At 46.0% G+C, this 487587-nt stretch overlaps 3 protein-coding genes and 3 long non-coding RNA genes across 19 annotated transcripts; 4 read left to right on the top strand and 2 right to left on the bottom strand.

The window, feature by feature from the left end:
- Positions 1 to 621: 621 nt before the first annotated feature.
- On the bottom strand, positions 622 to 287958 carry Ablim1 (actin binding LIM protein 1). 11 transcript variants are annotated; one of them, XM_029472702.2, is made up of 26 exons: positions 211337 to 211713; positions 140736 to 140870; positions 121357 to 121540; positions 118533 to 118642; positions 102326 to 102452; positions 100559 to 100652; positions 51905 to 51992; positions 48433 to 48491; positions 46092 to 46175; positions 42729 to 42776; positions 37501 to 37578; positions 36726 to 36881; positions 31732 to 31767; positions 29243 to 29372; positions 27064 to 27183; positions 18676 to 18780; positions 16815 to 16862; positions 14267 to 14407; positions 12219 to 12310; positions 11136 to 11241; positions 10300 to 10364; positions 9245 to 9305; positions 8738 to 8745; positions 7789 to 7863; positions 6727 to 6807; positions 622 to 4664 (listed from the first exon to the last, which is right to left on the bottom strand). In XM_029472702.2, the coding sequence occupies exons 1-26, from the start codon at positions 211380 to 211382 to the stop codon at positions 4551 to 4553; spliced, it is 2391 nt and encodes a 796-aa protein (XP_029328562.1). In that variant the 5' UTR covers positions 211383 to 211713; the 3' UTR covers positions 622 to 4550. The 11 variants fall into 11 exon arrangements, with proteins under 11 accessions (XP_029328562.1, XP_085689965.1, XP_085689964.1 ...); XM_085833839.1 differs by lacking the exons at positions 622 to 4664; positions 6727 to 6807; positions 7789 to 7863; ... (1 more) ...; positions 27064 to 27183; positions 211337 to 211713 and adding exons at positions 152472 to 152653; positions 287611 to 287958 and having other exon boundaries at positions 9202 to 9305; positions 14267 to 14413; XM_085833838.1 differs by lacking the exons at positions 622 to 4664; positions 6727 to 6807; positions 7789 to 7863; ... (1 more) ...; positions 27064 to 27183; positions 211337 to 211713 and adding exons at positions 152472 to 152653; positions 169557 to 169714 and having other exon boundaries at positions 9202 to 9305; positions 14267 to 14413.
- LOC147000113 (uncharacterized) lies at positions 153877 to 154606 on the top strand. Its single transcript, XR_015046143.1, has 2 exons — positions 153877 to 154284; positions 154447 to 154606. It is a non-coding gene; the product is annotated as an uncharacterized LOC147000113 (long non-coding RNA).
- On the top strand, positions 246378 to 249891 carry LOC110285911 (uncharacterized). 3 transcript variants are annotated; one of them, XR_003835575.2, is made up of 6 exons: positions 246378 to 246631; positions 246746 to 246814; positions 247137 to 247242; positions 247516 to 247717; positions 248983 to 249103; positions 249482 to 249891. It is a non-coding gene; the product is annotated as an uncharacterized LOC110285911 (long non-coding RNA). The 3 variants fall into 3 exon arrangements; XR_003835576.2 differs by having other exon boundaries at positions 247516 to 247721; XR_015046141.1 differs by lacking the exons at positions 248983 to 249103; positions 249482 to 249891 and having other exon boundaries at positions 247516 to 248874.
- Positions 287959 to 331373: 43415 nt separating the features above from the next.
- Positions 331374 to 359693, top strand: Fhip2a (FHF complex subunit HOOK interacting protein 2A). Of its 2 annotated transcripts, none has more exons than XM_021151638.3 (17): positions 331374 to 331741; positions 338936 to 339014; positions 341619 to 341788; positions 343405 to 343509; positions 343735 to 343857; positions 349185 to 349478; positions 349617 to 349813; positions 351051 to 351165; positions 351496 to 351572; positions 351656 to 351848; positions 352178 to 352347; positions 352673 to 352813; positions 353610 to 353700; positions 354583 to 354726; positions 355582 to 355722; positions 356558 to 356661; positions 356749 to 359693. In XM_021151638.3, the coding sequence occupies exons 1-17, from the start codon at positions 331697 to 331699 to the stop codon at positions 356852 to 356854; spliced, it is 2295 nt and encodes a 764-aa protein (XP_021007297.1). In that variant the 5' UTR covers positions 331374 to 331696; the 3' UTR covers positions 356855 to 359693. The 2 variants fall into 2 exon arrangements, with proteins under 2 accessions (XP_021007297.1, XP_029328409.1); XM_029472549.2 differs by lacking the exon at positions 331374 to 331741 and adding an exon at positions 335823 to 338591.
- A 12282-nt stretch (positions 359694 to 371975) lies between these two features.
- On the bottom strand, positions 371976 to 383032 carry LOC115029996 (uncharacterized). The gene is made up of 3 exons (XR_003835590.2): positions 382985 to 383032; positions 382186 to 382805; positions 371976 to 373447 (listed from the first exon to the last, which is right to left on the bottom strand). It is a non-coding gene; the product is annotated as an uncharacterized LOC115029996 (long non-coding RNA).
- Positions 383033 to 428864: 45832 nt separating this feature from the next.
- Positions 428865 to 467112, top strand: Trub1 (TruB pseudouridine synthase family member 1). The gene is made up of 8 exons (XM_021151897.2): positions 428865 to 429141; positions 433882 to 433980; positions 439883 to 439938; positions 448249 to 448330; positions 460388 to 460460; positions 461865 to 462004; positions 464083 to 464139; positions 464833 to 467112. Exons 1-8 carry the CDS (start codon positions 428892 to 428894, stop codon positions 465090 to 465092), a joined length of 1017 nt encoding a protein of 338 aa, XP_021007556.1. The 5' UTR covers positions 428865 to 428891; the 3' UTR covers positions 465093 to 467112.
- Positions 467113 to 487587: the final 20475 nt, after the last annotated feature.

Here is a 487587-nt window from a genome sequence, read left to right as displayed (position 1 = left end):
TGCAGTTTCACTCTTTGTTCTGATTCCTGGAAGTTTGGCTCAAACTTTTAAAAATAGGGTGAAACTTCAAAAAGACCAAGAGACCAAAAAACAAATCAGCGCTGGTGCGCTCAGGGCGGAAGCACGTAGCTTTATTTATGGAGTTGAATACAGGGTGGAGAGTGGAGCGGGCTGTCCGCAGCAGAGGCAGCTGGGAACGGGCAGCTCAGCGGCCACGCTGCCTGCAGGCTGAGCCCTCCTCTGCACCCCAATCCAGGTGCTCAGCACTGACACACAACACAGCTTCTCAAAAGACTTCTGGACATTTGCTTTCGTTGGGGAGGGAACCAAGGCGAATGGACCGTCTTTCGTCAGGGACAGAAATCCCGTGAACCATTCTTCAAGGAAATTCGATGTAGGGTCTTTGGCATCTCATGGAAAGCTTTCACATTCACCACCAGACATATTTGTATAGAGAACCCCCTCCACTTCCCCCATCAATTCCATGAACAACTGTCTCCTCTCCCACAAGGTAAAATGCCTGTGTGTATGGTCATAACCGTTTTGAACCTGGTATCTTTAGGCTCATCTCATTCCATCTTTCACCCTGGGAAGCGATTCAAAGGACTGCCACTCTCGGGAGAGACTCAGAAAAGAATTTTATTTAGTGATAACTGTCATTCAATTACATTAAGCTTCCGGGAGAACAAGTGGACTCTGCTGAAGTTTACTGTGCACACATTGTCTGCTGAGAAAGCTTCCATTCGAAACGGCCATTTGCCTCCTTCTTTGTGAGTTTGCTGCAACATTAAACACTCACGAGTGAGGGCCATCCACTGTCCATTGTCACTGTCTCCTTCTGCTCATGGGTAGAAAATGCAAACAGTAACCCTGTAGATGCCGAAGGCTTGCTTGTTCTCCCGTTCCAGTGGACATGGGTGCTCCTTCCCTGTCCATTGCCACCGGAAGATACATCACTGCAAATCCGAAGCCCTGACCATATATTTCTGCATAGAAAGTTCTTCAAAGGGGGGCACAAAACAGTGAACTTCAAGCATACAAAGCCCTGGTTTGTCTAACAACAGAAAAAAAAATGCAACTCAAAACCGAAGCGGGCACAGAAAGTACAGATTGAAGAGTTACTAGAAATCTCCCCAGAGCCAGAGTTCATGGAGAGCACAGCTTGGAGTCACTCCTGCTCCTGCGCCACGCCCTGGACCGCCACTCCAAGTTTGCTTGAGATTTTTTTTTTCTCTCTCTCTTTTAACAAAGACTCAAAGGAAGTTAATTTGAATTCTTTTAAACTTGAGAAAGCAGATATATCTGACAGCATCATTAGTGAAGCAATCTTTAAAAAGAGACGTTTGCTTCAAAGTAAAGTAGTCTGTTTCAGAAATGTCTCCAGCTGAACCTTTCCCCGCTGGAGGTGACTGACAGTGGATAGAGACTGAAATGACGGGTGAGGCTGTGTCTCGGGAGAGAAGAGGAGAGGAGGCTTGGGCTGGAGGCAACAGAATCAGGACTTGGAGATAACAGAGAACAGGACAGATAGAAAACTCCCCCCCCCCGCCCCTTTATTTTGCACCTTATTAGCCATTAACTCCAGTTTTTCTCCTTGAGGTTTAGAGAACAGGCAGTTCATATTTAGTTGTTGAAGGAGTCATAGTAAAAATATTTCATAACAAACTCTACACTGGTATGAAAATGCAGAGCTAGCTGTTTTCAAAGGCTTTTCATCTCTCTAATAGGTTGTACAGGAAGACGATGTGAGAGCCTGGACTCTCTTGGAGAAGTTTTGAAGAAAACACTGAGACTCCCAGGTGGCCACAGAAGCCTCTTTCAGGCCATGCAATCTGTATCAAGTCGCAAGTAGGTCAAATGCTAGAAAAATATAGCCCTTAATATACACACCAAGTCCACCCTGCATAGGATCCTCCCCCCAAGTGAATGAGCGCATTGATTTTTTTTTAGCAATTGAAATTTTCCTGTGTCCAGCAGGGTGGAGTCGAGTGAAGAACACCGTTCTCCCATGCTGTTGTCAATCATGTGGAGCCTTTAATGTCACGGACATTGTGTCTGGCAGTTAGGACCAGACCACCTTCAACACATCCTCCTGGCTGGAACCTTCTGCTAGGGAATGGAGCCATACTCCTGACTTCCCAGCTCTCCTTCCCCCTTCCCCAGAGCAGCAGGATTCTTACTGGTGTTGTCTAGCCATACATTTTTTGCTTGATACAATTTGGACTACTATGCTAATACGGAATGCTCCCCCCCCCCCCAGTTTAGATGGAGAACTGAGTTCAAATAGTCAAGGAGGCAGGGTTTCGTTATTGCAAGAATTTAGAAGTTCATTCTTCAATTGTTAGAATCCTAGGCAGATCTCTGTAACTTAAAGAGGAAGACTGTCTCCTCCTCCTCCCCTGCAGCTGAACTTCCTATGTCAGGCTAAAGCCACTATAACTTTATGGAGAGCAGGTACGGAGCCTTAGCAACCACCCCCATTTCCTGAATACTTCAATTTTCCTAATCTGCATCATTGTGAGAAATAGCATTAACCAGTAAAAAGCATGGAGGGTCATGTTATCACCATACTGGATAAATAAAGTCTCCCACCCGGTCACCATGTCTGCTGACTGTGAACACTGAATGCACCGCACTCCCCATCCTGTATGCTGCCAGGGTAACGTGAGAACCACATGATACAGGCCTGGTGCTGAGGCAGCCAGTGATGAGCAGGGAAGCTAGAGAAAAACAATGAGAACATGGGAAGAAGCCGGAGACATGCAGGGAACCCATTTTTGCAACCTGTCTCCCCAAGAGGCGTGGGATCCATCTACCTAGGCCAGTGGTCCAGTCTTCTTGCAGAGTGTACTAACAGATACACTTGTGAGACTAGTTCTCATACTTAACTCTCTTATAGAAATGTAGCAGGTTAACCCAAAGAAGTGTATCACAAGCTACAGGCTCCCATCATGGGCTGGGAATCTGTGTTGCTCTGTGTTACTGCAGGTATGGCAGACAGCTAGTCGCTTTAATCCTTCAGAAGGAATTTCTGCATTTTGTGCTGAGTGGTCATTGTGGGTGAATCCAAGTGCTTTGTCACTTGGTTTTAACTCATATCCCACGGCAGGAGGAATCAGTGTGATCTAGCTTCTTTCCTGAGGCTCTGGGGACCCCACCCCAACTCACACCAGGCCTCATGATGTGGCCTTATTCACACATTTTAGGGAAAGAATTGCATTCCGATTCACACTGAGAGTCACAGAGTATGGAAGGGCTCTGGTGAGACATGCTGAGCCCTAAACTAGCCTGGCCTTCCTTCCAGGGTTCTCAGTTTGAATTCAGCATGAGTCTCTACAGCTCAAAGAACAGGCTGGTCTCTAAGCACCCTCCCTGAACCTCACTCTCCATCTCTGGGTCACGTGCTCTTGTGCAAATGAACTTCAAAGCCACAGCACAGTATGGGCAACACTCAAGCAGAGATTACAAAGCACATAGAGACTCACAGATCTGTTCTGGGTGAGTTACACACAGACGTGAACACACGCGGGCTTGTCCATCAGGCTGAGTGAAAGCAGTCTACTTCAGAAAAACATGTCTTCCCTTAGTCTCTACCCTTAGTCAAAACCAGCACGGGCTTGACCTGACAGACAGACAGACAGACAGACAGACAGACAGACACTGAGGAGGAGATCTTGTGATGTGGTAGGGCATAGAGTTTTCTTCTCTAAGAGATACATGATTCATGGGCAAAAAAAAAAAAAAAAAAAAATCACCTATCAGCAGCTGGGCCAATCTGGAAACTTGTTTTGTCTTTCCTTTCTTTGGAAAGGTGGACACACAGTTCCTATCAATTTATAGGGGAAAGGGCTGAACACAGTCTCAGAAGCAGAAAAAGCTTTCAGGGAGGGAGGTTCCTTCATTCCTTTTTCCTTTTCCATTGTCTTAATTGTTTTTCTCCTCTTGCAGCTGGCCAGCCAGGTCTCAGCACACACAGGAGCTTGTCCAAACCATTTTGGCTGGTACTCAGCCACGCACTTAGAACTACCTGTTCCCTGACGGAGTTCCATCTCCCTCGGAGCCCAGGCAGAGCTGAGGGAGACGGCCAAGGACAGGCAAAGTAGCTGCTACCAGATCAGTGCAGGCCCCTGGATTCCTTCTCCGCCACAGTGCTACATAATAAATAGATTCATACTCAGGACTCCCAGCATCCCCTCCGTGTGGCTTCCTAAGGGCACTTGCTGACTCTTACCAACACAGGCAGCACTAAGTTAGACATGGGTTAAAGGGGAAAGTGAAAAGGAGGAAGAAGCTCCATAGAGTCACGTGAAAAGGTCCCATGTGGACTGAATTTGGGAACATAGAAATTCTACCCCGTCGTTGCTTGGCAAGGGTTATTGTCGCGTGGCCCAGGATGTGGCTCATGGGTGCTGAGATCAGACTTGCCCTTGGCGTTGCTGCCTGGAGACGGTGGTGAACGAATTCTCTGATCAATTCTGGGCCTTAGCATAATGTTCTAGGCACCACCGCCACTGAGAGTTCTTTTCCTGATTGTCGTTTACTTGAGGGACTTAGAAGAGTTTAGCTTTTTTCTTCATGTCGTTGCGTCTCCAAAGAGGTAACTTGTCAAATTCCTGTATGGACATCCCAAAGATTTCCCAAAATACTTCTGGGGCTAAGTGGCGCTGGGAAGAGAGAAGCAAGAGGTTGTTGTTAGTCCTAACGGCCACGCCAATGAACATCAGATGCCATTTCCAGTTTACGAATGTAGCCAGCCTTCCATAGTCCTGGCTTCTGCATCGCCAGTTCAGTCCATTTTGATAAAAAGTATCCTTCCCAAACTGCATCTGACTTACACATGTACAGACTGTTTCCCTGGTCATTTTGCCCCAAACAACATGGTTCTGCAAGTATGGACGGCTCCTTTCAGTTCCACTAGGCATCATATGTCATCCTAAGATGGTTTAAAGCATAAAGGACGGTGTGCAGAGACAATGTATAAAGAACGTATCACTTTCTGCACCTGCAGACTTTGTCGGCTGTTGGGGGGGGAGGTGTCCTGAAATCTATTCCCTGCAGAAACTGAGAGACACTAACATCATCCTGAAGAGCCAGTCAGACTGGGGAGAGAGGCGGCTCTCTCTGGGGCTTGTTTCCTGGGCACAGCCAGGTGGTGTCCTCCACCAGAGGAAACACCTGGCAGACTACTGCCAATGTGGTTACACTGCAGAGCTGGGCTAGTGATCGGGCACAGGAAGGTGACTTGTGGTACTGGATGTGACAGCATCACTTCAGGTCCTTGAGATGTTGAAAAATGGACCCAAGTGACGGTCAAAGAGAAAAGGACTTCCAGGGTGTTTCCTGGGAGAGCTCCAGAGCTTCCTCCTGGCCCAGTAACAGGAGAGAAGGATTTTTATCTCCCATTGATTGTTCCTCCCGTCAAACCCATTTTAACACTAGGATAGCCTGAGCTAGCCCGATCTCTTCCATAAAAGCGCTGTGTTGTGTCATGGAAAGAAACGTCATTCTTCCTGAGATGGGCAGATGGAAGTTCCTTAACTAAAAATGATTCAGATGGAAAGGCACAAACAAGGGTCTCCCGTGCCTAAGGAAGCCCTGCGTATGTTTACTGAGATAACCCTTGAGAACAAGGAAGGCAGAAACAGCCGAAGAAGAAACGTGTCCAGCACAGACCTAGAATCCTGTGGACTTTCCTCTCAGTGGACTCAGATAACCCCATGACCGATCTGGGGATATCTCAGGAGTGATGGAGATGCTCACGCTGCATCCAGCATCCTAATAACACCAGCATCCGATTTCCAGAAATGTGATGAACCACCCTGTGTCTCTGAGGCCACTATAAATCTTACACACTGACCTTACTGCAGGCTTAGATGTAAGCGTGCTTAAATGTAAGGGCGCGTGCCTTAGCACCGGCCTCTCTGAAGCCAGAGACTGCCTGCCTCGGTGCTGAGTGTGGAAGCATCCTTCTAGTCTCTCTTCACTTATGCACTTTGAGAATGGGCCCTGTCCTTCCTCTTGCTGCACCACTTGGTATCTAAGGAAACACCGAGTGCTAAAGGGAGCAGTGACTAGATGCCGTAATCTCCATCTCTTTGTGTTAGTTCCTCAGAGAATCTCAAGGTTTTAGTTAGTTTCCCATTCCACCTACAATGAGACTTGAAAAAAAACTCACTACTTTAAGGACTGGAGACATGGCTCGGCAGCTAAGAGCACTGGATGCGCTTCAAGGGGACCCGTGTTCAATTCCTAGAACATACACGGCAGCTCACAGCTGTCTGTAACTCCAAATTTCCAGGTGATCCAACACCTTCATACATCATACATGTAGGCAAAACACCAGTGTATATAAAATAAAAATGAATAATTAAGGGCTGGAGAGATGGCTCAGTGGTTAAGAGCACTGACTGGCCTTCTGAAGGTCCTGAGTTCAAATCCCAGCAACCACATGGGGCTCACAGCCATTTGTAATGAGATCTGACCCCCTCTTCTGGGGTGTCTGAAGACAGCTACAGTGTATTTACATATAATAAATAAATAAATCTTTTTAAAAATGAATAATTAAAAAACCCACTACTTTAGGTTTCCTCTGGAAAAAATACATTTATAATTTTTTAGAGGCATGCTGGTGTATGTGTGCATTTGTGTGTGATGTGTGTGTGTGTGTATGTGCACACGTGAGAGCACAAGGATCTTCATTTGACGTCACATTTTTGCCTTGCTTACCTCCAGCCGGGTTCTATCCACATCTCTCAGGATTTTGTTTCGCCCTCTGTTGGTCACCATGAGCATTTCATATGGAAATATCTGAGAAAGACAGACAGTGTCTAGCAATGATTGTCCTTGTCTAGCAATGATTATCCATCAAATTAATAAGCACACTCTAAAGTCCAGCTCATCCATGATAGAGACCACCACAAGAGCAGCTAAAAGAGCCTCTAGTGTTCAGGGAACAGAGACCGTCTTATATGCTCTTCATCTCTCTGCCAGTACTCATTTGGGAACGATTTTCTGGATATAAGCATACTAACTTGTTCGGAACGAGACATAAGGTCAAAGTTAGCAGAGATCTGAAGCGTCAAACACACATACTGCTTCTTACAAGATGCTGGTAGGTCACAGGGCACCTCTGTGTGGGGCTCATCACTCTCAGCTATGATGGATTTGTGAATTCCAGTGTTCTGGAAGCTGACATACTGAAATAAGCCCCAAGTATAGGTGCTAAGGAGATCAAGCCTGTGGTTTGGTTTGGTTTGGTTAAAGACAGCATCTTACTATGTAGATCAAGCTGGCCTCAAATTCAGACCATTCAGCCTGCCCTCACCTCCTGAGCTCTCGGATTAAAGGTGTACTCCACCACATCTGGCAACTCAATGCCTCTTGAGACACAGAAGGCTCTGGAGCTAGGATGACCAGCCAAGTCAGTTTGCCCAAGACTAATCAGAGGTGGTACGTATGACATTTGTCACAACACTAAGAAAGTTCTGGCAAAGTAGGATATATGCTGAGCACACAATCTGCAGCAGGCTTCTGCTGCTCCGCTCAGCATTGGACATGCCTTGAAATGCATGTGGCAGGGGTCAAGGTCACACTTAGGCTGTAGGGTCGAGGGTCCTGGCACGTTACCGTGAGCAGAGTACTGTGGGCAGTGAGGGGTTAAGTCTGCTGACAATGTGGTACAACAGATTTCTCTGTTTACAATTGTGTTTGCATGCAAGTGTGTGGCTATGTAATTGTGTGCACATGCAATTGTGTGCTCATGCATGCACACATGCCAGTCACACTTGCCTTTGGTTCCAACATGTTGGGCATGGATACTCCTCTGTCCATTCTCACTGCAGGCATGTGGCCATCTGGGAGGGTCTGCGACAGAAATGCTTATTCAGTGGTGAGCATGAACTCTCAGTGGAACCTCAGGGAGGGCTCTGAGGGGTCCCTGTCTTTCCTGTTGGGTCTCAGTTCCTCTCCCTCACATCTTAATTAATCATGAATTTCTCAAAGTGAGGTCCTCACTGAGTAAGAGTAATAGCACAGGATCCAGTTGGAGAAACATCAAGGATTCGTAACTATGGGCTAGTTCCTGATTTAGGCTGCTAGGGTGGAGGGACACAGCACATAAAACCCATCAGGGTCTATTATTCTGCTTCTCTGTCTGTCTGTCTGTCTGTCTGTCTGTAGCCCTGGCTGTCCTTGAGTTCTGGAGCCTTCAGCCTCACAAGTACTGGATTATAGGCTACACTGCCACGTCCACTTATCTTTTTCATTCCTTGCTTAGTTTAGACTTATCTTTTCTCCTCATGCGCCCTCACAAGCTCATAAGATGAAAAGAGAGAGTTTGGGAGCAAACTGTTTTTTTTCTCTCCCAGAGCCCTGTTTCGTTTCATTTGGGGACAGGCAAGAAAATGTGTAGCAAGCACCTCAGCACTGAGAGACAGCAACTAAAAACCTGTGCCCGGACTGACACGGCTGCTCACTTCTACCCTGGACAGCAGGACTCACGAGAGCCAGAGCAAGAGGGTCTTCTCACGCCTGGCCTAGCTCATGCCCTGCCTGAAAGGTCTGCATCGACACCTTGACCTGGCTACCAGGCATGCCTGCTCCTCCCAGCTATGTAGGAATGGTAGTCAACCACCATGTTCATCCTCCCAGCAGACACCGCTCCACTGAAGAAGCAGTCTGGACCAGAAAAACGAATGTTCTACTGTGGCCAACTCAAGGAACACAGCGATGTCCATACCTGGTAGTCTGAAAAACAGAAGAAAAAAAAATCATTAAGGAAAGACCAAGGAATCACCCACAGTAATGCTGTATTTTACCATAACTTCCAAAACATTTGAAAATATACTATGTTCTTTTCTCACTCCTGAACCACCGGTTTCCCTGAAGCCAGAAAACACCTGCTTCAACTCCAGGCATCAGTTCAAACACACTTCCTCTCTCCTCACTACATGCCCCTTGAAGGCAGTACCTCATTTGCTGCTAAGCCTCCTTAGGGAGAGCGCTCAGCATGCAGAAAGACTACGAATGGATGCTTAGATCCTGGTTTCCCATGCTTGCATCTATCTAGAGACTCTGTGATGGTATTGCGCTTGCTATTAACTCAGAAAAGAGCTGTGGCCCTACTGTGGGATACACAGAGGGTGAACACAAGCACTGTGCTGGTGATTTACACAGAGCCTCTCCTGAACCTGGCTCACAAGGAATGACACCATCTGTCATGCTCAGCCTCCTGTCGGAACCTTACCTCGAACTCCGCCACTGATGTCTCCGTAGCTGTTGTACTGAGCGAAGTCTGTGGAAACTGGCTGCAACGAGGAGAATTTCATCATTGGAAAATCTCGATGGTAGTCATTTTTATAAGAGTTGGGATTTGGCGGGAGGGGGGAGAACAGACTTATAAGATCCTGAGAATCCTTCCCAGGCTAAAATCCTGGATACTCTTATCTTATTTATTCCTCAAACTTTGAAGTCCCAGTGTTTTGCAGGCATCTGTGGTACTACTGTCCAGCAGGCTTTTATAGAGCAAGTATTTCTTGTTCAGAGATAAACATGTATTTCTAAAGGCAGGCGGGACATGGTGATGCACACCTCTGATCCCAGCTTATCTCTGTGAGTTTGAGACCACTGTAGTCTACACAGTAAGCTCCAGAACAGCCTTGGGACTAGAGAGACACCCCTACCTCATTACCACCAAATGTATTTCTAGGCCTAGTTATATAATTGTAATTATTCTAGCTTGGCGGGGGAAGGTGGTTGTCACCGACTCTCTTTATAGAGATAATGAATCAAGTGATAACTTTTTGCCTTATTGGAAGAAATTGCCTGCTATGTCTTACTGTAGTCTGTAAAACTTATACAGATCATCCATCTAAAGTCAGTTTCCTCCCCTTGAAAAGAAGTATTTCATTTTGCTTAGAACTCAAAGTGATTCACCAAGTGGCTAGGCAGATGGCAGTTTGCCTTGTATTCGAACACCAAGATCAAGAGACCATTCAGGGGTTGGCAGGATGTCTAGTGCATAAGGGTACCTGCTCAAGCCTGATGAGTCTGAGTTTAATTTGCAGGATTTACATAGTGGAGGGAGAAAACCGGTTCCTGCAAGTTGCCTTCTGATCTCTATACATGTGACGTCATGCATGTGCTCATGTGCATGTGTGTGCGCATGCGCATGGCATGCATATGAAGTAAATAAAAATGTTACAAAAATAAAAATACATAAGAAAGATTATTCTGATCATGTGTCAGTACAGAAATGAGGGAGAGAGACATACAGACACCATCGACTGAAGGAGGTCTTACCCGGTGAAGGCCATTCTTTCCATAACCAGGGAGAGATGAAGTTTTAGATGATGGAGCATGGGATGCTGAGTGAGAAGAAAGGACGAGTATTTTTTTAGTGCTCCAGTGAGACTGCCAGTGATCTCATACAATTAAAAGTCAGGAAAAAGAATTCAAACGATAGTGGGTCCCAGTGTTCACAGCACACTGCCTTCTTGGGAAGAGAGCGGGTGTGCGGTTGTGTGTGTGTGTGTGTGTTGTGTGTGATCATCTTTAGAAGAGGCTGGAGGAGGAAGGACATAACGGTCCAGCTGGCAGTACCTCTGTGAATCCCCACCACAGCTATAAACTGAGTGTGCCTTCTTTTAAATCCTCAGTCCTAAGAACACCATTATTTCCGTGTTATAGGAGACAAAATAATAGGAGCTAACAAAAGATGCAGAGCAGGATTTGAACGTAGGGATATGTGGGTGCTACAGTCCATCCCAGAAGCCAACAGAGTAGGATACCACAATAGCACAACCCTTCAGGGCTGGGCTCCTGGACGGCCAGGGCTACAGAATTGCATCTGTCTGAAAGGAGGGTTGGCTAAGGAGAGAACAGGCCACCTATAGCTTAATATATCTGTATCTCTGGACAGGACAATCTATTTTAAGCTGTCTATTGACCTGTGTAATTGTAGCATTACATACTCACAGAGAACAGAGTCTCACATTCAGAAGGGACCCAAGGGATTCGAAGAGCTCACAAACTGATCCTGTCTCCTGGGAAACAAGTCAGCCTGGGCTTCTATCTTTTTGCAGGCAGGTGGCTTGGCTCACCCTTAAATCAGACAGTGGGGGAGGGGTGCTGCTCACCTGAGTGGAGGGGAGAGTCATAGCGACTGGCCAGCAGGGACGCTCTTTCTCTGCTCTCCTTCTCCATCTCTTCCTTCAGGATCAGCTGCCCCAGGCCTGAGTTGAGCTATTTGCAGGAAGGGAAAAGGAAGAAACAAAGGTCAGTCATAAATTATTGTTTTTCCTGCTCAAAGCCTGTGGTTCCTGAAGAGGTAGGACAGGCTCTAGACTCTGAAGCCCTGTTAGCTTTCCAGTGCTAGGCTCTACGTTAAAAGGTCACGTTTCTTCTTTCGCCCTCCCCTAAACACCTCAGCATGTGTGAATTTGATGGTTTTGGTTTTTGTTTTGTTTGGGTTTTTTGTTTGTTTTAACAGGAGATAGAGATTGTTGTAGATTGGGCATCCTTAAGAAATTTCATTGTTTGTCTTAAAAACCATAAAAAAAGAATATACACTCACACATATTTTAGAAATCTATAAGGAAAGAAACCGTGACCTTCCCACAAGGAGTCCCCACCCCATGCATTCTGATTTATACCCATTGCTCACTGTCCTAGACACATTTTACACATGCCAGGCTTGCGTTCTGCATCCTCCGCCCTGTGCACTTAACACCACGGGCATTTCTTGCACCTCTGGAGAACACCATTTGAAGGGATCCATTAGCCCCTTATTGGTCAGTGTTTAGAAATCGATAGAGCTCTCGGTGGCAAACCAATGGATACCCTTTCTCTCATTCCAGATATAAATTCTGACCAAGTTCTGAGGAGGTTTGGACCAATATCACCCCAAGGAAGTCCCTCTAGCAAGACCTGCATGCCCCTAAGTATATACCACTCTGGCCTGCAGGACCCCTTTACATCCTTTCAACCCAATCAGGCCACCTGCACAACTACCCCAAAACTGCTCCCTGCATGCTATGACCCTCTCCAGCTTCATCCATACCCCACTGGCTGCCCGCCATGTCTTTCCTACTGGACCCTTGAGGCTCTTGAGGCCTGGGACCACCACCTTCCCTTGGTGGTGTGCACACGGTAGTTATATACAACAAGCAAATGCCAGGAGTCAAAAGGAAGTAGAATTGAGGGCAGCCTCATGGACAAACCTTCATCAACTGTTCTTCTTGAAGCTGCCGGCGTCTCAAAAGCTCCTCCTCATCTTCCTCTCTGCCACTAGATCTGCGTCTCGGGTCAGTTCCTAATTCCACATTAAAGACAACTTCTCACATCAGCCCCACGGCACAGGAGCCTCAGCCACAGTCCGTCTGGTTGTCTGGTGGTCTATCAGGCGGGTAAGGTGTGCAGGGGGCTTTCACGTGGTGGAGAGAACAACTCCACAGGAAACACACCCACTACCAACTCAGCACCGGGTCTGCTTCTCAGAGCTCCTCTAACAGGCTAGCTTGGGGTGTCATGTAGCTAAGTGGGATACCTGGGCTTGCTGTGGCAACTGAGTCTCAAAGCATCAACATCAACCACAGGCCAGAGCTCCTTATATCAAGTGGAGAGGGACCTTCAGCTATTATCACCTGATGACCAGAGCCAGGGTCAGGCCTGCTCTTTAATTGGCAAGGAATCTACAACTTGCTTGGACAGTCATTCTCTTAAGAGAAGCAAGTTTTTCAAACCTATAAACTCTTTCCTAGTTTTGGGTTTTTTTTTTAAAAATAAGCTGCCACTTTTTCTTCTACCTGTAGTAAATCCATTAAAAAGCACATCTTGTGTGCTTCTTTTAAAGTCGGGGTCCACAATTTTCCTTTCCTCATGCAGTAAAAATCAGTCACAAAAGAAATTTGCTACTATTAAGTAAACTCAAAAAGGGTAAACACAGCTGCAAGTGACTTTGAAACAAGGTAGCAGACAACGCATCCTCTTCAGGCTCCCAGAAAGAGTCTGTCCCAGCCACTGGAAGGCTGAAACAAGTTTAGGTAAATCTCGCTGAGGGAGCAGGACCACTTTCTAACCTAACAAAAAAACAAAATCAAACCATTTACCAGGAGTTGTACTTCTCTTGGCTGTTCTGATGAAAGGAGCAAACACGTCCCTCACTGTAGGATTCTAAGCAACTTCAGACTATTTGGTGATGATGACAATGTCAACAATGACTCTAAATTTAGGCCCCTACTAAGCAATGTAGCTGAGGTAGAAACCTCAGTAGAGCCTCCGGAAGCTTCCTGAGGGGCAAAGATTGACAGATGTTTCATTTTCAGAAAAGCCAACATGGATTTTCTCTTCAGTTTATACTAACAAAAATGTATCTACTAAAATCTGCCAGAACTAGAAACATCTCATCAGTATCCGTGAATAATGTGAATAGCTTTCTCTTCAACTATTTCTATAAATGTTAATTGCTTTTAGATGGACTTCTATTGCCTATAAAAAGTATTCTAAAAAAAAAAAAAAGTTAGTCTGATGAGGAAGGTTAAGGTTTTGTGGAGCACTGAAGGCCTTTGGGGCTGTCAGCAGAAGTGAGGTTAGCGGAAACTGTACAAGACTGATCTGAGCTCCAGTCTAATCCATCTCTAGAGGCCTGAGTGATTTCACTACTGACAGAATGGTAAAGACACAGACACAACTGGAAGGCATAAAGCAAAGAATGACATTTCCAATGTGACATTGGAGCGCAGGATCATGGAATGACAGATGTAAACTCATAAACAAGCTATAGTCCAGAACACCTAATACAGCCCTTCTTAGTGGATCAGATGGCCTTGCCTGAGCAGGGAGGGAGGGAGGGGGTCTCAGCATTAAGGCTGCTTGTTAACAGTGGGGGAAGGCAGCCCAGATACTGTCTGAAACAAACTTAACTGGGAAAGTGGATTCCCCATAACTTCACCCACTCTGTTCTTCAGACTACAACCCTAGCCAGCAGCCTCTGATCCAACTGTGCTCAACAGACACTGAGTCAGTCCTTCCAAGCCACCATTTATAGACCAGTTCTGGATCCTTGTGTATAGCCAGGCCATGGGGGGAGAGCTTTGTAACTTTTGAGTATTTGGGGTGTACACTATTAGTCATTCTTCTCACTATCTACCCGTTGGTCTATATACTTTTTTTACATGTCTCTGTGACATTTCTTTGCGTGTTTTTAAGCAATTCACTTTGCACTTTCCTAGGCATTTGTCTATTTGACTTAACTATGTTGGTTGCATACCTACGGCAGCAAGTGAGGGGGGACCCGGCCAGTGGTCCGTCTCAATCTTTGGTATCTCGTTGGGATCTGGCGCCTGGGCTGCTGGGAACTTGGAAAACTTGATGATATCTTCTGAAGCCTTGCTCTGGGCTGCCAAGGCAGCTGCATCTAGATGGGAACCAGGGATGCTTAGCTATGGGTCGGTCCGACAGTGGTGGTACCACCCCACAGACAGGAGTCTCCATTCTTCACTGAATGCTCCAGAGCTAGAACTCTGAACACCTCTGCCACCACAGAACTGGACATTCCTAATCGGCCTCTGATTTTTATACACTCTTGGAACTGGAAATTTTGATAATTAGAAGTTTGAGTTCTAAATTTGAAATTAAAGAGCTAAATGGAAAGTCGGACAAATAGCATTTGGCTCTAGATGTCCATTCTTAGAGAGGGACTGGTTCTGTCCTGGGGTCCCAGAAGCCACAAATACACTAATCTAGTTCACCTTAATCCTTTACATGTTTTATGTGGGTCTTTGAATCCTAGGAGAAATTGAAATGGAGAGATGACCTTCTGGGTCTACAGTGGTCATCCAGACTTACTGCTCTGTTCTGGGGTCTGGTCAAACAACTAAAGGCAAGAGTAGCCCAGGCCAGAGACACTAGTCACAGGGTTCTCTGTGGCTATACTTAGTGGAGGACTCGACAGCTTAGAGCCCCAAATTTCATCACAAATTGGAGCAAAACAAACTGGGTTAAATTGCCAGTCCCTGATTCCAGCTGACTTGGCAAACTGGCCTGGTGTTGCAGAATATATTTATACGACTGGAGTTAAATTACTGGTCTCTGGGACTCACACATTTTTAAATCTGGAAATAATGTTTTGTATCTTTTCTAGTAAACTTCCAACCTTCGACTCGCTTGTGTGACTTGACCAAGGTTACTCAATAATAAGGGAGAAAGTCTTGGCTGGGTAGGAAGCAGTGTATCTCAGCATCATTAACCTAGTGGGAACAGTATCTTGGCTTAGAAAACACCATGTCTTCCCTGGAGGACACAGTGTGTGAACATGAGACTGTGCTTCTATGTAAAAATGAAGACAAGTGACTTTTTTTTCCTTGCAAATGTTTCAGGAAATGGGTACTGGTTTGGGACATGATGTCTATATTTTGGCATGGAGCAGGTTTTGCAGAACATGGCTTAGAAAGTGTTGCTCTAGTAGTACTATTGATTAATTATTCACAAGGACTCATGCCAAATGAACAAAGCCATTCCTTCCACGTTAAGCCTAACACTATCCAACCTCTGGGACTCTTGTCTGACTGGCTAGGGAGCTAGGCATCGGAGATTTTAATGTTTACAGACATCTCTAAACTGCTAAATCTAACTGGGTATTTTACTGTTAAAGCAAAGCAAAACAAAACAAAACAAAAAGCATGATTTCAAACAGTACTTACTCATTAGAATTGGTGAAGTCAGTAGTTAGACATTCACATATTAATGAGTGTGTGGGAAGACATTAAACCATAAAAAACAAAACAAAAACAAAAACAATGTTAATAAACTTAAAATGCAAGCATGAGATGTAAAAATCTTGAAATAAAAAAGAAAAGGAAAGCCAAACAATACACACTTTCCCCTGCCTAGGACACACTTCTCCCCTGCCTAGGACACACTTCTCCCCTGCCTAGGATGCTGGCCTACGAGTTTTCCTTGTGTATTTTCAACAGATATTGGAATCCTTCCTTACTCCTGACTAGACTGTATGGACAGCCTTCACATCTCCAGACACAGTGTGCAATTTTCAGAACTCACTGGAAGGCCGTCTATCTGAGATACAGATTTATTGCAGATAAATCAAGAGAGGGCTAATAGTAGTGAGGAAAATGAGATTCATAAAAAAAAAAAAAAAACCCTCTGATTTCTTGGATTAAAAAAAAAAAAACCTATGTTCACAGAAAATCAAAACAGAATAATAAATCCACGTTGGTGATTCTTCACTTCTAGAACCGAAAGAGGCACAGTTACTAAATGAGACACACGTACCTAAATCACTGGTCCTTGCAGACAAAAACACTAGAACATAGAGTTTCTGCCTATGAGCCACATAGCCATGTCTGCAGTATGGGACAGGACCTGACTTCCTCAGCTTGTTTCCCTGTCTACTATGGGGCTTGTGTCTTGTAAGAATTTTTGCCCGTGGTTCATTTTTTTTTTTACTAGCTTTAATTATCTGAACGAGTAACAAGTTCATCAAACTTACTTTAAAGGGTGGTTAAATTACTTAATGGCTAAAAAGTTGTGACCACAATGCCCCCTCTCTGTGGACAGGATGATACGGTTTGACAGGGTCAGAATCGCATTAGAAGTTTCCTGATTGAGCTACATGCTCTCTACTAGGCAAATGGCCTTTAACTTGAGATTTGTCTCCCGTCAGTTTATACGGGCATAATAGGCGCTGTGCCCCAGGTTCAGTCATTCTCAAAGCAGCAGCAGGCAAGCCTTTCAGAAGACAGCCAAGAGGAGTGCAGCTGACTCAGCCACTTAAAAGCTAAAGAGGAGAGCAAGTTTACCATGCTGTTTGTAGATGGGTGGTTTTCGGTAAATGTTGATCCCTTGATCTGTGGAAATGAAAAGCAAAGATGTGTGATTATGGGGACCAGCTCAGAAATGGAGGAAAAACAAAACAGAACAAAGGAACAACAGGCAAACGAAAGAGTGAACTAAATCCAAAGACTCTCAAACAAAAACAACCCAGAAAGCCAACCTTTGTATTACAAAGACTGAGTACACTCGGGAGGGGGGGGGGGGGAAGACCACAGAAATGATCCGGATCTATACAGAGGTAACGTAGAAGCCTTTGTAATACATCACAGCACACGAGAGAGGTGCCTCTTATTCTCGAGCCATTTATTTCACATACAGACTTCACTGAACGTGGGATCTAAACAGGAAGCGATGCACCCGGCAGAGACGCTGAGATGGTGAGGAAGACATAACGAGTTTGGGGAAAAGCAATCCCCAAATTGCTACTGTCTAGAAATTGAGCTGCCAGCAGTTACTGGCGGCTCAATTTACTATTTCACTAAATGAATGGAGCAATGGAGAGCGACGTGAGAGACTAAGACTAAACACAGCAACACTGGGTGACCAACAAAGTCCTAATCCGGGTGGGCCAGGTTTGTGTTAAGAAGCAAGAAAGAGAAGAAAAAATCGGTGCAAAAAATGCTATGCGCTGGGCTGGTGAGATGGCTCACTGGGTAAGAACACCCGACTGTTCTTCCGAAGGTCCAGAGTTCAAATCCCAGCAACCACATGGTGGCTCACAACCATCTGTAACAGAGATCTGACTCCCTCTTCTAGAGTGTCTGAAGACAGCTACAGTGTACTTACATATAATAAATAAATAAATCTTTAAAAAAAATGCTATGCGCACGTCTGCAGAAACGCCGTCCGATTATACCACCATTTCATTTTGATTCAAGGCGCTCAGACATTTCCAGAGTTCTCTCTCTGCCCTCCCACCCCAAGTCTTAAAGACTGTACCTTGGAGGAGGAATTTTTCATATGAAAAACTTGAAATGTACATAACAGGCTTTCAAGATTAATGGGAAAAAAATGTTTTAAAGGAAGCCCTGGTTAAGCAGTTCCAATCTCACTCTACCTTCCTGATTTGCTGAGTATATATTCAAAAGTAAAAAAAATGAATTGAGATTCTAGGGAAGCATAGCTATGGGAACAGAGTGGGTAATTTATAAGTTTGTGTGGCCCCAGATGACCTGTTGTTCTCATGGACTGAGCTAACCCTGAGTGGGCTTTCCAGTTTCTGATGGCAAGCTGTTATGTGAGCAGCTAGCACTATGACTACCAGGCTAAAGTTTGCGGTGTGGAGCCTAAATTGCAAGATACTTTTGTGGGCCCTGGAGGTGACTTGCTTATACCTAGTACGGAAACACCGCCCAGCTGAGACAATGTTACAACTCCTCAGGGGTGAGTGGTTCTGTTTTCAGGATGAGGACATAGCTCCGTGGCTTTTATGATACTTTGTGAATGATAGTGAACCACGATCTGACATCCTAGAAGTCACAATTACAAAAACTAAAATCCTAACGAAAAAACCCAACCAGTCTTGATGGTCTTTACCCTCTCTCTGCCTCCCAGTCTCTTTAAGGACACTGAGGGCTCAGTAGGAGAGCACTCAGCCAGGTTTCATTCCCAGCCATGAAAAAAAAATCTTTTAAACTGAAGACATACGCCTTCAGTGTGATGCCACCAACTTTAATTTGGACCCTTTGGAAGGCCAGATCCTGCAATTTAGTGTTTGTCGACTATGTGTATCTTGATGAAGAAAAATGAGAAATGGAGACAGACGAGGTCACAAAGCTACATTCTACACGGCGACAGGACACCAAGACACACTGTGTCAGCTCCTACCTGGAACATGGAAATGTTTAGGGGCCTGAGCGTAAGTTGGAGTTAGAGGGCGGCTGTCGGGCCGGTAGGGGAGAGGGGAGTTCCGGCCGCTGGACGGCTCATTGCCTCCAATGAGAAGAATGGAGAAAAAAGAATGAGAGAGGGCAGTAAAGGAAAGCCAGCGCATCAAAACTCAACACAGCGAGCTGCAGGGAAGGAACGTCAGGAAGGCGAAACAATGGAAACAAACTCAGTCTGTCAACTTGGCTCGCAGAGGTGGCATCGGGTTTAGTTTCCAAAGGGGAGATTTGAGCTCAGGTAGAACCAGGTTCAAAGCAGCCAGCAGCCAGGGAAGCACCATTCCAACGGCATGCAGTGGAGGCCTCAAGCTCTGCAAACCGATCAGATGCTAAGAATGTGGGATGAGGGAAAGCCACTGGCCACTGATTCAGAACCAGTTGTCAGGTGCTTAAATCCCGAACGTGTAAGTGGGTGGGATGTGCAGGCCCCAGCTGCGGGTACAACTGCTTCCAGGCACAGTGGGAGGGGCTGGCCAGTACAGTATGTTTCTCTTGAGGCTAAGGCTAGGTGCTTTGGTGGTCACCCAGTCCTTCCCCTCATAGTATAAAGTGGTCTCATCGCAAGCTGGGTTTCTGTTATCCTCCTCTGAAACAAACAGATGGAGTCAGACCCCTCTCTGCCACACACCCCGGGGACTCCTTCTCTCTTTGTATTACTTCCTCTGGCTAATGAATCAGTCACTAACATACTAACTGAACACCCAATCACGACCAGCACAAATCAGGGAAGGAGAGAGATTCCTACCTCTGCTTCTCTGATCTCCCTAGCCTGGTATTGCTACACTCACGGGACTGGTGTGCAAGCTTAGAGAGGAGACTCAGGCTCCATCAGTTCTTCAGGAAGCTCCTTAGAGCCCAGAAAAGGCACCGAATGAGCCGGAAGCAATGGTCTAGAAATCTAGGATGTCACAGGCTAGCCTGTGACAAGGGTACAGCACTGAAAGCTGTCCTCAGAGGAGACACTGTCCATGGGACATGGAGGGCTGGAGCTTGGCTGCAAATCCTTAAGTGCAGAAAGGAGGGATACACAGGCACGCCCTTCTTCCCTTCTGTTCATAGGAACACAGGGAAGAACGTATGCAAAACTAGGAAATGAGCTCACCTGAGCAAGCCTCGTGTCCTAAGAGAGCACGGCAGAACACCGAGGACTACCAAAAGCTATGGTGGTGTGCGCTACCAGCCCCACCCAGCTTCCCTTGAATCCAAGGATGAAAGGCGCGCGCGCGCAGACACACACACGTTGTTCATTTTCAACTTGCCTTCTTGGCACAGTTGCTGGGCATTATTAAACTCATGAGGCTAAAGTTCCCTTATCAAATACTCTTAGCTGTGAACCTGCCCTAAACTTTAGTTGCTCAGCTAGTTCCTGCTAAACGTCCCCAAGCGCCTGCCTGTCTGTAGAAGCGGCCACAGGCCACTGCTCCTCTGGAGATCTGACATGGCTGCTTGGCTTTTCTCTCTGTGAAGCATGGCAAACTCTGTCTCTCTGTCTCTCCTCTCCTTGTGTCTGTCTCTTGCCTCCAGAGACTCGGAAGTCCCGCCTATCCCTTCCAACCAGCAATTGGTCTACAGCTCCTTTACTGACATGACAGATCATGCCCCGCTGGGGCACAGAACCTTAGCATCAGAATCTCCCCCACACTATGGGATTGCTAATGTGAATTGCTTTCGCTCCTGTTTCTAGAAGCGTTTATTCGAGATACAACTCTGTTTTCTAGGAATATGATTTTCAGTTTTATAAGCCATTTTGTAAGCTGTCTTTACATTCGCTTGATGGTGGCCTTTGTAGTACAAATGTTTCAAATTCATTTGTTATTTTAGGCCCCAGGATTGAGCCTGGAGCCTCGTATACTCCAGTCAAGTGTTCTACTCACTGAGTTAATTATTTCAAGGAACTCATAGATCGTCAGAAAATAGTTTTGGCCAACTTCTTCAAGTCAAGCTGTCCCAAATCTGGCTAACGACGCATGAAAGAAGTCGATTGCCAGGGCTTTCAGACGGGCTGGATATTTAAATGTCTCAGTACAGACATTTCTAGGTCACCCCAAAACAGACATGAAGTAAAATGTCACAGTCTTGAAATATGAAGAGCAATAGCTAGTTCAAGTCTGACAAAATATGCATAACAACCAGGTAGAGAAGGGAAGGTGAGGGAAGGCTGTGGCTTGTGTTTACTATAGCTATAGAACTGAGCCTCCTTTGTTCTCACCAATATCAGCTCATCCCCTGGCCAGGAGTGAGTACCTTTTCCTTGCTTGGGAGTGAATGGGCAATTCAGGCCAACTTACTCCTTCTAAAGCTGTGCCTGATCTAACTTAGCAAGCCTCCCTGTGGATGAGCCAGATGCTGGTACCCAGCACTGACCATCAGAGTTCGGGACAGAGTTTTCGTGGGTTTGGCCAGTGAGCACCCAGGGACTGTTTTGATGATACTGATTATGCAGTGTCATATACACGCTAAAACTCAGCACATGCTGGGCAGAGGATGAAAACTGCTAAAGGCAGGGGACAGCTCCAAGCTGAAAGCTTTCTGTCCATAGGACCCCCTTCTGCCAGGCAGCAGTAGAAACCTATCACTTTTCCAAGGGTGAAGACTCTGGGAGGTTCTGGGCTGAGCGGTGCCGTCACCACTTGTGTGGTTATTGCTTTTGACTTGGTTGTGTAGTCTCAACAAGGACAGACCTTTTCAGTTGTTTAAAAAAAAAAACAAAACAAAACAAAACCCACTGGTAGCATAAGCACTTTGCGATTAGATTTCATTTTTTTTTTTTTTTTTTTTTTTTTTTTGGTTTTTACGAGACAGGGTTTCTCTGTATAGCCCTGGCTGTCCTGGAGCTCACTTTGTAGACCAGGCTTGCCTCGAACTCAGAAATCCGCCTGCCTCTGTCTCCCGAGTGCTGGGATTAAAGGCATGCGCCACCACGCCCGGCGTTAGATTTCATTTTATGATTATCTAAAATTCCCCACAGGACTGACTGAAACAGCAAGGAAGGGTGATTTCTAAAAGGTATGGTCTCCTCACTGGAGCCTAGCGAGTATCTAAGAGCAGACGGAAGCCGATCATTGCTGTTTCATTCTGTGCCTGACTCCGGCTTGAGGCTGCACAACCCCTAAGCAGAGTTTGTCTACCCCACCTATCCTATGTCCACCGAGGCTGCAGGCACAGAGACACGTTGCCTTACACTGACTTTCTCTTTAGGAACAATGACTCCTCACAGGACAGACAATCCCCAAGATGAGAAAGGTTATCTATGATATAAAAGCTATACCCTAAAGTCGATCATAATCACAGGAAATACCACACCCATGGGCGAAAAGAACAATTAACAAGCTGTCTACCACTGTGTGTGTGTGTGCACACGTGTGTGCGTATGTGTGCAGGTACAGTCAGTCATAGGGGTGAATGTAAGGGCTAGGGGTCAGTCTTGGGTGGGTACTGTCCTCTCTTGCTTTCCAGCTCAGATCTTTGAGACAGAGTCTCCCAGTGAGTTGAAACTTCCCACTTGGCTAGGCCAGTGAGACCCCAGAATCTGCCTGTTGCTGCTTCCCCCATGCTGGGGTTACAGGCATGCACCATCATGTCTAAAATTCTCATAGGTACAAGAGCTCTGAACTTAGGACCTTATGCTTGTATGAGCACATTTTACCTGTGCTCAGGCTCTTGACCAGGATGTAGAGACAATGTGTGCCTCTCTTTCCTTGCGCTGCCCCTCCCCCCCTTTCTTCTGCCTTAACCTAAGGCTTTACTGGACTCCAAAGGTAGCCTCAGAGGTCACTGGACCCTCTGTGTTGGACTTCCCCAATATGTTCATCAGACCTCCTTTGTCTGCCTTTACCACCGCTCACCTCTCCCACTGGACACTGGGAGGGGCAGCCAAGCTTGGCTCGTTGGGTTACCAGAGCTGGAATCTAAACTCTGTGACATAAGAATTAGTAGTAACTCACACACCATGGTGGTTCAATGAGCGAATACGCTGTCTGGTAGACAATGTTGCTGCCTGAACTACCAAAAATTTGAGCTATTGGGGTATTTGTAAAAGAAAGAAAATTTTCTATTATAAACATATCTCTTTTCTAAAATAGACACTCAAAATGATATGACTTCTGGGCTGCAGAGATGGCTCAGTGGTGAACAACACTTACTGCTCTTTCAAAGGACCTGGGTCAAATCCCAGCACCCATGTGGCAGCTCACAACAGTCTGTAACTCCAGTTCCAGGAGATCTGACACCCTTACAGAGATATGCATGCATGGCAAAACACCATGCCCATAAGAGATAAAAATGAGACAAAATTTAAAAATCACAATTCCACTCTGGGTGGAAAAAAAAAAGTGGTGGTTCTAAGACATTCTCTATTTTGCTTAGCACTTAAACAAGCCAACTGCATGCGCAGGAGAAAGCGTCCCATTTGGAAGGCACATCCATTGTCACAGGCTGGTTTTCAGTGATCTCCGTTAAGCCAGCAAGAAGCTACTAGCACATTCCTTTTTTCATTCTTAACTCTTAATAAACCAAACCAGTAGTCCTGGGTAGACTGCCTGTATTTGATTCGGACATTTTCCTCTGCTATGTTCTCCGTTTCTGTGCCATGAGAGCTTTGGTGACTAAGTCTAAAGGGGGTGAGTTTGCTGACAAGCTACCTGGCTTTCGGAGTGCTTGCTCAGACTGTCTGGGGTGGAGCTCAGTGCTGGCAGCCTCTAGGTTTTTAGGACAGAGTTTCAAGATCGTCTCTTTTCACCTAAAACTTCAGTAACGATCAGATGCTTTAGACCGCAGCACTGTCTAAAGCAGCGATTCTCAACCTTCCTAATGCTGAGCTCCTCAGGCGGTGCCGACTCCCAACCACAAAATACTTTCGTTGATACCTCAGACCTATAATTTTGCTACTGTTATGAATCGTAAGGTAAGGACTGGTGAGATGGCTCAGTGGTTAAGAGCACTGACTGCTCTTCCAGAGGTCCTGAGTTCATTCAATTGCCAGCAACCACATGGTGGCTCACAACCATCTGTAATGGGATCTGGTGTGTCTGAAGACAGCTACCGTGTACTCATATACATAATATACGTAAATAAATCTTAAAAAAAATAACTGAGAAGTGATTTCTGGAAGAATCTGGATGTAAGCCACTCACTACCTTAGGCATTCAAAGCTGTAGCCTTAAACAAAAAGCTCATCTGATCTAAAAACTGAGGGTAGCTGGGTGTGGTGGCGCACACCTTTAATCCCAGCACTCGGGAGGCAGAGGCAGGCGGATGTCTGAGTTTGAGGCCAGCCTGGTCTACAAAGTGAGTGCCAGGACAGCCAAGGCTACACAGAGAAACCCTGTCTCGAAAAACCAAAAAAAAAAAAAAAAAAAAAAAAAAAAACCAAACAACTGAGGGTAATCTGTTGTGTCTGTTATAGTTCATGCATGAATTATCAAAATGACTCCATATAAATTAAATACAAACATATACCTAATGAAAACTGAAAGAGATCAGTAAATGTTGTTACGTACAAGGACAAGGCCATACTAATTCCTCTTGATTTGCGTCCCTTTATAATTTAAACCCCTGATACCTGTCTACATTTGAAATGTCAAGTTCAGATTCAAACAGAAAGAACAGTTTGCATTTTTGATGCTGAGACTCACAGAACTAGTACAATTTTTTGTAACTATTTGATGTTTTTACTGGAGAACAAAATCTTTGTGATTTTATTATTTAAACGACTGAAACAGTCTTTGTGTCTGCCTCAACAAGAATGCAATTTTCTGGCTAAATTTTGCTTTCACGTTTAAGGTGCAGGCAACTCCATCCCACAGTGACCGTATCTAATCGGGAAAACCCCTCTGGATACGAAAGGCTTGCAGTCCAGTCCAGGTCCTGCCAGTTGTGAGCCTTTGATCAACTACTTCATCGGGAAGCCTGCTCCTAGCTCTCCTGACGAGGCCTGCAGCACAGGAACGCTCTGAAGAATACGTGGAGTGATTTCAGTAAAAAATACGTTAAGGTCTAGAGATGTGGCTCCATCTGTAAGTGTCCTGGGTTTGACCCTCAGCACCACATAAATGGAGCACGGGCACTCAGACTTGTGATCCTTACACCTCGGAGAAAGGCAGAATCGGGGTTCAGGTTCATTTGCTTTCACACAGGGAGTCCGAAGATAGCCTGAGCTACACAAAAGCACCGAGCACCACGTTCATGACTGCACAATGACCCTAGGACACCGCACCTCACACATCTAACGGCCCAGGAGAGAGTCCCTGCCCTTATGACTCATATGTAAGACAGTGATCAAAAGGATAAGGGTCGGTTCAGGGTCACACAGTCAGCAAGTGACAGAGATGATATTTAAATAAAAAATGTGAGTGTCTCAGACACAAGGTGGGCCACTGATATTCCCCAAGATACTGTGCTATTTGTACACATGCTGTGTGATTTTTTAAAGGGCCTGTTTAACAAAAATTACCTTTCCGAAAGACCAACAGACAACAAAGCAGTTTGCACTACTTTAGTCAAAATGAGAAACTTTTACCTTGATTTGCTCAAAAACTGACATATGAGGCTCTCATTAAAATACATAGCTGAAGCTTTTTCTCAGTAATTTCTTTATAGTTATATAAAAATTCTTTTAAAAATAATAACAACCATGGCACACAGAAATAAAAATTTCCTCCACATTAACTATCAATAATGATTTTAAGTAGCCAGTCAAGACATCTGGAAAGTGCGGTGCCTACCCCAAAGTTTTGCTAATGATAAGTAATATCTTCAGTCATATCCTTTTCTTTAGGGAAAAAAAAAAGGAACTTATTTTTCTGTGCAGGACAGTTTCTCTACATGAATGTATGTGCACCATGTGCGTGCAGTACCCACAGAGACCAGTAGAGGGCACTAGAATACCCCCTGAACTGGTTGTGAACTGCCATGTGGGTGCTGGGTACTTAACTCAAGTCCTCTGCAGGAGCAGAAAATGGATTTAACCACTGAGCCCGAAATAACTGCACCCCGAATTCCTAGCACATCTATACTTCAGAAGTCCAAGTAATCTAAAGGCAAAAGCCTGGGCAGACTGACGAGAGTGTTCAGGAGCTAGAGAAGTATTCTATCCTCGCAGGTACTCAGCGGAGGCCGATGCGCAGGCGCTGACCATTCTCAGGTTGTGCTTGCCTCCACCTCCTCCTGCTATTTCTGTTGGCTCATGTGGTTCAAATCAAGACAGCACAGCAAGTTAGCAACTCTCTGGGGAGTCTTCACTTAAATGGCCTTTCTCAGTTCCTGCAGGTGGACAGCCCAAGGCTGAAGCTGCATATGCAACTAGGAAGCAAACAGGCAGGGGGCCACATAGGGAAGAGAGAGAGAGAGAGAGAGAGAGAGAGAGAGAGAGAGAGAGAGAGAGAGAGAGAGAGAGAGAGAGAGAACAGGAGGCAGGAGACAGAGCCTCTTATTCATCATGTAAATATTAAATCAGAGTCACTCAAAGAGAGAGAGACAGAGACAGAGAGAGAGAGAGAGACAGAGAGAGAGAGACAGAGAGAGGGGGGAGGAGGAGGAAGAAGAAGAAGGAGAAGAAGGAGAAGAAGGAGAAGAAGAAGGAGAAGAAGAAGAAGAAGAAGAAGAAGAAGAAGAAGAAGAAGAAGAAGAAGAAGAAGAAGAAGAAGAAGAAGAAGAAGAAGGGGAGGAAGGGAGGGAGGGGAGGGAGGGAGAGAGAGAGAGAGTGCGCGCGCGAGCAAGTGTACAGGAACAGGAGGCAGGAGACAGAGCCTCTTATTCATCATGTAAATATTAAATCAGAGTCACTCACCTCAAAGAGAGAGAGAAAGAGAGTGGGGGAGGAGAGAGACAGACAGAGAGACAGAGACAGAGAGACAGAGAGGGGGGACAGGCTACGCCGTTCACACATGTTCATGTTGTTCAATGGCTTTTCACCATGAAGGAAGACCACTTTCCATTATTACTTAATCCTGCTGTGTTTTTTGGAAACATATCACAAATGAAACCCAAGAAAACACCCATATATATATATTATATTTTGCCACGGACACATACAATGACAAAATAATAATATATATTATTCTAATCGGTAGGAGATAGACCTTAGTTCCTAAGTAGACACCCCATTGCTTGGCACAGAGCTCTTGGAAACAATGCATCTCTTGGAATGCGAGATGCCATGCCAGTTCTAAGGCCACGGTTGGGGGCAGTGAGGACACGGGCAGGCATGCTGATGGGCAGGAAGCTCAGTGGCTCTAACTCTTGGAGATACACCTTATTAGCCTTGCCCGGAGCTAATAAATCTCCACTACACGGGCCAGGCACTTGCCGCCTGCGAGGCCTGTCTCCTTACCTTTGACATGGGGGAGGAAGTGGTGTCGGAAGGGGGGGTTGGGACGGGAGTCGCTGTGGGTGGAGCTGAAGCTGCTGGTGCGCAGGGGAGACCACCTGTGCACACCAGGAGACAAGAGCTCTGTGCGGCAGGGAACCAACCAACCAGGGCGGGGCGAAGTGGAAACAGAAAAGAAGAAAGAAATTAACAGGGGAGCAGGGCAGGTGCCCAAGGTGGGGAGGACATGGAGAGCATTAATCAGAAATCTGAAAAAGGAGGAAGGCAATAGGGTTAGGAACGGACCTGTGGGCGGGGCTAGGCCGAGGGCGGAGTTTGCAGACAGCCCCACGTGGACACAGAGTCAATCTCTGGGAATAAATGGCTTGTTGAACATGCTCCCCGGGACACTGGCATGATAATGCCAAGTACACAGCGCCAAGGCTGAGCACAGCACATAGACTCAAGAGCTGCTTTTAAAGTGTATTCAACAAATCAACCCTTGGAAATGAGTGCAGACAGCAGACAGTCATTTCAAGAAACGTGAAGAAGCATACATAAAAACAAAGGTTTTGTTTTGTTTTGGAAATCTCTGTTGTATTAGCTGGATAGGCAGTTACATAGAACGCTGGCAATGGTGGGGACTCTGGAGACAGGAATCCAGTCACTCAGAGGGAGAATGGACCACCGTCAAAACTCAACCCAGACTTGGGGAATTAAAACGCCACCTGTCATCCAGAATTTACAGGGTGGATACTCGGTTACACAGACATCACAAGTATGTGCCTGGGTTAACTTTTAGGCATCACAAACGTCTTGATGCTAAATGCTTGGGGTCTTGCACATGTGTGCTATATTGGAAGAGGAGGTGGAGAAAATTCTGGGCTGTAGCATCAAAGCCATGACGGAAGAGACCAAGCTTTCTCTTGCCCACTAAGTTCATAAGGAACAACTGGAGTGGAGTGGCCACTCCCTTGCTATTCAAAATACTTTCAAAGGACAATTGCCCTGTGGCCACATGCCACTCTGACAAAGTCAGGGCAGGGTTTAGTGGTCTCAGCATATATCATATGTAGAATAGTACCAAAGTGATTTCAAATTACCAAAAGAGTAAGTAAAAATGACTATAGTTATATCCTGGAAAAGGATAGCCTGAAAACACTCATTTAATGTAATTCAATAAATACTAAAAATATGTTTAAGTCTGTGTGTGTGTGTGTGTGTGTGTGTGTGTGTGTGTGACTGAGAACTGACCTCAGGGCCTCCTCACACATGATAGACAAACACTGTACCATGAGTCACATCCCAGCCCTGTCCAGAGAAATCCATCTATTAACGAAGGACCCCGCGGTTTTCAGTCCTCTGTGGCCTCGAGAAGACGGCAGCCCTTCTATACTCTGATCATTCCTATGGGCTTTAATTCTTGAATATTTAGTTATAAGCCGGCATTGCCATATGTTTGTTTCATTAGCCTGGCCAGCAGCAAGAAGCTTAAAATGGAGGCTTCCAGGTGTATAGAATCACAAGTTCCTCCAGATGCTTCTCCACGACTCTCTTTCTCAGGGGACTCTGATCTGTGCTGGGGACTTCCATTCTCATCCACACACAGGAGTTTCACTTCGAGCCTCAGGGACTGAGACCTCTAAAGATCGGAGCACTTCATCACCTGCTACCTCAGGATAGCCACTCCATTCCCGAGGCTGATTTCAACACTTGGGACTCAGAAGTGGTCCCAAAGTTACCCAGGGGGACTCTCAGGCCTCGCTCCAGAAGGGGCTTGACCATGCAAGCACTCGCTGTCACACTGTGTGCCTGGGTGAGGGCTTTAAATTTTCCAAACAATGGCTAACATTAGACTTGGGAAGATGTAGATAAATTCGAAAAACATATTTTCTTTCAGAGATCTTTGTTTTAAGTTTCAGGGGAATGAGATTTCATCGAGTTCTTTAAAAAAAAAATGTCCTTTGTTCTCAGCAGGTCAATGTCAAAATGAAATTTAATAGCTCACAGTGAACATAAGGATAGAATGACTGATTTTAAAGACATAATACAAAATACAGACACCAGCTCTCAGTTTGTTCTTTCAGAGGGCTAGAAATATTTAACGGCCAGGGTTTTCAATATTCTGCCAATGGCGTGAAAAGAAAAATCATACAGATACATACTATTATGTGGAACAGATCCAGGGGAGAGCGATCCTTACCAGGTCGGTGGAAGTGCTGGGGCGAGCGAGACGTAGTTGGAGTGTAACTGTGCCGGCTATACACAGGGGAGTTGATGGAGCCTTGGCTGGTGGACCTGTGGATCATCCGATCCCGGACATCTTGATAACCCTGCAGAAAGGTGTGAGAAATCGTGAGTCCAAAACATCTTCACACAATAGTGGACATCTATACGTAAAACCCAGTTCACAGAGGTAGCTGGGGAATTGCCGTTAGAAGTATCTTCATTCAGCATTCAGGGTTACAGTCAATAAGTATTCACGTGCATGGATACTCCATGGCCAATATATTCTGCTCACAGTCAACATTCACTGCAGATATTAAAATTTAAGGTATAAAATCTATAAATGCCAGCAGTGCTAGAAGAGGAACAGTTGGCATAATTACAACACTGGGGCTGAGATCTGAGGCTTTTCTATGTGTCTACATCAGATCCCAGAGTGGTTTGTCTCCACTGTCAACTAAACAGATTTACAGTCGCCATGGAAAACACATCTCTGGGTATTTGTGAGGGTGTTTCTAGGAAGATTTAAGTTTTTGTGGAAGAAGGAAAGACCCACCATGAATTGGGGGTGGGGGCAGTGTTCTACGAGCAGAGGTCCTTACTGAACACCAGTGAGACAGAGAGCTGAGCACCAGCCTTCCTCTCTGCTTCCTCACTGGGGCATCCAGCTGCCTCCTGCACCTTAGCCATGACTTTCCCACCTTAAAGGGCTGTCAGTCAAAATCGGCTCTCCCTCCCCCTGGCACTCCCTTCCTTCACTCCGCTGCTTTTCTGGAGCGTTTTATCACAGAAACTAGGGAAGTACCCCAAACAGATCTGCAAACAGTAATTACAGTAGATCTGGCTACTACCGGTCCCTCGGTGATGGAGAAGCAAGGTCCCCAACAAGTCATGGACCCACGTGCTGACACATGGCAGGCACATACAGCCCTTGCTTCTGAACCAAAGCCCTGACACTAAGCTCTATTCTGGGGACACTATTCTGGGGACATATAAAAGTTGCTGTTCCTGGAGAACAAGTTGGTGGTTTCCTAAGATAATGAACTACTTCTCAGCCTGGGAAACAGCCTAAGGAAGTAACTGTAAGCACCTTCATGACACCACAGGGGCAAACCTTTGTATTACGCTCTTGACAAATTAGAGAATAACAAAGAAATTAGAGTATATCGCTTTCATCTAATGTAATAGTGCTGTTGGGATATTACCTATGTCCAAACTCAGAAAATGGTGCATTAGGCAACAGGCACAAAAAAAATACCTGTCTGTGCAAAGACATGATAAAAAAAAATAGTAAAAACAGGGCTGGAGAGATGGCTCAGTGGCTAAGAGCACTGACCGCTCTTCCAGAGGTCCTGAGTTCAATTTCCAGCAATCATATGGTGGCTCGCAACCATCTGTAATAGAATCCAACGCCTTGAAGACAGCGCCAGTGTACTTATATAAAATAAACAAATCTTTTAAAAAAATAGTAAAAACAAACAAACAACCTGAAGAGTTCAGATGGTGTTTTCCACTTTGGGATTTGCTGTACTGTGAGGGTTTTGCCAGACACAACACAGTAAGAATCTGAAGGAACACAGGAGCAATGGCTACAGTAACAGCTTAGTAAGCCAGGTCCTGGGAGCTTGACAGCAAGCAGCAGGGGAACCTGGGTCTGTTGTAATTGGCTGCAACACAGTAACCACCAGACCCCCTCTTTGAAGCTGGTCAAATGCAAATGTAAAAGCTGTAAATTTCCAGGGTGGATGAGTGGCTATGTATTGGTCATAGCACCCTGTCTGAAACAAAAATGCTACAGGCTTTCCATCTCAGATTACAAAGAACTCCCACTGTGATCAGTTTGATAAAAGTATCCAGCAAGGCTGGTGTAGAGTTAGTTCAGACTGTAGAGTGTTTGAACGCATGAAGCCCTGGGTTTGATCCCCAGCACTGCATAAAACAAGCAAGGTGCATGCCTGTACTTTCAGCGTTCAGGATATGGAGGCAGGAGGACTAGAAGTTAGAGCTTCTCCTCTGCCACATAGGGAGCTCAGGCCAGTCTGGACCCCATACAAAAGGTGGCTTTGGATCAGTCCAGAAGAGGTGACTGCCCACAAAGTGCTTCAGCTTACAGATTATGCTATAACCACCAGCAGCCATTCTAATTATGTTAGAGTCTATATCACAGAAGTGCAGACAGACAGAGGCCAAGAGACCCACATTGGACAATGGCTTCAGTTCCTGCAGATCTGTCCCTGCTACTGTTTCTTACCAGCAGTGCAGGACTGGATCAGAAGCAGGCAACTTTTATTCTCTTGTCCCCCTTACAAGTGTGCTGCTGTCATATGGTCCTGGCTTGTGTATAAACTAATCCTTGCAAGCATCATAATCAATTCTTCTGTCCCTTGGTACATATATGCTTTTTAAGTACAGATGAGGTCCAAGCCATGCCCAAGCCACCCATGAATCCAGCCAAACAATACTTACTTCTGCAGATGGAGTTGGAGACAAAGTCCTTGGAGACTGGAAGAAGAAGAGAATTTTAAGTCAGTGCATCGGTTAACTCCCTGCCAGTTTTGAGGATGGTAAAAACATCACTGTAAACACACAAGTCACCTTCCACAGCTGGGTAACTCAGGGGACAGGAGGCTGATGGGGAATTCTAGCAAGGCTCCCAGGAGACTCAGGGATATCCCTACCCAAGAAGCATGGCTTTAATGACTGTATAGTTGGACTGGTTGGAACTCCTTCCCTTCCATATCCGACTGTGTTTATGATATAACTGTGTGTTAAACAGCTAAGGAAATGCAGAAGTTTGCTAGTTCAGAACCGCAGCAATTACTGTAAGAGTTTGGTAGGTCTGTGATGACCCTCACATCACCTACCTCCACTGTCTGTTGTTCTGGGGTTGACTTCTGTATCAACAGGTGAAGTGCTTTCACCCCAGGACCTTGGCACTAGCATCTCTGACGCCGCCAGTGCTTTTTAGACAGCTTCAGAGCTCACTCAACTCTAGTGAAGTCTGTGTTCAAACTGCCTTCACACCTCATGATCTCCATTCACACTTTCCACCGTTGCAATAACTTCCTGCCACCCCTCTGTTCACACTTTCCATCATCACACTAACTTCCTGTGATTCCCAGTTCACACTTTCCTTTACACCTCCTGTGACAGCCCCATTCACACATTCCTGTACACCTCCTGTGGTTCCCTGTTCACACTTTTCTTCCCACCTCCTGCCATCCCTCTGTTCACACTTTCTTTTATCACACTAACTTCCTGTGATCCCCAGTTCACACTTTGCTTCACACCTCCTGTGAACCCCCTGTTCGCGTTTTCCTTCACACCTCCCATGACCCCCCATTTACACTTTCCTTCCCACCTCTTATGACCCCCTGTTCACATTTTCCTTCACACCTCCTGTGACCCCCATTCACACTTTACTTCACATCTTCTATGACCCCTCATTCATACTTTCCTTCACACCACCCATGAGTCTCCATTCACACTTTCCTTCCCACCTCCCATGACACCCCACCCCCGTTTACACTTTCCTTCCCACCTCCTATGACCCCCTGTTCACACTTTCCTTCACACCTCTCATCACCTCCCATTCACACTTCCCCTTGCTACCCTAACTTCCCTAACATTTCAGTGCATATCTGCTTCTTTGCTGACTGGCTCCTGCTTGACTCTGTCTACAACCACGTGTTCCCAGTGACAAGAGTTGAGTGAGTTTTGTAGTGAGTAAAATGTTTACAATTGAATCCAAAAGGCCTTTATTTTTTTATTTTTTATTTATTTATTTATTTATTTTTGGTTTTTCGAGACAGGGTTTCTCTGTGTAGCCCTGGCTGTCCTGGTACTCACTTTGTAGACCAGGCTGGCCTCGAACTCAGAAATCCGCCTGCCTCTGCCTCCCAAGTGCTGGGATTAAAGGCGTGCGCCACCACGCCCGGCCCAAAAGGCCTTTAACTAGCACTATAAAGAGGATTTCAGAGGGAGCACCTCTTGCTTTTAGGATTTGTTCCTCTCCTGTGTTATTTGTAAGCTGACAGACTACCTTACTCACCAAGCTTCCTTATGGTCCTCAGGAGCTATAGCCTATCGCTAGGGCTCAAAGCTTTGATGGGTAAGGATGGCGTTCCTAGAGAGAAGAAGCTAGGCATGACTTTGCCAATGGTTAGCTTGATCCATCCACTCACATACTTTCCAAATATGCCAATAATTATATCAAATTTTAAGTTTACTTTGTGTGTGTGTCTCTGTGTATACATGCATGCGTGTATGTGTGTGTGTGACTTGTGTCTCTACATGTGTGCATGAGTTTGAGTGTCTGAGTGTATACATGCATGCATGTGTGTGTGACTTGTATGTACACATGCATGTGTGTGAGTGTCTGAGTATATACATGCATGTGTGTGACTTGTGTGTATATACATGTGTGCATATGTGAGTGTGTGTACATGCATGAATGTGTGTATGGCTTGTGTGTATACATGCGTGCATGTGTTTGAGTGTCTGAGTGTATATATGTATGCATATGTGTGACTTGTGTGTATACATGTGTGTATGTGTGTGTACATGCATGTGAGTATATGCGTGTATACACGCATGTGTGTGAGTGTCTGTATATATGTATGCATGTGTGTGAGTGTCTGAGTGTACACATGCACGTGTGTGACTTGTGTGTATATACATGCGTGCATATGTGAGTGTGTGTACATGCATGAATGTGTGTATGACTTGTGTGTATACATGTGTGCATGTGTGTGTACATGCATGCATGTGAGTATGTAAGTGTATACACCCATGCAAGTGCATATGAGTAGGCCAGAGATCAATGTCAAGTGTTTCTTTCAATTAATTTATTTTTTGAGTCTGTTCTTGATAGACCTGCAGGTCGCTGGGTCACACTTGCTGGACAGCAGACCCCAGGAATCCTTCTGTTTCCACCACCCAGCACCAACATGGCAGGAACATGCTGCCAAACTGGGAACTGTGTTCTGGGAATTGACCTTAGTCCTCAGGTTTTGTGACAAGCACTTCACTGGCTGAGCTACCTCCCCATCCCTTCCGTGTCTTTAAAATAACTCATGGGTCTACAAAATAAGTGTCATAACTGATAGAAGAAGTGATAGAATAGCTTGTAGTGTTTATGTGGTAACAAGATACATGCATTCAAAGGAAGTTTATTAATGTATCTAATTTCTGTCCCAAAGGGGCATCCTCTATGAACAAAGAAAGCCACAGGCCACAACTCTACGTTGGCACATACCAGTGGATTGTGAGAACAGGTGGAATGTTAGCATTTTTGTTGGATGTCAAATATTGGTCTAATCTAATGATCTCATTCCTTATAGACAAACTGACACATTTACTTTCCAAGTCCTGAGTTAGTAGTAGGTGGCACAGTCAGATTTTAAATGACCTAAACTTCATTTCCAAGCCAAATTTCTGCTTGATATTTGCTACTCTAGAGGAAGGTACTGGAAGAATACAAAACAATAACACATAACAATAATAACACACACACACCACCCAAGAAAGTACACACGGCACACATGCACCTTTAAAACCATAAAAAAAACAACATTTCCCTTTTGCATATATGTCTTGAACTTTAAAAAAAGACACCTGAGCACTGACTCGAAGGCCAGTCTTTATGTCCTTTGTTCAGAAAGTTACCCTGACCCTTGACCTCTGAAATTCTGAAATCCAGTGGTAGCTAACAGCCCAGGACAATTAACCGTCTGTAGGTGCAGTACAGCAAGCAAACCACCAGATGGCACTATGGGAAAAATGCAAGTCCCTTGCCAGACTGGGGACCTTAATGCAGGCTGTGCTCTAGAATAAAACCCAGATTGGGAATCAGCAAGAAGAGGAATAATTATAAATACACAAAATTGTTATAAAACAATAAATACTAGTGCACATAACTGGGAATAAATCAAAGCCAGCATCACATTTTCATGCCTTTTGAGGGAGCAGTGTTGAGACAGGATTTTCCAAGCTCCTGCTGTATCCCAAAGTCTAGCATGACATATGTGCCTCAAGTGTTTGGTTCGTCTTATGCAAGTCTAGGCACCGTGGGATGCTACAGTTTACAATCATCTCTGGCCTTGGCTGGAGGGCCCAGTTAAGTCCACTACTTGATAATATTTCTCTGAATGGAGTCCAATCAGGTTACGGATGACTCCAACTTAAATAATGAATAAGACAGAGAAAGGGTGTGCAGTGGGAAAGCATGGTCTATCAGGCTCCAGGGTCAAGCTGTAATAACAATGAAAATAAATAAAGGGGCTGGGTGTGTGGCACACACCTTTAATCCCAGCAGTCATATCCCCATGAGTTCGAGGCCAGCCTGGTCTACAAAGCCAGTTATAGGACAACAAAAGCACACAGAGAAACCTCTCCTTGAAAAACCAACCAACAAACAAAATGGTAAGTGAGAAAATTAGAATAAATTGAAGGAGCTGAGGGAAACGGCGTATGGTCAGGGTGCGAGGTGGCAGTAGGTATCCTCTAACCCTAGGAGCTAGCACAGGGGAGAGAGCCCTCTAGGCTGAGAAACTCTAGACCAGCAGAGGGGCAGGCCTGCACACTGAGCTGTAGTGAACCTTAGAAGGGGCCACAGCAGTGGCCACGGCCACACTGAGCATGCGCAAGCCTGCCCCTCCTCACTGAGCATGCGCAAGCCTGCCCCTCCTCACTGAGCATGCGCAAGCCTGCCCCTCCTCACTGAGCATGTGCAAGCCTGCCCCTCCTCACTGAGCATGTGCAAGCCTGCCCCTCCTCACTGAGCATGTGCAAGTCTGCCCCTCCTCGTTGCTCTTCAGTTTCTTGAATCCATATAAGCATCTCCAAGGAGCTGATTGTCATTACCCTATTTTCCTGATGAAGGGACTGGGATCACCGTGACTGTCACATGACAATCGAAACCAGCATGAGCTAACACCTTCGGTTGAAACCCAGTAATCGATTCAAGGAACCCCAGCTATCTGCTCAGCCATACCGCCTTCCCCTCCATTCGTCCTCCATTAACATGTCAGAAACTGAAGCTACTTAAATTTAAGGGTGAGGTCTTACATCTCATGATCCCTAGAAATGTACTTCCAAGTTATCTGAAGGCCAAGATACCCTATGTATGACCTCCTTCCCTTAACAACCTGCCCCCAACACACACACACACACACACACACACACACACACACACACACACACACGCGCACGCACGCACGCACGCACGCACACGCGCATGCGCAACCTCAGGCCCCAACAGCTAAGTTCTTACCTCTCTACCCTCGTTTAGGAGAAGGTCATGGGATAGGTTCTGAATCGCTCACATCACCAAGTACGGAGCCCGTCAGAGTGTCGGCAAAGTCTGACATAGCTTAGTCTCAAACAGTGGTTCTTATTAGAGGTGAGTGAAACGGGACACTGGGTGGCCATATTGTTTGCAATCCCTGGGAATCCATTACCTCTCCAAGGCTCTGTCTCTCCTGCTTGTCCTCATAGCCTGATGTGTAGAAAGGCTCATAGGTAATGAGATCTGGACGCTCGATGTCATAGATCGCCTTGACCTTGGGGATGGCTGCTAAATCCTTGTAATCCAGGATTTCGTTGTCTACTTTTGCCTAGCAGAGTTAAACAGCGAGAAAAGTTAATCCTCTATTTCGGTTTGTGGAGAAATTATCCTCAGTGCCACTTATGGCCTTGCTTAAAACGGGATTCTTAAACCAAGCCAAATGCCTTGCTGCGTGATGTCATGTCCTTTAGGAAGGATCAATGCCCCTATTAATCAACGCGTCTATTAATCACGCTTAAAAATAAAATCTCATCAATGGCTTAGAATGGGCGTGTATAGAATTTAGTGAATAAAGAAATATTTCAACCTTCAGAATAGTTTCTCAACACAGAGAGAAAAAAAAAACTCAAATAGATGGTCAATAAATCTTCTCAGATAGCTAAATATAAGTACTGTATATTGAATAAACTGAATATGTAAATATCTTTGTGGCAGAATTTAATAACACCAGCAGCAGCATTATAAAATGGGCAGTTAATCCCCCAAATATCTGCACACATGTTAGGTGCAGCAATCTTTTAAGCTCTATCTATACCATGTGACTGCACCTTTGGGATCTTCTAACAGGATCCCTGGGGATCAGCTTCCTTTCTTGGCCTCTCCATCTGATGGTTCGAATCCCAGCCCCACCTGCTCCCCCAAGTGTCCCTTCTGGAAGTGATACTTACATAGATGGTATGGCCTGGTGAACCAGGGATGCTGGAGCCTGGTCTAGAATAGATACTTTCAGAGGAGGTCCTGGTGGGCTGCAAAATAAACAGCGAGTGGCCTGTCAGACTTCTGAACAGCCCAGGCACCCAAGCCTCATGGAAAACTCAACCAGCTAAGAAAAGAGAGACCCGTGAGTGTGGCGTAGGACGGGAGGTACACCCTTGAAGGAAAGGGCCTGAAAACCAGTGTCACGGTGGCTTTCGTGGCCCTTTCTCTTCCTTGTCGCTTACAGAACCTTGGGTTTGAACCTAGAGCATATCTTGAAGCTGTGCGTTTCAGCCCAGCTCCATGCCAGCCCAGTGTCCCAGCTCCAGTCACCAGCTCTCGTCTTCAGAACCACGGCAGAGCACACCCTGGGCTTTCCCTGCCCCTCACGGGCTTCCTGCTCACCTCTGCCCTCCTTCTGTCCTCTTGGCACCATGGGGATTATTTCAAGAGAGAAACCTTTGTGGAACCTGGTTCCTTGTCACAGTGCTGATTTTGCCTCGGTGGCCAATTTAGTGCGAAATCACAGCTGCTGGGGCCTCAGTATCAGGTCCCCATCTCCTTCTTCCTTGTCATTTATCACCTGCCCTTTCAAGAGCAGGCCTTGTGTCCCTGCCTCCAGCCTTTTATCCTGGCTGATCCATAGCCTGACCCGCTCTTCCCACCAACTTTCCTTGGTTGGTTCCTTTTCTTCCTCCAACCTTGAACTCACCCCCTCAGAGGCCTCCCATTTCTTCCTCAGTCCACAGACCATTCCCCTTGCTGTTGTCTCTCATCGTCAACCCTAATTTTTCCTTCGTGCATTAACTCCTAATGAGAAGTCGGTTGATTTCCTCACATTGCCCTGGATCCCCCTTTATTAGAGAAACATTGTGCAGAGATATAAATACTTGGAGGAAGAAACAAGCTATCCTTTATTTGTAAGTGTTTAGGTTTATTACATGGGTTGAGTGTAACCAGAGTCCCTGTGGTGGGTGTATGTGTGTGTGTGGCGGGGGGTGATGAGCCCCTGGAAAGATGGAAGAGGCTGGGTATGGGGCAGGAAGAGGAGGTACAAAGCAGGATCAATGGCTTTTTATCTCTGGTTGGCATGTTCTGGAACATTCTACAAAGAAAGCAAAGCCCTCATGAAAGTCTTCCTCTTGTCTATGTAGCTACTTCCTGGGGAGTAACACCTATAAAGCTAAAGTAGGAACAGGCCCCCCTCTCCTCTCTGATACGGTCGACTTCAGTTCAGTGCCTCGAATAGTACAGAAAGAGCCCAGAAGAACTTGGACTCAGGGCACTGAGTAGCTCACGTCTGAAGCAGGGACCACAAAGACAACCCGGCCAGCTCAGGGCAGCAGTGGTTGGACTCACTATGAAAGGCCGGGCCTGCCAGAGGCTGTAAACTGCTAGTCTCTGGCTGTCTGTACTCCTGCAATAGCCGAGTCGAGGTGGCAGGAGAAATCACAGCACAGCCAGGAGGAGGTGTGCCTGACTGGACAAGCTGGGTCTTCTCCCCAACACCGGGTATGAACCCGTGCATCCCTCTAATTGTGACTAGACTGACAGGTCACCAGGAACGATGAATTTCACTGAGAAATATCCCGGATTTCCTAACATTGCCCAAATATGTCTGGTTTCAAGTTCTATTTCCTAGCCCAAATACAGACATGGCACAAGCAAAATACAGGCTCCTAAAAAAAAAAAAAGATGTTGCCCCTCATAAGGGTTGAACAAAGTAACACACACATGAATGAATGTGTACATATGTGTGTGTATGTGTGTGTGTGTGTGACAGGGGTAATGCACAACACGTGTGTGTGTGTGTGTGTGTGTGTGTGTGTGTGTGTATGGCGCTAATGCACATGCAAATGTGTTTAAGAATGTATGTGTGTATGTGTGTGTGTGAGCATGTATCTGTGAGGGGATAATACACATGCAAATGTGTTTGTTTGCGTGTGTGTGTGTGTGTGTGTGTGTGTGTGTGACACACGTGTATGTGTTCATATGAAGGCCAGAGTCAGGCATCATCTACAGGAATGCTGTCAGCCTCCTTTGAGACAGGGCCTCTTCATTGGTTGGGAGGTCACATGACTTCCTATCCTTACCTTCCTTTACACTGGACAAAATACAGCTACATGCAACATATCAAGGTTAAAGTCTGCTTTTGGAATCAAGTCGCTCTTTTAAATCCTGGCAACACAAGTCTTTCTTTTTAAAAAACTTTGCTCTTCAACTTTTCAACTTGGGTGACCTAGGAAGGCAAAACTCCCGACAATTACGTCTCCAGGGCTGAATGAGAGCGGAGGCATACAGCTCCAGGCACTTGGCCAGGCATATGTAGGTGGTCAATATTTCCCAGACGTTGCGCCTGGTCTCTGATCCTAAGGGGCGGAGTTACCTGTGTTCCATACCTACTGAGAATATTCTCTTCACGTGTGAGATGCATAGACAGGGCTATTTGCCATTGGCTGCAGCTACAGAACTTAAAAGTCAAATGTGTCCCGGCTTGTCGGAAGATCTGTCACAGTTATGGGTGCTTTCCTGCCTGCAGCTGTCAGTGCCCTCTTCCTTGAGGACCCTGTGTAGGGACTCTGATCCCTTCATACACAGTGACTTCTACCCGTGGCTCATCCCTAGCATTTAACACCATGTGCTGTCTGCCAAATGGTTCTGGGTTTGCTGTCCCATGGACTCTGCTCAACGCTTGAAGGACACTGTTTTTTGCCATTGTAGACTGGTTCACCTCATGGCGATTATTTTCCTTTATGATGGTAAAATTATTTTTAAAAGCTGAACAATCGTCTTTGGAGGTTTTATCCTAAATGTTAAGAACTTATTTTATCATTTTATTTTATTGTATTGAATCTTATTGGTCCTGGAATTGAAGTAACAGCTCGTGCACACTAGGCAAGCACTCCGCTTCCGAACCCTCGCCTAGCTTATATTTTGAGAAGGAGCCTAAGTTGCCCAGGCTGGCCTTGCATGTATAATTCTGGAAGGGACTCTAGCCAGCTCACAAACATGGCTCTGGCAAGCCTTGCCCTCTGCTTGCTAAAAATCACCAGATTACATTCCTAAAGTGATCCACCACAGTCTATACTCCCTTATTTAGCCACTTCCTCTGTTTGAGGCTGACCAGGGAGGTCCGGCTATCAAAGTATTGAAGCCCAGCAAAAGCTCTCTTAGGCTGCCCTAATTAACACACCCTATTAAAATGAAACAGTCCATCCTAATGTGGGGCTTCCTGGTTATCCTTTATAAATTGCCTTTTGCCTATGGGCCATGTCTGTCTCCTCTCTATCCAGAGGCAGACGTTTGTCCTCCAGGGTACATATCCCTGCCCCCTCTCCTATTCTTCTATCTCCTGTCTTTGTCTTTTATTCCCTGCATCTTTGTCCCTCTGGGTCAAATAAATTTCCTCAGTGCTGAGAACTTGGTCTTGGGGACCCTGAGCTGATACTTTTCCTCTCAAAAATCCTGCCTCAGCCTCCAGAAATTGACATTCAATTAGAGACATCTAGTATTTTTATAAAGCATCATCTTATTATTAAAACAAAAACCACAAAAAAATATATAAACCAAAAACCAAAACAAAGCCATCCTATTTTTCCAGCTATGTTCCCCCCACCCCTAATGGCTACAAAGTTCAGCACTGTGACCGAGACAGTGCCTGACAGCCCCAGTTCTCCAGTATGTTGCATACTACCACCCAAGTCAAAATTCACGTCAACCTGGAAGCCCTCATTTCCTGAGCGCTGTCTCTTCAAAAGCCCTTATTATTAACCTCCAGTGTCCCTCACTGGATGGCGTCTAAATCCAAGAGGTGACCCACATTGTGTATGTTTAACCTACATTACTCACTTCAACTCAGATGCCCAGTGTCCCCTGGCAACCTGGCATGAACTGGATTCATTAACTCACTGGTCAGCAGTTTTTGTTACTAGTTTGCCTTCCAAGTGTTTAGATGGGGAAAGAAAAACCACTCTCTTGTCTATATTATACATATATAATATACATGGAGGTGACTTCAAATTCTATCCCAAAGACCGCCCACTTCCCTCCTCTACTCAGAAAAGGAAACTGCTAGATGTAGCAGCTGCTGAAAGAAAACACATTTGTTTCACTTCCTTTAAACACTTTGTATCCACACAGCACAAAACCAACAGCTTACAAGAGGAGTCAGAAAGACAAAGCTGACTTTTCTTTTTCTTTTTCTTTTTCTTTTTCTTTTTCTTTTTCTTTTTCTTTTTCTTTTTCTTTTTCTTTTGTTTTGTTTTGTTTTTTCGAGACAGGGTTTCTCTGTATAGCCCTGGCTGTCCTGGAACTCACTCTGTAGACCAGGCTGGCCTCGAACTCAGAAATCCGCCTGCCTCTGCCTCCCTAGTGCTGGGCTACAACTCAGGTAGGGTGTGTAGGAAGAGCAAGGGTAGATAAAGGGCCGTGTATGGCTGTGGTCTCTTGAAGTGTTTTTCTGAGGAGATTGGACAAATAGTTGAATCTTTGACAGCAGGAAGGAGCCTCCTTCTCCGGGACCTCAGTTGCACAGAACTGTCCTCACTCAGCCCTTCACCTCACTCAGCCCTTCAGGAAGGAAGTTTCCTCTGCTTTTGGTTCCCTCAGCAGTTTTCCCACCCTCACTTTTGATTTCAGAAAGGTGCTGTTGTTTTGTTTTGTAAATGGAGAGAGACCTCCCTGGGATACCAAAAACTCACTTCAAATGACCAGGAGAGCAAAAGGTTGTGTCGCCATTGCTCAGCAGCAGGATGCTGAAAAGGCTATCTATCGGGTTTTGTTCCCAGTAAGCCTTTGAAAAGCTTTCTAACTGCCTGTCACTGGATCCCTTTGTCTATCTGTGCAACCATAGCAGATCTACAGTATCGTAAGTAGGAGTAAAGCGAAAGAAGTTTCGGTGTTTCTGCTCCAACTTACCACAAGCTTTATATTTAAGGCATTAAGCACTTAGCAGAACTCTGGATTTGTAGGTGGAGAAATGACATCTCCACTTACTTACCTTAGGAGAGAGCTGGAAAGCTCTTTGCTGCCCCACTCCCAGCCCCCTTCAGCAGTCACAGGGATGCAAAGGCTCCCTCCATCTAAAGCCATGCTCTAAGAAGGGGAGAGAAACTACTGGGTGATGGGTAACCAGATCAAAGATCTTAGGAGCAGCTAGTAGGGCTACTGGCAGAAGGTGGCACTGCTGGGGTGACAGTACCTGCCTGGGGTTTTTGTTGGAGTTCATCAGACAGGGTGGCGACAGAAGCTGCAGAAGAAGGGATCCCTTTAGAATCTATCTGTACACACTGCATATAAGGAAGAGGTGAAACGAACTCCTTCAGGGAAACCATTAGGGCTTGGGGAAGATGAAGAAAGAACCCCTAGGTACACACACCTCCCAACCAGAGACTATTTCAGGAGGACCATCAGCCTTTGTTAAGGTTGAGGGTCTGGCTGTTTCTGTGGGACTGTCTGCTGACCAAACACCAGCAACAAGGCAGGGGATACTGCAGTGACATTAATGAGATCGCAAGCCACGTGGCTTCCTTGTTCTACAAACACACACACACACACACACACACACACACACACACACACACAGCCTTGGGCAGCCATCTCCTTGGGAAAATACACATGGGGTTCTGTTTGGTCTGTCATAGATTTGCAAGACATGCAGGTGAATGAATGGGTTCCAGAAGGAAACTGCCTGGTGCCATTTGGTCAATTCATGACTTTGCTTTCAATGAACAGCAGCAGGAGAACTTTTTTTTTTTAAATAAATGCAAATGGGGCTGGAGAGATGGCTCAGCGGTTAAGAGCACTGACTACTCTTCCAGAGGTCCTGAGTTCAATTCCCAGCAACCACATGATGGCTCTCAACCATCAGTAATGGGATCCGATGCCCTCTTCTGGTATGTCTGAAGACAGCTACAGTGTACTCACATACATAAAATAAATAGATCTTAAAAAATAAATTGAATGATGGTGACCCATGCCAGGCTATTCCACACTTGGCCATGAGAATGCTGTGTGCTCCGAGTATCATGAATCAGCAATGCTCAACATTTGGCCTACGTGCAAATGTCTCTGCTGCTCCCATGGGGCTAATTCCTCCAAGTAATCGATCAGAGCGTGTTTCCTTTAAGCATAGCTTCAATTTTTAACTTTTACCTGTAATTCAGAGGTACGGAAGGAGTGACCTCTAGATGTAAATTTTAAAAATGACTTTTGTTTTAGAAGGTGGCTGTTCTGCAGCAAAAACCAGGTCTTATTTCTGGAGTGTGGAGTCCCGACTGTCCCCAGAGGGAAGGAGCCGATGTACCTAACACCACAGCTGTTTCATGTACACGGTGCAAAGGGCTGCTGTGCCGGTGAAAGGAGCTTAAAGGCTCTGAGTGGCTGGAGCTCTTGGCGGCTCCCAGGCTTCTGAAAGATGCTGGTGAGCAACCCTCATCTCTTGTCACCACTGAAGGAAACCTTGACAAACATCATGCTTTCTCTGCTGGGCCCCTAAGCTGTTTACAACTTTCTGAGAGGAGCTAATGGTGACTTCATTGATTTTTTTTTTTAATGGCTGAATAATGGGAATCAGATGTCCCGTTAGAACAAGGCCAAGAGAGGAGGAGATGTTATTAAATACAGGTCCCCAGCTCCATCTCTCTGCTCCAAATTTCTTAAACTAAAGGGGACAGAGTACCCTGCCCCACAAATTAGAAGCAAGTAAAACTCCATATTTGAAATATTGCTTTTCCTCAATTCAGGAAAAAAGCATCAGTTGACTAAAGCATCAATGGGGGAGGTGGATAGTGCTAGTGAAGAATGTTCTAGAATTGAAAGGGAAGCTTGGGGCTGGTGAGATGGCTCAGTGGGTAAGAGCACCCGACTGCTCTTCTGAAGGTCCAGAGTTCAAATCCCAGCAACCACATGGTGGCTCACAACCATCCGTAACGAGATCTGACTCCCTCTTCTGGAGTGTCTGAAGACAGTTACAGTGTACTTACATATAATAAATAAATAAATCTTTAAAAAAAAAAAAAAAAGAAAGGGAAGCTTGCTCTAAGCAGGCCCATTGGCAGCAGGGACAACCTTCAGCTATTCTTGCAGTTTCAGGAAACTTCCCTTCTGTTGTCTCTTGGGAGCTTTGCACTTGGGTTGAACTTTAAAAATAGAATAAAGATTCTATGCTAACCAAGCTGGTGACCAGGCAGGCACCAGGGGGCAGGGCCTGAGGCTTGGAGTTGAAGAGCCCAAGTCCGCAGTGCCTTGCTCTTCACAGGCTCTGCAAGCCTGTGGTCTGCTGTCAGCCTCAGGTCACAGACAAAACCTCAGCGGCCATTCTCTAAAGGGTTCCTTCCACCTTCAGCTTCTCTAACATGATAGTTGAGTAAAAATGGAAGCCCCCAAGACTGTCATCCTTAGTGAGGGTCTGGATAGCTCAGGATGGAGGTGGAGGCACACAGATCAAACAGGTGCTGGCTGTGCAGCAGAGATTTGGAAAGCGTTTCATCCGGGCCCACGGGAGTCGCTTCTGAGGAGTTGCCTGTGGTTCCGCAGGTGCTCAGAGTCTCGCCTGCTCCTGGTGCAGGCAGCAGTTAACACTCCGGGAGCCCCTGGTTTTTCTGTCATTGTCTACTTGAGCACAGTGGGGAGAAGATGGCTAATACGCTCACAGCACCCAGGGTTTCAATACCAGTTCCTCTCTCACCAAGGGGGAGACTGGGGAAGGTACCTAGGTGTATTGGAGGAGAGGCGTGTCAGCATTCTCCTGTAAGGTCTTATGAGACCAACTCTCATAGGAATTCTTTGAAAATTCTGCAGGACTTGGCTGGCTTCCCCTTCTCTTACTCCTCCCCTCACTGTGGGCACTGCTGCCGATAGCTCCCAGCTTCCAGGTGCCCTTCCAGATGCCCAGCTCTCCCCTCCTTCACATTAAATCTTATCTGTCCTCAAATTTACAGGCTGCTTCTATCTTAGAACTGCCCCTAAGGAACTCCTTATCTGACATCCCCAAGACCGTGATCCACACGACCCACCTCTGCATCGAATTCCGAGTCTATTTCACCGTGTGTCTTTTCTGTTCTCTTTCCTTTTTCTCTTTTTTAAAAAGGGCATCAGGTGGCTGTGAGCCACCATGTGGTTGCTGGGATTTGAACTCAGGACCTCTGGAAGAGCAGTCAGTGTGCTCTTAACCACTGAGCCATCTCTCCAGCACCCATGAGTCTTTGCTAACCCTACAAAGGACTAGATACACAGCTTCCAGCCCAGCACTGTACTGAGTGTGTGGAAAATATTTGTTCAGTGAACAAATGTAGGGGCACAAGATCAAACAGCGGCTTTGGCGTGCTAGCTTTAATCAAAACGTCAGTCCAGCCATTGCTCAGAAGGCAAGCATCCATCAGAGAAGAAAACCAACCAAGTGGGGGTGTAAGGAGCACTTGTGGGGCGAGGAAAGCTGCTACCTTCTACAGGAGCTGAGAAAGTTAGAAGATAAAAGCAGCCTGGGGAGGGGTCGGGGAGGGAGATGGGGGAAGCAACGGAAGCCTGGGCCTAGGACAGCCGCTTTAAGCCACACAGCGCCAACCTGCAGAGCTGGGGACCGTCCTGTGCGACGAATCAGACTTTTGGGATAAAAGAAATCGGATGAAGAGCGCGGGATGTTTGGTGGCTGCCATGAAACATGAGAGAAAGGAAGAATGAATTTTAAAATAGCCTCATTCAGAAATACTATGAAGAATACATAAAAGGACTGAAGGAAAATGGACAATAAATAGCAACTGACGGACATGTGTGCAGCTTCAGGGGTCAATCTGGGGCCCTATGAAGTGAATATCAACTGGTCTCCAAATCACAGCATATTTATCCACTATATTCTTATCTATATCCTGACCCCCTCACTGAGTCCTTTGCAATTATTTTGATACTGTTGTGCTTATGGCACAAGGACAAGATGCCCCAGGAGGGACCCTAAGACCATCGTTACAAATACCCCGTGAGTGAGTTCTTAAATATCAAGAACATGGCTCACTCTGGCGTTGCTCAGAGTCTTCAAACATTTTCATTTTGCTATGGAAACTGCTCTAATTTGACATGTGATTAAAAGGCCAGGAAATCTTGGCTCAAGAAGTGTGCGTAGACACACCCTTCAGGCACTCCAGATTAATTCCTCTGTTGAAAACGTACCCCGCTCTAAGCCTCACCAGCATCAGCCTATATCCCAACTCTGGGCCAGAACCACTTCCCTCAGGTGAGGCCAGCCCCTTCCTATGGATGATGGTGACTTCGAGGCAGCCTGCCACCCAGGGAGGGCATCGCGGAGAGAAAAGCACTGCAATTTTCTGCAAAGCTTACGGAAGGGACAAAACAAAGGAAGAACATTCCTCTTGGCCAGAACCAGTGAAATCTTTTACTCATTTTTTCCATAAGCTCTCTAGAGAGTTCCGCGGAGATGTGTTCAAGGGTTTGCTTTGTTTCGTAATCATTTTAGGGAGAGGCTCTGCAAACTGCAGCTAGCCTTACAGAGAAAATATGCCCGGCCCATTCCATCTGGCCTCATTAACATTCCTGTCCATTCTGCACAAAGACTTCATCAGGGATGAAGTTTTTAAAAAAAAAGGGGGGGGTTGCGGGATTCTTTAGAAAACAAAAGCCACCCTGTAGAGGTGGGATGGATGGATGCCTGGCTCCTTGGGTGGTTTTTAGGCAGGAGCCCCAGTGCAGTTTTATATCCCTAGAACAAAGTGTCCACAGGCACCAGTTCCAACGCTCTGGGAAGGTAGCCTGTTGCTTGAATACCTGTGCTCCCTCCAAATTCCAAGCTCAGTCTGCCTGGTGGATGAATGGACTTAGGGGGCCATTAGTTATTAGCTGTGTGTTTGTGTGTGTATACTGAAGCTGCGTGTCAGAAGCAGGGAAAGCCGTTCCGATATCGGCAGGCACATCCCTTTGCTTTCCCCTGGCCCTCGATTATTCTGAGATTTTCTCTTTCCTCTACTTAAAGCCTGCCGATAATAACAAAATACAAAGTAAAGGCTCCCGTGCTTGCATGTACGCCAGTGATGAGAATCAAAAGGAGATGAGAGTCAAGGGAGATAAGAAAACAGGGCCTACAAGTCCAGAGGGGGCAGCGAAGGGACCTGAAAAATACACTAACCATTCCTTTGATGGGCGCCTACTAAGGGTAGGCCAAGGGGGCTCATGAGTCTTGAGTCCGGCTCAAAAATAAATCTAAACCATTCTTTCCCTGGGCCAGCAAGAAGATTAAAGTCAGACTCCACTTTCCTTCCCCTGGGACTCTAAACAGAGGGGCTGGGATCAAGCCTGATTATCACTGTGAGGAAAAGTCAGCCCTGCGTGAAAATCTGGACCAAGGCCAGGCTCTAGGTTAGAGTCTGGGCTTTACAACTCCGGAAGTGGAACTCTGCTCTCTAGGACAGCTCTGAGGACCGACCCAATCATAGAGCTGATGGCAGCATTATCTTTGCCCTAAGTTTTTATGCCTGAGTGACTTGTACCCTTTGGAGCTAGAGGCTGCTCTTTTGAACTTGGATTTCAGAAATGAGCAAACCACATCAGAGCTAAGCAATAGTTACAGAGTCTGAGGCAAAACGGTGCATGATGGTTTAAGCCAAGAGGGTTACCATGGCTACTTGATGAATCATTTTCCCCTAGCTGTATGACTTTTGGGTACTTTCCTAAGACACTGACTGCCAAGATAAGGCCAACAGAGTCCAACACAAGCTTAAGAACAACAATCACAACATATTTACGGTGGGAGGGAACCCTCTTAGTTGGCCATTTGGACTTTGGCCTCAGGTTTTCTATAAGGAAAAAAAAAGCCCATGAGAAACACTTCCCCAAAGCCCAGGAGCTAGTGACCACACAGTGGTGACCTCCAGAGCATCCTGTTCTGACCCCTTCCTTACCCGCAGCTTCTCCTCTGTCTTAGTGGACTGCTTACAGTCGGGATGCCACACGGTAGAACCTGGAAAGACAGAATGAACCGTGGGAATAGAGGAAATGGGAAGAAGGCACAGTCCTGTTAAGCAGACTTTCCCCAGAGCCCTCTCTCCCCAGCCCAGGGCCCCACATGTGACCTCTGACCGTGAAGTCAACTCTACCCTTTGGGTGAGCTCTGAACTTGCTGTACACAGGGCACAATGGAGGGCCACAGAATGCAGTCTGAGAGCAGCCTCACACAAGAGATGTTTCCCTTTTAATAGGGTTACATTGTCTTTCTTTTTTAAACATAAATCATTGTTCTTTAAAAAGTAGCACCTGAGACCTGAGTCCTTACTACTGGTTCTACTTGATCTTAGAATTAAAGCCATGTTTACTTAAGTAACCATCAAAACACCCAAGCCACTTAATGAAGAGAAGTAGAGTCAAACTCAATGGCCCAGGTCCAGGTGTAAAACCTACTGAAGCTTTCTTTCTTTCTTTTTTTTTTTTAGGATTATTTATTTTATTTTATATATGTGAGTACACTGTCGCTGTCTTCAGACACACCAGAAGAGGGCATCCGATTCTTTTGCAGATGATTGTAAGCCACTATGTCGTTGCTAGGAATCGAACTTGGGACCTCTGGAAAAGCAAACAGTGCTCTTAACCACTGAGGCGTCTCTCTTCCCTCATTCTTCTATTTCTATAGTTGTCCACACTTAGAGGAGAAATCAGATCAATTGGCAACGTTGTTAAACTTAGTTTATAAATCTTTCAACTTTTTAATTAAGTAACAGGAACAAAATCCTTTGGCTTCAACGAGTCAAGTAATGACGAGGTGGATTTTTGGTTCCTGCTTCTAAGATCTCCCTTTCTCAGACTGCGAAGAACCTTCATGGGTGACACAGGTATCAAAGAATTAAAAAGCTGGAAGTCTCTCTTATGCTCTTACTCTCCTACTCGCTCACCCTCTCTGTCCCTTCTCTTCCCTATTCCCCTCTCCCCTCTCTCTCTACATGTTCCTGGCTGGCCTCTCCTCTCCCCTCTCCACTCTGTCCGCTCCCCTTCCGCTTCCCCCAACCTGTCCCCTGTTCCCTCTCCCTCTCTCTGCCTTTCTCTATCTCTACTCCATCCTCAACTCCCCTCCCCATGCCCTAAATAAACTCTGTTCCATAAAAAAAAAAAAAAAGAAGCTTAAAGTCCTTATCTTGAAACTTCAGCACCTGTGCTATGATTGTGTAAAACTGGATGCATACATAACAGGTATCATATACATGTATGACCACGGGAAAGGATGATATGTCAATTCTGTGTCCACACATGTATTTCTTCAGACATGGAGGGTCTGAAGAACACAGATCACTTGGAAAGACTCAAACTAGTGAAATTACTGGATCGTTAGTGACTGGCGCCTCAGAGTCTCAGAAGCAACACCAGTCTTTGTATCTGTACAGCATCTTCTCAACTTTGACTCCCAAGCAGCAACCTCTGTATACCAGAAGTCTCCAAATTAACTCATGAATACTATTTTCTGCCGAGCTAAAATACTATCAAAGACAAGGAAATGTATTCTACAGCAGAATAATATTTCAATCTATCGAATAATCATTTCTACTTCGCATCATTGACACAGAAGAGGAGGAGAAGGATGGGGGGAGGGAGAAGGAGGAGAAAGGGGGTAGGTCAAACAAAAACCAGACAGACATGCAGGTCCCTTCAATATTAACATCGGCTCCACTCTAACTATAAGGCACAGGAAATCTCTAAATGTGGATATGGAGAACCAACGGGTCATGGGCAGGTCCGGAGAAGCATTCTCTGGGAGGTTCTACTAAGCAGAAGGCACCAGACAGGACACAGTTCACACACAATGTCAGCTTTGTTCTCCAAAGGTCAAACACACTGGGAATGTGACCTGTGACCCCAGAGAGCATCAGATGCTGAGGGAAACAAAGCTTAGTCTTGAAGATGTGCCAAGAGAGCAGGTAGCAGTAACCCAGCTCCACTCCAGAGAAACTTTAGAACCGCCCTGGGGGTCTGAATGCAGCTCATGTGGGAGGTTGGTGTATTTGTGCACAGCTGGACTCCCTTTCTATTTAGCATCTGGACCCAGAGAGAGCACACTGTAGCCTGTGTTTCTCCATTCCTAGCAGACACAGGCTTCCATGTACTTGGGAGCCTGTAATTGGTGCACTAATACTTAAAACCAGGCCTGGAGATGCATACAGACCTAACCAGGCCTTCTGAAAAAAATAAATAAAGTGCAAAGTGGCACCTGCCCATCACCAGTGCAGATGTGCCACCAATCTGTGGGAAGATGTGTCCCGTGAAGCCTCCAGAGACCACAGATGTGGCCATCCCGCGGCCCTTCAACACTCAGTGCTGTGTTTGCCACAGCTTTTCAGGCTAGACCTGAAAAGGCACTGACTGGACTGGCATTTTCTAGACCCATGCGAATTTTTCAAGGCGAGAGAAGTCACGCCTGTGTTTTAACGTTTGACATTCATGTCTAGAGACACTTCTCTGTTGCACAAAAACAAAACCGAGAAAGCAAAGCAAAGCACTCATTAAAGTCACACACGGCATTGTGTGTAAAACAGAGTGAGGAGATGACTCGCTGAGGCGACCAAGACCCCGTAATTACCAAGCCAAGCGAGCAATGGCTCTTACAGCTTGAGCTAATTGTACTGATAAATCCTCATCTAATTTATGACTCTTCCAGCTATAAATAGCAGAATGCTTACAATCACGGTGCTATCTGACTGGAAGAAAATCTGTGCTTATGGCTGCTCCAAGAAGCTTTGGAATTCTAGAAGGGACCAGAGCCAGTTGCGGTTTTACCTGGGAGACATTTCCTCAAGAGTATTATTTTTAATTTAAAAAAGTTGCCACCACAAGCCCCTCCCTCTCAAAGGGATGTGGGTGGGTCCCTTTTCATTCCCCATCTCACCACATCCTCTTTGTCGGTGCAACAATGTCTGTGACATCATTCTTCAAAACCCAGTCGCCAGCAGACTTGGACTTGACAGGCCTTCCTCGAGGGCCCATGAGAGGAGAGAAGGCAGAGTAGCCCTCCCTCACAAAAGCAACACTTCTGGAAATGGCTAAAATACTTTCTCTCTCCTTTGATCTTTTGTTTCCCCAATCATACTCCTGGGGAAAGTTGGAGAAACAACTGCTGACCCTCACTGGTCGCTCTCATCCACAGGATCAGAAGCCAGTCTTTCTAAGCAGCACTGTGAACTTATTCAGTAACAGGCCCTGGGGCTCACTCACTGCGGTGTGCCAATTGCTCGTCTGATTAATGCTCAGTGATGTAGCTCTGGCACACGCCTGATGGATTTAGTAACTGCTCGGCTAATAAGATCCCTCCTCTATAATACACAGCCCAACCAACACGGTGAGGTCATCATTCTCAGGCAGAGCAGACCCAGTCTGCTCTTCAGTCCGTCTTACCTTGCAGATACATTTCTTCCCCTTCTGTGAACATCTGGTTGCATCTGCTGCATCGTGCGCAGCTGGGATGATAATGCTTGTCGCCTGCCTACAAAAGACAAAAACAGAAGACACCAAGCTCAGTCTATTAAATGGCTCTGACACCCATGTTTGGACTTGAAGGCTTGGAACAGAAGATTCTGAGGAAGAAAAAGTAATTGTCAGATTGGCCAGACTCCCCATTCTGTTGGCCTCAATGATAAAATGTTGACCTCACCGGGCCTGAAAGGAGCTCTCAGGACAGCTCATCCCCAGAATGACGGTGGCTTTGTCTCTTCAGGTTTCTGGCACCTAATCCTTCTTCATCTAGGCTTTTCTGAAGAGTTCTCAGTCATACAACTCAAACAGGAGAGACATCCACTGTCTTCCCAAAGCTCCAACCTTCTGACTAACACAGTAGTTTATAGTGGAGGTTAAAGCTGGGTAGTATTAACCCACTAAAAACCAGTGGAATTGGGATGGGAAGAATGCCCAGTTAGCAAAGCACCTGACATTCAATGGCCAGGGAAGGAAGCCAGGAAGGTACCATGGAGGTGGAGACACATGGATTCCTGAGGCTCATGTGCCACTGGCCTAGCCTGCTTGGCAAGTTCAGGGCCAAACTACAAAAGCTACCTCAAAAAGCCAAGTGTATGGACCTGAACATGACCTCAAGGCTCCAGATACATGCACACATGTGCATAGGCACACACACATGTGCATGGGTACACACACATGTGCATGGACACACAAATATGTGCACGGGCACACACACGTCTACAAGCACACACACATGTGCACAGGTACACACACATGTGCATGGGCACACAAATTTGTGTACAGGTACATATACATGTGCATGGACACACAAATATGTGCACAGGTACACATGCATGTGCATGGACACACAAATATGTGCACAGGTACACATACATGTGCATAGGCACACACATGTGCACAGGTATACACACATGTGCATGGGCACACACACATGTGCATGGGCACACAAATATGTGCACGCATACACACACATATGAACTTGCACCTGCGTGCGCCCACACGTGTGCGCACACACACACACATACAAAATTTAACCTTGGCTAAGTACTCAGAAAATAATCAGCTGTATCCAGCTTGCACCAAGGACTGAAAGTCCTTTTAAAAAACATCATTTACTGCCTTTGTGGTAAAACTCAGATTCTCTTTTACGCTGCTTACATCCACACTTTGACAGGGATTGTCAGAGATCTCAGAGAAAGCATTTTCTGAGGTGGCTCTACAGAATTCTCTAGCATTTTACAAACCTAAATATGACAGATGTCATCACAGCAGGGGCTAGGCAAAGTGCCACTGGACACAAGGACAATTCTCTAGACAGGTGTCGGGTTCTATTAGTGTCATGGTCTAAAAGCAACCCTGACCAAGACAGGATCCTTCATGCACAGCAAAGACTCAGAATAATCAAATATGCTCGGAGAAAGCATTTCTCTAGAACTAACCTGATGTGCAGTGGGCAGTGGCGCGCCTGAGAAAGAGGTGGCTTCTTCCTGCTGCGGACCCCGTGTGAAACCTCACCAGTAACTCAGAAGCTTGGTCTGATTCCTGTCTCACATCCTCCTGTAGAAGCTACAGGCCAATCAGCAGCCATAGAGCAAGGTCACGGTGGAAGGCCACCCAAGATGCTCAACCAGAAAAGGCTACTAGAGATATTTTAAGTGTAAACAACACCATGGTACTTTTCAGTGACATCTGCCCAAAAGGTCTCAGAACTGGTGGACATGTAGTCTACAAGATATTTCTTATTACTTTAAAACCTCAGTTTGATTTGGAGAAGAGAATGGGACAGGGTTGCAAGTGGAAAGAGAAGGTATATGAACACAAAGCAACTTTTGCCCTTGACAGATACAAAATCAGGTCGGAGAAGAAGGAAGAAGAAAGCTTTCACTCAGTTTCTAAGCCAGGCTGGCTTTGCCGGGACGTCTACCCAGACGTTCAAGTTAGTTTGGGCAACCTCCCGGAAGCAAAGGACCGATGAGACCTTAGCAGGAATCTGCTGTCATCTGTGGAAAAACGCACAGCCCTCGATGAGCTATGGCCACAGAGAAACTTCTGCAGGTGGATATGGCTGATTTGCCTTAGCTTGTACTGAAATGCTAGAAACATTCTAATTAGGCACAGGATTAAGACTAAAATACTGATGTTTATTAATACCACCTGTCCAAGTCAGGGTTTCTATTCCTGGACAAAACTTCATGACCAAGACGAATTGATACCAGCATAGTGGGGTATTCCTGTGACAACCTGACCATGTTTTGGGGGAGGACTGTGGAAGGACTTTGGAACTTTGGGCTAGAAGATCCATTCGGTGTTAAGAGCTCTGTGGGATGTTGTGTAGGAGCTTGGAAGATAATGTTGAGAACAGTGCAGAAGATGGAGGCCTGGCTTGTGAAATTTAAGAGAAAAGATTAAAGACTCTTATCAGGGCCACTGCTGTTTTGATTGTGAAGATTCTGTAGTTCTGGTTAGCTGGGGCTGAAGAATCAACTGAGATTAACAAGATACCAGAACTACTAAAGTGAAACTTTTGCATTACTGGAGCTAAGCAATTAGCGGTGATTAAGAAGAGACCAGCATCACTGAGGTGACATCTGGGAACTGTTTTCTGAGAGCACAGAGGCTGTGTTCCAGAGATAGCCAAGGTTGTACCTTGTGCTGTGGCTGGACTTAGTAATGTGTCAGAGTCATCCAGGTGGTACTGGTTTTGAAGGCATGAAGGCGCCATGGAGAGCAGCTGAGGCCTGGCACTGTGAGAGGCCACGGAAGGCCATTGGTGAGGGTGCAGCCTCAGTTGCAATTGATGGCCCAGGACTGAAGGGGTCATGCAAAGTAGCTGAGGCTTGGTATCATGAAGAGAACCTATGAGAGGTTATTGGTGAAGCCTAGTTGTAGCGGAAGACAGCAGTGTTTTGGAGATGCTAATATCATGAGATGACCAAGAACAGCAGCAGCAGTAGAGTACAGGCAGCTGGAGCCTAGAAGACAACGTGTGTGCTACAAAGGGCAGGGCTAGAGAAGTGACCCAAGCCCGTGGAGGAATCCATAAGATTGTGAGTGGGTCCCAGACTTTACACAGCTGGAGTTTGATTTTGCTTTTGATTGTGACTGTGCCCTGATATTTTTCCCTCTTGAAGGAAGAAAGAATTTTAGTGGAGCCCACAGTTAAGAGACTGAATTTTTAAAAGACTTTGAATTTTAAAAGATATTGGATATTTTAAAGAACTTGAACTTTTAATATGTAAAGACTGTGGGACCTTTAAAATTATTTAGATCTCGAGGACGAATAAGGATATAAGGGTTGAGGCCTAATAGTGACGTGTTTGTGTGTCAAGTTGACAAGGGGTCAATTGATCTGGCTGGTTTTGTGTCAACTTGACACAGCTGGAGTTATCACAGAGAAAGGAGTTCAGTTGGGGAAATGCCTCCATGAGATCCAACTGTAAGGCATTTTCTCAATTAGTGATCAAGGGGGAAAGGCCCCTTGTGGGTGGTGCCATCTCTGGGCTGGTCGTCTTGGGTTTTAAGAGAGCAGGCTGAGCAAGCCAGGGGAAGGAAGCCAGTAAAGAACATCCCTCCATGGCCTCTGCATCAGCTCCTGCTTTCTGACCTGCTTGAGTTCCAGTCCTGACTTCCTTGGTGATGAACAGCAGTATGGAAGTGTAAGCCGAATAAACCCTTTCCTCCCCAACTTGCTTCTTGGTCATGATGTTTGTGCAGGAAAAGAAATCCTGACTAAGACACCACACTAAAGGTTTGGTGCCCACACCAATATGAGAATTCAAGAAAAATAAGTAAGTATAAAAAAGCCACCAATAAAAGAATTTTTTGAAGTAACTTAACACACACCCCATTATTTCCTATTCATGAAAATGCCATGGAAAAGTGGATTCCAATTTGTAACAGCAACAAATAAACCATGCAAAGCATGATGTGTATAAAGACATGTACATAACTTATGTAAAGACCTTAATAGAAGTAACTCCAAATTTTACTAAATGTTGTCAAAATGTTGACTTATCTACAAATACCTGCTAATATAGTATATTCCCAATTAAAACACCCACAGGTACCGGGTATGGTGGCGCATGCCTTTAATCCCAGCACTTGGGTGGCAGAGGAAGGCGTATTTCTGAGTTCGAGGCCAGTCTGCTCTACAAAAGTGAGTTCCAGGACAGCCAGGTCTACACAGAGAAATCCTGTCTTGAAAAAAACCCAAAAAAAAAACCCAAAAAAAAAAACCACCCACAGGCATTTCCTTTATCATTCTTGACGGCATTTCTACACATTCCTAAGGGAAAAAACCACAAAAATACATATTTTCAAAAAGAGATTAGCAAAGAGATTTTTTTCCCCTTCTTGATTTAAAAATTCTAAGACTAAGATAATTAAGGTACAGTGATAACAGCATAGGAAAGATGACTGGAAGCAGCTGTCTGTGTATAAATTTGAGCATCACAATGATATTCCAAATGATTGAAATAGTAGGTTTCTAATAAGTGGTGACAGAGCTAGTCATCCATTTACAGAAACAGAAATCTCAGTTTTTGACACAACCAAATAAAACATAAATTTTATGAGTTTACAAAGCCCCAAAATGGAAATAAAATTATATAACGACTAGGGTGCATAGATTTGTTTAATAAATAGGGTAGAAAGGCAAAAAATTAAAAATATTAAAGAGAAATAATGCTGATCTGTATATAAAAATACAACTCTCTAAACAGAAAATTAAAAGAAAATTAAAATAAAAGTTCTGTCACCTGTCTCTGGCAAAGGATTAATCAGCATGTCTGAGGAGTGCCCGTCCTGAGACATAAATGCCAATATGGGCAAAGGGCAATTTCCAAAGAAAATGTGAATAATTCACACAGAAAAAATCCCAACAGGGGAAGAGGAGGAGGAGGAGAAAAAAGAGGGAAAGAAAGAGGACAAGTAAGCTAGTTAGTAAGTTAGTCAGTTAGTTAGAAGTTAGTTAATAAGTTAAGTTAGTTCTACCCTAGCAGTGATAACCAGGAAAACATGATTTGATTTTTTTTCCCCCATCAAACTGGTAAGGCTGAGAAGAAAACCAAAGTATGAAGTTTGTCAGAACTCTACACAGTGTTGGTGACCACAAAGGAGAGACCGTCACAGATGCACAGTTGCAGAGATGGCCGTGAGGCCAGGCTCTACTCTGTAAATCAGTAGCTGACACCCCATTGAGAGGGATAGCCATCTTTCAATGTGCTTGCTCCACCTTTGCAGGCCAAACACATTAACAGATCCATGTCTGGTGGAGACTCTGCGAAACAAATAGCAGTTTTGAACTTTCTGCAGGCCCCTAGGGCTCAAGGACAAGAGAGCCTCTACTCTGGGTGGGTGAGTTACCAACCCCTGTTTCCTTTCTCTTTATATAGATGCCCAGGGCAGTTCACAGACAAGCCCTGAGTACAGAGCTGAACACCAGGTAGGGCCATATGCAAATCATATGCAAATGGACCAATAACTTTAAACTGGAGACTGTTTTAAAAGGGAAAGTTCTTCAGCTAATGAGCAATAAATAGCAAACGGGGCAGACATAACTTCTCATAGAGGTGCAGGCTTGTGCAAAGCACAGCACAGGCTCTGTGGTGGAAGGTAACAGCTTGAGTGATGGTTTGCCAGGTACCAGCTCCAGGCACACAGCTTGCAACCCTAGCTATGCCTAAGCCTGAGACACTAGCAATGCCATCACATGAGTTCTGGAAAGTCTATTCTCCACTGGAAAAAAACAAAACAAAACCAAACCAAACCAAAACAGCAAAACAACTCTGAAAATTCTCCAGGCACAGTGGCTCACATCTGTAATCCAAGGGCCTTAGAGGTGAAGGAAAGAGGACTGCCACAGAGCCACCCTGGGCTACTGCCACAGAGCCACCCTGAGCTACTGCCACAGAGTCACCCTAGGCTACTGCCACAGAGCCACCCTGGGCTACTAATGAGTTCTCAGCCAGGCCATGTCTCAAAAAAAACTAACGAGACAAAGAAACCCTAATAACCTCATGCCAGCTTTTTAATTACTTAAAACACATATAAAAACATACTTGGGAGACAGAAGCAAGGCAGATCTCTGAGATTCAGAAACTAGCCTGAGCTACATAGCAACCAAGTTTAAGCCAACCAAGGCTTCACAGTGAGACCCTGCCTCAAAAAGAAATAAAAGAATTTTAGAAATTCCTATTAAACGACTATATCCATTCCAGCTAGCACTGGATGCCACAAGACATGCACAGCTTGATTACCTAGCTGGATTTCCTGTCCATCCAAAAATGTTAAACATACAAAACCAAACAACAACAACAACAACAAACAGTCACCGTTCACAGTGCCATCAAAAACATATTGTTAGTTCTTACAAAATTTAGTCAATTTTTAATACATAATCTGGAATTCGGAGGAAATGCTATCTATGGTAAGATGTCATGCAAGATACCAAGTTTTTATTAGACCTGTAGCTGTCTGGAAGAAAAGAAAGAAGTTTTCAGTCCCTTACAGACATGGAGTAGCTCTAAGGCTTGGGAATCAGCTTGGTACCCGTGAAACCTCAATTCTGTTACTACCTTCCCAAAGTTCCCAGGGACACTTTCTGAAAAAGTCTGGAGTGGGGACAGCACAACCTCACCTCCCACTCAGATGTCAGACCTTGTTTGTGAGTGAGATCTCACATGACTATACACTCCAGGACAGGGACACTCTGGGACAGGGTTAGCAAAAGCCACCTGGGGAGTGGAGGGACATTCTTGCTGGTAGGAATAGAGCTTTGTCTCCATAATGTCTGATACCCAGGAGGGATCCTGGGGCCCTGACTAGCCCTTGGTCAACTGAATGGGTTATAGGCAACAGGAAGAGAGAACCACAATCAAGGAGCCCTTCCCGGGACCATAATTTAGATTCCAGGGTGCCAACTGTCCCTCTTAGTTTCCCTTTGTCCTCTCCTCGGAGTGTGCACAGAGTGCACAGGACATCAGACTCAAACCCTTCAGGCTGACCTTTGTCAGTTTATCACTTATGTCCCACCTATTCCCAGAAGGCAGAGCAGATGGTGTGGGAATCAGGGTTTTAAAACAATTGATCAAAGGGTTCAAATGGGGCCTGCTGTGATCTGAGCATCTTAATAGATGTGGCCAAGAATAGGTCACAAACATCTCCCTTCTTAAAGAAACAGTGACACATGGGACTCAGTGTTAAATCCCGGGTCTTGACTATAATCACAGGTGTTTGGGGCTAGCCTTGCTCTGTGCAGGTTACCATACAAGGTATTTTCAGTAGCATGTCTCACAGTACTCCAAAGAGGTAGGGGCTGTGTAGTGGACCTATCCAGCATGAAGGAGCTGATGTTGAAATGAACAATTCATTCAGAGCGGAAATGCAGAACTGATCTTTGAATACAGGCTCACCAAACTCCCTTCTAAAAGCACCAGATCTGTTGTGTGTCAGCAAAACCCAGGACTCTTTTATTTTTATCTTTTAAAAGGTTTTTGTTTCGGTGCTGACCGGAGTGTGTGTGTGCTGTGTGGGTGTGCATTGCTCTCCACCTTATTATTTGAGTCAGGATCTCTCACTGAACCTAGAGATCACCAACGTGGGCAAACTGGCTAGGACAATACTGATTTAGCTAGACTGGACAGTCAATACATTCTGGGGACCCTTTGGCCTCAGCTTCCCTGTCTTGGGATTGCAGGTGTGAACCACCACACCAAGTTTTTTTGTGGGCTCTGAGAATCCAAACTCAAGTTCATGTGGTTGAATGGAAGACACTTTGTCCAACGAGCTTTCTCAATTAGGAACCCTTTAAAGATATATTCAGTAGCCCTAGAGTGGAGCCCAGAAATCAGCCCTCTTAAAAAAAAAAAAGTATAAATACTAAGAGTCAATATAGGTCACCATTCACTAGGAAAACATTGCTCTGGGTGGAATCAAAGCCCCACACCTGACAGCAGATGAGGAAGCCAGAGGAGGGACAAGGACCTGATGTTTGCTTGCCTATCAGGAAAATGGGCGGGGAGGGAGACTGGAAGCACCAAGGATCCCAGCTCAGCATGGGTGGGAGGGCAGGGCTGCTGACTCTGCTCCTGTGCAGCCACTGGTTCCTCCCTGAATTGTGAGAGGTTTCCACAGAGACTGGACGGGCCTGATCTCCAGGATCCCCACTCATCTGTTCCGGGAGGCCTTTTCCCGATACACCATCAAATGAGGGTGGGCCTTGGGCCCATGTTTGTATCCTGGCACAGGTGAATAAATCTGTCCACCAAGCCCAGAAGGCACTACAAGCCTGTGCAAATCCAACCTGCGTGGGTGAAAACCCCCTGGAACTCCAAGGCCGAACCAGCTACAGTCTTCCTGAGCTTCTAGACTGTGCCGCAGATATCACCACTATGTTACAAGGAGGATGGTAACTTGCTTTCAAAAAACAAGGAAACACAAAATAACTCTAGTTTGCTTCTGCCACCTTCTTAAAACCAGAGAGAGGGCAGGCAACTCCCTTCTCAAACAAACAGGTACAACATCTCAGGGAAACGAGGAATGCATTTTATACATTGTTACCACTTTCTGGACTCCTTCCAAACAATTAAACATCTTAAAGTAATCTCTGTCACTTAGTAGTATTTAATAAATACTACCTGCAAATACATACATGCATCCCAAAGGGACATAAGCAACATCCAAGTTTTACTTATATGTTGGCTTCTTAAGACTGGCTCTTATGTAGCCCAGGCTGGCCTCAAACTCTAGGTGACTTTGAACTCCTGATCATCTCACTACTACCTCCCCATTCTGAGACTCCAGGTATGTGTCAGAGCTAATGTTCAACGAATTCTCTACCAAAGTTTCAGCATGACTATGTGTGCAAATAGAGGGGCTGGTACAACTCCTACGGCAGTGCCAAGATCAGTGAACATTTTAGCAAAGATGAGGATGGAGATGATTGGAGCTACTTGGTTTTAAAGCTTTACTTGGATACACCACACAATCAACACAGCAGTGTCCTCTGAGCAGTGGAACGGGAGAGGGAGGCTAAAAACAAAACCCGCACATTTATGAGCAGACGATCTCCAGCAACTGCCAAAGTAACAAATACTTGTGGGAAAGCTGGGCATCCATATCCAATGAGAGTCCTGCCAAACACCTGAGAACATTAACTAACCACCACGGGTCATAGACACACAGACAGAAGCTAAGTCTGACATTTCCTATAAGGACACAGGGAAAGTCCCCATGATCTTATTTTGGGCAAAGATTTCTTAAATGTTATACTGAGGGCACGGTCTACTGATCCGTAGAAGAAAAACTGATAAACTCCCCTTCTCCCTTAGAAAAGATACCATGAAGAGAGAAAGATCTACCAGAGACAAGGGGGAAATTTTGCAAACCATACATCTGAAAAGTGATTTGCATCCAGAGCCTGTAAGTAAATCTAGCAGCGTAGTAACAGGAAGCCAGTAAGCCCGCTTAACAGTGGGCAAAGGGAGAGGGGCAAGAGCCCCTGTCCTGCATGCATGAGGGCTTTGGTCAATCCCCAGCATCACCAAAGAGGAGGGAAAACCAAGGCAAAACAAACAAGTGACCACCATCCAAACTAACAATGACAAAACCCAACGAGCTCTGCCACCAATGGTGGTGGTAGGAGTCAAACCCAAAGCCTGTGTGACAGCCAAGCCGTCTGCCACTGTGAACATCCCAGTCCCCTGCCCCTCAGAGACTTAAACAGATACTTCAGCCAGGAGACATATGGATGTCTAATAAGCATAGAAATATTTTGAACATTGTTTAGTCATTAGTAAATAAAATGAAAAGCATAGTCATATTCCAATGTCATAATAGCTTATCTCTGAAAAGCTGACTCTGCAGGGGCTCCTAAGGATGGGAAAACACTGGGGCTCAGCAGCTGCTAATGCCACACAAGGAAACCTCTTTCGTAGTCTTTCAGAAAGCCGAGAACAACCTTACCCTGCAACAGAAAAATGTCTCACTAGTATGTGTTAAATTAGCAGAAAGAAGTCTAATGTCTACAGAACATTAGCCATGGGTGAGAAAGTCTGTAGTCTTGTTACTCACAACAGCCCCAAAGTATTAAAATCCAAAGGACCCCACTGGTAAAAAGCTAAACAAGAGATGGAATGCTAAAATAAGCATGCATGTGGGATGGGCGGGGTACCCTTAAGCAGTAAACATATACCCAAAGACCCAGATGAACTGGGACTACTTCCTGCTAAGAGAAAGCAGCCAGACATTTATAAGAAATAAGGAAAAGGGAGGGGAAGTAGAGGTTGCTGAGAACAGGGCGGGAATAGGGTGGCGTCAATGAAGCTGTCAATCTGGGGCAACAGGAAAGCCATATGCCTTTATTGCCCTACACAGCAGTGGTTGTTACACAAGTGCACACACAGCATAATCAATATCTATACCTGCAGTGAGGACAATCTGTGACGAGTTTTTTCTTTGTCAATACATGAGCAAAGAGGGTGGGGCATGACCAGGAAGGCAGGATTAAACCGCTCCATTCACGGGTCAAAACCAGGTTCACATGTATTCACTCCTCTTGGAGGGCCAGAATAGTTAACCCAGAAGGCTGATGGAGAAGGCTCCAGAATAAAGTGCCTGAGCACACAGAAGGCTGGAGGTGCAGGCGCAACACCACGGGAGAGCAGCCGCATGAAGATTGTTCAGTGCTTTAAAGGGGATTTTACAAATGACTCGCCTGTCTAGTCTTATTTGTGTTTGTTTTCCTTTTGGATGAAAGGAGAGAGCCAACTCCAGACAGATGAAGTAACCTGAAATGCTAAGGGGCACCTGGTTAGTGCCCCAAACTGAGTTAAAGGAGACAGGCGGACAGGTGGCGAAGAGTCGCAGTTCCTTTTAGAATAAATAGAATTTTATTGTACAAAATAAAGCCTTCCTATACCTGAAGTTTGCTTCTAGAGTTTGCTAAGGCTAAAGAGAGATGAGGTCGTCTTCAAAATTCTTTATTTTATCCTCCTGCTTCTGTTTATTGAAAGGACTTTACCAAGTAGTACACAAACACACCAAAACACAACACCCCTGCAGTTAGGGCCAAGTCTTTTAAATCTACTATCCCAAGTGTGTTTTCTTCTCTTTTTCAAAAAGCCATTGAAGTGGACTTAGATTCATGCTAGAGTTGAGTAGAAACTAGTATTCCCACTTGCCCATGCCCATCCCCCTGACCCTGCCCAGCTTGCCCATCAATAAGCATGCCCAAGTGTTGTATTTGCTGTTACTGATAACTTACATTGATTATCGCTGTGTCCACAGCTCACAGCGGGGTCCACTCTTGGTACCTGTACATTCTACAGGTCTAGACAAATTTCCAGTGAAGTGTAGCTCTCATGACAGTCTCATGTAGAACAGTCTCACGGCCATAAAAGCCCTGTGTGCTATGCCCAGTCACCCCTCAATGTTATTTCTTGCCATAGGTGATGTTCACAGTATGGGATGCTTTGAGCCTAACTCTTTGTCAGGTTATCACGTGGTTTCAGCTTGTCTGTCGTTACAAATCTGATCCATCCCTTTCAGAGGCAAAGTGCCTTTTCTTAAGACCAGGCGTGGGTGACATAAATCCTGTAACAACATAATATAGTCCTCTTTCCCTGTCCTTTCATCAGTTATTAAGAAATACCAAGGTCTGGCGGGTAACCAGGGACCAGAGAGTGGGTTATGAATGCCCTGGGGCGGTATCTGAATTTGGTGCTCCCAGAATGGGCTTCGTGTACTGAGCTAATGCTCTAGCTTAGGCAGACCTTCTTCCTTCTCATCCGGAAAAATGTCACACATTTTCCATGCCAGATTGACCTTTCTTATAAAGTAGGAAGAAGACTTTGAAAGTACTCCGCACAATTTCTTTAGAAAGTTAGGCCCTTCCTTGTCTTTGCTTTTGTTTTGTTTTGTTTTGTTTTGTTTTAAAGTAAAATTCCTGACTTCCCATGTTCCAAGATCTGTGCACAAATCAGAAGTGTAGACAAAATATCGTACACACCATTCACTCTGTGCCCATTACTCAACTAAGAAAGAGCGTGTGGTCTGTACCTAGACATGCTTACCACATCCTCCAGAGGCTGGCTGCCTTCTATCACATTTACTTGAACCACATTCGTTGCTGTGTTTTGTGAAATCTCACACTTACATCTTATTTCTTTCTGTATCTCTACAATATTTTATTTGTCCTTTCTAGTTTTGATAGGCATCTGGGCAGCTTAAAAGTTGGGGCTGTTCTGAAGACAGTGCTGACACGGGCTCTCTCCATCCTTTCATGAATTCCAGACTTGTTTTCCTTGCAAACATACACAGCAGAAGGAAGAAGTGCTAGGCCACGGGATGATGCCGTCAAACTGTTGTCCAAAGTGGGTTTTTGCTTTCTATTACCATTTTAATCCAAGAGGAATTTGGGGGAATTAAGGAAGAAGAATCATATTAGGAGTACTTTGCCAAATGGTTCCCCAAAGTGTTTTTCTAACCTCTGTGGAGTGAGTGATTTTTTTTTATGAAATTGTCTCTCAGTAAAATCACTGGTTTAATCCCATAAGGGATCCATTATCCTAGGACCTGCAGCCTGCCACAAGGCCAGCTTCTATTCCCCTTCATCCTCCTCCTGCTGCTAGCATCCTGTGAGCTAGATGAAATGCAAATGCCTCCCGTTTCTCATTTCTAAAGTGACTTGAAATGATCAGGCAACCGCACTACTGCCTGGATTACATTGTATCAGTGTCTGCAACGAATAGCCGCAGAAGTGTCTTCCAATTCAGGAGAAGGCACCCTGGGTGCCATGGGAGATGCAGCTGCAGGGAGCATCTGAGAACCTAGCAGCCTTGCTAAGCTCTAGTTTTACTATTGTTGATCTTCAGCAACTTCTCCTATATTCATTTTATTGGTCTATCTATCGGTCTGTCTGTCTGTCTATCTCTATCTATCTATCTATCTATCTATCTATCTATCTTGATCTGAGGTAATCTCATTATATGATAGCTTTGGCCAGCCTACAACTCATTTTGTGGGCCACACTATCCTCAAACTTACAGAAATCCACCTGCCTCTGCTTCCTGAGTTCTGGGATTAAAGGCGTGTGCCACGGCATGCTATTAACTCATGGTGGTTACTTTTATTGTTAACAATAGTCTTTGCACTTGTTCTGTGGTGGAAAGTTCCAGAAAGCATGTTCATATCTTATCTACCCAACACCTGTTCATACACCTACTATGAGTTAGAAGAAGTCTCTAAAGCTATAGAGCTAGTGTGCAATTCTAAGGATGGTGGTGGTAGTGGTGGTGGGGGCGGTGGTGGTGATGGTGATGATGATAGCCTTCTATTCCCTCAAAGCCAGATAGATAGATAGATAGATAGATAGATAGATAATAGATGGCTGTCTGGATGGACAGACAGGTAGATAAATAGCACATACAAGCACTGTTAGGTTGGATTGAGGACTAAGCCATTTTTATCCTGCTTAGCCTGCCCAAGAACACCTCAGTCTACTAAAAGCTGTCTGTCTCATGATGCTAGAAGGTTGTAAAAGCATTCATTCCACCAAGCTCGCTAGGTTAGTGCATATATAAAGGGAATGCTAATTATTTATTAATGTTATAAATTCGTCTCTGAACAATGTGACACAAAGAAACTAACTAGGCCTCTGGTGCCCTGTGAGCATTTTTCTTCTACTAAACACTCAAATTCTAAGATTAATTTTATGTAACCATTTATGTGGACACAGGGTCTTACTGTGTAGCCCTGGCTGACCTGGTACTTATTATGTGGACCAGGATGGCCTTGAACTCACAGAGCCCCCTGCCTGCCTCTGCTCCTGACTGCTGGGATTAAAGGCCTGTGGCACCACAGCTGAAATGAATTTAAAAGGTGCCTCTTCAGGGACTGATGATAGCGAGCTTTGGAATCAAAGGGGATGTTGCTGCGCACACTGAGCAGGAGGCTACGGTGGTTCCTGGGGCTCTGCTTGTGGTTAATGTTAGTGTGGTTCCAGGAAAGGAGCCACAAAACCTGACTAGGCCTCTTTCCTAACTCAGTCGCTACCCTACATTCAAGGTCAAAGGTTTCACAGCCTTTACTTTTTTTTTTTTTTTAAACAGCAGAAGACATTTACTTTTAAGCTCAGCATTTCGAAATCTAAGCCAAATTGGTTCATATCTTTGTGTCTTGTGCAAGGGCAAAAACTAAAGGTTTCTGATTACTTATGATCTCATTTCTGGTTCCCTTTCCAGCGCAAGAACCATGAGGAGTCAGACTGTAGAGTCCCAGCAACCTGAAGGGTCCTCTTGGAATCCTCTCCGGATTAAAGAGAAACAATTGCTGGACGGAGCCCAGGAGCCATGTGCTACAATTGTGCTACAATTGTTGCATTTGGTTAAAGGAGGCTTCCGGCAGGTGTAGGACAGACAGGAACAAGTCTCCTTTATTTAATCTCAGCGATAGCTTTTTAAACGGTGGCACACCTTTGAAGGTGGACTTTTAAGATTTTTAAATATTTAAACTTGTCACACAATGTACAGCCAATAGGTGGCCCCGTAACGACTGGGTGTGGATCTGTTTGTCAACTGCTTTTCTTTGCCAAGCTGCTATCTCGAAAGTACATTCCAATTCTGTGGCATCCATGTTGCAAACATTCTCCCGGGAATCACAAGCGTCTCTGACCACCCTGGTCTTTTTCCTCTCTGCCTCTCTACTCTACCCAGCCTGGAGGGCTTCATAGCAACCACACTCTCCATAGAACAACCTGGCTGAGGAGCTGTGTGACACCTTCCAAGTTATTTCCATTAAAACCATTCCACTGAGCTCTTCAGAGTGGAGGACAGATGGTTCAGTTCTTGGCTGCCTACCGAATACTATCAGACTAAAAATATTTTGTCTTCGTCCCCAGGGTTGGAGGAGCCTTTAGGGCGGGAACCAAGACTGGAGAGTCAGAAAAACACAGCTTGCTTTTAAAAACATCCTCCCCTGATATCCTCTCCCACTGCGACCAGACTTTCATCCCGGTTCACAAACAACTTGCTGCACGCACTCTGCAGATCCCACAGTTCTTTGGGAGCAGGAGGGTGCTCCTAGCAGCCACGGGGGCTCTCAGTTCCAATTGTTAGGAGGAAGAAATAACTGGGGGGAAAAAAGCAGGTTGAAGAAGGAAGGGGCATGGATGATAGGAGTCAGGATCCCTGGAGCTTCTTGGTGATGCCCCACGGAGCCCTAAAACTAAGCAAGGTTCACCTTTGGATGACAATGGACATGTTTCAGTATTCTACAGGAAACTGACTCAATTCACATTCCAGACTTCTACAATGCTGGGTGGGGTCGGTCCGGCTTCAAGTCCTCTGGATTCCTCTGGAAGAGCAGGCCTTGGGAATGAGGCCAGGAGCAGCTACACAAGTGGCTATCCCGACCCTCCACCTGCTACAACAGTCCCAGGAGATAACGGGATGTTCCAGAGGTAAAAACAGTGACCTACTGGATCCTGATACCCAGAGACAGCTCAAACCACATCATGGCCCAGTGCGTTGGGAGCTCTGGCTTCCATTGTATGTAGTGATGTAGCACTATAAGTTTTCACCCTGGGGTGAGGGAGGCCTGCACTGTGCCGACAGGCAAGAGACCATCTGACTTCTGAAGTAAATACATCTTACCGTAAAGTGACAGGCACGCAGTCAATGCCAGGTATTGCCCCATGACACAAAGACGGTGAAAGCCCAGAGAAGGAGCTACCCTATAGGAAGTGCAGGACAATGCTCCTTCCCTGATGCTCAGCAGCCTGGATGCAGAAGCCCCTAACAGATGATAATTGGTGACTCAGTGGTTAAGAGCACTGGTGGCTCTTCCCAAGCACCTGGGTTCGATTCCCAGCAACCACATGGTGTCTCACCATGCACACCAACTCCACTGCACACCACTATGCTAAAATGTTTGCTCCCACATGTGAGAAGAACATGTCACTAATACAGCCTGTTGCAGAGGATGCCATAATAGTAAAGAGACCACAGTATCTAAGAGACCTAGGTCAACGATGTGTGAGCATTTTCTTAGGCTTGTTTGTAGCATTTGACAGTTGAACTTGAGGCCCCAAGAAAAGTTCTATGTCTGGGAGAAACAATAAAGCCAATAAATGGTATGATTTGATGTCTATGCTTACAGTCAATGTAAATTAAATGAAGGCACACTATGGGCAGAGTGGGTTTACACTATCCCTGAGCCAGCGGCTGCATCACATAATTGAAAATCTCACAGACCACACACCTACAGCAGTAGCAACCGCTGGTATTTAGACCTTTATCTTTCAGCCTAAGAAGTATTTTCACATCTCTCCTTGCTGTGGTTTGAATAGAAATGGCCCCACAGGCTTGTGTGTTTAAAAGTTGGTCCCCAGCAACTGCTGCTGCTATTGCTGTTTGGGAAGGTTTCAGAACCTTTAAGGAGGTGGAGCCTGCATTGGGCTTTGAGTCACTTCCTGTTCTCTTTCTCTCTGTTTCCTGAGCGTAGATGAAATGCAACCGACCAGTCAGCTTCCTACCCCTACCGCTGTGTCTTCTCTGCCTTGTGCCTTGTCCACTATGGCTGACTCTACCCTGAAGCCGTAAGCCAGAATCAGCCCTTCTCACAGATGCTGCTTTTTTTTGGGGCTATTTAAAAAAAAATATTTAGTTAGTTATTTATTCTTTGTATGTGAGTACACTGTCACTCTCACCAGAAGAGAGCATCAGATCTCATGACAGATGGTTGTGAGCCACCATGTGGTTGCTGGGAATTGAACTCAGGACCTCTGGAAGAACAGTCAGTGCTCTTAACCGGTGAGCCATCTCTACAGCCCCTTGTTGGGATATTTTAATCACAACTGAAAAATTAATATATGCCTCCTCGTTGAAGGCTCGTGGCAGTTTCACTTGATAAGAACAGCAAGGACCCACCACTGTCCCCGTTTTCTAGATGGGCAAGGTGAGGCTGTGAAATTGGTGTCTTCCATGACGGTGGAGTTTATAATGAAATCAGTTCTTACAGAGAATACTCATAGGAGCTTAAGGAGAGCAAGAGGAGGAAATAGCTACAGATCTTACAATCTGGGGACGATACCGGGGTAAAACCAAGACCATGTAATTACATTTATGAAGTGTGGTATAGGCATAGTGTAGAGGGGCAGTGTGATAAAGGGCTCAGTGCACAGGCATGGTAGAGCGCTGTAGTCACCAAGGTATCAGACGCTACTCTCTCTGATCCTCATGTCCCCCAGCGGGGGCCTGGGCCCTTTGTTGAAGTGATCAGTTCCCAGCCTCCACCATTTCTAGTCCTCAAGTCACCAGACATGCCTACCTCAAGACCCGACCTGAGACCACAAGCAACACTCCTGCCTTTGAAACAATAGGTCAATTTTTATTAAATACCACATGGGCGCCAATACTGCATGGATAAGGAGTATGACGTATTCCTTTTGTCTACCGAGGAAGTTATGCTTCCTGGCCCCAGCATTCAACAACATCCACAATCTTGCTGAGGCTTCACAGTCTACTCGCTATGAACATACCCTGTATACCTGGACACGTGGGCTTTGCCTTGCCTCACCTCAAATATGTCCATAAGCCACTGTCTTCCCATTCGTTGAGAGCAGCTACTCCCAAACTTCTCCGTGACTCAGAGAACAAACTGGGTCATATCAGCATGTGTTTGTAATCCTGGACATAGGAGTTGACCTTTGGCCTCCCCATGCACATACCCACATGCATACCTGTGCACGTGCGCGCGCACACACACACACACACAAAGATTCTGAGTGATGCTAAGGTTCATCTCGGTTTCAAAACTTCCTTTCCTTATTTTAAAAATAGGGTCTGACTGTGTAGCTCAGGCTGTCCTGAAACTCCCTATGTAGACCAGGCAGGCCTCACACTGCTCGGATCATAATATGCACCTTCAAGCATTTCCTTTGATAGATATGCATCTACTTCTCGGCCTCAACACACCTTTTAAATGCATCTACTCAACACACCTTTTAAATGCATCTACCTTTTAAATACACCACTTAAATAACATAATAAGTTGCGATTGCTGGCTAATGAACATTTTCTCCGTTGGACTTTAACTTCTTGGCAGCAAGAACATTATCTTATTCACATCGGCATTTCAAGAGTCTGTGGATGCTGTACATATTTTTTTTTTTGTAAAAACAACCTATTCTATGTAATAAAGTACCAATGCTACAAGCCTGATTATTCTGTGCGATCCAATGAGTCTTTATTTATAGACACGCAAATCTTAATTTCACAGGACTTTCATGTATCGTGAAGTGTGATTTTAAAAACCACTCAGAAACAGAGACCATTCTTAACTCACAGGCCATACAAAAACAGATGGTGGGGCTGGGCCTCACAAGCCCAGTCACATCCTAACCTCTGTTCTAAATACCTTTGACACGTTTTTGCTGGCACGGACATAATGTCTACTTCCTTATTATGTGAGATCAGTAATATACAATTTGCTTAAGGCTTTGTCTAAACTGCAGGTGTATAAATTTTCAAGACAAAAATTTAAAATTATTTGTATGTTAAAATTAAATGCTAAAGAAACAAACTGGCCAAGCTTCATTTATTTCTTGACGCAACATCTATACAGCTCACACACGCAGCAGGATGCACGCCTTGGCTTCACAGTGGCACCAGGCTGAACTTCCAGCTATGATACAGCAAGGGCAAGGTGGCAGGGAAATGTACATTTTTATACACTTCATATAAGTTAAAGGTGGCTACACCATGACCTCGGGTAGCAAAGACAAGACTAGGACTCACTGCCTGGACCACTTGTGTCTGACCTATTAAAAATGTACCCAGTCATTAAAAATGGCCAGTTGGGGAATAGGCCATGTATAAAATACGTCATGTAAAACTTACCCATTTACCTCTTTAAAAAATAATAATATTTAGACTTTAGGCCACCAATTTGTCGTGTGGATATACATTATGGTAGCAAGAAGCACGCTTGCTGTACTTCAGCAACCTGGCTAATTTTTTTTTCTTCTGTAAACCATAGCATTTTTGTTAAAACAGCCAAATGAAATCTCTTCTTTATACATCTGTTAGCTTACTTCCAAGTCACTCCCCAACTCCCAAAATGAGTCTGACACTTGCTAACATGGTTAATTCGAACCTGTATTTGTAATTTCTAAATTGCGGATCTGCAGACCCAGTCTGGTAACAACGTACACCCTGAAGACCCAGGCTGTTTCCACCATCCCGAGAAGAGGGCTAACATTCTCTAAATTATACTCATCTGACCGGCCTCAGACGTCTGAAAAGGCAGCTACAAGCTTAATTAAAACAGTACCTAGGCTCAGGAACCCTTTCTTTCCTGGGACACCTTTCCTTTCTCCGACATGCAGTTACTCCATGCATACGGTCACCTGAACTTACATTATTAGTCCATCCACGTTGTGTATTTCATATTACTTTGATGACTTCTCAAGGCACATGCCTTTTATAACCAAAAGCCATCATGATACAATCAGCTAGCATCAGACAGGTGTTCGAGGCTAAGTCTTTGCTAGGGAATGAACTGTACATCCAACTAGCACACGAATAATGACCTGTAAGTTCACCGTTGACAAAAATTCTAATCCAACCGCAGAGCAATGGCAGCATGGAAGATTTAAGAGCATCCTATACTACCAAGTCAGCGTGGGATCTTATTCTATTCTAAGCGACATTTTCCTGTTTAAAATTCTTTACATACCACCCTCAACTCTTGCTAGAATAGACTGTTTCCTGGAATTTTGCTCTTAGTGTGTTTCTTGGCAAAGAACAATTCTAATTCTTCCCATATGTAACACACAGGTCAAGTCTGGAGCACACTCCCCACTCCCAGCTGACAGATAAACTGTCTGTTTGCATCAGAAATAAACATCCCTTTCTGAGGGACCCACAGGCCTCTCTCTGCCATGCACTTTACTGCAGTGCCAGGCCTCTCTTATGATCAAATCATCTCAAGTGGGCAGATGCTCTCCCAGCATCCTCCTGGAGCACAGAGGCCTGGACACACCCCGTCAAAGAGACTTGCACTCCTTCTGTCTAATTAGAACAAAAAAGCTGTTATTGCTTCCTTGCTGTAGGCCAGCCATGCTGAGTGCAAGATGACTCCGGCAAGCCTTGCTGGGGGGGAGCTACTCATTCTAAGAGTAAGGAGTCTATCAAACTAGCAGAGGCCTGAATGAAAGGATTCACCCAATGCTACCTGGAGATGAAGAGAGCCAAAACCAGTGACCTAAGGAAAGAAACTCTGTTACCATTTAAAGCAACATGTGCATTGTGAATAAGCAAGCCACATTCTATATAATCCAGCAATCTGTTACACATGTCCTCTGGGGACCATCTGCCTGCCCGCCCACCTGCCTGCCCACCCACCTGCCTGCCCGCCCACCTGCCTGCCTGCCCACCTGCCTGCCCGCCCACCTGCCTGCCCACCCACCTGCCTGCCTGCCCACCTGTCTGCTTACCCACCTGCCCACCTGTCTGCCTCCTGCATGCCCCACCCCCCATCCAGGAGCCAGAGCCTTTAGGCAGTTACCTTTGCTAACCCAATATGTAGAATAATAAGTGTGCAGGAAGCTCTGGTTGAATGAAAGAGCCTGTCCTGAGTCCAGAGGATGTGGCAGGGGGCCAGGGAGATGGCTCAGCCTCTGACAGCCACATGTAGCCTGTGTTCCTCACCTTGGCAAGAGTTGGGTACAGTGGCTAACCACCACTCAGGGGTCAGGGAGGACGTTGGGTCTTGTAACATGAGATTTCAGGTTGACACACCTTAGCTCACCCCTTCCTACAGTAAGTGACCAGCGGAGACCAGCTCATTCTGCATGCTGGCTTGCTCCCGGGTAACAGGCATTCAAAGCCATTCTCTGGTTTCTGTGGTTGGTAAGAGCAAGGGACACCCTAGGTTAGTCAGGGGTGAAAGAAGTATTAAATGAGAGCCGAGGGCTTCCTCCAGAGCCCAGAGGGTCAACATTACTGATTTCTCCATGAACACTGAGGAACCCAAAGCTCCCAAGAAACATATCCTTGAAGGAGAGGGGCAGGGAGAAGGCGAGTAGGGGTGGGGGAGGGAGAGGGGGAGGGAGGAGAGGGACAGGACTCATGCACGCCTTAGTAGATTCTACTTAGCTATTAGAAGTGTTTTTGTGGTCATGGTACAAATTTGCAAGAGAGCCACATTTGAAAATGACTTCTCACCATACCTCCCTAAGACTAGCTGGGATTCATGCGGGTTTCCTAAAGCTGCTCATAGTTGATTGGGTGAATAAAAATATTTTCTGATATTGACTGATGGCAAATATAATTAATAAATGAAATGTTTTGATTTGTTTTGGCTGTTTTTGCACTTAAATTTCTTTTGTTTTAAATTGTGTGTGTGTGTGTGTGTGTGTGTACATGTGTGTGCACATAAGTGCAGGTGCCCGCAGAGGTCACAGAGAAGAAGAGGCTTTCGGATGTCCTGAAGCTGCAGTTATGGGTAGTTCGTTGTAAGCCATGTATGTGCTGGACACAGCGTCTGCAAGAACAGCACATTCCTTCTCCCAACCAAACCTCTCCATGCCCCTGAAGAAGCAGGAGTTGAAATCAAACAGTGTCTCTGTTGGAGGACCACAGAAAACACACACACACAAGCACACTCAAAGTACTGAAGAGGGATTTTCTCCAGGCCACATGGCCGTACTCAAGACTGAGGCTACACTAATGCACTCCTGCTGAGCTCAAAAGGTTCAATGGGAAAAGGAAAGCAAGAAGCAGAAAGGACAGAAATGGCCTGCCACTGAGGTCTGTCTGTCATCCCTGCCACTGAGGTCTGCCCAGCATGGCATCGTAGGCTAGTCACTGTGTGGATGCAAATGTGCTGACCCTGCAGAGCAATGGAACTTCTGAGACCATCCCCAGAATTGGACAGTAGCTTAGTGTGGTTCATGCAGCAGTGGGTGGAAGAGAAGAGCCTCAAAGAGCCATGGGAAAGCTGGGCTAAGACCAAGGCTTCAGAAGGAATGAGAACGTTCTACCTTCATACGCAGTAGACCAGATAAATCCCCCAGTGACGTGAAGGCTAACCTGCACCTGGAAGGGGGCCATCTTCTCCAACCCCAGAAACAAAAGTTGCCACGCCTGACCATAGCCTATCTTTGACTATGGTCAATGGTTCAGTGCCGGGCAAATGATATTTCAAGGAATCTTGCCCATGACTTTCTGACATGAGCTGGGGGTGGGCTATGGCTCCTGTACAGTAGAGAGGTTCTAAGCTCCACAGCTCTGGCTGGCAGCTGTGAGCATGAGTGGTACACAGAGGTAAGCCAGCAAAGCAGAGAGAGAAAGCCTGCTTGGTGGCAGCCACCCCTCAGCAGCTTGTTTGTGTAAATTCCCTTCTGCTGATGTTATGGACTGCCCTCAGTCCTGGACCCCAGCACCCCCAAAGTGACTGAGTGGACCCCAGTATCCCTAAAGTAAATAAGTGGACTCTAGTACCCCCAAAGTGACTGACTGGACTCTAGTACCCCCAAAGTGACCGACTGAACCCCAGCACCCCCAAAGTGACCAACTGGACTTCAGTATCCCCAAAGTGACCAACTAGACCCCAGTTCCCCCCAAAGTGCCCAACTGGACCTTAGTACCCCCAAAGTGACCAACTGGGCCCCAGTACTCCCAAAGTGACCAACTGGACTCCAGTATCCCCAAAGTGACCAGCTGGACCCGTTTCCCCCAAAGTGACCTACTGGACCCTAGTACCCCCAAAGTGACTGACTGGACACCAGTACATCCAAAGTGACCAACTGGACCCCAGCACCCCCCAAAGTGACCAACTGGGCCCCAGTACCCCCCAAAGTGACCAACTGGACTCCAGTATCCCCAAAGTGACCAACTGGACCCCAGTTCCCCCCAAAGTGACCAACTGGACCTTAATACCCCCAAAGTGACCGACTGGACCCCAGCACCCCCAAAGTGACTGACTAGACCCCAGTACTCCCCAAAGTGAACAACTGGACCCCAGTACCCCCCAAAGTGAATGACTGGATCCCAGTACCCCCCAAAGTGAATGACTGGATCCCAATACCCCCAAAGTGAACAGCTGGACCCCAGTACCTCCCAAAGTGACCTTACTTGGAGTCAGAGCTGGTGGATTAGTTGGTGTGATGAGCTCAAAATGACGAAACAAGAATCAGAGGAGAGGATACTCCTCACAAAGGAAGGGAGGCTGGGTTAGAGTTACCGTAGGCACCACAGGCACCACAGGCCAAAGAACACATGAGGCCAGGAGCAGCTGGAAGGAAAACTTGGAACTCAGAAGAGCCAGCGCTGGTTAATCCGAAACAGAAGTGTTTCCTTGGTCTGCTCCCCTCAGGTCAGCCATGGGCTATGGCAAACTCTCTTCTCATTAGCAGTTCAGTCTGCACAACTGGCGAGGCCATTTCTAGAAGCTTTGCAGTTCCCGCTGTTGCTCCTCAGTGATGGATCTTGGCCTTGCATATGACTAAAAGCAGATGTCAGGCCTAGTGCTTCGTTTGGCCTCAAAGAGCGGGGCTGCTTGTTTGGATAAGAGGGGGCCCCCGGTCCCTTTTCTCTCCCAGGAGATGAGGAACCTAAGGCAAGAACCCTGGGGTTTTAGTCAGGGGGCATTCACTGGAACAGTGCTCCTTGTGGGATGCTTAACCTTGTTAGCAGGAGAGGCACTGTAGTGATTTGGAGTCAAGACCTTCCCTGACAGAAGATTCTAAACACATAAGTTCTTACGGAACAAAACAAGAATAACCCCAGAGCCAGAGAGGAGGCTGGGTAAAGACAGAGGCGAAGACTATATTGTGTTCTTCGAGGCATGGAATGCCAAAAACCACAGCACCCCAAGGCTGGGAAGTGAAAACAGAATTGGCTTTTCAGAGCCTCCCGAAGGCTCCACAACTTTGGACCAAGACTTTGATTCTAAACTTCTGGCTTCCAGAACTGTGAAAGACTACATAGTTGCTATGAGCCACCACATTCATGGTAATTTGTCGGGACATGCCTAGGAAACTTACACAAGGTATCAGTAAGTATACAAGCTACCAAGGGCAGGCATCTGTGGTGGATCTGCTTATTCACTGTGGCCTGTGTTCTGTGACAGCACAATACTTGGACTTCTCAAGATTTCACAGAATTGCTTTATAATCAATCAAGGTGCTAAACTTAACACTGACCTAAAGCCTTCTCATCTATGCAACATCAGTTCTTTAACTCGATGCACAATGGGTGCTAGGCTGGCAGAAACTCGGGTTGCAACAATCCTATGGACACAGGAAATGCTGGGCAGGTTAACAAGGACTGTCACCCAGACACACGGGACAGTGTGCAAAGGACTTAGCTACATGTGTACTCTATCTTTTGTATTTGTTGATGTTAAAACGTGACAACTGAAAAGAATGTCACCAATGTATACTTAGCCATGGCCACATGAATAAAAGTATATATAGATCAACAGCCAAAATCTGGTCTTTCCACAGAAAAGTATATTATCCGAGTGTGGTGGCTCGCATCTGTCATCCAACATGGAGGGGACTAACAAGGAGGATGTGTATAAACTCAAGGAAGGCTTAAGCCCTGGAGTAAGACTCTGCCTCAAAAGCAAAGGGCTAAATAGATGGTTCCGAGCTAAATGTGCAGAGGACTGGAGTTCAGTTCCCTGCGTCCATGCTGGGCAGCCCAACTACCTGTAGATCCAGTTCTAGAAAGATCGGATGCCTCTGGCCTCCAGCACATACTCACACAGACACACATAAGCCAAAACTTTTAAAAAATAACCTAGGCATGGTGGCACACTCCTTTAATCCCAGCACTTGGGAGACAGAGGCAGGAGGAGGCCAGCCTGGTCTACAAAGCAAGTTCAGGACAGGCTGTTACAGAGAGAAACTGTGTTTCAAAACCAACAACAACCAAAAAGAAACATCCTCCTATATGTGTGTCTGTGCAGAGAAAACAGGAGAAAATATAGACTACACATTTTATAGGGTGAAATGTATGTGACCCTGAGCCCCATATCTGCAAACTCTCTGAAACATGCCCCTGGCATCAGAGACCAAACTCTCCACAGGCTGGGAACTGGGGCTGTGGGTGACTATGGGGCACTTGTTCCACCTTACGCCAGCCAGCGCTGGCAGACTGCTGTGGAAGCTCTGGCCGACCCTCTCTTTTTGTCAGTAAAGCTCTGCCAGATGTAGCCATGCCTGTTTATTTACATAGTATCCACCCCACTTTGACCCTGATGAAGGTTTGACAAGGAGAGACAGAGTGAGGTCTGAAGGCTGGAAGGGTTTTCTAACTGTCCATCTCAGCAAGTCACCCAGCCTCTCTTGACTCTGTGAGATGCACTCAGTCACGTATTTGTGTTGCTTTACAGTCTTGTTTTTGAGACATGATTTCTCTCTGTGCAAGCCTCAGAATCACAACCTCTGCACTACCCTCCAGTGCTGGGACTATAGCCCAAGTTGATGTGACTTCAGATTCAGCAGGACTCCAATTAGTCAATGGCTCTGCCTGGGGTGACACTAAGTACCCATTCTACAAGACTTTTTTTCTTAAAAAATTTTGAGATTGTAATTTAATTACATTTATCCCTTACCCTTTTTTCTTCTAACCCTCCCATATAACCAGCCCCCACTTCAAATCTATGGCCTCTTTTTAAATTAACTGTTGTGATATACATATTTGTGTGGACATTTCTATTTTTAAATATAGTTTTTCTGTTCATATAAAGTTACTTGTATGTATGTTTTCAAGGCTGGTCATTTGGCACTGGACAACCAACTGGTGTGTTCTTTCTTCCCCGGGGAAGAACACTTCTCCCCTCCCGGTTTTCCTCAGTTGCCTACAGTTCTTTGCAAGGCTGAGACCTCGGGGGCTTTTTCCTGTTCACTGCTGTCATCTCTGTCCAGCTCATGTTTGGACAGTCACACTGGTTAGACTTTATGGGTGTAGCTCCTGACATTAGCAGGAGACGTTCTCACAGCAAGCTTCTGCAGACTCTACAGGACTTTAAAAACAACTGCTAGAAGCTGATTGGGTGGTGACTAGGCTGCTTGTACCATCCCTGGGAATCTTCCAGGACGCACACGAAGACTCAGACGCTTCAAGATGGCGGATGAGGAGAGATGATAAGAAAGGTTCGTAAGTGAAGATGTTCTGAAGTCATGGTTTGAGCAAAAGTTGAACGCCCACCAGACTTTCTGCAGTGAGCTCCTCTCAACGCCCAGCATTGTGTATCCACACCATGGCTTAGATATCCTGGGAGACTATGGTGGGAGTTGTGTTTATTTATACAGTGAGTAGACAGGTCATTAGGGTGGGCAGCTTGGGGAGGGGAGAGAGGAGAAAGCCCTGAAGTGTAGCGTTCTGAGGTCAGCCCTGGCTCTGAGCCGTGCGCTGCTTCCTTAGCCGGGGTTCTTTGGCGAATCACGTGTTTTTCCTGGCTCTTGGTTCTTGGCTCTCTGGAGATTAGACTGCATTAAATCCACAAAACTTCCCTGGTCTGATACTTCTACAGGTCCTGACCAGAAATCACCTCAGACAAGCTACAATGTTTCAATTTCTGATAGCCCAGGTTGGCATAAATAAACTGAGACCATACAAGATCTCAAATATCAAACGAGGCTGGCTGGGGTGTCAGGAGCAGACAAGTGAACTCAGAAACCATTTCTAATGGCATTATGCATGGTCTCAGTTCAACCACACTTCACAAAATGTATTTATTAGTGAGTACACAGAAGCTAAAAAGAAAATCTCACTTCTGATTTTTTTTTGTTTGTTTGTTTCTGTGGTATAAGCTAGGAAGCTGCTCTAATATTGAGCTACACTCTTAGCCCTGATTTTTAACTTTTTACAACTTCTCAGATAGCCCTGGAGCATCTTGCATGTCCTTCTGACTCCATATTTACTTGGAGCCAGTGAAATGGCTAATTGGTTCATGGTTGTTTTGTGTGTGTGTGAAGGAAAGAGAAGCTGGATTGGATAAGACATCAGGCTCACATACAGATTCCTCAATACACGCCACAGTAAGCAGTCTTTGTTTTCTCTCTGGTCCTCTCAGAGGATGGCAGGAGCCTCCTGAGAGACATTCCTAGACATTCATGAACTGCCTGGCCCCACCATCCTGATAACCATACCTCCCACCCAGGCACAAGGGAACCAGCTAGGCTAGTCCTGAACATGGGTGAAACTTGGTTAGTTGCCAAGCACCTTGATACCAAGGACCAGCCTGACAGGGCGGTCACCTCTGCTCTATTCATACGTCAGAAGATCCTTCTGTTAAACAAGAGACCTGTGCCCCCCTAGCCAGCATGTGCTGCCATCTCCAGCCTGAGAGACCAGTGGGTGTATGTACCTCTCCTGCTGCAGTCCCTGTACCTCTCCTGCTGAGGTCCCTGAGGCCTGCAACAAAAAATGCCTGCCTCAACTCAACTCAAAGTCAGAGCTCAAGGCAGCTCTGAACATGAAACCCACAGGTTGGCAATAGGTTCTGCTCCTGTGTCCACCTGAGCCACACAACACACCTGACCACACGGATCACAAAGACTGGCCCGGGAGACACAGGACATGAAGAAGAATGCCATCATGACCATGATATTAGGCCTCTTTTTGTCTTTTCTACGCTAAATTCCTACCTATGGCCACCATGATGTCTCTCCTTGGTACAAACTTGACCTTAGTAGGAAAATGTGGTGTTAGGAGTAACCAAAGGGCTTTAGCACAACCACGGAACTTAGTAGCTGGTGAACTTCATTACTAACACATTTGTCATGTGAGAAAGTAAGAGCAAAGTGCTCATCATACCTGCAGGAGCTGACTGAATCCCAGCCCAAGTGAAGAGACAACGTGATGGGATGCACACTCTTACAATCTCGGCATTGGGAAGCTGAGACAGGAGCTTGCTGGTTGGCCAGTGTAGACCACTTAGTGGGCCCCAGGTCCCAGTGGGAGACTGTGCCTCAAAAACCAGAAACAAAGTGGATGACTCCCAAGGGGGAATGATCTCGAGGTTAAACTCTGAAACAGGCACACAGACAGACACAAACACACACACACGGGGGAGGGGGGAGAGAGGCAGATGGACAGACAGAGATTGAGCAGCAGGGATCAAATCATCTATGGAATGCTATTAGTATAAGAGGATGCTTCATGACAGACTAATTACACGTAGACATGCCATGGATAACACACTCTATAGAAAGCTTGTATTTATATTTACAATGCTGTGAACGAACACTATTTATTAGCTCAAATGATAAATAAGAAAAAGGAAGAGACAGCGTTTTTAGGTTCTATTTACTTGGTCAAGGCATGGCAGACCTTTAAGTCTAGCATGGGCCCTGATGAGGGTCAGCATGCTTTTCCTTGTTTGTTTGTTTGTTTTTAATTATTATTTTGTGTGCCACAGTGCATGTGTAAAAGACAGAGGACAACTAGACAAAGTTTCTCTTCTTCTACCATGTGCATCCCAGGGATGCCTTCAGGCTTGGTGGCAGGTACAGGTGGCTTGGTGGCAGCTGAACCATCTTGACAACCCTAGCTTAATTATTTATGGCCATAGAATTGGTTAAAAAAAAAAATTCACGAGACATACCTATAAAGTACCATGGCGATAAGAGTGAATTAATGATGACAGCCATCATCTTTAATTAGATATTCCTGCCCTCAGGAACTTGACAGAGAGGAAGGCTGGTGTGCGATCTGGTGTCCGAGATAGGATTAACTGATTGGCATCATGTGCTAGGTGAGCTTGCCACAAGAAGAAAAGCATCCAAGGACGCATGTCCTGGAAGGTCCATGAGGTGACAGACGAGCACTTGACAGGTTACTCTTGCAGCCTTCTCTCTCATCCAAACGTCCATCCATCTGTCCTTCTGTCTATCCAACCAAATGCCCATTTATCCATCCAAGTGCCCACTCAGCCACTTGCCCGAACCTCTGTACTTTAGCTCCTGGTGCAAGGATGGATGGCACCAATACTTGATTACATGTTTTAGTAGCTAACAGTAAACATGACGCAAACACAGAAGAATTTCAGATAATGGGAGGAAAGGGCTCCAGAGAGAAATAAACAAGGCCAGGGGACAGCAGATGGCCTGGGGGCACGGTTGGGCTAGGTGCCCAGGGAGTATGCTCTGGGGACTAACAGGCAGGTGAAGTAGAAGGATTTTGATCTCTGCTGAGAAACTCTTCCATGCAGAATGGAGAGGCTGCAAGAAAGACCCAGGATGGGAAAAGCACGCACGTGCTTGAGGGACAGACAGAAGCTAACAGGGCAGGAATAGACCTAAGGTTGCCTGTGAAAACCAAGATAAGGGATATTGATAGGCTTGCACAGTTCTGTAGTTCAGAGGCAAAACAAACCCAGCCAAGCAGGCTTTTCCCCTTATGCTTTAAAATTCTTCTCAAAATACAAAGGAAACCTGGATATCTCTACCCTGCCCCGGTGGCGATTTAAACTTCGTTATGTAAGAGCCGGTGTCTTTCATCCGGTGCCAGACTAGATACATTTGGCATCCTTCACTAGCTGCCAAAACAAAGCAGAAGGCTGTCTTACGTTCCGATAGGGGATGTTCTGAGCTTCGCCAAACACATTTCTCTATCTTTTCAAGTGTGTTTATTTGGACAAGGTATACAGACATAAGCAGGAATGCAAGGAGCCAGCTCAGTAGAACTTCAACAATTGAAGAAAAGTTCTAGTTAGCAGAAAGGGAAGATGAAAGAGGTTTTGAGTGTTAGCCAGCTTCTGCTTCAGCTGAACTGTAGGAGTAAAAAAACAGCCACGATTCGAACCAGCCGCGTGGAGAGACCACAATGGTGTGCTTGCCAAAATCTCTGCAGGTGCGGTGAAGGATAAAGGCACCAGAGTGTGTGTGTGCCTTCACTGCGGTCCCTCTCCTGGGGCTGCTCTGAGCCTTTCTGGCTTCAGGCAGAGACAGATTGGAAGCCCAAGAAATCAAAATCAATCTTCTAGCTTCACTAGTTTGAAACTAGTTTAATTTTGAAGTTGCTTTTTGTTTCTTTCTTTTTTTGGTTTTTCGAAACAAGGTTTCTCCGTGTAGCCCTGGCTGTCCTGGAACTCCCTCTGTAGACCAGGTTGGCCTCGAACTCAGAAATCTGCCTGCCTCTGCCTCCCAAGTGTTGGGATTAAAGGTATGCACTACCACTGCCGAGCTTGAAGTTGCTTTTTAAAAATATCTTTTTAAAACTTCTCTGTGCCTGTCTGTCTCTCTGTCTGTCTCTCTGTCTCTGTCTCTGTCTCTGTCTCTGTCTCTGTCTCTCTCTGTCTCTCTCTCTCTCTCTCTCTCTCTCTCTCTCTCTCTGTGTGTGTGTGTGTGTGTCCCCGTGTCCAGGAAGGCCATGGAGAGAGCACTGGTCCTTGGGAGCTGTAGTTACAGGCAGTTGTGACCACCTCATATGGGTGTTAGAAACTAAACCTGGGACCTCTGGAAAAGCAGCGAATGCTGTCAACCCCTGAGCCATCGCTCCAGTCCCTAACTCAACTCTGAAGTGTGAGATCCAGAGTCCTTGCAGTTGAGTGATATAATCACAATCTTCTACTAGTTTTGCCTTCTGTGTACAGTGCTGTCACCTATGGATAAAAATGACAAACAACTGCCTGTATCACTTCTGAGACTTAGAGATCATTTTTTTTGTCAAAACTTCTAATTCTTCCTCTTGCTTGTTTAGGCATCTGATGTGTGAATTTTTCTCTATGTTTACATCATGGTAATACCTGTCTTTCCTGGTCATGAAGACTCCTGAAGACTATGTATGTATCTACAGATGACTAATACTCCCTGAAATACACACAAAGACATACACACAAACACACTGTAAGTCCCACCCATATCCCCAAACCAGGTTTTTGTTTCATCCTGGGAATCTCTGTGACAGAATTCAGTGTCCCTGGTTGACACAGCTATAGTAAGTCTCATTTAGGCCAGCTCTGTGGAGTCACACATTCTCAGGGCATGGGCTCAGTCTGTGAACTGAAGCAAGAGCCTAAAATGATCTCCAATTTCTTTATCTCTCACTACAACCTTTATTCCTTACATATCCCGGCAAAGTTCTGAGTTCAGGTCACCAGTACAGCCCACATCTCAGTAACTGCCTCAGAAGGTGAGAATCCTGCAGCCAGGTTGTGACCCTGTCTCAGTCTTGAGACCCCCACACCAAGCCATGTGAGAAGGAGCGAGGAGTGGGGTCTGCTCACGCATAACGGCAAGCTTTCTCAGGATGACAGCGTTCTCAGGGGCTGCGAGGAGGACTTTCCTTTGCCTCAGGTCCTTTGGGGTTCCCATGGTCTTACTGAAGCCAGCGGCAGCGTAGCCTGTGGGACTTTCAGAGATTCACTCTCTGGAGCTCATGAATAAGAATTTATGAGCTTTCTTCCCTTCCAAATTCAGTAATGTGCAGACCCACACCTCCTCTGCATTCTTCAAAGTGCCTGTCTGTGTCAACCTTTAAACGGGACACCTGCCCACAACGGCACACAAGATATATCCTTTTGAAAAAAATACACAGCCCAGACCTGTAGACACAGCTAGCAGATAAAGAGTTCTGGAGCAATCACTCAAGGCACGCTTTTGGCACTGGAAAGGTTAAAACCCAAGAGCTGGGAAGGCCTGGGAAGACACACCTGCTGACCTTCCCCAGCCCCCACCCTCATCTTAGGACTCTGAGCAAATCACAGAAACTGGACTTTTCTTCTCTTGGCTAAAGCCCACCATAAAACCTTGAGATAATGCTCTGACCTACCCGACCTGTCTGTGTGGGAGCTGGCCAGAAAGACATTCTAGAGGTGATTCCTCTCTGGTCAGAGGAGTCCTGCCCTACCCCAGGGGGAACGGATGCTCCAAGCTCCTGACCAGTCAGATCTCATGGCTCCTCTGTCTACTTTCATTAGGTCACATGAGTTTGCCCTGTCACACTCGTACACAGCTGTCCATTCTCTGCCCCAGCAAAGCATAAAAATGGAGTTTCCCTAAAGTCTTTGGGTATTCATTTTAAAACTGTCTGTGTCATATAAAACTTTACCTAAATACATTTGCTGCGGGTTTTGTTACAGGGGTGTTTGTTGGCTGTGACTCTTTATAATAAGCGAGCAAGGTTTCACTCCTGCCTTTTCCTGCCCCATCAGATCCTTCTGAGCCTCCCCTCCTGCAGGCCAAGCTCCTGGATGACCTTTCCAAGGTTCATCAACTGCTGAGTGCAACGGAGAGCAAATGACCTCAAACACTCACGCTCTCTGCACTGTGGACCTGAGGTCTAGGGAACAGCGAGAAGCTGGGCTTTAGTAAGGAGGAAATGTTTATGGGAGCCCACGGGGAAAATGCCACCCTTGTGCACATGACTCGCTGGTGCCTCCAGGTGGAGGTAAATACATTTATTTTTCAGTCAGAAACAGAACTCTGATAATAATGCCACGGCTCCAGCCATATCACTAAGGATGGATTCCAGTAAACCAAGGTGGCCCAGTTCCCTCTCCCAGCTTCCTGATAGAGCAGTAGTGCTTTCTAGACTGGTTAGCTGCTCAAGGAAATCACAGCCGCACCTTGCTCTTGGGAGAAACACCATAAAGCGTGGCCAACGCCACTTCTAAGAGACTCTGAGTATACAGCTAAGAAATTTACAGCTACTGCTGGGGTATGGGGCTGTCCAGAAATAGTGAACTATAATGAGGCAGACATAGTTTTAGATGTATTTATCTTTTGCACGGAACAAACAGTACCACGTGCTGTTGGTAGAAGAAACAAATTAATGGACAAAAAACCTTCCAGCCGCTGACTTCCTTGTTACCTGTGAGGTAGAAAAAAGACTGTGAACACTAGTTCCCTGAGAAAGCAGTAAGGGTCCATTCCCCCTCCAAACTCTAGAGTTTGAGACCCCCTGAGATGGGAGTGGGGCATCTGGGGGAGGTTCCAGGTTAAAAAAACCTTCATTTTCCAGAAGTACAAAAACAACAAACCACCCACCCAAACTGGGCAAACAAAGGAAAGACCGGGTTTGCGTGGACACACCCAATACCCACATATCAAAACACCTTTATCTGCAGAATAAAAAGGCTGTGGGTGATCCCTCTCACTGTGAGAGTTTCTTTTTCATTTTAAATTGAAGTTCCCGGATGCACTCAAGATGCCTGACTATACAAACCACAGCAGGGACAAAATACCAGATGGCCTTTGAGGGGAAAGAGAAGGAGGCATATACCACCCCACCCCCATCCCAACAGATGTGCCCTCAGATAAAGGTCAGACAACAACCAAAATGATAAGGCTAAAATGCTAGTCTGATTCCTTTCCTGGGACTCTGCAGAACTCCTTCAGGTGCGGGCCACCTCTCTCCTCCCCTCCCCCGACTGGAGTCTCTGCCAAAGTCTGGAGGCATTTGAGGTTGTGGCTGGGGAGGGAGGTACCACTGTCACCGGGCAAGTGCAGGCGAAACCTGATGTTCAACATCCTTCAGGACAGTCCCCAGCCACAAAGAATGACTCCATCCAAAATGTCAGCAGCGCAAAGGCTGAAAACCCTGTTCTGAAGGGCTCAGCAGATTACGAAACCCCTGTGGCTCTGTCTGCTCTGGTCTTTCAGATAAGCTGCAATTGCTGCAGAGGAAGCCCTTGGTGGCCCTGGTGCAACATTCCGTGTGGCTGGTAAGATGAACCGCTGATACAGGGTTAAACTCACTGACCCATGAAAACGCTTAAGCAACCCCACTTAAAACATCTCCTCACAACTTCCATTCACAGCTCCACAAGAGGTCTGGCACCACGCCTGCTTAAAAGTAATTCATGCCTATAAGCCTGGCAAAATCAGCCACTGGAAGCGCCTGAGACCCAGCCAGCCTTTTGATCCGTTACAGAATGGCAACAATTATATTTTAATTAGTTTTTTTTTTCATTTACCTGTCAGAACCTGTTTGGGTGATCTAAATAACTTCACATCCTCTTAACATTCCTGGGCAGCCACAGGGAACGCGGCTCAGACTTCCTCCAAATCTACCAACCTCAGCTCTCATCTACTTCCGTCACAGTCTGGGTAACAACTTTCTCATCTAAAACTCCATCTTCAGAGCTACCACAACAAACTTTAAAAGGTCCATACAAAATACAATAAACTTTCTGATAAAACTGCAAGAACAGCTGGGATCTTAGGACAGCTATTTTTCCTAAGACTGGACTCCACTCACGTGGTGAGCAGTCACACGTGAGGGCTCTTTCAAGCTGTAGCTGAAACAAATAAAGAGTCTTGTCCAAGGGCTGGAGAGGTTGCCCAATGGTTAGAGTAGGGGGCTGCTCTTCCAGAGGACCAGGGTTCAGTTCCCTGTACCCACAGGGTAACTCACACCAGTTCCAGGGGACCCGACACTCTCAGACAGAAGTACATACACAAAAACACCACCAAGGCACCCACATAAAGTAAAAATAAAATAAAAACCTATGGAAAAAAGGAGTACTATCCAAACATATTAATCTTCACTTATAGTCATGAGGATCTTATTAAAGAAAAATATTCACGTATTACAGTAATGAATTGAGAAAGAGTTCATCTCATCTTCAATACGAACTCCTCCCAACTGTGACTCTGAAGTCCTCTCTTCTTCTCAGAAGCCAATTCCTCAGAGCTCTCAAACCCAAAAGCAAGCGTGCGCATGCATATACACAAAATGAGAAAGGAGAGAGAGGGAGAGAGGGAAAGAGTCAGAGAGACAGAAACAGACCAAGCCCAAAGCCTAAAACACTTTTTTTTTTCATTCTTGGGAGTAATCACATCCAAGCACAACTGTTTTTTAAAAGCTACCACCCTCTGTGGCACCCTGGCAGGATCTGCCTTGCGTCTTTAGTTCTCTGCCTATGAGAGATGATCCACAGTTCATCTGGAACACCAGACGGGGCAAGAATTCCAATAAAATGCATTTCAGGGTAATAGAAGAGGTGTCTGTCGCTACCATGAACCGACAACATGTAGAGGTTCCCAGTGACTCCCTGGCCTGCCCACCGGAAAGCCAGCAAATGCCTCCAAGGGAAAGGATACCCTTTGCAAAGCACGCGTTACCTTGTGCCAGGGTCCGTGCGTTTGATCCTGTTCCTTGGCTCTCCTGGGCAGAACTCCTCTGAGCTGCCAGCTCAGAACACCTTGGACGTGCTAGACCTCAACCTGGTAGACTGAGGCCCGTGCTGGCTACCTGCCCAGCTGGCTCACACAGCAGGCTTCACTAAGGCTGCAGCCACGCACATCTCCCCAGAGACTCACACAGGAAACGAGAGCAGTTGTGGCAGGCTCCCTCCTCTCAACGCCTCCTCTCCTTGCCTCACTGACTAAACACAGCAGCAGCCACGACGGGCCAGTCCATGTTCCAGAGAAGCAGGGGGGGTTGACATTCTTTCTTTTGTTAAGGGCAGGTGAGGGAAGTACCATTGCCGCAGAGCCGCTCACGGTTGACTACGCTGTAAATCTGACTGTAACGGTCCCCGGGGGCTGGCCTCAGATGAGACTAGTGCGTTTAAATGTCTTTTTCTGGATTTGGGAAGAGAGAAATGTATGTGGTGAGCACAGCTTGCAAACAGCTTTCTCATCCAAGTGGCTGCTTGCAAGATGCGTGCTGTGAAGTTCTATGTGAACGTGAAATAGAGCTAAGCTCAACCTCGCACAGCATCCCACACCTTAGAACTCCGCAGCGCTGTTTGCTGTGAGATAGAAGTGCCATCTAAAGAGACTTCTCTGACAGGCAGGCTCGATGTGGATGTCTACACAGTTTACGCTGTGTTTACAACTTTTCACTGATTTACTGTGTGTGTGTGTGTGTGTGTGTGTGTGTGTGTGTGTGTGTGTCTAAGGGTGTCCTAGCACATGTGTGGAGGTCAGAGAACAGCTTCCACCTTGTGAGTCCCTGGGATTGCTAACATCATCAGGATTACCAGCAAGCACTTTTACCTGCTGTGTGTGCGCATATGCATGCATGCATGTGTAGGGGGCGGGGTGGGGGGAATGCTGAATGCCTACCGTGCTTTGGGCGCTTTATACATGTTATCTCATTTTTAATTAAGGCATTCTTCAGAAATCGCAGATGAACCTGTGACAGGTAGTGAGGTCACTGGCTCAGGAGAACAAGCCGCTAACCACAGCCAGACAAGTCTACCAGGCAGCTTCCTTTTGGGGAACCCTCCTTAGAGGCAAGACTCTGGTCATCTTCAACAAGATTAAGATGATTTAGGGAAAATTCATAGTGGTTACTGGCCATAAGGACCAGCATATAAAAGACCCTTCTCTATATGTACAGAATCTCTCCAAGCTGGCTGGAAACAGTCCCAACCATTGCTGAAGAAATGTGAAAGTCCTGGCAACATAGCTAAGCTTATGAAATGAAGAGAAAGCTGTTAGTTGCACACTCTAATAATTACAGGGCTGGGTTTTTCTTCTGAAGAGTCAAACCCTCCATTACAGGGACAGATTCTCAGAGTGGCGGCTGTGGGCATCTCTACCCCAGAGCCACTTACAGCAACACTGAATATAAGCAGCATTGCACACCCCCCATGCCTCTGCTCGAACCCCCTAATCAGGCTCTCTGTTTAAGTCTGAGAACCGATAGAGGGCTAGAGAGAGGGCTCAATAGTGAAGAGCTCTTGTTGCTCTTCCAGAGGATCCAGTTTGGATTCCAGCATCCATGTTGACAGCTCACAACCACTTGAAATTCCAACCCCAGTTGCTAGCTTCATAGGCACCAGTACAACACATTTGCACATGTGCACACACACACACACATACAAATAAAAAAATACAACACAGAATAACATTTTTGTTGGGCTGATAACATGAGAGTGAACCATTACATTCTAAGTGCATAAATGCTATTGTTGGTGATGGACATGAACCACACACGGCACACAAGACATCCAGGTGACTCTTGTGCGCTCTGTGTGTGTGTGTGTGTGTGTGTGTGAGAGAGAGAGAGAGAGAGAGAGAGAGAGAGAGAGAGAGAGAGAGAGAGAGAGAGATGGCTTTTAGCCACTGTATTCCCAGCACCTCTAGTGTGGGACACATTCAGGCAAATGCTTGTTAGAAGAGTCAAGAACCTGTCTTTGGAAGGAAAACACAAAAACTCATCTAGACCCCAGTCTCATGGCTGTAAGTGTTAGAGTTGAGCTCATTTCCTATCAATCCTCATCTTCTTCTACATCTCCTAAACGGGCATTGTCTGTTCCTTGTCTAGATTTTACTTATATAACCACTTCAGTGGTCTTGGGTTAGAGAGAAAGAGGAATAGTTATCTTCAGGGTTTACTGAGAAAAATCCCAAATTACCTCATGAAAAGGATTTTAAAAAATCACTGCCAGGTAGAGTCTGGAGACTCAGGTAACAAACAAGGGCGGGAGCCCTTGATGAGCAGCTACAAACAGGCAGTGAGAACTTACACAAAGGCAGAGCCTACTGTTGGCTTACGGGCAGTTCCACTAGACTCCTCCCAGGGACCTAGCAATAGATAAAGTCATCGCCCACCGCCAGATGCAGGTAGCTTGGCAGAACATGAGAAGACTTCTAGTTAACTAGCCCCCACTTTGTGTGTGTGTGTGTGTGTGTGTGTGTGTGTGTGTGTGTGTGTTTTCCTGGCCAGCCTCTCTTTCTCTCCTTCTGTCTTTCTCATCCCCACTTTCTCTGCCTTCATGGCCCCGCTTCTGTCTGTCTGCCTCTACCCCTTCTCCAGGCCCCCATCCCCCTTCTTCCCCCCCCCAAAAAAAAACTCCCTGATACCAGGGCTGTTGTATGGCACAATTTCTCAGATTTCTCACGGGAATACCTTGGCATGGGCCTCCCAGGCACCCCTGCCCCATCACTGCATTATATTTCATAACACCTACAAAGCATGATGGAGTAAGATTAGAAGCTGGGCTGCGGTGACAGCTCGTAATTCTGCAAAGGCACCAAAGATCACTAAATCGTTCTTGACATGGGTGAATTTTATGGCCCGAAAATATAATGAATATTCCTTGTTGGGTAGTTGGCTAAACCCTGCTCCAGGGGGACTCGGTGTTAAAGCCAAAGTTGCAGGACTAGAAACAAAGGAGTCAAGAGATCTCTTCAATGTTGTCTTAGTTAGGGTTTTACTGCTGTGAACAGACACTGTGACCAGGGCAACTCTTATAAGGACACCATTTAATTGGAGTGGCTTACAGGTTCAGAGGTTCAGCCCATTATCAAGGTGGGAGCATGGCAGCATCTAGGCAGACATGGTGTAGGAGGAACTGAGAGTTTACATCTTCCAGGCACTTCCTGGCAGTTAGAACGAGGGTCTTAAAGCCCATACCTACAGTGACACACCTACTCCAACAAAGCCACACCCACTCAAACAAGGCCACGCCCACAAGGCCACACCCACTCCCACAAGACCACACCTCCTAATAGTACCACTCCCTGGGCCAAGCATATTCAAACCACTACAGTTGTCACCTCAATATTCCTCATTGTCAGCATGAATACGGGTGGAGGCCTATAAGGTTGATGGGCCCAGCATTATGGAGCACAACCCAGTAGAGCAAGACCCCTGTAGGAGCTGATGCTTAAACAGTCTCTGGTAGAAGCTGTGAAGCATGAAAGCAGTGAGAGAGACATTAATGACCATGAAGGCAGCTAAAGAGCCATTTATTTTATATGCAAGGAGTGGGTATCTAGTGGGGTGCTGAGAAAACTGGGGACATGTGATCTTTGGTTGAAGGGCACAGGGACATTTATAATGTGAAAATGAACCATTTGTTAACACATTGCTAGCTGCTAGCCACTGGTGAAGACTAACAGAGAAAACCCCATGGAACCATGGGAGACTCAGCTCATGGGATGGCTAACGTTAGGCTGCTTCAGAGGTTTTCATTTCAAAGCATCATCACAACTGTTAACCACATTTGGAAATGTTACTAATTCTGTGTCTGTGTATGTGCCTTCATGTGTTTATGTGCACCATGTCCACGGAGGGGCCCGAGACCTGTGTGCTGGTCCTTTGGGACTGGAGCAACAAGCAGTTGTCAGTGATGTGCCCACGTGAGTGCTGGGAACAGAACCTGGGTTCTCTGGAAGAGCAGGTAATTCTCTTTTTGTTGTTGTTGTTGTTGGGGGTGTTTTGTTTTGTTTTTTGAGACAAAGTTTCTCTGTGTAGCCCTGGCTGTGCTGTCCTGTTTTACAGACCAGGATGACCTTGACTTCGTAGAAACCTGTCTGCCCCTGCCTCAAGAGTGCTGAGATCAAAGGCGCGCAGAGCCAGTCAGTGCTGCACTGCTCAGCCATTACTGGTGCATTTTAAACCATCACAGATTTGCCGGCCTCATTCCATCACTCCGGCTAGTTAAAGCTATTGGGCTTTACAGAATCTGTTCCTTCCTTTTTAAGCACACGAAATGGAAACAATCTATCAACAAATTAACAACAGAAACACTCCTGGAGGCCCAGGATGCCAGGCACTGTCTCAGACAGCTCACCCACCTGGATCTGATTTATGCCTATCAGAAGTAATTCTTAGCATCCCTCATTTAACTCCTGAGGGTTGATCAAGTGCAGCCAACGGGATCAACTGCTGCAGTGTGTGGTCACACATCACCTTCCTCTTCCTCCTACCTCACCAGTGAGTGACAGACACCAAGTCCCCAGAGTCCATATTCTGCTTCTACTTCGGAGATTCACACAGCCTTACCCTGGTTACAGAGCTTATGGGCAGTTTGCAAGCCTGTTCCAAAGTCTGCCTTTAGGGGGAGGGACCCCTGTGTCAGTTCATTCCCTCTGAGCTTGAAGGGCCCTAACCTCTCTCCTCCTGGCTAAGCTGACAGCCTATACCACCAGGCCCATCTGCTGGAACTGGCACAATGGCCTTCACGAGGCAGGAAGCCACTGGGTCCAGGAAGCCAGCACAATCGGGTGTAAAACAGAGTGGGAGGGGCCTGCTAGTGCAGGAGAGGAGAGGAAGCCAGTCCAGTGTGTGTGTGTGTGTGTGTGTACCAAATGCTTCTACCACTCCTGGAGTCAGGAAACCTTCCTGGTGAGCTTCACATGGTGCAATTTTCACAAATTTACACACTTGTGCAAAGAGGTGAAATGTACAAATACACAAGGCCAAGGTGGAGCTGAAGCTCTGAAGCATGGGAGGGGGCTGCTGCAGTCAGGATGCCCAGCAGAGGAAACAGGCTGGGAGTGGCTGGGCATGGATGTCCAGCCATCCTCGACCACGTGGATTCATGGGGATAGGTACTCTTTCCAAAAGAGGAGGGCTCCTGTTGAACCTCACAGTTCAGCTCACCCGAACAGTGTTAGTCTCTAATGATGTTTGTATGTATCTAAGTTTTAAAGCTTTACTTTTATGTGTATGGGTGTTTTTGTCTGCATAGATGTCTGTGTACCACATACATGCAATGCCTGCCTGCGGAGACCAGAAAAGAGCCTCCCCTCTTGTGGGGACTGGAGTTACAGACACTATGCAGGTGTACTAATCGAATCAGGGTCTTCTGGAAGAGCAGCCAGTGCTCATAACTGCAGAGCCATCTCTCCAGTCTCCCCTCCCTCCCCATTTTGAGAGTCTTCGATGTAACCCTGGCTCCTAGAACCCTTTACGTACACCAGGCTGGCCTTGGACTCAGAGAGCTGCCTGCTTCTCTGTCCAAAGTACTGGGATTCAAAGAGTTTGTCAACAGGCAGGCATAGCAAATATTTTTTAAGTAACAGTTCTTAAGTTTAAAACCTGATTGATTCAGATAAGAAAATAATACATTGTTTCCACAACAATAAAAAAATAAAATCGTATGTTTAAAAATCAAGGAAAGGTAAGGAAAATTTCCAATTGACTTAACTCTCTGAAGTTAAAAAAAAAAATCACCCTCAAAAACAAAACATCTTTTCAACTCAAGATAAATACAAATTCTTTTCAAACTGTCATTTCCGGATAAGGAAGCGCCTCCATTTGTTCTGACAGGAAATGGGGTGAGTTTTCCATAAATATCAGGCTTTACTGCTGTGAACAGTCTCTGGTTCCTCTGGCAACACACTTCCACCAGAGTAAATGTCAGAGAGAAATAGAGTCACGTGAGATGGGGTGGGGGTGGGAATAAAAAGGTAAGGGTGAGGGCGGGGGTAGAGGTGGGGGTGGGGTGGGGGCAGGGGTGAGGGTGGAGGCAGGAGGTGGAGATGGGGAGTTGGGGGTGGAGGGATGGGGTAGGACATATCTTCCTGAAGCCATTTCTTCATACTCCAAGTGGGTCAATCCCCACTGTTAAGAATGGGAGAGGTGAAGTTATTCTTTGCAAACAGAGTGCCACAGCTAACACATCACAGGGTTAAATTTAAACTAAATTTGGGTTGAATTTAAACTCAAGGTCACTTTCATCCAAGATTTTACATTGATAGACTCACCCTCTAGGATCGAGGGCCCAGTTGCATGTTGTGGCAACCAGTGGCCCCAGGAAGTGACGGAGGTTTTACTTCTACAGTGACAAAGAACCCAGTGTGGATGACAGAAAGTTCAAGCCTGTCTGGGCTACAAGCAAAGATGGTGATGAAGAGGACAACGATGATGAGGAGGATGAAGAAGGAGGAGGATGAGAAGGAAAAGAAGGAGAAGGAGAAGAAAGAAGAGGAGGAGGAGGAGAAGAAGATGATGATGATATTATGATGATAAAGACTATAAGCATGATAATTACCCACCTCCACCTCCTTGTTTCCTTCCTCTCTGCTCTCAGGCCTCTCAGGATGGCAGAGAGGAGAGAGGTAGAACACAGGCAGCTATGACAGCTTCTGATCATGCTAGGGTGTGTGTGTGCATGTGTGTTTATGTGTACATGTATGTATATGCATGCGTGGTCTGTATATATGTCTATGTGTGTGTTTCTTTTTTGTCCTTAAAATTCCAGTCCTTTATAGACATAGGATAAGAGGATCCCAGCTGTCACCCTCGTCTCTGCAAAAGGAGCAGGTGTGTTTGTTTGCACATGCATATGTATGCATTCAAGTTGAGATGCAAATTAGGTATTATAATTCACATTATTAAAGTACACACATCAGCATTTTGTGATATATCAGCAAAATTGTGCAACTGACACCATTGTCTAATTCTGGGATGTATTTATTCTCCCTGACCCAAAACGCCCATTATCACTCACCCCATCTCCTCCTCCCAGTCCCTGGAAACCATTAATTTACTTTCACCTCCTAATCTATATAACACTTGCCTAACCTATATAGTTTATGCAATCAGAAGAATATGACCCATGATCTTTTGTGACTTGCTTCTTTTCTTTTTTTTTTTCAGTGTTTTCAAGTGTTATCCATGATGTAACATGAACCAGTATTTCATCCTTTTACACAGCCAAGTAATATCCCATTATGTGGATATACCACCATTTGCTTAACCTGTCTACAATGGAAGCATTTCAAGCCGGATGTGGTAGTATAATGTCCTCCTATAGTCTCACCTATTCCTGTAGCTGAGTTCAGCAGTTTAAATCCATCTTGTGCAACATAGCAAGACCCCACCCCCCACCCCATCTCCAAAACAGAACAAAAATTGGAAGCCACTTCTCCAGCTCTAGTGACCCATCGATAGTCTGAAGTGAGGAACCATGACAAGTATCTCTAGTTCCATCTTGCCTCATAAGACCTTCTAGAATACCTGTGGCTCTGGGAAGAATCCCAGGCCAGAGCTCTGTGAGGAGGCTGAGCCCTCGAGCTGGAGACAAATTTCTCTTCAGTGTTCTCTGAGGGCCATGCTGGGTGCTCTGGTGGCCTACTGCTGATTAACAAAGTCAAGACACCCTGAAGTCTGACTCCGCAGAAAAGCAGCCGACCAGAGACAAGGTCTTCAGTGGCCTTGTATGCTGACAAAAACAAGAAAGCAATGAACGAGCAAACGTCTGTCTCCAGCACAGGTGTGACAGGACTAGCGGGACGCCTTCTCCGTCAGGAGCCTTAAACTCAGCTCCCTCAGCCAGCTACACCTCACGGCCAGTTATCTGACTGTGGATGGCTGTGCGAGAATGTGTGAGGGCTCCCACGTGTCCCCCTTCTGAGAGTCAAGAGACCTGTTTTCTAATTTCAGTCTGTTGCTAATTAGCTCCAGATCCCGCAGCACTCCGTGGCTTCTTCTTTAACGGAGGTCAGTGGTGAAGGCCTGGACCACTTTACAAGGCCTGCAGTATGAATGGAACAGTTCTAAGCACACTTGCAAATGTTAAGAAATGTTCCATAAAGTCAGGACACTGCGGAGGCTCACTGTTCCCTGGGGCACAGAACAGCTTACCAACTCAACAGAGGGACTTGATCTTTTTCCCTTCCCCAATTCTCAAAAATATTTAAACCCTCCCAAAAAACCCCAAATTGGTGTGAAGATAGGACGGCAGAACGGAGTAGGCAGGGATGCCTTTTGCCCCAGCGAGGGCTGTCACTCCGGCTCTGCCCGGGATGACACACACACAGACCCAGGAAGGAAGGGTGTTTTTTTGCAAATCATGTCTTTGAAGATGACAACCAGACCTGTTGAGTAAATGCTGCAGAATAACTAATGTTTCTCTCCGCAGCTGACAGGCTAATCCAAAACAAGACCAAACCTGTCTAAAATCTCTGCGCCACAAAGGATGGGACAGTGCCTTCACCTTCTAATGTGACCGAGTGTGCATCTGTCCTCCGAGCCCCACGCTTTGTGAAAAAGCAGGGTTTTAATCAGTCAAAAAGCCAGACAGAACAACCAACACTACTGGTTTTTAATCCCTTGGAGAATCCAGAGAAAGGATTTGACTGAATCCCATTTCCCACAAGCCAGGAGTTGAGCAGGAGGGGTTTGAAAGCAAGCACAAATCCCATCCAAGTTAACCAGCAAAACAGGACAGGGTCTAGAGGTTTACACGGGTGGAGGAGAGGTGGGGCTCTAATGGAGTCTCAAAAGGGCTGGGTCCTTCAGTAGCACACAGTCCCCAGTGGTACCCCAAGAAAACAGGCATCACCGCACATTCTGGAAAGACCAGATTCAGCCTGCAGGTGTTGGCTGGTGGGAGGAGAACCAGAAAGCCTGCATGACCTAAGCAAGAACAGCGAGATTGCTTCCCACCCCTGTGGTGAGAACCAGGACACAGCTCCTGCCTGGCTCCTTCTAGAAAGGACAGAAGAATGTCCCCACGCCATCCCCAGGAGGCGGCAGCCTGCAGGTGCCTCCTTAGGGAAGGCACTTAGGCAGAGGGGACAATGGCTGGGGCCACTTGTTTTAAGTGAGAGAGTGAGCCACGTCCCAGAGGCTCCCTGGGGTGGTGGGGTGGCAGGGGTGGTGTTAGAGAACAGGAGAGATGAGGGAACCCTGAACTGAGGGAGGACACCCGGGACAGGCCCCTTCCCTCTGCTCTTCAGACTTCATTTACAGTTCACCCGCTGATCTCACAAAATGATTGACAGCTGCCGCTTCTTCACACAGATGGCTTTCAGCATCTGGGGAAAGGGTCTTGGGGGCATCCACCAAAGAAATGGGAGATTTGTAGGAAGGAAGTCACAAGTCCACTAGCACCAATGACTGACCCGAGTCACCTTGCAGCTCCCAGAGTCCGGGTGGGGAGAGGGGGAGGGGTGGGAAGAAGAAACAGGAGGGGCTGATTCCAAGGACAGTTCAAAGTAGGCACTAGAGGTAGGAGGTGATCAACAAACCCTAATATTCCACTCTAATTTGCTCCCAGCCTCTTAAATTAAGAAGCAAGCCAGCCGCAGTAACAATCTTCAGATTTTGGACTTATAGGGTCAATTAGTAAAATGTAAAAGTTACATTTTATTCATTTGTGTGTGTGTGTGTGTGTGTTGGGAGGGCATGCATGTGTGAGGGCCCCAGTATGCATACAACATGCAAGTCTCTCCCTTTACTCTGTAGATCCCATGGGTCTCAGGCCATCGGACTTAGCCTCAGACCCCTTTACCAGATGAGCCATCTCACAGGCCCGGCAAACATCTTTAAAGACACACCATTCACAACAAGATGGTCTCCAAAGACAATGTCACTGTTGTAAAGACAACAGGAAGTAAGTGGCAATAAAGAGAAGCGTGACATGGGTGTGTGCACCAAGTGCCTGGGCAGGCCAGGTCAGTCAGAATGAGCCTCGGGCTCTGACCCCTGAGATGCAGAGAACAGCTGTGGAAAGCTCCCACACTGGGCAGCGCACTGGGAGGCCAGCACCCTAGCCTTGGGTTTACGCACATACTTTGAATGATTTCCATTAATGAAAGGAGAGATGGGCTAAGAATGTGGAGAGACGTGTCCGAGGTCACCCAGTGGGTGCGTTCCAGAGCCAAGAGTTGATCTCTAGGTTCCCTGTCACCTTTCTCTTTAAACTACTTGGTCTCTGCTTATCCCATCAGGCTGAAGAAATGTGTGAGCACTACAACTCTGGAGGTGGGATGGGGTGGGGATATGGTATACTCAGTTGATACAATGCTTGTCTGGCATGCATAACCCCACCCCTACATACAGCAGGCATCCTGGTCCACCCCTGCAATCCCACCATTCGGGAGATGGAAGTGGGAACATTAACGATTCAAGGTCATCCTCGGTCACAAAGCAAGTTCAAGGTTAGCCTGAGATACCTGTGTCCAGTCTTAAGACAATGTTAAAGAACTCAAAAGAGAACAGGCAGAAGCGAGCGCAGGATGTTGTTCTGAAAGCTACACGCATACTTTGTGTCTGTGAAAGACACAACCCCAAGGAAGCTGAGGTTCTCCAGGAAATGTTAGAGAAACAAAAAGAGGCAAAGCTAAACCTGGACAGGCAGTTTGGGGCCCTTCTCTGTTGAAAGCCCCCTTGGGTGTATGGTAGCACCTTTAGGAGAACTAAATGCAGTGGCCTCAGCTCTGCTCCAATATTTATAGTCTTTCCACATTAGGCAGTCCCTGGGTCTTCTAGAATTGGATGAGCAAAAGCTACCTCCACAGCAAGTCTTTGCAGCTGGAAACACTCATATATTTGGAAATGGTATTCAGAGATGTAATTAAGGCAGGGGTCTTGAAGAGACTATTTGAGTGATGGGCATGGCCTTATATAGAATGATAAGTGCCCTTTTAGGAGAAGGGTGGAAAGGTAGCTGGCAGAGGAGGTGGTTCACCTGGAGTGATGCATGCCGGGAAGCTGGAGATCACCAAAAACCATTCCCCCAGTATTTGAGAGAACAATGGCCCTGATGATACACTGTTACAAATGTCTAGACTCTAAAAAACGAGAGAATAGACTGTTTTAAGCCATCACTGTTGCAGCCCATGCAGAAAATAAAACCACTGGTATACTGATACAATGAATTTAAAACAAAAAGACAGGGTTTGGAGTATTGATGACAGAGCTACACTGAGAATGGTTCCTCAGCAGGGCCAGGGAATGAAGCTTGGGGGAGGTGGGGCATGGAGACTGGTCCTACTTTCTCCTGGTGACCAAGCCCAGCTGAGTCACTAGCAGTCACATGTCTTGTGCTAGCCCCTGCAGGACATTTTTCTGGGTCACACACCCATCTGAGGAGGACAGAGTCTGCTGGGCGGACCTCTCATCTAAGCTGAAAGTGCAAACCACTCCCGGGCTGACCGATGTTGGAGGCTCTGTATGGAATGTCTCCAAGCCCTCAGCTCTTCAGACCTGCCCTGCCAACCTGAGGCCAATGTGGGACAAGTTCCTTGAAGCCTCTGTGACTCCCGCCTGAGAGAGAAAACACAAGGGGCCAGCATGTCTCCAAAACGGCATGTTCTAGATTGCAACTATATTTTATAGATTCCTTCCTGTAGCTGTTGAAGTGAATGTAAACACGCATGCAAAAACACGTTTTTTTCCCTCCCAATGCTTTTGGGGAACACATTTCCATGTGTTGATTAAAAAAAAAAAAAAGAGGTTGATTTGAACACATGACCTTAAACTTGGGTACCAAGTTCCACATCTTCCTGCCTCTTTTGTTTACAATACCCTCACACCCTTCTTGGTTTTTAAATTTTAGATTCAAGGCAAAATTCATGTAGTCTAAAGTGCAACACCTTAGAACCAACAATCTGGAGGCACCCAATGAACACCACACCAAGGCCTCATACCCACCTCTCCTATCTGCTTGCTGGGAAGCGTTTGCATTTGTGTCAGGGAAACTCTCCCAGAAACAGTCACTATTGTTTTCTTCCCAGCCCTTAGCAAACAGCAGTCTGCTTTCTGTTTCTAATCACTAGGCCTTTGGTGATGGGCTCCATGTCTGGGTGGTCTGACCACCACACTTCCTGCCTGCCATCTTTCACTTATGGTACATTTGTGGTGTAGCAGGTTATCACTGCTTCCCGACATCTACTGGGGCATGACTGAGCCGCTTCCTCCTCCCTCTGCTGTCAATGGTGGGTGGGGAGTGTGTGTGCACAGGTGTTTGAAGACTCCCATTTATACTTTCCACAGAACACTGACTCCATCCTGTGGTTCCGCTGCTATAGAGCCTACGTCCTCCTCACTTCTCTCCACAAAACTCAGACTTCTGAGTGTGGCCCTGGAGGAGTCCTCCTCCACTTCTCCAGCATGGTACCCCACAGCGTGCTCCTTTGTGTGTCCTGTGTCCTCGCCACGTGGTCCTCTTTATCAGAGCGTTCTCCCTCGGACTGCTGGGTGACTATACTTGACAAGAGTCTCTTCTCCATCTCCTCAGGACAGTTAGTGCATGGTGACCCTCGATGTTTGGTGGGAAGAACTTGTAGTGGGATTCGGGGAGATTACTCTTAACCTTTGTTGTGATATCCCCTCAGAGTGGCCAGAAACACCATAGGGACTCCCTGGATAGACAGCCCGTGTCTCTAAAACATACTCTACTGGCTGTATGGAATCGGCACCCGAGGGACCCACATGATGGCTTGGTAGGCCAGCAGGCTGAAGCTGCCAGGCTCTCTGGCACTGCACATTCTCTCTGCCCTACGGACAGGAAGGTGAGTGTGTGTGTGTGTGTGTGTGTGTGTGTGTGTGTGGCAACTGTGACTTTCCCCTCCAGCTTGATGATCCCCAAAAGCTCTGTGAGAAACAGGGTTTTCTCTGAACTTTGATCCCAGAATTCCTCGCTGCAGCCTCTCTCATCAAAGAGGTGTTAGCTAGGCCCAGAAGCAGGTACTGGCAGAGGCAGGAACAAAGCTCCGGCTGGAAGCAGTCACACCTGAATTTGACAGGCTTCCTTCAGCTCCGTCACAGGGTTCTCTGAGTCACAGCGGATGTGGCTTTCTAAGTTAGGCAGAGAAGTCAAAGCCTTCACCTTGAACCCTCCCTTCCTTTCTCAGACTCTGAGCTTCTGAGGTCTCCACAGACAGCACACATGTGCAAACACAAATGTACACACAGGATCTGACATCATATTCTTACTCTTAAAAAAAAATGCCTGCTTAACTCCCAGGGAGGAAGGTCTGTTCTTTTCTCTATCATTCCAAGTTCCCCTTGGCCTTTGGAAGAAAGGTAAGTACAACACACGAGTCCTCTCAGACAGTCACCCATGGCTATTCTCCTTCCTCCTCAGGAGAAGACACGCAGGATGAGGGCCCGCAAGCAAACGGTGGTGGTCTGCACTTACCTCCAGGACTTTTCCTGTGATAAACTGGTGACAGGCTTCACACTTCACCCCAAAGAGCCCCTGGTAGTCTTTCTCACAGTATGGGGAGCCATCCCTGAAAGACAAAGCTACATTCAGGTCTTGGGAAGACACCAAAGCCACTTTGCTGAGGCCCTTCCCACAGAACAAGAGTAGAATCCATCTTTACACAGACCCAGCAACCTGACCACACAAAACCACAGGCCAGAGAGCAAGTGGTTGTCTCCAAGCCAGACAGAGAGAAAAAAAAAAAAAAAACCCAACAAACCACCAAATGGTTACTGTGCCCACTTCCTTGGTTGTCACAGAATTAAGGAGCATGGGCCCCAGTATTCTTCTCCTGGCAGCCCAAATAACCCTCAGATGAGCCAGTCTGAAAGGCCCAGGATATCTTACCTCCCTTCACACACCATCTTCTCAGAATCAAAGGCCCACCAGAGCCTCCCACCACCTCAAATGTCACCTCCTCAGCTCAGGTCCCTTTGGCTCTGAGGGTATAGGACATGGCTCGGCTCAGCAGCCGCATTTGTCTCACAGTGTGGCAAAGCTGCCATTTCCTGAGTGTTACTACTCAGAACAACTGGAAAGCAAGTCTGAGGGTCCACTCTGCCTATTACTGGCAGACCTCAGTGCCACTTAAAAGCCAGACAAACACTCACGTTGTCCTTTAAGCTGCTCATCACAGTCACCTGTAGAGCTCTTTAGTCCCTCACAGGGGTGTTTCAGTTTGACCCCAGACCCACTTAGAAACAAACCCTAGTTTTGGGGTGGTGGGAGCTGAGCTTCCCTTTCAATCATTTCGTGGACCTGTGAAATTAAATTCATCCACTACGTTTCCGTGAGTGATTTAATACCCTTGGGTAGGTTTTGTGTTTCCTGTTTTGGTTTTTGACCTGTGAGAAAGGGTCCTATGTAGCCAAGCTGGCCTCCAACTCTTGAAGAACCCAAGGCCACCAGAACAGGCAATTTCTACACCCACTTTTATACAGAATTAGCACACAGGCTGCCGTGCAGGCCAGGCAAGCACTCTACCAACTGAATGACATCTCCAGTCCTCTTGGAGACCCAACGCAGGCCTTGTGCACTCTGGGGTCTAAGCTCTCTCATCAAGCTAGGTCCTCATCCCCTAGTTGGGGAAAATTTCAAAAGCCATGAAAAGATACAGAGCAGCACATTCCTCCTCACGACCAGAGCACATTTAAAAAAACAAAAACAAAAGAAACAAAAGAAAAACCCACCCAGCCTTCGCAGATTTGTATAATACTGGTTAATCCTCTACCAGCGCTCTCTGACTGCAACATGAACCGTCACCCTGACAGGCTATTTGGTGGCTCTGGTCTTGCCAGGCTCGGTACCTTGATAACATGTGTTTTGCGGGGATGTCTAAAGCCCCAGAGAAGAAAACTATGTTAGCATCACAAAAAAAAAAAAAAAAAAAAAAAAAAAACCAGAAATAGCAAAGGAGACGTGGCGAGGTGCTTAACTGATTACACAGTCGGGTATACTGCTTTGTTAATTATTAAATTGGGGCACCGTTAATAGGCCATTAAGTTTACAGCAGCCACGGCATGGCAAAAGCGGAACAATAAAGCTATTTCAATAAATGTTATGGCAACTGGTTCATACTGATGCAAGACGGAATGAATGTGCTCTGGCATGCTCGAGGGAGGGGGGCAACCCTGGAAAGCAGAACGGGTACCCCAGCTCTTCTGCAGAGCCGGTACCCCAGCCCTTCTGACCCAGACTTACTTGCTGATGTACTCGCCGGTGAGGACCTTCCCGCAGGACTTGCACTTGAAGCAGCCCAAATGCCACTGCTTGTCCAGAGCTAGCAGCGCCTGTCCGTTCTTAATGTCCCTTCCACAGCCGGCACAGTCTGGAAGAGAGCAGCAGCCCATGGTTACTGCCATTTCCCTGGAAAAACCCGAGGAGGAGGAGGAGCGGTCCCCGGGACCCACGGTGCAGCCAGCTCTTGACTAAGGTCTCATTTCCCTATATAAAGTCTTCTCCACTAAATCCCTCAGGACCTGTCCTCACGTGGCCAGGCAGCTGCTCAGACCTCAGTGGATCTCAGAATGTCCTTCATCTCCTAGCTAGCTCCTCAGGAGTTAGGCACCCTTTGGAGTCCAGTTGGCCTAGAGACTATTTAATTATGGCATCTTAGCTAGGACATTGAGCAAGTACTCGCAGGCTTTTATTTAATTGAGGACACATGTGAAGCTGATAAGCACACGTGCTGGGAGCCCCTCCCTCCTCATCCCTGCCGGTGGTTTTAGGAGCACTGTCCGTCATTCTCAAATCTGTAATGAAATTCTACCTCCTTATCTACCCAAGCCAGCCTTTCCACTATTGGTTAAATGACTTAATTCCTTAGCTTTCATCTGTCCTTGACAGATTCCTGGAAGGCACGTGTGTTAGTTACTACTTCTCTCGCTGCTGTGACAAGAAGCCCAGGAAATGCAGCTCACAAGAGCAAGGCTTCATCCTGAGGGTGTGGCAACTGGTCACACTGCGCAGCAGTCAGGGAGCAGAGAGAGATCGAGGCTCAGCTCACTGACTTCTTTCTTATGTTACTTAGGGACCCAGGCCACGAACTAGGGTGGGTCTTCCCACCTTGGCCGACCCAATCTAGAGAGTCCCTCACAGTCATGCCCAGAGTTGTGTCTTCCTGTGGGTTCTAGATCCTGCCAAGCTGTCAATCAATGCTGACCATCACAATGTGGCAGACTGTGGCCGTCGGAGTTAGCTGGCCTGGTCCTGCACCACGATCTTGCCTGCCGAAGTAGCCCTTGAGTAATACTTGTTGTTACTAAAGGTGCTCAGATCATGTAGATTATAGCACACGCCATGGGGTCAGGGAAGCGGAATACACGTGTGTTAACGCAGAGACACATAAAAGGGGAGAGTTCACTGAAATTAACATCAACCCTACAACCTTTCAAAATACCTGTGTCTGAGGAAACAAGAGCAAACGCCACCAGCCGGCAGTGGCCACTGTGCCCTAACAAACAAGGCTAACAGAAAAGAGCAGCATCCAGGCAAGACCACTCAGCAGCCATGTTTAGACTAAGACAGACACAGGGTCCTACGGACAAAGTGACAGGACAGCCCCCTCTTCTGGCCACATTTGTAACTGTCTCTTTGGAAAGGGCACTTCTAGACCAGCTTCTCTTCTCTTACCAGACCTGAGTCACCAACCTGTCCCCCTGGAGTGACCCAGCACAAACCTCAAACTTGAACACACTCTGAAAATCCATTCAGAGATGGCTGTGGTTCCTCTCTGCCTCAGCATCTTTTTTTTTTTTCTTTTTAGATTTATGTATTTATTATATGTAAGTACACTGTAGCTGTCTTCAGACACTCCAGAAGACAGAGTCAGATCTTGTTACGGATGGTTGTGAGCCACCATGTAGTTGCTGGGATTTGAACTCCGGACCTTCGGAAGAGCAGTCGGGTGCTCTTACCCACTGAGCCATCTCACCAGCCCCTGCCTCAGCATCTTAACATAGCCTGTTTCTTTGACCGGAGGTGTTCTTGGGCATCTTGGTCAGCAGCTGTTAACTTGGCTTTAGACCCAACAATTCATGCCGAAAATTTTACTGTAGAAATACATTTGCAACGATCCCACCCCCCACTGTGTGTGTGCATTCTAACTAAATGTACTTTAAAAAGAACACTGGTGTTCTCCTCCCAGAATAGAATGTTTCTGGAGAAACCCAGAAGAAACCCTTAAGAAACCACCCCCTGTGGAGGAGGGCTTTATCTGTCTCTTCACATGATCCAGTTGTTTGATTTTTTAAACCACTAGAATGTGAAAAATCAAAAATATGTATCCAAAGAGTTAAAAATATAAGTTCTGAATAGAAGGGTGAGAATGTCCTTATTTAGAGATTTTTGTTTTACTTCTGTGTATGTGAGTACCTAGCTGAGTTTATGTATACCATGTATGTACAGGTACATGTGGGGCCCATGGTATCCCCTGGACCTGGAGTTCCTCATACAGGTACAGAGAACCAAACCTGAGTCCTTTGCAAGATCCTTATGTTGTTATAACCCTGAGCCATCTCTCTAGCCACTGGATAAGAATTTGTATGGGCCATTCTAAACTGTGAGAAAAGACAATCCTAAAGTTAATAATAGATGTTTTCCCAAATGCCCGATATGTCATCATAAATATTTAAATCTTACATGTGGCAACATTCTATGGAAAGCCACAGCATGCCCTTTAAATCACAGTCTTCAAATGGAAAGGCCACAGTACGGAGGGAGGGTAAGGCTAATGGGCAGTTTTATTTTTTTTAATTTTTAATATTTTTTATTACATATTTTCCTCAATTACATTTCCAATGCTATCCCAAAAGTCCCCCATAGCGCCCCCCACTTCCCTACCCACCCATTCCCATTCTTTTGGCCCTGGCATTCCCCTATATTGGGGCATATAAAGTTTGCAAGTCCAATGGGCCTCTCTTTCCATTGATGGCCGACTAGGCCATCTTTCGATACATATGCAGCTAGGGACAAGAGCTCTGGGGTACTGGTTAGTTCATCATGTTGTTCCAACTATAGGGTTGCAGATCCCTTTAGCTCCTTGGGTACTTTCTCTAGCTTCTCCATTGGGAGCCCTGTGATACATCCAATAGCTGACTGTGAGCATCCACTCCTGTGTTTGCTGGGCAGTTTTAAAAAGCAGTGAGGAACCAAAAAAAAAGTGCCAGGCGTGGTGGCACGCATCTTTAATCCCAGCACTTTGGAGGCAGAGGCAGGCGGATTTCTGAGTTAGAGGCCAGCCCGATCTGCAAAGTGAGTAGCAGGACAGCCAGGGCTACACAGAGAAACCCTGTCTCGAAAAACCAAAAAAAAAAAAAAAAAAAAAAGCAGTGAGGGCTGGGGAGATGTCTTGATCAGCATGCCTGCCATGCTAGCATTGGTTCAGAACAACCCTTACAAAAGGCCAGTGTGGGAAGTGTCCATCTATAACCCTGGCTAGGGGGACAGGGAAAGAGACAGACAGACAGATTCCAGGGACTTGCTGGCCAGCCAGTCCATCCAATTCATAAGCTCCTGGCTCAGTTGGAGATCCGGTCTCAAAACTGTATTTGAGAGCTATAGAGGAAGACACCCAACATTGACCTCTGGTGTGTACACACACACACACACACACACACACACACACACACAAACTCACACACGTGCACACATATATGTACATCCACACCTACCGCACTCTATAGCGGAGCGCTCCATCTTTAAAAGGAATATACTGCAAATTCTAAGTTCACAGGAAAATCGAGAGTGCAGAGATTCCCCACTTTCCACATGCTCAGCCTCCGCCACTCTTGATATCGGCCACCAGAGCCTTGCTGACACCCACAATTGATCAGGTTTTGGAAGGTTTAAAATGGCGTCAGGGGTTACAGTATCACACTGAATAGCAGGAGAACTTCAGCACTCTGAGTTGAACAAACTGAGTTCTACCTACTCAGCCCTCCTTCCCCCAAGCCCTGGAAAACTCTGATTTTTTTCTGTTAAGTCCTTTCCTCAAAAAAATAAAAAATAAAAAAATAAAAAATAAAAAATAAAAATAAATGGGAACTTTAATTCAAGTTGAACTGAAAATTTCCATTGTTTCTAATAATTACCACTAGGTGGCAGCAATGGTTTGAAGAAAGACAAATAAGGATATTTGTTTTGTTTGTTTTGTTTTGGGTTTTTTTCTTTTTGGTTGTTGTTGCAAAATAAATTTCAAAGATGGAGATGGCTGGACTTAGTGAGGCTGTCAGAGTTGCCTGTGGTGCACTGCAGGAAGCCGGAGGTCTGAGGAGCCGGTAATGGAGCACCAGCAGTGGGGCTGGGAAGACTTGGGCTCCTGGCTACCTCGGAACCCCCATCATTTGTGAGCTACTGATAATAATGCCACCTGCTATGTTGCATCCCAAGGTTCTGCACAACACAGGACCTGGCAGAGGTGAGTTACCCAATGGCCTCTCTCCTTCCTTGGTTAGGGAGCAGAGCTAAGACTAAACCCTGGGCTTCTTCATCTTAGCTCGAGCTTGCTCTCTCCTGGCCCCTGATGCCCACGTGTCACAGAGCCGGGAAAGAAGTTACTACACAGCCTGGGGGTGGGGGGTGGGGAGGGAACATTTTGATCCCCCGCCGAGGGCTGTGCAGACATGTAGCCGGCCATGTAGCCTTCAGTTCTTTGAGTCTGGGGACTCTCTAGTCTTGCAGGTGGGGTCTAAACCACTGGGATCCAGCATGCCCTGCCCAGTGTGTCTCCCCTAAAACATAGCAGGTGACCCAGGTGCCTGAGCCCAGCCAGTGAGCAAGAATGAGTGGGAAGCTCAAGAGGCCCTCAGTCTCTTAGGTAAGATACTATCACCCCACATCAGCTGGCTTGAGCATTCTGGTACACTCTACAACAAAAACCCCTGTTCTCTGGACAAAGCCATAGCCTGACATCAGGCAGTGGAGCTGGACAAGGGGCAGTGAGAGAGAGGTTCCTGCTGGCTCGCTCCCTTCCCTCTGCTCAGGCCAACGAGGCTCTTCCATGAAGAACAGCATCTCCTACTTGCCAGCTTCATGTCTTCTCAGTGGTTGAGAAAATTGTTTCCACATCTCGGAAGCAGCTGCTGGTAAATATAGAAAGTTGGTGCGTGGTGCTGGGATGATTGTCCAAGTCAGAAATAGGGGACTATGGAGTGGCATCGGGGATGTAAGGTCTGCTGGTAACTCGCCAAAGGAAAAAACAATGACCAGGCAGAACATAACCCCGAGGCCCAGCCCTGGACAGGTGAGCCTCAGGACCTCTCTCCTGACACCAAGAGTGGGGACACTAAGTGGGGATCTGGCTGTTCACAGACAAGTTAAATTGAGGCCCAAGCCCACACCTGGCTCCGTTTTTATACCATTTTCTTCAAAGGCAATAACAGCCTTTAACAGTGGGACCCCTGCCTGCTTGCCTTCAATCTTTTTGGCAAAGGACCCCAAACACCTGCACTTCAGAAGGATTTAAGTTGATGAAGGAGACATATGGCTCTCGGGAAGGATGTGTGGGTCTGTCGAGATGTTTCTCTGGAAAAGGAGGCTGAGTGCATGAAGCCATAAAGGGAGATGCACGGGCAACCAAGTCACTACCCATCCCCACGGACCCAGCATCCCCACAGTTCTGGCATCCCCACCGTTCCAGACCTGCTACTTTATAGACAACTAGAGTATTTTTCATACACCAAATAGTATTTTTCATAGACAAAATTATCAAGTAAATTTATGGCTAGATAGAAGTTGCTCTTAGGGCTGGTGAGATGGCTCAGTGGGTAAGAGCACCCGACTGCTCTTCCGAAGGTCCAGAGTTCAAATCCCAGCAACCACATGGTGGCTCACAACCATCTGTAATGAGATCTGGCGCCCTCTTCTGGAGGGTCTGAAGACAGCTACAGTGTACTTACATATAATAAATAAATAAACCTTTAAAAAAAAAAAAAGAAGTTGCTCTTATTGGAAAATTAAGATTTAGGAGACCCTACAAAGTATCCTATTAATAAACTGTTTATAGAAGTATATCATCCTTGGCAGGAACTCAAGGTAAGGGGTTTCGGGGGGGGGGGGATACAAAATTTAAGTTCCAAGGCTTGGCTAACATGAGGTTTTAAGTTTTTAATAGAGTGACTTGTTCAATAGAGCTCAGACTTGCCAGCCTTCGCCTTTGCCTTCGCCCCCCCCCCCCCCTCTCTCTCTCTCTCTCTCTCTCTCTCTCTGTGTGTGGGGGGGAGGGTATTATGTTAGGGTCAGGCGCTTTTGGATTACTGTCTTTAACATGTAGCCAGAGAATAGCCACTGGGGGTGCTTAGTGACTGCCCGCTGTGTATGGGATAGCCAGTTCCCATTAGTTATGGTGCCTCCTAAGCCCCAGTGTCAAAAGTCACCTGTTCTCATCTTTGTAACTTGTAACTAATGTTTCTAAACGGGCCTTCAGTGGTTCTGTGCAGGTAGGTTTTTGGTTAACTTGACATTAGCTAGGGAACTTCTGCTGAGAAAATGCCTCCCTCAGGTGGGCTTGTGGGCAAGCCTGTGGGACATTTCTCTGATTAGTGATGGGTGTGGAAGGGCCTGGCCTACTGTGGGCAGTGCCATCCTTGCATGGGTGGGCCTAGGGTGTATAACAGACCGGGCAAGCCATGGAGAGCCAGCCACTAGGCAGCACCCAGCCATGGTCTCTGCTTCAGTTCCAGCCTCCAGGCTCCTGTCCTGGCTTCCCTGAACATGGCGTCTAGTCTGGAAGGTGCGGCAAACCTTCTCTCCTCAGATGGCTTTTATCTGGGTGTCTATCACAGCAGTACAACAAACTAACATAGGTCCTTACTTGGAGACCCACAGATTAAAACGATCCAGATTTTCCTTGTGTGTGTCTGTGTGTGTGTCTGTGTGTCTGTGTGTGAGTTTCAACATCCTTAAGGTATTTGAAAATACTTCCTTGACCAAAAAAGTCTCCACCATCATTTGTCAAGTGGGCATTGTTGGATTATTCTTGGAAGCTGACCTTCATTTTCATCCAGCCTACAAGATACTGCCAGGTCCTAAATTAGACACCTGTGAGCTGACAACTAAGGGCTGGTCCCAGTCCATGTTGCTTATTTAAACCGGTGAGTCCAGTTTCCTTTTAGAATGTCTTAGCAAATGCCATGGGTACAGGGTCAACATAAGCAAAGGAAGAGTCAGGCATGGTGGTGCTGCCTGTAATCCACAGCTGGAGAGGTACAAGCTGGAAGATTTACCTGGGAATCCCAGAGTTCCAGGACAGCCTGGGCCACAGAGCAAGGCCCAGTCTCAGACACATACAAAACTGAACAAATAAAGACAGAGCACGACATGAAACGCAAAGCTACACATTTGTTAGGCTAAGCACTGTGCAGGGTTATTTCTACAGCTTCTTTCTCTCTCTCTCTCTCTCTCTCTCTCTCTTTCTCTCTCTCTGTGTGTGTGTGTGTGTGTGTGTGTGTGTGTGTGTGTGTATGTATGCAGGTGCCCACAGAGGTCAGAGGGTATCAGATCCCCTGGAGCTGGAATTATAAATAGTTGTGTGCTGTCTGATACGGGTGCTGGACGCTAAACTTGGGTCTTCTTGCTTAAGTAGTTTTAAACTTCTAGACATCGCTGCCATAAGACAGAAAAGCACCATGATATCAGAAGATTCATAACTGGATAAGGGAATCATATCGTCCATGTAGGTTCTGTGTACCCCCTCTCTATAAAAAAGGGGTCTCAATGCTATTAATCATTTAATCCCAGAAGCTAAAAATGACCCAGGATGATTTTTGAAAAGCCTATGTGCTGCCCGAGTATGTAACCTTGAACAAGATCTTCCGTAATTGTCCCCTGCTGAGGTCAGTTGTTCCCTCTGCTCTCTCTTGATAGCCATGTTGGAAACAGCACAAGCCCGAGCAGCCTCTGACTGGCTATTTTAAGTGGAGCTTCTTGTTGTCTTTGGAAAACAATACAGCGCAGCAAACCCACTTCTGAGACCCATGACAGCAGCACTCTGTCAGCTTTATCCGGGCAGCCGAGGGCAGCCCTGGCAGCCGCCACCAGCTAAGTCCTCAAAGATGGAACTGGCAGAGGCATGCTAGCCCATCTTTCTTCCCATGACAGATGCTTACAGAGTTGTACTTTCTTTGGTTGGAGTTTTCATAAATGGGTACCAAGTGTGCCTGTCAAGCTTCCAAGTCAAATCCCTTAAGCCAGTGTTCACAGACTGCCACAAGGAACACACAGCTTCTCGAGGTAACTCTCCCCTTTAACTGCCCTTGGGTGTGGTTCTTCGTAGTCACAAGACCCAGAGTCCTTCCCTCTCCATTCGTTTAGGAATCCATTGGGGGATGCCCGAGTAGCTAAGGACCCAAGTTCTAGGGAGCCACACAGAAGCAGATGCCCCAAGTTCAGTGGTCAGAAAAGTCCCCTTGTTACATCCCACGCAGTAAGAGATCCTACCTCAGAAACCAAGGTGCATTATCCTGAGGGGTAACACCAAAGGCTGATCTATGGCTCTACATGTATACACACATGTGCGTGCGCGCGCACACACACACACATGAATAGGCACCCTCCAGCATGCATGCACATGTCACATGTCTTCATACATGTGTACATGCACCCCACACCTGCTTGTCCTCACACACATGAACATGTACCCCCCAGTACATGTCCTCACAGACGTGAATATGTACTCCCCTCACACACATACACAGACTTTCTCAAGCGGGAATCCTGTGGCTAATACTGTTCAGCATGATGCTTATAACTAAAGAAATCTAAGCAAGAGCTACAAAAATTATTTTGTTCAAGCTACCAACAAGCCTTTCTGCTCTGGGTGGAAAAAAAAAAAACCAGAAGGACCAAAAACTCGGAGAGGGAGTAATCGAGAGATAGACAAAGGCCACTCCAAGGGAACGCCACTACTTGCTATCACCTGAGGATATTCAACGCTGCCTGGGTCATGCAGGACTTATTAAGAATACCAGGGGAAGGTAATTTCCTGGAGAAACTTTAAAGTTGGCAGCCAGGTCTTTGTAGACTTGGAATAGTCCGTATTATACCAAGATGTAAAAGAAAAAATTTCAAATATTTGTACGTACATGTTTAGAATAATTAAAACCAGAAATGACTAACAGTCAATTAACAGACAAATGGACATCCAGAACATGATTGAGTTCCATCATGGAGTATTATCTAACCGTGAAAAGAAATGAAATGCAGATAAATGCTACAGCCTGGATGAATCTGGCAAGCACGGCATCAAATGAAGAAGCCAGAAACCAAAGGCCGTGATGGGAGTTAGAGGAGTCATGCAGGCCACGCAGATCCACGATCTATGTTGATATGTAGTAAAGACTTTAAGTGGAACCTAGGCCAGGACCTAGAGTTTAGTAGGTGCTCAGTGAAATGTTGGTTAAATGGCTAAATGATGTCTTCTCATATCTTTCTTCACCACGCCCATTATTCATTCCAATCACCTTTTGTCATAGGCATGACCTGAAACCACAATTGCCACTGTGTCCCTGGCCCTGGTTTCTGACTTAGTATAGTTGACTTTGAATTTCAACATCACCATTACCACCTTGACCTTTCTAGAACAGTGTTTTCATCCAGTTAATGTCTTGAGTGAAAGTAACCCTTAGGAGCACAAGGGTGCCTCTCAAGACCTCCCTGGACTGGGACCCATCCCAAGTTTCCTTTGCAGGACACTGACCTACAAAGGCTTTTCTCTGTCCAGGTGCCCTGCTCTGCTTTCTGATGCAAACTGTCCTCCCAGGCAATGTGTCACTGAATCTTCCGGACCCTTGGAAGGTGCTGTTTTCCAATTTGCAGATGAAGGACTGGAGTCTGAGACATCAAACGGTGCACATGATGCTATGTGGCAAGGAAGAGGCAGGACCAGGCTTCAAACCCAGGCACAAGAAAGATACTCACATTATTGGATGCGGGAGTGTGCACATGCACGTGCGTGTGCATGTGTGTGTGTGTGCTTATGTGTGCCTGTGTCTGTGCATGTGTATGAGTGTGTGCACATGCATATGTATGTGTGCACATATGCATGTGTGTGGTATGTGTGGTGTGTGCAAGTATGTATACAAATGCACTCATGTGTGTTACATATGTGTGGTATGTGTACATATATATGTGTATGTGGTATGTACATGCATGTGCATGAGTGCATGCATGTGTATGTGGTGTGTGCACATGCATAAGTATATGTGTGCATAAGTGGGTGTGTGGTATGTATGGTCCATTCATGTGTGCATACATGTGTTATGTGTGGTGTGTATGCACATGTGTGGATTCATGTGACCATGCACACAAGTGGAGGCCAGACTCTGCTTTATACCCTTGAGACAGGGTCTCTCACTAAACTGAGCCTTGGCTGCCAGCCAGTAAACCCCAGCCACTCTGTCTTTGCTGCTCTTTCTCCTGGCACTAGGGTTACAGGCACATGTGTGTGGCCACGCCCAGTTTTTTACATGGGCTCTGGGGATCTGAATTCAGGCCTTCATGCATGCCTGTGTGCCTTGTGCTCACTAGGCCACCTCTCTGCTGGTTATTTTGTTGCTAGTCAATATCATGTGACTGGGTAAGGCACCTGTCATAAACAGCTGATGAGAAAAGGCAACTTTACAAAATGGGGACAAAATTCAGAAATTGTCACCTACACAGTGACTTGTCATGAGGATGTTAAATTATAACCAACCAGGAGTAGATACACGTCTTTATTAAATTCTGCAGTAAAGTCCTTATTATCAGTTCTTCTAGTGAAAGGATAGTGGGGGATGGGCAGGTAGAGGCTGCTAGTGGGCAGCAGAGCCAGGGGCTGCCCAGGTAAGAATTCCTTGGGTGCTGCAGCAGACAATTGCCTCCCAACCTCCACATGTTTTCAGAGATAAAGATAAGTACCTTGCAACTGGGAAAAATTGTTGCACCAACGAGAAAAGTAAAATAACGGAGAGTGTCTCCCTCCCCTGGAAGGCAAGCACACAACTTTATGGAAACCCAGTTCTGTCTAATCAGAGCATGGCCTGATACCTGTGAGAGTTCCAAATGCAAGCAGAATACAGATGTTACATCCGTATTCAGAGAGGCCTGTATTGAGGAGAGAAACAGAATGGCAGGATGGGTACATTTGTGTGGGCGTTTCTTATGCCCACCCACCAAGCCCACGCACAGCTAGACTCCAGTCAGACAGCCTCTGAGGCAGAAAGGCTGAGTGTAGACAGCAGTCACTCCCACCTGAATGCCTGAGATAGACAGGAGCTGCAGAGGAAATGCTCTGAACCTGCTCCCTAGACACTGGGTTGTCATACAACACCCCCCTCCCCCGCTGCAAGGCTCTTCGGCCCATGGGAACCCAGCCTCTTATCTGCTAGTAGGTGCTGGAGGATGGAGTGGTGGGAAGCTTAGCAGACAGGACTTAATCTTCTGTCCATCAGACTTTTCAAAGTCAGGAATCTGCTAGTGAAAGAATTTAACTACAATGTTGCCACCGCCCTACAGTTCCATTAACTACCACCTCTGTTTGGGAACAGGCAAAGGCTTGTAACTCATTTGCAATAAAGTAGCATTCCTGGCCTGCTCCAAGCACTATGTACATTCCTAGAAAATAAATCAGAACTAAGGGTCAGGATGCTTTTAAAGTGGAAAGAAACATTGAAGGAGCTGGGGGCGTAGCTCAGCTGGTAAAATGCTTGCTTTGTAAGCATCAAGACCTGAGTCCAAGTCAGAGAGTCTGGGCATGAGAGCGTGCACTCACAGAGCGTTCACAATCACGACTACCTGGTGAACTTTCGACCAGCAAGAGACTTGGTCTCAAAAAACAAGTGGGACAGCACCTAAGAAACAGCAGCTGAGGCTGTCCTCTATGTGCACATGTACACACATGTACTTGCACATACATGTACACATGCACACAGGCACTGAGAAGCACTGAGGTCAGAAGGACAGAGGCCAGCCGCTATAGGCCAGCCAGGCAGAAATGCTGCCTCTTTGTTCAGTAAGCACCAAGACAGACTCTTTTCGACGATTTTATTGCCTGTCTGAGGCTTCCTTCTCCCTCCCCTCGTCTGTGCCAATCTCCTGTGGTCTCTTCTTCCTACTCAGTGATTATGAAAAATCAGCCACCGAATATTCAGTGCAGCCGTGCCTCAGAAGCTCCAGCTAGAAGCTGAGAGGGGACCTTAGCTCTCTGATTTAGATCACAGAGGCTGTGAACATTATGGAGGGAGAGTTTCACACTAAGAGGAAGGCAGGCTCTCTTTTTAGGAAGCCTCTTGCCAAGTATAAAAAGCCTTTTTTATTTTTTTTTTTTAAAGATAGGAATGGCTGTCATAGCAGAATAGTTTTGAAGTCAAGGCAATTCTTGGGAGAACTACAAATAGCAACCAAATGTTTTGTAATTCTGTGCCAACGGCATTCAGAACATGGCTGAATATTCCTCTTACTCCAGTATCCGTGGGTCTGCTTTACCTGGGGACTTTGCATGTACATATCTAGACAGAAGAGCTCTCCTTTATAGAAGCCCACACAATCTCTCAATACCTTTTGGTACTTGTCCAAATAGATACAAACTTCTTGAAAATAAAAATGTTTTGGATGAAACAGTTGCAGTGAAGTGGGATTTTATTCCATGGAAGCAAAGGAGGAAATAAAATTTGGCTCTGTGATGTATATACATAAGCACTAATGGTTTAGCTAGTTCTAAAATACAATGTTTTTTTTAGCTGGTTACATTTTCACAGTTTTAATTTATGAGTATCATATGAATGTCATACAAAAAGAGAAGACATAGATGTATCCAAATATTTTATATTAGTATCTGCTAGTTGTACAAAATAATGAGTTGCGTTGCGATACTTTAATACTTGTATATAAGGTAGATTAAAAATGAGAATCTATTAGATGTGGCTTTCATAGAACTAGAAGGGGCTATGCATGCTTCTGATGGAGAAAAAGACATAAAAAACCCTACCCAGCTACGAACCCTGTGAGCTACAACAACCAGCAGAGCACGGTATTCCCATGAGTACAATAGTGGCGTGAATGTTGTGGAAATAGCTAACTGTACTTTGTGACTGGATTCAAGGCCCACCCCACAGGAGGGAACACGTGTCTGGTACTGTAAATCTGGCTGAGGAAGCATGACTGATGAGTTGATAGGACTTTGGGGGAAAACTTACTACTATTATTTTGCTAAATGGGCACGGTAACAAATTGGCCTCTAAATATGTATCTCTCTATACCAATAGATTAGTGTAGCACTCTGCCCTTATCAGAGAAGTTTCTTTGTGCAACAGACAGCAATTAAAGCAGAAACTCAAACTGGTCAAAAAGCATAAATTAAAAGTCTGTGGAGGGTTCAGCCATCCATGGGACATCTGTATCATATTCCTTCCCAAGAAGGAGAAGGAAGAGAAGGAGAAGAAAAGAAGGAAGGGAGGGAGAGAGGGAGAGAAGGAGGAGGAAGAAGAGGATGAGGAGTCAGAGATATGGGAAGATCAGGACACAACAGTGTCCTCTGGACATGACAGGGCATGTACTCACAGGAACTATGACAATGTGCACAACTCCTGCACAAGATCAAGCCAACTGACATTGCAACATAGAAGGGTAAGGGCTTTAAAAAACCGGTACCACTAGCTGAGGGGTACTGACAGTTGATGGCTACTGGGGAAGGAGTTGACTTTCTTTCACAGTGTGGCCCTCGGTGGTAATGCCATACCCTTTTGGATGGCCCCACACACTCATGAGTATATGAGCAGTACTGCGAGCTTAGAAGCGGTGGATCTAGGCAGAGTTACACAAATGAGTGGAAAGGTGAGTATGACCAATTACTACATATGTATAGCATTCTCAAAGAATTAATAGATACACTGTATTTTCTTGAAAGAAAAAACAATCTGTCAGTTGTCATGGTGCGTGCCTATAATCCTAGGATTTGGGAAATGGAGGCAAGAAGATCAGGAATTCATAATCATCCTTGGCTACATAGTGAGTTCAAGGCCAGCCTGGGCTACATAGTGAGTTCAAGGCCAGTCTGGGCTTCATGAGATCCTGTCTCAAAAAACAAACAATAACAACAAAAACCCCTCATTTTGTTATAGCTATGATGGAGCGTGTTCCCAAACTGGGTGGCTTGAGGCAACTGGACACCCTTTTAGAAGAATTTGCATTTGTTTCCTTTTTTGTTTGTTTGTTTGTTTCGAGACAGGGTATCTCTGTGTAGCCCTGGCTGTCCTGGAACTCACTTTATAGACCAGGCTGGCCTCAAACTCAGAAATCCGCCTGCCTCTGCCTCCCAAGTGCTGGGATTAAAGGCGTGTGCCACCACCGCCCGGCTGCATTTGTTTCCTTAAACTAAATGGTCAAGGGTTACTTAGATGAAACAAAATAGAGAACAGAGATCCAGGGCTCAGAAGAACCCCTCTAAGGGTCTGACTAATGTGTTTTCAAAGTAAACCCTGCTAGAGGATGAGGTGGCATTGCCTCCCAAGATTGCTGTCCCTACAGCGTTTCTCTGTACTTGAGTAAGAGTAACAAGAGCCCTAGAGACCTAAACCATGCCACACAACCTAGGACCCTGTCTCACTACCTACTGGGCTCCTTGCCAGGCTGCTGCTCCTAGTGGTAGGTCATGGAAACACACCTATTCTTCAGAGAGCTTAAGCGGGGTGGGAGTGGGATATTCCAGGTCTCTTGAGGGCTGCCAAAAATTCATAAATACTAAGGAAAATTCTGGCCTCGTCTCCTGATGCCTCATTAAAGAGCTGAGACAGTTTCCCAGGTCACTCTCCAGTTCCCAGCTTAGAATATATTGACTGATAGTAGATATTACTTGATCTATCCAATGTCATCCCCAGTGTATTTGTGAAAAGAACAAGTCTATTATGGGGTGTTTCTCTCTGGATCCCCATAGGTCAGATGAAATCTCGTCACAGGAAATGTCGACTCTGTCATGCACGCACCCTGTCTTCCCTCACTTGTTGAGGCGCTGCCTTCTACAGAGGCCTCTTCTGACCGCTCCCTATAAAGAAAACCTCATCTTCTCTCTTCCTTCATGTAGTGAGTACTTTCTGTGGTAATTTGTCTATGTGCTGTCATCAGAAAGCAAACTTCCAGAGGATGAGAAAATTCAGTTTTGCTCAAGGTTAGATCCTCATTGGAAGAATGATACACACTTTGGGCAGTCAGTAAATAGCAAATGAGCGACTGTCAGAGTCCTTCCGGGTGAGCAGAGGATTATGTAGGGGTGAGCATAAAGCATCCCAGCGGCACCTTCCATGAGCGGACACGGTGACTTTAACACAGAGAGACAACAATTATCTATCCTGTCTCCTATGTTCTCCTGTCTCAACCTCTATAGCCAAAGATGGGCTGTGCGCAGCAGGGAGATGTCAAGCCTTGTCAACCTGACTGGATTGGACTGAACTGGAAGATGATCTTCTGGGTGTGTCCATGAAGGTGTTTCCAGGAAGATGCAACTGAGGAGGGAGGACCCACCCCGAGTTTGAGGGACACCATCCCAAAGTCTGGGAGAGGATCCCAAACTGAACCAAAGGGAAACAAAGGGGCCTGGGAGATGGCTCTGCAGGTAAAGAGCTTGCTGAAGAAGCCTGAGACATGAGTTTGATCACCCGATCCCACTGTAGAAAGAGAGATCGGACTCCTTCATGTCGTCCCCTGGCCCCCTCAGGGCCCACAGAACAGTGATTCCAGCAGGACTTGTATCCCACGGTACCACACAAGTGATAACCATTTTTAGGGGAAAAGTGGTCAGCTGAGCATTGGCTTTTTCTAACCTGTTTCCTGGTCAGCACATAAAACCACGCCCCCTTTTCAGCCACGCCCCATTTTCAGCCACGCCTTCCTTCCCATGAGGAAATGAATCTTCTCAACTGTGAACCAAGCCACACTCTTTGGGGTGTGGTCACAGGCAAAGCATTTCAATGTAAAGGTTCATAATATTTTGTTGAAATGGACAGCTCGAGGGGGCTGGAGAGATGGCTCAGCAGCTAAGAGCACAGACTGCTCTTCCAGAGGTCCTGAGTTCAAATCCCAGCAACCACATAGTGGCTCACAACCGTCTGTAACGGGATCCGATGCACTGTTCTGGGTGTATGTCTGAAGACAGCTACTGTGTACTCATATAAAAAAAAATCTTTAAAAAAATTCCATAGGGACAGCTCAATATCTAATTGCTTTTGGGTATTTTTGATCCAATGACAATGCTTCTCTCCATCTAGGTTTTAGTAAACACTGCATAATGTTTTTCCATAGGAAAAAAAAATGCCCCAGATTGGACTAGACTTGATGTTTGCTAATAGATGTTCAAAAGGTGTTCCAAAGGAAGGCATCTTCCTGAACTACTTTCAAATTACAAAGGTGTTTCTGTCAGTGTCTGCAGGGACGGGGCACTTACTGCTGGAGCAGGTGGCTTCTTTAGGGCTGGAAGACATTGGCTGTGCACAGAGCTGACAAAGACAGTCTCTCCCGTTGAATGTGACTCGGTCTCCAGGTGGAAATGGGCGCCTGGAAACAGAAAGACATTTGCCCTCAGAGTTATTCCAGCAATTCCATTCTGTCTTCTTACCCTTTTATTTGCCTGCTAACCCTCCAGTGCAAATTGGTTTCTTGGAGGAACCCCAGGCAGAATGTTTGAAATGTAGCCATGCCCCAAGCCCGCCAGCTGGACGTGGGCCAAACAAATGCATGCGCCTTATTACCAGATGAAGAGAGAGCGCACTGGTCCTACAAGCTCCCTGCTTGGAAAGTAGCATGGTTTAGCCCCATTCCTAGGTGGAGGGATATCTGAGCAAATCACTCCTCTGGGCCCATACAGCAGTGATTTCCATAAAGAAATTCTTCATTAAACACACACACTACAACATGACACACTTTAAGTGCTATGGATTCCCATGGAAGCTCGGGGCACATCCCTAAGAGAACAGCTTACAGAAGTGGGAGCCTTCTTGATCCCATATTCTGTAGTAACTATATGGAGTTAGATTGTCCTTTTTGGGCATCTGAATTTGCAAAGCACTGGAGAACCCAGTCCTTCATAGTCTGCAAGCGATAGGAAGAGATGCTGTAAACATGTTTGAGAATCAGTCACAGGGGCTGGAGAGATGGCTCAGTGGTTAAGAGCACTTTCTCTTGCAGAGATCCCAGGTTCAGCAGTACCCACATGGCAGCTCATAGCCATCTATAACTCCAGTTCCAGGGGATCCAATGCCCTCTTCTGACCTCCACAGACTCCTGGCATGCATGGGGTAAACTTACATGCAGGTCAGTCATTCATACACAGAAAATAAATGTAAAAGTCAGTAGCAGTCTCTGTGTCAGAAAGACAAGTTTCTTCCCTGCTCAGCCTTCATCAGCAACACTACACTGCACAAAAGCCCGCCTTCTGTGGGCGTGTTGGGTTTCCAAAGCTTGCTTCCTGCATCAAGCCAGTTTACCAACAATCTTCATCAATGTGAGTTTTCTAACGTGGGACTGTCAGTTGGGAAATGTGGAACTCGACAGACAGACTTGGACAAGTCAGAAGTCATTGGTCTGGAGCAAGTCCAAGCTTCCTGGTCTGTGTTGCGTTTGTATGTTCACAGCCCTTAACCATCTCCCATGGCCTAATGCTGGTAACCATGACAAGCACTCACCAGCACAGTTGGACTTAACCCCACCTCTATGGTTGGTACCATTTATCAAGTGTGCGGGGAGGGGGAGATTATAGTCTTAAGTCCCCAGTTCAGTGGCTCCCTCTCTGAAGTGGCTTTGCCACTTTTCACTGGACAGATAAAGAGGCCACAGTTAGGGTCAGGCCTCACCCACCTGACTTAAACCTGTGTTAATAATTAAAACTACACTGTGGTGCTGCAGGGGGCCTCTTGCTTCTCACTCCTTACTACACCTGAACAAGCCCCTAGTCTGTTCTGTAAGGAGACTATCAGAGGGTTAAACACAGTACATCAAGCGTATGTCCTTTGGTCTCCACTCAGGGATGGGACCTGGATGAGGCCAGCAAGATCCTTGGGACAAGTCCAGGGGCTCATTGTCCAGGGCTGATCCAGCTCTTGGGGGCACTGATAACAAGTGGGCCTTTAGGTACATCACCCCAGGAGTGTGGCTGACCCCTGTCCATTCAGTGCCTAGCTACAGACCCACACAGATCCTCTATGGTATAAGCCAGACTCCGTGTACTACAGGAATCAAAAGCCATCTTCCTTTTATAACATGCGGCTCCCAAAACACAACAGCACACCCCCCTCCTGTGCCAGTTTCCTTCCCTCAGACTGATAATTTTCACTAAGCTGTCTTACACAGATGCCTAGCAATCAGGAGTTTCTCCTAAAACATCAATGACTAGTGTCTCTAGGTTTTGTAGACCATTTGGGCTCTGTCATAATTCTGCAACCCTGCCACTGTACCTAACAGAAGTCCTAACCCCTATATAAACACATAGCCAACAAAATGTTATTTAAAAGAAAGACCTAAAGCCAGGCATAGTAGCACACACCTTCAACCCCAGCACTTGAGAGGCAGAGGCAGGAGTATCTCTTGGAGTTCAAGGCCAGCCTGGTTTACACAGTTCCAGGACAGCCAGAGCTATAGAGTGAGGCCCTACCTCAAACAAAACAAAGAAACAAACAAACAAAAAGACCTAAAGACTAATGATTTGACCAGTGAGGCATTGTCAACCATCACCAACTACAGTAAAGATACCATTTTATCTCTAGTAGGAGGGGGTTGTGCTGTCTTGGTGAGGCTTGTCTTGAATGCCTGTGCTTAAGCAGTTCTCCCACCTCTACCTTCTGAATGCTGGGTCCATGGGCACACAGTTCAGTGCCCAGCTAGAAGAGGCTAGATTGTGTGTATATGTCCACATAACCACCTACATTTCCAAATGAGCTTTATCCTTCCAAGCAGCTGTCTGTCCCCTACTCTGTTGTCTATATTAAAACTTTCCTGAGGCTTGAGGCTGTGCCTTCAGGGTTAAGATACAGTCACTTAACAGGCTACCACATTGCTTTACAGAGGATACAAACAAAGCTTTCCAACTCTACTGCACTTTAACCAAGAATGAAAAGGCTAGAAGAGACCAAGAACCAGGAAGAGACATGTTGGGAAAGGGCTATTTTAAGACTCTGTACTGTTCAGGACCAGAGGAGGCTGTCAAAGCTCTGGATGCTGAAGGCAGCATTTGTCTATTGGAGGGAGCCAGAGGCTTGGGAAAGATGGCTACTTACTTGCAGATTGTACAGGCGAAGCAGTTGGGGTGGTAGGTCTTGCCCAGGGCAGTTACCACCTCACCCTCCACGAACTCCCCACAGCCATGGCACCGTGTCCCATACATCCTCTGGTAGTCCAGGGTACACAGATAGTCCCCGTTCTTTATGAAGAAGCCTCCCTGGGCCAGGTCGCAGCCGCACACTGTAGAAAGACAAGTTTACAACTGGTCATCGCCTGCCAAATCTCTGGGCAGCATTTGCCTTCCACCAGATGCTGGTGGCTCCCTGTGCTCTCAACGGTTTGGGGACAGGGAGTGGACGAGCACAAAGAGCCATTTATTATTGGGCTCTGCTTTTTCTTCTACGCTCCCCCCTCCCCCGGGAGCCATGCAATATCTCATACAAGTAAAATTCACTGGCTAGGTTTCAATGGTCTCAGTGGTATCTAAGATTCATCAACAATCAGTCAGTGTGTGATGGAAAGATATCCCCATCTGGGCTCTCTGGGATGCTGACTAAGGTGTCCCTGGCAATGCTGTTAGGAAAGGTGCCCACTGCTTACCCACACAGCTCCCTGATTTGGGCCAAGATCACTGAGTAATAGGTTCCTACTATAGCAACAGCGACAGCTGAAGTTTCCAGTGACCATTTTTTCACACATAGAAATCTTTCCCCAAAGCAACAAAGCAGTTGGGGCTTGAGCTGTCTCTTCACAGGAAATAGGATGCAGTGACCGTGTGATGTAACATACAGGATAGGACATGAGAATGGGCAGGCCAGAACTGTCATCGGTGGTCTCGGGACATGCAAAAGAGGACGCTTTGTTGGGTCTGGATTTTGGCATCCCTTTTCCGAACCATACAGTTGTGGATGACAGGGGCTGTGTAGAAAACAGGGTTGCCAGGAGCCGGGGCCTACTCTGCATGCTCAGACAAACTCAAGCAGGTCACAACTTGTCTACAAATCGAGCTTGGAGCAACCCCTGATGAAGACTATCTCCTGCCAGATGCCAGGGAAGCAACAGCTAAAGCTGGGCCTCTCCAGCCTTAGCCTCTGTATTCCAAGGGTAGGTGACTCCCGCCCAGGGAAGGGCAGCCTCAGGCAAGGTATAGGATCTCTTCTGATCCTTCTCATAAACAGGTAGAGCAGACCCTCAGGTGGGGTGGGAGAAAAGTGACTTCTGTCACGAAAAGGCTCTCCTAGGGATTTGCTAGAACACAAGGTTAGTTATTCTGATGAGTTCCCATGACTCATTAATAGTCTAACATACAGGCTCTTAAAATGAGTATGGTCATATAACCGAAGGCGGGGTTACCAAAGGGAATTAGAAACGAAGCAGTGAAACTTTTCTGAACACGAGCTAAGCATAGTGGCGCACACCTTTAATCTTAGCACACAGGAGGCAGAGAGCAGGTGGATCTCTGAGTTCAAAGCCAGCCTGGTCTGCAGAGTGAGTTCCAGGACAGCCAGGGCTACACAGAGAAACCCTGTCTCGGAAATTTCCACCCACCCCCTCTCGTGCATGAACATGTAAGGACCAAAAATTAACTCAAAAATCAAGTGCGGTGAATCTGAGGTGGCAGCCACCGATGGTGCAGTGAAGCCTTCACCAACTATGAACACAATATATAAATATATGCACGTTGTATGTGCTTGCCTTCAGCCACTCAGTACAAGTGTACATTGCCCCTCTCAGGTTCACAACTACTGCATGGTATGAATTGCAGTGTTTTTTGTTTTGTTTTTACTATACAGGCAATAATAATGATTTAATAAGGGAAAAGAAGGACATTTTCCTAGTGTTATCAATCAGCATATAAGTATCAAATTAGTATATTTTGGATCAAACTGTTTTAGAGTGCTTGGTTTTAAAAATTCGTGACTCACCTGCCGACTTGCTTTTCACACACACACACACACACACACACACACACACACAAATCATTAAATGAATTTCTGCTTGAGATTAGGACAGAATTTCCAATAATTTCTGAGATGGCTTTAAACATACTTCTTCTGCCATTTTATGTATTTATGCAATGTGGCAGTCTTAGCATGGATGATTATAAAATTAAAATATTGATGGAGTCTGAAAAACACTGACGATCCTCTTGGTCCCGTAGCTCAGATATTCAGCCAGTCTTCTTTATGTAACAAAGTAAACAAGAACACTATCCTAGTAGCATAAAAATCCACTTGAGAATTTAATAAATGGTAAAAATTATATATAACAAAGAACTGTTCTAAAATACATTTCTCTATGGTTTTTATCAGTAGATGTCTGATTTATATACTTATTTTAATATTTGCCCACCCAGAATAGTATAAACATTTCACAGGTGCTAAAGGTTTTAGAGTAGAAAAAAGGTTGAAAACCCCCAGTCTAACGAAGGGCTAACTCGGCAAGATCATGACCTAAGTTTCCCTCTCCCCCATCCGTTAGAACTCTTGAGAGTCAAGATGATATAGAAACCATGCACAAGTTTGCCGTGTAGACTCCCTGGTCCTTGTTTAAACCAACACTCCAGAGCTCTGACATTGTTCTTGAAAACCAAGTGACCAAAGATGACAGCCAGAGCCTGTCGGTTGGGAACTAACTACCCTACTAAATAATGCTACGGCCATGTTCTCAGAACGCCTGTCTCCTCCTATAACCATCGGCATCTCTTCCCAAATCTCCCGTTCTCACACTGGCTTCCTACTCATTGGGAGGATCATGCTGGGAGCTCGTGGATCAGCCTAGTCCTGACCTTAGATTCTTAGAGCAGAAACAATCCCCGGTATGTGTGTGTGTGGGGGGGGGAGGGTTAGGGTCATCACGGGACACTCGGAGTCCTCTTCAGTAACTTCATAGGTGTGCACCCTCGAGACGCCAGAGTACTTTATACCCAAGAGTCTTTATAATTCTCAGAGTCTAATATAATACATAGAACAGTACAGTGTAATTAAGCAAGAATCCTGCCTCACACTTGGCAAGTTCCCACCAGTTCCACTCCTGGGAGTCATCACCAGTTTGCATGACTCATTGGTTCCTTCAAACTTACTTCTCATAGTTCTGAGAAGGGGCAAACGGTGGACTTAGACCCACCATCCCCTTAGCGCTCATCCAGTCACCAGGACTGGGAATAAAAAGCACAGATTTCCCTGTGACAAGACCAAGGTGAGCTTCATGCTAATGCAGACCACAGGATCCCTTCAAAGGGAAGGCAAAAAACCCTCTAGAAGTCCTTTCTGCTTGCTGCTTCCTCTCTTGGGTGCCTCTGTGTGGGGCTTCTCTGTCCGAAAGTGGTTTTGTGGGATTCACACTTGCTCTCTTTAACTAAACCGTAATTTCACGAACCTAGCATAGCCCTACAACATGATTTGGCAACGCAGTTGAGAGGTGACAAAACTGTGCTATGTTGTGATCTGATTTGGCTTTTCTCAGGAATTCAAAGCCAAGCCACGTTATCCAACAACTATAGCTTTATTTATGGCGGTTTAGATACTAAAATAAAAAATGTTTAACTGGGCAGGAATCTGTGGCACACGCACCAGGCGATGAATGAGAGGAAAAAACTCCTTGCAGCTGGACCTAGGCGCTACTTCAAACATCATGACGTCACCTAAGACCAGAATGGTAGTGATGGTGATGTAATGTGGTGATGTAAGACGTAATTGGAGGCTCCTCCTCCAGATCCCTAAACATAGGGAACCCCCGCAGACACCATTTCCTTCCCCATATAATATAAGGCCTTCCTGGGAACAGACCTCACCTACTTCAACTTCAATCCTTGAGCAAAGGATTATCAGTGAGTGATCTCTGTGTATAGTGTGTGTCTTGCAAGCTTTATACTGTGGTTGTAATTAAGCAGGGAACAGAGTGCCGGCGTCAAATGCGGCCTCTTCCAGTGGCTCTATCCTTTTAGCTCTGTGGTACCACTAACCCTAAAAGGCTTCTGAGAGATGAGTTTGTTCCCTGTGTTAGTAAGCCTCTAGCTGTATTCACTTTCTCATCTGACACCCACATTTTCAAGCAGCCCTAAAGCCCAGGCTAGTTCCCCATGAACACCCTCAAGATCCGCTCCTCCCTGGGCCTTCTTGCCATGATTTCTCAAACCAAGTGTCAGCATTGCCCTTCTGCCTGGAAGCAATTTTATTAAAACATGTTTGTATTGTCAGGAAAAGTATTCACTTGAGACAGTCTGAGTTCCCATCAGAAAGGAGCTGGTACTGCAGTGGGTTAGACCAAGCATCGTGGGTGATTTACCATTAATCGAGAACAAAGATTACAGAGTCAAGAACCTTAAGGAGTCAATTTTTAGAGACCTCTGCAAACAACAAGAGTGAGCTCACAAAACAGGACTGCAAAGTTGGCTCTCTCGGGAAGGTAGGCACAATCAACTTTCAAATGCCTGTTGGTCAGCTTATTAAAAAACACTCCTTTTAGTGGTGATAACATACCTAGAACACTGATTCACCATGTCATACCTAGAACCCTTGATTCACCATGTCATACCTAGAACCCTTGATTCACCATGTCATACCTAGAACGCTTGATTCACCATGTCATACCTAGAACGCTTGATTCACCATGTCGTACCTAGAACCCTTGATTCACCATGTCATACCTAGAACCCTTGATTCACCATGTCATACCTAGAACCCTTGATTCACCATGTCATACCTAGAACCCTTGATTCACCATGTCATACCTAGAACGCTTGATTCACCATGTCATACCTAGAACGCTTGATTCACCATGTCGTACCTAGAATGCTTGATTCACCATGTTAGTAATTTTCAGGTGGACAGTTGCTCATGTGTGTTCACAAGCTTGTGGTTTCCACACATCATCTATCTACAGGACTACTGTCTTCTTAAAAAGCTGAAACTTGGTGCCCATGAAGCAAAAACTCCTTTCCCTGAATCCTTCCAGTTCTTTGGACACCCCACTTCTGTTTTCTAGTTCAGTGAACCCAATTGCTCAAAGTACTCACATGCCATTGGAAGCTCACCTTTAGTGATAATAACATATTAAGAGATTGGGGTGGGGGAGCTATAGAGATGGCTTAGCTATTAAGAGCACTGGCTTCCCCACTACAGGACCCAAGTTCCATTCCCAACACCCACAGGGTACCCCACAAGCATCTGTAACAGCAGTTCCAGGAGATCCAATACCCTCTTTGGATTCTGCAGGCACCAGACACATGCATGCATGCAAGCAAAACACCTGCATATAAGTAATCAAATAAAATAATTAAAAAATTAGAAGAAGCTGGGGTCATTAGAATGAAGAGATGGCTCTGTGACTAAAGCACTTATTGCTCCTTCAAAGGCTCCAGGTTCTGCTCCTGGTCTCTACTCGAGGACTCACATCATCTGTAACTCTCATTCCAGGGGATCGGATGCCTTCTTCTGGTGTCCCTAGGTGCTGCAACCATGTGGTGCGTATACATACACACAAGCAAACACTCATACACATAAAGTAGAAATAAATGAATCTTTTAAAGAAATTATCCAAAACTTGATCACAAAGAAGAAGGAAGAAATCACATTCTCTCAGAGTCAACCTGGGGCTTTAGGTAGCAGCTCATGGGGTCATTTCATTACCCAGGAACCGGATGTGGCTTGACAAGCTCTTACCATTGACTGAAGGCCCAGACTTTGAATTCTGGGACCTGATCCATTCAGGGGCCATTAAGACAACTAACACTTGGCTGTATCACCCTGCTGCAGCCTGCTCATCTGTCCCTGCCCTGCAGCCAGCCATCTTTGACAGTCTCTTTGGAAGGCCTATAGTCCTATGCCTTCAGTTTTTCTGCAAACAGCATCACCATGCCCCAGGACCACTCCCTCATGAACAGTACATGTCCTTGACACACTCACCTCGTGTTTGTAGGACAGTCATAGACACTACACTCCGACTCTGACTCAGCTCTGTTTACCCAGTGTATCTGAAGGTGAATATTAAACAAATTCCAGAAGAATTTTAAAATATTCTAATTACTTTATTATTTAAAAATCTTTTGTGTGCGCATAAGCATGTGTGTGCATGCGTGCCAAATGTGTGTGTGTGTGTGTGTGTGTGTGTGTTTGCATGCTCATGCACATGCCAAAGTGTATGGGTACCCACAGAGGCCAGAATAGGGAATCTGGTCCCCTGGGTCTGGAGTCACAGGCACTTGTGAACCTCCTGACATGAATGCTGACATGAACAGGGATCCTCTGGATGCTCTTAACTGTTGGGCCATCCTCCAACCCCATTATTATAGATGTATTTATTTTATGTACGTCTGTATGCACACACCACAGCATGTATAGTGGTCAGCGATTTGGGAGAGTTGATTCTCTCCTTCCACCAGATACTGGAAGCTCAAACTGCAGGTGCCTTTAACCGCTGAATCATCTCATCAGACCTTAAAACAAACAAACAAACAAACAAACAAACTTTGTTCTGTTTTAAAGATTTATTTATTATGTATAGAGTTCTGCCTGCATGTATACCTGCATGCCAGAAGAGGGCACCAGATCCCATGACAGAGTCAGAAGAGGGCACCAAATCCCATGATAGAGTCAGAAGAGGACACCAGGTCCCACTATAGATGGTTATGAGCCACCATGTGGTTCCTAAGAATTGAACTTAGGACCCCTGGAAGAGGAGTCCGTGCTCTTAACCTCTGAGCCATCTCTCCAGCCCCCTAAGTATTTTGTTTTTAAAGGAGCTTTAGTACCTTTCAATGATAGCGCAAAGCAAAAAATGTCTTACATCTACATGATCATAAAATAAATACATGTCAAGGTTGAATTCAAATGGAAATATGCACATTTTCCTAACTTTAACATATTTCCTAGGAAAAAATCACAGATTTCGCTCATTAAAATCCCAGGCTGCTAGCGCAGAGGCTCACTGCCTTCCTTCTCAGGATCAATTATTAAAGCATTCCTCACCCCGAGTCCTGCTGAATCCTGCCCTGCTTCCCATCACTGAGGTCTGGCTATACACAGCCCTGCACCTTGTTATGATACTCTCTCAAGTCCACTCTACAAACCACCGAGTAAAATTTACTGGTTAAGTGGGGGACATCCAAGAAATTTTTATACAAAAGTTGTGAAATTAGTAACAAGCACATTTTAAAAAAAGCTTAAATCTTAAAATAACAACTGAACAAGTGCTGCTTGGGTTGTAAAAATACCATGGAACAGGAGGGGAACAGAGTGTGGAGGTGTCGGATCAGGGAGGGGGTAGGGAGAGAAGAGCCTAGCTTCAGTGGCGGGAGCTGGGCTGCTGGGCTGCGGAAGCATCTTAGACCTTTGAAAGGCAGCAGGTCCTTTCAATGCCCCGGCAAATCCATCCCTGAGATGGTCCACCTGCTGGGCGGGTGATGCTCAAAGGGTCAGACTTACACCTGCCTCAAGGGGGGTCCAGGGCTATCAGGTGGAGACCCTTCCTCCATCTGCAGCTAGGGACCATCCCTTCTCAGGCTGTGGATTCCAAGAGGCTCCAGTCAGTTCTCAGCAGTAAGAGAAGACCCAGGAAACATGATGGGGGACTAGCAGCCTTTGGCAGCTCCTCTCTTTACTTCCTGGGAAAGGCACCGACTGTCTGGTACCCTGCTGGCAGTCTGCCTGTCACAGGATGCAAGATCTGAGGAACCAGTTCAGTGGTAGAATCCTTGTCTAGGATAGGTGAGGCCTTAGGGTCAATAGCCAGTACTGCAGAAAAAAGAACCCACAGAACCCACAGGCATGAGGGGCCTTTCTGAGCTTTTCCACCTGGAGCAGGGCATACAGCCTGGGTTACTCTTCCTTTTACAAGCTTGTCTTCATGGAGCAGGGGTGTGCAGCCGGGGCTGCCCCCTTTGCTTTATTAGCAAGCAGGCTTTGTGCTCTGGAGATGCTACTTTCCCCAATCAAGGTCAGAGCCTGTTCTGATGCTGTGCTTCCTGGCGCCATGCATCACTGTTCTGTGGTGGAGACTCAGATGTGATGGAGCCAGGGAACAGGACACTTCCCCACCCTCTGTACACACACGCACACGCACACACCACTCTTGGATTATCATTGTGAATACCAAATGTGTGTGTGACTGTGGGGTGCACATGCCCACAGCGTGTACACATGAGCACATATGTCAGAGACCAGAGGAGGACATCCGTGTCCTGCCCCGTGGCTCTCCGTCTTAGTCTTTCAAGGCAGGGTCTCTTGCCGAGCCTTTAGCTAGGCTGGCAGCTGGCACCCTCTACGATGCTCCTGTTTCTGCACCCCTGGTGCTGGGGTCACAAGTGCGCAGGGTCACGTAGGTGCTGAGGGTTCAAACTTAGACCCTTGTGCTCCTCCTACAAGCAAGCTCTTAGTCTCAGAGACATCTTCCCAGCTCCCCCTGTGATTTCTTTTAAACCTTTCTTTCTTATTCTTTTCCTCACAGATTTTTATCACGATGGTAACAGTGGCCTTCAGTATTCCTAAGCACTCAGAGTTCAATCGGTGTCAGACTGACTCAATCCATTTCTGGACTGAAATGCAGAGCGGTGAGCTTGAAGCAACCACAAAAGGTAGCTCACAAGGGCTATTGCTGTAGCTCAAAGCTCAAAATAGCTGAAGAGCACTCACCAACAATGATGTGCGGGGGCAGCTTCTGCCAGAAATAACTTCTGCGGAAAAAAACGCTTGGACTCAAATGGTAAGCCTCAAAAAATGGACTGTAATCACTCCTCATCGACTTCTAAATGCACATCGAAGTCAACGATCACTTCTGGGTGAGATGATACTTACAAGGTCAACCAGATCGAAAACGGGCCCCAGAGCAATGCTTTTGGGGATCCGAGTTAATTCAGAGTTTGGATATATGTTAAGAGTCTTGATAGAAAGGAAGCCTTTGGAACCTCTGTTGACTAATAAAAGCATTGACAACATAGTACTTTTGCATTGGCTGCAGAATTTCATATACAAATAAAATGGATTACAAGCAGCCCAGGAAACAACGATGTCACCCAGAACAAGTATGGAAATCTTTTACCATTGCATAGATTGATTACCTGAACACAGGGGCTTTAGGGTTAAAAATGAGCACAGGGAGTATATGGATGAGGTGCGAATACGCTCAACTGCAGGGTGCTTGCCTCAAAGCAGACCTTTGCTATGATACCAAACACTAAAGAGAAGGGACAGAAGGAGGAAGAGAGAGGGGGAGAGGGAGGGGGAGAGGGAGAGGGAGAGAGGGAAGGGGAGGAGAGGAGAAAAAGGAAGAAAGGGGAGGGTGGAGGCGGGAGGGGAAGGGGGAGGTGGGTAGGGAAGGGTGATGGGGAGAGGGAGAAAGGGGGAGGGGAGGAGAGCGAGGGGAAGGGAAGGGGAGGGGTAGTAGGAAGGGGAGAGGGAGGAGAGAAAAAGAGGGAGAGGGAGAAAGGGGAGGAGGAGAAGGAAGAGGGGAAGGGGAGGGGGAGGGGAGGGGTTATGGGGAGAAGGAGAAGCTGTCTATGCTTAAAATGACCAGGAGTTAAATCTCACGCTTTTGGATTTTGGGTAGTAGGTAGATGTAGGTCTCTCTTCCCTGTCCCTTCCCCTTTCCTGGCCCCCCAGACTGAGCTGCCTCCTTTAAAATCCCATGCACCAAGAGGAAGGCTGCAGAGAAAGTCCCATGCATGTCCGTGAACAGACCCTATAGACACAGATTCATGTCATCTGAACCAGCAAGGAGAAGTGGTTCTGAGTCTATCCCGTCTCCCACTGAGCTCCTCAATGAGACTCTGGCTCTGCTCCGCATCTAATGCTCTGGTCCTTCCCCAGCACGTAGCCCACCCTGCACCCCACTGACTCTGCTACCCCTGAGGATGCTCTAACCCACACAGCCTCCTCAGCTACAAGTGCACACGGCCACGTCTAGTGTTTCCTGTGGGTGGTAGGACCTGAACTCAGGCCCTCACGTTGATGCAGCAAGCATTCCTATTCACTGAGCCCTCTCTCCAGCCTCTCGGAAGGAATGTTTCATGAAACAGACTCTTCTGATGGGGTGGACATTGTAGAGAAAAGGAGCAGAAGGTTATTTTAAAGCTATCAAAAATATCATTTTTCACACCCTCCAACACATAGTCAAGTGGCAACTGCTTACTGAAATGCAGTTCTACGGGAGGATGTCTGCCAATACTACCCCGGGAGAAGCACTCTTACGATCTGACATCTTCCACAGACAATCGGCGTTCAGGAATCTCAAACGACATAACTAAAAATAACATAGAAAACTAGCTCTGCTCCTTCTGGGAAAAAAAAAAGAAAGAAAGAAAGCTACTTAAGAGTGCCATCTTTTAATTCTTAATTTTTATTGCATTTATTTAGTGTGTATGTGTGTGTCTCTGTGTGTGTGTCTTTGTGTCCTTCTGTGTGTCTTTGTGTCTGTGTGTGTCTGTCTGTGTATATCTGTGTGTGTCCATGTGTGTGTTTCTCTGTGTGTGTGTCCATGTGTGTGTATATGTGTGTATATGTGTGTATGTGTCTGTATGTGTCTGTGTGTATGTCCATATGTGTGTCTATATGTGTATGTCTGTATGTGTCTGTGTGTGCATCTGTGTATCTGTATGTGTCTGTGTGTCTGTGTCTGTGTGTATGTGTGTGAGTGTGTGTGTTGTGGAGATCAGAGTACATCTTTCAGGAGTTGGTTCTCTCCTTCTACCATGAGAGTCCTGAGAATCTAACTCAGGTTCTCATGCTTCAGGACAAGTGCCCTTACACATTGGGTTGTCTTACAGGCCCCAAGACACTGTTCTGTAAAAGATAAGAACAACATTATGGCTTCCTTCATTCCTGTTCGAAACTCTATGTCAAAATGGATGCCTTTATCAACCTTGGCCCCACCTCTGTCTTCTATGCTCACTGCCTTTAACAAGGCAGCTGCCTCCTGCCCACGCTGACACACATCTTCTTTCTGGTGCTGGAGGGTTATGGCGTTTGCTGGAACATGCATGCCTTATGGGCATCTCTTGTCTCCTCCTTAGCCACATCCACAGACCCCTAAGCTCTCGATAGACTGAGACTGAGAGAATGTGCCTCTCACTCACCTGCTCCTGCTTCAGTTCCCATCCCAGTTCTACTCTTTATCATCTTGCTTCCAGCCAGATCCCCAGTTTTTCTGGGCTTACTGTACCATAAGCAACTATTGTGATTTGAATGTGAACCGTATCTGAACCCTTGCCTGCCAGTTGCTGCTTCTGGTGTTTTCTAAGACTGTGGGACCTTCATAGGGTAGAGCCTTGCTGAAGAAGTGAGTTTCTAGAGCTCTGAGGTTGTATAGCCTGGGCCCACTTCCTCTCTGGTCCCTATGGATGCTATACATAGCTGCCTCCTGTTACCTTCCCAGGCTCTTAAGGCCCTTAGCTCTTCTTGTCAGGTACTTGGTGGTAGCAACCAGAATGACTACTGTAGTGCCCTTTAACCCTCTGTAGCCCAGAACTGCAGCTTGGTCACTGAGAGCAGTTCTGTATTTCACAAGTGCCATATGTGAAGGTGTCAGGTGTCAATATTCTCAGGCTTACTTATGCAAAAATGAAGTGATTTCTAGTTAAAAACAAAACAGTAAATCTGCTCTCTAGAACGACAAAGCCTATGCGGACCTTTTCCTTTTTATAGCAATCTTAACTGAGAAAAGCCCCCATTAAGATTCAGCTGAAAGGCATTTTCTTAATTAGAGTCTGAATGGAGAGGGCCCAGCCAATCGTATGCAGTGCCACACCTGGGTTGGTGGTCCTGGGTTCTATAAGAAAGCAAGTCTGAGCAAGCTACGAGGAGCTAGCCAGTAAGCAGCATCCTTCCATGGCCTCTGCGTCAGCTCCTGCCTCCACGTTCCTGCCCTGTGTGAGTTCCTGTCCTGACTTCAGTGATAGACTACAAACTGGAAGTTGAGCCAAATAACCCTTTCCTGCCCAACTTACATTTTGGTTATGGTGTTTGGTCTTAGCAATAGAAAACCCAAGGCACCAAGTCCTTCCTGTATTTAAACATGGGCAAAAAGTTTTAAGGTCTTGGGAGATCTTATCAAAGTATCTGATTTTTGCTGTCTTTCTCAAACTTGGTGTACAATACTTGGCTAGACATAGCCAGCCCCTTGCTTTGGGGCTGCAGATTTGACTCAGTGGCCAAGAGTGCTTGCTGCTCTTCCAAAAGTTTGGTTCCCAGCACTCGAATCAGGTGGTTCAAAATCACCTGTAACTCCAGCTCTGGGATAGCTGATGCCCTCTTCTGGCCTCCATGGGTAATGCACACATGTGGCATATGCTCACACAAACATACACAATAATAAAAAATAAAAAGAAAATCTAAAATACTTGCTCTGAACAAGCTAAGAGGAGGGGAATGCCCAAGGTACAGTTGGCTCCTGCATGGTACTGTCAAAGGACTCCCAAATCTTCATGAGCTCTAAGTAAAATCTGCCAGAAGAATGCTTGGTGACATTTATACTGTCATAGTTATAAAGGTGATGCAGTAGACTACTAAACCCACCACAGCTGCACCATCATTTCAGAGATGAGTCCCACGGCCACTCCAGGATCCATTTCTCCAAACTTGCCCAGTGTCACTCCAGTACAACCTTTTTACTGGCCATTCACTTACGACTGATATTTACTTAATGTCTTAATTTTTATTTTTTGGAAAAAGAGCCAGGCTAGCTTCAAAATCACTATCTAGCTGGGGATGACCTTGAATTTGTGACACCCCCCCCTGCCTCTACTTCCTGGGTGTAATCCTGGGATTTACCAGACAAATGGCACCATGATGTATGTATCCAGCACTTGGGACTGAACCCAGGGCTTTGTAAATGCTGAACAAGGACCCTACTGACTGAGCTACAACCCCAGGCCCACAATGTCTTTGGAAATCGTCCCTTATTTATAAGTACAGTTATTTGAAAAGGCAAGTGTATCGCAGGGCAGTAAATCAAATGCCAGGGTCACCTTCCTACATAGAAAGAATCTGAGAAAAACATTACTGAGAATATTAAAAAGAAATATTAAATGGTATAATTAAATCTGAACGGCGATACTACTCTTGTGGACTTCAAATGTTATTTCTTTGTTGTAAAGAATTTTGGTTTCATGATGTTAGATGGGCTGAAAAATAAGGATAATAATTTTCTCACTGTGTAAAAATGTCACGCTGGGAAACATGAGAACCAAACAAACAACGGCTTCCTTCCCCTACTCCCAAACATTTACTGCAATCAAGACTCAGTCTCTTAGATGTAATAATTTAGAAATAATGGGCTATAATTAGTAAATCATTTAACTATAAACATCTCATTCATCCATATTACAAATATTATGGAGTATATGTACTGTATATTAAAGGGAAAATACGAACACTTTTCTTAATCCAGTTTGGAACTTAAAACTGAATATTTTAAAAGATTTGCATTACATTTATTTGATAAGATCACACAGTCACAGGCTACAAAATGTAAAACTTCAAACACTCAGGTCAGGCCTGTAATTTCCTGGGGTGGGGGGCATGAATTCAGCTTCTCGCCTATGGTAAGGGAGCTTGCTAGTATGTCTCTGCTGTCCCTGTGCCCTGTCTCCTCCTGCCTTCTCATATGTGTCTCAATGCCTAGGAGTTTTCCAAGCAGGTATTAAAAGCCTGGCCTCAGCTCTGGGCAGGGCTTGGGGGGTTACAAGGGACTGCTTCCATGTTTCTGGATTTTGTCAGTTTTCCACTGAGTCACAAACTGGCCCAAAATCTGTGCCCATGTGAGCACAGGGCAAAGTCTTAGTGGTAGCAAGGACAGCCCAAAATGTGCCCATTTAAGTTCCTGTCAGCTCCCTCTTCCAGGCAGGTGGTGGGTGGCTCTGACAGATGCCTTTGTATGTTTCTTCTTGGAAGTCACTGGCTAGACTCCATCAGAGGGTGCTATGGTAGTAAGCCTGTGATAAACACCATTGACAGGCTATTTCACTCACAGCACCTACTAATGATCAATAGGCTACACCGTTCCTGACCTGTTCAGTTGTACATTGTGCTGCAGGTTGGCATTGCCCTGGGTAGTCAGCAGTAAACAATTGGAAGGAAAGCTGCCGCCAACGGGCTTATGATCTGCCAGAGACAACAAAACAAAACAACCCCAAAAACACCCCCTAAAAACCCACAGGAGGAGCTGGGGTACCAGGAAGCCCTCTGGTCACTGTAGCAGGTAACTTTCTCTCTCTCTCTCTCTTTTTTTTTCTGTTACCTGACATCAATCATTCTGCAAGAGAAAGCAGTTGTTTTCGTTCATTCTGTGATGTCGTTCCTGTGGTGTGGTAATTTCAAGTATCGACCCCCTCCCCCTTCACATTTTAGCCATCCTGTGATACTATTGTAGCGATGGATACATTGTTTCCACACACACACACACACACACACACACCCATCGCTCTGGATTGTATCCAATGCCTACAGGAGAATCAGAAACCTGGAAACTCCTCCAGGGCGTTCACCTCTATTTGGGTATGAACTTGCTGGCATTTGTGCAGCTTGCTTCTCTGGAAGGAATGACTTTTAAGAAGGGACAGACGTCTCAGTGTGGGGCACTTCTATCTTTTACATATGAGTTTTAATTCACTTCCATCATATAGTAGATATTTTTGTTTAATACTTTGATATATTAGTTGTCATAGTGAGTATTGTTTTTCTTGGATATTTTTAGGAAAATACCCTAGATTCTTTATATATATACCAGAAAATTCTAAAGCATTTAGAAAACAAAAACAAAACAAAAACCTGAAGACTGAAAGAACCAACCTCTTGGCCAAATATGTTTCCAGTAACTTTTGGAACTTAGCTTAAAATGCCAGCTCCTCTCTCTGACCCCAACAACAGCCATCTCTCGTATTGTGATTTGCTTGGTTCTCATGCAAGATATCCAGTGTCCTCTTTCTCTCTTCTTTCAAGACCATTATTTTAAGCAAAACTCATTCATCTTTTCTTTTTTCTGCCATAGGAATCTTAGTCTTTTCTAATCACAGAAAGCATCCTTGGCCACACTCAAGAAATAAAGCTCTGCAGATATATAGTGTGTGCATGTGTGCAATTGTGCATGCGTGCATCTGTGCAAGACAGCAGGTCATCAGAAGGGGAGGGCACGGCAGGGAGACTTCACAGTCAGCACTGAACTGGCTTTTGACAAAAGCTTTTTCTGCATCTGCTCTGGCCCCATATCTCCCATTCCAAGACACTGGCTCACGAGCTGTCTGAACAGCATGAGACTCCAGCTATAACTGGAAAACATAAGCCATGTGTAAGGGACTTGGATGCAGTCAGGAGCAGGTAGGTAAGGAAGACAACAGGTGTCCTGAGCTGGGCACTGTGGCCCCCTACAGACCCTCATCCTGATCTGACAGGTTGGAGGGGGCATCTCTGTGGAGGGTCAAAAACCTATCAAAATGGCCCTGCTTGTATAGGATATTTGTTTGTTTCTATAAATCTAAAATTGCTCTTTTAAAATGCAACCTTTTAATTGAAAACAGAAAAGAGGTGGAATGAGCCGGGCGTGGTGGCGCATGCCTTTAATCCTAGCACTTGGGAGGCAGAGGCAGGCGAATTTCTGAGTTCGAGGCCAGGCTGGTCTACAGAGTGAGTTCCAGGACAGCTAGGACTACACAGAGAAACCCTGTCTTGAGAAAAAAAAAAAAAAAAAAAAAAAAAAGAAAAAAGAAAAGAGGTGGAAGAAGAGATTGCTTAGTGGTTTCTCTTCCAGAGGACATGGGTTCAAAACCCAGTACCCCCATGGTGGCTCACAACAGTAACTCCAGTTCCAGGGATCCAGCCTCCTCTCCTGGACTCTGTGGGCACTGCATGCATGTGGTGCACAGACAAACATTCAGGCAAAACACACATATGCGTAAAATAATTTTTAAAATTTAAGGAAAAGGAAGGAAGAGAAGAAAGGAAGGGGTGAAGAGGTGGAAGATGGGCCCTGGTCAATGAGAGGCTCGCTGGACTGGAGATGGCTTGAGAGCTCTCCATTTACACTGTAACCTTCCTCCATTTCTCCAGATACATAGCAAAATCTGTTAAAAACAACAGCAAAACACAAAACAACAGCAAAATCCCTAGCTGCCTGGGGCCAGTGGTATCAGGGAAACAGGAAGAATGCAAACCAGTGTGGCGTGAAGCTAACTCTTAACCTTCCTACAGGGAGACTAAGAATTTGGAGTGAGACAGAGCGAGTGCAAGAGTGCAAGCCTCAGGGGAATCTGTGGACTTGTGCTGTCCAAGATGGCGACCACCATCCACAGGTGGCCTTTGAACGCTCACAATAGGACGGTCCAAATTGACATGTGTTGAGCTAGAGAGAGAGAGAAAGAGAAAGAGAGAGAGAAGCCAGACAGCTCAAATGTTATGCTAATTAAAATAGTATTTTGACACATTCCACTAAATGAACTACATTATGAAAATTAAATGCTCTTGTCCCTTTTCACCTTTCTAACACAGCCATTAGAATATTTTGAGTCACACACGTGGCTTTGAATACTGATCTCTAGAATTTTGAGGAAGCCGTGGATCCCCTATAGGGTTTCCCTACATAGGCTCCCTCCTATGGGAGCTTCAACCACTTCCAGTAGTAAAAGATTAACCCTGAGGGCTGGGACAAAGTCACACTGCCAGACTCCCTGCAAGAAGACAGAAGCTGACAGGAGTAGATGACTTTCTTTGCTTTAGCAGCTTTTTGTTAAATTGCCAAGTTCCTTAAGAGATAGCGCATGCTCTGAAGCAGGAGTCAGTCAGCCTAAGGAAAGTACTCAACGCATCAGGAACGCACTTACAGCATGAAACAAGGTACAAGGTACACGTCTCCAACATACAGAAGCTAAACTCTGTCATTGGATTTAAACCAAAAACTAAGAAAAGCAATGGATCGCCAGAGGACAGGGCACCGTGTCTCTGAGTCTCTCCAAGTTCACTGCAGTGATCAGACAAATGTGTGGCTGCCGTCACTCACAGGCTGCATCTATTTCATGTCTCATCTATTTTGTGAGCCAGGTGTCTGGAAATTCATGAGCAAAAAGCTGAATCACAAAAATGCTGACACCAGGTTACCCAAACCCGGTAGAACCAGAAACCAGTCCCCTGACATGCTGTGTGGAGCCTGTGTATGGGCCCAGCCCCTCTAGATTCAGCTCTGTATATCTATGGTTACCAGTATAATGTCCAGGCAAACTTCAGATCTGAGGTAATGTAATAGCTCAAGGTCTAGTATGTTTGTTGGTCCTGGGTCACAGACACATATATGACTTGCCTGAGACCACATCGCTTACTGATCTGTCAAGACTCAAGTGCTATGCAGTTGTACACTCGGTACCCTGGGAATGACCCATGTTTCCTGAGGACCGGTGTGGGCTGTCTGAACACTCCAGCAGCTGACCACACTTATTCCAGAGGGCTCTTTTAAAAAGAAGGTTCAAAAATCCCTGTATAGCATATGTATGTTATGTGTATAATATGTACTTAAATAATATGTATACTATGTGTATAATATGTACATATGTTATATATATTTATATACATATATTATATATACATATAATGTATATGAAGGGGTGGATCTGATGCTAAGGTCCTGATCCCCAATTGGTTCTTGATTTGTCAGTAAAGAAAGCTGGGGACCAATTGCTGGGCGAAAGATATAGGCAGGAACTCCAGGTCCCAGGAGGAAAAGGCAGGAGAAGGAGAGGCAAGGAAGGACAGGGGAGTTTTTGCCAAGCTTTCAGAGGAAGAAAAATACAGCAATCATGTGCTGTCTCAGAGGAGAACTGGGGCCTGAGGCCATGCCTACAGGCAGGTGGCCAGGGATGTTAGGCAGGGGCTAGGTGGGACCAGCCACTCAAGTTTAGGGCAGGTGGAGAGACAGAGATAAGAAATTGGTAAGGGCACACTTTTCCAGGTGGGAGATATCTGTGCCCAGCAATTGTGCCAAGAAGGCAGGTTATAAAGGAACAAACTGTATATGTGTGTGTGTGTGTGTGTGTGTGTGTGTGTTTTATCTGCAGATTCAAGGGAAGCTGGGAGGGGGCTGGTAGCGCCATCACCTCCTGGAGCTAAAGGCAGGTACAGCAAAAGGGAAGCCAGGTGGGGGCTGGTAGCAGGGACAGTCCTGGAGCAAAGGCAGTAGTGTAAAACTATATGCAACATACATATATATTATATATACACATATTACATACATTAATATATTTATATATAAAATATGTACATTAGAACAGTTCCTTTAAATATATTTAGTTGGCAAGACCATGCAGTTCCTTCCTGTGGCAAAAAGCACTTACACTCTAGGTATTTAACAGAGCTCTGTAATAACGTAGTCATCAGCCAGCCATCGCATGCACTCAGCACAGAACGTAGTGATGGAGCTAACTCCACCCACTCCTCCTCCTGTCTTTCCTTCTAGCTTCTCTCCTGAAAAGCTTACGTGCAATGGGAGAAGCAACTGACAGCATCCAGGAAAGCACCCTCCTCGTTCACACACCTGATGCCTGCTAGGTGCTCATTAACCACTCAGGAGCCTCTGGGCCTTGGACAAGTGGGTTAGGTAGCAGTGGAGAGTCTACACCTAGGATGCCTGTGTCCAAGGAGAAGAGCACAGGGCAGTGCAGAGTGGAGCCAGGGAGCAGGCTCCTCCCCCTACACTGCACATATGCACATCCCAAGCATGGAGATACTTCCAGAACTCTGGTGACCTGTTTCTCAAAATACACACCACGTGCTCTCCTCTTCCGCTTTCCCTGAAGTACAGGGACTTGCCATGCTATTCCAGTGAGTCCAGACAAACTAGCCAGCCTTCATGAGCTGCAGGACATGGCCTGAAAGTTGGTCTCATGTAGATGGGAGGTGCTTTTCTGAATGGAGGGTTGATCTTTCACTTCTTGACATGTGTGAGCACACATACACACACAGTGACTTAGCATGGGGCCTTTGATTTAAAAAGGTTTTTGTGTTTACGCATATGAATGTTTGTCTACACCTGTGTATATAAAGCACATACATGATATGTTCACTGAGGCTAAAAGTGGGTGTCATATCTTGTGGAACTGGAGCTGAAGATGGTGGTGTGGGTGCTGGGCACCGACCTGGGTCCTCTGCAAGAACAGTAAATGCTTCTGACCACTGAGCCATCTATCTCTCCAGCCCTGTGCACCTCATGTTAAAAGTCCTTCTATAGATAGTTGATAACAGAGTTATTTTACTAGGAATCTCTTCTTTCATAGAGGAAAAAAAAATAGGAAACATGAAATTTCAAAACTCGATTTTCAATAAATTTTTATAAAGCCGCTCTCCCAAGGGTCTGTGCTCCCCCTTGGGGATGACAGCATTCGGACATCACCTGAGGGTCTGGCGTGACATTCAGAGACCAGGTACTGACAGCTGCACACCACTGAGCACGGCTGAAGGTACTGTACCTTTGCAGGTGAAGCATTTGATATGGAAGTGCTTGGTCTGCACCCGAAGCACTTCGCCCTTGCATGGCTCCCCGCATTTATGGCAGTGAATGACAGGTTTCTCCGACGAGTGGTGAGGGGCCTGAGGATGGACCACTGAAAAGAAACAGCAAATGATCTGGTTGAGAAGGGAGTATTACTAAAAAACAAAAAACAAAAAACAAAAAACAAAAAAACGGTCTGTACAAGGATGCGTGAATATCCCCACCACGCAGCAGCAGATGAGCCACTCGGCTGTGGGAAAACTCTGCTACTTAAGATCAAAGACCACCATAACCAGATAGCCCCCTGGGCTTGGCACGATAGGAGACACTCCCTTCATTATCAGGGGACTTCTTCTCTGACCTTGCCTGGGGAATTCTAAGTCATCCCCCTTCCCCCACGCCTCTACCTGAGGAATGTATTGTTACTCAGTTAGATTACAGGATCAAAACAAGATCAATTTCCTTTCTCCTGATAAAACCTGCTCAGCTAGCACCTGAGATTCCTGAAATGCCTCCCCTGGCTAATAAGGTCTTCTGTTGCCTCCAGCCTTTGCTCATCCTTGAGGTTCCGACCCGCAGTCCCCCAAAACTTTATAAGCCTTGAATCATATAAATTGATATGCCTCCTGATAGCTGGCCACCCCCAACCCAACTACCCCCGTGGACCTTATCAGTAAACGATCCACGAGAGTGGGGAGGTGCACACTCAGCCATTCAGTGAGCATGAGCCGGACACACATACCCCACCCCACAATCTTGGATCCACAGATGTGTGGGCCAGTGGCAGCTGTAACAGTCCACTGGGGACACATGTGCTGGCTCGTTCGGACCAGGCTTTCACTTCAACTTTTCAAGGACTGTATACTGGGTCATTACAATCTTGTTTTGCTTAGTGATTTGCAATCAGCGATGGTGGCATCTTTTTGCTGACTTAGCACATTCCAGCAAGAGTTCCCTGTAAATCAATGGCTCCTTACAGGTGGAGACCTTTTTCTTATAATTTGCTTGATTTCTCCTCTACCTGTATTTCACATCCCAGCTCCCCTCTCAGAGCAGAATGCTCATGCATTGGTAACTACTTAGGCTGTGTGGGACAGTGTCTCACTGCCAATGTGAGAGAATGTTTTCCATCTTAATTTGGGGACTCATCTCATCTACTGGAGGCCTGTTATGAGAGTCTCATGGTACACACAGATCCTCACATATACTATGAGCAATCAATTTAAAAATAATAACAATCTGGGAAGCCTGGGTCCCTCTGCACATGATCTACTTCCTTGCCTGTCAGTCAAAGAAGACCGGACTAGGTCAAGTGTATGAGGGGCTTACAGAGATTCTCTCTGATGCGGTGGCATGGTTTAAAGAAAGTCAGGTAAATTTGGCTGCCCTGGTTTCAGAGTAGGGTGCACAGCCTGATCTGTGCAGGGGCGGGAGGCAGGCAGTGATGCAACATCTGGTTTCAGCCAAGCACAAGGGCTTGTGCCTCTGAAGTTTGCCTTGGCCTTAGAATGTCAATCGGTTCTTATTGCTAGCGACTTCTTGGTCCAGTGAAGAGCCTTAGAATCCATATGACTTATTACGGGATCTATACTTGATCCAACACAAAGACCAATGACAGTTTTAAAAGTTTTTCAAGTAGGAAAACTTCCCTGGGCAGCTAACGTGAGACTGCTGAGATCCAACGTAGAAAGGACGTTAGAGCCAGAAGCTGGCTGTGTGCTGTGGCATGTATAAATCGCACATTGTTCTGCAAAGAATTCCCCCTACCCCCAATCTCATTTTGCTGGAAAGCGTTTGGGCAAGACAGTGCAAACCACTAGTTTCTGATCCCATTTTCTAAAGAACAAGGTCCTTGTGAGGTTTTGATTGGGAGCAGGAGTGGTTTCAAGCTACACATGTGACCCACATCCCTGGAGGCAGCTGTTGCCTGGATCCCAAGAATGCCGAGAAGCAGGGAAGCCAGCATCACAAGCCACCTGCATTCCTTTATCCATCCGATAAGATCTCTCTTGAAAACCTGTATTTACCTCCAAATTCATATTTTCTACAGGAACTGGGGTGGGGTGGGGGGTGTACATGCTATCAAGATCTCTGAGAACAATGTGCAACCATGCCAAGAATCTAGTCACATGGGCACCAAGAGGAAGGTTCTCTCAGTAATGCTTGCTCAGTCTCTTCCAGTTAACAAGAAAAGTTATCATCACTGGGTGCCTTTCTAATACCGGGCATGGTTCTTACATGTATGTAAGTCATTTATTCCAGTTGCACCACCCTTGCCTGGTAGGGGGATGAGCAGTAGTGCTCCCCTTGCCTGGCAGTAGTGCTCCCACTTGGTGGATGAGGGAATCGGACTTCAGAGATGCTGAGCACCCACTCAGAGCAGCAGCTAGTGTGAGTGCAGAGGTCCACCCCAAGGCCCTTCTGCGCCTGCTACGATCCTCCCAGACCATTAGGATAAGGCAGGAAATCGTTGTAAGGTATTTAGTTAGCCAATTTTACAGGCAGTTCCACAAGTAACAACGAGGGTTTGGCTTTTAGAGAGAACACTGACAGTTTATGTGTATGTATGTCAGTATATGACATACATTTATGACACATGTAGGATAGCATATGTGTTAGTGTATCTCATACATTTATGTCACATGTATGACAGTGTATGTCAGTGTATGACATACATTTATGACATGTAAGACAGTGCATGTCTCTAGTAGGCCCAGGATCCTGGCTATCACCAAGGTAACTGTGCCAACCCTAGAATTATAAATCCTTGTGTCTTTATTTAATTGAAAAAAAAAAAAAACAGTATTTGCCCAGGTGTAGGGGTCGGTAATTTTCTTCTAATAAATTCCTCAAGCAATTCTTACACATCTTCCAGATGAAGAGCTTTAGCATTTTTTCTGAAAAATGATTTTACTTTTATTTTTAATTATGTGTGTAAGTATGTGGATGGTCCATGTATGTATGTATGCATGTGAGTGAAGTGTCCATGTAGGCCAGGAGAGAGGAATGGATCCCTGGAGCATTACAGGTGGCTGTGGGATGTACCACATGGTTACTGGGAACCCAAACTCAGGTCCTGTCCAAGACCAGTGTGCCTCTTAACCACTGAGCCATCATGGCCTGACTGCTAGCATTCTCATTAAGTAAGCCACTAAAAACAGTTAAGATTTACAGTACAACATCAGAGCTGCATTCATGGAGTCGCTCACTTTTGCTAATTTTCACGCTGATGAGTCCATCAGAGCCTGGGTGTTCTCTGTTTCTTCTACTGATGGGGAAACTGAGGACTAAAGAGCTCACATTCCTGTCATGTGCCCTTTGCCCAAGGCTTTTTTTTTTAATTAGGTATTTTCCTCATTTACATTTCCAATGCTATCCCAAAAGTTCCCCATATCCTCCCCCACATTCCCCTACCCACCCACTCCCACTTTTTGGTCCTGGCGTTCCCCTGTACTGGGGCATATAAAGTTTGCAAGTACAATGGGCCTCTCTTTCCAGTGATGGCCGACTACGCCATCTTTTGATACATATGCAGCTAGAGTCAAGAGCTTCGGCGTACTGGTTAGTTCATAATGTTGTTCTACCTATAGGGTTGCAGATCCCTTTAGCTCCTTTGGTATTTTCTCTAGCTCCTCCATTGGGGGCCCTGTGATCCATCCAATAGCTGATTGTGAGCATCCACTTATGTGTTTGCTAGGCCCCGGCGTAGTCTCACAAGAGACAGCTATATCAGGGTCCTTTCAGCAAACGCTTGCTAGTGTATGCAATGGTGTCAGCGTTTGGAGGCTGATTATGGGATGGATCCCTGGATATGGCAATCTCTAGATGGTCCATCCTTTTGTCTCAGCTCCAAACTTTTGCCCAAGGCTTCTTAACTCTTCCCACTGTTTCTAGTGGTCAATGATTTACCCTGGAAGGCGTGTGCATGTGTGTTTGTGTGTGTGTGTGTGTGTGTGTATGTATGTGTGTGTGTGTATGTGTATGTATGTGTGTGTATGTGTGTGTGTGTGTGTGTGTGTGTATGTGTGTGTGTGTATGTGTATGTGTATGTGTATGTGTATGTGTATGTGTGTGTGTGTGTGTGTGTGTGTGTGTGTGTGCACAAGCCATGAAAGTCTTCCATGGCTTGTTCATCTTACGGAGAAGTGCAGGGAACTCCCGCAGCACAGCACAGTTGCATGCTTTCTGGATAATACTGAAACAAAAGGACCTGAGATGTAGATTTCTCCAGGGCATAGCTCCAAGTTTGGAGAGGCTCTGGCCCCTTTGACAACACTGCCTACTGCAAGCTAAGCCCAAGGAGCTGTGGGTTCACTTTCACAGTCAAATAAAGTGGTCCAGCTACCCCTCTGAAGCTCCAGCGCCAGCAGAAGATTAGGAAGTATGACCGTGAGCAACCTCTGGTATCCTCAGGCAGAGGCCATTACAGAGCCTACCCTGCACCCCCAGTCCCTCTTGGAGACAGACATGAAGCTAGGGCCTGTGAAATGAAACACCCCAGGCAGGAAAGATCCTGGACCTGTGTCAGGACTCAGGTGTGTTACATGTACTCTGGATCATATGACATACTGAGAGACATCCATGTCACAGTCTTCCTCAGCCTTTGCATTGGGAGCTGTATGCAGGGGGGTTGGGGGGGGGATAGTCTTCCCCAGGTGAGAGCATCCTAACTGATTTTCCAATACCAAGTGGTTAGCCCTGGAATAAATAACACTAAATGGACTGAGCAGGCTGTATTTATATGTTTATATATAAGCAACAATAACAAAGAGAAAGAGATTATGAATGGGGGGGGGAATGATATAATTATAAATCTTAAAAAAAATAAAATTAAAAACACTAAGAAACATGGGCCTTATTAAGTCTGTTAGAAACACTGTCTGGCTTATTATAACAAATGAATTGTACTTACATATCAATAATGAGGGAAACTTGGTGTTAGGTATAGAGATTGCTGTATTATATCTCAATTCCTGTATCCTAATTTTTTAAAAGTAATTATGTTTAAAAGAACAAAAACCAAAAAAACTACAGAGAAACCCCCACTAGCTCTCCAGTTCACAATGTGACAAGTTCAAGATTCTCGGAAGGCATCAGGAATGTCAGTGACACTAGCCTCTGAGATCTCTAAAATGGAGCTCCATCAGCGGAGGACTTGTCCCGCTGTGGGGTGGAGGCGTCTCAACTCCAGAGAGCAAGCACTTGAATGTTATGTAGTGGGGTTGTCACACTAATCTCTCCTGAGCTGAGCTTGAGGGCCACTTCCTGACCCCAGGCAGTACTTCCCCCAAGGCTTCTCCGCAGGCTTTGTGTACCCTGTTTAAATCAGCTCTTGTCTGTCCCACCTCTCCAAATCCAACCTGACTGACAAGGTCCAGCCCAGGACACCTCAGGTTCTGACACAGGTCTGAGTTTCTGAGATGGCATGGAGGGGTCAAAGGTTTCCTTTCCTATATCTTTGTTGACCAATTCTGCTCAAAAACTGCAAAAAAACTGCAAAAAAAAAAAAAAAAAAAGGAGGGGGGGAAGGCTTTATTGGGGATCCTGGGAACTGCAATCTGAGACACATTAGTTCAGCTAGTGATGAATCAGCATTCAGGAGGCAAGAGTACATCACAGTATCTTTACAGTACTGAAAATTCTTTTGTGAGTCAACTTCTGTTAGATTTAAGGGCAGGTGCTGTACAGCTGGGGTCATGTGACCCACAGAACATAAAGAATATATAAAGGTAGTAAGACTGGGTTCTCTCGGCCATTTGCTCTAACTGCTGCCAATCAGAGGGAAGTAAGCAGCCAGCATTCCCAGCTACAGCTGGATTCACAGCTGGAATGATGCACAAGTCCAGCCATCTGGTGGCTTCTCCATCTCATTTGTATGTGTGCATATATATGTGTGTGGCATGTGTAGGTACATAGGATGGTGGCTTTCACTTGTAACCAGCACAGGAGAACTGAGACCAGGAGGATCTCTGTGAATTCCAGGTAAAAATCAGAGACCCTGTCTCTAAAAGAAGGTGGGACAGTTCCTGAGGAACATATGACAACTGAGAATGCCCTTTGACGTCTACACATTTGCACACACATGCACATGTGCCCCCAGGAACACACACACACACACAAACATTAGTAAATCACTATTACATGTGATATTTACTGAACTAATATGTTCCAGACCTTGTACTGTCCTGGTGTGCCAATCACAGACAGACCTTCCCCACACATGCCATGTGAGGTACTGCTCCCTACTCTTGTTTACAGAATACAGGGTTTACAGGAAACCCAAACAAGAAGAGGTGAACACCTTGCCCAAGATCCCACATCTAAAACAGTCTGCTCCAAAGCTCAGACTTGGAAACTGCAGGAGGCTGGAATTTCCACAGGAAAATGTGATTCAGCATAGGAGGAAACAGAGCTAGTGCGGCAGGCAGGCACTTTAGATTCCTATTAGCCAGCTCGGAAAAGGCGGACACCCGGCTGCATCGTCACTGGAGAGGGATGCTGGCTAGTAAACAGATACATAAGCAAATGGGGAAAAGCTCGTGGAATGCAAGAGCTTTGGAAAGAGCTATGTGAAAAGAAGAGTCCACAAAGGTGAGACTGTGAGGAAGAGCTGCCTGCCCCGTATAGGCAAGATCAGAGTCTTTCTCGGGGTCAGACTGCCTGCATTGCTATAGGAGGGGACTTTGCATGATGACGATGACTCTATGAATTGTGGGAATGGCTCAGTGGGTAAGAATCTTAGCTGCACAAGGATGAAGACCTGAGTTTGGATCTATACTAAAAACCTGGCATGGCCACACATGTCCCTGTAATCCATGCTGTAGGGAGCAGAGATCACTGAAGCTTTCTGGTCAGCCAGTCCAGAAAAAACCAGTGACTCCATGAGAGATCCCATCTCAAGGGAATAAGAGGGACCATGATAGAGTAGGACATCTGACATCATCTCCTAGCTTCCTCTCCATTCGAACATACACACACATGCATGCATGCACACATATGAGCACACACATACACACACATGCACATATACACATACTGACATGTACACACAGGCACACATATGAGTCCACACATGTACCTACATGCACATGCACACATATGAACACACACATACATGCACACATATGCACACATACATTTGTGCACACAAAGACATGCATACACAGGCATACATAGGAGTACACACACATACACGTGCATGCATACACATGTGCACGCATATGTGCACACACACACAGACTCTGCTTAAAGACAGGATGCCTGTCCTCTTGGGAGTCTGTGTAGCAGCCACTGCTTCACTGCCTAATTCTCCCAGCTTCTGCCACCTTCTAAGCACATCCTAGAGTTGTGCTCTCTCCCGCCTCCCACTCCCTTTCTTTGAGCTTAGAGCGGTACAGGAAATGAGAAATGCAAGCGGTTAAATAAATGCACCGGGTGCTTAATGCGCAGTTTACTCCGCAGCTCATTTCCTGCTGTGGCAAGTGGTAGTTACCAGAAGCTACGCACGGGGTTACCCTGTCATTAGTGGTCCAAATGAGCTTTCTCTTGAATTGGCCTCTGCGACCTGTTTTCCTGACACCTTGTGAGCCTGGTAATCAGGATTATGACTTGACGCAAACAGTCCCGCAGGTGGGCTCTGTCCTTGCCTACCTGTGCCGCTTGTGGCTTTCTACTAGGAAGGTATCCCTGGTCTCCATTTGCCTGTCTGTGGCAACCTGTCCAACTTCTGCTGGGCTCCTGAGGAATAGAAACATCCCAGGCTCAAATCTAGTTAATCTAATTCCCCGCGAGGTAGGGAGGCTCTGCCTTGAGTGACTCAAATCTCAGGTGTGCTCTCTGTGCTCCGCCTGCCTGCTGCACAAGAAGGTGGATCTCAGAAAACATGACATCACCAGTGCCTCGTCTTCCCTCGCTTCCAAGAGTGACTTCCTGGACACACCAGTGACTGTCATGACTCATCAGGCCAACACTCTCCTTTGCCCTCTCTCCACCTGCTGGAATTTTACCTTGTGGTACAGTCCTAATAGACAGGTCCCAAGGATCTCTGGCAGCAACCAGATAGCCTCTGCCAGAAAATAAGGAGCCCAGTCCAGCCCTTCCCGCTCCAGCCAAGTGTTTCAACTTCCCCAAGATAGATAGGACAGCAGTCAACAACAGGCCCCAGGGTGACAGGGCAGCCTATGTGAAGTTCACTGCTTCCTGGGGCAGCAGCCTGAGAACCAAAGCCTAGGTCAGCCGAATGTCACAAAGGACAGTCAGGAACCTATAGACACAGGAAGGTCTGAAATGGGACAGAAACCCCTGGAATTTTATAGAGCTTATAAGGCCACCAGGAGACCTCACACTGTCCCCGTATCAGAAATTCCTCTTAGAACTGGATCAAGTCAAACCTCCTGGCAGATCACCACATCTTAATGGGCTGGGAGAGAGCCAGGGCCATCCTGATTGTGAGGCGGGAAGGCCCTGGAATGCTATTTGAGCCATCTATGGGAATATGAGTCAAGAAGGAGGTCAGAGTGGAGCGAGCATGTAAGCTGAGGATCCCGCCATGGCCCCACTCCTCAGTTCCTGACCCAGACTCCTTGGACAGGTTAAACAACAAAGCCAAGAGCTGAAGTCAACTGCAGTGTCCCTGTGAAAGACCCACAACGTGAGGACTCCCTCACGTTCTGACTCAGGAGAGGCGACACCCCAAAATCACCCACAAGAAACGATCTTGCTGCAACTGCAAGAGGATTTTTATTCGAGAGCGTTCTCGGGCCCATGGTCATACACCACGCAGGGGTAGAGGACCATGGCGCGCTGAGTAGCTGAGTAAGGGGGTATTTAAAGGAAGAAACCACAATTCATGGAGGTGGGGAGGGCGTTGTTGGAAAATACCAAAAATACCAGTTAAGAGTCACAAGGAAGTATAAAGTCACAAGTGTCAGGTTATCTCTCAAGACAGTTTCTAAGAGCCCCTAACAATCTAAGAGCCCCTAAAGATAGCACATTTGCATTGCAGGTTCCAGTAATGGTCAGGGTGTCATTCTTTGAATTGAACCCAGGAAGCAGGTGGGTGGAGGAAGGAATGTCGCTATCTGTTTTATGACCAGTACCTGGAGCACTAAGCCACAAAGGCTACACTCCCAAGCCTGGGCCCAAAAGCCTCGAATTTTGTTTTTACTTTGCTATACTTTTTTAATACTTCTTCATTCCCCCCTTTTTTTTTTTTAATAGTTCTAATCTTAGAACTAGACACTATCTTCTCCCTGACATAGTTGATCCTTTAGGGCATGGTACTGTTATCTCAAAACTAAAAGCCACACTGCATTAATTCTTGTTTTAATAAAGGTGACTTGCCTATTTAACACACATGGACCTATAATTAAAAGCAGAAGAAAAATCAAAAGGGGTCTCATAAAGGTAGATAGTAGGGTGGTCAAGAGTACAAGATAAGGGCCTTTCCACCCGAGTCTCAAGGTTTTCTGCGTGGAGACGTCTAGCAGGTCTTCTGGAGCAGGCCTTCTGGAGCTGCTTTTTCACTCGCTGTCTCACTCACTGGAGCACCTTGAGCCTAGAGAACAAAGGCTGGGAAAGCAGCATGTCAGCACTATGTACAGAGGCTATTTTTACCAGTGGAGGGGGCCCCCTATAGAGTAATTCATAAGGGGGTCAGTCTAAACTGTCCAGGGGTGTTTCTAACCCTGAAGAGCAAAGGGTAGGAGAGCTATCCAATCATTAGCGCCAGTCTCCGCTGTCAATTTGGTAAGGGTCTCTTAATGGTTCTATTTATTCTCTCTACCTGTCCTGAGCTTTGGGGCCTGCATGCACAATGTAACTTTTAACTAATCTCTAATATCTTGGCCAGTCCCTGATTTACCTGGGCAACAAAGGCAGGTCCATTACCTTGGGAAGATTTCTTTTAGGATCTTCAGTCCTGGTAGGAAAGGCTTTTATCTTGAAACGGTGTCTATAAACACTAACAAGTACTTGTTGCAATATCTAGCTGGCTTAATTTCTGTAAATTCTACCTCGTCATAGCACAGGCCTTGCAGCTTTTGGCTATTTCTTCTGTCAAGTCAGAGAGTCCTGTAACATAGCAGTCAAAGGACCTAACCACACCTTTGAATTTCTTGGCCCCCAGGCGAGTCAAATACTGTCCATAACTTGATAGTGCTCAGGGGTGTATCTAAAGCTGGTCTCTCTGATGTCATAATAATCTTTAGGCTCCTTGACTGCCAGGATCATTGCTCCTTGAGTCACCTGTTTGGCAGTTAGATCTGCTATCTGATTTTCTTTAGCCACAGCATCTTAGGTCTTTCTCTGCAGATGTCAACAGCCCTCTTTGTCTGTATATTGCTCCGTACAGTGGCAAAAGCATACCTGCTGTCAGTGTAGACTTTTCTTTTGCCATTTATGGACCTTGTCTCAAAGTCACAAGTTCAGCTTTCTGGGCCGACGTCTCTTCAGGGAGGCTGCTGGCCTAGATCACTTGCTTTCTGTCCACCACCATACTGCTGTCCCCGCCTTCTGCTTACCTTTAACCTCGAGGCTACTGTCATCAGTGTACCAGCTCGAACCCTCAGGCCAAGGCTGATCTGATCCTTCAGATCATTTCAACGCAGTGGTGAGTAGGTGCAGTCTCACACAGTGGGACAGCAGGTGGAATGAAGCAAAGGTCACTCGTTCAGTCAACAAAAAGTTTTGATGTGTCACAGGAGCGTTGGTAGTCATCCATCAGTCAGGGGGCTTTCAGATAATGCTTTCAAGAGCATGGGATGCCATTACAGCTAGTTACTGTCCCAGAGTGAGCTTATCAGCATCATTGACAAGCAGATTATGGCAATAATAGCTTACAGGCAAGAAAACCACCCGCTGGCAACAGGGTGTAACTTCTTGGTTAGGTAAGCCACTGGCCTTTTTTAAAGTCCCAAAGTCTGAGAAAGGACTCCTCTGGTGACCCCTGATCTCTCTTCCACATAAAGAGTGAAAGGCTTGGTTAGGTCAGACAAAGGCTGGCCATCAGTAGGGCCTGTTTTATTTTTCTAAAGGCTTTCAGGTGATCTGGGATCCACACAAACACTTCCCCTTCCTTGGTTAGGAGGTACAATGGGAAGCTAAGGTCGCCAACCCAGGTGTCTAGAGTCTGTAGAAGCCAGCAAGTACCCAAGAATTTTCTTACTTGCCTTGGCGTAGTTAGCCACTACTTCCCGTCTCGAAGGGTGTATCTCAAGTAAGTAACTTCAGTCTGACACAGCTGAGTCTTTTTAGCTGAGGCTCGGTCTTCAGTTGCCCAGGTTTCCTGTCTAGATCCTGTCTTTTTCTTTCTCTCCTATCACTGTGGCCAAGATTTTAGTCAAATTTTTCTCTTGTCTATGATCCCTCCTGTTTTCTCTTTCTTCTGCCTCCCGCCTCTCTCTCTCTCACACACACACTTTTTCTGCCTCTTTCACTAGATTGCCTAACTGTCTCCCTCTTCTCTCTGAAGCTTCTTTCTGATATCGGGAGCCAACTGCCTTATGAAGGCCGGCCAGGCCACTGAGGCCTTCTGGGCTTCCGAGGTAAGATTAAAGGGAGTGAACTGCCTGAAGGCTTCCATAAGTCTTTCAAGGAACATTGAGGGAGGTTCGATCGGCCCCTGCATTACCTCTTACCTTAGCCAAATTAGTGGGCCTGTCTCGAGGCACCTTGGAGACCAGAGCCTGGCGTTAGATTTTCAAGCTCTCCTTACCTTCAGCCATGTTGCAGTCTCAACTGGGGCGAGTCAAAAGGAATCCCATGTTGATCTCATTTTGTAGCTGTGTAAACCGCTGTTGGCTTCCGGGCCATTTTTCTAGCTTCTAACAGAATTCTCTCTCGCTCTTCCGTTGTTAAGAGCATCTGCAACAGCTGTTGACAATCATCTCAAGTAGGCTGATGAGAGAACATAAGGAACTCTACAAACCCTGTGAGGCATTGGGGATCCTGAGAAAGGGGGTGGTTAGTTCTCCAGTTATAAATACTAGCAGAGGAAAATGACCAGTACTGAAGGGTTTAAAGTTTGGGCGGGTCCACCAGAGTCCGCCCAGACTCTGTGCTCTGCAGCTCCATGTACCCGCAGTGGTCTGTCTCTCAACACCCCGAGGGGTTTAGGGTTCCCTCGGCAGCTGGGGTTGAGGCTGTGGATAAGGGGAAGGTTGTGGACTAGGCCACTCAGGAGGCTTCATAGATTTTGGAGGAGCCGAATTGGCTGGTGGCTGCGATTTGGGAGAAACCTTTAATTTCTCTTGTAACATAAGAGTACAACCACAATTTTGAGTAGCAAAACCCAATTTTAACAGTGAAAACAATCTAGTTTTTTCTTTAAAAATGAACTCCAAAAACATTACTTGCTACAAATTTTGGTGGCCTGTTCCTGCACACAAACACAAGAAGGTGTAGCTGCCAATATTTCAAAAGACACTACCCTAAATCTTATCTTTTATAAATCGGATTTCTAGGATAAGAATTACATAGAATATTACTCAATTTAGGCGTATCTTTAGAGACCTGTTCCCATGGATTGTCTCATGCTGCATGTTGTAGTTCTAAATTACTCTAACCCAGAGTTACCAGTTTTAAGTCAACTTTTTGTTACCAGTGTTACAAATTTTTAATCATAACTAATAACTTATGAGCCACTAATCTATAACCAAGACATATAAAAACATATTTATACTTTTGAAACTATTTAGAAACAAAAATGAAATGGCCGCATACATTTGCTCATTTAAACCAAACAAAATTCTTAATTTTTCTAGCTATAATTTCAAGAGAGGAGCACCTTGTCACCTGATGAATCCAATAATCACAAGCACAGAGATTTTTGTAGAACTTGAGAAGCTGCTGGTCCTTATAAGAGCAGCGTTTATAATCAGCTCCTAGCAGGGCTTCTCTAGCCACACTAGATTCCTAACTACAGGTGCAGGGCTCCAAAGACCAATTAATACTGTTTATTTTATTTTATTTTTTACCAAATTATCCCCAGATAGTCGGAGAGTACTGCTTTTCTCAAAACCCATTCTCTCACATCTCAGGTGTAAACTATCTCTAGTCAGGGTATAAAGCACCTATGAGAATTACCTTTGCTTTTCTAGATTTTCACATAGCTCTAAACACATACACAAAAACACATAAAACAGAAACCAACAGATCCAGACACATTCGACCCTTTCTTGTCCTCTACAAGCAGGCAAGAGAATTAGACGATTTTGGAGGGGGAAGCTTCTGCTTCAACAGAACTCGGTCCCTCTGACCGATCCGGAGACGGCCAGGCGTCCCTGGCTCTCCTTACCTCCCAGGGCGTCCCCCAGGGCCACAGCCTGTGGTCCTCCTAGCACGTCTGCCGACCACAGTCCTCCGGTCCTTACGGCCCAAAAGGACAGCTGCAAATACCGACCGCGCGCGCATTTCAGACCCCATCACCCCATCGTCTACAAACACCAGCATCCATTTCTACCTAGACGACCAAAACCAGAGAAGCACACTTGTTCCTCACTCTGCCAGGTGTAAAACCAAGGCACGAGGTGGGACTCGAACCCACGATCTCGCAACTCGAAAACCAAGACACAAATTTCACTCTGCCAGGTGTAAAACCAAGGCACGAGGTGGGACTCGAACCCACGATCTCGCAACCCGAAAACCAAGACACAAATTTCACTCTGCCAGGTGTAAAACCAAGGCACGAGGTGGGACTCGAACCCACGATCTCGCAACCCGAAAACCAAGACACAAATTTAATAAACTCAGATGGATCCGAACTCAGACTTCGCCATGCTTCAGAAACATAGGACAAGACATAAATAACCCAACACAACAAGCACATGTTCCAATGTTCGTTTCAGAAAACAGACACTCAAAACAGAGACACCGGCCGACACACACACACAAGAGGGGATCCCCATACCTCCAAGTCGGTTCTCGGGTGTGAGGGGTGGTCGCGTTTCCCGGCCAACGCACCAAATGAAAGACCCACAACGTGAGGACTCCCTCACGTTCTGACTCAGGAGAGGCGACACCCCAAAATCACCCACAAGAAACGATCTTGCTGCAACTGCAAGAGGATTTTTATTCGAGAGCGTTCTCGGGCCCATGGTCATACACCACGCAGGGGTAGAGGACCATGGCGCGCTGAGTAGCTGAGTAAGGGGGTATTTAAAGGAAGAAACCACAATTCATGGAGGTGGGGAGGGCGTTGTTGGAAAATACCAAAAATACCAGTTAAGAGTCACAAGGAAGTATAAAGTCACAAGTGTCAGGTTATCTCTCAAGACAGTTTCTAAGAGCCCCTAACAATCTAAGAGCCCCTAAAGATAGCACATTTGCATTGCAGGTTCCAGTAATGGTCAGGGTGTCATTCTTTGAATTGAACCCAGGAAGCAGGTGGGTGGAGGAAGGAATGTCGCTATCTGTTTTATGACCAGTACCTGGAGCACTAAGCCACAAAGGCTACACTCCCAAGCCTGGGCCCAAAAGCCTCGAATTTTGTTTTTACTTTGCTATACTTTTTTAATACTTCTTCACCTGCACAGAGCATCCAGTTGTCGAGACCGCACAGAGCCTCCTGGTTGTCTGTCTTGGTGCTCTGACTGCTGCTTCTTATGTTCTAGAACACACTTGGAATCATTAACCTGCTAACTACGGCATTCCAGATGAGCATGACAGCATTTCATACCATATAAGAGGTGGTCAGAAATTCCAACAGCCTTGTCCTCATACTGATGGGAAAACTAAGCCTTCAGAGGTTACAATGTGTTCAGCAGTGGGGACTCTAGGACAGCTGGCTATGTAAGCCAGTGGCCTTACCCGGTAGCTTAAAGGTTGCTAAGTTAGGTATCTTACACCTCTAGGCCCACTGGAAGGCTGACGTTAAACATTTACCCGTGCACTGCTGTCCCAAGGTCACATTGCCACAAACAGCAAGAATGAGGCTTTTTTGACCTTTTGGGTGTTTGTAAGTTGCAGTACAGGCATTTGAACCCTTCCTCAAAAAGGCTCTCTCACTCCTCCCCTGGAAACAGACATTCAAACTCACCTCCCCCGGGGGCCTCTAGCATTCTCATCCACACTGGGAGATGAAAGCATGAGCCAGCGTTCACAGGCGCCAACTGCAGTGTCAGGCAAGTTGCAGTTTCTAAAGCCGCTCTCTAGTCCTGGCTCCTCCCAGACCTGAAGTTCAGCCTGATCAGGCTTTCAGTATGACGTAAGTTTGCAGGGTGTGGCCCTTGCAAGCAAAGGCAAACACACATAACCCATACCTGCCACCTTGCAAGGCATCCAGGTGACAGACAGCATTAAACCCTGGTGACTTGTTCGTTCTCTTATTTTACTGGTAAGGGCTCGTCGCTGCTCAATGGAAGGGAAGCGGCTAGCTCCTGAACAAAGCACACGTGGGGTCAGAGGCAGAAACGGTGAATAAACACCTCGGTGGAACCTCCTTCATGGGCAAATCTAACTGCCTACAAGCAGTGTGAACCCATTCTGACTTGGTGTGCCTGCTGAAGCAGTGTAAACCCATTCTGACTGTGTGCTATGGTCAGCTCCAGCTGGTCCTTCGAGGTAGGCAGAACTTCCTGGGCAGAGGAGAAAGACACCTCAAGAGTGGGATAGCTCATGTCTGGGTGGGCACATTAGGAAATCAGGTTTGGCTGGAGGACAGTGTAAGCGAGGCCAACGGAGGTGTGTAAGGCAGGGAATGAGGTGGCCCCGTGTCTCTGAAGAACAAACTTAGGAACCTAGAAGTTAAATAAGGTCCTTATTTGGATCTTGAGATGAGGGCTTCTATGAGTGTGGTCTGGTCCTCTATGGAGCATCAGTTCACACCGCAAATGAAGTGGGAGCTCCCGGGCTCCGATGTGGGAATGTGGTGAGAACTGGGAGGTGTTTGCCCAAGGGGTACTGGTTAGACGTGTTGGCGCCATTCCTAGCTCTGTTCCTCTTAAGGCTGTGACTATGAACACCCGGCTTCTTGTCTTTGAGCCTCGGTTTCCTCCTCGGCACAATCTTACCTTATCACTCAGGAGAGCTTGTAAGTGGAACGAACCCCGGGGTTCAGTGCCTTGCCTGACAGAAGAGTGTTTGAGAAATAAGCAGGAGCCATGGTTGTCTCTGGGTGTTTCAGTGGGAAAGTTCAAGTTGGGTCACAGTTTAAGGCCCTTGGTTGTAGAATGTCCATGCACACCACCCCGAGCCACTTATGTTGAGTTAGGTTGTATGGTCTTTTGAATTTCAGGGATGGGTGCCTGCCTCTTGTCAGAACTGTCTATATCACCCGAGGATTCTCCCAGCTCCGAATCACCATTTCAGCATTCCAGGGTGCTGAGGCAGGAGTTCTCACTAAAAAAACCCTTTTAGTGAGACACACTTGGCTATCGTACAACACATCCATTAAAGTGTGCAATTTGATAGTCCTTGGTATAGCTGCTGAGTTCTGCAGTGATCACCACTGTCTAATTTGTGTGTGCGCACATTCACATTCAAGTGTGTGTGTGTAGCTGTGACATGTGCATTCTTAAGTGTCATTATGGAAGCAAAGGATAATCTTGGGTATCATTCATTCCTTAGGCATCACCCACAATTCTTTACAATCAGGGCCTCTCATAGGTACGGAATGGGCCACATAGGCTAGGCTGACTTGCCAGGGAGCTCCCAGATACCCTCCCATCTCTGTCACCACAGTGCTGGGCTTATAAGCATGTCCCACCACACCCAGATTTTATGCTAAGTGGACTCACCATTTGCAAGGTGAGCAACTCACCGGCTGAGCTATCTGCCAGCCCCCACCACAGTCTGATTTTGAAACATTTTTCATTACCTCCAAAAGAAACCCTGCGCCCATAAGCTGCCATGCCTCCCTCTGCTCAGTCCTGGACTCTGTAGACTCCAGAGACTTACTGTCTATAGATTTCAAACAAAGCAACTGGTTTGGTTAGTACCGGTTAGCGTCTGACCCTCCACATTTGCATGGTAATGAGGATCCACTGCGCACACAGAGACAGGAATCCCCTAGCGTCTACCTCCCACCAGAAGAATGCGCAAAACCCTCCCCATCAACACAACTTCTGTGTCCTACGTCATTGCCAGCGCCTCTCAGAAAGGAGGCCGAGAACAAGCCAGATATAAGAAATTTGAACAAGAGCTGTCACACCCAGTCTACGCCTCACGCTGGGGTTTCTGCAAACACAACTTTTCTGGAGGGACGATAACATGGGCCGTTTACCTTTGGGTCAGCCACCAAAGGTAAAAGACAAAACCAAAACCAAAAACCAAAACACTAGGTTGTGATTAGTCGGTAGGTGATTGGTTGCTTACAAAACTCAGGTGCTAGGAGGGGTTTAGGACACATTTTTGAAAATCAAAGCAGTTGTATCTTGAAATAACATACTGAATGATGGTGTGTGTGTGTGTGTGCATGGGGATATGTGGAGATGTGTATGAGTGTTTGTGGGCAGGTGGTATAGAGGTCAGAGACTGACTCAGTTCAGGTGTCATTACCCAGGAGCTGCTAACCTTGATTTCTGAGGGAATCATGGGCTCACTGTATCTTTCGGTGAGGAATTTGTGGCAATGTGGGAGTTTTAAGTCTTTAAGTCTCTAGCTGAAGCAGTAGGTGGATAGAGACTTACACCAGCTCTGGTTCAGCCCTCTGGCCAGAGGCACATAAAACAGAGCTCTCTACGGGGAGCAGCTAGAGGGATGCTGAAGCACATGTCTTCTGAGCAGGTCAGGGGGATGTGGAACAGCCAGCTGGGATGGCCAAAAAGAGTCCTGAGCCACACAGCTGTCAGCTCCAAACTGAGCTGCCGTTCCTGTAAGGTCAACACACTGCTTAATCAAACATTTACACATAGAGATGGTCTAGAGTCATCACAATGCTCCTCTCGGGATCAAGAACCCAGCAGGTAAAAGCTGTCAGGGAGATCCTACCATTGAAATGTAGGACACATTGGCCACAGGAAGCCAACTCCTGTGAGCCTGTGCTATCTTGGGGTTACAGGATTACAAGTGTTGTTTTGCTTGAGACAAAGTACAGTCAGTGAGGAAATGGGTGAGCCGAGGAGGGCCCTTCCCTGGACATAACTCCACTTGGCTCCTTCCAATGACTAGAAGCCACTCTTGGGCTCAGGCTGCAAAGTCCTGGTTCCTTTTGAATCCTGTTGTATGTCACAAGAGAGCTTCCAAAGTTAAGACAGGAGTGATGACAGACACACCCTGACCCCAAGGAAGGACCAAGCTTTTTCTGATGCCGGAGAGGTCCTGCTACTAACCTCTCAGACATTCCTGGGGGAAGGGAAGGACTCTCTCCAGAGCTTCAAAGTTTTTAATTTTTTTTTTTTTATAGAAAGGCCTTGCTATATCAAAAAACAAGTGCTAGACAGATGTGATGCCCAAGACGGGAAGGGAAGAGCCGGGCCATGGCTGGGTGATATTCTGCATGACTGAGCAGCCATGCCCCGCTTAGGACAGTGATACATCAGAGATCCAGAAATCTTGCTGAAGTTTTAATAGTTCCAAGTGAAAAGCCACGTATTTAATAAAAATGTGCCCACTAGCCCTGAGACAGGAATACCCAGGGTAGATCTACGCTTGTCCACAGAAGAACCACACGTGTCTAGTTGTGTTTCTCCAGGCAGAGCCTACACTTCATGGATTCTAATGCATCAACATGATAGAGACCCTCAATAATCCTTTATCCAAGGCTGCACATCTCTTCATCCTTCAGAGCTCAGTCAGCCACAACCACCTAACAGAGTCAACCCTGCCCTGCCACTGTGTATTAGTTTAACTGTGCTCAGATGAACTGTGCCACACTGTTACTTATGACAGAAAGGGAGTGCTTTCCCGTCAAGCCTATATTTTATTTGCATCTGCATCTAGGTCAGTTTTCTCACATAGGGTTTGGTAAACAATTTCCCCAACAAGTCTAAACACTGAACATCTCCGACCCATGGACCCACACACAGTCACAGTGCCCATTCACGCACTGGCTCACTCAATGTCCAGTGGTAATTACTCGGGAGTAGATACAGTGTTGCAGATGCAAACTGAATCAACCACCAAGGCAGTTCCCTCTTTAAGAGGTTGACAGAACCCTAAAGGTTCATCTTCTCTGCTCCCTGTCCCATAAAGCCCCTTTCTCTTTCTTCAGTACAAAATTCTTTGTTTCTCTGAGTCCCTACACAACACCTCTGTCTTCCACCGTTGAGGTTTTACCAGCCTCCCTCCCAACACTAACAACTTACTAAAGGTAAGAGCATCTCAGAGTTTCCATGGTACCCACAAACTGTGTGTCAGGTGGTGCACAGTGATAATCCCAGCACTTGGGAGACTAAGGCAGGAAGGTCAGAGTTCAAGGTCATTTTTCTGAGGGTTTCTGAGGTCAGCCTGAGTTACAAGAGACCTCAAAATAGACAGCAAATGAACATACTGCCACCGCCCCCCCCCCAAAAAAAAACCCCAACAGGAAACAGACTTCAATAAAATTGATTTGATCAAGGTCATTACTGGAATCAAACTGCTGTGGTTCAAGCCTAGGCTGGGTCCTCTAGGTTAGCAAGAGCAGGGGGGCACATGCTCAGACCTACAGCCCAACAGATTCCATTCCTGCTATCAGACCCAATTCTCTTGACCCCTGACTGGCTACTGAGATGGGAACCTATGAAGAGGAGACACCCATCTAATGTGTCCACCATCTGTGGGGCCTTCTCTCTTCCCAGGGACCCAGAACCCCTGTTGTTTTTCTGGGGGTTTCTCAAATCTCTTTCCCATTTTCCATTGGGCATTCCAGTGGGGAATAGCCCTGCTGTTCTTGATATCCATCCACTTGTTCTTAGTCTCTCATAGTGTTTTAAATACGGAGCAGCAGAAAGAATGGAAAGGCAAAGGATACAGATGCCTCGGGTATAGACAGGATTTAGCAGCAAGGAACAAAACGCCCACGCTTTTAAAGTAATGTATTTCAGCTCTCCAAAGACTAAACAGAGAGTTGCAGCGTTGGAGAGCCAAACACCGAATGTATTGTCTTTTACCCAAGAGCTCCAGAAAACTCCATCAACCCAGGAAGCATAGTCCCCAAACAGTAAATGATACCTGGAGAACAAGGCACCTGTGCATATTGTACACACCTGGATCACACCTGGAGAACAGGTCACCTGCACATTATCTGTTCACACTTGTATCGTGGCAGAAACCAATGCCTCCTTCCTTCAGTTACAATGAGCTCCAACACACCTCACAAAAACTACCTCACAATGCAATGGGAAGCTGGCCTACTGTCAGCTGCCATGCCAATAACTTCCACTCACTCTGTGCACACCCAGGATCAGGAAATGACAGCAGTTTCTTGGCTGCAAAGAGGTCACAGGAGGCTGGCTCTATTATGAAACAGGGCTTTGCTCTACACAGCAGAGCCTCAGGCCAGCAGATGTCTCTTACTTTGTCTTTGTCACTTGGTCATTGAGCAAGATGAGGTTTTTCGGGGGAGTGGAGACATTAGTGATATAAAAACGAGGAGCCACCTGCAGGTGGACCATCCACACGAGGTCAAAGTGTAGTCCCTGGACCAGGACCATCAGGACCTGAACAGAGTCAGGCTCTGTGCTAGATCTAGGGGATCAGAAATTCTGGGATAAGGGATTTAGAACTCTGGATTTCACAAGCTCCCCCACCCCTGCTTCCCATCCCAGGAGGCTCTGCTTGCTAAAGTCTGAGGCCCCAACCCTAGACCACAGTTTCTCTGTAGGTGGCTTTTTGCTTTTTTGGTTTTGGTTGGTGGTGTTTCTAGCATCTTCCTTGATAAGCCTAAATTATTCAAACAAGTCAGCCAGCTTGATTACAGTGGGACTCAGACTCACTCCTGTTGCCCCTGGGCACAGTGGACCATAACAATATTAATCATGTCAGGACCTTAGCAACCTGAGTCATGTCACTCTGTGTGAAACCATGTTTCAAAGAGATCATGAACAACAAATATTCACTCTCTCCATGATTAACAAAATTTGCCCTTGAGTTCGAAGCTCCTGCCAGTGAGGGATCAACATTCCTGTGGGCCTGCATCGCCCACAGCTCCACACACAATGCAATGGGAAGCTGGCCTGCTGTCAGCTGCCATGCACCCAGACCAGCCCAACCACAATGGGAAGCATTCCATGCCACTGGGATCAGTGAAACTTCTGGAAAATTCTCTGGCTCTTTAATGCTGGCTTTGGAAAATGGTCAGGGTTTCGACTTTGACACTGTCACGGGCCCCTCCTTCTCAGCCTACACTGAACTGTGACTGTGGCGCAGAGAAGCCACACCTCAAAGTCCATGCCAAGGCATGTCTCATGGTAGGGTGACCCCCCCAACCCCCCACCTGCAGGTCCTTTCTTCAAGAAGTTGGAAAATTCACCTTGTTCATTCTCTCTCTCCCTCTCTCTCTCTCTCTCTCTCTCTCTCTCTCTCTCTCTCTGTGTGTGTGTGTGTATGTGTGCGCGCGTGTGTGTGTGTGGTTGTGTCAGTCAGAAGGTAACCTTGGGTCATGTTCACATACCATACATCTTGTGGGGGTTTGTTGTTGTTTCTAAGAAAAATTCTCTCATTTGCCCAAAACTTGCCAAACAGGCTTGCTTGGGAGGCCCAGGGATCTACCTGTTTCTTCCCACCCAGGACTGGAATTGTGAGTGTGCCACCAGGCTCAGCTTTGTTTTACATGGGTGTTTGAGACTGAATTCAGGTCCTTACTAAACTGAGCCATCTCCCCAGACCAGCCTGTTGGCCTTTAATGAGGATTTTGGTGACACAACAGTTTTGTCAACCTGCCTTGTTACTTGGAAAGGATAAGAGCCACTTCCCAAAGTTTGGGAGCAGTTAAGGGTAGGGTGGGCCAACCCCTAGCACAGATGTCCACTCTCTGAGGAGTCTTGACTTTATCAAATGCCGCTTTCCTGTCCCTTTCCTCTAGTGTACGCACCTGTGCGGCTGAAGTCTGGCTCTGGCCGGATTCACTTTTCTAGATTTTTATTTTTTACATCTCAGTGAGCTGGTAGCACAGGCAGGTATCTGTTATGATTTTTTTCTATGTGACCTTCCTTCCCTCAGCTGTGGGAGCTACACACTGCAGACAGCTCTTGTGGGGTGAAGACGGGGGCCACCGGAGCCACACTGGTGTGAGTAGCACCTCTGTTTGTAACAGTAAGAACGATTCACACCTGTGGGGTTTTTGTTTTTTTCTGTATTGAGTGGAATGTTATGTCAAAAACCTGAGCTTCCCCAAGCTGAAAAGCTCACAACTGAGTTGAGTGAATAAGTCATCCATCAAGACCATTGATTGTGAAATCATGGTAGCCTGTGGTGTTCCTTTAAGTTAATAACTCCCTTTTAGACCTTAGGTGTTCCCTGAAAAACCTGGGGGTTAAGAGAAATGACACACACCTATAATCTTAGCACTCGAGATACTGAGGCAAGGGGAATTATGAGTTTGAAGCTAGCCTGGGCTGCGTTTCCAGACCCTGCCTCGAGCTAAAGGTAAAACCAAACCAAGACACAAAACACAACAGCAGCAGCAGCAACAACAAAATCAGCTTTTTAAGTTGAGGTGAAAAAAGTGACCAAGTCATGCACAGGGTGGGGGTAGGGTCACAGACTCAGCTCCAGCCCAGGGATCTTGAACACTCACCCCTTAACAGGAAGGGTTCTTAACTGAGAAAGATGGCCTTGTAAGATGACCCTGTGGTCTTCAGGCACATGTGGAATCCTTACACAATACTCAAATAGCCACAGTTACAGCAGTGGGTTTGAGTGGCATTGGGCAGTGTGCTCCCTGGGGAGGGACAGGTGTCAGTGGCCAATGGGATCCAAGGGGAAAGTAGCCACCACCCCAGGCAGCAACACCTCCTAACTCTCCAGGCTGTTTACAAGTTCATCTTTGAAATCAACCCATGCTTGAGGAGAGCAAAGTGTGTGCCCAGGCCACAGAGGTGACAAATGTCTGGCTTCTCTGCTGTTGACTTAGGTGTGGAGAGTCATCTGGGAAGAGATCATGAAGGGATGGGCCTCTGAGAAGCTTTAACTGGAAGCAGGACTTTTTCTGATAATGCAAAGAAAAAGGACACTTGTATTTCTCATGGGGCAGCATGGCTCAGGTTGGAGGTGACATCCTCTCACATAAGACTGCAAATGGAAGAGAGGTGGTAGCAAGCACGGGTTTGGGAGTCAGGTGGGGAGAAAGTTGGGGGGAAACCTCAGATCTTCTCTCTTCTGGCTAAGCAGTCTCTCACATGTGCTCCGACTCCTATGACCCCCTCCCTCCCTTACCCCAGCTGTGGAGTGGGGACACCCTGAAAGGCTAAAGGCTTCCATTTACACATGTTCGATCGCAGATTTAATGGTAACATTACAAATGAGATCAAACAAGATGGCCATTGGTTTACATGGGGCTGGGGAGAAACCTGTATAGACAAGCAGGGAGTTTTGAACTTTACCTGGTTATATAGGGTTTCAGCTGGGAATGGGATGACTAAAAGAGTTGCTGATGCCGGCGGGCTTGTAGGTCACATTTGAGACACAGGACACCTCCAGCACTGCCAGGAGCAAAAGATGTGGCTTGTAGATATGTCAGGCCCTGGAGGATGCTGAACACAGCAGCTATGACCAGCAAGGTGTAGTGTCAGCTTTTCACAGACACCTCCAAAGGAAGGAAAGACCCAGTTCTAAAATCTTCTTAAAGAGCGTGACACCCCAGGATAGCTATGAGTGCAGCCTAACACAGAATCATGAACTTATGCGTGAGATTTGTTGTTTGTTTGGTAGTACAATGATGGAGTTCTCAAGTCAGAATTTTGTAGATACAGTATCTTTTATAATGCCATTGGGCACACTTGCACTTGTAAGCTGACCATGAACTCTCAGCGTCTACCTTCTGGACCACACATTTCTAATCATATACCAGTGCCTTATCCTAGATAGCGGTTCAGGGCTTACTAAAACCTCTCTCTCTCTCTCTCTCTCTCTCTCTCTCTCCCACTCCTATTACTCTATTTCTTCTCCCCCAATCTTTCCCAACTCCTATCCAGGTCTAACCTAGGTGAGTTGCCAAGTATGACTGGCTGCATTCCCCCCTCCAGCCCCTGCAAATCCCTGTGTCAAATGCCTAACCCTCAGGACCTTAGAATATGGTCTCTATTTAGAGACAGACTTTACTTAGGCAATCAGATTAAAAGGGTGGAGGGGCACTGTCATCATTCACCAGTGTGCTTATAGAAAGTGGGAAAGACGAGACAGGTGCTCAGCGTGAATGACACAGGTTTGGAGGCAGAGATGCTATGATGATTCTACAAGCAAAGGAGTGGGTGACAAAGAGGGCTGGCCGAACAGCAGCAGCTCAGGCAGATGCACAGACTCTTTCTTCCCTGGGGGACTCATCCAGAAGGAACCAGCGCTGTAGAAATCTTCATTGTGGACTTGCATCTTCCAGAACTAAGACAACACCTTCCTGTTGTTTAAACCACCAAGTCTGTTCTGTTAGGGACTCCCAGAAAGACTGTGTGACTTGTCTATCCCTCTCTTTTTTTTTTTTTTCCAACACATCCCTGGCCAGGTTCCATCCATCCTCATGTGGGCTTCTCTCAAATCTCACATTTTATTTCCACTCTCATTTGTCACATATTCGGACCTCCCCAGTCTCCAAAGACCCAGATTAAAAGCCCTCTGCTCCAAGATGGTCCATCAGCATACCCTGAAGTCAAACCAAGATGGCCGATCAGCATACCCTGAGGTCAAACCAAGATGGCCGATCAGCATACCCTGAGGTCAAACCAAGATGGCCGATCAGCATACCCTGAGGTCAAACCTCAGGTGAGATGCTTCTTTCACGCACCTACTTCCTCTCAGTCACGTGTGAGCCTGTTTGGCTTCAACAGTAGACGGCCAAGAGACAAGGAAGCCACTGTGCCCTGTAAGTTCACGGGGTCTCCCCAGCCCAGAAAAGAGCATGCGGGGTACCTACGTGATGATATGGAGGAGTTTCCTGGAGGCGTGTGGACTTCGTGAGTCCTAAGGGGAAATGAAGGAAGGACCTCTGCAGCCACACCTGCTGCTGAGAACACACAGTCCATTTTCAGCAACTGAAATGAGCCAGGAAGTAGAGCCACCCCCACTCCACCCCCATTATCTAGAACATGTGTCTGTGCCAAAGCTCTCTGTGGTGGAGGCTCAGCTGGCGTCCTATAAGGAGTCTGTACGCATCTCACTCACTACTGGAGAGACTCCATTTACCTAAACCTGAAAGACAACCCAGCCCAAGGGATCCTAGAGTCCCCTTGTTCCTTTTTTTTTTTTTTTTTTAACTTTTTTTTGTTTTGTTTTGTTTGTTTTTTTTTTGTTTTGTTTAGTTTTGTTTTGTTTTTCGAGATGGGGTTTCTCTGTATATCCCTGGCTGTCCTGGAATTCACTGTATAGACCAGGCTGGCCTTGAACTCAGAAATCTGCCTGCCTCTGCCTCCCAAGTGCTGGGATTAAAGGCGTGCGCCACCACGCCCGGCGTCCCCTTGTTCCTAACTGGGCAATTTTGCCACAACCCACCTCATGCCCCTGGAGTTACACCTAGCAATGTCTGGAGACATTTTCAGCTACCACAAGTGAAAGGGCAATGCCGCCAATGTCCAGTAGGGGAGAGTCCAGGAGTGAGCCCAGCTAAATATCTTGTAATACACAGGACAGAACCACAAAGGAGGAGCTGACTGCGTGGTAAGGAAAGCAGCTAAGAGATCTTACTGTAGAGACATCATCTCTCCCCCCCACCCCCCCGTGTGTGTGTGTGTGTGTGTGTGTGTGTGTGAGTGTGAGTGACTTGAGCACACTCTCCTAATTTTCAAATGTCAGGTAGAGAACAGACAACAGACATCCCTCCCTTGTAGAAGTATGAGCATTGAGACCTCTGTTGTTGCAGGAAACAAAACAAAACAAAACATAGAAGAAGCCCGAGTCTAAAACTCCATTTACCTGGCTATTACCTGGCTAGGTCACTTTTGTGGCTGAATTCTTTATTCTTTCTTTCACAGGGTCACATAGGTTCCAAGCCATAATCCCCTTTATTATTTAAATGAGATATGTTTATAACTTTACCTCTGGGATTTACTTATCCCTGCCCCCCCCAAGCAAACACACAAACAAACACACAAACAAGAAAGAAACAGATTAGTTTAGAAACTGTGCCAGAACACGTATCGGTTAGCCAATTACAGCTTTTAAATAAGTACAGTGGGTCCCCGGGGTACAGGCTGGCAAGTGTGTGTCATCTTCAAGAAGACAGATATTGACGGATGAACCCCCAGAACCCTTCCGGTGCATCTTCGTTAGAGGGTGCAGCAAGGATAAGGAGCCCTTGAACACCTCAGGGAAGCAACCACTTCATCAAGATTCTGAGATCGATTAGTGTCTGTGAGTGCAGGAGAATGGGTGTCTGGTCTGGAGAACAAAGATGAGGAAGGTCAAAGGATGTGAGCTGCAGAGGGTCTGCCGCAGGGCCGGCCATGCTGGCTGAGCGTGGACCTTCTCTGCAGCCTACATCAGGCTCAAGCAGAGAGGCAGGGGAAATGACTTACAAAGCAGTGTGTGCAACTGTAGGTAACACAGCAGGGAGCCGGAGGCCTGCCTTGCTCTGTGGCATGGACATCAATCAAGGTGCTGTGAGCCTGCTAGGGGGTCCCCATCAGTTTTAGGGGGCAGATGTGGTAGCAGAAACATTCCAGAGGCAAAAAAGGCACAGGTTTCCTGGCGGCTCTGATAGATACTAACCTGCTTCCTCTGTCAGAGCATCTCCATGGGACAGATGCTAAACCAGGTGCTGAGATGTTAAAAGATGGACATATTGGAACAACTCGCCCTCCGCGCTGGGCTGTGGGAATGACAGTTCTTCTATCTGCACACGTTATGTCATGTGGTCCAAGTATTAGCTGTGTGGCCTTGAGCCACTTCCTTACCCTTTCTGATCCCCCAGCTTGATCATCTCTGGGCTCCCAGTGCCCATTTCACTTTACGAACTAAAGAGGCTCCTTCGCTTCTTTTCCTGGAATTCTTGTATAAACCACCCAAAGGAATCCTGCTTTCCTCTATTGTGGGCTGCCGGTCGTGTAGTCAGAGCTAGGAAGCAGCACCACGAACTGACATAGACCTTAAAATAAAAAAGAACAGCCTCTAATCACTGGCTGAGGACTAAGATAACCCTAGCATGCGGTCTCCTGGGAGCCTGCCCAGAGTGTTCCAGCTAGAGAGTGCCCAAGCATGGACGTACGCAATCTAAGCGAGGCTTAGGAAAGATGCCATTTGAACACTCCCGATCTGTGATCTATACCACGTACCAGAAGAGGTCTGGGTTGCCACAAGCTCCACAAGAACAAAGTGGGCCAGTTGGCTTTTGAAATCACCACCACTCATAAATAAATCACATACATTGGGATACAAACTCAAATCCATTAGCAACAGAAAATTGGGCCATGTTATTCTGGTCGGGTGGAAGGTGTCCCAGCTTCCAAGTGTCTGTCTGGATTTGCACCGGGAGGTCCCCCAAGTAAAGGAGACATCACCAGAAAGCATTCTTATTCGTAACCATCTCACTGTCTATTCACAGAAAGAGCAGAGCAAAAGCAGGTGAGCATCAAAGATTCTCCAGCTGCGGATGAAGGGAGTGGTCCCTTGGTCCTGCCTGGGGTACAGCCTCCCCACTGCCAAAGCAGACACAATGCTCAACCCGTCAGCACAGTAAAACCAAGCTGAAATTCCAGCCACAACCCAAGTGGGGCACACAGAAAGTAGAAATAGAGAAGGCATTGAGGTGGTTCAAGACAGGGTGGAAGAGCAGCTATGTCTTGTGTTGGCGGAGAAAAAAGAAATGTCCCACAGGAGAAGCCATTAACAGTCACAAGCCTGCCAGAGTGCTCCTTTACGTCAGAAAAAGATGACCATCGGATGGTCCTCTGGCAGCTCTTATAGGATCACCTCTAACTTGTGAGTCTAATTCCACTCCAGAAGGGTCTAGAAAGACAAACGCCAACCCTTGAAAATGGAGATAGAAGACTGAGAGAGTACCAGCCAAAAGCTTCCTTCCCCTGTCCCTGACTGTGTTTGTTAACATTTTGCTTTAAAAATACTAGGCTAGTCATATATTACTTGAATGACCAAAAGCAAGCAACTGAGGTGTTATTTTACATTTCCCAAACAAATAGGTTAAACCAGAATTCAATGTTCAAAGGCTTATCTTAATCTCAGGGCCACGCCTAATAGGTAAACAATATACACCTGTGCGGGCCACGCCCACCCTCTTTTCACTGCCTGTGTGTAGCTGCCGCTTAGGGCATCCATTAGGAAAGTGTTGGGAGGACTGACTAAAGCTAATAACGAGCCCTTCCCAACACCCAGGGGCTCCTCAGCCACACCAGCTAGGTTTGGGCTTGTCTCAACACAGCCCCGCCCAGGTATAAGGACCCTTTTTCTGGCAGATCTTAACGATCTCATTGATAGACGGAGGGAGAGAATGGAAGATAGGGTGGGCGGTGGAAGGCAAGTCTCAACCCCAAATCAGAAATCCACTGGCAATTAATCAAAAACTATGCACACCCTGAGCTCAGCTGTGCTATACTGCGATGGGCTGAGATTTGGAAGCTCGGTTCCGCATAAACCCAGACTTTGTCCTACAGAGATTTTTTTTTTTCACCCCGAACACGTCTGCTCCGATTTCAAAAGATCATTGCTGGTAAGGTGCCCCAGCCCCGCGGGGCCATTGCAAGTTCTACAAGCATGCAGGGTGATCGATATTTAGAAATACCTTTTTCTTTCACCATGGCAACCGGGTCCTTGGCTGAGGGCACCGAAAGCAACAGGAATGAACTCTAGGCGTGCACGCAGACCGATGGCCTCTGCGGAGGCTGCGAGGAGACGCCCCCGGCACCCACACTCCAAGACCGGGCAGCCTCGCGAAGTCCCGCCCCCGCCGCGGCTCCCACGCCCGCCCGCCCGCCCGCCCGCACGGCGGCCGCGCCCTGCTCCCGGACGCTGTCTTCTGGCTGAAACCACTAGCTCCAGCTGCTGCGGTAGCAAATGCAAAATTCCAGCGCCCTAATCTCCGGTCACTGACACCACCTTGCATTCCTGACGCCCGGGAAAATGTTCCTGAGCCCTGAGCCCTGGCCCCCCTCCCAGGGCCTGATAAATGATTGCTGGAGGAGGAAGGAGGCCAAGCCACAGACTGCCAGGGACTGTTCCCATAAGTAAACTCGTCAATTGTTAGCTTGTTAGTGTCCTATGACAGCTGCTTTCAATCCTGATTACAGCCTCTTTCAGGCAAACTGAGTAAGTAAAATTGGCCTTAATAGAAAAATTTTGCCAAGGTTCCTCCAAGTTCATTTTCCTCTGAATAATGCCATTTGATTGCACACACACACACACACACACACACACAACCATTTTTATTTGTGAATGAGGGTTGGGGCAGGAGAAAGGAAGAGGGCCTTTCAGGACCCGATTCCTTATCCGGGATCAGAATTTAAATCTGACTTATCCAGTTGGGGAAGATTCTAGCTTCTGCTTTCCCTCTGCTGCCTCAGCATATTCCTCTTAAACCGCGTGGTTGTGTTGTGTGAGGGAGGAACCCTAGTCACGATTAAGGAGCAAACAGTATCCGCTGCTACTGCTCCATCCAGGACTGGCCTGACCTGACTGACTAGCAGGAGGGTAGCATATGCTGAGAGGGCAGCTCCTGGCTTTGGCTTTCTGACCTAGCAGGTCACAGGCAGGTCTGCCAGCAGAGGACTTCCTGGTTCACAAAGCTGCACCTGTCTCCCAGATGCAGCCTCACACACCCATTGTATACATCCACCAGTGGGGGAGAGATACAGAGAAGCAAGAGACAAGAAGACATTGTACCGCTCAGGGAGATGAGCAGATGGTCAGCCAACACATCTTTCAGAACCAGAATGCACAGCCAGTATTAGACGGTATTTACTGCAAATATTTTAACGTGTTGGGTCTAAGAGAGCCAGGGGAACAGAAAGGAATGGAGCAGACCAACCTGCCTCAGCTTTGACTCAGAGCGTGCCGCCGGCTGAAATAAATTGGTGGGGCTGGGGAGAAGGAAGAGAAACACCCATTTCTTCACCGTTGTCATCTTGGGCAGGTCTTGCCCGCTCGCTTTCTGGTGTGTAAAAGTAGCAGCTGTGGCATTCCTACATCTGTGACTCAGGCTTTACTATTGATAGCTTGACTGTCTCCGTCTGTCCCCTGCAGCTTCTGTGTCGTCTTCTCTATGACACCCTTCACCCACACGATGCCTGCCTGGTGCGGCCCCACTGGGGCTGGGTCATGCTTTTCCCATGCCAGTGCGCAGATGGATATAGCTTCCATTCATACCCACATGCCAAGCAAGAGAAGGGCACCAACCACAGTGCAGAGGGTTGCCCCATTCAAGAGCATCCCAGGAGACAAGTCCTTTGCGTTCCCTCATTTCATGGTTAAATCTGCACTTGTCTTCTTTCCTTGCCCTAATCACCCTCAGCCGTTAAAGAGATGTTGACAAGTAAAATCAGCTGCAGAGAGCTGGAATTAGCTTCATCGATGAGCAGAGCAGGTGAGCGCATTCTGTTACGCTTGGTGTGCAAATAGATCAGTGTTGCACTTAAGCCTGGCTCTCCAAGGATCTTGTGTTATTCAGCTGAAAGCTGAAGGCTAGCCAGGCTGAAGACCTGGCTTCTAATCCCCAGCGCAGCACAACAAATAAATAAGAAATAAGGCCGAGCGACTGACATCTCTCCCCACACCCCTACCCTTTCCCCCTGCCGGACATCACAGCGAATTCTTTTGATTTCCAGCTCCAGCCCTGTCATTCACAGATGCACGTGATACTGTAAATGTCATTAGTTCCACCACTTTTTAACTCTACGTGACAGTTTTTCTGAACAAACCTGTGCACCTCTGGGGATAAACTGCACAGAGTCTAGAAAGGCCCCAGGAGCCGAGGATCAGCTGGTATCTATTCATGTTCAGAAATGCTTTCTCTACAGGAAAATACTACACAGTGGCACACACACACACACACACACACACCAGTGTTTTCCATGGAAAGAATTTGTCCCGCAGTCAGAGTGGATGAGTCACTAGCAGTTAGCTGCTAAATAACAGTCCTGTGGCAGAAGTCCCCTGACAATCACACACTGCTGCCTTAGTGTAAAAGCATCTATTCTGTTCTCTCAAGACAACCAGAGGCTGCTGCTCAAGTTATTTTTGTCTACTCTGCCTCAGGACTAGAGGCTTCAAAAACAGAAGCGAATAGAGATATCTGCTATTTACACTGAAAGCTGGGGAGGAGGGGGAGGACAAAAGCAAGGGGAGAGGTGGGGGAGGGGGACAAGCCAGGGGGAGAGCGGGGTAAGTATGGGGGGGGGATAAAGTCTATATAGTTCATGAGAAAGATTCTTTTATTCAGTTTTCTAAAGATGATTTTCAGTGAAATTAGCTCAGCTCCCTTGGACAAGACACGCTCACGGTGCGGCACCATGCCGGTTCACTCTCAACCCTCCACCTGACGGCTACTTTTTTACCTGCTGGCAAAATGAAGTCAAGATCGTCTATCATGTGACCATATTGCTGGAGAGAAAAGGCTTTCCCCACCACTCTGGGTAAAAAGTGCAGCATCCGTCACTGAATAGAAATGCTTACTCAGAGGGAAATGTGAGCACGGGAAACAGGCCCCGTGGAAGGCCCTCTTCACAGCAGAGCTACAGGCACCTGTAATGCAGGAATTCCAGGATCCGTTCAAGGCTCTATGACCTTAAGGTGTCCAGGTAACATCTCCACACCTCTTGATATCCTCTCTAGCAGAATCCAGTAGAAACAAATGCACACACACATGCACACATACACACACATGCACACACGCATGCACACATGCATGCACACACCAGCGAACAAGTCTCTTATTCCCTTCCTACTTTATGCTTACATCTGCTAACCCCACTTCTTGCTGGCGGGACACTGGCTCCTGTCAGGTGTCACACAGACAGCACAGAATGAAGATGTCCAGATAGATAACCTGTTGCTACTAGGAAGGCATATTGGGCCCAAACAGTTCTGAGTCCCAGCTGGGACGTCAGGATAGGAGGTGAACACAGGCTGGCTGGAGGTGAACACAGGCCTGCTGGGAAGGGTGGAGCACAAATGACATTTCCCAGCAGAGGTCATGGGACAGAAGGTATCGAGTAACCGACTGCTTGTAGTCTTGTGGGCGGCAGAGGAAGCGTGAGCTTAGGTGGGTGGGGCATCACAGGGGGGCTGACCGCGTATGCCATGCTATGCAGAGGCTGGACTTTGGAGGTAATGTAGCTAGAATCTCAACTCTAAGCTACTTCTTAATTCTGAAATTGAGCTCTACGGTCTTTGGCTGTATCTCAAATCCCCCTGTGACCTGTGTTCGACTCTGTGTTTAATGTATTTCCCATGTTTAGCAGAATGTCTGATATGGACTAGATGTCCAGGAAGTGTCTGGGTTTGTTTGTTTACTTAAAAATCTCTCTGATAATAGAAGTGGAAGGATCACTTTACACAACACACATGCAACGGTTTTTTTTTTTTGTTTTGTTTTGTTTTGTTTTGTTTTTAAAGCACAGTTCATTTGGGAGTCTTACGTTTCTGGAATGATGGCTTCATGTCCATAATGAAGCTATGTGTTTGGAGGCATGAAGATTTATCATTTACTTCCACCCCCAAGTATGTTCTGCAGATCTGTCAGGGATAGCCATGCAGACACCCGACCTTCACTGCTGTCGTCTGATGACTCAGGTTCCATGCGGATGAGGCCTGAGCTGCAGACATCTCCTCGGTGACTGATGATCCTGAGCCCCGCCAGCTGGCTCACAAAATGGGAAGACGGCATAAAATTTGCAAACCACTATGCGGGCGGTGCCATACCTGAAGGATAATCTTTACACTCTCCACTGGTCAAGATAATGATCTGTGTGACAGCTACCACACCTTAAGGACAATGACCAAAAGCAGCAAGCAACTACAAATGCCCCCTGCAGTCTGGGACAAATTCCTCCCCATCTGGCTCCTTGGGTCCTGCTAACTCTAGAGTACACAACAGACAACTCCCTCTTAGGATTACCCACCCAATGCCTAGCCAAGCCCTTTTCCTCAAGTCCTTAAAGGAGAAGGATTCAGACACTTGCTTCCAGGGTTTCCCTGTGGTCCTCAAGAGCCAGGTCCGAGTTTGGATCAAAGCAAGAGGATATAGCTCAAGAAAATGCCAAACAGTTGTTGCAGTTTATAAAAAGGTCACTATAAACAATCCACTGAGCATACAAATGGCTGAGTAAACAAAATCAGTCATCTTTCTGCAATCTATTCCTGGAGTCTGAGACACTTTTCTGATAGTCTCACAGACTTCAGCCTAATTTCAGGTGCGTGAGACATTCACACATACGGAAACAGCTCTGACTGACTTGCACAGGAGCAGTGTGAGAAGCAGGCTACTATCAGCCTTCTCATTTTCTCTCACGTCTGCCAGGTGTACATTCAGGGTTTGAGCTACAGATCAACTGCTTTATCAGGCAGGACTGCAGTGCCTTCATAGCAAGGCTCCCTGCCCTCTGGTAGTAACTGCCACCAAGGTTCGGACTCCACTCTGGCACATCGACTCTAGTGTTTATTTTTGCAAAAGATTCTGAGCTCTCTTGGGAAGGAGTTCACACGTTATGGCTTCTGTAGGCAGGCAATAATGACATTATGTTGGAATGCAACATTTGATGAAAACTAAGTACTTTAGTCAATGGTCCCTTGATGTAATAAATACCTGAAAGTATTTCCCTTGTGAGAAATAAGGTTTACTGTGAGCAGGTTTTAGTCCACAGGCAGTAGGCTCCGTCGCTCTCAGACCTGTGGTGGGGAGCACATGACATCTCTGGGCTGTGAATTCACAGAAGAGACGGGGTCTCCATGACCAGGAAACCTCCCTCTAGGCTCTACCTTGACTGTTTCTGCCTTTTCAGCACCAACATGAAACCTTGAACTTGGGAGCCTCAGATATATTCCAGATCCAAGTACCTCTAAATTCTAAATAAATATTCGTTAAAAAGCAGACTGAAAAAAAAATCCAGCTTTTAATTGACTTTTAACTTGAAAAGGAAATCCATTCTTTTAATGAAAACTAGCTGTGACAGTTACTTGCAAGTATTCGCCAAGATCCAAATGGACAATGACCTTGAAGGGAAAGCAAGCTTCAGGGGACACACTCAGCGAAGTCACTTTGTAAAGTCTCCCCGTGCCTTCCTCGCTTACCCTTTGCCACAGATGACAGGATGCCAACCATGTGTCAGCCACCATTCCAGCCTGGTTCCTGTCACCACCTCATATGGTCCTCATCACAAATGGATATAGTACAGGTTAGGACACTGTGTATGACCTAAGAGTCAGGTTGGTCCAAGTTCAAAGTCACAGACTCTGCCTTTGGGTATCTGTGTCTTCCATTCTATGGAGGTTGTGATAGCCCCTCTTTCTTATTCCCAGTCTACACATTGTACCCACATACACATACACATGAGACACACAAACACAAATCTATGTAAGTGCTTGTGTGCACACATAAACACACATAGTCACACATATAATCACAGAGGCATGAATACATGTCCATACAAGTAAACATATGCACAAACACACACACACACACACACACACACGGCAAGCAGAGAGAGAGAGAGACATGAAAAGACAGATTCATGGGGCTGGAGAGATGGCTCAGCAGTTAAGAGCACTGACTGCTCTTCCAGAGGTCATGAGTTCAATCCCCAGCAACCATATGGTGGCTCACAACCGTCTGTAACGGGGATCCGATGCCCTCTTCTGGGGTGTCCGAAGACAGCGACGGTGTACTCATATACATAAAATAAATAAATAAGTCTTAAAAAAAAAGACGGATCCATGTAAGTGCTTGTGTGCACACACCACACATGTATTCTCACACATGTGTACACACATATTGACACACATACATTCACTCAAGTGCGCACACACACACACACACACATACACATATGCACATTACACATACAGAGGCAAAACACTCCAAGCAAGTATCTGAACACATACACATACTCCCCACAGAGAGACAGGTAAGCACACATGTCCATGCAACCCCGCCCACCCATGCTCACATGCCTGTTAACTTCTGGTACTGTTACAGAGGACCTGAAGCAATGGAAATGAAGCCACATCTTGCCTTGTGTGTGTGTTAAGTAATCTCTCTCCTGACAATTTATGCTTCATCTGATATCAGACTTTATGTGTTGGGATCTATAAGGCAAGAGCATCATGACCTTGTTCTTCCGGATACAGCCTCAATGGGCAGTAAAAGTCCATATCCAGATCCACCTGTCTTTGCTTATGCTGTTCAATCATTATCTCTGTCTAATTCTCAGGAAATTGTGTTTTGGGGTTTACATGAAGAGTTAAAACTCTTTTATTGGTTACAGAATATTGCAAGATACAAACACCCTGCATTTCTCACCCTCGCCCTCGATTGGCCTCTCTGGTTACCCCACTGCCCTGGCACTTCCCAGAAAACACACTTTTTCTCTTTCTCCTGGGACATTTCAGTCAACACCCAAGGGACAAGCCAAGTCAAATGAGCCGCACGAATAGCCATCACTCCCTTCGTGACCACAGGAGGAATAGTTTCCGAAGGGACTGTGTCGCCCACACACCACGCTGTGAAAATCTGCAATTTGTATGACTAAGGAGGCATCGATGAAGACTAAAGTCATGGAGCACACTTGTCCAGGACTGGTGACACAATTGCACAGAAACGGTCCCACCCTCCTGCCTGGCCTGTGACCAGCAGCAATGTTACTAAGCCACACTGGCCACACAGGAAGCCTACTCAGACACAGGCTGGGCTTGAATTCCATGTATGCCACGCTCAGTGACCTTGGGCACATTGTTTTCCCTCTGTGGGATTCAGCAATCACATCTGTGAATGGTAGTAACACATTCCAGTGGTGAGGTCGCAGGAAGGACAGAGCCAGCTTCCTGGGTGTGCGACCTGTGGGAGGTGGGGTCACAGGGACACCTGTAATGACATAGTCTTTCAATTTACACCGTGTAAGTGAAGTCCAAAGGGACCAGGGAGCACACGGGCCTGGCCGTGGCCCCTGAGCACAGAAGTCAAGGCATCTTGGTGCATGAGACTTCAAGAGTACAAGGTTTGTCCTCTCCATGGCTGGGCACGCACTCCAGCCAAGTCCTTTTCTGTGAATGTAATAAGAAGACAAGAGGGACCCCGTTGCTTCCTTTTCACCCATACAGTCTTCCCAGGTAAGTCACTCTGAAAATGGTGGCACTGAAGCTTCTGGCCTCAGAATGACTCAGGAGCACTGAAGAAAGAGTGGACAATGGGTGGGGGTGGGAAATGAGATATGTAAATGACTTCTCTGTCTGTGCCTAAGAAGTAGGAAGTAGAAAGTACTTTAGGAACAGCTGGGAGATAGCATTGGGGAGAGGAAATTTGGAGGGCAAATTGATAAATTGCCACTTGAGTAAGTGTGCAAAGGGAAAAGAAGGGGCCACATGGGTGTGTGTGGACAGTTACCCCAGACAGAGTGTGGACACAGATGTGTGGACACAGATACCCCAGACAGAGTGGGATCGAAGGCCCCAGGTAAGCGCTTTCCTGGGAAGTCAAAGCATAAGAAAGCTGGTAGGATCTGTATGTGCGCGTGTATGTGTGTGCGCATGTGTGTGAGTGTGTGTGTGCGTGTATGTACATTGTGTGTGCGTGCGTGTGTGAGCGCATGTGTGTATGTGTATGACTCTGTGTGTGTGTGTACGTGTGTGTATGTCTGTGCATATGTGTGTGTGTATGCTTATGTCTGTGTGTGTGTACGTGTGTGTCTGTGCATGTGTGTGTATGTGTATGACTCTGTATGTGTGTGTACGTATGTGTATGTCTGTGTATGTCTGTGTGTATGTGTGTGCGCATGTGTGTATGTATATGCGTATGTCTCTGTGTGTGTATGTACGTGTGTGTATGTGTGTGTGCATGTGTGTATGTGTATGCATATGTCTGTGTGTGTGTACGTGTGTATATGTCTGTGCATGTGTGTGTATGTGTGTGTGCATGTGTGTATTTATATGCGTATGTCTTTGTGTGTGTGTACATGTGTGTATGTCTGTGCATGTGTGTATGTGTGTGCATGTGTGTATGTGTATGCGTATGTCTGTGTGTATGTGTAAGTATGTGTATGTGTGTGCGCATGTGTGTATGTGTATGCATATGCGTATGTTTGTGCGTGTGTGTACATGTGTGTATGTCTGTGCATGTGTGTGTACATATGTGTGTATGTCTGTGCATGTGTGTGTGTATGAGTGCAGGCATGTGTGTGTGCGTGTGTGTACATCTCTGTGTGTATATGTGTGTGTGTGTGTGTGTGTGTGTGGTGAAAAGTGGAAGGGCTGTTGCTAGGTCCTTGGTGTTTCCTTCTGAGCTGGGAAACCACTTAAGATTCTAAGCACAGAGCCCAGGATCTGGCTGCAGTGGCCAGAGGGAAGAGAAGAGCACAAAGGTGCAGGGAACTGAATTAGGGCACTAAGTAAATAAATTAACAAACAAATAGACAAACAAATAAAATCTCCAGGCTGAGAAGACGGCACAGCACAAAATTATGAGAGGAAGGAAAGAGACTGTAGGAGTTAAAAAACGAATTCTAAGGACCAAGAGAACTTCAACATTAAGAAACGGACAAAAGAGATGCCAATAAGGTACTGAATTCCGAGGAGAGAAAAGTCTGAGACGATTTCAGTGAATGAAGAAGAGAGAGTCCAAAACACTTGAGAAAACAATAAAATAAGATAAAACTTAAAACTTACTCCACAAGGTCAAACAAACCAAAACAAGCTAAGGAGAAGGTTAGATACAACATGTCTGAGCAAACACAGATCTGAACTTGCAAAGTAAACAGTAGACATGTAATATTTTAACAAAATTTTATATAGTAAATTAGTCCAGGTCTAAGACTAAGCTTTGGATTCCAGAAGTGTTATTCTCCAGACATTCAGTCAGGGATAAAAACAAGTAACCAAAAAGCAAAATCCTCGCCATCTACAGAGAGAGATGTGTGTGCTATAACCTTAGACTCCCAGCAGTACCAGTGTGTGAAGGACAAAGGGCCTGCACTGAACAGCCCTGATGGAAGGGAATAGCGTATCCAAAGAACCTTACACTCAGCCAAAGCTTTTCAGACATAAAAGCAATGGCAGACCCCAAATACACACACAAACACACACACACATACACACACACACACACACCCTGGTCAGCGCTGGGGATCTACATCAAACATAAAATTAGGTCTGACCAGAAACAGGCTTGTACAGGTCTCAGTATGTACCCAGGTTCCCAGGGGTGGGTGTTAAAGAAAGTCCAGTGGAAAGAAGAGGGGTAGGACATTCTCACAGACTGCTTATCTAGAGCCACCTGGAAGAAAAGGCAATCTAAGTTATCCATATTTTTATGCCAAAAAGAAAAAAGAAAAAAAAAAACTCATGTTGATCCACTGACCACTTTCAAGGAGTTTCTGAGTTAGATCATATATAATTATATATATTGCATATAGATCAATGGGACAATGCCCCGAAGAGACCAAATATGTTCACCAAACAGAACCTGTTTTTTCTCAAGCAAATCAATGATTTTTTTTTTTTTTGGTAATTTTATTGTGCAAACATAGTGGAATTTATAAGCACGCATACTGGGCTTAAGAGCTACCTCCTTAATATATGTAAATGAGTAAGGAGAACTAACTAGGATAATTGGGGTCAGAACCAGCAAGGTCCTGATAAATAAATATGCCCCTACGTGTCTTCCCAGGATGTGGTCACGTGTTAGGGAAAGACAAGGATTTGTAACACCAAGCTTCAGAGCCGTGAGCTGTTTATAATGAGATTCCAAGTGTTTACCTGTATAGGAACTCTCTTTTAAATGCTTAAACAGCTTTGTGTGGCTGCAGGTTAACTAGGGATTACTAGTGCTCTGTGTCAAACACCACGCCACTGTATTTCTGGAAGAGCTGCCCTATAAAGCCGTTTTCTTCCCTTCGTTCCTGCAAACCCCAGGAAGGCAGAGAACACTTTGCTTATGTGTTTGATTTATTGAAGTTTGGGGGGAAAACTCAGACAGAAAGAGAAATGCTTTTGAATGTAAATTATTTTCTTGGATTGAGATCTGAAAAACGCATTTGGTCTTTCTTGAATAAAATATCAGGGCTCTGAGAACCTTTGCTGGATATAAATTTCTGCACAGAAGAAAGAAAAAATCAACTAACGGACAAAGGTAGTGCTGAGCCACAAAACCTATAATGGAAAGCTAATTGGATAAAACTCTGAAAGAAATGAAAGGCTGTTGACTCATTCATTATGCTAATAAACACTACATTTTCTGAGTTTACGGCACAAAGCATTTCCCCCACGAGGCTGGAAATGGCCTGTGGACCCAAGAGACAGAAACTGAGCCTTCCCTGGGATTACTTTCTCATGCTGCAAACAGCAACGTTCCTAACACATTTTTAAAGCGATATGGAGTGAAATTTGAATCCCAGACACCGAGAACGTGCTCCGCAGGTTTGCAGAGGAAATGTTTGCCTTAGAGAAGATAAGGCAACCCTTCAAGTGTTAGGTGAGTGTTTCCAGCCACAGAAGAGCCTCAAACGGCGGCTGGACTTGACGTCTTTCTCCAACAGCTGTTACTTGTAGAAATGGAACTGAAAGAAATGAAAGGCTGTTGACTCATTCATTATGCTAATAAACACTACATTTTCTGAGTTTAGGGCACAAAGCATTTCCCCCACGAGGCTGGAAATGGCCTGTGGACCCAAGAGACGCCTGCTTTTTTTTTTTTGTTTGTTTGTTTGTTTGTGGGGGGGCTTTTAATAAGGGATTTAATAAAAAAAAACGTGTTAGGCACAGTTGCTCACATCCTTGTTAAACTCCTAATTTACACTGGGCAGCTGAACTGTGGTCTGTTAAGTTCAGTTGCAGTATTAGTGAATACATTACCATCACGCTGTATTTCCATTGAGGATAATACAGGACCAAGTGGTGACCTTGATAACCCGGCAGCTACTTATCCAGTATCCACTGTCCCTGTGGTGCTGACTGATGTCTACCAAGTGACTGCAGAGGTTGCCTGTCCCCTTTAAGGACAAGTCGGGCCTGTCACATGGATAAGATGAACACATCCAGCCACCACACACTAGAATCACATCAGCACTTCAAAGAATAGACAGATATGGACGAGAACTGAGAATTCCCCAGAACATTCTAGTGATATAAAAAATAAATGACCTTATACACTCTCCGGGTCAGGACAGAGAGAGGGAAAGAGCCCCAGTTATCTGACCTTTCTCTCAAAAACTTCCTTTCTTCCTTTACAGGTCACATGCTATGTCATGGGAAGTCTTCTCCTTCATGCAGGATGCATGCAAACCCTTAGGACTGTGCCTAATGTTTACTTTTCTGGATACTGTGAGTCAGAACTGTCTTGTATTTTATTGATGAGTTTCAACGGCCGTTGATAGCTATCAAACTGGATGATTAGAGACTTCTAAAGAACAAGCAAAGGGCTACCAGAGGGCATTTGCAGAGCAAGTCAAGAAACCAGCTAAACGATGCCACAGAGGAAAACCCCAGCTTCCTTTGCATAGAATGTTACAGACAATTGACAAATGACATGCTGTAGTGCCGTGAACTGCCTTAAACAGTAAGATATCACACATCGAAATAATGTGGCTACTGTGGAAAAGAGTCTACAAGGTTCTCAAAAATTCTATTCAGATTATCATATGCCCCAGCAATTCCACTGCTAGATAGATACTCAAGAGGACAGGAAGCATACGGCCATAAAATATCTTACACACAGTGTTCATAGAAGTCCAATTTACGACGGCCCCAAAGTAGAGGCGATGCAGATGACTCTATAGAGTGTAGCATGCCTGCGCAGTAGAGTAGGACACATCCACGGAGACAGAATGGGGTCATATAGAATGTGGGGTATCACTCATGCATGGAAAGAGAACTGAGTTGTGGCATGCTTCAACATCAATGAACTTTGAAAATACTCTCTAGTCCAATGGTTCTCAACCTGTGGGTCATGACACCTTTAGGGTCAGATCAAGTTACCCTTTCACAGGGGTCACCTAAGACCACTGGAAAACACAGATATTTTTATATCATGATTCATAACAGTAACAAAATTACAGTTATGAAGTAGCAATAAAAAATGTTCTGGTTGGGGTCAGCACACCATGAGGAAATGTGTTAAAAGGTCACGGCATTAGGAAGGTTGAGAACCACTGTTCTGGTTGGAAGCAGTCAGCCACAAAGGCCACATGCGTGATTCCAGTCGTATGACTCTCCAGCCCCAAGACCAGTCTTTCAGGACACATAACTAAAACACATCAAGTGTGTTATCATATCACCCACTCAAATCAGTGACTTAGATGGGAATGCTTCCTGGGACGACAGTAGCTTGCCTACATTCCCCAGCCTGAAAATAAAATAAAGAAGCACAAGACAATTATCAATAAATCAGAATTAAATAAAAACGAGGCATGGCGAAGCAGGTGATAGAACGAAGTGGGTTATGCCCGCCTTTTGTTTTTCTATTGTTATTCAAATTGTCGGGATAATTTTCTTTTGCTCACGTTTTGGGTTAATTTTATCTAATTTCCAGTTCATATGTCAAGCCCCGTTTTTCTTTCCCGGGCCTCTCTGGTATTCTTTCCTGTGGAAAATAACTACATTAATTACCTAGGCAACTACTTATCCTCTCATATCTCAGGGGTAGGGGGAGAAAAGGAGGAAATATTTTTAAGGTCCCACTGAATATATAAATATTCTTATTTTTCCTTGTAGGGGGTCATGACCTATTTGCAATGAAGTGGTTTTAGCCACATTTTATATATTATAATAGTAAGGCTCAGAGGTATAAAGTGACTTTTCCGGGCCACACAACCGAAAGCCGGCTGACTTTGCAGCTAACCCACAGCTTCCACTCTGGAGTCACTGGGCCACTTCTCCAGGCCTCAGTGGTGAGGCAGTAAGGGAAACATCTCTCCCATTTCTTCGAGCATTCATCTGTCCACACTCTTGCACATCCTCCAGGATGCCAGAGAGTATCATGTGCTAAAAATACAAACACGGCTCCCCTCCCTCCCCCATAGACTCAGGAGAAACTGAAGAGAGAGGTTACACACAGGTCACTCCAACAGAAATACACGTCGGACACTAGAGAAGCAGAGGGCAGCAGAAGGGGAAGGTGTGAACAGGTCTCTCCAGAGGGGAAAAGGCTTAATCTGAGTCCTGCTTGGTTACAGGAAGACCAGGGAAGGTGACCTGGGCATCTTGGAGAGCAGGTACAGGAAGATACCCACTGTGGTAGGTACCCTTCAGATCCCTGGACGGGCTGCTGCAGGTGTTCAGGGTTAATGCCGGGTGGGGCAGAAGGGCTCGGCTTGAGAGTTGAGATACAGTTTCAGTGACATGAGAGCAGAGCCTTGGGCAGGGGTTGGTAACTATAAATCGAAGGGGAAAGTGAACCATCCAAGAAGTCCAGCAGGGATGAATTCTCTTATCTCCCTCACCCCATTTTCTTCTAAGACCAAAAAAAAAAAAAAAAAAAAAAAAAAAAAACTGGTTATGGCTGGGCCTGCTGATGCTGACCTGTAATCACAGCTACTGGGGAGGCTGAGGCAAGAAGATTGCATGTTCAAAGCCAGCCCAAGTGATTGTGTGAATTCAAGGCCAGCCCAGGAAACTTAGTGAGAACGGGGTTCATTTTGTCAAGGACAGGAAGATAGCTCAGTGGTAGAGAGCTTGTGTAAGTCCCTAATTTCAGTCCCACCTATTGCAAAATAAAGAGAAGAAAGGAAGGAAAGAAGGAAGGGAGGGAGGAAGGAAGGAAGGGAGGGAGGGAGGAGGAAGGAAAGAAAGAAGGGAGGGAGGAAGGAAGGGAAGGAGGGAGGGAGGGAGGGAGGAAGGGAGAGAGGGAGGGAGGGAGGAAGGAAGGAAAGAAAGGAGGGAGGGAGGGAGGAAGGAAGGAAGGAAGGAAGGAAGGAAGGAAGGGAGGGAGGGAGGAAGGAAAGAAAGAAGGGAGGAAGGAAGGAAGGAAAGAAAGAAGGGAGGGAGGGAGGAAGGAAGGAAGGAAAGAAAGAAGGAAGGGAGGGAGGAAGGAAGGAAGAAAAGAAGGAAGGGAGGAAGGAAGGAAGGAAACATAGGTGTCCCTTGTCACTTCCATCCTGAGCAGAGAAGAGTCTTGTTCTAACATCATCGTGCAATGTGATCCTAGTGACCAGTGCAGGGAGGAGCAGAGGTCACTCAGTGACCCCCCACAATGAGCAGCAGGTGCCATCACCACTTTGTGGGTCAGAAGAGCCACCAGTCAGGGATGAGGAGCTGAGAAGGAGGGAGAAGAAACCCCCACATTCCAATCTCCCGGGACACATTTTCACAGCCTCCCTCACAGACCTAAGGGACACTCCTCACACTTGAGTCTAAGCTGCGAGGACGTAAATTCTCTTTCCAGTGCAGCCTCTCATCTCCAGGAAGGTGCTCTGGAGAGTCCTGCGGGACACAGCTTCTGTGACCTTTATTCCGCAGTACTCACGACCTCCCCGGGGCCCTGTGACATTCCTGATTGTGGGTGTAGATTAGCAATGCTGAACAGGACAAAAGGGTCATAAAAATTAAAGAATCTCAATATTGCATATTATGGTTACTTTGAAAACATCTTAGTGTTGCTTTTAGAAACACACACACACACATGCTCACACACATACAAGCATACCTATGCACACATACACAGATGTACATATGTGCACACACATGCACACATACATACATGCACATACACATACATGTGTACACACATGCACACACTTATGAACACATATACATGCACAGACAATATACATGGACATATACATATACAAATGCGCACACACACACACACACACACACACACACACACATGAGGTTCTCCCATTATGTGGCATCTGAGCACTGGGAGAAGACACCCCTGGGGGTGTTAAGCAAGCGAGGCAGGCCCAACAGGGGCTCCCAGAGGGAGTCTCCCTTCCTCTCTCAGAGGCCTTGGGAAGAAGGAAAAGATGGCCAAGGCTAAGCTGTTCTCAGTCTCCAGTCTAGAATATTCTGCTTAGGGATTTGAACCCAACTGATGACAATGACTGAATCCTCTCCCAGTGTCCTTAGCACTTTGGATAACAGCACCATGCACTGCCTGTTTGCTTGTCAAGAAGGTCATTGGCCTAAATAAACTATTCCTTTATACCAGTGCCTGGAGTCCACAAGGACAGAAAAAAAGTCAGACGTAATACATACTCTAATTTCCTGTAGTAGCAGGAGAAAAAATAATTCTGAAAAATGCCTTGGTTTTATGAATTAGGGAAACAGATTTTGCTCATTTTTCTGGCATAAACAACTATTTCATGAGTTAATTACAAACCTCAGGTGTGCCCGTTGCCAGTAGACCTGGGGAATAACTTGTTTGCGCGGGTATACTGCAAGGCCAGAGGCAGCATGGCACCGTGACAAAGAGTGTGGACATAGATGTCAGGCTGAGCCAGGTCCAGACCTGGCTCTTGCACTCAGTGTTGGTGTGGCTCTATTTTCCCATCTGTCAAATGGGTGTAAGAGGTATTCTTGCTGCAAGATCAAGCCAGTCCAAACCCCAGCATGGATGGGGAGTGGCTCTCCAGGCCTCACTCCTAGCTGGGGAACAGTTGGTGGCAGCTGGGAGGGAGAGTCACTTTCTTTGGAGTCCTGACAACTTGTAGGTTACCCTTGCCTCGGTGTTTGCCCCATAGCCATGAGCACACAGTGGGAACTAACTGGACACAGTGGGACATTGAAAAAGAGAATAATAATAAAAAAAGAAGACAGATGCATTTCTGTTTAATGGGGAAAAAAGAAAAAAAGAAAACAGCAAAAGAGAATATAAATGTGGAAGGGGGACCTGTGGAGGGCCTAGGAGGAGTTGGAGGCAGAGATGACGGTTAGGCACGATCACCATACATCACAGATTCGCATGGAGTTCCCAAAGAACAGATAAAAATATTTTAAAAGTAGAATTGGCTTTGTGAACTTACTGTAAATACTAAACATAGAAAACTAAAAACCGACAGTTACAGGAACACTGAGCATAACCTCACAGTAGGCTCGCAGAGGATGACAGATGGTCCCTCGGCACAGGGCTCCGCAGTCTGAGACGAGCGAGAGCCACGGGCAGAAGCTCTGTTTACTGCGTATCTATTTTGTCCTCAGGTCCTTGCTTCTTACTTGCTCCTTTCCTGTTCTTAAATAAGGAAATGCGTCCCCCACCAGCTTCCGAGGGTTGTTTGGAGCACAAAGGAGAACTGGTTAGATACACGTGGGGACACCATGAAAAGCACGCAGCCCTATGTATCTCCAGCAGGGGCTGAACACCAGACAGCAACAGGAAACTGCCACATTGCGTCTTGAGTAGTTTCTGGCAGCTTCAGGAGGACTTTACCAAATGTCCCCACGTCCCCTGCCAGGAACTGCTCATGAGCACTCTGGGCTTCACTAGCATAGGAAGTCACATGAGTGCTGGAGGGGGTGCCTCCTCAGAGCACCTGTCCCTAACAGGATGCTCCAAGCACACAGTGGCTTCCTGGGAACCCCATTTCCTGTGATTCACTCACAGTGCCAGGCCCAACAACACCAACACCAGGCTTCTGCTTCTGTTGCTTCACAGCCATAGAAGGCAGCGCAAAAATAATTTTTGTTTTGCTTTTTTTTGTTTTGTTTTTGTTTTTTGAGACCAGGTCTCATATGTAGCTCAGGCTAGCCTTGAACTCACTATGTGGCCAAAGTTGGCTTCAGACGCACAATCCCCCTGCCTCTCTAACTCCTAAGCACTGGGATTACAGTGCTCATTCCACTAGTCCAAGTTCAAAATAATTTCTAAAATAAACTATTAATTTTATTGTAGCCAAAATTTGCTGGATGTGTGTATATGTCCAAATGCCAGACACTTTGCCATGCTCGTCCTGATTTAATCCTTGTAGACAACACTGTCCTTAGACCTGGGCAGGAAGGGCCCAGCCCTGATGCTTCTCAATGTATCTAAGTCTCCCACTGGACCAGTTGGAGCCAATAGTGCCTCTGGGTGGATCCCAGCCTCTTCTTCGTACTCTCTCTGACCCTGGTAAGACCTCTCTTGTGCTCTGCATGGCTGACCAGACACTGAGGAATGGAGTCCAGGAATCCTGCCCATGGAGTTTCAGAACAGAAGGACCTGGGATGGCTTTATTCCAGAAGGGAAGCTTGGTAAGTGGCCACACCCCAGGCTAGTGTGCCTTATCTTTCTCACAAGCTATTGACATATCTTTTGAGGCAACTCAACTTGTTTGTATAGACAGGGACCCCACAAAGGTATTTTTCCAGGGCTCTATACATGAGGCTGCCACACCATATAGCATTTGCCTACCAACCTTACTCTCAGGGAAACTCTGGCGTAGATTAACTTCCCGAGGTGACACAGTTAAGGAGAAGAAGAGCTTGCACTCAAGTTCTGGGATGTCACAACTCAGAGGCACAGCATTCCGCTATCTCACGATCTCTCACCAGTCTCTGCTAGGATGTGAACGCCTGAGAGAGGCTTGGGCTTGCCCTCTCTGTAACCCAGGGCTCCTTGAGACTGCATTATCACCTGACATCCCCTACCTGACAGATTTTATCTTCAAGAGTACCAGCTAGATATCCCAAAAGCATCCACTTAGACATCTTTCAGCGGAAGCCAACAAAGCATTGACTACAGGAGTATGAACTCCAGCAGAAATCTGGGTTCTGTTTTCAGCTTTGTTGTAGAGTAAGGCTTTTGAGTGCTCAAAAAAAAAAAAAAATAGAGTTTGGCAAATACCAAATGAGGAACCAATATATGAAGGCAGTGCCTACTGCAAGAGGCAGGGCCAGTGAGCAGCTTGCAAACGAATTGGGGCTGGGAGCAATGGTTTCGCCCTCTCTCTTCCTTGCTCTCTTTAAAAGTAATGACCCCAGAGGAGTGAGGTAGAGAACACTGGAGAGGCCACGACCATTAGCTCCAGTGAGAATCTGTTACCTTGTCCTACTTTAATGCTGCTCTTCTTGATAGTCAGAGCACAGAGCAGCCACAATGAGATAGCGCTTCATTCCCGATAAAGCAGCTAGCTCTTAAATGCTCCGGGAGATGCTCAGTTGGTAAAGTACACAAGCATGAGGATCTAAGTTCAATCTTCAATGGTCAACATAAAAACACACCGGTGTGGTGGCATGTGCTTGGAATCCCAGTGTTGGGGAGAGAGAAAAAGGTAGACCCCTGGGGCTTGCTGCAGCCAGCAGAGCCTAGTCTGTGAGCCCCAGGTCTCAGTGAGAGACCTTGTCTTAAGAACAAACTGGACATCTTCGAAGGACAAACACCATGAACTGACCTCTGGCCCTCCATATACACACAAATATGCACATATGCCTTCACACACACACACACACACACACACACACACACACACACATCAGATAATGATGTAGAATAGTTAGAATCATCTTATGTGGCATCTATATAACAGAGCAGCCACTTTGTAGAGTTGGAAATTCATCAGAAGATTAAACTTGGAGTTACCATGTGACCCTGGACTTCCACCTGTATACCCAAGAAGACAGAAAAACACACCATCTCTATAAACTTGTACAAGAATGTTTATAGTAATATTACTCACACTAGCTAAAAAGGTTTAAACAACCTGAATGTCCATCAATAATGAGGGACAAACAAACTGGGGGCACAGTGGAATAACTGCTATTATTGTAGCCATAATAACGAAGGAAGAAACAGTGGCTGCTACAACTTGGATGAACACTGTGCCAAGTGAAAGAAGCCAGACGCGGAAGATTATCATGTATTAGAGGCACCCATGTCCAGGATGGGAAATCTACATAGAGACAGAAAATGGATCGCTGATCCCTGAAGGCTAGGGGTAGGGGTGGAAAAGTTGGGTTAGAGAGATAATAACTAGAGGATCAAGATATTTTATTTTATTAGATTATGTAAACATTAAAAATTCACTGAGGTGATGGCTTGTGTGTCGGGAAACCTACTAAAACATATTGAATCACCTACTTTAGGCAAATTATGCAGTATATTTAACAGCTCAATGAGGCTGTTAAAATTAATTGCAATAATACAAAAGACCTTGGTCCAAATGAATTCCCTCGCCTCACCTAAACTGCCTCCGATCCTGCCCTTCTCTCTGGCTGCCCATGTATTAGGAAGTCTATGCTCACATGAATCAGCTCCACAAACAGCCTTCTGCCTCCTGCCCTTATTTAAGTGCTGATTTAGACAGGCAATGAACAGCTAGGAAGGCACCAGGCCACTAAAAGTACCATTACAATGCCAAAGTCAAAATCAGTAAGTGAGGCTGGGTGATGACAGTTCACTTGATGGAGTACTTGCCATCCAACCACCAGGACCCAGGTTCAGTTCCCAGAGCACAGTTAGAAATCTAGGTGTTGGGGTGTGTGTGTGCCAGAGATGAGGAGGCAGAAAGAGTTCCTTCAGGTTCACTGGCCCCTCAGCCTAACCTACTCTTTGAGGGCAATGAAGAGATAATGTCTAAAAAACCAAGGTGGATTCTCTGACCAGTGCCCTGAAGCTACCCTGACCTCCACATGCATGTGAACACACATATTGTGTGTACACACACACACACACACACACCACATCGGTGACTCCCTCCCCATCCTAAGCTCTCTCCACGGCCTTCCTAAGCCATTGAATGAACAGTTACATTATAATGAGATTGGCCTAAGAGTGTTAATATGGCTTTCTCAATATGAAAACCCATCTTTCCTTTCAAACACTCCACTAGACAAACCTTTCCCAGGTGGCAACACAATCTGACCTCGAGCTTTGCATAGGTCACCCTTTGTTGTTCTTTTCTTCTCTTGGTCATATTTGAGAACAACACTGGGGGAGGAGCTCTTTGGCATCATATTTCTCATCCTTACTAATTATTCCAGCCATGCCTCAAAAGACATGTATTTGTCATAAAGATCCTAAGACCAGAGAGTAAGATGCATGGCTGTCTTTCTGCCGGGGCCTTCATGTCTCCTACTCCTGCCCCATTCATTATACATGAAGGACATGTATAATGCTTTGAAGCACATGACACTGAGGAATGGGCAGGGGAGATACTTTAATACCTATGTCAATTACAAAACACAGCCTGTGTCAAAGGGGATTTGGGTACTTACCGGATGGATCATAGCTGCTAAACCTGAGCTCTGGTGGGCCACAGCCGGCAGAATACAGATAGACCAGATGTATGACTGTGCCACGCCTGTGATGAGCAGGGTCAGGAGTCTCGGGGACACTCAGGTCCTCAATAAGCAGTCTCCTTCTGTGGGAGTCCCTGAGGCTGGCTCTCTCCGGTGAGGGAACTTTACCTTTCTCAGAGCTGCACAATTTCCCCAGACACTTTAACCCAAGCAAGGATGGCATCTCGGCATAGCAGACATGACATCAAGATCTGACACAGAAGCCCGGGGAAGCAGGGCTCCCCAGTAGCAGTTCCCCTAGCATCTCTTCCCTCACCGCCCAGCAAAGAAGATTAAGAAGGACATATTTAAAAGATTACCCTCAGGAGCTTAGCCATATTTGCAGCCAGATGATTATGTATAAAAACAGCCATCACCAGGAACTCCTGACTGCAGTCTGAGACAGGAGTTCCTATCGGAAAGCAAAATTAATACCGCCATCTAGAGCGATAACCTAAAAGAATTATCTGTCAACTATTTCTAGAATCTCTATTATTATCTGGCGAGAGTGCTAAGAACAGGTCTAAATGGGCTCAGAGACTCTGCATTCGATCTACAAATGCAGTCCAGGGAAAGACTCAGGTATTAACTGCAAGAGTGCCAGCATTTGGAATCTCAAGAGGCTGCATGAGTCTCAACAGAAGCTCCGGGCTTTAATTAATGGCAGCCTCGACTCCAGGAGGCCATAGTAAGCAATTGCTTCCTCTGCATGTTCTAGAGAATTCTCTCCCCTAAGGTCATGAACTCCGCTGCATTTCAGTAGCCAAAGTGTTTTAACAGTCTCAGCCATTTCCTGGGTGTCCTACTAACTCAGGAGGGAGAGAGTATTGTGTGGGTAGTAGCTTCATGCTTTCACAAAGCCAACCCCAGTAGGTCCTTCCTCCGAGACTTAGGGCTCTGACACACGAAAGGAGCCCTGCTTATGATTGTTGTGAGGTCTACACTGTAGGGTTAAGTACACCATATGACATTCTACAGCCACACGACAGTGACAGGTCAAAGTGACAACATCTATGCTCTTTCTCCTATTGTTGGGCTACTGGACTCTTGTAGAATTTTCTTTTCATTAAAACCATTGGGAGCCTGGCCTGGTGACCCACACCTTTAGTTCCAGCACCAGGGAGGCAGAGGCAGGTAGATCTCTGTAAGTTCAAAGCCAGCCTGGTCTACAAAATGAATTCCAGGACAGCCAGGGCTGTTACACAGAGAAAACTTGTCAAACAAAACAAAACAAAACAAAACAAAACAAAACAAAACAAAGAACATTGTACCCTTTAAGTAAAATGGAACTGCAAGCCTAGAAGGGTCTGAGAAGATAAAATCCAGCAGTTCTCAGAAATTCTTGGGACTACAGAACTTTCAAGAATACAAACTGTGAGGCAACTGCTCAGACCCCCACATGAGAGGCTTGTGAGTGGAGCCCAGAAATTTCAATTCCTAAACATTATCCAAACCAGGACCGGCAAGGGATGGCCCAACCAGCTCTATCCTTTAAGACTAGGAAGGGAAGTATTGAAGAGGCTGAGCGGCCTTCCTAGATACAATGTAGCAATCCTGGGGGTTTGGCTAAGTCCTAAACTGTAGCCCTTCAGCATTCTACACTAGGAGGCCTTCCACAAAGGCCAGGGGGATGGAGTGAGTAGCGAAGCCCGTACTGCCTCCTGATCCTCACTACAGGACTTGGCAGCAGCATTCAAGAAGCAGAGACACCAAATTTGCTGGAGATTATCTGTCCACAGTGGGATCAGAAGAGCAAGACGGTTGCAAGGGCTTCCCGGCCTAGCCTGGGGCCAGCGACAGTGGAGTCAAATTTCAAAAGTCCCATGAAGTTTCAGGGTTAAACCCTATAGCAACCTCTCCTGTACCTACACACTCCACCCACAGACACTCAGACACATAGGCACATCCCCCTTGCCACATCTTATTCTAAGGATAGCTCACAAGGCTGTTGAAACAACCTTTGTGTGTTTTCTTTCTTACTCGAATACCATGAAGAGTCTTGGGATTTGTAACGTAAGATATCCCATGTTCAGAACACAGCTATGAGCATATACTGTGGTTCTGTTTGGTTTGTCTAGGGCAGTGGTTTTACCTGTGGGTCATGACCCCCCAAAGAAGACAATCTGACAACATGGATATTTACATTATGATTCCTAACAGTAGCAAAATTACAGTTGTAAAGTACCCATGAAAATAATTTTGTGGCTGGGGGTCACCACAACACAAGGGACTGTATTAAAGGGTCACAGCGTTAGGAAGATGGAAAACCACATGTTCTAGTGTCTGCCTGGTAAACACTGCAGTGTGGGGTACAATACTTTTCACCATTAATTCTTTTTGTGGTGTGTGTGTGCATACATTTGTGTATATGTGTGCATGTGCGTGCCTGTGCCTGTGTTTCTACATTTGTGTGTATGTGTGCATGCGTGTGTGCCTGTACCTGTGCCTGTGTGTGTGTTCCTCCAGCTCTGTTCTTTGTACACTGGAACCCGACCTGCTACTTGTTTAGGAGTGTCTGCCCGTGTGTGTGTGTGTGTGTGTACAGAGAAACATGCCACTACTCCTTCAACACAAGCTCTGGTACATACTACCAACACAGAAGGAGACTTGGACAGCTTTAAGACATCTCAAATTCATATCCACGAGGCTGCAATTGTGTTCCTCTGCTGCTCTTCTAGAGGACCCGAGCTACTCATGCCAAGCAGCTCACAGCTGCCTATGACACCAGCTTCAGGGGCCCCAATACCCTCTTCTAGCCTCTACAGGTACTTGCACACACACACACACAGAGACAGAAAGAGAAAGAGACACATAATTTTTTTTTAATTTAAAAATTCAAATTCAGTATTTTCTTGGCCAAAATTAAGTTTGACGACTTTTTGACAAAGCCGTTCTATCTCCTTGGTCTGCATTCATCAAACATCACCCACAGAAACTAACTCCGTGGCCTTAACTCCTCTTCCATGCTCAGCTGCTATTTATATCAGCAATAAATACACAGGCCGGCACCCCTAGGTTTTGTCAAGCTTACAGATCCATGTATTTAATTCAAGAAACAGTTGTTGAGTTAGGAGTACCTCTCAGTGGTCTAATAACTGCCTGGTACAGGTAAGGCCCTGGGGCCCATCGCTTACTAGGCATGACAGAAGTGGTTGTCTTCTAAGATAGTCTATAAAGCAAACATTTGAGTTTTGGATTTACAGATTATAAGGAAGAAGTCTGATAAATTCAAAAGTTTTAGAAGGGTAGGAGGTAAATTCCAAGTGGATCACCAAGGTGGTTGGTGACAGAAGAGGACATCTACTAAGGCAGCACACGGGGTTGGAGAGATGGTTCAGTGGTTAAGAGAACGCCCTGCCTTAGCAGAGGACTCGAGTTTAGCTCTCAGCTCCAGTGTGAGAAAGCTTACAACCACCTTTAACTCCAGCTCCAAGGGATCTAAAAGCCTTTTCTGACCTCTGTGGGACCCTGTGCACATACACAGATACACACACACACACACATACATACATACATACAGATACATATACACAAATAAAGATGTCCGGCCACATGGAAGCATAAGGAAACTGACCACTTTCTTAGGGAAAACACAGGTTCAGATACTGGCTGATTAGGGTTAGTTGGTGACCAGGAAACTTGTGAACTAAATTCTGCCTTTAACTTAACCTCCTCACTGATTCAGAGTAGGCCCCCAGCAGAGACCATGGCTTCCGTCTGCCTCATAGCAGGTCTGGGAAAGCATGGCCTGGGGAGAAGACCCCACAGAAACATCGGTGGGTCCAGCTTTACCACTGCTGCTTGAGCAGCTTCCTGCCGCAGTCCTGAGCAGCCTCCTGCTGCAGTCCATGTCAAGTGAAAGCGCCAGTGAAGACAAGAGTGCAGTCAATGCTTCGTCAGCGTTTATATAGTTGACGAGAAAGACAAGAAAGATATGGCAGCACCCTATGTTACAAAGCTAACACTGACTGCAAATGCTTACCCCACATCCAAGGACTGGCTGCCTGAGTGACCTACCACATAGAGGTCTCTGTCTGCCGGCAGCAGGTCCCACTCACCTACGCAAGCTCCTCCATGGTAAGATGCAAATACAAACCACCAACAGCAGGGAATTCACCAAGGAACTTCCGCAAAGCTTGGAGAGGCCCCGAGTGCTTGTACCCTGGGGTAGCTCAGCAGCTATCCAGCAACTTGTCAAGGGGATAAACGCCATCTCAGAGCCAGCTGGGTCAGCCCAGTGCTCAGGGGATGGATGTCACAGACATAGCTTTTGGTCAGCTACAGGATGAGCCACACGGCAACTCCCCACATGTGGCTTCCTTGCTATTATGACCTTTTCATCTGCGAGTATCCACATGCATCCTCTAAGAGATTTTTCTTTTGAGAGCAAATCCTCATCTTCAAATGAGATTCTCTGCAGCCTGGTTTTTTAAGGAAATGGGCTGAAGGTGGCCTGAGGCTTCCTCAAGGACCATGGAGCTAGCTGCATTCCAGAAAATTTTAAAAGTAAAAATACACAAGCCAAGGTGCTTAGCAAGCTCTGAGAACCCCCTTCCCCCATGAACCCTACAGGAGCTCTCATCAGGGTGGTCTTTGCTGCATAAGAGACTGAGTACACACATGTACATACACACACACACACACACACACACACACACACATGAGAGAGAAAGAGAGAGAGAGAGAAGGTGAGAAGGCTGGAGAGAGAAGGGTTCGTTGGGCTTCTCAGGTGCACTGGAGCATCTTCTCCCTAGCACCTGCTTTCCACCAGCCATTCATCTTGGTCATCTTGGTAATCTGTGTTCTCAACCTCCCTGCAAAGCACAGCCCATCGGGGTCTTACCTATCCCTCCAAAGCAGGCTGTGATTTTCTGGGCATACTGGCACAGGCTTCCATCTGGGCAAGGCTCCTCTGCAAGGCCTGCTTTGTCCATCCCTGCAAGCATCTGCCTCTCTTCCCGTAACACCACTCACCCAAGGCCTGCTCAAAAGAGAGTGAGCCGCCAAGCCCCCTCTTCTCTATCTTCTCCATCAATAATTCAGATGCTACATAAAATCTGCTGGGCATCCAAGACTGAGGTACTCTGAGGACGGAAGCATAATTAGTTTAACGGACATCAAGAGTCTCAAATTACTCTCTGACAATGTTCTCCATAGGCAAGATTTTCAATAGCATTGAGAAGCAGCCTTGGAATGCCTTCAAGAAGTAGCCACGGACAAGATGTGTTCAGAGGGAGAACACAGGCATCCCCTGGGCTCAAAAGCTTAATGTTCAATAAGTCTCTCTATAGATCTCTTCCACAGGGTCAGAGTATCCAGGCCCTGAGCACGGGTCACTCTTCATGAGCCCTGCTGCAGATAAATGCACTTCATACTGCAACCCTTACCTTTTGCCACACATGTCTCTCATTTGCTAAAATTCCTCAGCTTGCTTCCCGCCAGAACCTCCTGGCAATTCCCCTGATCTTAAGAATGCAACGTTGTTACCTCTTCCTGTAAGGCTTCCTGAATCAGCGAGGCTAGAGCACACGCCCACCCTATCTCCATACAGGAGACAGCTCCACTCTGTATTCACATCTCACCGCATCCTAGGGCTACTTCTAGGCTGTCAGCTTCTCGTGCCAGCTGCTGAGCAGCTGTCTTCCTTCCCAGGGGACTCTACACACACTGGGCACTCAGTAAGAATCGGATACTATTCCACCAGGAGTCACTGTCAAATGTGAACACCTAGAACTTGGATGAAACTGTGCTCGCCACAGACACAGCACTGTCACCACTATTGGCTCTTTTAGTTGGCAAGGAAGACATATACATTCTATGGCACAGTGAGGCACAGACAGCGTCAAGCTTTTGGTCATAGGTCACAGTGTAAGTGCCACTGATCTGGAAGGAGCTAAGTGGCAGGCATATGCCCAGAGGTCCCCAACAGCTGTGACCAGAGGAAGCCATCTCAGTAATTAGGAGACAGGTTGTCCTTGCTGGCAGGATAAATGGCCGGTAGACCCGAAACTCCAGCATCAGCACCCTGCCGAGCTGCTGACCCTCAGCAGGTGCCCCATGCCTGCCAGCTCCTGGTTCCCCTCCTCCACAGATCTCCTGGGAGGAAGACTGCAGAGGGAAGCATTTCCAGTGGCCGGGCTGGAAGTATTTATAATTCATCTCTCTCAACACTGCAAAGCCCTGACTCATTCTGGCAGGCCTCAAGTTCTCTGTTAATTTATTAGAATATGGCCAGTATCCCAGGTAACCATTTCCTCTCCATGTTATAGCAGGCCCCTGGTTTGCTGGTTTCTTTCCTTGAGGCTATTCAGATTGAGACTTAAACTTTGAATCTGAAGAATTTCCTCTAGGCTAAGCTCCTCAAGATATATAAAGTAAAATCATGCCTGGTGCTTGAAACCTAACCAACGATTCAGTGTTAGTGGAGTCGTGGATCTTGGAAGAAAACCTACAAGTACCACTTCGCTAAGCCAGCATAAGCCCTAATTACATTCTAACTATCTATCTTTATGCCCACAAAAATATATAGCTCTCTCCCCTCATCAAGGAAACTTCCCTTGGCAATAGACAATGACCATTACAACAAAACACAACTACTGAGGTATTAGCTTTATTCTGCAAATATGTATAAAGGAGCGGGGGGGGGGTATGTCTCAGTGGGTAAATTCCCTGCTTTATGAATATGAGTGAATTAAACCTCTCTCACTGATGCAAAATGCTTGGCAAGATGACACACCTGTAACCCCAATACCGGGCAGGTGGGAACAGGAAGATCTTAGGGCTCATTGGCCATCCAACCTAGAAAAGTTAGTAAGACCTGGGCTCCAATGAGAGAACCCCACCTCAGAAAAATAAGGTGGATGGTTCCTGAGGAATGACACCCAAGGCTGGCTTCTGGTCTCTGCACAAATGTGCATAAATGCTCGTAAGCAACAACCCCATATGCACCTTACTTAAACCTAACACTATAAGTACATATTGAATGCACATAGTATGACAAATCAGATGTTGATGGGCCGGATGTTAACAAGTCAAGAGGCCATCAAAGAACATTTTTACTAGTAGGAAAATAGGCACAAAAAATGCCTCAGGCCAATAAACACAACTGGGCACTGTCCGGCATATAGGCACAGTGTCCAACATGCAGGCGCTGCATTCAACACGCATGCGCAGTGTCCAACACGCATGCACATTGTCCAACACGCAGGCGCAGTGTCCAACACGCAGGCGCAGTGTCCAGACTCAGCATCCATGGACTGTGTGTAAGATTGAGATTATGGCTTATGGTTCCAATTTGTTTCTCACCTATTTTATTTGTTTGGTCTTTGATTTTATATAGCTGAGACCGGTCTTAACTCCAGGATCTCTTTGCTTCTACCTCCCAGTTGCTGGGTTTAGAGCACACACATGACCACACCCAGCTTGTTGAAAGAAATATTTCTGGACACAGGAATGGCTTATGTTCCCATTTACATGAACAATTTCACGTTTCTATTTCACCGCCAACAATGACCTATGCAAATGGGGCTCCCTTCGCAGTGGTGGGTGGAGTGCGTTGTGGTGCGTCTAGAGTTTGTGAATGTGCAGGAGGAACTCATGCATCAGCTTGGTGCTGCTGAGACGGTGGGGAATGCGATGTCCCAACAGGTCTTTGAAGACAAAATTATTAAGTTAAAGAGACTTAGAGGAGGGCAGAGGAGAGGGTTCTGGAGTAAAAGACTCTCCAGAAGGAAATGGAGGGAGCGAGGACAGGTGACCAGGACAAGTCTCAGTTGGGGACAATTCATCCACATATGTGCAGCCTCCCCACAGCTCGGAAAAGTGTGCCCACTGCCATTCTTTCTCCGTGGACTAGAATTCCCAGGAGAGCATTGGTGATGTCCACCCGTACATTTTGCACGGATCTGTTATTACAGCCTCACCCAGCACTTGGTTTTACCCAAGTACTTTAAAACCACAAGTTTGTTAATCACAGCAGTGACCCTGTGAGATGCCAGACCTTGCCCTGTCCAAAGCATCCACATAACTGCCCTCCCCACCACCAGGACAGCACTTCCCTCTAAACTCCAGCCCTATGCAGCACTCACTCCCAACTTAAAAATAACCTGAACTCCCAAAGGCAAATCTAAGGCTTCACTATGAATAAAAGATGCCTTTGGCTATTTCAAAGTCCACAGCTGTAGCAGGTTTGAGAACACACTGTTTTATGTGTGGCTACAGATGGACAATGATTTGTCTAACAATAGAGAAGTTTCCGGAGTCTGGAGCCGATTGAATGGCCGTTCTACTGCGTCCTTTATCTGCTAGGAACAGTTTATTGGATGTAAAATTGGCAGTCTGATATGGAAATGCTCTAGGGCAGAATCACTGGGCAGGACTCTGTTGTTTGTCAAAATGGAGTGTGCAGTAGCTTCAAGATGATCTGTCTTAGCATGCAAGGGACTAGCAGCATAGACATAGGACCCTTGCATGCTTTTAACAGTGGTTCTCAACCTGTGGGTCGTGACTCCTTTAGGGTCGAATGGCCCTTCCACAGGGGTCACCTAAAATCATCAGAAGACATAGCTGTTCACATTATAACCCACAACAATAGCAAAATTACAGTTACAAAGTAGCAGCAAAAATAGCTTGATGGTTGGGGGTCCGCCACAACATGAGGGACTGTATTAAAGGCTGGCATCATTAGGAAGGTTAAGGACCACTGCTTTATCATGTTTTTAATAGGAATGGGGTAGAAGAATATTATTTCTCAAGGAAGAATACAGATTTATATGCTTTAGTTTTTTTTAACTTATGAGGAATGCTCAATCATGCATCTGGAGACCAAGAATTGATCAAAGTGAATCGCACAGAAACTGAAGAGGATTCCAATGGCCTCTGGCGAGCACCAATGTTTAAACACTAAGAATGCAACTAAACAATGTAACCATGTGGTTGATACACTCATTGGGGGGAGGGGGCGCTCCAGCCCAAATATGGACTTTGTTTCTTTCTGCTGGCTAACCCCAGGTGGGCACTTTATTTCTTTTCAATTACTTTAGATGTATGTATGTATGTATGTATAGTCTGGCTGTGTTTGTGAGCGTGCATGGTCTATGTGCACATCTATGCCGATGTGCATTTGTGGACAGAGGCCTAAGGAGGACATTGGGTGTTCTTCTCTCTCATCCTCTGTCTTATCCCCTTACTGCAAGTTCTCTCACTGAATCTGGAGCCAGACTGGCAGCCAGCAATCTGGTCATCTTCCTGTTGCCACTCTTGACAGCCACAGAGTGAGGAACACTCATGGTCATGACCAGCTATTTTTAGTTCTGTTCTGGGGATCCAAACTCAGACCCTCAAGCACATAGTCAGAGTTTTTAATGCCCTGAGCCATCTCCTCACATAGTCAGAGCTTTTAATGCCCTGAGCCATCTCCCCAGCCCCAAGTTCTTTACTTCCTGGGTCTCAGTTCCCTGATCTATAACATGGGCGAATGACAGTATTTCTCCATACGTCAACTAAAGCCCCCAATAGTTCTTGGGGTCCACCAGGATTACTCTATGAAGGTTAGTTTAGACCTTATAAAGAAAAATACCCAAAGGGGTGAGAATAGAAACTTAATTGGAAGCAGCCTGTGGATCCTGAGGTAATGGTGAGAGATGTAGAAGCAGAAAGCAATTATACTCTCATTCTATAAAAGAAAGGGATGTGTAGGTTCAGGTAACTAGTGCTGTTTTACAATGGGATCTTCACATTGTGACATGAAATCATCTAAGTTTCAAACATTTTCAACTAGTGAATAAAAACAAGACTGCCCATACCTGCACCTTCTAAGGAAACAGTCACGGGCCTGTGTGTGAGGGCTTCCAACTTGGAAGGAGGTAGTAGTTGTTTCTGACTATGTGCCATGAGCTCTCACAGCAAGCTTAAAGCAAACAGTTGTGATTTATTTCCAGCAGTGAGTGAGGGCAAGTATTTTAAGGCCCCAAATTTTGGGGTGTAAGATTTTTAGAATCTTTGGAAAGTTCCACTTTAATGATCCATATGTTCATTTCTGAAATCAGATTTAATCTCTCGTGGATCTTGCCCTATATTGCCAAGGGAGAATGTATGGGTAGGAGTACTTTGGAAGCCCTGGCCACAACTACAAGAAAGTCTTCTTTCTCCCTCATAACGCATTTAGAGCTACCAGATGCTTCCTCCTTGGTTGCTAATAGAATACTATTATGTTTCTTACTCCGAAAATGGTTCAGTATATACACTGATTTTATTATTTTTCATGAATTGATACTTTAAGTAAAAAGCATAGATCTTAAAGGTATGGTTCAATAATTTTTAACAAAACCATTCACTATCTCCAGCTTCTGAGATGAGACTGAACACACCCTACTCCCAGAAAGCCCTTGCCACATATCAGAGGTAACGGCTGTTATAATTTCTATCCTTTTCTCCATTGCATCGAGATACCCAGTTAGTGACCTTTGTCTACAGCTTTTCCCATGCAGTATGATCTTGACATCCATCCTCATTTCTCCTCTAGGTTTACCCTATGAAACTCATGGTGTCCCAATGAGGACTCATAGCATCTCTCCACCTTGCTATAAATCATAATCAATCAAGACACCTAACCCACAAAACCCACTCATTCCATAAACTTTTGGAAACACAAACAAGTGTGTGCCAGTGTCAGGAGTAGGCTATGATTTAGGGTGCTTCCTGGTGAATGGTACTGAGTCATGTGCGAATTTCTAACTGTGACAAACTGGGAGGGACAGAGTTTGGGGTAGTCTCTGCAAATACTGAATCCAAAGGGAACTGGAAATGGGGACGTGTTAAGTGTGGAGGAGTGCGTGGTGTAGGCTTCAGCAGGGAGAAAAAGAGGCAGTTTGATGACCTAGGGTGGGGTGAGACAAGGCTGTCGGCAGAGAAGTTTTAAGATACAATACCACACCTGAGACGTTCCTTCCCTCCACACTTTCATATATGCAGTCATACCAGAAATAGGCAGTGTACAGAGATGGTGACCCCCAACATGCTAAGGGACAGCATGAAAAATCACAGATACCCCAAAGTGAAAGAAAATACATCTTCATAATAAAGACTGGCACTGAACAGAACAGCAAATGTTGCCACTTGAGAGACCTCCAAGAAGTAGAGTAGGAAAAAGAAAAGAAGCTTTGTTGGAAGCAGTTGACAATGAGCTCATGCGAGATAGACACTAACTCATGATGTCATCAGAATGTCCATGGGCTCATGTCAGATAGACACTGGCTCATGTCATCAGATTATCCACAGAATGAGTAGAGTCCAGTGGACAGCAGAGACCCTGTGTGACCTCAGGAGAGAGGTGGAAGATGGAGGCAAAAGCATTTATCTACCCAGATGTCAAGGCTGGAACCACAAGGCTCACAAAGCAGAAACCATCAAACTATGACCCCAGAAGACTCTGACACACTTGTCCTGGTTTTTAATATTCTCCTGGGCTGGGGGGAAAGCTTTATAAACATTTGCAAACTCTGGGCATTTAAATGACTACTTTGTGTGAATTGCCTTGGGAAAAAAAGGATTAAAACTGATATATATATATATATATATATATATATATATAATTTCCAATGTTACTCCATCTGCACCAAAAGTGCTGGAGCCTCTTAGCTCATTGCTTTAATTAAATGGCCCTGCTCAGCAGACTTTCCTGGCATTGTAGTTGAAGATGTGTAAAGTTTATTGATTACAATTTCCAGTCATGCTACATAACACTATTACTTACCCTGTCCAGAAAGGGAGAGGCTGTCTATTTTTTTGAAGAAAAAGAAGGTTGAGTGGTGTTTTTAGTTTACCCTTGGATATCATAAGGAATATGAAAATTAACTAATTAAGCTAATCTAATGAAACAAAATTTTGTTAGACAAAGATTCACTGAGAATAGATTCAGAAATAATGGATTCAAAGATTATTATTCCTTTATTTCACAATTATAAATGTGTATGCATCAGGAAAAATGCATGGAGAAAAATCCCAACGTGGCAGAAAGGTAGTCCAGTCAGCGCCTATAGAGTGCAACTTTGTCTGAGGCCCTGCAATAGGGATTAAACAGAACCGAGTGTCTGGCTTCTCATTTCCGATGCAAACCATCCCCTTAAATGCTTCCAACACAAGAGATCTTTCAGGCAAAGCAAACAAAAATAGCCTGCATCAGGATGAAGTGGGTGGTGGGTCTCTTCAACAGGACAAATGGATCCCTCATTCTCTCTCTGTCATTTTCTTTCTCTCTCGTGCTGTGTGTGTGTGTGTGTGTGTAAGTTCTTTTCTCTTTCTTCTATGTTTTTTTCACAATGAGGGAATAGCTCAGCACAACTGATCTTTAATTTTTCATTGGTATACAGAGCAGCAGGGAAGAAAACTCAACCTCATATAGAAACTGAAGCAGACAGTCATACCAGGATAAAAGCTTTTAAGAATACAAATAAAAGCCACAGGCACACATTTAGTCCCAGAGCTTGGGAAATAGTAGCAGGTGGATCTCTGTGAATTCAAGGTCAGCCTGGCCTACACGGTTCCAGCTAGGTAGTTATCTTAACAACAAAAATAATAAAAGCCATCAATGGCTTAGGAGATCACCATGTTAGGGTCTTGGGAAAAGTGAACATTCTCAAGGACCACTGAACACAGGGCACAGAAACAGAGGCAGACCAACAGTGGCTGAGGCCACAGACCCAAGGAAACGTGATGATGTAAGGTCCATGAGTCACTCCTGACGCCTGTGTTCATCCCACCCCTGCCCTGGATGCCAGACCAGCTCCTCCTACAGTTTATCCCAGCGGAAAGCCCTGTCTCACTCCACAACCTGGTTCTGAATCGCTACTTCATCCCTGAAAGTAAAAATCTCACTTACAAGTTGTTCAATTTTGTCCGTCGACGCCACAACGACTATTACTCCCATTTAAAAATTTCTGGTATAGAATACACATTTGTTCACAGAAAATTTCAAAAGCACTAAAAAAATTTTTTTTTGAGAAATAAACACAGTCCTGTGCTCCAGAAACCACTGTCTATCCTTCAAGGGGTTCCCAGTGTTTTCTCTGGACTTTTAGTGGAGTTCAGATCATATACATAAGCTAGAACTTCTACTCCCAAGCATCTTAAATGAAGCTCAGATTCATTTCGCTTGTGATGCTAAGATTTTGTTGAAATCTATCTCATCTGCTCTGCAGATCACAAACCTCGAGCAGACAGCTTGGTGGATCTTCACATTTGTGTAAGCACAGGGCCAAAATATCAAACATGTCTGACACCCCACAAAGGCACCCTTGGCCTCCTTCCACCACATTGCAGCCCTAGTCCCCACCATGCAGCTCCACACCTCTACCATGCATCCTTACGCCCCATCATATGGCCCCACTCTCCATAATGCAGCCCCACGCCCCATCATGCTTGATGAGTGCTGTTGGAGCTTCAAATTCTAAGAGGATTCCTTCAGCAATGCACTTCTCTGGTTCCTTTTGCTCAACATAGTGCTTGTGTGACTCTAACATATTGAATATAAAACATCATGTATTTTTATTTTGGAGTGATACTTCATGGAAACAATATACCATAATCAATGTGGGCATCCATCGTCCTGTTTGGGAACATTTGTTTTTGTTTTTTTTTTATAGCTTGGCACTACTATGAATAAATATGCTATGAATAATATTATTGCACATTTTCTTAGTGGACACCAGTGCTATAGATCATATATACACATATATGTACATATGCATATACATTTCCTTTTGATAGTACTGATAGATACTCTTTTGAGTCATTAGTTTGGTGAATATGCCTGCTAGCAATGTAAAGTCTCAGCTGCTCCATAGAGTTTCTGGTACCTAACACTGCTGCTCCTTCTCATTGTAGCCACTCTGATGGATGCACAGCCACAGGACACAAAGGACGTTGAGGGAAACTGACAGTCAGACTTTTCACGTGCTACTTGGCCATTTGGACACTCCCTTGTGGATGTGTGTGCCATGGTTGTGGATGTGTGCCCTGTGGTCATGGTTGTGTGAGCCATGGTCATGGTGGCATGTAGTTGTGGTTGTGGATGTGTGCTGTTCTTGTAGATGTGTGTGCTGTGCTTGTGGATGTGTGTGCTGTGGTTGTGTGTGCTGTGGTTGTGAATGTCTACATGGATGAAAGAATGGCTGTCATCTCACTCCTGAGCCCCAGCACCTCACTCAGGGACCGGCCTAGACTGGAACCTAGTAAGCAGGTGAAATAAATGCCACAAAATGGTTTAGATCTTTAAACACCTTTTCCCATGTGTATTTTGACACTGTTACCAGGAAGGGTGTCAAACAATGGAGGGAGGGAGCAAGAGAAGGGAGGGAAGAGAGAGGGAGAGAGACAGAGAAACAGAAGTTCCCTAGATGGATGAATGGATGGATAGATAGGTAGGTAGGTGGATGGATGGATGGACAGATAGATGGGTAGATGGATGTATAGATCGATGCAGAGAGGGAGCATATAGACTTGAAAAATAAGAACTGAGAAACATTAAGCTTTGATAAAGCTTTAATAGAACTGGGACTCTCCATAGCATTCTTCTGCCTCAACTTCCCCAAAATGTACTCTGGATTCTTCTGTATCTGGATTCACTGCACAGGAACCTGGAAACCTACAACCTACCAGTTCCAAGCAGACCATAACTGACTCAACAGGTGTCAGAGATTCTTAGCTAAAACAAAGCAACAAACCCCCCTCCTCCACCCCCCTCCCCCACCCCATTTCATAGCACCATTTCCGTGCTTCAGTCTTTCTTCAACAGTGACAAGAAACATGGGATGCCCGTAATTCAAAATCTGTATGAGGGGCAAATGAGGCTCAAACATACTGACTTGAAGTCTGCATATTGTTTCCTAATTAATAGAGAAAAGGCATCCCTGGTAATCCTCTTAGTTCCTTTATATGAATGTAGGTCACATCGGCTAGATAAAAACTTAAAAGTGGCATAAAACCAAATCACATTAATTAGGTGTCTCCTTAATGTCTCTCTAATTCCTCTTTCTCATTCTGCTGCTAAGCAGGAGCATTAGCATTCCTGGCAAGCCTGTTTTAAAACTGGCCTTGAGAGTACATGCCCTGTGTAGCTTAGTTCTCATCCTGACTAAAGTATACTAGGATGATGGAAACTTTATCTGATGAATGACCAATATGAAAATATTTTTTCTGCACTCATTTCTAAAACACATCTTGTTAAATGAAACAAATCTCCATTGCATTAAAAACTGTATTTTCTATTTCAAAATATGTCTCCTGGCTTCCTTGTCCTGATTTCTTTCAATAGTCTAGACCAGTGGTCTGCAAAGCAATGCTTCCTGCCTTATAAATAGTTTTATTGAAACACACTGACATCTGTTTGTGTGCCACCTACAGCTGCTTTTTTTGCTAGACTCCCAGTTACATAGTGGTACCAGCAATCATTTGCCTCACAAAGGCCAAAATATTTACCATCCTGTTCTTTACAAAGTTCACGGTAGGCTACTCATACAAGAGTTCAGATCTTGTATTTCTTAACACGTGATCCATGTAATCCTGGTTATTGGTCTCACCTGTACAGAACTGAGTTTATTAGAAAGGTCCCTGAGAGTTAAAATTGAGAGTTGAAGAGGGGTCCCTGACACCCCTTTTGAATCAGGCTAACTGGGCATAAGACTTATTTCATCGAGTCTCAGTTTCAAGGAAACCCTGATATCCATCCAATAAAGCAGGTCTGATAGTGCACACTCACAATCCCAGTGGATGTGCAGTGCACACTTGCAATCCCAGTGCATGTGGGGTGGAGGGAGCAGATCACGAAGTTAAAAGTTATCCTGGTTTGAAAGCATCCTGTGCCACATAAAACCCTGCCTCTGATAAATAAGATGTATAAGTGACTGTGTATTGATTTTATTCTCTCCCTGATGAGCCATGAGGAATGTTAGGGCCTTACTTTTATACTCAACAACTTATACGTAAATGCAAAATCCAGAAGCAGCACTCAAAGTTTTTTAAACCACATTTCATACATCAAAAGAGACCATTGTAGGGGCTGGAGAGATGGCTCAGCAGTTAAGAGCACTGACTGCTCTTCCAGAGGTCTTGAGTTCAATTCCCATCAACCACACGGTGACTCACAACCATCTGTAATGAGATCCGAAGCCCTCTTCTGGTGTGTCTGAAGACAGCTGCAGTGTACTCATATACAAAAAAAAAAATATTAGAAACTGTCAAATTTGAAAATCAGCTTTCCAATCCTATTTGACTTTTCTTCACTCTCTAGTTTTGTTCTGTGCCGTGGGATACGAGAGAAGACGCTGGCAATCAGTGAACTCACTGGGCCCAGATTCCGCCTCCTGGAGTACGGGACTAGGCAACGGTGAGCCGTGCAGAGGCAGGGTGGGCTCAACCTTCTCAACTGTGTTTATGTAATTGCTCACTGCACACAACTGGTCTTTCAGCAGTCCAGGACAGCAACAGTCCTCAGGCCAACTTTGTGTGGATTCCAACTGAATGATGTTTGGGCTTTTTTTCTTTTTCACTAATTATTTTTTTTTTAATATTCCTCTGTCTCTGTGTGTGTGTGTACATGCTACAGCATATATGTGCAGGTCATATATGTGAAGAAGTTGGTTCTTTCCTTCTGCAAAGTGGGTTCTGGGGTCAAACTCAGGTCTTCAGACTTGGTGGTAAGCCCCTTTACCCACTGAGGCATCTTGCTGGCCCCAGGTTCTTGAAGTTCTTTTTTGTTTTTAAAGGGGCATTTGGTAAAAACAGAAAAAACAGACGGGAAAAGCAGTCTGTCGTAGAAGCAGCAGTAGTAACAGCGCCTTAGACCGGGTGAGACATGGAATCTCAGAATCTGGATCTTCACAGGAAAGGTGTGCGCACTCCCTCTCCCTTCCATGGCTCGGGTGGTGAGTAGTTGGGCATTTTAGTACATTATCAACTCATTCAACCTTGAAGAATAAGGACAAAGCACACAGCCTCATAAGAAGCGCCACTCCTGCCAGGCGCTCACCTTTAATCCCAGCACAGGAGGCAGAGGCCAACCTGGTCTGCAACCTGGTGTCCCAGCTTATAGAAGCTGCTATTTGATTTGAAAATGTAAAACTATGCATGGCTGTGGTGACATAAAACATAAATAAAGCCGGGCGGGGGCCGCAGTTACCCCTTGGGTTTGGATGTCTGTCAAGGGCAGCTTTAGCCTCTCACACATTATGTTTTTACAATCCAAGTCTTTCCTTGTACAGTTCATATTAAACAAATAATACCTGGAAGTAGAAACAATCCAAACTAGAATCTATGAAAATAAAAATAGACCCCCTAAAAGTAGAAATAACCCAAACCAGGCAGGATTCCAAAGGATTAGCCAACAATATTATTAATTGGAAGGAATGTCCAGCTAGAACTGTAATTTCGAACTGTGCAACCTGTTCATTATCCCGGGTGGGGCGTGAGTTTTATAGATGTTCTCATTTAACGTTCACACTCCTATAAAACAGGTAGTTGTGTTACCCCTACTTTACAGATATAGGAATTTTGATTTGCAGGAATTAAAAGCTCAGGCTGGGTGTGGTACCGCATGGCTGTATTCCCAACCCTTGGGAAGTGGAAGGAGGAAGAGAATTTGAAGTTCAAGGTTATCCTCAGTGACTTAGGAGGTTCAGGGTTAACCTGGGCTACATGGGACAGCCTTCAACCCTGTACTGGTTAGGTTTTTTTTTTTTTTTTTTTTTTTTTTTTTTTTTGTAGACTTGATCCAAATCATCTGGGATGAGGGAACCTCAGCTGAGAAAATGCCAGCACAGACTGGCCCATGGTGCACTCTCTTGATTGATAATTGATCGGCAGAGGGCCCAGCTCATGAGGGTGGAGGGGGAGGGCAGTGCCACTCCTGGGCAGGTAGTCCAAAATGGTATAAGGAGGCTGAGCAAGCCATAGGGAGCAAGCCAGTAAAGCAGCACTTGTCCGTAGCCCACATCATCTCCTGCCTCCTACATGTTGTAGATGATGGCATGCCCTTCAAGCCTCTGTGTCAATCCTTCTGTCCTTCCCCCCACCAGGGGATAACTGCCTCCTGTTGGATGACTGCCAGGCACAACTTTGGCACATAACTGGGTCTTCTGAGATCATAAAGACAGAGAGTCACCTTTCTGAATGATACCCGGCACACCACCTGCCACCCATGGAGAGGCACTTGGTGAGTTAAATGCCACAGACAGAATGCTCATAAACAATCAAGGGAGGACTAGATGACACATGGGGGAGAAGCCAGTGTTGATGCTACCATGTAGAGACCATCATGGTGAAAGTAACTCGAAAGTTAAAAACAATAAACTCACAGGTGAAGCCAAGAACCTTGAAAGGGAGAGACCTGCGTGAATTAATAGTGTACTTGCGCAGTCACGTAGGCAGCATAATCTTTTATATGAAAACAGAGGCAGACCCCTTAAGTCACTTTCAAATAGTCAATAAAGAGGTGCTTGTCACTCCGCTACCATGCTGACCAAGACCATGCGTCCCACAACTCCTAGAAGATTGCTTCTATCAAGTCAGCATGCAGTCCCTGAACAGCACTGCAAGAAAAGGAAATGCTAGGCTCATACTGTCCATCAGATTTGAGGCAGCTCGGTGTCCTCAATAAGCCAGAGAAGAGAGTGGCTGTCACGGTTGGGGAGGTGAGACTTGAGGAGAAGTTCTCAACGCCCTGCCATTGCTGTTTTCTGCGTCCTGGGAGCTCTACGCTCCTGGCTGCTATTGGTCCTCACTCCACATGCACGTTCCTGGCAATGTCACGCTCTGATTGGCCCACGTTCATGGACGTTGGAAGAGCTCATTTGCAGAAGGAGCTGCGAATGCCTCTTTAAGCGCGAGAACCCATCATCTAACCAATCTCTGTCTTCTCCCAGGAAACCCAAGAGGCATACAGACGCTCTCCCCGCTTTGTGGGAATGAGTGACATAGCGGGAAGGCTTGTTAGACACAGTCTTCTGATGATTATCCTAGCTTTCACGGCCGCCTTTAAAGTGTGTATGCAAATGACGGAGACCTAGGTGTCAGCAGTCATATTTAAATATAAAATAGAGGGCTGCATATCTCAGATGCCTAAATTACTATTAATCATATGCAAATGCTAGCTCATGCATTTCTTTTATATCTGAGGAGAACAAATGACTGCATCAAAATCTTGCCTCTACCTAGGAGAAGGGAGGGGGGAATCTACTCTAGAAGGGAAGGGGATGGATAACCAGGTTTGTTTGAAAACATCCAGGAACCAACTAATGAGACTAGAAATGATGTTTAATTACGGTCAGATTCCTGTTCATTCAATGTATCCCTTTATAAAAATACCAACTTCAGCAAAAAATATATTGCTATGGCCAGGTATAGTAATACATGCTGTGGTCCCAGCACTCAGGAGGCAGATGCAGCCGACAGCCAAGAGTTCAAGGCCAGTGTGGGCTACAAAGGGAATTTAAGGCAAGCCTGGACAGGTTAGAAAGACTCAAAACAATAGCAAATGTATTGCCAATGCGCCCTGAATCGAGCACTATATATATATTTTTTTTTTAATACAGAGCACTGAGACCCTTTCTTGTTCCAAACATGAAGTGTGTCTGATTTTGTCTTGAAAGAATTTGCCAAATTCCAATCTAATTATGACTGAGATTCAAGTTAGCTGAGTGAGTTCTAGAGATACTTTCTTCAGATTCCAGCTGGCAGCAAGCGGGGACGCCAGAAACCTTCAAAATATGCCATGGAACAGAAAGGGAGTCAATTAAAGCTAAGGGAAAAAAAAGATTTTCTTTCCGGGTTTAGCCTCTAGAAATAGCACCCACTTACAGCTTATTCTACTGGCTTAGAATCTCTTAATCTCTTCTGTCATGTAAGATTTTTTCTGTAATTTACCCTAATGTTCCTGGAAAACAAGATGAAAATCCATTCTTTGTGTAGTACAAGCAATTAAAAAAAAGACCTTGAACCTACTTCAAAATAACATATCTGCATTATCATATCTTATATATCATATCATGAATGTGTTCAAATAGATGTATAAAGACCCTGAGACACTGTAATTTTATCGCTATGACCTCTTTCAGTTAGGAAAATCATAAAATTGTAGTTTTATTTTAAACCAGAAAACACACATTAATACATCTTAATGATTATGCCATATATAGTATTTTTATTAACTTTTCGTTTCAGCCTTCAAGGAGGTCAAGAAGGTCCCTAAGAATCTTCTGTAAAAATCCTGTCATCCTATCCTTCAGTGTCAGTGGGGCAGGGGAGGGAAACACTGAGACTGACTCTGGCTTACCGCCCCACCCACCTAGAGCTACTGTCAACTTTAAAACTTACTATTGCTTTGTTTGTCAACATTTATCTTCCGGTTACTGTCTAAGGTAGATCAATAGTCAAAGCAGGATCATATTTCCAGGTTGTTAAGGCCCGAGCTCTGAGAATTACTTTTACTGGAAAAAGTTGCAAGCAGGAGAAGACCCACGAATTATTCATCATCTACCGCGTGCCAGCCCTGAATACCGTCATGCCTCCTGACAAGTGCCCTCATGTGAAGCAGACCAGGTGCCCCAGTCCTCCAAGTGCCTGGGACGATGACAAAGCTGAGCCAGGCGGAGCTGATCTGAGGTGCTGCGACTCAGAGAGCCAGCATTGAAGGGGAAGGCACAGAGCCCATCTGCCTTCTGCGGCATCCCTTACTTACGGCCTGCTCTCCAGAAACCAAGGTAACCCAGCCCCACTGAGGAAGGAAGTCTCCCCTAAAACAAGACTGCAGAGAAAATATCCCTGGGACAGCATCCAAACGGAAACAAAACTCTCAGAAACACAATCACAAGTGTTTGGCCACCGTCACTGAGGATGCCCTTAAAGTACCCAACGGGTTGGCCTGCCCACCTGCTATGCTTCTGCACAAAACAGCCCTGGCCAGTCTAACACCCCGGTTTATTACTATCTACAGATATGCTGACATGTGGGGCAGGTACTTTATGTAAGTATGTGTTTCTGGAATACATAGATTTCTATGTTAACATAAAAAAAAAATAAGCATACCATGGCTTTACTGACAGAAAGAGCCTTCTGTCCCTCCTTCTCACTAAAGACAGTCCCCCGCTAGACACAGACGCCAAGTTCACAAAATGACACTCAAACCTTTGCAGTCTTCAGAGATGTGGCGAGGGTCCACTACCGCTGTCATTTCTGGCTTTAACCTGTCCCAGCCTCTGGCCTTGCTTCCCTTGGCACGCAGAAGGAAGGACTGAGTCCACTCCTCAGAAGCTAGGCTGGGCCTGGCTCTCTTCCCAGGAGTTTGTGGGCTGAGTTAAGTCAGGGAGGGGTGTGTACCGTGGGTGTGCTGCTGGCCCAGGAAGAACGGTGAGTTTCCTGTGTGGTTCTAGCACCTATGGAGCTCTCCTCCCAGAGTTCCCACAGCCCAAAGGACCGCTTGTAAAGAGCCTCCCAGATCCCTGACACCACAGCTTCCGAAGACGGCTGGCCATCACTGGGAAAGGCACAGAGAAAGCATGCCAAGAATGTCCCTAGGATTGGGCTCAATGTGCACAATCCAGAATCCAGATTTTTAGTCACTGTCATTTCACAATAGCTCTGAGAGGAGACGTGGAGAGAGAAGGACGATATCCTCCCAACTCTCCACGCCACTTTCCCCACCTTTCCCTAAATGAAGGGTTTTTATTGCAATTATTTTTACTACTAGGATAAGAAAGACACTATACAACTGTAGGGACTTTTTTTTTTTCATTATCAGCTGCTCATCTTGGCTCTGGGAACTGTTCTCTGATAAAGCACTGGGATGGATAGGCTTTGAACCATTTTCTCTCAGGTGCATGCTGGCGAAAGCAGTGACTTTATGTGGAAAGGCATCCCCCCCCCACCCTGCCACGCCCTTAGCCTGAGACTGACTTTGATAACCCAGTTACTTCTGAACACCTGGGTGTTTTGCATATTGGATAAGTTATGGAGATTTAACATGGGAAAGGACACTTAAGGCAAATGCCCTCAGCATCAGATACATGGATGGCCTAGGAGAGAGAAGGAGTTGGATCGGGAGGGAAGGTACTGAATTCCTCCAACAGGAAATCAACCACCAGCACCCATTCTGAAATGGTAATTTAATGTAAAGTCCAGCATTCACTCACTGGAGAAAAATGATTTAATTGAAACACATTAGTTAATAACACGTTTGATCAACTCAAGATCCCAGTTGTCCCTCTTCCTGCCTATAGGTTTGTTCTGCGGTGGCTCTGGCAGCTCACCACACTCACAAGTCCTCCATTTACCTTCCCTAGTGCAGGGCTACTGCCTGGGACTCAGGACCTCTGATGATAATGTTCTCCTGGCCTGGCAAGGTACCAGGCGCCAGACGCAGGGCCGTAACTAAATCCCTCACTGATAAAATGTTTGGCATCTGCAAAGCCGTCAGCTGTCAGCTGGTTCCAGAAGGCCACTCACACTGATGGAAATCTGATTGTACCTGCTGCTTGGCAGTCTTGTGACAGTGATTTCCCTATTTCAGCCCTAATGCTTTATTTTGTTATTGACAGTGTCTTGAGACTTTTACCATCTGAACACCAACCACACAAGTCTATTGCAGTTCCAGTCTTTAATCTTGGTGGCCTTCAATTAAAACTTAAAGGAAGCTAGTCTCTTAAACTTAAATTGCTATTCCTAGATAATTTTAAATGGAGAGACAAGAGAGGGTGTGGGCAGGGAGCTATAACTCAGAGAAGTGCTTGGCTCACAAGCATGAGGACTGAGTCCCACCCTCAGAACCCATGTAGAAAGCTGGTGTAGTGGATGCTTGTAACTCCAGTGATGGTAAGACGGGAAGGGAGACAAGAGCATCCCTGGTACTCCTCATAGAGCAAGCCTAGCCCACTCGGTTCCAGGTCAACGAGAGACTCTGCCTCATACAAAACAGTGGAAAGTGCACATAAACTTGTCTTTGACTTCCACTTGTTGCATACATGCACACATGCACACATACACATATGCACACATACACACAGAGAATGTGGGAGGGAGGAAGGGAAGGAAGGCTAGTGTGCCTCATCTGCTTTCTGGGGCTAAAATAGTTCTGGCTAAAAGTATGGCTCCCTGCCCCTCATAGACTGGACAACTGAGAACAGAGAACATTTAGTGCTGAGACTATTACCACGGAGAAAGCAATCCCCCTGGTTAGCCTCCTCCGCATACGACCTCTGCTTAACCAGACAATTTTCTTGGCAATTTATTAGAATCAAACAAACTGTTAAAACACACAACTGCTTTGGAGTTAAATGGCTGTGGTACGTTACAAACTTAGGGACCTGGGTGTCCCTGACCTGACAGAACCAGGTCACCTTTCAGGTTAGGACAAGGTGCTTCCCAAACCCTGTTCCTGAGAAAGTGATTGTCACACGGCAAATAAACACACTACAGTGCTTTCAATGGCGTGCCCACCTGTCTTTGAGAAATACTTGAGTAAATGTCGTTGAACAGGCTTCTCAGCCAGGTTTAATATTAATATACCCATGTGGCATCTAGCTAAGAGATGAATAAGATAAGACGCATTTCATAAATTTATTTGACCCGAGTAGCTCTGAGCCTTGTGTAATTATTAACCACAGTTTTGAACGTGATATTAAAAAAAAAAATCGGCAGGGATCTGAGAGAAACTTTACACTGTAGTTAGTTTGAAAGGTGAGAAGTCCTGCAAGCGCCAAAGAATTTAGGGACTTGCCCAAGGCAGCCCAGAAAGTATGAAGACAATTTCTCTCTTCGGGTGAAGCTGGGTTTTGCCATTTGCTCTGATGGGCCCGAGTGGCTCTGGGTACAGTAAGGTGTGGCCTGTGGCACTGTAATATTACCCTGGGAATCACACACCACAAACAGCACACCTGACAACAGATCACGTTCTCAGCAGACCTGGCTGAGAATGGCTTTGCAATTACAGAGCAGAAGAGGAAGCCAAGCCAGGATGTAATTTAGGATGAGCTGTGAGTGAGATGCAGCAGATCCCAGTAATGAATCACCCGCAGGGTCCCTCACCTCATCTCTCAGACTAAGCACGAGAGACAGAAGCCTGAAGCAAATTGAGTTTTATAAGAAGAATGGCTCTGCTATGGAAGACAAAAGCTAAATTTATTAAAAGGTCACATTCAATAAGGAAGAATTGGATTCTTAGACCTTCTAGACCCTCGTCTAGAAAGATGGGAGAAAAAAATGAACCTGTGTTCTAATGATGTCCTGCCCTAAGCCCTCGCGACCAGCCTCAGCTGGAGCTCAGCTGTGAGGACTAAAGAGATGGGTTTAGAGAGTTAAAAGGACCATGCAGTTTACCCCACGCCTCAACAGGGAGCTGAAACCAGAAGAGTCTGTGGCACCACCTGTCTCTCCAGTACTGGACCTGTGTCTGTCCACCACGGTTCTGAGGCTGGACCATACGTTTTATGGACTTTACTAAGATGTCAGCTCCTATTGTATATTCTCTACGTATCTCGGCTTCACAAACCGTAAATTGAATTGTGTCAGTTTTATTCTGAAATTACATTTGCTGAGGGCTTATAGAAAGATATTTGCCCCCACTCTCTCCTACCCTATCTCCTTTATTCCCTTCCTCCGTTCAGTTGAGGACAGAACGCAGAGCCTTGTTCACGCTCCCCTCGTGTTCCATTCTGTCTGCACCCTGCACTCCAGCCCATGCTCCGAAGCAGGAACCATCATTGCCTCCACTGTAGAGCCGAGGCAAGAAGCTAAAGAATTGCCCAATGTCATACCAAACAAGACTGGAACTTGGGTCTGTAGGGCTTGAACACTGCCATAGTGAGATGTGAGAATCGACGTCACACCCACATCTCGAGCTTCTCTATAGCCACACCCACATCTCAAGCTTCTTTATAGCCACGCCCACATCTCAAACTTTTCTATAAAGTTCTGCTGTCAGAACAAGTGCAGACAACAAATCTCTGTCAGTGCCCACGAATGCAACTGCGTGGATTTTATGTACAGAGACTACCCACAGAATACGCTTGGCAGTGGTCACGTGACGTGCTTGCCCCACGCCCCGCCCCTATATTTCTCTAGCACTGGGTTTTCCACGTCTTGGAAAACCTGGCTCCTCCCCTTTGCAACAGTATCTTTTTGCCGTGGTAGAGAGAAATAAAAGCGTTCTGTTTTTCTTGTAAAAAGAAATGGACATTTCTCTTTAGTGTCGTCTGTCATAAAAAAGACGAAGAAGCACTGCAGTCCCAGAGCATGGGAAGGTTATAAGGAAAAAGAATGCATTACTGCCCCATGGTGAGCTCTCACTTGTTGAGTAAATCAGCATGACTCGCTTACAGTGTGTGTTTTTATAACTTGTACATAAGTTTCATTTTCATTTGCCTCATGAGTTACACATGACGACAGCAATGGCAAAATACTCCGGTTGAGGCTCCTCCCTGGGGAATGCAGGGATGCTCCTGGCGTTGTGCCCAGCGCGCTGCGTGGCGGTTTACAGTTGCTCTGCTACTGACAGGTAGGGAACAGAATAAAAATACCCCGAAAAACATGCCTGCCGTGGAAAAGCTACCACAGCACCCTATTTTTCCATGCCTTTCCCGCAGCTTCAGTCACTACATTTCCAGAACCTTCTCTGTGAAAGTTGTGCTCAGAGTAAATAAGAAGAAAAGGTGTTCTGTGTTACAATAAAATAGAATGTTTTCCCCGAGCCAGAAACTCCAGAGCAACTCACCAGGATATGTTTGGGGACCTAAAGTTTAATATTCTGCATTTCCCTGTCTGACAACTCACTGTTACATCCAGTCTCTAGTGAGAGACTTTTACTTAGGGTTTCACGCACACTAATTACCAAATGTTTCCACTCTGCTCCTTCCAATGATCTTCCACATCCCCCCAAAAGCAAAAAGACTTTAAAAAAAAAGTTAACCCCCCCAAACCCACAAACCAAACAACAACAAAAGCCTGCTATTAATATTAAGCCTTTCAAAAAAGCCCAAACTGAAGTAGCCTTGTGGAGGTTTTCAGGGAACCTAATAACCATGACCCACAAGAACAAAATTATATTTAGTACTATTTGCAAACCATAGTCACATGATACCCTGCTTTATGCCCTCGAGCACAAAGCTAGGCTGGAGGGAGCCAGAGGGAGGCTTTCTACTGCTAAAGCCAAGGGCTTGATAGATAAGCTCCTGAGACGCCATCCGGAACACTGCAGGTCTAGACTTCACCCAGCATCTGCCTGAGAAATGTCAGCTCTCCTGAGTTATCTTTTGGGCCTCCAGGCAAGTCTTCATTTGAAGAAAGGGCTCATAAACACACAACAAATCACGTCCACCTCGTCCAATCCATCTGTTTTACAAAAAAGGGAAAATGATCGCCAATGAGAATGGAGCCAGGTTCCGCAGTGCTGGATCAAATCAAGGTTTCCCAAGCCCCAGGCTCTGAGCACCATTCACCAATGTCTGAGCTCTTCCCAAATTACCAGGTGCAAAACCTCTAGCTGGCGCATCCTCTATCCCATCACGCACTGCAGCAGCATCCACCAATGTCTGAGCTCTTCCCAAATTACCAGGTGCAAAACCTCTAGCTGGCGCATCTTCTATCCCATCACGCACTGCAGCAGCATCCACCAATGTCTGAGCTCTTCCCAAATTACCAGGTGCAAAACCAGCTGGCGCATCTTCTATCCCATCATGCACTGCAGCAGCACCTACCAATGTACAACCTGGTTTCAAATTACCAGGTAAAAGCCTCTGGCAGACATGCCTTCCATCCTACCCATCATGCACTGCAGCTCGGGGTATGCACGACAGAGATGGTTGTTACTATTATTAGCATCGTACATTTTTTTTTAAGTACTAGACAAAGAGGCTAGAGATAGAGTTAGCTAGAGCCATGATGACTCCGCACAAGAAATGTTCTACAGTTTAATGAAAATCACCACAGCAAATCATATTCGGTTGATAAAAGTTGAATGTACACTTAGGACTGAAGCAGGTGAAAGGCTGTGGGTTCGCCCAAGGATCTGTCTGCTTTCTGTAACTGGTACTTTTATAGGCCTCTTTCTTAAAGTTTTGTTATGTAGTCAACCACAGCTGAATGGCCTGTGTGAGGTCCAGCCTCAAGTGCCACGCAGAGAATGTCCCCAATTATTTACTTTCTCCTGTTGGTCTGCTAGACTGTCTTTGGGCAGACCTGGGGGGGGGTGTTTGATTGTTGATTGATGTGAGAGGTCCAGCCCACTGTGGGTGGTACCATCCCTAGGCAACTGGTTCTGAATCGTATAAACCCACCCACTGGTCATCCATCAGCATCCTCGAGGGATTCCGTTGTACTTGGCTGTGAGGTCATTCTCTATACAAAAGTTACTCTGTGTGAAGGCATTGAGTTCCTGCCTTGACTTCCCTCAGTGAGGCTATGATCTGGAATTGTATGCTGAAATAAACCCTTCCCTATGAGCAGTTTCTGATACACAGTGATGTCCACAGCAACACCAGTCAGCATCCTTTTTTGCTTGGTATGGTTTTTATTTTCTCTCTCTCTCTCTCTCTCTCTCTCTCTCTCTCTCTCTCTCTCTCTCTCTCTGTCTGTCTGTCTGTCTATCTATCTATGTTGCTCTGCATAGCCTAGGCTCCCTGGAACTTGCTCTGTAGACCAGACTGGACTCATTTGCCTCCCAGGTGCTTGGATTAAAGGTATCTGGTGCCATGATTCTTTTAAAATATCGTTTAAGTACTACACAGAGAGGAGAGGGGCAGAAAAATAGCAAGAACCTGACCCATTTTAGAAGAAAAAAAAAAAGGAAAAATTTCTGGCCTTTAACTCAAATGGATGGAAAATAATCCCTTGTTCACAATTGCAGAGTGTAAAATCTGCACTGTAACAAGCTCTCTTGGGATCTCCTGAGCATCTCACAGCCTCTCTAGTAGCATCTAGAAGGCTTGACATTTGTTTAAGTCAAAGGGCTAAGACCTTGTTCTGTAGTCAGTGCCTGACCGAAAATGGATAGCCCTTCATGGCTATAACAAGAAAGCAGATGTTCCCCTTATGAGACAGAACGATCCTTCAAGAGGAATCTCCAGCAACTGACCCACTTACCCGTGAGAGCAGTGATTTAACAATAGCATCACTGTACTTGTGGCCCGTGGAGAGCTCTTGTTGAGCCCTTAAAACGCTCAGGGATTAACGAGAGTGCTTTCTATATGTTCTTACTAATATTTACATTCATCTTTAAGTTGTCATTACTATTCCTATTTTAAAGTTTTAAAATATAGTTCTACGTACGCATTCGTGTCTGTGTGTACATGTGTGGGAGTGCCATGCATGGAAGCCAGAGGCATTCGATTCCTCGGGGAGTTGAAATACAAACAGCACCCTGTAGATGCTGGGAACTGAACTTCAGTCCTCGCCAAGAGCAATATAGGCTCTTAATCATGGAGCTGTCTCTCCAGCTCCTGTACCCATTTTACAGATGAGACCATAAGGGGACTCGGGGGAGCTACATCTCTGCCAAGGCCACGTTGAATGGGAAAAGAGGTTTTTCTGAAGCTCTCTGCTGCTACAATTTAAGGCCATACACTTGACATCAAGGCAGATCTCTGTGAGGTGGGAGCAGTAGAGGCCCTATTGGGGTAAACAGGGCTGAGACAGAGACTGAGAATTATCAGTATAGAGACACTAGCCCAAGGTTTAAGTCAGAGCTAGGTCTCTTAGGATTTAGTGCGCGGTTTTTTTGTTTTTTGTTTTGTTTTTTTTTTTGAGACAGGGTTTCTCTGTATAGCCTTGGCTGTCCTGGAACTCACTCTGTAGACCAGGATGGCCTCGAACTCAGAAATCCGCCTGCCTCTGCCTCCCAAGTGCTGGGATTAAAGGCGTGCGCCCCCACTGCCCAGCGTTTTTTTTTTTGTTATTTCTTTGGTTGTTTGTTTCATTTTTGAAATTAGAGAGTTCTGCTGCTAGCCATGCCTGTGACCATGCAAGAACATCAAAGAGATAGAGAGGCCACACTGCAGAGGGAAGATGGGAGAACTTTTGCTCCAACAAACTAAGAGGTGTGGGATTGTGCTCTGGGAACTCAAGAGCCTGTTAGCATGTTGGCTTCCTTCTTCACCAAAATGCAGCCTTTTGCAGCCCTTGCTGCATGGACATTTCTTAGGACAGGTGTGTGTGTGTGTGTGTGTGTGTGTGTGTGTGTGTGTGTGTGTGTGTGTGTGTGTCAGAGACTGAGTCAGAGACATGAACAGCTACCTAAAAGTGCAGCGTGGAATGAAAAACTCCAGCCCGGCCGCTTGCAAGGCCTCAACTACCTCAGGGCAAACGCTGCCCTGTGTCACGGTGAACAGCTCTGATGAGCTGGCACTTAGTTTCACGAACAGCTGACCTGCCCAGCAGCAAAGTGAAGAGATAGAAGCTGCCATCAGCCAGCCCACTTAGCTCAGGGCAGCAGTCCACTGATGCCAGCAAGCAGAAGGGGGAAGACCCAGCTCAGCCCGAACCTGGCAGGAGGCTCCTCCGTATGTGGCGTGTGCAAACGGCTCCTGAGCAGGGATCGGGTGTTCTGTGTTTATAGGCATCTAAAACGATGAAACGATGTCTTCACGATACGATGAAGTCAGACCAAGAGAAGGCAAACGTGAGAGTGATGGTATTCTATTAAACAGAGAGCCTGCCCATCACTTGGTTTAATAAGCCAGCCGGGTAAAAAGCCTTAATTTTCAATTTCAATAATTATCCAGTCTTTAAATCATCAGCCTCTGGATTTAATTCTCAGCCCCCTTTCATATCAGTGTGAAATTCCATATTTCCCCTGGAGACCTTAAAAGATCATTCTGTAATTGGTACATGCTAAGTATTTTAAGGTAAGAATGCATTTGGGGCAGTACCTCCTTAAATATATTGCAGCATTCAGTTTAGAAATCTCTCTAGATTCAAACCAATATAATCGTAGAGGAGAACTGTAGCAGAAATGAAGAAAAACAAAAAAACGAATCCCCCAAGGGAACCCGCTCACTAACTTTCCTATTAATTTATGAGGATTGAAAAGATACCAGACACATAACTGGATGTGTTCTGATGGGGATTCAGAAGTCCAGAGACATAGTCTTGGTCTTCAAAGACTGGCAGCCACTCGGATGGCAGAGGCATGGAGCACAGCCCTTCACGTTTTCAGAGAAAAATGCCGAAGACAACACACACACACACACACACACACACACACACACACACGTTCCTTGTATATCTATTCTAGACTGATCAAACCTGCGGTCAGAACAAGGAATTGTCAGGTATGCATCAATTCTAGTAACTTCTCATGTAGCCTTTCTGAAAATGTTACTGAGAATCGACTCAAACACGAAGGAAATTGATCCCCAGCTAATGATACCAAGGAAACGTGTGTGTGTGTGTGTGTGTGTGTGTGTGTGTATGTGTGTGGTGTGTGTGTGTATGTGTGTGTGTGTGTATGTGTGGTGTGTGTGTATGTGTGTGTGTATGTGTGTGTGTGTATGTGTGTGTGTGGTGTGTGTGTGTGTGTGTGTGGTGTATGTGTGTGTGTGTGGTGTGTGTGTGTGTGTGTGTGTGATGTGTATGGGTGTGTATGTGTGGTGTGTGTATGAGTGTGTGTGTGTGTGTGGTGTGTGTATGCGTGTGTAAATGTGTGGTGTGTGTATGTGTGTGTGTGTGTATATGTGTGTGGTGTGTATGTATGTGGTGTGTGTGTGAGTGTGCATGTGTGTGTGTGAGTGTGCATGTGTGTGTGTGGTGTGTGTGTATGTGTGTGTGTATGTGTGTGGTGTGTGTGTGGTTTATGTGTGTGTGTGTGGTGTGTGTGTTTGTGAGTGGTGTGTGTGTATGTGTGTGGTGTGTGGTGTATGTGTGTGTGTGTGTTTGTGTATGTATGTGTGTGTATGTGTGGGGTGTGTGTGTATGTGTGTGTGGTGTGTGTGTGTGTGTGTGTGTGTGCATGTGTGAAGTGCGGGAAGGTATTGTAGAGATGGCTCCATGGTTAAGAAGGATTGCTGGTTTCCAGAGGACCCGAGTCAGGTCTAACTGCTGCCTCACGTCCTCTTCCAGAGGCTGTAAGCACTGGGCTCACACACACACACATCCAGAGGACACACAGCATTTTTTTTTTAAATAATAAAAATATAAACCAGTTTGTTAAACCTGGAAGGAGGAGAACTGCACAGTGATAAGTAGGCAGCAGATCTAGATATTGGTGAATCCAAGGCAGAAGACATCAGAGGGCTCCAGGAAACCGTCCAGGCAAGAGGGTTTTATCCAGCAACTGATCATTAAGTCATTATCAAAATAATGACTTGAAATTTCATGAAAACTAAAAATCTCTACAAGGAAAGGATTACTTGCATTAAGATAAAGTAGCGCAGCTCTGAGAAGAGCTGAGAGAACCGTACCTTTGACCGTGACTTGAATGCTTGCATGGGTCCCAAAGCTTTGGGGATCCAACAGCTCTTTTACACGGGTCAAATAACCTGCATATCAGATATTTACGTTATGATTTATAACAGTGGCAAAATTACAGTTATGAAGTAGCAATGAAAATAATTTTATGGTTGGGGGGGGGGGTCCACCACAGCATGAGGAACTCTCTTCAGGGGTCACAGCACTGGAAAGATGGAGAAACACTGCTTCAGACCCAGGCAGATTTAGTTCACAGAGCAGTGTCTCCTCAGGCTGGGGCAGTGACTCAGTTAGTGAGAGTTTGCAGCTCAGGTCTGAGAACCTGAATTCAGAGCCCAGAACCTACATAAAAGGCCTGGTATCCTGGTGTGAGTTCCAGAAATGGGGAGAAGACAGAGAATCCCTGGGGCAAGCTCCAGATCCCGTGAGAGACCCTGTCTTTAAAAAAAGGGGGGGGGGAGGTAGAATAAGTGAGGAAGATACTCAATACCTCTGCATGTGCACCTACTCTACACACGGACACATACACACAAGTACACACACAGTATGCTCAGTCATAATGCTTGCTTCTGCTTTCAAGACTATAAACAGAATTTTAACGTTAGCAATGTTTTCTTCTGGTGCATTAGTCTGTTTCTGTTGATAAGACAAAATACCTAAGGCTGGGTCCTTTATTTTAAAGGGTGGTTCATTTCGCTCACAGCTTTGAGGGCTGCAAGTTCAAGCTTGAGTGAACCCAAGGCCATCTGTTCAGCCTCTGGTGAGGACTCTGTGGCAGATGGCAGGACAGGAAGCCAGAGAGTTCTGGGAGCCATGCCTTCCTGTTATGTAACCTACCTTCAAAAAGCAGGCTCTCGTTGTGCTGGCCTATAATTCACTATGTCAAAGTGGCTGGCCCCGGAACTCACAGAGATCCTCCTGCCTCTTACTCCTGAGTTCTGGGATTCAAGGTGTTCCCCCGTCATGTCTAGCATAACTCACCCTCAAAGGAACTAACAAATGTCCCATGAGGATTACATCACTCCCCTCAGTGATGGTTCCCAAGTGACATGTCTTGGAGCTAAATCCCACCGTCTGAAGCCTCCTCCTCAACATGGCCACTTGGGGAATGTACTTCCAGTGCCCAAGTCTTTGGGGAACACAATCAATCATACCAGTTAGGTTTAATCTCTACAAACTGACTTATAATAAACAAGGGACATGAAAGTTTACTATTTAAAATATATTAACTTTGATGGTTAAACAGTAGCATCCAGAGGCTGTAGAGATGGCTCTGGCAGTGAAACCATTGCTGTGTAATCATCAGGCCCAGAGGTCCATCCCCAGCCCTTAGTAAAACTCATGTGCCTGTGCCTGTAGTCTGGGCACTGGGAGGCAGGCCAGGACTCCTGCAGCCTGCTGCTCAGCCAGAGTAGTCAAGTCAGGGAGGCCCTAGGTGAATCTCAGAAAACAAGTAGGGAGAGCCATAGAGGAGCGCATCTCACAGGCACACACTGGCATTCATGCAGATGGTGTGAGCACACAATGGCATTCATGCACTTGGTGTGAGCACACAATGGCATTCACGCACACACACACATCCAAACACATAATATCTAAAATCTAAAATAATATATATATACTTGAGAGCAGTCAAAAGGTAAAATGATTGCATAGGGCAGTAAGGGTATCTAAGATAGTTTCCTCATTTTTAATAGGGGTTAAATATAGACAGACTAAAATAGGAGGCTAATATTCAGAATCAACAAAGTAATTCTATATTAATAATATAGTTAAAGCTACTAATACTCTAGCAGGAAGCTAATCTAAGAAACAGTATGGGAAAAATGGGAACCGAAACCTACTATTTAGAATTACAACATATCCCCCAGGAATAAAAAGTAAAGAACTACAAACAGCTGTGTCTGCTATCAAAGCAGCACACACAGGATCCTTAAGGGACAGAGATATGCTATGTGTGCATGAGTGTGAGAGTGTATGTGTGTGTGTGTTTCTACAGGGAGATCCCAGAGCCTCATGAGAATGAGGCATGTGCTCTACCACTGAGCTACATTTCCAACCCCATCCAAGGAACCCTTTTAAAGAGTTTGTTTTAATCACACTTACTTTATGGCATTCCCTAGGAGGCAGTCTCGTAGCAAACTCCCTGACCCTCTGGCTCTTACAATCTTTCTGTTCGTCTTCCGCAGTGACAACTGAGCTTTAGGTCCAATGTAACCTTTTTTAAAAAAAGCCAAAAGGGGGATGGGATATCTCAGTCATTCAAGTGCTTGCTGAATCAGCACGAGAACCTCAAGTCACGCTCTGGGGACACATAAAGGCCAGGTGTGTGGTGTGCACTTGTGATCTCAGCCTTAGAGAAGCAGAGACGGACTAGGCTGGCTTTGACCCGCCAGCTTAGGGAAAGCAATGAGCTCCAAGCAAAACTGAGAGAGGCTGTCTCAGAACTGATGGGGAGAGAAGTGACTGAAGAAGGCACCTGAGGTTAACATCTGACCTCCACACCCAAGTGCAAACACGAGCATGCACATCTGCACACACATCCACATGCACCCATACGCACAAAGAAGAAAACAGATGGAAAATGTATATCATCTGTCATGCATATTTTATAAAACCATATTAATCAAGGCAGCGTAATAGTAGCATAATGCAAACGAAATTGATCACGGAAACAACAGACAATCTAGAAACAGATCCATATGTATATATTATTAATGAATTTTCTAAAAATATACAAATGAGTAAAGGACATTCATACCAGGGGAAAAATTACAAAATGGACCATGAATCATAGATCTAAACACAACATATAAACTTATAAAGTTTTAGAAAAAACAAAAGGATTACTTCTGTTACCATCTGCTTGGGCCAAGATTCTTCAGATGGGATACTAAAATCACAACTGATGGACCACGGTTAGCTTCATTAAATTTAAGTACTTCAATTTTCTAAAAGCTACTGTTAAGAACATCACTGGGGGTTAGAGAGGTGGCTCAGAAGTTAAGAGCACTGGCTGTTCTTCCAGAGGACCCAGGTTCAATTCCTGGTACCCACACGATAGCTCACGATTGTCTGTAACTCTAGTTCCATGGAATTCAACACTTTCTTTTGGTCTTTAATGGCATCAGGCACATATGTGACACACAAACATATATGGAGGCAAACCACCCACATACATAATTAATTTAAAGATTATTTTAAAGTAACATAATTGCTAGGTGTGGCGGTATACTGCCTACCATTTCAGTCCTTGACAGGTAGAAGCAGAAGCTCATGAGTTCAAGGCCACCCTGAGCTGTAGAACAACTCAAAGCCAGTCTAAGCTACACAGGAAGAGCCTGCTTTGTAAGGCCACAAACTTGAGCCATAACTCAGGGGTGGGCTGCTTGGCTAGCACGTAGGCTGTGGGGCAGCTCTCCTGCACAGTGCACACAAAACCTCAAGCTGGAAGAAAATGTCTGCCAAACTAAACACAGACACAGAGCGTGTAACCCCCACACAGCCCCCAGAGGGAGATTCATAATTGACTGACTACTATACAACACACACGAAAACTTCTCAAAGAATTGGTTTTCAAGCCAATGTGAGGCGCAAATACAAATCACTGTAAACCATTATCATTACACCTCACAAAAATACCATCCGTGGGGAGCCCCAGCAAGAGAGGAAAGCAACCTAACTGTTAGCAAAAGTTTCACCAACCCTTCCAGCATTACACATTACCTAACATTCGACCTAGCAAACTGGATGTTTATCCAAGAGAAACGACACACATCCATAGATAACAGCTTTCAAATATGCTCACAGGGCTGAAGAGATGGCTCAGCGGTTCAGAGGGCTTGCTGATCTGGAGGGCACAAGTTCGGTTCCCAGCACCCATGTCAAGTGACTCAACTGCCTGTAAGTCCAGCTTCAGGGGTGGAAGGCATCTGTCCTCTTTGGGCACCTGCACACATGCACACATAGCCACGTTCACACACATGCACACACACAATTTTAAAATAATAACAAAAATAAATCTAAAATAAAAGTCTTAAGTTCCAGTCTGTTGGTGGGGCTGAAGAAATAGCTCAATAGCTAAGAGCATGCCAGAGAACTCAACTCTATTTCTAACACCCTCCTTGGTCGGGTGACTCACGACTGTCTGAAAGTATAGGTCCAGAGGGTCTAAAGCCCTCTTCTGGCTTCTGCAAGTACCTGTGCTCACATGCATAAACACACACACACACACACACACACACACACACACACACACAAATAAAATAAAAACAAAAATCTTAAAAACCTGCAAGATCAATATGAGTTGTTTATAATATTATCTTATTTGCTTTTGATAATAAAAAAAATCTTCAAACATCTACAAGGAAAAATATACTCTAAAAATTTAAACTCTTAAAAATGCATGCCCAGGTGTTTAGAATTGTACTTTGAACTTTAGAGATTGGCTTAGCTGATGTTTTATATTTCATTCTTCCGTTTTCAGTAACAAGCCGCCAAGAAGTTAGCCTGCTGTTTTCAAGCTCTTCTCTCTAAATACCGCACTGCAGGAGAGGGAAACCTTTATTGTAAATAGTCAAAAAGAAAAATGACACATAATCTCTAATGTGTTGTCTTTTGAAACAGCACAGGTACACTAATGAGTTATTCAAGTGTTTTAATAAAATAAATGAAACGTAAAAATCTGGTAAAGATCAAACTGGAGAATAATGTACAGGATGAAGGCATCTTCAATGGTAAAAGGTGCTCTTGTGTTTTACACCACTGGTACTTCTGTCCCTTGCCTTTGCCTAATGGTCTGTTGTGTGTATGAAGTCACATATGAGGAGAAGGGGACCTTCTGAGGATGGTGCAGCCCGGATGAAGCAAGAACTGTTGACAAACATAATTGTTCAGTTCCACTTCCACGCTGCCCCTTCACCCATGAGGCATTGAAAGGTCCTTAAAATGCTGTTCTCCAGAAGAAAACCATTTAAACAGTATCTTATGGTATGGGAAGCCACATGTGCTGTTGCAGAGTGGCAGTTGGCTACTGCTGGCCACCACGCATACATAGGCAGTAAAGTTCTTTTGCCAAGATGAGGTTTTGAGAATTAACCAAAATTAACCAATCAGATGAGAGACAAGTTAACCAATCAGATGAGAGACAAGTTAACCAATCAGATGTAGGCATGCAAATGAGGTCATAAGCATAACCCAAGCACAACCAATCCGGGTGTGAGACACGCCTCTCCTAGGCCTATATAAGCAGCACCATTTCTGGGCTTGGGGTCTCTTTGCCTCTGCAATCAAGCTCTCCCAATAAACGTGTGCAGAAGGATCCTGTTGCAGCGTCGTTCTTGGGCGCGCAAGATTATGGGTTGATTTCCTCAAAAGTAAGGAGTATGTCAGTGATCCCCTTGCTTTGAAATACGAGAACTTCAGGAGTGCACAGAAGAAATAGGGCATTTGGAAATCCTTCAAATAGATGTATATATAGAATCTTATTTCAGTAAGACCCAGCAGTCATGATGCATGGAATATCCTTTGCTGAAAGGAGTTTTGCAACCTTGGAACTAAGATCATCTGTTTCTCATCCCAGAACTCCCTTCATGCTCCCAGACAAGTCCACTGTCCGTCCGTCCCCCCCCCACCCCCCAATTATCAAGAGAACCTCGTTCACCTTCCACACTCAGTTCACAGCTCATTTCTCCTCCAGCCCTCCTGATTCCACTTGGCCCTCTGTTGCTCTACTGACCACCACCAGATTACTCCGGGTGGTGGTGGCGCATGCCTTTAATCCCAGTACTTGGGAGGCAGAGGTAGGCGGATTTCTGAATTCGAGGCCAGCCTGGTCTACAGAGTGAGTTCCAGGACAGCCAGAGTTACACAGAGAAAAAAAAAAAGAAGAAGAAGTAGGAATTTCCTTCGACCCATTTTATGGATGAGAAATAGTGAACAACTTCTTTTAAAGCTCTTCGCCTCCTCAACAGTGGCAACTCGAGGCTCCCAACACAATGCATGTCCCTGGGTCTTTGCTGCTGGGGACCACAGAATAACAACCCCTTCCAGTTGGGCTTCTGTCTTCTTTGCTTGCTCAGAGACAACTGCTCCACACGCTACTCAGCACATGCCCTATAAACGCTGCAGACTTAGCTTACATAAATGCTATATGGTTAGGATTACATTTGAAGCCATTTGTCAGCTCACTCATCTGAACAGAGCCCAGAAGTGTCCCCAGCAGGGGCTGGGGGCATGGTCTTCCGCTACCCTCTACTGGACAATCAGATCCTCACAGGAAGCCTCCATGGCTTCTCCTGAGATGAGACACTTGACTCCTTTCAGAGTGAGTGTGATTACCCCATCTTAATCCCTGAGGGGTCCGTGTGTTCTCTTTGTGGGACGTTAATGTTTCCCCATGGTTTGTTTCTTCAGACGACCTCGGTGTCCTTTCTCTCTCCTTTTTCCTTCTCACCTGAATTACACTTTCTCCCTCTTTCCCAATTCAAGACCCCTCCCCCATTTCTCCATTCCCCCTTCATAGCACCTGTCGTCCAGTATGAACCCTGTATTACTCTAATACAGAAACCAGGTAAAGACACAGCAAGGAAAACCAAGTGCAGGCCAATATCCCCAATGAACACGGATGCAGAAACTCTCACTCAAACACTTGTTATGCTGAATACAAGCCCGCATTCAAAAGACCTTGGCCACCAAAACCAAGTTGGTTTTATCTCAGAGACCCAGAAAAGGTTCAACAGACTACATGAACAAATGCAATAAATCATATAAATGATTTAAAGACCCCAATCATATGATCATCTCAGTAGGCGCAGAAAAGGCCTTTTACAAAACCCAACATTCTTCATGTAAAAGTACTGAAGAAAATAGGACTTGAGGGAACAAACCACAAAATAATAAATGCTATGAAAGACAAACAATACGGACTTTAGAAAGTTATTGTATTATGTTTCACACAGGTAATTCATAGAATAACCTATGAATCTGCCCTGGCCAGCTAATAATCTAGAGTTTCATATGATTAGTACACACTGGCATAGATTACTCATGCCTGTTTTAAACATTCCTTGGGTTGATTATAGATGATTTATATTTCTTATCATTTTCTACAAAGCTATTCATATCAAAGGCCATCTTTGGTCATTCTGGAGCAAGGGAGGATTAAATAGACAGGGCAAATCAGGCTCTTCCATCCTGAGTGGCTGTGGAGTCCAAAATCTTCCCCATGCCTTATCAGGGAATGTGAAGAGCCCCCGTCACAAAGAGAACCCACAAGTTCTTCCCAAAGATAGATTCAGTCACACACTGACTGAAATAAAGAGAGGAGACCAGCCTCAGTGCCCTCTAATGCTGAAAGACAAGCTATGGGTTCAAACTACCACACAGAGGCAGTAAAAACTCTAAGCTCTTTCTCTCCTGTGTCCAGGCTAATTCTTGGACTAAACACATGTTGATTGGCTCAAACAGAAGCCCAAAGTGTCTGGTCCATGCCCCACGTGCAAAGGTTCCACACTGTCTGAGGTACAGAGCTGTTTTATCACCATGCTTAAGACTTCTCGAGGAAAAATAGCTATTTTAAAATGCCAAACCCCAACTGAAGAAAGGATTCTAACATGGCTGGAAGCGCCTAGCAACAGCTATGGCTTCATGCAGTTACTGGAAGGAACTTTATTAATGAGGTGTGAGGCTATGATACAAATCCCATAATCCCTCTGGGATATCCTCTCTTAACTCAAAGTCAACAGAGGCTCTGGGGGCCCCGACGTGGTCTGTGGGGGGATGAGTCCCGTGGCCAGAATGTGAATGAGAACAAGACAGACTTGAGTACTTGGGAAGGGATGTTCTCTAGGCTACTGTGAGCAGAGGGCTGGCCTTAACGAAGACAAGCAAGCAAACAGCGATTATCTAGAGATAAGCAAACAGAGGAGATCAGCCGAAAGCACATGAAGTCAGTCAGTCATACATTTGATGAAAGTTTAAACAGACTCTCATAAGGACACAGGATGCGCACCAACTTCTCATGCAGCCATGTTGGGGATTAGAGCAAAGCTAAGACAAGAAGACTAAGACAATACTGCCACCTCTTCTTCCAGAGAAAGATTATTTACACAGTCGTTTTGCCAGGCTTGGTGAGGCGTGGCTATAACTCCAGCACTCAGGAAGGAAGATTGGGCATTCAAGGCCAGTCAAGTACAAAAAGAATTAGAGGCCAGTCTGGGCTACATGAGGCTCTGTCTCAAGAACCTTAATTAATCAATTAATTAATTAATTAATGTTATTTTATATAAGCATGTTAAATGCAAAAGGCTTTATTAAACGCATTGTTTTATGCACAGGAGAATGGAAGGCAAGGACAGAGAGGGGGTAACCGTGGGAAAACAGGTAAGGTTTATTCCGAAACCTCTGATCCACAGGGGTCACAGTTCTTTCTCTACCAGTGTGCATCAGCTGATGTCTTTAAACCTTGATCCCATGTCTTCCATCCCTTCTCATGACACCCCAGAATCTGACCCTCAAGAGGAGGAGGCTGAGTCTCTGCTGTGTAAAAACAACATATAATTGGAAAGGGACGGGGGAGCAGCAACTGTCTCCAATCAATTCAGTGAGAAGTGAAGAGCGGGAAGCCCTTGAGCGCTCTAGCCATTTAAGCAGGAGCTCTCTTTCTGGAGTAGACATCGCCCCACTGCTTTGCAAGGTTCCTCCCTCACCCACATCGCAGCAACAATATTATCTCTAGCAGAACTCGTGCCAACTCCTCTACTGACCTGTTATCAAGCTTTTTCGGGGAACGCTTACTATCCTTACGAATGCCTACTGGAAATGAAATAGCAAATCTGACACTGAGGAACAAGTTGATACACAGTCAATATGTACACGAATGGTAACAGGTGGGGGGGGGAGATGTGAATATTAACGGTGAACTTTGTTCCTGTGAGAGTGTGACAGTCTGAGAGGAAGCGAGCTATGCTTCCCACACGGATGCCATCAAGCGCCAGCCTAAACTTTCAGCAGTTGGAGCAGAGGCACAGAGAAGTGACCTTTGGTGGCAACATTTTCCTAAAAGCTGAGAACTCACTTTCTTGCTTTGTAGTTTGACTAGGGACACGTCCCTGGGGTTCCATTATCCCAAGTCTAATTTGTTGTATGAGAATAACAGCCTGCTGCTCTGATTCATTAAATTTGGGTTTGTTCAACTAAACAACCAAAGCCACAAGGAAAATCAAAACAACCACTCCCCAAACTTCCAGGAAGCCTTTAGGGCACTACCCCGTGGCTTTCAAGTGGGTAAAAAGGTACTTTGTAGACGGACACACACCTAAATAACTTACTTACGCCCTTTCTAGTGACCGCACAGAAAAACTAAAAGGAAACAGGTAAAATTAATTTTGGTCATCCTTTTATTAAAGGATATCAAAACGCTATCATTCAAATGAGCTCTGTATGGTCACTAGCCACACAAGTCCCACTAAACAGAGACTGTCAGATCCTAGAGTTTACAAAGCTGGGGGAGGGGGTGGTGTCTTAGTTAGGGTTTCTATGGCTGTGATTAAACCCCAGGACCAAAAGCAACTTGAGAAAGAAAAGGTTTATTCATCATCTCATCATCCAGAGACATCAGGGCAGGAACCCAGAGGAGGAATTGATGCAGAAGCCGTGGAGGGATGCTGCTTACTGGCTTGCTCTTATGGCTCGCTTAGCCTGCTTTCTTACACCATCCAGGAAAGACCTGTCCAGGGATGGCAGCACCCTATTCAGCAGGGTCCCTTCCACATCAATCATGAGTCAAGACAGAACCCCATAAACTTGCCTACAGTCTATCTTAAGAAGGCATTTTCTCAATTAAAATTCCCAGCTGCGGTGATTTGAAGGAGAAGGTCCCCATAGGCCCACCAGGCCTAGTTTCTCCCTCTTCCTCTCCCTTTCCTTCCCCCTCTCATCCCCCTCTCGCTCTCTACTCTTTGCCTGCTGACCATGAGTTAGAACCCTCTATGATGATCATAGATTAACCCTCTGAGACCATAAACAAACTCCCAACAAGATGCTTTCTTTTAAAAGTTGTCTTGGTCATGGTGTCTCTTCACAGCGATAGAACAGTAACATACCAGATATGTCTAGGTTTATGTCACATTGACAAAAAAAAAAAAAAATCTAACCAGGACAAAGCATACTGACTACCAGTCCCACTGCCACGTCTAACTAAAGAATAACTATTAGCTAATTACCACTGATATCCATTTTCTATGGCCTATTGTTGTCTTTCAACAACCTTTTGGCCTATGGTTGTCTTTCAAAGCCCATCTGGGGTTAAGGATGTGGGTCAGTTGGTAGAGGATTTACCTAGCATGTAAGCCCTGAGTTCTATCCCCAGTATCACATAAACTATAAACCAGGTGTGGTAGTACATTCCTGCAACCTCAGGACTCTGGGGGTAGAGGTAGGAGGATGAAACGTTCAAGATTAAACTTGGCTACACAGCAAGTTCAAAGCCAGTCTAGGCTACGTGAGACCCCCCCCATGTCAAAGGAGAAGATACCTGTGTGGTAGCAGGCTTTTTAGTCATCTATAGGCAGTGACACAGATAAAGCATGTGCTTCTGAACTTCATGGTGATGGGACCTTCCAAACACCTTTCTCAGCTGAGAAGGAAGGGAGCCACCGTGAGGACAGTGGTGGCAAAGAAACACACCCCGAGGCACACCTAGGCAAAGAGCCTACTTCTGGCCCTTTCTGAAATGGAACAACTCAGGAGGTCCCATTCCAAGGCTGAAAATATGGCTGGTCCATCCTCTAAAGGATGTAAAGTCTCTTGGCTTGAAAGCAATATCAGTCTTCTCCTTCGGTCAAACCCTCTCTGGATGCTCTTCCCACCACATTTACAACGGAGGAAAAGCAGTTAGGAAGAGGGGTAGGAAGGAAGGGAAGTAACCAATGCAAGTAGCAAACTCTACAAATGCCCCAATGGGCGTGTGGCTCAGCGGTAGAGTGTCTGAATGGCATGAGCCCCCCCCCCCCCCCGCCCTGGATTCCATCCCTAGCACTTCCTGTCTTAGGGTTTTACTGCTGTGAACAGACACCATGACCAAGGCAACACTTACAAGGACAACATTTAATTGAGGCTGGCCTATAGGTTCAGAGGTTCAGTCCATTATCAAGGCAGGAACATGGCAGCATCTAGGCAGGCATGGTGCAGGATGACAAACTGAGAGTTCCACATCTTCATCTGAAGGCCTTCCAGGCAGCTAGGATGAGGGTCTTAAAGCCCACACCCACAGTGACACACCTACTCCAACAGGGCCACACTTTCTAATAGTGCCATTCCCTGGGCCAAGCATATACAAACCTTGATACTCCCCAAACAGACAAACAATAGATCTAAAATCTTCCCCTCATAAGGTCATTCTAGGTGAGTTTCCCTGACCTCCCCAAGGCCTACCCAAGTGTATGTGTGTGCAGTCCTGCATGCGTGCACATGCAAACACACACATACACGCACATTTGTGTACAAGTACACATTTGTGGACAGGTGTTAATAAGTATGAAGAACAGAGGTCTACCTCAGGTACTGCACTTAGAAGTCCATATACCTTGTTTAGGGCACAGAATTTTTTAGTGGAATCCAGGGCTTACACATCTGTCTAGGCTGGCTGACCAGGGAGCCTTGAGATCCATCACTGTCTCCTCAGCACTGGGATTCTACGTGCACACCATCACACCTGGCCTTTGCCTGGGTTGTGGGACTTGAACTCGGGTTCTCACGCTCACATCGGAGACTCTTCACCAGCAGGGCTAGTTCTTTAGCCCCCGTATTGGGTTTCTTGATGTTTGTGTGAACATCAGGAAACTTCTAGGGCTTTAGGCCCCTTCCCATGTCCTAGGAGAAGTCCTAGCCTGTATTCACAGGCTCAAAAGATACTTTAATCCCAGTCTCTGACAGGAATTATCTCTTCTCAGATTTACCTTCCCTTTTAGGTCAGCTTTGGATTGTCACTGGTATTTGTACCTGTGGGTTTTTCTTAATACCTGGGCTAGTGAAAGTGCAGTTAGTGATATTTTTAGTTTCATGGACTGTATTTACAGGATTTAAAGTCTCTCCCACGCACAGTTGTTACTGAAACAACATCCAGGAAACTCTGCATCCCTCCTGTGCTCCCCTGAGCCCAGAGGCCACGCGTGATCTGACTGTGCCTATGGCGTCTGTCACTGCAGTAAGTAGTGATCAGAAGGGAAACGAGCTTCCAACAGTACAACGCAACAGGCTGGTCGCCGAAGCAAGGTCCTGCAAGCCCCGTGCTCACCCTCGCTGAACACAGAGGACGTTCTTCAGTCATGAATACACTTGGTAAGGAAATAAGTGAAATCATAAACAGGCCTTCCACTTCAGTGAACGCCTTATGAAGCAGAAATGATCAAATGCTGGTATCTGAAGACCTGAAACTGTAGCAGTGAATATATCTCTGTATGAATCGCTTGTTTTCTACCTCCTAGCTCCAACAATAAAGACCAATTTCAGCCAACTATGCTAGAGAGAAAATTAGGGGGCATTTTTTTTCCATATATAGAAAGTACTGCAAAAACAAGTGTCACATGACAACCTGAGAATATACTGTCGGGAAATGTCAGCAAGAAAGCCCTGTGATTAAAGGTGGGTCACAGCACATTTACTCTCCTATGTTGCATCTCGGCTGCTGGGAACGAACACTGACCAAGCAAGGCTGGACTCAACAGGGTGCAGGAAGTAATGGAGCCCCTGATTCAGGTGTGGAAAGTTGCCTCTCAAAGCATAGCACAGCATGATTTAGTCTTGGAGAATTGTCTCTCAAAGCACAGCACAGGAGCCAGAGTTGAGGGGTGGAAGGTGTTCACATGACTGCCCTATGGTTCTTCATAATGAAGGGGAAGATGTATCCATGGGCAGAGGAGGGACGGGTTTCCAGCCCTACCACTGAAATATTTGCTACTGATAGATCATGGGACAAGGGGGCGGGGGGAAACCAATGTTCTTAGTTTCATATACACTGATAGCCCCCAGCAGGCTCCAACAGAGAGTTTCTACCCAATGGTCACAAAGATGACCCTAGATAAACAAAAGGGGTCACAATACACCCAGGCAAAGGACTGGCAGGGATGAGGGGTGTGGAATGGACATGGGTGGGAGGGTGAAAAGAGAGATTGGGTAGAAAGAGTAATCATAATACATTATATACTTTATGAAATTGTCAAGTAATGAAATTAATTGGTAACTACAAAAGGGCCAGCGAAATGGTTCAGCAGGTACAGGTGACTGCCATGCTTGAGGCCAGAGTTCTGTCTCTGGTATCCGCACAGAAGAAGGTAAGAACAGATCGTGGAAAGTCTGTTTTGACTTCCACAGGTGAGTCAGAGCACCCATGTGCCCACACACACACACATAAATAAATAAATGTAAAATATTTTTAAATTTAATTTAAAAGTACAACTTATTAAAAGCAGTAGTGGTTCCTTTTTACAATGTTGAGATTTGAAACAATTTTCCATCCATCAATGAGCATGTGGTAGTTTGAATGAGAAAGTCTCCCACAGGCTCAGTATTTGAACACTTGGTCCCTAGTAGGTGGTGCTTTCTGGGGAGACCGTGGACCCTTTAGCAGGTGAACTTTGCTGGAGGAAGTACACAGCTTCCTTGAGTTTTTATAGCCTCAAGCCATCTCCTGATCTCCCCTTCTCAGCTTCCTGAACAGGAATGAGAATATTGTCAGCCAGCACACAGCCCCTGCTGCCATGCTCCTGTCCCCACCCCCCATCCCCCTCCAGCCACGATGGACTCCTTCCCTCTGACACCATAGCCAAAGTAAACACTTCCTCCCATAACTTGCTTTCCATCAGGGTATTTTATGACAGTGCAAAATAAGAAGTTTAACAGGAAAAGACTACAGCCTATTCTGGGCTAGCTTCAGGGAGATTCCTTGCACTTCGCCAAGGCATCCTTAACGTGCAAGGCTCCCCAAGGGATTCATTTTCTATTTCATGATGCCATATCATGAAACAAGCAAAGCTAAGTGGCTAGGAGAACTAGAAATGACAGGGCTGGTCATGTGGCGCTCATCGACACTTCTAAGGTGCTTCTAAGAGCAACTGTGGTGCGGGGGACAGAGGGGACGGGGGGGGGGTGTTGGGGGTGAGAGGCAGGGGGAGGTCGGGTGTCTTTTGATGGAATGTTGAACCTGCTGAGCTAAATTGCCAGTGATTTCTGTAAGTGCATCTTACCCACTGTCTCCCGCTATGGTTCCAGCCATGAAGGATGCACCTGCTCAGTTATTCCCATATCGCCGCTCCCAGGGCAGAGCGCTTTTACATCTAGCTCATTGTTTAACAAGAGGACACAGTCCTGAAAGAAGAAAACAACCTGAAAGAAGGTGCCAATTTCTGCCACGCTGTCACTTTCTTGGGACACGTGTGGCACTTTCTGAAAATGGCAGATGTGCACGGCTGAAGTCCCTGCCCTGGATCCAGGACAGAACAACCCATCTTCCAGAGGGATGGGCAATCACCTGCTTTTCAAGGGACCACATTCCCAGGAGGTGTGGAATGGGGAGAAAGTACCCCCCGTAACTTTGCAGCATCAATCTCTGGCCATAAACGGCACGTTCCAGTGGAGTCAGAGTCAAGCACAAGACAGAGGGAAAGGAAAAATCAACATTAGTCACCTCAGTGGTATTTTTTACCCAGGGAATAAAATTAAAAAGGCTTCTAACTGCATTTCCTGCACTGGTCTGCACCCAGGGAAAGCCTGGAACTTTCCTTTGTTGCATTTTCTTTTACAAACATGGAAGCGCTTCCAAGGAGCTGGAACCGTATTGCCGTGTCCCACCACCAGCTTCAGTGAGCAGGCGCACCCCTTGGAGGGGCAGCCTTTCACAAGACCCTCCTTCCATTAACCAAACAATCTCCAGCGAAGCATCCATGCATCTTGAAGCCACTTCTGGTGCCTATCGCACCAGAAGCGACTATACCCCTGTTGTACAAAACATGGGGTTTCTCTCTTAATATACAACTCAACATCACGACGAGTGGACACTCAAAGAGGACAAAGTAAGAAGAAAGCACACTAACTTGGCCTTGAAAGAAGCCTCCCAGAAATTCCCAGGGAGGAACAGCAGTAAGTAAGATCAGCCCCCACCGACATCCTGCCCTGAGTGCACTCTCCATAGTGGCCTTGCTGGGCGTCTTTGTTGGGGACTAAGAGCCTTCCCTTCCTGTTTATTAGTCACAGGGGTAGAGCAGGTAATTTAATTAACTGCTTTAGAATATGAAACATCTATGGTCTTCAACTTAGCAGCTCAGTCTAAAGACAAGGAAACCAAGGTCATCGAGGTGAAACGCTTGTTTCTCTCACATCAGACAGCTAAGCAAACTGTACTCACTCCGTAATCCTCTAGACATCGAGTCCAGGGCTGGCTCTGCTACGCTGCCAGATCCCTGCCAAACGCACTCAAAAAGATCATCAGCAACTGGCCCTGACAGGATCCTGGCATCTTGAGTTGAAAGCTGCACATGAGAAAAATTCAGGGTCTCCAGACACAAGACGACATTGTGACTTTTGTGACTGTCATGCTCAAATCACAGTGGGATGAATGCAATACACAGGTGCTATGGTGTAGTTCTCCAACTGTGGCCTGATCAGGCAGCCCAGAGGAATCCAAAGTGCCAAGTGCTCCTGTGTTTATCTTGGATCACACACACACACACACACACACACACACACACACACACACATACCCACACATAAACACTCACATTCACAGTCATACACACACCCTTACACATACACACTCACATGTACAGTCCTCTCTCTCTCTCTTTCTCTCTCTCTCTCTCCCTCACACACACACACACACACACACACACACACACGTGTTCACACAGGCACAGAAATTGGGTACACTAAAGTCAATAATAGATAATTTTACATGAACTATTTACAGGTCTGAAAAACCTTTAGATTATTTAACATTTAGTTATTCACTTGTAGAAAGATGCAAATAAGTTGACTCCATATTATATATTCTTATATAGCAGAGACATTTCATTTTGTTTAAGTTAAATTTGTGTTCTCTTATATTCCTCCTTCTCTGTCTCCTCTCTATGATGACCTGATATCAACTTCAGAATACTCTAAAAGGAAGAAGGGGAAAGAAATGGGGAGGAGAAAAAAGAAAACCAGAAGCCCAGACCTTGTAGCATACACCTACAACCCCAACGCTGGGGATGAGGGTGGAGAGAGGCTGAGGCAGGAAGCCTGGGCTATAGAATGCGACTTTAAGGGGGTTTGAATGAGCTATCCCCCATGACTCTTGGCATCTGTGGATATTTGCAGAGAATTCGAAGGTGTGGTCTTGCCAAAGGGAGCTTTGGTTTCTGAAAAGTCTCCCTGAATTTCTCTCTCCCTCCCTTCTTCCCTCCCTCCCTCCCTTCCTCCCTCCTTCTTTCCCTCCCTCCCTCCCTCCCTCCCTCCTTTTCTCTCTCCTGTTTGTGAGGTCTGCTTGCAGCCTGCTGCCTGCTGCCTGCCCCTGCTGTGTGCTTACTAATTGGCCAGCAGGGACTCTGACACCCTGGAACCATAATCCCCAAATAAACTTATTCTATAAGTTGCTTCGATCATGGCATCTTATCCCAGTAATTAAAAAGTAACCATGACAGACCCTGCCTCAGGAACGTGAAAAGGGAGGCTGGAGTGTGTACTGCTATTCTAAAGAGCATGGTTTGACTCCCAGCACCCACACTGGGGGACTCTCAGCCATGTGACTCCATCACCAAGAGAGCCAGGGCCTCAGACCTTCATGACAGGCCTCTTCCATACAGATAGATACACACAAGCACACATAGCGAAAGATTAATCTTTACAAAAAACAAAAGGGGGATTAGAAGAAGAGGGAACCAAAAATGAAGTCAGGAAAAGATACAAAAGGCCAAGTAGAGACAGCCCTGAAAGCATAGGCCAGGCTTATCTTATACTCTCTCTCTCTGGCCAAGGGAGACCTTGAACTTATGGTTTCCACCTCCAGCATCTGGATTTAGAGGCACGGACCAGCTCCTCAGGTTTATGAGGTCCTGGGGGTGGAATCCAGGGCTTCATGCATGTTTGGTAAGCACCCTACCAACCGAGCTATATTCCCAACATTGATGTGTTTAATAAACTCATGAATTTCCACGTAAGCACAGGCCTGCTTACGTGATGGGGAGAGGGGAGGGAGGGAAAAAGAATTACTAGACAGGCTGAGGGCCAGGAGAATTGGAAGAGAGAGCCAAGAACGAAAATTCCAGTCATCCCGGGGCTGTTGAAGAATGGACGCCCTTTCCTCTTAATTACTTAGCCAAACACCATTAGCTCTCACAAACACACCTAAGATCACTATCCGACCCCCTTCCTTCAATTCTTTCTAAGGAAAATCAGTTGCTTGGGAGAAAGAAGCCAGGGAATTTGGGAATCTTCAGCTCTTTCCTTAGTAAGAACATACATACCAGGTTAAGCCAAACAGAAAGCAAATCACATTCCTTAAAAGAAACGTTATTTCCCAGCAATGCCTCTTCCCTGAGAAGCCACCCAGTCACCCTTCTGGGCATAGAGGGTAAAGCTGCTTGGCTGCTCTCTCATGGTTAGGTTGCCAAGCGAGGCAAGGGACAGAGGGACCAAGAGGCAGGTGAAGGAGATCAACAATGTTCTACATGGCCTAAGTCTTCACCAGGAACTTCCCTTTTCCTAAGAACACTTTGGTGGACTTGGCTCTTGAGGAGGAACACTGAAGTCCATATGAACTCCTGAAGGTAACATGTCCTCTGGGGGGTCATTAGTCATTTCGAAGCACGCAAGACCCTTTCATTTGGGGCTGGGGCTGAGACTTGGCTGGCGGAGTATGTGCCTAGCATGCATAAAGCCATCGGTTCGATTCCCAGTGCAATGTAAACAGGGCACAGTGACACACGTGTGATCCCAGTGCTGCAGATGTAAAAGTTCTCAGCAATCTCAGGCTGTCCTCAGACTCATAGCCTAAGAGTCATGATCTTTCATTAAACCAAACCAAACCACCCTTATATTTATACACCAAGAACAGGATATTACTACCACAGATACAATGTAAAGACAAATATGAGTAACAGTAGCATGCTACAGACTACCTTGTAGCAAATAAGTCCTAAGAGGTAGGGACTCTTGTCAGAGCAACCAGATTCTACAAGGATATCGCATGAGTCCTGCTGAATCCTCCCTGTCCTTGCCAACATGAAGCAGTGCTTCTCCAATGGGCAGAAAAATCACGCTGACCCCATTAAAAAGTATTTTTCATTTCCCCCTGCCTGGCTCACTGTCACATCTCAGGCAGTCATCTGAAATCCTATAAGCCGACATGCCACCAATCCTCCAGGAGGTGGAGGGGTGTGGAACCAGCATCAGCAGCCAAGGTGAAGAAGGAAGAATGGATCCTTCTGTCTGTCACAGCCAATGCCTCCAGCCTGGCTGTGACTGCTCAGGGCAGCAAGTAGGCAAGAGGCAAGGCTTCATGGGGGTATAGTCTGAATCAGCAGAGAGGGGGGGAAGGGCAGCAATGCTCCACAGTATCCCCAAGAAGAAGGAACATTTTTCATGGGACTGTCTGTGTGGCCTGTGGCCTTCTGAACATGAAAGGGTATTTTTCTAGGGAAGCTATTTCCTGACATTTGGTACACCTCATCCTGGACATCTATGATGTTAAGTGTGTATATATTTTCACATTAAAATCATCTTATTCCAGTAAGGATAATCTAGGAGTCTGAGGGGAACCGAATGCATTAAGTCTCCAAGAACAGGCTGAGTGGAGTGGTGTATGCCCACAGTCCTGCCTATTCAGGACACTCACCCAGGATGGATCGCTTGAGCCCAGGAGTTTAAAGCTAGTTTGGGCAATATAGTAACATTGTGTGTGTGTGTGTGTGTGTGTGTGTGTAGGCTGGTTTTGTGTGTCAACTTGACACAAGCTGGAGTTATCACAGAGAAAGGAGTCTCCCATGAGGAAAGTCCTCCATGAGATCCAGCTGTAAGGCATTTTCTTCATTAGTGATCAATGGTGGGAAGGCCCATTGTTGTGGTGCCATCCCTGAGCTGGTAGTTCTAGGTTCTATAAGAAAGCAAGCTGAGCAAGCCAGTAAGTAACATCCCTCCATGGCCTCTGCATCAGCTTCTGCTTCCTGACCTGCTTGAGTTCCAGTCCTGACTTCCTTTGGTGATGAACAGCAATGTGGATGTGTAAGATGAATAAACCTTTCCTCTCCAACTTGTTCCTTGGTCCTGATGTTTGTAAAGGAATACAAACACTGGCTAAGACAATATGGCAACTCAAAACAACTCCAAAGCTAAGAACAAATGATACTCTATTCCATGGTTCTAGCTAGTTCTCCAACCCCAGGCTCACTTGTGCTAGTTGTTCCTACAAATGCCCATGGCCAAGTACATGCAACAGTTTCCACTGCTTAGACCTATTTATCAACAGTAACAGTAGGAAAATACAGGTCTAGTGAGTTCCACTAATGGCGCTAACACAGGAACACCAGGATGTCACAGAAGTTGTTACCATAATGCCATCAAAGAGATGTGTAAGTTTCCATGGAGACCAAGGCTGTAAGTCCATCTCACAGATGGCAAGGACCATGGTGTTCCCATCACTCTCTCAGCCAAGGTCTGTTTAACCCTTTGCACCACCTGTGGTTGTAGATGCAGCAGTAGAGGGGATAGGACGCCCATCACTGATGAGATAGTGTGCTGGTATATATTTGTACCATCCTAAGAAGCTAGACCTGATGGCAGTGGTGGTTTTGTGGTTGTTTGTTTTTGTTTTTGTTTTTGAGGATAGTTTAATGGGCTTTCCTGTCCACCAACTACACCAACAGCTAAACTAACAACATAGAGAGACTGTCCAGCTAGGTAAACTAAGAAGCCTGAACCCCTGTACCTTTGATATCTGGGGCCAGATAGTTCCTTGCAGGGGGTTGGGGTTTGTCTGAGTGTTGCCCTGTGTCTGGCAAGGTTCTTCCATCCAGAGCAACCCAGTTGCACCCCTCCCCCATTGCAGTAAACACAATGTTTCTAGACATTGACTCATATCCCGGAGGGGCAAACTGCCTCCAGCTGAGTAACTACGAAATCGCAGTGAAAACAGAAGCTGCCAAATTCTCTTGAGACTCGGGTTCGGGTACACTGATAAAGGAGAGTCGTGTGAAGAAGGAAGTGCGTAAACTCAGTGTCCCTTCAGAAAAGATTTGCAAAATATCAGGAATGAATCCCAAAGGATGGCATGATTTACATCCCCTCCCATACACTCGCTTTCCCACCTGTTTCTCCTTCTGGCACAGTGCTAGACATTGAACCTAAGGCCTCATGAATGCTAGGCTAAGACTGTGATGCTGATCTAAAGTCCCAGCCTGTGCCCATGATTTACGATGGGAAGCTGTATGCAGAAATAACTTATAATTAATTATTATATATGCATGGATGTGTGTGTGTGTGTATGATTGCACATGCTTTCATTTTGTTCAGAAATCTTCCTCCCCCTAGTCCTACTCATGAGGATGACAACGAATGGGGCCAGAGTGGGCCCAGCGATTAATTACCTCCCCAGAAGAGTGATGCAGCAGCTGTGTCTGCCAAGTGTCCCCAGGACCTATAATTAACGCAAAGGTCTTCCAGGGGGAATCACACTAGAAGCCAAAGGAATAATTAAATCCCTTGCAGTTTCAAAGGTGCTGAAGTCCTAGATTCCTAATCAAATGTAGTCTTTGCAAAGAACTGCCAGTACTCGTGTCTGCCCAGTATCATCCAGATGACCCAAGTCTGTATTTAACATGGACGTAAGCTTTTAAAAAAGTACAATGAAAAGCAAGATAACAAGAACTGTGTTATCTTACCTCAGGCTATGAATGCACTCACACACAGAGGGAAAATGTCACAAGGAACTGAAGAGATAGGGTTTCCTCTAGTAGCCAACACAGAAATATACCTCACTGCACAGCCACACACCCAGTGAGGCCATTGTTTATGCATGTATGGTATTTTTTGACAATGGCCACCACCATGGGAAAACCCGGCAAGAATGGCCTTCACTGTAATGAGAAGTAGGAAAGATGATGGAAAATGAATTTATTAGAATTTTGACCTCCCTACTAGAATGTATGCCAGCTACAGCTTTTCCATCTGAAAATAGAGGCTTAGGCTTTGGCACATAGTGTGAAATGAGCATGTTTTCATTGGCTACTGTGGCCAAGATGCTGTACTGGGTAGTTTATGTATGGGATGAGCAGAACCTGAGAGGAAGGTTATCCAGTCTCACCTGAAGCAAAGGATCTGCTCCGTGCCACTCAGTTGGTTGAACAGCCACAGTGAGTCTTGAGTGTGAAGTCCTCTCGTTCACACGCCTTCACACAGCTTTAGAGCATCAGGTGGAAGTGGTCCATCAAGGTCACTGACTTCTGCTCTCCTCAGACTGGTTAGGAGAGGTTAGCTGGGACCAGGCATACTCCATAAAGCAATGGCTATTTTGGTAACAAAGTCAGCCACCCTGGTCAAGGTTTATGTGTCGTATGGCCTTGAGAAACAGGTAGATAGCTCTGTTCAGCACACTCATCCTTCACTGGACCGTCTCAGCAGCCTTGTACTGACGGCCTCTGTGAACAGTCCTGTCTGCCCATGTTTACCCACTGCAGCCTCTTAACTCTGTAAGTAAATGAAAAGGGTTTGCCCTCCACAGACACTTCAGAATACTGACTCTCTATTGCTAATCCTACAAAAGAAGCCACGAAGAAGTACACGAGTGTTATGCGCAATTTGCCTTTCTAATAAATGCATTTTCGACAACCCAGCCCACTCTAGCTGATGGGCTAGAAGGGACAGATGTCTAGGAGGAAATGGATTTCTAGTAAACACCCCCATCTTTACCCCTCAGAGCTTCATGCATGCTAAGCTAAGCTAAGCGTCTGCTGAATTAACTACGTTTCCATCTCTCTAGTCACCTTTAAGTCATATTGTCACACATGCTAAACTTCCTCTCTCCAGAAGCCCAACCCCTAGCTGACAAGATATTGGCAGTTTAAGACAACTGGGGAAGGAAGACTCTTTTATGGAGGGATGTGGCTACTGGAGAGTTGCCTGTATTCCGGCATGCTTATGGGAAATACTAGCTGTACTTGGTAGGTTAAAATAACGATAAGTAATTTTAAAAGAAGAAAACATGAGGCATTGAGGAAGATGAATTAGAAGGCTCTGGTGGGTGTTGCAGGATAAGAATGAGAGGTGGGTGAGACCAAGAACATGGTAGTAGACATGCATAAAATTCTCAAAAAAGAAATTTAAGAAGCACCGAGATAGAAAACTTTAATCTTAAAGAGAACAAAATCACCAAAGTCATCTGCCTCTTGTACAGGACGGGCCACAAACTGTTGTCCTTACTCTCCACGTCAGACCTGCAGAGCCTTCACTCTCTACCAATGCAGATGCACCGGTAAAGAAGGACAGCTGAGGGCTGGTGAGATGGCTCAGTGGGTAAGAGCACCCGACTGCTCTTCCGAAGGTCAGGAGTTCAAATCCCAGCAACCACATGGCAGCTCACAACCATCCGCAAGGAGATCTGACTCCCTCTTCTGGAGTGTCTGAAGACAGCTACAGTGTACTTACATATAATAAATAAATAAATAAATCTTTAAAAAAAAAAAAAAGAAGGACAGCTGATAGTGCTCCCGCAGTGACAGCTATTCCCAGCGGTGACACAACCTGAAACCCAGCAAGGAACCAGAGCCCAGCACCTGCTTTGTTCCACAAAGGTCCCGAGTTTACCTGAAAACTCAGGATCATAGCAAATGTCACTGTGGCTCCACGAAAACCTGCTCTTGGAATCCGTTAGAGGTTGCGCTTGGGCACGATAAGGAGGCTGCCGCGCTGTTTATTAATAGATCAGGTAACATCTCAGAGGCTGGTGGGATTAGATTAACTGTCTTCCCAAGCACGTTCCTGGCTGGATCCCACCCACTCGGAACAATTCTGTAATGAACAGCTCCTGATAGGCAAGTACCACCTCTTGAGAGGGGGCACCACAAGGAGATCTTGAACTTGGACAAAAACTCTGACAGGTCTCAGGAGGCCTGCTTATGTTCTGAGCCTAGGCAGAAGCACCGCACAGACCACTCAGACCGTGTGTTCTGGCTTTAACCACCCATCAGACCGAAAAGACTCGGAGACTGCCTTACCCTGCACAGATCATTCTTAAGCCTTCTAATCAGACCCTACTGTCTGGTCATAGTTTGTCCTGATAAATTCCAGACATATGAGCCATTAACCTTCATTAAGAAATACAATGTCAGCCAGGTCTGATGGCACAGGTCCATAGTTCCAGTTGTTTCAGAGCTGAGGTAGAAGAATTGTTAAGTTCGGAGCAAGCCTGGGCAACTTGGTGAGACACTGTCTCAAAATATAAAGTAAAGAATATAAAGCAGAGGAGGGGTTCAGGGAATCGCTCAGCGGCAGGGCGTTTGTCTGGCATGCACAGTAGTCGTACTCCACGTCATATGGCACACACATGTGTGCACTCACATTTTTATGGTACTTCTATGTCCCTAACACATTAGTTTACATGAATGCTGTGGTGTCTAAGCAGATAATGTTTTGTCCTTACCCAGGGGCATGAAAAGCCAGGAACGAGATGCCTGCTGTCACAGGCTGGTATGGGGAGGACAACTCCGCACCCTGTCACACTTGTCCGCCTTTTCCCTTTGGCAAAATTCCACTCGAGCTCTCAGACCCAGCTCGGGCTGCACTAATGCCCGCCCCATTCCTCCAACCATAGTTTGATACACATATCTCCTTACTGTAGCACTGAACACATGGTACTGAAATGACTGTTTTCCAGTCTGCCTCACTGATAGGCCAGGAACCTGAGCTAGTGAGCCTCGGGTGCCCAGCCCTGGGCATGCGCAGAGCAGCACAGCAGCCTCGTGACGACTTACTTGTTTCTTCCTGGCCAAGAGTCTCATGAGGAAGAGAAATTGACAGTAGAAAATGCTGAAATGTGCCAGAGACACAGAGGCTCAAGATTGCTGCATCAAAATGAGCAAGGGGCAGAATATAGCTCTGGGTACGAGGATGGATGGGCAAATCCCTATTAAAAAAAAACTCGCAGGCTATTTGTAACCCTGGAAATCTGTAACTTTGCAGAAATCTGGGGTCTAGGGAGAGGGAATATAGGGCAGGTACCTTTTAATGGCTGAAATGGTAAATTAAAAACACGCTGGCTGGGAGGAGCAATCATGGGAGGAGTTACGTTGGGAGGGGCAAGCATGGGAGGAGTTACGTTGGGAGGGGCAAGCATGGGAGGAGTTACACTGGGGCCACGCCCAGCCAGTATGAAAGGAAAGATCCCAATCTGGGGTGAGCAGACATTTATTCACATTCCCTGGGATGGTGTCACACAACATGCCATGTTCTGACTCTTCAGTGACTGGGAAAATGCCAAATACACTGAGAGTAAGATATTACCCCATCCTCAAGCCCGATGAGGCTGCTGTGGAGTACTGAGAACCTGTTTACACTGCGGGTAAGATTAACCCATGCAAGTACTTCGGAGGGCAAACTGTGAATAGTTGCTGAAAGGGAAGACCTTCAACCCAAAGCCCCAGTAGTTCCTGTTGGTCCATTCACTTTGCATGTGGGTCCAGGGTTGCCCTTTCAGGATTGGGGGAGTGGGGGACACAACACAGGTAAGACTGTTCAGTGAATCACAGAGATTAAAAAAAAAAAATGGAGTGACCGTGCCTCTAAATATCCATCAACACCAGGAACAGTCGAAACTAACACAAGTCAGCAGGAAAAAAAAGAGAACCTGGGCTCAGCAGCGTCCTTATAATCCCAGCAACTCGGGAGGCTGAAGCCAGAGGATCTCTGGCACCTGGGGGTTTGGAGCCAGCCTGGAAGGCAGAAATGAGAAGGCCCACTTCTTAAGAAAGGAGGGAGGAGTACAGAGGAATGGACTATAAGAAACAGGTACGAACAGGTTTCAATCTCTAAGTCAGGGGAGGAAGCGGGGGGGGGGGGGGGCGGAGGAGGAAAGCTATGTGCTCTCAGAGGAATAGAACCACTCTGACCATCGACTTACAGGGTTTGCTGATCGGCACACAAATGGAGACGGTCTGAAAACAAGGCAGCAGTAATACCAAAGGCAAGACGGTAATTACTTCTGGAGACAAGAGACTGTGGGTTTGTGGGAGGGTCCTGTTAAGTCATCCAACCATATTCACGTTTAAAGTGCCAAGCAAGTGTGGCAAAGGTGTAGAATCCTATGCAGCGAGGTGCCCACCCCACCTTTCCTACTGTTCTCCTGGGTATTCCGAGCACTTTAAGGTGTTCGTGAGGTTGCTCTTTCCCAGCTGGGCCCAGGAGGAGTCAGTGTCTAACGCAGTCATTCAGCTTGCCTCCTCTGCTGCGTACACAGGCACCCTCCCAGCTACTGAACGGAACAGTAACATGGTTCCTGCTCAACACCTTTCAGGTTGGGCTGCTGTTCCTCTGTACTCTTGTCTGCGGAGGAAACTGAGGCTTAGAGAAAATCCGCACCGAGGTATCTCAATGAGCGAATTGCTGCGTTTTATAAAAATGTAAGAGCCAGGAATATATTTGGTAGAGGGCGGTATGGGGAGAGAAGGGGGAGGGGGATGGGGAGAGAAAGGACAGAGAGGGTAAAAGTAGGAGAGAGTAAGAGATTAAGAGAGTGAGGAAGGGGGAAAGCAGCCCCTTTTATAGTGAGTCAGGCAGTACCTGGCTGTTGCCAGGTAACGGTGGGGCGGAGCCTAGAAGGAATGCTAACAGGAATGGCAGGGCAACGCGTGACTCCAGGCTGATTCCAAAAGTACCTGCTTTCTGTCCTTAAGCCGCAAGTACACCGGATTCCCAGCTGGCCCAGACTGCCACCTTGGCTTCAGAGCTGACACCATCAAACTCTGGGACATCCGAGGAAGCACAGACCCTTAGAAAATACTAAAGGCTTCTGTTCCACATGACTGGAGCGAAATAAAAATACGCCCTGAGGATCAAATGTTGACAGCTGATTCCTAAATTGAAAGTAACCACTGAGTGAGTGAGTGTTTAAGACCTGGACTGTGAATCCTGTTAACTGCCTTCAGGACACGGGGTGTAAGAAACCGCGGAACTCAGCTATGGAATGGCGGTAACCCCAGGGTGTTTCTTAAAACCCGTCCAAGAAAATGAGACTGTGACTCTGTTATGGGGACCAGGCAGGAGGCAGCATTTTGACATAACCTCCTTCTGACTACTTTGCCCTCTGGTCAGCTGTTCAGCCCATTAGATTAATTATTAGTGAAGCTACGAGCCAGCTGAAGAGTCACAGTTTCCTGGCTCTTCCAGCTACTTCTCTGGAATATACGGGCTATGAGAACAGAAGTAGCGTGTCACTAAACCCTCACCTCATCCGAGCGAAACATCCCATCTCGGTAGTTTTCCATCCTTTGTCCAAAAAAAAAAAAAAAAAAAAAAAATTGCTCTACTGTTTATATAGCAAGGGACGTTTCTTTTCTAAATTAACGTGTACTCAAGGAATGTGTTCCTTGAAGGGAGCTGGGGACGATAAACAGTTGCCTCCTATACTGAGCACCAGTTCCACCTCCAGATGAGCTGCTAAGCTTTGATCAGTCACTGCAGTGTTCCGAGGCCTAAGCGCATCCCAGATGGGTTATGTAACTGAGCCATAAATTAAACAAACGCAGGCTAAACTTATATAAATGCACAGGACATGTATGAGTCTCTGCAGTTACACTCTAGCCTGATTCCTAAGTAAACCCCATATCTTCACACACAGTTCATCCTCCCCTCCCTCTCCGCGACTGAACGCCACACCCAGCCCACCCTTCAATCCTGTTAGTATTTCAAGAATCTTTGGTAGAATTTACTGTGTGCACAAAGTTGTGAGACCTTAATTAATATATAATCCCCAAACATGGCTACTGCCCCTAAAAGACAGTTTGTATTGATTAGCAAGAAATATCTATATTTCACTCCCTGGTCTCCCTCTTGTAGATTCTGTTTTTCTTTTTTTTCCTAGACATAGAATTGTAAAGCATGTGACATTAGTTTCCAGTTTCTTTCACCAAACAAACTCTACCCCTATTACAGCATGCATTGAGACTCCCTTATTTTTAGTGATAAGTATTATATACATATATGTATATATATATAATACATTATATTATCTATATATCTCAATATATTATTTATGTATCTACTCATCCTTTTATGAATTCTGAGTTATTTCAAGCATTTTTGCTATTATGAATAATGCTTCCATAAATATTTATACACAAATTGTGTGTTTGCGTGCACAGATAACACACGTGTGCAGGCATGCACGTGTAGAGGCCATTGCTAATGTTCCTGCCTGCTGGATACTTTACTAGTTCATTTTTAGACAGTCTCATACTGCTCTGAAGCTCACCAAGGACGTGGGTAAGTCTGGCTGCACAGTGGGCCCTGGGGAATTGTTTACCCTGGCTTCCCCAGCACCAAACTTCTTGTTTTTAATTTGGGGTGGGGGTGGGGGGCAAAGTCAGGTCCTCAGGAAAAAAAAGGTGTGTTCATTTTTCTTGGTTTTATAGTTTGAAGTAAAATTGCTAAGTCATATGGCAAACTGATACTTAATGTTTTGAGGGTTCACTCCCAACTTTATTTTTTGAGACAAGATGTCTTACTGATCCTAGAGCTTACTGATCTGTCTATACTGTCTGGATAGTGAGCAGGGACCTCCATGCCTGTCCCTCTTCCCTGCAGTGCTGGGATTGAAGGAGTGCACCCCCACACCTGGTTTTTGTTTGTTTGTTTCCACAGGCGCTTGGGATCTGATCTCAGGTCTTTGCGCTCAAGCAGCAAGCGGTTTATGAACCACCCGAGTCCTCCACAGCTCCCAGTGAAACCTAGTTTAACATTCATCTCCTTCAGTGTATATTATTGCATTCATTTAGTATGAATGTAATAATAAAGACTATGCTAGAACCACTGGTTGTGTGATATGACTCCTGAAAGCCAACAGGATCACATGGCATAGGGCCATGAATGTGAACTTACAGAATCCGGACATTTCTGTGTGAACAAAATCATTTAGCAGCACTCTGGGCAAGGGACAGGCACTATTTTAGTGATAAGTTGGCATGAGTGGGTGGCGTGAGTTGGGCACTGAGGGTAATCAGGCTACCATGAGAGAACAGAGAGGTGGAGCCCTGATTAAGGCTGCAGGGAAGACGGAGAGAATTCTGAACCTTCCAAATTGGCTAGAAACATAAAACAGGTTTTTCAAAAGCATGTCCATCAGGGCAGAAATACTGTAACTCAAAGCTCACTTGGTTCCATGGCCTCTCACTCAGCCAGTAAAATGCTGTACCACAGGCGAAAACTGTGCCCTTTGAAGATCTAAAGTCTAGTCTCTGGAATTAATTTAATCAGCCATACTCAACAATGTAAGAGTCAGACCTCTTGTAGCACGCTGGGCCGAAGTTATTTATTTATGTTGTGAGCTGGAACCTGCTGAGAGGAATTCTTAGAGAAGTCACACCCCATTTTCTTCAGCACCTGAGGAACAGAAGCGGTGTCTGGGAAAACTGATTTACAACATTCAAATTCAGTCACTTTATATTTAGATAAAGGACGCATCTGTTCCAATAACTAGCAAACTCCGTACCGCTGCCAAGTCCAACCATGTCAGAAACAAGCCTGCCCAAAACCGGTTCCTTCTGGTGGGACGTCTTGGTCTTCAGCATCTTGTCATTTGCATCTTTGCCAACAGCGCCTGTCTCAGGTTCTTGCAGCTTCCTGGGGTCTTGATGTTGCCCACAGTACTCTCTCTCAAGCTCTCAGGCTCAAGTGATCTTCCTACCTCTGCCTCCCGAGTTCTGGGACTAAAGACATTTGCCACCGTGCCTGGCTTAGGACCATGTTACTTTAGCAACTAGATTTAAGGTACCCTGCCACACACAGTTCACTGTCTGCCTCTTGCTCCCAGACTTATTCACCCTGGGTCTGGTTCTCCATCAAATGCACCATTTAGATGACAGTATCACATTGCTCAGAAATACTCCAAATGCTTTCTGTTTACCCAAGTCCAAACTCCAGCACTTCACACCCAGAGCTCCACACCCAGCCTTCCACATCACAGTCCCACACAGCTTTCCAAGGCCTGTGAGAGTGGATCAGTCCCCCTACATCTTCATTCTGATTCAAACTGGGGTTCCATCTTTTCAACCCATATTCTGTCCCCTTCCTCCTCCTCTTCTAGTAGACTTGCTTCCTAACTCACTGCTTCCCAAATCCTGTCAGGCCATTGAGGTCCCACTCGGCTGTCTGTGAAAAGAATCCTTCCTGGTCCACTGGGCTCCTGCTGATGTTATGGGCTTGCCTGCAGGGCATTCATGCCAGAAGGTTGGCAATAGACTACTGCTTACTGGATTTTTCCATAGAAAAGCTGAGCCTGGTAACTACAAGACACGTTTCCTGAGGGTAAACTTTGGCACGTCTCTCACTGGGCCTACCATAGCACCTTCCAGCTGGTAAAAATGTAGCAAACACCTAATAATTAAATAAACATTCTAAAAAGGTTTAGAAGGCCTTTGGCAGCAATAGTTTCTTTCAAAAGTTTTCTTTCATTGTGTGTGTATGTGCATGTGTGTGCGAATGTGCTGTGTGTGCGTGTGTGTGTGTGTGTGTGTGTGTGTGTGTGTGTGTGTGTGTGTGTATGTATGTGTGTACACCATAGCATATGTGAAGAAGTCATAGAACTCCTGTGAGTCTGTTCTCTCTGCCTATCATGCCTGTCTGGGGGATTAAACTCAGGTTATCCGGCTTGGTAGCAAGCTTTTGTTTTTTCCTACTGAGCTATCTCATTGTCCCAGGAATAGTGTCTGAGTGAACACACTAGCTATACTGGTTTCATAGAAGACTTAAAGCTGCTTGAAACCCCACACAGAGCACATAGCAAGCTAGCGTGTGGCACATATACAAAATGAGTTCTGGGTTATTCAAATATGTACAGTCATACTGAATAGCCCAGAAGCCCTGACCCCAAGAGCATCCCCACGAACCATGCTGCTCAAATCCCTATTACTTAGTGAACTTGTACCTGGTGGAGAGAAATGACAAGCAGAGAAGTAGATGCACTATATTTGGAACAACATCAACCTGTCTCAGGATAAACTATTTCTTTGGGTAGCTGTGATGCCAACAGAGTGCTAAGCTTTTTGTTTTTAAGCATAGGTCAGTAACAAGAAGATAGTCCCACTTTTAATCTGTATCAAGGGCTTGGAAGACAACTGGAAACCCTCAGTTTGGAGCTTCCATTGATAACCATGCAGGTCTTACAATTAAAAGTGTTCAGGCACGGAGGCACATAGCAGTGATTACAAATTCTGGAGGCAGAGGCAGTAGGCCTGAGGACTGATGCTTCCTAGACCTGCAAGTTCAAGACCTGCCTGGTCTATCTAGTGAATTAGAAGCTACAGCTGCATGGTGAGACCTTCTCTCCAAATAACCAAACAAATGACACGTTGAGGTAAAGGAGCTGCTGTGGTCACATTGGTGCCACACTGCCAAGCCAGAACACTACGAGCCAAGGGTAATTACAGTTCTATGCATATGCCTCAGACTCAAGAATGCCAGTGAAGGAAGATGCTTGGCCCTCCTCACCAATTTCACCCTTATTACCATTCACGGGGCTGTGTTCTTTCTAAATCTGCCCATGAGGTCGCATCTTTATATAATGTGCTTCGAAAGAGCTGGAGTTTCAGCAGACAGAAGCTTGACAGGTGGTAGATAGAGTTTTTCTAGAACCATTTACATGACCTTAAGTGCCCCACCCCAGGAACCAGAATGTACTGGGTTTGAAGTCCACTATTCCATCATCTGTCATCTGTGAAAAAGAGCCTGGCCCTTGGGTAGGATTATTGCTAGCATTAAAGCAAAGACATCATAAATAAGGTTGTAATAAGTGGTCTCAGTGACTTAATCCTCATTGTAATTCAAGGGTTGATTACCAAGCCAAGCCAAACAGAAACAAACAGACCAGTAAGTGTGTTGACTGCCAGGGTTGTATATTAAAAAGTAACAGCCCTGAGCTACAATTTCAGCTCCTGCTTTAGAAGTAATAAAACCAATGATCACACATATTTATTAATCATAACTCACAATAACAAAGTAGGCGTGTGTGCCGGGAAAAAACACAAAAGGCCCATCAGCAACAGCTATCAAAACACAAGTTCAAAGACAACACTGAGATCAGCTGTAAACATGACAGGGTGGTCTAAAATATCAATGCCCTTAGATGTAGTAACCACCCACCATCGAGACAGGGGTTCCAGCTCTGTGTCTTCACACACCAGAGTAAAAGCCAGGGAGGTTAAAGCAGATGCATCTGAAATAGTTTCAAGTATGTGTTCCTGGAGACAGGAGCAACTCTGGAAGGAAGGAAGGTGGTGCCCTGGCATGCCCCAGATCCATCTGTGGGAGTGTGGCAGCTAGTACCGGCAAGAATTAAAAAGAGGCAGCAAACAGACAAGTCTTAAAAGAAATGGGAAGAATCTCTTCTTGATTTGTTATCTTAGTCAGGGACACTATTGTCGTGATGAATAGAACACCGTGACAAAGAGCAGCCCGGGGAGGGAAGGGTTAATTCAGCTTACACTTCCACAGACATCATCTATCACTGAAGGAAGTCAGGACAAGATCTCAGGCACCACAGCAGGGACCTGAAGGAAGCAGCTGATGTGGAGGTTGGAGTGAGTGCTGCTTACGGGCTTGCTCCTCATGGCTTGTTCAGCCTGCTTTCTTATAGAACCCAGGACTACCTGCCCAGGGATGGCCCCACCCACACCAGACTGGCCCTCCCTCATCAGTCACTAATTAAGACAATGTTCTTGTGGGCAGTGGTGGAACACAACTTTAATCCCTGCACTCAGAAGGCAGGGGAAGGCAGATGAGTTCAAGGCCAGCTTAGTCTACCGAGAGAGTTCTAGGACAGCCAAAGGGTACACAAATAAATTCTGTCTTGAATCCCGACCCTGGGATGTGGGGGCAAGAAAAGAAAGAAAGAAAGAAAGAAAGAAAGAAAGAAAGAAAGAAAGAAAGAAAGAAAGAAAGAAAGAAAGAAAGAAAATGTCTTACTGTCAGATCTTATGGAGGCATTTTTTTTCAATTGATACTTTTCTTTCAGATTGGCTCTAGCTTGTTTCAAATTGACACAAAATTAGCCAGCACACCAGCAAGGTGAACTCAGATTCTTTTCTGTTTTGTTTTTTGTTTTTCTTTTCTTTTCTCTTTTCCTTACATACTCCCTTTCTTTCTTCCTCTCTTTCTTTCTTTGTTGAATGTGTGTGTGTGTGTCTGTCTGTTTGCCTGTGTGTCTGTGTTACAGTTCTGGGTATGTATGTGTGTGTGCACAACATGTGTTCCTATACACACACACTCGCATGAGCTTCCATACACACGGACACCTACCCACACGATACCCACCCACATGTGTGTGCCTGTTTGCATGTGTATGGGGACACATGCAGGAGTGAGTGCAGGTAGATACATGTGTGTGCATGTATGTGGAGGGCATATGTTGGTGTCAGATGTCTTCCCCACTATTCCCCACCGTATGCATTGAACATCTCTCTCTGAAGCTTGTAGATGCAGCTAGCCTCACTAGTCCACTTACTCCAGGGTGAGGAACCAAGAGACTAAAGATAGAATTCAAGGCCAGATGGGGAGGGGTCTCTAAAACGATTGGTCCACAACAGACAAAACACAGAGAGATGTAAATGACTGGGGTCTCAGTGGACAGTGGGTAAAAGAAATTGTTTCACACTTGTACAGTCACACAGTAGAACGGAATTTCACAAACATTAGTTCAGACTTTACCATCTAAATGCCCTGATAGTGCTGAGGCTTATTCAAGACCTAGAGGGACAGACAGCCAGTTTTAGAAATTCCAACATCCATCTTCTCTTTACAGCCTGTGGTGTGTGGAGTTGGTAGATGAAGAAGTGAGTTAGAAGCGAGATAGGGAGAAGCTATACAGCACCAGACTAAATCTTTATCTTTCAAAGACAGGACTCTCGAGCTGGTTAGTGAAGACAGGTAATGTCGCCTTTCTGGGGTTACTTTCTAGGCCAGTGGCTCTCAGACTTCCCAAGGCTGTAACCCTTTAATACTGTTTCTCAGGCCATGCTGACCCCCAACCATAGGATTGTTTATGTTGCTACTTCATAGCTATAACTTTACTACTGTCATTAATTGTAGTGTAAATATCTATGTTTTCATATGGTCTTAGGTGACCCCCGTGAAAGGGTCCTTTAGCCCCCAAAAGGGTTGGGACTCAGGCTGAAGACTGTTGTTCTTGGCAAACACCGTTATTTCAAAATATTACTTCTGGCTTTTGAACAACCTGACTTAGTGCTGGTTGAGTGGTTGTTGTTGTTGATTGTATGTTTTTTATTTTGGGTTTATTTGTTTATTTATTTATTTATTTACTTATTGTATCATAGAGGCCCACAGATTTAACATACCTTACTGATTTCCTGAATCACAGAAGCAAGAAAACAAAATCGTTTCACGGAAAATGAGCATGCTAAAAACACTTTTTTTTCTTCCATCTGAAACGTAAACTCATTAGAAATGGCAATTCCCACACTTCAATCCAGATGGCTAAACGCCAACCTGATTGGCATTCAAGTAATGCTAAGCCCTTGTTTCAATGTTAGGAAATAAACTAAATACCGCAAGGCTTAAGGACGCTCAGCTCAGCTCTAGGACATATTTCTATTAGAAAAATAAATAAAAAGGAGCAACAGACGCCCTGCTTGTGAGCATGACAGGTACAGCCCCTACTTTCAGCTGGAATCATGAAACCATTTCTTTAATAGAAAACCTTTTTGCACTATTTTTTCTTATTTTGGACATAAAACACATAGTTCTAAGGTACAGAGGGCTCCGCAAAATGGTAACAATCCTTCCAGGGTGCTGTGGAAACTTGGGTCTGACAGCCGAGCAGTGATCACGCATGGCATGTGTGAGTCCTAACTTGGTCTGAAATGCTGGCATGTGCCTGAATATTTTAATAGTGTCCACTCATTAATCATCAGTAAGAAGTACTTTCAAAAATAGAAATGTTAAGCTGTTTACGCATGAAGCTTTATAGTGTATAGAAAGTGGGAGCAGGCACCAAAGTGGACAGAGGTCTCAGCAGAGGTGTGCCACGCTCCCTTGGGGACTCTCTTTTATTATTTTGTTTGGTGTTGTGTGGAAATCATCCGGGGAGATATCCACCACTTCCCTGGGAAGTCTTTGTTACTCTACCCAAGAGGAAATCTGGGCATTATTAAATTCTGACTCCTACACATCCTCCCTGGGGACTTGTTAAAAGGGAAAATTGTGAGTATGGAAAAGAAGTGTCTGAAGCCTTAAGTTCGTGTTCACAGGAAGGTTGGCACTCTACCAGACAGACACCATGGCAGTGGACTTCTAGCTACAGGAACTTGGATAGTGTGTGTGCTATATTGACAGAGACTAACTATACTTATACAGCAATCGGGAAAATACAGAGGCCATCCTTTATGACGAGAAAAGGCTCTGGGTTTTAGTGGTGGTCATAAATAAATGGGGTCAGTGCAGTGGTCTGCTACTTGAAGGCCGTGCTGACAGATGCTGGTGTATTCTACCAGACAGCACCATGTTAGGTGTGATTTTAACCCTTGAAAGTGTGTACCAAAGAGCACAAGGCTGACCATCAGAACACCTGCCAAAAGTGGAAAGAACTATGTGCACTTTTAGAAGAAAGGTCTGTCTTTTAAGGGAAAGGAACTCTCCCTTTGCCTCCTCTTCCCATGCTCCCAAATGATACAGCTCACAACATGAATTTCACCAGCGCCTGGTTCCCTTCTTAGCCATAAGCCATGTGTTCAAAGAATGCCTGATGTTCCATACCCTACAGACAGGTATCCATGCATGTCTATTACAAAGATTCATCTCTGCCCAGCAGTGGTGGCACATGCCTTTAAGCTCAGAATTCAGCTGGCAGAGGCACATAGATCTCTGAGTTCAAGGCCAGCCTGGTCTACAGAGCGGCTAAGCCAGTCAAAGCTACACAGAGAAACCCTGTCTCAACAAAACAAACACACACACACACACACACACACACACACACACACACACACACTGGTTTCTTAATTAGGCACTGGAACAATCGATAGGAACAGGGATAACCATGATGATGAGCTGTCAGAAAGTTACCTGTGTGGCTGCTCTCTCTCTCTCTCTCTCTCTCTCTCTCTCTCTCTCTCTCTCTCTCTCTCTCTCTCTCTCTCTCTCTCTCTCTCTCTCTCAAAAATGTTCCACTGTGTGCTCACCTTTACATCCAAAAGGACACCTTCCTGGCTCGGCTTTGGTATATCTGAATTGGCCACAAAATGGACATTCTGTGTTTTGAGACCATTATTAAGGAAAACAAGGATTCCATGAACACAAACAGTGCCATCGCCTAAGAAGCACCCAATTCATAAATACAGCCACCGGACGAGTAACAGGAACGTAGCATGGTCAGGGCAGACGTGCTGGACAAAGAGAAGAATCTCATCCCAGGTGGTGACGGCTACTGAGAAAGGCTCACAGTTCAAAACTCGGGAACCGTTTAATTCTAGACTTTTCTATTTACTATCTTGAATTGATAGTGACTGCAGAAAAAGAGATCATGGAGAGAGGGGGCCATTGTATAAGAAGGGTCAGACTCTTGACTGAAGAGCTACATTTTAAAACAATGTTTCAGTTTGAATAATAAGGCTTTCTTCATTGTTTCCTGCAAATGACACAGATTGTTCTAAATTAAAATCTAGAGCTGATGAGGACAGTATTACCAGATGCTAGGGGGAAGTCCAAAAAGGTAAACAACAACAACAACTTCCAGGGAATCACAGTGGGAACTGCCTTTAAATGCTGGCACATCTGTCACTGGAACACTATCCAGTTGTGAAATGGATCCGGTCAGTTTTGTAGATGTGGAAACTTATTTATGGATTAACATAACAAAATGTAAGTACAATCTAATTGCAGGTTTATCAGGTATCAATTACTTACTACCTCTGAACTCTATATTTAACAAAGGGTTTTAGGGTTACAATCAGGATATCTACTCTTAATTTTTATACATTTTCATGATTTGGGCAGAATGCTATCTTTAAATATTTGTTAAGCTGACTTTCTTTTAAGTATGAATGTTCTACCATAAATAAAAATATGTAAAACAAAGCCCATGAGTATTCATTGAAGGTTCCTGAGTATGTGTGAGTGTATTTGTATACATGTGTGTGTATACATTTGTGTGTGCACATTGGTATGTGTGCTCACACATGCACAAATTGGTTAGTGCTAGGGATTAAACTCTAGGGCTTCGTGCATGCCAGGTAAGCCCTGGATATTTTTAATCACTGGGTTTCTTTCATTTAAATATTATAAACCATTGGTTGACTGGAAATGCTAAGATATCTCTAAGGACTACATGCTAAAAGCCTTCTTTGGAAACACTTATCTACCCCCAAATGAGGTGAGATTTGATTGATCTGTATGCTCCTTTATTGATTATTTACTTCCAACCATTTTCAAGCAAGACAATGGCACAGTCGCTGTGATAGATAATTTTAATTGTCACACCGAAGCAATCTAGAATCATCGGAAGAGAGAGGCTTCATTGTCTGGGCATATCTATAGGGGACCATCTTGATCACATTAATAAAGTTGGAAAGACCTGCCCACTGTGGGTGGCAGCATTCCCTAAGTTTGTGTCCTAGATGTATAAACATAGAGGAGGCTAAACACACACACACACACACACACAGAGAGAGAGAGAGAGAGAGAGAGAGAGACAGAGACAGAGACAGAGACAGAGACAGAGACAGAGAGACAGAGACAGAGACACAGAGAGACAGACAGAGACAGACAGGCAGACAGATAGTTATTTGTTCCTCTCCTTGTTCCTGACTGTTATTGTGACTAGCTGCTTCAAGTTCCTGTCTTGACTTCCCTATAATGAGTGTGAACCATGGGATCGTAAGCTAAAGAAACCCTTTCTTCATCTAAGTTGGGTTTTTTTCAGGGTACATCTCACAGCCACAGAGGTGACATCAGGTTAGACATCATCATACACACCCTTCAGATCACCCACTTTCCTCAGCAGAACCACAGATCTCTTCTTGATTCGGGGCCTTTGAGCCAGTTAGACAATTTCACTCTCCCTCGGCTTTCTCATCTGTTGAATTGGGTAACATTTATCTCAAAGGCTGATGATTAAATTAGCCCAGGTGAGCCGGGCGTGGTGGCGCACGCCTTTAATCCCAGCACTCGGGAGGCAGAGGCAGGCGGATTTCTGAGTTCGAGGCCAGCCTGGTCTACAAAGTGAGTTCCAGGACAGCCAGGGCTACACAGAGAAACCCTGTCTCGAAAAACCAAAAAAAAAAAAAAAATTAGCCCAGGTGTATACAAATCTTAGAACCTCACTTGGCCTGCAGTGTTTTACAAGTGTTACTTTTTGTTAGTAACATTACTACAATTTACAAGTAGCATTTTAAAAACTATCACTAGTATGCACTAATTAGTTTTTTTATGTCAACTTGATACAAACTAGAGTCAGAGAGAAGGGAGCCCAAGTTAGTTGAGAAAATGCCTCCATAATATCTGGCTTCAGGCTGGCTTATAAGTTGTTTTTTGTTTTGTTTTGTTTTTAATTAGTGATTGATATGGGAGGGCCTAGCCCCCTGTGGGTGGTGCCATTCCTGGGCTGGTGGTCCTGGGTTCTATAGGGAAGCAGGCATGGAGAGCAAGCCAGTAAGCAGCACCCCTCTGTAGCTTCTGCATCAGTTCCTGCCTCCAGGTCCCTGCCCTGCTTGAGTTTCTATCCTCCCTGTTTTTGAAGATGAACTATGAATGAAATATTGCCTCCCCACATTGCCTATTGCTGTGCTGAAACACCATGACCAAAAAGCAAAGTTTCATCACATCAATGGTTAGCCAAACCAAGACAATGTACGGTAGTGTCTTAGTTAGGGTTTTACTGCTGGGAACAGACACCATGACCAAGGCAAGTCATAAAAAAAAAACAACAACATTTAATTGGGGCTGTTAAGCAGCAACAGTATTACTGTGAAAACACAGCAACTAGAAAAGCATGTACAAACAAATGTTGCCTAAAATGTAAAGACAGAGCAGCCTGAAGGGTGAGGAACTTACAGCTACTGCTCCAATGCTGACTTACGGTCAAAGGATCCTTGATATTACCGGGGTCCTGGACAGTGTGTCCTGGGTTTCCAAATGGAGAGTTTCTGCCTAAGTTGTTCCTTTGGCTCTTTGAGGTGCCATCTATTTTAGACCTCAGAGAAACAAAAGGTCAGTCTGGAACCACTTGTGCTTTCTGAAGTTCACATTGCCAGGTTTCTTGCCTAAATTAAACAGAACCATCTTGGATCTCTCTCTGTGACATAATTTGCTTTTAAAGTCAATTGTAAATCAGCCCCGATGGTGGATAATTAATTGTTTTAGGTCTTGGTCCTCTGTGTTCTTTTCTTCTCCAGGGCATGAAGAGTTCTTGAGTCTTTAAATAGCAATCGACCCCACTTCAAGACGACCCCACTTCAAGACGGTAGGGAAGTTACTGCATTAGTCAATGTTGTTCTTAAAAACAAAAGCCTTAACATTTATTTGCATGTGGACCCCGGCTGAGTGAGGATGTCAGCTGTGGCTTCTCCTAGTGCCTGGCTGCAGGTTCTTATTTGTATGTGTTGACAGGCAAGAGGAGGATGCTGGGTACTTAGAGACGGACTGTTTCTCAGGCTGCCACTGGGAACAGGTCTAATACCCTTTCCAAAGTCGGGGTGGAGCAGTTGCTGATATATATGTGTGTGTGTGTATGCTGATTTTCTATATATACTGATTAGATAGATAGATCGATAGATAGATAGATTATGTCTGTATACACACTGACTCTGTATGTATACTGATTTTTATATATACTGATTAGATAGATAGATAGATAGATAGATAGATAGATAGATAGATTATGTCTGTATACACACTGACTCTGTATGTATACTGATTTTTATATATACTGATTATATATCTATACACACACCACATACACTGATTTATAATATACATATATATTGATTATATATATATGTATATATACATATACTGATTTTATATATATACCAATTCTATATATACTGATTATATCTGTATACACACTGACTTTATATATACTGATTATATATACTGATTATATATATTCTGATTTTGTATAACTACTGATTATATATCTACACACACTGATATATATATATACTGATTTTATATATATTCTGATTTATATATACTATATATATACTGATTATATATACACACACTGATTTTATATATACTGATTTTACACACACACACACACACACACACACACACACACACACACACAGGCTTTCAAGATGGACTTCCCAAACATGCAAAACAGAAAACAAAATCAGGGTCTTCTCTGGGGACTTGAGGCACAGGAGATGAGAGATGAGGGTAACAGGGGTACAGCCTTACTAGCTACTGTAAATTTGCCTTTTGGGAGACCAAGAGCCATCTTTTGGATCTAGCAGCTGAAGTTTCAAGAGGGACTGTAATTCTATCAGGGTCACACCATAGGTCTCATTATGGGATGGTTCCCTAGGGGAAGAGGCACCTAAGCACCTGGGTTCAGGTTCAAGTTTCAAATCACAGGAGAACCAAGGTCCTTCCCTGGCTGTGTGTTCTCAGTTCCTGCTTCTCTTTCCTCTAAAGCTGAAAGCAGAATTTCTCAACACTGGAAAGAGAGGGCCACACACTGCCTTCATTTCCAACTCACTGCACGCACAGGCAGCTGAAAATGTAATAAAAAGAAAGTAACCACAAAGAGAAGTCAAAAAGGCATACACAGTATAAGTAATAGTTTTCCTTTAAATTATTGTAAAAGGTATTGGGGAGAAAGCTCCGTGGGTAAAGGGTTTACTGTGCAATCGTGTGAAGCCAAATCCTGGTCCCCAGAATATCTGGCTATATGAATAGCCTCATGTGATCCTGGAGATGGGGCCAGGGGGTGGGAAGTTCTTCAGAAGCTTGTGAGACAGCCAGCATGCCCAGCAGTGAACAACAGAAGATGCAGTTTCAAACAAGGTAGGTGTGAAGTTATCCTCTGGCCTCTTGTGCATTCTCTCACTCACACATGAGTATATACCAGCATACAGACACACACACACACACACACACACACAGAGAGAGAGAGAGAGAGAGAGAGAGAGAGAGAGAGAGAGAGAGAGAGAGAGAGAGTCAGGGGGCAGATCTCAAAGAGCTATTAAAGTTTCCAATGTTGAACTTGAGTTTCTGTTTGTACAGCACATGGACAGATGTGGACAGCGGCAGGCAGGGCAGACCCAGCACTACACTGAGAACCAGGTCTGAGCAGCAGCCCTCTAGAGAATGTCTCTACCTACATGATCTTCCTGGGTAAAGTCCCCAAGCTTTGTGCAAATGAGACTCCTCTCTAAAGTGTCTGCCCTACTCAGCATCTGCACACATCTGCAGTCCCTGTTATACAGAGAGAACAGCTTAAGCTAACGAGTTGAAGACCAGCTGAGTAGACACAGCCAGACCATGTCTCAAAAATGGGACTAGTCTCCCCTTGACGTTCCAGGACTCTGGTGAGCCACTGTCTCCATGGCCTCCGCTTCTAGATATCTCACAGGCAGCCCCAAGCAGCACATACAAACCAAACCCTGGATGTTGGCTTCACTCCCACGCCTGCTCCCAGCTCTCCCTGCCAGACCCCTGGAGGTGGTTCTGGCCCGTGTCCTCTGCCACAATGGATGACAGTCTGCATCCCACTATCACTATTTGAAAACAAATCATTTTGTTCCCCTAAAGATTACAAAATCCCTGAGAACAAGGGACTCCTCCCCCAAAGGCCTTGGTGATGATCACAGCCTAGCACTTAAGTAGTACAGGGAGCACAGTTCCTTCCCAAAAGAGTTTTGAGCTGATTAATAAAGGAATGGTTCCAAGAAATACACTCAATAACCAGCTAATTCCGTCATCTTCATCTATAAAGCAGAACAGTTAATGCCTCCCCAATACAGTGATCATGAGGGTCTGTTCATTCCTAACAAGGTGCTATCTGTACAGTGCAGAGCTGGCTGAAGACACTTACTAGACAGTGGCTACCTTCTGAACGTAGTTCCCATACAAAGGACACAAGCATAGGCTAGACTGAATTATGCACAGCTCCTGTGTGCTGTCTCCTCCTTGGAGCTTGGAGAAGAGCTGGAGAGAGACTTAGAGAAGAAAAACACGTGTGTTCTTCTAGTTCCTTCACTGGGGACCACTGAGGCACAAGATGTACACGCTTGTGGGAATATTTCCTCATGCTCACACGCTGGCTCGCAGAACTTAGGGAAGGTGATAGACACTGACATTACGATATCTCCCCATTACAGTACACTCCTAGGTCTGCAGATGTCTGCGTGGAACCTAGGAGTCCATGTTTGGAAGATAACTTACACCCTAACCCTGACAGCACACTACTTTACTGAAATATGCCGTATATAGTGGAAGTCCAGTTTGGGGATTGTTTATTAAATAAAACATAATAATAAGCAATTGTGAGCTTTGGTGATTCTGTGTAATGTTGTGTGTGCTCATACTCAAAGCAGCAGGGATAACAATGAGTAATCTCAGGGCATCCTTTTATAAAGATCACACTGAAGGGCTGGGTCAACTCAATGGCGGAGCACCTGCCTAGCACGCACAAAGCCCATGTTCGGTCACCAGGTGTGATCACATGTATCTGTGGGTTCAGGGAAGTGAAGAGAGAGTATCAGAAGGTCAAGGTCACTCTTGGCTACACAGTGAGTCAGAGGCACATGAGACGCCATCACCACCACCACCACACACACACTCTGCTCTAGCTCCTCATTTCTACAGCTAAGGTAAGGACTCTCAATTTCCAGCACCCCATGACTCGTTAAGGTTCCTCCTCCATGGTGCACCGGATACTGCCAAACACCAAGAGTATACCCGACCAAGGAGCCACTCTGACATATTGTTCTCACGCCTGGTAAATCCATGTTGGTCATCAATCTTGACTGGGTGAGCAAGGAATTAGGCCCTGCCAACACAGCTCCTAAGAACACATCAGGTGTGCTGCAGAAGGGAAGGTGACCCCAGCGAGAGACTCCATAGTGCTTGAGGCTTCCCTATCAAGTCCCTTGTTTGAAAAACACTGGAACACGGGAAGAAGCAGGCACATACCTGTGCAAACTGGCTGGTTGGTGCTCTTCGACGTCTGAAGGAAAGGCAACAGTAAATGTGAGCATTGATTAAAATTACCTCTGTGGGATCATTATTTCAAGGGTCTGCATGGCAGTCTTACGGGCCTGGAATTTACACGTGACTGATTCGGCTAGACCAGACAGAATCAGGCACAAGCACGCTAAGGACTCCGGTTTCAATGCCTCCTCTCTAGGCTGGGAGTGGCAGTCCTTATTTATAACACCAGTACTGGTGAGACTGAAAGCAGGAACCTAAGTTCAAGGCCAGCATGGCCGAGACACAGAACGGTGTCCTGTCTCAGAAGAACTTCCCTTCCCGAGTACAAGAGTAGAGCTAAAACAAGCCTCCAGATCTCTATATGCAAAGAGGATGGTAACGGACTACACAGTAGGCCTCTTAGAAGAGAAAACGGTCTTCATAGCTTATTATGTGAACCTAAAAACCAGACGTTTTGTCAGAAACTGGTAAGGGAAAGGGGGCATAAGAACGAGCTAGCTTGACCGAGGCGAAAGGTTTGAAGAGAAAAAAGGCAAAGTGGCCCATGCAGGCCTTAAAGAGCCTTGAATGCAGGACAATCTGGTGGCCATTCAAGGGGGTTTGGGGGGACAGAAGGGAGCATGGAAGGTTTGTGGCAAGGGGAGCCAGGGAAGCAAACTTGGGTTGTAGAAAATCAATTAAATTTGAAATTATATATGATGTGTGACACCAGGCTCTCCATTCTCCTCCTTGTACAACCATTGAAATGGGCCATCCCTTTCTTAGATATCAGCTTTCAAAACATCAGGCCTCATAACACTGATCAGCCTAGAGGACTATGAAGGTGATTCAGGAGGCAATGGGGAGTTTTAGAAGTGTGTGCATGTGTGTGTGTGTGTGTGTGTAAGCCAGAGGACAATCTCAGATGTCCTTGGCCAGGAGTTGTGTACCTTGTTGTTTTGAGATAGCATCTCTCTCTCTTGGCCTGGGACTTGCTGCTGAGGTTAGATTTCTATGGACCTTCTTCGGTGCTGCAATTACAAGCACAGGTCACTGTGCTTCTTTCTTTCTTTCTTTCTTTCTTTCTTTCTTTCTTTCTTTCTTTCTTTCTTTCTTTCTTTCTTCCTTCCTTCCTTCCTTCCTTCCTTCCTTCCTTCCTTCCTTCCTTTCTTTCTTTCTTTCTTTCTTTCTTTCTTTCTTTCTTTCTTTCTTTCTTTCTTTCACCGTGCCTGGTTGTTGTTGTTGTTATTGTTGTTTTTGTTGTTTGTTTGATTGTTTTTACATACGTTCTGGGCATCCAGCCTGGATCTTCGAGCACTTTATTGACTAAGCCACCTCTACAGCCCCCAGAAGCATTTCCCTCTAGGGAAGCCACACAATCAAGGCTGGTCTGTAGAAATTTATGTTAGCAACAATGCATTGAGGGTCCGGAGAGGGCAGAGTGACACTAATGACAGCTGCCTGTCTGCACCGACCCCCAGTTCACGATTCTAATCACTTTCTTTCCTTAGTCTTAAAGTCAGAGAAGACAGTTTTGTTGCAGGAACTACTTAAGAGTCCTTGAAATCCATGTGTGCTCACACATACTACCCAACTACCAAAATGCTGGGGGAGAAACCAGGAGTTCTTGTTTTAGCGAGACTCGGGAACAAGCCATGGAGAGGTCAGCTTGGTTTCGTTACTATGGTTCTTTCAGTTCTTTTTTTTTTTTTTTTTTGGTTTTTTCGAGACAGGGTTTCTCTGTGTAGCCCTGGCTGTCCTGGCACTCACTTTGTAGACCAGGCTGGCCTCGAACTCAGAAATCCGCCTGCCTCTGCCTCCCGAGTGCTGGGATTAAAGGCGTGCGCCACCACGCCCGGCTCCGGTTCTTTCAGTTCTTAAGAAAAGCATAGAAGTGGGAGAGAGAGATGGAATTACATGCTATCTCTGGCTGGCCCACTTCTAATAGCAAAACTGCCTCCCAAGTACTACTAGGCTTAAAGACATATGTTACCTTGCCTGGGGTGGCAGATGAGATTTTTTTTTTCTGGATTTATTTATTTATTTTATTTATATGAGTACGCTATAGCTGTCTTCAGACACACCAGAAGAGGGCATCAGATCCCATCACAGATGGTTGTGAGCAACGATGTGATTGCTGGGAACTGAACTCAGAACCTCTGATAGAGCAGTCAGTGCTCTTAACTGCTGAGCCATCGCTTCAGGCCCAGCAGCTGAGATTTTGGACACTAGTTCTCCCCTATGTAAACTTACCCGTAGGGAACTTGCCCAAATCACAGGCTAAAATGAAAACTGTCCAATTATTTAATCTAAACACTGTCCCCAAATTCAAGTGCGACACTGAAAGTGCAGTGATTTATTGTCAGAGATGTTGGTTTCTTCCTCTGGTCACGCCCTTTACAGGCCACGCCCCCGCAGGCCACGCCCTCTGCAGGGTGGTTATCTCTCCACACAGTTTTTCCTTTCCCAAGTCAGACAAAGAGGGGTTTGCCTTCCTCTGAGGCTTTTTCTTCTAGACTGTGCCAAGGGTTCCACACCTAACAGGAGGCAATAATTGCTCCCGACATAGTGGCTGTGTTTGTTTCTTTCTTGTTTCAACAATGTAAGTGACCTGTGGTACAGGATATACTTTGTTTGCTAGTTACAAATGAAGTGGTTGCAAATTAAAACAATAAACACACACACACACACACACACACACACACACACACACGGGGCATAGACTTGGGGAAGGGAATGAGATGCCCGAAGTACAAAACAAAAGGACATCGTGCTCAGCGATCTGTCTGACCTCCACACCACAGCCCCTCCTCTGCCTGAGTGTGCGCGCACACACACACACACACACACGCGCGCGCGCGCGCGCATGCACACACACATCACACAAAACCCAAAGATGACCAAAGATTATACAAGGAAACAAGTCCAAAGCCATAGCTAGAAGGTTCGAGTGTTTTCCTTAAAGGCCACATTTAATGTCTTATCTACTTAACCTCCAGTGGCCCCAGTTCACTCTCAGTAAAAGCCCAAGTCCTCAGAGTGGTTCACAAGGCAGCACATGAAGGTTGTCTCCCGTCCATCTCTGACCTCCCTCCAGCGTCTCCAGCCTGGCTCCTGGCCTCTGCATTGCTGTCTGTGCCCCCTGCAGAGCTCCCCTGCGCCCCTGCAGAGCTCCAGCCCAGGCCCTGGCAGGAGTCCTTCTCCTCCTTTGTTAAGACCATCATCCCTGAGCAGCTTTCCCTGACTGCCCCACCGCATGTTCTCCAGCCCTGCTCCCTTTCCTCCACAGCACGCTAGCTGACAGGCAAAGACAGTACATGCGTCTGTGTTCCGAGTGCATGCCTTATGCTGGTAAAAATAATATCGTTCACAATGTGAGGCTCCAGTGTCTACTGACTGTTTGTAAAGAGTGTTTGTAAATCTTTTTTAGCATGCATACAAACTATTGGGTTTTAGTGTGAGCTCTTCAAAATAATTCGTCTTTGTTGATTTTCTTCCATCCCCTCCCCCATCTTGAGCCCATCTCCACCCAACAGACCCCTTCCTGCCTTCATGTCTTATGTGCTGTTCTGCCCTCTCTCCCGTGCTCCCCCTTCTTGGTTCCGTCCCTAGTTTCATGACCTACGTGCACACTCACATCTACCTACATTCATATTCTTAGATATTAAAAGCTAGAATCTGTACACGAGAGAGAACACACAGTATGGTCTGACTGAGTCTGGGTCACCTTGCTTGACATAAGAATCTCCAGAGCCGGGCGTGGCGGCGCACGCCTTTAATCCCAGCACTCGGGAGGCAGAGGCAGGCGGATTTCTGAGTTCGAGGCCAGCCTGGTCTACAAAGTGAGTGCCAGGACAGCCAGGGCTACACAGAGAAACCCTGTCTCGAAAAACCAAAAAAAAAAAAAAAAAAAAAAAGAATCTCCAGACCCACTTTTCCCCCCCTGAAATAGTCTTCATTTTTTCTTTTCCATAAAGAGTGCCTTTAAAAAGGCGTTGTGCCCAGTGCTAAGTCTGTATCTGAGAGAGAAGGGATTTCACGTTGGGCAATCACTGTGCTAGGTATATTGGGGTGACTGGAGTGCTGTTTTTCTTACTTAGTACGTGAATGTTACTTCTCAAATCCAGTCAAGTCTGTCAAATTATCCCCTCCGGGGTCCTTGTCATCCCAGCTACGGAGCTGACTCACGACCAACCCTTCTTAGAGACGTCAGCTCAAATGTTCTCCATCGTAAAGACACACACGGGAAGAATCACATGAAACCACAGGAAGACGGGGAAATGAATTTGGAAAAGGATGCCAGGGCAGCTGAAATACTGTTAAAGGTCTCCATAAAAGTGGGCTGTAGGGGCGGTTCTGATTCTAAGGTCCTGTTCCCCAATTGGTTCTCGATCTGTCAGTAAAGAAGCCATGGACCAATTGCTGGGCGGAAAGGATAGGCGGGACTTTCAGGTCCCTGGAGGCAGGGAGAGGAGAATTCGCTGTGCTTCTAGGGAGAAGAGCTGACCAGCCATGTGAGATCCTGAATGGAGTGGCCACACAGGCCGCTCCTACAAGCGGGCAGGCAAGGGTGTTTAGCAAAGATTAGATGTAACTGAGCAACTAAAGTTTAGGCCAGGTGGAGAGGTGCGAAGCTAAGAATATTGATAAGGGCACACTTTTCCAGGGGGGAGAGAGTAGCTCCCAGCAATTACGTCCAAAGGGAAGCTGAAATTGAACAACTGGGTCTGTGTCATTCATCTGTGGATTCAAGGGAAGCTGTGTGGAGGCTGGTAGTGTGGTCAGTTCATGGGTAGCAGGGTAGCAAAGTTACATGCAACAGTGGGCAGAGGGCACCCCTCCTGCAGTATGTAGTTTATCGATCAGGTTTATTCCTCCAAAGCGGCCTCTGGACTATAGTGTGCCTACAACAACTTCCTGTACAGCATCATCCCTCTCTCTGCTGCCTGTCATGGAACATATGATCTCTGGATGCCATCCCTCTGATGACTCAGGCAAACGATACGATGGGATAAAATCATGTTTAATGATTCCATTTGACATCTCAACATGTCTCATAAAGACTATTTTCTCCGGAATGAATAGTACAAAGTAGAGATGACGGAATGCACTACAAAAACCATCAGCAAGTGTCTAAGAAAGGCTCTTTCCCCATGACTTCTCCCCTAGAGCACACAGAGGTCGGAGGGCATGTTGCTGGAGTCAGTTCTCTCATTCTGCCATGTAGGTCCTGGGATCAAGCTCAGGCTGACAAGCACCTTTACCCTCTGAGCGCTCTTGTGGGACCCCTTTTATGGTTTGTTTCTTAATTGAGTAGGTATTGTATAATTTGAATATCAGGATACTGGAGTTTGAAGTGTGTGATGGAGTGTGCTATTAAACATAACAAAATGAAGAGAAAGGAAAATGGTTAGTCACTGGCGTGCCTTGCTGCCAAGTCAAGGAGCTAGAAGATGAGTAAGCCAGGCTCGGCAGCACGAGGTAAGCAGACGCACCCCTGCCAAGTGTCTGTTTCCCTCCTAGCCAGACAAACACCAGTGTTGGTTGCTTGTCTTTTGTATCAGGAACAACAGCCAGAGAAACAAGATTAAAAATAAACCTGACCTTGATAGCTTGCTAGACCTTCCCATTCTCAACCAACCAACAAAGTAGCATTTAAAACATGTTTACAAGTTATCTGATGTAGTGTTTTATTAAGCCTTGTCAGAAATCCATTCAGTTAAAGTAATGAACAACATTGACATTCTCCCAGAGCAAAACACTCTCTTTAGGCTCCTTGGCCAGCGTGTTCAAGCATGATTAAGAATGGAACACATCGGGGCTGGAGAGATGGCTCAGTGGTTAAGAGCACTGACTGCTCTTTCGAAGGTTCTGAGTTCAAATCCCAGCAACCACATGGTGACTCACAACCATCCATAATGAGATCTGACGCCCTCTTCTGGTGCATCTGAAGACAGCTACAGTGTACTTATAATAATAAATAAAATCTTTCAAAAAAAAAAAAAAAGAAGAATGGCACACATCAAACCAACAAAAGTGTGGGTCAAGCACAGAAGGGCACTCACACATGCGTGCTCTCTCACCAGCACAGTTCATTTTTTGTTGGCTCAAGGTATCCAACTCATCTCAGACCATCGGGAAGTTGGACGGGTTGTCCTGGTAGGCAAGAAGTCCTGAACCAGACTGTGCAAAGGCAAAAGTGAGAAGTGGCCCCAAATATCGTGTCAGGACTCTGCTGACAACCAGCACCTTCTCAAGTCCTTTGCCCAAGGGATATTATATAAGGCTCCTCCAGATTCTGCTCCTGCCTACAGTCAGCCATGACTGAGCCCCACAGAATGTAGTCATCGAACAACTGAGTCATCCGATTTGGATTCAGAGCTTTAGTCTCGGGCTGGAAATGGAAGCGTCATCCAGAGATGGAGAGTCAGGCTCAGCCAACACTTGGCTCCGACTCTTTACTCCACCCCTTCGACTTGAGCAGCACCCTGCTTTTCTGCAATACCTGCTACGTTCATCACAGCTTAGTGCAGATGATTGGGTTCAGCCTTTAAAAGAATTAATTTTCAAGTTTCACGTGTATCTGGGTGGGTGTGTGTGTTCATATATATGAACATCTACATGCAGGTGTATGTATCTGTGCACGTTATATGCATGTTCATGTGTGTGTGCACATGTGATGTGGATGCAGGTGTGTGTGTATATTCATGTGAGTGCAAAGTGTGTATGTGCATTGTGCACACAGATGCATGTACGGAGGCAGGGCAAAAGTGGGTGTCATGCATCTTCCCCTCTCACTCTCTATCTTGTTTTTTGAGACAAGGTCTCTCCTGGACCTGGAGATTACAGATTCCACTAAACAGGATAGACAAAAAGCTCCAGGGATCCATCAAGTCCCTGCCCACAGGGAACTCCAGTGATCCACCCCACTCCCTGCCTATAGGGAGCTCCAGGGATCCATCCAGTCCTGCTCACAGGTAGCTCCAGGGATCCACCCAGTCTCGACCTGCAGGGAGCTTCAGGGATCCACCCAGTCCCTGCCCACAGGGAGCTCTGGGTATCAACCCAGTCCTGTTCACAGGGAGCTCCAGGGATCCACCCAGTCCCCACCCACACTGTTGCTGCGACTGTGTCCATCTTTTTAACATGGGTGGCTAGGATCAGAACTCATGTCCTCATAATGTCCTCGCTTTACCAACTGATTCTTCTCCCTAGCCCCTCAAGTTTTATTTTTTAACAGCAAGGAGTGTGTGACCATGAACACAAACAAATAACCCAGCCTTTAGAAAACACAGCAGTGTGATCTCTCCTTTGTGATTGTCTTGGTTTAAAACGCAACGACTCTCTTGCCATTAGTCATTCTGGAAAAACTAATTCTGTATAAGGTTGGCTTTAGATGAACTGAGGGGAAATTCATCTTTTACTCTGGGAAGGAAGTAGCCTGCTCCTTGGTTTAAACAAAAGAAACATGTATGACTTTTTATAGCCCCAAAGAAATCAATTTCCTGTAACAAGGTAGATAGTGTGTGGGTAAAGCTGGAGGTTGCACTGAAAGAGAGCGTAGGGCAAACCAGCCATGGAGAGAATGCTGCCTTTCCATTATGTTGGAGCCACCAGTAAAGCTTCATTGAAAGTTACTGGATAATACAAAACATCTCACAATAGTGAATACACAGAGTCTCAGTACAGCATTGTCTACAAAACAAGAAAAGTATCCATCGGGAAAGGCCTATCAATTAGCACAGTAGATTAGCTATTTTGGTATAGGAAGATATATAGATAGATAGAGACACACACATTGTGTGTGTGTGTGTGTAGAGAGAGAGATGTGCTGAGTAGGGTGTTCTTATGTGTATGTGCTGTGTATGTGTTTGTGCTGTGTGTGTGCTGTGAGTTTGTGCTGTGTGCGTATGTGTGTGTGCTGTGTGTATGTGGTGCTGTGTGTATGTGTATTGTGTGTATGTGTGTGGCTGTATGTATATACACACATAAACTTGCTTATGTGTGTATGTGTGTGTGCTGTGTGCATATGTTTATGTGTTGAGTGTGTATATGTGGGTATATGTGTGTGTACATGTGGGTGTATGTGGGTGTGTGCTGTATGTGTGTGTTGTGTGTGTGTATGCTGTGTGCGTATGTGTATGTGTTGGGTGTGTACATGTAGGTGTATGCACATGTGTTATGTCACAGTCACGTGCTGCTGTACCCAGACAGATTTTTACAAGTGCTAACAATCTGAACTTCAGCTTTCACAGAAGGCATTCACTAACGGAGCCATCTCTCCAGCCCACAAAGTAGTTCCTTTTTAAGTAGGTAGGTAAGCATATGGTCTCCAAAGAGAATAGCAATAGACTGTTGGCTTACTTATGATACAGTCTCATATGGCTGAGGCTGGCCTTGAACTCCTGATTCATCCTATGCCTCCACCTTCCGAGTGCTGGGATTACAGGCACGCAGGCATGTACCACAATGTCCAGCTTCTGGGGAACTCACAGTACTCATTAGTGCTTCCAACTTAGACTCTAGTCAGGATCTAACTTAATCCACTCTTCTGTGGGACGGTTCTAGAAAGAGGTAAACTATGCATTCCTGGTATTTAAATTGCTTTGACTGGAAAGTTAGGTTCAGTGCCTTGTGCTGTAATCCCAGCAACTCCAGAGGCTAAGGCAGGAGGACTTTTCTGAGTTCAAGGCTGGCCTGGACTACACAGTACGTTCAATGCTAACCTGGGGTACAGAGTAAGAGCCTGTGTCCAAACTATTTACTAATGTTTAAATTGCTCCAGCTGGGGACGGGGCTTTCTTCACTCAGTCTGTGCTATTGGCTCCATTTGAAGGTGACTGAATGTGTGTCTTACTCTTTCATGACTCTTACTGGTCACTGAGATGATAGCTTTAATTATTCGAGAAAGCTTTTTAAAACTGTTATTCCATGCTCACTTATTTTGTATACATATGTGTGCTTGTGAGTATGAGTATGTGCCACAGTGTGTGTGTGTGTGTGTGTGTGTGTAGGTCAGAGATCACCCTGAGGGAATAGGTTTTCTCCTTATATGGGTCCTAGGGATCAAACTCAGGTTCTCAAGCTTGAGTGCAGGCTCCTTTACCTACTGAGCCTCATTGCAGGCCCTCAAAATAAGCCATAACTTAGCCCTCTGCATTGTGCCAGGTCACCAAGAGAAGAACCTCCCACCATGCTTAGCTCGAAGCAGCTCAAGGTGTCATGGCCAGACTGAATGAGGGTGGAACAGGCAGCCAGGGTCCTAGCAAAACTAGTTCTAGTGACCATGTCCCTTCATGTTGAAGAGCTCTGGCCGGTCTGGACACCAGAAAAAAATATGTGAACAATACCGTAGGAAGTAGGGAAATCCCAAGGATGCAATGGAGGCCACTCTACAGTGCCCAAGGCAGCAACGCGGCAAGGCCAGGAGGTACTCAGGATCCTTGCCACTTTCCAGAATTTAGTGACGTCAGTGAGAGCAGGGGTGAGAAGCCGGGATGCGAGGTATCTGGCATGCGTAGCATGCTATAGAGTGACACAAGAGGAGCAAGAGGCGTGCCATAGTCACATCAAAATGTCTGGCGGGGCCCAGGAAACCAACAAACATGGCAGATCTAGCTAGACATTGTGAGTCAGACTCTCCTTCTTCTGGTACAAAAAAAAAATTCCATATCTGCACCCTTGATTGGCTTAAGAGCAGAGACGTGTGAAGAAATGCACGGGAATCATTTGAGCAACTAGGAAGTTAGAAGTTAGCCTAACTAAAAGGATGGACTACGCCATTCCTCAGATGCACCTTCTTCACCCACCACTGGATTTACACCACCATCCAAGACTTCCTTTTAATCATCTCATAATAGAGATCAGTTTGGCTTCGAGTCTGCAAAGGCTAGGACCTGGGAATCCACATGTCACACCCGACCCTTGGCTTGCCAGAATCCACAGACCAGAAGACAGAGCCATCTCTACAGTGTTTCTCTACAGTTCTGTGTGTGGGAGGCCGAGACGGGAATGTCTGAGGCTGGGGATGTTACTCCATTGGCAAAATACTCTCTTAACACGGAAAAAGTACTGTGTTTGATTTCATATAAAGCAGGCATGGAGGCCACCCCTGAAGTATCAGTGTCGGGAGGTATCACCCTCAGCTATACACTGATCTCAAGGCCATTGTGAGATATATGAGACCTTCTCTCTAACTAATTGCTTAATTTAAGCTGGGCATAGTGGTGCATGCCTTTAATCTCAGTTGTATCCCTGTGAGTTCACGGCCAACCTGACTTATATAGGCAGTTGTATCTCTGAGTTCAAGGCCAACCTGATCTATATATCAAGTTCCAGGACAGCCAGGGATACATAGAAAGACCCTGTCTCAAAGATAGATAGATAGATAGATAGATAGATAGATAGATAGATAGATAGATAGATACAGACAGACAGATAGATAGATAAATAAAATTAATTAATTAATATGACAAAATAAAATTAGTAGGTCTTTAAGAAGAAATGTGCACTTGCCAGTGGAGTATCATTTGAAATACAAGGTGTATTTTTTTCACGGAGACATCTGCAGACAGAGCACCTCCAGCACAAAGCCCTGATTTAGTCCAAAGCATCCACAGAACTAGGGCAGGCTAATCTCCAAGAACACTAATGGCACACTCACTTACATCAAATGTTCCAAACACCAGCACATAAACAATTTCACGTCAGTGTTTATCACTGCAGACAGCTTTGCCGGAGAAGGAGAAAATGCCAAGATAAATGAGTTAATTAAACTGCCAAGTCCAGCCCAGCCCAGCCCAGCCCCGGTGCCTTTGTTTTTCTTGCCAGCTGTTGTTCCTTCTGGGTTCCCAGCGGGGGGGGGGGGGGGGGGGGGGACCTGCATGCTGATTGTCACCTCTCTTCTATGGTAAAGGTGTGAGTGCCACAGGGATTACTCATGCTAGCGCAGAGGAAGCACCTGGTTCTCCAGAGCTCGGTGTGATTCCTGTAACTGCCCAGGAAGGAGCCACTATGCCAGAGAGTCTGCGTGTCTGGGAAGACAGCACGGAGTGGACATCACCAAGGCCTTCCAATTCCAGATGCCAGTGCTGCGTCCAACCCTCTTTGAGGCAAAGCCCGTATGCCCTCACCTCTCAGTGTCTGTCATTTGTGAGTGACCAGTCCGAGCCAGCTCTGCCGGTGCTTTAAGAAATGGCTAATGGGAGATTTAGTAGGCATGGCTTTTCAACCATATGCCAAGCTGCTGTTCACAAGTAGTGAAGTCTTCTGCCCCCCTTTTGTGATGGTCAGACTTAGTGTTCCATTCAGATAGTCAGAATGCTGCCCGTCAGGTTATATACACTGCTGTTTTCTTCTAGGGCTTATGTGCGTATGTGCATGTGTGCTGCTGTGAATCAAACCTCACACGCTAGCTAAGTCATGGAACTACAGAGTAGCCCCTAGGACTTCTAGTATTTTATTTATATTGTACTTTCTCTTAAGTATCGTACACTGTAGCGTAGGTTACCATGGAGCTCGCTATGTAGACCGTATCTTCCAACACACAGCAATGCTTCTGTCACAGCCTCCTGAATTCTGAGATGATAGGTGTGAATTAGCACACCAACTCTACTTATTTAACACATTCAGGATTGCACGTGTGTGTGTGTGTGTGTGTGTGTGTGTGTGTGTGTGTGCATAAGAAAAGATTGTCTGACCTTTGCCGACCTTACCATTAATTGAATAGTCTCCCTTCTCAAAGAATTTCAAATGTCACCTTTACTGTATTAAAAACAAACAAACAAACAAACAAACAAACAGCTGCTGTACTCAAGTATGTCCATGGTTCTGCCAAACTTCACGCCAATATTCACCAACTTACGACAGTTTCCTATCATGTTTGCCACCTGGTAGGGAAGATCTCCCATAATTAGAACTCCTTAAATTTTTCTTGTTTATTTCATTTTTTAAAATTTACAGCCGGGCGTGGTGGCACACACCTTTAATCCCAGCACTAGGGAGGCAGAGGCAGGCAGATTTCTGAGTTCGAGGCCAGCCTGGTCTACAGAGTGAGTTCCAGGACAGCCAGGGCTACACAGAGAAAACCCGTCTCGAAAAACCAAAAAAAAAAAAAAAAAAAAAAAAAAATCACTTATTTTTGCAAATACTAGGAGTAACATGCCACAGCCCAAAGAAAAAGACTTGGTTAGCGTTCTTATTAGGACTGTGCATAGTGTATGTTTGTATGTATGTGAGTGAGTGTGGTATATGTGTGTAGTATATGTGTGAGTTTAGTGTATGTTTTCAGGTCTATGTGCCTGGGCACGTGTGTGCAAAGACCAGAGGAAGATATCAGAGATCCTGCTCTGTCACACTCCACCTTAGTCCTGTGAGACAGGGTCTCTCACTGAAACCGAAGCTGGGCTGGCAGCCAGCGAATCCCAGCCATCCTCCTCCCTCCTCCCCATTACCAAGGAAACAGGCACATGTGTATGGCTATGCTGCTCTTCATGAGGGTGCTGGGACCCAAACTTCCAGGGTGTGCAGCAAGCAGTCTTACCTCTGAGCCCTCTCCTCAGCCCTGTCTTATTTTCTGAGACAAGACCTCAGTGTGAATCCTAGGCTGATCTTAATTAGTGATCATCCTGCCTCTGCCTCCAAGAGCTGAGATTATGGGTCTATGCCCCTACATTCAGTGTTTTTGTCTTGTTTTGTTTTGTTTTACAATATTGTGTATTGCTATCTAAGAATGCTCCCCGGCCTCTGGAGTGCTAAGTCTTTCGTAGTCCTCGATGTAGGTTTAAATCTTGCTCATGATGTTTGAATATGTTACATTTAACTTTCCATGTTTTATTCCTAATGCGCAAGGTACTTGGCTATCATTTTTGAGATGCTAAAAACATACCCGGTGCTGTTCCCTGAGCCTGTAATACTTCTTATGTACTTATTTCTACTTCCCTCAAACCCCTGATTGACCTTCACTTGCCTTACCAAGAACTCCTTGGCCCAGTATTCAATCTAGATGGACCCAAGTCTTCCCTCTGTCTGTCCACCACACTTAAACGCACGTGCTGGGCGCACGGTTCTGTGACTTCCCTAAACAGGCTGCTCACTTCCATCAAGGTAGAATCTCTCCCAGCCCTGCTCATAGCAAATACTTGATTGTTTTGAATGATGAATGGCTAAATAAATGGATACCCAAATGGTAAGATTATCTGTTTTCATGATTCTGTTGTGTTTTTACAGTAATAATGATGATGCTATTGAAAAATGGTAGTTCTAAGATAACGTGATGTTCCCCCCCCCTTAAGCCCAAGCTGTGTCCAAAGAGCAGAAAATAACCCAATGAAAAGAAATAATGAACAATTAAGAAACAAGAGCCAGACATACGCCTTCCCCAGTGCATATTTCAGGCTAATATAAACAGGCAGCGTGATGGGTGACACACTTCACATATTCTGGCACCAAGACCTGAATTGAACTCTGTATGAAACATCAGTTGGCAGACGATGGTCGCAGGCGAGTCTCTCCACTTGTTAAAAAAATCCTTCTAGCCATAAAATACTCACAATAAATATCTTCACTGCAGGTAAGAGATATGTCAGACTTGTTCATCTGAAATTCTGGGCCCCTCCCCTCTCTCCTACCTGTGTGGAAGCAGCACTTGTCAATTAAAAATCTATGGCCAGTGAGCTGAGGCAGGATTAGAAGGTGGGACGTCGAGAGAGAGAGAGAGAGAGAGAGAGAGAGAGAGAGAGAGAGAGAGAGAGAGAGAGAGAGAGGATTCAGGGAACTAGTCAAAGGCATATGATTCATCCAGAACACCGAAGGTGAAGGTCACATAAAGCTAAGCCAACCATGTGGTAGGGTTTAGAATAGAATAGGTAATTAAGTTATGAGCTAGCCAGGGAACAAGCCAAAGCTTTCAGTCTAGGCTTTTATTCATGAAATATTAAGTCTTGGGGTTGTTATTTCAGGGAACTGAGAGACTGGGTGGAAAAGCCGAAGGTTACACCTACTCTCTTCACCATCCTACAAAATGATGGCAGGTCTGCCATCCCCCCAGTTGTTAGAAATGGAAGGTATCCAGGATCCTTCCCTCCCATTCTCCGCCCCCCCCCCCTCATTTTTCCTCATCAGCCAGGCAGGCCTTAGAAGGACTTCCAGATTCTACAGCCTCTTCATTGACTAGTCTGGGCATCAGCTCCAGCAAGGACAACATTGTACCTTGTCCTAACCATCTTGCTACTTCCAACCTCAGCCCTCTGGTCTATTATTCACACCTTCACTTTGTGATACTTTGAAACTGTATCAAATCATGTTACAACTCTCCTAGGGGGTTTCCAAGGATCCCTTCCTATCTTACTGGATCTAACTGAACAAAAACCCAAGTTCTTACAATGGCCTACAAGAGTGACACCCCATTATCTCCCTGACTTTAGGCGCATCCCTCTCCCTCCCTGCTGATCCTTGAACACAAGTAAGACAGACCCTAAGAACATTCGGCCACTAAATATCCTTTACTGGGTGTTTTCATGGCTCCTTCTCCACTTCCAGGTCTCTGTCCAAATGTCTCTTCCATTATCAGTCCTTATAGATAATGGCTTCCCTGTGTCCTCTCCTCTCTAGTACTCTGATACACCCAAGTCTTCTTCATTTCTTCCCCTCACAGCTGCTAAAGACAGTTTAGCAGTGACTGCCTCCCCTTAACACCCACAATAGCCTCTACATGTTCAACTAACACACACTGAATGACCAAATGAATGCATGCTTCCTAGCTATAATTCTATGATCTATAAAAGCACCTAACTGGAGAGTAGACTCTCCTAAAGTACATGGTCTAAAGGGATGATGGGTGAGAAGCCAAACCCTTCTCTGGTGTCTGTGCTCACTATTCACTCAAACAGTTCAAGGACTGGAAATGAAGTCCCTCGTTTTACATGAAGCAGTGACACCAAAGTGCCCCTGGTTCCACTAGAGGCTGCCAACCCACCGCTCTCTTCAACATTGTTTGTGTGGTTTTTTTTTTAACTTTAAAAAGTGATGGCTGCCATCCCTCCTCTCTGCCCAGATGCCGGGACTCGTCTCCTTATGTCGACTCCTACTTGGAGCCGACAGCCAGAAATAGCTGTGTGCCTCATGGCCCCCACTTCCCTTCATTGTTACCATCCAGTTCTCTGGAGCCTTCCCCGTTGTGGATGTTTTTATGTGAATTCCCAATATGTTGAGTAAAGACTTTGGATGCAGCCTAAACTGAAAACACACTGCAGAATTTTCTTCTCTTCAGGGAGAAGAAATATTTTGGGATCTACTCCATTGAAGATACAGGCATACCACTAAATATTATTCTAGTATGTACTGCTGCTAAAGAGGTACAGAAAGAACATGCCGTACAGAATAAAAGGACTAATTTCTTTTAATTTACTGAAAGTCTAAATAACTTTCCCCTCAAGTCTAAACAAACAAACAAACAAACAAACATGAGCTAAACAAAAGGCTGGACCCATGTGATCTCCAGCCAGTCAGCAAATGATGTCAGAAAGCTTGGCCCACAATGCTGGCTCTTATTTGATTTTAATAATTATACAAAAGATTCAATTACACAAAGGATTTTATAGATTCACCTACTAAATAAGGTCTTCCCCACCCACTAATCATTTTTAATGGGCAATCCTCATATAATGGTAAGTGCATGTTAGATAATTTCCTCCATAATTCCACATACTGGAAAAATAAATCCTCGGCAAATTGGCAGGAAGTCAAGTCCATCACATGGCACTACACACTCGTCACGCCAGTTCTTGGGACCGAGGCTGAAGAAGTATAAATTGAGGGGCAGACTTAGTAACACACTGAAGTTTAAATCATCCTTGGCTACACAGTGATTCCATCTCAAAACATTAATAATAATAATAATAATGATGATAATGACAATAGCTATAGGCACACTGAACTATATGTTCTAAAGCTACCTTTAAAATGGACGAGTTAGAAGAACTAAAACTTCACGTTGAAATTATTATGAATCTGGGATGCTGCTCAGTGGTAGAGTATTTGCCTAGCCTGTGCGCTGCAAATTAATTAATTAATGATGTAACTATTGAAAGAACAAAAGCACCAGGCATCAACTTCCCACAGTAGCTTTTCTGCCTCCATAGAATATCCTGTAAATTATTCCCAAGTTTAACCATATCCAAAAATGTAATGTGAGTTTGATTTTAGTTGTAAGTCTGTAGTAGTTGCAATGCCTGAGGGTATATGCCAATAGCTTAGAAATGTTCTGGGTTGAAAGGAAGAAATAGATAAACCAAAGTTTATGCTTAAATCAAGTGTGCAGCCACTGGCCAAATTCTGTCTTTTGTTTTCCTTTGTTGCATTTTGGGGGTCAAGGGCTGTTGTCTTTTCATTGTCATTTTGGTTAGGGGTTTGTTTGCTTGTGTGTTTGTTTGTGACAGAGTCCTTGAGCTCCTGATTCACTTCCCACAGGCTGGGTGAGATTATAAACACAGGCCACCATAGGGACTCTGAATGACTTCTTTAAATAGCGTATTAGCATCCACAGCTAATCCAGGAATGAAGGGAATTTGCAGTCTGTACTCTGGAAGAAAGGCTCAGCAATCAACACTGACTGTAGGTTAAAGGTCTCCAGACCAAAAGCATCAAGCTGTCCACTATACCGCCTCAAGAAATTTTCTGACATGTGTCAGTTCTATTCTTGGAAGGAGCAAGGAAGAAGACATTTTTTTTTTCATTGTGGATTCTATTTTATATCTGTCCTAGTTAGGTTTTATTGTCAAGTTGACACTACCTAGAGTCCTGGGCAGGGGAAAACTTCAATTGGAGAATTGTCTCTATCAGACTGGCTTGTGGTCAGGTCTGGGAGAAACTGTTGTGACTGATGATTGACGCAGGTGGGCCCAGCCCACTGCGGGCAGCACCATCCCGAGGCAGGTGGACCTGGGTTGTCTAAGAGAGCCAGCTGAGCACAAGCCAAAACTGAACCAGTGCGTGTCAGCTCCTTACAGCACTATAAAGTACTAACGACTGGACTTCTGTGCAGTAGGTGTTTAGCCCTATTGAGTCTAGGTGGTCTCAATAGATGGCCTACCTGATGGGTAGAAGGATGGATGCATAGGTATTTCTAAGTAATACTGTTTTAACCAGGATAGAATTCCTTTTTCCTCTAAAATACATTGAAAAGTGATGATCAGCCAGATAAGGGCAGCCACACATAATTTATAGTTCAATACATATTTTCCGTTTAAAATTTTCCTCATAAAATTAATTTAGAGCAACTCTTCCCATATCCTCTCCAATATCTTTAAAAAAAAAATCAGTGCTGTTCACAGATCTAATTCTGCCTTCCGAAGCCTTTGTTGAAACACAAACAAGCCAGCCAACTGCACCTGCGTGCTTCTGAGGCCCACCCTTTCTCTCCCGTGTCATCCGTCCTCCATCTCGTCCCGCATCATCCATGCAGATCCAACCTGTTCTCCAAGAACATGGCTCTGCTCAAGAAGCTTCGTCGACCCTGTGGCCCTCCCCAGCTTAACGGGGACACTCCTTGACATGGCCACAGCATCTCCTCATTCCATATTGTCTACCTGCACTTGGTAAATTCTTTTCTAAATATTTGTATTTCTGTCTCTCCATTAAACACTGTAAGTTCCTTGGAAGTAGGTATGGGGGTCTTTTGATGGTGTCGTTTTTTTCTCTGCAGCAATATCGATAGTCAGAAACAAATTCATTGACTCCCAACAACAGATAATATTAAACTTTGTTAAAAATCAAGAAAAATACTGTAGACGTCAAAGACAAAAACAATGTAGCAAGTTAATATTCTTGGGGCTATCTGGAGAAGGCAGCATGGCAGAGAAGACAAAATAATTAACTTTCATCACATCTGTACAATGTCAAGAAACACAAGTTGGCCATAAACATATGGGGTCTGTTAATTAACCAATGGATCAATACCTGCATACAAGGAGCTCAATGGGCTCAGTGCTTGCTTGACATGCACCTGCTGTGGGTCCAATGCTCAGAACTATAAACAACCAGGTCTAGTGGCAGACATCTGTAAACATGGCATTTCCAAGCAGAAAGTCAAGGTTATCTTAGGCTATATCAGGAGTTAGAGCCAACCTGGGTTATGTGAGATTCGGACTAAAAGAATAGACAAATAGACATTACTCGGTGAATAAAAGCCTATGACCTCAGCTAGAATCAATGAGTAGGAGGGAGTAGACATTTTTCCCTCTTATAGATTTTTGTCTCGATCTATTACAATCATGTCTACTTGCTTCCCCCAAACCCCTCAAAGATAGTATGCAGATTAGCCTTATGTCTAACTTGGCACAAGCTAGAATTACTTTAGAAGAGGAAACCTCAACTGAGAAAATATCCTCACTAGGCTGGCCTGTGGGCCAGCCTGTGGTACATTTTCTTGATTGAAGATTGAGGTGGGAAAGCCCAGCTCACTGTCGGCAGTGCCACCCCTGTCTACAGGAATTCAGGCTGAGCAAGCCATGAGGAGCAATCCAGCTAACACCCCTCCATGACCTGTACTTCAGTTCCTCCCCTGGTTTCCATTCATGATGGACTGTGATCTGACATAAGAGACAGATTAAACCCTTTTCTCTCTAACTTGTTTATCACAGCAACAGAAACCCTAAGAGAAATACACTAGGAAAAAAGAGTGCTGACTGCCTTCTCACCCAGTCCCTGCCTGTGAGGTGGCCAATTTTAAATGCTGGTGGCGCTCTTCTGTGACATTCAATCCACACTCGGGGAACGGGCAGGCATGAGGATTCTTCTTAATCTGCAAAAACTTGGTTTCAGTTTTATCCAGACCATCCTATAACTTGCCCTTTTCATTTAGCAATATAGGATGCAAACCAGGGCACATAAACCTAACTCATTCACTCATGCTTTCCAATAGTCTGCAGTGTGTGTGTGCACCACAATTCAGAGGCATCCACTCTTGCTTCTGCTTCAGTGCAGGTTCTAAAACCAACGAATGGAGGTTGCTCTATTGCCAGAGCATGAATACTCAGAACACTGCCTCTGCTGACTCAGACAAGCCCATGCACACGTACCTCAACCTTTAACCTTTCACCCAGTCTCAGAGTTCCGAAAGGCTATCACTCTCATGGGGCCACGTCTTTGCACAAGGCTCATTATCTGCCGTGTGTCTGACGTGGAATAAATATTTAACAGCTATGGTACTGAGCTAGAAAATAACGAGTCAGCAGTCAGCTGGAAGAGCCTGACTATAGCGTTCACTGTGTTTTGTTATTTGAAGTAAAAACAGGAAAATTTCATTCCTAACTTCATAGCCTTGCTGTGTGTTTGGGTTTAAACACTTCACAACTTAAACATATTCTGCTGCTGTGCTGGTATTTTTTAATCATATGGGTGGGTTTTAGTATTATAGCTATGACTTAAAACTGCTCCTTTAAGAACCCATTAGAGGATGTAGGCCCTACATTAGAAAATAGTGCTCTTCATTCTATGGCTGCCATGCTACCCCATGCAGAACTAAGTGAGCCTGTGGAAGATTCAAACCTACATTGAACATTCTTTAAATGATTTATCTTTTCATCTGTGTCTGTGTACGCACACACGTGCACATGCACACGTGTTATTATGTGTCCATTCATGCCAGGGTCTGTGGAGTTCAGAAGAGGGCTGTGGGTCTCCTGGAGTTGAGGTGATTGGGCAGTTTTGAGTTATCTGATGCAGGCTCTGGGAACTGAACTCAATTCCTCTGGAAGAGCAACAAGTGTTCTTAACCACGGAGTCATCTCTCCCCATACCCTAAGCTGGCTATTCTCTCTCTCTCTCTCTGTCTCTCTCCATCTCTCTCTTCATCTCTGTCTCTCTGTCTCTGTCTCTGTCTCTCTCTCTCTCCCCATCTCTCTCTTCATTTCTGTCTCTCTCTGTCTCTGTCTCTCTGTCTCTCTGTCTCTCTCTCTCTCTCTGTGTGTGTGTGTGTGTGTGTGTACAGGTGCACATGAAGACTAGAGGTAGATGTGGAGTATTTTCTTCGACTGCTCTCCAGTTTATTTTGCGAGACAGAGCGTCTCACTGACCACAGGGATCCTCCTGTCCCCATCCATCTACTGCTAAGACAGCAAACTGCTAGACACCTAGACCTAGCCATTCCTATGAGTGACGGAGATCTGAACCCAGGTTCTCTGCTTGTGTGGCAAGCACTGTAGGCTGACACCTCCCAATCCCTGCCACCTGATCATCTTTAGTTGGTATCTCTAGCACAAAGAACTGGGATCCATCTATTTGGTTTCCAGATACCTGGGAATCCTAAACTTTGGAGGCTCTGCTCTAATCTATCGAGGCTTAGAAGCACCTAGGAATCTGTTCATTTGTGGCTGGAGGGCTCTGCCTTTGCAGCATATCACCCATTAGGTCTGGAACCAAACCTGGCAGTCAATATTAAAGAGTTAGAAAATCCTCCTCACGACTAGCACACCTACCAAGTGTGACCATTTCGTCTTGATGGCAAATCAAGGACCGGAACATAATGAATCCACTTCGGTCTGAGGAGTAAAAACCCACAAAAGTCTGATAAGACTATTTGAAGAAACCGTACATGGAAACAGCTTAACTGATGCTGCCATCAAAGTTAAAAATACTTTGTTAGTTTAATAGTGGGTTTAATTTCAGTGTGTACTCCATATGTCATAAGCAGCAAACAAGTGTGTGGGGTTTTTTTTTTCTCTAATTTTTTAAAAATGAAGTTGTTTTCCTATTGAAATCCACATCCAACTTATTTCAGTTTTTCTGGTTTTTGGAAACAGCTTTATTCTCACCATAACCTGCAATGCTAAATACTAAAGATATACAGACCCCATGTTTTTTTAACCAATGGGATTTATATTTCCCAGAGTCTAAAGACTTCCCTAGTTGTGGCTTGTATACTTAAACAGACACATTAGCTCTGTGATCCTGGGGGTTTAGTCTCTACTCCCAGGCGCAGAGGCGAGTGCGGAGACCGAACAGACCAGACACAGGGAGGCTGAGTTTGATGTGTTTGAGATTCCAGCCGTACTTCACCAAGTACACTCTCTACTCCTCACTTAGAATCTTGTGTGAGTTCCAATCTTGTGTAAATAAAAGCACTTCACGAGGACATAATAAAAACACCAGGTCTTTGATAACATCTAGGAATTGGTCCTTGAGCTGGAAAAGGAGGAGACAGAACGGGAGTGTCCGTGACTCTCATGAGGCGCAGGCAGCCGTGTTTCCCTCCCTGGACATCACAAAGGACCTGTGAAAATGTTTCTGAATGTTCTGGTCAAAGGGCCTGAATCAGACAGCGTTGGACAGAGAGCAGGACCTCCCATCTACCAACCAGTGAAGCATGGGTAATGCACACAAAACCCTCTGTAAAATGTCGAATTAAGAAAGCTAGTACCCACTCCTTGTGATATTGGAAGGATTAGGTTATGTAACAGATGCGAAGTATCTGACCAAACAAACGGAACTGAACCAAACCAAAAAAAAAAAAAAAAAAAAAAAAAAAAGCCTCCAGTAGCTAGGGTTTGGTGTGCTGTCTTCTCCCTGCAAGATTAGTCAGACTTTAAACTCCTGGACCCACCATGGCTGTCTCCTCTTGTTGTCATTGCTGTGATGATAAACCCCAGTCAGAGCATCTTAAGGGAGGACAGGTTTTGTTCTGTGTGTTTTTGACTGATGATCACAGGTCACAGTCCATTATTGTGGGGAAGTCAAGACAGGAGCACCACCCTCACAGGCAAGATCAGAGAGAACGAATGTGCAAAAGCGCTCTCTCTGTCACGCTCACAGGCCCTCTTAATCACAGGTCAGGGCTCAGCCCATGAAGTGGTCTACCCTGCCTGTGTCTTCTTACATCAATCAATAATCAAAATGCTCCCCCGAGACAAGCCACGGCCAGCCCAATCTAGATCATTCCTTAAGACTCTCTTCCCAGGTGACTCTAGGTCATGTTGGGTTGACAGTCGCAACAACCAGCATAGTCTCCAACAGGTAAAAGGAAGGGAAACGGGGAAACCACCCTGCTTTCTATAGCATCCGAAATACTTGAGAAGGCAGCATCAGTCCAGGACTTCAGCCCCTGTTAGTCCCCATCTGACGTTCCAGATAGATCACAAAGACTACGTAAAACTGCTGATGTCCTCCAGTGGATTGGATAAACCAAGGTTCCCAGTGGTGAGCTGGCCCCAGCAGTTAGAAGGCTTTGTAGGAAGGAATTTCAGTATGGGATAGAAAACCAAGTTAACTGCACTCTTACCCAAGAGAGTTTTACAACTCCTGACGTTTCCCCCACATTCTCCTTGCCGTCTGTGGTAGGTACAAAGGTCAGGGCTGAGAGCCCAGGCTTCAGAACACTGTTCAGAGTCTGCGAGCCGGAGTCTCGGACCACAGGGGAGCCTAGTCATCAAGAGCTGTCCATGCACACTGAATCCCTTCTCCTTCCTCCATCCCGAATGTGTACAAATTAGTGGCCATGATTAGGTAGGTCATAACTCCCCCTGTCACCTCTACAGCCTAGTCACCAATCCCAGCTCCTTGTCCCATTTCCAGACATGGAGCTGAACAGCCACATTGCCAGAGTAGTCATCAACTAAGATTGCATTTCTCAAAATGGATTTTTTTTAAAAAGCATACTGAATAGAGATTATTTATGATAATCCTCAACATGACCCTGAAAAGCAATGCTTAATTATCTGACAATGTAATTGAATCCCTAAACTTCTCTCTTACCAGAAAGGGCCAAAGCTTCAGAGACTAAAGACTAGTGCTTACAACCTGTCACACGCTGCCTCAAGGGACATCAACGGATGCAGAAGTTACTGCCTTGCAAATATACTTTCTAAAAATAATCAATATTTTTCTTCAGTGCTTATGACAAAACAACCAAGCCACTTCATTTTAATTGCTCGCAAGCTGCACAATGACTTGATCTCTTTAATATTTCACTCATAGTGGCAGCCACTGAGCTATGACTAACTCTCTCCTGAGCATCGCTGCTGTATCCAGATGGCAAGAAATTCATCCCCTTCACTCCTGCCTGAAAAGCAATTCTGATTTTTCTCCCCTTCTTTTTCCCTCCTTCCATTCCACCTGCAGTAACTGTTTCCACTCCAAAGGAGCTGGGAGGCGAAAGGGGGAACACCAGGCAAAGGTTAGTACAAGTAAAATTACTTTTTAAAAATGGAGCATAAACCCTGCAGCTTTAAATCCTACTGCATCAAGCCCTGGATTTCTTCCATAACTGAGCTACAAAATGGTAACAAGAAAGGAGGAAAAAAATGTCTCTTCTTCCCAGTCAGTCCTTCCACAGCTCTTCAGCCGGATTGGCAGTGGCCAGCCCATCCCCCACACCTTCCCAGCCCAGAGGCGCCGCCAGTACAGGTGGGCTGGGCACCGGACCTTGGCCCTCAGGCTTCGCCCACATCCGGCGACCAAGGTCAAGGGCGACCGCTTCCTTTCCCAGCCTAGAAGCCCCGGGAACCGCTGCCAAAGTTTCAGGCCGGGCTGGGGCCAGCTCTGCTCTCGAAACCCCTTGCCCTCAGGCACCTGCCCAGCGCGCCCTATTCCAGACCCCGCACCGTCTCCGCACGCCATCCCACCTGGTCCCCACTCACCTCGGGTGGACATGGCTCAGGCAGCCACAGCGAAGCAGGAGGGAGAAGCGAAACCCGCAGGGCGTGGGGAGGAGAGGATCCCAAGACGTGCACACGGGCTCGCGCGTCCTCCCAGCCCCGGGCGAGCGCACGCCTCCCGCAGGACACCTGCTCGGCTCGCTGGCTCGGGGCAGCCCGGCGGGCAGCCGCGGATCTGCAGGGCGCGGCGCGGCTGACAGCTAAGGCCGGCTGGGCGGGGCCGGTTCCCCCTCCCGGTGCCCGTGGGCCGGGCCCACTCGGGTCCAGAGGCTGCTGGGGACTCACTGCCCGCTTGGCCACGGCGCCAAGCGGAGCTTTGTTTCTGAGCAAGGTGGGGCGTGTGATGGGGTCTATGTCGGCTACTCTCTGGACCCGAGTCTCTGATGATGATGATGATAATGCGGGGGATGGAGGGGGAGGTATTGCTGTCAGTGAATGCTTTCCAGCTTCCAGCCTTGGTCCCAGAGAGACACCATTAGAAGGAGTGAGTCTATGCCTTCCCTAAGCGCTGTCCTTGAGTGGAGAAAGAATTCCAGGGTCACCTGAGGGGGATTGACCCTGACTGTGGAGCAGTCTTTGGCTGTTCATAAGCAGGACCAGCTATGACCCTCATCAAGGCCAGTCCAACTCTAGAAAGGCTGGTAACCGGGATGGGACAAGGCTGGAGCCGAGAGAGGGTGACGAAACCCTTTCTGTGTATCATCAGGACAGAAATGAGAAGACTCGGAAGTCTGCTGCCTCGGAGGTGTGTAGACTGCCTCTGTGCTGGCTGGGAGAACAAAGAACAGCTGGCCCCGAGTTCTAAACTCCCCGAGTCCCTTCCTCACCTCTGTTCCTCTGCACTCCGCAAAGGTCTAGTTATTTTCTGCAGAAGTTCTTCCCAAATCTCCTGATAAAAACGAGATTCGCAGAATAGGTACGGCAATTCAGAAATGCTCAAAGAACAGGTGGACATAATTCTAGGAAAAAAATGATGGGCAGATAGTTGGAGAACGCCCAGCTTTATGATCGCGTCCTCAGGGGAGTGTGAGGATAAAGACATAATGAGAGAAGAAAATTGCGAACTCCAATAGCAACGCCTAAACTCAGCACCTAACATCAGCTCATTGGCTGCGGCCTCAAAATGACTTCTTTCTCTCTGACCTTAGTTCACCATGAACCCTTCACACCTGAGTGATTCCAGGGAAGTCTCCATGCTCAACCTCCATCTTCCTCAGCCTCAACGCTCCTCAGCCTGCCTCCAGTCTCTGCCTCCTTCACTTTAATTCTACCTGTTGGCCTTGAGAATAGTTTTTGTTTGTTTTGGGGGTTGGGGGAGGAGCTTGTTTGTTTGTTCGTTTGTTTACTTAGGCCGTTGTCATAACTCCAAAGCTTGCAGCGTGCCCCCCACTGATCAACAGATAGTCTCAGTATTTCATCCAAGCAATTAATTCCTCCAACAAAGATTGAGCGAGCATATCCTATGTGCCAGTCCTCATGGCAGGTCGTAGGGCCACAACAGTGAGTGAAACAGGCGTGATCCATGTCTAAAAGAGCTTCCGTCTTCTGAAATGTTAAGAACCCTGAACACTGTGCATGCCTGTCCTCCTGTGCACCTCTAGCTATCCCCCAAACACTACATAACGACTTTCCCTGCAGACATTTCTCAATAATGATGTTTTCTGTTTCCTGCCTTTCTTCACTCTTTCTATTCTTTGCAAATGTCTTCCTCCCCACCTAAATTAACCCTAAAGCCATCTCATAAAACATTCCCTGTTACTTCATTGGCCACTGACCTCTCGACTTCCCTGTATTTCCAAAAAACGCCAGACACACAACTGCTCAACACATTGTTTTTTGTTTCTGTTTAATGATTGCATTGTGTGTTCTCCCTAAAAACCCTGTTAACCATCTCAGTCCTGTTGAGTTGACTTTGTTCTGTGAGTATGCCACACTGTATACATTAGAGCAAATGCCACACAGGGACCGAGGTCCCTGAGGCCTGTCTACCCTTAGCCTCTTGATAATACATAGTCCCTTTCTTCATCTGCCATAGTCGCTCTTATCTTTGTAACCTCATTGTACAGCTGCAGACACAGTACCAGCAGATCTTACCCTCAAGTCCTTAAGATGCTTATAATAGACCACACAGATGGTCATAAAATATGCTCCTAACTGTGTCTGGATAAGGCGATGCACACAGTGTTTTTAGGCAGAGAGCAAGCATAGTCAGCCTTCATCTTAGCTCTGGGCTTCCCGTCTATGAATTCAAACAACTGTTGGCCAAAACTATTGAATAGAATAACTGCATCTCGTCAGACATGGTGGCACATGCCTACACTCTCAGCACTCAGGGAGCCAAGCCAAGAGGATCCTGAGTTCAAGGCCAGCCTGGGTTACATGGCAACACACGTCTGAAGACAATCAATTGTGTTTGTATTGAACATAGATACTTCCCTTCCCCCTGGCTTCCTAAAGAACTTAACACATCGTTTTATGTTACATTTTCATTGAGCATTGGGTTATTATGACTAAGCTGGAAATGACTTAAAGAATTCAGGCAGAAATGTATAGTTTACATGCAAACATGACAGCATTTTATAGAAGAATTTTGACCATTCACTCTGATGGCACTAGAAATAGTCTCCCATAGACAATGAAGGGCATGCATATTCAGGCCTGGCAACTTGAAAAATAAATTAATTATCAAAGATTATCTTTATCTAAAAGAGTTTCCTATGAGCTGGATTTTATCTTCAGATTTATTATCAGGTCTGAGAATATGTGTGTGTGTGTGTGTGTGTGTGTGTGTGTGTGTACACACTTATGTGTGCTCATACGGATGTGAATGGATGTGCCAGACATCTTCCTATATTGCACTTCCCCTTGTTTTTTTGAGACAGGGTCTCTGCACTGAACCTGGAGCTCACTGCTTCCCCTACACTGGTTGGTGAATGGGATCTACCTGTCCCCTCCCCGGCCCCAGTTCTGGGTTAGGCACCTGGTACCCTACAAGCTTTATGTGGGCTCTGGGGACCTGAACACAGGTCATCAATGCTTCTGGGTAAGCACGTGATATGCTGGGTAAGCACTTGACACGCTGAGACATCTCCCTTGCCCCAGATGCTACTGGGAAATGCCTTCAGAGCCAGCCACATTCCAGAATCCCCACAGAGATTGGAAGACTTGAAGAATCTTCCAACCAGCAAGAGTCAAGACAGACTCTTCTGAGTGCAAGGAGGCTGAGATGAACACGGGGCCTTTGGAGACACACTGAGTGCCACGTTCAAGGTCAAGCAAGGCTATGCTACACATTCTATACTATGAATTAGAAGGAGGGATTTGGATTGACCAGAAGAAGTGTATTCTGATGTGTCTAAAAAAAAAAAAACCAAATGGTTAGTTACGTTTGGCTCTTGCCAGAAGTATGCTTTCAAGTTGGCATGGGAGGGCGCTAGTGTGCGTTATTCATGCTTTCTGCCTTTAAATGGTTGGATATTGATTCTTCACCGCCACAGCTTGCAGCTCCTGCTCCTGTCGCTTCTCATTCTTAACCCGAACTTTTTGCCAGTGGTGTGAGAATCATTCTGCTTAATGTGTGACTTCAAGTCAGAAAGGACATTTAATGCTTTTACATCAAACGCCTTTTTAGGTCCCTCTGTGTAACAGACAATGAGGACCTGGAACAAGAGCAGACCTCAGACTCCTGTGAGGTAGAGGGCGACTGGGGGCCCTTGGTTAAGCCTGGCTCCTACAGAAGGCTAAGTGGCCTCAGGTTAGCATTAGTTGGAATCTCAGACCTTCAAGAAAATGAAGCAAAGTTCTACATTATCACAGCTCCCTCGGGGCTGGGGAGGACGTGGAGCAGTGAGGAGCATGTGCCAGTCCTTCAGGGGCCTGAGTTCAGTCCTAGTACCCAGGTCAGCTGTTCACAAGACCCCTAACTCCAGCCACTCCCTCTTCTAGCCTCTGTGGATACCCACTCACATGAACACACACACACACACACACACACACACACACACACACACACACACACCCGGGGCCCGGGTGAGGTTAAAATAAATATTTTTAAAGCATTCCTAATGTAAACCTCCAAAATTCCCACGGAGTAAAATCCACCAAAAATAATGCAAGCTTCAAAGACCATAGACACACAAGAAAAGAACCAGCCCTGGGCAAGAGTCAGTGGGATCTGCAGAGGCAGATGCTAAGTGAGTGTGGTAGAGCTTCCAATTCTGTGCAGCAAAGGCTTTGTGTACTTTTTCTCTCCTCTCCCCTCCCCTCCCCTCCCCTCTTCACTCCCCTCTCCTCTCCACTCCCCTCTCCTCTCTTCTCTTCCTCCCTCCCTCCCTTTTTTTCTTTTTGTATTTTGTCTTTAAATTTTTTTTTTTTAGTTTGTCTGTTTTGGTTTTCTTTCTTTATTATTATTTTTTTTGTTTTGTTTTTAGTGTTTGTTTTTCTTTTTTGAGAGAGGAAAGAGCATGGAGTTGGGTTAGCAGAGAGGAGGGGGAGGAGTTGGGGGAAGGGAAGGAGTATGCTCAAAATATATTGTATAAAAATACATTAAATAAAAACAGTTTCAAAAAGCTAGGGGATAGAGGAATTGACAGACAAATAATAAAAACTCTAATAAAGAATTAAAAGCATGGAGAGGCATTTGAAGAAAACAGCCGAGAACGGCGCTGCATGCCAATGAGCTATGGAAATAAAAATGTATCAACTAGAATGGGTTTTTAAAACATAGAGATACATTGCATTGAAACTGAACAATACTACATAGATCTAAAAGGCCAAGAAAATTAAACTTGCAGTTATCAAGCTGTTCCTGACCTGAAGCCACCATCCCTACTAAGCTAGCTATCATGGTAGTGTTAGGGTGTTGAAGGTGCCGTTTGAGCCATGGATAAACTCAGTCATCAGTGTTACCTAGCTATGGACTCTGTGAGTTGAAATAATGACTAGCCTCAGGCCATTCCCGAGGATACAATAGTGGTGTGAAGGTTATAGGAGTAGCCAACCTCTTTCTGATTGGGTTTTAATGCTGTCTGTAAGAGGAAAGTCAGCCTTGCCATTGCCATGGGACTAAGAACCCACAGAGAGAGGTGAGTCCTGGGCCTTATAAGAAAACCTACTATTATTCTGCTAAATAGACATAGTATTAAACTAACTCCTAATGATTTAGTATTAACGTATCTCTCGGGCTTCCTCAGAGAGCTTTGTTTTTATAGTGAATGTTGATTGACAACATGGAGACCCCATGCAGAGAGTTAGAGATGTAAGCCCTAAATGGACATTTGGATCGCATCCCTTCCTTCCAAAACTCAGGGATCATCCCAGAAGAGGGGAGCAGCAAGATTAGAGGAACCATAGGTGGCCAATGACTACAGGAAACCAGTTTTGTCCTGGCACCCCAGAGCAGCTGCACGTACAGACAGAAAGCTGTTGTGACAGTGTGTACAAGACCTGAGAAAAATCACGAGGCACAAAACCTTAGCATGGAGGAGGGAGGTGGTCATGAAGTCTCACGCCTAGCTGAGTCGCTATTGGCATTGGATGGTTGCTGGGAGGGGAGTCTGTCATCTAGGAGGACATGACCCATGAGAAGTTACCCAAGATCTAGTAGGATCTACTGAGTAGATGGTCCTACACCATTGCTTCTGGCTGTAATGAGGGAGCAGTTGGACTCATGTCCCCAACTAAAATGTCAGTGAGATGACTGAAGCAGCTATCTATCTGTTGGGCACAAGGTGTCTCAGGACAGTGCTTCCTGGGGATGATCTTTTCCTCAGAAAAAGGGGAGTAGACGATTGGTACAGAACACTCTAGGTTCTGACCGGAGGAAACCCCCCTGCATCACAGCAGAGGAAAGAGAAACCCAAACAACAGAGTTCATTGATTTTGATGAGTTTAAAAGAGTTCACCTCCCAGAGAGGCTGGAGAGGACAGAACTCACGAGTGTGTGTGGGAGCGGGATAAAGAAAGAGCTGCCAGGTGGGGAGGGGTGTGTAGAGAAAGGGCTGCCAGGTTGGGGGTGGCTCTATAGAGAAAAAGCTCCCAATATCCACAAACATCCTCTTGAGACCTTATTGACTTCTAGGTACATCACTTGGAGATCCAGAGGGAAAATAGGCAAACACTTGAAAACTAAGCGGTTTGTTGAGCTCATACATTCTTCAAAGGCACAGAGGACATTTACTGGTGATTAATCCAAGGTATTTGGTGGAGGACCCACAGGAGTCACAAGAGTAGGGAAGTTCAAACATTGCCATCGTGAAGGATATACTCTGTACATTCTCACGGTTTTTAATGGGCCTTGAAAAGAGCAAATTGATCTGGAAAGACCTTAACAGCCTACAAGGATGGAGAACAACAACAAATAAAGCCCAGTGTATTAGTCAGGGTTCTCTAGAGTCACAGAACTTATGGATAGTCTCTATATAGTAAAAGAATTTATTGATGACTTACAGTCGGCAGCCCAATTCCCAACAATGGTTCAGTCGCAGCTGTGAATGGAAGTCCAAGGATCTAGCAGTTACTCAGTCTCACACAGCAAGCAGGCGCAGGAGCAAGAGCTAGACTCCCTTCTTCCAATGTCCTTATATTGTCTCCAGCAGAAGGTGTAGCCCAGATTAAAGGTGTGTTCCACCACACCTTTAATCCCAGATGAAAGGTGTAGCCCAGATTAAATCTCCTTAAACTAGGAGATTTAATCTTCTGGAATCCATAGCCACTATGTCTCAAGATCTCCATACCAAGATCCAGATAAGGATCTCCAAGCCTCCAGATAAGGGTCACTGGTGAGCCTTCCAATTCTGGATTGTAGTTCATTCCAAATATAGTCAAGTTGACAACCAAGAATAGCCACTACACCCAGCATTCAATAAAGTAATGGCTACAGTACTCAGCCTCCAGTCGAAAACGGCTAAAGATGCAAAAGAGACTGTATCTCAAAGCCCAAAGACAAGCCAGTTGTTAACACGGGCTGAGAATGACAGACAGACAGACAGACAGGAAGACAGACAGACAGACAGACTGTAGCTAGCAGGTAACAGTGATAGTGTGCCTCAACTTGTTCACATATTGAACAGAAAGAAGGCGAAGATATGATGAGAAAAGAAGTTGCTGTGACTCTCCCTGTGTATATGACATAGCTGTGACAAGACACCTGTGTCCTCTTTTGCTTCCATAGGCTGTGAGAAGCACCGTGACTCAAAGCGACTTGAAGAGAAGGGCATTTATTTGGCTTACATTTCCACTGCACAGGCAGTCATCAGTGGAAGTCAGGGTAAGGACTTAAAGCAGGAACCTGTAGCCAGAGCTGATGCAGAGGCCATGGAGGAGTGCTGCTTACTGGCTTGCTCCCCATGGCTTGCTCAGCCTGCTTTCTTATAGAACCCAGGGCCAACAGCCCAGGGATGGGCTGGGTCTTCCCACTTGAGTCACCCTTTGTGTCAGGGTAACAGAAAACTGACCTCACAGCCTGAGAAAGACAACTCCGAAGATGCAAAGTTCATTTTGACTCATGGTTTCAGAGTTTGCTGTCCATGGTTGACTGGCTCCACTGAGAAAAGGCAAACACAAGAGGAAAAAGGTCGTAGCCAGGGCAGATCTTTCGAGTCACTCCCTAGCTGTCCTCTTCCCCACCCTCAGACACACAGTTAAGCCCTAGTAAGCCCATTGAACTATGAACTGGTCAATGTATTCATTGATGAATTAGCACAGTCATGATCTAATTACCTCGTTAGGCTTGCCAACAGCCTGAGACCAAGCCTTCCATGAGTCCTGAAAACATTCAGTATCTAATTATAGCCTACATTAAAAAATAAACAACAAACAAATGAACCAAACTAAAGTTTTAGAAGTGAAAACATAGAATCTAAAAATATTTCATCAAATTGAGCAAGTAACAAGTCACATAGAAGCAAAACGAACAAAACAAAACCCAATGAATATGAAGTAATCAATAACTTCTGAAAGGGAAACAGTGTAACACTTGTAAGTATCAAAAGGAATCTGGAGAGATGACTCAGCAGGGGAAGGCCCTAGATTTTAGTGTGTGTGTGTGTGTGTGTGTGTGTGTGTGTGTCCGTGTCCGGGAGTCACTTGTTTGTCTGTGAATGTGAGTGTATGTATGCATGAGTTTAAAGGCCAGAAGTCCTATTCAACAGTGTGCCACTCCATTGTTAGACATGAGGTCTGTTTGTCAACCCAGAACTCACTTTTTGGCTAGGCTAGCTGGACAAGGAGCTCCAGGGAGCCACCTGTTGTGACCCCTGACCCAGCACTGAGGTCAGATACAATAGCTACGCCCGGCTTGATATGAGAACTGGGGATCTTAACTCAAAACTCAAAAGTCCTGTCTGTGTGCTCCAGGCACATGACTGACTGAGCCGTTGAAACCCTTTTTAGGTTGGAGTAATGGTTTTTAGCAAGTAAGAGTGCTTGCTTTGGCGACTATAAGGACCAGAGTTTGGATTTCTGCTCCCACAGAACAAGGTGGGCGTGGTCCTGACGATGCCTGTGACCACATGGCTCAGTGGGATGGAGATAGGAAGTCACTGGAGCTTGCTGGAATATAAGCCTTGCTGGAAAATCTGAGCTCCAGCTTCAGGGAGACACTTCCTCAATGGAATTCGGGTGGGGAGTGATCATCAGGGTACTTCATGTCCTCCTCTACTCACAAGTACACATAACATGCACACACACATGCACACGCACCCGCACACATACATGCTTTTTTTTTTTTCAATGAACAAAAGCTGAGACGTTGCATTCCCCAGCCTGTAGGAGGCACTGTGGTCCCTGCTGGCCTGTATGAAGCAGCCCTGTCTCCCAGCCTGTATGAGACATCGCATTCCCCTAGGGTACTGTAAGAACACTAGCGAAAAAAACGCTTCCAAAGGAAAAAAAATTACACTAGACAGAAGCAACAGAAGCGGATTTGCATATGATCTGAGTATTCAAATTAGCAGAGAAGAATTTTAAAAAGTGTAACAATACATTAAAGGATCTGGTGGGGAAAGCTGACAATGGGTGTAGTCAGAGGGAATTTCAGCAAAGAGATGGAAATTATGAAAAGTTCAATGGTGTGCCCCACCCCTAAAGTATATTTTTTCCATACTGCAGAACAGAGCAGCGCGACAGAGGGAAGCGCGACTGGGCAGCGATGGGTATGGAGCATGGCTGCGGCAGGGGGAGGGCACAAAGGAGCATGTCATTGCCCAGTAGAGAAGGTTCTCCTCGGCCCCTGGAGGCTCAGGCGACTGTCGGATCCACCTCACCCGGTTCCCGCCTGCTAGGACAAGTACTGCTGCCGCTCAGCCCGCAGAATGGAGCCGCAGCTCTTCTAGGTGTCCCCCCGCCATGCCCACTTCTGTTCCCCACCCTCAGATACACAGTTAAGCCCTAGTAAGCCCATTGAACTATGAACTGGTCAATGGATTCATTGATGAATTAGCACAGTCATGATCTAATTACCTCTTTAGGCTTGCCAACAGCCTGAGACCAAGCCTTCCATGAGTCGTGAAAACACACACGCTGCCCGATCCCACCATCACCCTGACTCTGAGCAACAAGATATCCGAGATGAAGAACGATTCATTTTCTGAGTTGTCTCCTTGAAAGACTTCCATGATCAGTGCTGCTGCTGGAGGCCATGTTGATGTTCATAGTCCTTGGTGTCTCTGAATCCACATCGGTGCCAGCCAGAGACCACGTTGCTGTCCATCGTTCCTGGTGCCGCAAGCTGCTGTGGGCAGGGAAGATTCTGTTACAATAGTACCGGTGAGTGTAGACCCGTAGCTGAGAATGAGAGATCTTGAAGCCTTTTGTGCCAACCTCCCCCCCCCCAAAAGAGACAGTCTAGACATTAAATTATGGATTCGAGTCCTTAAAACTGTGATAAAGATGCTGAAACTCTTCACAGTCAAAGGCTTCTGATGAACTCCGGGGAAAACTTAGTTATCTCTAAGGGGCTGGCCACTGGGCATTTGACCACGTTCCAATGAGTACATGAGCAACACAAATCAGATTCGGTGGGTGCTTCTTCTCTTCCTCCCCCTCCCCCTCCCCCTTCCTCCTCCTTCTTTTCTTTTTGGATGGGGCACAAGGATAAGAGAGTGGACCTGGTAAGAATGGGAAACAAGTGTAACCAGGGTACACTGTATGAAATTCCCAAATCATTAATAAAAATTATGTTGGGGAAGACAGCAGTAAATGTGAGAATGGCAGTGTGCGATGTGAGAGAATGGGTGGGGGTGAAGCTCAGTGGGTGGAGCTCACCTGGCAAACACAAGCCCTGGTTCACCTCACCCTGCATGAAGAAGAGCTGGGCACTGCTGGTCACTTTTGACTCCTGGCCATGTGAGAACCTGGCAAGAAGGTGGCCATCCGCAATCCAGAATGGAGTCCTCCCAGCTTGGTCTGTGCTGGCACTTTGGTTATTGACTTCCAGCCTCCAACTCTCTGGGCCTGGTTGCCAGTTCCAAGCTTTCTGTCTGGGAGATTGGGACAAGTCAGGATACAGGAGAATGAGTATAGGTGGTCAGGGCAGGGGTGAAAACAGGTTCTGCCCCTCCTGGGAGTCAGGCAGGAGAATACGGCTGAGTTTCGGTCTGCTGTGTCACCATAGGCTTCTGGAGGGTCCGAGGCTGCGCTACCCTCCAAGCCTGCCGGGGTTGCGTTACCATCCAAGCCTGCCAAGGCTGCGTTACCCTCGAAGCCTGCAGAGGCTGCGCTACCCTCGAAGCCTGCCGGGGTTGCGCTACCATCCAAGCCTGCCAAGGCTGAGTTACCCTTGAAGCCTGCAGAGGCTGCGCTACCCTCGAAGCCTGCCTTTGGGAGCACCGACTTCTCTACCGGGAGCAATTCTGATCCAGGGTTGGGGACAAGTCACTGAGATCTGAACTTCATGGGAGCATCACGCCTGCTAGAAGACTGAGGTGCCACGGAGCGATACTTTAAGATAGGTGTTTAGTTTTTTTTAAAGAAGGGGTTCAATCTTATTTTGAGGGGATTTTATGCAAGAGGATTCAATGTTAGGAAATGACCCTTCAAAAGGTATTTCAGGCTCGGTTCTGACCTTTGCTTCTGGGTTACTTCTAGGGCAGGTCAGTTGTTCCTCATGCAAAAAGGGGTGGGGAGAAGAAGCCACAGAAAGGACAGTTTAAAAGACACCGGAGAAGCCAGGGACGGTGGTATAAGCCTGAAACCCAATAATTGGAACCAAATATTCGGAAATAGCAAAATCCAACTTTAATCCACTTTCTAGCCCTTTTCCCTGGAAGAAATCGGTCTTGGATGGTGTGTCCATCCGCTGGCCACTCCTACACAATACATCCATGGTGGTGTTAGAAGATGAAAGTCCTGTTTTGGCTCAGACCCGGTCCATGGTCAGTCAGCCCTATTGTTTTGGGGCTGGGACAAGGCAAAAAGTGTCCTAGCAGGAATGGGTGGAGAATAGAACTGTTTACCTCATAGCTGAGAAACGAGAGAAAAGGTGACCAGTGATGGGCTAAGTGTCTGCTTTGCCAGTGGGGCGCCTGGAGTGCCTGCACATCACTCGGGGAAGACACAATACAGTCCATGATGGGGGTCCTCGGTCTGTGTTTTCCCTGGGTGGAAAACGGTGGAGTCTGGGATGACTGCTGTGTTTCCCGCTCTCCTGAGTACCTAGGTGCCTCTAGCATCCCCCCGAGAGTTGGGAATGGGGGTCCCAGGTCTGGGATTTCCCTCTAGACCACGTGCCAGGCAGGAAGGGGAAGGCATACCCTGGGCAGAACCCAGTTTGATTTCGAATGAGTGCTGAGAGTACAGAGGGGCTGGAAGAGAGAAGGCCTTCTCTGGGAGATTTAGATGCAGCTCTTTGTTACGAAGGCCTCCTCTCCAGTGATCCTTGATGAAGAGACAGTCCATGCTTATTCGAACTGCTACATCTGATGGCGGCTGTGAATTCACTCACCTTTCTCAGTGCTAACCGGGGAGTAAATACCTTTTGCGGAAAGGACTGCCCAGGGAAGCTCATTGGCTGAATGTTCAGCACTCGATCTAGATACCTCATCAGCAAAGAGAACTTCAGGTTTGTATGCTATGTGACTAATTGCCACGGTCTTCTCAGTGGGGTGTCGTGGTTACATGTTCCAGAGCTAGTAGAGTTAGGCAGATTGTGGCCCCATTCCTACTGGTCTCAATTCTGAGGTTCATGGGATTTGAGCTCACTCAGCCTTACCAGTTCTTCCATCTGGTGTCCACTTGCCCCATGGACCAGAATTTCACAGTCCCTTTGGGATGCACCATCATGTACCTAAAGCTGGGGACCGACCTTTAAACCCACCTTTGAGGGATGCTTAAGATCTACGTCTGTTAGCTATCTTTCTGCACAACCTCCCTCCTTTACAAACCCCCGTATGTGATGGTAGGACACACACAATACAACATGACTTCTTTTATTCCATACTGACCCTACAGAGCACATTTTCATTTACCAGTTTATCCTGAAGATTTTTTTTTCTGAGTCTCAGAGGCTGCCTCGGTCGGTGGTGCAGTCAATAGTATTTATTTCAGGCTGCCTCGGTTTTCATTTGCTAGTCATTGAAGTTTTTCAAAGTCCACTGTTAATGGAATTCCTGCAATGATTACTCTTGAATGGAAGGGCTTGTGGCTCACACCTGTAATCCCAACCAGCCCCGTAGAGAGATGGGAGGGGGAATGGCAGGAGGGAGGGAGAAAGGGAAAGAGGGAGGGAGAGAGAGAGAGAGAGATTTCTTTTCACAGTGGCTCATGTGCGCCCTCTAGTGAAGGTGGGTGTCTTATCCTTTCACAGTCACAGACTGACAAAATTGCTTGAGCAATTCCTGGAAACCTACTCTAAGTGACAGACTGCACTCTGCACCACCCCCACTTTAGGAAAGGGTACAAGTTGAAAAACAAACTCAGGCTGGCCCCTTGATAACACACCTCGGGATCCCAGGGGGAAAATGAACAGCCAAGAAAGTCAAAGTTCCCTGAGACAACCAGAGTGGGGCAGGGATTCTAGCCTCTCCCTTTTGTGAGCTTCATAATGAAATGATGCCCGGGGCAGCCCCTTACCCATACAAGATAACACTGGATGAGACAGGATGCAAGGTTAAAAGACTGTAAAGCAGGCAGTTCCAGAAAGTTCTGTCCTAATCCCGTAAGGAAGATCAGAACAGAGAGGGTACAGACTGAAGATTTAGCTGGAAGCACATAACTGTCTGGAGGCTCTTCTCGCTCTCCCTCTCTCTGTATGTCTCTCTCTCCCTCTCTCTGTCTCTTTCTCTCTCCCTCTGTCTCTCTCTCCCTCTCTCTATCTTTTTGTCTCTCTCTCCCCCCTCTCTTCCTCTCCCTATCTCTCTGTCTCTGTCTGTTTGTCTGTCTGCCTGTCTCTCTCACTCTCTCTCTCACACACACACAAACACACACACATACACACATACATATGCGTGTGCATGTGCACAGTCAAAGACAGTTGGGAGGTAGAGTTGGGGCAGGGTTTGTTGATTTGATGAGAGTTAAGAAGGTCAGCTGACTCTCTGGGTTCTGGCTTCAACAAGAAGAGTGTATGGTTCTCCTGTCTTGCTGGACAGGAGAACAGTGGGATGGAAAAGAGGAAAGAGAAAACATTGTGCAGTAAAGTCTGAGACTCTGCTCTGGCCATGCATTTGTGTTGTCTATCTGTCCATGAGACACAAATTCATATTCATGGTTTGATATTAAAGGTCTGCAGCTGAGTGATGAAGGAGTCTGAATAGAGGGAGGGGTCACAAGAGCAGGTAATGGGGGAGGGGTCACAAGAGAGGGTATGGAGAAAGAAATACCGTGGCATAAACACCCTCCCCTCACCTGATCCCAGGCTACTGAGCCTACTGAACCTGGACTTGGAAAGCGGTGTGCACAATCAGCTGTCAGTCCTCATCGGTACAGGGTTCAGGACAATGCAGTTGCAGAGAGGAACAGGAGATGAAGACAGGGAGATTGAATCTGGCATCCTGCACATTGCTGGAGACAGCAGCAAGGGTCAGTTCTGGATTATGGAGCAGCCAAATTGTCCAATAAATACATGAAGATGTTCAGCCAGGCGTAGTGGTGCACGCCTTTAACCTCAGCACTCAGGAGGCAGAATCGGGCAGATCTCTGGGTTCAGGGCCAGCCTGGTTTACAGAGTGAGTTTCAGGACAACACAGAGAAACCCTGTCTTGGAAAGGAGGAGAAAGAGAAGTGGAGGAGGTATGTTCATTTTTAACTGTCAAGAAAATGCAACTTAAAACTGTATTGAGATTTCATCTCACCTCAGTCAGCAGAAAGGCAAATACCAACAAACTGTGGCAAGGATGTGGGGAGGGAGTGGCCTTTATTTATGCTGAAGGGAATACAGACTGACTGGTACAGCATGGTTTCTCAAAGGTGTGTGGGGTTCTCAGCAAACTAAAAGTAGAATCACACAATGACCCTCTATACAACTCCTAGAAGGAGCTTAGTTGGTAGAGTGGGGAGATACTACTTGTGTGTCGTTGTTGATTGCTGAATTACTCACAACAGCTAAGAAAGGAGCCAGCCTAGATGCCTATCAACAGATGGTGGGCAAAAACAAACAAACAAACAAATAAGTGGCATTTATACACAGTAGAGTGCTTATTCAGCTGTGATGACAGATGAAGTGTGTGTGTGTGTGTGTGTGTGTGTGTTTCCAGAAAAATGGATGGAACTGAGACCATCATGTTAAGAGAAATAAGCCAGACTTGGAAAAGCAGACGTCTCAACTTTCCACATAAGAAGAATCCGTGTGTGTGCTTGCAGGTGTTGAATATAGAAGAGAGGACAAAGTGAATGGAGGAAAAGGTGGTAAGAGAAGATTATGGGGAAAGACAAATGTTCCAATGTTTTCTTATATGTGGAGTCTACATCTGTATCTATAGCTATGACATAGAAGAGGAAGGGTAACTGTTCTGGGGGAGAGCTGGCCAGTGAGGGAGGGCAGGAAGGGACAGAAGAGAAGGGTAGGTAAACATAAACAAATTACAATTGTGTGTGTGTGTGTGCGCGCGCGCGCGCGCGCGCGCATGCCCTCACGCTAAGTAAAACAATAATATGAAAAGAATAGAAGCTGGAGGAGGAAGAAGAGTCAAAACTGAGAAAACCACAAATACCTACAGCTCAGTAAGATTATGAGTCCCATTCCGATGAGCATCATGGGAGTGGAAGGTCAAGGTCGGGCATGGGACTTGCCTCTCTGTGAGGCTCCTGCATCTGTTCCTGCACCATAGAGATATGAAGCTCAAAAGATATCGCAACGTAGAATTACAGGTGGGTTTTCCACTTGCAGTCTTCTGTCGACCCCTATTTTTAAGTTAAGAACCTATTACTTTAAAATCACAAATAACTGAATTGCTTTGTGTACCTTCGGAATAACGGGTAGAGTGTGGCAAAGTACAACGGAACCATTATCTAGCAGAATGTGGCGGCTCACGCCGGTAATTCCAACGCTCAAGACACAAAGGAAGGAGAAATGACTCAACTTTGAGAGCTGGTTGTTCGACACAGCGAGAGCTGGCTGTTCGACACACCGAGTCTCAAATTAGTAGGGCTAAGTAGAGAGACCCTGCCTCATAGAATACCGAAACAACGAAAATCTTAACTTTGGGAATCAACACAGGTATCACGCTGCCAAATAGCGCCACCTAGTGTAACGTCTGCACCTCAAATAAATATTTTGACTTGTGTTGCATTTTACAGCTTATGAATCAGCACACATTAAAATAACTGTGAACCTAAACACCTAAAGGTGCTACCTTGTAAACTCATATTCATAGATTCTCATTCTTCATTGGTTCACAGCATTGGATACGGGCTGGGACTGAGCCCGGTGTTTGGAACAGTATGGCACACTCCGTTAGAACTACTCATGGTAAGGAATCAGGTGATGGTGATGTTAGTTTTTGATAAAAATCTGAAAGCTATCCTATTGAGACTCAAAATGAATCATACTTTAAAAAGTTAAAAAGAAAAATTATATTTATTCTTCTTTGGAATCCAGTGATGGGTGGATGAGTCGCTTAGATTTCATCTGTTAGGGGTGTTCCGGTCTTTAGCTTTGTGCAAAGATAGGGTTCTGTGATAATAACAAACATGATAATTTTAATGCTGGGTGTACCCATGCATCACACTGATCCCAGCCCTTGGGAGACAAAGGCAGGACTTTTTTTCCGTGGGTTCAAATTCCAGGTCAGCAATATATAGTGATACCCTGTCTCGAAAAAAGGAAGGAAGAATGGAGGGAAGGAGGGAGGGAGAGAGGGTGGGAGGGAGGAAGAGAGGGTGGGAGAGAGAGAGAGGAAAGGAGGGGTAGAAAATAGGGAGGAAGGAATGAGAGAGGGAAGGAGGAAGGGAGGGAGGAAGGGGAAAAGGATAAAAGACCCTTTCTTTAATGGGAGGTAGGTGTGGATGCAATATACAATCAGGATCCTGTTTCTGCAATTCTGTACTATTTATGTGTAAACACGATAAGATTAGGCATGTATTTTGAACTCCATCATGAAGCTATTTATAATAACAGTTTTGAGTGCCTGTAAAATCTCACACTGGCCGGGTGTGGGGGCGCACGCCTTTAATCCCAGCACTCAGGAGGCAGAGGCAGGCAGATTTCTGATTTCGAGGCCAGCCTGGTCTACAAAGTGAGTTCCAGGACAGCCAGGGCTACACAGAGAAACCCTGTCTCAAAACCAAAAAACAAACAAACAAACAACAACAACAAAAAACCCCTCACACTGATAGGAACAACTTTTCTCTCCTTTTGTATGTCAGGGGAAAGTGCAAGCTATGAGTCTCCCAGATTTGGGGGAAACGCAGTGGTCAGCACATCGGGATGCCGTGATGAGCCTCGCCTGAGAACACCAACTTCATGACCACGGCCGCTCCCTCGGCAGGTGACCATCTATCTGCGCACGGATTTCTCCTCTACGTGAAGTAGGATCACAGGTGTTTGGTTGTAGAGGGTTCTTTAAATTTATTTTTGTTTTACATGTCTGGGCATTTGCCTGCACGATCTATACCACTTACCTGATACCTTTGGAGGCCAGGAGAGGGTGTCAGATCCCTTGAAACTAGAGTCACAGGCAGCAGTGAGCAATCCGGTGGGTATTGGGAATCAAACCCAGGTCCTCTGGACAAGCAGCCAGTGCTCTTAACCACTGAGCCATCTCTCTCACCCCTGGAGTCATGTTGTTGTTCAATCACATTTGTTTGTTTGTTTGTTTGTTTGTTTATTTATCGTGTGCATATGTGCATGTGTCTGTGTGTGGGGATGTCACAGGGCATGTGTGGAGGTCAGAGGACAGACAACCTGCATCCGTAAGAATCTTTTTTCTCCTTCCACTATGTGGGTCCCAGGCAGGTTTGACAGCAGACGTCTTAACCCACTGAACCTAAGATCTTCATCTCACCAGGTCTCATAGTTAGTTGTTTGTTGTTGCTATTTGAAGAATGAGAGGAAAGCATGGGATTTACAGAGACTTCGACAAAATATCTGAGTTATTGCTAGCAATGCCACAGTGGACTAGCAGAGTGCAAGATAAATCCCCCAAAAGCATATAAAAACAATAGCCACATCACATAATCTGTTCAAAAATACTAAGAAAAGAGACCCCGCCGGGCGTGGTGGCGCACGCCTTTAATCCCAGCACTCGGGAGGCAGAGCCAGGCGAATTTCTGAGTTCAAGGCCAGCCTGGTCTACAGAGTGAGTTCCAGGACAGCCAGGGCTACACAGAGAAAACCCTGTCTCGAAAAACCAAAAAAAAAAAAAAAAAAAAGAAAAAAAGAAAAGAGACCCCACTCACAGCATCGTGGAAGAAGTGCGTGCTACCTCTAGAAAGACAGAGAAAGATAGAAAGTACTATGGCTGGTGAGAGTTGGACCCCATGTGGATTTAAATCTGTTTAATGATAGATAAGATGGAAAAATGAGAACTATATTGAGTTTGGCATACTTTCAAAATGTGTGTGTGTGTGTGTGTGTCTTTTTAAAAAAACTCTATGTATGTGTTTTTAGAGTGTTTTAGTAGATGCATGGCTTGTATAGCACAACATTAAGTTTGGATTTGCTGCATTTTGAGCTTGCCTCCTTTTGAGCTTGCCTCGGATTGAGCTTGCCAGGCATTGAGCTCAGTGCACACTGAGTTTGCTGCGCAGCTCCTATGAACTTATCCAATCAGATTGCCAACTGCCAGGAAACACAGAGGCGGCCATGAGGTATATTTTCAAACTGCCACATGTCCTGTGACAAAATATCATAATGAAACCTGTTGCTTTTTACAATTAATGCATACTAATTAAAAACCAAACCAAACCAAAAAAAGCCAAACAACCAAACAAAACCCCACCTGGTCAAAAGCAGAAAAGAAGTCATGCCGGGAGGGGGAGAGGGTACAAGAGGTCAGGGGTGGGTGAGAGGGGAGTGGAGAATCAACAGCAACAACAACAAAAAATGTGTTTGAAAAATGCCATAATTGCCGGGCAGTGGTGGCACACACCTTTAGTCCCAGCACTTGGGAGGCAGAGGCAGGTGGATTTCTGAGTTTGAGGCCAGCCCGGTCTACAGAGTGAGTTCCAGGACAGCCAGGGCTACACAGAGAAACACTATCTTGAAAAACCAAAACAAAAAAAAGAAAGAAAAGAAAAGAAAAATGCCATAATGAAACCCAATACCGTATATGCCAATTACAGATTTTATTTGGAAAAGAAAGCTGTCATGTTTCAGGGCATGTATTAAGGAAACCTAGGTGCCAATGAGAAGGCTCAGTGGATGACTGTGGGGCAGTATGTGTGGAGGAAAGATGGAGTGAGAGAAAACCCTCTCTTTACCAGAGTTCCAGTGCTCTGGGCAGGCGGACTGTTGCATGCCTTTCCACGTGGCCCCGGGTGGGTGTCTGGCTGTGTGAAGCCACTAGACCCCAACTCAGCAGGTGGTGGACAAGGGGCAGTCCTAGATACCAGGTTCTCAGTTTTGGGCATCCCAGACACTGCTGGATACTACAGAAGAGCTGAGAACAGAATGAGAACAGCTCTGTCAGCCCCTGGGCCAAAGGGAGGAGAGGGCAGGGGGAGAGGGGGACACTATATGTTTCTCATGCAGGAGAGAGACCTTGGTCTATGGCTGGAGCACAGGAAGGCCTTCTGGCAGGAGGTTAGACACAGCTCCTTAGGGGAAAGCCTATCCCATTGTTAAAGCATGGCGGGCCTTTATGAGCAGAGACAGTCTATGGTTTTAGAGCTTTATTGTAGAAAGGCAGTGGGAAAGAGAGAAGGTAGAAAGAGAGAGGCTGGCTGTACTGGCTAGTTTTGTGTCATCTTGACATAGCTGGAGTTATCACAGAGAAAGGAGCTTCAGTTGAGGAAATGCCTCCATGAGCTCCAACTGTAAGGCATTTTCTCAATTAGTGATCAAGGGGGAAAGTTCCCTTGTGGGTGGGACCATCTCTGGGCTGGTAGTCTTGGGTTCTATAAGAGAGCAGGCTGAGCAAGCCAGGGGAAGCAAGCCAGTAAAGAACATCCCTCCATGGCCTCTGCATCAGCTCCTGCTTCCTGACCTGCTTGAGTTCCAGTCCTGACTTCCTTTGGTGAAGAACAGCAATATGGAAATGTAAGCCGAATAAACCCTTTCCTCCCCAACTTGCTTCTTGGTCATGATGTTTGTGCAGGAATAGAAACCCTGACTAAGACACTGGCCATGGCCATGTGGAAAGAGGGGTGAAGAGAGAGAGAGAGAGAAGAAGGTCTAGAGAGGAGAGTAAGAAAGGTGAAAGCTTAAAGAGAGGAAGGAGGGGTCAGGCAGCCCCTTTTATAGTGGGCTGGGCTATCAGGTAACTGTGGGGAGGAGCATACCAGGCTATTGTCAGGTAACTGTGGGGGGTGGAGTCAGCCAGAATGCTAGGAGCTTGGGACATTGTCTACATGACTGATAGTCACACACCTCTCCTGCAGAGGCTGTGGGGGTGGCAGGAGCCAGGGGTCCAAGAGACATGATCGATCACCACCCATTGGATCCCCCAGGGTTCAAGACCTATGCTTGACTGGAGACCAGGCTGTCTGTGCACAGCCCAATGCCCCGCAGATGACGTGCCTACTGCCTCGTCTGACAAGTTATCCTCAGATTCCCACATGCACGACAAGGCATGGGTCCCCTGCTGCCCCCCAAAATAAATAAATAATTTTTAAATAGCTTTTTTTTTTCAGAAGAAAAATGTAGCTGCTTGCATTCTCATGTTAATTATGTTCCCCCCAAACCTGTTTACAGGAATGTCTGCACTGCACAAAAGACACTGAGGGACCCCGCCTCCAGTTGGTTCTGATTGGTAAACAAAGATGCCAACAGCCAATGGCTGGGCAGGGCAGACAGAGGTAGGACATTTAGGATTCCAGGGCTAGGAACTGAGAAAGGAGAAGGAGAAGATCTGCCATGTTGGGGGAAGGAGAAGAAAGAAAGAACTGCCATGCCTGAGGAGAGTGGAGGACAGGGAGGCATGGCCAACATGTGAATGAATGGGGAGAGAAAGCCCAGCTGGGCAGCCCTCTGGGTCCAGAGCAGCCAAGATAGAATGTAAGATTATGGCGGGAGGGGGACAGGGGTGGGGGATGGGGGAGGTGGATTAACAGCATGGAGGTTCGGAAGTGAGTGGCCCAGCCACTGAGTTGATTAAGGCATATCAAAATATAAAGGCTGTATGTATGTCTTCCATTTGGAAACCTAGAACATTGGGACCGGTAGCGAGGAATGTGCGGCTACCACGATTTATTTAATTATAACTACAGAAAAATGAGAAAAATCTGAATTCCCAGTGCTCAAGATGCAGAGGTCAGGAGTTAAAGGACAGCCTTGGTTATACTAAAAGAACCTTAAAAATGGAGGGGAAAAAACCAGTATAGTTACCATACAAAATACAACTCATGTAAGTTTTAATCTGTGTCAACAGTCGGTCTATGTTACTGTGTGTGGTGGTACACACGGGAAGTCACACCTGCTCAGAGGACTGAGTCAGGAAGAATCCAGTCTAGGTGACAGAATAGAACACTATCTCAACGCAGAACAGAAAATCATTTGTTAGCATAGCTTCCTACATTACACAGAATGCACCTATTCTAATAAAACATTTCTATACTCTTTATCTTGACCAGGTAAAACATAGCCAAATATTTAAAAATAGTTATTCGCTGTTGTATGAAATTCATATTCCTGGGCATTCTGTAGTCTTATTTGCTACCTCTGCCAAGACTTTACAATGTAGACTATAACACCGACTGCGTGCTGGTTTTTAAGCCTTTTCGGAGTTCCCTCTGTGTGAAGGTCCAAGCATCTTACCACAGCTGTGGGACCACTCTTTCCTTTCCTCCCATCTTGCTCCTCCCTGACAAACTGCAAGCTTCCCACTCTCATCAGAACTTCTCTTTTGCTGGGTACTTTACTGGCCTGGAGTATATAGACGTTCCTAGCTTATCTAGCTTTTGATATCATTTATGATCATTTTATTATGTAGTTACAGCTTCTCTTAAGGGTTTTTAAAGTCAAATTTATAGTAAATGATTATAAGTAATAACGCAGTACTTCAAGGAGTCAAAACAAATGAGAACAAGCAATCTGCATAAAAGCAGCACACTGGGCTGGGCGGGCCAGAGAGTTAAACTTGTTTGCAATTGTAGAGAACCCCTTTTCAGCACTCACACTGCCTGTGAGTGCCTGTGACTGCCTGTGCCCCCAGCTCCAGGCTACCTGACACCTTCCTGGCCTCCTCAGGCACCTGCATGCCCATGTGCATGCACACACAAATAATAAATTAAACATGTTTTTTAAGAAGAGTGTTACATTAGAAAGCATGCTAGTCAGCCTTTCTTCGCCTTGACGTAAGGAGCTTTAAAAAGAGGAAGGTTTACTTCGGCTGATGGTTTCCAATACTTCAGAACATGGAAGGCTGGTTCTATGTTTAGTGCTCATGTGTGTATGTGTGTACATGTGTTTATACTTGTGTGTATAAATATGTGTTTATGGTGTGCATACACAGGTATACAGGAGTGTACATCTATATATCTGTATATATGTTTGCATATGAGTTCATGTGTATGCATACATGTGCATGTGTACATGTGTGTGCATGGGTTTGTGTGCCTGTGTTCACATATGTGTTGTGCATAAGTGTGTTTGCATGTGTGTATATGTGTGTAAATATGGACGTGTGGGTACACCAACATATGTTTGTGTGTTCATGTGTGTTTATACACATTTGTGTGTGAATTTGTGTCACACACTCATACACACACACACACACACACAGAGTGGATGAAGCAAGGCACGCTCCAACAAGCAAGCTCCAACAATTTTACACATACATACATAAATATGTACAGACACATACACACACATAAACACTCTGGGTAGATGGAGCAAAGCTCCAACCACTTTACACATATACACATACATACACACATTTTTGGTGGATGAAGCAAACTCCAGTGAGCAGGCACCAACCACAGGTTTGGTGGATGGAGCAGAACTTCCAACCAGCGGGTTCCAATACGTTATTTTTTTCCCTTAGCCCTTCTGTAACCCCTAAGACAAAGTTTTCTATGTAAGAGGAAAATGATCTCGTAGCCACAAGTTACATACTCTCTAAAAACAATCACCACAAAAAATATTCCTCAAAAAACAGATGAAAGTCATCACACAAAAGGGGAATTCCAACAGGACTGATTACATATTCTTCCTTTGAAACTTATACCTAAATATATATTCCTCATCTGTCTTTCCACAACTTCATTGTAACCCCAAAGCAATCATTTTCATGTTATAGATTTAGCAAAGTTTAAGCAAACCAGATCTATGGTAGCAAGTGCTTCCCTATGCTTAGCTGACGACAAGTTGTATTTACTAAGAAACAAGTCCTCTATCTTAAGTCTTGATTTTAAAATCTTGGTCATCTAAACAGGCTGATCATCTGTTCCCTGTTCTTATATTCAAGGAAGTTACCTACTCTTTGTTCATGAGCTTCCTCTTCACGGTGCACACCAAAACCTGTGGCCATGCCCCCAGATCACAGGATGGCGGCACTCAGGCCACACCTGGGATGGATGTTTTCTTGGATCATTAACTTGTCCCAAGCCTACTTTTCTTGCTACTATGGTCACATGCTTGAAACGCTTAGGGCTTCACTCTGCTCCTTTCTTACCTATGTAGCTCTGGATATTCTAAACTTTAAATTTTCTATCAACTACCCTAGCTTCCCAGAATTATTTAAGTCAAACTAACCTCCTGAAACTACTTAGATCAAATCAGGAATTCCATGACATCATTACTCCATCTAAACAGCATTATCTCAGGAGAGTTCATCGTCAGGTTGATAGGCAAGAAACTTGCCTAACAGGAAGTAATCACAGCAGGCCATAGGCAGCGAGTGTCTCCCCATGCTCAATCAGACCAAGCCAGATAAAGGAGGAATACAGCAATGAGAACCATGAGAAGGCACATCAGTAGCAAGAAGCAACCCTCGGATGAAGCCCCTGGGTCCATGCCTCTCCAGGGTACACCCACTGCGGCCAAGCAAGACGGTGGACTATCCAGGAAGCTCATTTGCCCCCTGCAGCTCTTCCTGCATGCCATTGACTAATATGTGTATATGTGTATGTGAGCATGTTTGTTATTGTGTCTATACACGTATGCCTACATATGTGTATTCAAGTCTATTCCTCTTGGCGTGCTTTTGTGTGTATATTTTTCTGTGTGCACATCTGCATGCAAACATGTCTGCATGTATATAAGAATATATGGTTGTGTGGGTATGCCCTTGTATGTATATGAGTGTCCATGTATGTATGTGTATATGTATATGGAGGGCATGTGTATGCCTGTATATGCTCTTGTGTTTGTGTACATACAAGTGTAACATGGAGTATATAACTATTTGGGTATGCATGTGTATTCATGTACATGTGTATATGTATTTGCATGTTCAGTTTGGGGGAAGAGCTGTTACTCTTACTCTCAATCCTTGGAGAGAATTCACAAAGGCTTAGGTGCCAGTGTTTTGTGAGACAATCTCTAGTTAGTTAAATAACTCTCTGGCAAACCATGGTCCCATTTTAAAGCCTCTGCTAAAGCGGCGTGGAGAGTAGACATGAGCCTAAGGAGACCCTGGGCTGTGCAGTGCATTCCTGGGTGGCAGTGCACATGAGCAGGAGACCCTGGGCTGTGCAGTGCATTCTTGGGTGGCAATGCACATGAGCAGGAGACCCTGGGCTGTGCAGTGCATTCCTGGGTGGCAGTGCACATAAGCAGGAGACCCTGGGCTATGCAGTGCACTCGTGGGTGGCAATGCACACGAACACTTGCATGAGCATTCACAGAGGGCAGAGGAAGAAGCTGGGAGTCTCCTCTATTGCTCTCTACTTTATTCCCTTGAGACAGGGGTTTTTCACTGAACTAGGAGTTCCTCTATTTTGGCTAGATTTGGCCAGGAGTCCAGGGATCTACCTGACTCTGTGACCCACAGTGTTGGAGTTATAGGCTCAACTTGGTGCCCGTGGCCGTGCCCAGGTATTAATATGTAGGTACTGGACCGTGAACTTGGGTCTTCATGTTTGTACAACAAACGCTCTTACTCACGGGGCCTTCTGCACAGCCTTCATAGTGAGTTCCTGACCTGTCCAGGCTACAGAGAGACCCCGTCTCAAAAACCCAAAGGAGCTGGGTGACTATGTCTCTGCTGGTAATTGGTTTTAAAAGGAAGAGTGTGAATTTTCAAAACTACTTTTAGTTCAAAATTAAGGGGGGGGGGAGATTGAGGACTGAGGCCAGGCACGGTGACACACCCCTATAATCTCAGGACTTGGGAGGTAGAAGCAGAAGGATAACGAATTCAAGGCCAGCCTTGGCTACATATCAAGTTTGGGGCCAGACTGGGCTGCATTAGATGCTATCTTAAATAAAGATGGGGGTTAGGGTAGGAAGGAGTGTAGCTCCGTGGCAGGCTGTTTGCTAGGGTGTGTCTTCCAGGCACACGGATAAAAGAAAAGACAGAATAGCCAGGGCTCGACAGAGCAGTGGAATCTGAAAGCGCTGTATTGATCCTTTTCACATAGCTTCTCCTGTTAGCAAACCAGAGACGGGAACATGGCTGACTGTATACCGTTTATTGGGTATTGTCTCAGTCACTGCTGACAATTCTTAACTTAGTGCCCCTGACAATTCTGCAATTCCTGTTATAGAAAGGAGGACCCAGAAAGCAAACAGGCTAAGAAACGATTCCTCGGACACACAGTGAGTGGCACAGTAGGTTTAGGACTCAGGAAAAAAAAAAGAAAAAGCCAATCATGTTTATAGGCTGCATATTCTTCTCAATTATTTAAAGTCAGTCCACTTATCAAAGTCTTAATAGAACTCACATCCAATGGACATCAAACTAAAACAGTAGGTTAGATCATGAGCATTCATTGAGTAACATTGTTCCAGAAACAATTTTTAATCTGACTTCTGCTCCTTTGTGCCCCCCAAGCCCCCCAGCCCTACCCCCCCCCCCCCCGCACCACTGGGTGCATCTCCTACCATCTTTGGCAGCGTCTCCTCCCTGTCAGGCATTATCTGAACCTCTTCTCTATGGATATTCACCCATCAGATGGACCAAGTCAGGCGCTGGAGAGAAGGCGCTTCAGGAGAAAGCACATACCTCTATTGCAGAGAGCCTGAGTTTAGTTCTGAGCATTCCTGATGGACAGCTCACAACCACCTGAGACTCCAGATCCACTGGATTTGACATCCTCTTCTGGACTCCATGGGCGCCCAAACTATCACGTGAGCCCAGATGCACACACATGCATGCAAGTACACACACACACACACATACACACACAGATACCCATATACACATTTTTTTAAAAACTAAGCTAAGCTCATATCTCAAACAGTGCATGTGCATGAAAGATTTTTCACATTTGTGTCTCTAGATTCGTCATCTTCCTTAAAGCCAGGTTGTATATTCAGCAGGCTTCTCCACCCTGCTGAAGGCCTGGTCAACATTTCAAAGCAAACAGGGTTAAAGTAAATTCCATATTTTTCTCCTCCGCTATCTCCACTGCCTTCCCTGCCTCAATAAATAACAACTGGTATTTCTGATGCAATAGAAAAACATGGGGTCATTTGTATCTCTTCTCCTTCCATCATAGTCCATATTATTGGCAAATGGAGTCAGCTTAACCTTCAAAATATATCTACCTTAACAAAGATCAAAAATCTTCCTACCTGCCTTACCCAGGAGGCCACCATGTCTCACACAGCATCCTAATAGCTCTGTCTGTTTCCATAATCACGGTCTCCTAGAATTATCCCACAGCAGCCAGACACGATCAAACAAAGGCTAAATAAAATCTTTACCAGCATCTGCGGGTGCTACACCACTTGACCACCGCTGCCCCACAGCTCCCACCTCCTGCTGACTCCACCGCCGCCACATGGGTCTCTGGGTCTTCACGAGGCAACCATGGTTTACTGGCCTTTTCCTGTGCACGTCCACTGGAATGCCTCTGCTCCACATCCACACTGTCTAACACCTCCTCCTTCAGGTCTGGGTTTCTCCATCCTCAAGGTTAGCTTTGTTTTCCTTCATGGAATCTCGTTACAATGTAACTGTAGCCCTGGCTGTCCTAGAACTCACTCTGTAGACCAGGCTGCCCTTGAACTCTGAGATCCACCTGCCTCTGCTGGTATACATTATTCCTGTGCCTTTGTCTTCCCCATTACCATAGCCCTCCATGTTCCCAGCATGTAGGCTACTCAATAAATGCTGAATGAATAAATGAAAAAAATATTGCCAAAAACATTTATAGGGTTAATCTTAAAAAAATATTTCATATGCCCAAGTTAGCTTAGCAACATTGGGGCTTTCTGGGACAACTAGAGAGGTTAATACCATCAACAGTTCAACATGGACTGGATGGATGGATGGCTCAATGATTAAGAGCACTTGATGCTCCTGCAAAGGACCAGAGTTCAGTTTCTAGAATCCGCATGGCAGCTCACAATGGTCTGGTGCCCTTTTCTACCTTCCTTGGGAACTAGGTGCACAGACATATATTCAGGTAAACACTCATAGACCAATAATAATAATAATAAACATCTTAAAATTGAGGGCACAGTGAGCAGTGGTGGTGGATGCCTTTAATCTCAGCACTCAGGAGACAGAGGCAGGTGGATTTCTGTGAGTCTGAGACCAGCCTGGTGTACTGGCTACACAGAGAAACACTGTTTCGGGTGTGGAGGTGGGGACACATGCATGCATCCTCCCCTGGTTTGCTGCCTAGGAAATTATGTTGCAGTTTTGTAACTCAAAAGTTCGACTGCATGCTTATCACTAACTCCTTCACTATGAAAGGACATTTTTTTTATCTCAAGTAAGCTCATCCCACACTTAATTTGAAAGATTCCAGCCAGGGAACAGCTAGCTATGGAATGTCAAAGGAATGAAGATTGTTTCTAATTCTCAAGACCGAAAGTGATTTCAGGGAAGGCTAACACATATTTTTCTTTCTTTTTTCCTGTCTTCCTTTCTTTTTTTTTCTTTCTTTCAGCACAGTTAGGAAATAAACAAACAAACAAACAAACAGGGAAACATTCAAGACTCTTCTAGAGCTGAGACTATGTGACAGCAAATTAAGTCAGCAGCTGTAACGAGGAACAATGGACACACATCTGAATCTGCTGAGATTGAAGGTCAGAACCTTAAGCATCCTGAAGTGTACTTTTAAAGCATGCATGCTCTAGTTGAACCTAGCCTGCTGGTGCTTCTTCTGTAGTCCCATTCTTTTCTATGTAGTGTTTTCATTCTTTGAGAACTCAACGGCACATACAATGCAATTTGATTGTATCTGTCCACCACTGTCTGCCTCCAATTCCTCCAGGACCCTCCACAATGCCCTCTTTCCGACTTCTTAACCACTTGGAAAAAAATAAGCCCACTGGGTTAGTTTCTTTTCTGTGCTGTGACACAAACACCCCCATCAAGGCAGCTTATAGGAGGAAGGGTTCACCTGGGATTGTTTGGGTCCAGAGGGCTAAGTGCATTGCATGTGGTGAGAAGGCATGGCAGCAGGAGCTCGAAGGTGAGAGCTCGCATCTTCAGCGACAAGCACAACCACAACCACAGAGCAAAGAAAATGACTGGAAGTGTCTGACGCTTTTAATCCCAAAGCCCACCCACCCCCAGTGACAGACTTCCTCCATCAAGGAAGGCTTCACCACCTAAAGCTACCCCAAAAGTGCCACCAACGGGTGACCAAGTATTCAAATGCCTGAAGCTGTGGGGGGACATTTCTCATTCAAAACACCACACACACTGAGTCCAATCAGTACTTCCTGTATGGGCATCATTGTAGAGTCATCTATTGCCAACCTCTGTACCCTGTGGGTACTAAGATAAGCATCTTAAAGGCAGTCTGCTTCGAGCTGTATTCTTAAGGCAAGAGAAGCTACTGTGGTATAATTGCATGGTTACTTTAAAACCTGAGATCCAAGTTAGAAGTCAAAGGGTCACAGAAGCTGGAGACCTTTCTCTGGCATAACGATCGTCCTCATACAAATTGCAGACGCTATGACATAGAAACTGGAGCCACAAAGTGCCTTTTTGGCAACCTGCCTTTCACGGAATACTGCATTTAGAAAGGTCACAAGCAGAAATGCAGACACGAGATCCAATCATTGATTCACTGCCCAGGAAGGTCAGACCTAACTGAAGAATGTTAAAGGCCTAGTAAATAGCTGGGTACATGAACCCATTCCAGCCCGGCGAGTAAAAAGCTAAGTAGATATGCTTTTCTGGTTTTACCGGTGAGCGACTGCACACCCTTGCGTTAATCCGAATCCTTTAGAAATGCTTGCATGAGACTCTCTGGTGGGGGCCCAAAAAAGACTTATACTTCCAGGTTGCCCTCTGTATTCCTGGAGGAAGCATGGAACAGCAATTTCTTTTCTTTGCCTATGAAAAAAGCAGAACCACGAGCTGTGAACCATTTCCTGAGCGCTGCTGAGACTTTCTGAATCACAGATGTGACGTGCAAGCGAGAGAGAAGGGAAGACGGGAAGACTGTGGTTACATGAAGAGGAAGCCATGGGGAGAGGGGCGGCGTTCTGGGTGGTGGGGGAGACCGGTCCTTCTTCCCGGGCTCTGATCTGTCCTTTCTGCTGAGGAAGGCAGGAAACTTCAGGTACCATTGGTGAAGCCCAAACTGCCTCAGAGACAGTATATATTTTCCAGTTGTCAAGGACACTGACACAGCCATACCTACTTTCAGCCTACATAATGCATGTGTGGGCTTTAGCCCTCTTCTTTCATTTTTTAAATCTAAACAATACCACTCCCAACCACCCAGAATCCACCTTGTAACATCTCCTTTACAGAAAAATGCTTTCTCTTTTAACCTTGCTATAAGCAATACCCTCATGGAAATGTTAAAATGGGAGGGAAGTTTTGTAGCAACCACAGGAATGTCACAACCACCTGTAATTCCGGTCCCAGGGGATCTGACATCCCCTTCTGATCTCCATGGGCACTAGGTACAGACATACACATATGCAGGCCAAATACTCACACAATAAAATAAACAGAAGCACATCTAAAACAAACAAACAGATGGACGGACGGACAGAAGGAAGAACACCTAAATGTGACTGCCTGGAGAAACCCAGACCTACACCTGGACATGACTCATCCTTTACCCGTTTCTGCTAACCCTTGTAATTATGTCATAAATAAAAATGTCTCAGCCGGGCGTGGTGGCGCACGCCTTTAATCCCAGCACTCGGGAGGCAGAGGCAGGCGGATTTCTGAGTTCGAGGCCAGCCTGGTCTACAGAGTGAGTGCCAGGACAGCCAGGGCTACACAGAGAAACCCTGTCTCGAAAAACCAAAAAGAAAAATAAATAAATAAATAAATAAAATAAAATAAAATAAAAATGAAATAAATTTTTAAAAAATAAATAAATAAATAAGTCTCTTAACAAACTGTCAGCTCTGCTTCATATCTGCTCACCCTGAAATTCATCCAGGCTGTGAATCACAAGTTTGGTTTGTCAAGAAGAGGTCCCTAAGGGAAAAATGGAGTCTTCTCCAGGGAATGGAGCCTTAGTTTTTATCTTTATTTTCCTGTGCTGTAATACAACACCCTGACAGAAAACATAAGGAAGAAGGGGTTTATTTCCCTTCGAAGATCCATGTGTCCAGTCCATCACGGCAGGTAATTTGTTCTAGCGGAGTAGTCAGGGTGGTAGAATCTGGAAGCATCTGGTCACATTCACATGCATGCCATCCTACACTTGGTTCCTTCTCTATACTCACACGGTGTAGGAGCCCTGCCTAGGAATGGTGCTGCCCACAGTGGGCAGTTCTTCCCACATCAATTTATATAATCACGATAATCCCCCACAGACATGCCATTCAGGCTCTCTTCCCAGAGGATTCTAGATTGTCTGGAGTGGGCAACAACCATTAATTATCACCACCCCTGTCCCTGTCTCTGGTGACACAAAGAAGTCCAACATACACTGGGACAAGGTGTGTTTTAACAGAACATTGAGAGTTAGAAACCCACTTCAAACTGACTGCTAATCAGCCTTGTGGTTTTGCATAAATCGAAAACTCTCATTTATCCATTGCTGCGTAACAAGTTGCTCCAAATGTAACATCAGGACAAGCAGTGTGTGTAATCTCCCGATTTCTGTAGGTTGGCTCAGCTGCATCTAAGTTGGTCTCCTTAGGGAGTCTCAAGAGATGCCAAAGGAGCCGTGAGGTAGCATTCTGTCATCTGAAGGCTGGTTTGGGCTGGAGACTACTGCTAAGGTCCCTCACAAACCCATCAAGAACTTCAGTTCCTTACCCTAGGGGCCTGTCCCTAGACTGCCTTAAGCTGTGGCCGCTGTCTTCTCCCAAAACTAATAACAGAACAACCAGATAGAGGCTGCAACAGCATAGCCCAGTCTTACATGCAATATAGCATCGGTTCTGCTGTGTTCTACCTTCCACAAGCAGATCCTGGTACCCTGTGGGAAGATTGTGAGCATCTGCGGGCAGGGAGCACTGAGGACATCTCAGGGGTTAGCTAATGTCCTTTCTTCCTCAGTTTTCTCTTCTGCAGAGTGAAGTCCGAGTCGCGTGACCTTTCTGGTTGGTGTCCTCTCACCACCACCCCCATGCCACCACTAGACTCGCCTTCCTGCTCTCATGTAAAGATCCCTATGAGTTTTGCCTTTGAGCCCTTTGACTGTACCAACCCCAGCCCCCTAAACACTGCCATTTACACACTTCCTGGCCACATCCTTCCGCTAGCTCCCTGACATCCACCTGGCCTTCAGCTGCCCTCAGTCCACGTCTATCCTGCCAAGTGCTTCAGAGTCCTTGTGGTCGGTCCTTCCTGCCCCAAAGCTTTCTGTTCCTGACTTCTCTGTCTCTGCCTATTTGCTCCACCTCAGCCCCTGAATTGCTCACCACCAAAATTACTTAACTTTATAGGAGGAAACTCAGTCTCTTGTGCTATCAGAAGAACCCTCTGTTCTTCCAATTCTCCGATCAAGTCATCCCAAGAGATGGGTCACCGCGTTGGGATGTCCAGGACACTGTCCCACCGATTTTGTGTCACATCCCTCCCTTCTTCACTTTATTTGCACTTCAAGTCATATTTTGTGTGTTTGCGTGCATGCATGTGTGTGTGTGTATGGGTGTGCATGTGCTCATGTGTGTGTGCGTGTTTCTGTGTGTGTATGTATATGTGAGTGCATGAGTGTGTGTGTGTTTCTGTGTGTGTATGTGTATGTGAGTGCATGAATGTGTACATGTGAGTGTGGATGTGTGTGTGCATGTGATCATGTATGTGAATATGCTCATGTATATGTGAGCTTCTGTGTGTGTGTGCGCGCGCGCGCGCGCGCGCGCGTGTGTGTAGGTCAGAAGTCATCCTTGAGGAACTTAAGTCATCCTCAGCCACTGCTTTTGAGGCAGACAGGCCTCTCGCATTGCCTGGGAACCCGCTCCAGTTAGTCTAGCTGCAGTGAACTTCAGTGATCCAGTTATTCCCACCGGTCTCCCTCTGCAGCACTGGGATTGTGTGTGACGTCACTGTGCCCAGCTTTTGATGCGGGTCCAGCACAGGCCTCACTCTTACACTGCCAGCCTTTGAGGACTGAGCCAGCTCCCCAGTCCTCCACCCTCAGATTAGATTTTAAGAGGCCATTGCTTTGGCAGGTCACCGCCTGAACAGTGGCTTAAAAAAACCCTCATTCTGATGGACAGATTTCAAGTGACAGGCTTGTGCTTTCTGTTAAAGACAAGCAGGTACTGTACTGAAGGCCACTGAAGAAAGTCCCACAACAGTATGGCATGGTCACATAGTCACCTACTTTACTTCTTGTTGAGGTGAAATTCACATGACAAAATGGCTGTTAGAAAGTGAACCAGTCTGTGGTGTCAATTCTTGCTCAGAATTACGTAGCTATCATCTCTGTCTGGTTCTGTCCTTCCCCTGTTGGCCTGAATGTCTAGTTGGATATGTTCTCCTCAGCATTGAGTTTATCTGTCATCAACAAGTCAAATATAGAGTAATTACTAGTATTAAATCATATCTGTGTTCAGTTTGGGAATACAGCTCCGTGACTGGGTTCTTACTGAGCTAGCACAAGACTCTCTGTTTGCTTACTGGCACAGCTGAAATATAGAATAGGACGCCACTTATAAACTAGCTGTTGCTTTATGGTCAGATGATCTAGAGCACAAGACATCACTCTCTTTATAGAGCACATGACATCACTCTCTTTTTCTACAGCACATGACATCACTCTCTTGTTCTACAGCACATGACATCATTCTATTTCTAGAGCACATGACATCACTACCTTACTATAGCACATGATATCACTCTATTTCCAGAGTACATGACATCACTCCCTTTCTAGAGCACATGACATCACTCTCTCCTCTAGAGCACATGACATCACTCTCTATTTCTAGAGAACATGAAATCAATCTCTTTGTAGAGCAAATGACATCAAACTCTTTCTAGAGCACATGACATCACTCTCTTTCCAGTACACATGACCTCACTTACTTTCTAGAGTACATGACATCAAACTCTTTCTAGAGCACATGATATCACTCTTTCTGGAGCACATGACAGCACTCACTTTCTAGAGCACATGACATCATTCACATTCTAGAGCTCATGACATCACTCTCTTTCTAGAGCACATGGCATATATCTCTTTTTTGAGCACATGACATCATTCTCTCTTTTAGAGCGAAAGTCATCACAATCTCATTCTAGAGCACGTGACATCACTATCTTTCTAGAGGATATAACATCACTCTCTCTTTATAGAGCACATGATATCACTCTCTTTCCAGAGCACATGACATCACTCCCTTTCTAGAGCACAAGACATCACTCTCTCTTTTTAGCAACATGATATCACTACCTTAATAGAGCACATGACATCACTCTCTTTCTAGAGCACATGACATCATTCTCTCTTCTAGAGCACACGACATCACTCTCTCTCTAGAGCACAGGACATCATTCTCTCTTTATAGAGCACATAACATCACTCACTTTCTAGAGCACATGACATCACTCTCTCTTTCTAGAGCACAACATTATTCTCTCTTTCTAGAGCAATGACATCATTCTTTCTTTCTAGAGCACCTGATATCACTCAGGCTAGGGAAGGAGAAGGGAGGAAGGAGGAGATCCATTGTGATGAGAGAAAGAGAAGAAAAACACCATCCCTGAGAGGTGCAGGACAGAGTGCTAGCATTCTGTCTAAACTCCTCCCCAGTTACCTGGCAACAGCTAGGTAGGCCTGACCCACCATAAAAGGGGCTGCTTGCCCCCCTCGTCCCTCTCTTGCTCTCTTACTCTTGCTTCCCTCTTGCTTCTCTCTTGCTCTTCCTCTCCCCTTCCCCCAATCTTCTCTCCATGTGCTCATGGCCATGGCCGGCCTCTACTTCTCTTCTCTTCTTCTTTCTTCTTCTTCTTCTTCTTCTTCTTCTTCTTCTTCTTCTTCTTCTTCTTCTTCTTCTTCTTCTTCTTCTTCTTCTTCTTCTTCTTCTCCTTCTCCTTCTCCTTCTCCTTCTCCTTCTCCTTCTCCTTCTCCTTCTCCTTCCTCTTCTCCTTCCTCTTCCTCTTCCTCCTCCTCCTCCTCCTCCTCCTCCTCCTCCTCCTCCTCCTCCTCCTCCTCCTCTTCTTCTTCTTCTTCTTCTTCTTCTTCTTCTTCTTCTTCTTCTTCTTCTTCTTCTTTCTCTCTCTCTCTCTCTCCCACTTTCTCTGCCTCTACTACCCTCTTAACTCTCCTCCCCATGCCCTAAATAAACTCTATTCTATACTATACCATGTGGCCCATCAGGAGGAAGGGATGCCTCTGCATAGGCCTGCTGAGACATCCCCTTCTCCCATACCTCACCAAACCCCCATAGAACATATCTTATATCTCTTTATCTTTTTATAAACACATCACAGAGAGCATAGCCGCTATGTAGGAGCTAGGAGAATGCAGCCCAAGAGGGTTGCTCGGTTGGGTCTGGGGCAGGCAAGATGGAATATAGGTTTTAGTAAGTAACCTGGGAATATCAGAGGGAGGTAGACCAGCCACGTGGAGGTTAGGAAGTGGCCCAGACATTGAGCTGTTTAAGGCATGTAAAATATAAAGGGTGTGTGTGTGTGTGTGTGTGTCTTTAATTCGGGAACCCAGAACACTGTGGAGTGTATCGAGGAACATGTGTAGCGGCCGGGATCAAATTGGGTAAATTAACTGGGTGCTGCTACAATCCACCCTGAACACACCCAATCTTGTCTGAACACATCACTTGTCTGTCACTTTCATGCTGACTCCACATACAGCCATAAAAAGCCTATTTCATCACGTTATTGCAATCAAGTCCCTGTGTGTGTGTGTTGTTAAATGCACATAATTGCATCCAATCGGTTCCAAATCTACTCTCCCACACTTGGCTCACTCAAGGATCCGAGGCTTCCTGATTGACATGGGGGAGTGGGTTTCCTTGAGGAAGATGTCTGTCCTTTTCAAGGCCCCTTCTGTCCTCTGTGGATGACTCCAGATTCATAACTAGAGTCAGGTCCCAACATGCTCCAAGAAGATGAATGCCAGGTTTAGCCGGGAGCATATGGCTTACATTTTGAAAGAATTTCCATATTTTTCTAGTATGTATAGAGATAAAAGCCCGAGGAACATGTTGTCAATGAAGTTGAAGACTGCTACACCAGGGAGGAAAAAAAGTCAAAATTAGACCAGCCCAAATGTTCTCAGATGGATGCATTTAAAAGCAAGACTAGGTTTAACATGTGCTAGTGTAGCCGAAGTGGATCTGACACTTTCCTTGGTGGATGGATTGAACTTTGGCTTCAGAATTCCATAAAACTGACGTTAGAACATTCTTGGCAGAGACGTGGAGGGGTGTGGAGCTCACGTATCATTCGCAACGTGTGTCCCCATCCTCCACTACATCTTTCAGGAAACCTAAGAAGGCATCTGTGGACTAGACATGATGAGATGCTCTGAGTTAAAAGGTGCCGGCATCCTTGGAAGGCTCTCTGGTGGTGGAAGACAGAGCTGCGGTTGCGGTTGCTATGGAGATCACCTCGATTACAGTGCGTAGGATGATTCTGAAGTGGTGTGGCCAGGCACTGGGGCAAGAGTCTAGCCTGCAGAGATTGTTGTAACGGCAGCAGAAGTTATTGTAAATAACCAGGATGTCTCGATCTGGCAAGTTATTGATCAGGGTGCTCATGGAACTTGGATGGAATTGGCCAGCTAGCCTATTAAAGCATCGCTTTGTCTGGGAGCTAAAGAGTTGAATCAGGCTGTATCAGCAGAGTATCTAAAATTGGACAATTCACAAGCATAGGGCCTTGTTCGATGGGATGACTCTTGAAGAGCAACAATAACGCCACGAATAACAACAAATCTCCCCAAGGTGGGGCATTTTCTAACATGTCAGGATGCATGTGTTAACCTATTTACATGAGGACATAAAGAGGGATCTGGTAGGGATCGGGATCTGATAGGGCTCTATGCAATCTGACCTCTGGCTGCCTCTGTCGTTGTCCTCTTGGCTTCCTTTCCTGATGGCTCCCTGCTGCAGCCAAGCTGGCCTTTATCTGGCATGCGCAATCTTCATTGGGCATGCGCAAAGCGTTCAGACCATGGGTGATCTCTGAGCTTCCTGCCAGAGGAGATCCATTTCCCCTGATTTGTTTACCTGACACCTTCCGGTTTGCGTATCTTGTTTACTACTGACTTATTCTTTTACTTAGTTTGCAGTACCATAATGCAGAGGCCTTGGTCATTACAGCTATGCAAATTCTTCAATGTTTACCACCCTCGTTGGCAGCGTGATTACCACCCTCATTGGCAGCATGAACCTGGGAGAGGCCTAGAAATTAGGTGGACTAAAGTCTCACGCAATAGTCAGCTTTATTCAGAGCATCAGACAATTCATACTCTGAGGGTCAAGAAGTTTCACATGGGTAAAGTGTAAGATCACAAGGACAAGCCACAAGGGGCAAGACTAAGTTCTTCCACAGAGGCATATGAAGAACAGCAGCTGAAGTAAACTCTGTCCTATCTGCCATGTCTGTGAGGAACATGAAAACACGTGTGTGTGTGTGTGTGTGTGTGTGTGTGTGTGTGTGTGTGTGTGTATTATGTAAGCAATTTGGTTAAAAAGAACACTAATAAAAACCAGAACGACCACATGATCCCCCTACATCACTCCTGGGTGCATACACAATGATAGGCTATTGCAATGGCAGGTGTAGAAAGATACATGCATATTCATGGCTACTGCTGTTGTGTTGTAATAGTCAAGCTATGGGATCAGTCGGAGTCCTCCAGCGTCTTTGTTTTTGTTTGTTTGTTTGTTTTTTCTTGTTTTTCAAGACAGGGTTTCTCTGTGTAGCCCTGGCTGTCCTGGAACTCTGTAGACCAGGCTGGCCTCGAACTCAGAAATCCGCTTGCCTCTGTCTCCCGAGTGCTGGGATTAAAGGCTTGCGCCACCAACACCCGGCGTTCACCAGCGTCTTATGTGTATAGAGGTCATGAGGCTGGAAAATGATCTGGTACTTGAGTAAGGAAGATCAGCTCTTAAGGGCGGGCAATGTGGAAATAGTAAAGGATGGTGACGTGAAGTAGCAGAGGACAAGCAGGATGCGCAGATGAGTAAGAGAAACATGAGCAAAGATGTCACAGTGAACCCAACCACTTAGTGTGCTTATAAAATAGCAATAAAAATCTCAAAAACAAACATTGAACAAACCCAACAAAACAAAATAGAGTATTACTTTAAAATCCTTTGTCTTTTATTCATCACAGACCTATTTCATGTTTTCGCTGCTGTCTCATACTTTTTATTTATTACAATAGATTGAGGGGAAATTTGTACTGAATTTGTTATTTTTTTGCAAGACTTGCAAGACTATTTTTCTGCTGGCTGCCCAGAATCCAACATTTCATTTACTAATTTTCTTTCCTTATAAAAGTACGTCCTGGCTGAGGAAATGTAAGCAGATGTGTGGGGTATGAGGAGGTACTTCCTGTGCAGAGGACCGGAGCGCTCCTCTCTCCCTTCTTCCTGCTCCGGCCTATATTGGAAATCAGTGACCAGGAAGTGGCCCGGGTAGGGCTGTGCCAAGGGGAGGTTTAGAAATGTTAAGATTATGCAGTTATCATATTGGCCCTGACTCAACCCGGGAAACTTCTCTAAAGTTTTATTTTATTTGGCCTGGAGAGATGACCCTGTGGTTAGAAACACTAGCTGCCTTTGTAGAAGACACAGGCCCAATTCCCAGAACCCTCACGGCAGCTCACAGCTATCTGCAACTCCAGTTCCAGGAAATCCGATGCCCTCTTCTGCCCGCCAAGCACACAATGCACACACATGAATGCAAAAAAAAAAAAAAAAAACAAACAACAACCAACCAAACAAACAAACCATACACATTTTGAAATAATCAAGAAAACAAACTAAAAATGTATTTATGCATATGTGTGTATGTCTGTGTGACTGTATGCCATGTATGTGCCGTGCCTGTGAGAGGCCAGAAAAGGGTGCTGGCTCCCCTGAGATGGAATTGTGAACCACCCAATGTGGTTGCTAGGAACTGAACAGCAGCAAGCGCCCTGACTACTGAGCCACCTTCCCAGTCACTCCAGGTTCTTTTACTTAAAGAAGCAACCCTTTAAGCTTCTTTATGTGGGATTTTGCTGGTCTGTGCAGCTGGACTTTATAGGAACTGCACATTTCCTGTAGCTGCTTTGTTACTGTAGGCTGGGGGGTGGGGGAGGGAGGTGGCAAAGGGTGTCTCTCCCTCAGCCTTGCCCCAACTTGTGGCAGCTGGCGTCCTCATTAGGCTTTTCCACCTCCACTTACCCCCCGTCACCACCACCACCACCACCCCCAGCACAGTGGGCTTTTATAAAAGTAGACATGACAACAGTGGTTTACTCCAGATCACAGGATATGTGTATGGAGGGAGAATAAGGGACAGGAAGAAGAGCAAGGGAGGGGGAAAAAAAACAGGTTCCAGTGGTTGCAGCAGCACCGCGGTGGCGGTGGTGGTGGTGGTGGTGGTGGTAGTGGTGGCGGTGGTGGCAGCGGTGGCGGCTTCTGCAGTCACCTGGTAACTGACATCACTGGGACTTCACAGAAAAAATATTTGCAGCACTTCTCTGACTCCCTCCCAGTTTTCCTCCCGTGCATATGCATTGCTCGTGGGTGGTGCAAGTGAGCATGTGCGTGCACACGGAGCTCGGAGGTCACCCTCAGGAGCTCCCGGCTCTGGTTTTATAGGCAGGGTCTCTCTTTGGCTTAGAGCTCATGGATTCTCATCTCCTCTGCCCAGTGATGGGACTTCACGTGGATGGCTGACCTCATCCAAGCCAGAAACTTCGCAGTATTTGGCTTCTCCTCATTCACGTTTCCTGTAAACTTACCTTGGCTTTCAAGTCCACCATGCCCTCCTATCTGACAGCCCTCACGGGCTGCGATCCCCCCGAACCTTTGTAAGAAGCATTGAGATTGGGTCCCTGCTTCCCATTTCCTCCCTTGCCAAACCAACTCTGCATTGTGTCAGCATGCAGTTCAGCCCAGAGCTTTTACAAGGCTTGTTGTGAGAGGCAAGGTCCTTCCTTCAAACTCCCCGTTTCCTGTTTCACGGAGGCACCGTCTTTCAACACCGGGAGAGGATGCTTTCAGTATTTACTTCCTTTCTTGAAGAATAGGCATTTAAGCAATGTATTTACTTTTAGGTGTACAAATGTTTTACCTACACGTGTGCCTTTGTACCATGTGCTGTCCTGGTGCCCGAGGAGGCCAGATCTTCTGGAAAGAGAGTTACAGTTGTGAGCCACTGTGTGGGTGCTGAGAGTAAACCTGGGTCCTCTGGAAGAGCAACCAGTGCTCTCCTGGGACTTTCCTCCAGCCCTGATTTTATTACGTTGTGCATGTGTGTGTGTGTGTGTGTGTGTATGTATGTATGTATGTATGTGTATGTGTGCATGCATATGCACACATCTATGCAGGTGCTAGCAGAGTCCAGAAGGCATCAGCTCTCCTGTGCTGGGAGTTACAGGTTTTATTGTAAACAACCGTGTGGCAGTTGAGAACCAAACCTGGGTTCTCTGCAAGAGCAATAATGTGATCTTCAGCACCGATAACCCATCTCTTCAGCAATTGCTGTTTCCCCATTGAGATGATGAGGAATTAGAGGCCCCCTCACACACACACACACACACAGCCCATCTCACCACCTAAGGATCCTTTCACCTTTCCAATATGATAATGCTGTTGGTTGCCGTAAATGAACTAGCACACGCAGTACACGTGTAAAGGCTTTGAAAATGCCATGTTGGCACCACATAGGTCGACTGCCTGCTCCTACACTGCACGTTCATTCTTGGTGTTGACAATCTTCTTCCTGCAACCGCCACAACCACCATTACCTAGCTTTTGATTTTAACCCGTTACTATTTCAATATCAAACTTCCCTGTTCTCTAGAAAATCTGCTCAAACACATACATATTCCATTCATCAACATAATCCAACCCCCCAGCCCCCGCTGGCCATCTCCTCTGAGAGTTATAGGCTACAGGAAACCATTCCCTCCCCAAGCTGGTTTCGGCAAGTGTTTTATCACTGCAACAGAAAGCCTACCTAGGACAGATGGGGCCTTGGGTAACCCAGACTGCTCTGGAATGCTGGATGCAGCCCCAGCTGGCTTTGAACTCCTGACTCGAGAGCTGGGATAATAGATGTATACCACCACACCTGGCTTTTCTCTGGTCTTTAGCAAACAGAGTGGAAAATGTTTCCATCTTATACTAATTTTCAACTTGTGTCTTACTCTTGCTTCTTTGCTCTCTGATGCTGTTTTAGAAATAGCAGCAGAAAAAGCAGAAATAGTCTTTTGTCCTTGGAGAATAGCAGTGACATTGCTTTTCCTTGGGTCTCAGTCTCCATCCGTTCGATAAACAACTTCATCTCTTCTGATGAAACCATTCCTCACATTTCTGATGGCGCCGCCGTGGTGTCTGATCCATTTAGGAGAGGCTGGGGGAGCACCCTGTGCATGTGTCGCAAGAGCTCAGGAGCTCTGCGATTGGTTCCCTGTCAGGATCTCTTCAGGTCTTTTCAGATTCTCCACAGGAAACCTATCCTCTCCTACTTCCATCTGGCAGGGTCAGGCTGATATGCCTGCTCTAGGAGACAAGGAGGGTGAGGGCTGTGTCCATCTCACAGTCTCTTTGGACTTCATTCTTTTCTCTCCATGCTCCTAATATGGTATTTCTAGCCTCTCCTGAGTTAAGCAGATCTTATGCCAGGTCTGCAGGAGCGCAGTGCGACCCCCCCCCCCAAGAGCAGGGAGGACCCCCCAGATCCTGAACAGAGTTCACCTGCTGTGCCATTTGCTCAGGTACCCGCTCTTCTGGTTGCCTTCAGTCAACACAAAACCACAGCTGGAAGCAACTTAACTTGGGGAAAAGGGGTTTACTTTTGCTTATGATTCCAGAGACTACACAGTCCACCGAGGCGGGAAGGCATAGCAGCAGGGGCTGGGGTCAGCCCAGCAGTCAGGAAGCTGAGTGATCCAAGGGGAACCGGAAGTGGGGCCAAACTATAGCCCTCCAAGCCAGGCTCCCAGCATGCTCTTCTCCAGCAAGCCTCTAGCTCCTAAAGGTTCTATAACAACATCCCCGAACAGCGCCACCAGGTGGAACCAAGTGCTCAAACAGCAGTCCACGAGGGACGTTTCAAACCAAGCTTTCGGTCTCTAACTCAGGACAAGTTCTTGGAATTGATACCTTGTTTTCATCCCTGCCTTTCTTCACTGTTGCATCACATTAACCCCTCAGCTGTCCTCCTGTCCTCCTAGCTCTGCTGCCATCTCTTCTGACCAATGTGTTCTTGGGGTTTATAGAGACAGAATTCGTTTACTCTCAGTTCATCAGGCCTTGTGAGGGGAACGGTGCTACATTTTTTTTCACATCCTTCTACTGCACCAGAAACGTCAAACGCTGAAAATATGTATCATCTAGCAGTTCCCGTTTTTCTTGGCTCCTGCCCACTTGGGTGTCAGTTCTCCAGGCTCCCTGTGTTTGGATGTGTGTATGCTTCTTCCAAGTTCACACGTGTGCACATGCCCACAAAAGTCAGATGAGGTTGTTGGTCCCTCTGGAACCAACTGGAATTGCAGGAGGTTGTGAGCCACCGGGCACAGGTGCCGGGAACTGAACTTGGTACCTTGGAAGAGCCGCAAACGTTCTTAGCCACAAAACAATACTCCAGTCCCGTTTTTAAAAAGGACTAAATTTATTATTGGCTTAACAGAATAAATACAGGAGGTTCCAATTGAGGGACGTTAGGCACGTAGGGTGTTTTCAAGGATAAAGAAAGCCTCTTCCTGAGTTTCCTCAAAGCAGTGGTTGAGGTGAGTCCAACTGCATCCAAGCATTAGGCAGGGTATACATTAGTGCCACTCCCAGCATTCGGGACGGGAGTAGGAAATCTATCTACGGGCTCAGTTACAGTTCTAGCTAACTTGTGCGTCTTAGAAATTAGGGACCAGGCAGATACATCATTGAGTATTGATATTAACCCAGAGCCAAATATATATTTTATTGTGCTTATAATAGGTATGCAAAGTTAAATATCCATTACACACAACTTGTAGCCTGCCTAAACATCACTCCCTACACAAGTTGTGGCTGCAGGGCATTGTGAAAATACAAACTGCCATATAATTAGCCAGGAAAATTATTATAGTTGATAAACTGACCAAACCTCATAAGTAGTATGAATAATAACAACAAACATTGTGTGCTCTAGGTTGGAGCAGGAACAAGGACCTTGAACGTGGTAAGGAACACAGCTCAATGTCCAACAAATAACAGAGGATGTTGCCAGCGTTTTAGTTTACAGAAAGCAAGGCTATGTTTACCTGCCTTTTTTTTTTTTTTTTTTTTTTGGTTTTTCGAGACAGGGTTTCTCTGTGTAGCCCTGGCTGTCCTGGAGCTCACTTTGTAGACCAGGCTGGCCTCGAACTCAGAAATCCGCCTGCCTCTGCCTCCCGAGTGCTGGGATTAAAGGCGTGCGCCACCACGCCCGGCTGTTTACCTGCCTTTGAGCATAGCAGAAGCAAACAACCAAAGCATGAGAAAGACTCGAGTCTCCCCTTACCTTCTCTCTGGGTTTCCTCTCCTCTTGTGTTGTTACTAATGTTATAACAAGGAGAGCCTGTGATCCCTGGCTTTCTTCACTGCTACATTGGTAACCTCACGGCCCAGAATGGCAGAGCTGGATCCAAACAGGCTTCTCAACCCTGCTCAGAGCTGCGGCGCCCTCTTCTGCCCTCTGCTCAACGAATTATACTATCAATAGGTATTTTTCATCCCTGTTAATGAGAAATCTACTTCACCCTAATGCAGAACTCCCCGATTCTCTTCGTGAAATGCTAATACCAGCTTGAAACAAAGTTCTTCAGACTTTCAGAAGTTGTATCAACCATCTTAAAATGGTCAGTGTTTCCTCTAGGCCTTGTTTAATACACATTTGCATAGTGTTTTAGGAAGCCTCCAGCCCAGGGCTCATTAACTTGCGGCTTCACTCATCGGTGTTAGGCATCCTGAATATTATTTCCTTTTCCAGAAACACACTGAAACCTTGTAGGCCACCATCCTGCGTTATTTAACCGAACCCTCGTCCCACGTGTCCATTTGGCATTTCCGGGTTTTGATAAGGATAAGCTATTTTAATCTAGCGGGATCTTCCCACCTGCATTTGGATGTGGTCGAATCCCTAGCACGTGGACCCGCTGTCCGTTTTTTTGCGTTCGGGATGCTGGTATTTTCCCAGCGGCCTTCCAGTCTTGCCCTACGTACGGTACGCAAGCGCAGCGTCAACACGTCGCTGCCAAATCCTCACACTGCTCTCTTGTCACCGAGAGGCGAGTGCCAGCACCGCTGGGTGCACCACGCCAGGCCCGCCCTCCCCGCTGGCCTCAACCTTTCAGCGCCCCGCCTACCCCGCCCCCCCTGCTCTCCCATCGGCCCCGCCCTCAAGTCGGCCCCGCCCTCCCTGCTGGCCCCGCCCTCCCCGCCGTGGCCTCTGCGCGCCCCGCCCCGCGTCCAGCGACGCCCGTAGCGGAGACCTGGGCTTCCCCGGGCCGCATCAGCGTCCCCTGCAGGCCGCGGCGGGCACGGCAGCCGGAAGAGCCCGAGCTCCTGCCACCGTGTCCGCGTCGCCGCCGCTGAGCTCCGCGGGGCCCCGATTGCAGCCGAACGACCTCGGAGCCGCCCGCCGCGGCCCCGCGTCCTCCGATCAGAGCCGCCGCGCTTCTCGCCCGGCCTCCGCCCTCCGCTCCCCGCCCGGGCCCGCCCGCACCGGCCTTCACTCTGGAGCGGCCCGGGCAGCCGCAGCAGGGGCGGCGGCGGCGCATCGAGGAGCTCTCCAGGTCGTCCCGGGAGAAGCTGCTGCAGTCCCGGGACAGGATGTTCTCCAAGCTCACGTCCATCCTGCAGCATGCCGTGGAGGCGGTGAGGCCGAGTGGGGCGCGGGGGGCTGCGGGGCGCGGGGAGGGAGGCTGCGGCGAGGCCTGGGCACCCCCGGGGCCTCTGCTCTCCAGCCGGGGACCGGGCGGCTCCCGGGGCCTCCTGGCCGTTAACCTCCGGGGCTACGTGGCCAGCGCCGCGCAAGACAAAAGAACGGCGGTGCCTGTGGGCAGGGCTTGCTTTTGCTTTGGTTCGGGTGGGAGAGGAGCGGCGGGGACCCTGGGCCCCGGTCCACACCGGTACCGGCTCTGCCAGCTCCGGCCCGGCGGCCCACCTCGGGCCGGACCTCGGTGATTGATCTGCGGGAGTTTGCGGGTCCGCGATCGCCCAGCTCACACCATCTGTTTCCCTTTTCTTGTCTGTAATGCGCTTCCTGGAGGCTCTTGGCGCAGCCTGCAACCGCTGTACTGTGAGGCTGGTCCTAAACAGCACTGGGGGCACAGAACTCAAACCGCCAAACGTACAGCACCCAAAAACCTAGGAAGAGAATGCTTTTCTTGCCGGTGCTATTAAACCCTTTGCTTTATTTTACTTGCTAATTTTGGACTGAGTATCACCCTATGTGAAGAAAGTTACTGTGTTTATTTTATTTTTTTTAATGGCATTTTCTTTGCATATTGAGAATGGCCTAATAGTAGCACTTTCAAATCCACATGACTTTCTAAAGAAAAGTAAAAAGATGACAAAATACCACGGTGGTTTTTAGGGTCAGCTAAGAAAATTAGAGTTGTGAATTTCAGATATGGAGACAAAACTTTAACACAATTGCTTTTTACATACTTCGTGGAATTTGGGTTTCGCTTGGTGGCACATCAAACAAGAAAGAAATGGGGTTTCCTGAGGAGCAGTGTTGACACATGGGGGAGAGAACTGCACTCTAAGATACCAATTCTACTTTTCTTGCTTAATATGGAGTCAGTGTGCAACAGCATTGGTAAAATAATTTTTAAAACTTTTAACAACAGCTATATTGATATTTTGTATTATACTTCAGACTATAAAGAGTCATCAAACTTTTAAAGTTCAACATTGCTTGATAGAATGATAACTAAAAGATAACTATGAATAAGTTATATGGATGAAACCCTGGGGCCTGCCATGTTCTAGATAAAAGCACTCCCACTGGATTTTATTTTATTTTATTTTGAGATAGAGAATTGCCCAGTGCCCCAAGGTGGCCTTGAACTCACTTGAGCTCTGCTCAGACTGGCCTCGAACTTCTACCTTAGCCTCTGGAGTACTTAAATTCTAGGCATGTCTCTAAGCCTGGCTAGGATTTTTGGTTTATAGACTCAGTTTGGTCCCAAGGCCTGTGTTTTCTGTTTTGGTAATCTTTTTATAATTACGTGTATCATTAGCATCTATCAAATTACCTGCGTGAGCCTCTGGCTCTGTAATATCCAGTTTCCCCGTCTTGCCGTGAGGAGGGAGGCACTCACTAGGTTCACCCAGTCCCAGGAATAAATGTCTGGCCTGTGGAAATGTCAAGTTCATTTGCTCAATGCTGGTTTCTAAGCTATGTTACAACCACCCACACGCTTTGCCAAGAGAAAGGACTGCTCCTGATATGTGATTGGTTCTGCTTTGCTCTTAGGAGGGGTCACATGTAGTCCAGGCTGGCCCTGAACTTAAGATCTTATAGATTTGGTCCCTCATCCTTTGAAGAATTTTTTTTTATTCGCCCCTTCAACATTGTCCTGGGAAAGAACTCCCCCAGACAATGATAAACAAGCCATCGTCTGGTAGCTGAAGAATGTTTTTCATAACCCAAGATTAGTTCCTCGGTTACTCACTCTCCCTGACTGTTTTGCTTGCTTTTGTCCATAAACAAGTCTTCCTGCTCCTTAATTTGTTGGCTTTTTCTCTAACCTTTTACATTCTGACCCAGCACACTAAAGAACAGAATCCTCCGGGTACTTCAGACTTGGGAGGGAGCCCCAGGCCTGCAGGTGACCGGACCTCTTTTTTGTTCTGTTTTTGTTTTCTGTTGGTGTCCCAGCCTTTTGTAGTGTCAGCATCTGGGTGTTGGTAGTCAGTCAGGTCAGCCTGCAGTGGTTTTTAAAGTTGACCAGATATAGATTCATCTAGATGAGGTTAGATGAGGTGTGTGAGTTTTGTGTTTGTTTTGTTCTTGAGTCAAGGCCTCTCACATCTTTTGACTTGCTGTGCAGCCAAAGATGGCCTTGCACTCCTGACCTTGCTGCCCCCACACCCCGGAGAGCTGGGGTTATAGGCTCATGCTTTGATTTCTGTTTAGTTTCTGGTACAGGGGATTTCACCCAGGGCTTGGTGAATGATAGGTAAGAGCTGTCCCACAGTCTTCTACTCTGGCTTTCTCAGCATGCGTGTCCTTTTGTGCATGCGTGTGCACCAGCGTACATGTTCACGTGTGATCACAAGCACATGATCAGGCGGAAGTCTGAGGACATCTTTCGGGAGTCAGTTTTTCTCTCTCTCACGGGTGCCGGTCCTGGGAAATCAAACTCAGGCAGTCAGACACCAGCAACTGCTTTTGACTGCTAGGCCATCTTAGGACCTATCCTTTTTAAATTTAAAAAACAAAAAACAAACAAACAAACTTTTAGATTTACTTTATTTTATTTGTATGTATGAGTGTTTTATTTGTGTGTATTCTTGTGAACCGAGTGTATGCTAGGTGCCTGTGGAGGTCTGAGAAGGATGCCGAGTTCCCTGGGACCAAACCTGGTCCTCTCCAAGAGTAACAGGTCCTCTTAAATGCTAAACAGAATCCGGCCTTAACTTACCTGAATCCAGCCTTCAGACTTTTACTCTGAACTAGGACCTCACTAAACTGTTGAGGCTGTACTTAAACCTGTAATCCTCCTGCCTCAGCTTTGCAAGTACCTGGGATTACAAGGAAGTGTTTTCACACCTGGTGTGCATCGTTTAGATGGTTTTTCTTCATTTGCCATTTACTACTTACAAATTGGGGAAATAGAAGGTGTTTTCATAGCTTCACATTTATGTGTTTTAACCTGATAGACACGATGTGAGGTTAGGAAAGACATTCACACATGAAGAAGAGCCAAGACCTGTGGTGTAATTCTCTCCTCTCTTTCCCGCAAGGATGGCTCTTCCCTCACGTAGCTCAAATCCACGTAGCTGGAATCCATTAGTAAGTATCTTAGAAATAATTGTGTTCTGTCAGCTAGTTGCCACATGTCTCAACTCTGATGAGGCCTGTCCTAAAGTTAGTCCTAGGTTAGATCTCATTGTCTTAGCAGTTCCCACTTAGCTGAGGGCCAGGTCCTGCAGAGACATTGTGGCTCTTCCATCTTCGTGGCTCTACCATCTTCGTGGCTCTACCCTTGTGGCTCAACCATCTTGGCTCTTTCCTTTTATTCCGGGGAGGATTAAGGGCAAGCCCCTGAGCTTTTGTCTGTTTTAACTAACTCAGTGGATGTCATCCTTCAGAAGGCAGTGTTTTCAAAGCACAGTTCATACCCAGTAGTTGGGATCAGCATCCCATCCTATCTACCATGCTGGGGTCTGAACCCAAGCCTCCTGTCTGTTAGGCAAACCCTCTACCTCTGAGCCACCTCTCAGCTGTAACCCAGCCTGGCCTTGATCCTCTGCCTCTCTTTAGCAGTTTGCCTCCTGGCTACCAATTCTTGAAAACTGCTCTGTCTTGGGACTTGAGCCCCTCTCTTACTCAGCAAGAGTTTTCAGAGCCAGAGTGAAAGAAAGCACCGGCACACTAAGGGAACACGGTGTGTCTGCGTCTTGCTTGGCTCCCAGTGCCAGCTGGCTAAGCACACACGGGAGGTCATAGTGTAATGAATGCACAGGGTTGATCCGCCCTGGAGTCAGAGAGAGCAGGGTCCAGTCCAGCTGCTGTCCCTCTGAGTTGACACGGAGCATACAGAGTTTGTGCACAGGACGGCTGCAGAGGTTAAAGTGAGCAGTATAGGAGAGTTGTGTTGATAACGCTTCAAAGATCGGTTTAGCCAGGCTGCATGGGGGCTGGGGGAGGGGGGGTTGTAGGAGGAAGAGGGCAGATCTTAAGGGTAGTCAGAGAAGATTCTAAGAGGTAAGACTGGAACTAGGTAGGAGAGAGGTGGAAAAGATAGCGGGGGCGGGTGTTAAGGAAGTTGAGGAAGCAGGTGTCAGGGCCCACACTTGTGTCTCTGACCTTCCTGACCGAGTGCCAGGCCAGCCTGGGCTCTACCATAAAGCCTTGTCTTAAAAGCAAGAAGGAGTGACTGGGAGTGACAGGAAGTGGGACAGGGAGTGGGGTGTAAAGTGAATAAATGAAAGAAAGGAAGGATGGAAAAGCAAAGGAAGACCCCCCCCCCAATGTGGTTGTACACGCCTATAATCCCAACCCCCCACCGCCAGGCACCAGAAGCCAGAGGATCAGGAATTGAAGGCCCCAGCTATGTAGTGAGTTTGAAGCCAGCTGGGACTATAGGAGACCCTGCCTCAAACAAAAACAAACAACAGAACAGATAAAATAAGTTTGGGGTAGGAAAAGACACTTTAAAAGATCTTTTAAGATGAGCATTTTGTAGACATTTAAAGCAGAGATAATGGCTTGAACCTTTTGTCCAAATTGTTGAGGAGGTTCGTTTGTATATTGAACAATTTGGGCAGAGTCCAGGTTTCTAGCAAAAAGCAAGTCAGTTAATAGGTAGACTTTGATGGGAATTTGAGCAAAGCCAAGAACTTCGAGAGTTTAACGCTGTTCTAGGCTGGGTATGATGGCGCGAGGCTAGAGTGTCTCAAGATCAAGGCCTACCCAGAATGTCAGTGAGACCCTGCTACAATGTTAAAGTTAAAGTTAAAATGTAAAAGTTAAAGTGTTGGGGGTGGGGCCTGATGTTTGCTCATCCCAAGCCCTAGGTTTGATCTTCAGTTTTGCCAGTGAGCGTGTGTGGCCTGTGCAGTGCTGGCCTGCACGCCTACCTATCACATGTCAGCCCCTGGTGGCCGTCCATTTCTTCATGGATGAGTGTTTGATGCTGACTCTGCTCCATCACTGAGTTAAAAATCGGGGTCTGCATGATGAAAAGGCTGGCCCCACCCAGCCCTTGTCCAGTTACAACCTAAGGGAGAGACAGCTAAGCCAAGGTAGAAGCTGGCCTCAAGGCTAGGAAGCCTCGGAGTGGCAGGTGCTTCAAAATGGAGAAGAGGAAACTTCCTAGAGAGACGAAGATTCCAGATAGGAGAACAGGAAGTCCAAGGCAGACAAACAGGAGATCACAGATAGGTGTCCTGGCGATTTGAAGTGGCTGTAGGGATGAGAGACTTGAGAAATTAATCTCCAAATACTAAAAAATTAAATTATAGTCTCCTGCTGTTGGTTCATGGATCTCTATCAGAGGATGAATGTTTTTATGCAATTTTCAAGATCTAAAACAAAGGCAAGTTTGCTGGAGTCTGAAAGAGAAAGAGAATTCTCCTTTGAATGGGATTGTTATTCATCTGAGTCGTTAGCAATTCAGAACAGTTTATCTGTCTCCCTCCTGCACTGAAGGAATGTCGCCATCGTGCTTGGGATTTGATGGTATTATATGGCAAACACACACAGACACACACACACACACACACACTGCATCCCCCAGAGACTTCTAGCCTGGTGATGTGTCTGCTGTGTAGTGTTGCTGGGGGGAAAGCTGGGGGAAGGATACTCTGTAACAACCTAAAAGGAGAAATCGTTGCTACATTAAAAACCACATCCCTTTCTTTGAAAGAATCAACTCCTCCTGTGTTTGTCCCAATTGTTAGTCAATTTAACTCTGTAAAGCTAAGTCTTCCCAAAGCTTAGCCACCTGTTAAGTCTTTCACAACTACACCTAATATTCATTTCTATTTTCTTCACGTTCTGTGCACATAGGCAAGTGTGGGAAGAATTGGCTTTAAGAAGCCAATGGCAGATCAAAACTCTTCAGTTCCATTTTCATAAAACATACTGCACCTGTGGATTGAGACACTTACCATGCCTGTGACGGTACCCATAAGTTGCCCAAGAGTTGAGAAATTGTGTTGACAGAGTTGTCAACCTCAAGGTCACTAGCTGGGAAGCCAAAGGTCAACATGAAACAGGTGGAAGTTAAGAGAGGCCTGACTGCAGGAGTTCAGCTGGCAGGCATCTTCAGTCTGTAGCCATAGGTAGCCGTGAGTGTGGCCCAACACAAAACCAGAGACTTAAGACATGGGGTATGGGGGGTGTGTGTATGTGTGTGTGTGTGGACTCAATTTGCTACATTCTCAAGAGTGAGCTTTGTAGATGGCAACATCTGATCACAATGTCCAAGGGTTGGACATTCTTGGCACTGATAGGAGAAGCATGAAATGGCAGTTTACCCAGTCAGACTGTAACGTAATTGTGCCCAGGACAGAAACCTCTAGCTCTACCCTTCCGTGGGTCAGCACAGGACTTTCTAACAGAGGTTGATGACAGCTCGAGGCTGCCTGGCTTCCATTCTCACTCTTTCAAGGAAAAGAGTTGGAGAAGGAGAGGCCAGGCCTACCTTTCTTCCGTTTAACACCAATTCCCCAACGCTGGCCGGCTTGCAGCAAGATGGCTGAAGGATGTAATTATGGACTTAAAACTTATGAAGTGCATTTCAAAGCCTGCAGTGTGACACATTTTGTAGAATTTAAATGTGTAGTGTCTTGTTCATGTAGTTATTTTGCTAAAAATATCACTGCATGATCTAGGCTTAGAAAGGAAAAGATTTACATCAGAATGCCGTGGAAAGGAGGGAGCAGTTTTAATCAGATTATGATGCCGGCAGTGCAGTGTATTTGTGGTGCTGATACGTAAGTGATTGCCAGCGACTCTTCACCCTCTCGCCTTCCAAAGTCCCAGGTACAAAGGCCTCAGGTTATCAGTAATGTTATTTTACAGATACATCGGTCACAGAATAATGGGGGTTTGGCTTTGTCACTTTTGAAGCCATGTGATAACAGAAGAAGGGAAAAGGTCAATGCTGTAGTTTACTAATAATATTGATAAAGGTGGTTTTCTTTTTAATAATTCATTCTGCTTCCCTGGATTGAACTCATTTTGGTCTATTTGATATTTGACATAAAATCAAGCTTCCCCCCTTTATTGTGGCGCTTCTCTTGCGTCATGGACACGTGTAATGTTAAGGTTTGCAGGAGCCTTTACTTAATGCCGCCTTCTAAGTCTGGTCTTTTGTGTTTGTGCAGCTCGCGCCGTCTCTTCCGTTACAAGAAGATTTTGTTTATCACTGGAAGGCGATTACCCACTACTACATAGAAACTTCAGGTAAGCAGCGTCCACGCCTAAGATCTGCTTCAAGATGAGTTTTCAGTTACTTGACTTTTAACTTTAAACAACTTTCCCTTGGACTCGTCTTTTAGGGTCATGCAAAATGTAGCTTTTGAGCATTCTAGGCATGGGGGAGTGGAGTAGTCAGTCACACACACAGGGCCCTGACCTGACAGAGCTCATGTGTCGACTGGGGGAGGCACTCAGTAAGTGGGAACACACACACGACGTGTCAGATAAGTGTTGGGGGGAAGTGAAGCAGGCATGATGGGAGGGGTGGCAGTGGGTGTTGGGGTCAAGGGTGGACAGGTGGTTACTTCAGGCTAGGGAAGACCGAGATGCCCTTTGGCTGTGTTTCTCTGGGGAGGCCCTCACTCTGGTACTCATGTTTACTGCTCCATCCCTCAGCCTCTCACTGGTGTTCCTGAGGAAGTCTGTTTGAGTGCCTGAGAAAAGATGGTCAATGACTAAGTTTAGGAGCAAATGTATAGAAAACGTGTCTAGACAGTATGTGGATTGCTCTCCTGAGGATTATTGTGTAAAGAGATCTGAGAGGGAAATGCTTGGCAAAGGAGGTTATAACTTCTTTAGTGTGTGGGTGGGAGGGAGGGACAGAAGACCACACTGGGTGTCTTCCTCAAGCACTCCACCTTTTAACATCAATCTCTCTTTCCCTCTCTCTCCCTCTCTCCCTCCTCCCCTCCCTCCCTCCTCCCCTCCCTCCCTCCTCCCCTCCCTCCCTCCTCCCCTCCCTCTCTCCCGCTCCTTTTCTCGTGTGTGTGTGTGTGTGTGTGTGTGTGTGTGTGTGTCCGGGTGTGTCCGGGTGTGTGTGTGTCTGTATGTCTGTACATGTGATGTGTATGAATAAGCATGCTTTGGTGTATATATAAGAGATCAGAGTACAACTCTGGGGAGTTGGTTCTCTCTGGGTATTGAACTCAGGTCATCAGGCTTGCACACAAGCATCTCTGCCAATTGAGCAGTCTTGTTGGCTCTACCCACCATACTTTTTGAGACACTGTCTCTTACTGGAGCTAACTGATTGACTAGTCAGTGAGTGCCTGAGACCTACCTGTCTTCTTCTCCCACAGAACTGGGGTCACAGCCACAGCCATAGCCACAGCACCTGGGTGTTAGGGATCTGACCTCAGGGCTGCATGCTTGGATGCCAGGCACCTTACCCACTGAGCCATCTCCCCCGTATCCCCCCAGATGTTTTAATTATCTCAGAAAGTGGAAGCTGTTGGGATGGGGGTGCATCTCAGTGGTAGAGCACTTGCCTGGCTTAAGTTAGGTGCTAGGTTCCAGCAACAACATGTACAAAAAGGAACAGAAGCGGGGAGGGAAAGAAGTCTTGGGAGAAGATTTTACAGAATCCAGGGAAGGGAAGGGCACATAGCAGAGTTAGCGTGTTCCCTGGTAAGGTTGCTCACGAGCATCGTCTTTAGTAGGAAAGAGAAGCTAGTGCTCAAGTAGGGGCTTGGCCTTCAGGAGGCTGGTAAATGGTTTGCCCATGGTAATGAGGCAGCCAGGATAGGCAAGTCCGTTTTAATCAGTGAGCAGAAAGGGTAAATATGGCGGATACAATAGCGACTCTTGAGGATTAGCAAACTATGTATCCTTTGGCCCTTCTGGGCCACATAGTATCCTTTGCAAGTGTCATCTGCTGCTGAAGCTCCCACAAACATAAGCAATGGCCATTCCTTGCCATGCTGATATCATTCTGTTAGAACTGAGGTGGGCCTCACGTGCCCTGAGTGCTAAGGTTTGACAACCTGCTGTCTTGAGGGTTGTGCAGTCACAGTGGTAAATATGCAGATGAGACACACATCCTTTAACTCGGGCCAAGTGAAAAAATGGGGTGGGCCGCTTGGCAAGCTGATGAGGTCACAGGTAACTCGTGTTTAAAGACAAGAATCCTGTGCAACTCCATAGTAACTAAGGCTGGGCCGGCCCTTCACATGTAATGTGCAGTCTGCATGCACTGAGCACATTGCATCTCATCTGCAAAGGTATTTTTTGAGATGACTCCCCTATTACTATCAGCTTTTGTGGTTTTTCTTCCCCCTTCTCTGGGGCTTTAAGGAAACGTACATTCTCAAGTTAAAGGATTTTTTTTTCTCTCTCTCTCTAGTTGGTAGCAGAAGTAAGTGTACATATTAGTTACTAGGGACAGGTGTGCTCTGAGTCAGGCAGTCTTGGGATAGAGAGAGGGTGGAGAGAAGGGGAGTCGGGCGATCGAGCAGGGTCTGATGTGGGCTGTAAACGTCCGAGCGCCTGAATAGGAAGCAGGAAGAATGTGCAGAGGCGCAGGATCCGTGAGAGCTTAAACAACGGACAGAGGAGACAGAGGCTCGAGCTTGTCTTTCAGGGACCGTTTCTAGCTGATAACCGGCGACTATTCACTGACGGGCTATGTTCCAGGAGATGGATCACAGTTTCTAACAAAGATAGCCAGCCACACGATGAGCAAACCTCTTGTGCGTGGCTCAGACTTTTCTGTTGACTTGGGATGAGGGGAGGGGAGGGTAATGTAGTCGCACATAGGAAGTTTAAAGAGGGTTCTTGAGTATGTATTTGATGAGTTTTTCTATTGTTTAGATGATAAAGCCCCAGTGACTGACACAAACATCCCATCCCACCTGGAACAGATGTTAGACATACTGGTCCAAGAAGAAAATGAGCGGGAATCTGGAGAGACAGGGCCATGCATGGAATACCTGCTCCATCACAAGATCTTGGAAACATTATACACCTTAGGGAAAGCCGACGTAAGTCCCCGCCCCTCTGTGTAACACAGGTGAAGCTCCAGGTGCCCAGTTCAGATATAGAGATGGGAATGGCTCGTGGCAGAGTGGGGGAAATGAGGGGGGTGGGATGTGTCTTATGCAGCTATGGCATACAGAGAGAGAGAGAGAGAGAGCAGAGCTTGCCAGTGCTCTGACCACACTCCTACTTAGCCACATAGAATCCCAGGACAAACATTTATGAAGATAAACAAGTACAAGTTGTTCACAATCAGAAGGGTGAGCGCTCCGTGAGAGTTGCGATCCAACAACACTGTTGCTTATTCTGCCATTCCCAGAGTCACAGTGGATGTCATGCAGATTTTAGGCCTAATGAAGTTTGGAAAAAAAATTGGAAATCTAATATTATTATAAATAGTGTCTTCCACCACCGCAGCGTCACACCCACGCATCCCTAGCACCAGAGCAAGGGCATGCTCTGAGAAATGTCAGCTGGCTTTGTGCAGTGGACACCACAGTGTGCACAGACAGGCCCAGGATGCCGTCCACCGCACAGCTGCATGCTGATATGACCTGCATTGTTTGAACTGGAGTTGGAAGTGACTGTAGAACCCTCCTCCAGCTGGAAAGCTCAGTGTGGTTCTGTGAGTCTCTGTAAAGTAAAACACTAAAAGGGTACAATGGACATTTTTAATGACACATAGCTGCAAATCGTATTAAAGACGACTTCTTTTTAACAAAGCCTGTAATGCCCAGTTTATTTTGAGGTGACTTTAAGTTAAGTGCACTCTTCTCTAAGGAGTGAACCCTGTCCCCTAAGAACCAGAGCCGTACCCTTATGTTCCTTATCCCCATCTTTGCAATGAGGGATTTTATAACACTAAATCCAATTAGTTTAATGTTTTAGCAAAATGGTAGTAACTGTACGGCTAGCAAATTTGTTTCTGATAGAAGTGATTATAAATATCGTTAACATTTTATCTGAATAATAGGAGGGAGTTATTACCCTAAAAATACCATTGTGCTGCAGATTAGACTCTAGACTGTTTGCACATAGCGTTTCTGTGATGAACCTTGGGTGCGCACATCTCCTGACCGTTTTAACTGTGACCTGCTTTATCACAGCGAATACAACTTGCCTGACTCAGGCACTTTTAATCCAGAGTGGTCATCAGGCTTGCTGCTTTTCCAGTAGACTAGCTGGCATGCTATAAGACTTCCTAGTGATGTTCTTTATAAGTCTGTGCCATAGGGTTCCTTTTTACTAACGTCTGTGTTACAACTTGTTCGCTGCTGTAAATTATAGAATCTCCCCACGGTCTGGCAGGGAGTCAGCTTTCATAGGCTCCTGTCCCAGCCTAGTGGTACCTGAAGTACACACGAGCCTCAACAACACACGTTCACCGTGGTGTGTGTGGGACACACCTGAGGCTGTGACCACACAGTCATGTTACAGTCTCAGATGTATGATTGTGTTTTCTAGAGGGCCAGTTGTGAATATTAATTGAAAATTTTTTATCCTGGCAAAATCATTAAGTGGCCCGTGGCTTTGCCTTTGAAGGCGGCTGTACTCACAGACACAGTTCGTCTTGTCCTGCTGTGAACCTTTGCATGTGTTCTGTTCTGTTCGCCCCGCCCAGTGCCCTCCAGGAATGAAGCAGCAGGTTTTGGTGTTCTATACCAAGCTTCTGGGAAGAATCCGGCAGCCCCTGCTTCCACACATCAACGTACACAGGCCTGTGCAGGTATCCATTCCCCTGACCTCAGATTAAAACCACATTGAATTCTGTATTGTTTTTCTAAGAGTAAAAATAATGGGAGAAAATTATTGTAACATACCATGAAAATGTGCAAATATTTGGGGTTTTCTTATATCTCACTATGTTTATATTTCTCTGTAATGTTCTATACGTTATCACATCACAAAGAGAATTTTAAATCTAAAAAAAAAAAAATTTTTTTTTTGACAGAAATTAATTCGACTCTGTGGTGAGGTCCTTGCAACGCCAACGGAGAATGAAGAGATCCAGTTTCTCTGCATCGTGTGTGCAAAGCTGAAACAGGATCCCTACTTGGTCAACTTTTTCCTGGAGGTATGTGGCACTGCTCTGCAGCTCATTAGAAAAAGTGAAATTAAGTCCTCTCGGGAGCAAGTCAGGTTTGCAAAGTCTGCCGACAAGAAGCAGTGTTCATTTAAGATCAGTGTTTATTTCAACTGGCAGTGGTTATGTCAACCTGGAAAGAGAATTTCAAGGACTACAGTTGAACCAGATAGGGTAGGACTGAGATGAGATGACTGAACACCAAGCTGAAGCTCTGAGGGTGGAGGCTCTGAGGGTGGAGGCTCAGAGGGAGGAGGCTCAGAGGGAGCGGGGGAGGGGGAAGGAAAGGACAGCAGATGCAGAGGTGGGCAAGCTGAACAGAATCTCAAGGTGCCAACAGCTTTTTTTCCCTTTTGGATGCTGCAGTATTTTGTACTATCTTTATAGCCATAATCAAGGCATTGTTTTATTGATATTTTGAATTTTACTGACAGCTTAAGAGAGGAAAATAAACCGAGTCTGCTTTCTGCTTTTGTTCACTTTCTTTTTTCCTTTAATCTTTTTTTATCTTTATTTTTTATTCTTTTTTTTTTTTTTTTTTTTTTGGTTTTTCGAGACAGGCTTTCTCTGTGTAGTCCTTGCTGTCCTGGAACTCATTTTGTAGACCAGGCTGACCTTGAACTCAGAAATCTGCCTGCCTCTGCCTTCTGAGTGCTGGGATTAAAGGTGTGCGCCACCACGCCCGGCTTTAATCTCTTTTAAAAAATAATGTCTACATAGCATGTGTGCATGTGTGACAGAGTCCCTCCCCAAACCTGGGGTTCAGTGATTAGGATAGACTGGCTCCCAGGCACCCCAGGGAGCTTCCTGTCCTTACCCCACCCCACCCCACCCACCCCCCCACCCCCACCACCCCCCACCACCCCCGTTCAGGGAGCATAGCTTGTGCTGCTGGGGGGGGGGGGGGTGCCGGGACTCTCAGGGAAGCCTTCATGCTTGCAGGGGAGATGCTGACAGTGCAGCCAGGTCTCAGCCCCTTTCTTGTTTCTTAGCAGTGTAATCGTTGAGGCACACTTTAGGAAAAGTGACTTTGCCATCAGCAGTGTTTGTGGTCACCCACGGTTTCAGGGCATTGTGAGGTTTTTAGTTTTTCTTGAGTTTGACATTCTAAAACGTTGGTCTCTCTTCTGCTATTGAGTAAATAATTGGGGGTCCTATCTGCAACATTCCCAGCAATGAGCAGGCAGGTCAGCTGCAAAATTTCGTGAATTTAATTTTGTGCGTAGTACTCTGGCCATGAAGCGCCTGTCTCTGTTCCTGTTGACACATGCAGTCATTATCTTGTCTTTCAAGTTTGCTTCAGAATGCTTCTGTTAGTCAAGGCTATGCATTCCTAAAGATGTTACTTTGGCTGCATTTCAGTTCTTTTATTCTCTATGACTAAGAAAAAGTTAGTTTAGCTCTGGGATTTCTTTACCTTGCTTGTGTTTTGAGATAGGATCTTCCTCTGTGGGCCCAGGCTGGCCTTTAGTTTGGTGTTGCGGGAAATATTAAAAATGAACTCATATTCCTGCGATTGTTCTGGCAACTCATTGTCCCAGCAGCCTGGCCAGCCATGCACTGGCAGGCAATGGTCGACCTGTTTTTATCTCATGGAGACTCTCTGGCCCGGAGCTCCTGACTCGTCTCCACCCAGTTCGCTACGTTCCCACTGGCGGGTCATTACCACCCCAGCCCAGTGCTTCAAAGCCCCCTCGGCCTTTGTGGTGCACATCAGGTGAACCTTTCTGTCTGGAGCCCAGTCAAATCGCAGTGAGAAGAAGAACACCACACAAACTCAGCTCAGAATCAATGGCCACTCAGTCTCCGGGAGCGACAGCTAAAACTTAATCTTGTAAGCCCTATATTAAATCTGATTCCTCCGGTGGCGAATCCTGAAAGATCCACCATTGAAACCAGAAGACGCTAGTAATTACATCTTGGCCTCATGCTATCCCAGTCCAAAAGGACCTAGCTCTCCTTCCTCTGGTCCCCTCTGCTACCCAGAAGTCCCGCCTACTTGCTCAGTGATTGGCTCCTTTATTCATTAGGGGATTGGTTCAGAAGAAGTCACCTGAGTGTGACTCACTCCTTGTCTACAATCCCTCCCAAGAGAGCTGAATCAGCTTTAACATACCAACCACACCACGGCCGGTCCACAACAGTTTGGGGAGCTCTTTCCGCCTCTGCCTCCAGGCCTGGCTGGCTTTCTCTTTGAGACAGAAGCTCACTCTGTAGCCCTGGCTGGCCTAGAATTCTCAGTGTTGTCGAGGCTTCCTAGTGTGGCCACTACTCGTGGCTGGGGTTTTCTTTTCAAAGTTCTCTTTCTTCTTCTTTTTACTGTTGTCTTAGACACTTACTGCTTTAGATACATGGATTTAGCCCCAAACTTCTCTGGAAATCTCTGAAACTTGTCTTATGGACGACATCGACCAAAAGCAGAAAATCCACAGGCTCTCGTCTGTCAGCCGTGGGATGCCAGTGACACAGCTGTCTTTGGAGAACCATTTACACGTGGAACACATGTCTGTTTTATTCAGACAGCACACAGCGCTGAATGAGTATTCTTCACCGAAGTCATCACTGCTTCTGAGTTTGAGAATTGCTAATGTGCCTCTTATTCCCTCCTGTTGGTCACTTTGTGTCCTGCGGTCCATGATTCTGCCTCACTGGTCAGCTTCTCATAGCTGACACAACCTAAGCATGACTGATCCTCGATGACTGACAGCCTGTGGGAGGTGGGGCTTTACTATGGATGGTAACCATCGTTACTGCCCACCACTGCCTTGCAGCTCTCCAGCCCTGCTCCTCTGAAACTGTCCCTGTAACTGGTCATTACAGGCATCTGCTGTGTTCAGTGCATGTGGTAGGAGAGTGAGAGTCAGCTGCTGCCCTTCTGATGAACAGGGTAGGACATGCGTTCAGGTGACGTAAGCTGAGAACCAAATGGATGCAAAAGAAACTGGAGAAGCGTCCTTAGAATGGATCGATTATATCTGCTCAGGGTCATCAGAAAGACTTCCGGGGTGAGGTCATCTTCCAGATGGGCCTGGAGAGATGCTCACATGGAAAGGAATGAGCATGTGCGGGAAGCAGCACAAGTCAGGATGTGAAGAGACTGGACAGACTGTGGGAAGAGCTGGGACTGGCTGTGGCACCAAACGGCTCATGTGTTCTTGTCACTTGGAGCCACCAATGAATTTTAGCAGGGATTGTTATTATGCGGTCAGATCTGGGCCTTAATACCTGACATTTCAGGCAGCATTTTAGAGTAGATTACTTTAGGGAGAAACGGGCGGGGGAGTGGGAAGCAGTGAATTGAGCTGAGTGGGCCCCCAGTCTGCAGTGGCCGTGGCAGGCTTAGAGTGCTGCAGGATGCTCCTGTGTGGATACTGGAAAGGCCCTTGGAATGTGGGATACAGAGAAGTGATGCCAGCGCAGGAGCAAAGCAGGGGAGCCCGGAGGAGCCTGCTTTGAAGGGATGATTGTATTTCAGTTCTCCTTACCAGGAGCTGACCTGATGCCCATATGGGTGTAAGTTCTGGTATCTGATGTCACTGCCACAGGTCTGTTATTTGGAGAGAAGTCTTGGTTTAAGAGGCTCGGGAGTTACCTGCACACATGATATCTGTGTTGTCAGGAGCTACCCGCACAGATTTGTTGCACCAATAAGAGGAACGGGAAGCACATGCAGTATGGCCATAGTTCATCACACAGGAGCTTTCTAAGTACCGATTCCCTGGCTCTGCCTCCGTGTTCACATTCTGTAGTCCCAAGCGCCTGTCTGTCTTGTTGGCCTCATGGAAGACCATGATGGCAGCCTAGCGAGTGGCCTTCCTTCTTCTGCACTCTTCTTGGACACAGCAGTTCTGACAGAATTAGAAACTGAGAGGAAAATGCTACGCTTGCTCTTTCTAATTAAACAGTGTGTTTGGTGCACGTGTGGCAGGCACACGCCATGGTGTGTGTGACGGTCAGAGGACAGCTTGTGGGAGCTGTTTTGCTCCACTGTGTGGCTTTGGGATCCAACTTAGATCATAAGGCTTGGCAGCAAATACCTTTGCTCTGAGCCATCTCACAGGTCCAAGTGCTGCTCTTTTGTAAAGTACGGTATGCTGTGGACTGTGTAGGGAATTGGCAAGTCGTTCACTACATGTTGTTTGTGTGGCATGATCTCATCTGTCTCAAGATTGGCCTGGTGATCCTCATACAGCAGTGGCAATGTTTCTAACAACTGTGCCCCCATGGCGTCGTCAGCACGGTGAGCCCTGTGGAGAGGCTAGCTTCCAGTGAACTTTACCCTGTGAAATTGCTTATTTCCGTTGTCGCGCCAAATAGGAAGCTAATGTTTTGCTCCAGTTAAGAATCTCTTTGTGTTTGGGTGTGAGGATCAGGCAAACAAGTTGTGTCCTCAGACACAGATAAAAATGTCCTTGGGTAGTTTCTTGTGTTTTCCCAAGCAGAGGTAAAGGAAAAAAACCTCAGAAAAAGTTCTGACAAACTGAAGAAAATTTGAGGCTTTTGTGTGTGTGTGTGTGTGTGTGTGTGTGTGTGTGTGTGTGTGTGAAAACCTCAAGTCTAATGCTGTCAACCTTTGAACTTGTGAGTTTTGGCCTCTCCTCCATGACCCTAGCAGGATTAACATGGAGGCGATGTGTGTGTAGTCACAGTAACTGCCAGTTACTACCACTGCTTTACAGTGGTCAGAAAGTTATCACTAAGGCCGTTGTTGCCCGGGCAGGGTACGATGCACGCGTTTAGTGTGGAGGGTTGTCACGTCTCAGAGGTGGCCTAAGTCTGTATGTTTTCATTTCATGTAACACTTGCCACCCCTGCCATTAGGCACCGGCAACACTAATCATAGAAAAATAAAAGCTGGGCCCGATGCACAGGTCTGTTACAGCTGCTACTTAGAAGGCTGCGGCAGGAGGATTGCCATCTCGGGACCTGCCTAGACTACAAGAGAGGTTCGAGGTTAACCTGAGCAACTAAATAAGGCCCCATTTCAAAATAGAAATTGAAAATGTAGCTCAGTGGTGCGGTGCGGCATTGCCAAGCGTGTGTGAGGCTCACGTTCAATATCCAGCACCATGGCTATCCTCCCTTCCGCGCCCCCCCCCCCAAACCTGTTAGCACCAGAGATGATTCTAGAGGCAGACGAGAGCTCATTTAGCTGAATGAGGCCCAGGCCGTGGTTCCCAGCACACCACCAGAAAAGAAGGCAGGGAGAAGGGAGGCCATTTAGATGATTGCTGGGTTTTGGTCATTGGAGCTGGTAGCTATGTGGTATGATATCTGTTCTGGACATGACCCTCACAGAGACACACACTTCTTTTCAGAACAAATCGAAGTCCCTGGTGTCCAGAGGAGCTCTGAGTGTCATCTCAGAGGATGGCCCAAAAGGTCAGGACCGGGGGTCAGGAGACGTCAGCCAGTGCCAGCAGCCCCAGGAGCTGTCAGGTGCTACTGGGGTGGAGCCCACGGAGTCGGAGGAAGAGCCCCCTCACCAGATGGATGACCTGTCTGCAAGCCTGGATGACCTCAATGTCACCTCACTGCCGGAGGCCTCTGCCATCCGGCCAAACCAGGACTACAACTTAGTGAACTCTCTGTTAAACCTGACAAGAAGTCCTGTGAGTCAGCTTCTTACTTCCTCCCACGCGACTGCGATACGTATTTAAAGTAGAAACACATTTATTCTTCCTTTAATGAAAGACACTGAGTCCTTTTACGTTGAATTTGACAAGTTCCCTGTGCGCGTTCTTTCTCAGGACGGCCGGATAGCTGTGAAGGCCTGCGAGGGCTTGATGCTCTTGGTGAGCCTGCCGGAGCCTGCGGCTGCCAAGTGCCTCGCTCAGAGCACCTGCCTGTGCGAGCTGCTGACGGGCAGACTCACCTCCCTGTACAAGGCCCTACCTCAGTCAGTGGACCCCTTAGACATTGAAACCGTGGAGGCAGTTAACTGGGGGTAAGCGCTGTTCATTCTGTGTTTGTTCTGTGAAGATGTAGCAATGCCAGGGATCAGCGAGTGGGATATTCTCATCTTCAGTCACTTAGTGGCCAGGCTGGCCGAGCTCAGATGCCTTTGCCTTTGCCTCAGGCATCATATTCTGCTTCTCAAACTCACCCACATTGTTGTTAGTAGAAAATAGGGCTTTTGGCTTTGAGAGGCAACTCTGTTCTTGTAAAAGACCAGAGTTTGGTTCCCAGAATCCACACAGGGCAGCTCACGACCTTCAGGGATCCAGGGACCCACTCTTCTAGCTTCTGTGGGAACCTGCACTTACACACACACATGCATGCACACACACACAGACACATATACACATGTGCATTTCTACACATACACACAGACACGTGCACATTCCCATACAGTCACACATATACACACATTTTTACACACATACATGCACATTTCTATACACACATCTATACACACATTGCATACCACACATTTCTACATACATGCACATTTCTAGACACATACACGTTGCATACACTAAAAGTAAAAATCTTGAAGAGAATAGGAATTTTGCATAACATTTATAAATTATTTTAAAATAAAAGCAACATTAAGAACTATGCACAAACTTGCCACCTGTCAGCAGCCTATATTTTCTTTGTTTTAAAAATTAAATATTTATATGAATTGTTTGAGACTTTCCTATTGTATTCCGGCCATATTCACACCTCTCCCAACTCCTCTGAGATCTTCCCGGTATCTGTCCCCCACCAGCTCAGTAGCCCCTTTTGTTTTAAACCCACCGAGACCAATTGAGACCAATTGATGATGGCCTAATATTTTAATCTGTTTACCTTTGCCACTCTCTCTGAAGATTGCCACACTGTTTTGCTAATGTCCCACAGGCAGCTGCAGTTGTTAAGGTCATGAGCACATTGCGGGCTAGGGCAGAGGGAGCCTGCCTTGGCAGACCTTCCGTCCCATTCCTGCTCCTCTGCTGTCTCTCGGCTGGCACCTTGGTCAAGTCCCTGCCGTCCGGACGGTCCTCTGCATTAGCTTTCTCCAGCTTCAGGAGTGAACTGATTTATGGTTTTTGTATGAAGGGACATCTCTTATCTGCGTCTCCCATAAGTATCTTCTGATTGGTACCCAGTGTTGCTCTGTATTGAATGAGCCCACTCAGGGGCCTCCTTTCCCTGTGTCCACGCTTGCCTGGCCTCAGGTTGTTCTCTGTGTCTCACAGGTTGGACTCATACAGCCATAAAGAAGACGCATCGGCGTTCCCGGGGAAGCGGGCCTTAATTTCATTTCTTTCCTGGTTTGATTACTGTGATCAGCTCATCAAGGAGGCACAAAAGGTTTAAACTCTTTGTTATTTATTGATAGTTCTTGTGTTTATTAAGTAAAACTTGAATCACTATTCCAAAAGTATCTTAATTGTGCCTTGAGTGTCCCACGCAGTGCCTATAAACACTCTCAACTCTCTGCTTTGGAGAGATGTTACCTTTTTGGGATCTTCTCCCCCACCCCACCCCCCAGTTCTTAGTTTTGAGGGGAGTGGGGGTGGTACAGAAGCAAATGATGCCCTTGCACAGGACCCAGCTGGTTCCCAGCTCCACATGGTGCTGTCGTCTAGGGAGAGTTCGTTGTCTTTAGGCCAAGTCCATTTATTGATGCTCACGTTCTAGACTGCTGCTGTTGCTCTCGCCAAAGCCATCCACGAAAGGTTCTTCGTTGGTGTCATGGAACCCCAGCTGATGCAGACGTGAGTGTCCTCTCACCTTGCAGAACTAGCCACGCTGTATCATTTCTGCCCACTGACCCCCCCTCCCTGTCTGCTCCTCCCAGCTCTGAGATGGGGATTCTGACCTCGACGGCCTTGCTGCACCGCATCGTCCGGCAAGTGACCTCAGACGTCCTGCTTCAGGAAATGGTGGTCTTCATCCTCGGAGAACAGAGGGAACCAGAAACTCTATCAGAAATTAGCAGACATCCTCTAAGACATAGGTTAATCGAACATTGCGATCACATATCTGATGAGGTAAGCCATGTTCAACTGTGCTGGGCTTAGATTCTTTGGAATGTTGGTTTTTTTTTTTTTTTTTTTTTAATGTCCCTGTGGTTTATTTTGTGAGGGGAAGGGGTGGGATGGTGGGGAGGGGTCGGGTGGTGGCACATGTGTCCCCAGGATTGAACTCAGGTAATCAGGCTTGGTGTCAGATACCGTTACCCAGAGAGCCACCTCAATGGCCTCTGCTTGTGACCACTCAGATGGGTCTCTTTCACGCGGCTCTAACACCCAGCAGGGCTGACCCTCGAAGGGCACCTGACTGGAAGGTGCCCCCTCAGTTTCCATGAACCTGGTTTCAGATCAGCATCATGACCCTGAGGATGTTTGAGCATCTCCTACAAAAGCCCAGTGAACACATTCTCTACAACCTGGTCCTGAGAAACCTGGAAGAAAGGAACTATACGGAGTACAAGCCTTCGTGCCCGGAAGACAAAGACGTGGTGGAGAACGGGCTGATAGCAGGCGCCGTGTAAGTGTCCGCTCTGTGGGCGGCATCTCCCCAGCCAGGACTTGGGCTCTCCACAGGCGCATTGAACAATGCCCCCAGCAGGTTACCCACTCCCCTTAGATGGCAGGTGCTAAATATAAATACTCTTTGAGCTTTAGCTAAAGTAGTAGTGAACCATTGAGATTGTTAGTGAAAAACGGTCATTTGCGTGTTAAATACATTCAGTCCTGATTTCTTTGTATTAGAAAAGTTATGTAATATATCTCAGAAACTAGCAGAAGACTCTTTTGGTTTAGAAAATATCATAATAAATGTTGTTTTTTATACATCATTAAATTAAACATAGAGATCTGGAGGAAGATCCATTATTTACTGACATTTCACCAGATAACACTCTGCCAAACCAAGAGTGGATCTGTTCACCCCGCACCAGCCCAGACCATCCCAAAAATGATGGCAAGACGGAAGTGCATAAAGTGGTCAACAGGTGAGCCCGCCATGTGATTGTTGTGAGTGTGTCGAGTGTTTGAGCCGGGCTGCTCTGCCCTTAGGCAGGAGTGCACTGTGCACACAGGTGCTGCCAGGGATTTGGTCTTGATCATGGAGCTGGGGACAACAGTTGATACCAGGAGAAAAGTCAGTATTCATAGAGAAGTCACTTGCGTTCAGAGCACTGACCAGTCACCATAAGAACCCTATGAGGTCAGCCTGCAAGCGACAGACGCCAGGGAAAAGTCACCGAGACAGACACAGGAGCTAAGGGATTAACTCTGGGACTTCACGCTGCATAGTTCACAGCTAGAGCAACACGGACAAACTGCTCGTTTCTCAACCTGTGCTTTTTACATTTTTTTCGAGTGTCTTTTCATGACAGTTTTCCCTGGTGTCTTTGCTTTTAACTCTGTCATTGCCTGGTTCTGGCAAGTGACATTAAAAAAAAAAATGGCACTTGGCTCAAATATGAAATTATAGTCCATAAAAACATCTCAAGTTCAGTTACTTAAATACAGTTTTTAAGATTAATAAGTAAAGCAATCCATTGTGCCACAATCCAGACATTGAGTCCTTTTAGGTTTGTTTGTGTTACATACAGAATTAGTTATTTTTTTAATAAAGCCTTAACTTAATCTGAGGGCAGAGGCCATTTATCAAAACCCGCCCTGTGCTCTGATTTTCCAAGTTCCTGTTGCTCTTGTTCCCGGTTTCGATTGCTTGTAATTCCTCTTGTGGTGTGTCCGGTGCTGCCATGAAGCGCCTGTGCTCATCACAGTCCTTCCCCTCAGTTTTCTCTGTCTAGTGCCAGATGAAGCGAAGTCCTCCTACCACGTGGAGGGCACCGGCTATGACACCTACCTCCGAGACGCCCACAGGCAGGTAAGTGGCATGGCTGACTGACTAGGGGGCGTGGGGGTGTAAATGCACACACATGTGTCACGTCCCCCCTTCCCCCCACGTACACTACTCTGCCCAGTTGCCAGCAACCCTGACTGCAGAGAAAGGCGTAGGTTCACCTGAGCAGTGAGAGGTCATTTGCTCATTCCTCACTCTTGATGGCTCGGGGTCTCCGGTTCCCAGGCTGCCTTGAGTTTGCTCGTGGCCTCGAGCTCTTGCGTCCGTCTCCCAGGTGTCAAGATCACGGATGTGTGCCACCATACCTGGCTCTCAAGGACTAGTTTTTATTTTCACTCTATCATATGCTAATGCTTCATTAAACACAGTAAATAGTGAATTACTAGAAAAACGAGAACAGAAAAAAAATTGCAGTTATTTCCGTGTCAGACCTGGCCGACGTGAAACTGCCTAGTCGTGTCATGAGGGCTTTGAGACCTAACTCCTGCTTTTCCACTCTTACCTCTGCTCATGGTCACAAGACTCTGAGGATCAGCACTGGCCCGTGGTCCCCACTTTGGAGAGCAGTGTTCCACCCGTTCACAGTGACATGCCCACTGTCTGTCTGTTCTAAGAACAGCAAGCTTGCTTGGTAACAGGCGTCCACCCTTTACATGGAACAGCTCACAGGAGACTTTGGCTCTGATCCAAATGTTCTCCAAGTCTGCCATGGAGACTGAAGTCAGACACGCCCTTTCCCCACCAGCCTCCTCATGGAGGAGTGTGATGGGCTCAGTGTGACGCTCCCTGTCCGTCCTGCCTGGTTCCGACGCCTCCTCAGGCACAGCTGAGACTATCTCAGGAAGTTCTGTTTCATCTCCCCTGTTTCTCGGCTGCTCTTTAATGATCCAAATGCTTTCCTCATAGTTCCGAGACTACTGTGCTGTCTGCTCACGATGGGAGTGGCCTGGAGCCCCCAAACCACTGGAGAAGTGTGACTTAGAGGCAGCCTTCTTTGAAGGACATTTTTTGAAAGTTTTATTTGACAGAATGGGAAGAATTCTTGATCAGGTAATCCAGCGGAAGGTCCCGATTTTCATACTTTTGTGGTTGGCCCCAGGGTGTAGTCTTGGCTGATCTTAGTCTTTGTGATAGATGACTGTCCTTCTTGGAACTTCAGATTTCCTTTCCTTTGTCTTGTGTAAGGCAAGATTTTGAAAATGGGTGACTTGAAGGAAGTTTCTTTTCTCAAAAAAAAAAAAATCCTTGTATTTATGAGTTAGTGGTAAGTAAGAAGGCTGACAGTTGACCTTAGAGCAAGAAGTTATGTTTTGTGTACCTTGTAAAAGAGCATGGGGGTGGGTGCGTCTAAAGCCATCAACATGTCACCCAGCCATTCTCCTGAGGACGAGAGATTCAGGGGTTAGTTTTCACTGTGTCAGGGCATGGAAACAGAGAGCAGAGTCCACTGTGCCTCTCACCTTGGTCCTGAATCACCTTTGCTGTCCCAGGCTGCCTTGCCTGTCTCTTCTAGGCAGTTAGTTTTAAGCCAACCAGTTTCCTTTGGCTGCTTGGGGAAAGAGAGCTAGGCTGGGTGAGTGCCCCCATGAGAAGTTCTGAGTGGCACCGTCCTCTAGTGCTGGCTTCCAGGACCAGCGAGCAGCAGGGAACAGCAAAGGTTCTGGCCTTGTGGCCCCACGTGCAGGAGTGTCTAAGGAGCTGCATAGCGTGCTGAGTCATGGTTCAGTGTGTCCTCTGTGGGTCTTAGTCAGAGCTGTCCCTGACATGGCGGTGGGTTGTGATGGCCTCTGTCTCTGTGGGTGCCCATGCCTGATCTCTGTTTTAAGTCTCAGCACCGTGGGTGGGGGCAGTGTTACCCTGGCTCTGGAGGCACAGACATGAACGCTCTGCTCTTCTTCCTCACAGCCGTACGATGTGAATCTGCAGGTGACCTCAGTGCTGTCCAGGCTCTCGCTGTTCCCTCACCCACACACGCACGAGTACCTCCTGGATCCTTACGTCAACCTGGCCTCTGGCTGCAGGTCTCTCTTCTCTGTGATTGTCAGGGTGAGTTCACTGACGTTCTGTTCTCTGGGACCAGTCAGCTAGAGAGCAGCATCCTCATCTCACCGTGTGGAGCTAGTGTAAGGAAAGACATAGCTACTGCTTGTAGGCAATTGCTACTCATCCGGAGCCATTAGAGAGCCACAGGAATTCACTGAAGTCACTAGAACACGGGCCACAAAGATGCCTCAGGGGTTAAGAACACTTGCTTTTGCAAAGAACCCAAGTTTAGTCCCCAGCACCCACGCAGGAACTCACAGCCATCCTTAACTCCAGTTCCAGGGGATCCAATACCGACTGAACTCCACAGGCACCAGGCATACATGTGGCACACATACATGCAAGTAGGCAAAACACTCATATGAATAAAGTAAGTAGATCAAAATTTCCTTTTATTTATATAGCACGCATATGTGCGCGTATGCACAGTTGCATGCGTGTCTACGCAGGTGTGCTTCTGTGTGGGCCAGAGGTTGAAGTCTCCTTTGGTCACTTTCCACCTCGGCGTTTGAGGGGAGGCTTCTGCTGAACCCACAGCTCACCTTTCAGCGAGGCGGGCTGGCAGTGAGTCCCCCTTGCCCAACCAGGGCTTGTCCCCAGTGCCGGGTTGCAGGTACACAACACTGCTCCCAGCCTCGAGTGGATGCTGGCGATCCCAGCTCAGGTCTTCATGGTGACCCAGCAAGCCCAGCGCCCACAGAGCTACCTCCCAGCCCTGACGTTTGATTTTGAAGATTAAATAGAAGACGATTGGTCATAGATCCCGGTGACTGGGAAGGAAGGCACCTCAGAAAGCGCCCCCGTGGAGCTGAATTCCTCACTTCTCGTTTCTATGCAGGTTGTTGGTGACCTGATGGTTCGAATTCAGCGCATCCAAGACTTCACCCCCAAGCTTCTCCTGGTCAGAAAGCGGCTGCTTGGCTTGGAGCCCGAAGGCCCCCTGTGAGTCAGAGTTTTATAGACGTTAGCTGGAAACCCTCCAGTCTCAGGGTTGCACTGCTGTTCTGATTTTCTGTCTGTTCTCTCCAGCGTTGACCACATCACGCTGCTGGAGGGTGTGATTGTGTTAGAGGAGTTCTGCAAGGAGCTGGCGGCCATTGCCTTTGTCAAGTACCACGCTTCTGCCACGCCGTGAAGGCCCCGGGTCACTGGACATTCCCTCCGCTCAGCCACGAGAGGCTAAAACGCCTTGCAAATGAAGTATCGAGTCAACTACACAGAATGTTAAGAATCCACTGCGTGACTGCTCTCAGTGAGGCCTGGTGTTGCTTCCTCTCGCTCTGCCATAATGATTCCCTGTATGGTTGCACGTTGTTCCAACCCAGGAAACAATCAGACCTGAGGAGATTGGGTCTCCAGTGACGGAAAATCTGCAAACCTTGTGATATCAGGAACTTGGCTGGCATTTCTGTTCTTTTAATATCCTTTTAAGCAGCAAAGCATTTTGACATTCTCTGGGACTCAAATGCTTATATTCTTTTGTATTAATAAGCAGCAAAAAAACAAAAATCACTAATTTTATAACTTTTTAAGGTTAAGATTCTTATCATACAAAATATTTAGGGAAACTAAATGAGGAAAAACGTCGTCGCTGAGGAAACATCAAAAGAGTCTGGAGGAGGAGCTGCGTGCACGGCAGCACCGACTCCTTCAGCTTTTGTAAGAATAACACTTTAATATGATAAAGAAATTCTTAATATATTATATATATTTTTAAAGAAATGTTCTTTTACTCTTTTGTGCACACAGTCATATTTGTGGTTGATTTTCACGCGTGGCTCCCAGTTTATTTACAGCTGTCATTTTTGCAACAGCATTAGATTTATGCTCATCATTGCTAGTGTTTGCTAAAACAGTATTTTTTTAAGCTAATTAACAGATGCTGGGTTGAGACCCCCCCCATTTCCTCTCTGAAATTGCTTTATGAAATTGCTCTATGGTTGACTTCCGTACTGACGTGTGTGGCAGTGTTAGCAGGACCTGGCTCTGGGGCGACAGTCGGCGTGCAGTGGGCCTCTCAGTGTTCACTGTTCTCTTTATTAGGTTCAGTCTTTTGTCTTAAGTGATTCTAAAGAGATTTTGTTTTAAGTCTCTTCCTGTTCAGTTTACACCTTAAAGGATTTAAGGAAGCAGAGCGTGCGTGCATGCATGCGTGCGTGCGTGCATGCATGTATGTGAGTGGTGCCGATGCAGGGATGTCTTGTCCCCACTCTTCCTCTTCACCGGCCATTACGATGGGGGAGACAATCAGGAGGCAGTTACCAGCCAGGGCTGTACAGCCACAGCCATGGCCGCAGCAAGGCTCGGAGCTTGTTTGACACTGTGCTCAGTCTGTTTTTCTAGTGTTTCAGATTCATTGTATAGCCCAGTTTTGCTACTAAGGAACAAACTACCAGAAGATGAAGAGTGGCCTCATTTCCAGAATGTTCATCATTGTTTTAAAAAAAAAAAAAAAAATGAAACTACTTTATGTTTCTAACACAATGGGAATCTTTCTCGGTTCCTTCAAGAAATCCGTTAAGACAGAAAGAGAACCAGAGTGGGAGGCAGCAGTCCTCTGCCTGGCCTTCCTTCCGTGGCTCTGAGCAGCGAGCAGTGGCTCCCTCGGTTGTATTTATTGACAAGTTTCTACAAGAATCCCCCACAGCTCCTCCTCCTCCAGACGTTGCTACTGTCTACGTTGATGGTGGTGATTTTGAGATAAGGCATTGAGAGGTACAGGTGTTTCTTAATGTTCTCAGAGTGCTCTGTGGGTTACCAGTGAGGTGAGCTCTAGACCAAACGCTCACCCTTCGCTTCACGGCTGCACCTATGGCACCCACGCCATGAGCTCGGCAAAGCTTCTCCCCTGCGTGATTGCTGCCCCCGAGGATACACTTTTCCTAAGTTGTCCTCATGACCTGCCCTGCAGCCAGCTCGGGTTAGTCTGTTTCTCATCTAAGTTTAATTCCTTTTTCATATTTAATCCAGACCCAGAGTCAGCACAAGTCACGGCACTGGGTTTGAGTTGATTTAAAGAAGCCACAAGCCACACCTAAGATTTTTCTCACAGTCTCCGAGACTGCAGGATCTCCTCCATAGACTGTGTTGAGTGGAAAGTTCCACCTTAGCAAGTGGCTGTCAGACTGAGTTCCAGCCTGCTTTGTGCTTGTAGAAACAGGAAATAAGCATGCACATTGTTTTCCCCACTTTCTAACAATGTAGTCTGGTTTCTTTTCAGTAATGAGCCATTTTTCACTTGACCGCCAGTCTCCACTGTCGTGCTCACATAAGTATGTAATGTTCTCATAACTTACCTGTGCAATATGAAGCTGTAGATTCACAGCTTTTGGCCTAACTGTATATTATTGTTGTGTACATGTGTGTATATAGACGCGTGTGTATATGTATATATATATATATATATCTGTATATCTATAAAAGGACCAAAGTCCTCATAGCTTGCTTACACTGTTGCTAGTGTAAAGATTGTTACATTCAATTTTACAGGGCACAAATTATAGAATGACTTCATACTTTTCATGGTAATGTCTCCATAAGTTATTACATTACTATCTAGTTACCATTTAATTATGAAGTTTACCGTGTAACAGAAGAAGTTACGGTGAAATGCCAAGCCCACAAACTATGGTAATTTTACATTTTTGGTTGATCAATAAAGTAAGATATGCATGTCATCGTAACACTTAGATACTCCTGGGCCCTGTAAAATACTGTCACTGATACTCTGTCGGCCTCCTGCCTTGTTTACATTAAACAGAATATTTGGCATATTTTTCCACGCGCCGTGTGGGTCACCAGCAGTGCTGTGAAGGTCTGGATTCCCAGGCCACCGATGAGGAAGCTCTTCAGGTGACTGTGTGCCCACCGTCCCCCTCCGGGCAGGTGGACGTCAGCTTCAGCTCTTGCGCTAACAGTGCATGCAGGACAAAGAGGGAAATCAAGAAAAATAAATCAATGTAACTTAAACAGAATATTGTCGTATGTTTTTGTAGAATTGTAACTGAAAACATTTCAGCCACCGCTAAGTGGGAGGCTGGTAGGATTCTCCCTAGCTTTGGCATCTTCCCATGGCTATGGTGCACCCTGGCCACTCTGGCCACTTTTCATCCCGCTGCCTTGTCTCATCCCTTGCCCACTGGCTGGACACTTTATTCCTGACACAGTTCTCCTGGGTCTCGTATCCTTTTGATCCACTAAAGTTAGATACTTGCTGGCACGAGCACACGAGGGTGTGAATTTCCCTGCCCCTTAGCAGAGGCTACCCCACTGAAGGACGAGACCCACCAGCCATTCACCAGGCTCCTTGAGGAGAGTGAGGAGTGTTGACAGGTCCCCAGGTGAAAATGTACCATCACGCCGAAGGACACGGCAACAGCGATTCCCTTCACCCTAGCGATCCAAGGGACACTACAGCCATTGTGTCCCATGGTTACCCTTCAAAGGGAGAACGCCACGTATCATCTGTGGGAGAGCTCAGCACCCATGGTTGTCCTGGATCAATTTAACGTGTGATTTCCAGTTCCCTCCTTGAGAGTCATGTTCTTAGGTCCTCAGCCTTCCTAACGCTGCTTTAACACAGTTCCTTACGCTGTGGTGACCGCCGACCATAAACTTATTTTCATTGCTACTTCATGACTATAATTTTGCTACTGTTAGGAATTGTCATGTAAATATCTGACACACAGGACATCTGATATGCCTGATACCCCTGAGAAAGGAACATTCGACCCCAGAAGGGGCCATGAGGTTGAGGACCGCTGTCCTAAAGGAAGACATTCATGGGCATCTCAGCGAAACAGTCCTCCAAATCCTGTGTCTGAACCTGTTTTCCAACATTATAAAAGCCTTTCATTTTAGCTGACATTTAAAACATACTATAGACTTACTCATTTACTTGAGTCTTTGCCCAAATACCTTAATAAGAAAAGGGGTAGGGGACAAAATACATATACACATAAGATGAAAACATGTTTCTCTTGGTCTTTTCAGTCACTGTCACCCCAATAGCTTCAGGAGGAAATGGGGTTGTCAGCTGGAAAAGACCAAGCTTGTTTGTTAACTTGACAAGAGCCCACGATCTTGTCTCTGAGAGTTTCAAATGAAAGCATCATTTTAGACTGCATGCCACTACACAAACAGGTCCCACAGTTCCTCGAAAAGATGGAACTGATCTGTCTTAAGATCAGCTATGCCATACTTGGGCATATATCCAAAGGACAGACACTCCACCCTACCACGGAGGTGTTTAACCGTGTTCAACTACTGCTCTGTTCATAATACCCAGAAACTAGAAACAACCAAGGGATGGATGGACAATGAAGGATAGACACCTAAGCACCCACCTCAGGTGGCACCCCAATGGAGGATGTGTGATGGAGATATAGAAAAGATGGGGTACAGGGTGGAGAGATGGAAGAGAAAGCAAAGCCAAGGGGCCCATACTCTGTGGAGAAAGATGGAACTGGAGAGTCCACAGCAGTGAGGAACGGGCAGATGTGAGGAAGCTAGAGTGAGGTCCTGCTCTGGCCTGCCACAGGGCAGGTCCATAGTCCTGCTGCAGCTAGGGTCTGTGTTGGCCCAAGTTACCAAACAAAGGGCAAGCTGGTGTCTGTGGTCTGGGCTACCACCAGAGACCACGTGGATATCTGAGGGCACTGCAGCCAAGGGCAGGCCATGCTGATCTAAGTAGCCTGCCCTGTCATCTAAGACCATGGGGACATCAGACCTAGGCTATTGTCAGGGGCCATGTCAGGGCTTGGGGTCTATGTCGATGTCCCAGGCCTATATCACTACCAAAGGCTATGCAGATGTCCCTGGTCTGGATTGCCTTCTGAGTCACTGTGCTGAACTGACCCTGCCTTTCGCTGGCTGCCATACTCAGGAGAGATGACCCCAGCCCTAGTCTGGGCAGCATAGTAGAGCTGATCCTGATGGTGGGGGATGGGTGAGCTTCCCCCAAGAGTGTGAGCACAGGAGAGCTGGACCTGCCCCTTGTCTGCCTACAGGCAGCTTGGGGGAGAGTCCCCATGCCATCATCACCTGTGGTAGGTGGAAGAGCTGGCTCTGAGGTCATCAGAGCAGGAGAGCTGGCCCTACCATTCCAGGGAGAGTGGACTCTACACCTCACCTGGGCAGCACGGTAGGGTTGGCCCTGGTGGTGAAGGCACAGAGGAGAGGACCCCAAGGACACTCCAGCAGGAGAGCTGACATTGATGCCCCTTGCCAGCTTGGGCACTGGGTGAGCTAGCCAGGGCATTGCTGGAGAGCTTGCCCTGGGGTTGCAGGTTCAGGAGAGCTGGCAGGCTGACCAATTCAGTGACCTCCCAAGCTAGATCCTTGGTGTTGAATTGGCCCACCCCTAAGATCTACATATCATCTATCTGTGATCTGCTGGAGCATGTGAAGGGGCCAAAGCTGCAGGATCTCCATGACAACAACAGGGCAACAACAGGATATCGGAGAGGAGGCCCTGTGAGCATTCAGTATTGATGATGGAGCAGGAGCTGGAGGCCTGGAAACAGACCATTAGCTCATTGCAATGAACAAGTGCAAGTCAAGAAATGTGGACAAAAGGGTGTACCATGGAACACGCTGCCGCTTTCACGACAAGGGGGGTTGTTGTGTTATTTTTATTCGCTTTTATATTCTTTTGAGGGGGACATTGCAAGGACTGGGGGCAGATACGAGAGGATGGGGGAGATGAGTGAGATTGGGGTGCGTGATGGGAAACTCACAAAGAATTTTTTAAAAAAAATTAAATGAAAATTTCAGGTTAATGGATAGAACTAAAGAACATCTTGAGAAAGCTACCCCACACCCAGAGAGACAAATATGGCGTATGTCTGGTTCTATGTGGATGTCAGCTGTTAAGTCATTGATAAGCAAACTACATTCCATAAAGCCACAGAGGTTATGTGGGGGTTATGAGGGGGACTCGGGGAGGGAGAGATCTGGGGGGGGGGGGAAGAAACAGATCAGTTATAATTGGGCAGGGGCTTGGGGGAACTGGAATAGGAAGATCAAGCGGGGAAGGGAGGGAAGCTGGAGGGGAAGGGGAGGGAAGCTGGCAGGGAGGGAGGGACAGTGAAAACTACAGGCTATTAGAAGGCTCATACAGAAACCCGAGAAGCCTCCTAAAACATATACATATATGAAGGCAATCTAAATGAAATTGCCAAGTAACAAGGAGACAGCAGCCACAGCTGGACATTTCTCATCATCAAGAGAGCCTTGCAGTACCGGGAATGGGTTACATGTGTCTGAGTTGTTGGCCAAGGGGGTCCCATGAGAACCCCAAACAAACTCACTGAACACCTGCCCTAGAGCCTTCACCCCTAGGAACTAGTGTTGATGGTGCCAGAAGGTTCTCTGCACACTATCAAAGGAGAAAGGCAAACACCACTCCACCACAAAGTTTTTGGTCTACAACGGTGCTGCCTGCGAGACGCATTGGTGGAATAACACAAAAGTTTGTGGAAGTGGCCAACCAAAAGACACACTTCATGAAATGGATCCCAGACCTAATGCTGCTTAGATATCGGACAACTTAAGGTTAGATAGTCCAGCCGGGCGTGGTGGCGCACGCCTTTAATCCCAGCACTCGGGAGGCAGAGGCAGGTGGATTTCTGAGTTCGAGGCCAGCCTGGTCTACAAAGTGAGTGCCAGGACAGCCAGGGCTACACAGAGAAACCCTGTCTCAAAAAACCAAAAAAAAAAAAAAAAAAAAAAAAAAAAAAGGTTAGATAGTCCAGGGACCTAAGGTAAAACCACATACTACTGTTCTATTAAAGGAACATAGCAATAAAATGTCTTGCTCAGCATCAGAGAAGCCTCCTCCTGCAGCAAATGGGAGCAAACACAAAGACCCACATCGAGACATGCAGAGAACCCTCAGCCCAAAGTGGGATATCTCCATCAAACCCCTCCCCTTAGGGCTCCAGAAACTGCAGAAGAGGAGGTGGAAGGAGTAAAAGCCAGAGGAGATGAAGGATACCGAAGAATCAAGGCCTTCTAGATACAACAGGGCTAGAGCACGTTTGAACCCACAGAGGCTGTGGCTGCACAGGACCTTATGTGGATCTGCACCAGATGAGGTCCTAGAGCTGAAAGGAGAAGAGGACACAAGCTCCACCCCCAACCTAGAAGCCACCTCCAATTGATAGCCGCTGCAAATGGAAAATTAGTTTTCTCCAAGGGAGTCTCACTGAGGAAACAAACCACTCAGGAGAGCAGGCTGCATGCTCAGCTGGGCAACAGAAATGAACTCAGGGTTATCTTAGGACATGTTTCGCCCTACAGTCCCTTACATATGTATTATGGCTTCCAGTTTTGTGCCTTTAGAGAAGTTCTGTGTGAGAACACATGTGTGCACCCTTCTGTGTGAGAACACATGTGTGCATCTATACATGTTTCTTGTGCTTTTTCTTAGGCTCTTTTTCTTGCTTAGCTGTTTTGTCATATCTGATTGGTTTGGTTTTTATCTAAGTGTATTTTATTATTTATTATTAGATGCCTGTTTTCTAAGGTGAGACAGAAAAGAAATGGACACAAATTGGGGTGGGGGTGGGGCTTAGAGAAGTGGGGGGAGTGGAAACTGTAATCAGAATATATTGTATGAAAAAGTCTATTTTCCAATAAAATAAAGCAATAGAATTTTAGGAAGCCATAACTGGATCCCCAACCTAAAATCCATCCACACGGCTGTAAAGTGTCTCGCAGTGTTTTACCTGGAAATTAGTAATCCTAAAAGAATTTAAAGAAGTCATATAAACATTTGAAAGTCACCTTTTTGCTGGTGGAAAACTAGCTTTTTTTCCAAGCAGAAGAATGACCAAGCAAGATGCCCGCTGCTGGCATGTTTGATGCTGAAGGGTCCAAAGAAGTGTCATGCCATCGTTGCCACTTTTTAACATCACTCCATAGATGCTCCACTCCCCACCTCGGGGACTAAGAGTTGGAAGTAGGGCCTTGCCCTCACTAAGCAAACATTCCACCACAGAGCTAGATCCCAGATCGCTCTTCATTTTGAGACAAATGCTAAGCTGCTAAGACCTGACTCTTCTCTGTAGCCAAGACTGCCCTTGAGCCCAGGCTTACTGCCCGGGCCTTCCGCGTAGTTGGGAGTCCCGACTTCTGAGCTTCATGACGGAGCAAGTTGGGGCTTGCCTGTTAGGTACTTCAGGGATTTTCCTGTGTTCTATCAGTTTTGAAAACGCACCAGAAGTAAGATATCTATTTCACCCAAAAGATGTGCTTACCCAACAAATTTCTACTTACTGAGAACTTCCTGTGAAGCTGATATCAAGGTTCTAGGAAACAGAAAGAAGAGATTCCCGCCTTCAGTAAGCCAGCATGCTGTGGCAGCTTAGTGTGAGCACAGATACAACACTCACCCTGTGAACTCTTAGAGAAAATGCAGCAAGCATGGGAGAGTCATTTGAACAGAGGGGTCTGAGCTGGCCGTGATAGTGTGTTCCTGTTACCCCAGCCTTTTGGGTTAGAGGCATGGGAACCTAGAGTTCCAGGGGGAAAAGTTCAGGGACAGCCAGAGTAACGTTATGTGAGACCCTGACTCAAAACCACAAACAATAAAAAATTTGAAATAATGAAAGAGAAAATCTGAAATTCAAGTCTGGTCTGTGTCTGTCTCTCTCTCTCTCTCTCTCTCTCTCTCTCTCTCTCTCTCTCTCTCTCTCTCTCTCTCTCTCTCTTTCTCCGTGGCAGTGAGTGAGATAGGATCTCCTGCATCCCAGATTGGCCTCCAATTCTGTTTTTCCTAGCTCCACCTCTCAAAGGCGGATCCTCCATGCCTAGCTCCTGACTTAGATGCCATAGTTTCCCTAGAGATCCATCCTACGACCTCACATGCTTAGGCTGGCACTTTACCACCAAGTTCCAGGTCCAGCCCTACTCCGTACATTTTACCCTTATTGGGGCTGTGGTATTTGGAGATTCACGGGTAGTCTGTGATATCACTACTAAAATAAAGCCAGTAAGAACTACAATATCTCTCCACCCTGCAATGTTCTCCACGTCAAACTATTTTGTTCTGTCCTGAGACTGGCAGAAAGAAACTGTGCTTTGATATAGTGGCTTGTGTTCTCATACTAATTGTGTTCTCATACCCCCAAAACCTGTTGGCAGTGTCCCACAGGTAGGCTAAAGGAAGACTATCCCCAGTTGACTCTGATTGGGAAATAAAGTTGCCAAGGCCAATGTCTGGGCAGGGAGAAAGAGGCGGGATTTTTAGGATTCCTCCGCAAGAAACAGCAGGGGAGGAGAAGGAAGCCCACAGTGAGAGGGGCAAAGGACTGACAGAGCAAGAGAGACAGCTGAAATGTAGGTGCAGAGGGGAAAGCAGCCCCATGGGAGGGCTGTTCTGAAGAAAACAGGGCAGCAATATTAAAATATAGATTTAGAAAGTGTTAACTCAGGAAAACTGGATGGGAGCGTGTGCTAGCTGCGGGGAGGTTCATGAGCGGCCCAACTATTGAGCTAGTAAGGCATATTAAAAATTAAGCTGGTGTGTGTGTGTGTGTGTGTGTATCTTTTATTCATGAATCCAGAGCTCTTGGGCAGGTGCAGAGCCGGCCCCACAAGCACCTTCTGGGAGCTCAGTGCAGCTTAACTATTTACCACTACACTCTGGGACATGCATTTTCTCTTCTGGTGAGTAGGAATGTCCTGTTCATCATGACCTTGTGGGGCTCTGTCACAGAGAAAGCAAACGCCAAAATATTAAAACCAAAAGACTTAACTGGACCAAACGAGGTAGAGCCCCCGGGCCAGCATGCTGGAGAATGCCTGTGATCTCAGGACTTAGGGAACAGAGGATCAAAAGTCCAAGTGAAACAAAGCTTGAAAAGCCAAGCAGGTGATAAAGCCAGTACCAATGCATTTCCCTCAGATGCACAGGGTAAGATTTGGTTTAGACCAAATATTTGCAAACTGCTCTTTTTCCTCTTCTAAGCATGCCCTTGAAAACACTGTTCTCAGTGGGCGCTGGGAGGGGGTGCATATACAATTAAAAGAACCAATTGGTGCTAATGAGAATGACTGGGTGAGGAAAATCCAGGGGCCAGGTGTGGGTGGGTGCCGTGGACCGGTGCAGGGTAGAAACCTTCCCTGAGTAAGATTCCACCGGGCCACGGTCAGCAATGGAGAAAATGGTGTCAGTTTTCTTTCCGTCTTCTTGTTTGTGACAAGAGGCTTCCTGCCTTCCTTAGTATGACAGTTAAGGGCAGAAAAAAACATGTAGTGTGCCTGATAATGTCATACCATGACGTTACTCTTCCTTATGGCTAGATTAGTCAACGTATCTGGGAACTCTCTCTAAAAAGAAAGACAGTATTAAGGTATTGATTCTGTCGATGGACTGAGCAAATTGTCTCCAGGAAGCAGAACACACCAGCTGACCCCTGTCTACAGAATACTCCTCAGTCAGGAACTGAGGTTTAGGAGGACAGATACATGTCTGGATTTTTCTAGTTGTTACTTCATAATTGTACATCATTAAGTATGGTGTCCAAGTGGTTCTTTGTTTTTAAATTGTAATTCAAAATATTTTGATCCTATTCTTCGCCCCCCCCCCAGCTCCTCCCACCTTGTCCATGTGAGTCTTAATTATATTCTTTCTAGAGGTGAGCTGAAGAGGGCAGGAAAGATGCTCAGGATAGAGCCTCCAAACTAGCCAGGCGCGTGTCCTGTATCTAGGAGATGGTTCCTGTCAAGGTTGAGAGCCATCACCAGATTTGCAAGCTTGAAGAGCTGTCTAGATGTGTGGTTCAGAAGAGCAACTGAAGGGCTCCACTCACTGTCTCCAGCCTGTAAATGATGAGAGAGCAACCATAAAACCAGTGTCACTGTGATGCAGAAAAGCAAGAAGACACACAAATTTCTAGTGTGGATGGAGCTATACCTCAAAACTGGAAGGTAGAGATTCCCCAATGTATCCCTCATTCCATTCTCCAGTAGACCAGCTTGGCGGGTCTCAATTTATTAGACTTTTCTAGAGCTGGGGTGTTCTAGAAGCAAACAAACCCACTGACTCAACACTCTTCTGCTGAGACCTCCATTCTGTTGCTTTTCTCAGCAGTGTAGGCAGGCGGTGAACCTGTGGCCCTGAGAGTTTTGCCGCCTGCTTGGTTCCGTTCTGTTCTACTGATGCTTAGCAAGCAGACCATTCACTCCTTCAGCACCTTGGGGTGGGTTCCAACAGACATGAAAGCGAGGAAAGCTAGCGCTTTCTCTTGGGCTCATGGTCCAAGGCTCCTGGACAAAGGAGGACTGATACTTCAAAGGCTTTGTTTCTGCACAGAATGACACAGTGTAACACCGATCAGCGGGGAACCTTTCCCTGAACACACTGCCGGAAGGCACCTTTCCCTGAACACACTGCCGGAAGGCACACGAGAGACTCACTGGAATCTGGGTTCAGAACCACATCCTAAAAATAAAAGCCATAGAGGCAAATGTGCATAGTAATTTCTGGGTGTTTTTCTTTGAAAATTGACGTTGAAATAAAAATATTTTTCACAGCCCGTAATGGCTGGCATCTTTTCATGAGCAGCATAAAATAATTGATATTCATTGAGCTCCTTGCGTTTCAGAGAAGCTGATACTCATCTTGCAGAGCGGTGTTACTCATTATCATTTTTATTTCAATGGGAAGAAAAGATGAGCGAAGAGTGATTAATTTGACACAGATAATTCCGGCTAGAGCGTTTCAATCTCGACACCATTCTAAGGTCTCCGTGTTATTAAAAGTTCTTTGTCCTCATTTGCCCTGCTTGCTCTTCCTGGTCCTTTCTGATTCAAAACCATTGCGTGTTGGTCCTTTTTCTTCATCTGTGTCAGCATGGTTCAACTACCATGGACCTCTTGGTTAAACAAGGATGCTGGATAGATACAAAGGCTCCATTTTCCTATTGACTTGTAAGCCTTACCAGTTCCTCAGCCCCCGTGTCAGGCCGTTTTCTGCAGATTCCCCAGATGTGCACCATGGAAGCTGCTCCCTAACTCTTAACTCTTGTCTTTTTGGTTTGGTTTGGTTTTGGTTTGGGGTTTTGTTGTTGTTGTTGTTGTTTTTTGAGAAGGTGAGATAGAGTCTTGTTATGCAGCCCTGGTGTTTCTTCACTAATGCTGAAGCCTCCTCAACCCAGCCCTCAGACCCCAGTCTAGCTGTAGCCATTTTGTTCTGCCCACTAATGATTTCATATCACTGCTGTAATACATACACCTGACAGTCAATGATGCAGACATAGATCTTGACTTCCCATAGGGCAGGGTCATGCTGACCACATGCCCTTTTATGTTCTCTGTGTTATGGGGTTTGTTAATCTTAGGAAATTCCACAGCTGTAAGCCTCACGTAGGACCCATCAAAGGTCAATATGAGCAGCTCTGTCTAAAATGGCTCGAGTCAGGGCTGATCACGGGGGCAGCACTTCTAGCTCCTATGCATGAGCTCATTGTGGTTCTTGCATCGTTACCCTTTATAAGCTGGCCCTGAGAAGTATCCACCACACAGCTTTGAGCTGTTGCCCTGGTTGCCCAGTCTTGAGGGGGTATTCCCTGTTTAACAGAGATCGGTGTCTGTGTGGCTTGTGGGGTGACTCCTGGACCCCAGAGACTAATGTGCTTTCTGCTTGGTTTTCTCATGAAAAGTGAAGGAAGAAGAGCCTTCCTCTGAGTTTGTCTGTTGGGATCACCTCAGCAATGGGTTCACAGAGGGTGGCTTAAGTCTCTGAAACAACATGGTAGCATGCTTCTCCAAGTCTCTCTCGCCAGCATCTCCATGTAGAATCCTGTAGTGCCCCTGTACTGGCAGCAGCTTCCAGGCTGTTTCTGATGATGTCATTGAAAAGTCTTTGTCATTCAGTTCATCACCAATGAGGTCACAAATGTTAATGTTAAATCTCCTGCTGGAGTCTCTCTTCTGTTGTTCCTACCGTCCTAGCCCTTCTCAGCAACAGCTCCTTCTGCTGTTGGTTGCTGGGCTCTGCAGGAGAGCCTCCCTTCCAACCCCAGTGCTTTGCAAGGACTCTGGAGCTCTCCTCAATAAATCATTTCCTAATCAGAGTAAAAAGGTTACCACCTGGGCCCCAGGATTTATGTTGGGCAACTGTATGTAGGTATGTAGGTAGGTAGGTAGGTAGGTAGGTAGGTAGGTAGGTAGGTATGTATGTAGGTAGGTAGGTAGGTAGGTAGGTATGTAGGTAGGTATGTATGTAGGTAGGTAGGTAGGTAGGTATGTAGGTATGTAGGTATGTATGTATGTATGTATGTATGTAGGTAGGTAGGTATGTAGGTAGGTATGTAGGTAGGTAGGTAGGTATGTATGTAGGTATGTAGGTAGGTATGTAGGTATGTATGTAGGTAGGTAGGTAGGTATGTAGGTAGGTATGTAGGTATGTAGGTATGTATGTATGTATGTATGTAGGTAGGTAGGTATGTAGGTAGGTATGTATGTAGGTATGTATGTATGTATGTAGGTAGGTAGGTATGTAGGTAGGTAGGTATGTATGTAGGTAGGTAGGTAGGTATGTAGGTAGGTAGGTATGTATGTATGTAGGTAGGTAGGTAGGTATGTATGTATGTAGGTATGTATGTATGTAGGTAGGTAGGTAGGTATGTATGTATGTATGTATGTAGGTAGGTAGGTATGTATGTATGTAGGTATGTATGTATGTAGGTAGGTAGGTATGTATGTATGTAGGTATGTAGGTATGTAGGTAGGTAGGTATGTATGTAGGTAGGTAGGTATGTAGGTAGGTAGGTAGGTAGGTATGTATGTAGGTAGGTATGTAGGTAGGTATGTATGTAGGTAGGTATGTAGGTAGGTAGGTAGATAGGTATGTATGTAGGTAGGTATGTATGTATGTAGGTAGGTAGGTAGGTATGTAGGTAGGTAGGTATGTATGTAGGTAGGTAGGTATGTAGGTAGGTAGGTAGGTAGGTATGTATGTAGGTAGGTATGTATGTAGGTAGGTATGTAGGTGGGTATGTATGTATGTATGTATGTAGGTAGGTAGGTATGTAGGTAGGTAGGTAGGTAGGTATGTATGTAGGTATGTATGTAGGTAGGTATGTAGGTAGGTAGGTAGGTAGGTATGTATGTAGGTAGGTAGGTATGTATGTAGGTAGGTAGGTATGTATGTAGGTAGGTAGGTAGGTAGGTATGTATGTAGGTAGGTATGTAGGTAGGTATGTAGGTAGGTAGGTAGGTAGGTATGTATGTAGGTAGGTATGTAGGTAGGTAGGGATGTATGTAGGTAGGTATGTAGGTAGGTATGTAGGTAGGTAGGTAGGTAGGTATGTATGTATGTAGGTAGGTAGGTATGTATGTAGGTATGTATGTATGTATGTATGTAGGTAGGTATGTATGTAGGTAGGTATGTATGTAGGTATGTATGTATGTAGGTAGGTAGGTATGTAGGTAGGTAGGTAGGTAGGTAGGTATGTATGTAGGTATGTAGGTATGTATGTAGGTAGGTATGTAGGTAGGTAGGTAGGTAGGTAGGTAGGTATGTATGTAGGTGGGTATGTAGGTGGGTAGGTAGGTAGGTAGGTAGGTATGTAGGTAGGTATGTAGGTAGGTAGGTAGGTATGTAGGTAGGTAGGTAGGTATGTATGTATGTAGGTATGTAGGTGGGTATGTAGGTAGGTAGGTAGGTATGTAGGTAGGTATGTAGGTAGGTAGGTATGTATGTAGGTAGGTATGTAGGTGGGTATGTAGGTAGGTACTACATCTTATCTTCCTGCATCTGGGGATTGTTTTTCTGTATTAATGTATGTTCGATATCAGCTCGTTGGACATTGGCTACGAGCAAGCATATATTTTGTTAAATCCACCAAAGAAACCAGTGACACTGCTAACTGTAAGGACTGACCCATTAGAGCTAGACTCCCAAGTCTGCATTCGATGTAATAGCTGTCCAAGACTCCATTCCCACAACAAGCCACAGGCTGCTGCCTTTACAAATTAATCAGAGGCTGCATTTTATTTTATTTTATTTTATTTTATTTTATTTTATTTTATTTGGTTTTTCGAGACAGGGTTTCTCTGTATAGCCCTGGCTGTCCTGGAACTCACTTTGTAGACCAGGCTGACCTTGAACTCAGAAATCTGCCTGCCTCTGCCTCCCGAGTGCTGGGATTAAAGGTGTGTGCCACCTTTATTTTTTGTTAATATAAGCTAATTTTCTGTCTGTTGGACTCTACTTTTTTCTCACTGGAACGGAGCTCTGTCCCCAGTTATAGTTCTAAAATCTAAAGCACTCATTGGGAAAGAAGGAACCTGGCTTTAGCAATCTCGGCTTCATTTGAACCTTCCCAGCTGTGGCCTTCTAGAGAAGCTCATGTACACCAGTGTTATGGCTACGCTGAGTTCACTTTACATCATTAAATTTAGAATAAGTCTCTTGGTTCTGTTTCTGTGGAAAATCGGTCTTTACTGCTAAAAACAAAAATGAGGTCACCTAAGGGTTTCCCTTTGCCAGTTGGCTGAGGACTTCCTGAAGTTGGCTCAGAAACTTCTCTGGCTGCTGTGAACAAATTGACAGTGAGAAGCAACTTAGAGGAGAAAGGGCTTATTTGGGCTCATAGTGTGAGGGCAAACAGTCCAGGGAGGCAAGAGCAGGAGACTGATCAGACTGTATCCACATATTGTATCCAGTGTGGTCATATTGTATCCTGTGTGGTCATATTGTATCCTGTGTGGTCATATTGTATCCAGTGTGGTCATATTGTATCCTGTGTGGTCATATTGTATCCAGTGTGGTCATATTGTATCCAGTGTGGTCATATTGTATCCTGTGTGGTCATATTGTATCCAGTGTGGTCATATTGTATCCTGTGTGGTCATATTGTATCCTGTGTGGTCATATTGTATCCAGTGTGGTCATATTGTATCCTGTGTGGTCATATTGTATCCAGTGTGGTCATATTGTATCCAGTGTGGTCATATTGTATCCACAGCCAGGGTAGGGTACTCTGAATGCTTGTGTTCAGCTGATTTTCTCCTTCTTATGTAATCCAGGGCCCAGTGCATAGACTGGCACCACCCACAGTTAGGGTAAGTATTCCCCCTTCAACCTAATCTAAACAAAATCTTTCCTCAATGTGCCCAGAAGCTTGGCCCTTCAGCAGTTCTAGATCCTCAAGTAGAGAATAGTAACTATCGCACATTGCCTGGTAGTTATAGTTACCAATCTGATGTGGACATAATGGCACATATCTGTAACCCCAGCACTTGAGAAGCAGAGGCAGGAAGATCAGGAGTTCAAGGGCAGATTGGAGACCTTGTCTCAAAAACAAGAAACTGACCCTCACATAATTACTAATACATTTAGTATAGCTGGATAAGCAAGGAGCAGGCATGGTGGACGCTGGTGTCTCTTTTCATTCTCAGTGTGTATATGAGAAACTGTACAACCTCACCAGCATCCATCCTCAGTAGCTACACAGCTTCCATTTCAGATGTTTGGCTCTGTTTCCAAAGGAGTTCGATACTGATGGTTCTGAAAGACGTTGTTCATTGGGCTGAAGAGATGACACAGTTGGTAATGTGCGCCGTGAAGTGTACCATGGCTTGAGTATGGATCCTCAGCATCCATATAAAGGCCAATCATAATGTCACATGTCTGCAATCCCAGCACTGGGGAAGTGGAGGCAGGAAGATCCCTGGGATATGGAAATCAGCGCCACAGTCAAGTCATAGACCCTGTCTGAAAAAATAAGCTGACAGCAATAGAGGAACATACCTCCACAGGCACCTGCACCCGGCCCACACATGAACACACACACATGCACACACACATACACCACACCATATCATACTACACAGGCACATACACACATATACACACACATACATACATACATACATACATACATATATACCACACACACACATGCCATACCCCAGACACAGACGTGTACATACATACAGATGGACATACACACCACACACACCATAGACACAGACACATACACACATCTACACACACATTCATATATACTACACACACATGCCATACCCAGACACAGTCATGTACATACACACACATGTACATACACAAAACACACATACACCACACACACATACACACAACACATACACAAATACATATACATGCCATAGTATACTACACAGACACATACACATACACACATGCACAAATCTATACATACACATGCATGCACACCACAAACACACACACACATATACACATGCACACATACATACACATACACCACACACACACATACACACCACACACGTATATTTACACACAAAAAGTTATTAAATGCAGCATTATTTCTGTATCAATACTGATGTTCATGATGAATGTTGACAGTTTAAAAATCCTGTAATGACCTTGAAGCCCAGGCACTGCTACTTCACTGTCTTTTATGTATTAAAATCTTAATTTGCTGATAGTAAACATTTGTGATGAACTGCACTTTTCTAACTTATGTTGGCAGCCCTTCATTTTAAAATCACCAAGAGACAAAAACAGTAGAGATGATTCAGGTCTTTCTAGGCCCGAGGCCCTGAATATAGATTTTTCTTGCCTTCTGACAGAAATGGTTTGCTTACATCTATATAGATGAGAACATAATTACTGTAAGGCCCACGTCTGCTCTGTACGCTCACATTTGCTCTGCAAAGGGCAGCATGTGTGTGTCCTCAGCTGCGTCCTGAAAGCTTTTGCTGCCTCAGAAGGCTCCCTTGCATTAAACATGAGAGCCAGATAAGTGGGGTTGCCACAGGGAACTGCAGGCAGCTCCACACAGCCCAGGACGATCTTTGTTCTGCATGTACAATGTACAATTTCAAGAATGCTTCCTGGGCCGAGGAGAACTGGAGACTTAGTATCTCCCAAGCTCTGGGGTTACAGGTCCTCACCACCACACTCACTCTATGCAGTGCTGGGGGATCGAACTCAGGGCTTCATGAATGCTAGGCAAGGACTTTACCGACTGAGCTATAGCCCACCCCTGATTTTGGCGTGAGTTTAAGGATAGCTTCTTAACACCCCCAAGAACAGGGGACAGGCTATGAGCATAAGCCTTAGCTGTGTGAAGGATGAGCAAGTCCCTCTAATGAAGAGTGACAGCAAGAAGCAAGAATCCAAGAGAAGCTTTCAAGGTAGAAAGGTCGAGAGAGAAGAAAGGCACTGAAGGAGGAAAGCTTGAAGTGGACCGGGGGACAGCCCTGGAACTCCCATTGTAAGCCATTCCCTGCGCTGCGTGCATGCGTGCGCGTGAGTGCGTGGATGCGTGCCTGTGCGTGTGTGTAGCACCCACAGCCTTGGCTGCTGCCTCTCTGTCTCTTTACCCTCTGTTTCCTCTCCATATCCAACCCTGCTCCCAGGGAGCAAAGCAGGCTCAGCACGGGGCTCCCTCCTATCTCAGGCCCTGCTTTGACATTTGGCACTCATCTTGAAAATGAAGGATTTGACTTGTTCCTTGGATTTGCTCCTACGACCAGTCTCCCACCCTAGCAAGTCAGCTCAGTTCCCACCGCTGGCCAGCTGTGAGGCGTCAGGCACCGACCTACAGCAGCCCGCTCTGAGCTGTAAACCGGAGATGGTGCCATCACCTCAGAGGGTTGTTGTACCGACTTAATGCCGCAGTGGTGGCTCTGGATTCTGCTTCTCCAAAAGTTCCTGGCTTCCCAGGACTCCTGAATCATAATGGCTAGAATGGGCTCTGCCAGCAGCTTGCTGGGCAAGCTTCCAGATGTTTATGACGGGTTCTTTACGGAGACCATCTCGCCCCACACACTAGATCCAGGAGGCCAGGTCTCAGCATAGCCTTCTGTCCCAGTCTACCCTGGTTACCCTCTCAGCTGTCCCTCCCCACATGATACCCCAATAGCCTTGAACTTCCACTCTCACAGAAGGGCAAGTCGATCAGCCTCACTGTACGCTTGCCTTCTTCCCACACCCTCAACCCCTGTCCTGCATCGTCTTTAAAGTTTCTGGAGTAGGTGTCTATCTTTGCTCAGCAGTCTCAGTCAGCGATAAGCGACCCTGTTTACTGCTGGCAAGAACGGGTCTGTAAACTTTGCCCCAAGTTTATGGTTCCAAGTCCGTTGCCAACATGGCAGGCAGGGGTAAACGGACACCTACATCAGGGAACCATGCTGACCCAGCAGCTTACAGAGGCTATTTCCTGGAGGCTCCGGACAGTCTTGATGCCTGAAAACAACCATGGACTCAGGTCAACCTCGGTTGCCAGACAGTTACCAAGTGCTGCCGCGAGGGGGCGATGGCGCCAAAGGGTCTCTCGCATCCCGGAAGGCCACTGCCAGGGGTCAGGCACTGGGTCATCTCCATTTTTTTTTTTTTTTTTTCAGTTCCTGGGCAGATGGCAGCTGTGAGTCCCCTTCCGACATTCCGCTGTGAATTTTTGCATCCAATCAGCTGTACTAGACCCTCGCTTCTCATCCCCGGTTCACCTCAAAAGCTCCAAACCCGCCGCAATGAGGCTTGCTGAAGCAATCTCTGGCTCAAGAGCAGTTGCGTTTTATACTAACTACTTAATGAGTGGGGTGCTCCCGTGCCACTGTGCAAGCCTGGCCATCAGAGGAGCACTTGCTGGGGTGGATCTCTCCATCCGTCACGTGAGGATTCATCATCAGATGCCTGGGAACTTGCAGGTAGTTTTGAGCCTGGGTGCTGGGAACTGAGAAGTGCTCTAACAAGCATGGTGAGGGTGCCGCCTCCTGCCTTTCCCGCCCTCCACTCGCATATTTTTAAAACTTCTTGGTCATTCTAACAGAGACCCTAAGGGTGGGGTGTCAGGTGCGGATGGGAATCATGGGAGCAAGTTTTGGATTGTTCTATCATGTTTCTCCCATGACTTGGTAAGTCACTGCTGATGTTTTGTTTTAGAATAAACTGTTTTGCCTAGTTCTGGAAGAGCCTGAGGTTGAAAACTGTCTCAAAGTCATTGCTCCCATGGAGATCCATTTAAGATAATAATACCGTATAAGGGCATCAACTAGCTGTCAGCTAAGCTAGAAACATGTGCGTATGAATTAATATATCATATCAAAATAGGATTTGGAGAAAACTGGGGCCAGTTTAAAAGGAAGGGGGAATTTGTGTATTGTGCCCTGATCCAAACTTTATCTGAATGATCACAAAATATTAAAAATCAAATAAACACAGCTACAATTCTTTTATTGCTACCGATACTTGTTTTTCTCCCGCATTTTATGAATTAAAGTAAATCCGTGAGTTCTATATCATTTTGTCCTATCCTTTTACAGCTTAATATAATGTGAGCTTTTTAAATTGGAAAACTCTACCGGAGTATTGTGGCCACACACCCACTGGTCTGTATCTGTGCCTTTTGTAGACCTTGAATTTATTTTCTATTTATTTTTTTATTTTTTTATTTTTTGTATTTTTTGTGACACAGGATCTCACCATGCAGCCCAGGGTGGTCTATAACTTGCCACCTTCCTGCCTCTCAAGTGTTGGAATACAAGTCCCATGCCTGCACTGTCTGCCTTAGATTTTATTTGCTGCTCCTAGTAAAGCAACTGTCTACTGTGGTTAGGGGGCACAGGTTTTTTTTTCCTAAGAGGTGTAGAATCTCATGGACAGGTAGAAGCACATGTACCCACCTTCAAATTCACAGGAAAGCAAACAGTGCACACAAACACACACATGAACACATGCATACACAAACACACGCAAACAGACACATGCACACACACATATATACACATACACACATGTACACAGGTATGAACACGCATACATATGCACATGTGCATATACACATACGCACACGCATGAACACATGCACACACAAACACACGCAAACAGACACATGCACACATACATATATACACATACACACGCACACACACACATGCACCTGCACACCTCATTGTCAAGGCTTTGGTTAACTGTCTTCTCTCTTCACCAAGTCCATACCTAAGTGCCTGGGGACAACAGATAACAGGAATGACAGCACTCACACCAGTTGCAGGAAACCTATTTCTAAAGTCCAGTAGGTGGATGTGGGTGTAAGGATGGCTGGATCTAGAAAAATGAACGGGGGGGGGGGGGCAGGAAGATGGCTGAGGCAGTACAGGCATTTGCTGCATGATTAAGTCTGGCTGCTTGAGTTTGTTCCCCAGAATTCACATAAAGATGGAAGGAGAGAATCAACCCAAGTTGACCTCTGACCTCCACATGTGTGCTGTGGCATGTGTCCCCACCTCTCTCAGCAGCCTGTCCCACAATAATAATTTTGTTAAAGGAAAGGAGTCTGTGTGTGGCTTCCTGGCATCCTCTCTAGCCTGCCTCTCCCTTTTTCAGTCTCTCTTGTGTTTGCATCTAAGAATTGCCTTGTGAGCTGTGAGGGTGCCACTCTATACTGAAAAGACCCTAACCCTAGCCCTGATGCCCGTGAAGACAAATAGAATGTGGGATATAAGAAATCAAACCACAGTAACATTTGCTGCCTTTTTACTGAGCAGCTATTATGGGCCAGACTCTACACACTGATTTTTCTTAGCCCCCCCAGGAGCATTCCATGAACAAGGCACCCACATTCCAAGTTTACAGACAACAAACCCAAGGCAGAAGGAGACAAAGAAACAGCTGTTAATCAGGTGAGTCAGAATTTAAACTCAGCCCAGGCTCAATTACACAGTGCTGGGCACCTGCCACGGCTGGCTAGTGAGTTACTCGATTAGATGACTAAAATGCTTCAGAAGTCAGAATTCTTAAAAAACAACAACAATCTTCTTTGCTTTCTTTACTTTCCACCCCTGGGGACTTATATAAAAACCCAAAGACACATTAGAGATGGGACTGCATTCCCACAAATGCAGCTGTGCTGCAGCCTGACTGAACCACAAGTGAGAAGATCTGTATGAATTCCGAGTCAAATGCGCAACACACATACATGAACACGCACACATACATGAACACACAGACATACACATGTACACACAGACACACATGCAAATACATGCTCTTTGACACAATCACATACACAGTTGCACACACATGCACACACAGACACACACCACATACATGTACACACACACACACACTTGTGGGGAATTGGGCTATGCACAGACAGGCTGGTCTCCAGTCAAGATGAGGTCTGAACCCCGAAGGGTGATAATTCACCTTCATGACACAGTAGGCATTCCCTCATGCTCCTGGAACTCTGGGTCCTGCCTAAGTTACCACCTCCCACAGCCCCCACAAGAGAAGCATAACTAAAAGTCATGTAGGCCATGGCCCAAGCTTCTGACCTTCCGGCTAAACTCCTCCCCAGTTACCTAGCAACAGTAAAGACCATAAAAAGGGGCTGTTAGGCCCCACCTCGATCTCCTACCTCTTACTTCTCACTCTCTTACCTCTTACCCTTCACTCTCACCCCCTTTCTCCTCTTTGTCCTCTCCTCTCCTCTCCTCTCCTCCCTCCTCTCTTTTCTCTCCCTCTTACTCTCTTTCTCTCTAGCCTTCTCTCTCTCTCTCTCTCTTCTACCTTCTCTCTTTCTCCCTGCCTCTCTACAATAAAGCTCTAAAAACATAGAGAGTCTCTGCTCATCAAGATCCGCTGCACTCACTCTCACCAGTGTTGGGAACCTCTCTTCCCTCATCCCTCTCTCCCATAACCCCGGTGGCTTTAGCAAAGTAGCTCTGGTGCTCCCTGGTAGGGCTGCCCCTTTGCCACTCCCCAAAGAGTGGGTCAGAGGCTTAGATGCCCACCTCGGGATGCGTGGAAGATAGATAGCAGCCCTCCCACACCCGACTGACCAGAGAATAGGTGAAACTGTGGCGGGGTGTGGGTCTTCCCCTTCCCCCTCCTCCCCAGGGCCCCCCTTTTTAGTTCCCAACACACACTCATGTGTTTCAAGGCAGGCAGGCATGGTTCCTATTGTATGTACTGGGCTATCCTCCAAGCCAAAGCTGCTGCCATCTACAGGAGTCCAGCTGCTTGACAAAGATGATCACATCTGGGTTTGTTGACTTTATGACACTCCTTGAATGGAGGAGGGGGAGGAATTACAAAACCCTCACTTGAGTATCCAGCCCCTCTGTCAACCAGGTGTATAGAATTTTGTTCTAATTACACATGGCCTGCGGGGAGGGGTCTGGGAGCAGCTAGCATATATAGATGGAGAATGATGGGGGATGGGGAGGGGCTCCATCTACAGAACGGCCCTTATCCTTGATAGGTAAAGACTTCAGTTTCAGCCTGGTCAGAAGGAGTACCCACACCTCTGTAAGGAACGCCTCACCTACGAGAACATGCAGAAATAAGGACTCCCCAGTAAACTCATTGGTCCTCAGAGTGAACTGGTGGAACCGCCCCTCAGTTCATCAAAGGGACCTTAGAAGGAGGGAAAGTTGTTATGTCTCCCCTTGGGAAGGAATTTTAGCAGCTGTGGCACATGCCTGTGTCCCCAGCATTGGGAGGTAGAGACCAGAGGGCAAGGAGTTCACGGTCATCTCTGAGTACATAGCAAGTTTGGGGCAATATGAGTTCCTATTTCAAAAACAAAACAAAGCATGAAACCCCCGAAAAAGTGATAGAAATATTGTGTCTGAAACAAGCATTTAAAAGCCTGGTTACTTAGGTTTTGTTTTTGAGACAGGGTCTTCCTGTGTAACCCAGCCTGGATTTTAATTATCCATCTTTGTTGGGATCACATGCATACACTAAGACAGTGAAATAGAATATTTTACAGTTGTTTCAAAATGCCTGCCTGGGTGCTCCCCACATTAAGTGTAGGTTTCTGCCTGATGTGGTGGCTCAAGCCTGTTCAAAGTCCTTTTCAACTGCATGATGAATTGGAGGTCAGCCTGAGCTAGAAGAGACTCTGTCTTTAACCAAACAAAAACAAATGATGATAAAACCATGTTTTGGGGTATTAGATCTGATGCAAGGGGCCAGTGTCCCCCAATGACAATGGGTAGCCAGCCATCACCTGCCTCCCGAGGAGCAGCGGGCATGTTTATCTGTTCAGGTTAAGCAGTTTAGGATCTGCAGGGCTGAGAAGTTAACAGTTTTGAGATGTAGCTCACATGCCCTAAACTTGCCCATATAAATGGTTTTCAGTTTTCACAGAGCTGAGCTTCCATCTACATAGTTTAGAACATTTTCATAAAACCCAAAAGAACCCAGCACCCCTTAGCTATAACCAACCCACTCCCCCTGGCCTTTTGCAACTATAAAACTACTTCCTGTCTCTTCAGGTTTATCTATCTCAAGCATTTCCTATACATGGGACCATATGTTATGTCACAGCAGAGTGAGAGTTTGCAAACTTGGAGAAGACCTGCTAGGCAGCAGGCAAGCCCAAAAAGGTCTAGGGCTCCATGATTTTTTTTCCATATGTTGTATAATGGTTTCTTCCTAGAGAGATATCACACACACACACACACACACACACACACACACACACACACACTACTCACCATGGATATAGAGCCCACAGATATTACCAAAATATCGCTTGGTGAGCCAATGCATTGTATTGAGGTTACCTACAAGAATATAGGAGAGGGTTTCTTTTGTTGTTGTTTGTTTGTTTGTTTGTTTTTTCCAGACAGAGTTTCTCTGTATAGCCCTGGCTGTCCTGGAACTCACTTTGTAGACCAGGCTGGCCTCGAACTCAGAAATCCGCCTGCCTCTGCCTCCCGAGTGCTGGGATTAAAGGCGTGCGCCACCACACCTGGCAGGAGAGGGTTTCTTACCAGAGCAGAAATAACTCAGTAACAAAGCCCACCCCAGCATGGGTGACAGTTCAGGAAAGCTGGGAACCTGGAGCACACTGAACAGCCTGTAGGCAGATCAGCAGGTTGGAGAGTCCTTTCCTGGTGGCTTACACCTGTACCGGGCTGCTTGGCTTGTCTGAGAATGTTTCTTAGCTGTCTTGACTGTTTACTCTTGGGGGAGGGGGGGGGGCTGGTGAATCGTGTCAGTTTCAGGGACTTCCTGAGGCTATGTTGAATTATTTAACTTGATATGTTAGGGAGCTTCCCTGAAGGATAAAATGTTTCAATATGGGGGGGGGGGAACCCTGCTACACAACACCAGAAAACATGAGGCTTCTCTTATCTAGTTGCATGGAACTTGGAAAACCCTGTCTAGTAAGAAGCCAAAGGGTTGGCCTTTTCTAGGCCTTCATTGGTCCAGGTCTGTATTACCCCAAACTCTGACGCTTCTTCAAACATCGAACATCCCACAGTAGACTCACATCAGACTCCCAGGCACAACGAGGATCTGTATGTTTTGCACACCAGCGACTGTATTTCAGTTGATTGCTGTGAGTATTCCCAATGTGTGAAGAGCACAAGAACGTTTAGGGGCTTCCATGAAAGGCTCTGAGACCCACATCTCATCCAAGACCCAGTCACTCCATCTGCGAAACATTTCAATACAAACAACCCATACCTCAGAACCTCACTTACCTGTGAAAGGGCAGCTGGGGAACTTCAAACCATCACTATGCCATTGATGTCCGGAGGAGGGCGCAAACAGCCCCAAAGCTCCTCTCAGCTCCCCTGCTTCCCTCTGCGGGCCTGAAAGTGGTCTCTCCCCAGGGATCAGCATCAGTTCCTTCAGCCGAGAGTCTCATTGTATGCCTTTGATTTAGAGACACTTCTAGACACGTGAGATGCTAGGGCAAGTTTTCCTGGAGAGCTTTCTGAAAGCCAGCTTCTGCCCCAGGGAAGGGCTGTAGGCTGGAGCAGCATTTGGAACACAATCCCAGCTGTTTTCCACTCTGCCAGTGGCCAGGTGTCTCACATCCTCACTGTCTACCCCTTGTTGCTCGTTGCAGATAAAGAAAGGAAATTCTGGGAGATTTACTAGACGTGATCCAGCTGGCCCCTTTGTAGCTTCTTTCTTAGCCTTCATCCAAAATTTCCAAGCCTGGGCTTGCCACGTTGCTGCTTCCCGTAAATATTTTAGGGGAAGCCTGCGGGGCTCTGAGGAGTTTCAGAATGCTTTGCCCCAGCTGTTTAGCCACAGAGGCCGGGTTTATGGAGTCACTCATTCACTCTGACGGGTGTCTTGCAGCCTGCAGAGCCTGGCGGGAAGAAGGGAAATCTCCACATTTCAAGGTTGTTTACCCAGCCCTCCTCCCCAAATACCCATTCTAGGACATCGTAAAGCTCAGTGCCCCCCACCCCCGCCCCCGCTCCCATCTCCTTTATCTCTCCTTAGAAAAACCCAAACATGACCTGCTCTATTTGTTTATTTACAAACCGAAGTGGCCAATCCATTTCCAAGCCGATCAAGCCCCGCTCATTAAACTGCTCTTGTTGACACTGTGTGTTTTGATCATCTGAGACCTTCGGTTTCCTGAGAGGCGGATGCTGTGTCTTCCTGTTTAAAGGGCCTGTGCGTATGGAGTCAAAAGCTAGGACTCACTGACCCAGATCAGCCCTGCCTGCGGTGCTCTGTGGTTGGCAGCTTGCCTGAAGACCACAGCGAGGCTCCTGGGCTTTTTCAGAGCAGTGGCAGGCAAGCTCATCCGGAGCTGGGGAAGCAGCGGCCTCAAGCCGATGCTGCCAATCGAAGCATGGGCAGAATCCATGCCCAGCATTTCTCGTGCTCACAGCGCAGGGACGGGGGCGCCTGGCGGGCACAGGGTGCTTTCCTGTGTGACAAAACAACTCCCCTGTTCCCTGAGGACGAGCAAACAGCTGAGAGGTAGAAGACAGACACTGTAGGTGTTGCTGTATATACCACGGACGATACTGACAGACTAGAGGTACGGGAGAGCTCAAAAGGAAGACCATACAAGGACCACTAAGTTACTGGAGGACTGAGGTAGGCATGTTGTTGCTGGAGGACAGAGCCCCCTTTGTCAGTTCCTGGTCTTATAAAGAACTTTGGAAATGCACATGGGGTGGGGTATGGACTTAGTGGGTGTACTGGCTGGTTTTGTGTGTCAACTTGACACAGGCTGGAGTTGCCACAGAGAAAGGAGCTTCAGTTGAGGAAATGCCTCCATGAGATCCAACTGTAAGGCATTTCCTCAATTAGTGATCAAGGGGGAAAGGCCCCTTGTGGGTGGGACCATCCCTGGGCTGGTAGTCTTGGTTCTATAAGAGAGTAGGCAGAGCAAGCCAGGGGAGGCAAGCCAGTAAAGAACATCCCTCCATGGCCTCTGCATCAGCTCCTGCTTCCTGACCTGCTTGAGTTCCAGTCCTGACTTCCTTGGTGATGAACAGCAGTATGGAATTGTAAGCTGAATAAACCCTTTCCTCCCCAACTTGCGTCATGGTCCTGATGTTTGTGCAGGAATAGAAACCCTGCCTAAGGCAGTGGGGAAGTAGAGAGGCGCCTCAGAGGTGAAGGAAGAGTACTTACTGCTTTTCCAGAGGACCTGAGCTTGGTTCTTAGCAGCCATGTGAGGTGTAAGGCTTGCAAGTGCCTGTATTTCCGGCTCCAGGGAATCTGGCACCCTTTTGTGGTCTCCTAGGGCATGTTCACTTTCACTCATGTCACACATACACACACACACATACAGAGAGACAGAGTATTTTAAACAGATCCAGGAGGGAACCTGGAGCAGCTTCCTGGGGTGTCCTGGGTGACAGGAGACGCAAGTTGGCAGTCTTCACCACACTCTAGAGGGTGACACCAAGATGAGGAAACAGAAGCATTAGGCTTCCTGAGAAGAAAACCTAGCAGACAGGCCCTGCAGTGAAAGCCTTAGAACTTCTGTTCAAGGGCTGCACTTTGTGGGGACAGAAATATATGTATCATTGTTAACGGGACAGTTGTTCCTTTCCTTTCTTATCTTGTCCTCCTGTAAGCTGAGTTTTCATCTCTGGCTTAGCCAGTCTTCCTTGGGTTGTAAGGAGGACTTCCTCTTTGATGCTGCTATCTACATTACAAGAGGTTTGTTAACCCCCGGCTGTGGAATTTGTGCTGGAGGATGCTGACCAGATAGACACATGTCCCAAATGGAGTCTGGGAGGCAGAAGTCTGCAGAGGGCTTCTCATGCATGCCTTTCTTCCTGCCTGGTGTCTGCTGTTCTAGGAGTGAGCAGAGGACATTACAATTGACATGAACAACAGAAGACCTCATCTATACTTCGTGGTTGGCTCCCCAGAAGATAGAAAATCTACAGTGATGCCCAAGGGAGATCAGGGATATCATTGTTACTTTCTATTGCTGTGATAAGACATTGTGTCTAAGACAACTTACATAGAGGACAAGTGGATTTGGGCCTGTGGTTCCAAAGGGTTAAGGGTCTTTCCATGACAGGGAAGATGGCTGCAAGCTGCAGGCAGAGAAGGTGAAGTAGAAGCTGAGTGCCTGCATCCTAAACTGCAAAGACAAAGAGGAGAGAACAAACGCGAAATGGCACAAGTCTGTAAGCTCTAGCTGGCTTCCAGTGACAAACCTCTCCAACACGGCTTTCTAAGCCTCCCTAAACAGCACTACCAATGAGGGGTGCAAGTATTCAAATGTCTAAGACTACAGGGAACATGTCATTTAAAACACCACAAGAACTGTCCAATTTGGGGATGTGGAGACAGCAAAAATGTTCTGGTAAGAGTAAATGGCAATAGAAAAGAACCCCGATCCTCCACCATGCCCTCTACTGGTGAGATTGTGTGGAGGTTGGCATTTTCTTTAGAATAAACTGCACTGCAAGAGGAGAGTGGAGGTATAGAAGATGCTAAGTAGACCACGGTAACCATGGAAATTGAGCTGCATACTCAGGGACAGCCGTTATACTGTTCCATCTGGAGCTGTGCATAGAATGTAATAGCTTAGAAAGTTTGAAGGTTTTCATGATAGATTGTAAGGCACTAAAAAAATCATAATTTAATCAAATAATAAAAACCTGAGCTATCACAACGTAAAGCTGATCTATATAAAGTACTTCAACAAGCACGTGACAGTGTAAGCCGATCTATAGAGAAAGAGCATGGTTCGTGACCACAAAGTTGATAGAGGAAGAATATTAATAAAATTGGGAAATAGTTTTCATCTCTCTACTCAGTAAAATACAAGTTGAGACAATTCTACATTAGTTCTTTCAATAAATGTGGCAGTAAGTAAAATAAGAAACAAGGTCTATGTGAGGATTCAGAAGATGGGTAGCATAAATAGTATAATTTTTTTAAAAAAGTCTTTCTGGAGACTGGTTTGCAAAATTGTCAAAATTCCTCAAAACTTTGACCTGTGGCTTGATGAGCAATCCAGTGTCTATGAATTTATCCTAAGATAGAACATCTATTTAGGGGCAGATATATGCATTATTTATGTAATTATTTATAAAAAACAAAGATGTTAAAGATAACAGTAATGATAATAGTAGGGTAAGGTAAGAAGGAAGGCACACACATAGACAGGTTGAACAGAAGAATGGGAGACCTAAGTAGAAAGTACAGTAGAAAATCAGATAAACACGAACGTTCTGTACACACAGAGCACACAGGCTCTCCAGCCATTCCACCATACTGTGTGACATCAGGGAAAGAGGCATGGCAGTTAGTGAAGAAATGGCTATGTAGGGAGTCTTCTTGTGTGCTTCTTGTGTGGCTCACAGAAGCACAAACATTGAACAGAGACTGTGAGCTATGGAGGGAGAGTGGATTATAAATGGTTTTCATTTTCTCCATTTTATTTATATATATTTCCCAAATGTTCTATAACAAACCTGCATTGCGTTTTTTGATTCTTTTAAACCATCTGTTGAATCGCCCCCGCACGTCTCAACTCTTCCCTTAGAGGAATAAAGACATACGTGAAGTTTTGTTGGAGTGCTCATTAGAGCTGCGCAAGTAACACTGGAAGATTTTGTAAATAATCCGACTTTCTGAAAAGGAGAGAATAGTTAAGTAAATTGTTACATTGAAAGTAAAGATTTCGTATTTCTAGGAAAAGGTTGGTGGTTCTGTAACCACGGGAACAAGTACTGCTCTAGATGGGCTTTTAACTCTCCCTATCAGTTATTGCAAGCTGTCTGAATGAACATAGTCTGGCAAATCAACCAAGCAGCAACATGATAGTCAACCAACCAATCATCAACAGTCTGCATGAAAACCAACCAATCATCAACAGCCTGCATGAAAACCAACCAGTCATCAACAGTCTGCATGAAAACCAACCAATCATCAACAGTCTGCATGAAAACCAACCAATCATCAACAGTCTGCGTGAAAACCAACCAGTCATCAACAGTTTGTGTGAAAACCAACCAATCATCAACAGTCTGTGTGAAAACCAACCAATCATCAACAGTCTGCGTGAAAACCAACCAATCATCAACAGTCTACATGAAAACCAACCAATCATCAACAGTCTGCATGAAAACCAACCAATCAGAAATGAAGTCAGTCTGAAAGCTATGTGTCTAAATACCAATTAATAACAGTTCCTCTGAAGTAATAGAAGTCTAGAGTTGGCATCAATCTATATATGCCCCTGAAATTCTGCCAATCCTGGACTCCATGCATGCCTGGCACGTATTTAACACCCTCACTGTCCTGATGAGTGTTACTACATCACTCTCCTTACTGTAGTAAGCAAAATGGTGTATGTATCCTTTTCTATCAAGGATAGATTTAGGCACATGAATGTCTACTTGTCTATGTACACTGAAGGGTCAACACATACACGCACATAAACATTCTACTAGGTGACCTACGTTCATTAAAAATTCTATTTTGGGATTGTCAGGATGTCTCAGTCTAAACCTGACAACCTGACCCACATGGTGGAAGGAGAGAAATGACTCCTGCAATTGTTCTCTGAGCTGTACATGCATGCTGTCATACATTTGTGCACATGCACACACATGTGCACACACATACTTGCATGCAAACATAAGTAAATGTACTAATATTTAATAAAGATTAAAATATATTTTCTGAGCCGGGGAAGATAATTCAGTTAGTAAAATATTTATAGCCCAGTCCGTAAAGTGCTTGCCTCATATGCACAAAGACCTGAGCTTGACCCCCAGAATCCATGTTTTAAAAAAAGTATGTGTGTGTGTGTTGCACATTTGTCATCCCAGAGCTAAGAAAATGGAGATAGGTCCAACCCTGGGACTTGCTGGTCAGTCAGCCAAGTTTGATTCTGACGAGTGTGCTCCAAGTCCAGGAGAGTCCCTATCTCAGAAAATGAGGACTGCCATCTGAGGCTGACACACTTTCACACTCACACATACATGCATGTAAACACAATTCTGTTTTCAAGGATTGTACAATGAGGAAGAAAGGTTTCCAAAATACATTGTATGGGAAAGCTGAATATAAAGCTGCACTGTACAGTTGTGGGTCCATGGATTCTTGTTCTCTTCTCTACCATGCACACCTAAAATGACCATTTCTCATTTTTAAAATATTTTTTACACTTTTATTTGTATGTATGTATGGTGTATATGTGTGTGCATGCATGTGCATGTATGTGCATGTGTGAGTGTGTGTATACGTGAATGTGTGTATGCATGTGCATGTGTGTATATGTGAGTGTGTGGATGTGTGAGTGTGTGCATGTGTGTGCATGCATGTGTGTGTGTGTGTGCAGGTGTAGGTGTTGGTATCTGTGCCATGCATGTGCATGTGTGCATGTGTGTGTGCATGTGTGTGTGTGTGTGTGTGTGTGTGTGTGTGTGTGCAGGTGTAGGTGTTGGTATCTGTGCCATGCATGTGCATGTGTGCATGTGTGTGTGCATGTGTGAGTGTGTGTGCATGTGTGTGTGCATGCATGTGGATGTGTGTGCATGTATGAGTGTGCATGTGTGTGTGTGTGTGCTTGTATGTGTAGGTGTTGGTACCCGTGCCATGCATGTGCCTGTGAAGGCATCTTTCTCTATTGCTCTCCAGCTTGGTGTTTTGAGACATTCTCTCATGGAGCCGCAGCCTCACCAGATGTTCAGACTGGCTGGCCAGCAATCTTCCTGTGTGCCCCAATGCTGGGACCACAGGCATGCACTGCCATATGTGGCTCTTGACATGGGTGTTGGGATTTGAACTCTGATCCTACACAGCAAACCCTTTACTTACTGCGTTATCTCCCAGCCCTCAGGTTTTATGAAGGAGGAACTCATTCTTCAAAACAAAACAAAAAGTTGGTTTAGCACTGTTGCACTACATCAGTTAACTGTACTCTCTGGAAAGTTGAGGTCGCCTTGTGGGCCCTTCTTGGACAAGTCTTTCAATGATAATAGAGAACCCAACCAAGGTCTCCATTCAACAAATGCTGAGTGTTTCTGTGTGCCAGACACCATATTGACACTCAGGCAGGTACAAAAAGAATAGTTCCATTTTAATGATGTAGGAATTTATTGAAAACTGTGGTAAAGGTTATTTTCATTGTTGTGTTTTATAAAAAAAGAAAAAGAGTCAAGAATGTGTTTGGTAGAGCCAGGTATCCTGCGTTAGGTGTGGTGCCTCAGTGGGTCCGTGCTGAGGCATCCCTTCCCCCTGAGGTATCAGCCATACGATATAGTATGGAATAGAGTTTATTTAGGGCATGGGAAGGGGAGTTGGGAAGGGAGTATATTCTCTCTCTCTCTCTCTTTCTCTCGCTCGCTCGCTCTCTCTTTTTCTCTCTCTCTCTCCCATGCGCGCGCGCAGACACACACACACACACACACACACACACACGAGAGGAGCAGCCAGGAACACATGAAGAGAGAGGGGGAAGTGGGAGGAGGAGGGGAGGGAGAAAGTAATAAGAGAGGGAGGAGGGGGCACACAGCCCCTTTTATAGCTAGCCAGGCATACCTGGCTGTTGCCAGGTAACTGTTGGGCAGAGCCTAGAAGGAATGCTAACATCCATAAACTGTGCTGCTGACCATATAAAATTGTGCTATTTCCGTCTATCATGCTCATGGCTAGTTTTTAGAGGAGACTATCAATGTGACAGGTAAAGAAAGGCAAGGTAGTTTTTGTGAGAGAGGACTAAGGATAATGAATCGCGGCTCCCTGTCCTCTTCTCCGGCTCAGGGTAGCCGGCCAGGGCCGGCCAGAGCAGGTGGGTGAAGTTCAGGGTCTTGGTTGGACGTGTCCATGGGTAAAGATCCCAGGAACAGCTTCTGAGAATGAGTTCCGTTTATTGGCAGGTAGGGTATTTAGGCTCCTGGGAATGGGCAGGGTCTCTGAAGCAAGGTTTTTGTGGTTATGTACCATTGGCCAGGGCAGGGGTGTTGGGAGACACTTCATCTGCATATTCAGGGGGTGGGGTCTACCTTATAAGGTCAAACAAGGAGAGAAGCTGAATAACTCTCAGGGTAATAAATTCCTGCTAGGGTTGATAGTGGGGCAGCCGACTTCAAGGCGCCAGGTTGAGAGACAGGGAGATGACCAACTCCTGATGTCCTGTCTTTGAGATTTCTAGGATTGACGATGTCTCTACCCTTCCTCCGTGTCCCTGAGCCATTATGGTCACACAATGAATGACCTGTGACGTGTGCAAAACCAGAGAGCATCCTGGACTGGGTACTGGGAGCGGAAAGGACCCGTGAACGTGTCCCGCTGTAGATCTCTTTAATCTGGAGCGGGAAGAGCCTTGTTCCTTTGTTAATTAAAAAAAAAAAAAAAAAAAAAAAAAAAAAGCGTCAGTATCTTAATTGCGTTGATTTTAGCTGACTAGAACTGCCAACATGACCAGTGTCCTGGAGCCTGCTGTTCTCCGCTTCCTGATTCAAGCAAACAGCTGATTGACTATTGTGAACAGTCACAATGGTTAATCTCGAGCGTGTGGGGGGTGGGAGGTGTCTGTTTTTGTCTTAGTATTGTTTTCATGATCAAACACTGAGGCTGCCCTCAGCTCCCCCATGCTGACCATGTACTGTTGATGGTTTGTCTTCATGATGTTTTTTTTGTTTTGTTTTGTTTTGTTTTTGATTTAATAAAGTAGAAGAAAGCACACAGCCGTCTCCCAAAATGACTTGAAAGAATGACTTGGTAAAATAATAATCATTGAGGTTTGGGGGTTTCTGCTTCAAGGACTTCTCCTGGTTGCCCACACATCCTGCTGGATCCAGAATTCACGCTGGTGGTGGTCACTATGAAAAGAGGGTCCTTTTCATACACTAAGATGTGCAAGGGATTAATCAGACTTTTGGAAGGGTTGTCAGTAGACGGAGCTTGTAACATTAACAGTCACCCCCTCAGCCTGGAATAATCCACAGGAGTTTATTGTATTCTTTCAACCTTTGACCTATTGTGTTCTCATTTTAATCCTGTCAGCTGTGGACAAATGTGCAATTTCTACAGCTGGGGAAACTGAGGCCCCAAATCCTCGTTCTTACCTAAGGACTCACAACGGACCAAGTGCACTCGTTTGTTTGTTTTTCATTAAAGCAGAAGCCACTCATTTTAGGTATGCGTCGGGTCTACAATCCCAGCACCAGGGGAGACTGAGGCAGGAGGATCACCTGGAATTTGAGGCCAGCCTCAATGACATAATGCCTAGGAAATAAGCAGCCCCGTCTCAATAACCAAAGACACGCAAATCCATATTGTCCTTAAGATGTCGCAATAGCAATGTAGAAAAAAAAAACAGTCATTCCTTTAAAGGAAACAGCGTGTTTCCTAATAAAAGTGCTCTGACTCAAGTACATTGTACTCTGTTTCGTTCTGGGCGAGGAAAAGCCAAACCCTCAAGTGGGTTTTGCAGAGTGGATTCCTTTTCTGATTTTTTAAATGATATATTCATTAAATTTATACTTGTGAGAAACATGAAATGCAGACAAGGGCGTGTGTCTTAGTCAGGGTTTCTATTCCTGCACAAACATGATGACCAAGAAGCAAGTTGGGGAGGAAAGGGTTTATTCAGCTTACTCTTCCACATTGCTGTTCATCACTAAAGGAAGTCAGGAATGGAACTCAAGCAGGTCAGGAAGCAGGAGCTGATGCAGAGGCCATGGAGGGATGTTCTTTACTGGCTTGCTTCCCCTGGCTTGCTCAGCATGCTCTCTTATAGAACCCAAGACTACCAGCCCAGAGATGGTCCCACCCACAAGGGGCCTTTCCCCCTTGATCACTAATTGAGAAAATGCCTTACAGTTGGATCTCATGGAGGCATTTCCTCAACTGAAGCTCCTTTCTCTGTGATAACTCCAGCTGTGTCAAGTTGACACAAAACTAGCCAGTACAGCGTGGAAAGATAGAAATATCTGGGCAGTTGAGACTCCAGCTCTAACTGTGCTCACAACAGGCATGGGAGTGGGGAGCAGAGATGTACTAAAGGCCTTTGCTATCCTCCTGAAAGCAAGGCTTGAGAGGAGGCGAGCGCCAGCTGGAGAGAGCGGATGCCAAGGAAAGAGTTTTCCCCGTGACCAGGTCTGAGATCAACACACAGCAAATGTCCCTTAAAGCGTGAAGGGGTGGGGTTTTAAATTACTTTTAAGTCATAAAATGCATCCCAGGATTTAACAACATTCTGGACAGTCAACCGGCTGTCTAGTAGGTAGAGAAAAAAATCAGGAAGAGAATAAATGGAAAGCTCTAATGAATGCATGTGTCTGTTGTACTGAAATAAGTCTCCCGCCTCAGTAATTGGGTTTTCATCCTAGAGGAGGGTTATCATGAAGGAGAGCCTTCCCTGGGAGCAGAAAACAGACATTTTATACATTTGCTTAAACTGGATATAGAGATAGGCATGCTGAAAAGACTTGGAGACTTTTTCCCTGCAGCTCTGATTATTGGTGTGTGTTTTATAAAAATGAAGAGGAAGCCAGGGAAACATTGGGCAGAGGATCAGTATGGTGAGGTGGAAGGTGGTGCCTCTGCGGGCCCATGCTGAGGCATCCCTTCCCTCTGAGGTACCAGCCACAGGAGTATAGTACAGAATAGAGTTCATTTAGGGCATAGGGAATTGAGGGGGGTAGTAGAGATACACACACAGAGAGAGAGAGAGAGAGAGAGAGAGAGACACAGAGAGAGAGAGAGAGAGAGAGAGAGAGAGAGAGGGAGGAGAAGAGGAGGAGGAGGAGAAGAGGAGGAGGAGGAGGAGAGGCCAGCCATGAACACATGGAGAGAAAGGTGGGAGGCGAATGGGGAGAGAAGGGACAGAAAGGGAAGAGAGGAAAGAGAGCAAGATAGTAAGTGGGGGGGGGGGCAGCATCCCCTTTTATAGTGAGTCAGGCACACCCGGCTGTTGCCAGGGCAACTGTGGGACAGAGCCTAGAAGAAATGCTAACAATTGGAATCCTCAAAAGTGCCAGCTTAAGTTTTGTAAGCAGACATGTGCCTTTATCAAAAGTAGTAGGTTTGAGTTGTATGTAGCTGTTCTTTGGCTACTTTGTGGGTTCTTCTTCCTTCTACCCTTCTCCACCCCCTCTTCTTCCACCCTTTCAACCCCATAACACTAGGTAGAGAGAAAGAAGGATAGAGGGGGAAAGGGGGCATCGTTATCATTAGACTGCTTCCTGGTGATTAGGGGCGTGGAGATCCTTGGGGCAAGTTTGACCTTCGCTGTCCGGATATCTAATTTCTTCTTGTTTCCTCTTTGCACATGACTACTCAACAAACCTCTTTCAACAGCAGCTAACCAACAAGCCACCAACAGTAAACAACAACCCCTCCGGGGGGCCCTAACATTTATATACCCTCTGCAAAGTTTCCAGAATTCTAAATGTTACACAATGACAGAAATTATCTGCAGCTGGCAAAACCAGGCCCCTGCCAGAGCAGGAGGCAAATTAGAGTCACCTGCTGTGAAGCAGCCGCGCATCCCACACCTGGGATAAAACAAAAACGTATTCCCATAATATTTCTGTGTTTTTTTAAAGAAACCAAAATTCTCACTACAGAGTTCTATACACATCTTCCTTCTTATGTCAGGCTACCTTTTTCAGTAATGGAATTCAATCATGTCTTGGTGAATGATCTAACTACGAACCCACCAAATACCAAGTTACTTCTTGAAGTTATTTTACCCGATGACAATTTGCCACATAAACAATTTGCCATATTGATGAAAGTTGCCTAGGCTTCAAAATCTGTCATAAAATTATTTCAGTAATATTGCTTAACTTTCAGATAATAAAAACACACATGGTGAGCCAAATAAGTAAGAAGGCAGCCTACCTAACCACACTAGGTACCCAATCCTAAAGGTCCTGATTCTGTCTTAGAAAGTTATAAGTATAAATGTAGGCTTGGTACCAAGCTGCAGACTCAAAGTGAAGAAAGAAAGCTACTGGGGCTGGCGAGATGGCTCAGCGGGTAAGGGCACTGACTGTTCTTCCGAAGGTCCTGAGTTCAAATCCCAGCAACCACATGGTGGCTCAAAACCACCTGCAATGAGATTCAAGGCCCTCTTCTGGTGCATCTGAAGGCAGCTACAGTGTACTTATGTATAATAATAAATAAATCTTAAAAAAAAAGAAAGCTACTGATGATGTACCGCTAAAGAGACAGCAGGACTGCCCAGAGCACCAGCAGCTCAAACTTACCTCAGTCACAAGCCTAAAATGTTAAGGAAGAATTTAGAAGGATTTAAAAAAAACACCAAAAAAAGGAAACACCGAGAGACAAGAACAACCACATCACCTAAGAAACTCAGGGTGTGACTCAAAATTAGAAAAAAGAAAAAGAAAAAAAAAAACCCAAAACATTGACTTGTATTTGAAACAATAGGAGAAGGCATCTTAAACATTCAATTGAATACAGTAACATAGGCTAGAGAGATGACTCAGTGGTTGAGAGCATTTGCTACTCTTGTGCTAGGCTCAATTCAATTCCCAGCATCCATCCATGTTTGTCAGCTCACAGCTGCATCCAGGGGCTCCAACATCCTTTGTGGCCTCTGCAGGCACCTTCACACATCTCTCTCTCTCTCTCTCTCTCTCACACACACACACACACACACACACACGTATGTGCACCTGCAGGCGTACACACACTCACATTGTCCTTTAAATGCTAAAAGAGTAGATAAATAGAAAACTACGGTTTATCGCAAGCAATAAAAGATCAGGAAGATATCCCTGTAGACACAAAAGCCCCCAGTGAAATATTAAGCTGTAGGTGTCCTTTGAATTTTGATATTAAATGTATTAATCAGGTGATCCCAAGCATGACCACTGATTCTCCAGCCATTCTGTTGTTGCCCTGACGACAAAAGTTGTCAACAGACACTTGAGAAACATCTCCAGAGTCAGAGTCTCTGAGGGGACAATCATGCCCAGTGTGAGCTGCTACAGCACTAGCCTCATAAGCATCCTGACACAGCCTGGGGTCATCTAGGAGGAGAGCCTTGATAGGTGTTGTCTAGCTTAGACTGGCCTGTGGACAGTGGGGGAACTCTCCTATTTGTTAGCTGAGGTGGGAGGGCCAGGTCACTATGGCTACCATCCCTCAACAAGAGATCTTAGGCTGTACCAGCAGCATCCCTCTGCGGTCTCTGCCTTTGAACCCCTGGTTGAGTTTCCTCCATGACGCCCTTCTATGATGGGCTGTGACCGGGGGATATAAGCCACCTAAATCTTTTCCTCTTATAAGTGGCTCTTGACCAGAATGTTTTATCCCAGCAACAGAAAGGAAACCAGAACAAAAGCCAAGATGAAGACGAACCCCATGGGAGATCAATCTAAACTTTACAATTAGATAAGGAAAAAGGTTGCAGTAGATTTTCAAACCCCCTCAATAGCATCCTCACCTGACCTGTGATTGATGCACCTCAGCAGGTCCTCATACCCTGTAGAAAACTCTTGATCGTAGTCTCCCAGGCAGGTCCCCACCTACTGTGTACCCTCCTAGTTCTCCAGTCTCCTCTCACCTTGATTGAGGCAGGCATGCTGGCTCCCTTATGTTCTAACAATGCCATTTCAGCTTGCCCCTTTTTTCCTGCTTTCAGTGGCCTTTCTGTGAGGAGGGTCCTTCCTTTATTCTTCCTTCACTCCCAGGGCTGTGTTCATGTTTCTAATTTTGTTCAGTGTTATTTTATCAGGGTGGCCTAATATAAAATCTCCTTGACAGCCAAGTATGCACTTGAAGTCCCAGTTGCTCAAGGGGCTGTCGTAGAAGATCACTCAAGCCCAGGAGGTTGAGGCCAGCTTGGGTAACAAGTTAAGGCCCTTAATTACCCCCAAACGACCAACCCATCGATCAACCAAACAACCAAACAACCCATTAGCCAAGCAAATGGACAAACGCACAATGCCATCACTCCTGGAAAATAGAATTCCGCCTTTGTTCTTGTTTTATTCATCTTTCTGACCAGAATGTCAGCTCTACAGAAGATAACAAATCACACTTGAAACCAACTACTTTTTCCTGGCCCAGAGCAGACACTTCATGGATGCTTGTTGAGCAAATCAAAGAATAAGCTCATTTTTGAGAACGGACCGATGCTTCGTTTAAAGAACCCGCTTGAGTGGATATTTCAGTTAATGAGAAAGTCCTGCAAGAAGTCCCTTCGGAAAGGGATCTTCTGAGACAAGTGTCCTGCCAGCCACTCTCCGATCGCTGTCCAGTGAACAGGAGATTATTTTTCTACTTCAGTTGGCCCCGCCTGATCGATGAATGCTTGACTCTAGAAGGTGTCACCTGCAGAGACGAGAGGACCTATATAGCATGCTGACTAGGAAGAGTCTGGGGAGGAATAACTCGTCATATGAAATTTGACATAAGGCAAATCTATGTGTGGAGATGCCTGGGCCAGCATACATAGATAGACCAGTATCCTCGGGAATTGCGTTTGTTGTCCACGTTGGTATCTTCTTAGGGAGGCCTGGATCTAAAAGTGATACTTTAAAGACAACCACATTAATCCCTAGAATCACCTCAGAGGACAGGATAAAAGGGATCGCATTATTCCTGTAACCTGTGCCCCAGGCAGCCTCGGCTGCTCTTTTCTGCTTCCTCTGAACTTCTGCCATTGAAGAAAAGCTAATTAGGAGTCAGAACGAGGTTAAAGTTCCCCCAAAGACACACTTTCTCAAACAACGAATGGGGGAGAAGTTTTCCAGGCTTGGCAATCAGATGCGGTTTTGATAGTCATTAAGGTGACCTTGAGTTCACCTTCAAGCAAGATCCTGAGAAAACTGGTGTAAGACTCGATCTATTTTTCACTCATTGAATTTAAAGAAAGTGGAGGCAGGGATCTAGACACAGCTGCCTGGCCCTGGGTAAGTCATTAAGGCAGCTACTCTCTCTTTGAGGGCTTGTAAGGTCCAAGGATCCTTAAATCTGAGTTCTGAATCTATACATTTATGTAGTTTCCTGTGATTATTGCAGATTCTGGAGTGCTAGTTTAAATGAAAAGATTTTTGGAAAATGCATGTGACATGTTGAACAATGTTCACCTAATGTCACTATCTATTCAAATATTGTCTTTTGGGGGGACTACAGGCCTACGGGATTGGTGAGACACTGAGCCCTTTGCCGTTAAAAATTGCCTCAAACTGAGCCTAGCTTTAGGAAGGAAGGCTGTGGAGAAAACCTAGTGGGTGAAGCATTTGCTACACAGGCATGAGGACCTGAGTTCAGATCCCGACACCCATACCGACTGGGTAAAGTCACGGACCATCAGAGGGAGCTGGCTAACTAGACTCGCTGAATCGGCAAGCTCTGTGTCCAAGTGAGAGGTCCTACATAAAGTAGGCAGCAATTGGCATTGACCTCTGACCTCCACACACACGCTGGCACACATGCACACGCGTGAAGACATGTATGTTCACATGCAGGCACCACACATACATGTGCAGAAGAAATCACTGCCCTCACGTCGGGTTTTGCTGCTGTTCTTTGTGAAGAGGAGGGTGGGCAGGTGCTGTCAGAACCAGACCTGAGGAAAATCGCCCCTTCCCTGTCATTCTGCAGTCCTGCCCCTGCTGGTCGCTCCAGGATCCCTCACTGCGGATCCCTCACTGCGCACCTTCCATTTCCGTAAGGCCTTTCTCTGTGGTCTCACATGACTACTGAGCATAAGATGGCGACTTCCGGCTGGGCGGTGGTGGCGCACACCTTTAATCCCAGGACTCCGGAGGCAGAGGCAGGCAGATTTCTGAGTTCGAGGCCAGCCTGGTCTACAAAGTGAGTTCCAGGACAGCCAGGGCTACACAGAGAAACCCTGTCTCAAAAAAAAAAAAAAGATGGCGACTTCCAGTCTGGCATCTCCACCTCCCTTTTCTCCGTACCACTTCCTCTCTTTGGGAGGTGAGGACCCTTTTAATCTTTTAACGTGACCATGTCACTGGCCTTTCAGCCTCGGGAATGAAGTTAATCTCAGATTGAACCGTAAGTGAATTCCTAATGGATCAAAGGGGAGATTAGCGAGTACTCAAAGTGCCCAAATGGCTCCTTGGGCGGCAAGAATGGATGTGCTATTGGAAAGATACAAACAGGTATCCACAGAATGGGACAGAGGGATTTCTTGTCAGATGTAAACCAACAGAGCCATATATGGCTGAGCAAGGGTGGAGGCCCACCTGACAGCCTTCTTAGGAGCTGCCGCTGACATGATGCTTGTCTGGGTGGGGAATATGCACGGCTCGTGAGAACAGGTACCTCCTGGAGGTCTTGTGATCATTTTTTTTTAATATTGAAAATGTATAAGCAAGCACCGTGGCTATACAATGGTGTGAGACAAACTGCACAAATCCATCACCTCTGGGAACCCTAGAGGTGTCTGAGGCTGGTATAGAACAGATAACCCAATGGAACTGGTCAGCAGTGATCGGTCATGGGTGATAGGTAGAGGTATTCTGATGATAGCTGTCATGTGGTCAGTAATTACAGGAAGTAAAGCCTTCTATACTTCTCACTACTACGGGTTGAACTATTTCCCTCCTAAAAGACTTATTGAAGCCCTATATACCCCTCAAGCTGTAGTCTCTCTCCTTGAAAACACAGTCATCAAAGAGGGAGTTGGTCAAGCTAAAATTAAGTCACATTTGTATAAGGTGGGCTCACAATCCAATATAACTGTGTCCCCATAACGAGTGAGAAATTTGAACAGAGACACTGAGAGGAGATGCCGTGTGAAGATGCAGGCACGATTGGAGTGATGTCATAACACAGGACACAGCGAGGGCTGCAGAGACTAGAACAGACCATGAAGAATCCTTCCCTAAAGACCCCAAGGGGGACACAGATTCTGAGGCCTTGATTTGCACTTCTATCCTCCAGAATGATGCATGGTTTGTGGTAACTTGTTATAGCCGCTCTAGAAAGCTCATACATAGCCTTAAGAAGGCGTGGTCAAATGAGTCGACACTGCGTTGTCTCCTACCTGGGGTTAGATCCCAAAGGGATGGAGGAGGATTGCTGTTAGTGAACGTGAAGTCCTACCCCCAGTATTGCTGGGCTGAAGTAACAAAATACCTTAGACTTGGCAATGTGTAAACAAAATAAAATTGGCCGTGCAGTTCTTGGGCCTGTGCATGTAAGGCCAAGGCATCAGCAGACTCAGAAGTTCCTGAAAGTCCACTCTTTATAGACCAGTTTCTGAGCCGTCACATGGGCAAAGAACCAGCAAACTCCCTTGGACCTCTTTTATGAAGACACTAATCCCACTTATGAGGGTTCCGATACACATAGGACTCACCTTTAGCCACCAACTAGAGGATGAGGCTTCACTGTGCGAACAGCAGAGAATATCGAATTAAAGTTTCCTCTCCTCAGGCAGGGAACCGACATCACCTTTAGAATATCGAATTAAAGTCTCAGAGCATAGAACCCATCCATATTTCTAGTTACCTCAGTCAAATGAGTGAAGCAAACAAGGAATCAATACTCTAAGTTTAATATGTTTCTACTTTCCCCTTTAATTAATTAATTAATACTATTTGATTAATACTAAAGTCTTTGATAGTAACAGATAGCAAGAGAGTGAAGCTGAGAGGGAGGGCTGGTCATGAGGGTTGAGTGCTGAGGAAACTATTGCATACTATAGTTTGGAGAACAATGTCTAGAGCAAAGCAGGGAGGGGGGAGGGGGAAGGGGAGAAGGAGAGGGAGAGGGAAAGGGAGAGGGAGAGAGAGAGAGAGAGAGAGAGAGAGAGAGAGAGAGAGATGACAGTCCTACTGTCTACCTCTTGGTGAGTCTCCTTTTGTGGAACTCTGTCCTACAGGCAAGGCATGGTTACTGCCATCTTGAAGACAAACAGCTGTGGTTACCACACATAACCCTCACAAGATTTGGACACACATCCCCTTGGAGAAATGTGGAGGGCTCATGAGTCAGGGGTGTGGGGCTCCTTGAGTAGAGTAGTTGAGAGTTGTTGGAGGTGGAGCTGCACCTAAGCTGCACGTGCATTAATTAGTTAAGCCGTCGCTTTGATCTGACATTGATGCCCCATCTGAGGAGAGCAGATGCCTGTTAACGCCGCCCCAGGGAAAGCAATGCCAAGCTCGGCAGCCAAACCGGAGCACAACAAAACCAGAGATGAATTTGGGGGGAGCGGCATCACCTTAGCCATGGACAAAGAGACATGCCAAGTGGTGTGGAGCGGAATGGAGCGGTACACCTCCTCAAGGATGAGATCCACAGATGACACAGGCATGTCCCCAGCCTAATTGACAAGACTACAGAATATCCTGAAACCTTGGAACGCAGCAGGAGTTAGACAGGAGAGTAAGCAGGCTGTGACGGCAGTTGTGTGGCCGGTGCTGTTGGCTTTATGACTCACAGCTCAGGCCCAGCTATCTGCCCCCAAAGAACTTGCCTGCTTAAGGAAGGGCTTAGAAGGACACATGGACGCTGTTTGCTGGGCTGTAGCTGTGCTGGCTTCTGGGTTACCAGAAAGTCTGGGAGGAAGAGAGGGTGAAGCGTAAGCATACACTGCTTCTCTCATGCCTGGTGTGGGACGGAAGCAAGAGTCCATATTAGTTCTTTCCAGGACCCCAAACCTTGGAACCCGTGGGAAGAATAAGACAGACATGAGGATAGAGTGAGGCAGATGTGATTTCCAACACCCCTCAGGGCTGACCTTTCATACAGAGGGAAAGAAAATCTATGGCACAGCGTGCAGGCACACTTTAATAATCCACAGGAAACTGATCAAACAGAAGGCTCTTTTTATCTTGTGTTCTTTGGGGTTTTTATTTTTTTTAATTTAATTTTTGAGACAGGGTCTCACTGTGTAGCCCTGGCTCTCCTGAAACTCAGAGATCTGCCTGCCTCTGCCTCCCAAGTGCTGGGACTAATGGTGTGTGCCACACTCTACCTAGTAGACAATATGTGTAGAGGTCAAAGGACAGCTTGTGAAAGTTGGTCCTCTCCTTCAGCCTTGTGGGTCTTGGGGATTGAACTCAGGTCAGCAGCCTTGGCCGCAAGCACCATGACCAGCTGGGCCATCTCACTGGTCCAGGAAAGCACTTTGAACAGACATCAGAGAGCGTCTCACAGCCTTGTCTGTGAGTCTGTGGGTCATGGAGTCGGGGTCCGGGGTCACTCTGAGCACTACACTTCAAAGTGGAGAAAGTGTGTAATGTCACTCTCCCTCCTGGAGACAAGAGCTGCTTCATTTGAGGCGACACGAGAGAAGTCTGTCCATGACACACTGACTCGGAAGCTGTTGGGGACGCTTGGTCATCACTGGCTCAGATCCTCACTGGTATCAGGGACGGGCGGGCAATGGAGGTGGCACAGGAGTGAATAAGGAAACTACACACATAAAGGGTGATGTTTGATGCCAGTCCCCACTGGGCCTGGGGACTGGAGAACTAAGAAAGACGTTGGTTTGGAAGAACCCTTAGGTATGAGAACTCAGTGGCTTTGCAGAGCCCCACGGCGGGACATGATCTTCATGAAGCAGAAAAGGTTCTGGCAGATCTGAATGACAGACTAGCATGTAAATTGGGTTTTTAAATGCTAATACAATAAAAAAGGATGTGTGTGCACTCTGCGTGCATGTTCTTATGTGCGTATGTGACACATGCGTGACATGGCTTGCAGGAGGAGGCCAGGGGACAGTTTTGGATGAGGGTCTTTGTTCTCTATGTTATTTGAAATGGGGCCTCTTGGTTGTTTGCCCCTGAGTGGACCAAGCTAGATGCCTGTCAGGCTTCCAGGGACTCTCCTGCATCCACTTCCGATCTTTGCCACAGAGTGATGGAATTACCAGCATGCTAAGGTGCCCAGGTTAATGTAGGTTTGGGGGATCCAAACACAGATCACACTTGAACAAAAACTACCCACTGAGCCATCTCCCCACACCATATCTTCATTTACTAAGATTCACAGACATATATAAACTATGTAATTGCTCTGTTACTCAAGCCAGACATCTATCATCATCTTTGTTTTTTTTTTGTTGTTTTTTTTTTTGTTATTTTCTTTCCTTCAGTCCTTCCTCCCACATATTAGACACTCCACAGAAAGGCTAGAGAGAAAGCTCCGTCAGTGAATTGTTTGGTACAAGTCCTGGTTAGTATTTTTGTTAGCTTGACGTGATCCAGAGAACCATGTGGAAAGGGAAACCTTAGTCAAGAAGATGCCCTCATCAGATGCCTCTTGGTAAATCTGTAAGGCATTATCTCACTTAGTGCTTGATGTGGGAGGCCCAGCCCATTGAGGGGGGGCGGTGCCAGCTCTGGGCTGAGGTTATATAAGAAAACAGACTGAGCAAGCCGTGGAGAGTGAGCCAGTAAGAAGTGTTCCTTTGAGGCTTCTGTTCCTGCCCTGACTTCCCTTCATAATGAACTCTGATTAAAACATGTAAGCCAAATATCCCCCCCACCTCCGCCAGTTTACTTTTGATCAGGGTGTTTTTATCACAGCAACAGAGATAAAACTAGGATAGCGTGTAATTGTGAAACCCCAGAACTCACATGAAGAACTGGGCACAGAGGTGCACACCTGTAATCCTAACATTGAAGAGGGGGGCATGTGTGGATCCCCAGCTCCACCCATGTCACTTAACAGACATTCGCAGCCGGGCGTGGTGGCGCATGCCTTTAATCCCAGCACTTGGGAGACAGAGGCAGGCGGATTTCTGAGTTCGAGGCCAGCCTGGTCTACAAAGTGAGTTCCAGGACAGCCAAGGCTACACAGAGAAACCCTGCCTCGAAAAACCAAAAAAAAAAAAAAAAAAAAAAAACCAGACATTCTCAAAGAGAATGCAGGGCTGGAGAGATGGCTCAGTGATTAAGAACACTGGCTGTTCTTCCAAAGGGCTTGGGGCTTGATCCCCAGCACCCACATGGCAGTTCATAGCTATCTGTAACTCCAGTTCCAGGGGATCTGACACCCTCACACACAGTATAAAAACAGGCAGAACACTATTAAATAAAATATTACAAAATTAGAGGGGGGAGGATGCCCTAAGTTGGATCTCATGGAAGCACTTTCCCAGTTGAGGCTTCCCCCTCTCTGACGACTTGTATCAAATTGACATAAAACTGTCCAGTACAGATGACATCAATCAGGGACTTCCGAGGTCATAGGAGCATTAATTAAACTGTCTACTGTCTGTTGGCTCTGTCTTGGGGGTGGAAATTCTAGAAGATCACTTGAGTATTGGTTTCTGCTTTCTTGATAGTCTGTTTTTTTCTTTTTTAAGATTATTTATTTTATGTATGTGAGTACACTGCAGCTGTACAGATGGCTGTGAGCCTTCATGTGGTTGTTGGAAATTGAATTTTTAGGATATCAGCTTGATCCAGTTGGCCCCATTTGCTCTGGTTGGCCCCGCTCGCTCAGTCCCTGCTTGCTCTGGCCCAAAGATTTATTTATTATTATGCATAAGTACACTGTAGCTGACTTCAGACACACCAGAAGAGGGCATCAGATCTCATTACGGGTGGTTGTGAGCCACCATGTGGTTGCTGGGATTTGAACTCAGGACCTTCCGAAGAGCAGTCAGTGCTCTTACCTGGTGAGCCGTCTCTCAGCCCCTGCTAGTCTGTTGTTAGCATGCACATGTTCTTTATCAGTTCAGGCAGTGTCTTAGTCAGAGTTTCTATGGCTGCAATGAAATACCATGACCAAAAAGCAAGTTGGGGAGGAAGGGTTTATTTGGCTTACACGTCTACATTGTAGTCCATTATAGAAGAAATCCACACACACACACACAAAAAAAAAACCACAAATAGGGCAGGAACCTGGAGGCAGGAGCTCCTACAGAACCCATGGAGGGGTGCTGCTTACTGGCTTGCTCTTCATGGCTTGCTCAGCCTGCTTTCTTATAGAACTTATGACCACCAGCCGCATCAATTACTAGTTAAGAAAATGCCCTACAGCCAGATCTTACAGAGAGAGGTATTTTCTCAGTTGAGGCGCCCTCCTCTCTGATGACTCTAGCATTTGTCAAGTTGCCACAGAACTAGCCAGTGCAGGTGCAAGCCCTCCCCCTGCAGTGCTAACCCTCTGATGTGCACCTGCCAGAGACAACTCAGGGAAGAGGAGAGGAGACTATGGCTTGGCACTGGGCACAAGCAGTTTACTCTGTTCTAGCTTCACTCACAGCAGATCTGTTATTTCCATTTGAGTTCTGAGCCTCTCCCTGCAGGGATTTAGGGAAAGTTTGTAACCAGTGCACTTCCTTAAACCTTCAAATAATCAAAGCGGCCAGCCAGACCAGACAATCCTATTTGTTATATGTTTACAAAAAGCCAAGCTGCAAAGTAGCACCACAATGAACTCACTGCAACTTTCTCCCTTTAGGTTTCAGTCAAACTGCTTGCTTCCGGCCGAGAGCAACCTTGCTTGGCTAGCGGGAGTAGTGCCTGAGAGGTGTCAGTTATCCAGTGTCTCCTTCTGATGAGTCCATCAATTCAGTAGACTGCCTCCTTTGCCTCATTTTAGAAAGATTAGGAGCTAAACTCATGAATACATGCTGAATTGGTTGAGAGCCCCCAGAAATTGACACAATTGCTACATGATTTACTACATGATAATGGCTGTTTGTTTTGATACAGTTAAGAATTATGTAGGTGTCAAGATAATACCTTGCTGCTGATTTTCCTTGTCTTTCATTGGTGGATGGAGTTGCTGGGAGAAAAGGGGTCGGATGCTGAAGTTCTTTGTTGACTATAAGGAGATTTAACCTTCCTTTGTACTGAGGTGTGGCCAACTATGTGAGGAACTGTCTAGCTGAGTAATTCTATAATCATTGCTGCCACGGGGCTTAGATTACTCAATAGCTGCAAAACTAGTGGAATATTTATGAATTTCTGGGCTCGAAATCCATATGATGAGAATCTAAAAATAATATAATACATTTAGATGACTTAGGTGTGCACAGATATTGAGTTAAAGATATTATCTTGATTCTAGGAGTTATAGATTATTATTTCATGCAGCAACTTGCCTTTACATTTCAGAAGCTGATGTGAATATAATGTTTCTTGTCAGGAGCCTCAAGTTGGAATTTTATAATGAGGGTTAGTTGCTGAAGCCTTAAATGGTAAGGGCCAGCACTCTGAAGAAAATTGGATGTTTCAGCCACAAAAATTGATTAAAGAGAAATTTCCGAGAAGGAAACCTATTGATAGAAATGATGTAGTCGAAGATTTGAAAATGTGGGCAAGAGACTTTTTAATGTTCTCAGCCTACATGATTAATACTTGAGAGTCAAATTTAGGGGCATTCCACTCAGAAAGAATTATGTTATCCAATTTCTGCTCGCCTAAGTAGCAAGCTCATTAAAAATGAATGAAGTAATCGGGCAATCTCTGTATGTGTGAGCGTCTCCTTAATGTTTTGCTAGACACAGTGGGAGAAACTGATGTTACCGTACCCAAGAAACACCAAGGCTGCTGTTACTCCACGAGAAATAAATGGACCCAAAGGTGCTTGATAACCTTCCAGGAAACATGGGCTGGAAACAGAAAAGGTAACAGTGTCTCAAGACTACCACTACACACTTTGAAAACACGAAATGAAATAGGGCCATTCTCGGGTCACTGTGATGATACGATGAGACAAACTTAAATATGACTTTGGGGGGTCTCAGGTCTCAAAGAAGTGATTGTACTGTCATAAAAAGTTTGTTGGGGTTTGGCCTATTGCTGTGTGATGTGTTTATAAAAAGATAAAGAGAGGGGGCTAAGTTCTATGAAGGTGTGGTGAGGTGTGGGGGAAGGGGATGCCTTGATGGGCATACCCTCCCCGTGAGGGATCAACCACATCAAGGTATAGTATAGAAGAGAGTTTATTAAGGGAATGGGGAGGGGAGTTAAGAGGGTAGTAGAGGCAGAGAAAGACAGGAGAGAGAGAGAGAGAGAGAGAGAGAGAGAGAGAGAGAGAGAGAGAGGGAGAGGGAGAGGGAGAGGGAGAGAGAGGGAGAGAGAGAGAGAGAAGCTAGTCGAGGATAAGCTTACATTGCTTCTACTCCACACATTCAAGCGGCCGGATCTTCCCTCCTAAGTTCTGTTGGAGGAGAGCCCCCGTCTCTCAACAGCAGCAGGTTGACTTTCAATCTGGATAAATCTCCTTTGGGAGCAGCGTCTTCTGTGCATCTCAGGATGTTTAGCAGCCACCACCCACTAGATGCCAGGCACAGTGCCTACCTAGTCTTGGCAACCGACAATGCCTCTCCATACTTTAGCCAGTGACTCCTGGCCTTCCCACCCCATGCTGCTGAAAGGTGTCACCTCCCGTTACAACAAGTACCAGGAGGATACAAACGGCCCATTTCCAGTCAGACCAAGGACCTTCCCACGGCATAAAACACAAGGATTAACTTGCAATTATTTGGTCAATTTAGACTTCGCAGACAATTAAACTAGTTAATTCAGATCAGAATTTCTTCTTTGGGATTTGACTTATCAGGACCGGAATCTAAATTAACTCAATTAGTGAACCAGCTGCGACTTCGTAATTCTAACGTGAAGTTTCTAGTACAGGAGGACCTCAAGCACGATAGTCAGGTTTGACAAAGCAGAAGGGGCAGTGCAATCTGCTTAATGGTGCTTGAGCACACACACACACACACACACACACACACACCCCACGGCTCCTTCCTTCCTACTGGCTCTGATTTGGATATGCCTTCTTTCTTCCAATGTGAGTCTCCTCCTGAAGTGTCTGTGAAAAGTGCCATGTTTTAGAGTTAGATAAAACTGTTTGGACTCTGCACTTACCATCCCCTCCTGGGGCAGAAGACTTATGTTACAGTAATGGATGAGGAGGGCTGTTCTGTTTTTCCGCACAGCTTCCCACGCGGCTCCTGTCACAGGTCTGAAGCTGCAGCACACACTCTAAGAACAGGTCAATAGTCCTTAGTGTTGAGGCCCCTCCCTCTCAGTCACTGACTCGTTAGGTCAGCGTTAGGACCATCTATGCGTAGCTTATTCTTCATGCCACCCTGATGCACATCGTGAGCAAGAAGCGTGGTTTGGGTTGTTATCAGTATCGTGGACCTTAGTGTAAAGGAGGATTCAGGGTTCATGAGATGCCTGTTGCAGTGGCTCTCAACCGTCCTAACACTGTGACCCTTTAATACGGCTCCTCATGCTGTAGTGACTCCCCAACCGTAAAATTATTTCTGTTACCGCTTCATAACTGGAATTTTGCTAGTGTTGTGAATTTTAATGTAAAGATCTGATATGCAGGATGATCTTAGGAGACCCCTAGAGAGGGGTCATCAGATGCCAAAGAAGTCATGACCCACAGGTTGAGAACCATTGGCTTAGTGTATACAGCCCTAGCAAGCCTGTTGAACTCACATAAAAGTAGAAGAGAACCACTCTCTGTAAGGAGCCGCCTTCACACTCGCCATTACAAGATGGCGCTGATAGCACTGACACCCGTGTTCTAAGTAGTAAACAAGCAAGCTGCGCATGTGCCGGGGTAGCTTTCCACGCCATGTGCTCTGCCTTTCCCGTGATGACAACTCTGGCCGATGGGCTGCAGCCAATCAGGGAGTGACACGTCCGAGGCGGAGGACAGTCCTCCATAAAAGGGAGGGGGCTCCGCCATCTCTCTCTCTCTCTGGCTCTCTCTCTGGCTCCCTTCTCCACTGGCTCCTGATGGGGTAAGCAATAAAGCTTGTGCTGCAGAAGATTCCGGTTGCCCTGAGCGTGTTCTTACCAGGGGGACACAAAAGCGCGGGCAATAAATGGTGCCGAAACCCGGGAGCTACTGCATCACGGGGAAGGAGCGGTTAATGAAGTGTTCCCGGGAAACAGACTGTTGAGAAGGATCCAGTGTGGATTCAGAACTCATCAGCTGGGGAACTGTGGTTAATGAAGTGTTCCCGGAAACAGACTGTTGAGAAGGATCCAGTGTGGATTCAGAACTCATCAGCTGGGGAACTGTGGTTAATGAAGTGTTCCCGGAAACAGACTGTTGAGAAGGATCCAGTGTGGATTCAGAACTCATCAGCTGGGGAACTGTGGTTAATGAAGTGTTCCCGGAAACAGACTGTTGAGAAGGACCCGGTGTAGGTTCAGAACTCATCAGCTGGGGAACTGTGGTTAATGAAGTGTTCCCGGAAACAGACTGTTGAGAAGGATCCGACGTAGATTCAGAACTCTTCAGCTGGGGAACGGACGGTGCGTTACAGCTTTACAAGGTATGTCTGGTCTTGAACTTTCTCTAGTGTTAAAAGCCCTTTTATTTCTTTTCACATGTCAACAAGTGGTTAAGGCAGGGTGGAGAATTCTGGACAAAATTCAAGACAGTCTATCAGAAGTAAAGCGGGGAGAGAGAGCAGGAAAAAAGAGAAAGCATGGCGCGCCAAATAAGTATACAGGCCTTTCCACGGGTCTTGAACCCAAGGAAAAGTTAATGTCAGGGAAGAATACCTGGGGAGAGACTAGAAGGAAAGAGGAGAGAAAACAAAGGAAAAAAGAAAAGTTAATGTCAGGGAAAAATACCTGGGGAGAGATTGGAAGGAAAGAGGAGAAAAGAGACGAGTTTAAAGAGCCAGTTCTTAATAGCTGTGAATCAGATGAAGAAATTAGCCCTTCTGAGGAAACAGACTTGGAGGAGGAAGCAGCTTGTTATGAGAGAGAAATGCGAGCTTATAGGTCAAGAAAAAAGCCAAAAGCGACTGGCAAAGGCCAGCTTGCTGCTTGGCCTCAGGGCAGTCGGCTTCAGGGTCATAGTGCACCTCCGCCCTATGCGGAGCCCCCGCCCTGCGTAGTGCGTCAGCCCTGCGCAGAGAAGCAGTGCGCAGACTCGTTCATTCCAAGAGAGGAACAAAGGAAGATGCAACAGGCATTTCCGGTCTTTGAAGGAGCCGAGGGTGGGCGTGTCCACGCTCCAGTAGAGTATATACAGATGAAAGAGCTTGCTGAATCGGTCCGTAAATATGGAGCCAATGCTAATTTTACTTTGGTGCAGTTAGACAGACTTGCTGGCATGGCACTAACTCCTGCCGACTGGCAAATGATTGCAAAAGCCGCTCTCCCCAATGCGGGCAAATATATGGAATGGAGAGCTCTATGGCAAGAGGCTGCACAAACGCAGGCCCGAGCAAACGCTGCTGCTTTGACTCCAGAGCAGAGAGATTGGACTTTTGACAGGTTCAAACCTTGGCAGCCACATCTAATGATTGGGCAGTTTTAGTTACCTCCTTTTCAGGACAAATAGATAACCATTATCCAAAACATCCAATTTTACAGTTCGCCCAAAATCAATCTGTTGTGTTTCCACAAATAACAGTAAGAAACCCACTTAAAAATGGGATTGTGGTATATACTGATGGATCAAAAACTGGCATAGGTGTCTATGTGGCTAATGGTGAAGTAGTATCCAAACAATATAATGAAAATTCACCTCAAGTGGTAGAATGTTTAGTGGTTTTAGAAGTTTTAAAAACCTTTTTAGAACCCCTCAATTTTTTAGAAGTGGCTGGAGTGATTAAGCCTTCCAGTAAAGTTGCCAATATTTTTCAGCAGATACAATTAGTTTTGTTATCTAGAAGATTTCCTGTTTATATTACTCATGTTAGAGCCCATTCAGGCCTACCTGGCCCCATGGCTCTGGGGAATGATTTGGCAGATAAAGCCACTAAAGTGGTGGCTGCTGCCCTAACATCCCCGATAGAGGCTGCAAGAAATTTTCATAACAATTTTCATGTGACGGCTGAAACATTACGCCGCCGTTTCTCCTTGACGAGAAAAGAAGCCCGTGACATTGTTACTCAATGTCAAAGCTGCTGTGAGTTCTTGCCAGTTCCTCATGTGGGAATTAACCCACGCGGTATTCGACCTCTACAGGTCTGGCAAATGGATGTTACACATGTTTCTTCCTTTGGAAAACTTCAATATCTCCATGTGTCCATTGACACATACTCTGGCATCATGTTTGCCTCTCCTTTAACTGGAGAAAAGGCCTCACATGTGATTCAACATTGTCTTGAGGCATGGAGTGCTTGGGGAAAACCCAAACTCCTTAAGACTGATAATGGACCAGCTTATACATCTCAAAAATTCCAACAGTTCTGCCGTCAGATGGACGTAACCCACCTGACTGGACTTCCATACAACCCCCAAGGACAGGGTATTATTGAGCGGGCGCACCGCACCCTCAAATCCTATCTAATAAAACAGAAAGGGGGAGTCGAGGAGGCTCTACCCCGAGTACCAAGAGTGTCTGTGTCTACAGCACTTTTTACACTCAATTTTTTAAATCTTGATTCTCATGGCCATACCGCGGCTGAACGCCATTGTTCAGAGCCAGATAGGCCCAATGAGATGGTTAAATGGAAAGATGTTTTAAATAACAAATGGAAAGGCCCGGATCCTATTTTGATAAGATCCAGGGGAGCTGTTTGTGTTTTTCCACAGAATGAAGACAACCCATTTTGGATACCAGAAAGACTCACCCGAAAAATCCAGACTGACCAAGGGAATACTGATGTCCCTCGTCTTGGTGATGTCCAGTGCGATAACAACAAAGGGAGAGCAGCGTTGGGAGATACAGAATTGGACGGCTAAATTTGAACAGACCCTTCAAAAATTGAGACTTGCCCCACGCACTTGGACCTGTCCCTGACCTAAGGACTATCTTTTCAACATTTTCCTTCTTTAAAGAATGGGTGGGGGTGGAATTATTTGGAGCTGTTCTTTGCTGTGGATTAGTGTTGCTTTTCTGATTGGTCTGTAAGCTTAAGGCCCAAACTAGGAGAGACATGGTGATTACTTCCCAGGCGCTTGCAGCACTAGAACATGGTGCTTCCCCTGATATATGGTTATCTATGCTTAAGCAATAGGTCGCTGGCCACTCAGCTCTTGCACCCCACGAGGCTAGTCTCATTGCATGGGATAGAGTGAGTGTGCTTCAGCAGCCCGAGAGAGTTGCACGGCTAAGCACTGCAGTAGAAGGGCTCTGTGGCATATATGAGCCTATTCTAGGGAGACATGTCATCTTTCAAGAAGGTTGAGTGTCCAAGTGTCCTTCCCCCAGGAAAAACGACACGGGAGCGGACCAAGACCCCTTTGGGTGATGAGCCTGGGAGGAGGTTTTGTGTACGGCTCCTTTACCTGCACACTGGGGATTTGACCTCTATCTCCACTCTCATTAAAATGGGTGGCCTATTGCTCTTAAATAAAAGAAAAGGGGGAGATGTAAGGAGCCGCCTTCACACTCGCCATTACAAGATGGCGCTGATAGCACTGACACCCGTGTTCTAAGTAGTAAACAAGCAAGCTGCGCATGTGCCGGGGTAGCTTTCCACGCCATGTGCTCTGCCTTTCCCGTGACGACAACTCTGGCCGATGGGCTGCAGCCAATCAGGGAGTGACACGTCCGAGGCGGAGGACAGTCCTCCATAAAAGGGAGGGGGCTCCGCCATCTCTCTCTCTCTCTGGCTCTCTCTCTGGCTCCCTTCTCCACTGGCTCCTGATGGGGTAAGCAATAAAGCTTGTGCTGCAGAAGATTCCGGTTGCCCTGAGCGTGTTCTTACCAGGGGGACACAAAAGCGCGGGCAATAACTCTCCACATGGGCACTGTGGCATGCACAGGCACACACCCTGTAACGATGAGAAATCATTTCTTTTAAGAATTCAAAACCCGAAAGCTCAAATAAAAATCCTTATGGGTGGAACGAGAAGCAGAAGGGCAAATACCCCTCACATTGAAGGACATGGGTATCAGCCATGTCGAGAAACTTGTAGCTGAACCTTGCCATGGGCCGAAGGCCTTGTCTGCATTAAGACACACCCCTTACGAGGTAGACAGACACGGGATAGTTTAGTACCACGAGACTCCCATTCAATTTTGGTTACACACACACACACACACACACACACACACACACACCTTTGTAGTAACCCACTTGTCAGCCAGCTTCTTTTACCTACTATGCACACACATCCCTCTCCACATGTGCGTGAATCTTCACTCTGCTGCCTATGCTCTGAGAACAGACCCTGCTGCCAGCCCTACCCAGCTTCCCTCGAACCCATGGATAACACACACACACACACACACACACACACACATACACACACACAGAGTTGTTCAGTTTCAACTTGCCTTTTGACACAATTGCTGGGCCCTACTCATTTCCCGCTTGGAAAAGTGTGCCCTTATCAATCCTCTTAGCGCCACACCTCTCCACCTGCCCTCAACTTTACTTGATCAGTTACATCCAGTTCCTGCTAACCACTGACCACCAGTCTGCAGGAGCGGCCTGTGTGGCCACTCCGTTTTGAGCTCTAACATGGTCGCTCAACTTTCCTCCATCAGAACCATAATGAGCTCTCCTCTCACCTCCTTGCCCCCTTCTCTTGCCCCCTGGATCTGGACGTCCAGCCTATTCCTTCCACCCAGTCATTGGCCCATGGCTTCTTTACTGACAGGTCAAGAACAATTGGGGAACAGGACTGCCCCGACATCCACACAAGGCACCTAGCAGCCTTAGAGCCCCTCTACCCCCTCATCTACATCGGGCTACAGGTACCATCCCTCAATGGTAGTATGAATACCCTGGCAACAATCAAATCTAGTTTCTATGCCAGTGTACTAAGGCACAAAGACTAGGAACACAGAACTCAGTGTGTGTACAGAAGGGTGAAAGTGTGCCCTCTCACTGCTTGGATAAATACTCATCTTATGCAAAACTGGATGTGTGTGTGTGTGATTAAAATCGGAAGGCATGTGTACAGCTGGAAAATGATTATGCAGCCTAAGCTACTTACACTAAAGTAAAAACCACCCAAAGTCAGCTTCTACATAACCGGTTCTTCATAACCCAGTTCCCCGTCTCTCATACCCCATGAAAGGCAACTCCAGACAGTGCTCAGTGCTCAGTGCTCAGTGCTCTCAAACACCCTCACACACTTTGCCTGCTGTCTGTCTCCACAGCATCCTTCTTTAATCTGTCCTATCACATTGTTCAAAATACTTTGCTTCTTTTGTGAATCCATGTGAAACGTTATTTTCAATTCTTTGGACAAGAGGTCAAGAACCCAAGACATCCACCCAACCATGGGACATGACTACAGTACTGTAGCAGTTTGCTAGAGCAGCAAGCCAGCAGCTGAGGCCTAGGAACATGGGGGAGAGGAGAAGAATAGGCGGTTGGGTTATGCGACAGACAATGTGGAATCACCCTGAACATGCTCCTGTTTTGAAATCTTGCATCAGAACCAGAGGTCAGGAGAGGGTTGGTCACCAGAGACCCACTCAGAGTGACCTGGGTATCTCTGGTTATTACAAAATGAAAAGTGACCCTGGGACACAGCTTACTTCACCAATTTGAGGACTACATCTGGGACTCATCACAGTTTTGATGCAGAGCCAAATTCTGTCCAAGGTTTTTATAACGGGCTCAGGATGAATTGTGTGAGTGTATGTCCATGTAGGCCCTAATCTCTATCTTTGTCACTGACAAAGGAGGACGACTGTAGGGGACATTCTCTCTCTCTCATGTCTTGCCAGAACTCGGGAAGATTCATTTCCCGCCCAGAATAACCAGTTGTTTGCGTTGATAATTCTTGGAAAGCTCTTGAAGAGCTACATTTCATTGTTTCCCAGGACTTTCTTCCTCCCTTCTTAATTAGGGAGATTACTACTTGAAAAATGAGCGTGTTTTTATTGCAAGGGGAATTATAATAAATCTTATAAATTTAAACTAGGAATCAAAGCCCCACTGAGTTGGGAGGAAATCAAAGGACTATAAAATCTCTCTCATTCATTCTCCCGCGGGCAGTCCGACTCTTCTGATGTCAGCCTAGGCCTGCATTCTTGTCATAATGGGCTGAACTCTGCAGACATGCAAAACGAAACATTGCTGATGATACACGCAATGACAATGCTCACAAGTATTTAACGTGTCATAGGGGAGAAGGTTGCTACCACCTCGGAGTTTATCAGCTTCCGGGACGGAACATCTTAGAAAGCTGCATCCAATTGAAGAAAAATTTTCAAAACTCCCAATTAAAGGGTGATAGGAAACTTTCAGAATTCAATATGACAGAAATTAGAATTTCATATAAAAACAAGGACTGGTTCCTCCGTGCAGTTGTAAACCTGCACATTTTCTTTCACTCCTTCCTAGAAGTAAAAGAGAATTACTTCAGAGAGCAGTGGTCGTTGTCAATTCTATCTAGAGAAGTAATTACCCTGCTAAATATCCTCAGAGCATGGAGCGCGGTATCCTGACCAGAGCGTGGTGTCCTGACTGGATGAATGTTTTACTTCAACCTCAGCAAAAAGATGTAATTGTTCTCTCACTGGAAGTACCGAATCAAGTAGTTCCTTAAAAACCACAGAAAAACTTTCTGTGTAAATGCAAGAAAGGGGGGGGGTGCATTGTAAACTTTCAGGGGATATTGAGAATGACCAAGCCTGTGTCTTTCTCTAGACTCTAAAACATAGCTTGTCTGGAGGCCATTCCCTCCTACTAAAGGAGAGTGGAGAGAAGGCCCATTGTTTCCGAATGAGTCGCTGGACACAGATGTCCAGCTGTAGGTTTTATTTCTTTAACTGCAAAGGCCAGAGTCTGGTTTCATTTCCTATTATATCTGTGATCAGTTAACAGTGTTTGAAAAAAGACCTCATTCCAAGAATGTACACCACATGCTCGATATCATCTGAGGAAGAAACTAGTTCTCCCTGTCTCTACCAGCAGCCCAGAGCCATCATAAATATCCTTGCTTGGCCAGCAGGGCCACTCTGTCTGCAGCGTAAGCTTGGCTCTGAAGTCTGACCTTGTGTGACATCATTGACACTGTTTTTAAAGAGATTTAATTTTAGTTACGGACATGCATGTGTGACTGAGTAAGGGTGTGGGTAGGTAAGGAGTGCAGTTGCCGTGAAGGCCAGAAGAGGCCTTGAATCCACTAGAAATGGAATTACAGGCAGTTACAATGGCCTGAGATGGATGTTGGTTCATGATGATGGATGGAGAGGACTGAATCAGGGTCTTCTTAAGAAAGCTCTATGTCTCTTAACTGAGCCATGTCTCCAGCTCCAAGATACATGATATCTGTTCATAAAGACCTACTAAGGGCTCTCTTAGAAGCCATGGAAGATAGATTGTACCTCTTCAGATAATATCAAGCCATGGAATTGTTTTCTGTGGGGGTGCTCCCTGAGTCACGCTGCCTCACACATTCCCTTCCTGGTGTAATGCTGGCTACATTATTAACTAACTAACCATGGACCGACAGCTAGTCCAATAGCTGCGGCGTGTTGCCCAAGGTCACTTTCATCTCACATTGGATGCTGGCCAAGGAATGAGCTTCTCATCCACTCCAGCTTCTGTGACTGACATAAGGAAGCACCTTCCGAGGCTCATTATGGAGAGAATCCCGTGCACGATGCAGCACACGCAAAGGCACACAGGTGGGTTTTTTTTTCACTACTGATTTAACAAGTTGTCACTTGCATATTTTTTTAAAAGCTGAAGTCATTTACTTATGTGTAGTTTTAATTGTTTTCATGTATGTATTGGGTGTGTGGGTGTGTGTGGAATGTGTGTGTGTGTGTGCACATGACTTTGTGATGTGTGCAGAGGCCAGAGGAAGGCATCTTGTGTACTCTTTTATTATTCTCTACCTTATTTCCTTGAGGCAGACTCTCTCCCTGAACCTAGAGTTCAAGTTTCATCAGCTAGGCTGGAAGCCAGTGAATTCCAGTTCAAAACATGCCAGGGTTACAGGCAGATGTGGGGCTACACCCAGCTCCTTACTTAGGAGCTAGGAGCTGAATTCCAGTCCTTGGGCTTACATAACAAGTACTTTGAGCCACTATGCCTTATCTCCAGCCCCTTTATTTGGGGCCTAGACTGGCATCAGTCTTGCTACATAGCTGTGATTAACCTTGAACTCTTGGTCCTCCTGATTCTTCATCCCAAGTGCCAGGATTACAGTAGTGAACCACCATGCCTGGATAAGCTGCTATTTATAATAATGATAGTTCCACTCCATCATAGCGACATCATCCCATCTATGTCATATACACAGTTACATTTAATTGTCATGGCGATGTTAAGAGGAAATCACCCTGACCATTCTGCTTGCTAGAGTGGCTGTGCCACCTTGCCCAAGGTGGCACAGCCAGTAAACAACAGGATGAGAATTCAACTCATGTCCGAACCCAAACCTGTGTATATTAACCAACCATGTGCCAAGTCTATAAAGCAGAAGTTGAGCTTGGGGTGGGTGGTGTTTACTACCACACTAACAAGGGGTTGTCATTCTTCTGCTGAGGAGAGGTTTCTGTAGGAAGGTTTGCATCTCTGTTAGCTTACAGTAATGCTGAAGTTTGCACTTGAAAAATAAAAGGACATAAAGCAAAAAGACGATGGTTTGGTTTGGTCAATGCTGCTCGGAGCTGATTTGTAGAATGGCATCAGTCTATGATGCAATGAAGGTAGACGCTGAGAATAAGCATTTGAGAAACGTTAAAGAAATATTTTAGAGAGTATTGATAATAAATACAGCATCAAATTTGGGCTTTAAATTTTAAATTTTCTAGCAGTTCATATATAGTGTATTTATAAAGTTACCATTCTGGGGGAAGGGTGTCCAGAGATGACACAATAGTTAAGAGAATGTGCCACTCTTTCAGAGGACTGGGGTTCAGTTCCAATCACCCACATCAGGAGGCTCACAAATGACAAATGCCTATAACTCCAGCTCCAGGGATCTTAGGCTCTCTAATAGCCTTTGATGGCACCTCTACCATGTGCACATAACCACACACATATATACATAATCAGAAGAATCCATCGGTATCTTATCATATCATGGTAAGCATTCTGGAGTACACTCAGGGGTGTATACACTCTAGGGTGTCTCTTCCAAGTCCCAGATTTTACTTCTTCATCCTGCTCCAAGAAGAGCCTTAAAAGAAATGCCACCTTGCTCTGTTCTCTGGGACACTCTGCCACACCCTTCACCACATAGTTAGAGAAGGATTGCTTTTGGGCATTTGGGGTATACACACACACACACACACACACACACACACACACACACATTCATTTTAATAGGTTGTAAATGTGATTTTCCAGTCACACTACTCTATATCCCAAAATACATCACATCTTTTTCCAGTTCTTTGACCACACCCGTGAGCATTGGGACACACTGGAAGAACCCTTCCCTACAACTGTATGTGCTCAGTGAAGTCTGCCTTCAGGAGCATTTGACGAACATTAAGTGGACCAATTAGTCAACAGTAACCCATGAAGTTAGACAAAAGTGTTTCCTGAGTTTTAATTTCCATGTTTCTTTCATGGAACAAAGGAAATGAGGTGTGGACATCCTGGCCAACCTGGCAGCAGCTCTGACCACGGGCTTCTGTGCTGGAGACACTTGTCAGCGCTGCAATTTTTTTCCATTGCCCGTTGAGCTAATGTCGTGTCCTTCAGCTTACCATGGTAGCATATTTCAGAGAATAATGCAAGGTGATGTGTTTTCCAGGGCTCCTCTTAGGGCAGAATGCAGACATATAATCTGGTACTTGGAAGAGACATTCTGGACAATTTATGCACCCAGAAATCAGGATTGGCTTATTCATGATTTCTCGGGGAAGCCATGCATTTAAAGAGTCAATTACTGTGACTGGTGATAAAACGCTGCCGCCAGCAGAAAAATGTTCTTTTACGAACACTTTTAAAGGAATTCTTTCCCCCACACTCACATGCTATTTCTTTACTTTCAGAGGTGTGTCCTGGCTGCAGAAACATCTGGGGACAGCAACACCTCCTCTGGAGTTGGTGGGGTTGATTTTCTACTGGTTGGTGACAAGCACGAATGCTTTGTGACCCGAGTCGAGAGAACGAAGTCTTGCGGCTGGCCCTGTCTCCAGAGACCAGTGTGGGAGCACAAGATGTGTCTTTTATGTATACTGCAGGAGTTAACAGGATGACTCAGAGGCCTAGGGAGAGCATTCTAGGGACGCCTTCCTTCAGAGTCTGAATGGGAGGAAGACGAACGGCTGGTGAAGTCACACTGCAGATGATAATTCTCCCAGGCAGCTTATAAAAGTCCACTGACAAACTCTGCAAAGTGTGGGGGACAAGGACCTGGAAGGCAAAGCCATTTATCAGGGAAAATGTACCACTCGATGAAATGACACCCTGCCTGTGACATGCTGGCCCGTTCGTGAAGTGCGCCTTCCCGGTATGCGTGTGTGAGAGCACACATGTTTAATAAGGCAAGATGGCTATACACTCAAGTGGATCAAGGCAAAAAGTTCGTGTCTTCCTGTTGATGAATCACAAGGATGGCTAATTAGTTCTTGATAATTAGTAGTTTAAAGAGAGGGGGAAAATAACATTTATTTTGGACATATGTGGTGGGTATAGTTCATATCTTATCTTTATGAATGCTATTGTACAGTCCATAAAGTAAACATATACAATTCAGTATTCAATTATAAATCCTAATTTTAGTATCCATATGCAAGCTTTGATTTTTTTTTTCAATAAGAGGTGTCCATACTTATCAGCTAACTGCAAGAATCTAGAAACTTAGATATGCCTTGGCTCCCAATGCAAGGATGCATTCTCCCTTCTCCATGGGCTAAAATGCTCAGATGGAAGAGATACCACAGAACAGATCAGGAGAAGCATCTAACTCTCTCACTCCACCCTCCCCCTAAGCCAACCTCACATTTTAAAATATGTAGAATATTAAAAAGGCAGATTATGCCTTTTCAAAATTCAATTAAGTAGTAATAGGAGAGGTTGAAGCCTTCAGGATCTGAGATAATGAATGGTACAGGGCAGCGTCTTTCAGCCTCAGGCAGCTCATGCTAAATAAGAGGCTTTTATTCAACCTGGTAATGGGTAGCATCCATCTCCCGTGTCTCTGAGCCCAGCCTTAAACTCTTCCTCAAGTGGAGAACATTATTAAACCCTCAAAGAAGACTGAAGTCACAGAAAGACATTTCCCTGGCTCATGATAAAATAGATTAATCAATGGAGACAATTTGTACGTTATCTTCAGAATGGGAATAGAGAGTGGCTTTAAACATTCCGGGTCCTCAGAGCCTACTTACAAATAATGCTCATAGCACGTCCTCCAAGTTCTTCATTAAAATGGCCCCGTAGGCACACAGGAATGGTCCATATGTAAGCTATTGTATGTGCCCATCAACAAGCAGGTATATAATAAATATATGCAAATGAGAAGACAAAAGATATTTACATAAAAGCCATCAAATGCAAGAAATGTTGCTACATTTCACCGGCCCGGTTAATCTAGCCTGTGGTATTTGTAGTCTAATACATATATGTGGTTATACTTAAAAATGTGTAGGGGAGGCAGCTCGCTGAGAGGGTCCCCATTGTTCCCAGCACTCAGGCCGGGTAGCTCACAACCACCTGCAACTCCTTTATCTGATTTGATCAAGCACATGCACACAGGAAGCACACACGGAGAGACACAGGAAACAGAAGTGTGTACACTATGAATGCAAACTAATGAAAACTCAATATTTATAGTTGTTAGATCTCTCGGACCATCCAAATATCCAGAGATTTGCTAAAACTGAGCTAGTAAAAAAAAAAAAAAAAAAGGCCAGCATTCCTCAGGAACTTGTGAAACCAGTTCCCATCTGCCAAAAGGAGTCCTTCTCCTTACCTGACAGAGGGACATACATGATGCCTATCAAAGACCACATGGGCCTAAGCTCCCCTCACTGTCCCAAGGACCTGATACAACTCAAAGCCTCTGCCTTGGCAGGCTGCCTTCTCACCCGCCACCGCCCCCCCCATACCCATTTATTTACTCTTTATAAAGGCAAAGTTCTTCCCCTGCCCAGGTCATTGTCTTTACCATCCTCTCTCCCTCCTCCCTCCTTCCCCCTCCCCCTCCTTCCCCCTTCTTCCCTTCCTTCCTTCCTCTCTTTCTCCCTCCCTCCCTTCCTTCTTCTTTTTTCCCTCCCTCCCTCCACCCCTCCCTCCCTCCTTCTCTCTCTACATCCCTCCCTTCCTCTCTCATAGTCTCTGACTCTCTTTCACTCTGGTTACAGGACTGTGTTCTACTCTCTGTCTCCTGCTCTCTCTCTCTACCTCGGTTTCCCAGTTCCCTAACTCTGGCTGCATCCAGTCTGCTGGCTGTGTTCAGTCCACTTTCTCTCTTTGCTCTGGAATTTCCCAGATGTTCTCTTTCTCTCTCTCTCTCTCCCTCCCTCCCTCCCTCCCTCCCTCCCTCCCTCCCTCCCTCCCTCCATGCATCTCCCCATAGAGCAGCAAAAAAACCGTAATCATGTCATTGAGTGGTTGGGTGTGCAGTTTCTCTACTACATCCCCTTGGATACAGTAGTTGTTAAACTGGAGATTTCTCGGTTCCCTCTAACATCCTTTGATAGTGAATTGTGTTTTGCTGGGAACTTACCGAGCCCTTTGCATGAATGGTTTGGGAGCCTGGGATTTATTATAGGTTTTCACCAAGGACCCCCCCCCCCCGAGCTAAAACTTTAAGTACTCCTGCTTTATACAGTATAAGACACTTTATGGTCTTAGGTGTGGCTGTGTTATATGCTATCTGTTTTGCTTCTGTGTCCTTTAGAGTTTTCATCTCTGACATAAGTGATGGAAGATAAATAGTTATGGTTTGGATAGGAAGTCTCCTCCTCAAGGCTCAGATTTTGGCCCCCAGATGGCAGCACTATTTTGAGATGTTCTGGAAGGTTTAGGAGATAGGACCTAACTAGAGAAAGTAGGTCACTGGAATTGGGTCATTGGGTCCCTGCCCTCTTTCCTGGTCTGCCGGGAGGTGATATCCAGGATATTCTGTTATCCTCCTAACTCCTACCACACCTCACTCTGCCCATTCCACCGAGTCAGGAGACTCTGTTACCTGAAACTGTGAACCAAAATCCATCTTTCCTTCCTCAAGCTGTTTGTGACTTGAATTTTCTCCACAGCACAGAGAAAGGGACAAGGCTGAGTGGGTAAAGCACTTGCTGTGTACCCAGGAGGACCTGAGTTCAGAGTCCCAGAACTCATGTATAGCTGGATAGAGTAGCCCACACGTGCAATCCCAGTCAGTGCTCCGTGAGGAGACACAAGGGAGGCAGAAAAAAGGAGAGTCCCAGGGCGCAACATTTCACTCATCTGCAGCAAGGAACTCTGTCTCAAATGAGGTGCAAGAACACCAACATCTAGAGTCCTCTGACTTCCAAGTGTCTCTGCAGCACACAAGTGCGTGCATGTGTGCACATACACACAGAGAATCTTTTCCCAAAATGCTAACAAACTGGAGGGCATATTATTTCTTTCTTTTTTTTTTTTTGTACACAAATATGAACACGCGCTGTGTGCTTTCTGACAGGTGGGTTGTGTGAGCCAGCTGGTACACTGCTAAATGAGCTAGCTTTTAGTGCCAATGAGTTGGCTGAGGCAGCAGCATGAATTCATTTAATGGATGTGGACCAGAAAAGCCGTGAAGCGGTATTGTTATAACTTAATGGAACAAATTGTCAAGAAAATGTGGGTCAGGCCGGGTGAGACTTGGCAAACAGCAGAATGTCTCTGTGCTTACAAGCGTCTCCCTCACTAATCTGGCCTCTCCCTGAGCTCCTGGCTTCCTTGGCTGAGATGCAAATGTCTCAGCAGAGGGACTCATCAAACTTGCCACAGGTCTAAGCTCACTGAGTTCAAATGACTTTACTTCACTTGGCTCACAAAATTCTTTCCTAGGGGGGGTCACACTGACTTAATAGGCAGAAGAGACGGGACAGGAAACCTTTGCGACAGGGAAAGAATACAGAAGACTTCTTAGTTAGGGTTTTACTGCTGTGAACAGACACCATGACCAAGGCAAGTCTTATAAAAAACAACATTTAATTGGGGCTGGCTTACAGGTTCAGAGGTTCAGTCCATTATCATCAAGGTGGGAGCATGGCAGTATCCAGGCAGGGATGGCGCAGGAGGAGCTGAGAGTTCCATGTCTCCATCCAAAGGCTGCTAGTGGAAGACTGACTTCCAGGCAACTAGGGTGAGGATCTTATACCCACACCCACAGGGACACACCCATTCCAACCAGGTCACACCTATTCCAACAAGGCCACACCTTCAGATGGTGCCACTCCCTGGTCCAAGGATAGACAAACCATCACAACCACCTAGAGTCAGGGTCTAGTAGCACCTCCCAGATGGACACAATTCTGTTATTGTGTCCAAGACCACACAGTGAGACATAGTGGCTCACAAATACAACCACGGGACTCAGTGGTTGAGGCAGGAAGATTGTTCTGGGTTCAAGGTCTGCTTGAGATATGTAGCACAATCCTGTTTCAAAAGCCAAGGTTCAAGGCCAGCTTGAGATATGTAGCACAATCCTGTTTCAAAAGCCAAGGTTCAAGGCCAGCTTGAGATATGTAGCACAATCCTGTTTCAAAAGCCAAGGAAGAAAGAGAAGGGGAAAGAAAGGGAGGGAGGGAAGGAAGAAAGGGGAGAGTGGGGTGGGGAGGGAAGAAGGTATGGGAGGAAGAAAGAGACAGAAAGAAAAAACAAACTGGTTTTAGCTAATCAGACGACCCCTTTATATTCATATAAATCACTCACGAGAGGTTCATTCTAGACCGAAATTCCATGATTTTTATTTTATAGTTGATTTTAATCTATGTTTTCTATGGCCTGGCCCTGAAACTTAATTTTTAACTTTTATATTCTAGGACCCTGTGACCATCTCTGTGCCTGACCTGGGCCTGGCTGTCCTGTATGTATGAGTACTGGAACCTCATGGACTTTGGACCCAGGACACCCAGGTTCTACCAACTGTCATTTTCAGTCACTGTGCCTTCAGCAACCTCTTAGCACCTGTAGACATCCATCTGCTTATCTCTGCGTGGTGATGCTTAGGGGGTAAGATGAGTTGCAAGGGGGTTTGCTGACCTTTCGTGCTGATCATTCTGCATGTGATACAGGGTCAGCGTTCAGAACTTACCTTTCTGTCTTCAAGTGTGTTTCTTCTCTTTCCTCACCTTCCTGTCAGGGACAAACAACATACACATATCTTCTACATTCCTGTCAAAGTCAGCAATCTCAACATGTGCATCGCATCATGACACTGCCTGTTACCTAACACTAGAAATAACTTGTTTGGGCGACAGCCATCTATTAAATGTCTTTTTGTCCCTCAAACTATTTCATCTACCTCTTCTTACAATCTCATTCACCGTCTCACTCTTGAGAATATCATAACAAAAGCCCACACAGCTTTCTTAGGCATAAATAAAGCAGAGCAACTGATTTTGTTCATGCTCCAGCCCCGAGAACCTCTCCAGGAGGAAGAGTGTTAGCGTACCATGACTTATTTAAAAGGAGATCTGCATGTCTGGCAGTGGGAAGTCGCTGTATGCTGAATTCCAAAGCCGAGGAGATATGTTCTGTTTGCTTGCTGGTGAGCCCCACTGCCTTACTAGCCGAGTCTGGATATAAATGTTTATTGGATTATTAACTCGACTCTGGATTTTTATAATCACTTCTTCTTTTTCAAATACAATTATCTTCCTGAGAACGTCAAGAATATTACTGATGTTTATTTATACATTACTGAGTCAATCTTCAATTCCTTGGACAGAAAAGATATTATCCAAATTACATGACTGCAGTTTGTGTTGTTTTGTTTTGTTTTGTTTTTTGAAACAAGAGTGTCACATGATAGTTCAGGCTGACTTTGAACTTGTGATCCTCCTGCCTCTGCCTCTGGGTTGCTGGGATTATGGCCCTCTCAGATGTTTGGTAATGATCTATAGTAAGACAAGCTCCATGTCTTGTGTCAGCCTTTCTCCTGTGCAGTAAAGTGTTAACCCATCAAGCGTGGTTTAACTCAAATCTTGAACATTCCAAGGAAAAAACTGGTCCTTGGGAGAATCAACCTCAGATGTTCCAATATCCTGCCTGAAAAGAATATATTGGTATGTCTCAGGCCTCAGGCCACTGCAGCGTTGTTTTGGCCTCTGGAGTCTAGAGACTGAGTAAAGTCAGTCATGCAAAAACCTTGTCTATGTGACTGACTGCCAATAATGACCCCTGGCACAAAGGCTCAGATGAGTTCCCCTGACTGACAATGGCGTTAGGAATGTTAAACCCTGTGGTTCCACTGAGAGAAGAAACTGGAAGCTTGGCATAACTTTAGCCACCTGCTTTGCCTCAGACACATCTTGATGTGTACTTTTAAATACATCTGACTTTAACCACGAGTATTAGAGTTTTCCTGAACCCCAAGTCTTTCTCATGAATTGGCTTGAATTGCTTTTGCTGACTCCCATTGTACTACTGACTCTGTTCTAGTCATGTGCCTTGGGTCAAATGAACTTTCTTTAGGTTCATGTTCTTATAAGATGGGAATATAATTATCACCATCACCCCCCCCCCCATCATCATTATCATCATCATTCTGTTTTGTGGCTGTTTTCTTCAAACTGAAGCATTCCCTACTAGAAGGCAGAGAGAAGAAGTTCATAAGATTCAGGAAGTAAATGAAACTTACAGGACCCAGGAAGCTTCTAAAACTCAAAGATCCACAAGGCTCTCTCCCCAAGGTTATCTAAGCCAGTTGATGAGGAGTAGAGACTCTCGCTGAATCCTAGCCACCTGCAATTGTGCCGGGAGCTCTAAGATGCAGCTTTCATGGTTCTTCACCCCTGCTGGAGTGGGCTGTCCAGTGATGCAGCTGCCTTGGAGTCCCCAGGGCTCCTGTTAACATTGAAAAACTCACTGGTTCACTAAGCTCAACTTTAGTAGAATTAGTTTTGGGGTTTTGTGTCTGTACCCTATCTGGGATGAACTGAAAGTTGTTCAAATGTCCCCAGGAAAAGTCACACAGCATCTAATTTGCCGTGAAGTTGTGCTATCATGTTATTTTTAATGAGAATTATTATAGAAACGCCTGGGAAAAGCTAAGTGTTAGCACATAACATGTGCAGCAGCTTTAGTATTCAACCAAAGCCTGTTTGCTGTAGTTGTCTCTCTCGTGAGCTCCATGGCCTCTATCCCCAGGACAGAAATGAAGTTCAGTCTCTCTCTCTCTATGTATCTATCTATGTATCTATCTATGTATCTATCTATGTATCTATGTATCTATCTATCTATCTATCTATCTATCTATCTATCTATCTACTATCTATCTGTCTGTCTATCTATCTATCTAAAATTCATTCTATTTATCATCTATCTAAATTTCTATGTATGTATGTATGTATCTATTTGTATGTATGTATGTATGTATCTATCTATCTATCTATGTATCTATCTATGTATCTATGTATCTATCTATCTATCTATGTATCTATCTATGTATCTACCTATGTATCTATCTATGTATCAACCTATGTATCTATCTATGTATCTATGTATCTATGTATCTATGTATCTATCTATCTATGTATCTATGTATCTATGTATCTATGTATCTATGTATCTATCTATCTATCTATCTATCTATCTATCTATCTATCTCTAGACCAGGAGCACTAATCTTATTAGAGCATGGAGTCTCATTCCATCTTTTCAGCTCCTAGGACATTTCTTTCTCTTGCTCTTCCCATCTCTACCCTAAACTTTTCCTGATGGAGAAAATATGTCGTCTGCCATCTTTATCTTTGGCCAACCCCTCGTCTTTATCATACATGGTACAACTCTCTCTTTCTCCATCTTTTTAAAAGTTCCTTTTGTTTTCATTGAACATCCATCCCTGGGATCTCTTCCCATTCCTGGGTCACTGGGCATCAGGTTTTTTTTGGCCTTACTCTTACATGTCTACGATGCTTCTAAGATTAGTCTTTTGTCACGGGTCTTTTCTTTTTAAAAGAAAAACATTCCTTGCTTAATTTTAAGTTTTATTCGCTGCAGTTGTTTTCCTAATCACAAAAGGAATGTGCAGTCAAAGTAAAACTCTTACACATATTTATACCTTAGAAAGGTATGGGAAGCAAGGGGCAAGCTGCAGGCTGGACCAGGGAGCCAGAGCTAGACTCTTGAACCACAAGCAGAAGGCAGAGTGAAGTCTGAGAATTATGCAAGGCTTTTCATCTCAGAGCTTGTCCCTAGTGACATGCCTCCTCCAGCAAGGCCACACTTCTGAAGCCTACCCAACTGGAGACCAACAGCCACCAACTGGAGACCATGTATTCAAAAATCTGAACCTGTGGGGGACATCCCATCCAGACCACTACACAATGCCTCATTGTATATCCCAACTGCCTTGGTACTCCCTTTGTAGACCAGGCTAGCCTGTATCCACAAAGAACTAACTTCCTTTGCCTCTTGAGTACAGGGATTAAAAGTGTGTCACCACATCCAGTAGAAAGAGCCTTCTTAGATGACACAGATAGTTTTATTTTTTATCCCCTAAACTCTACACATGTAAAAAGAGATAAAGGCATTTGAACACACGTATGGCAAGCTACATTTGTAACACATATCTATTCTTTTACATGCTAGACTTCCACTCTCATGGAGATTGTCCCTACCCTCCCTTTGCAGAGGTTTCTATGGGAGCTGTCAGATACATTTGTGTTCAAAACGTTGGTCGAGCGCTGTATCTGATGCTATCCCAGGCCCTGGAGGCTGAAATTAGCAAAGGATTCTTGTACTCATGAAGCTTATATTGTAACAAAGGAGGTCAGACATTAACAAAATTAGTAAAGTATGTAATATGTCAGTTGAGGAGGTGCCATGGAAAAGAATTAAGCAGGAACACGAGCTTCTGTGGAGACAGGAAAGTGCTGTCAAGAGAGAGGGAAAGAAGGAAGTGCTATGTCCTACAAGTGGGTCACTTCATCCAGAGGGTTTTGGAGACTGGATCAAAATAGAAAGTTTAAGCCAACAATGTGAAATGCTTTATTGGAAGCAGACTGTTTTAATCAGTGCTCTGTTGCTCTGAAGAGATACCATGACCACAGCAACTCTTATAAAGAAAACATTTCATTGGCGCTAGCTTACAGTTCAGAGGTTTAGTCCATTATCATCATGGTGGGAAGTATAGCTGCATGCAGGCAGATATGGTGCTGGAGAAAGAGCTGAGAGTCTACATCCAGATTAGCAGGCAGGAGGGAGGGATAGAGGGAGGGAGGGAGGGAGGGAGGGAGGGAGGGAGAAAGAGAGTGAGGGAGGGAGAGAGTGAGGGAGAGAGTGAGGGAAAGGGAGAGGAGAGGAGAGGAGAGGAGAGGAGAGAAGAGGAGAGGAGAGGAGAGAGATGAGGGAGAGGGTAAGAGGAGGAGAGGGGGAGGGGGGAGAGGGAGAGGAAGAGGGAAGGAGAGGGAGAGGGGGGAGAGAGGGGAAGAGGAAGAGAGGGGGAGGGGGAGAGGGAGAGGAGGAAGAAAGACTAGGAGACTGGCTTGAGCATTTGAACCCCCTCCAAACCCACCCCAGTGACACACTTAGTCCAACAAGGCCATAGCTCCTAATCTTTGTCAAGTAGCACCACTCCCTTAATGAAAAAGCATTCAAATCTATGAGGCTGTGGGGACCATTCCTATCCAAATCACCACACAGTTAGAGAACAGAGAACGTAGCTTAGAGGGTAGCAGAAAAGAGATATGGTGGGGGTGGGGGAGAGGGAAGGAGAGATGGCAGACTGTCTTAGTCAGTCTGAAATATAATATTAAATAAAATGACCTGTGAGTTAAAGGCTTGTCCAATGTGTAAGATGTTGGCTACTTTAGGAAATTAGAGCTTGATTTTTCTAATGCCCAGAATACTCTATCTGTAATGACTCCTCTGACATACATTCGTTGCGTGAATTGTAGACATGTAACTGGCATCCCCTGACTGGGATCATTAGGCAATGAGGCATCATTAGGGAAGAATGTTAGCCTGGCAGAGCACTATGAGAAAGAATGGCTATAAGGCAATGTGGGGAAACAAAGAAGACAAAGTGGCTATCCCATAATAACCACACTTCCATTTAATGCATTTGGGGAAGAAGTAAAGGGATTTTTTTCCCTCTCTTAGAGGGACAGCCTAATGCAAGGTCTGCAAAGAGTTTAAATATTAATTTAAACCATAGGCTTTTTTGTTGTTTTGGGTTTTATTTGTTTGTTTGTTGAGATAGGATCTCAGTATGTTACCCTGGGTGGCCCGGAACTCACAGAAATTCACCTGCCTCTGACTTCTAAATGCTGGGATTAAAGGCATTCACTGTAGAGGGTAGGGGGAATTTATGCTAGGGTGAGTTGGTAAATCCTGATTGGACACATTAGTCAAACCATGAATTTTGATTGTTGGGCCTTGATGTTTTGTCTCAGGAATGAGACAAAATAACGGAATGGACCTTGGGGCTAGCTTTAGGAATGTAATCTACAGTTTAGCAGGGGAGAAGGAAAAGGGGAAGAAGGGTAAAGCCTGTTGGTGCCATGTTTGCCATGCCTGTTAAAGAGCCCTTCCTGCACCACCACGAATGGATCAACCATATACAGTTTTTGATTCCTATAAAGGAATAGAAACTCCAAAAGATCATTAACTTTTTTTTAGAACTGTCAAAAACTGCAGTCAAAATTCAAAATTCATACACACACACACACACACACACACACACACACACACACACACACACAAACACACACACACACACACACACACACACACACACACACACACGCAGGTTATGGGGGCGGGGCGGTACGGAAAGGAAGTGACTCCTCCACCTCAAATACACAAATTAGGTGTTTGCGTTGAATAGTTTGCAGCGGCAACTCCAATGTACCTCTTCTTCACGACTAAGAGCATTTGGTAACTAAGATATTAAAGGTTCCATCAGAACCCCAGATGCCAGAGCAAGCCAATGACCTATACGGAGCCTATGGACTACAATTCCCAGAAGGCCTTGCAACACGTCGGTGTCATCTCTGCTCGCCTCTTGGCCCAGGCTGTGAAAGCATGGCAGCTGCAGAGGCAGAGGTGGTTTCACCCCTGATTGTGGACACAGCTCCTGACACTTCAGGAACAGCCGCGGCCTCTGTAGCTGCATCGGTGGCGGAAGCGGCCAGGACCGAATCGCAAGCCCCGGCCTCCAAGGCCGCCCTGGCTGCTAAGCTCATGTCGCTGAGCGGCGTGTTCGCCGTGCACAAGCCCAAAGGGCCCACTTCAGCCGAGCTGCTGAACCGGCTGAAGGAGAAGCTGCTGGCAGGTACTGCCGCCCGGGTAGGGACCAGGCTGAGGAGTTCTCCGCCACACTGGGATTTTTATCTCTAGTCTTTCTTCTTTTACTTACTGACTTAATTTGTGCGTCTATGGCTCAAGATAGAAAGAGTGACCACCGAATTAACTCTGGACGAAAACCTAGGGCATCTTGGGCTTGGACTTACCCAAGTGCACACTTTCAACAGTGGCCCTTTGAGCTTCACACGGGAAGTACGTGTAGAGTTGGGGGACCAGTCTGCAAATACAAGTTTCCACCCTGGTGGCTGCAGCCCAGTTTTCTGTAGTTTGATCCCTCCCAGGGTTTTTATTTAGCTCTTGCGAATGAGTACCACCAGAGGAAATGCAGGCTCTGTACCCCTAAGTTGCAAACTTAAAAGTTTATTTGAAAAGCACGTAGGCTGAGTTAGCTAGGATTTAGAAAGGACACCACTTTCACCTTTTAGTGGGCACGGTAATTCATCTTCTATACAAATGCAGGTTCTTGATCCCCACACTTGCAGACCCTGAAATTCTGAAGATCTGGGATGTATTTTGGAAATTGCGCTCTATTGCTCCAGATTGCGCTTTCTTCCTTCTTCGTTTTTTAATGTAGTATTTTTTGAGGAACATTAAAATAGAAGATGGCCATTTTTCTAACCATTCTTCCTCTTGATCATTTATAAACAGGAGCATTAAAAAACCAAAACCCTTTAGTTTTGTTTTGCGTGTGAATGTGTATGCAGTGTGTGTGTGTGTGTGTGTGTGTGTGTGTGTGTGTGTGTGTGTGTGTAGGTGAGAGGTGATGTTGGCCATCTTCAGACTGGCTTTCCATCTTGTGTATTGAGCCAGAGTACCTCACTTGGACCTAGATCCTGCCAATTAGGCAAGTCTGCCTACTCAGCTTGTTCTAGAGACAACTGGCTGGGAATCAGGTAGCATTCAGTGTCACCCTCCTGTTTATAGGGGTGATGGAGACCCAAAGTCTGGTCCTCATAGTTGCTTGGCAAGCACTTTACCCTGTGAACAGTCCCCACGGAGCTTTTCTTTTACTGGATTCTCATGTTAAGCTGCATCTGTGGAATCCTATAGGGACATAGGATGAACAGTGGTCGTCTCTTCCCTTAACTCGGCTTACAGTCTTGTGCTCTCTGCAGTTCCAGGTCCTCCAGAGCTTCAGCTTAGCTTGTCTTGTTACAGCTACAGAGAAACCCCTCACAGTGCCCAGTGTCACCTGGAAGACTTAATCTAGTTTTGTTTCCTTGTTTTGAGATAGGTTTGCCTTGAACTCACTCAGTGATCCTCCTGCCTGAGCTCCTGAATGTGAGACTTACAGACGGGCGCCTCCATTCTGATTTAAATTTTCTCTTTTAGCCAGGAGCCAAACTATTGTGATAGAAACTTGCTAATTTAAATGTTTATTGAACAAATACATTCTTCCGGATGCTAAACAATGGTGTTATACCTGCTCATTTGTGCTCATCGTTAAGTGTGGTGGCTAACTTTGATTGCCACCCCAATATCATCTAGAATTCCCAGTTTCAGTGAGGGATAGGGAACGTCTATATTGGGTTGGCTTGTGGCCATGTCTGTGAGGGATTGTTTTAATTAAGCTCATTGATAGAGGAAGACGCGGCCTGCTGTGGGCCGCACCCTTCCCTAGACAGGGCATTTGAACTGTGTGAGAACTGGAGCTGCGCACAAGCACAAGCGTGTGAGCCTTCGCTCTCAGTCTCATCCTGACTGTGGATGTGGTAGAGAGTAAGCTGGAGCTCTGAGCTAAAAGAGACTCTCGTGAGTTACCTTTTGATGGTGTTTTATTACAGCGCTAATGACACTAGCGCATCGGATTTTAGGGGACATTGGACCGAGGACTTGCATCAAAAGGAATCATTGTGATGGGGTGTTTGTTTGTTTGTTGTTTTTTTTCCTTCACAGATATGTTGCTTTGGTTTGTCCTGATTTGTTAGTAAACTGGCTTTTTTGTACCAAAGATTACGGTTCTTAAAGAAGCTTTTCATAGGATCAAAACGCTGAAGTTTCTTGGTTTCACTTTGTTGGGACTGATTGCTTCAAGGCTGTCACTAGGCTGGTTTCTGCAGAGCACCCACTGAGATGCTGAAGTCTTCCTCTCCTACAGTGCCTGTGATTCCGTATTCATATTAGCTAAGCGAGCTTCCTAACCCAGTGCCTGTGATTGGGTGATTCCGTATTCCCTATTAGCAAACTCAGGCTTCCCCAGTGCCTGTGATTGGTCGATTCCTTATTCATATTAGCTAAGCGAGTTTCCCCAGTGTCTGTGATTGGTCGATTCCGTTTCCCCAGTGCCTGTAATTGGTTGATTCCGTATTCATATTAGCTAAGCGAGTTTCCTAGTGCCTGTGATTGGGTGATTCTATATGCATATTAGCTAAGCGATTTTCCCCAGTGCCTGTGATTGGGTAATTCCGTGTTCCCTATTAGCGAACTCAGGCTTCCCCAGTGCCTGTGATTGGTTGATTCTGTATTCATATTAGCTAATCGAGCTTTCCCAGTCCCAGGCTAACCACCCATCAGAATCGCCCTGCAAGATTCTTAAAGATAGCATTCTGTCCTGTCCAGGTTTGACAACCACTGATTCGCTCAGCCAGGAGGCATAGCCTCTTCGCAAACATTCCTTGCCCGTCCTTACATTGATTTCCCCCGTTGTAGAATCTCTTCTCCTCCGTGACTTTGAACCTTTCAAGGCCTGAAGCCTGCTAGGTTTTTATAGGTAGAAAGGACTTTAAATGGCCATCCATAAACAGCCATCTGAGTATTCAAGAGTGAACACAATTTCCACAGTGTGAATGAGTTAGAGACGAGATGACTGAATTTATGAGACCTTTATACTAAGGCATATCAAGTTAAAAATTCGGAGTTCCCCAGTGTACTTTTGTACGTTCACTGACAGAGATCCATGATATATTGCAAGTGGAAAGTGAAGTGTTTGAAGTCCAGGCCCACGGTGCTGGGATCTCATTCCTCCAAGTTTGGTGATGTTAGAGTCCAAGTGTACACCGGATGCTAAGGCTCTGAACCCCTGGTATGGTAGTCAGGCTGTGAGGTTGAGCGGCTCAGCACAGCCATCTGAATGTTCCGTTGTAAAGATTTATTTATTTATTTTATGTATGTGAGTACACTGTTGCTGTCTTCAGACACACCAGAAGGAGGCAGTGCAGATGGTTGTGAGCCCCCCCCCCCCCCGTGGTTGCTGGGAATTGAACCCAGGCTCTCCGGAAGAGCAGTCAGTGCTACTTAACCTCTGAGCCGTCTCTCCAGCCCCCGTCTGAATGTTTAAGCTGGCTTCTGTCTCTGCCCTGCCCTCTTTTCATTGGGTGCTGTTTTCTGTCTCCTGGTGTCAGTAGTTTTAAAGTAGGTTTAACAGGCTGAGGGTCAGGGGATTGCTGGGACAGGTGTCATAATAGCTCGTCCGTAATGATGGAGATGTGAGGTTAGCAGTGCTGGAATCCTCCTTTCCTTTATTAAATAAATGCTCCAGAAGTCAAGTGGTAACAGCTCTGAGCTGACACTCAATCTCTTGTTGAGATTAGCGTCTTTAATGAATTGAAAGTTTTGATTACGTGGACAACTAGTAAAACTGGCTGAGGACTAGGTGTAGATAGAAATAGCCCTGTATGAGATGTGCTCCCAGTGTGTAGACGCCAGGGAAGGGCAGAAGAAATCACAGATATTTAGAGACTATAGCTGAAGTCTCTTAAAACTAGCTGCATATGCCAAAGCTAACTTTTTTGTTACTTTCTAACTACTGATATATCACTAGAAGTCACCCAGTTAGCTTAAATATTGACTTAGACTTTTGTTTTTCTTGGGGCTGGAAAGATGGCTCTACAGATAAGGACATTGGGCTAATATTCCAGAGGTCCCAGGTTCAATTCGCAGCATCCACTTGGTGTCTCATGTCCATCTATAACTCTAGTTCCCAGGACTCTGCTGCCCTCTTCTGGCCTCCTTGGACACTGCATGTACATGGTTTGCAGATATACATGTAACTGAGATTGTCTATACACATCTAGATATAGATAGATAGATCCACACACATATAGATACATACATACATACATACATACATACATACATACATACATAATTGTTTCTCTTAAAATGAGTTCAGTTTCTATTTCACTAATTTTGAAATACTGTTCTTTTGTAATTTAGGAAGTCTTTCTCTCTTCGTGTGTGTGTGTGTGTGTGTGTGTTTTCACACATGTGTGGAGGCCAGAGGTCAACCTCAGGAGTCATTCCTATGTCCACATTAATTTTTGAGACAAGGTGTTTCACTGGCCTGGAAGTCACTAAGTAGATGCCACCAAGCCCCTGTCTCACTTCAGGGATTATAAATGCATGTCACCACCCCCAGCTTTTTCTTTAACATGGGTCCTGGGGATTGAGTGGCAAGCAGTTTACCAACTGCGCTATCTTCCTAGGCGTGGCTATACAGTTTTGTTGTGTTTTGGGACAGGGTCTCAGCATATATCCTTGGCTATCCGGGGACTCTGTATGTAAACCACCCTGGCCTCAGACTCATTGTTTAAAAGCGTACACCACCACACTGAGCCCACTGTACATTCTAAAACCTGTTTTTGCTAGTTATGTGGTCATAGCCTTATACCTGTACGTTCTGTTTGTTTGTTTTTGAATAGGTTATCTTGTCTCCCATGCTCCTCCTGACTTGTAATTACCTTTTTTTCTATTCTGATTACTCCCGTAGAAGCTGGAATGCCTTCTCCAGAATGGAACAAGAGGCAAAAGCAGACATTGAAAGTCGGACACGGAGGGACGCTGGACAGTGCAGCACAAGGTGTTCTGGGTAAGAGACGTGAGGGAAGTTTAATGACTCTCTCCTTCAATACCAGAAATGCTAGCTGAGCCCTGGTGCCTCACTGTACACTGGAGTGTTCTAGTTATACCGTGGTTACAAGTCCTTCTTCCCTGAAGCCCTTGAATGGTGCAGGGCACAAGCACCAGAGAGCACAGCACCACAGCACACAGTACCTCAGACCACACAGCACCACAGACCATCCAACATGGCAGCACACAGTACCTCAGACCACACAGCACCACAGACCATCCAACATGGCAGCACACAGTACCTCAGACCACACAGCACCACAGACCATCCAACATGGCAGCACACAGTACCTCAGACCACACAACACCACAGACCATCCAACATGGCAGCACACAGTACCTCAGACCACACAGCACCACAGACCATCCAACATGGCAGCACACAGTACCTCAGACCACACAGCACCACAGACCATCCAACATGGCAGCACACAGTACCTCAGACCACACAGCACCACAGACCATCCAACATGGCAGCACACAGTACCTCAGACCACACAGCACCACAGACCATCCAACATGGCAGCACACAGTACCTCAGACCACACAGCACCACAGACCATCCAACATGGCAGCACACAGTACCTCAGACCACACAGTACCACAGACCATCCAACATGGCAGCACACAGTACCTCAGACCACACAGCACCACAGACCATCCAACATGGCAGCACACAGTACCTCAGACCACACAGCACCACAGACCATCCAACATGGCAGCACACAGTACCTCAGACCACACAGCACCACAAAGCACCATAACACCACAGCACATAGCACCAGAGCACACAGCACCACAGAGCAACAAAACACCACAGCACCACAGCACCACAGAGCAACACAGCACACAGTACCACAACACCACAGCACCACAGCACACAGCACCACAGAGCAATACAGCACCACAGAGTAACATAGCACCACAGAGCACCACAACACCACAGCACAGCACCACAGCATACAGCAGCACAGAGCACAGAGCACCACAACACACAGCACCACAGAACAGAGCACATAGCACTACAGAGCAACAGCACACAGCAGCACAGAGCACATGGCACCATTTCCTCTCCTATGTGTGCAGGGAGCTTTGAGCAAAGGTTTGATTCTGAGCAGAACAGTTAGCGCACTCACCAGGAGTGAAACTGTTGCCTTTTGAAAGGCTTGGGCATGCCCAGCATCTGTGAACTTGGATTATAGGAAGTACTCCACTCTTCCTGGATCACCATCCTGGTTTGCTGTGCCTGGACTGCGTACACTACTGTCTTCCTGTAGGACTCTGGAGTTCAGGGCTCCCATACAGGCAGAGGGTGCCAGGGGACACTTCCCAACCCCAGATCAAGCTTGGAAACTATGTTTTTGATATATTTCCTGGAGAGAAACATTGTATATACATGTTCTTCTGGGACTGACAGGTGTGCTGACCTGGCACTGACGCTGAGTTGTGCTGTCCTGGCACTGAGGCTGGATTGTGCTGTCCTGGGACTGAGGCTGGGTTGTGCTGTCCTGAGACTGACTGGTGTGCTGTCCTGGCACTGACACTGAGTTGTGCTGTCCTGGCACTGACGGCACTGACGCTGTGCGCTGCCCTCTGGTTCATGTGCTCTTGTCCTCTGTGTCCTCTGCTTCCCCTTCCCCTACCAGGGAGCATCAGATGGAGGCCAGGATGGTGGTTGGTGTTCCTTTTTCACCAAGTCACCATGCTGTGGCTCTGTACTTCTCAGCTGCCCCATCATTCCTCTGTCCCTCGGTGACGCCCTGTGTTCTTTCTCCTGCTTCGATTCTTCCCCGTCCTGGCTCTGCTCCTGCTGCGTGTCACACGGGGCAGAGTTTCATCCGCCATATTACTGCCAGTGCTCTGCCCATTTTACAGGCTGTGTGCTCTGTAATAGTGGTCCAGGTTCAAGGTCTGAGGCAGGGTTCTCGGCCTTCCCAACCCTGTGACCCTTTAATACTTCCTCACGGTGTGCTGACCGCAACCATAAGATTATTGCATTGCTACTTCATAACTGTAATTTTTCTACTGTTGTGGATTGTCATGTAAATGTCTGACATGCACCCCATCTCTCCCCTGTGAGAGAGTCATTTGACCCCAAAGGGGCCACGACCTACAGGTTGAGAACCTCTGGTCTAAGATGACAATTTAAGAATAAAATAAGATTTTTCATTCTATTTTATATATAAATTCATTTTATATATAAATTCATTTCATTTCTATTTTATATATAAAATACATATATATATATATGTATGTATATATATATATATATATATATATATATATATATATAATTACAGGAGAGCCTGCAAAATGAACTAATATATCTGGAGGCAAGAGCGGTTCCCTGGAGTTACATCATCTTCATCTCTACTCCTCCGAGCATGCTAGGCTGTGTCATGAGGGGGCAGCCAGGGTTAAAATTGCCAAGCAGATGATTTAATAAGATTACCTGGAGTTCCCAGGTAAGCCCAGTGAGCATCCTTAGAAGTGGAAGAGGCACAAGAAAGCCAGGACATGTGGAAGTGCTGGCTGCAGGGATGTGATTGCTGGCTTGGAAGGTGGAAGGGACCACAAGCCAAGAATGTGGGCAGCTGGTCCCTGAGAGCTGGAAAAGGCAAGATCCCCTTAGCTTAGCGAGCTTCTCCCCCTAGGGCTACAGAAGGAACACAGCCACGCCAGTCCCTACAGTTCTTTTAAAATTGCTATGAATCATGGCCGTAGCTCATGGTAGCCTGCTTTAGATTTCTGACCTGAGAACTGTATGCCAGGAGCCGTGGGGTGTCTTTAATGGAAAGTTTGTTACAATAGCTATAGGAGAACTTAAAAAAAAAAAGCCTATGTCAGGTCCCACCAGGACACTATTTTCTAGGTATAAGGGGTCTGTCTGCACATGGCGCCCACAGGCGAGGGCACTGTGCTGCCTGCCGTCCACAGCTTCCACACTTGGGAGCTCTTGCTGGGGTTTATTTAAGTCTTTAACACACTGAGCTAGCGGTGCCACTACAGTTGGAGGAACCTCCTTAGTAATGCAAAGCGCCTGAGAGGCCGACTGGGAAGGATGCTCTTAGAGATGTCAGCCGTCTGAACAGAGCTCTGGTAAGGACCTCCGTGGCCTCAGCTGGAGAACCAATCAGAGCTCTGGTAACGACCTCCGTGGCCTCAGCTGGAGAACCAATCAGAGCTCTGGTAAGGACCTCCGTGGCCTCAGCTGGAGAACCAATCAGAGCTCTGGTAAGGACCTCCGTGGCCTCAGCTGGAGAACCAATCAGAGCTCTGGTAACGACCTCCATGGCCTCAGCTGGAGAACCAATCAGAGCTCTGGTAACGACCTCCGTGGCCTTAGCTGAAGAAGCAATCACACCATCGTATTTTTACTGCCACACAGATAAGAAAAAGATAATGTATACAACATGTTTTCAAAGTATCATAGTTTTAAAACTATCAAAAAAAATACTTCTGTTAAGTGTAAACCAGAGCAGGAAACCACGCGCAGAGCTCAGTTTTGGAACAACAGGCCTGGAGAGAGGTAGAGACGCGGGTCTGTGCCTGGGCACGGCTTTGTGGTTAAGAGCTCTGACTGCTCTTCCAGAGGACTGGGGTTCAGTTCCCGGCACCCACATGGCAGGTTATAACCAACCATAACCCTCATCTCCAGGGGATCCAACACTCTCCTCTGGCATCACTCAGCGACACAAAATAAAGTAAAACATAAGCGTGACCAGAACTAAGAGATACAGCAGACAGAGTTGAGAATGGTCATTTGGTGCAGCTGGCCATCTGCAATGACGAGGAGCTCAACAAGCTGCTGGGCAAAGTGACGATCGCGCAGGGCGGCGTCCTGCCCAACATCCAGGCCATGCTGCTGCCCAAGAAGACGGAGAACCACCATAAGGCGAAGGGCAAGTGAGGCCACTGCTCGCACCGGCCCGCGTCTCCGTGATATAACCCCCGCGAGTTCCCAAAAAGGCTCTTTTCAGAGCCACCCACTGAATCAGATAAAGAGTTGTGTTACTGTAAAAAAAAAAAAAAAGAATGGTCATTTGGTAGAAGTAGCAATCGTAAATATCGGCTATGTTTGCAATACTTCTGAAAGTTTTCACTGTGCTTTTTTATAACCTGTAAAGTTAAACGTATCTAGTTAAAGTGATAAGAAGAAACTTGGTTTCCATCTTAAGGGGCTGATGTAAGATCGCCAGTTAGTCTCCTAGATGCCACTGTTACAGGAGCGTTCTCCAAATTCTACTTTCACTAACCACCCCACCTCTGGTCTTGTTTCTTCTTGAATACACAATGAGAGGGTTTTTCTGGGTGGCTCTCAAGTGTCTCCTTGACAGTTCCTCACTCTGGGCCTCCTCCCTAGGCTGGAAGCCACCACCCTGTGCAGCATGCTGCCGAGTTCGAATCCCATGTCAGCCTGCTTGTCAAGTTGATGAACCCACTGCCCCCACTCTGGTCTGGAGACTGTGTGCAGATGTTCCTTGAGGGCACGTGTTTCTTCTTCATGTGTGTCCTCACCAACTTACTGCATTTGCAGTGCTGATGGATGGAGCCTCCTTTGGCCTCAGACTTCGGGGTGTTCCTCTCATGACCTCTCCCAGCGGCTCCTCCCCCTGTGCACATGGACACTTCTGTACACTGTCACATGACTTGTAGCAGCATTCACCCATTAGCTGGGCCAACAGTTTCGAGCACTTTGATTTCTTCCTACCTATCATCTGCTCCCCCCGAGAATATTTAAGCTTCAAAGTCAGGAAACAGTTCTCCAGCTCTGTGTCGTCCTCTCAGGACTACATATAGTAGCCGCTCAAAAACTATTGATGGATCTACATCTGATTAGATTGCATCACATCTTTGTTGCTGTCATACCAAGTCTCTGCCTCAGCAGCAGCATTAGCAAGGGCTGCTATTTGAAGACTACCAAGCTCTTCCGAGCTACTGAAAGCAAAACGACCTTTGATCTTAGTTCTTGAACGATTACGATCCTACTTAGAGATGGAGGATCCGGCCTAGTGGGTGTCATGGGAATTTGGAATAGACTCTATGAATGAGCTGAGGCGTGAGCTAGAATTTGAACGTTAAGGTTGAATATTAAGGAGCTGGGACATAGGAATTGGGCTTGCTGTGAACTTTGTAGTGTGCACAGTGAGGGTGTCAGAAACAGTTACGAAGTGGTCCAAGCTGCAAAAGGACGGACTGGGATGTAGATGTGCAGTGGCCAGGCTTTTATATAAAGAAATGGTTAAATACACTCTACCATCCCTGGTGAGCCATAGTGTGTAAGGATAAGTAATGTCTGAAACAGGAAGACAGCAGGGGCTGTGCTGTGGTTGGCTGGTCTGGGTTAAACTGGTTTCTGTTGGCCCTCATTCCGGCTGCTGGGCTGATTACCCGTGTTTTTCTCTTCTCGATTGTGTTCTGCGTGCTACTAATCATCCTTAATGGTTCGTTAGCTACTATGATGGCTTTTGCTTTGTTTGATGATGAAGCCTGTCAGGGTTTACTCAGCCCGCTTGAACATGGCTAATTGTACCATGTATTTTCTTTATGGTACCCATATAAAATCCCAGTGCGTCCTCTGAGACTGCTCTGAATCTTCATCCTCTAATTGGCTGGGTTGAAGCATTTGCTGTGTTTAATATTTGGGAACGGGAAGATATTCTTTTCTTCCTTTCCATATTCAGAATATCTTAGTTGTCTGACATCATCTAACTGGATTAATAGTGGCCCCAAATTCTGTTAAGTGTATATTTTCTCATCCTTGCACTACATAGGCCAGTAAATTATGAATAAGGTGTGCAGATATTTGACAAACCTCGTTTTCAGAATACATTGTCAAAATATTTTTTTTTCTTTCATAGTGGTGGGGATTGGAAGAGGAACAAAAATGTTGACCAGTATGTTATCGGGGTCCAAGGTAAGACTGTGAGAGTGCATTTCTTTCTTCTTTGATCTCAGTGACCATCTTGCTCTTTATTGCTGTGACAAGCCACCATGACCAAGGCAACTTACCGAAGAGTGTAATTGGACAATCCACCCCGGAAGGTTAGATTCTACGATGGTGGAGCAGAGACCTGGTGATGGGGTTGGAGCAGCAGCTGAGAGCTCACATCTCAAAACACCAGCAGGAGGCATGGAGCACACTGGGAATGGCAGGGATCTTTTGAAACCTCAAAGCCTACTTCCACCTCTTCCAACAAGGCCACGATGCCTAATGGCTCCCAGACCCACCAACTGAGGGCCAAGTACTTAGACATACGGGGGCTATTTTCAGTCGTTATAAAATGGAGGCACTGAGGGTTGCTGGGAAGATGATTCAAATCTCAGGTGGCACGGACCTGACCTTGACCTGGTTGAGGGGTGCAGACAAGTGGGTCCAGGAGCTTGCTGGTCACCCAGTGTCGGCAGAAAGCTGAGTTCCAGGCTCAGAGACAGACCCAACCTAAAACAGGCAATGAAGATATTCCAGTGTCAATCTCTGTCTCCACACATGCAGATACCTCCACACACATCTCCACATGCACACATGTACACAGGCATGCACACACATACATACACACATACACACACACAAATATGAACCACAGAAGAAGACAGCAGGACCTCTTTAAGATGATAAATGATGTTGTTTGTCTATGAAAGTAACTCTAACTAAATCCAAGTGTACTTTTTAGGCACTTGGGAGGGGGAGGAGGAGGCGGCGGCTCTAGGGCCACTTGGGTCATTCCACATGGTGGAAGGATGACTGTAGAAAAAGTCAGGATGTGAAAGTTGTCTACCTCCATAGGCTAACACCCCCACGCCCCCACCCCTGACATGTACACAGACCCACACATACAGGAAAAAAAAAATATTTAAAATGTGAGTCATCACTTTCAGGTAGATTAATACATTGTTCTTAAATATTACCATGCAGAGTTTACAGTATGTTTTTGGCACAGGGTTTTGCCAGTTGATTTGTTTCTTAACTACAAAATGTAAATGATGGGTATTCAGTAGGGGAATTAGGATTATATTGTATTTTATTTTTTACACTATTTGGTATTCTCTAAAAGTTTTATAATAAACAAATCATTTTCATGTCAGTAACCAGAAGACATACTTGCGTTAATAATTTGTTCAAACGTTCCCCCCCAGCTCAGATTGGTTGAGGCCGCTGAAATATTTGCTATTCACCGCTCCCCACAAAAAAACCATAAGCACGCACAGTGCTCCGTTGGTGCTGAACGGGCTCTCTTGTAAATTCCAAGCATATTTTCGGAAGAATGATGACTGAAGATAGAAACACATCTGGGTCGGGTTTTATTTGTTACAGGCCGTTTTGGTGTTCAGCTAGAAAAGTTGGATGTCACACACAGAGAAAGCAGGGCTCCTCAGATGACGGTAACAGAGATAGACACCCCAGCTGGGTCCCGTCACAGAAGCCAGGCTCCATGTTCCACGGATTTCGGATCAGCACTGGGGTGTGGCTTTTCCCATGCTTTCCGTTTTATGTTGAGTATTTGTTAAATGGATGAAGTCATTTTATGTTCACTTGAGTTGAAGAATACATTTTGTTAGAAAGTAAATTAGTAACTATTTTACTGTTCTGATAGACTATATTTTTTACTTTGTGTGTAGCTGTGATAAAATACACAACAAAAGTAACTTAAGGGTTTCTTTGGACTCGAGGCTCTTGGGCTCAGTCCATTATGGTGGGGAAGGCATTAAGGTGAGCAGAGGTCCCGGCCACACCGTGTAAGTGAGGAAGCAGAGGGTGACGGATGCTTATGCTCAGCTGGTCTGGGACCTCAGCCTGTGAAGTAGTCCAGCCTACATGAGGGTGAATCTTCTGGGACCTCAGCCTGTGGATCAGTCCCACCTACATTAAGGCAGCTCTTCCCACCTTATATAACCTCATTTCCACAGTTCGTTACTAATGGGCTCAAAGATTTGTTTCCACTGTTCTTCCAAATCTCATCAAGTTGACATAGAGATGATTAGCTATCAAGTAGCCCGTAGTAAATTCAGATTACTGTGAGGCTATATGTACAGACTTCTATATAAGCAAATAGTTTCAGGAAATAACTCCAGTCCTATACATGGAGTACCTTTGTTTGAGGCAGGGTCTCATGTGGCCAAGACTGGCCTTGAACTCCTGATTGTCCTGTCAGTACCCATCAAGTGCTGGGATTAGGGGCGTGTACCACCATGTGGCTATGATGCATAGTCCCTGGTGTGCTGCTGACATTTTGTTTCTAGTTCATTTAAAAAGATTTCAGGGACTGTAGCCCCCTAGCTTGACCCCAGACTTAGTGATTGAGCTAATGTTCACTTTCTCTACTTAAATATATGATGGATTTTCATCTGTCTCACACACTGCCTGAAATATCACACTCGTGTGTAAGATTGTGCAGGGTGTATTTGTATTATTTCCTTCTAGGGTGGTCGGTGCTCAGCTTATGTTACACATGTAGTACTGTGTACACTACCCTCCTGAGCTAGGCCACACTGGAGGCACTGCTATTCCAACAGGCTGCATGTCTTTCTGCAGGCAGGAAACATCATTAGAAGTCTTTTCTGCTCTAGATCAACAGGCAGAATGCTGGACTTTTTTTTATTACCCTGTTTGCTTATTAGAGGCAGAGTTTCTCAACACAGCCCCAGCTGGCCTGAAACTCACTGCTTCCCGAGTGCTGGGATTAAAGGTTGTGCCACCATGGAACTCTTACAGTATAATCTTTAGGCCATCTACTATTGCTAACGTATGTGAAGAGACACCCAGCTCTTTCCCTGCAGTCTCTTACGCCGCAGGCCCTGCATGCTCCAGTCCTGACTTCCAGGCCCAGCCCTGCATGCTTGGGTCCCTGCTGGGCTCTGCCTGTGGTCCTCTTCCTCCAGTCTTGCATTTCTCACTGTTCTGTTGAGGCTGTGTGCATAATGTGTGTGAAACGAATCTCCATTCTCCTGACGGTTCTTCAGCGCACATAAGTAGTTGTTAGCGTCCCCAAGTGTTTCATGGGTCATCAAGTCCCCTCTCTTCTAAATTCCAGGCCTGCTTGATTGCCCTAACCGCACATTCTATATACACCTGAAGTCAATTTCACCCAAACAAGTTCTGGTGGGAATCTTGAATACAGTTAATTTTTCTTCTTTTTAGAAATCCCTGTAATTTCTCACATTGTAGAGAAAACAGCAGTCGAGTTGTCAGAAAGAAAAAGCTCTCTCTCTCTCTCTCTCTCTCTCTCTCTCTCTCTCTCTTTAATGAACAAGATGGGAAAGGCAGAGGAGAACGAGGAGGAGGGGGAGGAGGAGGGGGAAGGAGGACGAGGCAATTTCTTAGACAGAAATTTCACACAGTAAAGGATTTGAGATGAGGATAGATGTGGATCATAAAAATAGTTTACAAGCCAGGCATGCCGGCACATGCTTTTAACGCCAACATTCTGTTCAGGAGACAGAGGCAGAAGATATGAAGACCAGCCTGGTCTACATAGATGTATCAGCTAGAGCTACCCACTGAGACCCTGTTTCAGAAAGAAAAAAAAAAAAAGTTTGGAATCCAAGTAGAAATGGGTCTGCATAAAATAAAATTTAGACAAGTTTATTCTGGAGAGTGAACTGGTGTCTGGTGTGTAATGCGTGGTGTGAAGGCGAGCCTGTGCCTCCCCACTCTCCCTGAATTAACCCGGAACCAGTTAACTCAGCAAAAGCTGGATAGCACGTGCACTTTGAAGTCTCAAGTCTTTGATGAGGCTCTGGAGAGCTGCCTTTACAAGCCTCCTAAATGACGATTAAAGTTGGCCACTTCATAATGTCTTAGAGACCAGATGAGCAAATGAAAGCGTTGACCTTCGATGAAAACTTGAATCTAATTAGTATCGCACAGATACGAGGCTAACCCAAATCTACAAGGAGGCAGAGCGCAGAGGTTTCCCAGGCAAAGCTGGCATGTCTCACAACAAGTATCGCTGGCTACAGCCTCCCACCTTGGATGTGGTCAGAGGGCAGAGGTTTCTCCAAGAATGCCAGTGTTTTGGGGTTCAGCAGTCAGGGCATGCCGGTGTAATTGCCGATGCCCCCTCCCCCTGGTGCGGTCTTGACTTTTGAACTTCCAGGTCAAGCTTGAGGTGAGAGAGGGCATAGTTTTCTTATCCATAAATCCCAAGTCCTAAAGAAACAAATGTCAGGGGAATTTTCTACAGGGCTTCATTGTATAAAGTATGCAGCCATAGACCCAGGAACACAGCCAGTTCACAGGTCCTAGGTGCCATCCTGGAGAATAAATAACTCCAGAGCCCAGCTCTGTGTGCAGCGTAGGCAAGTGAGAAGAAGCACTTCACACCCCACACAGGAGGACGCTCGGCTGTGTGCGCGCCGCGTCCCCTTTCTTCTTTCCCGTATCTTTTTGGTGATGAGCCAGAGCTTCGCTTTGTCTGGATGGCTTTTCCAAGGGGCTTATCGATAACCGAGTAGAACGTAAGATTTATTCTCACTAGATGCCAGGGTAAGATAAAGAAAAAGCAGCCTTCTTTTAGACAATCTTTGCAAGGAGTAGTCACGGCACTCCTCTCTGAGGCTCCGTGGAAATCACAACCATGTTAATAATCTTGCCTTTTTTTTTTCCTTTGCAATCTCAGAACACAAAACCACACAGGCCAGAATTCCTGCCTGATGTGCACCGTGACAGCCGTGGTGGTGAATAAATTCAGGAGGTAGTGAACTAAATGCTATATATTGAGATTTTATCAACAGGACTGGAGCAATGGCTCAGTGATTAAGAACATTTGTTCCTCCTGTGGAGGACCTGGGTTCCGTTCCCAGCACCCACACTGTAGCTCCCACCCACCTGTAACTCCAGGTCCAGGGATCTGACACCCTCCTCTGACTTCTGCTGGCACCAGCACTCATGTGGTGCACATACATATGTGTACACAAAACACTCATGCACATAAAATACAAATAAATAATTCTTAACTTTAAAAATTAAGGTGTCTCAGTTAGGGTTTTACTGCTATGAACAGACACCATGACCAAGGCAACTCTTGTAAGGACACCATGTAATTCGGGGTGGCTTACAGGTTCAGAGAGTCAGTCCATTATCATCAAGGCAGGAGCATGGCAAGATCCAGGTAGGCTTTGTGCAGGAGGAGCTGAGAGTTCTACATCTTCATCTGAAGGCTTCTAGGAGAAGATTGACTTCCAGGCAGCTAGGATGAGGGTCATAAAGCCCACGCCCACAGTGACACACTTCCTCCAACAAGGCCACGCCTCCAAATACTCAAACTACCACACTAGGCTTTTAAGTGAGTTTTAAGAACATGTAGGGGTTCTGAAACCAAAATGTTGAGAACTGTTGGTGTAGATATGTTGTCCTCTAAAAAGAACTCACATGTTGCAGGACAGAAGGAAGACCCAGGAGTTCTTCAAGAGTTGCCATTGATAGCCTATGTTATGACAGAAGTATGAAGAATTGCACACGCAGACACTCCTCAGGCCTGTAGGTGAATCTACCAACTTTGTGTCAAGCTGATACCATTTCTGTCCAGTAGGGAAACATCAGAACAGCAGTGTAAAATTCTGCTCACAGTTTATCATTTGGGAAAGTGCTGATCAGGTTGTAAAACATGGGAAACAGTGGATGTGCGCAGGCGGTCACGTTCTGAGCAGCGCAGTGCGAGAGCCCAGGAAGGTGAGAGTGTCCCTTTCCCTCCGCACAACTGTCTCTAATGTCTTCCCTTCACGGTAACTTCCTAGAGGTGCAGAGTCCCTGTGACCTGTTTAATTTGTGTCTGAGAGTTTCATACACACTGAGGACAGTATCTTATCCTTCCATAGTTCTTAGGAAGTGCGACGGCATCTGGGTTTGAGGCAGCCCTCCACTTGTGTATGTGCTACCCAGTTTATATTGACCGCCTATTGTCCATCTTTCAGAGAGCAGGATTTGAAATCTCCAGAGAAGGGGAGATTAAAAGGGCAGCTTTGAAAAAGGAAAGGCTTTGATTGGTTAGTAAAGAGAAGAAAATGGAGATTGTTCACTTGGCTCATTCCAAGGACATCTAGAATCCGGAGGCCAAAATGGACGCCAGACACTTGGCAAGCATGAGGCGCCCAGTTCAAACATGTTATATAACAGTAGATGCATTCAAAGAGACAGTATATAACCCATTATCATGGTTTTCTTATAAGTATAGACAATGGATTACCCCTCACCCCGACCCCTCCTTGGAGTTTGTGCTGGTCTGCATGTATACGGAAGCCAGAAGTCAACTTTGGGTGCTTTTCCTCAAGAGCCCCTGACCTTGGTTTTTTGAAACAAGGTCTCTTATTAGGACCAGGACTTGCTGACTAGGTTAACCTGGCTGACCGCTGAGCCCTAGGGATCCACTTATCTCTGTCTTCCAAGCACTGGCTTTACAAACACACACCTCTTTCTATGCCTGGCTTTTTATGCATGCTCTGGGTTCTCCTGGTCTAGCAAGGGCTGAGCCATCTCCTTCGCCTGCCTCTGTGTCATTCACCGTAGCTATGGGAATCACTCTGACACTGCTAACTTGGATCATTCTGTGTTTCTGTGTGGTAGTGATTGTTAACCATTGCTTACTGGGGACAGAAACTGTTGTTTTAGATTCTTCTCTGCTTCTCACGAGGCACATATCATTTTCCCCGCTTTAAGATTAACCGGTCCTGGAGCAGTTAAGATGTGCTTAAGCGCTTCACCATCTGTGGGGGAGCTGTAATTGCCTCCCACGAGTCTACGTCTACGTCTCTGCTCTTGCTTCTTATCCTTCTGTGCCCTCCCCAAGGGACGCTGACTCAAGGTTGCCCGCTCTTAGCTGAAGGGGAAAGCCACGTGTCCCAGGTGATGGGGCTGAGTATGGAGTTAAGAGGAACTAAGTTTTGCAGTCCTAATGAATCTTTCAAAATAGTGACTCAAAAATATCAGGAAATTTCCTCCCACATTGCATTTGAACTAAGAAATCTGATGGGATAGGAAGGTGGCTTCATCCAAGGCCACTTGCTGTCATGTCTGCATATTTGTGGATGTCACAACTTTAATTTTCTTTTTCTTTCTTTAGTTCTTTTACTCCTGCAAGTTTATCATGAGTAAATTTGCATTTCTATTGAAGTTCTGTCCCCAGACAGGGTCTCATTGGTGTAGCCTACCTGGAACTCTCTCTGTAGCCCTGGATGGCCCAACTCACAACCATCTGACCTCCACTGCCCCCTATGTGCTGGGATTAAAGGAGCGTCACTCACTGTACAGAGTCACACAAGTATAGATTCTTGTCTCGAAGAAACGACAGCACTTCCTGTCACAGGCTCAACAAAACCAGGATTGGTCCAGAAGAGTAGTGGAAAGATGGCAAAGCCGTCCTGCAGGTGTGGCCCGTCCTCAGCCAGGGCGGCTTAGTTCCACGAGGGCTGACATTGTTTACTGAGCATGATCCATTCTAACGCCAGTTCCCTTCAGAGAGCTTTAGTATCAGTCCTCTTATTGAGAAAACACACTGCTGGGTGAGGGTGCTGCTGCTGGACCTGGTGGTCCAGCCTAGTGTTCCCCATAGGTTCCCAAAACTTAGCTCTTCTCTGTGTGAGCGATCGGGTCACTAAGAGAGCTTTAGTGTTCCACGGAGAAGTGGCAGTTCGTTCTACCGGGAGTCACTGTAACTGCATGCCACTAAAATGACTGATTCTTGGATGCTGTGTTGTGTGGTCTGTCATGCTATTCTTTCCGTGTGGGCATAGAATGTTCCTGCTCTCTTCAGAGTCTTGGTTCCAGGGCCTCTGTGGGTACCGGCGTCCACGGCTCCTCACCCCCTGCTAAAACACGATGCGACGTATACAGCTCAGGCCTTCCCCTCATAACGTTAACCATCCCGAGACTTTTAGCACGTGGCACCTCCTACAAAGGAAACGCTGTGTAAGCAGTTTTCAGACAGGGTTATTTAGGGGATAACGACAAGTCTGTACATAATTAGCACAGCTCCTTTTTATTTTTAGAATATTTCAGATCTGTGGGTTGATTGAATGTGCGTATGTGGAACTCACGATGCAGAGAACCGAATGTTTCTGGGCTCACAGATGCTTCCCACATAACAGAAACAAACGACGCAGTGGTCTCAGTGCCGTGTTCCTGCCTTCGCTTTGTTTCAGGTTGGCAGTGTTCATAAAGTTCTGTCCATTAGGAGGGATGCCTGACAGTCTTGTGTCACTCAGGGCCACTTTTGTCATTTTCCTTTCCTAGAGGTATATCGCCATCGGAGAACTGGGGAAAGCTACGGACACCCTGGATTCTACTGGGAAGGTAACAGAAGAGAAGCCGTATGGTAAGGAGCCCTCCAACGCCACTCTCCTCTGCACTTAAAGTCCCTGTGATTGCAAAATGCAGAACTTAAGGAGCATGCCGTGGTGTCCATTGGTAATCCCCGCACTTGCAAGAGTGAGGCAGGAAGATTGCAAGTTCTAGCTCAGCCTGGCCACACACGAGACCCCATCCCCAAGAGAAAAGTCCTAGCAGAATTAAAGCAAACCAGTGGCTCGATGCTGTCCGGTCTCAGTACATTCTCGAGCAGACTGGACATTGCTCATCACACTGTGCCGTGTTTGCTGTGAACTTAACAAAGACTTTGTAAGTACGTTTCCCCACAGGAGTGTTTGTAATGTTCACAAATTACTTGTATATATAGCTGGGATCTAGGCTGTTTTTCCCCATGAGTGGGTAACAAGACACAGTTACCGTCATGTTGGATTTGACCTGTGTCGAGACTCTTATGTTTTTTAAGTGACTTCCCAGCTGGTTGAAGTAAATGTGCCTGAGTCATTTCCCTCAAAGTCGTCACGTGCCTGTGTCCTGGAGTGAAAAGATCCAACAGGGAGAACTAATTCTCTGAAGTGGAGAGAACTCCCCAGGGCCCACCTTGATTTGTCTGCTATTCTTTTCACTACTCTCAGAAAGGGTACGAACCGGTCTCCTAGCAACTCACACAGCGCCGAAGCTATTTATAATGCCGCACTTGCTGTGTTGCCAGTGAGCTCACCTGCGTGGCTGTGTCACCAGTTGTGAACTACTCATTGGCATTCTGGTTTTCCCCCAGGTCTGACATCAACTCCTCTCAGCTTGGCTGCAGACAGTGTCGTGTCTGCTCCCCCGGGCTTATGTGTTGATTGCCCTTACGACATATTCCATATCGCTCCAGTAGCGAGGGCAGGCTTTTCTTGCCAGCACGGCTTCTCTTGCCTCGCTGACACCCCTGTGGCACTTGACATCTCGATCAGTTAACCAAGCAATACAATGAAAATTAAAACCACTCATTTATTTCCACGCTCTAGATGTTGAATTATCCTTGACATTAGTATTAGAATTAGTAAATGCTAGCAGACCCAATCCAGCTGAAGTCCAGCTCTAACAGTGGGGTTTAAGAGGGAAGACACAGGCACATGACAAGAGGTAACACAGACTTTCTGAGTTTGCCGGCGGTGCTGCTGGTGACAGTCCGTGACACATAGATGTGTAAGCCTACCATGTCCTCATCCCCATTCGCCAAGAATACCAGGAAAGGGAGCTTCGGAGCTGTGGTGGAGGAGGGCAGCATGAGGAGGCAGGCGCAGCCGGAGGAAGAGTGAACCCGCCCTGTCCTAACCTGGGCTGTGAGCATTTCCGACTTCTTTATCTGCCGTCTCCAAAAGAGAGATGCTTTAGCTCTCTGTTGTACTAAAGGGTGACTGGGTGCCATACAGACACGTCATGGTTGTGAGGCTGGCACAGGAGTTGAGGCTGAACTGAGAGTAATTGGAGTAGGGCACTCATGGTGGAGCCAGAGACGTCATCTGTAGTTAGCATCGAATCGAGCCTAGTAAGTGCAAGCGAGACTCCCTGATGATTGATGAGCTGTGGGGGCAGAGACGAGGTGATCAGCTGTGACCCAGGCTTGAGGTTTTAAACTGGCTAGGAAATGCAGCCACCCAGGGAAATACCTTCTTCCTAGCTGTAAGCATTTTGGAATCATAGAAAGATCTGTATAGCATTTGTTAATTTGTACCTTCACTTATGCTAAAGCAAGCTCAGGGTTAGAGGGAGACTTGGTGGGTGAAATGTGCTGCTCAAGTGTGAACCCCTGAGTTCTAATCCCCAGGACCCACGTAGGTCTGCACTCATACTGGAATCTTGACATCCAGAGCTCCTATGGGGAGATGGAAGCAGAGACAGAGCCAGAACCTCCAGAAATCATGGGCCTGCTATTTTGGCATATGCAGCAGCAAGCGTGGTGACAGGCAAGGACTCAAGGTTGTCGTCTGACCTCCACATGTGTGCCCCTGCCACACGTGCATAGGTGGGCACACACAGGCACATGCATGCATTCTCAGACACACACTTACACATGGACATACACACTCACACACACACACACACACACACACACACTTTTTAAAAGTGAAAGAAAGCCCATTAGATGACTCCGAAGATGAAGGGTAGCTTTCCAGGGAGACACGTCCGTCACACCGTTTGCCTAGCAGTATTTGAGATCGGAGGATGACAGCTCCAAACGTTCTTAGCAGATTGGCAGGATTTTTCCATTTCCTTCAGTAAATCATCAAATATTTGCTATCTGAAGCCACCAAGGACAAGAAAAGGGGGTTTAAAGGCTCGCTTCTGCCTTCAGGGGGAATTGCTTCCAGTCCTCTGAGGCAAGTGTTTCATATACCTTTGTAGTACTATCTTAAAATAAAATCAGAAGCCTGGACCTGCCTGCAAACATGTATATCTAAAATCAACATAGTGCAGCTCGTAGACTAGAAAGAAGGAACAGTTTGCAGAAAGTAGCTGATATGCAAATGAAGACGCCAGGACACCACAGCTCTAGGAAGTAGCAGCTAAGAACCACCAACTGCACAGTGACAGGCCTGTCAGTGACTCAGTACGTGTGAAGCTAGACAAGAATGGTCTGTTTTGAGATGTATGGTGAGGTTCTAGCAGTCTCAGAGGCTCATGCTGGAGTCCTTGTAGTTACTTGTACTTAAGCTTTGTTATTAGCTTTTATAGAGCGAGCAACAGATAAATCCACAGTTTAGTTCATGATCATGAGGCAAACTCCCAGAAACAGAGTTTTGGAACCCCTCCCTCCCTCCCTCCCTGCCTGACAGGAGCCATGGCTCTTCCTCCTTTTCCCAAGGTCGACTCTAACTTCCGAGTTACCGTGAGAGGTCTTAGACAGTGTGTGTCCCTCTGTGTTTGGATTCTCCCATATGTATATCTTGAATGAATGTCTTGAATGAATACATATCACCATATCTTGAAGTTTTTTTAGTGCTATGCTCGCATGCATATTCTAACATGGAACACATATAACACACATTCTTTTTTTTAAAAAAGATTTACATATTTGTTTTATGTGTACACGTGAGTTCCTGCGTGGGCATGTGCATGCATGCACATGTCTACACTCCACGTTTGGGCCTCTGATCCCCTGGGACTGGAGTTATAGGCAGTTGTGAGCCACTGTGTGGGTCCTGGGAAACAAGCCCTGGTCTTCTGCAACAGCAGCCAGTGCTTGTGACCACTGAGCATCTCTCCAGCCTGCACATGCTTGTCTGGTTTTGCTGGGTGTTGGATCCAGGGCCTTATACATGGTGACAGGGGCTGTATATTCCTGAGCACTGGACCTAGGCCTCTTCTGTTAATAGGCATGTGGGCTATTCTCGGTTTGGAATTTCACAAAACAAAACTGCACTTTGAGGTGTTCATTCCTCTTGTGTTCAGACTCTTGGAGCTGCCAGGTCCCAGGGTGCACGGGTGCTTAACTGCACTGGAAATGGTAAAATGGTTTTCCAAAGTTGTGTTTCTGCCACACTGTGCAAGTTCCGCTTGGACAGTGCCCTGCCATGTCCACAGCGTGATCAACTTCATGCATTCCATCGAGGGGGCAGCAATCCACTGACCCCATGGTGGCTTTGGCAGGGATGAGCAGGACAGTGCCCTAGCAATTTGTACCTACAGCGTGGGTGTGCCACCCGCTACCTTCTCTGGGGAGTTGTCTCACTGATGCGTTTGAGTAAAGAGCTCACATCCACCTGCATTTACACATGCACGCGCACACGCGCACGCACACACACACACACACACACACACACACACACACGTCTAGCCCGTCATTCTCCCTAGGGGATATGCTGTGCTCTTCCTCCACGGTTCTGCGTGTCAAAGCTCAAGTGCCTCAGTGGGTGTGGGCTTGTCGGGAATCTGTTCTGTCAGCTCAGCAAGCTGGTCCCTGCTTGTCTCAGCACCAAAGGATCCGATATCTTAGAGGAGAAATAGATCTGCCCACCTTGGTTATTGCAGGTCCCCCCTTTAAAAATAGCTATTTTATTGAAAGAAATCACCTTTTTTCTTTTGCCGAAATTCAATGTGCTTTTAAATCATGAACAGAAAGTGAATGTGCGGAGAGCGGGAGGCAGATTCTGTGCAGGTAACTGTGGCTGCCCTGGCTTCATGACTGGGATAGCCATGTCATGTCCAGAAGACAGCGTTAACAAACTTCTTCTTTGAATTGCTATATTTTGTTTTCTCTGTATTCAATGTTACGCTAACTGCATGTTTCTGGAGTTGATTCAGCGTGGTCAGCATGTGTTATATATTGGACCTCAGAGGTGAAGGTTTTGGGGGGGGGGCTTGCATCTGTGTTTATTGAGTGTGGGATTTGTATTTGTTTTCTTTCCTCTGCCCCCCAAGTTTACTCTCTGAGTTCTGCCTGGGCCCAAGAATTGTGGTTGCTGAGAGGGATTTTTTTTTCTTCTTCTTCTTTTTTTTTTTTTTTTCTTTTTTTCGAGATAGGGTTTCTCTGTGTAGCCCTGGCTGTCCTGGAACTCACTCTGTAGACCAGGCTGGCCTCGAACTCAGAAATCCACCTGCCTCTGCCTCCCAAGTGCTGGGATTAAAGGCGTACACCACTCTGCCCAGCCTTTCATTTATTTATCTTTTTAAAGATTTATTTTATGTATATGAGTATACTGTCGCTGTTTTCAGACACACCAGAAGAGGGCATCGGATCCCATTACAGATGGTTGTGATGTGGTTGCTGGGAATTGAACTCGGGACTTCTGGAAGAGCAGCCAGTGCTCTTACTTGCTGACCCATCTCTGTAGCCAGTTGTTACTGTTTTTAAATCTAGCGTTGGCTTCCTGGGCTTCATGGTAGCCTGGCCTCTGAGCTGTGCCCCTGGCCCTGTTTTTCTTGACTTTTAACAGCTTTTCTGTTTTCTGGAAAAACTTGTGTCCAGTTGGAATTACTTCTTTTTCTACTTTTTGGTAGTGCCCACTGGTAACAGCAGATGCGCTTTTATAAGAGAAGTTTCAGATTACGAACTTTGTTTTAAACTCGCTGTCTGCTGTGCTGGTCCACACTTCATTGTGCTAGTGTTTCTCCCCACGGTTCTGGGTAGTGGATCTCAAATTCCAGACTTAACCGGTGTGAGGTTGTTCATAATGTTCCCTTATGATTCTTTTATTCTGACCTAACATTGAACTTTATAAAAAACGTAAGAAAAGACGAAGTCCGTTTTCCCCATCAGCCAAGAGCCAGCTCAGCCAGCCCGCCCCTCCCCCGTGGCCCTGTGTTAACTTCTCCACTGGGAGTTAGTTCCTGTATGTAGTCTCAAGTGTGGCTCTCAGAGGAGTGTGTGAGTGTGAGCGTGCGCATGCAGGTGGGTATTGTTATCTCAGCGCCAGTTTTTGAAAAACTGTTCCTTCTTTCCATACCTCTGAGCATCTGTGGAAAGCCAGCTTGCTTTGGTTCTAGAGTCTTTGCTGTCATTCTTTTATCTGTTTCCTGCTTTTATACCCGATGCTCTGTCAGATGAGTGGAACATTGAGCCATAGCTTGTTAGTTCTCTGACTTATGCTCTCTTTTTTTTCTTTGCATTTCTGTACGAATTTTGAGTAGGCCTCTCTCTCTCTCTCTCTCTCTCTCTCTCTCTCTCTCTCTCTCTTCCCCCCACCCCCACCTCTGTGTTTCAGGCTCCCACTCCTGTCTCTGTCTCTCCCTTCCTCTCTATCCTCCCCCACTCCCCGCCCTGCACCTCATTCTTCCCCTCACACACGCAGACCGGATGTGCGTGCCTGTGCTTGCTGAGATTTCTACATTTAGTTGATCCTATTTATCAGTTTGTAGAGTCTCCCAACCCACGAAACAAGATTAGCTCTCTCTTCCTCAGTGTAGGTCGTCAGTTTGGGCAGCAGTACTTCCTAGATTTCAGTGTGTTCCTTCATGTCTTAGGTATATGAAATTGTTGTGTGTTTCATATTTTGTTGTTCTTGGGAACAGAGTCAGATTCTAACTTCTGATTATTCGTTGCTGGTATGTAGAAATGGAGTTGACTATATATTAGTCTTTTCATCGTTCAACCTTGTTTAACACATCTGTACAAGTCACTTTTGACTTAGATTCTTGGGCTGAGTCTAGACAGTTTGTCAGACCTATGCTAGTGGCTACCAGCTTTTTTAGAGTCTATGCTGAGTGTCTAAGGTGTTTAGCAGTTCCTTCTGTGTGCTTGAAATTCAGCCAGCCCTTTGGAAAAACTTTCAACAGTGGTCATGTTTTTGATGTTATAAATATTCACTATATGTATGTATAGCTTAGAACTCGGCCAGGTCTCAGAAATCCTACCACGTCCCTCTCTGTGTACTTGCCTCAAATCCTGGCTCTCCCTGACTCCCCACCCACTGACCTGACCAGGGAAATCCCGATCCTTACCTGGCAGAAGCACATTTTAAGGTTCTGGCCCCTTTCTTCTCTCAGAGACCACAGTCCTGCCAGACTGAATGGCCGGAAACGGTGGTTGACTGATGCTTTGCTGGCTTAGCGGCCTCTGTGTCACAGGATGGCTTAGTGTGGTACAACGTTGTACTCAGCCCGGTCGTTCTGCTTTTAGCTCTGTTGTTGAGGTATCAACCACTGTGCTGTGTGCACAGAAGGATGGATGCATTGTAAGCAGAGATCGTGTAGCTTGTTCACGTATATGTTAATTTCATGGGGATAAAGAGTGTGTGTGTGTGTGTGTGGTGTCGGGTGTGTGTGTGTGTGGTTCATGTGCATGTGTGTGTGTGTATGTTTGTGTGATGTGTGTGGTGTGTGCATCTGTGTGTGTGTGATGTGTGTGGTTCATGTGCATCTGTGTGTGGAATGTGCATGTGTGTGTGTGTGTATGTGTGTGTGATGTGTGTGGTGTGTGCATCTGTGTGTGTGTGTGGAATGTGCATGTGTGTGTGTGTGTATGTTCGTGTGATGTGTGTGGTGTGTGCATCTGTGTGTGTGTGATGTGTGTGGTTCATGTGCATCTGTGTGTGTGTGTGGAATGTGCATGTGTGTGTGTGTGTGTATGTGTGTGTGATGTGTGTGGTGTGTGCATCTGTGTGTGGGGGGAATGTGCATTTGTGTGTGATGTGTGTGGTGTGTGCATCTGTGTGTGTGGAATGTGCATGTGTGTATGTCTGTGTGTGTTTGTGTGGGTGCAGATGCCAGTGCTGGGGATTGAACTCAGGACTTTTTTTTCTTGTTAGGCAACTGCTTTACCACGGGGCTACAACCTAAGCCTAGAGAAATACTTTTTAAAATGCAGCTCAAATGAATGCTTTCACACCGATGGCTCTTTATTTACTGAGCAAAGTGTGAGGCCCCCAGACCCCCCTGCACTTGAGCTGCGCCTCTCCTCTCTGGGTTCCTCACTGGGTATCCTTGATGTGGAGAATTTTCTCGTGCATTTTTAAGATCCTATGGTAGAGGCATTGTTAAATTATGAGACAGCTGCCTGATTGGACTAGTACTGGGCTTTAGACACAGGCAGCCGCTTCACTTCCTGCACATGTGCCATGAGCTTGGGTCTTATTATAAAGTAACCTGTTCCGTGGGCTTTCTGTCTGGTCGTCCTAACATTGGATAAATGATTGGCCTAGGTGACTTCTAAATGTCCTTCAACCTGGAGATTCTATTACCCTGAGCAAATTAAATTTCAGCAAGAACGTCCTGAGTGCCATTTTTATAGTGTATGTTATCTCACAGGAAAAACTGTCTTTGTCTTCAAAGCCCAGGATTTTGCTGGTGAGCTAATAGCTTGGCACGCTGTGGAGAACGGCACAACAATCAGTACGTACCACGGATGCCTGAGCCAGGAAGTGTGATGAGAGGGAGAACGTCTCAGCGTCTGTCTGCCTGCCTATGTATGTGCCTCTTTGTGTGTCTCTCTCTGTGTATGGTGTATGTGTGTCTGTGTGTGTGTGTGTGTGTGAGAGACTTTATGTGTCTCTGTGTGGTGTCTCTCTGTGTGTGTTATCTGTCTTTGTATGTGCCTCCATGTGTGTGTCTTTCTGTTTTTGTCTCTCTTTCTCTGTGTGGTGTGGTGTGTGTGTGTGTGTGTGTGTGCGCGCGCGCATGTGTGTGTGTCTGCGTGTCTCTGTGTGTGTTGTCTGTTTGTCTGTGTATGTCTTTGTGTGTGTGTGTCTGTGTGTGTGCGCCCGTGCGTGCGTGCGCATGCATCAGTGAGAGAAAGTCAGAGAAGCAGCACAGAGGCCGCACATTCGCAGAAAAGGAGCGCCAGGGAGGCACGGAGCCTGGCACGAATGGAAAGCTCTTTGGTCTTGTTTTGAACCGCCTGGCTGAGTTAACACACTGTAGTAGTTTCACCAACCATGGCATTTTGTTAGCAAGTTCAGCCTGGTGGCAGCATCGTCACCTAGATTTGGCAAGCTTGGATTAACCTAAGGTGTCGTGTTCAATCACTTCTTAATGTCACAGCAGAGGGAGACTTTTTAATGGGAAAGTCCTCACCCAGACTCTCTGTGCAGCAAACAAGGCGGAGCTGCTGTCTGGCTCCGTGGTCTGGAGGCTGCTGCAGCCTCTCACTGTCTGAGTCTTGTTTGTGTTTAGCTTACAGGGTCACAGTGAGGCTAAGACTGTCTTGTTGGGTGTACACAGTACTCCCTGATGTCCTTTAAAGTTCTACCATGGTGTTGGAACAATTCAGAGCACACTAATTTTTGTTTCATATCTTCAAGTAATATCAAATATACTCTACCTAAAAAGTTTAAATTTTCTGAGAAATAAAAACATTGACTGTGATCTAAATGAGTTATAGAGAATTTCCAAGGCATGGTTTGTTCTTGAAGCAGATGTAAAGACTCCTCTACAAGTATGAAAACGCAGATCCTGAGCATGTGTGCTGTGCGTGTGACTGTCTGCAGGCAGAGAGCGATGATTTCAACACTGCGTCCTTCTGTCGAATGCACCAACAGACCTGAAAATGTGCCCGACATGTGGAGAGCTTTTTATATAAGTCTTCAAATTTTCTAAAACTCCACCTTTAAAAGTGCTTACCGAGCATGCCATGTCTCTGCTGGGCGTACTCCTTTTCTGTGCTGGTTGGTTTCTAAGCTGACTGAGAGTGATCATTTAAAAGCAGAGGGAAGTCCCGAGAGCAGAGCCGGGTCAGGAGACAGATCAATAGCTCTGCTTGGAGACAGAGTCGAATGTGTGTGTGTGAAATTTATTCCATAGCATAAGACTAGTTTTAAATTCTATCAAGTGAAACTGATGGTACAGCTGTGCCCGCTGTCCTCTGCTGTAACAGATACTGGACCCGGAGCCCAGAGGAACTGAGCGCAGCGGTGCGGGCATTATCTGCCTGCCCTGTGATCACCCTGTATTGATCGCCGTAGGACCGTGTCTGTGGCTAATTTCATATCTTTCTTGTTTTTTTTTAAGTCACCATCAGAATCACCGATACATATATGATACATTCTTTTAGAGTGAGGAATAACTGGGGTAGGTTGAAAATTGAACCAAGGAAAATTAAGTGTGTATAAAAAAAATAAGTTTCTTTGCTTTTCATCTCATTAATGTGTATTTTATTCTTTTCAACAAAGGCAGCGTTTGGCCTATGGGATGTGCACTGTGGCTTATACTGTTTTCATTCATTCTTTTAAAATTAATTTTATGTTTTTACATGCCTAATCACACCACACATGAACTAGATGATGGGATAAAAGCTCAAATAAGGAGCCCTGGAGAGACTGGGGGTTCATGACAGGACAAAAGGCAGGTCCAAGTATCACTTCATTCATGTGGCCGTGCAGGGAACTCGGCACACGGCAAACCCAAGTTTTGCCTTTTGGAACTGTTTGGATTTTTATTTTGTTTTATTTTTTATTTTTTTGGTATCGTTGTTGTTTTTAACCTTTTATTGATTCTTTGTGAGTTTCACATCATGTACCCCGTCCTCTCGTACCTACCGTCTGCCCTCACCACACCCCCCCAAAATAAAAAACATAAGCAAATAAACAAAACAAAAATAAAAAGCCCAAATCATAGAAAGCATCTTGTTGCAGAAGCTCCAGTGTGCCCCACAGTGTGTCCCTCGGCCCACACATCTCCACGTGTGAGTGTTCATTGCATTGAGTCATTGGTCCGCTTTGAGATCTCTGGTTTCTGTGACACCATCAGTACTGGATCCTCACTGGGACTCCTCCCGGTTGCTGTTGCCCTGTGTCATGGAGATCCTGCGGTTTGATCAGCAGGACTGGCCAGCCCTTCCCTGTGCTCCAACAGTCCACAGATGATATAGATGCTGGGGTGGGCCAACTCAAAGCCCCGGATCTGGGTCATCCGTCCAGCTCTCCCTTACCTGTACCACCAGGGCGAGCTCTCCAGCACTGCTCCGGTTGGGTCACCCAATGCCTGAGTAGCAGGAGGCAGGGTCAGCTCTCCTCTTCTCCTGCCCTGGGCACCAGCTTACCCACACCCACATCTCCAGAGCCAGCTGCACTGTGCTGCCCAGTCAAGGCACAGGGCCCACACTCCCAAGTGAGGGGCTGGGCCAGCTTGTCCACCCTCACACACTGGGCTGGCTCACCCATGTCTTCCATCAGGGCCAGGTCCACTGTGTTGCCCAGGCAAGGTACAGGACCCCCTCTCCTGAGTGTGACAGCCAAGATGGGGCAAGGCTAGCTTTCCTGATCTCAGGTGATGGGCCCAGTTCTCCTGACTACTGCAGGTGATGAGCGAGTTGGGGAGGGCATCACCCCCTTACCCACTCCACCTCGTGAAAGATGGGTAGTGGGGCCAGCTCTCTGGTGCTCATGCCCATGGGGCCAGCTCACCTGTACCTGCCCCCTCCCAGGGCCACCCAGGTGAGGTGTAGGGCATCTTCTCCTGAGTGCTGCATCTGGCAAGGGGCAGAGTGAACTCATCCACCTCTCCTGACTGCTGCGGGTGGTGAAGGACCAGGGAGGGCATCACCCTGCACTCACACCACCTCCCAGCAGAGAAGTGGTGGAGTTAGCTCTCCCACAGTCATGCCCTGAGGACCAGCTTACCCATGCCCCTACTACAAGGGCCAGCTCCACTGTGCTGCCCAGGTGCTGCTGCCAGTGAAAGATAGGGCTAACTCTCCAGAGTCCCTCAGCCTGAAGGGCAGGGCCAGTTCTGCACAGCCCTTGGACATCTATATGGTCCCAGGCAGCTGCCCCAGACCAGGGACATCCCCATGGTCTCTGGTGGTCATCGGCACAGATGTCTGCCACTGCATGGCCGCAGACCTGGACATGACCCTCATGGGCAGCATGGGCTGGGACTTCACCATGGACTCAGATGGGTACTGGCTACTCACAACAGACTATTCCGTCCCTCCCTCACGTCTCCAGTCCCGTCTCTTTTCATAAGGCTCATACTGTTCCGTTTCTCTTTCTCTCCTGTCTGTCACCACACACTTGTACACTGTAGTGGCTCCCACTGCAGGTGGGCCTCTGGGTGACCTCTGTCCACACTGCGTGTCATGGCAGCAATGGGCCTCTAGGTGGCATGGTGGCAGGCAGGTCTGTGGGCATTCTCCTCCTACACCGAGGAGTGGCATGGCCCTTCGTGGTTTGGTTCCAGGCCAGGCCGGTCTCTGTGTCCTCTGCCCCACCACTCTGTGGTTGGATGGTGGGTCTTTAACTGTCTTTTCTCACCAGCACCTCGAGACATGGCATGGCAGTTGGCAGCTCTCTGGATGTCTTCTATTTATTTATTTGTATAGATGGCAGATCTCTGGATGTGTTCTATTTATTTATTTGTATAGATGTTTTGCCTACATGTGTCTAAGCTACCGTGTACCTTGTGCCTTCTCAGGCCAGAAAAGGCATCAGATTCACTCGGACAGGAATCATAGAGAGATGTGAATCACCGGGTGGTTGCCGGGAATTGAACTTAGGTCCTCTGGAAGAACAGCCAGTGCTCTCAACCACTGAGCTGTCTCTCCAGCCCCTGTAATTTATGTTTTATTAGAAGAAAAATGACTTTTCACAGTTGAGGCTCTTGCCTCTGTGGCCATTGTCATCTTCCCTTGGTTCGTTTTTGGCAGATAAAATAACACGAGAAGATATCGAAGGCATTCTGCAGAAGTTTACTGGGAATATAATGCAAGTACCCCCGCTGTAAGTTCAGTCATTGAATTTATGTTTAATTTTATCATCTGTTGGTTAACCCCGAATTAAAATAAAGTGGGCGCTCATTTGCTGGGTTTTAATCTGGTCATTGCATATAAGAAAAAAGAGCTGAGCCCATCCAGCCTGGGTGTAGAGCTTTGGTCCCAAGGAAAAGGTGTGTTTCAGTCTGTGCTGGATGGTAGCGCAGCCTGGCCTCTGTACATCCCACTTCACTGGCTTTTCAAGCTCTATCTATAGACGTCAGGGCAGTGAGAGAGTCCAGAGAATACAGTGAGTCTGTTGCTATGCGGGAGCAACAGACTGGTGACTCAGGGTCTCAAGTGCTGCCCGTTTGGCCCCAGAATATCTTACTTTTTAAATAAATCTTTTTATAGATTTATTTATTTTATGTTGAGTGCCCTGTCTGCACTTACACCTGCAACCAGAAGAGGGCATCAGATCCCAGGATAGGTGGTGGTGAGCCACCCTGTGGTTGCTGGGAATTGAACTCAGGACCTCTGGAAGAATAGGTAGTGCTCTTAACCATCTCTCTTAGCCATCTCTCCAGCACTTTCCACAGATAGGTTTATAAGGACATGAGTGTAAATTACCTCACACCTGTCTCGCTCGGTGCCTTAGAGTATCTGTCTGTAACAAAATGCCACAGACTAGGAAGCTGTTTCACATGGTTTCGGAGGCTATGTCCAGGGCAAGGCACTGACAGAGTGCTTTGCTGGTGTGCCGTTGTGTGGCTGAGGGATGTCCCCTGCCATGAGGGCTCTGTTTCTGACCTGGAACCTCTCCAAAAAAAGCCTCTCCCTTTGACCCCACCATCTTGGTACTTAAGTCCAGCAGGTGACTGGGAGGTGGAAGCACCACTCAGCCACGCCTGGGTGCACATTGCTGTTTGACACAAATGCATGCGTGCGTGCCTACAGGACGCATGGGGATGTGTTGTTACTGATGGTTCTTTTAGAATTTAGATTTCTTCCTCAAATATAAAACGTGTACATTTTTCAGTAAAATCTACATTAAATGTTTGAATCGTTCGTTAAACTAAGTTAAGTATATGTTTATCGTATATGAACGGCTTTAGCATTCTCTGTGGTTACCCACAAGTTGGTGGTGTTTACCGAGTGAGACGTTTTTTTCAGGGAGAAGCTGTCCCTGAGCTGGGGACTAGTGAAGGGAGCTGATGAGGTCGTCCCCAGGAACATTAAAGAAAAAGATGGGTGCTGCTCACTGCCTACATCCGTCTCAGAGATGCTCGGGACTTCATCCTGAGATGGGTAGATCCCGAGGAAAGACTAGCTGAATTTCAGGAGTGCTCTCATCGCCCTCCAATCCCTGGTGCCTGGGATGCCTCCCTCAGCCCCTCGCCATCTCATTTCCATTCTCTCCTTATCGCACAAGCTATTCTGCGCTGAAGAAGGATGGGCAGAGACTCTCAACACTAATGAAGAAAGGCAAGGTGGTGGAGGCCAAACCGGCCCGGCCCGTGACTGTCCACAGTATCTCCCTCCTGAAGTTCCAGCCTCCGTTCTTCACGCTGGGTAAGAGGTTTGACAGTCTGCTCTGCCTGGATCTTTGTTTTCTGTTTGGCTGATTTTATACAGTTGGAATGGATCTCTATAGTCTTGGATTTGTTTGTTTGGTTGGTTTTTTGTTGTTGTTGTTGTTGTTGTTTCGAGACAGGGTTTCTCTGTATAGCCCTGGCTATCCTGGAACTCACTTTGTAGACCAGGCTGGCCTTGAACTCAGAAATCCACTTGCCTCTGCCTCCTGAGTGCTGGGATTAAAGGCTTATGCCATCACGCCCGGCGCTGGAATTTTTTTGGATGTAAGAAAAGTTATGGTTTGATTTCATGAGGTACATGTAACTTCTTAGAGGTTCAGGATAACCCGAGTAGACCGATGTTCGTGTTTGACAGTCATCTTACTGTAAACTTGGGATTAAATACTTAGGATTTCTTTAGAGAAATACATTGAGGATGTATGTTTTCAAGATTTTAGAGGCTGGCCCTCCAGAGATGGCTCAGCAGTTAGGAGCACTAACTGCTCTTCCAAGGACATGAGTTTGATTCCCAGCACCCACGTGGTGGTTCACAGCCCTCCATAACTCCAGTCCCAGGGAATTCTATACCCTCTGACCTCTTTGAGAAGGAGATACACAGTACTCAGACATATGCACAAATAAAGACCACAAATGTAACAATTAAAGTAAATAGAACTCTTACAAAATTACAGTTTTTATCTTACAGATACTTTTTCTTCCATTTTTCATACTTAATATATTTCATTTTAGAGTAAATATTGATCTTTTGAATGAAGCCTTTTTTGTTCATTGGGAATAAGAGGCTATAAAAGCAGACTGATTTCTGTTGGCCGGCCCCTTTGCTGTGAACTGCAAGTTATTAATGTTAAAGTAGCTAAGACAAAAAGCATGGTTGGACACCTGGTTACAGTTTTAGTTAAGCCTCTCAATTGGAATATGTGATGCATACTTGAAGTCAAATAAAAAGCCAAAATACTTGCTTATACAGTTTTAAAGTTGTACAAGCCTATATAGTTTTTTGTCCTTGGGCTCCTGAAATTGATCCAGTGAATAATTTCACAGTAACGGTGAATAGAATCTCTTTCCTATGGGGTTTCCCAAAGCTATCCTTCCTCCACCATCACAGTGATACACAGTAAGTTCCTACAGACGGTGATGCAGTCAAAACAGGGCTCAGTCTTATGTTTCCTGATTCTAAACGACTTGACAAACGAACAAAAACAAAAACACCCCAGACCTACCAAGTGGTCCGTTCCATTCACTCCCTGAAAACGCAGACTCCACTTTGGCAGAGCCAGTAAAACCTGAAGGATCAGGGTTTCCTGGCTGCCCGTCAGTCAGAGAAGTGCCTCGCTGTATGGACTGGAGAGTGTGGAAGAGAGAGTGTACCTGGCTTTCTTCTGCAAAGTCGGGTGTCACGCAGGAGTCACCCTCCACGGCACCGTGTGGCTTAGATTTATTTAATGCTTTGGCTATGTTTGTCTCAGAAGTATTTCCGAGGAAACGTAAGCACACAGGACTCTCCGTGTGTGCCTCCGAAGCATAGTTCTTCTCATGGGCAAAGGGAGTTTTGGTTGGTGCTTGGTTTTATATATATATATATATATATATATATATATATATATATATATATTTTCAAATGTTATAAAATCCGAAAATATTTAAGAAATCTATGGCTCACGATAGAAAAGCTGAGATTTCTGACCATTTCAAGCACAGTAAATGAACAAAGTGTACAGATCTGAAGATATTCTTTTTAGCATCTCGAGCTCATGAGAGCAGAGCTGGGATTTCTATTTCAAACCTATTAAATGAACAAGGCTGAGGTATTAACGTGGTTCGGCTTGCCAGTTAATTTAAAATGTGTTCCTGACTTTCTGCCTACTCCACACTCAGACTTTTGAATCTCACAAACACATATGCTGCTGGATGAATAATTTATGGCTCCAGCATATAAATATTTTATGGCTCAATTGTTTGCATAGCCATTTTTACATGTGTCGAAGAGCGTGGTTTTTATGTAAAGTGGGGCTCTCCGGAGGCCAGCCTCTCACCACAGCACTGCTAACCTTCCAGATGTTGAATGCGGAGGAGGCTTTTACATCCGAAGCCTGGTCAGTGACATTGGCAAAGGTAAGCAGAGAATGAGTTATGAACCATCATTCAGACGGTAATGCTCCTTTCTGACGGGAGAGGGAAATTTCTGTTTTTCATTTTCCCGAGGACTGGCTGAGGGACTGAGCTGCTGCTTTTAGCTCAGATGCATTGTGGGTTTATAGTGTGCACTTCTGAGTCCCAGTGGCTGCCGGGAGGTGCTGGTAATGGAAGAGGAAGCACGGATGGGGCAGAAGATGAACACAGCGAGAGTGGGTGGGAAGCCTACATCTTTCCAAGTAAAATGCATTTTAACTCAAAGTAGAGGTCAGAAAAACAAAGAGTTATCCTTGTAAAGATTATTTACATTGATACAAATCAATTTAAAAAAACAAAAACAAAAACTGGAAGTCATAATCTTACAAACCCAGAAAGTTCCCTCTCTGCCTCTGCTGTTCCCTGATCACATGAGTGGACAGGTCACATTATCCTGTTTGCAAAGTAGTGGGAATATTTACGTCCCGGGCTTGCTTCAAATGCCAAGTAAGGAAACCAGGTATAAATTTACATCCCTAAATCGTCTTTCCTGCTTACGCAGTGACTTACCTCAGGCTCTGGGCTCTTGTGCTGGGCTGGCACCCTGGGAGGTCAGAAGTGAGTTCTGTTGAGGGAAGACTGTGGATTGTGAATGCCACGTGGCTCATCTTGCGTTTTTCCTTTTGGGTGCTGTAGAGCTCTCTTCCTGTGCCAGCGTGCTGGAGCTGACTCGCACCAAACAGGGGCCCTTCACACTTGCACAGCACGCCCTCCCCGAAGACAGGTGGACCATCGATGACATCGAACAGTCCCTCGAGCGCTGCACGTCTCTTCTGCCAGAGGAGCTGACGTTTAAAAAACTAAAATCTGACAACTCCAGTGACCAGGTTATAAGCTGTGGATATATAACTCTCAGGGAGACAAAGAGAGAAGATGACGCAGTTAAGACACTTTGAGCCCGGCCTGGGAGGATCATTTCCTGGTTGGTGTCTATCCCGACCAGGAATGCCCATACACCTCTTGAGTTCTTTGCAAGATGTCTTAATGTCTCTGAATGATGGATCTGATTGGATTCAGATAAATAAGTTTTCTGAATTTGATCTTCCTTTAGTCTTTTTCCTATGAAAAAGTTAAACAATATTCTAATTACAGAATTCTGAAGTCTGAGCTGCAGGTTCCACTGGTCTCACAGAAGTGTCAAACTTGCCTTGCTCAGACTGTTTTGAAATTCTCTGAATACATTTGAAGTGCTCAGTGTCGAGCTGTCCTGTGTGTTTGCAGAGCCTATGGCTGCTGGAAGGTGCTGGTGGGCTGTACTCAGCTGTGACTGTGTTTCTTAAATCCCGAGAATGAATACGTTTTCCTAATACATATCTGTAAATGCACAAACTTCTGCTTCGGCCACTGACAGAATGTAAATAGCGTGAGACATGATTCATTTCAGATCCTGTATTCAGCAGAGCTCAGCTCCTGTAGCCGTGGACTGTGGCAGCTATTTCTGTGGTCAACCACATGGTATCAAAGTACTAAAAATGTGATTTTCTAGAATATAAACTAAAGAATGTATCTTGAATTAAAATGCTCTCCTGCCTGTTCGATAGCACTGTGACTGCGGAACCCTGGTCCAGTGACATGGTTTCTGTAGTTACGAAGAATATGATCACGTTTTCGAACAGCAGATTTTATGAGTGCTTCATTGTTTTGTTATAGTAATATCTATTCATTTATTGTGTGTTTTGGGTTCTTGAAGACAAGGAAACTAAGGACACTGGAGAGGTGAAGACTCACTGCCTGTCCAGCAGGCACGGAGTGTAGATTCTGCATCCACCCACAGCAGGCGGCTCTTGCTACTTCAGCTCCAAGGGACCCAGCACCCACTTGTGGCCTGTGGGCCCCTGTGAACAAACACCCATGCCTCCACACACATACATAAAATAATTACTTTAAGATATCGAGATTTAACGCAGGATGGCCCCACTCATTATGTAGCCAAGGCTCCTCCTGTCTCTACCTCCCAAGTGTAGAAGTTACAGGCATAGGCCACTGTCTCCTGCAGGAATGTGGAAAGGTATTGTACAGCTGTGGCAATAGTCAAGGCTTCCCTCATTTACTAATGTATATTTTCAAAAAGAAGATTTATTAAATATTCCGTAAAGTACGAGTTTTTATATTTTTCATACCTTTCCTCTTAGAGGTTGTTGCCTCTAAAATATTTTAAATAAGCAGACTGATGGTTTTATTGTGGTTAATGTAATGCAAACCTAATAGAAACAGTTGGGTGCGACAACAGGGCATTCTCAGCAGACTGGCAACGTTTTTAATAAAAACGTTAATGTTAACTCTGGGCAGGTAACCTGGCTCAGCGGGTGACCCCAGGACCGATGACCTTTGACCCCTGGGCAACCTCTATGAGAACCTACCCCAGCAAGTTGTCCACAAACACTCTGCAGTGCACGTACACCGTGCCCATCCCCGACACACATAAAAGAAAACAAAAGAATGAAATGTTTTTAAATTTAAAAGCTAATTCTTAGTATGAGACTGAAAAATACAAGTGTTGTATTATGGTAAACTGATGAATTGGAAGTTACATAGCTTTGAGCCTGATGTCACGGTGAGGCTTTAATCCCAACACTCAGGAGGCGTGGCCATGTGGAGTTCTGTGAGTTCCAGGTCAGCCAGGACTACACAGGACTTCAGAGTGGGACCCTGTATGTTTATATTTTTATATATTCCTATCTAATGTCCCGTAATTCGTGTAACCAAAGGTGATGTTAGATCCTGCTGCCTGTTAGAACAGTCCAGGCTGCACATAGTATGTCTTCATCATGAACAGCTCAAGCCTGAATAGATCATAGAGCCTAGAGGTTTCTTTTTTCTTTTTTCTTTTGTTGGATATTTTATTTATTTACATTTCAAATGTTATCCCCTTTCCTGGTTTCCCCTCCAGAAACCCCAATCCCACCATCCCTCCCCCTGCTTCTATGAGGGTGTTCCCCCACCCACCCACCCACTCCCACATCCCTGCCCTGGCATTCCCCTACACTGGGACATCGAGCCTTCACAGGACCAAGGGCCTCTCCTCCCATTGATGCCCTACAAGGCCATCCTCTGCTACATATGCGGCTGCAGCCATGGGTCAATCTATACTCTTCTCATAGTGAAGAGTAGAATTTATGAAAAAGCGAGCAAGTTCTAGAAATGGCAGTCAGTCTTTTCCTTTTGTTTGGAAATGCTGGAGAAATTATGCAGGTTTTAAAAATGCCCATAATGTTCACCATCTTAATGCACTCATTTTGGATTTTATTTTTATATTGCATTTTCCTCTTTATTTACATAATTCAGGCTCCTCTGCTCTTACTGATTCTTGAGACGATTTTATCTGGGTGCGTTTAGTCTTCAGGAATATATCTGTTATATCTCTGTACTCAGTTCATTTAAACGACTTTCCCGGGGCTACACACATAAGCAGCCTTTTTTTCTAGGACACATTCTTGTAATGTGGTTATTTTAGGGGAAGCAATAAGAGCTTGTGATCCCCTGGGCTGTAACATTTCGTACCACCATTGTTTGGGATTTTATACATTGTTGCTAAAGTTTCTCTGCTTTTGTGTGACCTACCTTCACACCCTGTTCATTTGTCTAAATAAATGTTTCTTTGTGTGTAACACGAGTTCTTTGCAGTAAGCTCTCAGCGGAAGTAGTTTCCTGGCCTGTCTCAGTTTCTTCTCCAGGTCCTGTGATGAAATACCCTGACAAACGGGACCTAAAGGGGAGTGCTTCCTCTGGTTGCAGCTGAAGGATCCCAGAGCGGGAGGTCCAGACAGCTGGTCTCACAACTCTGCAGCCGGGAACAGCGAGCAGCCAATGGTACTGCTCGGCAGTTTTCTCCATCTAAAGCAGCCCAGAGCCCTAGGGAGTGGCCCTGCACACTGCTAACATAGACATCCCTCTTCAATTAGCCTGTCAGAATCATCCTCCCAGGCGTGCCCAGGGCCATCTCCCAGGGCACTCAAGAGCCAGCTGGGCTGGCAGCACCAACCTGTGTCTTGCTTTGTAAACATATTAGGTTTTGCTGACTCTTAGGTTTCACTACCGTCAGATGTGTAAATATGAGTAATTAAAATTTATTACGAATTTTAAATATTCTTAACTTTCATGGGTAGCTGAAACCAAGACCCGAGGTCTGAAATAGTTCAACATTCATCCTATTTAAAATTTAATCAGAACATCAGAAAAATATATATGACTTATGTATTTCAGGCATTGAGATACTTGGCATGATTAAAGTCATTTTACTTATGGGCAAAAAAGTAAGTTAGAATTTTCTTCAGATATCCCAGCATGGAACATACCAAGTCACCTCACTGTGATTATTTAACTCTTAGGTTTCTGAGAAATGTTGGTCTCATGTGAATGTTTAAAAGAGTCACAGAATTATCTTCTGACCTTAAAATCTACAAAGATTAAAATAATAGGAATTTATTCAAAGCTGTGATTGGTGAACAAGGGACAAATTAACGTTTTCCTGAGCTCGCTGGGTTTTTCGCTCTTCACTACGTGAATTAACTCAAGGTTGCTGACTCATGGAGAACCACCCGCCTCAGAAATGCTGGTACAGTTTGTGCCCCTCTGACCAGTCTGAAATCAAACTTAGAACGAACATTTTGAGTTTCCATTAGAGGGTGAGCCGTTCTGTTTCAGAGGAAGAAGGTAGTTTAAATTGTATCATGCTCTGGATAATGCAGAAATGTAATTCAAGAGCACTGTCAAGCACAGATGCATTTATTAAGTCAGACAAAGATAACAGCATGCAGTTTGGCCACTGAAATTATAGTAATAGCCTTAAAATTTAAATAGAAGGACCGTCTTAAAATGTTTTGTTCTCAAGGTGTTGTGTGAGCAGCTGTAGCTTGCCCTGGTCAGCTGTTAAATACAGATGTTAAACAGATTCCATGGCCCTCAAATCATAAATGTCTTCATTGATCATCAAGTAAATTAAGTTCTACAATAAGACGTTTTCAGGATGACATTAAAAATGCTGAGGCCAGTCAGAAAGTTGTTAGGAATTGTCTTTGAATTCATTTCTCCATTTCTGTTTCATTTCTTAGAAAACAACCGATTCTTTTTGTGTCTGTCATTAATCAGCTCTTTGATTGGAGGCACTTTGTCTTTGAGGGACTCAGTTTACCCACCTTTGATACAAAGGAGGTGGTCTGACTGGTTTCTAGAACCATTAGGCTTCCAACCGTGGGTCACTGTGTTCCCCGGAACTTGGGTTTTACCACATTCATTGGCTCTGAGGATTTTCACCCTCCATTGCTTTGCCTAATACACATCTTCTAATTATCTGTCCTTCTGTGTGTTCACATGTCGTTTTGGACATATAGCTCTTTCACAGTCCCCATCTCTTTATCTCTTTGTGTTGAACCCTGAGTTTCCTCAAATCTTTTTTACAAATGCTTCCTTCTGCTACTTCTACTTACTAACAATTATTTATTTCAGTGACTTTTGTATTCTGTTTTTACTTCGGAAACATCACAGTATATATTATATATATATGTATATATACACACATACATACATATATAATTTAAAATCTATCTCTTCTTGTGTGTGTTGCCTGCCCCTCCTCATGACACAGGAATCAAACCCAGGATCTCATGCATATTTAGTCAAGTGTTCTTCCACTGAGCTATAGTGTGGCCAGTCTTTGCTAGTTTATGAGTTCTTCTTTTTTCTACCCTTTATTCACCCTCACCCCTCCACACACACATTTAACCCCCCTTCACTATATAGGAGAGAAAAAATGATAGAGGTGAGAGAGATCCTTGAATGTAATTTCTTTCTGCTTTGAGCATGACTACTAACAAACCACAACCATTCTCCCTGAAGGACCAACAACCACCAACTCCTCTCTAGACCGTAGCATTTATGTTTCCTTTGAAAAGTTCCCAGAATTCCAAACAGCACACAATCACAGAAAGTATCTGCAGCTGGCAAAGTCATGCCTCTACTAGAGCACGAGGCAAATCATAGTCAGCTGCTGGGGACAGTCCAGAGCAGCGCCACATCCCCACATCTTGGATACCTTGGATTAAAATGAAAACATATTCTTATAATATTTGAGTTCGAGGCCAGCCTGGTCTACAAAGTGAGTTCCAGAACAGCCAGGACTGTACAGAGAAACCCTGTCTCGAAAAAAACAAACAAAAGAACCCAAAGGTGGAGAATTCTCACTACACTGTATCCCAAGCCCAGTGTTGTCTTATTCCATCACCAGAACGTCTATGAATGTGTATTTTAAACTTTTATTAATGATTTAATATGTACACAGGAAATTGTTCATAAGTCTATAGCTTCATATGTTTTCAGAGACTGAACACATAGTGAGAAGTGTGTACATCAAGAATCAGAACACGCCTAACCCTGCCTGCCCCTGAGCCCTGTAGGAGGGTTTTGGTTAGGAGCACCTGCCTCCATCCAGCAGGGAGAGTAACTGCTTGTAACATTGTAGCACCAAGAGTAGGAGAGTAGCCAGGTCTCATTCCTTCACACCAGGCACAAATCTCACCTTGGGGCTCTAACTTCCTGGCCTCATCTAAGCTTGAATTGGTTCCCAGAGGCTTCACTTTCTAAATGATCATGTTGGGGGTTGGGCTATTTCTGCTTTTAAATAAGAATGTTCCCTACAGACTCAGGTAAGTGAAGGAATACTTGGCCCCAGGTGGTGGCACATCTGTGGACACACAGCCTTGCTGGAGGACGCCCCCAGGTGGTGGCACTGTCTGGAGACACAGCCTTGCTGGAGGCCGGCCACCTGTCCTTTGAGATGAAAAGCTCCATGTTGTTGCTTGCCTTGCTCTTCACTTTGTGCTATAATTGACGAAGTGAGCGCAGCTTCCTGACTCAGCCTGCACACCTGCCTGCTGTGCTGGATCCTGATCCCTCGAGACCACAAACACAAATAAACCTCCCTTCTAAAAGCTGCTTTTGGTCACGGTGCTTATCACAGCACTAATACAAAATCAACATACAGATGTTGGGGGTCAGAAACAGGTCCTGGCTGCCGCCTGTGGCCGTGGGTGGTGCATCCCATCTCAGGTTAGTATCCACTGTACTTATTAGCATTACCCCTTCACCTCAGTTTATGTAATGATACTCACTGCTTCAGTTTCCAGTGGCTCTATGAACTGTCTAGTATTGACTCTAACAGTGGAGCCTAGTTCGTAAGGTATGTGTATGTGAAGTTTGGTAGCTTCCAGGAACAAGTTTTCAAAGCTTAGCAGCAGTACCCTGGAACTCCAGCACCTAGAAACTGGCAGTTCCACACAGCATTGGCACTAAATATTCTGATCCTTCTTAGCCACTTAGATGGGTGTCTGTGTCATCACAGCCTAGCTTGAATAGTCCCCAACCCCAGCCACAACCTCTCCAGTTATGTTTGGTCTCATTTCCTGGTTAATTCTGTTTAGTGGCCTCTAATTATTCATTTACTTGAAATTCTGGGGTTTTATTTATTTATTTTTATTACTTTAAAAACTAAGTATATTTGTGTGTGTGTGTGTGTGTGTGTGTGTGCGTGCACACACATGCTTGCCTGTCTGTCTGTCTGCATGTGAGTGTGTACTCATGACTACAGCTGCTCACAGGCCAGAGGCATGGAGTTCCCTGGAGCTTGAGTTACAGATGCTCTAAACCAACCACCTGACGTGGGCGCCGGGAACCAAACTGTGGTCCTCTGAAAGAGCAGCAAGTGCTCTCAACCACTGAGCCTTCTCTCTCTCTAGCTGTCACCTGAAATTCGTACAGCATTTGCTGTAAAACTGTTTGCTGGGTTTCCTGATTCTCAGTCAAAGCAAACTGTGTCCTCTGTGTTGCCAAGTGGGGACTTGGGTTCACTCGACCAATCTTTATCCACGAGGACATTTGCTTGCTGCAGTCATCCCTGCAGAGGTGTGGAGATTTGTTCTGCCAGGCACACCAGAGTCACCCCCGATCCAAATGTGACTTGTGCAGAGCCGAAGAGAGAAACCAAGGGACCACTGTTAGAACTGGGGGCATCAGCCCTCCCTGTGACTTACAAACAAAGTAGATAAACCCAGCAAACAACAAAACCAGATGTGGCCATGCTATGGGGACTTTGAACATGAAGGAGTCATGTGCTCTAGGTGACTTCCAGGCTGCTCCACCAGCAACAGTGGAACCAGGGTAGTAAAGAGCGAACATAAGGCACTACAGGGTCAACTATTTCAGTCTCATAGGACAACCTGTAATACACTCACAAGATTAAAGCGGGATGTTTTATAGTCGTATACTGTGTGATCTACAACCACTATAAAATTAAGACACTGTCTTAGTCAGGGTTTCTATTCCTGCACAAACATCATGACCAAGAAGCAAGTTGGGGAGGAAAGGGTTTATTCGGCTTACACTTCCATGCTGCTGTTCATCACCAAAGGAAGTCAGGACTGGAACTCAAACAGGTCAGGGAGCAGGAGCTGATGCAGAGGCCATGGAGGGATGTTCTTTACTGGCTTGCTTCCCTGGCTTGCTCAGTCTGCTCTCTTATAGAACCCAAGACTACCAGCCCAGAGATGGTTCCACCCACAAGGGGCCTTTCCCCCTTGATCACTAATTGAGAAAATGCCTTACAGTTGGATCTCATGGAGGCATTTCCTCAACTGAAGCTCCTTTCTCTGTGATAACTCCAGCTGTGTCAAGTTGACACAAAAATAGCCAGTACAGACACCAATCAGAGAATTCCTCCAGTATTTGGATGAAAGAGACATCACAATGGAAATAATTTTAAGTGGAATCACAACCACATAAAACCTACAAAGCACCAAGAGCTAACAACATGCAGCGCTTGTGGCCCGATAACTAACATCTATGAAGATCTGTTTTGTTTGTTTTTGGTTTCTGAGATGGGGTTTCTCTGTGTAACAGCCCTGGCTGGCCTGGAACTCTTTTTGTGGACCAGGTTGGCCTGGAACTCACCGAGATCCATGGGCCCCCTGCCACCCTGCACATCCCTGAAAATCTTACAGCCAGTAATATATTTGTTAAAAACAAGCAAGCAGAAAAATGTTTTCACTCAAAGACCGGGAACAAGGAAATGGTTATTTGTCTATATTTCCATCTGTCCTCCGTCCGTCTGTCCACCCTATCTCCTTTTAGCTCTAGTGCAGAATCAGGACAACTCCCTCACTTCATGGTGCCTGCCTGCTCTGTATGCTGCCCACTGTGTGTGTGCTCCCATCTCTTAGAGGAATTTCCCACCCCTTTGAACTTAATTTACCTTCAGCCTTCAGTCCCTGATGCCTCAAAGCACTATCCAGTGTTTTGTTCTTGTTAGCGTAGATTGATACTCTCCCGAGGTTTTCTGTACACGTAAGTTATCGGTCCCCCGATTCAGCATTTCTAGATGAAAGTATTTTTGCTAAAAAAAAAATGGAACCTGATGCATTCTCAAAGTGTTTAAGACAAACTAATTTGCAAAACTAATGTAGTTAATCTTAGTTCCTTAGAAAACAGTCAAGGGTCCTGGAGAGAGCTTTGTCAGGAGAGAGCTCAGTCTTGCTGAATGCTTGCTGTGTAGGCATGAGGACCTGCAGTTGTAGAAAATCACATGCTTGTGAGCCCAGCATTAGGGAGGCAGAGAGAAGAGGCCCCTGGTGCTCCCTGGCCGCCTGGTGCTCCCTGGCCGGGCAGTCTGCAAAGCTACCCAGGTTGATGTGTGGCCTCCATCCACTCACAACCGACACCCGCACACTAAAAGTCATAATCTGTCTAGCAAAAGGCTAATGAAAACTTTTAACTTTTCATGTATTGAGGTGCTTTGAAATATCTCACTTCCTCATTCTTCCATCATAAGAGAGGGACAGTATAGAAAAATGGCTTCCAACTCCAAATTATTGCATTAGCCAGGACAGCGCTGAGAGGCTAGCTATCAAGTAATTCATGCGCTCTGGGTCCACAGAGCTGGCGATATGACTGGAAGCTGACTGCTGGTTCTTTTTATACTGTGTAATTTTAAACACATCAGTTGTCAAAATAGTCGCAAGTGACTTCCCTCTGAGGCGATAAGGTGCGGCGTACAAGATGCGGTCCACACAGAGAGGTAAGTGTCAGTGCAGGGCGATCCAATATCAACAACAGTGAGTGTGTTTGCCAAGAAGGGGTTAACGGAACTACAGTTCGCTCCTCAGAACACCCGTTCCACTCCTGTGTGTCAGCCTTTATAAAGAGAATAGCAGAAGGAGGAGACTAGTCCTGCGAAGACAGCCGAGGACACAGCACGCAGGACACAGCGTGGTCGGCTGCTCAGTAGAGTCTAGTCTGACGGGAAAAAGGCTCTCCATCAATTGGGATGATGCTGTTTGGAGCCTTGAAGGTCAGGATCCTGTGATGTGCCCCTCGTGGCAACTTTATCTTAAGGAGATTCCGCGAGCACAAATAGGTGAAGCAGGAGGCAGACACCGCGTTAGAAATGCGCGCAGTGCAGTAAGGGCGCACTGAGGTCATAAACCGGACTATCAGGTGATGGACATTTAAATGAACAGCAAAGGCGAAGCTGCTAGTCCTTAGGGACTTGCTCGATAACCGAGGTTACAGAAGTGGAGGGTAAAATGGTTAGCATTCATTTTCCTTAAAGGAAATGAGGCCGAAGTCTTGTGTGAGTAGCGTTTTCTTAGCATCAGGTGGTTGGTTACTGTTGCCTGTGATGGGATTTCCACCACGCATGCTCCTCTTTCGCCTGATGGGATTTCCACCACGCATGCTCGTCTTTCACCAGACGCTGAACCTTTTGGAAAGGCTCTCCAAAGCGTGTGGTGTGCAGGGGTTTGTTGACCTTAGTCTATACTTACGGCTTCCCAACTGTGATCAGAAACAAGTAAGTCATGCTAATGGTTGATCTTGATCGTGTGGGCTCTGGGTGACAGGTTTTCCCAGCCCTCCTGCTGCTGTCAATCAACTGTTACTGACCTTTGACGAGTTAACTGATTTTCCCAAAGCCCATTTTCCTCACTTATAAAGTGAGGGTATTAATACTCTTCGCCACAAAGCCCTGAACCCTGGGGCCCAGGAACTAGTGAGCAGTGAGTAGCTGCGGGCATCACTCGCCGGACTACGCAGAGGGCGTGGCTCTCCTGGGTAACGGTTCTAATCGAAATTTTTCAGAGGTGCTTTCTCTTATTGGGGCAACGTGTGTGTGTGTGTGTGTGTGTGTGTGTGTGTGTGTGTGTGTGCGCGCGCGCGCGCGTATGTTTAACTCATTTACTCTTTGATTATTAATCCATCCCATCAGCTGCTCCATCATCTGAGAGCTTGTCTTTGAACCATGCCCAGCTGTTTTCTACAAAAGGGGTACCAAGCAGTGCTGAGCCAGACCTGCCCATACATGTATAGACTCGGCATTAACACTAGCTCAGCGGCTCCTCTTCTCTGTGGTTTCACAGTCCAGTCTCATTCATCCGTAGTCAACCGCTACCTGAAATTATAACGATTCATAACGCTCCTTTTTGGTGGCTGGTGGCTGTCCTCTTACTGCCCCGTGCACATCATAAACAAGGGCGTAGGGGAAGGCGGCAAGCACCAGTTTTGTGCTATTTGCAGTTTGAAGTGTTCACTGGGGACCTTGGAATGTGCCCCTGCAATAAGGGGCCAATGACCTTAAAACCCCTTCGCTTACATTATTTAACCCATCCCGTCCCGTCCCTTCCTGCTTATCTTGTGACATCAGGATCTGTTTTTTATATGTTCTCCAGGTGAAGAACTTAAAGTGTCACCGTGAAGAACTTAAAGTGTCACCGTGGGCGTGGTGACCAACCTAGAGTTACGCTGGTAGTGTGGCAGAGTTAGGGCTCTCTGCACTGTTCTTATTACATCGCATCTGGAGACAGGTGCTCAGAGGCACAGATGTTTAGAGGGAAGATCTAAACACATGATGTAATGCCAAAATAAAAGGAAGGAAGGAAAGAAGGAAAAGGAAAAAAAAATTAAATAAAATCTGGGACTAAAAGCAGAGAACCAGACATTTTCTTCCATTCGAGCACAGCAGAAAATTAGATGCTTCTGGTCTGAGCCCCAGCACTGGCTGGGAACGGCAGTGCTTTAATGGGTGAGACCACTCTGGGACAACATCTGGTTTGGGGCTACTCGGCACGGATTTTATAGAAACCAGCTGGGCACAGTTCAAAGACAAGCAGCAGTACGATGGAAGAGCTGATGGGTGGGTTTATCAGCACAGACCAGCAGATTTAAACATGCGCAGCTCAGTTAAGCAATGAGGAGAAGGGAGGCTAGGTTTATACAAGTATCTAAAGTGGGTAGACATTAAAAAGGAAGATTATTCATTTAACACAACACACAGGGGCATGGTGTGCAGAAATAAGATGAAAACGTAAGCTAAGCGTATAATTTTTTTTTCCTGATAATCTATTCAGGCTGTCAGGGACATAGCCTTTCTCTAGAGAAGCAATAGAAATTTCAAGCCTTATGGTTTTTAAAACTTTCTTGGGAACCAGGTATTAGATGCTAGAGAATTGTTATTCATTTGGCCACTGTGATAATGGCGTTATGGTTCTATAAGGAAACGTCCGGGCTGGGGATACAGCTCAGTTGGTGTTGTGCTTGCCTGGCACACATGAAGCCCTGAGTCCAGTCTCCCAGCACTGTGTGTAGCATGTGTGTTAGCATAATAACTGGTCATAGTTGTGGAAACCTGCAATCCCAGCATTGAGGAGGAGGAGGAAGGTGGATTAGAAATTCTAGACCATCCTTGACTGTGTAGCAAGGTAGAGGCCAGCGTAGGAAAATGAGACCCCCCCCAAAAAAAAAAACCAAACAAACAAACAAAAAAAAAGGGGGAGGAAGGCAGCAAGATAGGCCAACAGGTCAGGGTGTTGCCACTAAGCCTGATGACCTGAGCTTATTCCCCAGAACATGTGTGGTGGAAATGGAGAGTAACTCCTGCAGGTTGCCCTCCGACCTTTACATAGGATGCTGGGAGACACATGCCCACATATGTGGCAATTCATTATGATAAAAAAAATATCTCTTACATTCTAAGGGATTTGGACTTTGGGTGGGCCACCCATACAGAGTTAATAATACACCTTGGGGGTCACTGAGGACTGCTGTCCTACTGTGTGCTCAGCCTGTTTTTTTTTTAACCTGGGGGGCAGCAATGAGGACTGCTGTCCTACTGTGTGCTCAGCCTGTTTTTTTAAACCTGGGAGTCACTGAGGACTGCTGTCCTACTGGGTGCTCAGTCTGTTTGAGCTGCCTTACCCAAAACAATGTAACAGTCAACCTTATTTGCCTTGAAGTTCATTTATCAACATTTATAATGTAAGCTAATGTATTGCTGTAATCTGAAGCTATCTTTTCCCATACCCCTGACCCAGAGTAATGCATGTGTGCTAGCATAATTCTTTGCTGGAAATATCATATAGGATGAAAGTGCCCTCATAAAATAGAACATCCACCACACAGTCTGAAAACAGCATCCAGATATTGCTTAATAGTATCTGTTTGTCTGTAATCTGGGTCAGGCGGACTCAGTTAAAGTCAGCGATTTTATGCCACATAAAAATCTGTTAAATATGTACAAAGAATCTTTCATTCCTTCGCCGTGTGATGCTTTCTTTGCTGTTCAGGAAAAGAGAGAGCAAAACCCTCTGTAGGACACAGACAGACAGACCAACACACACACAGACAGACAGACCAACACACACACATGCAGGAACAGTCAGATTCACAAGACAGCATTCAGATGCAGACTCATACGACAGACAGAGGATGACAGAAGACAGGGATAGCAGAGCAGAGGATTCAGATCTGGGCTGGCTCTTGCCTAAGTGACATCCAGGGGAAGAGCTTTGATTTCTTTCCTTGGTGTGATACAGTTGCATTATTGTTGACTGAGTTCATTATTAATCAGACTGAACACACACACACACACACACACACACACACACACACACAGAGAGAGAGAGAGAGAGAGAATGAGGATTAATGTAAAACATTTAAGTCTTTTCCCCAGTGTTACATACACTGGATTATTGACATGCAACAAATTGTTATAAAGAGATTTGCTTCTAAATACTACAGCAAAGAAAGAGGTGAAGGAAAAGAAGGGGAGGAAGAAGAGAGAGAGATGAGAAGAGAAGGGTGGATGAGGCCAGTTTGGCAAACTCTTGAACGTCTGAAGCTCACGGGAAGCGCTGGGTACATTTTGATCCTTCTTCTGCTTTCTCATATGCTCAGTCTCACAATAAAAAGCATTGGTTATATTTTCAGCAACACACCTGTCCCTGGACTCTGAGACTTGAAATACCCTCTGCCAGGTGAGCAGACTTCTGGTTGACCAGGACCCACGACCTTTGCCATCTTGTTGTTGAGATGAAAGGCCCTTTCCAAAGCTATAGATAGAAATCGAGAAAACCCTTAGCAGCACACATCTCTTGTGTCACTGCAGAGATGGGTCTCTCAAGGTGAATGTCGGGTGGTTGGGCCACTGCTCACTGGCCACACCTTATCTTCTGTCATGAGGGAAGATCCGATGTCTTTGGAATGACTGGACCTCGGTCTCTTAAATTGGGAAGCACTCCCCTCTTGTTGACTTTGGGAAGAAAAAAAAGGGCCATTCATAAAAGTGTGTGTGTGTGTGTGTGTGTCTGTATATGTGTGTGTGTATCTGTGTGTGTGTGTGTGTCTGTATGTGTGCCTCAGTGTGTGTGTGTAGATGGGAGTGAAGGTGTGTTTGTTCATTTGATTTGCAATACTCCTATCTTAACTTCCCGAGTCACTGGAATTAGAATCCTGTGCCTCCATGTCCAGCTGAAAGGGAAAGCTTAGAAAACCCCAGTAAACATCTATGAAGCTAATGATTAAAACAAAACCAGAAGACAATAAAAACAGGGTGGAGAGATAGTCTTTCAGGCAAAAGCAATTGCTGGGCAAGTACGACCAGCATTTGAATCCCTGTACCCACATAAATGTCAGGTAGTTATACCTGTGACCAGCCTGTAGTTCTGACACATCAAAGGCAGAGAGAGGCTACCACACGCAAGAAGGCTAGCTTGGCTAGTGAAAGCTATGAGTTCTGGGTTAAGTGAGAGACCCTGCCTCAGTATTAACACACGAAGTGACAGAGGAGGACATCAGACACCAACCTTTCTGCATGTGCACACACACACACACACACACACCATTGAACACATGTGTGCTCACACACATTGCAACAACAAACAAAACCAAATCAAAACAAAAGAGAATTGAATTGGGGATTGCCTAAGTCAGGGTTTCTATTCCTGCACAAACATCATGACCAAGAAGCAAGTCGGGGAGGAAAGGGTTTATTCAGCTTACACTTCCACATTGCTGTTCATCACCAAAGGAAGTCAGGACAGGAACTCACACAGGGCAGGAACTTGGAGGCAGGAGCTGATGCAGAGGCCATGGAGAGGTGCTGCTTGCTGGATTGCTTCCCCTGGCTTGCTCAGCTTGCTTTCTTATAGAACCCAGGACCATGAGCCCAGGGATGGCTGGTCACAGTGGTCACAGTGGTCTGGGCCCCCCTCCCTTGATCACTAATTGAGAAAATGCCGTACAGCTGGATCTCATGGAGGCATTTCCTCAAGGGAGGCTCCTTTCTCTGTGATAACTCCAGCTTGTGTTATCACACAAATTGACACACAAAACCAGCCAGCACAGGGATGTAGCTCATTGAGAGAGTCCTTTGCCTAGCATGTGTGAGATTCACAGCTCTGCAGGTTGGTTTTATTTTGTTTTGTTTTTAATGAAGGATTTTTAAAGCAAACTCTTTCTGTCATTTCCTCTCTTGAAGAGGACCCCGGCTCACCTTCCTGCTTTGAATGTTTATGGCAGGAACTCTAAAGAGCGTTTGTAGCACAGGCCTTGTCTGTTTCTTAGCTTGCAGGAGGGATATAAATATTTGATCTGAATGCCGCTGACGGCAATCAAGCATGAACAAAGCCTGCTGTCCCAGGAGCCGTTGCATCTGAAGTTTTCTAGAAGGCGCAAGTAGGGCAGTGTGTGTAGCAGGAACAAAGAAGTGGAGGCTGTGAGGGAGACTCTGGGCTTGCAGGAGCTGCCTAACTGGGAGGTGGAGTGGGCGGGATGTGTGTCACAAGGACGTTTTCTCTAGCCAGGCCAATCTCTCCCACCAGGGCTCTTGAAGAAGAGATAATTGGGCTCCCTGGCATCTTCCTCTGCCTGCTTGGGCTCCTCACACCTCCCAAAGAAGGCCAGATAAGCCATGCTCATTTTCCCACCACAGCCATGGCATTCGGCTCCACTCCTCTCAGATGTTCTTTAATAACAATTTGTTGGGGACTGGGCATGGTGGCACACACCTTTGATTCCAGCACTTCAGAGACAGAGGCAGGTGGATCTCTGAGTCGGAGGCCAGGCTGGTCTATGTGAGAGTTCTAGGCAAGCCAGGGCTGCATAGTGAGACCCTGTTTCAACCAACCAACCAAAAGAGAGACGTTGTCTGGGGCTGAGGTGTAAGGGGTTGGCTGCTTGTTGTAATACTGATTTGGGGCCCCCAAGACTGGGGCCCGAAAGAGAGAGAGAGAGAGAGAGAGAGAGAGAGAGAGAGAGACAGTAAGATGCTGAGTAACCCTGCCCCCAGTTAATTGTGATTGGTCAATAAAGATGCCAACAGCCAATAGCTGGGCAGAAGAAGAGAGATAGGTGAGGTTGATGTTTCTCGGGGTTGGGTGAGAAGGGAAGGAGAAGGAAGCTATCATGGAAGAAGAAGAACATGCAGGAGGGAAGAGAGTGGCCATGATCTAAAGTTAAAAAAACCATGGCCTTGAGGGCTGTCCAATTGGAGTTAAGAGCAGCCCAGATGGAACATAGTAGACAGTAATAACTCGGAATTATCGGTAGGTAAGGAGATTCTAACAGCATGGAGGGGTAGGCAGCTGCCCAGCTATTGTGGCATATTAGAAATATCAAGGCTGTGTGTCTCTTTCATCCGGGAACATAAATGGCATAAGGGGAGGAAGAAGCCCGGGGCCGGGAATTTTAATGTTTATTACACTGAGGAGACTGCTCACCTGGGCCTTGGTGGCCAGCCGGTCTAACTGACTCAGCAAGCCCCAGATTCAGCACGAGAAATCGTGTTTAAAAGAGCAAGCAATAGAGGAACAAACCCATCATCCACCTCTCATCTCCACATGCACGTATTCATGTGGAGCCACATTTGTACACACAAGTGCACATGCGAATGTGTGCATGTACAAGCTTTGACAGAATGTATGGGGTAAGTCGTCTCCCACTGTCCTTTCTCTGAGCGCGCGCGCGCGCGCGCACACACACACACACACACACACATACACACACACACAATTTTTCCCTAACCTCTGTGCAAAAGATGATCTTTTCCCTTGACTACTCTCTCGGGCCATTGTGGGTTACTGCAACAAATATCTGGTGCTTCGAAATATATCCAGAAGATAAATCCGAGCTGTACATGTCCAGAATATGGTGGCAACACCAGTCCTCTCTGCCTTCCTCACCACAGACAGCACCATGGTGGGAGCATTCGCACCGTAAGTCAAGGAAGCAAGAGGTACAAAGCCAGGCTCACTCGTAATTATTGTCTGCTTTCTGCAAACAGATTAGAAGCCCGCGAAAGCTAAGCTGATGCCCTCCGAAACAGCACTGGGTGCCGTAACCGCCTTATTCCTGGGTCCCTTCACAATGTCACACTGAAGACCACGCCTCCAGCGCATGCTCAAGCCAGCTCCCAACCAGAGCTGCCTCAACTTAAGACTTATGGTAATGAAGTCTTTGTGTGTGTGTGTGTGTGTGTGTGTCCGATCAGAATTAATCCATATTTGTGTTAGTCACCTTGACACCTCATACACAAGCTTATTATTATACTTAACACCGCATTATAATAGTATGCTCAATCGCTTCTCTTCCCCGCTAGACTCTAGGCTTTTGGTGAACCAACACAGTTTTGGTCCCAGTGCCTGGTATAGTCTAACGTCACTGAATAGACCTCAGAAGCTGTGACGTTCCAAATGGAAGACGGTGAGAGCTCTTCAAGTTTAGGTGACTAGTTCTAGTGAACCGGCCTTTGTCCGGCACATGCGCAGTGGTTTTAGAGTGGCCTGTTTGCCCGTCTGGCTCAAAGAGAGCATGCTCCACGGCCCAGGAACTGTAGCTGCTCGCTAATTTAGACTTTCACCCAGTGTAGTCCCTGAGTGGGCAACACTTTCCCCCATTTCTTGAGAACAGGATGATAAATAATGCAGCGACAACATAGGAGATATTAATTCTGGTACGCCACGCTGCCGCTCAGCTTTAGAACCCAGGAAGGAAGCGAGACTTGTGGCAAGCGAGCAGAGCAGACCGCCTTGGCTTTGTTTCCTCTCAAAGGAGGTGAGAGGGGTTGTTTGTTTGCTTTCGTCTCGTCTTCAGCAAGAAGCATCTTAACGCTGGACATCTGCCCCACTTTCAAAAATTGCAGGTTTCGATCCCTGCTAAACTGTACAGATTCCAATCTGTCTGGTTTGCATATGTTTGCATTTATAAAAGCGGAATCAGGCTAAAAGTCTTTCTAATGTAATCCCCGAAATGCATGAAGTATTAGATGGCTTTCCCCCACTGGTTCATGCGTTGCTAGGGACTTAAAAGGATCATTGATTTGAATTATTTAATGTGTATAGCAAATTTAGTTTCTTTTTGTAAAAAAAAAAAAAAGAAGGACCTTTGGGTATTGCTTTAGTTTTTATTCATATTACATCTACCCATCCATTAGTTTTTATAGTATATCCATCCATCCGTCTGTCTGTCATCTTTCTGTTTGTTGGGGACTTGTATGTATGCATGCTCACAGGCAGGGCAGAAGTAGACTTTGGGGGTGTTTATTTCCCCCCATCTGGATTCCTGGGGGCCCAGGTTTGGTGGAAAGCTTCCTTACTCACTCAGCCATCTTGTCAGCCCGGGTTTAATTTTTTAATGCAAAAATCTCATTATTCTTGGGAAATAAATTAAGCTGTATTCACACGAACTCCAGAAAAAGGGCCAGATTTCTATCCTCTTTTTAAACCATCCAGGAAATGTTTGATTCTAATGAAACCCTAGTGCTGGAAATTGGGCAGAAATTGCTGAGCTAAAAATATAGTTATAACTGCACATTATTCTAACGTTGTAACTTTTTCTTTGAGGATTGGCACAGACTTAGAGACAAGGAGCATTCTAATTTGTAATAAAAATGTCAGGCTGGATGTTTGTTGCTGCTTTTGAGAATTTAAGCTGGTTTGCACTCTCAAATTCCATTGGTAATCCTAGGCTTTAAATGTTGAATATTTTGCTGTGCAATCTAAGTCTTAATTCTTGTTTATTTTGATATTTTACTCTCCCCCTCATAGAAAAACAGCTGTGTGTCACTTCAGTACACTTGACCGGTGACATCTGGGCTAATGTGTTTATTTTAGTTAGAGCTCTGTTCAGAAAGCAGGCCAGAGATGGAAGTCTTGTTTGTGCTCTTGTGTGTGCTTTCTGTGACAATCAACGGCGCTTATTTAATCCCTTTGACAGCACAACACAAATGAAAAGACCGTCTGTATACAGTTGCCTGGCTTGTGATGGGAGCCAGGGTGGGAATTAAAAAGATAATGCTAAGTTGTCTTCTAAACCTGGGTCCCGTGAGAGCACAAAGGGAACACTAAAACAATTAAAGTCATTGGTCACCCTAAACAGGTACAATGAAGACCACCCAGGACAAACCATACCCACCATCACCAATGGCCGGTTAACCTTATCTGATAGCAAGTTCCTCTGAGAATTCTAGTGCGTTATTGACAGAGCACTGAACCAAGGAATGATAAGTATGGATTCTAATATTATGTAGGGTCACAGCAGGTTAAAGTCATGTTAGGAGGCAAGACAGAGCAAGGGAGACTGGACGAAGGGTGTGAGCAGGAATACTAGGCAGGAGGTCCCTGATGGTCAACTTTGTTATTGGTTAGGATTGGTTAGGTAGTGTAACAAATCAAAAGAAGGTAGCTCTTGCAAGGGAATCAGAAGTCAGGAGCCTGCCAGCATGAGATGGAGCGTGAGCTGGGGTGTGGGCTGCAGTGTGAGCTGGGGTGTGAGCTGGGGTGTGGGCTGGGGTGTGGGCTGGGGTGTGAGCTGGTGTGTGGGCTGGAGTGTGAGCTGGGGTGTGGGCTACAGTGTGAGCTGGGGTGTGAGCTGGGGTGTGGGCTACAGTGTGAGTTGGGGTGTGGGCTGGGGTGTGGGCTGGGGTATGAGCTGGGGTGTGAGCTGGTGTGTGGGCTGGGGTATGAGCTGGTGTGTGGGCTGCAGTGTGAGCTGGAGCATGAGCCTACGTTGTGAGCTATGGTGTGAACGAGGGCACAGCGAGGGCTCTGCTTCTGAACCTGGAATAAGGCTTTGATGTTACTGATGGCATCCGATGCTCTCTTCCTGAGTCAACGCTCCTTGAAAACAGCTGCAGCTTCTCAAATCTTCGAGGCTAGCTTACGTTTCTTGCCTCACATGTCTTTTTTTTTCTGGAAAGTCCCTTTGAGGTCTTTCAGGAATCTGATTTAGCCCAGCAACTGTCAAAGGCCTAATGTATGGAAGGAAATGTGGGCGTGTGTGCAAGGAGCCTACAAGACAGAGGAGGGCGGGGTCTGCCCTCCGACCACTGCTGTGTAATACAGGGAGAGAGGCTAAACGGTGCTCCCATGCATGGGTGGACACCATCATGGGTGGGTGCAGTCCAAAGGGGACATGCGCTATGTTTTAGGAAGAGGAGGAAATTTAAACATTGTTCTTTCTCCATCTTTTCTGCACGCTCTATCTTTTAATTTTTTGAGAACTAAAGACGGACAAAAGGATTCAGAGGACTTGGAAATGGCCGCCTGGCCGTAGGGGATCGGCCCTCACCTGTGACATCCCGCTCCTTAAACTGTGCCTTGGCTCCCGTGAAAGCTTGCTCGTGGCGTCTTCCTTCCATCGCGTGCAGTGGGTGTTCAGCCTGTTAGTCCTCAGCACGTTCCTGGTTGTTTGCTTTTTATGGTTTGTGCATCGTTTCCTTCTTGCTCAGAGAGCTGACACTAAGTTTTGACATGTGGTTCCCGTGGTACAGGACCTGGGATATGGACACCGTCATCTTCCTGATCCCACAGATCCAACCTGAGCCACAAAAGGCTGCCTTTGTTCCTCACAGGACTCTCCCCTCTGTGCTGCTGGAGGTAGGTGAGGTCTGGGCAGAGGCAGGTATGGAAATCCACAAACAATGGATGCGACTGCAAGTGGTGAGTTTGAGGGTTAGCTGGCTGAAAAACTGGTCTCCAGGCAAGTCTGAAACTCCTGGGAGAAAAACCCATAGGGGGCGTCTGAGAGCAAAATCTATTTGTTGGGTGCTTTATCCCAGGTAAAATGACTAGCGATGATGATGATAATGGTGGTGGTGGTGGTGATGATGAAGATAACAACCAGAGTTGCTTACAGGGAAGTGAAAAGTGAATTTGTAACAATGGGTGAGATCTGTGTGGGATTTGGGTTCCTATGTGGAAAAAGACAAGCCCACCAGAACAGAATCAGGGAGCTAGGCAATGGTCAGGGTTAAACTCCTAAGCACTCTTAACAAAGATAAGTTTGACTCCCTTAATATTACTGATGATAGAAGTAATTTTTGATATTTTAACTAAAATCCAAGCATTGGATTTTACACATGCATACACATGTACACACACACACATACACACACATACACACACACATGCACACCATGGGGACTGGAGGAGGAGGAGAAGAAAGAGGAACAAAGGAGCCACAAGAGAAAAAAGCCAAGGAGAGGCAGTGCAAGACTTTGCACAGGTCATCATCGTCATCAGTGAAGAGCAGGAAGTCTTCATCCAAGCAGAGGGTGGCAGGCAGGGCTGAGGTAGAACAGAAATCCTTTGGGGCCGATTCAGTAATTTCTTTAGCTGGGTTACAATGCTGGTGTGTACGTAACCACGAAGAAAAGTAATGTTAGGAACAGAAAGCCTGCCAGGGGAACATATTTCTGATCCTATAATGGATACCAGAACAGCCCTCCTCAACCCCTAAATCTGTTATTGCTTTCTCCAGAGAACAGGCCATTCGAACTGAAGGTGACCTTGGAGAAGGTTCTGCGAAGCCTGGCTCATTTCCAGCCAACTGAGGAAAAGCAGGAGGCTGTATCGGTCTACAGCGGAAGTCCTCAGCTCAGCTAGAGACAGTGTTCCAGCTGCAGTCTGTTACCAGTGTTCTTCAGTCCCTCCTTTTCTCTGTGCCAGCACAGACAGAGCTAAGTGACAAGGGTCTGCGCCACCCCAGGTCGCAGTCACTCGTGCTCTCACTGCCTGTGCAGATGGGGATGCGAGGCAAGAGAGCTCCTGCAGAGGGGTGAGCAGGGGAGCCCATGTGTGTTGAAGAGATGTGATAATAACGGCTTTCCATTTATCTTGCCTTAAACCCGTGGGCCAAAAGAGGCATTGTGACCTTCCACTTAAAAGGAATAACAGGATGATAAATCACCACCTTTTTTCTTTGTGTGTTTCCTACTTTGCCCTAATTTTATAGATGGAGTCACATACTTGGAATGCCTGTAATTTAGCTCTGAAGTCCATAGTGACTACATGCAGAGAGCTTGCAGAGAGCATGCTGCTTTCAATATACAAATATACTTATGCCCTGGTGTGTTAAGTCACCTAGAAAGCCAGAGGAAGGAGCTTCCAGGCGGAGTAAGGGCACGTAGGGTGCTCTGTGTAGGGCATCCCAGCATCCCTACCTGAGCAAGGGCTAGAAGGGGGTCTGTGTGTAAGGTATCCCAACCTGAGAGCGAGTGGAAGCTCTAGAAGTTATTATTATCTTTTTATTTTCAACCTCAGCACAGTGAGTTGAATTAATATATCACCCCTTCAGTGCAGGGCACATGGCCATTGCTATCCCTGAAGCCCTTGCTCCTAGCTGACGTATTTATTCCTGGTTCCTGTGTCTTGATCACGCTCTACCCTGGTCACCATGTACAGGTAATTGTTCTGATAGGCCACATGCGCCTTTGCTTACGTGTGTGTCCTGACAGGGTGTGGAAGCTCATGTCAGCCATTGGTTGGGTCGTACTTTCCAACATATCTTCCAATTGTTTGTCTGACACAAGGAGATTTTTAAGACCCAGTCTTGCCGCTGTGTGTACACATAATTTACTGAGTAAATGGTCAGAGTTCTGACTTCCTTGTTTGATCTCTGTAAAGGCCACTTTCAATATGAAGGAAGTTAGGCATCTTACTTCATTCGATCTGCAGAATCATCCAGGAGTCATGTATTGCTGGATTGACAGCAGCTCCAAAACTCTGAGCGGAAGCAAGTGAGAACCATAGCAGGAATTCAACAAAATTAGAAAGCGACATGACTTGAATCTGGGAT

Source organism: Mus caroli, unplaced genomic scaffold, assembly GCF_978045245.1.
Source record: "Mus caroli unplaced genomic scaffold, Mus_caroli_1 scaffold_20, whole genome shotgun sequence".
In the NCBI taxonomy this organism is placed as follows: Eukaryota; Metazoa; Chordata; class Mammalia; order Rodentia; family Muridae; genus Mus; species Mus caroli.
Note: the sequence above shows the minus strand (reverse complement) of the source record. Positions and strands in the feature narration are given on the sequence as shown.

What these genes read in the sequence shown, in the direction of transcription:
- Ablim1 (XM_029472702.2), bottom strand. Translation starts at nt 211,382, where the DNA reads ATGACAGCGGTAGTGGACCCTCGCCACATCTCTGAAGACTGCAAAG. An exon ending in TCACAGGAAAAGTCCTGGAG is followed by an intron (nt 51,993 to 100,558) that starts GTAAGTGCAGAC and finishes TGTCTTTTGTAG; the next exon opens with GCAGGCGACAAGCATTATCA. An exon ending in AGACAGAGGAGAAGCTGCGG is followed by an intron (nt 46,176 to 48,432) that starts GTAAGGAAGGGG and finishes GTTTCATGGCAG; the next exon opens with CCACCAAACATCCCGCGCTC.
- Fhip2a (XM_021151638.3), top strand. Translation starts at nt 331,697, where the DNA reads ATGTTCTCCAAGCTCACGTCCATCCTGCAGCATGCCGTGGAGGCG. An exon ending in TGCAGCATGCCGTGGAGGCG is followed by an intron (nt 331,742 to 338,935) that starts GTGAGGCCGAGT and finishes GTGTTTGTGCAG; the next exon opens with CTCGCGCCGTCTCTTCCGTT. An exon ending in GAACCCCAGCTGATGCAGAC is followed by an intron (nt 351,573 to 351,655) that starts GTGAGTGTCCTC and finishes TGCTCCTCCCAG; the next exon opens with CTCTGAGATGGGGATTCTGA.
- Trub1 (XM_021151897.2), top strand. Translation starts at nt 428,892, where the DNA reads ATGGCAGCTGCAGAGGCAGAGGTGGTTTCACCCCTGATTGTGGACACA. An exon ending in GAAGGAGAAGCTGCTGGCAG is followed by an intron (nt 429,142 to 433,881) that starts GTACTGCCGCCC and finishes TTACTCCCGTAG; the next exon opens with AAGCTGGAATGCCTTCTCCA. An exon ending in GCCTCCGTTCTTCACGCTGG is followed by an intron (nt 462,005 to 464,082) that starts GTAAGAGGTTTG and finishes CTAACCTTCCAG; the next exon opens with ATGTTGAATGCGGAGGAGGC.